The sequence below is a fragment of the Pleurodeles waltl genome, chromosome 12 (genome assembly GCF_031143425.1).
Source record: "Pleurodeles waltl isolate 20211129_DDA chromosome 12, aPleWal1.hap1.20221129, whole genome shotgun sequence".
NCBI lineage: Eukaryota > Metazoa > Chordata > Amphibia > Caudata > Salamandridae > Pleurodeles > Pleurodeles waltl.
Genome location: NC_090451.1, coordinates 136,707,947 through 137,284,662, shown reverse-complemented (window position 1 = coordinate 137,284,662; position 576,716 = coordinate 136,707,947). Strand labels below are relative to the sequence as shown.

Sequence of the window (576,716 nt, the reverse complement as noted above, 5' to 3'; positions counted from 1 at the left end):
TTTGGCATACAGTGGCTCAACCTTGACATTGTGGGTTTTCTGTATAGTGATCAGGATGTCCAAGGACACTTGCTGCCATGACAAGCATACATGCAGTTTCTTATGTGAAGACATTTCATCATCTTCTTTGGAAGAACTGTTTATCATATCACCACTAAAGTCTGGGGCTAGAGAATCTAAATATATTGTTTGCTCTCTGATCCTGTAATCTCTATTTAGCAATAACATTGCTATTTAAGTCTGTAGGATTTGTCTACAGCACCACTCTACAGTAAGTGATTTGTATAACTTTTTTTATTTTTCCACCCTGCCCTTTTCATGTAGATACTCAAACATAATATATAAATGCATGAATGAGAATCTACTTGAAAGGAGAAATGAAGAAAGTTGCTATATGCATTTGATAAATGAGAATCCATGTGAGACTGCATAATCAAATTTTCACTGTCATACACACAGGTCTTTGGCCATATATAGGCGGGAAATCCACGTTCTTGCCATTGTTTTAAGATTTGCTGGTAAGGATAAGCTAAATAACACCTGCTGACTGTGACACTTGTCTGGCACAACACAGAATTATTGTAATATTTCAATACTACACATTCAGAGACTTAATTCATTAATTTGTGAAATTGAAAAGATTAGAAAAACATAACAGGAGTACAACTTGGAAAAGGAATATAGATATATTTAGAAACATATAAAAGATAAATCTTAGAGCAGGAATACAATTTAAGCGTTCTGTCCCAGGTGTTAATTACCTACAAAGATACAAACAAACACAGTATCACACATAGGTCAGGCACATGCCTTTAAATTGTGGCATGTCTCTGAACAGAACACTTGATAAAATATAAACACATTATCCATGAGAATTATTCCTAGAGCTCCATATAGAGATGCACAAATTACTGCAAGCACACACTACACACATACAACCTGAACCTGCCACACGTACATAAAGATGCTTATTGAAAAATCCCAGGTATCAGATAAATTTACAGACTTACTGCCATAAACTCTTGTTCGTCTGAAACACAGCACAATACTCATAGTAAAGAATCCAATGGGTAAGGGATGCACAGTTATAGTTGCCACCTTTTCTTTATAACCCCACCAGAAAAACACTGGCAACGCTGGTAACAAATTGCAGATGTGACAACCCTGAGTACAGTAGATTTCCAAGCCCAGTTAGACATTATCAAACAAAGTGATTTTGTTGATGATGCAGAATTGGGTAGACAGGTCCGTTCTTATGTCTCATGTATCAGACAGATATTTAGCCCATAGGGCAAATCACCCACAAACCCAGCACTAACGGAACCCTAAGCAGCACAGCAGAACAATGCATGAACTTGCACACATAACGCATAACAGGCTGTGGGTCGGGGAGGGGGAGCGGCATGGGAGGGGTCATCAGAACATTGCTACTCTACATAACATGATTATTGAATGAGACAACAAAGCTTTAACTTAGTCCTAGCAACATGTGGGCAAACATTAGAATCTGGCCCACACAGAGGACAGGGAAATCTAAACACTAATTGATAGAAGCATCACCTAAATTACCCAGCCATGTAAGGTGGGGCGGACGAAACATAGCTAATTACTATGTGAGAATGTTTGCCATCAATAAAGTCGCCACAATTACTAATGTTTGATGAAAACTAATAATTGTTATGGAGACAACTGTGTAAATGTAGGAAATGCTATGGTTAGGAGGAGGAATGTATTGGTACTAAAATTTCAATAAAATCTGTTTAAAGAAAATGTATCAGACAGATCGTAGCTGTCTGTGAGCAAAAGCCTCTTGTGGGCCATATCAAGAACTTACACGAGGCTTACAGTCTGCCTATTACTTACCATTGGTGGCTTTATTGTCACTCTCATTTGCTTGCTTTTTATTTGATGGCTTGCCTCCTCATGTGTTGGTATCTCCCTTGGAGCGTAGACTTTTGATTGGCTCAGTTGTATTATTTGACTGCTCACTTTTAGGCAACTGCTTTTTCTTTTGTAATGAAGCCCTCCACAAGAGCACAGGAGTTGTGCATGCTTATTTATGTTTAGCACTGCAGTCTTAATCAACAACTATGGATTTTACTATTTTATTCGTTCACTCTTTGTATGTATAGTTTTTTTAATAAAGGTCATCAATGAATTCATGTTTAAGAAATGGATAGAAACAAATGACGACTGTTCATTGATTGCACACCATCTGATGGGCAATGTAAGGTCTGCATTCTGTAAATATCCTAACGTACACATTAAGATTTCAGATAGGGAGGTTGCGATAAAAGTTCAATATCTACATCCCGAAGAGTAATATCACTTTTCATATATTAACATGTTCAAGTACATAGTCCATCAAACACACAGGTTAGAACATAGAATGAGCATTCTTGGAGCAGCTGGTGATTTTTTAAGTCCATAAATAGGTATTTCAGATGTCTATTCTCTTAATTTATTTTTTGTTCCTAACCTTTAAGGAGATTTTGTTTTCCTATCAACACTTGAAAAGAGGTTTTGTTGGTTACAAGTTTGTCAAAATGCTTATTTTCTAGTTCCTGCAAACTAACCTAGAGTCCTCAATTTCTAAAAAAAACATATCAACTTATTTCCGACCTTCACATTCTGTTGACGATCACCCAAAATATGTTACAGTATAGCGGCACCCATTGCCATGTTAAATTTGTCCTTGCAATACATACATACATAGATAGAACGGACACCCTCAACATTTTAATGCTATGAAGATTGAATTTATTTCACTTGCTTCAAAAGGTACCTAGCTTTGATCTGATGTCATCCAAATGGTGAGTATTACTTCTGAGACTGCCACCTATGCTAAATCCCTGTGCTTTGTCCTAGATGAAAACCCTTACCTCAAAGACCATATTCAAGCAAATCCTAAATCAACAACATATCATCTTCAAAATATCCAAAGCCTAAATCAGCAATATATCATCTTCAAAATACCCAAAGACTAAATCAGCAAGATGTCATCTTCAAAATCTCAAAAGCCTAAATCAGCAAGATATCATCTTCAAAATCTCAAAAGTCTAAAACATACTCTCTCTGCACAATTAACAGCTGAGGTGCTTGTAAAATGCCACTTAGACTATAGCTCTATTCTCATCAATGGACTTTCCAAAAATTGTCTGGCACTCTCTTTAACACTGGAGTTAGACTCCTGTGCAATGCAAAACAATGGATATGTTATTCTTTCTATAGACTCATTCCAATTGCTACGTATCCATGCAGTTTGAAATGAAAACTACCTCACCTATAAAGTATTAAACCTCAACAACACCAATTGTCTTGTGCAAAAGTTGAAATTATCTGAAGGTTCAGATGCTCTGCAATGTAACTACAACTATCCACACCACATTTTCCAAGAAAAAGATCACTATGCACAGATTCTTCTTATGTAAAGTTTATAGAGTATGAAATGTCCTTCCCTTGCATATTACAAAATGCTCACTCCGTTACTGTGTTTAGAACAATTCTAAAAAGAGGCTTATTGAGAAACATTTTCACTTTTCCAGTTGATTTCCTTTCCTATATTCCATTTTGGTTGATTCCTTCATTTTCTCTTACTCAATATTTTTTAATTCTTCCTCCTATTTGCATCGTGTGTCCTCTAACTTCAAAAATTCTTGTTTTCTATGTCACATAGCCATGATAACCCTCTGTAATTTGCCAGAAACCTATAATCATATTTGGTAAAAAAAAAATACCTCTGCTATTAGTCTTAATCTTTACTGCATGCACGCATATTCCATTTCACCCATTATGACCCTGATTTAAGAAAAGTGTTGCTGCACTCAATGCAGCGCCACTTTTCTTGAACCCGTTAGCACCCCCTCAATGCCGCCATGTGTTCGCCGTATCTAAGATACGGCCCACCATGGTGGTTAGTTAGGAGAATTAGTGTCAACATTTCTGACGCTTGTTCGGAGCTTTGCAGGATTAGCGTAACATTTTTTTTATTCTAATCCTGCAAAGACCATTGAGGCCCATTGAATACAACTGCATGCCTCCTTTTAACGCCTGCTCTGAGCATGCGTTAAAAGAGCCAAGCTAAATGATGCAAAGAAATGTGTCTTGGATTTCTTTGCGCCATTTTTTCAACCCCCTTAATGGGGGAACGCCCCATTTGCATACATTATGCCTTGGGCAGGCATAATGTAGCACAAAGTGTTACAAAGTGGCACAATTCATGCATTGCGCCAGTTTGTAAATTTGGCGCAGCAATTTTGGCATTGTTGGGCCACATTAGCATAAACAAATTATGCTAATGTGGCGCCAGGATGCTCTAGGGCAACGGTACTCAAAGTACGGCCCGCGGGCCGCCAGCGGCCCCACGGACCTAACTTGGCGGCCCGCGAGACGCACACCAAACGCAATAAACAATGGCCGCCGTATGCAAACATAGAGGAGGGCCGCGGGAGCATGCTCCCGCGGCCCTCCTCTATGTTTACCTACGGCGGCCATTGTTTATTGCGTTGCCCTGACGATCGTGGAAGCCAAAGCCCCATAAAAGTCAGCGCTTGCAGCTAACTTTTACGGGGCTTTGGTCGTCTGCTTGCTGTCACCGGCTCCACGTCTGCTGCCCGCCTGCCTGCCTGCTGTTCCAGATTTGTGGCATCTTTACAATGCTTTGAGTCAGGTAAGGCTCTTTGGTTATTTATTTATTTGTTTTTAATGTAGTGTGTGTTACTGGGGTAGGCGTGTGAGCAGATTGCGCTGTGTGTGTGCGCTGTGTGTGTGTGTTACTGGGGTGGGGTGAGAGCAGATGGCGCTGTGTGTGTGCGCACTGTGTGTGTTACTGGGGTAGGGGTGAGAGCAGATGGCGCTGTATGTGTGCGCGCTGTGTGTGTTACTGGGGTAGGGGTGAGAGCAGATGGCGCTGTGTGTGTGTGCGCTGTGTGTGTTACTGGGGTAGGCGTGAGAGCAGATGGCGCTGTGTGTGTGCGCGCTGTGTGTGTTACTGGGGTAGGGGTGAGAGCAGATGGCGCTGTGTGCAGATGGCGCTGTGTGTGTTACTGGGGTAGGGGTGGGAGCAGATGGCGCTGTGTGCAGATGGCGCTGTGTGTGTTACTGGGGTAGGGGTGGGAGCAGATGGCGCTGTGTGTGTTACTGGGGTAGGGGTGGGAGCAGATGGCGCTGTGTGCAGATGGCGCAGTGTGTGTTACTGGGGTAGGGGTGAGAGCAGATGGCGCTGTGTGTGTGCGCGCTGTGTGTGTTACTAGGGTAGGGGTGAGAGCAGATGGCGCTGTGTGCAGATGGCGCTGTGTGTGTTACTGGGGTAGGGGTGAGAGCAGATGGCGCTGTGTGCAGATGGCGCTGTGTGTGTTACTGGGGTAGGGGTGGGAGCAGATGGCGCTGTGTGCAGATGGTGCAGTGTGTGTTACTGGGGTAGGGGTGAGAGCAGATGGCGCTGTGTGTGTTACTGGGGTAGGGGTGAGAGCAGATGGCGCTGTGTGTGTTACTGGGGTAGGGGTGAGAGCAGATGGCGCTGTGTGTGTGCGCGCTGTGTGTGTTACTGGGGTAGGGGTGAGAGCAGATGGCGCTGTATGTGTGCGCGCTGTGTGTGTTACTGGGGTAGGGGTGAGAGCAGATGGCGCTGTATGTGTGCGCGCTGTGTGTGTTACTGGGGTAGGGGCATTGTTTTGAAAAAGGGGGTGGGGTGGTTGTTCCCCCTCAAAGCCCCGCCCCCTCTAAGCCCCGCCCCCCGCTGTCACTTCAGTGCGGCCCTCGGCCGCAAACCATACTGCAATTTTGGCCCCCGAGAAAAAGTTTGTGAGTACCCATGCTCTAGGGGCTCTTAAATCAGCCCATAAATGTTTCACAATTCTGTATAAGCTACTACCAATGCTTCATTGTATCACTCAGGATGTATACATGTTAACCCTCAGTCTTCTTCGACTCCTTTCTCGGGTTCCATACTCTACCTACTGTTACACAAACGATATGCCTGGTCTATTTCACGGCCTTCATCAAAGTATTTGTTTTTAAATCTAACCTTATAATTTGCCGATAATGTTCTGTAATTAATCTCTCAGTTTTTCATTTCTACTAACTTTCTCTGTACAAATATTGATACAAAAACAATGTGTTTCCATTTGTTAGTGCTTTACTTGTCACAATTTCAGGACCCATAAAGCGCTATCTGGTGAATCAAAATTCAAAACTGAGGCCATTCAAAAACCCAATGCAAGCACACATTAGGCTCCACGGTGAAGACAGACAATGGATAAGGTTTCAAACCATTTAAAGGTTTATTAAAGGTTAAAAGTTTACATAAGTCAAAATGAGAATAGTATTGAATAATCAGAAATTAATACATAAAATAATTTGTAGTTCAAATCAAACCCATATAAGAAAAGGACGAGCCAGGATAAAGTAACCTCAAAAGGAAAAACAAAGAAAACCAGCCCTCTTGTAAAGAGAGTACCCCAAATCTCCATCTCTGCTCTACTCTGTGCTAAGTCTTTAACTGGAAGGATTCTGCTAATTCTCTACTCTGCACTAGCTTAAATCACACAATTCCAGCATTTGCTACTTCTACTTACAGTTCTCATAAAGTTCTCATGAGACCATTCAATCAGGTTAGAGCAAAATGATACAGTCTCTCGTTCATCATCTGCAACAAAATGAGGTACAGGGGCCAGCCAGTACTCTGCTGGTGTCTTTGTGAATAAAACAGTCTGTGATTATCACAAGGAAAAGAAAGCATTTCACACGTGAAAGAAAGCAAAAGAACATTGCATTCAATAATTATACCTCCAACCTCACCCAGAAATAAAATGTTAAAATATCCCAAAGCAAGATTGGAAACAATGTTAGCCATATTAAAATGCAGGTCCACATTAGCTATGTTCCATCTAAGTGTGATTAAACATGAATTCTCCTTTACAATTAATATATGCATCTCTGTATGCTAATGTTGATTTAATGCAAGAGTATTTAATATAAAAAAATGCTTTCACCTGTTTGTATTAATTTATAAAAAACAGAAGACTGAAAATATGATCTTCTTTGGAGTGTCTCTCTGAGTCGTCAAGTATTACCTGCAGCCCCATAGTCAAGGTCACTAGAATTATGCACCATGAGAGCAGCACATTATGTGTTAAGGTTGACTAAATTATGCAGCAGAAACAGCACATTTTGTGATACTATTACCTCATTAATTTGTCATTTTTACACATAGCAACACTATCTGGCCAAAAGGTTCACCTCATTAGTATCTGTTAGACACACAAATACATCAAAAAGCAAAATAAATATAATCAGTCAATCTTTACCTAGGGGTTTCCACTACACAGCAGCATGTGTTGCCCGCTTTTAGTAACTTTTGATCCATTTGAGCTAGAAACACTTTTTTGATCTGAAGATTATGAAGCCAGATAGATCATGTGTCAAGTGTGCCCAATCAAGAGATATGCAGAAAACACCTCAGCCACAAAATCACATATTTCCAGAGGCCCTACACATAGTTGTACATATTTAGAGGATTTTAATTTTCATTTTGGAAACTGGCCTTCCTCCTCTTCCACCGTTTGTATGCCTGTCCACAGATCAATGCTGATGAATGCCATGCCGCTGTAATGCTGCAAGCTGTAGCACTGCAATGTTGTAACGCTGATAATGCTGGGTCCTCTGCACCTTGGATCCTGGAAAACCTTATGCAGCCTGATAAAACTGCAGCCTCAGCACCTTGGAGACTGGCATGTGGTGCTTGGATACTGGAGTTTAAGCTCAGTGGCATAATGCAAAATGATGGGACCCTTTAGCAGAATGTAAAGAAGGGCCCCTGATGTACTTGTATATATATGTGTTTGAGTGGGCCCTGACATATGCCCCTGCATAAGCTGTGTCTTGGAAACTTCCTGACTGGTCATTTTTGGCTTCTGTTTTGCACTTGACTATCACCTATGACAAGCTGAGTTTTGCAACTCCTGCCACTGTGCTCACACCTCCCCCTTGGGCAACTGCAGTTGTAGACCGTGCAGCAGGGCGTGGACAGCTTGTGCCCAGCTTTTGGAGACAACTGTGTGTGGAGTTTTCGATCACAAGGAAAGCAACTATGGCTTGTCAAAGATAAAAGAAAAGCTGACCAAAGTGATATGTAAGAGGACACTGAAGAAACAGACTCAGCAAATTGAACCAACTGCGGATGAAGGCAGCAGCTGGGATGTGTGTTCAATTTCTGGTTTACATTTGTTTCTGCTTCATGTACTCGCTACACCCCCACTCATTATGCAGACTTGTTTTAAAAAAGAATGTTTTAGATACTGAGCAGCCAATGTGGAGGGAGAGGTCCAGTTGTTCTATTTCTGCTGGTAATCCAACATCAAATCTTGATGTCTTGTAAGTTTACCATAACACAGGTTCTCATGCTGAACTGGCCTTTGCTCAGAGAGCCCCATGGGCAAAACAAATGTAGTCCCTTCTCACATTTTGCACATTAAATGGTCTGTGTGTTGAAACAAATAGGAGGGGGTAGTGTGTAGGTGAGGTGGGCATGAACCATGAGAAGAAAAATGCAAAATGCAGACGTGTGCACCAACAGCCTCCAGAAACAGTGTTTTAATGTATTTTTCTTTGGATACAACTGCTGTAGGCAGCTCCGGTGACTCTCTAAAGGTCTGGCCCTGGGTGTGTTCCATCTTGCACATGAAAAAGCTGGCCTTGTTCTCATGTTTGGTTCTGGTTCCACAGAGACGCCAAAACAGCCTTAGTAGTCTAACTAATTTCGATGCTTCAAAGCCTGATGGGTCAAAAGAACTATGGATTCTTTTTTAAACTAGAACTGAGTTGGCCTGTAACCACCCCAGCATATTTTCCTCAATGCCTGGCACCCCTAGCTAGTGATCCTCTGCCAGAGCACCATCAGTGTCCTTACATGATAAATCAATTTCTGAACTGAATAACAGCACAGATTTGGTGTATGACTGTGAGGAACCTTGAGGCCTTATAACAGCCCTTCCCATGGTACTCTGATAACCAGTGCAAGTCCTGCAACATCTGGAAGGCATTGGGTTCAAGATGTTGCATTGATAGGTTGCACAACATCAGAAGTGTCAACGCATTTCCGGGTTGTGGCTGGCAAACCTGACACAGAAAGAAAGGAAAATAATATATCAGAAAGTGCTATTATGGGGACACATGTTCCCAATTATACTTCCCTGGTCTTTCCAGTGCTTGAGGCAATGAGCACCATAGCAAAAACTCTAGACTACATTCCCATGTGTATTATTACCCAAGCAGAGAAGAATGATATAACAATATAATGATATACACCCAGGAATCCAGAGCAAGATAGCCAATCTATTGGAATAGCATAATGCCTCAACAAAATTCATCTCAAAATCAGTAGCAATTTTTGCTCAGTGTCCATGATGGAAAATGGGTAACAAAGATGTCTGCTTCCCACCCTGCTGCCTTTTTAAAGGTGGGGCTAGCATGCCGTTGACCCCAGTGAGAAACTGTCCCTAACATCTGGAAGGACTAGGGTGGTTATTATGACCTTGGTGGTCCTGCCTCGCCTGCGGTCGCGGTCAGACCACCAACAGCATGGCGGTGCAGGACTGCCAAATTATGACAGCGCTAGTAAACTGGCTGCATTGCAGCCAGTTCACCACCTGTACAGCCAGGGAGGTGGGACCGCCTGGTCGAAGGTTGACCACCTTTGACCTAGCAGGCCACCTATCACCGCCTGCGGTATTTTGAGTATCTTTATGGCCAGGGATTCCGTGGCAGCAGCCCTGCCATGAAATCCATGGTGGTAAGGATACTGGTGACAGGAATACTAATTCCTGTTGCTACAACAGGACCCCCCAACTCCCCCTCCATGTAGGACGCCCCCACTTCCCGACCGCATCAGAAGCCACCCAACCCCCAAGCAGTGACGCCCCCTCCCCATCCTCATTCTGACCACCCTACCCCCTGATCCCCATTCTGAACCCCAATCCCTGTCCTGACCCCTGCCCCATCCACACACACACACACCAAACTTACATACATACATGCACACATCCATGCACACTCTATCACACACACGTCCACCACACCCACCCACCCCACGCATACAGGCATTCACACAAGACCACAGACACACAAACACACACAATGCCCCCTTCCCCCCTCCATTCACACACACACGCCCATAGCACTCAAAACCCCCCGCCCCTGTCAGACGATCACCTTACCTGGTGGGTGCGGTGGTCGTCCAAGAGGGAATGGGGTCCATAGAGCTTGCTCCGCCACCAATGCCCCGCCAACACAACATCGCCACGTCATTTACAATGTTGTAATATGGCGGGCAGTGTTGTTGTGACATTGCGAAGGAGCAAGCTTCACTAGACCGCTGACCGCCAGTGTGGCTGCTGATGGCTTCCACGCCAAATAGTGGCAGAGAGCAGCCAGCAGCCATATTATGGCGGTCTGAAGACTGCCAACACTGGCGGTCATATTGCGGCGGTGACTTCGGCGGCCTATGGAATAGACCGCCGAAGTCATAATGAGGGCCTATGTCCTTCCGGTGATGATGTACAGTGGCTACACCCCAAGTCGGCACCACCATCCCGGGGGTGTGACCACCACCGCCTGTCTCCCCGCACCCCACCATTGATGCCAGCTCCCCCGTGTTGAGGAAGCCTTGGTCCATATGGCCAGGGAGATGCCGAGGTCCCTGTCATTTTATTGACCCACCACCCTGCCACCTGCCTGACAACCACAATGACTTTACCTAAGACCACCTTTGGAGTTGAGATCGAAAGATCTCTGGTGAAAAGAAAACAATTCCACCTTCTCCCTCTTTTTCTTGGAACATGCAGTATCTGCGAAGTGCCATCTCATAGCCATGCCTCGTTTTGGGTGCTAAACTGGTAGCCACAAGGTCTGGTAGACAGGGGCAAAAAACCACCAGAGCTGGTCCGGAAATGGTGTGGGGAACTCTGCCACTTCTGGGTGGTGGTACCTACTAACCTGCAACTTAAAATGAGACAGAGCATCTGCTGCATTGTTCAATATGCCAGGTGTGTGTTTAGTCTTAAAAATGACATTGCATCTCAAACATAGCAATATAATTTCTTTCAATATTCTAAAAATCATCTAACACAATCTGCAGCTTGCTGATTAATGCACTACACTACTGTCATGTTGTCTGACCAGAACATAACAAACAGACTAATAGCAAAGATGGTCAGGGCAAATTGTGAAGGCCACCAGGATGGGAAAAAACTTCAAAAAAACAATGTTAGCCCCAGCCCTGATTACACCCACTCTGCTGGCCAGTGTTGGCCACATCAAAAAGTGCCTAAGATTACTCCAAAATCTATGCTGCCCGCGGAGTACATAAAAAACCTTACTCCCCATTTGTCCTAGTGGGGCTTGGCCACACCACAGAACCATTGAAGTCCTTCGAAAATGCCTCCCAAATTCTAATGTCCTGTCTCACTTCGCTTGACAGCCTAGTGTTGTGGTGTTTCTGCATCAAGCCAGGCATGGCCTGCGCAATAGACCTGGAGAAAGGGCAGCCTATGGGAATGATATCCAATGCAAAATTCAGCTAGCCCATTACAACCTGTAGTTGATGCAACGTTGCCTTCTTGACCTACAGGCACTCCTTTAAAGCCCTTGTAAATGTTATGACCTTATCCTGAGGCAGCCTAGACACACCAGCCTTGGAATCCATCTCTATCCTGAGAAATTCAATTGTTGTGAATGGGTCACGCATCTTGGCTTGGGCAAGAAGAACCCTGAATACATCCATTAGTTCTTGAGACTTTGCTGAAGCCTCACCACAACATGCTGTGCCCAGAGGAATTAGGAACAGTAAATGATGCAAGTAATGCAGGACCCACAGGTTCCCTCTCCTCTGCTGAAATCCCACTCCAAAGAAGTGCTAAACCATTTGAAGTAGGTGCATGAGACTGTATAACTCATAGGCATGCATTTGTCAAAGTAGAAGTTGCCCTCAAATTGAAAACCTCGCAAATGTAAATCCTCAGGATGGACTGGTAGCTGCCTAAATGCTGATTCTGTATCTGCCTTTTTCAGTAGTGCCCCATTCCCCAGCTCTTGGAGCATTCTAATGACCTGGTCCAGTGAGGCGTACTTGACAGTGCACAATGCCCCATCAATGTCCTCATTGACAGACTGCCCCTTAGGTGCCAACAAACTATGAATCAAACAGTACTCCCCTGGCTCTTTCTTTGGAACCACCCGCAAAGGTAACACAAAATTCTCCTGCAGGATGGAACATGACCCCTTCCTCCCCCACTGCCACATGGGAGATTGCTACCAATGCCACCTAAAAAAGCTGCACTGTAGCAGCCTCCACCTTTTGCACCCTCATGTAATTCAACCAAATATTCACCTCTATCTGGTCCCTTGCCGAAATGGGTCAGGTAGCTTTTATCCTTCTAAATTCTTTGTCAAAATCCCTCCACGCCGTACCCCTACATTCATCATGTGCGCATACACTTTTGTCTTGTAGCATGTTAGTTGTGTCCCCAATGTAGGGAATTCCCCCCCCATGATTTCCTAAAAACTCATGAAACCTTTGACCCAATTCATCAATGTTTCTTCCACCTTTCTCTTGTATGGCCAATGTGCCCAGTCCCTAGAATGAGCATACTCTTTACACTGCTTACTTTCCTCCCTTTCAGGTGTATCTCAAATTAGTTTGCATATTTCCATGTAACTTCCCTTGCAAATCAGTTCTTTCACTTCCCCAGGACGTGCTTCCTCAATTGGTCATGCTCAGAAGGAATATCCCCCAACTTGATGCTTGGCAGAGGCACAACTGCACCTGCTGGCATAGAGTCCTTGGGGGACGGGTGCAGCACCCAAACTGCTGCCTGCATTGGCTGAGCCACACAGCCTGTGCTCTGCGTACCAACAGCTGCTAGTATCTGGGCTAACTCTATAGCTACTGCAGACCCCACCCATTAGATACTGCAGGTGCGCCATCCATCCCAGTTTCCTAATCCTGTACATAGGGCCTGATTACAACTTTGGAGGAGGGGTTAATCCGTCCCAAATGTGACGGATATCCTTCCCGCTGTATTACGAGTTCTATAGGATATAATGAACTTGTAATAAGGTGGGCGGGATATCTGTCACATTTGGGACGGATTAACCCCCTTTGCCAAAGTTGTAATCAGGCCCATAGTGTCCACCTGTAATGTATAAATGGGCCCCCAACCTCCTGTCTCTCTCCACATTATCACTTTCAGCGACCCCTGCTTACGCGCTTCCCAATAAGAGGCATAGATATAATTCATACCTTTGATAATCATGTTAACACACTGGCTAGATTAACCACCAGATCAGGCTGCCCTGTGCTCGTCCCTGATGCCAATCCAGTTGCCATGCAGTTTTTGCCACTCTGCACAATGTTATTGCTTGCTGTAGGCATGACCACTGCTGTCGATCCATGCTGCGCCTACTTTGGCAACCAGGACAATGTCCTGGGCCACTGGTAGCGCAGGGATTCCTTCACCCTCCGTAAACAGCCTTCCACCCCACTTTTTAGAGACAGGAATGCAGCTCTTGGGGGGGGGGTGGGGCCTGTCCTCCTAGGCCTCGCCACCGGTCTGCTGACTAAGGTGTATGCCCTCCCACCCCCCACTTTGTGGTAGGCGGGAACAGTAGCACCAACAGTTCATCCATTGCGTCCATCCTGCACATCAATAAAGCCATGCCTACTCCTGAGTGTGGGCACTTGGTGCCCTTCTTGGACTCACTAGGCATGTTAACTCAATAACAGGACCCACTAGAACCACCTCAGGAAATAAGGCAACCCTCTCAAGATGAGCACACAGTACGCTGCCACACTCAATAACAACATTCCGCAATTCATGATAAATGCAAGGATAAACAGTACCAGTTTATGATGCACTTACTCATAGGATACCAGTTCTTCCTTAATTCCTGCTTCAAAACAAATATCCAACACCTGAAAGCACTGCCTACCCCTTCCGCGTATGGCCCCTAGGCGCAACAGGGAAACCTTTAACAACGCAGGGCCCTCACTTGTTACCTCCAGTAGTGGTAACAAAAAACTGCATGGGAAAAATGTCCATACAAATGAGATAATGAAACTGATTCCCCCTCACTCATCCCAAATGCGGTCTCCCGGCCAAAGCAGCACAATTCAAACCCAATCATCTCGACTGCCCCTTGCGCCGCTCTAGCCCCTGCTCACCACTAGAAAACTTGCTGCCACCCTCCACCCTCCACCCTCCACCCTCCAGAACCGCCACCAGAGCAAAAGCTCCTAGATCAGATAGGAAACAAGTATCCCTGCCCGTGAGGCTCCTAGAGGGCTGGTGGCGGAGAAGCTGGTAGAACTCGTCCTATGCTGGTCCAATAGTTGGTAGTGGGAGGAGGTCATGATGGGAAGTGGGCCACAAAGAGGCCCTCTTCCCGCCCCACCACCTTTTTAAACTCTGGCCGGAATTTCTCCCCAACACCCAGAATGTCTATATCCTTCCAGTGATGAAGTACAGTGTCCACACCCCCATGCCAGCACCGCCGTATGTCTTCCAGAACCATGACCACTGCTGCCTGTATTCCGGCCCCGGCACCCCTGCCATAGTATTCAGCTCCCCCAAGTTGGGGGAGCCTTCGTCCAAGACACTATTAAAACCCAAATTGATCAAATGTCTTGATAGAGTCAATGAGGGCTCAATTGATGCACAGCCACATATGGTAACTGAGGCATCCTTCATGATGGTCCAGCAACCTGGGCTAAGGAATGACCAACTACTGACATATGACCTTTGATGGCATCCTACTAAAGCAGAAAAGACACAAGCGTGAGCACACAACAAGAAAGTGAAAATTGTGCAGTCATTACAAGTTAGGGTGAATTTAGCGCTAGTAGAACTTCGAAGACCAACAGTCTATTTTTTGCACTTCCTCAGAAGACGTGTCTGCACCTTCCACCACCGTGACTGTACCGATTCTATAGAAGTGTGAAGAGTAACCATTTGGATCAACCCAGCAGCTTGAAGGGTGGCGGTAAAGACCGCTGTGAACTGATAGTGCTAGGGCAGGCATTTTAATAAAAATATTAATGAATATTCATGTATTCTGAGTAATGGATTTGCGTAGAAAATGTAATAATGTAAAGAAAAATTAATGCACGCATTTGAGAATGTATCCACGTGAGTGGCCGCCAATGTTCATGAAGTATACTTATTAATGATTTATTAATATGAATTATGGAGCTTATGTTTGATCAACATAGTAGTACATCATATTAAGGATTATGCATTATGTATTAGCTTTATTAATTGCAAGTCTTAACTTAGTGGAGGTCTTGGCCTAGTTGCACGGCCTCATGTCATGCTGTATTTCTAAACCAATGAATAAAATGTCTGTTTAGAGAATGAAATTGTGATTTTCCACTGTGCTGACCAAATGTGCTCTTTCTGATGAGAATTGCTTGCTAGAAGATGCTGTTCCTGTTGAATAAAACATTGTAAATGTAATGTGTGTAAGATTGACTTCTCAGGAGAAAACAATAACCACACTGACTGGAGTATAAGCTGCAACATTATTGTTACCTGACGAGCCTAATGATGATGACATTCCAAGAAAAACCAATCAGCGACATGTGAACAGTGTACTAGTAGAAATTGTAGATTTGTTGTTTTGGTTCTCTAGGAGAAAGTGTGAACATGTGATCCCTTGACCAATAGGGACTTGGGAAGTCGTTTTAGGAAATCTAGCTTAGCTGGATTACACAAAGAGAAGACAATCTCACTCATGTCTATCTTCTGTCCTGAGAAGACATGCTTAACTTTAATGCTTAAAGACTTTGCGTTTTCTGAACTTTGATGCTGAATCCTGATGCCTTGCTGACCAAACTGATGTCCTGATGACGAAGACTATCTTAGCTTGCCGATCCAATTGAGGAGGGGTATACTATCACTGATGTTGTTTTCTATGTCTGTTTGCTTATTCTTTCTAGGTACCAACCGCGCTATTTTGATAGATCCACAGTTAGATGTTTTCCAAATTTGTGTTGACTAAATTGTTTTGCATGAAGCCCAACATGCTGATGCTAAACTGATGTTAGTTAAGGATCCTCACTAATTAAAGTTTGCTACATGGAGTAACAGTCAATGTCTTTCCTTTGTTGAATCTAAATGTGTGTAATATTGTTTGCACAATTGTTCTAGTTATTACTTTGCACCGTAACCTTAGAATGTGTAATTATTAAAGCTTTGATTAGATTGTGTTTCTTTCGCAGATTCAACAGCCAGTGTTGTTCCTGTATGTTTATCATTTGATATTGAGATTATCTTAAGTGACATTAGCATTTTTAATATAGGGAAATAAATATTCTAACTTTTACTAGAAGGTGTGGTTATTTATGACTCAAAGGTCATGGTGGGTGATAATTACGGACACCAATTGATTACTAATGCTATTGATTATCATTGATTATTGATGTTATTGATTATTGATCTGCATGTACTGGATATATGGTGGGAGTATCTTAAATGCGAGTGAAAAGGTTCATCGACCTATTCGTGTCTCCTCGTAAGTTTACTTATTAAGGTCAGATGTGCTAACAATAGCCGATAGGCAGTCTCCATTCGAGTGGAGGAACAAGGCAGATGATCAACTGTCTGGCTGAACCGCCAAGTGGGGCCCCAAGCCAACTATGGACAACAGATGGGAGCCTGAAGCTTGCTCTGAGTTTGATCCGCTGCCCCCTTTCTCTCCTGAACAGTTTTCGACTTTCTCAATCAGATTGATAGCCAGTCATCACCTAACCAAACAACCCATTGAAGGCCCCTGGTAAAATCAGTGCTGGTAAGCCAACCAGCTCGCTTAACCCAAAGACACCATAAAAGGCCACAGTGAATGCTGCAGGAAACAAAGTAGTCTCAAAGGAAGAAGTGCACACCCTTTGCAAGATAGATAGGAGGAGGCCCAGGATATGTCCGGTAAGAGGACGCCTGCTATCTTTCTCACAGCCCTCGAACCTAGCCCAGCCAGCTAATACTTTTTTGAGGATAAAGGAGTTACTCATGTCCCCAACGCCCTTCAATCTGGCAAAAACACTCTGGCAGAGAGATGGGCCTGTGCACAAGATACTGGTTTGCATTGTTCTCGGAGGTTACCCAAAAACAGGCATATGGCTTCTACTGAAAACATGTCTGATACTTTGCATGCTTACAAGAAAAATCTATACTGAGCAAAAGAATTTTCATAAGACATCCACATGCGCTTTGCAAGTGAGGCTGCCACTAAATCTGGTAAAACAGGACTCCAATCTTTCACAGATATGATGGGAACTCTGTCCTCTCCTCTGCTACCTGTGGAGTGTATTCCCAAAATTCCAGCATCTTGGAGCGAGATAAGCCATGAGCAGCGTTATCATGTATTCCCACCACATGCTTAGCTCTAAACAAAATTTTAGACTTCAAGCACAAAAAGAACAAATGTTTCAGCAATCTCAAAACAAACTTTCAAGAAGCCTCCTGCCTGTTGATGGCCTCTACTACTGCCATGTTGTCAGATGAAAAGATGCCACTGATATTCCTGAGAACCTCTGCCTATGCGGCTACCACTACCACAATGGTCAACAGCTCCAGGATGGCAATATTCTTAGTGATACCGCTATCATGCCAGGCTACTGGCCAGTCCCCCTACATCATCCAGAGCCACACATAGCTCTAAGCCCTGTGCTGCCCACTCCATCAGTGAAGAGACCCAGAGCACAGTTAGAAATTGGGCACAAAAGCCATGTAATAGCACCATTACATTTCTGTAGAAAGGTAAACCATATCCCCAGGTCTTCCCTAACCTCACTAGACAGCAGTGTATGGTGATGTTTTTTTTTTAGGCCAGCCACTGCCCTTGATATGGAGCGTGAAAATGGGCGAACCATGGAGATGATCCCTAGGGCAAAGTTCAGCTGACGCACAAGAATCTGAAGCTGATGGAGGTTTACTTTTTTCAATGCTAAGACAGTGTCAATCAACTGCTTGAAGGCCTGCACTTTATCGAATGGGAGGCGGCATTCGCAAGCCACCATTACAATTTTATTGACAAGAAAGGTAAGACAGGTTGAGGGACCGACAGTCTTTTCTGGTACTATGGGAACCCCCCAGTCCATGAGCAGGGAAGTCAATGCATTCAAAGCCCAGAAGCACACTCCAAAGGCTGGAGGACTCAATACCAGAAAGTCATCTAGATAATGAATCACCTCCTTGTGGCCTGCGCATGCAGTAAATATCCATTGTAAAAGAGAGCTAAACTGCTCAAAATATGTGCAAGAAACATTGCATCCCATCGACATGCACACATCATAATAATAGGAACCCGCAAATTGAAATCGCAAAATGTGGTAATCTTGAGGGTGTACTTGGAGTAACTGAAACACAGATTCTATATTGGTCTTTGTAAGCAGGGTGCCCTGACCAAGTTTGCGCAACATTGCTAGTGCCTGGTTTACCAATGCATGCCATACTGAGCATAACTGCAGGTCAATAGCCTAATTCACTGATGAACCCTTGGGGGCTGAAAGTTTATGGATCAGCCTAAACTGCTCATGTTTCTTTTTGAGGACCACCCCAAGGGAGAACACAAAATGTTCCCAAAGGGCTTAGATGAAAAGTGGCTGTCTACCCTACCCAAAACCCTCTCTTTCTCGATCTTCGGAGAAACTAGATCTTGATGCTTGCAAGTTGATAATAAATTGATACAATGGGGGATGGAGCCACTCTAAATGCGGGAATCACAAAGCCTGAGAAGAAACCTAGACATAACAACTTTGCTGTGTCTTTGCTTGGGTATGAGTTCAACCAAGGAATCAGTTTGGTAATTTGAACCAGGGAGGGCAATTCGAGGCTAGCTGGAAGATTTAACCCTCTCTTTCCCATTGTTGCTTGATTTTTTGTTACATTTGAACTCCGGGTGGGATGGGTGACTGCAAAAAGAGGAGATGTGTTTATATTTGCAGGATCCTGCTGGGCGTGTGCAAACTTTCCCACTGAATGCCAAACATGAGCTCTTCTTATCCCCTGTGTGTTGCTGGCGAAAAAGTGGCTTCAATGGGGTCTTGTTATTAACGCTCACCAGCCACACGTTAAACTCTGTCTGATCCCGGCCTATATCGGGTCTTTCACTTTTTCCCACCTAAAGTCACATTCATAATCCACCCAAGCCGTACCCCCATACACCTGGTGCACTTTTAATATCTTATTTGAATAAAATATCATGGAGTTCATGAGCTCTAGCTTCTTCTCCAGTATCACAGACATGTACACATTAAACCCAAATAACCAATTCGTTATAGTTTACTCAATCTTGGGTTTCTTGTCCTTTGCTGATGCATCTTTACCTTCCTTATCTTTCTGTTCACATTCCTTTCTCTTTGCTCTTACCAAAGAAAATATATCCACAAGCTCCCTCTTCTATATTTTGTTCTTCACATCTGTAGGTACATGTGAAGCCAACATCCCTGGTCTAGATAGTAAAGTATTCTGACCCCTGCAAGCTGAACTAGAAGCAGAACTAGCTTTCCCTCCATCCGGGACAGCTTTCTTCCCTCAATCTGTCCTATGGGGCTCCTTTGCCACAGGTGGCTGTGATATGCCAGACCCTTTGTCGTGCGTGCCTGCCATCCCACTAATGTGTGTTGCACTAATGGCCTCCACCTGTTTCTTAAGGTCTGGAATGACACTAAAGTTGTGATTGGAAGGGGCCAAGAGGGTAGTTGGTGGGAGGGGGTGAGGGTGGCATGCACACAGGGGTGGCCAGTTTGGACAGCAGCTGGGCTACTGAAAACAGAACTTGGGGTGGTGTTACGTGAGTCTATTGGTTGCCCCTGGGAATTAGTCAGCGGTTGCTCCTGGGCCAGCAGTACTATGGATGGTGAGGGGTGAGCCACGGTGTTGCTATTACTAGAGAAGTCAAGGTTTTGTCTTGTGGTTTCACACTGCTATCCCCCACTGGTCCTGAGGACAAGGATATGAGTGCCTACCTAATGTCCGCTAAGACATCGTAGGCCCCTGTGACTCTGCTGCATTCTGCAATTGTGTACTGAGATTATGCGCTGCCTGGGGGGGGGGGGACACAGTAATAGGCTGTATATGTGACCAACTTGGTATCCACTCCCCCCAACTCTGCCGCTGCATTAGGGGGCAGAGTGGGCAGCAAGGGTAGTAAGTGAAGTAGCATTAGGTGTGGCTGGAGGGGGAATCATTTGGGGGCAGTGGGGGCCGTAAGGGTATTAGGTGAAGGCTCTTCAGGTGTGACTGGTGGGGGAGCAGGTACTGACTCACCCACATCAACAGAGGGTGCTCGTGCCTGTTTCTCTGCCTTACGATTGACCAGTGGGAAGGTTGTCTGGGGGGGAACATGGGACTGCTGTGGGCGCTCTGCTCTTGCTTGGCCTTCCTCCCATTCTGACTCTGATCCTGAGGCTTCTGAGCCTCTGTTGTCACCAATTTTGCCAAAATCAGCTTCAGCAGCTGTTTTAGTTCTGGGTCCTTACCCTTTCTCTTGCTCACCCAACCTCCCTTAGATGCAATTGGGAAAACTAATATCAGGAATCACTAACAACAGCGTAAGAATAACAGGGTACAGCCTAATGCCCACGAGGGGAAAGCGTCAAAGCCTAAACAGCCCAATCCTATAATGAAAAAGTGGGGCGGCAGGAGCAGAGAGTTAATAGCACACTCAATTCACTTGCATCAACAGGAAAGAAAAAAAAGCATCTAATAGAGAAAAAAAACTGGCAAAATTTCACTTATTTTTACAATTACCCTAAGATTGCCTGGTCCACGATCCTGGCCCCTGAGGCTGGATCTTCATTTCTGTCAAAAGCACTGGGCTGCAAGCACTGGTCAGCCACACCGGGCCAGGAAAGCAGGGCAGGGGCACCAAGGATGGGAGGCTGATAACCGTGCTGATGCTGCAACCTTTCAAGCTGTGAGGGGATGCTGAACACATTGGAGCCCGTGCCTTGGGCTCCCAAACAGTGTACTCTGTTTATGTCAATTAAAATAAAATGAGCCTGATAACTGGCAAGGGGGGCAGGACGGAAGGCTGACAAAATTGGATCCCACACCTCGAGCTCCCAAATGAGATGGATCACATTAAAATGAGCCCGATAATGGGCAAGGAAGAGGGGATTGCCAGACTAGCAATGACCAAATCCGTAGGCCTGGAGGCACTGGTGCCGCACCGCAGTGAAGGTTCGTATTGCAGCGAGGGTGATTCAAGGAATGCTGCAAGAAGCACTGACTCGCAGCACCAACCCCGGGTGCTCCACACAGGAGAATCCCGATGTGTTGTTCCTGGTGTTCTGACCACCATAACCGCGATACTCTGCCCTAAAAAGGCAGAGGCTGGGGTTGAGGGGGGGGGGGGGGTGTCACCTAAATACCCCTGAGCATTGTGGCAGCAGTGGGTGGAGGTGACGTGCTTCTAGCACGACTCTGGACTTCCGCTGCCACCCACCCCACATCCCATGAGGAGTGGGGCGAGAAGTCCCCATTGGGTGCTGGACTGCATCTAGGACCGGGACTGAGTGGTCCCAGGGCCTAAATGCTGCACCCATCCCCACCCTCCCCGACTGGGGTGCACTCTGTTCATTCTGCAACATGCAACCAACCCAGGCCTGTAAATCTGGTGGACATTTCATAATAATAGGAACCTGTGAATCGAAATCCCAAGAGGGAGTAATCTTTGGGTTACATTGGGAGTAACCAAAATGTGGATTCTATATCGGTCTCAGTGAGCAGGGTCCCCAGGCCAAGTTTGCGCAGCATTGCTAGTGCCTGGTCTACCGATGCATATCACACTGAGCATAACTGCGGGTTAATAGCCTCATTCACTGATGAACCTGTGGGGGCTGAAAGTTTATGGATCAGCCTAAGCTGCCCTGGTTCTTTTTTGGGGACCACCCCAAGGGAGAACACACAAAGTTCTCAAGGGGTGGATAGTAAAAGGCGAATGCAAGGAGATTTCACCAAACTGAGTTATTCAGACAAATGCACCAGGTCCAGATAAAATCCCAGAAGATGTATATAGATCTAATCCTATCCTATGTGGAAAATATAGTGTATGCTTGAGCAATGCAGTATTAATCAGAGATCTGTCCCCACCAGATAAATCTTCTGGATAACATTCAAAATAGTTTTCATGTATGATTCACCAAAGAATAGAAAACTGGAATGAGAGTAATAAGATCCTGTCCTATTTCGGGGAGGCTTTAGGAAGAAAACAGGTACCCTAGACCAGTTTCTTAGATTTAGAATGTATTTACTCCTTCAAAAATATGTGGTGATTAGTTAGGAAACCCTTTACATGGTATTTGTAGATTTGTGGTCCCTCTTTGATAATGAAACAGTGAACCTCTTATAGCCATCTTTGCTTGTACAGAGCAATCCATTAAAGATCTTGATCAGGTTGCACAAAGGAAACTCTGATAGAGTACGAGGGAGACCAGCAGGTGAAATTACAGCACCTTTTACAGTTAACATACACATTTGTCAGGGTTGCTCATTAGCTCCTCTACTGTTTTCCTTGTATATCGGTTGAATAGTAGATGCTGTTAAAGCATGCATGAATGATAATAAAAAATAAGGGCATCTAAATGTGCTATCTTGTTATGTACTGAAGATGCCATACTGGTCTCCAAGGCACATATAGGACTGCAGACGTTATGTAGGTTTATCAAGTTCTGCAGGCCTGAGCAAGTGTGAGAATTTGCCAAACTTGCAACACATTTGACATGAAAGCAAAATGGAAGAAACATATACCTAGGAGCTGTAACCTCCTAACACACTGTGCAGTGGCACACCTGTGATTTGCCAGGGAGAAGGACGGACACTTGGCCTTCCCCTCTTTGAGGTGTATAAGCTACTGGCACAGAATTGTGCTCTTCATGGAGTTGAAATTTGGGGTTATTCCAATCTTTCAGAGTTATTAGACTTCCTTTTTAAACATTAATTAGGCCTACCCTCTGGCATCACAACAGTCCTGTTGCATATAGAGCTTAGGGTGCTGCACATTTCTATGCTAGACAAACTGAGAAATGTACTATACTCAATGTAGGTGTGGTGTGCACCTGAGCTGAAGCACTGTAAGAAGGCCCAGCCAGATGCACTGGACCTCACAGGCAGTGGTTCGCTTGAATGGTGTAAGCATGTTCACATTCTATTAAAATAGATAAGTATGTTGGTCATTTGGACCACACCTGAGGCCATTACCCGAGGACTCAAATAAAAAGTGGCTTATGGAGGTGTTGAGTTCCAAACCTTCCTAAGGTGCCTTATCTGAGGCTTTTCCCACAAGAAAATGCTTACCCTCATTCGAGATTGGTTTAGATGAGGTGGAACCAGCATTGGCCAAAACACTGTATAATAACCTTAGCTTTGGGACCTTGCCTATTGATAATTTTATGTATAAGAGGGAGAAGCCTATGGACAAGTATGCCACTGTTACAAGGGCCCGGAGTCTGTCGAAGACGAACCATTTTGTATGCTTCTGCCTGGTGTACACCCATCCTAGCAGGAGCGGCTTGCGGTACTGAAAAGGGGTGCGCTGCGCACGTGTGGATGGGGGGGGGGTGATTAATTTAAAAAAAAAAAAAAACTTACCTGTGCCGCCTTCACGACTGCGTTGCTCCTCTTCTCTATCGACAGCCTGCAGGCAAAGGCTTCCAGCCTGCCCTGCAGCCAATCCTGACGCTGCTCAGAGCAGCATTAGGATTGGCTGGGAGCGCCCAGCCAGAGCGCTCCCAGGCAGACTGGGAGCCTTTGCAGGCTCTCTCTAGCCCTAACTGTGTTGCCTGGCTGGAGAGACCCTACTACGCATGTGTGTTTGGCCGGCCTGAGACGGCCAGCCAAAAATACATGCGCAGTGTGTGGAAGTGCTGTGCATATCCCCTCAGTGCACATCACAGCCTGTGGCCCCACCTGTTTTACCAAAAAACGATAATAAACATAGTTTATTATCGTTTTTTAGTAAAAGGTTTGCAGCTGCTGCTTCTGGAAAGGGGGCGACGCTACTCTGTCCTAACAGAAGAGGCTCTCCTGCATCCTAGTGCAAAATGGCGCAAGAAAGTCTTACGCATACGTGTATTCTTGATGTAGGTGCCCCTGTACTCGTGATTATGTTGGACACGTTATGGACTGTCTTGGTTTTCGCTGTCTCGTTTTAGTGCATTGTCAGGAAAATCAAACAACGCTTGGAAACTTAAAAATCATAGTACATTTTCTCTTTTTAACAACTGCTTATCGTATGCTTTTATAATCATATTTTAGGTGGATTTAGTTTTTTTATTTTTTTTTTTATCTCTCGTGATAGCTTCGCAACGATACATATTTAAATGTTATGGGCATTGTCCGGAAACAAACGCAATCATAACGACAAACGGTATAATTATGGCATATTCACAGCACAGTAAAAAAGGCAAAAATATTTCGTGATGAAGCTTAAAGTGCTGTGGGAGTGCCGAACACTAGGAATTCAGTGCTAATGTTTCAATTGGACTGTCGTCTTTCCCTGAGAATGACTGCTGGGAACACTGCTACACCTTTAAGATATCGAAGTGCGAATGTGCGTTCAACAGTTAACTGAAGATAAAAAAAAATATTAGCTAGTTTTATTTTTTTATCAAACAAAACATAAACCTGGATAAATAAATGCCTACAAAATAAATAAGGAAACATACAGATCGAAATCTAAAAAAAACATAACATTTGACATTCTAATTGTAGCCAGGGACGAGTGAGTGCGACACATAACATCACTCTCAAATATGGAGGTGCTATTTTTGGTCCAAGCCTCTGGAAATGGTTTTTTTTCTGATTCCCTTACATCTGTTTTTTCATCGACCCCGGGCCTTTAAATGAGTTCTGGGCGTCTTCCCTTGTCCCTAACATCTTAAGGGTCAGCTCAGATTTCCACCCAAATGCCCTTCCCGTACACGCCTCTGAGACGGTTACTTTGCGTAGAGCGAGAAAGTTTGAAACTTTCTAGTACTGGTGTGAGACAGCGCCCCCAGGTGTTCAGTAAATGAATTGCCTCTGAATGAACAATTCGGATTTTAAAAAATGGGTGGAATTGGATTAACTGTTTAAGGGCATTAACGGATTGGCACATGAATGGGGAATTAGCGGCGTGGAAACCCTAATAGTGACTGTTATTAAAGCTAATCCTGACAGGCTTCTGCCTCACGAGCCCTGTGACTCCTCTCGGTGAGGCGTTCACATGCCTAGTGCTACCTCGGGTGTTGGTGTACAGTCCTGCGTGTGCTTTTGAACTCGTGAATGCCAGTGTGAGCGTATGTGTGCACGTGTTTTGCTGTTTGTGTGTGCTCAAGTGTGGGAGGAGGTGAGCGCGCGAGAGTGTGCGGGCGTGCGCGGGTATGGTGGCAACCATGTTCTTGTCTCTTACGTTCAAGAATATTGTAGGCTGGCACCAGGTCGTGACCTTCTGGCCAGCCACGCACGTCAAAATGTTTTGTGGCCGAGGCTGGACAGTGGCTGGTCTGATAGACTGGGCCTTTCCTCTGGATGTCTGACTGGGAGGGATGCCCGTGTACCATCATCCGAGGACTCTATGCTTGAGGTCCCTTTACACCCCAGTGCTTGGCACTTCTATGTGTGGATAAATAGCTCTGTTCGCGCGTGGTACCACCCTGTAACCAGGGCCTGGTGCCACCTGACGTTTAAAGGCATGGGCAAAGTGGGCTCCGGCCAAGGACCCCAGCTTTCAGGGGGCCCATGATAGAGACAGTCCTGCCCTGATGAGCTTCAATATTTCTTTAACACATCAACCGCATTAAAAATAAATTGAAGGAAAACGATATAAAAAAATATGTTTGAGTTTATTACAGACATTTTGCAAAGAAATGTGTTTATCTTTCATGCCACATCCATAAAAACGTTTCTTTTAGATCAAAACAGGACCTCACATAGGAGAAATGAGAGAGTGTCACAGAGATTATTTTCAACAATATTAGCCAGCTATTGCTGTGTTACAATAATGAAAACACAAGTCACTACCTCTGACTATTAGATGTAAACACATTTAGAATTTGGACCAATGTACCTGTGCACTGTCAGTGGTCTAAGCAAAGAGGCACGAAACAGCTAAAATTGGATCATACCTTCAAAGCTGTTCTGAACAGGGACCCCAAAGCACGTTTGTCCCATGGCCCCCAAAATACTTAAAATGTTCCCTGCTTGGTGTTCCAAAGTTTGCCTTAACCTTCCGTCATTCACCATGAAGAAAGACCCGGGTAGAGGCGAGAAGACGGGAGTCTGGCACCAGTCTATCAGCATAAGCCCCGCCCTTTACAGCACCTACCTCTGGAGCCCTCGAGATACTCCCAAGCAGCACTTTTATTGAATATGATTTGAGGTGATTTTTACAAGAGTGCGTGCACGAACGCACCCCCACGCCGCAAAAATGCTCTCCTTTCTCGCTATTTAGAGCGGGGGCAAATGCCATCAATGAACTAGATTCCTGTATGATGGTTGAGAGTGCGTTCCAGAGGCGAGAACCCAGAACGTAGAATGCACGTAGAGGGTTAGAAGACCCAGGCGAGTTCTGTCGGGGAGTGCGAGACGATATGTAGTGAAGAAGAGCGTTAGAAAGATACATGGAGGCACATTCTTCTAAGATTTAAAATCCTGTTTGAGTTTATATCGTAATTACAGGTGACGCGGTGTTTATTGCACCGGGTGACTAACAGGTAGTATACAAATCATACCGTTCTTTTAACAGGTTGAACCTGCCGGAAGTTAACGAGGAGAAAATGCTCAGGTTGGTGCAGTAAGCCGCTAAATCTACATTTTGTTCCTCAAACACTCGAAACTTTCAATAATTTTTGCTTACGATTTTTTTCCATGTGATAATTATCCCATTAAATTGCTGTGTCAGTTACGAGGGGGGCCTGATAGTAACAACTTTTAAATTGCTCTGCCCTTTGAGCTGAGATACTCATCCGCAGCTGATATTCGAGGGTGCCTCTGCACCTGGGAGGCTTGAAGAGAGAGTTACCAGGAATGTAATGACAGGACTGGGGAACCAAAGTACCCCTGGCAAAAATGTTTAAACTAGTCACACTCTTCCCCTCCTCGCTAAACTCTCTTTCCTTCCATCCAGTCTCTTTTCCCTGCCTGATTGCTTTCTCACTATCTCCCCCAGGCTCTCGCCCCTGCGAGCTTCTGGTGTCAGCTACAGTTGAGTGATTGAGAAAAGTGTCATGGGCACCGGTGGTTTGAGTCATGAACGGCGGAAGTGCACGAATCTTGCAAATATGAAGCAATTGAGACATGCTGCAGACCTCAAGGTGAGCTCCCCATCTTCGTGGACCTGTTTGAAGACACCTGTGTTGTTTCTTGGTAGATGAAACCAATTGCAGTGACTTGGGAGGCAAGACAATAGCAATGGGGAAGAGGGAGGGAGTATCACGGATTGGAGAGAAAAAATAGAGGACCTTGGCTTTAAACAAGTTGAGTATCAACATTGCAGCGCCACCCAGTGTCTAATTGTGGTAAGACAGTCTGAGGCGCGCGAGTGAGGAAGGCAGGAAAGGACGAAATAGCGGAAGTTTGAGTATCATCTGCAGAGAGGTGGTAGGAGAAGAGACGGTTACTTTGCGGGTAGGGAGAAAGTTGGAAACATTCTAGTACCGGGGTGAGACAGCGCCCCCATGTGTTCAGTGAATGGTCGGATTAAATTGAATCACTAATTCGGATCTAAAAAATGGGTGGAATTGGATTAACCGTTTAAGGGCATTAACGGATTGGCACATGAATGGGGTATTAGCGGCGTGAAACCCTAATAGTGACTGTTATTAAAGCTATTCAGCAGTGCTGAGAAGTGAAGATGCCCTCTCTTTCAAATTAAATACGTGCGGGTGCTTAGTACCGGACAGTACCTGCCCATTTAAAGCATTGGGAGAGGAACCAAGCTGGTACTTGAGGGACACTTTGGGAATAAGGTGGGCGCAGAGGGCTACTGAACCCAGGAGACGTCTTGGAGTGATTTTATAGGCAGGACTCAACCCAACTGAGAGTTACCTGCCCCAGGCCTCAGTAAATTAGAAAGGAGACCAGTGTAGGGTGAACAACATCTGTCCATTTACTAACTTCTTAGCTCTCGGCCCTTCCATCATCCATCTATCTCCGTACCCCTACTTTTATCGCTGGCAGTCTCCCTCGAGCCAAGTTTGTCTCTTGTAATCTCTCACTCTACCTTTTTCACCTGGCCCCCTCCCCGAGCACAGATTTCTGTTTTCAGTCAGTTTGTTTCTCTCATCTGCCCTCCCCGGCTCGATCTCTTCTTTGCTCTCTCTTTCTCTGGTTTTCCCTTCTCCCTTGCAGTCTCTGCCTCTCTTCGGCAGTCTGTCTATCCATCAACCAGTCTTTCGACCTGCGATTGTTTCTTCGCCTTTCTAGTTTAAATGTAAGGTTGCAGCCCTATAATTAAAATGCATAGCCAGCTGTTAGTAATTCGATCTGCCATCCGTGTAATAATTATCAGTTGGTTCCCAGAGGTAAGATAAGGTGCAGGTTCCCATGCTTTCAGTGCAAGGACACTCATATAAGGTCTTCTTTGGGCGTCGAGGCGCGAGGTGTGGGGCGAGAAAGCGAGTTGTCACCTTCCTGTCAATCAGTTTATGGTGCTCCGAAGCGACGAATGGGCGCTTTCCCAGCACAGGCTCTCACGTTCTCCCCAAAGCCTGCATCTTTTGGCAGGTGTGACGGATATAATGATGTTGGGTGGGTGGGTGGCGGTCTTAATGGAAGGTCACACGCTTACATTTTAGAAAGGGCGTGACTGTGCCACACACACATGCCACGCTCTCTATACGGAATGTGCCTACTTGTGGCCAAGCGAGCATAGCACAGACCGGAAGTGTAGCGAGCACTGATAATGGACGCAGACCCCCTGTGTACCTGACACCCCCGGCACAGGCCTCTCCACGTGCTCTTCGCACAATACACCCTGCCCTGGCTCGCCCCCATTCCCACACACTCACCCCACAGGAATGCTCCTTTCACCCCACCCCTGGCTCTCTTCAAAGCCCAGCGCTGGTGAGAGAGCACCTCACAAGTAGGTGAGAAGTGCGCCTGGGACAGATGCGGCGACTGAGGGGGCGCTGCCGGAGCCCCCAAACCTACAAGGGGTGTGAATGGGAAACACCTCGAGGCATGAGGAGCTGTTGTGCGGCAGTGAGAGGGGCTGGGGGAAGTGAGGGGATCGTGGGATTGGCGGATAGCCAGGAGGAGGGGGGAGGGACTCAGCCCACCGACTCTATATAGCCCTCCGCTCCCCTCCCTGGGGTAAACTAACGCTGTTCATGTTGGATCGACCCTCGCAAGACCCTCACCGGCGCCATGAAGATCCAGGAATCTGGGAGCCCCAAGCAATCGAAAAAGGTGGGTGCTGGAAGAAGGCCCCGTCAGGGCCAGGTTCTGGGTGGGTTTCTGCTGGGCTGCACTTGAGTTTAATACCCCAGGGAAGTGTTCTAATACAGGCCTCAGACAGCAATGAGCAAGGTACCCCCGGGGTGGGGGAGTGGATGCCGGGCTTGGGGAGCGTTGTTGGGGGGTGATCATGTCATAGTCCAATTTTCAATATATTTTCTTCCAGCACTTTCGGGCCTGGCACAACACACAGGAGCCTTATTTCTCAGCTGCAACAAGCCAGATAGATGCCCTTAAAAAATGTGTGTGCCCCCCCAGGACTCTTTTCCTGGGCTGGCCGCTACGGGATGGGAATTTCACTTCTCTCGCAACCCTGAAAGGAGCTCCTGTCCCGCCCGCTGGGGCTTTGCCTGTGTCCAATATCCCCAGCCCGCCGCTCCTCTGATAATAAATATGGCCTTTACAGCCATTCTTCTCTAAGGATTCCGGAAGGAGTGTGTGTGTGTAGGGGGAGTGGATTGGGGGGGGGGGGGGGGGGGGGTCGGAGAGGGATTGTTGAATTGGAGAACCCGTGAGATCAAGAGAAGTCACCATATGAAGGAGGGTGTTTATACCTACCCTAGTGCCCTGGGCTTTTCCCAGCGGCCTGTTAGTACCCAACTCCCGGGCCTACGTCTGTAATGAATCCTGGGGATAGGAGCAGTCCGGGCTCTCTATTCCACGCACGCCGCCGTCCTGGTTCTGCTGTGACGGGAGATGTTACGAGCAGCACCCCCAGCCCAACCAGCGCGCTGATTAGGTCCAGTAACCCTGCCCACACCCATCACGAAGGTTCCCCGAGGGATGTCTCGGGTTGGGACCAGACAGAGCTCTGGAGTGGTGTAAGAGGGATACTACCACCGCGAGAATGCAGCCCACCAGGGTCTCTCCAAGAGACAGATAGGCCCCTGGCCTTCCATTTCTGAGGACTTCCTGTGGGCGCCTAGAGTCTACACAAATCACCCAGACCCCTGGCGACCCTGCGGTGCAGACGGACCCTCCGCCCTTCAGGAGCTCTTCTTTGAGCCCGTGGCCCAGGAGGACCAAAGATGGGAGTGCAGTGCTTAATTTGAGCTTGTTGTTTCCGGTGCTAAGCATTGGCACATATTTTTTAGGGCCGGGGCTTGCTCTTTTGCCTCAAGCATTTGCTGCGAGCACAAGACGTATGGAAAAGACGGAGGAAGGGAAAAACGAAAAAGAGTCCCAAAGGGAGAAAACAGCTGCAAGAGTGAGCTGAAGGGGCAGGGAGTGGCTTTATATGGATTGAAGAGGCTCGAGATGACTTCAGGATTACGCTGCCTCAATATTCCGTGTTCACACATTTAATTACAGCAGACGCGTGTTTACAAGGAGGGCTTTGGGCACCGGCACCTTTTTATTTACAAATTAAGCACTGTGGGAGTGTCAGGGTTCCCTTACCACATTCCGGAGGATGATGGGGGCATAATTAGGCGTTACACCCCTGAAGTAACCCTGAGCGTCTGCTCCGGGTGGAAAGGAGCGGGGTGATACCGGTCCTCTGAGGGCCCTGCTTCTGCCCAGTTAGGCCCCTTCAACTCTGACTGTGTCAGATGTTCATGGGATACGAGCGGTCCCAGCTCAGAGAGGCATCCTTCGGATGTGCTTCGAGAGGGGGACGGGCCAGTGAGTCTCCAGCTCATCGGTGGCTGCTCCAGTGACGCTAAGGTCCCAGCCCTCCTCCTCTGAGGGCGGGAGCGGCCCGGGCTGTGTGTGTTTGCTCTGGGTGGGTTAGTGCAGGGGTGGTTAGCATCACCCCAGCTCCTGTTTCCATCTGCCAGGTGAGGTCCCTCCTGCACAGCTCCTCTGCGGGTTTCTAGTTCTGGGGCTGTCTGAGCTGCAGAGAATCCATCCCGTGAATTTGTCTGCTCTAAGGGGGGTGTCGGTTTGGTGGTCCGGAATTACTTCTCTGGGGAGGGATTAAACCCTCGAAGTTATGCAAATCACTGTGGTTCTGCTCCGAGGGAGTGAGGGAGGACACCAGTAGGTGCCCTGAGCAGGGCCCGGTAGACATATTGTAACCTCTGCTTCTATTTCCATCCCCGGCAGACGCTGAAGGTAGTGGTGGAGAAGAAGAGGCGGGAGCGGATAAACCACAGCCTCGAGGAGCTACGAACCCTGCTGCTGGAGAGCACGCACAATGACGTGAGTGAAGGGGGGCTTCTCAACCTCAGTCATGGGGTGGGTTGTAAGGGCTTCGAGGAGATACGGGCCCTGTGTGATACAAAGGCACTTGATGACGTCAGCGAGGGGGCCCTTCTCAGTCATGAGGGTGGGTTCTAAGGGCTTCGAATAGGTACAGGCCTTGCTGATACAAAGGCTGGTGATGGAGACAGAGAAGGGGTCCTTCTCAGTCATGGGGGTGGGTTCTAAGAGCCTCATGGAAATGGGGGCCCTGCTGCTACGGAGGCTCGTGATGTAGTCAGTGAAAGGGTCCTTGATGCACCCGTCCGGTAGAGGTGGGGATTAATGTTATAGTCCGTGCGCGCTCGATGACCTGCGGCCCTAAGGACCAGTTGCGGCATGTGCCTTCCACGGTGGTTGGTGGCAGTGACAATCTAGGCGCAAACCCGAGGCTCCTGTCTTTGGCAATATTCGGAATCTCTCTCTCTCTCTCTCTCTCTCTCTCTCTCTCTCTCTCTCTCTCTCTCGCTCTCTCTCTCCGTTCTCTCTCTCTCTCTCTCTCTCTCTCTCTCTCTCTCTCTCTCTCTCTCTCTCCGTTCTCTCTCTCTCTCTCTCTCTCTCTCTCGCTCTCTCTCTCCGTTCTCTTTCTCTCTCGCTCTCTCTCTCCGTTCTCTCTCTCTCTCTCTCTCTCTCTCTCGTTCTCTCTCTCTCTCTCTCTCTCTCTCTCTCTCGCTCTCTCTCTCCGTTCTCTCTCTCTCTCTCTCTCTCTCTCTCTCTCTCTCTCTCTCTCTCTCTCGCTCTCTCTCTCCGTTCTCTTTCTCTCTCTCTCTCTCTCTCTCTCTCTCTCTCTCTCTCTCCGTTCTCTCTCTCTCTCTCTCTCTCTCTCTCTCTCGCTCTCTCTCTCCGTTCTCTTTCTCTCTCGCTCTCTCTCTTTCCCTCTCTCTCCTCCTACCCCCATCTCTTTCTCCAACTCTCTTTCTCCCTCATGCGCTCTGGACAGCTACCCTAGGCAGGGGAGCAGGGCGCTTGGGGAGCTCTCTATAGGAGTGTATCAGATGGGAGTAAAGGAGAGGTTTCCCTAAAAAAAACCTGCCGTAGACTGATGATCCAGCCGAAATATGACACTGTGTCAGAAGAATTTCCCAGCCACTGTGGGCTTGAAGGCGGTTGGTACTTTGAATGAGGCGTGACGCCTAAGTGGCAATGTTCTTTCTAGATGGGGGTCCCATCTAGGACTGGGTGGAGGCGGATTACATCTCCCTACGCATGTATCCCACGAGGGGGTGGATATATTTAGAAAGGGACAACCTATGCATGGCCACGAAAATAGAACCTTGAATACACTTCAGGATAAGTGAACTCTAATGTGGTTGATTACATTTATTTTTATCGTCTATGAATATTCTGAAGCTCACTCCTGGCTACGACCACTTGGAAATTCCTGTCAGGTATGTTGATGGGGAGGAGGGGTGATCTTAAAAGGTGGCGGGGGAGTTGGTTGGTGAGCTTCTGCTTGGGTTCTGCGTCATTCAGGAACAACGGACAACCCCCAGCCTTGGGTGTGTCTTCAGAAGGGTCATCAGGCCTGGTTCTTCCTCACACCTCCGCGCCGTACTAACCGTATGTATGTGAGCCATGCATTGTGGCCTTGTGTGTGTGGCGGTGTGTTTGCATCAGTAAGAGTTTGCGTCGGGGTGTTGCAATGGGTAGGTGTGTGGATGTATTTGCGTTTAAGGCATGCACATGGGTATGTATGTGGGTGACTTATGTGTGTGTCTGTGTCTGGATGTGTTTGTGTGTTAATGTGAGTATGTGTATTATCGTTTGAGTGTATGTGGAGGTATTGATGTGTATGCATGGGTTTGTATGCATGCATGTGGATATATGTGGTTCTGTGTGAGTGTGTGGGTTTCTGTGTGTTAGTATGTATATGTATGTGTGGTCTGTACATGATTTTGAGTGTGGATGTTTCAGCAGGATTGCACGTTAGTGACTATGTAGGTATGTGTATGTTTTACATATATGTGTTTGTAAGTTTGCCTGTTACTACATTGTTGATTTGTGAATTGTTATATGTAGGCATATATGAAGGTGTGTGCATTAGTGTGTATATAAGTGGGTAAAATAGCATCTCTTGAAGTTTATATTAGGGCCATCTACAAAGGAAATATGTATACACACACACACGTTTGAAATGTTTCAATCTGGCTTGATATGTGTGTGCCTATTTATATGTAGAAATACATATACACACAATCATGAAAACTCAAATATAAACATTTAAAGAAAAAACACTGCTCTCAATTGAGGGTAGGACAAATTAATGTGTGTGGCAAGGCACAGAGCACTCTTGAATTTGTCTGTGTGGCCTCCTGGCACAATTGGCAACTGCGGTGGTGGGGCACAGGTGGGGGGTAGGACTGATAGAGCTAGGCAACAGGCCCCTTTTGCTCCCCCCACTAGAGATGTCAGTGAGTAGGTATGTAGATGTGTGTGTGTGTGTTGGGTGGCATGTATGTTAGTCAACCTGTTAATGTGTTTATATGAAGGATGTGGGTATTAGTTATGTAAGTACGGGTATTAATGGGTTTGAATGTTGGTGTGCATGTTATGCATGTATTTAGGCGTGTGGGTGTGTAGAGAAGAGGCATTAAGGCATATTGATGAAAGCAAATTTAGTAGTGGACATTTCTTGAGAGGTACAGAACACATACTTCTTAAGGTATTTATTTAGTAGTTCCTAGCTGTTAGATTTCCTTCAGTTAGATTTTGCCATTTTGTTACCCAGACATTGTCATCCTCCCACTACCCCACTGAAAATGTGTCCTCTTTGGCAGTGAACCCGCCTGAGGATCCTGATTTCACATATTGAATGACAGTGGCAAATCTGTCTTCTTACAGTTCGCTAGACTTTTTCCCCGCTTCTTTTCTGTCTAAGTTATTGCTTCATCCAGAATATTGCTATTGTATAAGAGTTTGTTTCCATGTCATGTACACCCTTTGTGCAGGACAAATATAATGGCATATTGGCATTCGCATGTGGAGTAAAAGGAAGGGTTGCAATGAAGTGCAGTTGATATATATTGACAAAGGCTGGACACAGCCAAAACACATCATAGCTGCTGAGTTCTGCATTGATAAATTGGTGATTTGCACTTTTACCGGCTTCGTCTGGAAAAAAAAGATATATATATATACACACACACACATATATATATATATATTCACCGAAAAAATCAAAAAGTTAAAGTGGGGTTATAGTTAAGTAAGGTAGTAAGATTTTAAATTGGGTAAAGGAACAATTCCTTGGAAAAACAAAGGTTAAATTGTTGATGTTATGTAGAGGTCTTCTATTAATAATAAAACAATCCTAAAAAAAGCCTCAAATCCACCAGTTATACGTAGCTGACCAATGTTAATTTGAACCACCATAGATTAGACAATATACATGTCATCAGTGATGTAATGTGTGAGGTCATAAGTAGTGCATCACATAAGTGCACGTTATACTTCGGTCATTTATGTATAACTGGTGAATTTCAGTGATTTCTATTATTAGAAGATCTATGTATAACTCTGCTTTAGTATTTGTTTTTTCTAGTGATTCTGTTTTTAGACCTAATGTAAAATCTTACTACCCATCCTACATAAAACTCCACTTTAACTTTTTGATTTTATTCAGTTAATTATTATGTTTTTTTAACATAAATTAATATTTTATTTCAATACACTCAAGCCCAACCCTCCGTCTCCCCGCCACCATGCATGGCCTGGGAGAGGTCCTGCACACAGCCTCCGGTAGGTAACCAACACCCATGAGCATCCCACCACATATTTTTTTCTGATCCTGTGTGACTCCTGCAGGAGCAGTGGTGCCCGTGCTGGATCACGCAAGGGTTCCTTGGGACCACGCAGGGGGCAATGTTGGCTCCCGTGGTAGTCTTGCAGGATCGCAATCCCATAATTTTTTTATTTTTTTATTTTAGCTCCTTTGCTGGGTCCCCCTGGGATCTCCCCAACCCCCCACTAAGGCTATGAAGTCAAGGTATCTAACACTGCCCCCATTCTCTGTGATTTGTTTTGTGGGTTAGGAGGGGGCTCTGGGTTCATGTCTCTAAGTCCTGTAATTGCAGGAGCAACATTACAACCAACCAAAAAGAGAACTTGGTCCCAGGTGACCACTCTGGGTCCAGCGGCTACTTCCAATCAGAATGCTTATTTGGCAGTTTTTTCAATGGGAATCCCACAGCAATATATATCCCTATTTTTTAAACTTTAATTTCTCAAAAATGGCTGTAAAGATTTACTCCAAATACCAAAAAGCACACTTCCTGAGTGAAGATCTAGCTTTCTGACACATTTGGTGTAGTTCTGTTCAGCTGTTTACTAAGTACTGTTCTTCAATTTTTGCTATGAAGGCGGCATGCAGAAAAAATGTTTTGGGACCTCTCATTTTTCTGGGCCTCCATTTGATGGATCACCCCAAAAGTTTCTAGGGAGGAACTGAGGTCGATTAACTCTCTTGGGAAAGTTTTGTGAAAATTTGTCATATCTAATGATGGCAAAACAAAAACACTTTTCCTATTAAACATTTCCTAAATTACACCTACATTAGAGGTGGTAGCTCACAAATGGATCCTTTCTGACTACACCACCGATTGTGTAGATGTGCTACATGTTTTGTGGGTTGGGAGTAATTCAACAAGTTAAAAATAAGACAATCATTTAAAATTAATTATCAGATAAGGGATGTTATTTCTGCTGTTGTGCAATAGAGATTGAATATATATCAACTCCCACACTTTTGATGGTTGTTACCCTCCTTTTATGTGTATTCACTCACTTGAGATAAATACAGCCTCTTTAGATTTTAGTGGGTTCACATACCTTTTAAAGTCTAACCAACAACAAAAAAGTGGTTGTTATTAATTCACTTTTGTTGGAACACTCACCAAAATAAGTCATAATACTCACAATTTGCTGTCAAAAGTCTTAATATATATGCATTAGTCACTGATAAACCAACTTTGGCAAGGTGTACTAGACAAACCTCAGTTGGTTTGTAAATTACATAACATTTATTGCTAAGGTGAGCAGAATAACACAGAATGTTAGAGCCATGCTTAAGATAACACTGTTAGGTAAATAATGTGCAAGTAGCCACCATTACATGGTATATTCTTCAACAATGTGCAATTACTCAAAAACACCAGATGTTCTGCATCTAAACATTACCACCATATAATCCTTCAATTAACATACAATTTACCTAGAGCTCTGTATGAAAACTTTTTCGCAGGGGCTTGTGTACTGACATGTATATATGTATAACATTTTGTGAACAGAATCTTCTCATAGAGTTTTGGCAACACACCGTCATTAAGGCATAACTTGATTTTAAATGTGGCTTTGCTACCCACACCAGGTATATGCAGTCTTTACATTGTTTAAGAAGCAGTATTGCTTGCATTCAAATCTTGACTGGTAGATAAACCATGAAACATGTGACCGCTGCCTTATTCACTCACACCACTTGGGTCAAGGGCATGCTATATGTCTAATATCACCACACGTGCATGTAATCACAGTAGTATTTGTCTGCACATGACTGTTGACACCCGACTAAAAATATATTTTTAAAGTGATGTAAGCATTTATGGAGAAATGGGAATAAAAGCATCATGGCTGATATCATTAGTGATGCCATCAATATTGTAATTTGACATGTTATCAATGATGTAATTTGATATGTCACAAGTGATGTAATAGGTGAGGCAATAGTCAATGCACGAGAAAGCACAAGTTATAGTTAGTTCACTTAAATATATTGCACTCGTTTTAGAGAAATTAGCATTTAAAATTGTGATTGATGGTGGGCTTGAAGGTGTTAACAATTAGAGATATCTAGTTGTGTGGTACCTTCACAGACCCAAAATTCAAAAATACTTAATTCTGATAAGTTTTGAATCATGAAAAAAACATAAAATGGCCCATAGGGGAATGCTGAACCCCAAGCCTATTTGGGGGAGGGAGGTTGAAGGACCCATCCCCAATGTGTACAATCAGTTTTTTAAAAGCTCTATCTTTCTGACAAATTTGTAATTCTGTTTAGCAGATTTGTCTGTATATGACGGCAAAGTTTTCTATGGAAAGTAAAAAAGCAAATCACACTTCTAGGACTACCTTGATTTTTGTATGCCCCACTGAGTGGATCACTACAAAATGAAGGAGCCAACATTGGATGATATTTTCTTTTTGTAAGTTTTGTGCAGATTTGTTAAACACTGCCAAAGTTGTTAAGAAAACACAAAACAAAATGAAAAATCTATTTCCTATCTAAACTCTGACCTAACTATAAGTACAGTGGCACAATTGCTGTATAGTAAATAGATGCTTAGAGCACAATATGCTATTTATTGCCATTACTTGAGTGTGAAGTGTCGTGACTCACACGAGGCAAAGTCTTAAATGTGGCATGATGCTCCCCTCAACAGGGCCATCAAATAGCATACTATACTCCGCATATCTGCCTTATGGTTTAAGCCGTGTAATTTTTTCATGTGTAAATGTGTAATAGGGTTGCTACATCCCAAAGAATTCCCCTGCGCCGCAATTGAGGGTACTTTATGAGCAGAAACACTTTGACCTCTCAAAGTGGGTTCAGTTAACCACCCTCTTTTATCCCTACCATTTTGGACCCAATAAAGTTCAGTTTATCCACCATTAAGTCATTTTCACCTTGTACCCTACACTCACACTCTCTCCCATCTGCAACCAGGCGCTATAACTCAAAGACCAATAGGTGCCCATCAGGAGGCGCTCACCCAAACCCAATCACAACGCCTTAGAAGTTACTCTACTTTAGGGGTAGTAGTTCACAAATGGATCCTTCCTGACCAGTGCAAGGAGGAGCCCAATAATGGAGCATCTCATCTGTTGGGTGGAAGAAGGCTTTCCGTCCCGTAAACAATGATACTTGAAATCCCTTTGCTGACAAGTTATTCGACTTATCACATGGCAGCAAGAAGTACTTTTGTGTGATGGTATGTGTCAGAGGATGTTCATCCTTGCTTTTTGATTTCTCTCCACCCTCCTTCGCAAAAATATAAATATATTATGCCAGGGCAACAATAACTAAAGCTATTTGAAACATTTTTATTAATATGCACATATTCACACATTTATTGCTACAATGCAACATACACTTTGGAGTTAGTCACCACAGGGCATCAAATTTGACATGAAATAACATTTTTTAATTAAACTCTCTGTCTAGCCGCAGCGTCTCTTCGGTGTGATTTTTACCTTTCATCCTTAGTTGGTTAAATTCCTTTTGCTATAACAAATAAAACGCTATGGCATAAACCATATATACAGACGAGCAGAGTATAATATTATTTTTATTACAATTGATGAGGGGGGGAAGGGCATCATCGATCACTTGAGACGTCACCTCTCGTGATTCACGGCCTCTCCCTACTTTAAACAATGGTAAAAACAGCATATTACATTCTACAGATCTAAATGCATAATATATTGATATTGTTTTTTTGCTTGTTTTTTTTATTGCTAGTACTGTCAATCGTGCTCTTTTTTTTCAAAGTAACATAGTATTATTGATTGCAGAAATAACAGTGTATGACTGACTCCTCATAAAATCCAGGTATAACCAGAGTACCTGTAGAGCTGTATCACTGGTGCCCCATCGCTCCCACCAGTTTTGCTCCATGGCTGCTTGATGAAGCTGAAACAATCGGCTTCTCTGAATGTTACTTGATATTTGTTTTTCACTATTCTCTCCTTCAGTCTCAATCGAGGGCCCTTTTTATAAATCTTTCCCCACGTGTACAGGATTATAAATTGCATTTTTAATCTTACTTTACGTCCAGTAAGTTGATTTGCTGTGGGTCTACTGTCTTACAAGTGCTGGTCAGGATGAAGTCTCTTCACAAATCACCATTTCTGACCCTAAGGGGGTCATTATGACCACGGCGGTAAACACAGCTGTGTTCATGCTTGCGGTCCATAGATCGCCAGCCCCCTTGAAACCCCGCTCGCCACATTATGAACATTCTGCTGGGCCGGAACATTGTCGATGGCTCCAGATGGAACTGTACAGCAGCACCCGTCGTGCAGATCACTGCCCGTAGATCGGGCAGTGACCTGCGCGATGGGGCACTGCACAGGGGCCCCTGCACTGCCCATGCAAGGTGCATGGGCAGTGCAGGGGCCCTGGAGCACCCCTTCCACCAGCCTTTAACAGGGTACATTATCCAGAGCAGCGCTGCCCTGTCGGATAATGTAATCTGCCATCGTCAGGCTGCCTGTCGGCGGTAGCCTGGCAGTGGCGGAGGGCCTCCACAAGTGGCCCTCCCTGTGCTTATTATATGGCAGTTTAGACCGCCATGCCGGCGGCGGTCTTTTCCGCCAGCGCCAGCATGGCAGTCTGAACTGCCTGGTTCATAATGAGCCCCTAAGTCTCTGCTGTTCCTCAGTCTGCTAATCACCATCCAACCCTCCTAGGGTGACAAGCAAGCAAGGAGTGCCTCAGATCATACCATACAAAGTTGTGTGCTTCCATCCTGCTTACAAAGAGGCACGTGGTTTGTCAATTTCCTTTCCTTTCTGACCTTCATCCTGGCAGAGTCAGCACAGGCACTGTGTCCATATGTGAACAGTCTCTTGGTCAAGATGGGCATCCTTTGCGCTTGCGCTATCAGGTGGTGGTGGCTACTTCTTATTAAAGCCGTAGCAAACATCTCCATTGTACAGCTGCACTTTTGAAGGGACAGTGGTACTTGTCATCGTCGAGGCTGGTGGACCTTTAATTTAATGGAACAGTTCTACGGGGTTGCAAAGGTTTTCTCTTGCAAGCTCTCCATAATTCTCACAAATGCTATGGTTACTACCTATACTTTTCAACGTTTTCTGCACGTGTTTTTTTATGTCAAAATAGGGTATATTGCACCCTTTTAAGTTGTTTCAAGAAAAATTAACCTAAGAAACGTATCAAGTTTCAAAGTCATGAAGGGATTCGTTTTAAAGTTAACTTGTGACAAAGATGTGTCCGTTTTGAGTGCCAACTAACATTTGCGAGGAAATATTGCCAGTTTCAAGAAAAGCTATGTGAGGATGAAAACATAGGAAAACCTTGTGAGCCCCAATATCTGTGCGCATCCCCATAACTCGGACTTATGTGAGACTTGGCTTGCATAATTAAAACTTTGCACACCCTTAAAAAGCACCTTTTAGCACGGCCAGCCCACCTCTAGTGTGACATTATCTGCACTTCTCAGCATTATAGGCATGCATTAAATGAGATCATACAAGCACTTATCGGCGGGACTGGCCTACCATTAGTGTAATATTATCTGCACCTCTTAGCATGGCTGCCATACCTTTAATGGGACAATAGTAGCGCTTCTTGACGAGAGTGACCTACCTCTAGTTTAACATAATCTGCGCCTCTCAGTATGGCTGCAATACTTTAATACACAATAGTAGCGCTTTGTGAAGGGAATGTTACATTTTCTCCACCTCTCAGTATGGCTGTAGTGCTTCTTGACGAGAGTGACCTACCTTTAGTGTAACATTATCGGTGCCTCTCTGTATGGCTGCGGTAGTTTAATAGGTAATAGTAGTGCTTCATGGACGGAATGTTACATTATTTGCACCTCTTAGCATGGCTGCCATACTTTAATAGACAATAGTAGCACTTCTTGACAAGAGTGACCTCCTTTAGTGCAACAGTATCTGACCCTCTCAGCATGGCTGCAATAGTTTAATAGACAATAGTAGCGCTTCTCGGCGAGAGTGGCCTTTTTTAGTGTAACATTATCTGCATCTTCTAGCATGGTTGCCGTACTTTAATAGACAATAGTAGCACTTCTTGACGAGAGTGACCTCCTTTAGTGCAACAGTATATGACCCTCTCAGTATGGCTGCCATACTTTTAATAGGTGATAGTAGCGCTTTTCGGTGAGAGTGCCCTTCTTTAGTGTAACATTATCTGCATCTCTCAGCATGGCTGCCGTACTTTAATAGACAATAGTGGTGCTTCTCGGCAAGAGTGACCTTCTTTAGTGAAACATTATCTGCATCTCTCAGCATGGCTGCCATACTTTAATAGACAATAGTAGCGTATCTTATTAGGACTTGCCTAACTTCAGTGTAACTTTATCTGCAACTCTCAACATGGCTCCCCAACTTTTATAGACAATAGATTCACTTGGTGGAGGGAATGTTACATTATCTGCAGCTCTCAGCATGGCTGCCATACCTTAATGGGTCAATAGTAGCACTTCTTAGTAGAGATGACCTAATTTAGTGTAACAGTATCTGCACCTCTCAGCATGGCTGCAATACTTTAATAGACAGTAGTAGCTCTTCTTGGCGAGAGTGACATCCTTTAGTGCAACAGTATCTGCACCTCTCAGAATGGCTGACATACCTTTAATGGGACAATAGTAGCGCTTTTTGGCGAGAGTGACCTACTTTAGTTTAACAGTATCTGCGGCTCCCAGCATGGCTGCCATACTTTAATAGACAAAAGTGGCGCTACTTAGCAGGACTGACGTCCTTTAGTGTAACAATATCTGCACCTCTCAGCATGGCTGCCATACTTTTAATAGGTAATGGTAGCGCTTCTCGGGGAGAGAGACCTTCTTTAGTGTAACAGTGTCTGCACCTCTCAGCATGGATGCCGTACTTTAATAGACAATAGTAGCGCTTCTTAGCAGGACTGCCTAGCTTCAATGTAACTTCATCTGCATCTCTCAGCATAGCTGTCATGGCAAACCTTTACTAGCACTATCCTGGAACTCTTTTCAGGGATTCTATATATTATGATTATTTGGACACCACACCCAGACTGCCATAGCTTTAATGGGACTGTCCGATCAGTTCTTAGCAGGACTGCTGCACTTTAGGCTGTAACATTCTTTCAAGTGAATACTTGGCTTATGTTTAGCACTTTTGGGCACACTGGTATTGCTAACGCCCATGGCCATCTTGAAGGAAGAAATACCAGACTTTCAGGGATTAGAAAAGACTAGAATTTGTGAAGATACACTGGAGCTCAAAAAGGGAAAGGCAGAGGTGGGGAGTTCGAAGTGAGACAAAGGAGACCCTCCCCCAGGACTATACATGCAGGAATAACCATTCCTGAGCAAATAAATCACCATTGCGACCTTTCTGGGCAGATTATGTAAAATGCACACACACAGGCACGATTACACTGGTTCAAGGCCATTTTGCACTTGTCGTGACCTCACGTTTCAACAGACTAATCATTTTTATGCAATGGTCAGTCAGTGCTACGGCTATTTCTGCACATCTTATTGGTGACCAGTTCAGTGCAGAATTTCCCGTACGTGGTGCACCAGGGACCAGAAACAGTACACAACTGTCCAGCATAAAGTGATATTTACAAATTGGCGCCCCATGAGAGCTAAACACTTCTTCAGCAATCAGCTACCTTGCCACTAATAGTGCATTAACCACACTAGTTGAAGATGAGGCTGCTAGTACCAGCGACACTGAACACCTTATATGTAAAGACCAAAATAATCTAAGTTAAAGCCACCAGGATGTTTGAGGCTGCTGTGAGGATAAGATAGGGAAATTCATCTTATTGCTGGATCATTGTGACAAGAGTAGCCAGCGAGAACATACGTTAAAAACATGTGGGCAGCTACAACAGACTCAAAAAGCGAAACTCCCCAAATCTCTATAATTTTTAAGTACAGCCTCACAAAAAATGTCACGACCTAAACCCACTTCCGCTCAATTTTCCTAAATATTCAAGAACACTTGACAGAAGGATGTCATCCAATGGGTGGCATTTAAGACTGTTATGAGCCATAGAGACATTACCCCCATGACTGTTATGAAACAATGTTAGAGTAATATTGTGTAACTTTACAGCTCAGTAATATTGACTGGCATATATATCAAGCCTTCAATAGGAATTATAAATGTATCAATATATAGGGAAGTGCTGATTTATTAATTTTAATTCCGCATCCACTTACCTTGATAATATGTCGATATTCAATACTGTGGAATTTGATATAAGAACAAGTCATTATTAAAACTTCAGTATTGTTGTAGAACGCCTCAATGCCGCTGCTTTGCATAGCCTGTGCTGTGCCTATGTCACTGAGCGCTTGACCTTTTACCACTGTATACATTTCCCTTAAGTGATTATACATAAAAGTAACATCAAGCTTGCCCTTACAATATTTATTAAGGGTTTTTGTCTTATGCTCAATGTTTTATTTTCTCTCTTTGAATGTCTGTGCACAGGTATTTTTTGGCTTCTCAGTTCAAATTTGTGTCAAAGATGTTCAGTTTTTTCTTTATTTATACCATAACGCAAGCCTTATTTTGCTGTTTAAGTATGAATGCCCATTTATCTGTTACATAAATGTGGAAATATTTTAGTTTGAACTTCATTTTTTTTTTAAACTAAAAATAAATATGCCTATATACAGATAACATTAGCAAAAAATAAATATGGGTAAATACAGATGGAAATGTCAAAAAAATAAATACCATAAAACCATGAGCCTTAATTATGAAAAAGTCATGCACCATACAGCAGCAAGTAAAGTTGCTGTGTTACATGAAAGGGCGATAGCAGAACAGCACCATATATACTAAAAACTGGTACCGTTCTGTTCTCTCCCAGATCTTTCACACTTTAGGCGGACATGGGCCAATGCAGACATCTTTGTGCCATAGTGAAAGGGTTTCTGCATTGCTAAAGCATAGGTTATGTACTGGAAGGTGTTCCCCAGTACAAAACCTATGCTTTAAGCCTTTTTCCACTTTGCATGTGTGCTGCATCGTACAACACGCATACAAAGTGGGAAAAATAAGAAGAAATTAAGGCCCATATTTATACTTTTTTAGTCCTGCATTTGCGCCGCTTTTTGATGCAAAAATGGCACAAACTTACAAAATACAATTGTATTTTGTAGGTTTGCGCTGCTTTTGCGCCAAAAAATGATGCAAATGCGGCGCTAAAAAAGTATAAATATGGGCCTAAATATTTTTGATTGTTGTGCCTGCCTTGAGGATGCATAGGATTTTGGTGCACGTCCTTATCTATGGTTCTTTGTAGATAGAGATATACGTCAAAACCCATGGGTGGGTACATGAGAACATTCATGCACCACCCAAAAAAGACCTCCCTGACACAAAGTAATGCAAGGCAGTGCATTGCAGAACTTTGCATTACTTTCGGCTACTACCCATCACAAGTCACGTTAGATATTAAATTACACCTGAACACTTTGCCTCAGGTTGAGAAAAGTAATGCAAACCTTCTGCTAAGTATTTGTAAATCTGGGCCTAGGTATGCCTATATGAGAGTACAATGCACCTTCATCTTTTTTAATAGTCACAACTCCCTACATTTCTTCAGGTTCTAGGAGGAAAGAAATTACTGTTTCCTACATGGAGAGTGTGTTCTGAAAGGGTGGTGTTGTTGGTTTCATTATAAAGGTGATTGTTTTCAGTTTGGAACAGAATTAAAGTGTGTATTTTTTTGTATTCTGCCTCCTTTCACAGAGACTCCTTAATCCAAGGATGGAAAAAGCAGACATCCTTGATTTCACCGTCCAGTATCTGAAGGCCGAGACTTTCCTGCGGACTCGAGGTAGGCAGCAGATGTTTGTTCATGTCTATCTCTTCTCCCACCTGTAACAATGACTGTGAAGGACCACCAAAACATTTAATTCCAGGGTATATCACCATAAAATGACGAGATGCTCACCTCAGTACCACTTAAGGGAAGCAGAAGTGTATGAATAGTTTGAAGCTCGCATATAAACGTCTAGCTGAACTGAACCATCTCAAATTGGTCCTAAGTGGAAAATGTGTATGAAACCAGCTCAACCTGCTTTACACTTGTGGGCGAATTTGAGGGATAATGCTGCCCTCCAGAGAGTACACCAACCAAAGCATCATCTCATGGTTATAACCATAAGTCTTAACATACAAAATCTAACATCCTGTTTCATGAATGTTCATAAATGTAATCAGGTTTAATTACCACAGCCTGTTATGAAAAAAGTGATGCTGTGAACAACAAAGTCTTGATTAAAGTACGTTTGTAGTTAATTCCAAAGTGTAGCGTCCACTGTCTGCTTTCCAACTATTCTCTAGCAGGCACCACAATAAAGGCCAATCCAAGCTTGAAATACTTTGTTTCATGGGAAATGATCATAATGCCACTGAGTTTATAGCTTCTCACCCAGTCTCTCAAATGAAAAATAATTGTAAAAAGAAATATAAAAAGAATTTGGAAAGTTCAATATCTGTTTTCTTAATAATTGTTTAAACTCTCTCAACTCAGCAAGTTGTTTATAAGGGAAGATGCCTACAATTTCCCTTCAGAGGATTGAATCAAAATGTCTTCCCTCATGTGTGAAAATTAGAGTATCTCCCTAGATTTCATTGATGACATTTCTGAGGTAGATTCCTCCTTGAACATGTACATTGGGTCAGAGATCACATAGCACCAGAAATATCTGTGAACTTAATTTACCAATTAGACCCGTGACTTGAAATATCCCTTGTCTGTAACAGCCGGTCTCCCGTATGGGTATCTTCCTTAGATTTATAGATGTAGATATATACTTAGAATGCCATACATGCTGTTGACGCAGATACTATTAAATCTTCAATTGAAACATAACCATGTCTCTGTCTCTTTAATATGATGAAATATGGCGAGACATGACTTTCATTGTGCTTTGCTCAATGGGTTTTCCGTTCAGGAAGTGTATTTAACAAATGTATTTGGACAGAAATCTACAAAAGGAAGCAGCAGGAATCACTGTGACCATTTGAACCTGACAAAAATATCCACACTGGATAACTATCTTTGCAGAAAGGTGATTTCACCTTGCAAGTGTGGGTTCTCCCTCAGCTTCAAACCCCAAATTACCAACCAGAAAAAACAGGCTGTGGGTGAAGGTTTTTGACAGTCCCACAAATAATCAAAGAATGGTGGATTGCTGTGAGTTCTTAGAAGTGATAAACCATGTCAATCCACATAGAGTTTTGATAACCCCAGAAGGCTCTGTTTTTTACTTTCTAAATGATTAGGGATATAGCACCTTTGTCTATGTAATAATGTGAGAGATGGCCTGCTGTCCGATAGTAGTAGAAAGACTTGAATAGGTTTTCTGAAGGTGCCAACTTGTCTACTTATTTCTAGCAATGCTTCACTCAGTTCTCCAGTTAACTACCATAAGTTCCTGAATGAACCAATCCTCACTACCCATGGAATCCATTTGCTAAATCAAGTTCTCACACAAACTGTCTTCTCAATGAGTAATGCCTTCACCATACCCCAGTCAAAGCCAGGTGCATCCTTTCCTCCCTCCATATCAAAGCTGCAACAAGCTCTGGTAACTGTTTTCTTCACTTCCATGTGCTGTTGTTGGCTTCTGTTTCTCTGCTTTCTCCGTAGCTGTGATCCCTGCTGATTCCCGCACCACACTTTCTGCAGCCGCTGGTCGAAGAATTTGTGGATGGATTCGTCAGTGTTCAGGCTTTTGTGGCATTTTATCATTCTACCTGCTTTTACCCAGTCCCTGTGCATTACACTTCCTCTTTCCAGCTCTGCAAAATCAATGAGAGAAAGATGTGATAGCAAAAACTTGTTGATGGTTCTGCCTCTATATAAGCAGAGACTACTGAAATCTCTTCGAAGTCTTTCTTGTGATACAAGTTTTATTTCTGCTGTCTTTTTCTCTTCTACTAACCCCTCCCCACCTGATGCTACCCCCTCCATCTTCAAACCTTCCTTTTGAATCTTTCTATTTTCCAAGTCTTTCTATCCATATCTCCAGTGACCTGCCCCAGTTTTCACACTAACTTTAGCTCAAAGTTCATGCCATCTGTTACAGTCAGATTATTTTTCTCCCTTCCTGTCTTCTCTATGATGCGTGGTAGGGCATAGGCTGGCACAATAAGTGGCACATATTATTCAGATGAGCCTCAAGGCTCGCTGTCTATTCTCATACTGTACATATATGGTCAGGGGAATGGAATTACTAGATTTGGATTTGATGGTCACTGCATGCTATTTCATGCACAGGTGGGTACGCGGATGCGATGGCACTTTGCCACGCCCGGTGCTCAAGCATTTTGTTGCTTGGGGAATACAAGTTCTACCCACGAAACTTATGTTTTAATTAGTTACAGTTATTTACATTTCTTGACGACCTATCAAATAATTGAAGGTTTTCATTACAAAGTATTCTTTTGGTAATTGGGTTTTGAGGGATTACAATAAAAGGGGACTGTTAAAAGAATGTACACAATGGGCTCACTAGTCCATATACGGCAGGGCAAGCATTACACTCAAGCAGCCATTCCCAAAGTCAAATTCACCAAAGTGACTCTCCATTATTTACTTCCATCTCTTTCCTGTTATCTGATAATGATAAGTTGATATCTTTGCGGTGGGAAAGGAAAATGCTCCTTAAACTAACAGTCAATACTAGAAGAAAATACACTTATGCCCAAATGCATTTAAGCACCTAACTGAAAGAAAGTAGGCCCACATCTGAAGGTAATGTTTTTTTTTTTATATCAAATTGTGTCAAATGGATCCTGCATCACAACCGTGGTAAGGAATTTTTCTTGATGTAGAGATTTTTCCCTGCCAATTTATATAGACAGAGCTTGGTTGCAGTTCAATTTTTGTTGCTCTTTTTTGTGCCTTTTGGCCAATATTTATACTTTTTTAGCGTCGTATTTGCGTCGTGTTTTGACGCAAAATCGGCGCAAACTTAGACAATACTTTTGTAGTGTGTAAGTTTGCACTGCTTTTGCGTCAAAAAAAGACGCAAATGCGGCGCTAAAAAAGTATAAATATGGGCCTTTGTGTTTTTGTTTTTCGACGTTGAAGCAACTCGAGCCAATAGTCAGGTTTTTAAGATAGGTGTCTGTTGCGGGCTTCAGTGTGGACTAGATCATCAGATTATGCTCATTGATCTTGTCTGGGTAATGTAAAGAACTTTCTTCACAAGGTCCTTTACATTAATCTACAGAGTGACCAGGCAGGATGCCTTAGTTGGTTACACCCTCCGTTTTTGAATGCGGGGACCAGTGCTGGCCCAAACGGCTGAAAGTTTCAAAACATCAGGTCCAGATACACGAACCATTTTACAGTGGTAAACACTCAAATTCAGAGTTTTCAGTCACAAAACAATATTTTTTTTACCTTACTAATTCTATGTCAGGAATCAGTAAACTTGTACTGACTCCTGAATTGGGGTTGCAACCCATACCGATTTGGTTTTTGGAAAGATTCTGTTGTAGGCAGCCCTTCCAAATACCAAATCAGTATGCAATGTTTTTCCACCAAAAAGCAGTTGAAAAACATAAAGAAATTACTGACTCCTGAGTGGGGTGGCGCTGCATTCACGAAAGGGAAGGAGTCTTTTTCAGACTGCTTCTTCAGGGCCACAGCTTAGTCATTAAGATTCAGGGGGTGTGAATCTCAAATTTCCCAATGTAAAAAAGTAGTGGGCTGCAGGGTGGAGGGTTGAGATGACCAAGCTTCAGGATGAACTGTTTCCATGAGGAATAGGGTCTGATTTGCATTAGAAAGTGGCACAGTGGGTGAAAAGAAATGGGTTGGAATGCTACCCAAGCCGTTGCCACTGGTTAGACTATTTGCAAATATTAATTCCATCACCTTTTGTGTGTTTGATTGGCAGTAGTATGCATGTAAACTTGAGACTGGTGCAGCTTTTTAATGTTTGTGAATTCCCAAAAACATTCACACCCATTCAAGAAGTACTTCTATGGGTGTAGTGTTACTATTTTGTTGGTAAACCAGTCACTATGTGGGCCTGATTCATAAAGGTAATTTCTATTTTTGAGTAAGCTTACTACTTTTTGGCTATTCACAAAATCCAACTATAAATTTAATCCAAACGTGTAACTTATATGTCTTTGCCAAATTGAAGTACCCTGGGGCTATTGCCAAACTGCATTTTGTAGTACTTTTTGTAGTACTACAGTAGTAGCACAAACACACTACAAAATGCTGTTCATAAACTGTAGTTCTAAATTACTACTACAAAAAAAGTACTACTTTAGAAATGCGGTTTGTGAATATCATTTTCTAGTATATATGTACTGCTATTGAAGTACTGCAAAATGTACTACAATAGGCCCAGACCCTTCACATAAACTATAAAGTAGTCATGTGAACCCTAAACGTGGCTTAGATTCTTATTGTAGATGTAGTAAAATTATAGTCTACTAAATCATACGTAAGAGGTGTTTGTGTGGTGCACATCCCGCACTCTAGTATTTAAAAGTGCTCTCACATGTAATAATGAAGTAAAAGGACGATTTGATAAAATGTTTGTCGAGGATCACATAATTTGGACAAGCATGTGATCTGATATTATTTCCAGGTTATCTGGTTTCACATTTTGAAATACAACCACACTGTATATCTCTGTCTGTCTCTCTCTCTCTCTCACTCTCTATCTTCTGTTTTGCAGCAAAAGTCACTGTTTTGTCTTTTAGAACCAGCACACACATAGCACTCCTGTGGCCCCCCTGACTAAACTACCAGGCCAACAATGCATTTGTTTGGGGGTGTACCACCCCAAACACCCCCCTGAAACTACGCTCCTGCCCTTCTACTTTGTGAATGTAAAAGAAAAAGGTTGCTGGGGAGTAGGCAACGGTCCAGGCGAACACTGCCAACTCGCAAACAAACTTTTCAAAAGAAGAATACTTTTTCTTTAAATGCAATCCTGTTTCCTGTAAGAAAAAAAGGGCTGCATTTAAAAAAAAGTTGACTTTATGGAAAGGCGCTCACAGGCATGGTGGTCTGCTGACCCTAGCAGGCCACAATCCCTCTAATCTAATCCAGATTGAGTCACATTAATATTCATGAAATAGGTCCGGTTGTTACCTACTCTGTATCAGAATTTAGTGACCCGGCATACATATACATAGGTCTGTTGGTTAAATTCTTAACTTGTCACAAAATACTGATCACAAATTAAGACCAGATTGTTGTGACCAGCAATTAATATATCAGGCCTCAGGTTGGATACTTTAGATACTAACCAGATTACTCGTTTTAGGACCATGAGGCTAATATTATTGGCACAGGGAACATGTTTTAGGTCTACTGTAGATGGCAAGGCTCAGATATATGCTTTCAAAGTATCATTACAATATATTAAGTCTTGAATCTATTCTTTCACCTTCAGAAGACAGCCCCTACTCCAGCATATTGCAATTATTTACTTATAAGAGGACTGACTGTGTACATCCTACTAGACGTCATGGCATGCTTCTTTTCTATGCTATATCTTTTTCTCAATCTCAGTAAATATTTGTCTCCAGTATTTCTGTATTCCCGGGCATCACCACACCATGGCCCAGATTTACAAAATAGTCATGCTGCACAGTGCAGCAGCCAAAAACGCTGCTCTGCGTGAGGAGAGAGCAAGCGAGCACCATATCGAAAGAAATATAGCTGTCTCCTCCCCTCTCCTAGCGCGGGCACTGATTGTAGCTGCTGTGCACCACACACACACCTTTGTGCCATAATGCAAGAGTGTGTGCGTGATTCTAGCACAGGTTTTGTACTGGAAGGGTACTCTTCCAGTACAAAATACCACACTTAGACAAACTTTAGAACTTTTCCTACTTTGTATGAATATTGCACAGTGCAGCACGCATGCAAAGTCAGAAAAGAAAGGGGAAATGAAAACATTTCTCCTTTAACGCCTGCTTTCAAATAACATTACCTTTTGGCGCAAAACCCTGTCTACTATTGTTTGTAAACAGGGTTTTGCATCAAAAGGCATGGTTGGTTGCAATGGAATGCCCGCATACCACCCATGTAACGCCCCATTAGTGCGACGTAGTGCAAATCAGTGCTTCATGCTGCTTTGCATTACTTCTAGGGTACTCAGGAAAAAACATTTTGTGCTGGTTAGCATCACTTTTGTGACGCTAACCTAGCGCATGCTCAAAATGATTGTAAATCTCCCCCCACATATATTATGTCTGCTCTACCACGATTACATCTTGGGGATCTTCTTCTGTTCTCAAACAATGTCACCTTGACACCCTTCTGAATTGGAGCCTCTAGTTCCGAAAGACCTAACTTTTGCCAATCTGATTATGTTGATGTTCATTCTAGGGTCCATGTCATTAGCCAGGAAGGTTTGCACAATATCACAACATAAGGGAAAGTGACTGCATTTCTGGTACATTGAGGCATACTAACAAATAATTCATCCCAACACAGAGCTGCAAATAAAGCTGATTCGATGAGTGACATAAAAAGGAGAGCAGAACTGCTCCAAATCTTCAATGCCAATGCAGCAACCTGGTGACATAGTGCATAGTGAAGATAGTTTTGTTGAGGAAGGGGTACTATCTTGCACAAAAACTATCTCTGAAGACTTTTTTTCTGCAAAATGCACACATACAAAGGCAAAATAGCGAGGAGGAAAAACATATTTCTCCTTATTATGCCAGCCTCAGGTATGTATACCATTTTGGTACAAACCGATGTCTATCCCTCTTTGTAAATATGGGCTTGTGTCACAATCTAGGTGGATGCCTGGGAACGTCTATGCAGCACCAATGGAACGCCTCTCTGACGCAATGCAACGCAAGGCAGCGCAATGTGCTGCATTGTATTACTTTCCCTTACAAAGCCACACAAACTGGCATTTGCATGGCTTTGTAAATACCAAAAAGTACTTTCCATCGGCGTTGCGTCACTTTTTTTCAATCATTGTAAATATGGGCCTAAGCTTAGAGAAGGATTTCTTTTCTTACATGCTTGAGAGTAATATTTTGACACCTATTTGAATGAATTGCCAAAGACAACTGTGAGGCTTAGCTTATTCCACTGGAGTTTCTCACTCTTTGTCTTCAAACTTAAAAACACTCTCTTTAAAACTGTGAATGTGTTACCACAAACTATTTTCAAACCAGACTACCTTTAGTTGACCCTTCACCTGAGCCAGGAGAGACAGTGAGATTAAACAACTGTGTTCCTCTGGGTACGAAATCTTCAATTCTTACAAGGTAGTTTTTAGGACGCATTCAATAGTTTTTTTCCAAAATTAGTATTGGATACTCTGCTGAAGAGACAATTCACAATTTTGAAGTCAGATAGATCTGCACATTTATCCTAAACAAAGTACTCCAACAGATAATTTTTGTATGTTTGTCACTTACGGTGGTACAGATGTCAAATAAAAAGTCCCATGTTTTACCAAAAGCTATGGCTTTAGACACCAGTACACTCGAGCTAAACCTTGTTTCGGCATCTTTCTGACATTTCCCTTTCAGGAGGTAATGTTTTTACTACATCTTTTTCACGATCTGGGCACGTGCACATTGGTTTTTTTTCAAGACTACCATTGTTTTATTGGCACGTGTAGATCATCTGATTGCCCAGAATCAGGGATGTTTATCTGAGGATTGAATTCGAGCCTGTTTCTTTAGTACTAAGTTCGGCAGCTCTAACCAGCAGGTCATATACCCTTCCCAAAAAGTTCAACTGACTGGTTTATCAAGGGGATTGAGGTGTCGCTAAAGCTCCTTGCAGATGTAGGCGTGACTGCCTACACTCGTAGGACTATGCATTTGCACACTGCCCGAACACTTGGTGAACAGGACATTAAATAGCAATTCCTGGTCTCCCAACAATTGGTAGTTGTGTCAGTTATAGTAAATGGAATTAGCCACTGGATCGGAGCACAGGAGACACCAAAAGGTACTTTTTAGTTTAAAAAATGACACTGTTAATAATTTGTGCCCTTTTGCTTGAAATGTTTACTTACTTGAAGTTTTTGCAGACATTTCTGTTCCTATAAGAATTCCAATTTCACCCCTATGACATATATAGCAGTATATGATGGCCTCCAATGAGTGCTTGCCCAGGTTTGCTACAAAACATTTATGCAACACACTTTCCATATAATGAATGTAGAATTTTGAGAGCCAAGCAGATCTCCTGAGAATGTGACTTCCTGTTAGTGGCAGACAAGGGTTTGCACAATAAATATATGTCTCTTGTGATTGTGAGCCCATGCAGGATTTACGCAAGCCTGAGGTGAGTGATACGCATCGGATCTGTACTATGATTTGAGTCCTCTGGTGAGTGCTAACCATGGCTATGCTTTATTTAGCAAAAGAAGAATCTGCAAGGAAGAGGTATGAAGAAGGATTCGAGGAGTGCCTCCAGCAAGCCACTGGATCCATAAAGGAACTCTGCCCATCGACTTCTAACCAAGTGGTACTAGATTTTAACAAGTATCTGGCAAACAAAGGCACATCTCCAGGCCACGATTGGTGCATGCCTCTTCCGGACAGGTGTAGCAAGCCTAATTGGACCGAAGATGGGAATTGGTGGTGCAAAGAGACCATCTCCAGAACTTCATCCGAGCCACCGTGGTCTGTCAATCACTTCTGTCCAACGAACAATTTTCTGCGTGGGTCAGACAGTCCCTCGTCACTCCGCCAGAACCAAATGGCAGAGCAGACAAGATTGTCAGCAAACACTAACTCTTCTCTTCTGGCTGGTAGCTCCAGTCACCAAAGACTTCTTCCAAAGGTGGTGGAGGATGCAGAGAAACCACCTGTGCCACAGCCAATCTGGAGACCTTGGCCTTAAACAAAAACTCTAGATTTAATATTAAATTATTTGCTTGTAAATATATGTCTGTATTGTTGCTCTCTTTTCCTTTGGAAATTTCTGATGCCTTGCAAATGTTTATATGTTTATCTTTAATATATCTACAGATCTTGAAACTTTGCTTTGTACCCTATGTGTTTTAGTATTTTTGATTTTTGTCTCCCAGACTTTTCAGTTTCCTTATTGGGGTCTGTTTTTATCTAACCGGCACACTTCACTCCTAGGTTACAATCAATGGCATAACGCAAAATGATGGGTCCATCTGCCCACAGAATGTGATGAGAGGCCCCCGAGTTTCCCATAACACAAATATCCAGTGGTCTTGGACAGAATTGGGACCCTGAAGAGTTGGGGGTCATCTAGTGGGCTGGAGGCTCCCCTTGCACCACTGGGGTTTCAGTGGACTGTGTTACGACCCTGTATACAGTCACCAAATGAATTCAACAAACATGTGCTATGCACGTAGTGCAGTCTTTAACTATTGGCTGTATCAGATTCCTTTAGCAATAACTCTGGAGCTGGCAAATGAGTTAACCCAATCACCTCTCACAAAATGTACAAACTATGCAAAAGTTGTGAATTCAATATTATGCAGTTTTTAAACAAAATGTCTGGGCATAACATGGTATGGACAATTTTTGCCAAAATGCCAGAGGAAATGGAAGTGACATCCACCACATGCCCTTTGAAACCAGTGTCAACAAAGGGTTGAACTCTTACTCAATCCATAATCTTTTAAAAGCATTCTTTGAAGGTTCAGAAGAAGGGCGAAGAGTGAAAATGCTGCAGAAAATTAGGCTCTGAGAACTGTGCTAGCTTTCTGTTTCTGGGTTACCTGAGATCAAGGGTGGTAAGGGCAGCCCTAGGGGTGCCAAATGTTAAGCCAGGAGTAGCAGCTGGGATGGGAAGGTTCTCTTTGAAAAGGAAGATAAAGGGTGTTCCTCAACACCACTCAATTAAATGGCTTTAATGAAGGGTGAACGCTTAAACGTTCCTTCTTTAATAAAATTAGAAGGAAGAAACCAAAACGTTTATATACATTCTTGTCCATCTAAGCATTGTGAGGAGCAAGGTGGCTAAGAATTAGGACGCAGAGCGATGTTGGAAAATCCACTCAACTCTGGCTGAGGTGTTAAATGGAACTTACTTCACTGTAGGTTTAGAATTGTGGAGGAAATGTTATATTCAGCCACTGGATACTTATATGGTGCAGTATTGGCCATTTGCTTGGACTCATGGTGGTCAAGCATGATAATAGTGTTTTTGCCTCCATTTTCCTCATAAATCAAATGATTTTTCATTACCATCGAATTCTAAGCCAGGCACCGACTGACAAATTGTTGATGTCTTTTCAGTCATCAAAGCAGACATGACAGCAGCCATTATGGGTGGCCAAGAAAAGCAGAGAATTCTAACACAACAACCAGATCACAATAATTGTTAGGAAATTAGCCTAGTAAGGAGGTATAATATATAAATAGACTTATTTTGTAGGACATGTAACTGTCCAGCCCATGTGTTGTGAAAATATTTCAAATGACCAAAACTAAAAAGCGCTTCAAAATTATATTTTTTTATCTTGACAGAAGTTGTATATTTTCTTTTCAGATCTTGCTGTATATTTTGCAATAAACAATGAAAATGAACCACTTTCTTCATAGCTTCTATTTGTTCTCTATATAAATAACTAAACTTGTTTTTATAGGATTATGAATGCATGCATTTTCCTCAAAACACATTCATTGCTTTTTGCCAAGAGCACATAAAGGTTTTTCAAATCACCCAAAGAGCCACAGTGCAGATCACATACTTGAATCACTGTAGGTAGGCCTCATCCAAAATATTGGACTTTTATTTGATCAGTGAAGTGTACCTAACACTAGCATTTATGAATGTTCCTAAGAAGGATCAGTTGTTGTAATGGGAGCTGGATTTGCAATGCAATAATTATCACCTGAAAGGGTATTCAGGCACTGGAGCAGGTGTATAGGTGCATAGTGTTGTGTAGTTAGTTGAAGAGGCAGGTCTTCAGCCCCTTGCAGAATTCAAGAAGCAAGGAGGTGGCCCTGATCTGTAGAGGAACTTTGTTCCATGTTTTGTGTGTGGTGTGGGAGAAAGCTAGGCCTCCCATTCTGCTTTTGCAAATCCAGAGTATTTGCAAAAGAGAGAGGCTGAGTGCAGGTGTCTAGTGGGTTGGTGGAAGTGAAGGCAGTAGTTGATGTATGCCAATCTTATATTGTGCAGTGCCCTCTATGTGGGCACAAGGAGTCTGAATTGACAGCATTTGTACATCTTCAGTCGGTGAATTTCTCTAAGGTATTGTGTGATGAGGTCAGTGGATGAGGTGGTTAGAGATTGAGGCATAAACAGTGTTGCCATAGTCTAATCTGCTTATAATGATGGCTTGAGTGACCTGCACCAGCTGCTCCTGGGAATCCATTTGAATACTTTTCTGAGGATTCAGAGTATGTGAAAGCAGGAGGAGCTGACTGTGTTTACCTGTGATGACATGTTGAGTTTGTCATCTAAGATGATTCTTAGGTTGCTTGCGTGGTGAGTGGGTGTTGGTGTAGGACCGAGCTCTGATGGCCACCAGGTGGAGTCCAAGGGTGAGTTGCTGATCACGAAGATCAGCACTTCTGTCTTGTTGGTGTTAGAGGAAGATGTGCAAAGGCAGCCCCCAAAGGGGGCATAAAGGTCCGGCGCCTAACGGCCACCATGGCCCAGAAGGAAGGAGACATGACAAACGGAGGCCAGGACTCGAAGGCCCACCAGTCACTGCAAATTGTACAAAATTGTTGAAATTAGAATTTATTAAGTGTATAAGCTGAATGTTTGAATTATTATAAGTACGCATTTCATTGACAGTGATTGAATGTCATGCTCAATACACTATAGGATGCAATACATCACGAGCAGTCGCACGTTCGTCCACAGTAATAAAGCGGCCAATTGATCCACAATTAAAACATTGTCAACGTCTGGTTTCATGCATGCCGCTACGTCATAAGTAACACAAGTAAATAAATGTTGTTTCATAATGCCAAATTCTGGAGTGAGTCAAGTGCGGGTGTTAGTTTTTTCATCCATTATGCTACACAGTTCATGCAGTCAGTGAAGTTGATCCTGGTGGTGGTGGACTCGTTGGACCTTGATAGGATTAGTTGGTTGTCATTTGCATAGGAGATGATGGATAAACTGTGTGCTCTGATGGCATTGAAGAGAGGTATCATGTAAATAGTGAACAGGTTTGGGCTGAGAGATGAACCGTGGGAGACTCCACAGATCAAGACATTGGGTTCTGATGTGCACGGTGGGAGTCTAGCTCTGTGTTCTTGATGATGAAGGCGTATATTCGTTTGAGGGCTGGCCTTTGGAACCCTGGTAAGTTTTTTTGTTTGATAGGGCTGTAGTGTGACACTGTGTCAAATGCAGCAGAGAGGTCCAGCAGTGTGAGGGAGGTGGTATCTCCTGTCCAGTAGGATTTGATCTTGTCTGTGGCAGCGAAGAGCACTGTGTCCCTGTTATGGTTGCTTTGAAAACCGGAATAGGAGTGGTCGAGCTGGCTGTGTAGCTCCAGGTGTTTAGTGAGTTGTTGGTTGAATGTATTTTCTATCACTTTGGCTGGAAACGGAAGCAGCTGAAGTTGCTCATCATGCTGGGGTTGGCCGAAGGTTACTTGAGGAAGGCCATGACTGGTGTATGTTTTCAGTCTTTGGAGAAGGTGGCAGATTTGAGGGAGTAGTTGATGATGAATGTGAGGAATTTACTAATCACAGCGCTTCCTAAGTTGTAGATATGAAGAGAGCAGGGTCCTGTTGGGGCCCTGGAGTGGACAGTTTACATGACTGTAGTGGTGTTGTCTTTGGTTTGTGTTCTCCAGTTGGTTAGGTGGGTGATCAGGTAGGTGGTGGGTAAGTTGGTGATGTCCTTGAGGGTGGGATGTTTCTCAAAGTTGCTGTAGATCTTTTTGATTTTGCTATGGAAGAAGTTTGAGAAGTTGTTGCAGAGTTACTGGGAAGGAGAGATTGACTACTGTCTCTTATAGAGTGGTGAACTCCTTGATGATGAACAAACTTCTTTGTGATTGTAGGAGCTAGCTTCAATCTGATCAGTGAGAGATTTTCTCTTGGTGTCTCTCAAAAGATGGTGGAACTGCTTCAGTGCGGCCTTGTGGGTCTTGTTTCAGCTTCATGTTTGGATTTCCATTTACTTTCCTGCTGTTTGTAGTATCTTTTATAGTTCCGGAGTTCATCAGTGTATCAGGTCGATAATCTGTGGTGTTTATGTATTTTGATGGGTGTGAGTGTCTCAGAACAGTTTGAGATCCACTGGTTGAAGTTGGTGATATCTTCAACTAGGTTGTCAGTGATGTTGGGTTGGTTTGTTTTGAGTTGCTGTGCTAGTCAGTTTCTGTTATTCAGTTCGAAGTATGGCTGAGTAGGTTGATACTGGTGGGTGCTCTGGCTTGCAGAGTGGAGATGCTGAAGTAGATGGTGGATTGGTCAGTCAATGTGGGGTCTGTGACAAGCTGGGAAAGACCAATGTTGTGTAGACTCTCGAGGAGGTTGGCAGAAGAGTGGTCAGTGGGGTGTAGCAAGTGGAAGTTAAAGTCACCTAGAAGTATAAAGTCCTTGGAGGTGATGGTGAGGTGGGGGCGATGACGTCTGACATGAGGTTGCTGAAGTTGGACCAGGGTTCAGGTAGTCTGTATGCTAGGGTGCTCTTCAGGGTGGAGTTGTCGTTATTTTGTAGTCTGAAGTGCATAAGTTCCATTAAGGGAGTGTCCGGGTCTGTGGCTGTTATGCATTTGATGGTGTCTCTGTATAAAGTGCCTAGTCCACCTCCAGATTTGGGAAGACAGTCTTGTCGTGCAATCTGGTATCCCACCAGGATGACCATGGTGACAAGACTAAGCAGAGTTCACCCAGGTTTTCTTCAGGAAGAGGAGGAACAGTGTGCTGCGGTTGAGAAGGTCGCAGATTTCAATTGCATATTTGCTGAGTGAGTGGGTGTTGAGGAGCATGCCTCTGAGAGTTTGCAGAGGTTCTGGTGTGGCTTGTAGTGCAGTAGTTGTCTGGAAGGTGGCATGAAGAAGGAGTTTAGGTTGAGCGTGTGGGCATGTAGTTGCAGTTGAAGCAGAAATGGGGGCAGGATAAAGATCCTACTGTGCGGTGCAGAAGCAGCAGGTGGATTGATGTCCAAGGTCTAGTGAGTGAAGAATAGCAGTTGAATAGCAATGGGGGTTTACCTAATCGGGGGTCGATGTGCTGGTAAGGAGTGTGAAAAGTGGGGGACGTAGAGGGCTTGAGAGGTGGCAAAAAAGGTAGAAATGTAGTAAGGAAAAGAAGAGTACAGAGTGAAAAACGGCTGAAACAAAAGCAAGCGAAAAGAGCACAAAGAGGGTATACAGAGGCTGAGGAGGCTAAAGAGTATGAAAAAGATAAGGCACACAAGAGGGAAGCCTACAAGAGGCATATCAAAAGTGTACGTGTGTAAGGAAATGCCTCCTTGGCATGGTTGCCCCCTGACTTTTTGCCTTTGCTGATGCTATGTTTACAATTGAAAGTGTGCTGAGGCCTGCTAACCAGGCCCCAGCACCAGTGTTCTTTCCCTAACCTGTACTTTTGTATCCACAATTGGCAGACCCTGGCATCCAGATAAGTCCCTTGTAACTGGTACTTCTAGTACCAAGGGCCCTGATGCCAAGGAAGGTCTCTAAGGGCTGCAGCATGTCTTATGCCACCCTGGAGACCTCTCACTCAGCACAGACACACTGCTTGCCAGCTTGTGTGTGCTAGTGAGGACAAAACGAGTAAGTCGACATGGCACTCCCCTCAGGGTGCCATGCCAGCCTCTCACTGCCTATGCAGTATAGGTAAGCCACCCCTCTAGCAGGCCTTACAGCCCTAAGGCAGGGTGCACTATACCATAGGTGAGGGTACCAGTGCATGAGCATGGTACCCCTACAGTGTCTAAACAAAACCTTAGACATTGTAAGTGCAGGGTAGCCATAAGAGTATATGGTCTGGGAGTTTGTCAAACACGAACTCCACAGCACCATAATGGCTACACTGAAAACTGGGAAGTTTGGTATCAAACTTCTCAGCACAATAAATGCACACTGATGCCAGTGTACATTTTATTGTAAAATACACCCCAGAGGGCACCTTAGAGGTGCCCCCTGAAACTTAACCGACTATCTGTGTAGGCTGACTAGTTTTAGCAGCCTGCCACAAACCGAGACATGTTGCTGGCCCCATGGGGAGAGTGCCTTTGTCACTCTGAGGCCAGTAACAAAGCCTGCACTGGGTGGAGATGCTAACACCTCCCCCAGGCAGGAATTGTCACACCTGGGGGTGAGCCTCAAAGGCTCACCTCCTTTGTGCCAACCCAGCAGGACACTCCAGCTAGTGGAGTTGCCCGCCCCCTCCGGCCAGGCCCCACTTTTGGCGGCAAGGCCGGAGAAAATAATGAGAAAAACAAGGAGGAGTCACTGGCCAGTCAGGACAGCCCCTAAGGTGTCCTGAGCTGAGGTGACTCTAACTTTTAGAAATCCTCCATCTTGCAGATGGAGGATTCCCCCAATAGGGTTAGGATTGTGACCCCCTCCCCTTGGGAGGAGGCACAAAAAGGGTGTACCCACCCTCAGGGCTAGTAGCCATTAGCTACTAACCCCCCAGACCTAAACACGCCCTTAAATTTAGTATTTAAGGGCTACCCTGAACCCTAGAAAATTAGATTCCTGCAACTACAAGAAGAAGGACTGCCTAGCTGAAAACCCCTGCAGCGGAAGACCAGAAGACGACAACTGCCTTGGCTCCAGAAACTCACCGGCCTGTCTCCTGCCTTCCAAAGATCCTGCTCCAGCGACGCCTTCCAAAGGGACCAGCGACCTCGACATCCTCTGAGGACTGCCCCTGCTTCGAAAAGACAAGAAACTCCCGAGGACAGCGGACCTGCTCCAAGAAAAGCTGCAACTTTGTTTCCAGCCGCTTTAAAGATCCCTGCAAGCTCCCCGCAAGAAGCGTGAGACTTGCAACACTGCACCCGGCGACCCCGACTCGGCTGGTGGCGATCCAACACCTCAGGAGGGACCCCCGGACTACTCTAAGACTGTGAGTACAAAAACCTGTCCCCCCTGAGCCCCCACAGCGCCGCCTGCAGAGGGAATCCCGAGGCTTCCCCGGACCGCGACTCTTTGAATCCAAAGTCCCGACACCTGGGAGAGGCCCTGCACCCGCAGCCCCCAGGACCTGAAGGACCGGACTTTCACTGGAGGAGTGACCCCCAGGAGTCCCTCTCCCTTGATCAAGTGGAGGTTTCCCCGAGGAACCCCCCCCTTGCCTGCCTGCAGCGCTGAAGAGATCCCGAGATCTCTCATAGACTAACACTGCGAACCCGACGCTTGTTTCTACACTGCACCCGGCCGCCCCCGCGCCGCTGAGGGTGAAATTTCTGTGTGGACTTGTGTCCCCCCCGGTGCCCTACAAAACCCCCCGGGTCTGCCCTCCGAAGACGCGGGTACTTACCTGCAAGCAGACCGGAACCGGGGCACCCCCTTCTCTCCATTCTAGCCTATGTGTTTTGGGCACCACTTTGAACTCTGCACCTGACCGGCCCTGAGCTGCTGGTGTGGTGACTTTGGGGTTGCTCTGAACCCCCAACGGTGGGCTACCTTGGACCAAGAACTAAGCCCTGTAAGTGTCTTACTTACCTGGTTAACCTAACAAATACTTACCTTCCCTAGGAACTGTGAAAATTGCACTGTGTCCACTTTTAAAACAGCTATTTGTGAATAACTTGAAAAGTATACATGCAATTTTGATGATTTGAAGTTCCTAAAGTACTTACTTGCAATACCTTTCGAATGAGATATTACATGTAGAATTTGAACCTGTGGTTCTTAAAATAAACTAAGAAAAGATATTTTTCTATAACAAAACCTATTGGCTGGATTTGTCTCTGAGTGTGTGTACCTCATTTATTGCCTATGTGTATGTACAACAAATGCTTAACACTACTCCTTGGATAAGCCTACTGCTCGACCACACTACCACAAAATAGAGCATTAGTATTATCTATTTTTACCACTATTTTACCTCTAAGGGGAACCCTTGGACTCTGTGCATGCTATTCCTTACTTTGAAATAGCACATACAGAGCCAACTTCCTACAACGTGTGAGAGAAGCAGCAAGTGATAAAGGATCTCAAAAGCGTGTAAAGAAAAAGGCACACAAAGTGGAAGCCTGAGAGAGACATGCAGAAAGGCAAGGGAAAAGGGAAAAGGGAGAGAGAGAGAGAGAGAGAGAGAGAGAGAGAAAGAGAGAGAGAGAGAGAAAAGTGCGCATGTGAGACAGTGTGAAATGAGTACAAGGTGAGAAAGCGGAAGCTGCTAAGGGAGCACGACTAAAATAATATAGATGAACAGCTGTCAAAAATAGGGCTCTTTGCCATCTGATGGGTTCCAAGTGGCAGTGGCAATTTGGCAATTTGATTAACTGACAAACAGACACATTTTTTCTTATTGCAAATATTTGTTGCAAGTTTATTGACTACATAGGTTGGGTTAACGTTTGGATTATCCCAGTGTTAGAGGCAAGTTTTAGTACAAAATACTGACACCCATCGTGAGAAAGCAGGGGCTCTTCATTGCTAACTCATAATTGCTTTCCAATTCGTCAAAGTTCATCCAATACAAGCGGCCACCACCTTTCCAACAATTTTATTTACAGCTAATTAAATGTAAAGGGTTCCAAAGATTCCAACATTTAATTTAATCCACTGCTTTAGACAATTGTAGTGAACTAGGTCAGTCTCCACAGTTGCTCAGGATCCCAACTGTCCCTTGAAACTTTAAAGACCACTGTCACTTTCATCTCAGGCCCCACTGTAATGACTCCATGTGACCTGAGGAACCAATTTTCACCTCCCAGATCTACTCTATGGATGCCCTTATAAAATACTGATTTAGGCTCGCCCTGTAACTCCACTGAGGCTCATGGATAGCACCATGCGATACCCGCAGTCATCCACCATGCTCAATTTTTTTCTTAGCTCTAAAAGTAGTTGTAGCCTGTTCCTCCCAAGGCCTCCTAGATTTAAAAAACAAATGTCCATACATACATCAGTCAAGTGCATTAAACCCGATGCAAAGTTCCCACTCAGTTACCTGCTCAAAAGGCTATATCTTATAAAAGACCAAAATCAGATATCTTTGTGAACGTTTGCATGGTGCAGTATGGTCTTCCTCCTACACAACTCAATCGCCACTGGAGATCGTTCCCTCTCGCTATTCCTTGTGAAGGATGTTCTCTGCCGAAATGATTTTGTCTTGTCCAAGAAGGGCTGTAAACTTGGTATTTCCAACATAGAAAGCAGTAGTGAACCTCTGCCCCAGGACGTCAGTTTGTTCCCACCCAGATGGATATGAGGTGGTCCGCTTTCAGCGTTCCCTGATATAGCTGCCGGCGCACGTTTGGTTCCAACATATTCCACTTCATCCCTGGGATATCCAATCAGAACAATTCAATGGTAAGGAACCTGTGGTTCCATTTTTTCTTTGCCCGTTAAGCTGCCTTGGCCATGAACAAGTGGCCCGTGACCCGTAATCTTGATGCTTGTGAATGATGACAAGAAGTTAACATCACCATTCCACACTTTATTTAGGCTAATGAATTTGCTGTGCAATGCTCAAGTATGCCCTGGGCCTTGAATCAATCAGTACATTCTTACCTTCACCTTATGAGAACATGGAACAACAGGCCTTTGGAGATTCAATGTTTGTCATCGGCAACTCAATACAATATAGTAGGGACAACACCCACACCTTGCGAGAGGACACAATGGCAACCCTCGTGAGTCAAGCTCAAACATGCAATTTCTAAAAAGGATCACGGCATGCAGTATGTGAAAATCACTGTAACGACAATGCAAACAATAAATTGGGCAGGTACATGATAGTCATTGGGAAATAGCGTGCAAATCTCCAGTCGCCAGGGCATTGCCAACTTCCTGCTAGAGGGTGCAATGACAATCCTCAATCAAGAATCAAGTTTGGGCACGCTGTTCATAGCAGAATCAGTTTGTAGATTCCTTTACAGTTCCTTGCACTCAATAATTATTTTTCGGTGGGAGTGGGCTTCAGTGAGTACCCAGAAACACCCCAGAATTCCATCAGTAACAAAGCTACTACAGTATGTACAGTAATCAAAGCATTACCAGATACCTGCCGGACAATACATTCCTTAGATATTTAGGTTCTAACATATACTTTGTAACAATCTGATTGTCACTTTCTTATTTTAATAGTGTTCCCCTTTGGGAAGCTCTATTAAAAATAGTTGTTGCTTCTCTCATGCCAAAATAGAGGTTAGATTACCTTTTACTCTGCACCCTCGGCTACTTCGGTATTGCACTTTGCAAAACCCATCTGAACTCGAACTCAGATACTGAATTTCCATCCTGTTGAACAAGCAAATACACCAGGTACTGGGGGCGGCAGGCCATATGGGACTGGGAGAGATGCGGCAGGCAGAATCTGTGTATCCCCTAATTCCCTTAATGGCATGGTCATCCTTTTTCCCATATAGTAAGTTTTTGAATGTGTCACTCTCACTTCTGCCCCATCATGCCCAGCATGAGGTCATTCAGTTTCAGTGCCCTGAATGTGTTATCATCATTTGTTCTTGCCAACAAGTTAGAAGTCCTAAAGTCTCGAAACAGCACAGGAGAGTAGGTTTGAGCATGGTATTTCTTCGAGCTGGGATTCACAGATATATTCTGATGCCCCAATCAACAGCTTTAGGGTCTCAAAGCCAATAGGTGTCCTTTCAACAGGCGCTTCCTCCTCTGCAGCAAGTGCCTTAACCCTATAAGATATTTTTAAATGTAGCCTCTTTGAGGCAATTTAGTAAGGTAAAATAAATGTAATGCCACATTTGACCTTGTTGCCAATTTCCTTGCAGCAGATTTTTCTAAAAGTAAATGTATAAATTGACTGTCTGACTCTCCTTTTTAACCTGTGCCCCTTGTAAAGCCACCCCTTTACACTGCCACACCTTTACCCTCAATTTATGGGTTCCTAGAGTACATTTTTAGGGGTGAGCCTGGGATGGCTTGAGCTAGCCCATGCATCTCGCTTGTGAGACACTATTGTTAGCAAAAGGGGCATGGAGCCTGCGTGTTGCTTATCATTTGTTGGCTTGCGTGTCACTTTTCTTTACAGCTTCATAGTTGGTCACTGCAGGCCAAGCATCATTATGATTCCATTCTGTGGAACAGGGACCAAGCATTGATTGATTCAACTTAATCAGTGCCCGCCCGCTGCTCCTGATGTGATTGAGGTACTATTTTGTTCTTTTTAACTTCTAGCGCCCTGCAAACAGGTGTGTGACTGCCAAAAAGGTGTCCAACAGGACAAAAAAATTGCAGTTTTATTTACTATAGTTAATTTTCTGTTACTTTGCCAAGTCTTCTTTTCTCACTTTGCACTCATGATTTGTTTTGATTTTGCTCATAGGCATTGTTCTCAAAAGATGATGATTATCTAGATCTAAATACTGCAAAGCCATATTGTTTAATTCTTATGTGTAATTTCTGAAATCTTGCTTTAACACATAATTGTGCACTAAACCACAATCCACCCCACTCCTACAAATCCCACCCTAATCCAATTCATCCCACTCCAATCCAATCCACCCCACCTCACCCCACACCAAACCACCTCAATCTGATCCATCCCATTCCAATTCAAACCACCCCACTCAATCCAATCCATCCCACTCCAATCCTCCCAATCCACCCTCACAAAATCCTTCCAGACCACTCTCCAATTCAATCCAATCAGTCCACCTCACTCCAGTCCACCCCACTCCACTCAGTCGAATCCAATCCACCCCACTCCAATTCCAATCCACCCCACTTTTATCCAATCCACCTCACTCCACCAAATCCTCCCAACTCCTGTCCAATCGTATCCACCACAATCCATTCAATCCAATTCAGTCCAATTCAATCCACTCCAATCCAATCCACCCAAATCTAATCCACCCACTCCACCTCACTCTAGTTCACCTCACTCCAAACTACCCCACTCCAATCCAATCCACCTCATCCCACTCCAATCCAATCCACCTCACCCTACTCCAATCCAATCCACCCACCCAAATCTATTACACCACACTCTAATCCACCACGCTCTAGTTCAATCCACCCCACTTCAATCCATATCATCCCCCCAATCCACCGAACTCAATCAACCCTGCTGCAGTCCACTCCAAACCATCCACTCCAATCCAATTTATGCCAATCCACATGACTCCACCCCTCTCCAATCCACACTAATCTACCCAACTCTACTCAAATCTACCCATTCTGCTGCAATCCACCCTACTCTATTCCAGTCCAATCCACCCGACTACCTCAATCCACTCCAACCCACTCCACCCTATTCCACTCCACCCCACTCTACACCACTCGACTCTGACACTCCACTCTACAACACTCTCTGACTCTGAAACACTGAATTCTATTCCACTCTACTCCCCTCTGCTTCACTATATGAAACGCTACTCACCCTACTCCACTCTCTGATACTCTACTCCAACAATTCCTCTCTATGACACTACTCCCTGACTCCACTCTATGAAACTCTACTCCCCCCTCCACTCTATGAAACACTACTCTCCCTACTCCACTCTCTGATACTCTACTCCAACAATTCCTATCTATGACACTACTCCCCAACTCCACTCTATGAAACTCTACTCCCCCCTCCACTCTATGAAACTCTACTCCCCCTACTTCACTCTACGTCACACTACTCCAACAAATCCACTCTACAACACTCTACTCCTGCTCCACTCCAACAGTTTGAGCCATGCGGAACAGCAGCCACATGTGCATGGCTAAAACACATTGCCAAAGCCAATAGATTTCACATAGGCAAGGCCTATTGCCTTTGTAAATGATTGTGTTCAATTCCAGCGCTGTGACTGCCCATGTCAAGTTAAGGGGGTGCGAAAGGGAACGCAGTGTGGGAGGAGCTGCATTCCAAACAACATTATACCTGGACAAGTATAAGCGGGGGGCGTGTTTTTTGCTTTTTCAAGGGCAAATCCAACCAAGTCCAAGCAAGCACTGCTCTGTTGAGTGGAAATCATTCCGATTGCTGATAACGTTTCCCAGATCCATTCATAAGAAGCTCATCCTAGTCAGATGTTTTGCTTTGCATTGTAGACCTTGTCTGGCTAATCAGGATTCCAATTCACAGACCGCAAAATAACAACCTGGGCTGGGTGACCCACTCATGCGTGGACCTGGGGGACTAAAGAGCTCCGAAAAAACTACAATTTAAAAAACTCTTTAAAGAAAGGTAATTCTGAGATCTGCTTCTGTCTGTTCGTGCAACTTTATTTTCCGCAGAGAGGCGAAGGCGGTGCGATAAACAAATCTCACGGGATACCAATTGTCATATTCTTAAACAGGCGGGAGAGGGCGCCCTCTCTTCTGCTATTTCTCCATGGTAGGGGCACGCTCTCTTTCTTTTCTAATGATTGCTTTTCTTTACCTATTCATCTCACTCCAGCTTCATAGTCTCAAGTGAAAGAAGAGGGCAATCCAGGTCCGGCACTCGCCCGTCTGATCCAGTGTCTCATTTTCTAACCAATATCAATCTATCACACACCACGCTGTCACCTACTCAATAAAGCTAATGCAACCACGTCAGCACAGATGGGGGATGTAGCTCAGTGGTAGAGCGCATGCTTCGCATGTATGAGGCCCCGGGTTCAATCCCCGGCATCTCCAGTGTCTTTTATTTTTTCTGACCTTCTAAAATTCACTATTATTGCTTTTACGCCATCGTGCTTCTTAATAATTATTTAGTATGCACCAAGTAGAACTACAGTCATTAAGCAGAAGTAAAACGTTTGTTCACTCGCACGGATTGCGGAAACTATAGCCCGTTTACCGTTGAAGCATTTCATGCCACGTAGAAAATGTTGACATAACAGCTGAACCAGTTAAAAAAACGCACACCCTACAGCCATGAATGGCACCAGGAAGTGAAAAACAAGCACTGGCAATGCCAACTGGTCTGGGCAATGCGAGAGCTATTTGTCAATGGTAATGCGTTTTAGCTCTCTGCCTGCGTCGTGCACCAGCTGGATACCGCACATAACATGAAGTGAGCTCAAATCCTCACTCTCACATCAGCAAGCACTGGCAAAGCCAACGGGTCTCGCCTATATAAGATCTATTGGCTTTGTCAATGATTTTAGCCACTTAGCATACCAACGCTCAATAATGAGGACACTCAAGAGATGTGGACCAGCGACAAGGAAAGCAGGAGTAAATCACTGGATTTTCCACAAACCACCCAAAAGGAAGGAAAAGAAGAAAAGAAGACACCCAGACAAGACTGCAAGAAACCAGTGGTGGATTCCTGGAGAGGAAGACCTGTGGAAAGCGAAGACCAAGTTCAAGAGTCACAGTGGAGTCCAGGAGGAGTAGGAGCTACTACCCACCCAGCTCTACTTGCAGGACTTGGTCGATGGTGATGAAGAGAAGGTCAGCACTGCAGCCCTGGAGAAGGAGAAACGTTTCTGAGGGATGCAGAAGATGTCCCACACTGGAAAGAATATTGCAGATGGGTGTCGGTGCAGGAATTCCACCAACAAGCCTGGGCAAAGGCAAATATTGCAATTGGCAGAATGTAGTGCTGCCGGTGACCAGCACGGCCCAGGAGGACTCAACCCAGGAGGGGGAATAAGAGGGGGCCCTCAGCGACACAGAGAGTCCACAGGAGTGGAGGCAGCACCCACAGGAGTCCCACAGGACGAGGACATAGAAGTTGCAGAAGGAGCCCACGCAGCACATAGAAGAAGGGTCACATGCCGAAGGAGAACCACTCAGAGTTCTCTGCGTCATAGGAAGGCGTGCTGAGGGGTGGAGCTGTTCGTAGCCTGAATTTCCCTTGGAGAGATGCAAAGAAGCATTGGCAGCTGCAAGAGATGCAGTGCATGGGGGGTACTGTCCTGCGTGGGAAGGCAAGGGCTTAAGTTGGACAGCTGGCAGAGAAAACTAAGAGGACTACTGCGGACTACCACCTGTGATGCAGGGTCCATGTAGCTCAGGATGAGAGGAGATCCACACTGCCAGTCGTCATTGCAGTAGGTGCCTGTGGATGCAGGGGGGGGGGGGGGGGTGACTCCTTCACTCCAAAGAAGATTTCCTTCTTCCTTCTCATGCAGACTGAAGACCTGCCACCCTCAGAGGATGCACAGCTGGGGAAATGTTGCAGAAACCGGAAGGAGCCATGGAAACAATGTTGCAAAAAGTCTGCATCCACGAAGAATACTCTGTCGGTTCCTGGAGGGTCCAGTCGCGGTTCCAGTGGCAAGAAGTCGAAGTGGCGGTGCAGAGGAGTCCTGCTGGAATCTTGCAAGCTGAATCTGAGGACCCACACAAGAGAGAGACCCTAAATAGTCCTGAAAGAGGGATTGGTCACCTAGCCAGATGACCACCTATCAGGAGGGGGCTCTGATGTCACCTGCCTGGCCTGGCCACTCAGATGCTCCAATAGGTCCCTGCCAACCTTGGAGTCATGATGCAGAACCCAGGGACCTTCTGGAGGAGCTCTGGGCACAACCCCATGGGTGGTGATGGATAGGGAAGTGGTCACTCCCCGTTCCATTGTCCAGTTTCATACCAGAGCAGGGACTGGGGGTCCCTGAACTGGTGTGGACAGGTTTATGCATGGAGAGCACCAAATGTGCCCTTCAAAGCTTACCAGTGGTTTGGGGAGGCTACCCTTCTCAAACCAGTCACACCTATTTCAAAAGGGAGAGGGTGTTACCTCCCTCCCCCAAAAGAAAGCCTTTGTTCTACCTTCCTGGGCTTGATCAGACCAAGCAGCAGGAGGGCAGGAACCTGTCTGAGGGGTGGCAGCAGCTTGGGCTGCCCAGGACACCCTAGAAGACGGCTAGTGGCAAAGCTAGGGGTCTTCTAAGGAGCCCCCAGAGTGCATGGAATCATACTTCCAATACTGGCAACAGTATTGGGGTATGATTCTAACATGGTTGATACCAAAAGACCTAGGTTCGGAGTTACCATTATGTAGCTGGACATAGGTAGTGAGCTATGTCCTGTACATTCGTAAAATGGTGTCTCTGCACTCACAAAGTCCATAAAAACGGCAGAGGCATGGCCTAGATGGTGACTGCGCTGGATTGCTGAGTGGGAAGCTCCATGCAAGCTCTAAAATTATTCTTATACATCTGGCACCCTCTGGTCCCTATGACTGCGAGAGGGGGAGAGCTTGGCCTGCTGACCTCTCCCTGGAGACTCGAAGTAACAGTTCTACCTCAGAGAGACAGCCGGTAGATAGCTGTGCACACAGAAGACAGGCAAGCAGGAGGCCCGCGTCCAGAGACTGCGTGGCTCGGCCTGGTATGAGAAGGAGCTGCGCCTGCGAGAGGCTGGGCCCCAGCAACACCCATCGACGGTCCCCCTGATATCAGGGGACACATCTACCTGCTGCGGTCGCGAGGCCTCTGGGGTGAGCTACGGCTGACGTGGAAGAAGCCAGCACCACGCCAGGGCCTCAGCGAGGGCAGATGGTGATTCCCCTGGCGCCAGCAGGCTAAGTGTGTCCGGGCCTGGACAGACAGAGGCTCCTGCGCGGTGCGGCAGTGCGGTCCGGCTAGGCTTGGAGGTGTGCTGTGGCAGTGCGGGGCCTATGAAGAGGGAGACGGGCGCCATTTAGGCTCCAGCCACAGTCATTGAGGATCCTTCCAGGAGCCCATCTACCAGCGACTCTGACGCAGGCCTGGGAGAACCGTGCTGGGACAGCGCAGCCTGACCTGGCGATGAGTGGCAGCCATGTGGGGCCTGCAAAGAAGAGGACGGCATGGTGTCGGGAACCCTGCAACTGCCCCTGACGGTTCCCCTCCCTCCAGAGCCAGGGGATGCACTTACCTGATACCCTCATGTAGGCCCGGTCGGAGGCTAGCGATGGTGCTGCACGGCAGAGACTAGGGAGCCTGAGCTACTAGGGGTTTGCACCGAGGACGGAGGAACATCAGAGATTACCCGGGTGGCTGCCCTGAGGGTGCATTGGAAAACCTCTGCAGCCACGTTGGATGCAGCATCGCTGTCGACCCTTAAGGGCCTGGGGTCCTGCAGTGCTGTTTCCCTCACAGGAGGAGATAACTGATGGGCTGGAAACCCTACTATTTCCTTGGCTATCAGAATGCTGTCAAACATGATGGGGAAGACCTGGTCCATCAAGACACTATCGATGGAGGTGCCTGAGACCCGAACACCCTCCAAAACCCAAAAAAAGCTTCAAATGGCCTACAGCACCTTGAAGCCACACTGGCAACACATTCCATGCAATTTGATAAGGTATTGCAGGTCATATCGGACATGAAGTCCTCCTTGGAAACCTGGATCAACACAATTTCGTTGGAGGTAAACCTGTTGCGAGCAGATCATCGTAAACTAGCTGATCGGGTTGGTGACACGGAATCTACCCTTGATGTTGTGGGCCCATCAGTCCAGGAAATGAAGGATCAGCTGAAGTGAGTGGAAGCTGAGGTGGCCACGCTTCAACGCAGAGCAGAGGATGCGGAAGGACGCTCTCGCCGGAATAATATCCACTTCCTTGGCTTTACAGAACACGCAGAAAGTCCCAGTGTAGAATTATTCATAGAGAGTTGGCTTACTGACACAGTGCTGGAGGATAAGGTCCCAAAGTTTTTCGCCATTGAATGGGCACACTGTATTCCGGGGGGCCCCACAGCCTGGTTCTGCACCACAACCATTAATAACCCGTCTGCTTAACTACCGGGACCGAGACCTGCTCCTACAGAGGTTCCGGACCAAAGGGCCATGGAATTATGAAGACAGCATGATCACAACCTATCCTGATTTTACCATGACAGTGCAACATAAACAAAACTCCTACACCAAGGTCTAGTCACAGCTACTCGAAGTAAATTTGAAATATGCCCTGCTGTTCCCAGCAAAGCTATGCATGACCGATGGAGAACAGAACCACATTTTTCACTCTCCAGAAGACGTCTGGACGTGGCTGCATGCTAAGAACCTAGCAGAATCACGGGGTGACACCACAGAGAGTACGCTCTGGCTTATGCCTAAGAGTCGATCTCAGAAAAAGAAAGCACTCAAGTCAAAGCCAAGTAAGAATCAAATGGAAGCAGCTCAACCACAAGCAGTCAAAGAAGCATCACTTTGCACTGCCAGTCCCTACTCTTCACTACTAACTGAGCAGACCCTGGACTCTGACTTGAACACCAGTGAATCATCCTCTTCCGCTGTACTTTCCCACCTGGGCCCACGGATCACACCTCACTCTGCAGATGACCTATAAAGACAATGTTATTTTTGGCAGCACTTGAACAGGCACCAGGGAAGTACTTGGTCTGGTGGTCCTTATGTGGGGGTCAGTCATTGCAAACAAACTTGGGGGCCCACCATACTAGAATCTGAGAGGACACACACTGACACCATAAAATACTCTTAATTGGACACTGCTTCCCTTGTTGAACTTTCCCGCACCAACATGATTAGAATGCAAGTATCTGCTGTTCACTTATTATCTAGTTTAAAGGGTAACATGGGGTTGTTCCACACTCAGGCCTGGGGAATGGGAGTTCTTAACTTATTTGTGTTTTTGGTTTGCTCTAAGCTGTCTGGAGACATTGATGGGGGTAGTGGCAGTGGGGGGAGGGTGGTTATGATATGGGTGGGGTAAGAGACCGCCTAGACATGGACACATTTACCTACTACTTATGGCTACTATCTATAATGTGCTTACATGGAGTGTTAGGGGCGATTTATGCACATCTTAGGTGAGGACACATACATATGGCCTGTTTACAAGAAACCCACTTCACTAAGAGTGAATTAGGTGAGCAGGAGATGGGGTGGGCAAGTATATGGCACAGGATACTCTGCTTATGCACGAGGGGTCCTTGTCTGGGCTGCTCCTGAGGTCCCCTTTGTTAAGGAAAGAGTTTTGATGGATGGCAAGGGCCGCTATGTGGCAGTTGAGAGTAACCTTGATGGGCCCCCATTTTACTTAATTTCAGTATGTGCATCAAACAATGTGCAAGCTACTTTACTGGACTCTCTAACACCTACCATACTCTTAATGCCACAAGCACCAGGGATTTGGGGAGGGGACTTTAATGGTATACAGGATACCGACTGGGATAGATCTTTCCCTCCCCTACCTGGTACAGCGGGCATTCATGCCACAAAACACTTTCGGCAGTGGTCTAGGACCATGGACCTCCATGACGTTTGGCGGATGGGTCATCCGGGGGAGCATGAGTACTTCTACTGTGCACCAGGACACCAGGTACACACACGCTTAGATTACCTTTTCTGTAATTTGTAGTGTTGGCCATTGATATGTACATCTCTTTCAGATCATAACTCCCTCAAGGTCACCTTTCAGTGGGGAGGGTCGAGACCTGTTATACTTTCCTGGCTGTTGCGCACTGAGGCCTTACAGGACACTGTGTTTCGCACCACAATAGCCGCACAGATAACCACATATTTCGCTGAAAATATAGGAAATGGAAATGGAGTGCAGAATGGGAAGCTATGAAGGTCAATATGAGAGAAATCTGCATCTCTAACTCATGGGGGGTGTGCAGCGTGCTGACCAGCAGCGTGCTGGGGCTGGAGACACAGCTCCATGCCAAAGAGTGGGAAGCAGTCACAGCACCCCAGACAAGATCAAGATTGGCGCCATTGCGCCACAGATACTGGGAGGAATACCAACAGTTAAGTGACCTGGATTATAACGACTCTATGGCCCGCCAACATGATGACAGGGACAAACCTGGTAAGGTGTTTATGTGGCTGCTGTGGACAGAGGTTCCCAAAACACTGATAGGGGCTATCCAGGATCATAAAGGTGATGTCAAAACCACTCAGATAGACATTAAGGGGCATATTTATACTCTGTTTGAGCCGAATGTGCGTAAAAAATTTTGACGCACATTCGGCGCAAACCCTGCCCCATAGTTATACTTTGACGTCCGACGCAGCGGGCGTCAAAGTTCCACCATGTGCGCCATTTTTTGGAAGGGGGAACCAGCCTTGCATTAATTTTATGCAAGGTAGGCGTTCCCTTCTAAAATGACTTAAAGGCCTGTGCCCCATATTTATACTGTGACGTCATTTTGATGCACAGGAGGGGGCAGGCCTTAAAAAACGGCGCCCAGCCTGATGGGCGCCGTTTTTTAACGCCTGGGTCAGGGCAGGCGTTAAGGGACCTGTGGGCTCAGAAGGACCCCAGAGGTGCCCTCCCATGCCCCCAGGGACACCCCCTGCCACCCTTGCCCACCCCAGGAGGACAACCAAGGACGGAGGGACCCATCCCAGGGAAGTTGAGGTAAGTTCAGGGAAGTATTTTTTTCGTATTTTTTTTGTGGCATAGGGGAGCCTGATTTGTGCCCCCCTACATGCCACTATGCCCAGTGACATTGCCCAGGGGACAGAAGTCCCCTGGGCATGGCCATTGGGCAAGGGGGCATGACTCCTGTCTTTGCTAAGACAGGAGTCATTTCAATGGAGGTTGGGCGTCAAAAAAAATGGCGCAAATCGGGTTGAGGCCAAAATTTTGCCTCAGCCTGACTTGCCCCATTTTTTGACGCCCAAGCTCCATTTTCCCTACGCCGGCGCTGCCTGGTGTGAGTCATTTTTTTTGACGCACACCAGTGCGCAGCGCCGGCTAACGTCATTCAATAAATAAGGCGCCCGCATGGCGCTTTGGAATGGCGTCAGCCGGCGTTAAATTTTTTTACGCACAACTGTGTTGGTGCAGTTGTGCGTCAAAAAGTATAAATATGGGCCTAATTGTGTGTTTACTAAATACTATGAGGAGCAATATTCATCTCCTGGAGATGCACCTTTATAGCTCATACAGGAATATCTGTGAGAGGGATCACTTCCTACTTTGAATTTATTACAAAGCTAGGAACTGAAACAACCCCTGCAATTAGGGGAAATTAAGATATCATGCACCATCTGTTGGGTAGCTAAGACACCGGACAATGATGGGTCCCCGGTTAAATTTGATGCAATATATAGCGACACCCTTGCCCCACACCTCTTAGAAGTTTATAGGGAGGCCCACAAGCGTGGTACTCTTCCCACCTCCCTCAGTGAAGCCCTAATTATTGTACTACCTAAACCAGGAGGAGACCCCATGGAAGTGAGTTCTTCCAGGCCACTTTCCATGTTAAATATAGACTATAAAATATTGAGCAAAATCCTTGCTAATAGGCTACTCCCCCTGTTGCAAACCTTACAGAACGGTTTCATACTGGGTAGAGCCACACATTGTAACATCAGACGCCTGTGCCATATAGTAGATGCCTCAGAAGTGGACCCTGACGTCCTAATTGAGGTGTCCATAAATTTTGAAAAGGTATTTGATACGATTAATTGGAGCTACCTGCTTCAAGTATTACAAGCATTTGGCATGGGCCCCACTTTTCTGTGATGGATTAAAATATTATGCACTAATCCCAAAGCCCGGGTTCGGACAGGCCAATGTATAGCATGCTCCTTTAGTATAGAACAAGGCACTCTGCAGGGTTGCTCTTTGTCACCAGTGCTGTTTGCCTTAGCCATGGAACCTCTCGCTGCCATACGATGCAAGAAAGGGCCAGACTGGGGGGGGGTCTGGGTGGGAACTGACAGGCATATCGTCTCCTTGTATGCAGATGATGTTCTTATTTCTATACGAGACCAGGCCTCGACACTAGCACACTTATATGATCTACTCGCACATTCTGGCAATTTAACAGGACTCAAAATTAACTAGGATAAGTCCTGCATTTTCCTGCTGCGGAGGGTTGAGCAAGCCCAACACCATCTACTAACGGTTGTCCCCCTACCCTGGGCCTTTGACACCTTCCCATATCTAGGGGTGAATATATATCACACGGCAAAGGACCTTTTGGATGGTAACCACAGGAAAGCGTAAGCATCGATAAGCCAATCCCTGCAATTCTGGGTGCATTTGCCGTTGTTGCCCATGGGGAGGGCTTTGATTGCTAAGATGATGGTCCTCCCAAGACTATTGTATTTCTTTGCGACCATACCAATGCTTCTGCCGGCATCCTTTTTTTGCTGCCTTACATGGCTTGATGTCAATCCTTGTATGGGGTCAGGCAAGGAAATGGGTGTCACTATTGGTTCTCCAGTACCCTACCTTGGAGGTGGGCCTGGGGGTCCTGGATCTTGAACTGTACTTCGCAGAAGCGCAACTCCAGTGGCCAATGAAGTGGCCAAGATGGGGGTGGCGCCAGAAGAAGGTAGTATGATGAAAGCGCTCCTAGGGAACACAGACCTTCTGGGATGGCTTTTTTCTCCAGATAAGCCCAGGGGAGGTGGGAGTATACTCTTACAGGTTGCCAAACAAACATGAAAATGCTACATATACACCAAACAAGCCTCACACCCCTAGGTGCCCCGGATTCCACCATAGAGCTTGCCAGCCTTAAACAAGCTCCTAGAAATGTATGACTCGATGCCATGGCGAGAGGCTGGACTGTCCTAATTGGGTGCATTGTATCAGGAGGGTGCTCTGCTCTCTTTTCCCGACATATGTGCTCAGTTTGACACAGGAGCTGGCCCTTTTTTATGGTACTTGGCGCTCAGGGCAGGGATCACGGCCCTCTGGCCTCAGGGACTAGTGGAACCACCAATACACCTGGGACTCCAATGTATACTAACCCATGATTTGGCCCGTAAGGCAACTTTATACAGAGCACTAGGAGGGCGAAAAGGCCCCCCCCCCCATCTAGAAGTAGGGAGCGATGGGAAGACTCCTTGTCCACGACACTTACATCTCAGCAGTGGAGCATGGCTCTTGAGCAAGTTCAACAAGTCTCCTGCAAAGCACATCTGAAATACACACAATATAATTATGTGCACCAGACTTATCTCATACCACGTCTCAGTAAGATGTTTCTGGTGACACATTCCAAATGTCCTAGATGTAACTTACCTGGTGCGACATTCATCCACATGGTTTTGGAGTGTCCTCCACTGCGATGCACATGAGACCAGATAATGGAACTAATATCAGCTATTGTGGAGGTCCATCTCCCCATCAAGTCTGCTGGTTTTCCTGCTGGGTATCGTATTGCGCACCAAACATAATAAGCATTATCTGAACCTCACTGATCTAGTGACTGTATTATACAAGCACCTTATCGCGATGCAATGGAAGGCCTACACACCCCTACAGTAATTACTTGTATGAGAACGACTCACAAGTGGGCAGTAACCGAGTCTGAGGCAATGGTTCGATGCCGCAGATTGAAAGGGGCTACTACTTCCATTGCGGCCTGGTACGGATACATACAACGCATATCCGAGAAGATAAACTCACCTGAGATAGACTGACACTAGTAGAGGGTGCTACCTTGGGGGCACCCAATTCACATTTAGCATAGGTCTGAGCCACTGAGCATGATGCCAAGTGAGGAGTGCTGTCCTAACCGGAAAACATACACCTTCTTGTCACACTGGCCATGCACTTCCCTTTCTTGCATCCTTCCTTTCCCTTTCTTAATGGGGCTCTGTACAGATATAAGTCCTTACCCTCTCCCCCCCTTCTCTTTCCACACCGGACTCCGTCAATGATAAGATACATTCTCTCAACTGCTTGATCCAGACAGATGTTTGTTTGTTTGTTCTGCAAAGTTGCAATGTTATTTGAGGAGATTATTGTTGTGTTGCAATTTCTTTAATTGGCAGATCCTGGGATTATTCTGTTGAGTCGGGATCTTTGTTTCCACAGGTACACATATTGTCACTTTGTCATGGTGGCCTTGAACTCATGTTCAGCATCCATTGTGATGCTGACTGTACTTCATGGCACTAGTAAGGTAATGTTATGTTGCATACAAAATATGCCCTTTGTCTTACCTCTTTGTATACAAATGTAGACAAAAACACCAATAAAGAAATATAAAAACAAAAGTCCATGAAAATGGCACTGGAGTTCGTGGGGCACCTCTGCTAGTGCAGGGAAGCCCTCACACACAGGTTCTTGAACCCTACCCTCTGGGGTAGGCGGGTCTGCCACAGGGGTGACTTATAGTGACCTGGTGCAGTGACAGATGGTGAAAAAGGGTGCATGCACCCTTTTACACAGAACGCTTTGCATAGGCTCTCCATGGGTGGCATAATACATGCTGCAGCCCATGGGGATCCCCTGGTCCCCCAATGCCCTGGGTACCTGTGTACCATATACTAGGGACTTACATGGGGGCACCAGTATGCCAAATGTAGGATGAAAACTGTACAAGTTACCAAGTTAGAACAGAGAGAGCATAATCACTCGGGTTTTGGCTAGCAGGATCCCAATGAACACAGTCAAACACACTGACAAACAGGCAGAAAGTGGGGGTAACCTTGCTAGAAAGAGGCTACTTTCCATAACAGTGGAAGTGCAATTTAAAATTAAGTTACTGTTTATACAGTATCAACATCCTCTTCCCTACCTGAAGACTCCTCCCTGTTCTTTGTTGAGTCATTCATCCTTTTGTATTTAGATTATGGAGGGAAAGCATAACTCATGTTTTGACTTCTTTGCTTTCTGCATCCTCAACCCTTGGAAGTTTTTATTTTTAATTTTTTTTAAATATTTTTGGGGCGACATCAAGAAAGTTACATTGCAGTACTTTCAAAAGGTTTGTTGTTTGAGATAGGGCAGGCACAGCCATTTGTTTACTTTTTTACATTTTTCTGTTTTGTTTGTTGCTGATTGGCCTTGCTTTTGCACTAAGGGATGCATGGCAGACCTATGTGTTGATTAAGAGATAAGAGTACAAGAACAGTGGACATGGAATGGGTACTTGGGTTGTATTACTTTCATTTTCTTGTGCCTTTGATTAGATTTGTGATTATACTCCCATGCTTTATTATTTGTGGGCTAAACTGGTGTATGCCATTTATGTTATTTTAATAGATTTCTCACATTCTCATTGCTTCTATGGCTGCCCGGTAGATGGCCTTGCTTGTTGGTGGTCATGGTGGGGGTGGCTCCAGGAGTACAGGCTCATGGTTCTCACTCATCTCTTTCCCCCAAGTGCTCGACCACTATTTTGTGTGTATGTGCTTCATTGGCTGGGATAATTGTTACCTAGGAGCGTTTTTGACTTAAGGCATTCTGAAAGTTTATTTTACACAATTTATTGTCAAATTCTATGTCGCTATGCAATTACCATTTTTATCATGGTTCATTTTTTATGTTGTCATTGTTGCTTCAGTGGTAGTGGATAGGCCCAGGGTATACAATCTGCTCCCCATGCTGCAAGTGTTCTTTGGTGAAGGGGGGGGGGAAGTACTCATGCCAGGGCCGGCAGCCAAGTTCTCTTTGTCTATCATGTCTCTTACTTGCTTTCTATGTGGTGTCTACTATTCTGTGAAACAGTGTGTACCTCATTGATTGTCATATTTTCTTTGTTCTCCATGCCTTGGCTCCCATAATGGTCTCTGGGCGTTGGAGGGGCATCTGGAAGTTTTTCTAGTGTCCAGCTTTCTGTTCTTACTGATTTTTACCCATAAACACAGACAGAAGTGTATCTATTTTCCTGTCTGTATTTGTTAGACCTGTCAGCCATAGGGTGGTCTTCCCCAAAACCTTTTGCCTACTTGCCTCCAATTTATGCTGTCATTTTTGCTTCTGTTGACTGTAGGACTCAGTGCACTCTACACTGCCAGTGCTAAATTGCCTAATCCCTTAAGCAAAGTTTGCTTGGCATATACCTAATTGACATGTTTAATTTACTTGTAGTTTCCTTGTAGAGTGGTATACCATATACCTGGCACCTGTAAATTAAATGCTACCAGTAGGCCTGTGTACTTATCGTGCCAAAGACCTAAGTAGCACTCAAAAACGTATATCAGGCCTGATATTTCAGCGTGGATGCAGTGACACACTGCCATGTCGACTTGGCATTTAAACCTCTTGCCAAGCCTTAATCTACTCTTTTATTACATGTAAGTCACCCCATCAAAAATTCAATCCAATAAAATTTTTAGAATGTGGTTGTGATGGCTAGGAAAGGATCAGGAAAACAAGTGATTAATGAAAAGAGGAGATGGGAAGGGAGAGGCCAATACTTAAAAGGGAGTAAGGGAGCGGTTGGTGCCACAATAAGAAAAACAGGGGGCAAGAAAAGAAAAAAGCAATGGAAACAGGTAGGAATAGGCCGAGAAAACAGATCTAAATGTAAAAGGCAACACAATGAGGTACATGGGGCAAACAGGCACTAAAATAGGCAAGCATTGGAAATGCCAATAGAGCTTATAACTGAAAGTTTTTCTTCAGCCACTGACGTGTATAGGTACTCAATAAGTCATCATGCATTCAGTCAGTTACTTATTCTTACACTCTTAGATTCATTTATCTACCGACTGACTTAGTCCTGCATTTACCCACTTGCCTATCTGCAATAAAACAAACACATAAACTCCCACATGCATATAGAAGATAAAATTAAAAGACATGAATGATAAATAGAAACCATGTGCCACCTAAACCTGGCAGGCACATTCTTGCAATACAAAATAATATTCACAAACGGGTGACAATCTTGCAATGGTATTGTACATTGTGTATCAATATTTTAAAGTTTTAACATAACAGCCACATTTAGAAGCAACATATTGACTGCCTTGGATTGGTAAAAACAATAATATTTTATACGGTATGTTTTTCTCTAGATTTAATGGGAGGTAGTCCATCTAGGATCTGGACATAACATCTTCTACCACCCTGGCAGATGGCAGGCCTCCTACCAAACATTAAATCAGGACCTAAGTTCCAACTTTTTGCAAGTGCTGAAAAAGTTCCCTCTAGTCAGTCTTGCTGCACCTAGCTTCTCTGGGCAAGCGCCTAGGTCAGCTGGGCCCTCTTGGAATCAGGAGTCCTTCTGATTTTTGTGTCTCTGAAGCAGACAAACAGAAGGCCAACCAACTGACCCTTGTAAAGTGTCAGAAAAGGCCTATCTTTGTATGATCACCCCTAAGGTTTTGGATGATGCTGCTGGTTTTTTGACTGTATATGTACCCAGTCCTGCCAAACAGGCTTAAATGCCAGTGCTCTGACCGTTTAAAAGATATTTGTCTAATTGGCTCACCGACAATTGCCTTAAGGTATCTTACTGATTGGCCCATAGTATACGGTATCAGAGATACCCCGGGTTTATAAGTTGAAGTATCCCTCCTGGACTGCAGCGCTTATTGTGACTCTATGAATGTGACAAAACCAATCATAACTCCTGACCCACCTTTGCTGACTGATAGAGCAGTTTTGAAATGCTAATTAGGCTTTGCCATTTAAAGCAAAGACAAAGCACAAACCTTCCTTTTATGTATATGTAAGTCACTCCAAAGGCAGACCAAACTAGTCGTAAGGAAGTGTGCTGTGCATTAAAAAGTAGAACATGTATTTTACATGTCCTGACAGTAAAAATCTCACAGTCTTATTTTTACTCTGCAAAGACTAGTTACCCCATTAGCGAGTACAGAGTTACACGTTAACAACTCAATAGTGCTAACTTCTGAATGGGACTACTAAATATAATACTTCATGGTACCAAACAAATTATTGCATTAAGCCCAACAAAGTATCTTTTTCACAAATGGGAACTTTAGAAAGTTGGCACTTTGTTGCCCATTGTTTTCAGTGACTATTTAAGGCTGCATACGAACTATTGTTTTCGAAGCAGCCTACTGCCCTCCTGGATGGAGATGTGAATGACTCTCAGGAAGGAACACAAAGGGGCTTGCCATTGGAAGAGGTTTGACTTGCTCCTGGCATAATGGCCAAACAGGGTGTGAGTCCAAGAGGCAAGCTTCTTATGGGAATCTGCCTTTGCACAGCAAGTGGTAGTCACACATGAGAGGAGCTGCCCTTTTTGTTTTACCAAACAGTCTGGCATTTTGGACAGGAGACACCACTGCCAAACATTTTTTCCATGGGAATGTGGCTCCAAGTAGCCACACCTCTTGGATAGTCTAAGGAGCTCCACACACCAAGAGAAGGGTTCTGCCACATTAGGAGTGAGCAGAATCATGCATTCTTAGGTACATACATGTCACACATCACGGGAAGTCATCACAAGGCAGGAGGAGACCTGGTAGCCCAATGGCCAGTAGTTGTTGCATCCCATGAGTGCAAGAACTTGGCATGAAAGTGTGACACCCCTGGCACCAAGACCTGAGATCACATTTGTACTGAAGAGAGGACTGAAGAAAGACAGAAAAGAAAGGCTGCTGAAAGACTGAGATGCACCTGCATCTGCTAAACCGAGGAGAGTAGTCCGGTGCAGTCTGGTTACCCAGCAAGGAAGTTATTGCCAGTAAAAGAGAACTAGTGGTTTTGCCATAACCAGAGACGTTTAGACAAGTGGCATTTGAGTTTTGGCTAGACTTCACCAGGACTTTGATGGGCACCTCCCCAGAGACCAAAGTCACTCCACCATATTCATGGACTGGGGGTGACCACAGGGAGACCCCCAACACTGACTCAGCATCTTTAGCATCCTTAGTATTTTCAGCATCTGGCATCCCTTGCATCAAGCCCACTGCATTGATTCCTATAGTGGTTCGCTCATAGATCCTGGAATTGGACTGGAGACTGCTTTAACTGTGAGGTAATTGTTCAGCTGGACCTTGTTGGCCCTTGTGACTGGCGTCCTGCAAGAGCTGGCAGCTGCAAGAGTGCTCTAATAGCCTTGTTCAAGTTACAATATAGAATTTACGAGTCAGGTATATTACAATGATTATTGTTCTAGGCTCAAATCTGTGATTTATTGTTTCTTTAAATATTCATATCTCCGGACCCCCAGTGAATTCTTTACATTTAGCTTTCTATTTAAAGTCTACAATACAACCACTTTTTTAAAATAAATGAGTATCATATTTTTATTGTGTTGCATTTGTTTTTATTCAACTGCTTTGGTACTTGTAAATGCTTCATACGTATTTCTTTGATGAATCGTCTGAGCCACAGCAATGCAGGACTGAGCTAGGGTTTTACAAACAAACCTGAATGTATCTGATATGGAATTTTGATTTTACTACATGGTGAGGTCACGTGTACACCATATGAAACCACCTTCCTCACATTGGGGAGAATTTGTGTTTTGCAGAATCATTCAATTAATAAGTTACAAAATCCACCATGTCATCACCTAAAAAGAAGTACTTGCAATTTCTAATTAGTTTTGCTAAGTTCTGAAATCTCCAAGGCACAGTTTCGGAAACTTTTACAAAGTTTTGCAAAAGTTTGAAAAAGTTTTGCAACAATTCTAAAAGTCATCAAAAGAGTTCAAGAAGCATAGAGATCGACTTGACCACCCAGTCCACACTCAGGATTAATGAGCTGAGAGGACTGTGCAAGGTTTGAAAAATTAACCTGGGATCTCCAGCAAAAAAGGAGGCTCTTTAGAAGGTCTTCATGGCCTGGGAGGAAGCCAGCAGAGCTTAAGCACTTCTTGAAAGTGAGATTACCCCAGATAGTGCGGAGGAGGATGATCACCAGCCAGTCATTAATGAAGAGGGGTAGGGGTGATGACACTTTGTCCCTCTCCAGCCGCCCAAGGCTTCCCTCAGTATCTGGTATTGAGAAGCGCTTGATCATCAGAGAGGGGCCAAGAGACCTCGGGGATCAAATAAGCCTCCTGGACCTGAAGGAAAGGAGGTTGGCATGGAGGAAAAGACAATGGCCCTTGAGGAGGGTCAAATTGGGCCTGAGGCCCAAGCAAAATGGTGGCAGCAACAAGGAGACCGAGGTATCTGCAGGAGGTGCCCATGATCCATAATTGCCCAGAGGTATTGTGCCTCACTATATTAAGTGGGATGACACAGATAGGTGACTAGCAACCTATGGAAGAACTCTTAGGATGAGGAAGGTGGGTGTCCAGATCTGTGGGTCCTTATTGTGGGAACTGGTGCCATGGTGGGGAGAATAGGTTTCTGACCTTAGGGGATTATGTGGTAGAGCCTGACACCCTCATGAAGGCGGCATTTATAGAGCTGTTGGGTCTAATCTCAGAGGAGTATCTTTGTAAATTCAGGACAACATTCATGAGTGGAAACCCAGACAGAGTGAACTTTGTAGATGCTTCAATAAAGGGACTAGATGACTGGATACAGGTTAACAAGGCAGAGACATAGGAAGGGCTCTATAATTTGGTGGTTGAAGAGCACATACATACAAATTGTTGTACAGAGAAGTTACACTACTGTTAGACCTGACAGCCTTACGTTGGTCATCCCTCAACTTTTTGCTTGCCTCCCTCCTCTTTTCTGACACTGTTTTTGCTGGTTTTAGGACTCTGCACACTTTTCCACTGCTAACCAGTGCTAAAGTGCATATGCTCTCTCCCGTAAAACATGGTAACATTGGTTCAACCCAATTGGCATTTTTGATCTACTTGTAAGTCCCTAGTAAAGTTCACTTCTTGTGCCTAAGGTCTTTAGACTGAATGCTACTAGTGGGCCTGCAGCACTTGTTGTGCCACCCACATACATAGCCCCTTAACCATGTCTCAGGCCTGTCATTGCAAGGACTGTGTTGCAGTTTCACTGCCACTTCGACTTGACATTTAAACGCACTTGCCAAGCCTTAAGCTCCCTTTTTTCCCCTTTTTCTACATATAGGTCATGCCTAAGGTAGGCCCCAGGTACCCCAGAGGGCAGGGTGCTGTGTAGGTAAAGGCAGGACATATATCTGTGTGTTTTATGTCATGGTAATGGAAAACTCCTAAATTCGTTTTCCACTACTGTGATGCCTGCTCCTTTCATAGGCTAACATTAGGGCTATCCTCATATACTGTTTGAGTGGTAGATTCTGATCAGAAGGAAGTAAAACAGGTTATATTTATTATGGCCAGAATGGCAATACAAAACACTGCTTATTGATGAGGTTGGATTTTATATTACTATTTTAGAAATGCCAGTTTTAGAAAGTGAGCATTTCTCTGCACTTAAAATCCATATGTGCCTTACAGCCTGTCTCCAATCCACGGCTGGCTGGGCTGGTTAACAGCTCCCCTTGTGTATTTCACCCAGACAACTACAAACACAGGATACTCAGTCACACCACACTCATCTGCATACTGAATGGGTCTTCCTGGGCTGGGAGGTTGGAGGGTCTGACTCTTACATTTCAAAGGCAAGTGGCCTGCCGTAACACAATGGACTGCCAAACTCCCTACTGGGACCCTGGCAGACTGGGTTGTACTGAAAGGGGACTTTGTGCACTTCAAAACCACTCTTTGAAGTCTCCCCCACTTCAAAGGCACTTTTGGGTAAATAAACTGGGTACCTGACCCCACCAACTGAGATACCTACTGGGAGAGACACTCTGAACCAGATCCTATAACCTTCCAAGAGGAGCTGCCTGGCTGCCCAAAGGACTCAGCTGGACTGCCTTGTTGGCATTTGGCTCTGCTGAGAAGTGCCCTCCAAGGGATTGGATTGAGCTTGCCTGATGTTCCTGAAGTCTCAGGGCCAAAAAGGCTTTACATCTTCCAGGAAACTCCTTGTGCGGAAGAAATTGATGTACAGCCTGCCAGAATTGACGCACAGCCTGCTCCTCAGTGAAAGAATCACTGCATCGCCAAACTGGAATGATGCAGCCAGGCTCCCTGAGTGGAGATCGACGCAGTGCCTGCGTTGTGACTGGAAGTTCAACACACACCGATGCATCGCTGAGCCGGAATGACGCAGCTGACTTCCTGCATGAGGAATCGACGCAGCGCCTGCCGTGCAACAGAAACTGAGGCATCGCCACACCGATCAACGCAGTGTCTGTGACTTCGTCCTGCACACTCAGGATTTCCACGCTTCGTCCCTGGGCATCAATGAACCAGCATCGCAGTGAGGATTCAAGCCTGTGTGCCGGAAATCGACACAAACCCTTGCCATGTGGAAAGAATCGACGCATCATCAGTGCACATCCAGAAATTCAACACACACCTTCCTTTTTCCACGCATCTCCTCCTCTGTGGTCTTCATGCGTGCAATTTTGACGCATACCAGGTACTTTGTGCACACAAGAGACATTTGTTGATTTTTAAAGACTTAAGACTCTTCTTATCATTGCAAAAGTGACATTTCAACTGGTGCTTATCAAATCTTGGTCATTTTGAGCTTAATTTACTCAAATGCATATCTTATCTTTTTTAAACCTGTGTGGTGTATTTTTGTGGTGTTATCACTGTGTTGTTGCATGATTTATTTCACAAATACTTTACACGTTGCCTTCAAAGTTAAGCCTGACTGCTCAGTGCCAAGCTACCAGATGGTGGGCACAGGATAATTTGGAGTGTGTGTGACTTACCCTGACTAGGATTGTGGTCCATACTTGGACAAGGGTGTATACCTCTGCCAACTAGAAACCGCATTTCTAACAACTACTATCTGGTAGATTCCAAGTTATCTAGTCGCAGAGAGCTGAGTAAGATGCCCACTAGGATACCCAATAATTGCCATGGAAGTTATTCTAAGAAAGTAGGTCAGGTCCTCCTTGAGGAGAAAGATGTGGTTAACAAAGATAAAAAGAAAGATTTCTCAAAAGGGCCTGAAAAAAATGCCCAAGTTCAGAGTCTAATGGGAGGGGATATCTGGGAAAGAATCATGACACTTCAAAGGCTGGGGTGTGTTTTGACTGTCAGCAGCCAGGACACAACAGAGAAAATTCTTTGTGCACCAACAAGTCACTTACTAGTGACCATTTCAGGGGCATTGCTGGTTTATGGATGGGGATAGAAGGTGTCCTCAGGAATTTCAATAGGTATATTGAGGTCACCTTAGTATCAGTGGTGGGGTGGAAATGGACACATTGGCTACCTGGTCTACAAGTATGGAAATGTACAGGCAATGACCAAAGATCAATGGGACCAAGGACAAGGGTCTGAGGGATACAGGTGCCAGCATAACCGTGATCATGGCCAAGCTAGTTTCCCCAGACCAAATCATTCTTGATGAAGTGCACCAGACAGTGAACTCTGATAGTGATACAAAGTTCCATCCCATGATTATGTTAAACTTTGAGTGGGGGCGGTTACCGACCTGAAGAAGGTGGCTGTGTCGCCTGCCATCCCAGTGGAGTGTCTGATGGGAGAAGACCTGGAAACTTCTTTTGGGCAGGTGTGGAAAGGAGGGCTCACGTACCAATACTGGGCCTCCTTTCGTGGGTGTGTGCGACACCTAGCGCACACCAAGCCTTTCTCTGTAGTTAGGGGAGTCTGGAAGAATGGCCCTGGTCCCTAAGACAAGAGAAAGACAGGAAGTCTGGACCTGGACAGCCAACTTCCCAAAGTCCTCAGGCCCAGAAGGAGTCTAACTCCAAGAGGGAGGTAGGACCTTGTCTCTGGAAAAAAAAGGATGCCACCTTGAGAGACATGAAGGATTGGCAGAGCTCAGGGGACAGGTGGCAAATAGCTGAAAGACAAGAACAGGGGGGTCAAAGTGGTATTCTCGGGCATACTGCGTAGTGAGGCAATGGGCACCAAACCAAGGGCAACCAGTAGAGTGGTAGTCCCCACCAACAATACAGAATATTTCTCCTCAACCTGGCTCATGACGCTCCTGTGGAAGGTCATCTTAGGCAGACTAAAACGTGGGGAAGGTTAGTCAATCACTTTTATTGGCCCCACATGTCAGACAGGGGTAAGACAGGGGACAAGCCAAGGGCTCTCCATATAACTCTACCTGTGGTGGGGACTCTCCTGGAGATGGTAGGGATAAGCTTTGTTGAACCCCTTGACCTTCAGACTACAACTGGGAACATGTTGACCATGACATCTGGTACCAGAAACAATTCCACTAAGGACAGTTATTGCACCTGCAGTTAACATTTCCCTCCTTGGTATCTTCACCAAGGTATGTTTCCCCTAGGAAGTTATTTCATACGGAGGCACCAACTTTATGTCTGCCTGTTTGAAAGCTATTTAGCAAGAGTGTGGTGTTACTTATAAGTTCACCACTTAAAAAAAAACTAAGTCTCCTGGGTCATTAAACACATGATCCCAGGGAGCTCACCATTATTTTTAAAGGATTTCATGCTGGAGCTGTATGCTTTTCAGCAGGAGTCTGGGGCCTCTTTGGATTGGTTCTATAGCTGCATTTTGTGGTCTGAAGAGTGTTCAAAAAAGACTCGAGCACAAATTCAGAAGTGTTTGGAATAAAAATGTTTTCTTTAAAATATTTTTGTGATAAGAATTATTATGCATTGCTGTGTGCATTTAAAAGGATTACTTTAGAATATGGTTATTGATAAAACGTTGTGGTGACTTTTTGACAAAGCTAATAGGTCTGCTTTATATTGAATGAAATGCTGACCTCTAGGTAAAGCCAATGGGCCAGCCTTTTATATTTTGGTGCTCTGGCTCTTTTATATAGCAACTATGTCTGCCTTATTTAAAATATCACTTTTTATTGTTACTTTACCTTAAAAATCCTCAGAAATTCAGTGAAAAATCCAAAGGTTAAAGTGGCATTATAGTTAGGTCTAGTGATAATTTCTTACTTCACTTTAAAAAATGTACTGAAAAAACAAAGATTAATGTAGAGTTATAGTAAGGAGATCATATCAGTTAAACCATATAGTTTAAAGCTAAAAACCACTGAAATCCACCAGTTATAGTTAACTGAAGTAATGATAACTTGCACCCTTGCCATGCACTGCTTACGAACTCACAAAGTACATCGCTCATGTTTTGTGGCTTAATTGATAACTGCACAGAAATATCTGAAATGACATTATTAGTGGCATCACTCTGCATGGCAGGGGCACACATTATAATTAAGTTAGTTAACCATAACTGGTGGATTTCAGTGTATTTTTTAGTTTAAAACACTTCATTTACAAGGCCTTAGCGGTAACCTGTGCCTCCGGAGGGTCATTTTCTTTTTCACTCCGGTGGCGCATTGTGCCTGTCATATTAACAAGTCCACGCAAAGCCACCTTGCAGGGCTTTTCATGGCCTTGTAAAGATGGACCCTTTCACGTTTAGCACTGCAAGAAAGGGGCGCGCTAAGCGCGTTGCTTGCGGTGTTCCCATGTAACACCCATGGAACCTGAAGGAATCGGACACATTCCAAGATTTACAAGTCTGAGAATGCATCAGATTCCTATGCCACCTCAGGGACGCACCAGGAAGAAATCTCTTTATATCTCTCCATTTCTTCATCTTTCTATATGTGCTGCATTCTGCAGCACTCATCGAAAGAGGAAAACACCTCTTGTGATTGTTTTTGTGCAGGCAGGTGTCTCTTCCTGCACAAGCCCAGACACCCTTCCACCTTGGTGGAGGGGTGCCTTAAGTGGCGCTAGGCAGCAATTTGTGAACCAGCGCAGGGGAAGGGACAGAAATGTGCATGTATCATGTAGATACAGCACAGCTAGGCAGCAATTTGTGAACCAGCGCAGGGGAAGGGACAGAAATGTGCATGTATCATGTAGATACAGCACATTTCTGCCCTTTCGTGGTGGCTCAGGACCTTGTGCCACGGGCCTCGTAAATGAGGCCCTATGTTTCAACTGACATTATCAGCTATCTATCAGTCGATCTATCTATCTCTCTATCTCTCTATCAGTCGATCTATCTATCTCTCTATCTTTCTTAAGGAATAGTCCTGAGAAGTTTCCAAAGCAAAAACGATGCCAATCGAAGAGATACAAACAACGTATATTTATTTCACAACGTGTGTTTATTCCACAAGATGCGTTTCAGCGAATCACATAATCCCTTTGGAAACGTCTAAAGACAGTTGGTTGAAAAGTAATGCGCAGAGTCCGGTACCGCCGTGTGGCAGGCTGGGGTAACACGGTCTCTTAGAATATATAAACCATCCTCTTCGCCCCAGCTTTTTTTTTAACATTTAAAAAAAATGATTTTTGAAATAGTGGGACAGTAGCATAATGCTACATGGCTGCCTGCATCGTCCTTTGTATTATCCTGTACATACGTTTTTTTTAATGTACTCATCTTAAATGCGTGTAGGCCATCTAAGAACAGTAACTTAAACTTTATATACAGGTGACTAAATGGCTAATAGTTTGTCACGGCGCATGCACTTATACATGGGCAGCAATGTTGGACTGTTTTTCCTTCATAACAAAAAACATTCCAAGATGTCTGCTAATGCATGCGTCATGATGCACTGCTGCTGTCTAGGAATGATTTTTCTCATTACATTTCTCAAAAACTTCCGATACGGCTATCCATGCATAAAAGACGCACTGTGGTACCTTGGAATGTATTTTCTTACACAAAGAAAGATAGACACCCGCGCATGATGGCAGACGTGTTGTGTGATGCACCAGTGGCCAAATGGTAACTTTTAAAAAATGGCCAAGGCCTATAGAAATAAGCCTTGGCAAAGACAATAGCTTGGGAATCACTTTTTAAATGCGAGGCCTACTGGTAGTGCTAATTCTTATTAAGTTTGTTTCTATAATGAACAGAATGTTGAACCTCTCATCTCTGACCAGGTCACCGCGGAGCTCTCGATATTGGGGGACGGTTTGTAACAGCATTTCGAAGGAGAAGAAACAGTTTTTGCTTAAAATTCATTTTATGGATGGGCCCGCTTGACCAGGTGGTAGATTAACACAGTGGGTTTGAGCAGGCAGCATAAAGTGTAGGGGATTATCTATTCCTGTACAAATCTACTGCTCACATTCATTGCCCAAACTTCACTCCCGATTTCGAATTAAGTAAGACAATTTTTCAAAGCGACTAGGCTGAAAGATACGATGGGGGTGTCTGTGCAGAATGCACTAGGCAGTGCAAAGTCCAAGCATATGCAAATTTCAAAAGACCTACATTTACATGCATGCAGCCTGAAGCAGGAAAAGGGGAAGTGCCTGCCGACAACAAGGAAGTACAAAGTCGGTTCTAGGGAGAGATAAGAAGTAACAACACTGTGTGTTCGGCCTTCGGCTTTGCATGTCTGTCCACACGTTGTTGTCCGGTATCAGACATGGGCTTGCAGGAACTCTTGAAAGATGCCGAATCATGGATGCCCCAAAGCTGGCTTTAGTCCATCGGTAAAATTTTCCCAGGGGCCACAAAGATTGGTCTGTGATATGGCCGAGTGCCGCATTAATGCCAGCAGGGTGGAGGGGTTTAGGGTGATCTGGCAGTAAGGTGCACGTAGGAGAAGTGACACATATACATCTAGTGTTTGAATTGCAGAATGTGAAACCAAAAACCTGGGATTCACTACTGCTTCTTCACTGAATTAAATTATGTGCCCCCCGACATTTGTTATTTTATTTTCTCTCCTTTTTTTTCATTCATGTTTAAAAACTAGCACTATAACCTGATATACTAAGGTGAAATGGTTCTGCATGTTAATGATATATACACTTTTTGAATTTTGAACAGACTTTCTCATACTTGTACACTTTTGCAGTAAGATGTTTTCAAAGTGAAGGTGTTTCAAAATTTTAAGTAGTGCAAGACACCCTAATTACTTCCTTTCCTTAATGTAAATTAACTTTTAAATAAATGACTGCCTGTTTATTTAACATCGTTTTAATGTTCCTGCTGAGTAAAGTCCAGTACTGATGTTGACCAGGCGCCCAGATGTAAAGGTTAGGAGGGCCGCATGCGTCCCCCGGGCTGTACCTTGAGTATCACTGCCGCAGTTACTTCTTTTCTATAACATAAATGAACCTTTAAATAACTGTCTGCCTGTTCATTTAACATTGTTTTAATGTCCGTGCTGAGTTGAGTCCAGTGCTGATATTGACCATGGTGCAGCATGTAAAGTTCAGGAGGGCCGCATGTGGCACCTAGGCCGTACTTTGAGTATCACTGCTGTAGTCCAATGGGGGTACAACTGATGTAATTCTCCTTAGGACAAAGGTCAATAGGCTATTTGAGGCGCTAAGCTGTCAATGGTGCAGCAGGTTCAGTGGGGCCAGAGCAAAAGGTGTGCGAGTGGCCCCTATCATCTCAATCTTAGCAATCTTTAAACCACCACGAACTTTAACTTGCTTGCATGGACCATGGACCATTGCGTTCTTTAATACGTTTCCCATGAGCTATTTTTGGGCCATTTACATCCTTAAATACTCGTAGATCCCTTTGGAGAACACACTCTCTGTAGGCACCCGAGTAAATCATGTCTTTGCTGGATCACTGGTTCATTTTGCACAGTTGTCGAGACACCCTACGCAGTCCAAAGGTTAATGCTATTGATTGCTGTCCTCGACGTACAAATGCAAATTTGCCCACCTTGCAGAACCCAAAACCCTTGTGTTAGGATGACTCTGTCTGAGAAAAATGAGTAACAGCGGGCCTAACAAATCTTGAATGGATTTCAGTTAAAGCATGTATCCATTTCGGGTAATTATTGAGAATTATCTAATATTGCACTGCCCCTAAAAAATACCTGATAGCAGGATTCCTCATTATCCTTCTAGGTTCAAACCAGCCTAGGGTGACCAGATTTTCACAACCAAAAACAAGGAAAGGCACAAATTTAGGAGTAGGGAAGCACAGCAGGTGACTCTGCAAATGTTAAGTTGTGTCTCTGGTGTGGTAAGAGGACGGAATGATACATGAGCCTGCACAACTTTGTAATTGATGTGCACATTCATCCGACCCTCTTTCAAAAACTGGGACATGTCTTTTTTTTTCACAAAAAGTGTTGGGACACCAGAACAGTGCTTGGAAAACCGGGACGTCTGGTCATCCTAGACCAGGCTGAACACAGTTCTTTATCAATATAGATGTGCATGCACACTAGTAGCATGCACAATGGTGGCTGGTGACATTTCAAAGTGTTGAGGTGTAAAAGTCGGAGATGAGTTTTACTTAGAGAGGGAGTAAAGCAATCAAGCTCAATGGGTATAAGGCTACAGGCCTGGCTACGAATATGGAGGTCTTAAGACCGCTGTACCCGTTGTGGCGGTCCGACTGCCACACACTTAGCGGTCTGACTACCAGATTTGGATGCTGGTGGTCAGAATGCCACAAGACTGGCGCACCTCCAGGATCTTGGATCCCGAAGCATTTTGGCTGCGATCAAGCACTGCGGTGCCGATGTCGACACTGCTGTGCTGATCACGACTTACCTTTCTGCTGGCCTTTTCATGGCAGGGACACTGCCTTGAAAAGGCTAGTGGAAAGGTAGAGACAGGGCCACAGGTGGGCCCCTGCACCACCCATGCCTACGTCATGGACAGTGCAGAGGCCTCCCAGTCAGCACATTCGGAATGCGCACTGTCTGCAATGGCAATGTGCTCATTCCAACTGTGATGATGATGCAGACAGTGCTGCAGCACTGGTCTCGGCTTGCCCTTAGAGCCAAAGCCAATGCTGCCACACTGTCTCCACCATCCGACCTGCCTGGAACATCATAATACAGCAGTGGGGAGGCTGCTGGCTTAGCTGCGTCCTCCCCGCTGCCGTATTGGCGGTCTGGCAGTCAGACCGCTAATGTCGAAATCAGGCCCTACATTGTTTAATTATCTAAACTTCACATCATAACCTGCTGTTGATTACTGGATGGAACAACTGAGGCTCATAAAACTCCTTAAGTGAGCCTACTTAAACTGTCTTGGATACTTGCTGTCCTGCGGGACCTCTTGAAGATGCCGTTTTGTGTAGAAATTATTTATTTTAGGGTTTAAGCTGGAAACCCATAAGGGTTATTTTAAAGCGAACAAGACCTGAATTGGAGCTTTACAATATTGAGATCCCCCCCCAGTCAAGCCAACTAGGTCACGATCCCACTGATGGGAAACAGAAGCAGCACAGACAATGTTTAAGCCTTCCTTGGCCTTGTCAGAGCAGTGCAGAGTATTTCCCTACAGCATCCAAAAAGCTTGGAACCCATTCCATTACACTGGGGTCTACCTGGGACACAAGCCTTTCCCACCACACCTGGTTGGGAAACACCTAGACTACTCTCTTTAGTAACACCCCCTAATGCTACACCAGACTCTCTGACACTCAACCAGAGGTCTGCCTCCTTTGCAAGCTCCCTGGGGTCAGAGAGCTCGCACACTGACAAGTGTTGGTGTAATCCTGAAAAACAACAGAGCAGGTGCTCTTTGACAATCAGATTAAACAGCCCATCAAAACTGTTTCATGTGCTACCCTTCACCCATCCATCTACTGCAATGCAGCTATCCTTCACAAACTCCTCCCAAGACTGGTGGGACAGTTTCTCACAGCCCCTGAACTTCTTTCTGTATTCCTCAGGGGAAAAACCATACTTCACAATCAGTGCGTTCTTCATAGTGGAGAACCCCTCCCTGTCACTCCTTTCCAGAGCCAGCAGGACATCCCTTCCCTCCTCAGGAATATAGCTCCCAAGGTCAGTCCCCCAATCCATCTCAGGGATCCTGTGCTCTACCAGAGCCCTCTCATATTCCTTTAAACCACTGACGTATGTCACCCTCCTCTTGGAACCTAAGTACCAGATCTGTGGGTATGTGAGGAATATCTTTGCTACAGCACTCTACATTGCTGCCACCACTGGACTCCACCTGCAGCGCTGGTGAGTCCAGAACCTTGAGACTGCGCTCAACATAGATTCTCTCTCTGGCAAAGGCCCTCCCTGCCATCCTCTCCTGCTCTAAGGCCTTCTCCACCTCAGCCCTTCTCTCCTCCACAGCTAGGCACGCTAACTACAACTTCAGGTACCTCTCTTCCTGCCTATCTCTAAGCTCATCAGGCGTCAAGGAATGAGAGGTAGCCCTGCTTCTTTCACTGGACCCAGCAAGGGTCTTCCTATCACTGGGGCCTTCCCTGTCAACTGGCATCCCCACCCAGTCATTCTCACCCTCCTGATCAGTCTCTCCATCGCTCCCTAGGGATAAGGTCTGGGAGCCTTCCCAGTGGGAATCCTCACTACACTCAGGATTTTCTGAGTTCCCCCTAAGCGCACTCTTCCACTGGGCATATGCCACAAACCTTTCAAAGAAATTCAGAGATCTCCTGAGGTCCCTGTCCACTGGCAGTCCTCTCTCTCTACAGAACCCCTCTAATTCCTCCTGCGTGTAAAATGGCAGGTCCTCTAAATTAAAGGTGGGCCTCATTTTGAAAAGGTAAAGTAAACACAAGTATGACAACCCAAATACTCAAGAATGAGAACTCAAAACAGTTAAAATGACCAATGTGAGAAAGTTAGGAGAAGCAAAACATGTGATGGTCTAAACGCACTTTTTGTGGTGCAACAATGAGTCACAATGGTATTGTGCAAGCGCAAGTCCTATTCTCACTGCTGACAACCACATTTTAAAATGGGATTTCTGATTGGCTAGGTTATGCACCTAAGCCACACAGAACCCACGCACTCTAGTCAGGGCAAGGGAGTTACACCTCCAAGATAACCCTTGCGCACCTCCTTAGTAGCTTGGCACGAGCAGTCAGGCCTATCCCAGAGGCAATGTTAAAGTGTTTGCACAACACACGTGATGCACTATTTCCACAACAAAGGAAACACAACACCAAGTTATATAAAAATAAACTGTATTGTACACAATGTAAATACTAGACCAAACACAACATGCCAGTAATACCCTGTTACTTATGCAGTTGTCAGAACGTTACACAATAATTACTCTGCAGAAACCAGCAGTAGATACACATAACACACAGGTTGCTTAGTATCCTGCAACATAAGCAGTAGTCAGGAATCACATTACTAAAGAAATGCACTTGTCATAGAAATATCATAAATGCCCATACCAAGAACATTATGAAACATATGGCAAGTAATAAAGACATATCAGCATGTCATGCCCATAAAAGGAACATCAGATTATATATGTTACATCATTTATAAAACAGGCTGTCCACAATTCTCAGCATGCCACTACCAGGAACATCTGAAATATGCGTAGTCTCCTTTAAAGCACCTATTTTAATGATGCGGGCACTTCCAGTGCCAGGAAGTATAAAACGGGGGCCACCAGCACTCCTCTGTGACAAACGGGGGCCTTGCAGTAATTTGGGGGGAGGGGTGGAAACGTGATCTCTGGGGGCCAAACAAGTCAAGAAGGACCACGCAGTGTGGGGAGCCTCTGGTGAGGCTTCCACCCCCGCGTCCTTCAAAGGGCAATTTGGGGCTCTGATGGGGCAGTGGGAGCCTCCGATGAGGCTTCCTTCCCCGCTGCCCATCCACTACAACAGCTATGGGCTCCGGTGGGGCAGGCAGCCTCTGATTCGGGTTCCTTCCCCACCCGTCTCCTTCCTGATGAGGCACAGAGCCTCCCAGGCCGCAGCAGTGAGCGGGTCCAAGTAAGGGCCTTCTGGTGCCCTGGGGGCACTCCTCGAAGCGTACCTTGCCCCAGGGGCACTGATAGGAGCAAACTTGCCCCAACTTCCTTTCCTTTGTGCCCAGGGGGCACCGGATAGCGTGTTCTACGCATGCTTAGCAGAGAGAGCTCGCCTGGGCTGCGGCAGTGATTGCCGTGGCAGCAGAGTGCTAGAAAAGCGCAAAAGAGATACAGGAAAAGCGCTCACAAGGCGCTTGGGATAATTAACCAGAGCGCTCTCAAAGCGCTCAATATAAGCACAGAAAAGTGCCCTCCAGGCGCTATATAATGAAATGAAGCACTCCTTGTGCTTTTTGCAGTTGCAGGGGTCAGGGGCCACAGCACCCTGCTCCTGGGGGACAAAGTACAATGGAGCACAGGGTGGTAGGGCCCAGCAGCAGGCCAGCACAAAGTGAAAGCAGTTGGCAGTTCCTCCACATGACCAAGAAGGTCACAGGTCAGCACAGCAGAAGCAGTCTTAGGCAGTTCCTGGTGAGTCCCTCCAGCAGCATTCTGTGTCCAGTTCCAAAATGTCTCCAAATTGTGGGGAAAATTCCTTGTACTTGTACTCAGTTTTGCAAGTGTTTCACAAAGAAGGGGAGAGGAGGTTCCAACTAGTTACAACTGCTTCTGGGAGTGCGCCCTCTCTCCTCCACAGGCTCCATATATCAGTGGGGGGTAAACAACCCTTTTGTGTGAGGCCAGGGCACAGCCTTTACAGATGCATGTGTGCCCAGTCTCCCCCTTCTCTCAGCCCAGAAAGACCATTCAAAATGAAGATGCACCTCTGTAACACCTCCACCCTCCCTGTGTACAGGCTGCCTGAAAAGTATGCACAAAGCCCAACTGTCACTATGCCCAGATGTGGATTGTAGTCAAGCTACAAAACTTCAGAGTCATAAGCACAGTGAAATGCTCACTTTCTAGAAGTGGCATTTCTGTAGTAGTAATAAAAAATCCACTTGCACCAGTAAGCAGCATTTCTCACTACCATTGCAGCCATACCAAACATGCCTACGCTACCCCTCATAAATCAGAAAATACCCCCTAGACACAAAGCGGGGCACTTCCAATGCAATCCTATGAGAAGGCAGCACTCACAGCAGTGAGAAACCAAATAGACTGTTTGTCACTACCAGGACAGGCCACACTACTAGGCACATGTCCTGCCTTCTAGATACAAAGCAACCTGCCCACATGGCTAGCTAGGGCCCTACCTTTGGGTGACTTACATGTAGTATAAGGAGTTCTGGGCCTGGCAAGTAAATTTAGATGATCCCTGTGGCAGGAAACTCTGCATGAAGGCCCTGCACTAGCAGGCCTGAGACAGGGTTGAAAGTCTACTCCAGTGGGTGGCGCAAGCAGCGCTGCAGGCCCACTAGTGGCATTTAATTTACAGGCCCTGAGTTTAGAGATACCACTGTACAAGGGACTCATAGGTAAACTAAATATGGCAATCAGGTATAAGCCAATTATAGCAACTTTAGAAAGGAAAGCACATGTACTTTAGCACTGATCATCAGTGATAAAGTGCTCAGAGTCCTAGAGCCAACAGCAAGAGGTCAGAAAAAATAGGAGGAAGGAGGCACAAAATCAGGGGATGAAACTGCCCAAAAGGCCAGGTCCAACAAGTGCAATCACTAGTCCTCTCAAAACTTGATTACGACAATGCCATCATCAGTGGAACTTTGAAATGTCACCTTGCGGCCCTAAAAGCAATTCTCCATGCGGCTGCCAGATTCCTCACAGAAATTAAATGTTTCAACTACTTCTCACCTGCATCCAAGAGTTTCAATTGGCTTCCCATTGAAGGAAGATGCATCTTCAAGACAGCTTGCATCACCCACAAAGCCCTCCATACAAATAACGCTAAATAACTAGAAACCAAACTACTGAGAGAAGGAAGAGGTTGGGCACTGAGTAGCACCAACTTCTTCTCATACCAGCTAATCTGAAGAAGAAATCATCCCAAGGGGGCTCTTTCTCAGAAATGCTCCTAGGATTTGGAACTCAGTCGCTAAGGACCTCCGCTACAACCCTTCCTTTTCTTGTTTCAAACAGGACCTCAAATCTTTACTGCTCAACAACTACTTGAACTCACATAGAAGCTGATCCACATTTCTGAAAGATCTAACCCCTAGTGACGCGATCCACCATTTCGGGGGCTTGACTTGTGCACTGAACAAACTGTTCACTAACACATTACCTTTATGCTATATTGTTATTTTATTTTTCTCTGACTGACTACCTTAATGCTGTATTGTTCTATATTCTCTGGTAGACTGTTGGGATCTGGACGAATTCTCACATGTAGCTCAAGGGTTTATTTTTTGCATATCATGTAAGCACTTTCCGCCTACCTAGCACTGTATAAAACTCTAAATAAATAAACAAATAAATAACATTTCCTAGAGGACTTGCTTGAGTTCTGCAGAACAACTAGAGCTGTCTCTATCAGGCACCATCAGATAATGGCCCATTGGCCACTGTAAATATTTTCCGGCTTATCGCAACAGAAAATGAGCATGTAGATAAGATCCTTGTCAAATTTATATCAACTTCTTATCTCGTGGTTCTAATCAAATAAGGATGGGAGGGGTTGTAGCATTCTCTGAGCCCAGGCACCTGCACAAACAGTCTTGCTTTCTATAAAGAGGAAGTTCCAGCATCATACAGCATCAAAGTCGTATTCAACTATTGAAAGCAGCCAGCGATCTCAGAAATATTCTGTATTCAAGGATGTCTTTTTATCACATCATTGTGGAGACAGGCTTGAGTCCCATTGCAGGGACCGTCGACTGCATCTCCCTTACCCTAATAGGATGCAGTGGTGAGAGCTCCAAGGAGCCACTCCAAGATCAAGGAAGAGGATTCATACCAGGAGCTGTAAGTATCTAGGTGCTATTTTCCATGGAGGGTGACCAGGGCATATTTAAACAACACAGGATTGAATGTTACACGGTGAACCCTAAACTGTTAACCATGATCACAGGGAAAAGCAATGTCAAGAAATACTGAGCAACCACCTAGAGCAGCAGTTTTCAAGCAAAGGGTGGAATCAAGTGTTTACTGTCTTCAAATGCTTCCAATGTGCATACGATGGGAACTATCTGTGTTTGTAGTCAGTGAGGCAGCTGCATTTGTAGACAGTTGCATTTTACACTAAAGGCCCAGACTCTCATCTCTTGGACTCAACTATCAAAGGACTTTACGCAAAAAGTCCTGACTCTTAACTCTCGAAACCACTATCCAGGATTTGTACTTCTAAGGCCCTTCCTCTCATCTCCTGAATGCAACAATCCAGGGTTTGTACTCTAAAGTAACATCCTATCATCTTCTGGATTTTTTAGGCCCTCCGTCTCAGCAGTTAGACCCATCTATCCAGGATCTTTGCCCCAAGGTCTCATCCTCTCATCTCTCGAACCATATAGAGGTTGTACCATAATGGGCCCTTCTTTCAGCTCCCAGACCCATCAACCTGGGGGCTGTACTATTAGGGACATTCCTCTCATCGTCTGGACTTATTCATCCAGAATCTGTACCCAAACAATCCATACTCTGAGTTGCAAGACCCAACTTTACCCTAAAGGGCCCTCTTCTCAACTTCTCATTACTGGACCCAAGCATGCAGGGTCTGTACCCTAATGCCCCCCCTCCCCCACCTCCCTTGACTGCACTCTGCCATCCAGGATCTGTATCAAAGTGGCTTCTCTTCTCATCTCCTAGACTCAACCATCCAGGGTCTGTACACTGGTGGCACCTTCTCTCTTTTCCTAGGCTCAGGTATTCAGGGTTTGTGCCCTAGTGGCACCTCCTCTTATTTTACAGTCAACCATGTAGAGTTTGTGCCTTAAAGGTCACCTTCTATCATCACAGTGGTGCAACCTTCAAGGGCTTGTACCAAACAGGCCATTTTCTATCATCACCTTCACTCAACCATCCACCCTAGTGGCTCTTCCTCTCATCCCTTTCATCCAAACAGGCAGAGCTGAACTAATGCAACACTGGATAGCAAAGGGCTTCAAAAAAAGCTACAGATCTTCAGAATGGAACAGGAGATGGAGAAAGTAAGCTGAAAGAGAAGAATGGGAGGGGAACCTTGAGCTGCAGGTGATCAGGGACAGAGAGGAAAACAGGGTAATGGTGAAGGAGAGAACGGAAATTACAGGAGGAGGGAGGCAGAGCTGAAGGGGGGCTAGGAGGAAAAGCTGCAGGTGCAATGGTGGTGGGAGAGGAATATTTGCTTAGAGTGGTGAGTGGAGAGACAAAACTGAAGAATGGGAAGTGAGAGGTGGAAGTGAAAATTGTAGGAGTAAAGGGAAGAGTAGGAAATGGGCTGTGGGTGCAGGCATGACAGGAAGATAGTTGTACTGGAGATGTAGAGGGAGAACAGACACTGCAGATGAAGAAGTAACAGTTCCTGACACACAACATGCACTGCAAAAGTCTGCCCTTGTACCAACCTCTGGCAGTATAATAGATTTCATGTCAAACAAATAAAGGTAATTGATAGTGCCTTGCCAAGAGGAGCACCCCTCTTGCTCTTGGTCCTTATATATATATATATATATTACCAGGATTTGTCTAGTACATTTTTAAACTGTCCTTAATGTCAGAATTTATATAATTTCATAGCATTCCAAATTTTAGCAAAATGGGATTTAGTGATTTATTTTGCTAGGATCACTCTTTGTAGAAAAGGAAATGTCATGCTTCCACTTGGTATCACTCCTGCTTCCTGAAGCCAAAAAAACCTCCACTCATCTGTTCGTTTTTAGGTTTCACCTTGTGAATTCTATTGTGTTTATTAAAAGGGGCTTACATCCTCCCCCTGCTTTTCATTGGTTGCTGTGCTTGCCACTTACTTTACTTTTGTTGTTATTGACTGTGGCATACTATTTCCCGTTGTTCCTCTGTGTGTTTCTCTTATCAGTCTGCCATGGCCCAAGTACTGTTTCCATCTGCATTGTGGGCCTTTATTTTAAAGCTTTTGCCTGCACAGCTTTTGTGCTGTGCTTGTTAAACAAAGATGTTAATCAGCTACTGCAGTTTTGCGGGACTTTTGTTATGTTTATGCTCATATGCAGCGTTGTACAAGTCAGGTGAGTGAGCCGAGCATCCTCTCTTCCGGCCTGTGTGCCTTTCATACAGTTCCACATGCTAACAGCCAATGCTCGCAGTAGCTGCCTTGAGTGCCTCAACCACGGCTTCACACAGCACTTGTTTCCTGAGTATCCCTGGACAACAGAGGTGGGTGAGTTGGGGATCGTTCTACGAGCACTGCGATGCACTGGGGTGATGAAACAGAGATGTTTGTGCGGGTGCTACTTACCCTCTAGGTGGCCACATATGCTGGGATATCTGACACATGTAAATGTGGTTCCTCACCGCTTTGTCTGATGTCATGATACCGGTGCTGCAGGGGCTATTTACATTTAGCCACAGCTTTTCTCACTACTTAGTTAGTTTGATTTTTCCATGGGGGCACTACAAACACATTAGCTGGCTTTTAAGCTTAGCTCTGGCACAGGCAGCACTTACATTTGTTTATGGCCAACTTCACCACCTAGTTTGTTTAACTTCGCGTGTGGGCACCTTTAGCCCTATTACCAGGACCTTATGATCTAATTAAGGTACATTCCTAGTCTGATTTCTCTTATAAAAAGATTGCCCTGTGATACAATGTTATATGGATCAAAAGGTGATGAAGTAGCCCTCAATCTTTTCCAAGGTATAGCATGTCAATCCCCTGCTGCTGATCCTCATAGCACAGGGGCACCACCACAGTCTCGAGGTCGCCTCGAACTGCTGTTCAGTCCCAGGTATCCCCTGTAGCTGTCGTCTGCCATTACTTTGCCCATATTTGTACGTTTTTTTTCCCCCTGTTTTACCACTATATTTCAGGCCCAGGTCTCCCCTGTAATTGTAGTCTGCCGTTACTGTACCTGCATTTGTGAGCATTGTCTCTACTGTTTTTACCACTGTATTCAGCCCCACTTTGCATTTCTGTTGTGTTTCTATTTTGTTTTTATTGCCGTTTTCCCCACACCGTTTCCTGCCTCCTGCACACCCATTTCCCGTCCAGCCCCTCCCACCTCCCAGGACTACTTATGGAGGCCGCTGATTGGCTACGGTGAGTAGCGCTCAACCTTTTCCAAGGTCTAGCATGCCGCTCCCCACTGTTGCTCCTCAAAGCACAGATGCACCGCCGCAGCCTCGAGCATGCCTCAAACCTCTATTCTCTCCCAAATCTCCCCTGTAATTGTAGTCTGCCGTTATTGTGCTTGCATTTGTAAGTTTTATTTTTCCAGCTGTACCACTGTATTTCGGTCCCAGGTAATTGTTGTCTGCCATTACTGTGCCCACATTTGTAGGCAGTTTCTACTGTTTAGGTTTTGCCTCAACAGTGTTTGTGAAATCTATTGTATTTAATATTAATATTACAGGGGGCTAACATCCCACCCTTTCTCACCTCGTCCTAGCTTTAGTGCATAGACTCTTTTTTCAACATCTCCAGTTGTTTACATATTTTGCAAGCTCTGCGTTCTCTTTTTCTTGTTTAGGATTTTGTCTGTGCAGTGGTTACACTATGCTTGTTTGGTTCGTCCTCCACCCATCACCTAAACTCCCTGTGGCTGCAGATATGTCAAGCGTGCTTGTCAAATGCATTTTTTTTTCTTTGTCTTCCGCCCCTTACCTAATCTCTCAGCTTTATAGTACCACCAATATATGCACACTATATTGCCTTTCTTAGTGAACTAGTCATAACATTTTTATGGACTTCAGTAACTTATATTTCATAACTGTTCATCAAGCTAACACTTATAAATAGTTATTATTAATCACATAGGCGGAAACTATTGCGTTTACCAATGCTTGTTTTCCATCTGTGGGTTCAATCCACTGTCCATGCCTACAAATATATGAAACACCTTCATTCTTTCAACTAACGGCTTTCTTTTATCACGGAGTGAGTACACCGCCACCAAGTGGCTAAAGCAGAAACTGCATCTACAGCTAACAAATTAATGCTTGTTTGCCCGCGGCAGCCGGTGACTGTGCCTTGCTCTCTTTTCCCTATGGATGTCTACACTCTCATTAGCAATACTTTAAATTAAAATATACAAGCACTGGTACTCACTATCCACAATGCCTGTTTGCTACTGAGAAGTGTCAATACTCTCCCCTTAAATGGATTGCAATAGTGCTCAAAAGTGCAGCTGCTCTCCCTTTCAAATTAAAGAAGTGCACGTACTGAGGGGCATATTTATACTCTGCTTCCGCTGGATTAGCATAATTTTTTCAATGCAAATCTGACGCAAACTTAACTCCATATTTATATTTTGGAGTTATAGTCATTTTTTGCCTGTGGAAAACTACTGTGTGTCAATGAGATGCGAGGTAGGCGTTCCCGGGCAAAAAATGACTCTAAGGCCTTAGCGCCTTATTTATCCTCCTGTGCAAAAATCACGCACAGTAGGAGGAGGGGTCAAAAAATGGTGCAAAGCTTGCTTTGCACCATTTTTTAATGCCTGGGACATTGCAGGCGTTAGGGGACCTGTGGGCATATTTCCATGGTGGAACACCATGGAATAAGCCCATAGGTGCCAACCCCAGGCCCCAGGGACACCCCCATCCACACCAGAGGGACAGCGGAGGATAGGGGACCCCATCCCAGGTAAGTATAGCTAAGTACAGGTAAGTATTTTTTATATCAAAGTGCCACTGTGGGCCCTGAAATTGGCCCCCCTACATGCAATGGCCATGCCCAGGTGACCCTGGTCCCTGTGCTGGCCATTGGGGTGGTGGGCATGACTCCTGTCTTTTCTAAGACAGGAGTCATGTGGTATGGATGGTTTTGCTTCAGAAAATGACTCTAGGCAGGTTAGAGTCATTTTTTTTTACTTTAACCTGCCCAACATAATTTTTGGGTGCAAAACCTCCTTCTTCCATACCGGCAGCCCCGCCCGACTGACATAATTTTTTTACGCTAGCCTACCCTTTGCACCAGCTTGCACCATTCCATAAATATGGTGCCCGGCTGGTGCACAGAAATGGTGCAAGCCGGTGCTAATCTTTTTCGTGCAAAACTGCGTTAGTGCAGTTTTGCACCAAAAAGTATAAATCAGGGCCTAAGTACTGGATAGTACATGACCATTTAAAGCACAGCTCATTAGTTCAATTCATACTGCTTTTCACTCTCTTGTCCTCTCATTTTTGAACTCTGAAAACTTCTGTTGCCAGACTCGAGGTTGCTGCCAAGTAATTTCTTACACTGGTCATTTTGCAGCAGCAAATCTGCATATGATTTGTGATTTGTGTATTCTACTGGGAGACGCGTCACCTAGTGCGTGCTCTATGCTCAGTGTGCTGACATCTGTGCAAAGTGCCCTGGAATGCAGGCAGAACAAAGGCAAACATATCTCACTGAGTTTATGGGAATAGCTCAAGATGAAAATAAGTACAGGGACCCTGGAATCGTAGTTCTGTGCACCCTGCATTGTCAGTGAGCCAGAGAGGTACACTTTCCAAGGAACCTCCAGTTCTTGAATGGAGGTTACCCACACTTGCACAAGACATATAATATGTCTAACTATAGATTGGATCAAAAGTACCCGGCCCAGGACTCTTGACCTAATTCACGAAGGTACTTATATGTAGTAAAGTTACGAGTACGGAGTCTCTGGATTTGTGGCAAAATCTCTGCACTCATTAAATAATCTTTGCACTCCCTGTGCAGGGCACTGTGCAGAGAATTCACCCCAAATGCTGAGATACCACACTCGCAACATTTCTACACATAGGTACCTTTGTGAATCAGTCCCTCTATTTCTAATGGACCATGACAGTTATTGAGAACGAGAAAGTATCCACACCAATGAACAGAGGTACTGATCCCAAAGGCAAGTAGAGAAGGTGTCCCTGCTGCAGTGCTTGGATGTGAACCGCTCCCCATCCTCCTTAAACACAGAGGGTAAAAGAGAAAGCATGGGCACTGAGAGGCACTGGCTTCTACCAACTCCTGTTCTTTGGGGCGTATGTAGAACTAAAGGCACTGGCCCAGACCAAATCATAATCTTTTTGGGTATAAGTAGACGTATAGGCACTGAGAGGCACTGGCACCTACCAAGTCCTACTCTTTGAGGTATAAATAGATGCACGGGCACTGACAGGCAATGTCCCTTACCAAGACCTAGTTTTGGAGGCATAAATAGAAGCATAGGCACTGTACCCTGCCAAGCCCTACTCTTTAGATGGCTTCCAAGAGACATTTTGCTGGCAAGTACAGTACCTCCAATATCAGAATAGCAGAGGACCCAGGGGATATAGACTGCTGCATTCATCGTCCTGGCACCAGATTCTTAAGATAATTGACTTTACACTAGAATTCCCAGTTAAGTCCCAAGCTTTGGACTCTTCTTGGTCATAGCTAGTACCAGTGGTCCTTTTTCTTGGGATTTCATTGTTTTAGGACTTCCAGTTGGCTGTATCCTTTACCTTGAATGCAGATTGCATGACAAACAAATCTGACACCTCATATGTCTGTGAACGGAAACATCGATCTCTTCAGCTCAAGGCATGCCAACATATTTGTCCTGAGTTCACAGTCATTTTGGAAAGCCTTGTGTGCCTACGTAGATACCGGAGAATGTGCTATGATCCATCTGGGACTGGCTGCACCCAAATCACACTGGTACCAGTACAGCTCTAGACAATAGAAGACTTGCCTGCCAGTGTTCTTTGTGACATTGCCAATATGAATTCCTTTTATTGTTCATAGAGTGTTTTAGTCACCACTCAGCATCTTTATGGTGTTAGGGGTAAAACAATGTAACCCCTCTGTCAGCATGGCATCCTCAGCTCTGACCCTCACATTCTTGAAGAACCAGTCTACCTGCCTCTTCTTTCCCAACTATTGGATACAACAGCAGCATCATCAGGCGGTGAGGCTCTGGTGAATTAAACTCCAAGGTCCCCTCCCTGCAAGAGACTGCTTGGTAGATCAGAACACTGACCTACATTGACCTCAATGCTAGTATTAGAGATCCTTAAGACCTATCCATTCACTCCTTGTTAGTATTTGAAGATGCCTGTCAAGTATTTTACATAAAGACAGGCGCTCTGCCACTAACAAACTAAATAATTTACTCTTGGTGGTGGCCTTGATAACCCCTCAAATGCCAGAAATCGTTATCAAGCTCCAGGTCCTCAAGCAGGCTGGGGTGGTCAGAAGAAACAACACTGAACCAATTATCTTGATCTATCCAGATAACAAATATTTGGTGCCAAAAGTCATTCTCATTGTTGTCTTGGCAACCCCTTGCTTAGTTTGTCATACATCAACAAAACCCAAGCCTCTCTCAGGTTCCTCAACAGAGGCAAAGTGTCCATAATGGCCTAAACCTCATATGAAAAGGCTTACTCTGTTCCATTGGTCAAGGGAGCTTTCTCTATACTATCAGCATTAGACCCAATCCACCACTGATATTTGAGCCCTACTGATACTGTAAAGCTTCAGTGCTCTACATCTTTTGTAGATGCCTTCGTCGGTTTACCTTTAATTAGAGAGAAAGTATAATCCGTCAAAGTGACTATGGATTTCTTCAATACATATTACAATAGTCTCCTTTGCTAAGTTTCAGTTGCCTCCACTGTAGCTCCTCTGAGCTGGGCACGTGCATCAACCGAGGGATAGTCAGTTCAAGCATTTCCTCTAACAACAACTTGGAGATGATGGGCCAATGCTCCTAATATTCTTGGAGGAGGGGTGTCCTTTACAACTACTGTGGCTACAGATCTCAGTTACAATTGAATTATAAAAGTTAGGATAGTGGTCACTGGATGGATCTGCCTATCAGTATTTTATTAGACTAATCAGATTCATCTTTCCACAAAAAGGTTGCTTCAGATCCAAGTTTTTTTGGCAATGAATGTTTCCTCCAGTGGTTTTTTCAAGGGTGGCTATTGATCACATGAGTGACACCATGGCCCCTTTATACATAAGAGGTCAAGGAGACCTCAAGATTCCACAGGTCTGATGGTTGGCAGTGGGACTGTGGGCTTCGTGCTGGTTTCCTTGTTGATGAGATCCATACTGAGAGAGCACAGTGCACCTTCAAACAATGTCTTCATTTTACCATTACATATGGAGGGTTCACTATGAATCCCTTTGAGCTGTGCCTGTGGCCTGCAGAGGCACAATCAGCAAAACCTTAAAGTGTAATAGAATTCCAGATCTGAGCATCTCCTGGATTGCCTGAAGCTCTGTTCCTTTGGAGACAGCAGATGTCCCTTTGAAAAGGTGGGTACTATATTAATTTCTTTGGAAACCTCTGATACTGAGAGTCCTCCAGGAAATCAAGGGCAGAAACCCAGGATGCTTCTGAATTCATAAGGCTTTAGTTTGCTCCTGTCATGTCTAGCTCTCTGGTATCCATCTCCCCAAAAAGGGTATTCATGTGTATGAAGCAGCCCAAACTCCTGCGCCCCTTTCTACTACCACCACTCAACTTGAGCACCTGGATCCTGATGAGTCAGCTTTCACCTACCAAGATACCTCTTCAGAGGATTTAAATGTCCTGGCAGGTGCCAGGAAGTCCTCCACTAGAACACAGCACAAAAAGTAAATGGTCAGGTTTCTACTGTTCGCCCATGCTGCAGAGCGTCAATCTGAATACCAGTTTATTGGATGATAGATTTTTCATGACAATTATTCAAATCGGAGTCCAGTTTGGCAACTGATGATGGTGCATATAAGTACAAGAACAATCCAAGAAAATATTTGATTGCTATTAATGAGGTTTTTAGATGTCATGTCACTGGTCTACCTTCATTTCCCACCTTATTTACATTAGATGAGACTTAAATCTGATCTTTGGTAGAGTCGTGTAAAATCCTCTCAAATCCAGATAGTCACCTGTGAGATGGGGCTTTATGGCAAACGTTCTTTCTTTTTTCAATTACTTCAGGCAAATGCATAGGTAAATATTAGGCAACAAGGTTCTACGATACGTACACTTTCTTCCTTCACTACAGGTAGTATTGTCTCAAAGGTATTGAGAGTGCTTAATTTGTTAACAAAAAATAAGTGCCAAATCCCTCCTCAGGAGACCACAGCAGCTTGCACCACTCATTGCCCATGCCAGCCCTGCCAGTGACAATACCAACACAATTACTAATCATCACACTCTTACGTGAGTGGCAATTCAGACTGTTCCAGGCCCTCAAAGCTATGCGAATGGCATGGGCAGCAGGAATTTGTCCTTTTAAATGTTTATTTGATTAACAAACAACTGTTATGTGCTCATCTTTAATTTGTACAAACAGCACCACCATGTGGCATCCTCTAATAAATACCGGTGATGGCAATTAAATGCCATTGCTGGGCACCAGCAACAACCAGCTCAAATTAAACACTGGACTAACATGTCCCTACCAAGGACATTTTCATGAAAACCTTTTTCTTCCCCACCGATGCTTACATGGCTGTGCTAAGTAGCACAATCTCGATGTCAGGAACACTCGAAAATTTTACCTTGATAGATCTAGAATTCTGCATCCTACAGGTCAACTGTTCAGAAATAATGGTGACAAAGACGCTGCATGGGAGAGATGCTCAATCAGGGGATTTGATCATTCCACCAGAGCTCAGATGCGAACTGTAGCTTTCACCAGGGAAAGTGGCTGCCAGAGAGGTCCATGGAGCAGCTTTGTGGGTTAATCCACATGTATTCTGTAGACATGTGCTTCAAGTTTAATGCTTAAGTAATGCTGCCAGAGAAAGCCAGAAAATAAGGGTAACTTTATAATGACTCCCCTACTGCTAATCTGTATCTTGTCTTCTGTGATTAACACACTCCTACTAATCTGTAGTCCTAAACTTAAATTAGAGAACCAATTGTCTCCATTTTACAAAAGAGAACGGATGACCAAGTACTGAATTAATATATATCTAACCATTTTATAATATTGCTACAATATGACATGATAGGCATAGGTACAAAAGGGAAGGAGCTTCTGTTTTTGATTAATAGAGTCACCATAAATACACCTCTACTTTTGACAGGTGTAAATAGGGAAAATAAGATTCTAATTCAATGCATCATCACAGACTGTGCTTTTTGGAGAATTACCACCCTCTCTGTCACTAATCTTGAGCCCAACTATATTAGAAAATGCCCTCTATTCACATACTGAGATAATGACTATTAGATGCAGCGATCACCTCTAGAGGAGAGAGGGATTAGGAGATCCAGGTTTGTTTAGTAATGAGACTACTAAGGAGAGAACTACTAAGATAAGAGGTGTATGATTTGTTTTTGATTACACACCTCAGCCCAGATTTACTAAATGTTTGCATCAGTACAAAGGGATGTAAAGCCTTACAAGAGTATTTGTTATTCAGTACAAAAGGTGTTTATAACTGGAAATGTGCATTTTTCTCAGCACAAAAACACCTTTGTGCTCCTTTGTGTCACTTTGCATGAGGTGCTAGTGAGGTGGATCAATGCAAATACATAAAGGTTTTGATTGAAAGTCCAATATTCTAAGATAACCAGTCTGGGCTTTGCCTCAACAGTAATGTTTCCTTGAAGCAAACATTGATTTCTCAAAAGACCCAACAAATTGCTCAAGTGTTGAAATGCACAGCACACATCTGGCGTGTGGGGTCCTTCTGAAATGTGTCTAGGCATAGGAATTTGTACTAGAACTGTATGCTTCCTGTACAAAACTGGTGCTAGAAAGGGCACACTCAACTGTGGACCATGGTTGAAGACTATGCTTTATGCAAGGCAGCCAGTTGTGTGTCAGCAGAGGGGGCAACAATAGTAGCAAGTCAGTCTAAGCAGATAAGGCTCTGTGCTATGCTTTCCCCTTGCACAATCCAGTGCAACTAATTGGGTGCTGGGCTGCGTAGTGTGAAAAACTACTAAATTGTCTCCTACCTCCAAAAAGCACATCGCAATGCACAAACTTCATTTTGCGATTCGGTAACCTGGTTACCGAATCGCAAAATGGGTTTGTGAGTCACAATTAGGAAGGGGTGTTCCCTTCCTAATTGTGAATCACGGGGCAATGCAGGGTTGGTTTGTGACCGCGAAAGCGGTCGCAAACCAATTGCATTTTGCTCTCTTTTGAAATGGGTGGTAACCCATTCGTAAAAGGGAAGGGGTCCCCATGGGAACCCTTCCCCGTTGTGAATGGCAATGCAAAAAAAATTTCAGAGCAGGCAGTGGTCCTACGGACCACTGCCTGCTCTGAAAAAATGAAAAAAAGAAGTTTCATGTTTCATTTTTGTAATGCATTGCATCTCGTTTTCCTTTAAGGAAAACGGGCTGCATTACAAAAAAACAAAAAACAAAAAACTGCTCTATTAAAAAGCAGTCACAGATATGGTGGTCTGCTGTCTGCAGCAGACCACCATCCCTGCGAGGGCCGCCATTCGCAAGGGGGTCGCAAATTGCGACCCACCTCATGATTATTCATGAGGTGGGCATTTGCGATCCCCTTGCGAATCGCAGATGGTGTCAGGGACACCATCCAACATTCAGAATTGCGAGTTTCTCTGACTCGCAATTTGCGGGTCGCAATTCTCAATTTTGCTACATCTGGCCCTTAGTCTTTACCTCCGTGGTGGCATAAATGGGATGTTTAGGTCTCAATAAATCAGCCCTCATAATCCTTCACCTCTGAGAAACATGTAACACTGTGAACCACATTATAATGTGCGAAGGATTAAGGAATAATGTTGCATTGTTGGATCCTTCCAGGAAAGGTTACAATTTCTGGCTACAACAGCAGCCAACAAGTGAAGATTTATGTTTTAGCATCATTATCATTATTGGTGACATGTACAGTTGCTTTTCTTATGAGTGCTGTTAGACATCTACAAAAAAGTGCTCTCGAAAAACTTACCGAACCATCTTGAAGCATTGCTTCTACCAACAGACTTATTCCCATTGAACAAAGCGGATTTTGGGGAGGGGCATTCTGCTGCAGATCAGTGCTTTGCCTATGGGCTATCATTAGGAAATCCTTGGCAGTGAATCAAAGGCTGTGTTACTATTTTACTTATTTCCACACAGCCTTCAATGCAGTAGAAAGAGGATGCCTTTGTGATAAATTGAGAGCCTGCCAAAGATGGTGATGAAAACGGAATAAAGGGGCATGTTCACTCATTTTGAAATATAATCATTATGGTTTGTCTGAATATTTGACAACAGAACTAATGTTGGGTTTGTCTATCTGTGTCTGCCTCGGGTTCCCTAGCAGGACCAGTTTACTATCAAGAGCTCAGAGGACCTGGGAGACATTCTTCTCATCTGCCTTCACAAGGAGCCCCGCCCTCCTTTTCCAGAGAGCAGCTGGTACTGCAGCCGGGTCATCGTACAATGCCCTGTGGGCAAGCTCTATTACTTCCCATGCTACCAGTGGATCGAGGGCTATCAGACAATGGAGCTCAGGGAAGGCACAGGTACTATTAGAGTTGTTCTTCACATATCTAGGCGATAAGTAAACATTACAAAACGCCACATCCTAGGCACTGTACAATGAATGTAAATGTATGCAAACACTTAGAGGGATATTTACTACATTTTCATGCAACACAGTGCATTGTGTGAAAAAGAAACAACAGAAATGTACCACATCTACTGAGGCATGGTGTATTTCTGCTGTCTCCTAGTGCTGACACACTGTATACTGCCTAGTACCAACAAAGGCGCCATAGTGCAAGGGTGCCTGCATTACAGGCAGGTAAAGGCACTTTCTTCTTTCTATGCCTGGTGCACAACGCAGCATAAAAAGAAAGAAGATGTAACGAGGACAAATACAGATATTTCTCCTTGTTACACCTGGTTCACTGAGGTGTAGTATTTTGGCACAGGTCCAGGTTTACTCACTTTAGTAAATCTGGGATTGCCTCAAAATCTATGGATGGATGCAGGAGAATGCCCATGGTCCTCCCAAGGAGCACTTCCCTGACTCAAGGTAACAAAAGGCAGTGTTATGCACTGCATTGTGTTACTTTGTATTTACTAAACCATGCAAAGCAGATTCGCATTGCTTAGTAAATCCCAGTGTAGGACTTCTGTTGCCTTGCGATGACTTGTGTAATGCAAGGACAATGCACGACCTTAGTAAATGTGCCTCATAGTGTAGTCTTCTAGCTGTAATGATTCTGACCTTAGTGTTTTAGCACCTTTTTTATGTACTGACGTGGTGGTTTTGTTAATGCATATGCTGGAGCTCAGTTAATGAATGTGTAACGTGGTCACTGCTGGTAAGGGAAGCGAGGCACAAGGAGACAGAGTCACCTTCCCAGGACTATGCAATAGCATAGAATGAGGATGCTGGGATTAGAAATGAGGTCTGTGGACAACAATTACGTAACCACAATACCATGAAGTGAGGCATAGGCAAAGATATTAACTGAGTTAAACAAAATTACACAATTGTGTTTAGTCAGGATGATGTCATTGGAAATCAGGACTCTGGATAGTACTTCACCAAGAAACCACATATCTTCCCCAACACTCAGACTCACCTCTTTATCCAGACCTTACAATCACCAGGATATCTGAGCAGGCCAAGCAACAGTGGCCACAGACTTCAGTCATCCTGTCTGTCTAACCTAAAAGCAGCAGCCCTCTACTCAAGGTGGACAGAAAGAACCCCAGTACTGGTGTTGCCTGTATGACAGGCCAGGCACAGTGTATCTGATGTCAGTAAATTCACTCCTATTAAACCGGGTAGTAATAACACAAGTCATTTTCACCAAGAAGAAGCAGGATGAAGTTCTATATGAACAACTTGTTATAACACCTGCTGCTCACTGTGGTCAGTGCCTCCCAGACTGTCATGCCTACCTGCCTACCTGCCTAGATGGGTCAAGATCTGGCATGACCCAGTCCAAACACATGCTGACCTGAACCTGCCATGTGTCTATGTTACTCTGTCTCTGCAGTCTTTCAGCACCTGTCTTACTGTTGGCTTTATGGTCAATGGTCACTCGTTGTGTGGTGTAGTACTGAGGTCTGTTTGGTAAACTAGGAATCAGAGGAGTCATGTGGCGGCATCCTGAAGGGTATAAAGATCCCTCTTACTTGGCTTACAGCAGAGATCCTCCTGATTTATTAAAAGGGACAGCATAGCGTCCCAACCAACTACCAGTCAATTGACCTAATAGTTGCCTCACAGAAGATTTTATGCATGCAAGTGCACCTTCTGGACTGGATTAATTAGAAATATGTAATTTACGACGGGGCGCAGAAGCGGCATTAGTATGGTTGACCAGATTTTCCACTTTAATTGCGTCTTCCGGAAGGCAGTAACAATCAACAGGGGCAGACTTTTTGCCATCTTTGTTGATCTATGTGCTGCCTTTGCTCTAGTTCATAGAGCACTGCTGTAGGGAACCCTAGACAAGATGAGCATTCCTACTAACCTATTGGCCCCTCTTGTCTGGCTACATGAAGAAAATTATGCGAGGGTCAGGTGGAGGGAGCAGAGGCAACTCACCAATTCCATAAGAATATTGCAGGGGTGAGGCAGGGCTGTGTACTAGCCCCAATTTTATTCTAACTATACATAAATGATGTAGTGAATTGGCTGGACAGGGATGGTTGTGACTCACCCAAAGTGGCAGATAAGCGAGTACTCAGCTTGTACGTGCAGTTTTACAGCCACTTTGAATTGGTATTTAACGCCTTTTGCCAAGCCATAAACTTCCCTTTTATTACATATGCCACCCTGAAGGTAGGCTCTATGTGACCCACAGGGCAGGGTGCAGTGTATTTTAAAGGCTGGCCATGTACATTTAAGTTTTATATGTCCTGGTAGTGAAAAACTCCTAAAGTCATTTTTCACTATTGACAAGTCTGCTCCTCTCATAGGCCAGCATTGGGAATTCCTTCATATACTTTTAAGCTGTAATCCCTGATCAGAAAGGAATAGTTACATCCTGTTCAATGTTTATGGAATGGTAACAATAAATCCTCTTTACTGGTAAAGTCAGATTTAACTATTTACTATTTTAGTCAAGACACTTTTAGCAAGTTGGCATTTCTCTGCTTTTACTGCTCCATGTACCTTACAGCCTGTCTCCAATGCACATCTGGTCTGTGCTGGGTGACAGCTCCTTCGTGCATTCCATCCAGACAGCCATAAACACAGGACATTCAACTGACTCTGCATGCATCTGCTTACTGATGGGTCATCCTGGGCAGGAGGGGTGGAGAGGATCACACTTAAACTTCAAAGGTTAGAAGTCTGACTCCCCACAAAGGACTCATAACCCCCACAGATAACCTGGCACTGAGGACTGAGCCGAACGGGAACTGTTGCACTTCAAAACCGCCCTTTGAAGTCTTCCCCACTACAAAGGCACATTTGGGTATACGTACGGGGTTCTGACCCTATCAAATCAGACACTTCTGGACCTACAACTGGACTGTGTCAGAAGGACTGCTGTGCTGCTCAAAGGACTCAACTGGACTGTTTTTCTGGAAGGACTGCTTTTCTGCTTGTTGCCCTACTGCTTGCTGCTCCCAAACTCTTCTGGAAGGACTCTGTCTTCCCACCACAATGGATCTCCAAGAGCTTGTTAGCCTGCCTCCTGTTCCCAAATCTCATGGACATCAAAGATCTGAACCACCAGCCCCTGGACTCTACAAGCTGTGAGTCTGCTCTGCCTTGGAAGTGGGCCTAAGGTGCTCTACCCTCTGCGGTGCTTTGCAGCAATTCTGATAAACACCACAAAGTCCAGCAAAGTCTCATTGTACAGCTGGCAGCTTCACTAGACTCAATGCTGTGTAGAGTGAAGCCCTGCAAAGCCTCGCCAACAGCTGCCAGCCCATCGGAACTGACACACAGCGATGCCATGCCCTGAAAACCCTCACTGCACAGCTTCCAGTATGGACACAAAGTGACACCATGCCCTGCAAAGCCTCACTGCACAGTTTCTCTGAACTGTTGCTAGACTACGCGAACCCTTGCAAAGCAACGCCACACAGATCATGCACCAGGATTTAAGGTACTGTGTTTAGCGGGCTCAAGTGGGTCCCTGTAGCCGGCCTGTGCTCAAATTTATAACTTTGTCCCGGTCCAGCGCGACCAGATAACTACAGTTGGTGCTTTTTGCTTCTGTGCACCATTTTCACCTAAATCTTTAAAATTTCATATCTCACAATCAACTTATTGTTTTTTTGTCATTTTAGTCTTTTTTTATATAAAAAAACATAACCTGTTGTGGGGTCTTTTGGTTGCTGTATGAATTATTGCACAAATTCTTTACACATTGCCTTCTAAGTTAAGCCTGCCTGCTCTGTGCCAAGCTTCCGGAGGGTGAGCACAGGATTATTTATGTTGTGTTGTGACACCCTGACTAGGATTGTGGTCCCTACTTGGACATACCTCTGCCAACCTGAGACCCAATTTTTAACAAAAACCTGCTGCTTCTTCTACACCACCATCCTTTAGTGGTTCAGATACAATCCTTAGCAGACTTGCTTGTAGGAAGTCCCTATTCTTAGGGTCTCCTAATCCATACAGTGGTTGCACATCTGGCCCTTTCCCTTCCCTGCCCTCCCACAGCTACATCGGCCCTGGACAAAGTCCATTGGCTACGTTTGCAGAAAAGGATGAAAATATCCTCTTCAAATCTTGGTCTATAGTGCACAGAGAGAGATTATTCGAAGTGGACATATTAATTTACAGAACAAATTCCAGCTAGCTGCCTGCGCTCATTGGAAGCCAATCGCTTTTGCTGCCAAAGTTCAGACTATCACGATCTGGTGACAGAGTGTCCTCTATGCTGGCCTCCAGAACAACCTGCCCCTCTCTTCAATCGGTCGTTGATCCGCCCCACTTTAGGAAGACGCTCAAAACTTACTGTACACACTCTAGGCATGCATTTCAGCTTATTGAGGAGGTTTTGGTTCTCAGCGGCAGGACACATTTCAAGGTAATTGATGGGCTCTGTAAATAGTAATATCAATATTAACAACAACAACACCACCAACAACAATACCCATAACCAATGACCAACAAACAACAACAAAAAAACAACAGTGACATCAACAACAACAACACAGTGCTCTTGGCATCTTCATAACAATTCTCCTACACAACACATTAGTTGGTCTGTTTTGCACACAATCTCTCTGGAATACCTGGTAATTCTACTTCAGTCCACAAAGGCTGCTTCCTATGAAGAAGAATCATTACAATGTAACTATCCACTGTGAAGGAAATATATGTGGAACGCCTGACATTGCTATTGAAAATCATCAATACATCCCATTGGCAAGGCACCCCCCCTTTGATCAAGACCAGACAGATCCTTATTCACCTAAAAAAACACTCCAAACATCAATTCTGATGACTTTGCCTCTCACAGTCCAATCACACATATACCATTCCTAACAACGATCCTCGAAGAAACCAACGCAAACTTTCTCCATGACAAGATCAAGTCCAACACTCTCTTGCAGGACTACAAGTTTGGTTCTGCCCCTTGGGTAGCACGAGACAGTGACTACCCAAGTGGTATATGACTCCCTTCAGACCACAGGTAACAAAGGGCCCTGTCTTCTTGTCTAGCTCAACCTCTATCAAGCTTTGATGGCATTGATCACTGAATGGTTTCAGCACACATATCCTGCACTGGTTCAATTTGTACCTGAGCTGAGCAGGTCCAGATGAATTCCGCCAGGTCAGAACCCACCCCAGAGACATGATGTGACTCACAAGATCTGTTCCTTTTACCGGTACACTTCAAATCATATGATGGGTCACAGGGAGGTTTACTGCCAGGCAAAAATCATCTGCAATTACCAACATGAAGAATAAATCCAGCTTTACCCAATGTACAGGTGTGAACATCTATCTTGATTCTTGATCATCTATTTCTCAAAGCAAACGGTTAATAGGTTATTGCAGCCACTGTCTATATGCCTTAAAGCAAGGCATAACATATATACAAACTTTATCCTGACTGATCCACATTCGGTCGAAATTCTTTTACGCAAGTCTCATCCTTCAAACTATTACTGGAAAGGCGATCCTCACTGGCCCAAGCCTTTGTAACCTTTGAAAGTTTCTATCTATCCACAATGAAACACATCTCACACACCTTACCTCTTGGACGTTCATAAAAAACATCTTTTTCAAGGCTTACAGCCCTGCGTGATTGTTAACTCAGTGCAAGGCAACACAAATAAATCCTTCAGGTGCAGCAACATATCCCTAAATAAGCTGCATGAAGGAGCCATAGCCTTTTACAAACAGTAATGAGAATTTTTTTTTCAAGAATATTCAATTTAGAAATCTCCTGACAGGTGCAATGTATTTATTTTTGGTAGCAAGGATTGTTTCTTCACAGTTGCTGATACTACCACCGGTGGCAGCAGAAACCAAAATGCCAGGGGTAGAGGAAGTGACATCACAGGCCATTTGACCTTTACTTTCACTCTCCCGTGCTTAAACACATTCACACATACAAAAAACTCTCTCACATAAACACAGTCCCAACAGTAGGCACGCACATAACATGCATTTAAAAACATTATTTAGTTACCTCAGCTGTCTGAGGAAGACAGATGTCACCGCTACAGTGGCGGGCAGTAGTTTTACGGGGGAGGTTACACATGCACTCATACACCCATTCACAACACTCACTAACACATACGCGTACATGTATCCACCCACGCATGCACCAAACGTTTTTTTTTTTTTTTTTTAAACTTACATCACAACCAGCATGTCCGACAGGGAGCTTCGGAGGTCCCATGGAGAGTTGGGATTGCTGCATTCTAGGTCAGCCAATGAGGGAAGGCAGAAGTCCCAATTTCGTTACAGAGTGGGATGGGGTTAGTGAGACTTCTGACCCCACCCCACTCTGTGACTAGGTGTCACTGATTGACACTTAGCCCTGGGTGTTTCAGGGCTTAAAACTGAAGTGCTGAGGTCCGAAGCAATGGTTGACGTTCTCCTTCTTCATGAGGGGGATAGCCTTGAGGCACCTTTGCCAGGCTGAAGAGGTCACGCCCACAGGGCTGTGACTTTTTCAGCCCAGCAAAGTTCAGCTCAGGGAGCCAGGCATTTAGCACATGTCCAGCTCCTGGCTGCCTGACCTGAACCAGAAGAGTATCTGTCAGACTGACTTTTGTTCAGCCTGACAGACACTCCTCACGTCAGGAAAAAGGTAGGGGACATGACTACTCAGCCCATATGGATGAGCCGCTGCTGCACAGCAGGGACCCCTGGCGATTCCTTAAGGATGCCTATGTAGGGCAGTCCCTAAGTAAAACCTGATCTGGGTCAGAATTATTGATTATCCTTTGTATGAGGGTAGAAAAGTCATTGCAGAAGCATGGGGTCGATAGAACATGGTTAATTTGTTCTAACATGTCCTGCATATCAGGGACTGCCCTATTAGGCGCTGATGAATGTTCACGAATCTTAATCAAACAACATTTGTGAGGTCGGGCTTGAAATTGAAAATTCCTCCATACACCTTATTCATTAGATCGACAAGAGGAATTAATTAGTGGAAGGACTCGTAGAAATAAAAAACATATGTGGGGCACCTTCGCACTTATCTCAAATACTATCCTGAGCCTAGGAGAAAAAGTGTACTTCACCCTGATCTTAATAAGTATTGTTAGGGTAAACTCAAGATGCATAAAAAATGTTAGTCTGTGGTACTAGCAGTGTTTTCTTCATTGAAAAATGAACTCATTTTCTTTTATCATCTTATGTTGTAAACTTTCAGAAACTAAATTACAGTTAGCCCCAACATATCTTGAATATTGTCCCCCCCCCCATTAGTAACCTGTTTCATAATTACATTTAATTGGAAAGTAAAATTACATGGTCAACCTTTTACGGTGATTTTGGTCGTAATACCATGAAACAGCCTTAAACACAACTTTATCCACATCCTTTACTTTTAAATGTTATGCTGTGTACGCATCTTCATGAGGGTTGATTATTATGCGTTTTACGTTTAACTTTCTGGATAAAAAGAAATGTATTTACAGACCCAAGTAGATCACACAATACTTGTTCCCCAAAGTTTTTTATTTTCTATTTTAACTAAAAAATTAAGTTTCTGCTCTCATAGATTCATAAAGCCCCAATTGTTGTTGAATAGTTTCAGTTGATTTATTCCCAAAAAGAATTAGATATTAGTTTCCGATTTGCTTTAATCGGAGTATCCCAGAATCCATCCTTCCTATCACAGTCAGGGTACATTTAGAAACTATATTTGTTTTTGGTAAGTGGACAATCCAGCACCCAGGTTGACAAAGAAATGCATGTGCCACATTATTGAAGAATATGCACCCTATACAATGCTGTCGCAGTTGTGTTTGTATTTCCCATTGATGACTTCCACTGTCGCTAGAGGCCCATCTTGGGTGAAAACAGTGACATTAACTCCACCATTGTCACATCATTGTCAAAGCATCTAGGTAGTGCACTCCAGGAACACCCGAAGGGCTTCCATGCAACACTCCAACGGTTTGCACGATGCCCTTCCAAGGAGATGACCTCTTTGAAAATGGTGACCACCCAGAAAGCCTAAGATGGGCGGCCATTCCATCACCGGTTTGGACAGTTTCACCCCTGACAAATGGCAGAACATGTGGCAGCGCCGATATTGGGAATTCTGTCTTCATAAGAGGGTGTTGGAGCGAAGATGTAGGTAGACAGGACTCCCTTCCTGTTAGTGGACGTTCCGCCATTTCCTTGCCTAAATCGGACCCTTCATTTCATTTCATTTCACCACTGGTAGTAGTGCCGTGCCAGGATAATGATTATTAAAGTTTACACGGCATCATTACTTTATTGTGCTGGGACTACACATGTAATCTACTGTTTACTCTCAGAGGGAAAAAATACAACTTTTCTACGAGTTGCCGTATGGGTCTGAAGAACCTGAGTAAGTTTGCATCCTATTTTCTCTAATTGCATTCCATCGGAATAATGGGACACCTGCGCCCAAGTCCAACAATGGAAATGTATCTTTATATCTGATGTACAGCAATAGCAGCTTGGGCACCAGTATCCGAGACACTGGTGAAGTTGCTTTTGCTATATCCAGTTGTGGGAATGTGTTTACTGTGTATTGTTGGACAAATGCGATGCAACCGGTTCAAGGCCGAATGATGACGTCTAAAAGTGAAAGTATCAATTTTTCAAGCCATTGTAAAGGATATTGTACTTTATGGTAACTGATCATTTTAAGGTCCTTTTGGTAAACATTCATCATAAAGATCTGTGTGCCATTATGTCGGTAGCCATTTATTTTTTGGACAGTTATTAAATAATAGATTTTCCAAGCATGCCAATTCACATTCTTTTAAGGCCTTGTTTGGGACCACCAGGCCATGACGACTATAGGTGCTGTTTAGTGTCTCTATGCTTCTTAATAAATCCCCAGATATTGCTCTTCACCTGTGCTTTTGGCCTTACTAACTCATAGTCCAACCTGGGAAAAGTGTTAATTCGTAGTAATAACACGCAGGTATGGTTCGTGCATCGTTCTATAGTTACTTGGCACTAAAATGCCATCCTGTACCAGGTGGCAACATTTATAAACATATTTTGATTAATTGTTCTAAATTGAAGTTCACCCGGTGATAAAATCATGCTTTTGTTATGCCTTAGCAGCAAATTAATTTCCACTTCCTTTTTTCTACGTTTTGTAAAGTCTTTGGAGCATGGATCAATATTTTACTTCTACGATCTTATGAAGAACTTGCCAAAAATTATTGAAATTTAAATTTTCCTTACGTAATAGTTTACAATTTCCCTGCATCACTATCTCAGCTCGTTCCAATAGTAAACCATATGAATCTTTAATGAATCTTGACAAATGTCCCGTAGATTTCACACGTCTGAGATAAGCACCCTCTATCGGACCATGAATAACAGAAAATTATCATAATCTGGAGAAAGGCGTCTACTTTAATAGTCATTCTGTAGTATTCAAAGCCTAACACGAACACTTTGAGTCACTGCCAGAAGGCAGGTAATAGAGGTACCTTAATGCAGTTAAGAAGTAAGTACATATATTGCCTATGGTCGTGCACTACACTTGCAGTGCTCGGTCCTCAATGCCCCTATGCTTCTTACTTCTTACTGCAACAATGGGCATAGAAAGGCGACATTCTCCCCACAAGGGCATTTTTAACAGGGGTGTAACCTCGGGTGGGGTGGGGGGGGTGTTACACTGTAGGAAAGTACCATCTTGCCTGGCATGTTACCCCCATATTTCACTGTATATATGTTGTTTTAGTCTATGTGTCACTGGGACCCTGCCAGCCAGGGCCCCAGTGCTCATACGTGTGCCCTGTATGTGTTCCCTGTGTGATGACTAACTGTCTCACTGAGGCTCTGCTAACCAGAACCTCAGTGGTTATGCTCTCTCTGCTTTACAAATTGTCACTAACAGGCTAGTGACGAATTTCACCAATTCAGATTGGCATACTGGAACACCCTTATAATGCCCTAGTATATGGTACTGAGGTACCCAGGGTATTGGGGTTCCAGGAGATCCCTATGGGCTGCAGCATTTCTTTTGCCACCCATAGGGAGCTCTGAAAATTCTTACACAGGCCTGCCACTGCAGCCTGAGTGAAATAACGTCCACGTTATTTCACAGCCATTTACCACTGCACTTAAGTAACTTATAAGTCACCTATATGTCTAACCTTCACCTGGTGAAGGTTGGGTGCTAAGTTACTTAGTGTGTAGGCACCCTGGCACTAGCCAAGGTGCCCCCACATTGTTCAGGGCAAATTCCCCGGACTTTGTGAGTGCGGGGACACCATTACACGCGTGCACTATACATAGGTCACTACCTATGTATAGCGTCACAATGGTAACTCCGAACATGGCCATGTAACATGTCTAAGATCATGGAATTGTAACCCCAATGCCATTCTGGCATTGGGGAGACAATTCCAGGATCCCCCGAGTCTCTAGCACAGACCCGGGTACTGCCAAACTAACTTTCCCGGGGTTTCACTGCAGCTGCTGCCAACCCCTCAGACAGGTTTCTGCCCTCCTGGGGTCCAGCCAGGCTTGGCCCAGGAAGGCAGAACAAAGGACTTCCTCAGAGAGAGGGTGTTACACCCTCTCCCTTTGGAAAAAGGTGTCAGGGCTGGGGAGGAGTAGCCTCCCCCAGCCTCTGGAAATGCTTTGATGGGCACAGATGGTGCCCATCTCTGCATAAGCCAGTCTACACCGGTTCAGGGATCCCCCAGCCCTGCTCTGGCGCGAAACTGGCCAAAGGAAAGGGGAGTGACCACTCCCCTGACCTGCACCTCCCCTGGGAGGTGCCCAGAGCTCCTTCAGTGTGCTCCAGACCTCTGCCATCTTGGAAACAGAGGTGCTGCTGGCACACTGGACTGCTCTGAGTGGCCAGGGCCAGCAGGTGACGCCAGAGACTCCTTCTGATAGGCCCTTACCTGTGTTGCTAGCCTATCCTCCTTCCTAAGTAGCCAAACCTCCTTTTCTGGCTATTTAGGGTCTCTGCTTTGGGGAATTCTTTAGATAACGAATGCAAGAGCTCATCAGAGTTCCTCTGCATCTCTCTCTTCACCTTCTGCCAAGGAATCGACCGCTGACTGCTCAGGACGCCTGCAAAACCGCAACAAAGTAGCAAAGACGACTACTGCAACCTTGTATCGCTGATCCTGCCGCCTTCTTGGCTGTTTTCCTGGTGGTGCATGCTGTGGGGGTAGTCTGCTTCCTCTCTGCACTAGAAGCTCCAAAGAAATCTCCCGTGGATCGACGGAATCTTCCCCCTGCAACCGCAGGCAATAAAAGACTGCATCACCGGTCCTCTGGGTCCCCTCTCAGCATGATGAGCGTGGTCCCTGGAATGCAGCAACTCTGTCCAAGTGACTCCCACAGTCCAGTGACTCTTCAGTCCAAGTTTGGTGGAGGTAAGTCCCTGTCTCCCCACGCTACACTGCATTGCTGGGTACCGCGTGATTTGCAGCTGCTCCGGTTCCTGTGCACTCTTCCAGGATTTCCTTTGTGCACAGCCAAGCCTGGGTCGCCGACACTCTAACCTGCAGTGCACAACCTCCTGAGTTGTCCTCCGGCGTCGTGGGATCTTCTTTTGTGACTTCGGGTGAGCTCCGGTTCACTCTTCTTCGTAGTGCCTGTTCCGGCACTTCTGAGGGTCCTGCCTGCTTCTGAGAGGGCTCCTTCTCTTGCTGGGCGCCCCCTCTGTCTCCTCAAGCAATTGGTAACATCCTGGTCCCTCCTGGGCCACAGCAGCATCCAAAAACCCTAACCGCGACCCTTGCAGCTAGCAAGGCTTGTTTGCGGTCTTTCTGCGTGGGAACACCTCTGCAAGCTTCTTCACGACGTGGGACATCCATCCTCGAAAGGGGAAGTTCCTAGTCCTCTTCGTTCTTGCCGAATCTACAGCTTCTACCATCCGGTGGCAGCTTCTTTGCACCCTCAGCTGGCATTTCCTTGGCATCTGCCCAATCTCGACTTTGTCGCAACTCTTGGACTTGGTCCCCTTGTTCCTCAGGTACTCTTGTCCGGAAATCCATCATTGTTGCATTGCTGGTGTTGGTCTTCCTTGCAGAATTCCCCTATCACGACTTCTGTGCTCTCTGGGGAACTTAGGCGCACTTTACACCTACTTTTCAGGGTCTTGGGGTGGGCTATTTTTCTAACCCTCACTGTTTTCTTACAGTCCCAGCGACCCTCTACAAGCTCACATAGGTTTGGGGTCCATTCGTGGTTCGCATTCCACTTTTGGAGTATATGGTTTGTGTTGCCCCTATACCTATGTGCTCTCATTGCAATCTATTGTGACTGTACATTGCTTGCATTGCTTTCTATTGCTATTACTGCATATTTTTGGTATTGTGTACATATATCTTGTATATATTTGCTATCCTCATACTGAGGGTACTCACTGAGATACTTTTGGCATATTGTCATAAAAATAAAGTACCTTTATTTTTAGTATATCTGTGTATTGTGTTTTCTTATGATATTGTGCATATGACACTAGTGGTATAGTGGGAGCTTTGCATGTCTCCTAGTTCAGCCTAAGCTGCTCTGCTAAGCTACCTTCTCTATCAGCCTAAGCTGCTAGACACCTCTTCTACACTAATAAGGGATACCCTGACCTGGTGCAGAGGGTAAGTACCCCTTGGTACTCACTACAAACCAGGCCAGCCTCCTACATTGGTTGTGCAGCGGTGGGATAAGTACTTGCAACTACTTACCACTTTGTCATTTTGTACTTTTCATAAGAGAAAAATATACAAAACAAGTTCAGTGTATGTACACCTAACCAAAAAGTTTTGCTTTTCTTCTCTTACTCTATTGCTGAGTGCTGAAAAGTACCTCTAAAATTTTCAAAAAGTTCTAAAAAGTTGAAAAAGTTTTTTTCGGTTTCCTTAAAAAGTTCTGAAACTTTTTCTTTCTTTTTCTGTCCCTTAAACTCTTTTCTATCATGTCTGGTACAGGTCTGACTCTTGATCTGGCCAGCACAGCTTATGACCACCTTAACTGGAAAGGTGTAAGGAGTCTCTGCATTGATAGAGGTTTAGGGGTAGGGAAGAATCCCTCTAGAGAATTGTTAGTTAACATGCTCATTGAAAATGATAAGGCCTTAGCTGGCACATCTGGTGAGAAGTTAGCAGATGGTTCACACTCTGATTCTGGGGTAGCCCCAATAAGAATGTTAGATGGTATTCTTTCCAACCTGCCCCTTAGCAGACCCCCTAGCACAGCTGGTACTAATGTGAGCTCTCATCACAGTAGGGATGTCATTCCTATAGGCCAGGTTGTTAGGGTGCCAACTGTTAGGGACAGGTCTCCCTCTGTTCATTCACACCATTCTTCTGTGTCTAAGCATGCCCAACCCACCCACCGTAATGACAGAATGTTAGAAAGGGAACTCAATAGATTGAGAGTGGAAGAGTCCAGGCTGAAGCTTAAACAGCAACAGCTGGCTCTAGACAGGGAAACTTTAGACTTACAAAAAGAAAGGCAGAGGTTGGGGTTTGGACCCCATGGTGGCAGCAGCAGTGTTACAGATAGTAATCCTGTGAAAGAGCATGATTCTAGGAATCTGCATAAGATAGTTCCCCCTTACAAGGAGGGGGATGACATTAACAAGTGGTTTGCTGCACTTGAGAGGGCCTGTGTTGCACAGGGGTACCCTCAAAGGCAGTGGGCTGCTATCCTATGGCTATCTTTCAGTGGAAAGGGTAGGGATAGGCTCCTTACTGTGAAGGAAAGTGATGCCAATAATTTTACAGTTCTTAAGAATGCACTCCTAGATGGTTATGGCTTAACCACTGAACAGTACAGGATCAAGTTCAGAGAAACCAAAAAGGAGTCTTCACAAGACTGGGTAGACTTTGTTGACCATTCAGTGAAGGCCTTGGAGGGGTGGTTACATGGCAGTAAAGTTTCTGACTATGAAAGCCTGTATAACCTAATCCTGAGAGAGCATATTCTTAATAACTGTGTGTCTGATTTGTTACACCAATATCTAGTGGACTCAGATCTGACCTCTTCCCAAGAATTGGGAAAGAAGGCAGACAAATGGGTCAGAACAAGAGTGAACAGAAAAGTTCATACAGGGGGTGACAAGGATGGCAAGAAGAAGGATGGTAAGTCTTCAGACAAGGGTGGGGACAAATCTAAAAATGAGTCTTCATCAGGCCCACAAAAACACTCTGGTGGGGGTGGTGGGCCCAAATCCTCTTCTAATCAAGTAAAGAAACCATGGTGCTATTTATGTAAAGTAAAAGGCCATTGGACAACTGATGCCAGTTGTCCAAAGAAAAGCACCAAGCCTCCCACCACTACAAGCCCTGCTGCTACACCTAGTGCCCCTAGTAATAGCAGTGGTGGTCGGAGCAAACCTACTAATAGCCAATCCAAGGGAGTAGCTGGGCTCACTTTTGGTAATTTAGTTGGGGTTGGTCTTGTTAGGGAGACCACAGAGGCTGTGCTAGTCTCTGAAGGTGCCATTGATTTGGCCACCTTGGTTGCTTGTCCCCTTAATATGGATAAGTACAAGCAACTTCCCCTAATAAATGGTGTTGAGGTTCAGGCCTACAGGGACACAGGTGCCAGTGTTACCATAGTAATCGAGAAACTGGTCCACCCTGAACAACACCTACTTGGTCACCAGTACCAAGTGACTGATGCTCATAACAACACTCTTAGCCACCCCATGGCTGTTGTGAATCTCAACTGGGGGGGGGGGGGGTCACTGGTCCAAAGAAAGTTGTGGTTGCCTCAGATTTACCTGTAGACTGTCTACTAGGGAATGATTTAGAGACATCAGCTTGGGCAGAAGTGGAGTTGGAGGCTCATGCAGCAATGCTGGGCATTCCTGGGCATATTTTTGCTTTGACAAGGGCTCAGGCCGAAAAGCAAAAAGGACAGGGTGACTTGGATCCTGGAACAATGGGCCAAGTGCTCCCTAAAGCTAAGGTTAGTAAAGGTAAAACACTACCTACTATCCCTCCCTCTACAGTGGATTCAACTTCTGAGGAAGAAGAATTTCCACCCTGTGCAGAACCTTCACCAGAGGAGCTGGAAGCAGACACTGCTGAGCTTTTGGGTGGAGGGGGGCCTGCCAGGGAGGAGCTGAGTGTGGCACAGCAGACCTGTCCTACACTAGAGGGTCTAAGACAGAAGCTGTCAAACAGCAAAATGGGGATGTCAGTGACTCTCACAGAGTTTACTGGGAGGACAACCTCTTGTATACAGAGGCAAGGGACCCAAAACCTGGAGCTGCCAGGAGATTGGTTATTCCCTTGCAATACAGAGAGTTCCTCCTAACTCTAGCCCACGACATTCCCTTGGCTGGACATTTAGGGCAGATGAAAACATGGGATAGGCTTGTCCCCCAGTTTCATTGGCCTAGAATGTCAGAGGACACAAAGGAATTTTGTAAGTCCTGTGTCACCTGTCAAGCCAGTGGCAAAACAGGTGGCACCCCAAAGGCTCCCCTTATTCCACTACCTGTGGTTGGGGTTCCCTTTGAAAGGGTAGGGGTTGACATAGTTGCCCCCCTTGACCCTCCTACTGCTTCAGGCAATAGGTTTATCTTAGTGGTAGTGGACCATGCCACCAGATATCCTGAAGCAATTCCTCTAAGGACCACTACAGTTCCTGCAGTGGCAAAGGCCCTCCTGGGAATCTTTCCAGGGTGGGTTTCCCAAAAGAGGTAGTATCAGACAGGGGTAGCAACTTTATGTCTGCATACTTAAAGGCCATGTGGAAGGAATGTGGTGTAACATACAAATTCACCACGCCTTATCATCCACAAACAAATGGACTAGTTGAGAGGTTTAACAAAACTCTCAAAGGAATGATAATGGGACTCCCTGAAAAACTCAGGAGGAGATGGGATGTCCTGTTACCTTGCCTCCTTTTTGCTTACAGGGAGGTACCCCAGAAAGGAGTGGGCTTCAGCCCCTTTGAACTCCTATTTGGGCACCCTGTAAGAGGTCCTCTAACACTTGTAAAGGAGGGTTGGGAACAACCTTTAAAGGCTCCTAAGCAAGACATAGTGGACTATGTACTTGGCCTAGGATCCAGAATGGCTGAGTATATGAAAAAGGCCAGCAAAAACTTTCAGGCCAGCCAAGAGCTCCAAAAGCAATGGCATGACCAGAAGGCTGTTCTGATTCAGTACCAACCAGGGCAGAAAGTGTGGTTCTTGGAGCCTGTGGCCCCAAGAGCACTACAAGACAAATGGAGTCGACCCCACATTATTGTTAAAAAGAAGGGAGAAGTCACCTACTTGGTTGACTTAACACTGCCAGGAGTCCCCTTAGGGTGCTCCATGTCAATCGCCTGAAACCCTACTATGACAGGGCTGATCTCACCCTGCTCATGGCAACAGATGAAGGACAGGAAGAAGAGAGTGACCCTCTCCCTGATCTCTTCTCTTCCACAGAGCAAGATGCTCTAGTGGAAGGTGTAGTTTTGGCAGATTGTCTTACTGCTGAGCAGAAAGACCACTGCATAAATCCCCTGGGTCAGTTTTCTGAACTCTTTTCTACTGTGCCAGGCACCACTTCTTGGTGTGAGCACACTATAGATACTGGAGACAGCTTGCCTGTCAAAAGTAAGATCTATAGGCAGCCTGACCATGTAAGGGACTGCATAAAACAAGAGGTTCAGAAAATGCTTGAACTGGGAGTGGTTGAGCACTCTGAAAGTCCATGGGCCTCTCCTGTGGTACCAAAACCTAATTCCAAAGATGGAAAAAAAGAAATGAGATTTTGTTTGGATTACAGAGGTCTCAACCAGGTAACTAAAACTGATGCTCACCCTATACCCAGGGCAGGTGAGCTAATAGATACACTGGCATCTGCCAAGTATCTAAGCACCTTTGATTTGACTGCATGGTATTGGCAGCTCAAATTATCAGAGGATGCTAAAGCAAAAACTGCATTTTCGACTGTTGGAGGGCACTACCAGTTCACAGTAATGCCCTTTGGTTTGAAAAATGCACCTGCCACTTTTCAGAGGTTGGTGAATACAGTCCTGCAAGGGTTGGAGGCTTATAGTGCAGCATATCTAGATGATATAGCTGTCTTTAGCTCCACCTGGGATGATCACCTGGTCCACCTATGGAAAGTTTTGGAGGCCCTGCAAAAGGCAGGCCTCACTATCAAGGCTTCAAAGTGCCAGATAGGGCAGGGGAAAGTGGTTTATCTGGGACACCTTGTAGGTGGAGAACAGATTGCACCACTTCAGGGGAAAATCCAAACTATTATAGATTGGGTTACCCCTACAACTCAGACCCAGATGAGAGCCTTCTTAGGCCTCACTGGGTATTACAGGAGGTTCATAAAGAACTATGGCTCCATTGCAGCCCCTCTTAATGACCTCACTTCAAAGAAAATGCCTAAAAAGGTATTGTGGACAGCTAGCTGTCAGAAAGCTTTTGAGGAGCTCAAACAGGCCATGGGCTCCGCACCTGTCATAAAAAGCCCTTGTTACTCCAAGAAATTCATTGTTCAAACTGATGCATCTGAATTAGGGGTAGGGGCAGTCTTATCACAACTCAATTCTGAGGGCCAGGATCAACCTGTTGCTTTTATCAGCAGGAGGTTGACCCCTAGAGAAAAGCGTTGGTCTGCCATAGAGAGGGAGGCCTTTGCTGTGGTCTGGGCACTGAAGAAGTTGAGGCCATACCTGTTTGGCACTCACTTCATTGTTCAGACAGACCACAAACCACTACTTTGGCTAAAACAAATGAAAGGTGAAAATCCTAAATTGTTGAGGTGGTCCATATCTCTACAGGGAATGGACTATACAGTGGAACATAGACCTGGGAGTACCCACTCCAATGCAGATGGACTCTCCAGATATTTCCACTTAGACAATGAAGACTCATCAGGTCATGGCTAGTCTTATTGTCCTTCGTTTGGGGGGGGGGGGGGGGTTGTGTAGGAAAGTACCATCTTGCCTGGCATGTTACCCCCATATTTCACTGTATATATGTTGTTTTAGTCTATGTGTCACTGGGACCCTGCCAGCCAGGGCCCCAGTGCTCATACGTGTGCCCTGTATGTGTTCCCTGTGTGATGACTAACTGTCTCACTGAGGCTCTGCTAACCAGAACCTCAGTGGTTATGCTCTCTCTGCTTTACAAATTGTCACTAACAGGCTAGTGACGAATTTCACCAATTCAGATTGGCATACTGGAACACCCTTATAATGCCCTAGTATATGGTACTGAGGTACCCAGGGTATTGGGGTTCCAGGAGATCCCTATGGGCTGCAGCATTTCTTTTGCCACCCATAGGGAGCTCTGACAATTCTTACACAGGCCTGCCACTGCAGCCTGAGTGAAATAACGTCCACGTTATTTCACAGCCATTTACCACTGACAATTCTTACACAGGCCTGCTAGTCTTATTGTCCTTCGTTTGGGGGGGGGGGGGTTGTGTAGGAAAGTACCATCTTGCCTGGCATGTTACCCCCATATTTCACTGTATATATGTTGTTTTAGTTGTATGTGTCACTGGGACCCTGCCAGACAGGGCCCCAGTGCTCATAAGTGTGCCCTGTATGTGTTCCCTGTGTGATGACTAGCTGTCTCACTGAGGCTCTGCTAACCAGAACCTCAGTGGTTATGCTCTCTCTTTGCTTTCCAAATTGTCACTAACAGGCTAGTGACCAATTTCACCAATTCACATTGGCATACTGGAACACCCTTATAATTCCCTAGTATATGGTACTGAGGTACCCAGGGTATTGGGGTTCCAGGAGATCCCTATGGGCTGCAGCATTTATTTTGCCACCCATAGGGAGCTCTGACAATTCTTACACAGGCCTGCTAGTCTTATTGTCCTTCGTTTGGGGGGGGGGGGGGGGGGGGGTTGTGTAGGAAAGTACCATCTTGCCTGGCATGTTACCCCCATATTTCACTGTATATATGTTGTTTTAGTTGTATGTGTCACTGGGACCCTGCCAGACAGGGCCCCAGTGCTCATAAGTGTGCCCTGTATGTGTTCCCTGTGTGATGACTAACTGTCTCACTGAGGCTCTGCTAACCAGAACCTCAGTGGTTATGCTCTCTCTTTGCTTTCCAAATTGTCACTAACAGGCTAGTGACCAATTTCACCAATTCACATTGGCATACTGGAACACCCTTATAATTCCCTAGTATATGGTACTGAGGTACCCAGGGTATTGGGGTTCCAGGAGATCCCTATGGGCTGCAGCATTTATTTTGCCACCCATAGGGAGCTCTGACAATTCTTACACAGGCCTGCCACTGCAGCCTGAGTGAAATAACGTCCACATTATTTCACAGCCATTTACCACTGCACTTAAGTAACTTATAAGTCACCTATATGTCTAACCTTTACCTGGTAAAGGTTGGGTGCTAAGTTACTTAGTGTGTGGGCACCCTGGCACTAGCCAAGGTGCCCGACATTGTTCAGGGCAAATTCCCCGGACTTTGTGAGTGCGGGGACACCATTACACGCGTGCACTATACATAGGTCACTACCTATGTATAGCGTCACAATGGTAACTCCGAACATGGCCATGTAACATGTCTAAGATCATGGAATTATCACCCCAATGCCATTCTGGCATTGGGGAGACAATTCCATGATCCCCGAGTCTCAAGCACAGACCCGGGCACTGCCAAACTAACTGTGCCGGGGTTTCACTGCAGCTGCTGCCAACCCCTCAGACAGGTTTCTGCCCTCCTGGGGTCCAGCCAGGCTTGGCCCAGGAAGGCAGAACAAAGGACTTCCTCAGAGAGAGGGTGTTACACCCTCTCCCTTTGGAAAAAGGTGTCAGGGCTGGGGAGGAGTAGCCTCCCCCAGCCTCTGGAAATGCTTTGATGGGCACAGATGGTGCCCATCTCTGCATAAGCCAGTCTACACCGGTTCAGGGATCCCCCAGCCCTGCTCTGGCGCGAAACTGGACAAAGGAAAGGGGAGTGACCCCTCCCCTGACCTGCACCTCCCCTGGGAGGTGCCCAGAGCTCCTCCAGTGTGCTCCAGACCTCTGCCATCTTGGAAACAGAGGTGCTGCTGGCACACTGGACTGCTCTGAGTGGCCAGGGCCAGCAGGTGACGTCGGAGACTCCTTCTGATAGGCTCTTAACTGTGTTGCTAGCCTATCCTCCTTCCTAAGTAGCCAAACCTCCTTTTCTGGCTATTTAGGGTCTCTACTTTGGGGAATTCTTTAGATAACGAATGCAAGAGCTCATCAGAGTTCCTCTGCATCTCTCTCTTCACCTTCTGCCAAGGAATCGACCGCTGACTGCTCAGGACGCCTGCAAAACCACAACAAAGTAGCAAAGATGACTACTGCAACCTTGTATCGCTGATCCTGCCGCCTTCTCAACTGTTTTCCTGGTGGTTCATGCTGTGGGGGTAGTCTGCCTCCTCTCTGCACTAGCAGCTCTGAAGAAATCTCCCGTGGGTCGACTGAATCTTCCCCCTGCAACCGTAGGCAACAAAAGACTGCATCACCGGTCCTCTGGGTCCCCTCTCAGCATGACGAGCGTGGTCCCTGGAACTCAGTAACGCTGTCCAAGTGACTCCCACAGTCCAGTGACTCTTCAGTCCAAGTTTGGTGGAGGTAAGTCCTTGCCTCCCCACGCTAGACTGCATTGCTGGGTACCGCGTGATTTGCAGCTGCTCCTGTGAACTCTTCCAGGATTTCCTTTGTGCACAGCCAAGCCTGTGTCCCCGACACTCTAACCTGCAGTGCACAACCTCCAGAGTTGTCCTCCGGCATCGTGAGATCTTCTTTTGTGATTTCGGGTGAGCTCCAGTTCACTCTTCTTCGTAGTGCCTGTTCTGGCACTTCTGCCGGTGCTGCCTGCTTCTGAGAGGGCTCCCTGTCTTGCTGGGCGCCCCCTCTGTCTCCTCACGCAATTGGCGACATCCTGGTCCCTCCTGGGCCACAGCAGCATCCAAAAACCCTAACCGCGACCCTTGCAGCTAGCAAGGCTTGTTTGCGGTCTTTCTGCGTGGGAACACCTCTGCAAGCTTCTTCACGATGTGGGACATCCATCCTCCAAAGGGGAAATTCCTAGTCCTCTTCGTTCTTGCAGAATCCACAGCTTCTACCATCCGGTGGCAGCTTCTTTGCACCCTCAGCTGGCATTTCCTGGGCATCTGCCCAATCTCGACTTTGTCGCAACTCTTGGACTTGGTCCCCTTGTTCCTCAGGTACTCTCGTCCAGAAATCCATCGTTGTTGCATTGCTGGTGTTGGTCTTCCTTGCAGAATTCCCCTATCACAACTTCTGTGCTCTCTGGGGAAATTAGGTGCACTTTACACCTACTTTTCAGGGTCTTGGGGAGGGCTATTTTTCTAACCCTCACTGTTTTCTTACATTCCCAGCGACCCTCTACAAGCTCACATAGGTTTGGGGTCCATTCGTGGTTCGCATTCCACTTTTGAAGTATATGGTTTGTGTTGCCCCTATACCTATGTGCTCTCATTGCAATCTATTGTGACTGTACATTGCTTGCATTGCTTTCTATTGCTATTACTGCATATTTTTGGTATTGTGTACATATATCTTGTGTATATTTGCTATCCTCATACTGAGGGTACTCACCGAGATACTTTTGGCATATTGTCATAAAAATAAAGTACCTTTATTCTTAGTATATCTGTGTATTGTGTTTTCTTATGATATTGTGCATATGACACTAGTGGTATAGTGGGAGCTTTGCATGTCTCCTAGTTCAGCCTAAGCTGCTCTGCTAAGCTACCTTTTCTATCAGCCTAAGCTGCTAGACACCTCTTCTACACTAATAAGGGATACCTGGACCTGGTGCAGAGTGTAAGTACCCCTTGGTACTCACTACAAACCAGGCCAGCCTCCTACATACACCCCACCAGTAAATGTATTATTTAAAAAAATCGCTGGGTACAGGCGCTTTCAGTCTGTGTAAGGTGTCTGTTAGCCCTGGTTCCCAATACTGTAATGTCGCTGCACTGCCCTATGCAGCGCAGCGTAGCTAAGGTCAGTTCTTTTAGTCTGGATATCCAGGAGCCATTCTCCTAGACAAAGATCAGCAATTAACATCCTCCTTCCATAATGCATCATTTACACTGCAATGCATTTGGAATAGTAAAGAAGAGTGGATTTTAGAACAAAAGGAAAGGAAGAGCTCTGTAATTAGACTATAGATTTTTGGGTTGAGTTTTAGAAATTACCTGGGGCCTCCTCACAAAGTAGCACCTTTAGTAGTACTATAAAGAACAGCAAATGAACTACAAAATGTTATTTGCAAACCTGTCTGCAGAGAGCTCCTCCTGTTCTCTCTTTTCAGTGCGGAGGTCTCTGCGCACTTAGGTGTACATTTTAGTAGTAAATGTAGGAGGAACCTAGGGAATGACAAAAATAGGGAATACTTATTACTAAAAGAAAAGCAGAATAGTGAAGCATAAGTTGGATCTTAGGGAGGGGTGGGGAGGGGTCTAGAGATGGATATGCAAATACAAACTCCCACCCACAAAATAGCAATCCCATTGCTATTCACAAAGCTGCATTTCTAAAGATACTAAAGCAAAAAGGAACGCAAACCAGTCATAAATGTACTTTAGCCCAGCCGGGATTAAGTCTAGCACCACACATGGCCACTCACAGGTACTGCAGCACACTCAAATAGAAAATAATGGAGGCAGGGACCACCCCATAGGAAATGTAAATGTTACATCACACACACGTACAAACACACATGCATTCACACACAGAAATAAACATGTTAGTATTAAATGTTTGTTCAATTTATTTTTTCTGATTAAATAAAGTAATATTCTAATTTCTTGTTTAAAATAATAACACTTTTAAGCTGTTATTAACAAATTAAAATTATTTACAATTCATTAAACAATAAGTTTAATCAAATTTACTGAATAATAATTAAATATAAATAGGATAGTAAGAGTGCATTATTAACATTTGTAAATTAATACATTTACTCATTTATTGAACATTTAATTTGATGAGTTAATGTGCTGTAACATGTTGCTCTTTTAGTTTTCGGTTGGATACAACTATTTTACATTAGCATATTTAACATTTAAAAAAAATAATGATTACACTTTATTATTTTTCCCCTAAATTTTACCTTACAGAGATCTCTGCAGTGGTGGTGGAGACCTCCACTCTTGTGGGTCTAAATGTAGGAGCGTGTCCCATTTTATGGCTGGCCAAATAGTATTCACAGTAGGGTTTAGTACTGTGCTACAACATCGTGTACCAATTATATGCTGCCGATTACTTATGTTATTAGGACACTTGCAAATCAACATTAGGAAAGGAAAAGTGATGGCCATAACTGCATTTCAATGCTTATGGTGGCTGCAAAAGAACCGCTTTACAATGCACCATAGAATCTTGATGGTTATCCTAACTCCTGTCAGATCCTCTGGCATAATTCATGCATAACAAATAAATGCTTGTTTCACTTCTTCCCTCAGCCCGGACAGCAGCTGATGAAACCTACCCTCTTCTTCTGCAGCACAGGGAATTGGAGCTGAAAAGTAGAAGAGAATCCTACAGGTCTGTGTAAAATCTGAGAAATTTACATTTTGTATAGATCACAGCAAAAAGTAATGTGTAGACCATGATTCTAATGTTGATTCATCTCAAGTTTAGATCAATCTACCAGATATTTGTATAGTCACAACACCTTCAAATGTTTACCACCAATTTCTATGAAAGAAGTCACACCAAGATATGTCCAGTTACTAATCAGCTAACCTATTTACTTGTAGGAGGACCGTTCCAATATTACAGGTAGTGAAACTGAAAAATAAGTTGTGTTTGTCATGTTTGGGATCAGGGCTAGATAGGCCATTCTGTCACTCTGGCATCTCCTGAGTAGCTTGTAGGGCAGGGGCTGCTTTCCGAGCAGGACGCACTGTCATGATCTAACCATGCACCCTTATAGAGCAACATGTTACAGCACATTAACTCATCAAATAAGCTCGTCGGGCTGGTTTGAAATTTTTTACCCAGACTGATTTCACACATGCACGTGAGGTCTAGTCAACCTGTGATCTACATATTGGGGTAGTACAGAAAAATGACTTGCTGTGTCCACGTTCTTTTAGGGAAGATTAGTCATTCCAGTTTTTCATGGTATGGTTTTATGGTCTGTTTCTGTTTGCAGTGGACTCCTGGAGAGAGAGAAGGAACAGATTTTTTTGCTGTCTGAGTTATTTGCCAGTTGCTTGGTGTGTAATCGTGGAGCTGAACTATGTGCTGTGTGTGGTGCAGGTAGGGAGCCAATGAATACCCTGTAGTGCATCATTGAGGACCTAAAGTATCAATCAGTCTATTGTATCACATGGGAGTCTCTTTCTGTCTTCAACACATGAGAAGTTAGATGCTGAGCTCTTTGAGATACAGTTGAGGGGGTTCTTTCTAAATGGCCTATTGTATAATTTGTGATTTCATGATCTATTTCATGGCCCATAACTGAGAAACCAATTGCTCAAATGAATTTCATTTCTCATTTCATATGTGTAATAAATTAATTAATTCTGCAACAATATAATTCAGTTGCCGAATTGTGTGGCACGGAAACACACAAGTAAAAATAGAACAATCCAAGAAAAATAACAAAAAGAGCACAGGAGTGGATGGTTATCCACCTAACCCTTAAATAAAATAAGTATTGGCAAAGCTAAATGCCTAGTTTTACTAATACTTATTGACTATCGCTATTGGCTTGCGAAAACTTGTACGGAGCACGCATTAGCAAATCCAAATGGGGCACATGTTCTTCTTAGATTGTAATTTCTTGTAGCTTCTAGATGGCCACCACACCAAGTCTACTGTGAGCAAGGGATAGACTCAAAGCTTACTCATAGTATTTGCAAAAGTAAGGGTTTCCATGCTATCTGATGTCTGCGACAGACAGCTTTAGCTGCTTATAGCACGAATGTAAAAACATAAGGTTTGCTACGCTGTTTGGGAATGACCAGGACAGAAATGCATGAGGGATGGTGGAATATCCTCCCTCGCCCATTTAAAAATAGGCATCCAGTCAAAAATATGAATTTCAGAACTGCTCAGTTTGAAATCATTATATTTGCATTATCTATTTTGGCTCTTTGTAAAATAATGAGTCTTCGCATTCTCTGCAAAAGGGTGACGGTCTGTTGATTACCTATTAGTACTAGAACTAAGATGTTAATTGATTATCACTTTGTGGAGTATTTGAGGATTCAATTGATCAGTATTTGGATTGAGATTGTTTGTTGCTTGTTTGTTGGGTCCCAAGGAATCAACTGATGGCCTATTTATGTTGTAATTCACTCAACTGTTTGTTGTACAGTTGTGTTGTACAATTGTGAACCCAATACTTTGACTGGTTGATGTACATTTAGTTGGCAGAGCTGGTTAATTACATAATTGGAGTAAGTTGTAACATAATTAGTTGTTCCTTGAACCTGTGTTCATTTGCAAAGATTCAGGAGTTATCTGCTAGATAACTCTGAAATTTATGTATTTGGTCTTGGTGTTGTATGTTAACTATTTTGGTTAGTGGATGCAACCCTGGCAGACTGTCATCTGTGTACTAGTTAATAGTGGCAAATTGTTTAGGGAAGAATCTGAAAATAAGTAGCTGACTTCTATGATCAAGTTTCACATGTATGCTCCTGTAGTTTTAGGGTATGCTAGCCTACTGCTCATTATCCTCACCCTTTAAAACCCTCTACAGTAATCTCTAAAGCCAATTCCTCGGTTTCCTTCTTTGAGAAACCCAGTGTAAAATATCTACTTTACAAAAATACTGAAGAGTGAATATAATTGGGACCTCAGTATTAGAAATATCTCATCTTTAATTTCAGTGATGGTTTGGTGTACCAGCATTACAAACATTGTCTCTCACGTTTTTCTAGATGGAGAGACTTTTTTCCAGGAACACCGAGATGCATCAACATCAGTTCCCCAAAAGAGCTTAACTCCAACAATACGTTTTCCCTCATCAAATTATCATCTCAGCCTCCTTACAGATCTACGTAAGTACCACATTGTCCAATAATTGTTTAATCGTAGTCTACAAGTGGAATTTATCATGGGGTAAGAGGGGTCTGTGACCTTTGTTGCCTAAAGGTGAAGATTAAGGACAAAGCATGCTTGGCATTGTCTTTCTCTCACATAGTGTTGTTCTTGCCTTTGGTTTGTAGACATATGTCTAGCAAGTTGAAGATCTTCTCTGGCTGCTGCGATTCATGGAAGACCCTTGATGACCTTCAGAGGGTGTTCTGGTTCAATAGAACACCTGTATCAGGTTTGTGTCCAACTGGTTCTGGAAAAAGATTAAGTATCTATTGAGCCAAATGTTCTTGTACCATTCAGAAAATATTGGTCCTGGGAGGTAAGACATGAAGAGCCTGTCATTTACCGATCCTAGATAAGAGGAGTTCCACTGAATTTATAAAATAAATCATACCAGTTCTCCCACAGCCTCCCATAGTATATGACAACGTGTTTACTTGGGTGAATTTAAGAAAAAATGTGGAGCCTGTAAAGTTTTATTATGGAGGAAAGATCTTACATGTATCCATGTTATTGGCCTATTCATAGTTTGTAAAGTTTCCTATTTTTCCAAAGTTTTACATCAAGGTGTAATCTTTCCCAACAAACTAGCAATATTTCTTTGCAAGTCGTATTTGCCATTGAATATGACTGTGCCCTTTTCTCCCAAGGTAACTTCAAAACTATTTTCTTCACACCTTTGAAAAAAGGAAGGATGATGGTGATTTTTTTTATTTTCCAGACACAACTTAAAAGTGGTGCAAAAGCCCCAAATTTAGCATGAAATAAACTTTAACATTTCTACTTAACTTCACCCTCTCTAATAAGTAGGTAAGGGTTGTAATGACAATGAGATCAGAATTTGAGTGATGGCCCTGGACTAAATACATTTAGGCCCATATTTATAGGCTTTTGATGCAGGGCAACACAGCGTGTGCCGTATCTATGGCATATGACGCATTCCTGTCCTTCCCTTTCCCACTGAGCTGGCTCCATTTTAGCAGCCTAAGGCCAGCATGCACGATTGTTTTGTGCAAGAAGGGACACCGCCCTGCACAAGACCAATCCTGGGAGGCTTTTTTCCCTCTTTCTATGTATGCTGCATTCTGCAGCATTCTGTATGTATGCTTTTATGGAAAACTTCTGTTGAATACAGCTTATTTGATTTGATTTATATCTATATATATATAGATAGATATATATATATATATATATATATATATATAGATAGATAGATATATATATAGATATATATACATATATATGTATATATTCACACAAAAAACAAAGGTTACAAGGACGTTACAGTTAGGAAATAGAATTATGAAAAAATATAGAAATTCACATAAATAAACAAAGGTTACAGGAACATTATAGTTAGGCTCACATTTCAAACGTACGAAACCACAGAAATTCACCTGTTATAATTAGAGTTACCTAATGTAACTAGATCTCGTGCCCTAAGGTATCTATAACTCACGCTCAATTATCCAGTTTACATTTCTTGAATTGGTATACAACTCTCTCATAAAAAATCTAATTATTGATGAAACAGATATTATGATTTGTGAAGTCCATGATGGTATACTACCACTATTCATCATACCATAAAATTCCATCTCTTGTAAAACTTCTTTTAATTTCTCTAAAACTACTGAAAGGATTTCTGCCAAATAACAAAAAGGGCTCTTTCGGAACCAAGAGCTACGTTTCTGTCAAAGTTGGTGTAATTCTGTCCAGTGGTTTCGGAGCTATCGCTGTTCAAAATCCCTATAGAAAAATGAATGGGGAAAATGCATTTTGGGATCCCCTCTTTTTCTCAGCCCCCGCTTGACACATCACCCTGAAACTTTCCAGACAGCATCTGGAGTGAGTGTGAAAGTTTTTGGAAACATTTTGTGCAGATTTGTCAAGCGGTCCCAAAGGTATTAGCATATTAGCAAAACAAAAAACGCTTTTTCTATAGAAACTAGGTCCTTACTATCACTACATAGTGGTGACTGACACCTGGCAACAGTACAAACACAACTACTAAACCTCACACTCCTCCATATGAGACAATGTATGCTTATTCCAGGACCCCAAAGCTATTGTAATGGTTTGGGAGGCAGGCATTAGCCATTTTTAAGGTATATTGTATTAACAAACAACTGTTCTTGTGTTAGTTGCTAAACTATCACTTAATTTTAAACATGTTATACATGTTATATGTTAAACATGAGGTAATCTCAATGGCTTCTAAAGAGCCATTGACAATGGTGACATTTGAGATGACATCATGAGTGATGTGATAAGTGAGGTCATAAGCATGGCATGGCGGGACACAAGGTATAGTTAGCTCAGCAAACTAACACTCAAAGACCAAAACAAACCACTGAAATTAATCGTTTATAGTTTTTAGCTTATTTCCCCACCTACAAATAGCATCATTTTAACCTTTGTTTAATTTACGGGCCCTGGGCAGATGTAGTGCACTTTACTAGAGACCTACAAGTAAATTAAATATGTCAATTGGGTATGAGCCAATGCTACTGCAAGCGCTCCTGGTCCTTAATAAGTAAACTTACAAGGGGACGCGTATAGGCCGATGAACCTTTTGGATCGCATGGAGTATCCTAGCTACGTAGTAATCAAGCATCAATTATCAATGTAATCAATCAACAACCACTAAGAGAATCATTAAGCATGAGACAATAAATCAACATTTCATGAATAACCACAACTCAATTATGCGTTTTATGTATTTTATTTCCCTATTAGTTACAATACTAAATCATCAGGTTAGATCAAACTTTATTCAATAAACTCAGAATTAGTTTATTAATGACCACCAATAACATAATCTAATCAGAATTTAAGAAAACATATGCTCGAATGCTTCAGCATAAGCCAACAAAGATGAATATAATGGCATCAATAGCGGAGTTCAGCAATCAGTCAGTCAATCATTTGTCACTGTCAACGTCACCCAAAGGACCCTCACCTAACCCAGATTCACATTTAGCATGTGAGACTTCATGCAAAACAATTTGGAAAACGTAAATTTGAAAAACATCTAGCTTAAGAGAAAAACTATAAAACAGCGCAGTTGGTACCTAGAAAGAAAGGCATAAAAGTTAATCAGTCACATTGTCATAGCTACCTATCCACAAAATGGATCAGCAACAAAGTCAGTCTTCATCTTCAGGTCATCAATCGATCAGCAACACATCAGGCTCTCAAGAGCATGAGCCCAATGACAGAATCTCGAACCGCGTCTCTTGACGTCATCAATTCTCCCCTCGCATCTGAAGTTTTAGCCCCGTGTCATGACTTTTTATTAGAGTTTTTCAGTCCATCCCCCTAATTCCTAATTGGTCAGTCAATCGGCAGATATGACTCTAACCTATAATATTAATTTTACAAATCTATGGGTCCTAATATTTCTCCATTCCCAATTAGTTGATTGGTTCGCTGTACGATGCCCTCATCATCTGCCTCATCAGGTATCGAAAATGTTGCATCTTCTTCTCCAGTCAGTGATTCTATTGTTCAAGTCCTGGGAAAATACATCTGGTCTACTCTTCACATAATTGTTTCAATTTGATTCCATCGTCTCCTGTCCGTCGGTACATTGCAGAAAATTCTACCTAAGCAAACTTTAACACAGGGTGGTTCAAGGTCAGTCTACTCTCTCAACTTCTCACCAGCATGCTCTAATAATTCAGCTTCTGCATGAGGCCTGGTAAAACTAAGCCACGACTTCGGCTAAGTTAATTCTACAATATAATGCGAAACATAGGTTATATATTTCAATATGACATATTACTACATTATTATTATTATACATTTTCATTATTTCACATATTTTTAGTTCTTTTAGTACAAGTTTGTATAAGTGGGCACATTTTCAAAACATGCACGTTAATTTTTCTCTACTATTTATTTCTCTATGAACTTTTATAAACAATAAAAGCATTTATTAATAATTTCTAATTAGCATATCCGCGTCAACATTACCATGTTTTTAGAGAGAGAGCACAGGCACTTTAGCACTGGTTAGCAATAGTAAAACCCAGTGCTAACGTTTATAGAGTCCTAAAGCCAACAAAAATGAGGTCAGAAAAAGAGGAGGAGGAAGGCAAAAGGTTTGGGGTGACCCTTCAGAGAAGGCCATTTTCCAACAGGCATGTATTAGATGCTTTGGTAAGCATGATGACAATTTCAGTGATTTGTGCATTTCAGCCAAATTCATAACTCAGTTTTTAACTGTGTTTTTTTCAGTGATTCACATTCACACAAAAACACACACACACACACACACACACATGTACATAATATATATGTATTTTTGCAGTACCCAATTCAGTAAGAAGTTGAGGATGGTGTGTAGTTGGCAATTACGCTTCCCTTAACATGGTGATCCATTAAAATGATTTTGAAAGAGGTCAGTAGAGAGCAAGGATAATATGAGTTTTAGGTGGGACAGAGTTGCAGTGCAGGGGTCCTAGTAAGTAAAAAGATTTAAATCATGAAGCTGCACATAGAGATTTTGAGGTGACAGGTAGGTCAAGGTTGCCTGATTAGAGGTTACAAGTTGAAATGTACCTGTAGATCACTAAGAAGTGGTTCTTTGAGGGGAAATGCATTTATCTCTTTCAACACCAGGATCAGTAACTTATATGAACACTCTTTGTAGCTGGGAGCCAACCAGACTGCGATTACCTGGGGAAGAAGAGCACTAGAAATGTGCCACAACACACAGCACTTCATGTTGATTTGTAAAACCGGCCGTAACATCCCACAAGCTCAAACATTGATAAGACTTTCCATGAAACAGTGAAACTGTAAAATACATGTCATTTCACGAGATGGGACACTTTCAAGCAACCTGCGTGAATATGTTCCACATGTGATTATTGAGGGTCCTTACGGCAAATTGTCTGCTGTAGAAAAAGACTTGAAAATAATTTGGGACGAGACTCACAAAAATGCTCATGCAACATTCACATTTAGTGACAAACGTTATGTAACTTCTTATTTAGTGCTCTAAAAACCTTTACACTTTCAAGGATGTCTTTTTGTTGTGAACCAGTTAAACAAAGTAATCCAACTCCATGCTCCAATTATGCCCACAACCTATTCCTGAACGGAAATCCACGCTGCCCCTGGTTAGAGACCTCCTTGCAAAAGGGTCGGAAAAAGGAGAAAACACTGCAGTGTGTACATGCACTCAATGTCTCACTTTAACGAAAAGCAGTGGTATGCCAGTTCTAAGTGTTAGTTTCAGGACTATGACTTACTTTGGGATCAATCTCAGAAGTTTAATCACACACTTATAAAATGTGAGTCCTTCTTCTATTTCTGTTTGAAATAACATCAAATGAAATAGCTCATTTTCACCCCATATTAATTTCATTTTAGCTCTAAATGGCAGTGTTGTGCCCTCTACAAACTGTTTTCCTTCTTTAATTATCTATTCATTTAGAAATAAAACATATCTATTTCTTGCTGATCGTATTTTTAATTTATTTTACAGGGGAAATACTTGTAAACCTCCTTTTTAGTTAGATACCCCACCTGGTAAACACCCCTCGTTTTCTAAATTGATAGCTGCCTGTGTTTTATTGCAGCATTCTGCTCCTCCCCCCTCCTCCAATGTCACTGACATTTGTTTTGGCTTTATTCCAGTGCTGTCCTCCTTTACCTCTGGCTCCTAAAATAAGCTTCTTTTACAAAATAAACACCCGGTCATTTAGCTCACTGCTCACAAATCCACAATATGCCCTTTCTGGTAGAATGTAGCTAAACTTAGAGGCAATGATGTGAAACTTGCTTAGACTTGCATCACATTTCGAGTCTCTCTCCAGGGCCCCTCCCTGCCAGCACCCAGAACATTACACACAGGGCATTGCTTATCTCCTTTAGCAGGGTCATAAATCTTCTCAGGCTGCTTTGCCTGTTGAAAAGGAGGCAATAATGCTTGCAAGACTTTTCATTCTGTTGAAATAAAAATAAAATACTTTTCCAGACTTATTTTCCAATTTCTGTTCAGATGTTTACATAACGCAAGGTAGAGAAGTCATCTTCTCGTCTCTCCTCAAGGGCTTGCGATTTCTGATGTCAGCAGCTGCAAGTGACCACCAAAACAAGGCAGGAAAAGACGAAATTATGAGACAGGGTTGACCAATTTATGTGGCTAGAAATGTCCAGTTCTGAACTTACAATGCCAATAGCTCTAACTCACGAAAATACAAGACCTTTTGCATTGCAAATGCTTGTTTCAAGAGTTTGTGCGAGCTAAAAGAAATGGCAATAAACTGAAAGGTTGACCTCTGACAGCAGAAAAGTGGTTCAATGTGTAAAGAAACAAAAAGACAGAGACAATCTGAGAATGCAGAAGGAAACTTTGACAAGTGCCAAAGACCTGGACAGAGACTCGCTCCTCTTTGATAATAAACACTGCTAATCTACCAATAAAGGTGAAAACACTAATCCAAGGAGCAGCTTTCCTTTTCAATGTAATCACTGACAAATAATCGCTTTTACTCGTGTAACATGTGGATTTACAACTCCCCATCAATAACCTTCGGTAAAATATCAAAGTGAGGAAAGACGACCAAAGCTTATTATTCGCTGCTTGTGTTAAAAGTTGTAAATAGACAGCGCAGCCTACCAGCGAATAGCAGAATATAGCAGAGCAAGTAAAAGGCAGGATATCAGCTATGACACTGCACCCCATTGTTTAAGGATCACAAAGAAAGTGTAACATGATTTAAGTTACTTGCTATTGATGTCATTAAAACTTGGTTACATTGAATCGATTTAGCAGCAAAATGCACGAAACGGATTAAAAGATTCTTGCCATTAACGCCAGAAGAGTTGAAAACAGAGACCCGACTATACGTATTCTTAAACGACAAACTGAAAATACAAAAGGATGTAAATATGAGCCCGCTTGTCTGACCCGGATGTGATACTGGAAACGGGTCTTGTTTCTACCGGAACAAGTGAAAAAGTGAAACATTACCATCGAGAAAAGAGGTCTGCCTTTTTGCGATTTACCAGCAGAGGGCGATGTTTGATTACATTTGTTTTGATCCAACACAAACCAAATATGAATCTCCGTTACTAGCGCATAATTTGTTATATCAGACATTTGCAGTGTCTAAATTAAAAAAAAATAAGAGCTAGGGCTCAAAGTTTTTCATTAGAACCTGGGGGTTGTGCGTTTCTGTTTTGTCTTTCACTCTTCCCTGCCTAGTTTTACCTTTCTGTGAGTTAGCTTCATGATGAAAAAATCCTCCAACTTCCTTGCGTTTTTATTCTCTAGGCTGCTTGCTTTTAATATGTAAGTCAGTGGTTCCCAACCTTTTGACTCCTGAGGGCCCCCACTAAATAATAACTAGTAGCCATGGACCCCTAAACAATTTGTACGATTTAAATCATAATAAAAGATATAATTAGTTTATATTGAAAAAATATGCAAAAAAAATAAAAACATTTTCATGGGGAGGTTGGTGCTGCATCTTGGTGACTAACTTTTCAATGTTTGGTTTCATTTAGGCAAGTTGAATCCTCAGGTCAGATTCTACTTTTCCCAAGAGATTTCTGTTTTTATTTTTTAAGTTCACAAGATCAGAAAAAGTTTTTTTACATAAATATGTAGTGAGAAAGAAAGTAAAACCATAAGGGCCTCTCATCTCTCCCTAGCATCTCTTTCACATGTAATTAATTTGTGTCATAGCACCTCTCATAGCAGTGTAAGGTGTTGGAGCAATTTACAATGGATTGCAACGTGTAGGATTCATGTCATCTACTTTTTCTAAGAGTGCTTTGTCTGGAGAAGCACAAACGCAAGATTCAGAACACAATACAGTGGTTAGCATTTACTTTAGTAATAATGTATTTCTACGCAAGCAACCCTTTTTTAGCAACATAAGGACATTGAAAGCCTGGGCAAAAATACAACTTTCTGATTTGTGCCATGCAGTTTGCATGCAGCTCTTTGATGGAAATTCATAGCTCACTGTGCTAGATTAAGATTGTAATTTATGAACTGCACAATAACAAAAGAATCTCTGTAACAAAAGCAGTAACCCGCTGTGCTACGCACATGAAATACTGTTCTTTGCATGACACACATTCTTTGCAACAGGCATATTAACCATCTGTGCTACCGCTGAGTCAAAACTGCCACTGCACAAAACTCCCGTCTCTCACCAGCAGGTACATTAATCACCAGGGTTATCTTGATGCTTTTATTTTTGCCCGAAAGCTGCTGGATGTACTAGGAAGGTTGCAGTGCTTTTAAAACTGATGGAAAGGAAGTAATACATATAAAAACATGCACGTTTGTCAGAGGACCCAGCTAGAGAAGTGCCTTCCTGCAGTCCCAGGCCTGAGGACACCCTGGGCACAGGTGGGGACCACTGATGTAAATAATTAATGTTTCAGAGTGACAGCTTTTAAACATGATCTGGCCATCTTTAGAGACTAGATGGGCAGATTTACTAAACTGTCACCCAACGCAGGGCAGCAGCCAAAAATGCTTGACAGGGTGGGAGCAGGAGAGCGCCATATCTACAGAGATATGTCTCTCTCATCCCCCTAGCATCTGCTCAGATTTTAGCTGCTGTGCGCCACACACACACCTTGTGCTATAGTACAAAGGTGTGTGCATGAGTCTAGCATAGGTTGTGTACTGGTAGAGTAACCTTCCAGTACAAAATACTATTCCTTGACCACTTATAAGACTTTTCTTACTTTATATGTGTGCTGCACAAAATGTTAGTAAATCGCCCCCTAGACATAGTCATAGAGCAGAAGGCCAAGGTACCAATCCAGCAGTCCCATAGAGTAACGCCTCTCAAGGTTCATTTGTGTCTCACTCGCGGAAAGGTACCCTTAGCACTGAGTGGCTCTGTAGCTATTCTAGGTAAACTATAGGTACAACTACTTGCTTTTGAATGTAAGTAGATACTCTTCCTTTATCATCTTTCTTTCCTCCTTTTTCTCTTTCTTTCGCTCCTCCTTCTTTTCATTGCTTCATACTTTTCTAATTTTTTTGAGTCTTGTTTAACACTTAATATGCTGCATCCTGGACAAATTGCATTTATTTAATTTGGTATCTCATACAATTATCTTGAATCTCTGTACCTGCATCACGAAAACATGACATGGAAGCACACGCTTAGGGGCATATTTTTTAAAAAGTGGTGCATCGGTCTCGATGCGCCACTTTTCATGTGTCGCCCCCTGCCCCACCTAACGACACCATGGTTGCACTGTACTTACAATATGGTGCAAAATGGAGGCCATTAGGACAATAACGTCAACAGTTTTGGTGCTAATGTGGCACTTAGCTGCACTAGCATCAAACATTTTGACTGTAGTGCAGCAAAGCACAGGGAGGCCCCTTGATTAAAATAGGTGTGTCATTTTAACGCCTGCTCTGAGCAGGAGTTGAAAATGACGGAAAACATGATGCAGTGAAATGCTGAAAAATTCTCTGCACCATTTTCTCAGGCCTTCCTGCACCGGAACACCCTCCTTGGATACATTATGCCTGCCGCAGGCATAATGTGGCGCAAGGGTTTGCAAAGTGGCACAATACAAGCATTGCGCAACTTTGTAAATACAGCGCAGGAGAAAGGCCTCTTTAACACCTCCTGAGCATAAAAAAAATTACGCTAGGGCGGCGCAAGGTGGTGCTATGGGCTTGTAAATATGCCCCTTACTGTAGAACAGATTGCATGACCTATGCACTGTGCACACGATTCTCAAAGACTTCTACAGCCCTGCCAAGTATCACGCATCTCGCTTTAGAATAACACACATCTGGTCATTTGTCCTGCATTACTGCAATGCCTGAGATGGTCACGCAAAAGAATTGTGTCCTGATGTGAGATAAAACCTTTGTGTTCCAGTTTCTCACTTTGCTAGGTACGCTCCGAGTAGGCCATAACGTGGCGCTGGTGTACAAAGGCAGGCGTAGGATTATCGCTATATTACGATATTTCTATGGTTCCCTCGTCTTTATCGCTTATGAGAAAGTGTCACTCATAGTCGTTGAAATTTCACTCATAATTACACTGAAATTATGAAAGTAAAACACAGCAGTCGGAAAACTCAGCAGCCTTGCTTTTATTGCTCCTACTCCTATAAGGAACTCTTGTGCCTTGCTGCCTGCATAGGCTGGCCTGCTTATCTGCCCTACACATGCCCTTTCGTGATTAAAACAATGTGGTCTGTCATTTATTAATATTCCACTTTGTCCTCTCTGCTCAACAGAGTATGTGTGTCAGCACTGGAAGGAAGATGTCTTCTTCGGATACCAGTTCCTGAATGGAACCAACCCGGTGCTCATTAGAAGGTGCTCCGAAATCCCTGCCAACTTCCCGCTAGCTGAGGAGATGGTAGCGCCCATTTTGGGAGACAGCACGTGCCTCCAGAACGAATTACAGGTACAGGTATTATTTATATTTTTCTTGGGATATCTGTGTTCCAGCACCATCGGGTATACACATTTTGTACTGCTCACCATCATTACATGATCACGAGCACCAGAACTCGTGTAACTTTCTAAAGTGCTGCCCGACCACAGACTCCATCCTGCAAAATGCAAGCTTGCAATCCTGCAACCAAAATCTTCTTCCTGGATTAGGGGTTCACATACTGCATCTTGATGCAAATCCTGGTGATTGCAAACACTGAAAACAGCTGAAAGAAAAGCAAGACTGTGGCAAAGCGAACAGTAGTAGCATTGCAGAAATCCTGCTATGGAATGTAAGGGCATCTTGGATCTGGGAACCCTGGGCAAACATCCATATCTGATGGCATATGATTATTGGGAGTCATCCCTTGGAAATGTAGACATCTTGTGACCTGTGGTCCCTAAAGGCTCCAGGTGAGCATCTCCTCATTCAGGAAGGAGTGACTCAGATGAGGAAAGGTAGACCACATAATACTTAAGGACACTCTGTAGGGCCCACAGGACACAATGGCACAGACTGGTCTACTCCAGAGCTTTTTGGTCCAGTTCTTGTTCAAGTGTGAGTGAAAAATATGGAAGTGATTGTGGATAGAGTGTGCTCGCCAGGCTGAGTTACCTCTCAGATCACTAACACTTTTAACAATAGACATTTGTGGCAGCCCTCCTCTGATGTCTGCAGAGATCAGGGGTGACTTTAGCGCTGGTGGTGCCCTGTGCGACAGTCCTTTTTGGCACCCCTACCCCTATTACCACCTCCTCTGATTCCTTCACTACCACCCAGCAAATGTGCCTCTCATCTCACCATAGCTCCTCTCCCACATACATTTGATTTGTTTTAAAGCACCTGTGAAGCCTGGCTTTACTAATCCACAGTTATCTCCATAAAATATAGTTCTGTCCTTTGCCGCAGGCATTTTAACCCTCTACGCTACTTTATGGCGAGTCAAAGCTGTCACTAGACAAAACTCATCTCTCTCTCTCCTTAGCAGGAACATTAATCAAACAAGTTATCTCGATATTTGAAATGTTTTCTGAAGCCTGGGCGCACAAGGAACATTCCAGCAGGTGCTTTTAAATTGCAAGATATGTAAGTCATTGCTAAACACAGCGCCCCCCCTGAGGTCAGCGCCCCACAATGCAGGCCAGCACTCGGTGCGACCGCACCACCCGCACCGCCTTAATGCTGGCCCTGGCTGAGAGAGGTGTTGTTTGCACATCAGTAGACTCACAGGGCTGCTGGCATCACCCACAAAGTCAAAGTAAACAGCGATAGGGCCTTCAGGTATGTACACAGTAAAGAGCATGTTTACAGCACTCAGCTCCATTTTGGGGAAGCATGTGTGTCTGGTTCAAAAAAGATGCTCAGTATGTTTGGGGGCAATAATGTTTCCAATTCTTGGCGATGAGAAGCAGTTCCATGTTAATCAGTCAGTGCATTCTTAAAAACCAAGGTTCATATTTATGGCCTTTTGGCACAGGGCAGTGCAGCAAGTCACCATGTCACACTGCCCTGCATCAAAGGGAAAGGGCAGGAATGCACCGTATTTATGGCATATGGGGCATTCCTGTCCTTTCCCACTGAGCTGGCCCCGTTGTGTCAGCCTAGCGCCAATGCAGGCACACTTGTACCACCGTGCAAGGGTGCCTGGGTTTCATGCAGGATTGTTTTTTTGTAGGAAGAGATACATTCCTGCACATGAACAATCCATGGAGACTTTTTCCTCTTTCTATGTGTGCTGCAGAATGCAGAAGAGTAAAAAACGAGGAGGAATAAAGACATATTTCCCCTTGTGCCTCCCCTGGGAGGCGTAAGGTTTGGGCACATCCACAGGTTTACAAGATTTTGTACATGTGGGAACACGTCATAATCCGTGGGTGTTGTATGGAAACACCCACCACAACGTCCCTGGCATGTCTCCCTTGCTCCCTTGCACAGAGTAAGGCAATGCAGCGATTTGTTCTGCCTTGCCTTACTACCTATCTATGAGGCCATTTAAAGCCTTGCATTTGATTGGCCTCATAGATGCAAGTTCAACCTTTGGGCCACCGTTGTGTCCCAAACAAATGACACCACGGTGGTACAAGGGGCTCGTAAATATTCTCCCACAGATCTATTCAGCCAGGTTGGGGAAGAGCTTCTCGCCTCAGAGAGGCTTCTGGGAAGGACCTCCCTGCACTATTCCTGAATGCACTGTGTTGGTTATTGACTCTGTGTACCTTTGCCATATAGAGTTTCCCGGGTATGACGTCAAGGAAACCTTCTGTATTCTTTTTTTGAACGTCTCGGTGGCAAAGGAAGCAGAATAGGGGATAGTCTTTTTGCATGTCGTCTCCATGGGCAGAATCTGTTATTCATCTCGCAAGAAGTATATATATATATATATCCACCAAGCAAGTCCCGAAATACTGAGGCTCAAAAAAGTGGCGGTCCGACCATGGTTTCGGGAAAACCATTAATTAAATATATATATATATATATATATATATATATATATATATAATATAAAGAAGTTTATTATCGGGTAACAGTAGACCCAACAACAGATGCAACACTAGTCATGGCAAAGTATCACTGCAGTGCACATGTTCTGATGTTTGCAACTCTATTACAAAATTGAAGCACATATTATACGCAAAAACTCTAATTCTACAAATAAAATCAGCACAAAGAAATCCACATCTGCTGTGGCCAATGGACTTGATTTATAAGAGGGGGCCAATATTCATCTCATCTGGATGCAGCTGCTGCCTACCAAATGCCTCAGATGCTACAGTCGCGGACACCACCCAGGGCATATGCTGAGGGGCTGAGGCTAGACTACTTCTAAAGTTTAGAGGAGGGGGAGCTAATGGAGAGGCTTGTCCTTAAAGACCACGCCAGATAATATTTCCTAGGAGCACCAGATTTGCAGATTGAGCACTCCTTCAGGATCCAGGATGAACATGAACCTTTTTCAAAATACAAGGGATATATTTAGGGACAAACGAATAATGGTAGGGTGGAACTGCGCGGGTTATCGAGTACTCTCATGCTTACATAGGTACTCCCAACCTGCTCTTTCACCTTGTGAGTTATCAGCATTATAACCCCATTTCACCAAGTCAGTTTTTTGCAGAATCAGTTATCAATCTTATTGTGGGAAGTTTTGCTAAGAAACTATACAATAAGACACCATCTTTTCTGTGAAGAAATACTTATTTCTCTTGAGAAACCATCCCATCAACTCGAAGACCCAATTTCCTGTTATCCTTGCCATATATGATGCTGCAAAAAAACCTCGGGTGGCTTTGTTGTCACTTTTCTCCCTCTTGTGTGTGATATTTTGAATGATTACATCCGGTCTGAATGTATTTTCTGCTTTCACAGAAAGGTAACATCTTTATAGTTGATTACAAGATCCTCGAGGGAATCCCTGCTAACGTGATCAATGGGCGCCAGCAGTTCATCGCTGCACCTCTGTGTCTCCTCTACAGGACTCCGAAGGATGAGATTGTACCCATGGCTATCCAGGTATCCACAATGACCTCTTGTCCAGGCCAGCTGATTTCTGCGTTGGACTGGAGTAGAGCCAGATCCCCCAGTATAGCCAAAAGGATGTATGATAATCTGAAAAATAAGAATGTATGTAGGGATAGTCAGCTATTCTATAGCGACTTCCATAGACTTTAAAGCAATCTAATGCAGTTGCCCTTCGACGGCAGGAAAATGTAAACATAAGCTAAAGAAAATGATTGACAAAGTAAAACTTTTGAAATATTTGTGCTTTATCTATGCATTATGAAAACCATATCAATAGAAAGATTTGCCTGACTGCGGGAAATATAGTTCCTATGCCAAATTAAAAATCCATTAAAATGTAATATGCTGCTAATAAATGTGCTTTGAAATAATTCAGCATGCCAGGTTTGCAATTTAAGGTATGCTAGGGTATTTCTCTAAAAGCCAACTGGGTGTGGTGACCACTGATGCTCAACAAGGCTCGTGCTGGTCATTGTGATAAGAGACAGTTTAGGAAAGGAAAAAGTTGTCGCGGTTGCAGCGGTGAGCTCTCATTTTTGGAATTATTTAGCATCATCGATTTTGGCCTAGAGAAAAATTGAGAAAGGAGAAAAAAAGGGAAATACGGTACGTATAAGGGAGAAGACAGGTGAAAAGAAGTTGCAAAAAAGGAAGAGGAACAGGAAGTGTCAAGTGGTGGAAGAAAATGGCATGAAATGCAATCGAAGCTAGGCAGACCTGATATTAAGAAAAATTAAATTTGATAGCACCACTGGTGGGCTCTAAATTTACTATTTTTCTTTTTCTCTTTCTTTTTAAAAAAAAAACTAATTAAGCATGATGTTTAGGTCTAGGTTAAATTCAGCAGAGACGACGTGCAATTACTATAGAATACCATGTTCACACTGGGTTATAGCTTACAATGCCCATTGCCCTGCCATGATGAAGGTTCTATGATTCAATAATAGAGCCAGAACAATTTGAAGCCTCATCACACCCTTCAGCCATTAATTAAGGATTACTTATTTATTGATTTCAAAAAATGTAACCGTGCTCATTTCTATCAGATACCGAGGGCCACAATTGTTCTCATAGTATAAAATGACTGCCTAGTAATAACGATTGTGTGACAGATGTATTCTATTTCATAAAATGTATTGATACAGTATAGAGTTCTATATAGCAAATCCTTTCTTTTCTTCTTTTAGTGTTAACTCCATGATAAATAAAAAATTATGTGTTAGTAACTGTAATAGATATGACTATTCTCACTACTGAATTAGTCAGGTGGGAAAATATGATTATCCCTTTAGCATTAGGAAGTTTACATATACACATTTTTCTTGCCACCATCCTTGTATTACTTGTCTGGATGAAGGAAGGTGCTGAATTCCTACTTAGTGGTTTAGTCTTCTCTTGATCCTCTGTATTGTATCATAATTGGTCACGACACTCAGGTATTGCCACCTGCTGTATAACTCTCTCCTCCCATAATACTGGACGTGGTGATGCTCCCAATTCATGTCCTACACAGGCTCCAACAATAGTGCATGCACATTTGGATCTGGTCCAGGAAGTAGGGATGATGGTGTAGCATATGGGAAAATGGGGCATTCTGTGTGTGAGTGTTACAATATTTTGTTGTACATCCCACACAGCGAAAGAGGCAGGAAAATCTACTAGTAAACCCATCTGTAAATCATGACATTTTCCATCAAAATCTTGCCTGCCAAAGCGGCTTTTATGCAAAAACATAGCTGGACAGTCTCACTCACCCGTGAATAGTCAGACTCTAAAATTTCTATTTCGATCTTAGGGCCGGGTTATTAGTGCCTCTTCTTAGATGTGATAATCATTGCACTCAATAAAATTTGACACTCATTTATAATATTCATATATTCTGACGTTTTGGGAAATAGTATGCAAATGTTTGTATTTATCGCAGCAAAATCCACCCGTCCTGCTGAATACTAGACCCTTTTCCCCCATTGGTAAATTCTGGCAAATTTGACCTGTAATTACAAGCTGCGATAAACATTGCACCACACCTGTTTGCTCAGAGTTTGGAATTTAACCGGCTACTTGTAACCAGGCTGTCTGTGTCATTAACAGTAAAGCGACACACAAAACAATATGTTACAGCTCTTCAGAAGACCTGAAAACCATCATACATGTAGTTCTTCAACAATGACGTACAAGATCTGCATTTCACAATTATTTTATCAATAAAGTTGATAAAGTTAATAACTACAGTATGCAAGCCAGAGATAGTGTAACCATATTTTACAAATAATTACATTGCAAGAAGGTCGTCAACTGAGATCTCAAAGAGTGAAAATGTTGTGTGCCTCAGCTCCCTATTTGACCTTCTGTTTGTAGAGAGCCATTGGTTATCTCTTGTTAGACAGAGAAAGAGAGAGAGAGAGGGGTCACGCCATCTTCTGGTGAACAAAAGGGCCCTGCTCAAGTTCCATGATCACTCCCAAACCCCACCTCCTCATACACCCTTTACAGACAATCTCCTTTAACCTATTGTTGGCTCCTTTGATAGCAAAGCCAGCTGACCTCCTTTCTCTAACCCTCCACTCTTTCACACATTTTTCCATCAGCTAGATCTCCTCTTTCACCAAATTTCTACCATTAACTTCAGCATTTACATACTTTGCTTTTACACCGTGTAGCATTTGCTACCCAAAAGTAATTCAACAGCACAATTACTTTATCTGCATTTGCTTAGTTACACCATCATTTTGCCTAAAGTATTGGGGGAATTACTTTTAATGTATGTGTGATTTAGGTTTAGGAATACTATAATTCAATTGAAACCACATACAATGAAAGTTATTAAAGATTATGGCTAGGGTTAGTGTGAGAACAACACTACCTATTACTTTAGTTTATGTTTTATAATAACATTAAGACATTTATAGTTAAGGTGAGTATTTAAATAATTGAATATGATTCAAGGCAATTTTTTTATGAAAATATCAGAGTTACATTAGTAATATGGTTCGGCTAGGGCGTACGATTAATGTTATTTCATCATTTAAGGGTGCAGAGTTAGAATTAGTATAAAACAAATAAAATCCGATTTTAATTAATTAGATGTAATTAGTTATTCGTTTGTGGTTTGTATTAGGATTACAATAGGGCTATTTTTTAATTTAATTAGACATATCAAACATAATTTAGTTTTAACTTTTGAATGTATTTAAGTTAATTCAGAGTTATGGTGAGAACCTTAGAATAGTTCTCAACTACCACCTCCTTTAAGTCAAAGAATCTTCTTGGTTACATGATGCCGAAAGCATCTGTACTTTAGTAAATAAAGCTCAGTGGTACTGATGGAATGGTTTTGCATTGCATCATAATCACTTCTTATATAACAAATGCTGGTTACCTTATCCTGCTCAATTTGTGTGAGCTCTTTGTAAACTGAGGTGAAGAAATGTTCTGATTTAATTTCTCATAAGTATTTTTTCTCTGTTTTTTGTATTAGATCACTCCTCTCTTGTTCCTTTGTTTGGAACTGCTTTTGGTAGATTTATTGTTATTCCATGCATGCAATATTTACATATTTGTTAGGTTGAGTATATTAGCTTTCCTTAATGCATGCCCAATTTCAACAATCATTTAAACCACCTACCGTTCTGTAATATATGCATTGTCTTCAGAAGAAAAAAAGCAAATATACACAATCCATTTAAATCAATCTAGTTATCTATGTTTTGTCATTCTTTCGTGAGATTGCAAGCCCAGCAGTTCTGGTTACCTTACTGTCCTCTGCCGCCCTGTACTGGTTTCATATTGCACGTCTGACTTCTCGTTGCCTCTTATTCATTAGATCAGCCAAATTCCAGGACCAGACAGCCCAATTTTCTTGCCCACTGACTCTGAGTGGGACTGGATCCTGGCCAAGATCTGGGTGCGCAATGCTGACTTCCATGTCCATCAGATTGTCTCGCACCTTCTCCGGACCCACCTCTGCAGTGAAGTGTTCTGGATTGCCACTATTCGACACCTGCCTATGTGTCATCCAGTCTACAAGGTAACAAGACAAGAAGACAATGTGATTGGTCATTGACAATGGTATTAAAAGTGAGAATCGGTTCTTTCTTCCCACTAAAGCAACACAGGAGTGGTCAGATAAGGTACATTGATGCTACCTCTGAGGACGGTGTGGTACTTCTTCCCCTGGACACCAGCAGCAAGAGTTCAATGTCTCAAAATAGCTGTAATGCCAGAAACCATGGTATGGACCAACCTAAAGGAATTTAATTTGAAGGTTATAATACTCTGACAGACTATACTTTTAGTGTTATGGAGCCTTTAAGAACATGCTCCTGTACTGGATTTGGGTGCGTGGCCACGAGAAAAGGTCAGTTTTTGATGTTTTGCAGGATGAGAAGTGATTTTTGTTCTTACAGGAAGGAAGGAATTACAGACGCAAGCCCTTACAAAGGAGAAAGCCTTGACGTTTGCTTGGAGAAATTAGCTGTCAGGCCAGTTAGTGGATTCCAGTTGCTGGATCGGAAGGTTTGTCTAGCACAGTATCTATTGATCATGTGACAGACATCAGACAAGTCAAGTAAATAGTTAACTCTATGCCCCTTATTGAAGGGGATTTGGTATAGGGCAGCTGTGCTGATGCCATTTCGGCAGTCTAGTGCCAATGCAGGCATCCGTGCACCATGGCCTGTATTGCCCCTTCTTGCACAGAAACATCCATTGCAGCGTTTTCCCCTATGTGTGCTGCAGAATGCAGCACACATGGGAAGAGAAAAAAATTAGGAGAAATACAATTATTTATCCACATTACTTTTGCCCTGGGAAGGCATACATTTTTGGAACATCCCCAAGTTTACAGGCTCTCGATAATCTGAGGATGTGTCAAAATCCATGGGTGTTGCATTGGAAAACCCACTGCAACACCCATGGAACACCTCCCTGGCACAGAGTAAGGCAAGGCAGTGACTTCCTCTGCCTTGCCTTACTCCATATCTAGGAGGCTATTCAGAGCCATGGAGAGTGGCTTTGCGTGGGCTCATAGATATGATTTTGAAGTCCGTGCTGCCAGAATGCACAGGGCTCATAAATAGTCCCCTATGTCCTAAAAAGATGATTCATACATGGTGTTTAACTGGGAGCTGCAAGTATGTCCTAGATATTCTGCTGTAGACTTACAGTTGTCTGCACAGGCCGAACTCTAGGCACACTTATTGGACTTTCTGTCTGATATGGACATTCTGCAGTTTTAGGGGTGTAAATGCTAGAAGTCCTGAACATGTAGTATTTAGGCAGTTAAGTTTAAAACCTGCTGTGCAAGAGAATGGATCATGGGATGAGGGAAATGAATACGCAGGTGAAGTCTGTGGTGGGTTATGGGCTACTGTTGATATTGTGTTGCTGTGGTTCATGGGAGATGCTTTTAATAATCCAGTCACAGAGAGCTTTTGCCTTATTTGAGTTTGGGTTGATTACTGACAGTGGTTGGCTTTAATATCAGAGTGGTCCCACATTAGACAAGATAGAATGAAGAAAATAATAACAGGCTGGCTTGAATAACCAGTTCAAAGCCATACAGAACACTACATGGCTTAGTCAGAAGTATAGCTGCATATCTTGTGGCTAGCAGTAAGGGGAAACTGGGAGCTTTGCTTTTATGGAGTTGTGATTGCAAATATATCTTTAAAAAAGGATAGAGGATTTTGGGGACACAGATAAACTCCACATAACTGTAGCATCCAGTGGTGAAGTAAACTCCACTATTGGCCTGTGTTTCTTTCTTGTAAGAATGGCCTGAAGCAATTTTAGCATTTTACTGTGCTATGTTATGTTATGTAGATTTGATGGTGCAGCTTATCACCCATGAAGTTATCCAGGCGCAGGAGCAGAAGTGAAGATCCAGTGAGGCTCCTAGTTGACCAGCCAGGTCGTCAGCTTCTTGCTGAAGTTGAGGAGTGAAGTGGTGGTTCTTATGAGTGGAGGGCATTCGGTTCAGCTTTTGGTGGCAATGAAAGAGAATGCGTGTCCTCCTGTCTTGCATTTGCGTATATGGGGGACTCGTGCAAGGGAGAGAGTGTTGGAGTGCATCTGTTTGGAGGGTTGGTAGGGGTGGAGTCAGTCATTGAGATAGGCAGGTCCTGCATTGTGGAGGGCTTTGTAGGAATGGGTAAGAAGCCTGAACGTGCAGCATTTCTGGATGGGTAACCAGTGCAGTTCTGCAAGATATAGAATGCTATGCACACTTCTGGGGACAACTAGGATAAGTCTGGCGGTGGTGTTCTGAATGGTTTATAGTCTTTGCATGAGTTTGTTGGAAATGCCTATGCAGAGTGCATTGCTGTAGTTGAGCTTGTTGGTGGTAAAGGCCTGGGTGACTGTGCGTATTGTGTGCATGGGGAGCCATTTGAAGACGTTGTGAAGCATTCTAAAGATGTGGCAGCAGGATGCGATAATGGCATTGACCTTTTTGTTCATCAAGAGCTTGTCATCAAGGATGATGCTGATGTTTCTGGCATGGGCTGTGGGGATGAGCGCGGGTCCTAGGTCGGTGGCCTCCAGGAGGAGTCACAGGGGAAGTTCTTATTCCCAAAGATAAGGATCTCCGTTTTGTCAGTGTTGAGTTTGAGAGAGTTCTCTTGCATCCAGCCACATTGGACATGGAGGAGGAGAAGCTTTTCCTGTTGGTGTTGTTGATGTCAGTGAGGGAAAGGATGAGCTGAGTGTCATTGGTGTAGGAGATGATGTTGATGTTGTGGGTTCTTATAAATCAGTTGAGAGGTGCCATGTAAATGTTGAAAAGGTTGGACTGAGGAAGGAGCCCTATGGGACTCCACAGATGAACTTCTTGTGTTTGGAGGTGAAAGTGGAGAGCCTGACTTGTTTTGTTCTGTTGGAGAGGAAGGAGGCGATCTAGCTTAGGACCCTTGGATTCCTTATTCCGGAAGACTGGCAATGAGGGAGCAGTGAGAGACAGTCTTGAACGCCGCCAAGATGTCGGGCAGGATAAGTGCATCGGCTTCTCCTCTGTCCATGATTGATCGGATGTTGTCAGTTGCTGTTGGTTTCCATGCTGTGGTTGCTTCTTAAGCCTGACTGGGTGGCGTCTAGGAGGTTGTGCTGTTCAAGATGGGAATAGAGCTGATTGTTGATCTCTTTCTCCAAGACTGTGGCCAGGAAGGGTAGAAGCAAAATTATCCTTTAGTTGCTGAGAACTTTTAAGTTTGCAAGGGTTCTTTTCAGCAGAGCAGTGACCTCCACATGTTTCCAGCTGTCTGGGAAGTTTCCACTGAGGATGGATGAGCTGATGATGGTGGTGAGGTTAGCGCTGGTCAGTGTGCATCCCCGGTTATACATGTGGTGAGGGCAGGGATATGAGAGGGACCTGAGTGGACAGTGTGCATAATTTTGGTGTTGTCATCTGCGGTGAGGGGGCTCACGTTTATTGAGAGGCAAATGATCTTGATGGTGGTGGGAGGGGGGTTGGGTGATGATGTCTCTATGGTGGGTTGGTGGTGCAAAGATGGATTAGATCCTGAGAATTTTGTTCTGGAAAATGTATGAAAGGTCATCGAAAAGGATCTGTTAGGGGATGTTTGTGTTAATAGAGGCTGTCAGGTTAGTGAATTGTTTGAAAATGTTCAAGAGTTCTTTGCCAGAGCTGGTGCTGAATTCGAGTTTAATCGCAAGGGCCCCCTTCCTGGCTTCTTTGACCTGTGTGGTACCTTCTGAGTACAGATTTGTATGTGTCTTTGGAGGTCTTGTATCGGCTGCCTTACATATTCTCTCCAGCCTCTTTTTGATTCTAATGTGGCTATATTATGGCAAAAATGCAGCAGCATATTTACAAAGTGGAGCAATGCATGCATTGTGCCACTTTGTAACCCCTTGCGCCACATTATGCCTGTGCCAGGCATAATGTATGCAAGGGGCCGTTCCCTGGTTAGGGCCGCTGAAAAAATGGTGCAATGAAATCTAAAAGATTTCTTTGCATCATTTTTAGCTGCATTTTTAATGCCTGCACAGAGCAGGCGTTAAAAGGAGGCACACCATTGTCTTCAATGGGCCTCAATGTACTTTGCAGGACAAGCGTCAACATTTCTAGTGCTAAACCGGCAAAGCTCCAAACTAGCGTAAATAATGTTGGCGCTAGTTCCCTAACTACCGCCAAGGTGTGCCACATATTAAATACACCGCACACATGGTGGTGGTAGAGGGGTGCTAAGGGGCGCAAGAAAAATGGCGCTGCATTGGATACGGTGTCACTTTTCTTAAATCAGGCCCTAGGTGTCCTTGCTAATAGGTTTATAAATGTCATGCCAGCAGATCTTTGGACATCTGGCATAAAGGGTGCAGAAGGGCCATAACAAATGTGTTTCTTTGTAGGCAGAGGAACATACAACACCATAGTTGTGTAATATTGGGAAGCAGTTCATGGATTTCAGGGTGAATGAGCTATGCAACTCAGGTAAAGGTTCCCCAGCACCATTGGCTTTAAGGGTCGACTGTCTCAAAGTTTATTTTAACTGGTAAGAAAAGAAACAGCAAGGGGAGTCTTGAAGGACCTCAGAGGCAAATTAAGCAATATTTCCCTTGTAGAAGTGCTTCATTGATAAGAACAAGATATAAGCTATTGTCCTCTAAAAACCCCAGCCCCTTTTTATATCATATTGTAGAGACCGTATTGTAAGTTTAACACATGTTCATTACCGAGTACACATAGATTTTCTGTTATATACTTCCGGAGCTGACCACACACTAGTCTTTTTCTGTTAAGACCGTATTCTGTGAGTCACAGTCATTCATTCCCACACTCATTCGTTCCCTAAGGAGCTCTCAAAGGCGATGGCTTAAAGTAGTGCAGGAGTTGGTGAATTCTGTAAGGTGAACCAAGCAGTTTAGCTTCAGATGCGTGGTTGGACTGAGCCCAGGTTATCTCAACTAAATTATCTTATTGACCCTGTGTCTGAACACGGGTTGACCCAATATGTTTTGCCTTTCTCCTTTTGCAGCTTCTCATTCCTCACCTGAACAATACGGTACAAGTCAATATTCTTGCGCGCACGGGGTTACTTGGCACAGGCATGGCTTTTGACCGGGTAAGAACACTTTCATTTTATGAGCTATTGCTCATGAAGTTACACTAAATTTGTTCAATGTATGGAGCATTTGTCTCTTTCCAGGCCGTTGCTACGGGACAAGGTGGGGTACCTGTACTCCTACAGCGAGGGCTCGAGAATATGACCTACAGTGACCTCTGCCTGCCAGATGACCTCAGATCCCGCAATGTGCTCTCGCTACCCCAGTATTATTATAGAGATGATGGACTTGAAGTATGGACCGCAATTGAGAGGTATGGTGGGGAGCATGACAGAAGGGGGTGGAGTAGAGGTCATTCAAGGCACCTGATGGGAGTTCTAGTGTGTGTCAGATGATGGTGGGATGTATGATGGAAACAATGAAGATGAATGGTATGATAAGGTGCATGGCTAGATATCTGTCAAACTTCATATAAAGTGCATGATTAGGAAATTGAAGGCAAAGGACATTCTATTTTGCATGTGAGGAAGATGGGAGAGGAGTCTGGGCAATGCGTATGAGGTATGGAGATAAAGGGATGATTATGGCAAAGCTGAAAAGAAACAATCAGTTTTACAGTACTTATAGGGTCCACCGGAGTGTAATGCTAGGCTGGTTGCTGGGTAGCGTCAGGTATGACAAACATTAGGTTTCTTCATATTGTATTTATGCTTTATTTTAACATCACCATTCTATAACTCCAAGTGTCTTTGGATAAAAAATATGAAGATTATTTGTATATGCGTAGAATAAATGTCCACAAATAGAACTACCATGAGCCCCTCCATGAGTGTTTTTATTAATTGTTAATTGTGAACATGGGCGCGCACACACAAACACACAAGCACTCTCCAACACTCACACACACACACACATACACACAAACCCCCTCAGAGCACAAAGAACAAGCACAACACTGCCGTATCTTCTCAACAATGTTCTTTAATAATTGGAATGCTGCATCTCTCCTCCACTAAGGATAGGGCAAGAGGCACCAAATAATTTCGGAGTACACGTGTGGGACAGTGAGTTAATTACTGGAGAATAGTAAGGACAAGCCTAATTGAATGACTACCTCCTTAGACTTGTACAGACCTTTATATACAGAAAGATAAAGGGCCCAGTAAACATCTCAAAGAGGTTTGTGAATGAATGCTCTTCTGCCTTTTATAACAGCAACAGCATCAATCACCCTTAGTAGCAGATTTTGAATGAGTGAATAAAGCTTGCTTGGTGGGTCAGGTTTTGTCGACTGTGAGGCTTAGAAATAAAGGATTCTATGGCAAATTTGAAATTCAGTTTATAAAATTAATTATTCATAGAATCCGGGCTCCATGTCTCTCTTTGTGATTCGCTTCTCAGGATGGAGTCCCGTCTTTTGGGGGATAGAAGGTTGGGGAAGAATATCATCACCGATGCCACCTTCCATAGTTTACAAAATCCTCCATGTAGTTGTTCTGGGTCTTCTCTTAATCCAGCAACTAATTAGAACTATAGGTGTAGTCCCAAGAACCTCCTTACTTTAAACCAATCACTTTAAAGACACCCTAATGATGTAATTTGTATTAACTATGTGTTAAAAATGGCTTAAAGGGGTATACACCCAGTCCAAGTAGGGGGCTACCACCCTAGTCAGGGTACGTCAGATACACACTAAAGATAACCTGTGCTCACCCTCTGGTAGCTTGGCACAAAGCAGTCTGACCTATCTCAAGAGACAATATTTAAAGTATTTATGCAAGACACCCACACAATTACACAATGAAAACATCACAAAAAAACTACACACAGGTTTAGAAAAATAGATCATAATGTTATAAATAAATCAAGACCAAAAGAATAAAAAGCGTATTAACGTTTAGAAGCAAATAGCACTTTAGGTGTTACATGGGGTCGCAGTGGACCGGGGCGAAGTCAGCAGAGCAAGCTGCCCGAGAAATAGAATGGGCATTATGTGCCTCTTCCAGCAGGCAGGGGATGCATCAGTTGATGCAGTGGTTCTGGAGGTTCTGCTCAGGCACCAAGTGTGATGCGCCTATTTTAACCTGCAACAGAGCGGATGCATCAGTAGCCACCTACAGCAGGCAGGAGGTGCGTAAATTTCACTGATGCAACCATTTGGGTCCACTTTCATTGAACCAGGCACAGAATCAGGAGTGAAGAGTTTGATAGCCCTGAGTTTTTAGCAAAAGGAGGCAAGCCAACAAGTCCTTGGGACACTGAAGACACCACGACCAACATGGAATTCCTCCACTTCCAGAATGGAACTAACCCAAACACCACACTGCGAGGCAACCTCATCCTGTTTTCTTTTAAGGAAAACAGGCTGCATTAAAACAAACCTGCTTTATTTAAAAAGCAATCACAGACATGCTGGTCTGCTGACTCCAGCAGGCCACCATCCCTGTGATTTTTGGCCATTCCCAATGCATCCCAAATTGTGACTTTCCTCATGAATATTGATGAGGTAGGTCCATTTATGACCCACTGGGAATCGTTAAATGTGGCTGAGACACATTAGTACATTGCTGTTTGCAAGTTCCTAATTGCGAATCACAAAAATTCACAATTAGGAAGTTGCAAACAAGTTTCTTTGTACAACTGGCCCAAAAATATTGGCCTCAAATTACGATCAGTATTTTGCAACCTGTGGTTAGTACGTCTGGCCCTAGATTTTATTTACAGAAAAAGTATACTGTGATGTCTCATAGAAGCAGAGATAATTTAGTGCTGATTAATAATAATTGAGCCCCCGTGAAAGAGAACTCTTTCAAATGGATTTTTTTTTAATGACATCCTAATTAGTCATGTGCAAAGATGCACATCTTCATAAAATGTGTATTTAAGCCACGTCAGCTTCGCAAATGGCAAAGTTGACAAAGTTTTATACCAACTGGGATCGAAAAGGGGCCATACATTTCAGCAGGGACATGTCTACTGCCATGCATGAGCAGGTGCCCCACCTTGCAGAAGCGCTTTTACCTTTTACCCAATGATAGGACGGGCAGTAGTAGGAAAGAGAACAGAGGTCATTTGGTGGATGGCTATTGTGTTTCCCCTCTGACACTCAAATGTCAGAAGGGTAACACAATCTCCCTGCATCATGTTAGTACATCCATGTTTTGGGGAACATCCAACCTCAGAGAATAATGGAAGTGGGTGAGGTGGGACTGCATCACCCTCAGTAAATTCAAGAGAACTTCTCCCTTCTTCAACAAGTTTGAAATTCCACGACTTCTCCCGAGTACTTAAGTATAATTAAAACTTTTTCCATCCTTGTTACTAATAAAGTTACTTGAATGAAAAAGGACATATCTGTTCTTACCTTTTCCTCCTGGTATGTTTTCTTTGAATTAATCATCTTATTTTATTTCACATTATCCTTTACCACACCATGATCCACGTAATATCTCTAATGAATGTTGGGCCACAGTGTTTGTTATGGGGAAAGAGGTAAGGGTGTTGAAATGCTTTGACTGGTGCTATAAGAGGCAGAATGTCCCCACTAATGAACAATAACTGTTGTATTCACCTTCTAGGTTTGTACTGGGCATAGTGGAGTGTTACTTTAAGAGTAATACCTCAGTGCAGAATGACCATGAGCTGCAGGCCTGGGTGAATGAGATCTACAAAGAAGGCTTCTTGGAGAGAAAATCCTCCGGTAGGACCCAACATACATTAAAATGAGTATACATTAGTTAAGAAAATATAGAAGAAATTGCAACTCTAAAGGGACGCCTCATTAGATTGTATTGTCAAATGCAGCCTATCGTCATGTTACCCCACAAAGTCTATCAGTTCGGACCCAGGCGGAGCTGTATTTCTCTAAGCACAGCTTCTAACACTGTAGGTTGTTTTGAAAATCATGCTCTGTTGCTGTCCATATTAGTTCAGACACTGCCTTTTCAAACGTAGGGCCTGATTACGACCATGGCGGAGGGATTTACTCTGTCACAAACGACTTCCTAGTCCTGTCCTCTGTATTACAAGTTCCAAGGGATATATGTTTTTATGTTTGTGGCAGAGTAATCCCCTCTGCCAACATTGTAATCAGGCCCTAAATCTTTGAACTATTCCAGGCTCTTGGGAACAAGAAGATAAGTAACTGGATGTTCTTACTCTGATCCCTCCATACACTTCCAAAGGGGCGACCAGATTGCTATCACTTTCATCTGCTTATGTCACCATACAGATGTTAGGACCTACAATGACTGTGTTAGGTGCCATGGACGATCCAAAAGCACACAGAGCTCAATGTGGTACCCAGTAGAGCCTACTTTCTCTACTGGAACCCATCTGCAGGAGCTGAAGGGTGCACAGTGTGCTGGAAACAGAGGAAACTGACTTCAAGACAAATAGAAAAACTGCAACCGGACGTTTCTTCATCCTTCCCATTTAAAATATTCCCTGCGCCTGGGAAGTGAAGAAGGCCGCAGATTCCGGTTAAAGAAGCTCCAACGGAGGATACCCTGGAACCAGTTATAAAGTGACAGATTTCACAAACAAGTCTCGTCATATCAAACGTCACCATGGTATCGAAGACAGGAAGAAAGGTGGCCTGCCTGTCACTTCATTGGCACAAAGCCACAACCTAGTATCGGGCAACGCGAGTAACGTTTAGGTGCAGAGCAATAAAAGTGCTTCCAGGTCACTGGTCCGCCAAGGTCACAGCTGCAGAGCACTGAGCGTTCCTTCTTCATGGAACACTTTTTTGGATATGTTAAAACCGTAAAATACCCACTCTACAGTCCTGCTCAAATATTTTGACCACGAAGTTGTTACAACAGGGAAGAGGGTACTCGCATGTTTGACTATCGCTTGCACCCGTGCTCTGCTGGTGACTTTCAACCTCTAGAAATGTTCCAAGTACTAAGGCCCATATTTATACTTTTTTTGCGCCGCATTTGCTTCATTTTTTGACTCAAAAGCGTCGCACACTTACACAATACAATTGTAAATGCAGCGCTAAAAAAGTTAAGAATATGGGCCTAAGTGTCCTGGGGCGAACCCCTAGCTCTGCCCCACCCATGCTCCATCAGCGGTCAAAAGGAGCTCAATCCCCCATAAATTCAGAATGGGAGGAAGCACCACCCTCTTTGTAGAATTGCTCCTTCGAGGGCGAAAAGCAGAGGATGCCTAGTTCCAGGTGTACCGCAAACCAATGGGGTAGTTTTCATTATTGACTTTCCATTGGTTCCTATCCAAGGGCTGTTGTTCTCTTTTAATAGCTTCTGATTCCAACATTCACTTTTAACTGTTTGTTGTTTTTTTAACCGTAAAATGTTCCCCTTTTAAGTGCATAACCTTCTTTAAGTCATTTATTTGTTAAATGTGCTATCTTTATGTTGCTGCACTTGTAGCACGCGCCTTTGTCTCAGAGGAAGGGCTTGCTGCTTATTTCAGGCTACCAAGGGTGAGCAGGGTATGCTGTACAGTAATCAGTTTACCTGGTAGGAAGAAGATTGTTTTGACTTTGTGGGCGCTCAGCCACATCTCATTGGACTGCAGCATCCTTGCCATGGCTTAGCAATCCTCTTGCAATAAAAACAGAGCAAAATTAGTTTTAGTGGTCTCAAGATATCAGTCAACGGAGCAGAAGATCACAAGTTCTGCCAGTATGCACAACACACACCGAAAAAGCCAATATGTCTAACATTTGTAATAAGCAAAGTGCTTCTTCTTCGATTGGAGAGTTTGTGTGTTTGGGTTTACAGTGGGTAAGTGAATAAATGCAAATTGAGTCAACAGCAGGACAAGAGGGAGGATGAGTCAGCATTGAGGTGGATGGCAGATGTCGAATATATAAATTGAGGGGCAAATGCATGAATGGGGCTATTGGATTGGTAACTGTATGAGTAAATGTGCACATGGCTTTAGAAATTGTTGATAACTTGGATTGATGAACGAATACGTTCATTTATAAGTCCATATTTAAGGAATGCAACTTGTTAAAAATGTTTAGAAGTCCTTGGGGTCTGACTTTCCATCAGAAATATGAGCTGCAACTGGCCACTGTTTGTTAAACCATGTACAATGTTTCAGCCCACTCTTTGTGGCTTAATTTGCAAATAATTGTTAGTTCATGTGATGGATGCCTGCAATATACCAAGAATTACCATCGTAATGCCACAGATGGCATTATTCTAGGGATTTGTACATATGGACATTGATGCCAGAGCCACCTTTGAGCACCATTATGATAAGGGTGCTTTAGCAAGAAATGGGATTCATTATGAAATCATGCTCAATTTATGCTCAGAAATAATGTTATTATGCTACAGGCAGCAGATGGGCACCACCATGCCACTAATGTTTACAGTATGATACCAATTCCAAATACTATACCATTCCTAGCAGTATGTCAGATGCTGCTGCCATCATCCCGTGGTTGCCCAATTTATGCCAACAATTATCACCATTATGACACTCGTGTGATTTTACTACAGGTGGATACATTATGTAATGGATCTCCATACCAAGAATTAGATTTATTGTGTCAAGAATTAGCACTTTAATTCCAGGGCCTTAAGTATTTGTCACATTAAAGGTGGTGTAGCCTGGAAGCTCAACAAGATGTCAGCACTCTGTGAGAACTCCGGTGGCTGATGGAATAATCTTTTTCTATACAGACCCATCTCATCGACCCAGCAGGCAGCAATCAAGGAGCGGATGTAGATGGCATTTGAGAAGCAACTGGGGGCTCCAGAATGGTAGCGGCACAAGGGGGAAGGTCACAAGCCCCAGAGGAAGGACACCCATACGTGTGACCTGGTCCCATGCGGAGGGTGGGGTGGTGCTGGCTGGCCTGGGAGGATTTTGACAGCCATGGCATGGCCCTGTGTGATGTCGGGCATTGATCTTGCACTGGCAGGAATGGCCAGGTGCCGCAAGTAGCTGCACCACCTGAGCCTGTGCCACGCAGGCCTGCCACAGTGGTTGACTCTGAATCATATTGCCAGGCCCGGCCATCTATGTGAGTACAGCTAATGCTACATACTGTGGAACACTTTAAATTCAGAAAATGGCCCAGGGCACTACCACAGTGCCCACTTAGACTATGATTGTCACCTGCACTCCACAATACAGCAGCTAGGGAAATGGCACCCACTGGGTAATAGGAAAGTGCCCTGTGCCTGCAGGTCACTTGTGCCCCAGATTAACGCAAGCGACATAAACACTGCAATGGGCAAAGGAGATACCCGCCAGGGCAGGATAGCATTTGAACCTACAAAACGTCCCTGCACATTGGATGCGGACACAGAGGTGGGTCACAATAGTACACCTGGAGGTTGAGGTCCTGAGGAGGTGGAAGGGGGCAGTGAAGGCACTCCTAGAGACTTTGAATAAAAACTTGGCTAAAATAGATGGCAAGATTAGTACACTAGCCATGAGACTAGTTACAGTGCAGAAGAAGGTAGAAACTCATGAACAGTACTTAACCATGGCTGGACAGCAGATCTCTGATGCAAATGATACCCTGGTAGGTGCAAATGATACTCTGGTAGGTGTGACCAAAATGCAAAAGAACACGCTGGTGGACTTTTAGGCAGTGAAGAAGAGGAATGAGTACCTCAAAGTCAGATCCCACGGAAGCAATATACACATCTTGGGAATGCCAGAATCCACAGCAATAGGTAAAATTAAGGCATATGTGGAGAAACTGATCATGGAAGTCTTTGATGCAGCACAGCTGTCTTCTGTGTTTGTGATGGAAAGAGCAGTTGTGCGCCAAAAAGTATAAATACGACCCTAAATGGGTTTGCATTTAATACACGGGTTTGAGTGGTTGCCTATTGTGGCTTCCTCTTGTATCCTACCAATCATCCTGTGTGCTTTTACTTTTTGTATCAGTTTATCCAGTGTTATTCCATTTATATCTATTTTTCTTACCTTTCCTTTTTCTTGCTTTTTCTTTATGAATGCTTCCTCGCCTAGCTTTTGCTGGCTTGTAGATATTAACCTCTTGTCAATCTCAACTCTTCGTCCTGATGATGATCCTCTCATCCTTTCAATGATCGAAACGTTGTCGACTATAATACCATCACTCAATGAAATATTTTAATGTTTACATTAGTGTTGGCACTTCGTAGGAAGTGACTGTAAGCACTAGGTTTTATCCTGTCGTGTGTATAAGCTTGAGTGATTCTTGTACACACACACATTTGTTTCTTTGTTGAAAATAAATATGATTACATTTTGTTAACCTGAGTATTTTTAGTTTGTTAATTGGTTGTCTTGCTTTTTTTCTGCTTTGAGGCTCCCACATGTTAATTATGTGATTTAAACGTATACGTATGATTATTAGACACAATTCATAGGTCCGAGTGAATTTCTATGCATAACATTACGCACTGCACGAAGGACCATTGTTTTTTGAGAAACACAAAGGTCCCTCTTTACCCATGGGGTTTTTACCTTGTTTGATAGAAAAAACACACGTTTTGCCTAGGTCATCCGCATACTGCTACTCACACTACAGATATGCTCTCAGGCAGTGGGTGGGGGACACTGTTGAATAGCGAGCTAGGCATCCCGTGTGTTGACTCAGGCTGCCTCCATGGTGGTTACTGCGTTATTGCAGATGGGTATTGGCAGGGAGAGTTCTCTTGTGTAAATCTGGGTACAGAGAAGGGACAGTTAGCTGGGTATTTGGGACTCGGTGTGTATAGGGAATGGGAAAAGACAAACAAATTATGTTTACAATGGCAGGAGCATGGCTTGGCAGCACAGAACAGAAATATTTCAAACACATTTCAACACCAGGATCCTTTGCCATGTATGAAACAGACTAAGAAACCATTAGACCCATGATGTGGAACGTGCAGGGGCTAAATGACAGATGCAAAATGTGCCATGTGCTAGCCTATGCCAGCATACGTCTAGTGGACATATTAATATTACTGGAAACCCACATTCGCTAGGGGAAGTCAAACTGGTTGGCATGCACTTGGGGTGTCCTTTGGTACTTTACACACTACTCTGCTTACTTAAAAGGGATAGCCATAGTAATTCGCAAGGGGTTCCCCTATGAACACATCACTGACATAGCGGACTCAGACGGTCAATAAGTGATTGTACATTGAGTGCTAAATCATGCTCACCATAGTGAGTGTGCACGACCTGAACCATGATCATCCTAGTTCTTCCATACAGTGGGGGCATAGTGCAGCAAACGGAACCCCCAAGTGATCATATGGGGTGGGGACGATAATGGCACAATGGACAGAATACCAGACAGCACAAATGTGAGAGACAAGCAACAATTGGGGATGGGAAAGGCACAAGTCCACACTTTGTAGCAACATGATCTTCAAGCTGTCAGAAGAGCTATACATCTTGATGAATGGCTGTACACTTTCCACTCAGCTGTACACAGGACATCATCCAGACTGGACTATTGGGTGGGTTCCTGACATGTGGTGAGATACACGCAGCAGATAGAACGTGTCCCTCGTACTTACACAGTACACTCCCTGGTAGTGTTGACATTATGCATCCCTGACTGCCTGCAGGTGACTATGGGCCTGATTCTAACTTTGGAGGACGGTGTTAAACCGTCCCAAAAGTGGCGGATATACCACCTACCGTATTACGAGTTCCATAGGATATAATGGACTCGTAATACGGTAGGTGGTATATCCGCCACTTTTGGGACGGTTTAACACCGTCCTCCAAAGTTAGAATCAGGCCCTATGTCTTCAGAGAAGAGATCAGACAATGGATGATTGAATACTTCTGCTAAATAAAGACTCAGTGGAAAGTAAGGGGGTTCTCTAAGAGGCATTCAAGTTGGTAATTGGGGGAAGTGCATTGCAAAAGGACATGGCATGCTCAAATTCATTAGGGGTAGATTGCCCACACTGGAGCAAGGCCTCCAGAGCCTAGAATTGAGGCAAATTGCAGATCCCACCCCCTCATTACAAATGAACATACAACACACCCTCATGGCATAGAGGGAAGAGGCAGAGGTGGAAGTTCATTACCTAGGGAAATAGGTGATTGTGAGAATATATGGAGAGTGAGAGCATCTTGAGCACACCTTAGCCAGTCCCTTAAAGCAAAAATGGGTGGCTGATCACATTGCTACTATTGACATAGGAGAGGGGCACACAGCCCATCACCTGACTGATATATTGGCAGCATTCACAGATTAGAAAGCTAGACTATATAGCTCCACATGCAATGAGTAGATTCGCAACATGAGCCGGTATCTAGATGCAGTGACATTAGCATGGGTGGAGATGGCTGAAGGAGAGATACGGTGTTCCCTACTTATGGAGGAAGACATTAAAAAACCAGTTATGGACTTGAAAGCAGGCAAAGAACCTGGCAGAGATAGTGTGACAAGCGTGTTTTATAAGAGTACGAAGACCTTCTTTCTGCACACTCATTAGAAATATACGGAGAGACCGTACTGAAGGGTGAGCTTCCCCCAACAGTACAGGAGGCAAAATTGATAATACTGCTGAAACCATGGAAGCCTGAACACAAGTGTGGATCCTACAGACCGCTGTAACTCATAAATTTGAATAAGAAGATACTGGCTAAAATACTGGTGACTTGCCTGTTGCCACTGATGTATGGTCTGGTTCTATCGAACCGGTCCCCCTTTATACCTGGATGCTCGACAGTGGACAATTTGAGAATCCTGTTCACCACGTCGCATCAGCTTGATCCAGAGCTGAACATTGTGGTGGTGTTTCTTGACACAGCCAAAGCATTTTATTCCATTGAATGCCCATTTATGGTTGTGGCCCTCACCAGCATGGGATTTGGAAACACAATGATGTGCTGGATTTTTCTTTTGTATGCATGCCTGATGGCGTGTATATGGATTAATAGGCAAGTATCACATCCCATAGCTATCCAGCATGGAACACAGCAGGGTTGTCCCCTGTCGCCCGTGGTTTTTGCTTTGACGAATCAACCACTGGAGTGTACAGTATGCAGAGCTCATGGCCATAGGGTTATACGGTTTGGCACGCAGCACCTACTGATCTCCTTGTATGAGGGGATGATTGTTTTTGTGCAGGAAGGGACGTCTTCACAAGAATTGTTTTCCTCTTTCTATGTGTGCTGAAAAATGGAGCACACATAGAAAGAGGAAAAAATGGGGAGAAATATTTTTAGGTGGCATAGGAATCTGACGCATTACCAGACTTGTAAATCTGGGAATGCGTCAAATTCCTTCGGGTTCCATGGGTGTTACGTGGGAGCACCTCAATCAACACCCACGAGATATCCCTTTCATGCAGTGTTATGTGTGAAAGGGGTCCATGTTTAGAAGGCCATGAAAAGCCATTTAAACTTTAAAACAAAATGACAGTCCGGTGGTGCAGTGTGCCACTTAGAACTCGTAAATGAGGCCCTAAGATTGATAAAATTGCAACTAATGTTGAAAACTGGATAAAACTACCCCTGTTCACGGTGGGTAGAGTTGCAATGATGAAAATGGTGGTATTACAACAACTATTATATCTGTTTCAGAGCATCGATATATAGTGCTCAATAAGGACTTTTTTCAGTAGCATAGGCCTTTAATGAGGCTGGAATGTACTCCAGAGGACATTAAGCCAAGGGGGTTTGCGGTGCCGAATTTCGACTTAAACTACCTGATTGAAGAGGCCCAGTATGCCTCTCACTGGTTTCAATATTACTGCAAGGTTCCACACAAGGGGTTAGAGAAAGCCCTGGCAAGCCCCAATAATCTCAGTACAGTAATACTGAAGGACCCTAAAAGTTCCACAAATGAAATTCGTGCAGTTAACTGTACAATGTGGGCATGGCACAGGCTGGCTACAATGTGTGTGATCCACAATATATACTCACCACACGTGCCTCTGGTTAAGAACCCCCAGTTTGAGATTGCATTTGAACCACTGTCCACTAAATGAGTGGTGGCAAAGGGGATCTGTAAAATAGTAGACCTTTATAAGAAAAATACTTGCCTCACATAGATGGATTACATCCAGGGGAAATATCTCTGTGAAACTTCTTAAACCCCATAGCCACAGGCTTCTCAGTGTGCCAATATTAATAGTTGTGCTGGCTTATCCCATCGTTTTGTGGGTTGGACTTATTAGGGCTTTTTTAAAGACATGCAGATTGTTGTGCGATTGTCTTTTGGAGGCACGGTGCAGTGCTTCCTTCATACATCTGATATCAGTCCTGGCTACGCTCCTCTCTTCTTCACTCAGGAGTCTATGCTGCTCCCTCTACCCCTCTGTGTGTTATCGCAGCCTCCCGTGCTGAGCAAGCATCCTCCCACCACCACTGCCCAGGAGCGTATGGCCACAGTTGCTGCCTCCATGATTTCAATGACAATTTTCATGAGTAATGACGATGCAGAAGTCTTAGTGTCATGGGGAGGAAGTGCAAATCTTGCTGCACACAAAGAATGAAGGTGCAGGTCGCTGCGGGCTTGATGGCTGAGATCTGCTTGTTACTTACTGCTGGAGCTCAGATGTAGCTGGTGCTATACCAGATGTCTAAACTGCAGTGCATGATCCTGGCCTTGATGTGTGAGGCTATGACACTGGAGAGGCTTGTTGTCATACAAGATGGAAGGTTGTGCACAAGCTTGTATGGCAGAACTCCACAGAATTCTGTTAAGGTTTTAGCTAACTCCACAGAATTCCACGGAGTTGAACTCTGCAAGCTCTGCCCAAACCCAATTGGCACACTGTGCCAAAGAACACCTTAGAAGCAGTTGCAGTGCCAGTATACTCCTTCCAGAATAAGGCTGCCTCAGTGAAGAGAACAATCACCATATCCTTGCCAGGGATGTCAAGCTGCCTGCCAACCTCTGAGGTGACTTTCTAAGTGGTACAGGTAAAGTCAATCATTAAGGAGGGAGGGCGTCTCCAACTGTGCTGGGATCTGAAGCATTATTCAGAACACCTTATCCAATAAACAATTGGTAAGCATTTCACGTCACAAGCCAAAGCCACAGTACAGTCCCTGAGAATTAACAGCAAACAAACAAGAGTTTCCCTAGTTAAACCTATGATGATGACAAAAGTATCCCTACCCAATCCAGCAACATCACCCTTTCACACCATTACATGAATTTGTTTAATCTGTTTCACACCATTACATGAATTTGTTTCATTTGTTTCACGCCGTTATATGAATTTGTTTCATTTGTTTCATCCTATGTTGTTAGTAGCAAGGATCTGAATACCTGAGTTCTGATCCTGCTTGGCCTATAGGACACATACTATTTAATAAACTAATAATAAGCTACTGATTTAGCTATCAAAAATGGCTTCCTGTGAAATTCTGGGCAATGATCCTCCTATATGCATAGTATGAGCAAATGCCCCCTTTTACGTGGTCCCTCATTTTTTGCTGAATTTTAATGCTGCTTTTAGACTCTGCACACTGATGCCTAGTGCCCAGTGTATATGCTCTGACCCTTAAAATGGGTAAAAGATGTCTAACAACTGATTAGCATATTTAACTTTCCTGTAAGGCCGCAGTATATGGTGTAGAAACTGCACTAATGGCATGTAAAGTTAAATGTCACCTACAGAATACAACACGTAGTGTGCCATCCACCTGTGTGACACAGGAAAACACGGCTTCACGTCTACCATTGTTGTCTGTCTGCTGCAGTTTAAACCTGCAGCCCGATCTGTAAAAAATAACCCTTTAAACAGGGTAAACCCTTCTTTTAAAAAATTACTGCAATGCCACCCTGTAGGCCATGTCGCCTCCAAGGTAGGGCACATGGTATTTAAAAGTGGGATGCATAGAAATGTAATGTTACTGTTGGACCTGGCCCTCTCTGTAGGATCACCCCCAAACATTTTACCTTCACCCCTCGTGTTTTCTTAATTTGTTTAGTTGGTATAATGTCTATGTGAACTTTACCACTGTTAAACAGTGCTAAAGTGCTTGTGCTCTTGTTTTAAAACCGGCCTACACCTAATTTTCACATTTAATCTACTTGTACGTCTCTGTTAAATGGTACTACATGTACCGAGGGCCTGTAAATGAAATGTTACTAATGGGCCTGCAACATGTCCCAGGCCTGTCACTGCAGCCTGTAGTGCAGTTTTAAACCACCATTTCAACCTGGCAAAATAAATGTTTTGCCTGGCCTAAACCTTCCTCTTTAATTCTTAGTCACCCCTAAGGTAGGCCATACAAGCCCATATGGCAGGGTGCATTGTCCTTAAAGAATAGGACATCTGGGGTTAGGTTTTACATGTTCTAGTAGTGAAAAACACCTAAAGTTTTTTTTTTGCTACTGTAAGGCCTATCTCTGCCATTGACTAACATTGGGTCAACATTATTACATTTTACAAGTGCTAACTAGATTAGGAGCGTATAAAAATGTCCCGTTTAGACTCAAATCACTTGTAATTTGAAATCCTCTTTAATGGTAAAAGCAGATTTTAGGTCACATTACTGAAAATGCCCCTTTTAGAAAGTTGGCATTTTCTTATCCTAACCATTTGGGCCTTCTGCTAGTATTCTGGTTCACATGACAGTGAATGGCTCTTCTGTTGGGCTTTGAGTATTCCTTCCAGACTGTGACACAAAATGGGACTAGGTGTGAACAGGATAGGCCAACCTGCCAGGATAGCTAGAAACAGAACTATTCCCTGCCCCGCTTCCACTTGCGTCCCACATACACACAAAGGACTGTGACACCAATCTTTTTTTCACTCCAGTCTTCTTGGAGCCTTGACAGGGGAACAGAAGACTTTTTCACAACCAGATATGGGGGTAGTCCCTCCACAAACAAAGGCTGGTACAAGGTGTACCTAATTATCCCTCAGAACAACGCTCTAGTATACTTTTGGTTCTGTAGGCATTACAGAAGAAGGACTGCCTTGTACCCCCAGAGGACTGCCTTGCAGCTAGCAAAGAACTGTGCTTTTGCTTGAATACTGTCTTTGCTTTCTGAGAAGGAAGGCTGGGTTTGCGCTCTTCAGCCTTGGCCAACTTCAAGGTTAAATTGGCTGACATGCTGTTTGAGCTACAAGAACACAACAAGCTCCAGAGGCCTGCCTGCACCTGCCCAGCTGACCTGCTTCACTGGACCTACCTGGACCTGCAACTGAACTTGTCTGAGCTCTTCTGGCTTCTGCTAGAGTGAGTTGCTGATCCGCAAGAGGTGCCTTCCTAGGTCCTGGACCTTTGACTGGCATATGTTGAGATCCTCTAATGAAGAAAGAAGAAATCTTGAAGTTTTGGGGTCTTCATTATGTGAGTGGGCCATTTTACACCAAGACTCTGGTGCCTGTGATGACTTCTAATACGAAGCTCTGGTGAGCCTATCTCTTCACGCCACAGTGACTGTTAGAAATGACTAGCAATTGCAATGCGAGATCTACACTTTGTGTTACAGCCAGTACGAAACTACATCAATGATCGTCTGTGACATCTGACCAGATCTTCGCAATACAGCGATAATCATCCACAATGCCAGCCCTGCTCTTTACGCTACAGTGATTACCATCTGCAATGCTGTCCCTGATCTTCTCAGCCTCCTTCACCATGAAGGGATCTCTTTGCACTGGACACTGAGAATGTAACATTTTCAGTGAGACTAACCTGGTCCCTGTATCTGGCCTGCATTCAATCATGGTCTGCCTGACCATGTGACTTTCCACCGGTTTGGCATGACCAGGTGACCGCAAGTGGCACTTTGTGCTTTTAAGTGCTCTAGCTAACTATACATTTGAAATTGCAACTCTCTAGTTTTACTGACTGGATTTTTGTTCTTGTGGTATCATTTTATTTATTAAAATGTACTCTAATATTCTGGGTTTCATGTTTTCTTCTTATGTAGTGTTTTTACTTTATTACTGTTTGTGTATTGCATTAATACTTTATTCATTGCTTTTCTAAATTGTAAAGAGCAGCAAGTCCAGTCATACAGCACCTCCCCCCAAAAAAGTGTGTCACTTATCCACTTTATAATCCTGATGTGTGCACAACACCAAATGCACCTGCTGCTCCAAGATGTGTCCCCGATGGAGACCAACTATCCAATTCTCCTAGCTGATGGTTCAATGTAATATAAATGCTTTGAATTCACTTACAAGTCCACAAATATTCATATTTAAGTCCTTTATTTTTTCATGTTCTTCTGCATCAATAGTAAATGAAACACAGCCAACGAGTTTTGTTCACTTAATGTGAACTTCGTCAGAGCTGCAATACAAACATATAAAATATAATACATCTGCATCACAATCCACATCTGTGCATGCATTAATATTTTCTATCCCCCACGTAACAGGACAGAAAGAGAAAAAAAAACAAAAAGGACCTTTACTTTTTACTTAATACAACACCCTTATTAGTGACTTCACTTGAGAAATGTAGATCGTAAGCCTGTATCAAAATCAACATATGAAAAAACATTATGGGTGCACTGTATGTGTCACCCAAACATGTATGGGGATAAGGGACTTGTTTTAAGGTTATGACTTTAGTCTCACGTAATACATCATCAATCTATCAGCATTATTTATTTTTCCCATAAGTAATGCGTGTTGACGTAAATACTAAAAAGCAATAACTGGGAATAGGTGAAGATTCATCAATGAGATAGGTTACTTGTTATATGCAATTATTATAATGGATGTAACTGCCATAAAGCCACAAGGTCACTTCAGTAGACACATGTAATAGAACATATATTTTTTACATATGGACTATTACTCAACTAACACACCTAAAAGATGCAAATACAGGAGAGGCAAAACCATTAGGGATTGGTTGTGCCCTAGCTATATAACGATGTCGCGTGGTACTAGGAAATGGCTACCAGACACCAACATGTAATGATTGTAATATTTGCAAATTTGGTAGGAGTAGGACCAAACAATTTTGCTACGATACGGGGCACATTCATGAGATACAATATCACATTATACATAGAACCACATTTTTAACATACATCATAAGTTGTACTTGTGAAATTATATATGTGGGTAGCACTGTGAGGGCATTGGAGCTCTGAATTCTGGAACATATTAGGGCCATTAGGAATAAAGATAGAAGATATCCTATCATGGTGGAGCACCATGCGGGGAAGTTGGAAATAAGGTTTCATGGCATCGATCATGCTCACTTGTATCCTAGGGGTGGGGACAAGGTGCTATCATTGAGATGCAATGAAGCAGGGTGGGTTTGCCATCTTCATCGTATAGCAATGGGCCACAACACGGATGATGAGTTCCATTATTGTTATTGTTATGATTTTGCTATTGGTGGTGGTCACAGACCCATGTATTTTATTTTATTTGAAATGGTTGGTGGTTTTGAATTTTGGAATTGGGGGATTGGAATTTTGTTTACCACATGGTACGCTTAGGTAGGGGCATGTTTTGGAATGAGAAATATGCCTATATGTGGAGTTGTTGAGTGACTATCAATGAAGGAAAATTGGAAATATGAAATCTTTGCTACAGTGCACCCCAGGAGGTGGATTAGAGAATGTGAATGGACCTGGTTTGAATAGGGTCTAGCTCATTAAACTATAAGATGTGCCGGTATGTAAGATGAACAATGGTGAGTTATATAATATTGCATCACGTTGAGTGGCTAACAGATTGTGGGTTTGCGATAATGATTATATTACTCTATTCAGTGGGAATGAAGAAACATGGTAACAGATTTCGTGAGCACTGACTCCGTGTGTTGGAAGGTGTGATTATGTTTGGGCAAATGATTTAGGGATGTTGTATTGAACACGGATTTTGTGGTGCCTCGCAATACAGGGGCGTTTTGGTGTTTAGTTTGAATATGAAAAATGGGGATAACGCTCGGATTGCGGAGACCATTGGCGAGATACTTTAAAGCATTATGATAAAACCGCCACATTGATTGCACTTAGAAAGGATGTGGTTAATGCCTCTGTGCATCCCAAAAATAAATACAACATAGAGTTTGGTGAAAATAAATGATAGAGAATGAGGAATGGTAAATCATTTATGGCTGTTGCATGCTTGCAATACGAGTTAAGGATAGAGAGGCTTGCCCTCATAAAACAGCGGATGTAATCGCAGGAGTCTATTGCTATTGCTTAGTAGTTATGACAACTAAGTGCTCATGATAATAATTTGATGACACATGTACATTTTTATCTAAGATTATAATAAGTCAGACAATGGGAGTAATAAGGTGGTTTTAATTAAGTGCATCTTTTAGGTGTGTTAGTTGAGGAAAGGTCCGTTTGTAAGAATATGTGTTCTATTGCAGGTGTCTACTGACGCGGGCTAGTAGCTATATAGCAGTTATATTCATAGATTCAATCACTTATCATATGAACTGTAACAGTACACTCCTTATTGAAGATTCTACCCAAGATTGAATATAGGTGCGAGTATTGAGTAAAAAGTGTTTTGAAATACATAATGCTAGGTAAGATTTATAATATGTTGATATCATCTACTAATGTAGGGAATTCTAGATGTGATTTAAATTGTATATAAAAAGTAACCTATCCCATTGATGAATCTTCACCTATTCCCAGTTATTGCTTTTTAGTATTTCTGTCAACACTCATTCCTTATGGGAAAAAAGATATAATGCTGATCGAATGATGATATATTTTGTGCGACGAGAGTCATAATCTTAAAACCAGTGCCTTATCTCTATACATGTATGGCTGACAGATACAGCCCATAATGTTTTTCCATATGTTGATTTTCACACAGGCTTACGCTCTGCATTTCTCATGTGAAGTCACTAATAAAGGGTGTTCTTTTAAGTAAAAAGTAAAGGTTCTTTAGTTTTTTTCTCTTTCTGTCCTGCTACGTGTGGATAGAAAATGTTAATGTATGGACAAGTGTGGGTTGTGATGTTGATGTATTATATTTTATATGTTTGTATTGCAGCCCTGCCGAAGTTCACATGAAGGTTAACGAAACACATTGGCTGTGTTTCATTTACTATTGATGCAGAAGAACATGAAAAAATAAATGACTTATATACGAACATTTGTGGACTTAGAAGTGAAATCAATATGCTTATATTACGTTGGTGAACCATCAGTTACAAGAATTGGATACTTTACACATTGCTTTTAAGTTACGCCTGACTGCTTTGTGCCAAGCTATTAAGGGGCTAAGCACAGGTTAACTTGGTGACTTTTGAGGTTTGTCCTGACAAAAATTTGCATTTGTTGCCTGAGTGAGGCTTTGACTCTTCTTAACCAATAACCCAATTTCTTATAATTACCATGTCCCTATAGGCACAAGCCCTCATAGGCTATTTTCACTGTGCAACGCTCTGCCTGTCCTACGAGAAAGCTAGAACACAGATTAAATTATTTATTCTACTGTCTATGGTTTTGGTATGACTAGAAATATAGATCAACCACCGTTTTAATATTTAATAAAAGTCCAACTCTATAGTAAAGTTGGGTTATTAATAAATATTTAGGAAAATGAAATTGTAGAAAGTAAACTTTTCTCTACCTGAAGCTTCTGCAGGTTAATTTACATTAACTCTCTAGCAGCTATCCTGCCAGACAGATTGACCTTAATGAGATGTGAAAACTGTTCCCAGAGAGGAGACAATAGTCTGGGCATAGAGACGTATTTTATTTCCCCTTGCATGAAGACGAGTTAGGGTAGCCCAGGAACTTAATTAGCTGATAAAGAGGGCTGCACTTTGACCAGTAAATGTAAGGTGAGACCAGGAGAAGGCACACCTTTGTTTATTGGCTTGCTCCAAACCCAGTGGAAGGGAAGCTACCCCAAGAACTGGTTTTGAGTAACCACAGAGTAGGGGACCCACTCACTTCCCTGATTACACCTCTGGGTGGGCACACACGCTCTGCACAAGTTAGAAAGTGTTCCCCTATCTTGAATTTTATGAATAAGGCGCACTTTGCAATTGTATACAGTAGGGCAACTAAGAAATGGCTGAAAAAATTATAGGTTTGTCCCTGGGAACTTTTACTGGATTGGAATAGCCAGGAGGTACGCCCATTCACTAGCAAGGTCCAACCATGCACACAAAGCTGCTCCTGCCAACAGTTTCTAGACCTGTGGAAGAACAGAAGAGAGACTCCATTTGCTGTTTGAGACCTATGAGGAGACCTGAAGGGCTGGACTTGGTCCCCCTTGCAGCTAGGACAAAGATGTGTAACCCAAGGTTCAATTGGCTGAGTTCTTGTGTAGTTTCAAAGACAAAACAAGCTGCAGGAGGCCTTTTTTCCCTGAAGCGCTCACCTGACCAGTTGCAACTGGACCTGGACCCTGCTTGTGGCCTCTGCTGGAGTGCGTTTTAACACCTAATAGCTATCCCTCTAGGTTCTGGGACCCTTGGTTTTGTGTAACTGGACTTCTACAATCTCTGAAAAGCTGTAGGACTTGGAGAAATTCTCACTTTCAGCCACTGGAGTCTTGGAGCCAAACAGCCAAGTTGATCCGGGCAATGCGTGACTTTGCTGGGCTGAAGAAACAGGTTTTTCCCACTTGGAGCATTCCGCAGCAGCAAATCTATTTCAAAAGGCACTCAGTGAGATGGAATCCAGTCGCATGGAGCTCATCATCAGACTCAGCCTGCAAGCATTGTTTTGCTGGCAGTTTCTAATGCTCTGAAACAGCAACTAAGTCAGAACATGGAAATCTTGAATGAGTGAAAGATCTAAAAGGATCCTGTTGATAAGAGGACATGTGAAATTTGAACTTTCCCCACTCTGAGATTTTACTGCCAAATCAAAAGGCGTCAGTGGGACCTTGTCCAAAGGCTATCTGGCTTCATGAGGAGTACTTCGGAAACTCTCTTCAGCCTTGCCCCGCAACAGAATTTTGACTTCCATTTCAGAGACCAAGGGCTCAATTTCGACCCTGGCAGTCTATTGACCACCAGGGTTGTGGTGGCAGTCGGACCGCCAGCACTGCCAGTTTTCCTACACAGAAGGGTCTGGCAGTGCTGGAGGTCCTAATCTGCCAGGGCAGCGCTGTAAGCAGTGCCACCCGGGGGATTATGACCCCCCTCTCTGCCTGCAGTTACATGGCAGTAGGACCACCATATAAAGGCTGATGGAGAAGAGGTGGAGGGTGACCCAGGGGGACCACTGCACCTGCCCATGCACTTGGCATGGGCAGTTTAGGGGGCCCCCCTGGCCAGCCCCATCGCAAAGTTTGCTGTCTGCTTTGTGGACAGTGAACTTTACAACGGGTGCTGATGCACCCTACGCACTACAGCAGTGCTGCTGGCTCGATTATGAGCCAGAGGCAATGCTGTAGGTCATTTCCCGCTGGGCCTGGGGCCAGGAACTCTGTTTCCACCCACTGACCCGTCAGGAAACTTGTAATGGCGCCCGCGGGGAGGCGGCTGCTCTGATGACAACCTGCCCGTCAGGACTTTGGCGGATGGTTTAAACCATCTGCTGAAGTCATAATGACCCCTAAGTTCTAGGGTAAAATCTTTATGAAGGATGAACCTGCTTGGCATACCCAACCTGTGCTCCATCGAGGCTCGCCTGGAATCACTTCTAGATCTCAGTCACCTGTGAACAGTGACTACTAATTGGCACTTACTTTTTCAATCTGCTTTTTCCTCTTACATTTCTAAAAAAAAAATCATATCTCCGGTTCTCTTTATTAAGTTTTTGTCATTTTGGTACATTCAGTTTATAAATTTTTTTGTTATAAACTAGAGTGGGATTGTTATTATGTTTTGTTACTCTTTAACTGATATTTCTAAATGTTTTACACATTTCCTTTAAGATAAGATTGTCTGCTCTGTGCTACCACTACCAAGAGATGAGCTCAGGTTTAAGTTATTGAAACCTTAGTCTGGGCCTAACAGGGTGGCAATTTGATTACTTGTGAAGGACAACCATTCACCATAATTAATAATTTATTTTCTTACAAATAGCTCATGGACAAATTATTTGCAGTTCTCCATTCAAATGACTGTACCAATAAAGTTGTAGAGGCATTTACAGCACTAAAAAGAACTACTGCTTGTATCGTGGACTAATAAATATGCGAAAGACACATCAACTTTTGCCACTCTAACTGTATCGATAGTGAACACTCTTTGACACAGCTAAAGTTGCATCTGCTCAGACCAAAAAGGAGGCTGAATGTCAGAGCAGATTATCCATGGACGACATTTGCTTCAGCAGTTAGGGACCACTAGTCCCTTGATAGGAAGCAAGAAACAGAGACTCCACAGGGAAAACATCCCTGGGCATTGCTTTTTGAGCATCTAGACCACAAAAAGAAACAAAGAATGGTGACTATACACCTATGTAGTCGGCTTAAAATCCCTTACAAAACCCAGGGTAAGACATGGAAGATACACAGACGTTCTGAAAAAACAGCATCACCATTTAACACAGGGATGACACCTCCCCTCATTTCTCTGTGTCTCTTGCATTCCCTTTGTTCTTTCTTTTATTGGATGCGCTAACAGTTATTTTTTAAGGTTTTCTACTGTCCATTTAATTGTAAAACAAATTATTCTGTATTATAAACATGATTCAGTTGATGCATATTACATTGTTTCCAAATGCATGCATGGATACATTTCATTTAAGCATATTTGAGTAGTGTACTATTCTGATCATTGGTGATTGAACTTTCTTAGGTATACCAGACTCACTGAAGACCCGCTTGGAGCTGGTTGAATATTTAACCATGGTAATTTTCACCTGCACTGCTCAGCATGCTGCGATCAATAGTGGACAGGTAAATAAGAAATTTGTTACTGCCCTGGAAAGTTTTGCTGCATCATGTTATGTCACTCACCACAGTAAGACATTAATCTGATTTATGTGTCAGCAATAAAACTGGTTACCCACTGTTGTGATGTCATAAAGGCCTTCCAGGCATGGCTGACGGGGCTCTCTGGGAGTCTGTCTGAGTAGCTCTGCTTGCCTGTTATGACTGAAAGCAGAAAGCACAGCTGCGGGAGGGGGAGAGAAGGCAGGGAAGGTGGGAGGGGTTGGTCAAGGATGACATGTAAGGTATTTTCTAACCTTTGGGACAGGGATACATAACAGAGGCCATGTTATGTGTGGTGCAGGGTGCACACATTCTAAACAAGCATCATCTCAGTTTTAAATGAACAACTACTTTTCCCTGCTACTACCTACTCTTCTTTTCCTGGACCCTCAGTATGGCTCTTTCTTTGAGGTGGCTGTTAGGTATTAATAGGCGGCATCAAAATACTTATAAGCAACATTTTTAATTAAAGTCTGAATTTTGGAGTCAATAAAGAGAGTTTAAAATATTTATTAAAATAATCAATTAGTAATAATTTTTAATAATCAATAATGTTTTATTAAAACATACATAAAGTGTGTCCTGAATCTGTCCCTACTCTGTTCATCTTTGTCTTACAGAATTAAAGAATACAAGTAAAAACCAAGTATTATCATCAGTTTGGTCTGGGAATATTACGCAAAAAAGGTTAAACAGTACTTACTTTCCTACTTTAACACAGCTTCCCACGTTTATCAGTTCCAAGTACTTCCTGCTACCATTCTACTCTACAACACTTTTTCAAACCCATTCTGTCTCAATACAATTCTCAAATTATTCTACGGTGGAATGAACAACTATCTCATACCCTGATAACCCAAGAGCAAGGCAGCTTACACAAAGAGGTGGTAGCTGATAATGGCATCTTCTTCCGTTTGAACTTAATCATCTGCCCTCATCAGCTCTCTGCAGTCGGCTCTGCACAATCCCTCTACGGCTCAGCTACAGTCAGGGCCGGCTCTAGGGTGGCGTGACCGGTGCCACCTCACAGGGTGCTGACTTTGCGAGGAAGGCGTCGTGTTTGCTAGAATATTTTAGTTTTAAAAGCTCCTATTGCACCTTTCCTTGCCTCCAGCAATATTCAGGCACCAACAAAAAAACAGCAAGATAATTCTGATGATTGATGTTCTGTCTAGGGAGAGATTGGAGTTTTCTCTAGTGGAAGTTTTAAGGTAGAGCAGGGGGTTAATATGCCTCCTGCAAAAAAAAGTTACCATGCAGATCGCAAAGTGCATATAATGCAGATAGGTCAGCGGGTTACTGCTTTTGTCAAAGAGATCCCTTTGTTGCTTGCAGTTTATAAGTTAAAATCCTAAAATAAAACAGTGAACTATTAACTATCATCAAATAACTGCATGCATTCAACAAAGTATAGATGAGAGCTTTCTTATTTTTCCCCAGACTTTCATTATCCTAATGTTTCAAAAAGGGTTTAATTGGGTATAGCCATGGTGTTACATTTAAAATTCTGAGTTTGTGCTCTCCAGATCAAGCACTCAAACTACACTGCTTACCAGTATGGATGGCATGTGACTCCTACACCTTGTAGTTCTCTGGTCTTATGTAACATTTATGATACACTTATATACACTTGTATGATTGGTTGTCTCTGTGTAATGTGTGTGAACTGTAAAGTGCTCTGACACCCTACACTGGAACAAGAAAACTAATGACATGCATCTGCGAGAGATTGGTTATGGAGACTTGAGGGGCACTTTTAAAGGGTGGTAGTGAGATCATCCGTGGCGGGGTGGTCATTGGGGGCACCAATAAACATTTTCACACAGGGCGCCGCCAGCGCTAAGGCCGACTCTGGCTACAGTCATGGTCTCTGGGGGCTCAGCTACCATTCAGCTCAACAGCGCCTACTCCCCTTTCCCTCTGGCACCTTTTTATACATTATTGATTGTTGCAATTATTACCATTTGGAAACATTTTCTTGAGATGTTGCAGATTCACACAATGATTGTCTTGACAAACGGAATGGGTTTGATACATGCCCTTCTTTTCATACATATTCTGCTTCTGCAAGAATAATATTGCATACATAAGTATAATTTTTAAATTGTCATTCCTATCATTCTGATAATGTTAAATCATTCATATCAAGTAAATTGGTTATTTTTTCTATGCATGTCAGCGCATTCCAAAGCAGGTTAGTAGGTAGGAAAGGATATAATTATTACTGGTTCTATTGTTTTAGGACAATGTTTTGTAACATCTTATAAGTTAAATAAGGGTTATGATGGAAACATTTAATTACAGGAATCGGACACCCTATTGAGTTTGCAATTCAAGCTGCAAAAGTGTAAACTTGGTAATATGCTTTCAAAGCAATGAAAGCAATGGCAGTTTTTCGCCTAACATCTTTCCTACTTGTTAGTAATTAATATTAGATTTTAATTTTCTATTGGGAGCTTTATCAGTGGCGTCCCAATTACTTATCTGCTATTGCTTATCAGTTAAAAACAGGGCCAAAAAAATTGGGGGTGGGGACATTCATAGCATAACATTATAGATGGATAAAAAGTGAATCACAGGGATATTTTTCACCTCGAGGTTCTGAGTGATTGCATAGACAACTTCGAGCTTCTCTCTCGTTGCCTATTTGGTGCCACACAGAACCCCTTGGGGAAAAACATCCCTGTAATCCACTGTTACCTGTCTACAATTCTATATGTTTACATAGCACCAAATAACACCTAGAGACTAGTTTTCAATGTTCTGTGCACAGCAATAAATCCAAGGGGAGCTGAGGAGGCTTTATGAGGTGGATGCAGGGAGAAAGGGATTCAGAAGCCATTTATGTAGCCTTGTAGCCTGTGCTGAGGATGGCCCAGGTTCTAGTTGCAGACGAAGCCACGCACGTAGCAGATGCTGAACCACGCAAAAAGAATAAAATCAAACATTGCTTTAAAAAATGCGTAAACACAAGGTAGTGTGCTAATGTCTTTCTCTGTCAGCTCTGAAAAAGAATTGAGGTGGTGTCTTAGTTCTATGCTGTTGAAGCTGCATATGCAGAGAGGCCCCCTTTTTCTGAGGGTCCTGTATAGTAAAGCAAAAGTAGATATTTTTGAGTTTGCCTTCCTTTTGAAGTGAATTAACCTAAGGTTATAGATCTGGGGGGAGGTCATTTGCTGGAAAATTTAAAAGAATCTGCCCCAGAGTTCCTTGTGTGTCCAGCTTTCAAGCAACAATAAAACTGTCAAGATAACTCTGTGATTAATGGTCCAGCTAGAGAGAGAGAGATGGGAGTTTTATCTGGTGGGAGTTTTGACTTACCATAAAGAAGAGCAGATGTTTAAAATGCCTGCTGCAAATAACATATCTGTATTTTATGTGGAAAGCTGAGTGGGTTAGTAAAACCAGCCTATACATGCACTTTAAAACAAATGACATGAATGTGAGAGAGGGGTTCTGGTGAGATAAGGGGCACATTTGCTGGGTTGCATAAGGGAATCCGAGGAAGAGGTCATGGGGATGCCAAAAAAGATTGTCACCCAGGCGCCACAAGCACTAAAGCCGATCCTGGGTGGGTGATAACAAGTCTTCCACCAAAAAAGCTGTAAGCTTGCTTTATGACTACATTCTCACTTCCAAAGAGAGAGCAGAGAAAGCGTGTTTTTCCAATGGCACAGATGGTGGCACCACCGTCCCTGTAATAGAGGGATCACTGAACATAGCAGTGGACTGATCACAGTAATTGAGACAGCAGGGCTACCCTTCAGGCTGCAGGGCTTAAACATTACGTCGATCTCTCCTGCTGCACATGTCCTATGTGTTTTGTCTTTGGAGTGGAGAGCTTTCAATTCAATCCACTACGATTCCGCTTGTAAATGGATTTTTAAATAGATTAATTCTCTTTTCCTCATTCATCCCATATGCCTTTGCTTTTGCCATTGCAGCTCGATTTCTGTTCCTGGATGCCCAATGCTCCGGCCTCCATGAGAAGTCCTCCACCAAGAGCAAAGGGTTTGGCCACCGTGGAGAGTGTGCTGGAGACCCTGCCAGATGTGAACAGCACTTGCACCATTATCTCGGTCCTCTGGATGCTTAATCGGTGGTCCATAGACATAGTAAGTAATCTTCAACCCTTTAGCAGTGTTGTACTACTGCATCTGTTTTATGTGTAAGGGATTTGTGCACTGTATTGCCTGTGCTGTGCCTGTTGTGTTTGGGACGTCTTTTACTGATAGCGCCATGAGTCATCTCTGAGAGAGAAGAGGAAACCAGGTGTCAAAAAAGATACAATTCAAGGCCCAGGAAAAAATCCACCCACTAAGTGGATGTTATGTGGCAGTATCTGAGCTAAGTAGTAATTAATCGTTGGAAACTAATAAATAATACCTTTAAAAACATTAACCAGCTTGCTTACAGAAAACTGCAAGTAGCATCAATGTGTGGAAGTTGTGACTTTAACATCTGACTTGCGTTTTTCTCCCACTTTTGCTTTGGTGAGAATTTCCCAGGACCTTGACACATAATCTGAATCTTGAAAATAGAATCCACACTAAAACAGGCCATAATAACTGCACATGCTACATAACCTTGCAATAAATGGCTAATGGTACCTTCAGATCACCCCCCCCCCCCCAAACGATTCGAAGTGGCAAGCAGTCATGGTGCAATGGAACCAAAGACATATGAGTCATGCACCAGAGATGGATTGCCTTAACAATAGTAGCTGCATGCCTTCAATGCCATGCATGAAATTACTCGCTTATGCACACACTTTCATTAGAGATGTTGGTCCCTCCCTAAGGGGGACACATTACTTTAAGTTCACTAGATGTAAGATCCCTGCTTAATTAGATGTAAATTGACAAAACCTTAAAAAAATGAGGACGGTGTTTAGTGTCCAAAGATGTGAAGGACACATACAGGAATGAGACAAAGACATTCCCCTCTGTCTTCTTCAGATCTTTGGAGGAGCCATTCATCATACCTTGTAGCCTCTCAAATGAAGAGGTGGTTTCAGTTCAGGTGAGAGGTGGTACAGAGGCACCTGCAATTGAGCAACTCACAATGGCACAAAAGTGAAGTGATTTTATAGTTAGGTGAAAATGTCAGTTAAAATGTAAAATTTAAAACTAAAGTAACTATAGCTTGAACCCCTGCCATTCAAAGTTTTATTTACCAATGATGTAATTTTAGATGTAGCAAAAACAACAAGTGATGGACGGAATGCTGAACATTGTCAAACATTCACCCCCAGTATAGTGATCTGGGCCTAAATCCATCGTTTTTTTGCTGCCCCTGCCATTCCAGTTTGGACCCAGCCATATTCAAATCAGTCTTGACCCTGTTCCCATTGGGAACAGTCCAGCCCGAACTGCTAGGCCAGGTCTTCCCTGGACTGGAAACAAGCATCCTGGGACCGGTTTCAGGGTTTCACCCCTCATCAGCCAGGCTAGCTTGAATCCAGTGGCATGGGAAGCACGTGACCCACGTCTGGGCATACCCTTCCCACTTAGGGCAACAAAGCAAAAACAACATGTGATGGACGGAATGCTGAACATTGTCAAACATTCACCCCGAGTACAGTGGCCTGGCGGTTCGGGCTGGACTGTTCCCATGAGGAACAGGGTCAAGACTGATTTGCATATGGCTGGGTCCAAACTGGGGTGGCATGGTGAGCAAAAGAACGATGGATTAAACCCAGATCTGTGACTGGGGGTGAGTGTTTGCATTGTCAGCACTCCGTCCATCATCCTTTTGTGTTGCTAAAGTTGCCCTAAGTGGGAAGGGTATGCCCAGACGTGGGTCCCTTGCTCACTGTGCCACTGGAATCAAGCTAGCCTGGCTGAAGAAGGGTGATACCCTGAAACCGGTCTCAGGATGCTTGTTTCTGGTCCAGGGAGGACCTGGCCTGTTCCCATGAGGAACAGGGTCAAGACTGATTTGCATATGGCTGGGTCCGAACTGAGGTGGCATGGTGAGCAAAAGAACCATGGAGTAAACCGAGATCTGTGACTGGGGGTGAGTGTTTGCATTGTCAGCACTCCGTCCATCATCCTTTTGTATTGCTAAAGTTGCCCAGACGTGGGTCCCTTGCTCACTGTGCCAATGGAATCAAGCTAGCCTGGCTGAAGAAGGGTGATACCCTGAAACCGGTCCCAGGATGCTTGTTTCTGGTCCAGGGAGGACCTGGCCTGGCAGTTCGTGCTGGGCTGTTCCCATGAGGAACAGGGTCAAGACTGATTTGCATATGGCTGGGTCCAAACTGGGGTGGCATGGTGAGCAAAAGAACCATGGATTAAACCCAGATCTGTGACTGAGGATGAGTGTTTGCATTGTCAGCACTCCGTCCATCCTCCTTTTGTGTTGTCATTTTAGATGTAATCAGTAATATTATCAATGATGTAATATTACATGCCATGAGTGTTGTAATATGTGAGTCACAAGCAGTGCATGAGGAGGGTGCAAATTATTGCTACTTCAGTTACCTGTAAATGGTGAATTTCAGTTTTTTTTAGTTCAATTACATTTTAAATAACAGTATCACATAACTATAACATCACATTAATCTTTTCTTCAGTGAATTTCTCATTTTATTTCAATGTAAAGTAAGATATTATAAACGTACATATCTATAATGGCACTTTAGTCCTTGATTCTTTTCCAGTGAATTTCTAGTTTTTTTTTAATGGAAAGTAACAATATAAAGAGATGTCATTTTAATTAAGGTAGAGATACTGGCTTTCTCAAAGGTCCAGAATACTAAACTATAAAAGGCTGGTTTATTGATTTTAGCAAAGGGTTAGCACATAAACCAATATAAAGCAGACCTTTAGGCTTTGTCTACAAATCACCTAATAATTTATCAATAGATATAACCCAATGTCTTTTCATGTTAATTTTAATTACTCTCTCAAAAATAGTTGAAACAATTTGCATTCAAAATCTTCTAAACAGGTACTGAGTATTTTTACACTCTCCAGGCCACAAAATGTAGCCTCAGGACCAACCGCAAGGGGTCCCTGCGCTCCAGATGAAGATAAAACAGCTCTAGCTTGGGTGGTTTTGAAAAATATATGGGAGGCTTTTTTGGGGTCATGCTTTCACTTTTATTGTTCATCTATGAACGTTCCCAAGTGATTTGAGAGCACAGTTTGAATTCCCACACCCTTTAAATAGGAGGCAGTTGTCAGTCTTGATCTCCTTGGGCAGTCAATGTTTTGGCAGCATATTCGGCAACCAGGGAATTACTGCCTCATTTTGGGTGGTGACCATAAGTTCTACCTTTTTATAATGGGTACCATTATCTACCATAACAGTTACAACTGCTTTGACCAGTGTGTTGCAGACCGTCAGAGTCACCATCCCTCGAGGTGTCTCACTGGGTTCCTCTGTTACGACCAAATTCTGTCTTTCTGCTTGACACTGAGGAACAGGGTGAATAGGGACATTATTGGAATACATTTTTCAACCCTAATTTATTCAGGCTTATACTGCCAAGATCAAATTAGTTCTTTCTTGATTCAGGCAATTCTTAATTGTAAAAGTATATCTCTAATTCTGCCAAGCAACTCATTTAGGATAAACCCTATGTACCAGAATATTATTTAGATTTGATGCAGATGTAAAATAATGTTTGAAATAGTAGTTTCATTGCAGTCTTAGAAACTAACCGTTTGGAAGTCATCTTCAAGGGTATTCTAAACAGTTTTTATAATAATATTGGAGGAAATCATACAAACTATGGATCCACTGATACCTAAAAATATTGCCTCCCCTCTGGGCTTTAGGTTACTGATCATCTCTGAGTTTTTTAAATAGTTAACCTTATATTTCTTTACATTTAAGCGAAGGAGGTGGAGAATGCCAACAGGTGCTCGCACATCAGCAGCAAGTAAACCAAATGTATGATCAGAACATAGTCATGTAGGTGAACAAAATAGTGGTGGGTGCCAGGCTAGCTGTAACACCTGCCACCACAGGTGTCAGAGGGCCACACACTAAGGAGTGGGTGGTTGCCTATATAACAAGAGAAGAGTGGCCAGGGCACACCCGTATCGTAGATCCAGATAATATTCAGGAATTAAGTAGATGTCTGGTCAGGAAAGATGATGTGTAGGAATTTATTATAGATGCAAGTGGGTAGTCAGAGTCTCAATCACAAAGACTATGTTGTACAGTAAGTCCATGTATCCAGAACAGCCAGATGATAATAAATGGTCAGAGTTACAATCAGATGAACACTTGCAACAAAAAGTCCGTACAGCAAAACAGCCAACACGTGTTTCGTCTTCAAGACTTTGTCAAGGCTTTGGATGTGCGTAATGTATACATAAATACGGTTGAAGCATTAAACAAACTTATGGTAATCATAGATACATACACACTGCCTAATCCCGACTCAACCAGCACGGGTTATTTCTCCAATACATGAGGCTTATCATGGCCACCACTGATCTCTCCAATGCTTATTGACTGCACCTAGAGATCCATGACTACCCTCGAAAAATGCTGTTTGCGAGGCGCTAATGCCCTCACGCGATGCTGAAACACATATTCTGAGTCGGTACCGACTAGCAAAATGTGTTTCAGACTCGCAAATAGGAAGGGGCGTTCCCTACCTATTTGCGAGTCGCACCGCGATGTAGGGTTGATTTGTGACCGCAAAAGCGGTCGCAAATCAACCCGCAGTTACCATCCACTTGAAGTGGATGGTAACTCATTCGCAAATGGGAAGGGGTCCCCATGGGACCCCTTCCCCTTTGTGAATGCTCACAATAATGTTTTTTCAGAGCAGGCAGTGGTCCTATGTAAACTGCCTACTGTGAAAAAACACAGAAACAAAAAGGTTTCAGTATTTTTTTCTATTTGCAGCTCGTTTTCTTTAAGGAAAACGGGCTGCAAAGAGAAAAAAAAACTGCTTTATTTAAAAGCAGTCACGGAGATGGTGGTCTGCTGTCTCCAGCAGGCCACCATCCCCGTGAGTGCCTAGACTCGCTATGGGGTCGCAAACCTCGACCCACCTCATAAATATTTATGAGGTGGGTCTTTGGACCCCATAGCGAGTCGCAGAAGGTGTCTGAGACACCTTTCTGCATACCAATTTGCGAGTTGCAAATTGCGAGTCGGAAGGACTCGCAATTTGCAACTAACAAATTGGTTTCTACCTACATCTGGCCCTAAGTTCTTATAAATAAATTAAGGGCCCGAATTGTCAAGGTTTTGAATCACCTCTGTGCCACTCAAGGGGGCACAAGGGCAATGCATAACTTAAGTGTGATTTATCAAGCCACACAAGGGCACCTTCCATGGCCCTGCATGGCTTGATAAATATGGAGTAATGCAAGGCAGTGCAAATCACTGCTTTTTGTTACTCTGCCCCAGCTTGGCTTTCCATGGGTGGAGCATAGGTATTCCCATGCATCCACACCCATGGATTTTGGTGCATTCCCAGATTTACTATTACTGGTAGACCTGGAATTGTGTCAAAATGCTACACCTTGCCATATCTTTATTTCTCCTAGTTTGTTTCCTCTTCCTAGGTGTGGTGCATTTTGCACAAATAGAAAGAGGAAAAAGGCCTCTGAGGATTGTTTTGTGCTGGAATGTGCCCCTTTCTGTAAAAAAACAATCCTGCATACAATGCATGCACCCTTGCACCATGATGCAAGGTTGCCTGCTTTGGCGCTAGGCTACTAGTTGTGCAACAGCGCAGGCAGCGGACGGGAATGCCTTCATAGATATGGTGCATTACTGCTCTCCCTCTTTCACGCAGTACAGGAAGATGTCTTGCTGCGTTGTGCTGCATGAACATTTGATAAATATGGTCCTAAATGTGCAACTCAAGTGTAGGTCAATTTTACCATGTTTCGGTGGAGAGCACAAGCACTTTAACACTGGTTAGCAGTGGTAAAGTGCACAGAGTCCTCTTGCCAACAAAAACGAATTCAGAAAACAGGAGTACTAAAAGTGAACCCGTTTGGGGGAGAACTACACCACACATGTAGTTCATTCTTTTTTTTTTTACTTTCAAGAAGGAGGGCAGTGTTTGGAAAAAGAAGAGGAACTGGGTAACAATAATTTTACTTAGTTGACCAATCCTGTTAACAGAAATTGAGGCATGGCATAGAATGTCCTGACTGATTCTGGAAAATAATTAGGTATAATTCATAATTCTACTGGAATATCTTTTGATTATGCTTAAGTTTCTTGTAGGGAATGACTGGTTATAATTGTGCTTTTACAATAGAAACAGTAGGATGACATACATTTATGTTTTATTGTTGTTAATTTGATAATCAGTGACAGTTGAAAATTTCTCTGAGATTAAAAATCCTTTCAATATTTTCTACTACCGTGGCTAAAATTAAGGCTGTACCTGAATTAAGTGTGCGTTTTGAGGGGCACACAGATTTGGCAGACACCAGTCACCCCTGAATGTGGCAGGGTGATTGGTATTGCAGGTTATCAGTAATGTGGCAAACAATAGTATAAGGGAGGACAAACCTTTTGAGTGCCACTGAGCTTGTGAATTTACTAAAAATAATTGATTTGAAATAGCCAAGTGGTAGCTTTATGATAATAGCATCTGATCAGCATAGTAAACGGTTTGGGAAGTCACGTTCTTCTAATACAGCCTCCAGATATGCCCGACTTCCATGTCAAAAGCCTGTTACCACAGAATCTACAAAATTATCTCAATGTATTGGCAATAGCTAAAGCTTAAATAAGACAGTGCATATAGGATGATGCCACGAGAAATCCAAGAATAAAGCCAGATTGGTCAAGATGATCGAGAGGATGAATCACTCCAGCCTTTGTGAAGATTTCATGATCGGTGTTCAGGCGTACAATTAGCTGGTATGATTTCCAGGTCTCAGGGTTTATCTGCATTTTTAAATAAACAGGTATTGGCAAAGCCACTAGATCACGGCTTTAAATAGCATTAGCTGGCTTTTTGGCTTTACTAATGCTTTTTCTTGTTGTCAATGCACAGCAGCATCAGCACAAAGAAGAAAAAAGGATGTTGTTGATACTCATCCGCATGATCAAAAATACAAACAAAAGAATAAAATGGCGACCAAAGCCTGATGATAAACATGCACAAATCTTATTATGCATGCGAAGGTATCTGTCATGACGCTGTAATAGTCATTAGTTTGTTCTTCATCTTGGAACAGCAAAATAAAAGAAAACACATCTTTAAAGGGTAAATAAAAAAAAAAAGTGAGCAAAAGCACATTATCTAGAACAGAGCACCATGGTAGCGAATTGTAGTTGAATAACAAAAGGAACCAGCAGGGCGGGGGCGCAACAGAACTCCGTGGAGTGGCAGGGAGGAATAGTGATCAGGGAGTGGCAGAGACGCAACATAGGAGCTGGGGCTGAATAAAAAAAAGAAAAAGTGGAACTTGGAGGAATGGGAGAAGCAACACAGAGTACAGAGGCAGGGATTTCAGGGAGATGTAGCTCACTGTGAGAGAGCAAGTAAACGCGTCCACTTCCATGGAGTGCTGAAAGCAAAAGTAAAAAAGTAGTTCACTGAATATAAGCAGTGGAAGGATAAATGTCATCCAGTCAAAAAGCTGATGAATAAGTTATACAGTGTGTGAGGGACTAACACAAGAGGAAGGTAAACCTTTAATTAAGAAGCAAGCAAATGAAACTCCCTAGAATGCCAATTAAGGATAAGCAGTGGGTTCCCCAAAGCCCAATCTAAGCACTTGTTTTATACACAATAGATCTTTTGACAAGTCAGTAGTTGAGACCTAATGACACTAGGTTACCCCTTCCAAATGTTTTGGGCTCCTCCTCCCTAGTAAGCTACCAGAAAAAAATACGTTTCCAAGTTTATTTTCTTGAAAATCATGGTACGAATGCTGCAATTTGCCCTTAAGCATGAAAGAAGGCAAATACTACTGGAAATTATTGTGGCCAACAAAGATTTGCACTTTTGTAAATAAAAATAATCGTAGTGTTTGGCATGAACAACCTGCATGAAGGTGGCCAGATCAGCTATTTCATGCTTGACAAAATATGATTGGCTTTAGAAGAGCGTGTCGTTAGCACCTGTTTTGAGGAGGTATTATTTTGGTGCCAAGTCCTGTCTCCATTTGTTATTAAGTAGGTCCTTTTTGTCAAAAATCGTGGGTAGTAGCATGGGGTGTCCCCTTGACGCATAGTACAAAGTGACACAAAGTCTGATCTGAGTTATTTTGAGTGCAGTTTTGCGTTGGAAAGTAAATACTTTATCAACCATTTGTGCCACTTTGCAATACTTTTTATGAGTTTACATTGATGCATGATGTTGATAACTCTGCCCCAAAGAATTCACGGTCTGAATAAAGGAGATTGCCAAAACCTACCCACATCGGTTGAGCTCCCTTTGTGACAGAGTTGTGGACTCTTTAACGATTGATGTTTCTATATGCAGTATATTAAACTGGATCTTCAAACAATCTTACAGATCACCTCAGAAACTCATACACACTCTGCATAGGTGGTAGATGTACAGCTCTAGGCCTTGGTAAAAAGAACAATGTTTCCCTAAATGTAGAAAGTTCGACTCTTGGACTGACCGGAACCTGAATCCCTATGGAGCATATGTGCATTCCACATCCTACTTTCCATGACAGACTTTGAGGTCCCAGTGGAGTGAGATGACTAATGCTGCTGATTTTTTACTATCTTTTTTGAAGGTTGCTTAAACCAAATTGGACAATCCTACATACTGCAAATATACAATACCAAAGCATGTGGCTCAAAGTTTGCCAGTGGTCACTCATATCTCATGTTTCGTGGATGATGTTTTGTTTCATTTTGTCATATTTGATACCCTGAGAAATCAATTTTGATATGTTATAGACCGGTGTTTCCCAATCTTTTGACTTCTGTGGGCCCCCACTTCATCATTACTGAAACCAGGGGACCCCAACTGAATTAATGTTGGAATCTGGGAACCCCCACCTGAGTCAATACTGAAAGCTGGGTCCCTAATCTGTTAATATTATTTATTTTTCTAAGCAGCTGCAGACCCCCTGAGGGAGCTTCTTGGACCCACAGAGGTCCCCAGAACACAGGTTGGGAACCACTGTTATAGACAAATACAGAAACACTCACACAAATACCTTTTTGGGTAAAATCCTATTGACAAGAGCCACTTTGAAGATTACGCCATCTGTTGACATCTGTTGAGAAGGCACTGTGCAGCACATAGTGCCAATGTAGTTCTGTCTGTTATTTAGTAATGTATAAGTAATTTCAGCTAATTGCCACCAGAACTCTAATACAATTGGCTTATTGGATATATGTTCCTTTGACAGACACCCCTTCATGGAAATCTGGGGGAACTTCAGACTATCTCTTTGTGTTAACCTTACCAAATGTCCTTCTCAAGACACTTTTTCTTTTTACAAATGTTTCATTACGTTTCCATATGAATCCAGAGATCTTTATTGTTGAGCCCTGAAACAAGCCTGTGCGTGACAAACCTTTACACCACTGAACCCAACCCAATCGAAACACTCCCTTCTATTGCTGAAATGTTACTGTCCACATACTCTGCATTGATGTTCATGGGACCTTAGACATGTACAATTCTGTAACAAAATAATTTTGCTGTAATAATAAAGACTCCAAAAGGTGAACTTTGAATATCACGGAATGTAATATTTTTAGTATGCTGTTTCTGGACAACAGCAATGGGACTGAATAAAGCGATATGTTTTAATTGCTTTTGAGAAATGTTGATCTTTTCACTGTAACCTCCTTGGATTTCACTACATGGTGTAACTGGGATGTTGTGATGGATTTTTCAACTGGTTTGAAGCATCATATGCTACAGAACAACTTCTGAAAACTCTGTAGCATCACATTTAAGAAACATGTAAACTCAAGTCAAACTGGAATTATTTTCTCATTGAACCTATCATGAAGGTTTAAGTACCACCAGTGTTCTGCCAGCGGTAGGTGTTCTGCACCCAGTCTTCTACCACACAAGAGGAGGTGAACACCATCATGTATTCGTAGTGAGTCTGTATTAATAAAAACAGGAAGCATTGTACACAAAAGGTACTTTACCGTACACCTGGTGTCTTATACCAAATATATGCTCTCCACTGAGAATCTAGAGTTAGAGCAACTTGTGTGGCAAACATGCCCTTGGTTGAACTTAAATATTTCCACTTCAGTGATTTTATAGTGTAGCAAATTTTTCTGGTCACATGATGCAGCATTGAGTTTATTTACCAAGCCTGCTCAGTTCTAAACTATCACATCTAACAAAGTTTACAAATTGCCACAACCAAAGAAGAGACCTGCGTCGTCTTATAATGGATCACTCACAGAATATCAGACACAAAAATATCATGTCAAAAATATTGAGGACCAAAATATTAAGGTAAGTGCAACTTTATATATATATACCACTAGGTAGTTATAGTTAGGACTACATCTCTATACAAAAAATCGTTTTTTCTTGCCTATATCTTTGGCAATGCTTGACAAACCTTCACAAAACTTTCCAAAACAATTTGCCAGTACCATCAGCTGCTGCCTGGAAAGTTTTGGGGTGATCCATTCAGGGGATGCTGAGAAAAAAGGGGTTCCCACACCCCCCACGTTTACCCCATTCATTTTTCCATAGGGATTTTGAACAGCAATAGCGCAAAAACTACTGGACGGAATTACACCAAATTTGGCAAGAAGGTAAGTCCTTGTTTAGAAAGAGAGCTGTTTTTAATTTGCTGTAATTCCATTCAGTAGTTTTTGAGAAATTAAGGGGAAAACAATTTTTTGTATCTAGGGGCACAAAGGATTTGTGACCCCTAACAATCTCTCTCTGAGATCTGGTGGCTGATAACACTTCAACAACAGAAGCTGTTGATGTTTTGTCAGCCATCTTGGGACTCGGCTTCAACCAAGTCCACAATAAAAAGTAAAAAAGAAGACAGAAAAAAAAAAAGGGGCCAGGGTACGAACACCCTGACTGTTTAGCTCTGGTGGTGGTGTCCCAAAGGAACCCCTCCAGGGTAAAAAGCATTTTTTTAAATTTATTTTATGAGCGGAAACACAGTGGATTTGCGAATTAGCTCGTAATATTAAAATATTTTAATGCCCTCGCCATGCACTACCAATTACCCCACAAATTACGGCATTCATTACATTTTTGATAACGTTATTGATGATATCAGTGTCATATTTGCAGTTAAAAGTTTTGATGAAAAAACTGTGCATGGGGGGAGCTAGAGTTATAGTTACCGTAGGGCACGAGTTATAGTTACTTGAGGTAACTCTAACTATAACTGGTAAATTTATATGGTTTTGTACATTTAAAATGTGAGCCTAACTATAACCTCCCTGTAGCGTTTGTTTTTTAAGTTAATTCTTATGTTTTTTTACTTGTATTTCTTAACTATAATGCCCTGTAACCTTTGTTTTTTTAATATGCATATATATATATATATATATATATATATATATATATAGTCAAAGTACATAATATATGTGGCGTAATATATAGTAGAACTTTGATTACCTATAGAAACTTACCTTCACAATATTTTTGTCCTTGATTTTCTTGACGCAATGTTTTTGCCACGCAATACATTTACCAATATTTTGTCTAAACACCCTTACAATGAGTGGACACAATTATTTGTGCACTCTTCTGATTAGTCAAGTAAAAGGTAATATTCTATCAAATGCTAGGCATTATTGGGAACATTTCTATGCATCTGAGTCTTTGCATCTGTTCATTTTACACACCCTGGTCTCTTTTGACAGACTCCATTGGGCTGGTATTCTGAAGAATACTTCACAGAAGAGGAGCCCAAGCAATGCCTGAAGGACTTTCAGCTGCGTGTTGCCCAGATAGCACTGCGCATCGAAGAAAGGAACAGATCCCTGGCCCTGAAGTACAATTATCTCAATCCGAAAGAGATAGAGAACAGCATTTCCATATAAGAAAAATGGAAATGCCTTGGAAGATTTGGGTAAATGTTTGTAAACATGCATCTTGGTTCTCTTTCCAACTTTGCAGAAGTTTAGTGATGGCGTTCCAGCAGACCATACTCTTACCTCCAGCCCTTCCAAGGCCTGACTCATGCCCTGCCTGCCCCACCTGGATTGTCCTTCTGACTTGTCAATGCTTATTGTTTGTACTACTAGCCACAGTGGCATCTCTTTGCTAGACTCACCTTGTATTCCTCGCCAAGGTACTCCTGGTTCATCCTCTTCAGCAAAATAGGGTTCCTTGAAGATGGGGCCCATCCGGACTGCATCAGACATTTGATCGAAGGGGCTGCAGGAGGCAGCGTTATGCCCCAGGTGGTGGTGTATTTCAGCCAGAACCCCAAAAGATATTCTGGGGCCCATATCATGATTGACTATTCCACAATATTTCTCTGAGTTAGTGTTTTATTTTCAAACAGAACAGCTCGGAAAAGAGAAAGAGGCACATCTTACTCACTGTTTCCGAGCTGGAATAACTGAAAATAAAGCCCTAACATGAATTCACTCTACGCCCTGCAGGTGCATAAAAAAGGCACCAGCTCTGTGCTAAGTCAGCACAGCCCAGCATGATAGGCCCCTGCAGACATGCAAGTTACTATGTGGGCTGATCATTACAGCAGTCCCAAATAGCAAGGGAGTATTGTTTGTTGATCCATTCCTAGACTCATAGCAATAGAGATGAGACCGCCTGCTGGTCCATGGAGGACTATCAGGAAGGCAAACCTTGAACAATGATCTGGTTTTAAAAATAGCAGCTGTGGGTTATGTGGGTAAGACACGGGAAAACAATATTATACAGAGTGGACACAAGATAATCTCAAAATGTGCAATGTCTTTGATGACAGAAGTTGGACATTTGTGGAAAGTTACCCTTCATAATAACAAAGGAAAGTCAACATAGATACCCCTTTCGTACATAATTGTCACGTGCATTTTAATCAAGTGGGCTTTCATGAAACTATTTATGTGGGATCCCTATATTCACAATATAATCCAGAAAAAAGCCTGGATTCAGAATCTCTATATGAAAGGGAACCATGAAGATGCTTCAGGGGGCCATAAAGATGCTAGGGGATAAGGGGCATAAATCAAAGTGATTTTCCAGTAAGTCTACTCTTTCAGACACTAAGAGCTGACTAATAGCAGGCATGTCTACGTCAGAGAGTTATGAGTCCTTGGCACCCTTGCTTCTAATGGAGATTCTCTCTATTTGGTTTCTATCTTTGGCAGAGCTCTTGGGCCAGGTGGGTCTCTCTAACCTATCAGCCTATCAAAGTGCGCTGAAGTAGCACTAGTCAAAGGACATAGCCTTGGTCCATGGTAAATGACCAGCACCAGTGTCCACTTGGCATGGCTGCAGACTGTCCCAGGGATAATGTAAGCAGGGTGACTCAGCTCAGGGTACCACCACAGTGGATGCACATAGCCCATCACTTCTCTGCACCACTTTCTCCAGCAATCACTGCAGGCATGTCAGCAGTGCAGGGCAGTGAATTAGGAGGAGCTATGGGATCGACACTAAACTGGCTTTAATTAGTATGTTTAGGCTTTAGACCACACCCATAACAGCCCTTCAGCCCTGGTTTAACACCCTTCTTCAGAGAGCAAATGAGTTTATCAACATTGTTTGAATTAAATTTCACCCAAATTTAGGCCCTCATTATGTACATGGCGCTCTGGACTGCCATGCCGGCGGTGACAGTAATTGCAGCCAACGACATGGCGGTCCAGACCGCCATACAATGAACATGGCTGAACTGCCACGTTTGAAACGCTGCCACCGACAGGCTTACGCCACCAGGCAGCCTGGCGGTGGCAGCGGTGATGTTTCTGAGTCAGATTCCACCCGCCATTCCCTGGCAGTTTACACCGCCAGTGAAAGGCTAGCAGAATGAGTGACTCGGGGCCCACTTAGGGACCTCTGCACTTGGCAAGGGCAGTGCAGGGGCCCCCATGCACAGCCCTGTCATGCATTTCACTGCCCAATTTACGGGCAGTGAAATGCACGATGGGTACTGCTGCACCCGCCGCACTGCTACATTGCCGCTGGCTCCATTTGGAACCAGTGTCAATGTTCAGACCCTGCATCCAGCTGGGCCGGCGGGCGGAAACACTGTTTCCGCCCGCCGGCCCAGCTGGATGTTCGTAATGTGGCCAGCGCGGAGTTCTGCACGCTGGCGGTCTTCTGTTGACCGCCAGGGCCGATCTCGGCGGGGAAAGACCCCCTTAGTCTACTTGGACTCCAAATAAAATGATGAAATTTGCCTCCACCACTTGAGAAAAGAACATCTTGAAGTAAGCTTGTGAAGTCGTAGAAAGAAAGTACAAAGCTATATTTACTGAGTATCTGAAAAATCTGAAGTGAAAGGTACTTCACAAAGCGAGTGCAAATAGCAAACCTGGCGATGTTCTGGCAAAAATGAAATGACCATTTCATAATGAAGTCCATTCCATTGCCTATCTGCAACATATTGAAGGAATCTACACTAAAGAACATGTGCTCTCATCAATATAAGTTCAGTAAAATAAAGGTGGCTTGTTTACATTCGTACCTTTGAACCAATAAACTTCATTTGATTTTCTACTTACTTATTTGTACTAAAATAGTTATATTCAAACGGATGAACCCTCCCTAACAATACATTCATTCCACTGAAACATATGTTTTTTGTTTTTTTTAAATGTAACCCATGTATTATGTTAAGGGAGTAGCCAGGATATTGAAATGTGCCCACTTTTTATGACATAGTTCTGATTGTACTTAGCTAGCGACACAAGAAGGTTTCCTTTGTCTCTTCCATCCAAGCATCTATCTATTCATTCATTCACTCTTCCATCCCCCTGCTGCAATCCACTATTTCATCTTTACATTCTGCCAACCATTCCTACCATCTTTTGATCACCACCTATTCCATCCCTCAGCCATTCTATCATTCCAGTCATTTACCTTTACTCTACCATCTTTTCACCTCTCCATACACCAATCCAATCACTCATCATTACAGGTATTTCTTTACAGGGTTAAATTTGAGCTCTTATCTGCTGATTTACAGACAGAAGAAGCCCATAAATAACCCCCACCCCTGCAGTAGCTGCTAAAGCAGGGGTTCACAACTCCCTTGTAAAATATATTTTATTTTATGTACTGCCAGAAAAGGAGCATTTTGTAGCCTAGTAAAGTAAGTTCAGTGGTATTAATTTTGTTAATCTCGAAAGGATGAAAGGTACAGACGCTGTGTTGTGTAGCCATTTTAGCTATAGTTTTATACACATTATTTTTAGCAAACTAAGACTGCCTCTGTGCACTTTAACCTAGATGTGTTTTATCCTAGCTCCGTTATATTATTTTAACAATAGCCACATTTGCGGTCTTGTTTTATTTTCTCTATATGGCTGTTCTCCACCTAGGTTAGCACTACTTTCCAAAATAAGACATTTCTTTCACTGCGTGCTTTTCTCAAGGCTGTAGTAAGACAGGTACGCTTTGTCTCCAATGTTCACAGAAACATACACAAACTTACGTGGGGATCCTTTCTTGGAACTTCAGCTGTTTTATTATAAAAACACTACGTTGACCCATGTACGTTAGAGGGAGATTCCAGCCAGATGACCACAACAGTATGCTGATTGTGGAGTGCTTCACTGCAGATTCTTATGTAGACTACAGGCCTCTTGCTCGGATATGAGTGATGATGTCTTTCCCGGGGAAGCCTGAAGGGCACAATTAGAGCTTTACATGATGTGTTTTAACATAGTCTAGGTAGGAACTATTCTTAAAAACCGTAGTGACAACATGGTAGCGTTATTTTTGTGTTTTACTCTCCTTTTCACAATTTTAATCCTGTCATGCTTCATCATCCTAGTTATTGCAATACATGCTTTATCTAGGATGCAGTTGCTTCAATAAAACCTTATTGAACTATACTCTGCCTCTGATTGTCCTTGCATATGTAAGACTAATGTAACTGAGAGAAATGGATGAGATCTGAGTGACCACGATTTCCGTGAGGAGTCATTTGTGTCATGCGCTCGTTTGCCTAATCATCCCTGCTCTTGGGTGGAGATGAGGCACTGCTAGTTAGCCGGAACAAAACCCGGATTAGGCCGACAAGTGTCACCTGGTATGGGATCAGGCTTAGTTCCCCGCAATACAAGTGATTTTGCTGCTTGAATCCAATAGTCTCGTTAAGAGGGGGAAGAGGGTACGAGAAGGAGATGGGGAGAGGAGGAAAGTGGAAGGGAAGAGGAGATATAGGAGAGGGGCGAGGAGGGGCAGGTATAGGAATGGAGAAGGAGTGGAAGGGAGAGAAGCAGATGGGGGTAAGGGAGAGAAGTGAAAGGCATGTGGAAGGAAGTGGAAGTTAAGAATGGTCGAGATAGGAAGGGATTGGAGGGAAGTTGAAGGGGAGAGGAAGGGATGGGAGTGAAAGAGGAGGGAAGTGGTAGGGAAGAGCAAACTGGGAGGAGAGCAATAGAAAGGAAGGGAGAGGACTTGATGGGAGGATCAAGAAGGGGATAGGAAGATGGAGGAGGGAGGAGAGGGTGGGAGAGGAATAGAGGGGGAAGAGGTACAAGGGGGAGGGCAATGGAAGGGAAGAGGTGAGGAGGGTAGACAACAGAGAGAAAATAGGAGAGAAGGTAGGAGTGAAGGGAAGTGGAAGGGAAAGGGAGAGGGTGAAGGGGAAGTGAGAGAAGAGGGGTAGGTGAGAAGTGGAAGGGAAGAGTAGGGAGATGGGAGAAGAGAAAGAGAAGTGGGAAGGAGGGAAGTGGTTGAAAATTTCAGCAGAGAAGGCAAAGCTGACTAAACCAACCCCCAGTGTGGCTCATTTCCATCACTCTCCTCCTCCCAACATTTGCAAATGTCTTCCTTAAGCCTGGTATCTGGCTGAGGGGCCCAGAAAGTGGGGGAAAGGGTTAGGTGATCTGGCATTCCCTCCTGTCCTGCTGTCCTTTGAGGCCTTATGTTTTATTACCCCTCCTCCTGCTCTAGCATTCCTGTGAACCCTAGAGCTACCCTTCGCCTCTACCCTGGGCACCACTTATCATCTAATGAAAGCAGCTCTGCTAATCCTGTTAGCACTGGCCAATTAGAGGGGACCCATAGAAAGCTGGATTTTGGCTTACAGAAAGAAAAACCTTATAACTTCTCTTCTGTACAAGTTGTGATAAATTCACCAATGTCAAATGGCTGGATTTATCTAAACAAATCTTTTAAGTCCTTGAATTAGTTTTCTATGCTTTTCCTTACTATATTTACAATACAATACAATATTACAATGATAGCCTATGGAGCCTAGTACCTACAATGAGGGGAAAATGAAATGATCCGTTTTTCCCTCACCAGTGTTTATAAACCAACTTTTATAAGGCCCCTGCTTATAGTTACATGATGCCCCACCCCTGGGACACATAGGGGAGACCCTGGGGAATACCTAATATATGAACGTAAGGCAGATCCTCACATTTAAAGTGCCGACAGCACCAAACTCAAATTGGTACACCATGTCCATTTAAATGGAGTCTGCAGAGTCAGGCTTCATTTAAAAATGACAGAAAACCTCCAGCAGTGTCCACATGAAAACGGCAGCAATTCTGCTGGGCCTCTACTTCCATGCCCTAATATGTATTAGATTCTTATAGGTAGTTGGCCCCCCCTTGCCATATTATTCACTAGGAACGTATAGTGGCTGTCATGCAAATGGTATGAAATTAACTTTTAAAGAGAGGCTGCACGGCAGGCCTGAATTTTAAAGGACAGAAAGGACACAGCAGTGCACACATTCAAGTGCAGAAGTTGTGCTGGACATCTAATTTCCATGCCCTATGATATATTGGGGCTTATAGGCAAATTGTACCTCCTTGCTCTACTATGTACTAGGGACTTACAGGGTCTGTCTGGCCAATTGGAAGGGTACCCTTATACCAAGCGTACTCTACTACATGTGTGTGTTTTAACATAGCACTGGCCTGTGCCTGGCTAACACAGCCCAGGTCAGAGTCAGTTAATTGAGGTGAACATGGCACAAAGATGACTTTCCAACAACAGCACTGCCCATGACTGTGTGATCCTTTCATAAAACATCCCCCTGATGGATTTGGATTTGTGTGATACTGATTACCCCAGAGTACTTCTCTCGGCAACCTCTGCTTATAAACTCACATATTTTGGTTAATCTTTCTGCGCAGGGTAAACTGCATGTAGTCCAAGTGAAATAACAGGTAGGTAAGATGAAAACAAACATGAATCCAGCACTGCAGAGAGCTGTGTGACTGGGGGTAGGCCGATAGATAAACTCCAATGCAAACATAATTCAGTAGAATTATGTTTATATTGAACCCCTGAAGGGTGCCCTAGAATAACTGAAAGCAAGTTTAGTCAGATGTCTGCAAAAGGGTGAGTGTGGACATCCCTGGGAAGCATAAACACCTGATGGGCATAGCTCTAGTAGTTTTTATTCAGAGCATAAAACCATTGAGTGCAGCACCCCCATATATTTTTTGTCCAACAATTTAAAATTGAAAATCATTAGGGGCAATGACTTACATATATTTGGATTAGCATAAAGTAGTGTAGAAAATTTTTCTACTCAATCATTTCTGTCACTAAACGGGAATAATTTAAATGAAAGTGTATAAACCAATGCATCATAGACTCATGCCTACCACTTGCAACTTACTTTTTCAGAGTCACAGGATCCCACAGTAAACTATGAAAATGTTATATTTTTAGGCATACTCACATAGTTTTCTTTCTGGAGGCAGATGTTCTGCTCATTCAGTGTTAAAAGAAGCATATGTTTCTTTCTACCATTTGTTCTCCAAATGGAACTTTTTTTATGTACAGAAATCAGTTACCCTGCACCTGCTGAGAAGGGATGAATGAAGTAAATTACATAAGATGTACTGTAGGGTATCTCAAGTGAAAAATAAACAACATGAAAATTAGTTACCTGTAACTGCAGTTATCCAGTATTGGTATCTTTCATAGATTCACATGTTTGAATCCTTCCCCGTCGTCGAAGTGGGAGTCCACAGTATCATAGAAAGCAGTATGCAACAACCACATAGGCTAAAATTAAAGTAGGCTTTGAATTTGCCAATCTATCTATGTCCTTTTTTTTTAAAAAGGACCAAACCTGAATCATGACCAACCATGTGACAGCACCCTCTAGAACACTCCTAAGAGGGGCTCTCTCCCTCAGATTTACAGCACTAGCGTGAATTACACGTCCTGAGTCCATAGAGGGAACCTCTAAGGGGAGGAGGGTGGGTCACATGTGAATCTATGAACAATACCAATACCGGGAAACTGCAGTTCCAGGTAAGAAATTAATTTTCTTATGCAGTATTGGATCTTTCATAGCTTCACATGCTTGAATCAGAATAACTAGCAGTATTAACCATGTAGATGTTCAAAATCTTAGTGGATGGTGGGTATAAGAGAATTTATACATACACACACACACACACACACACACACACACACACACACACACACACACACACACACACACATACATGACCACACACACACACAAATATATATATATATATATATATATATATATAAAAATACATATAAATACAGTCATACAATATAGTATAATTGTATCATGTACTCACATAAACGCAGGAATGTACTCATAGATATTAGACTTGCATAATGATATACATAGCCTGTATGAAAAATAAATTCTCTATTACAATAGAGGGTCACCTTACTGGAACAGATGACGTAGGACTGCTTGACCCACAGATGCATCACTTATGTGTGTAGACTGGAGGCAGTAGTGCTTCGTGAATGAGTGGTTGCTCTTCCAGGTAGTAAAATGGCATATTTCTTCTAGAGGAATGCCAGCAAACAGAGTAGCAGAAATAGATACTGCCCTTGTTGAATGTGCTCTAGGTCATCTTGCTAAAGGTTTTCCTGCTGTGGAATGAAAAAATTGGATGGTTGCTGATAGCCATCTTGCTACTGTTGCCTTTGTTACTGCAGTGCCTTGTTCCCCAGTTCTATAGGACAGTAATAATTGATCAGACTTGCGAATAGCTTTAGTGCATTGGCGGTAGAACTTAAGGCATCTCTTAACATCCAACGTGTGGAGAGATCTTTCCACTGGTGTTGTTGGATTGGGAATATATATACGGAGAATAACTGGTTGATTGAGATGAAAGAGAGAGGAAACTTTAGGAATGAATTTTGGATTTTTTTGGAGAATAATGAAATCATCTGTGAATCATAGAAGGGGGCGTGGCCAGCAGCCGATGAAGCTGCACGTGTAGAGCGGCTCCCCGGGGCCGAGAACGGGACCCGGACCGAAACCTAGCCATCAACAATCCCTGAAAACCCCATCAAACTCGTAACCAACATTGGCGGTCCCCTGAACAGAACTAGGAGCAGTGGCGGCACTCACGAACAACTAAGAAAGAAGAAAATACGATTGAGCCCCGGAGCTCCAGAAAACCATGATGGCGGCCGCATGGGGAACTGGGCCCCACATTGCAGAAATAACAAAGTTCTCCGCCCCTAAGACGCGATCTCGACAACCCGACACCCCAAACTGATGCAGTGGGGAAGCGGCGACCCTTAAAGCCACATTAGGAGAGAGGTGAGGAGCAGCAGCGTGAACGTATCGGCACGGGGCCCTGAGGCGTGAAAATCCAAGGCGGAATTTGCACCAGGGCGTGGGAGCACACTGAGACACCAGGCTCCCAAGGGCGGCGGCACCCACTGGGAGCCCCCATCCCGACACAGCTGGGAGCTTACAGCATCGACTGGGAACCTGAGCGGCAGGCGGGGCCCATCCGCGGCCTAGAACAGGATTGCAACCCAGATCCCGTGAACCCGAGCGACCAACCACCCGGAGACCGGAGAGAAGACAATGGAAACGGGGGAACAAACTGAGCACTCAACCAACTCAAACGCAGTGAGTAACCAATGATCCAAGCACCTCCTAGAGGCATAACCCCCCCGAAGGGCCCCTGAGGGACTACTCCAGAATCTCCACAGTAGCGACCAGGCCCCAACATCAGAACTAATAACATTAGCATAAACCAGCCCACTGGGGGCCCCCATCCTGACACGGCTGGGAACTTGCGGCACTGACTGGGACCCTGAGCGAACAGGAGGAGTCCATCCGTGGCCCAGAACAGGATTGCAACCCAGATCCCGTGAACCCGAGCGTCCAACCTCCCAGAGATCGGAGAGACGGCAATGGAAATGGGGGAGCAAACTGAATACTCAACCAACCGCAGTAAGTAACCAATGATCCAACCACCTTCCAGAAACATAAACCCCCCCCCCCCCCGAAGAGCCCCTGAGAGACCATTCCAGAGTCGCATTGGTAGCGACTGGGCCCCAGCATCAGAACTAATAACATTTCTGTTAACCTACCCAGCCGCGCACCGGCCTAAGCACCCCTGTCGAACTAAGAGAATTGCACGCTGACTGCAACTTATTTTGCCCACCAGCACCCCAGTGGGTGGCCCGCCGCGTTGAGGGCTGCACAAAACGCTAATCCCCTCACTTAAAATCCTAATCATCTATCTGACAAAAGTAACGACCTAACGAAGGTGTGCCCTCTGAAGACCATAATTGGATGCCCTTATCCTAACCTGCCGCAAATAGACGCCCTCACCTCCACCAATACATGATAAAGCTAACAAAATGGGCAAGCCCAAAAAACGTGATGGACAAGATCAAGAAGAACCAACGGCAGACAAGATGTCCGGACAGCCTCTCCACTCGGCCTCCCAGAGCACAACAACTCAACAAGAAACAACCCTGGATACAATCCTACAAGCCATAAGGAAATCTTGCGAAGCACTCAAACAAAAAATAGATAATCTAACGGTGGACTTATCACTGCTGAGAGACGATCATTGAAAACTCATAGAAAGAGTGGGGGCCACGGAAAAATCATTAAACGCGGTGACGTCCACTCAAAAGACATTGACTTTAGAGACGTCCGAATTAATATCCAGGATCAAAACCCTAGAATCCAGAGCTGAGGACGCCGAGAATCGCTCCTGGAGGAGCAACCTGAGAATAATCAGAATACCGGAAGGTATGGAACTCTCAGCAGCGAACACAGAGGCATTCCTAGAAAATTGGCTCAAAGACACAGTCCCGCCGGAGGGCTTTTCGGAGTTCTTTGCGATCGAAGGAGCACACTGAGTCCCCGGCAGACCCCCTCCACAGGGATCCAGAACCCACCCGATAGTAGCAAAACTACTGCACTTTAAGGACAGGGACTATATCCTTTCGCAAACTCGTATTAAAGGGGAAATCATACTAGACAACCAGCGTATTATGGTATTCCCCGACTTCACCAAAGAAACTCAAACACAGAGAGCTTCATACAATATCCATAAACGAACCCTGCGCGAGAAAGGCATCAAATATGCAATGCTCTTTCCGGCTAAACTGAGAGTTGAACACGAGGGCAAGACGCACTTTTTCTCAACCCCACAGCTGGTAGGAGATTGGCTAGAAACCCTAAACATTACGTCTTTAAGCGAGCCGAATAGATCATCCCGCGCCCCTGGCAGGAAACGGGGTAGATCCTCTAAAAGAGCACTAGAAACTGCACCCTCCAGACACCAATCATTACAAGGAATGAGCGAAGCAGTAGATGCAGCAGCGGCCTTGAACAGAGGAGCCCCACTCCGCTCACAAACCTTAGGTGATGCCTTGGACCATGACTCAAGCTGCGGGACTCTTTCAATCTCATCCCAAGATACTTGCACTAATCTACCAAAAGTGACCCCCAGAACGGCAGAAGAACTCACCTAACTCCGCAAGAACCTGTCAGTGATCACCCAATTCACCAAGCGATCACCCCCTATATACAGCCCTTGTAGAGGTGAACTATCTAGGCAACCACTAGGGTGTAGTAAACCTCGAACACTCACTCACAGGCAGCAAATATACTTCAGCCTGGTCCCCGGAATGTCACGGGGTGTAAGCTCTCGGCCCTGACACGCCTCCCACCTCCAATAGGAAATAGGATAGTTTGTATGGTTTGGACAGGGAAAGTTTTGTTATCCGGTCCTGGGAGAGGGAGTTGGGGAATGTTCGAATTAGAGTTGGGATTGGGACAATTCATGCAAACACAATCACTTTAGAAGGCAGATCTCAAACTAAATATAGGTCGACTAACTTAACCCCACTCGCCGCAGAGCCTGTGAGTAACTCTGCCAACACAACCAAGATTAACCAAGATAATGACTACTCACTATAAAATATTAACCTGGAATGTAAGAGGCCTAAACAATATGTCCAAACGATGCAAAATCCACAACCACCTCAAGCGAAGGGGAATACACATAGCCCTACTACAAGAAACTCACCTGATAGAGCAGGAAGTTAAAGCCCTTAGCAAAAGATGGAGAGGTCAAATAATTGCCACTAACTACTCAGCCTATGCTAGGGGAGTTCTTATGTGGATCCGCCCCGGGGTCCCTTTCCAAATACTCCACAAGGCTATTGATAAAGAGGGAAGATACGTGATAGCAAGTGGAAGATTAGGTGGCAGAGAAGTGACAATAGGAGGAGTATACGCCCCCAACCACGACCAAGGTAAATTCCTCGACAGATTATCGCTAGAGTTAGGTCCTCTTCTGGCTGGCACAAATATAATCGGAGGGGACTTTAACTGCATTACTAGTAACACCCTGGACAGATCGCACCCCCCAGTATCACAATCCCAATCGCTGTTAACAGCGAAGCAATTCATAGAATGGCAACAACACTGGCAATTAATAGATTGTTGGAGAACACTTAACCCACACTCTAGCGACTACTCATACTACTCACCAGTACATGATCTACATGTTAGACGCAATTCCATCCTGGTATCCCCTGAAATACAGAGCGACGTGGTATCCGCGGAATATCTTAGCCGAAGGATATCTGATCATAACCCCTTGATAGCTTCACTATCCTGGGGCAGAGAGAGACCGACAATCCCAATTTGGCGCCTCAGAGCGGAAATGCTCGAAGACGAAGAGTTTAAACATACATTACACACAGCTATTGGAGAATTTTTCAAACACAACGAGGGTACGGCATCTACTAGATCCATTGAATGGGAAACTTTTAAAATAGTTATCCGGGGAAAATGCATTGCTGAAAATATAGGTGCCCGAAAGTCAATCGAAGCAGAACTTCAACTGGAAGACTCTCTTAAAGACCTGGAAAGAAAGTGCCCCACACAACCTAACTTACACCCTGCAATAGTGGTTACTAGGACGAAAATTCACGTAGCTGCTAATACACTTGCCCGCTTCGATTATAAACAACACATAACCTGACTACACTCAGAAGGGGACAAAGCTAGCGCTTTACTTGCCTGGCTCGCGCAACCCCCAAAAAACAAACTGCAATAGTCGAAGTTGAAAACTCACAAGGCACACACGTCTACACCCAAAGACATTAACTCTGTCTTCCAAGAGTACTATGTACTCTTATATGCCCCCCCACCGTAACACTGACCCCTACCCAATTACGTGAATTAGAGACCCTCACCACCCCCAACCTGTCAACAGAAGACATTTCGGCTCTAGCGACGCCTATATTGATCACGGAAATAAAAACTGCAATCCAAAGTATGGCCAGGGGTAAAGTCCCAGGAGCGAACGGACTTCCACTAGAATTTTACCACCAGTATCAAGACCTACTAGCCCCCCACATCTGCGCATTATATGCAGAAGCATGGAATAGTAACTCCCTCCTCCAATCCACCAACACTGCTATTATGATCCCCCTGCTGAAACCAGATAGACCCACCACAGACGTCCGCTCTTATCACCCCCTATCAATGCTCAACATAGATTACAAAGATTTAAAACGGATTTTAGCTGACAGATTACTCCCCCTTATGCCCTCATTGATTCATCAAGACCAATCGGGTTTCATACCCAATCGTAGCACATCCCAAAACATTAGACGCCTCATATCTATACTCCACTATTTGCCTCCAAACTTACCACAAGCGGCGATCATCTCGGTAGATAAAGAGAAGGCATTTGATAGCTTAAGATGGGACTATCTGGAACAAGCTATGCTAAAGCTGGGGATGGGCAAAGGATTTGTAAAGTGGACCAAACTATTATATAGTAACCCTACTGCAAGAGTAAAAACAGGCAACTACATATCCCCTTCGTTTCAGGTTGGCAGGGGCACAAGACAAGGATGTCCATTATCCCCCCTTTTTGCAATCGCAATAGAGCCCCTAGCGCATATGGCAAGAACAGGCCTCTACTATAGGGGCATCCCAATAAATAATTGGACCCACTACATCGCATTATACGCAGATGACATGTTGCTCTTCCTACAAAACTTAGAATCAGATTTACCTGGGGCCATGAGAATGATGGACAGTTACGCAACTGCCTCCGGACTTCGGATTAATTGGAGAAAGTCCACCATCTTCCCCCTGCACAAAGAAACCCCGGAACCAAATGACACAAGTGGCCTCCCCTGGTCACCTAACACATTCAAATACTTAGGAGTAAAAATTTACCACTCAGTAAATGACCTACTAGAAGGAAACATACAAGGAGCACTCAGAGGGATCAGAGCCAGTATGCGCTTTTGGGAAACATTACCACTAACAGTCACAGGCAGAGTAGCTCTTCTTAAAATGATAGTGCTGCCCAGACTGCTGTACTATTTCTCAACTATCCCACTCATAATCCCGAAAGCAGTATTCAAAGAGATAGAGTCCATGTCTACAAACTTCATTTGGGGTCTGAGTAGACATAGAATGGCACTAAGAACACTCCAGAGACCTACAGCTGAGGGTGGCCTAGCCGCCCCGGATATGGAGTTATACTACTGGGCAGGGCAACTTCAATGGGTCGCAAAATTATTATGCAGCCCTTCAATTGACACTGAACTACGCCTTCCCTTAAACTACCCCATAGACAGGATACTGGGCATACTGCTGAACCCCCGGAAAACCAAACAGCTGCTCCCGATAGAATGGGAGTCTGCTAGACACTGTTGGTCCCAACATCTGAAACGCTCCCGCATTAATACCCCTTACACCCGGAGGCCCCACTGTCCTGCCTGATCCATATCTCAGGGAAGCAAAATATTTCAGGCCTCAATAAACTGATTTCGCATAATATTACTAAACTAGGAGACCTATACGGCGGAGGGAAACTCCTCACATACACTGAGCTACAAACACAATATAACCTCCCCCCCGGTTTATTCATTACCCACAATGCCATCATTAAAATCGCTCAAAAAAACTGGAGAACTGGAAACCTTGAACCCCCCACTCATAACAGTTGCAATACCATTTGCTCCATTGGGGATCTAAAAGGTGTAGTATCCGGAATCTACAAAGCGCTACAAGCCAGCACATGCCTACCCCTAGAAAAACTTAAAAACAAATGGCAATCGGACTTGGATGTCGCTTGGGATGAAAAGCAATGGGATCAGATCGTATCTATCCAGTATCCAGAAATGCCAGGTTCAAATTAATAAGCCTATACATCTTTCACAGAGCTTACATGACCCCACACACGATCTCCAAAATCTACAGAACAAACTCCTCAAGCTGTCCCAGATGCACAGAGCCTGCAGCCAACCTCATACATATGCTCTGGAGCTGCCCCCAACTTAACACATTCTGGGAAGAGGCTTTTGCTAAAACTTCAGCCTGCACTGATAGATTATTAATTAAATCCCCGGCAGTGGCGCTACTGGGGGACTTTCCACGCCCGATAGCCCTTAAAATCCCAAACAAATTCATAGACCTTGCTCTAATCCTATACCACAAACTGGAAATCATCAACAGGCCCACAAATATCCAGATGGCAAAACTCTTTAGTGAATTGGGCAGAAGCAGAAGGAACGACACTGCTTCGCGAGGCATTACGCGAACTTCGACCAAGGTATGACGCATCCCAATGGAAATTAATCCTGGAAAAACTAAAATCACCAAATGCATTCTCCGAAGAAGCAAACAGAACCACTACGGACTCAGATACAGACTCAAATGCAACACAGGAATCCTAAGGCTCTGCGAGCGAGGACAGTAACAACTAACTATTGAGACCTGCCAACTGTGAATAATTTGTATATAATTTGTAGCATGAGGGGAGGGAGGGGGAACAGTTAATCTAAACACCTTTGCGAGAATGTTATTGTTATATTCAAAAACTGGAATAAAATATTTTCAAAAAAATAAATAAATCTGTGAATCATAGAAAAGGTCTTTGTGTAGTGAAAGCTTGGATTTCACTGACTCTTCTGGTGGAAGTGATTGCTAGTAAGAAAGCTACATTCCAAAGAAGAAACTTCAGGTCAGCTCTGTGAATAGGGTCAAATGGGGGTTCATTTAATTGTGAGAGAACAATATTAAGGTGCCATTCTGGAGAGGGCACCATAATTGGAGGAAAAATCCTGAATAGACCTCTCATGAATTGTTTAATTATTCGTGATGAATAAAGAGAAACTGCATCTGAAGAGTGTCTATATGTAGAAATTGCTGCCAAAAGTACTTTTACTGAGGAATGTACGAGCCCAGGCTTTGCTAGCATTGGCAGATATAGTAATATTTGTTCCAGAGAAATCTCATAGGGGTGCAAGTTATTTTGGTGACACCAATAACAGAACCACTTCCATTTCAATCTGTATGTTTTGTTTGTGCTGACCACTCTCACTTTAGAGAGTATGGCCCTCAATACAACCCGGGCGGTCGGTGATAAAGTGGCGGTGATACCACCAACAGGACAGCGGTAACCAAAATGGAATTATGACCACATCGGAAACCGCTCAGACAGACAGCCACTTTAACACACCGACTGCCACGATGGTATCAACAAGCACCATGGCAGTAACCGCCACCTGCCAGGCGGAAGACAATGTACCGCCCACACTATTACGACCGGCCTATCCGCCACTTTTTCCGGGGTGGTACCAACAACATCAAAAGCATGGTGGAAACAATGCACAGAGGTCAAAGGACTCACCTGTGGAGACTCAGGGAACAACCACAACGCCATGGAGCCCGAGCTGCACATATTTCCGATGCTCATCTACCTTTTGCTGCATTATGAACATCAACGCCGGTGAAGACGACCACGGTGAGTACTGCTGCCTAGCACACAAGGAAGGGGGAAGGAAAAAGAGAGTGACACACACACGCAACACCCCCACCCCCAAAACCACACACATAACCAGATGCACAAACATTACATATTCACCCCGTACACCTCAGGAATAATGCAAGGACAAAATGATTTGAAGAAAGTGAGTTTAATATGATAAAATAACATGAATAAGTGCATCAAAATACAAACGTAGATACATATGTACAAATGTAGGGACACTGCCCAGTCCTCAATGTCCGTGGGCCACAACACATAGGCCAAGGCTCCACCTCAATCCTGCAACGTAGAGAACACTGCAGGGGCATCAGGTCGAAAATACACAGGCACCTCAGGGGGATGTAGAATGGGGGGGGCCCTCAGCTGGAAGATGGTACAACGCCACTGGTCCTGGAGGGGTCTACATGCCCTCTGTGATGTCCTGGGGAGTGCAAGGCCACAGTCTCTCAAGTGGGTAGTTTGCCCACTGCTTTGGCCTGAGGCGTGCAAGCCCACAGTCTCTCAAGTGGGTGGTTTACCCACTGCTTGGTCCTGGGGAGTGCAAGGCCACAGTCTCTCTAGTGGATTGCTTCTTCACTGGTTCTGGAGGGTCACATTGTGCCCAGTGTGCTTCATCCTGGGAAGGATGGGGTGAGTGTATGGCTTCTTCCACTGGTTCTGGAGGGGAATTGTGGCCTGTGATGCAGATCTTGGTGAGAGCAAGATCACAGTCTCTCACCTGGGTGTCAGACCCACGGGATGTCCATGGTCGCAGGACTACACACTGTCCGTCGGTGGTGACAGCTGCTCAGTGGTGGCAGTGGTGGGGCTGGTGTCGGTGCTGGCATTTGTGGAGGGAGGCTTCAGCCTGGCTGCCCACTGGGGCTGCTGCTGCTGGGAGTGGTGCTGGTGGCGGTGCTGCCTGTGGTGGGGGGAGGCTCCAGCCCATCCCCTGCAGCCTCGGACGGCTGTCCACTGGGGATGCTGGCAGTGGTGCTGGTGGCGGTGCTGCCAGTGGTGGGGGAGGCTCCAGCCCATCCCCCGCAGCCTCAGATGGCTGACCACTGGGGCTGCTGCTGCTGCTAGTGGTGCTGGGGGCAGTGCTGGATGCGGTGCTGGTGGCAATGCTGGCAGTGTGGGGGGAGGCTTCAGCCCTTCCCTTGCAGCCTCGGATGGCTGAACCACCATGGTTGGTGGTGGGGGCTCCGAATGAGTCGAGCACCAGGACTCATGTCCTTCCTGCCTGCTGGTGCAGGCCCCTTGCCCTTCCTGTCAGCAGCTGGGGATTGCCCCTTGCCCTTCTCTCCTGCAGCTGGTGGTGCCTCCTTGCCCTTCCCTGTCGCAGCTGGTGGTGCCTCCTTGCCCTTCCCTGTCGCAGCTGGTGGTGCCTCCTTGCCCTTCATTGATGCACCTGGTGCAGGCACCCTTTCAGTGTTGCTGCCTGGTGCCCGGGATCCTCTCCCACCTGCAGTAGCTGTCGACACTACTTTGGCCGTGGACTGGGTGGCTGAGGTACTCGCCTGGGTTCTGACCACCCTAGCCTGACGTGAAGGACGGGCGGGGGAGTGGTAGGGAAGAGGTCAATGGTGGAGAGGAAAAGCTTCCTAGGGACATTGGGGTGGGAAGAGGGTGAAGGTTTGGGAGTGGAGGAAGAGGAAGTGATTGTAGGAGGTGTCTTTCTGCTGTGTTTGGGTGAAGATGCATGAGCTGGATGCTGTTGTGAGGTGGACGGCTGATGCGTGTCTGAGTGCTTGTGTTTGGGTACTTTGGGAGGAGGGGGTACAGACACAGTGGGAGAGGACACAGGGGACGTGTGCATGGATGTGAAGGTGGTGACTGCCAGTGAGGGGCGTGTAGTGATAGGCGTGATGGTGGTAGTGGATGAGGATGTAGTTACTAATAACTTATTATTTTCAACAAATAATATAGCAACAATATCAAGTTTACAAAAATAAATAGCAGCATTGATATATTAAAGTGCAAAAGTAAAGTGACAGCGTAAAAAAAGTGCCTTGTGCAAATACATATAGTATCAGACCAGTGAAAGTCAATTCTGTATTCCATAGCAGCAGATAAGAGTGTAAAAATGTAATATCATATATGACAAATCAGTGCAATACAATAGAGTAAAAGAATCATCAAAACCAATTCCTAATTGAAAACACACATAGCAACCAATATTAAATGGCAAAAAAACGTGAACTTCGAATCAGTGGAATACAGTCCAATTAATTTCCTGAAATACACTCAAATACAGCCGGTTAAAGTGGAAGTCATCGCATCCTTTGTAAACTATTATTAGCAGCCATGGTCGAGGAAATAGTAAGCGATGAGTCTTCAGGGGATAAACACATCAACTCGTGGGGACTCTTAGCAAATACTAAAATCCAAACACTAAGGGGCATATTTATACTCTGTTTGCACCGAATTAGCGTCACTTTTTTTTACTCTAATTCGGTGCAAAACTAACTCCATATTTATATTTTGGTGCTAAACCCATCTAGCACCAAATTTATGGAGTTAAAGTCATTTTCTGGATGTAGAAACCTACCTTGCCTTAATGAGATGCAAGGTAGGTGTTCCTGTGCCAAAAATGACTCTTTGGCCTTAACACCATATTTATACTCCAGTGCAAAAATGGTGCACGGGAGGGAGGAGGGGGCAAAAAATGGGGCAAAGCTTGCTTTGCCCCATTTTTTAACGCCTGAGTCAGGGCAGGCGTTAGGGTACCTGTGGGCCTATTTCCATGGTGGAACACCATGGAATAAGCCCACAGGTGCCCTCCCCAGGGACACTCCCACCCACACCAGAGGGACAGTGGAGTATGGGGGACCCCATCCCAGGTAAGTACAGTTAAGTATTTTATTTTATTTTTTAAAGTGCCATACATGGCACAGGGTGCAATGGCCATGCCCAGGGGACCCTGGTCCCCTGTTCTGGCCACTGGGGTGGTGGGCATGACTCCTGTCTTTTCTAAGACAGGAGTCATGTGGTATGGATTGTTTTGCGTTAGAAAATGACTCTAGGCAGGTTAGTCATTTTCTTTTTACTCTAACCTGCCTAATGTCATTTTTTGGTGCAAAACCCCCTTATTCTATACTGCCAGTCCCACCCGACTAACATCATTTTTTTTTACTGTAGCCTACCCTTTGCACCAGCTTGCACCATTCAATAAATATGATGCCCGCCTGGTGCACAAAAATGGTGCAAACCGGTGCTAAACGTTTTGGTGCAAAACTGCGTTAGTGCACCAAAATGTACAAATCAGGGCCTAAGCCTCAATGGGCAACACCATTCTTAGGCTGTATTATATGGTGTGTAAAGGGAACCCAAGTTGCATTAAATCTCTGTAAAGGCCCCACCCGTTTGGCATAGGCTTCTTTAAAAGAACAAGTCCTAACCATTTTGTGATATTATTGGGAATATAATAGGACCACATCAGTTCTCCAGTTTCGTAGAATCATTGATGATATTTGTGCAAATGATCTACCTAACAAAATGAATCAAACAACACCAATCTAGGTGATGGGGATACTATAGTGTGCAAAGACTGACTAATTGCATGAAAAATTCCACCCACAATCTGTTGAAGCATTGAGCAGTCAGAAAATATATGATCCCACACCCCCTATAATTTGCTTGACATCTAAAACACTGGCCTGGATAAGATGTAAACATCTTATGTGGCCTATCAGGTGTATAATAGGCTGTCCATATTGATACAAACACCATGTGCTTAATATTTGCACCTCTAAGTGATCTATAGCTTATCGCAGAAAGGTGCTGCCATTCCTTAATATTGTACCTACAATTGGTTGTCTGAAAAACTTAATGGAGCAGCTTTGATAATACATTTTAAGTAGCTTGTTGTCATAATATCTGATACCGGTTTCCAGCTCTGTTCTGCTTTCCTACTTATCTCATATCAGAGCTTATAGAACCTCTCTGGAATGCACTTCTGAGTTCCAAGAAGACCTTTATTGTTGTTAATTCTTCCCCACCCACAAGTTCTTGAGAGACAAATTAATAGATTTCAAGCACAAAGTAGTTGCAGAAAGAAAACAAACAAGCAAAATATATCACAGTACTTCTCAGTTGCAATGTACACAGCATATATATAATATATGATTATATTAGCAAAGCATAAAAGTCAAAATTCATCACCGTATGAGCAAGTAGGACCTATCTTCAGCTTCATCTTTCTGGGGTCTGCAAGTTGATGACTCCGGTCAACTGCGAGAAAGAGATTATCTACCCACACGGGAGACTGGCAACTGACGCCTAGTTCCAGCCTGAAGTCAAGCAGATTCGAATCTAAATCACTGTAGCCCAGAGTCATCGTTACAAAAGCGTGCCCCCTCCTCTCAGACTCTGGAAAACTACGCAAGCCTTTGGAGACTGACCAGATCTCCTAGACTTCTCCTCTTCCCAAGCCTGAGCAGAAAGGAAAACACCAAATGTACTCTCTCTTATCAGGTCTAGTCTGGTGTGAAGAAAACAGCTTGGTTCATCTTGTGGAAAAACACAGCTTGGAAGAATACAGACATCTGCGATGTTTCAACTGCAATGTCTAACTCCACGTTAAAGCCAATAGGCAGCTAACCTAAATATCAAATGTAATGTCTAATGTCATGTAAAAGCCAATAGGCAGCTGAGCTGAATATCAAATGTAATGTCTAATATCATGTCAAAGCCAATAGGCAGCTGAACTGAATACAAAATGTAATGTCTAATATCATGTCAAAGCCAATAGGCAGCTAAGCTGAATACAAAATGTAATGTCTAATAACATGTCAAAGCCAATAGGCAGCTAAACTGAATACAGCATGTCAAAGCCAATAGGCAGAATACAGAATGTAATGGCTAATGCCATGTCAAAGCCAATAGGCAGCTAAACTGAATACAGCATGTCAAAGCCAATAGGCAGAATACAGAATGTAATGGCTAATGCCATGTCAAAGCGAATAGGCAGCTAATCTGAATACAGCATGTCAAAGCCAATAGGTGGCTAAACTCAACAAAACATATAATGTGCTACTGGTGAACATTGAGCAACTAATATGCGCAGTGGTGAAACACAAAGTCATTGGTCAAACACAATTAATAGCATCACAAGCTCCCACCTGACAAGTTAAAAATATACAAAAAATAATTTCTCGAACCCCCTCTTCCATCACAACATAATTTAATTTGTTTAAAAAAAACGAATTATCTGAGTAAGACTAAACCAAAGCGAGACACCCTGTTTGTAAAATTGTAGAGTAAATGCGTCCCATGAAATAAGATTTGGGACATTATAAAAATCCCCTAACTTCTCAATAACTACAACTTGCCATGAGTGTACCATCACCTTTGACAATCCCATTCCCCAAACCTCAGAATCCTGCAGTGAAGTATAGGCATGACATGCTGGAAATGTCCAACATTTTTAGAGAGTGCGAATACGTGAGGCATTTTTTCCAGAAATTTAGCAGTACGAAGCAAAACAGGTAAATATATTTGGCTTACCTGCATGATGTGCTCCTACAAGAAATTATCATAAACTGTATTGCCTGATGTTGATTGGACCAAAAAAACAATTAGGACAGCCTGATAATATGTCCTAAAATGTGGCAGTGCTAGACCTCCTTATATTGTATTGAGCTGTAAAACTGATATTTTAACCTGGGTTTGCTTTTTTGCCAAAACAAAACCTCTAAAAACAGTACCTACTTCTTTAAAATGTTCACCAGGTATCTTTAAAGGGAGATTAAGGAAAAGAAATAAAAACAAATGAAGAACAGACATGCTGACCAGAGCAATTCTACATACCAAATAAAAAGCCAAAAAAGACCATCTATCCAATAGCCTTTTAGTTTTAGTAAGAGTTTCTCCGTAGTTTAAACAAAATGGTTGTGAAAAATTGTTTGTAAATCCCTAAGTACCTAACTGGATGTTGTGGGACCATCTTCAAAACATCAGGGAGCTTGGAACGAGATGAATTAAACAATAGTAATTCGGTCTTAGCCGGATTAACTTTATAACCCAAAATTCATGTGAAGTTGTCAATTTCCATCATGGCGTTCTGGACATTAGATTTATTGTTCTTTAAATTTAAAATCATCAACAAAAATTTAATTTTCACCATTCCATTAATAGGTGGTAAAATAGTTTGATTTGAATGAAAAAAGTAATGAGAAGCAGGGAAAGGGGACAACTCTTACGAGTACCATGCTTAATTTTTACTAACCCGTCTTCAAAAGAAATAATGATGATCTTCGCCTCAGCCCCCTGATATAACTTTTTTTTAACATATCTTCAATTGCTATCGGGATACCAAATCTGGCCAAAATAAAGAAAAGGGCATGCCAATTGACGAAGTCAAACACCTTTTCTGCATCCATCATTAAAATTGCTGCCTTTTCTTTAGTGACTGTAAAATAATCAATAACTTGTATCAATAGATTAATATTAGCTGTCATTGATCTTTAGGGCAGATAGCCATTTTGATCGAAATGGATCAGTGATTGCACATAAGGCACAAGCCTGACAACCCACATTTTCATATATAATTTGTAATCCACTTTAATAGACTGATAGAGAGATATGAATTTGGATTTGCAGAGTCTTTTTTCTTTCTTGACAAAGCTAGCCATGACCTACTATTCAAAGTCATGGGTTTGACAGGAGCAGCAGGCACAACCCACCTGATCTGATGCTAGCACCCATTGTGTGTGTGACACCTCCCTCTTACACTCACACCTGTGCATGGTTCTACTGGTAGTGGCTGATGCTCTGACCAAACGCGATGGATGTTGGTTTGACAGCGGTTCAGAGTTGGCTTGGCATTGTGTGCCACAGAGTCCTTGGAGAGTCCCTGTGGAGCCTCAGCAGCTTCATTGGTGGCAAGGCTGGTAACAGTGTGGCAGAGGAGGTGACTCAAGAGGAAAATGCAGCTGCTCTGATGAGGGGCTCAACTCGAACAGATGTTTTTGCTCTCAGGCAGTCCAGCAGCCTGGGAGTGGAAATAATGAAGCAGCCGTCAATGGTAAGCTAACATCGCTTCACAGCCCCTGAGGCCCTGAGGCAAGGGGGTGGCTGGCTCCAGGAGGCGGGGCAGAGCACCTTGCTTAAGAGATTTCAGAGGCTGGCTGTAGATCTGTGCAGGGGTGTAGGAAAGTACCCTCTTTTTGGCATGTTACCACCAATTTCTGCCTGTCAGCGTGTTTGACTGTGTCACTGGAGTCCTGCTAACCAGGACCCCAGTGCTTATGCTCTCTCTCCTCTCAAAACTGTCACTACATACTGGTAACCTAGTATTTCATCCTAAATTGGCACACTGGTGCCCCCTTATAAGTCCCTATTATATGGTAGTTAGGTACCCAGGGCATTTGCGTTAAAAGGGATTCTCTATGGACTGCAGCATTACTTTTGCCACCCATACAGAACCCATGCAAAGGCTTCTACAGGACTGCCAGTGCAGCCTCTGTGAAATGGCACATGCACCATTTCACAGCCATTTACACTGCACCAGTCACTTATAAGTCACCTATATGCCAGGTCTTCCAATCCTGAAGGCTGGGTGTAAAGTAACTGTGTGTGAGGGCACCCTTGTACTAGCAGAGGTGCCCCCACATCATCCAGGACCATTTTCCCAGACTTCGTGGGTGTGGGGTCGCCATTTTACACATGCACTGGACATAGGTCAATACTTATGTCCAGCTTCACAATAGTAACTCTGAATATGGCCATGTAAGGTGTCTAACAACTGGGAATTGTAACCCAATACTGATTCTAGTATTGGTTGTACAATCCCATGCACTCTGGGGGCTCCACAGTGGGCCCCCAGTATTGCCACAACAGCCTTCTGAGGTTTTCCAGGCAGCTCCAGCTGCTGCTACCTCAGAGACAGGTTGCTGCCCTCTTGTTCCTTAAGCAGGGTGTTACGCCCTCTTCCTTTGGAAATAGGTGTTACAGGCATGTAAGGAGTAGCCTCCCATAGCCTCTGGAATTGCTTTGAAGGGCACAGATGGCGCACTCCTTGCATAGTCCAGTCTACACCGGCTCAGGGACCCCCAGTCCCTGCTCTGGCACGAAACTGGACAAAGGAAATGGGAGTGACCACTCCCTTGTCCATCACCACCCCAGGGGTGGTGCCCAGAGCTCCTCTAGAGTGTCCCTGAATTTTGCCATCTTGGATTCCAAGGTGGTGGAGCGCTCTAGGAGCATCTGAGTAGCTAGTGCCAGCAGGTGATGTCAGAGCCCTCCTCTGATAGGTGCTTACATGTGTAGCTAGCCAATCCCCCTTTAAGGGCTATTTGGGGTCTCTCTCCTGGGTGTTTCATCAGATTCGGATTGCAAGACTCCAGCAGGAATCCTCTGCATCCTTTACTTCATCTTCTACCAACGGAACCGCAGCTGAACCCTCCAAGAGCTCGACATCCTGCAACAAAGAAGCAAAGACAACTTCTGCAACATTGTATCTTCAGCTCCTGCCAGCAACTGCATGTGTCTCCAGGTCGTCCATCCTCCAAGGACTGCCTGTGTTCAGCCTGCACCAGATGAACAGAAGGAATCTCCCGTGGAGTGACAGAGTCACTTCCCTGCTTCAGCAGGCACCTCTCTGCAGCGCTGACTGGTGGCATGGGTCCACTCTCCTGATGAAAAGCGTGGATCCAGCAACATGAGTGGTGGACTAAAGTGACCCCGACAGTCCCAAGGTCCAGCTGTCCAACTTTGGTGGAAGTAAGGGCTTGCCTCCCACACAAGACAGTACCCCCATGCACCACGTGACTTGCAGTTGCCAAGGATTGTGTGTGACCTTCCAAGAATTTCTTTCTGCACAGCACAGCTTAGGTCCTCAGCACTCCAACCTGTGATGTACAGCTTCCTGAGTCATTCTCCGGCAGTCTGGGATCCCTTTATGTCATGCTGCATGGGCCTTCATTTGCACCTTCTTTGTCCCCATGCTGTGGGACTCCTGTGCACACTGCCTGGTCTTCTGAGGGCTTTCTGAGTTGCTGAGAGCCCCCTCTGTCACCCCTCCTGGGTAGAGGCTACCAGGTCCCTCCTGGTCCCAATCAGCGCCATTTTCTGCTAACTGTAAGCTTTGCGTGTGCCAAGGCTTGTTGGCGGAATCCAGTGAAGCAAACCAGAGTGCAATCATTGATTCGGCGTGGGACATCTTCTGCACTAGCCAGGAACCTGCATCTGTCTTCTTGGATGCATAATTGACTTTGTTTTCTCACCAGTGGTTCTTCTTTTGCACCTTCATCCGGGTTAGCAGGGCCTCCTGTACTCCCTGGACTCTTCAGTGCTTCTTGGACTTGCTCCCCTTCTTCCACAGGTCTTCAGGTCCAGGAATCCATCTTGGTGTCTTGCAGTCTCTTCTGGTTCTTGCATAATCTTCTATCATGACTCCTTGTGTGTTTCAGGAAACTTACTGTGATTTACTCATGTTTTCCTGGGCTCAGGGGTGGGTTCTGTCACTTACTTTGATGTTTTCTTACACTCCCAGCACCCCTCTACACACTACACTTGCCTAGGTGGGAAACCGACTTTCGCATTCCACTATTTTAGTATATGGTTTGTGTTCCCTGTAGGCCCATTGCAATCTATTGTGATTTTGATATTTTGCACTGTTTTCTAACTGTTTTTAGAGCTATTTCTGCATTCTAGTGTATATACTGTGTACATTACTAACCTCCTAAGGGAGTATAGTCTCTAAGGTATTTTTGGCATCATGTCACTAAAAATAAAGTACCTTTATTTTTGTAACACTGAGTATTTTCTTTCATGTGTGTGAGTACTGTGTGACTACAGTGGTATTGCAAGAGATTTTCATGTCTCCTAGATAAGCCTTAGCTGCTCAGCTACAGCTACCCCTAGACAGCCTGGCTTCTAGATACTGACTACATTTCACTAATAAGGGATAACTGGACCTGGTATAAGGTGTAAGTACCTTTGGTATCCACTACAAACCAGGCCAGCCTCCTACCAGGGGTATTCCTGTGTGGCTGTGTCTATTATGGGTCACGTTCATACTAAACTGTCAATTGAGACTTACTCTGCTCAAAGCACTCCTACAGCCCAGAAATTAAAGTGACAGGCACTACAAGACCGTTTGGCTGCCTGGCTTGCAGAATTGCAAGGCGCCGAGATGGTCTGAAAATGTCAGAGAAATGCTCTCTTCCCAATACAGAGATTAGTCAACACCAATCTGACAAGTCAGTGCAGTTGGGCCTTAAAATTACAACAATCTCTTCTTTGATAAGCTCATTCAGTGCAGTTCAGCCTAGTGGTACACAGGATGATGTTCAGAGGGGTGACCAGAATGAAGCTGGTTTGGTGCCAGGCCAGATAAATGAAGATGGTGTAGGATGCTAGTCTGGCTTGTAGTGGGTACCAATGGTACTTACACCTTATGCCAGGTCCAGTTATCCCTTATTAGTAGAGTGTAGTAGTGTTTCAGCAGCTTAGGCTGATAGAGGTAGCTATAGCAGAGCAGCCAAGGCTGAACTAGGAGACATGCAAAGCTCATGCAATACCACTTGTATCATATAGGTACTATGTCATAAGAAAGACAATACTCATAGTTACTAAAACTGAAGGTACTTTATTTAAGTAACAATGTGCCAAAAATATCTCAAAGGATATACTCACTTAGGAGGTAAGTAACATACACAAAATATACACAACTAACCAAATCAGGTAAGTAAAACAGTCAGAAAGTAGTGCAAACACTGTAAAACACAATAGGATGCAATAGGCCTAGGGGCAATACAAACCATATACTAAGAAAGTGGAATGCAAAGCACGAATGCACCCCTAGGCAAGTGCAGTGTGTAGAGGGTCACTGGGACTATGAGAACACAAGGACCACAACAGACTGCAAAGTACTGAAGATGGATTCCTGGACCTGAAGACCTGCAAAGGAAGGGGACCAAGTCCAAGAGTCGCTAAAGTGTCCAGGGGGGACAGGAGCCCACTAAACCCTGGATGAATGTGCTAAATGGCTGCCTCCAGTTGGAAGAAGCTGCAGGTTTTGCAACAACCAAAAGAGGTAGGAGGTTCTGCTTTGTGCAGAAGATGTCCCACAGCATGCTGGAGGATGCAGAGTTGTTTCCTTGGCAAAATACCGCAGACAAGCCTTGCTACCTGCAAGAGTCGAGGTCGAGTCGAGAAAAAGGGTGCTGCCCGGGCCCAAGAAGGACTAGGTTGTCGCCACTTGGGAGAGGAGATAGAGGGGGCCCTCAGCAACGTAAAGAGCCCTCAGACAGGACGGAAGCACCCACAGAAGTCCTTGAACAGGAGTTCAAGAAGCCTGAACATGGAGGTCATTTCAACACTGCAAAGAGAGGTCCCACGACACCGGAGGTCAACTCAGGGAGCTGAGCATAACAGAACGGAGTGCTGGGGACCTGCATGCAGGATTTCTTGGAAATGTGCACAGAAGCCCTTGTAGCTGCAGATGACGTGGTGCACAGGATTACTGTCTGGGGAGGGGAGGCAAGGACTTACCTCTCCAAATTTGGACAGCTGGACCTCTGGACAGTATGGGTCACTTGGGTCCATGACCTGTGTTCCAGGGGCCACGCTCATCAGGATGAGAGGGGACCCAGAGTGCTGGTGAGGCTGAGGTTTGGTGCCTGCTGAAGCAAAGGGAGATTCCGTTGACCCACAGGAGATTTCTTCGTGGCTTCCACTGCAGGGTGAAGGCAGGCAGCCCCCAGAACATGCACCACCAGGAAACAGTCAAGAAAGCTGGCAGGATTAGGCGCTACAATGTCGCTGGTAGTCTTCTGTCTACTTTGTTGCAGTTTTTCAGGCATCCTGGAGCAGTCAGCGGTCAATCCTTGGTAGAAGTCAAAGAGGGAAGTGCAGAGGAACCCTAATGAATTCTTGCAAGTTGTAATCTGAGGAAAAGCCCACTGGAGAGACCCTAAATAGCCCTCAGAGGAGGATTGGACACCTAGTCAGGTATTCACCTATCAGGAGGGGTCTCTGAAGTCACCTGCTGGCACTGGCCACTCAGAGGCCTCCAGAGGGCCCCCACACCTCTGGAAACAAGATGGCAGAGGTATGAGACACACTGGAGGAGCTCTGGGCACCACCCCTGGGGTGGTGATGGACAAGGGAGTGGTCACTCATCTTTCCTTTGTCCAGTTTTGCACCAGAGCAGGGACTGGGGGTTCCCCAAACCGGTGTAGGCTGGCTTATGCAAGGATGGCACCATCGGTGCCCTTCTAAGCATTTCCCCAGCCTTTAACACCTATTTCCAAAGAGAAAGGGTGTAACACCCAGATCTCAGAGGAAATTCTTTGTTCTGCCTTCCTGGGACCCCAGGAGGGCAGAACCCTGTCTGTGAGGTGGCAGCAACTGTAGCTGCAGAGAAAACCCCAGAGAGATGGTTTGGCAGTACTGAGGTTCCATAGTGGAGCCCCCAGGATGCATGGAATTGGCTCCCCAATACCAGATTTGGCATGGGGGGACAATTCCATGATCTTAGACATGTTACATGGCCATATTTGGAGTTACCATTGTGAAGCTACATATAGGTATTGACCTATATGTAGTGCACGCGTGTAATGGTGTCCCTGCACTCACAAAGTCCAGAGGAATGGCCCTGCACTATGTGGGGGCACCTTTGCTAGTGCAATGGGGCCCTCACACTTAGTAACTTTGCACCTAACCTTCAGCAAGTGAAGGTTAGACATATAGGTGACTTATAAGTACTTAAGTGCAGTAAAAATGGCTGTGAAATAACATGTGCGTTATTTCACTCAGGCTGCAATGGCAGCCCTGTGTAAAGGTTTGTCTGAGCTCCCTATGGGAGGCAAAAGAAATGTTGCAGCCCATATGGATCTCCTGGAACCCCAATGCCCTGGGTACCTATGTAGCATAACTAGGGACTTATAAGGGGGGTTCGGTATGCCAACTGAAATTGGTAAATGTAGTCACTAGAGTATAGTGACAAATTTAAACGCATACAGAGCATGAGCACAGAGGTTCTGATTAGCAGAGCCTCAGTGACACAGTTAGGTACTACACAGGCATACACATTTAGGCCACAAACTATGATCACTGGAGTCCTGGCTATCAGGATCCCAGTGAGACAGGCAAAAACATACTGACATTAATGTAAAATTGTGGGTAACATGCCAAGAAATATGGTACTTTCCTACAGATGGCAATCACAGTCCAGACACTGTCCCTAGCTTAAATCAGACTAGTAAGGTTAAAGACTTTCCACTATTCAACAAATCAGTAACCAGCCAGGCTGATAAAAGGAGAAAAAATCAATGGTCAGCATAAGAAAGGGGAGGCACTCAGTAAATCCAAGGGAAAGAAGGGAGATAGCTGCCAAGCGTAGGACCCAGCCTCTTGTATGTTAGGTTTCTGAACTCAGAAGCCATTCAGGCTGATCGAACAGCTGTAGATGTGCGAAACCCTGTGGAAAGTGTAGGCCAATGCCATTGTTATCCTCTGGATATGATCGCTCTTCCTGAGTGTGCCAGTAACCCTAAAATAGACTGTAATTCATCTGAATTGCAGCCATAGATGCTAAAAGGTCTGTTTGAAACAATACTGATAGAAATAAGGGTGCTTAAGTAGCAACAAACCCATAAGATATAGTTGAGAAATCAACAATTTACTAAGATTGAGCAAAGCCTTGAACAGGTCCTGCAGAGACTGAGGGAAACTGAGCAAAGAATTTTAGATCTGGGAGACAGGGTGGTATCATTCAACAAACTAGTTTTGATTGAGCAGAAAAAGATCAGTTGACTTGAAAATAAACGGGAATATATTGAGAATCATGCAAGGTGATCAATTCTCCTCTTTACGGGTCTACCGAAGGGCACTGAGTCCCCAGGTTCAGCCCAGAATGTGTCTCACTTAATAGACTCATTGATCAGAAGTCATACCTTTCCTGAAGCCCCACTGATCTCACGATTATGGATGCACACAGGCTGCCTGTGCAGTGCTCTCTAGATATGAGATATTCAGGAACAATTCTGGTCAATTTTACAGACTACAGAATTAAAGTACAGATATTGGGGCTGATTCTAATTCTGGCGGGCGGCGGAGGCCGCCTGCCAGAATTCCGCCCCCATAATACCGCTCCGCGGTCAGAAGACCGCGGAGGGTATTATGAGTTTTTCCCTGGGCTGGCGGGCGGTCTCCAAAAGACCGCCCGCCAGCCCAGGGAAAAACTCCCTTCCCACGAGGATGCCGGCTCGTAATCGAGCCGGCGGAGTGGGAAGGTGCGACGGGTGCAGTAGCACCCGTCGTGTATTTCAGTGTCTGCAAGGCAGACACTGAAATACCTTGCGGGGCCCCAATGGCATGGGCACGGCAGGGGCCCCCAGGGGCCCCGCGACCCCCCCTACCGCCATCCTGTTCATGGCGGCTTTCCCGCCATGAACAGGATGGCGGTAGGGGGGGTCAGAATCCTCATGGCTGCGGAGCGCGCTCCGCAGCCATGGAGGATTTAAACGAGCAGCGGAAAGTCGTCGGGAGACCACTGACTTTCCGCTTCTGACCGCGGCTGAACCGCCGCGGTCAGAATGCTCGTTGGAGCACCGCCAGCCTGTTGGCGGTGCTCCCGTGGTCGGTGGCCCTGGCGGCCACCGGCCGCCAGGGTCAGAATGACCCCCATTGTCTTTAGCAATTCAAAGAAAATCATTTTCGCTGGTGAAGAATACTCATATGAGGCTGTTCTTGGCTCTTTTGATCACTGCTGCACGAAGGTGAAAAATGTTTCAAGGACTGGTTTGAGAATTTAAATTTTTAAGGGGTGCAAGCCTTAATAATCCAGCTATCTAAGTTAAAGGTTCTAGCCAATGGTCAATTTCATGTTTTCACAGTGGTCGAGGAGGCTCAGTCTTTCCTCTCAAAAATGTTGAAAGCACAGAATGTCAATGCCAAGTTGTGAATTGTATTTGTTGGGGCAAGAGAAGATAATGCCCTGTTGCTAGGGAGGTTAATCTCTATTACTAGGAAGGTGAATTGCTGTCAATTTCTTTCTTCTTGAATAGCTTTTAGTTTTTTTGCACAGTGGTTAGTGAGGGGAGGAGTCCACATGGAGCACTGGGTGCCATAACAGGGTACCCCGTGAGAGTAGGGAACCTCGGTTTGGTAGATGTTATAATCCCAGGTCCAAGGAAGGGGAGGAGATGGGGGATTAAGGCGAGTTGGTGTGCAGAGAAAATAAGCAAAGTGCAGCTGTTTTTGTATTTTTCAAACTTAATTTGGTTCAATGAGAAACAAGTGTGCAATCGCAGTAGTGTAAGATATAAAAAGGTTTGATAGTGATTATGCCACAAATAGTTTAAAATAATTGAGCAACAGATCAAAATAATTACCTGTAATGTTAATGGGTTGTTGAATAGACGGAAGAGTGGGCCTTTGTTGAAATGGCTAACCTCTTTTAATCCAGACATTAGTTTTCTTCAAGAAACCCACTTAAAAAGTATTATGCCCAAAATTCATGTCCCAGGAAAATACTCATTGGCGTTCTATGCCTCTGCAGAAATGCGAGGTGTGACTCTATTGTGTTCTAGCTCTGTAACTTGGCAAATTAAGACAGTTTTGAGGGACAATAAGGATCAGTGGATTTGACTGAAAGTTAAGGTGGCTAATCAGGTTTTTTTTTTTTTTTTTTTAATTTCTGTGGCCCTCTAGCAGATGATACGGAGGCTCTTGAACCAAATCTTTAATTTGGCAATACAGAAAGAAGGATCTTTAGCAGTTGGGGGATTTCAATTTTATTCAAGATTTAAGGTACGGTACATCTAATAGATATAGGAGGCAGTTAAAGCCAAGAACCGCCAAACTACTCTATATGTGTAAACAGGATTTAGTTTGGGTGGATCTCTGGAGATTGATCCAGCCTAATTTTCCCAAATTACTTATTATTACCCGAGATTCCAGTAAAACTCTCACTTAGACTTCTTTCTTCTGACACAGTCTTCAATAAGTGACACTGCTGAGATCAGAGCTAATCCCTTTTGGATCGCTCAATAGCATCCATGGTGATAATTTTTTTAAAAGAAGTGTAGGTGGCAATTCGATAAGGCCCTGCTGTCGGACCAAGGTTGGGTCAGTGACACTAAACAGTTTATTCATGAGTTCTTTGAAATAAACAATAATTTGGCCCCTATCTTTATGGTTTGGGAAGCTTTCATGGCCACTTTTAGAGGAAAGGGGATTTCATATAAAGCAAAACTAAGCAGGGCTGGGCAGAGAATATTCAAGCCCATATTTATACTTTTGTAGCACTGCATTTGTGTAATTTTTTTACCCAAAAGCGGCACAAACTTACAAAATCTAATTGTATTTTGTAAGTTTGCACCACTTTTGCGTTAAAAAATGACACAAATGCGGTGCTATAAAAGTATAAATATAGGCCTCAGTGCCTACAGGCAGTGCTAGTTAAAGCCCTTAGCCAGTTTAGGATTTGTTTAGAGGCTCTGTTCCTGCAGTTTGATGGCACGCATGGCAAAGTGGGAGTGTCAGAGTTCCTGCCCCATCCAACTTTCCCAACATCCCAGCACAACGCATTTCGTTTCCAGTGCTGGCTTTGGCAAGGTGTCAGGGTATTTTGGGTGTTACACCCACTCACCAGTCCTGCTGAAATGGTGATGTGCTCAATTCAGAGCCTACAAGGTTTCACAGTTCTCAATACTAGTACAGCACATAAAGGAAATAAAAACTTTTCAGACATCAGATCAATTTTGAGTCATGCGTCTAATAAAACATGCCTTAAATTACGGTTTCAAAACCCAATGAAACTCGATTTAAAGTGTATCAAATTGTTGTGAAATCACTGATGTTTATTTTAGCTTGGAGAAAAATATGTGAAAAGTCAATCCTCGATTTTGAGTTCAAAGAAATGTGCCTACAAGTATTGAAATTGTTCCACCCTGGAGGGTCTAATCAGTGACAGCCTCTTAATTGCTTCAGCCAAACACTGACTGCCACCAGGGGCATGGCTTTGTCACACTTCCTACTGCTTTCCTGTACAGAGGCATCGCCCAGTCTGGGAGAACAATCTACTTCAGGGAGGGAGAGTTAATTGGGCAAGGCCTGTTGGACCATAGCATCACGCTATGCACCCCCCACTTCAATTGAGGCTACACTCCAAGCCCTGGCCGTAGCGCTACTGCATTACCCAGCAGGGCACACTATTGTGGGAGGTGCCTTCCAATCTGTTAAGTTGCCAGGCTTAGATACAGTGCACAACCTCACAAATCCATGGTGATGGGCAAATGGGCACAAACGTTAGCCCTTGCAGATACATGTTGCTTGCTCCACTTGACATCAAAGGAATATACGTTCTATTCACACTCTCATAGATCCTTCTCTAGACTTTTCTATTCTATTATGCCCTCCAGTGACACACAAGCTGGTGGATGCACACATCTTCCCCCAAACCCTTAATGACCATGACCCGATATGGATAAAGTTAATTCTGGTGGGTGCTTGACAGCTAGGACAGTGGTGCTTAACTGCCAGGTGGCTTAGAGATACCAGTTTTGGGGAATGTATGAGACACATGTTCTCTTACTCTCATTAAGAACATCGTGGAGTCAACAATCACACTCTGGGATGCCCATAAAAAGGTCCTGAAGGGTATGTCGATCTCCTACTAATGTGCGGCCAAACAGCAGCATCACCAAGAAATGGCAGCTCTGGAAGTACAGATAAACATGGCTGAAAATGTCTTGTCCTGCCCCGTAGAGTGGAGCAGTTGCGGCTATCAGTGGCATAGCGTGGGGGGTGCAGGGGGGGGGCCCGCCGCACCGGGCGCAACATCTGGGGGGGCGCGCTCGCGAGTGCTAAAATCCACGGGTTAGGGGGCGCAAATTACTTGCCTTGCTCCGGGTGCTGACAACCCACGCTACGCCACTGGCGGCTATTACTCCAACAATAGCCTCTAGACTCAGCGTCCTTGTTCTGTACAGTGACTCTGCAGTTATACATGTTGCACTCGCTACTTGTATAATAGCTTTTCATTGTGTTAAGGAGGCTTGCATTAGTCCTACCCATGACATTGCTGTCCCATGCTTTAGTGAAACCTGTTAACGCTTTTCATTACAATAGGCCAAAACAATCAATATTTTTCCTTTTGTCCACATATCTTTTTATTTTTAGCACTGCATTTCAGTCTAACTGGGTGGGTTAAACACTCAGCTCTGCAAGTTTCAAGTTCATTTCAAGCCAACTAGAATAATACAAATCACATACCCAAATGTTCCATTTAAAGTGCTTATGATTAAAGCACGGGGTCTATGTTTTTTAATAAGAAAAATGGCTGTTTCTTCCAACCATGAATGTGTGGTGCATTGGTTTCCTGGTCTCACATATTTAATGGATTTAAGCATTATGTTATTTACATCAACAATTAGAAGGCCAATCACCTCTTTGAATACCTGAATATGGTAATCAAACAGTAAAGCACAAAGGACCTTGTCCAGGCAGTTAATTACTTCAAAAATCATCTGTCCTAGAAGATCCTTCTCCTGAATAGAGGGGCTTTGGCCCTGGTGATAGAACCATGCTTTAAGGCCACATTAAAAGTGAATATCAAAGAATGAAATGACAACACTTTAAAATGCTGTTACCAAGCACAGGAGAAACGTAGCTATAAAGGAAGGCAGTATCCTCCGTTCTCCACTTAATGTTTACTTTTAATAAGATGACAAAAAAACAGCATCAGGATAAATGAATTGACCATTTATGACACAGTAATATCAGGAATATTTATTTTAGTTTAAAAAGAAATGTAATAACAGCACATGAGAATGCCAAGCTGCTGACCTTGTACCTTGCAGGTCTGTGCCATTGCGTAATCCTAACCCTCTGTGACCTCATTGACTGGTAAATGTATTGTATTGCACCTTCTCCAAGTCTTAAGAATCGAAACCCCTTGCCTGTGCTGCATACCGAGAGCATTTCACTTCCAAAGAGAGAGATCCCCACTCCATCTTCTGAGATAGTCCCTCCCCCCTCCTGTTGTTGTGCGAGGCCTTTGTCATTGCAGTGGCCGAGGAAGAGATACGAATGCTCACTCTCCCCGGCAGCTCTGAGTGGCACAGGGCCTACACCTGGACACACGCAGCTCCAGACGAGTCCCTTTGACCCCCTGGCACCAGCTAACAAACTTTAGAAACTCTTACAGTCGCATGGCACGCAAGCTTAAAAGCACGGTATATCTTGCAAGGAAAAATAAACATTATAAAGCTGCAGCCATTTAACATTCTTTTTTGTCTCTATAGTTTTATAAATTATACACATAAAAAAATCAACAGTGGTATTCAGACAGTTCCAGATGACTATTTCACAGACTGCATAGTGACCAGAGGTCCCGGATTTCCTCAGACAGTCCCGCTTTTCAGAGGACTGTCCCGGTATCCTAACGCTTTCCATAATTTGAAATACATGTCCACGTTTTTTGGACATAGGTCACGTTATTGTGAAAAGAAGAATTAAAGGTATACTCCTGTTAAATAATGTATCTGTTTCAGGCAGGACAGGTTGAATCAGATGGGAGGCAAAGGGCAGAGGGGCTCAGTTTAGAGGATATAGAGATATATACACATGCATGTATATGTATATAAATATGTGTGTATATATATATATTTTTTTAAAGGGCTACACAAAAATCAAAACTAGCCAGACATAAGATTAAATGTTTTACTCCTGCTTTTATGTCTGGCTTGTCCTGGTTTTTGCTTCTTAAATTCTGGTCACCTGGAGACTGCAGGACAGATTACAATGGCTACAGTCCCATTTTTAGTAGTTACAATACCAACCATCAAGTGTGTGCTAAACAAAGCAGCCCCACTAAAAGAGCTAAAATGGGCTATTGATGTCTTTAGTTGGTTGACAAACTATTTAACGTTCTTTAACTTATATGAAAAAGGCCGGGCCACAGAAGCAAATGCATTTACAGTGCAATTCGATGTAATAACTTTTTTCCAGAACCATAAAGAAAATCTATAGCTCTAACCTAAATATACATTTAAGTCCAAAAGTTGACGGCATGTTAATGTGTGTGTGTTTTTTAAAAAGCAAGTCCTTTACAGTCTAATGGTCTCGATTCTTATAACATACCCTGCCCTTTGTAAGATCGCCGCATGAACAGCATTTCTTTTAGTTAAAAGCAGGTCTACTGGAACAATGCAATGGTGCGGCCGTGGCAGTTTCCACATGTTTATATATATGCTTCATTTGCCACATAATCCATCGTCTGCGCACAATCTGCTGGTTTTATTAAAACAAATGTTTCTAGCACAATCAGTTCAAAAGTTACTAAAACACAGCACCATGTGCAGCCCCGTACTGAAAGGCCCTTTCCAAAGATTGATTGGCCACCTTTCTGTTGCTAATTGCTATATTTGAGTGTTAAACTAATGCCCAGGCAGTGTTAACAAAGTTAAAATGCCAAAATAAAGAAGTAATACTATCACAGAATGTGTTGCATTACGCAGCATAATTTCCCAATTCATGGTGCATAACTTAATCAAATCTGCGTCAAAATTTGGTCCTCTCTTGCCGCATAATTCCAGTGGGCCTGGATAAAACTCTTTCAGTGGACTGATCTCTCCACATCCCATTTTTTTCTCCACAGTCAATAACATATAATTGTTCATTAGTAGGCAGTATCCTGCCCTTTAATAAACAAATTGCATGGCTACTTCTGGTAGTATCAACTCTCATCATTAGCTTTTGACATAATTTTTAGGCCTGGTTGAAATTTAAATTAAGTTACATAATTTATGTAATTTCTAAAATTTTACGCTACACTTGTTATGCAGAATTCTGAAACTGTGCCACTTCACATAACCACGTGCCACTTGTGGTAAAAGTTATTTGTACTGCAAAACTCTTTTCTTGCTCACATTCAGCAGTAAATAATGGATTTGCAATTGCAAAGTTACATGTGATTTTGCATAATTTTCCTGAATGTTTGCATAATTTCACAAAAGCAAATGATGCAAATTTCACAGGCTCTTTCATTTTACACATTTGACAGGATCTCTGCCTTGTAGATGTTGCCAGAAGGATTACTGGTCCTTCTCAGATTATCTCTCTTTTTTAGTATAGCGACATATATCACCCTGCTGTCGCTCTGACTAGGATCGTGCTGTGTTGCTGCCTTTATGTTTTATTCTAAATATAATATAATTTTTGTTCCTATCTCTCACAGCTCTTCCTTCACTCTTAGGAACTGTGCCCCCCAAGAATGTTTCACTTGTGTATGAAATCTAAACACTTCCCACAGAGAAAAGAAATAAATACAACACCCTGACAGCCACACACTCCCTCATGGTGTAGCATGCGACCTGTCCAAAAATGTGCTTCGGCACCCCACATGAATCACTGTATAATACGAAACCAGCACCGCAAACCTTAACGCCAGGAGCAGGCTGTTGTTAGCTATTCACTCTGCGTCTGCCCTGTGCCACTGAACCTGCTGCAGTACCAGTAGCTGCATCCTTATGCTCCATGCTTGGACTGTGACTACAGTGCAGTGGGCTATTCACCTGTTTCAGTTTCGGTGGCACTGTGCCTGCTGCCCTTACGATAGGTGTAACCCTGTGCTCTGCCCTGGGATCAGTTTGCATGTTGATACTCAGGGGCAGATTTAAAAGCCCCTACTGTCATAGTTGTTTTTATTCTAATGTGGCCCAACAAGGCCACCATTGCCACGCCAAATTTACAAACTGGCGCAATGCATGCATTTCACCACCTTGTAACCCTTTGCTCTACATTATGCCTGCGCCAAATATAATGCATGCCAAGGGTGGGCAACAAAATGGCACAAAGATATCTAAGAGATTTCTTTGCATCATTTTTTTGGGCACTTTTGACACCTGCTCAGAGCAGGCGTTAAAAGGAGGCACACCATTGTTTACATTGGGCCTCAATGAGCTTTGCAGGATTAGCGTCAAAATGTTTGATGCTAATCCTGCAAAGCTCTGAACTAGCATCATAAATTCTGATGCTAGTCCCCTAACTACCCAACTACCGACATGGTGTGTTGGTCTTAGGTACGCCGTACACATAGTGGTGTTAGAAGGGTGCTAGGGGGTGCTAGAAAAGTGGGGCTGCACTATGTGGAGTTCAATTTTTCATAAATCTGCCCCTCAGTCTTCTGGGCCCTGGAGGTAGGTTGTACTGGGTTCTTCACATCCATACGCCCTTATGTGATCCATGCTAGCTGCATACTCATGTTGGGAGCAATCTGCAGAGGGCTACTCAAACATCTGACCCCCAGTGCCATTGAACCAGCTCAATCCCTATCCCTAGGGTTAGAGCTCTTCTCCCAGTGGAACAGAGTTTAAGAAAGGTGGCGACTGGGCATTGCATATACATCAGTCACCATTAGATAACCATTGAATGATTGCATAGCAAATCCTGGGGTAGCTTCACTAATTTTACATTATTTTCCTTGTAACTGCTTATACTGTCATAGATGTCCCAATTAAATGTGGGGTGTGCAAATGTTGAGTAATTGGCATTTGGGTAACTGCAAAATTTCACAAAAATCAAGAGAAATTACACATAATTACACAAAATGCAAATCCAACATTTAGCATTATATTTTAGTGTGAAATGCTTGGTCGCACAAAAAAATAAAAGTTCTGAGAACAACAGCTGGTTGTTTGCCATGTTCTCATGTTCCCGTAATATAATTTTGGTACAAACAGGACATCATTTCATGATATGGTTTTATAGAGTTATTTCAGAAACAAATTTCACGGAATAAGTATAACTAGAAATTGCCCCAAAATACATGAAATTAAGCTAGCGTGTTGAAAATTTCACTCAGGCCTAAGAGTAAACTAAAAGAGGACATGTAATAGAAAGACATCAGTAAGATTTTGTTATGCCAAGATTCATGGGCAGGTGAAAGATGATGAGCAGGAAGATGAGGTTAGTTTGCAGCCCTGCATCACAGAATGTGACTTCCTAGGTAGTACTACAAGGAATGGAGATTAATCTCTCAATTTTTTGACCAAGATGTAAATTCAGAGTCACATAGGTTAATAAATATTTTACAATGAAGCAATAAATGTGTACTATATTCATATTTTTATCATTCATTTACATTTTTATATATTTGTAACTATTTTAAATGAAATAATTTATTTAACATTATTTTGTAGGGATTTTATTTTGAGTCCTTACCTCTATTTTTAACAGTAGGGTGCTGGGTGTATTACTGGAACGCCTGCAAAATTGAAGTTAAAACAAAAGTGCAGTTTGCAAATACATAAAAGTAGTAACCTTACCCAAAGATGTAAACTTACTCAAAAGTGCAGTTTGTGTATTAGGCCTTCAGAGGTGATAAAAGCATTTCAGTGATTACTGGTATTTATTCTCTTTTTTCCTTGAGAAATCACAAGCAGTTTTGGACTATATTTCTTTATTATTAAAAATCATATTGCAAGTCTTAGGTCGTAATTATGAGTTTGGCGGTCTGAGGACCGTAGCATTCCTGGCGGTCCAACCACCAGATTACATCCCTGGCGGACCGCTGCTACTGCCAGGATCATGGATTCCGACAGGTTGGCAGCAGTTGGAGTTGTGGTCACCCACGGTAGAGATCAGTGCAGCCGTGCTGATCACAAGTCCTCTTTCCATCAGCCTTTTCATTGAAAGCATAAAACTGCAAGAGTGAGCTGAAGGGACAGGGAGTGGCTGTAAATGGATTGAAGAGGCTCGAGATGGCTTCAGGATTATGCTGACTCATTATTCCATGTTAGCACATTTAATTGCAGCAGCCGCGTTTTTAAGAGAAGGGCTTTGGACACCAGCACATTTTTATTTACAAATTAAGCACTGCTTCACACAGTATATCAGTCCAAATGGATGCAATAGCACAACTTTAAAGGCTAATGCAGCATCTGCAGCACTACCTTCCCCTTCAATGTGCAAAGTGAACTAAATCCTAATCGTCCACTCGAGTGCACCAAGACATTGGTAATTAAGAGCCTCTGCAGGGCCTTCAGAGTATCTGCCATTCAGATTAAAGCACCCATTGATTCTATCTACAAAAGCAATCCAGATGGTCCCTTAAGTATTTCAAAGAGGTGCACAGTAACCAAGACATATACGAAAAAACAGAACAAAGAGACCAATGATATGGATATTTTTAAAAAGCTATTAACATAGTCAGTCTGCAAGATCAGCAACTAAACCACCTTCCCTCAAGCCAGAGAGGGCCATGACCTTTCACACCTTCCTACCTGGTATGAAATTTGAAAGTCTTGGGCATCCAGCAACAATCAAAAATGTTTAATCTCTCCTTCTCAAACCCCTCACATTCAGGCTCTATGAAACAATCTTTCTCTCGTAGTGCAACAAGACTCTGGAATTCCATGTTACCAGCACTTCACACAACTCCTGGTCAGATCAAGTTTAAAAGACTCTCATAATACTCTTATTTGAGATACACTTTGAATAAAGCGAGAATTATCACATCACTTTTTGACTCAATGTTTTTTTATCTTAGCTCTATGGTTCTTTGATCTTAATTGATCTCTGAAGAGCTTCTTATCTGGCACTGTTCATTTGCAGATATGACACTCCTATTCCTTTTTTACCAGTTGCTGTTTCCAGATGTTTGTTATGTGGGATACGTCTTGCTTTCTTTTAAAGCACTCCAATGCCCTTGGACCAAGTTTGTGTTATAGAAAATCATAAATGAATAAATAGAGGGCTCCAGCTTCATTTCTTAAAATTCACAATCGCTATCAGGGAATCATTATTAGGGAATAGGACTCCATTCATCCCTGTGGGCCAGGTCCATGTGTGTGAATGGTTTTGCATTTCCTTTTACGAAGTCACAACTTAGGTAATGCAAATCCAAAGGTGCTGGGGGCCTAAGGCCCCCTTTGATGCAACCCCCCCTAAAAATAAATTTGCACATCTAAAGCACACACATGCCCTAAGGGGATGTGTGTGCTACATGGCAGTTTCAAAAATGCATTCTCATTCCATTATTTAAAATTGCACATGATTACCAGAAACTTGGAGTTGGTGGTAATTGCATTTCCTAAATGGTCAGTTCCCATTAGGAAATGCATGATACATGTGCATAGGTACTCGCAAATATGTAGTCCCAATTTGCGATTTCCTATTTAGGGAATCGCAATTTGTTATTCTTAAAATTGAGTCGCAAATCTAGGGAATCTCTATTTTAGCGATTTCTTAAAATTGCACTGAGGATGCCTTTCATAACTTGTGAAAGGCTATTTTGCATTCACAAACAGTGGAATTTTGCGATTCGCATAGTTTGCGAATGCAAAATAGTTTGATACATCTGACCCCTAGAGTGTTGTACGGTACAAAAGTATGTCATAGAGCGGAGTATAACGGAGAGGCGTGAAGTGGTGTACAGCATACAGCAGTATAGCGTAGAGTGAAGTGGCATTGAGTGGAGCGGCACTGAGTGGAGTGACATTGAGTGGAACAGTGTACAGTGGAGTGAGTGGAGTGAGTAGAGTAGGCTGGCATAGAGTGGAGTAGAGTGACATAGAGTTGTATAGCAAAGATGGGAGTGCTGTAGAGTGGAGTGGTGTGACATTCAGTAGAATGGCCTGGAGTGTCATGTTGTAGAGTAGACTGGGGTAGCACAGAGTAGAGAGCCTACTCCCCATACAATGTTTCATTTATGCCTATACACACCTCAAGGGAATGATGCATTGAAAAGCACCAACAGTTTTGACTTCTGTAAATTTGAAAAGGTCTTCTCCAACACACAGAACCAAAACATTAAAGGCATAATCAATGACAGCTCCCTCATACATGCAGAATGAGTACTTATAGCATAGGTAACAGCAGAGTTATTATCTTGTGTCACACACAGATATTGCGTGGTCACTAGAGATGTCACACACAGAACAGGTTCAGCATAAGAAAAATATTCACAGAGAGTCAGCAGCAGGTAGCAGAAGTGCATGCTTCAAAGATGACTGGCTGCTAGGAGCAGTGACATCCTAATATCTCATACTTTATACATGTACTTCTTCACACAATTATAGGGTGGGCTGTGTTCCTACACCTGCTAAGTTCAGATTGAAAAATCCTTGTGTCAAAGACCACCAACCACAATAGTAAAAGCTAGGGTGACATAGCAGGAAGGGAGTGACCCAGTCTCTCAAAGATTCACACAAACTAGCTTGACTAGGCTTTGTGAGAAAGCCTAGCAGCAAATAAAACCAGGTGCAAACAATTTAAGGGGAATATTGCATGATATTCCAAGCCATATGATATAGCCATCACATAACTGCATATTATACACAGCTTCCTTTTGGCCAAATGCATTGAAATTTCCACTCAAGGATGTATGTTGAATAAAAACTCCATACAAGTTCATACAAAACACCGCTGATTCACCCTTATATCTCGTAAATGCTCAGCATAACTCTAAAATCAAATTTTTTGTATGGACATAGCTGACAGCATCATCTATACGACTGCTGCACAGTGGCGGCTCCTCCACTATGGCAGAGGAGAGTCGCCCCCCCCAAAGCTTTAACAGTAAAAACATAATAAACTACTATGTTATTACACTTTTACTGCAAGAGGGGTGGGGCCACTGGCGTGACAGGGATTGAGGGGGAGTGCACAGCATTCCCCCTAGGTGCGCATGTATAAATACAAAAGAGACCACAGCACTCATGAAGATCAGTATTAGTACATTGTGACAGTAAAAGTTGGTACAGTGGGTGCAAAATGTAAATTACAGTAGTCTTCTTGATGTTCCAAAAGATGATGTATTAAATTCGGTAAGGCACAGCCAACATGTGTTTAGTCACATAGTGACTTTTTGAAGGCTAGAACTTGGTCAATCACATAAGACTAGGAAACCGTTGTGCTGGTAGTAAATGATGGTGTTAGGAGTGATGAAGAATGTGTCTTCCGTATGTTGAGAAAGTGGTTGTCAAATAAGTGGGAAATCAGAGGGCCATGGTAAGTCCTATGTTCTGTATTCCCCCAGTGCAAGGCAAAAGTTTCAATTTCCCGGTCAGTAGTGCATCCCCCCCTTGGTGCGCCTGCATGTTTGGCTGGCCGTCTCTGGCACGCCAAACATACCTGCTCAATAGGCTCTGTCCAACCCGCCACAGTATTGCCGGATTGGAGAGCAGGCAGAGGCTCCCACTCTGCCTCGGAGCACCCAGCCAGGGCGCTCCATCCGATCCTACCACTGCTTTCATACTGCTAGCAGCAAGAAAGCAGCTGTAGGAGTGGACGCAGGGCAGGCTGGGAGTCTGAGCCTGTCCCTGCAGATGAGGAGCGGGCAGTGGTTCAATGGTGGCTTGGTGAATCAGGTAAGTTTTTTTAAAAAATGTCATTCATTTTTTTTTTTGCGCTCCCCTCCCCTGTGCTGCCACACCCCTTCTCCCTCCCAAGAGCCGCAACTGCTGCTGTATATTTATTTTACCATTTGCATAAAAAGGTGCAGCAAAGTTTAAAATGTAGAGTTTGTCAGATGGGGTTTTACTTCATCAGAGAGCTGGAGTAAAGTACTCCATCACATGATGGAGTACCCAACTGCCAAATATTGAAGTGGTCGCCAGCACATTAGACACAATGCATTGACAGGACCTGCTGTGATGTTGATTCCTGACGGTGCTGGAGGTAAGTTTGATGGAGGGCTATGTCAACATGGTGGAGTCACACAGCAAACTTACATTTTTTTTCTTTTCCCCAGACAAAAACTCAAATTGGGATTTTGTTTTAGAAAATAAAGAATGCAATGCCCCCCTTTTCTCCCATGACAAGGGGGCATTTTGTAGTTTCACCACCCTAGAAAAAATATAACAGTGGATTGACAAGTCATGACAAGAAATAATGGCTGGTTCAAAACATGCCATTCATATAATTAAGCAGAGGTTCTTATATGATTGAGTAAACATTTTTGCACTATGCTTCAATACTGGCTTTTGGTTTGTCAAGAGCTGAATGCCAAAATAGATTTAATAATGGTCAATGCAAGAAAATCATTATTATTTAGAGACAATTACAAACTTTCTTTTCCCATATAAGAAAGGCTGCAAAAAAGACATCTACGGAATATCACTCATGTCTCTATGAGCCAGATATATTAAGCCTTTTCTCAGTTGCAAAAATGGACCTATTTACGGAATCGGGCCATTTGCAACCACAAGTGCCTCTGGTATGTACAAACTACAAATTGTGATTCGGTAACATGTTTCACAATTGCAATTTGAGTTTGTGACCAAAATGTGGAACATCCCTTCCAAATACCCATTCACAGATGTGCGTATTAATGTTTTGCAACCGAACATTAATCTTTACTGACTACAAACATGTTGAGGTAAGGCATTTAAATTTAAAAAAGTTAAAATTATTCTTTTTAAGGTGTAGGTCATGGTTTCATAGCGAAATGTGACCAGTATTTTGCGACCACTGCGTCATACATCTGGCCCTCATGGCCAAATGTATAAAGAATGAGTCATTGCAAATTGCACACCAAATTTTCCATTCCATTCCATTCTGTTTTTGCAAAGTTTGCAAAAAACAGATTCTCCATAGGTCACAAGTCGACCTACCTCATGAGTATTAATAAGGTATGTTGCAAATTGCGACCCACTATGGATTATTGCCATTACGGAGATGGTGACCTGCTGTAATTGCTTTTAAATAATGCAATCATTTTTTTAACGTGAAACCCATTTTCTTTGAAAGAAAATGAGATACGTTAAATAAAAAATGAAATGTCTAGTCTTCTCAACATTCACAAAGGGGACCCCTTGTGGTTTGCAAATGGCTTACCACTGTATGTTTGTAGTGGGTAAAGTACTAATGTTTTGTAACTGGATTTCTGGGGCTAAATTTACAAGTGTAAGAAACAAGTGATCACAGCTAAAGAGAGGCGTAGTAAGTCCAGCACCACACCTGGCCAACAACTGATGCTGCAACATGCTTGTAGGAAGCTGGCTCTGTATATACTATATCAAAATTAGATATAGGACCTCATTACGAGGTTGGCAAGAGGCCTCAGCCACCCGCCCGTCAGTGCGGGCAGAACACTGCTGGCCCTATTACAGGTTCACCACAGGGCCAGCTGGCAGAAACAGGGTTTCCGCCGACCGGTCATGTGGTGAACAGGGACTTCACATTGCAGCCAGCTTGTAATCAAGCCAGAGGCAATGTGTTGGTGCGGCAGGTGCAGCAGCAACAGTCCCGCTTTTCACTGCCCGTCTTTCGGGCAGTGGAATGCACAACAGGGCTGTCCATGGGGCCCCCTGCACTGCCCATGCCACGTGCAGGGGCCCCATGGGCCCCGACACCTCCTTTCCACCAGCCTTTCCATGGTGTAACCGCCATGGAAAGGCTGGCAGTATGGAGGCTCGTAGTCCTCAGGGCAGAGCTGCTTACATCGCTGCCCTGGCGGATTACAACCGCCGGGACCACCAGGCTGCTGGCTGACGGCTGCCTGGTGGATTCGGTGGTCCATCCGTGGTGGCTCCGACACGGTCGTAATATGGCAGTCCTCACCGCCAGCCCGTTGGCAGTGGGACCGCCACCGCAAGTCTGGTGGTCACTAGACCGCTTGACTCGTAATGGGGCCCATAATGCATAGAGTCCAGGGGTTCCCCAGAGGCTTAAAAGAGGTTAAAGTAGATAATACGAATGCTCTTTTTTGTGGTAATGTGGTTGAGCAGTTAAGCTTATCGGAGGACAGTGCAAATCATTTGTTGTACACACACAGACAACAGAAGAAGCACACACTCAATGACTTAATTCCAGACCAATGGTTTTATATTGCATAAATAACTTTTTTTTGTTTATATCTAGAACCACAAGATTCAAGTTGCAGGTATGTACATTAATAAGTATTTCACAAAGGAATCAATATGACTTTGTTTAGAATTGGTAAATTGTACAGTTTAATAATAAATGGCAATAATCTGTTTTAAAAGTTGACACTGCAATTTTCAGAAACAGTTCCTGGGAGGGGGGAGAAATGTTAGGACGATTTACAGGTAAGTACTTGACTTCCTGTTCCAGTCTCCAGGGGTAGGACGTCCACAGGTAGGCGTTGAAGTTAACCCCAAACACCCACCACCAGCAACATGGGGCTAGCAGGGTGCAGAGGTCAAAGTAGAGGCAAATTTAACTTGGTCTCCTGTGGATACTGGAGGCACTTGGTTTCAGATCTGTTGGTAGGTAAGTACCCGTGTCTTTGGAGGACAGACCTGGGGGTTTTAGAGGAGCACCGGGGGTCACAAGTATGCACCAAACACACACATTCAGCTTCACAGGAGCGACCGAGTGCAGGGAGCAAACTGAGCATTGGGCTCCCAATGCCTTCTTATGAGGTGACCCCGGGGGTCACTTAGATGCTGCAAGCTGGGTTAAGGGGGGGAGGCGGTTTGGGAAAACCACAGGCTGGACAAGTAGGAAGGCCGCATGCTGAATGTTGCTGCACTGGTGGTCGGGTTCTCAAAGGCCTGGGGGCTGTGGATGCAGTATACCTTTTGGCGTCGGATATCATCGTCTGGAGCTTTCACAGTCAGGGGGGTCCTCTGGATTCACACTGCAGGCATCGTCATGAGGGGCAGGAGAGGTCAACCCAGAGTGGGCACTTGCTCAGAATTGCATGGGGATCCTCTCTAGCTGGTTGGGTCACCTGGACATGTACCGCGGGTGTCAGGTAAAGAGTGGTCAGGCCTCACAGATCCAGGGGGGCTCTGGAGTTTTTTGGTGTAGTTTCTTCTTGGACAGGGCAGCTGTTCTCAGGAGTTCTTGGTCCTTTGGGGTGCAGGGCAGTCCTCTGGAGCTTGGCAGAGGTCACTTATCCCGCAGGATGCATCACTGGTCTTGTGCAGGTTATTTGAAGCAGGAGACAGGTGGGTAGGTCTGGGGCCAAGTCAGTTTGCATCTTCCTTCTTCTCTGCTGGGGGTTCAGCTTAGCAGTCTCTTCTTTCTTGTCAGGTTGCCAGGTACTGGGTTCGGGGAAGTCTTTAAATACTACATTTAGGGACATTATAGGGGTCACAGGGCAGTAGCCAATGACCGCTGTCCCTGAGGGTGGCTACACCCTTCCTTTACCCAATCCCTTTGGGGATGGGGGGCACACTCTTAACCCTATTGGTCCCTGACCTCCAAACCAAGATAGAGGATTCTGCAGGGAGGGGGTCACTTCAGCTCTGGACACCTTAGGGGTCACTCCTCCTTGTTTTTCCTACATTACCAAACTTGCCACCAAAAGTGGGACTTTGTCTTAGTGGCAGGCATCTCCACTAGCTGGAGTGCCCTGGGGCATTGTAACAGGATGCCTGACCCTTTGAGGCTCACCATCAGGTGTTAGAGTTCCTGCAGTGGGGAGGTGTGAAGCACCTCCACCCAGAGCAGACTTTGTTCCTGGCCTCAGAGAGCACAAAGGCCCTCACCCCATGGGGTCCGAAACCTGTCTGCTAGTGACAGGCTGGCACAGACCAGTCAGCCCTACACTAGAGGATTGGGTAAAATACAGGAGGCATCTCTAAGATGCCCCTGTGTGCTTTTTATCATAATTCCAACACTGGCATCAGTGTGGGTTTATTGTGCGGAGATGTTTGATACCAAACTTCCCAGTATTCAGTGAGGCCATTATGGAGCGGTGTAGTTCGTAATGACAAACTCCCAGACCATATACTTAATATGGCCACACTACACTTACAATGACTAAGAATGGACTTGGACACTGTAGGGGCATATTGCTCATGCAGCTATGCCCTCATCTGTGGTATAGTGCACCCTGCCTTAGGAATGTAAGGCCTGTTAGAGGGGTGACTTACCTATGCCACAGGCAGCGTTTTGTGAGCATGGGACCGTGAGTGGTATGCCATGTCAACTTTGCCTTTTTCTCCACACCAGCACACACAATCTGCCATGTCAGTGTGCATGTGTTTGGTGAGGGGTCTCTTAGGGTTGCACAACACCTGCTGCAAGCCCTTTATGGCCCCTCCCTGGCCACAGGGCCCTTGGTACCACTGGTACCTTTAACAAGGGACTTATCTATGTGCTAGAGGTGTGCTAATTGTGGAAACAATGGTACAGTTTTAGGGAAAGAACACTGGTGCTGGGGCCTGGTTAGCAGGATCCCAGCACACTCTCAATCAAGGCAGCATCAATATCAGGCAAAATGTGGAGGGAGGGGTATCTGCAACAAGGGCTAGTTTCCTACACAGCTCCCATAGAAAACAAAGAAGGCAGGATATTAAAACACATCCATTACAAAATAGTGTTAAATTATATTAATTCAGATAAACTAAATGTTGAAAATATAAATACAATTACCAAAAGAATATGTTCTTTGCAGTAGATGCAGCACTATATTCACAGTATCATTTGATATACATTATAGTAAACCAAGTACATAGTTGAGCTTTGTCATAGGACTAAACCTTAGTAGTGTCATTGAACCTTAGGAAAAACAAATAAAAAAAAGAAACCAAACTGTGAGCTTGACCCCATGCATTATTCACAAGCAAGTAGATTGTGATGCAGCAACGCCAGTTTGGCCAAGTGTCCCAGGGCTCCGCACGTGTGGTTGTGCAGTCACAATATGGGTGACTATTAGCATGTTCTAACAGGAATGCAAAGAGTAGATCATTCCAAGTTCACGCGTGCCTTCTCAGCCCATGAGCTTCCTATCCACAGAGTGCAGTAGATTCCGTCAAGGCCTAGGGAAGTAGCATGCTTTGCCACCTCTCCATGCTAGGTAGTGCTGAGGCTTTCCAACGCATTACAAATCGCCCTCCTGGCTATCTGCAAGGCTAGGTTAATAAAATGGTTGGTGGCTCTCCCTGTCTTACAGCACCTGTACTGTATAGACACAGGAGTCAGTAGGCTGACCAGAATGTATGTGCAAGCTGCACATTCCAAAACATATGTATATTGGCTGCCATACTAGCGTGGCATTAGGGGTGATTAGGTGATATTGTGGGGTATATTGTATGCAGTTTGGCGGGTGAGAGGTATGCTCTATGTAGCATATTATGTTGTATGTATTCAAATTGAGCTGTGAGAGAGTTTACATGGGTTGGCAGCCACTCTATTCTATTCTTTGTGGGTTAGAGGATGGCTGAAACGACTTTCTGCCATCTGCCTTAGTGGTGTTAATGAATCCTGCTTTTTGTATGAGATGGCTTTGACAAGCAAGGAGATGAACCCCTGCCCGGTATCCATTGTGTAAAGTGTTTGGATCGGGATGAGTCACCAGTTCCAAGGTTGTCACTCCCCACAGCTGTTCTATTCATGCTAGAGGGCTTCTGTGTACTACGAAATAATTGCTGGCTGGCCCAACTGTTTAATGAGAAGGTCAAATGAGATGAGTACCCCCTCTTGAAATAAATCTCCAAGAATCCAAAAGTTTGACTCCTTCGTGGCCAGTCTGAAGGTGCTTTTGGAACACAGAGGGATCTCCAGCATGTATAGTTAAGCATCAGGAGAGGCTTGTAGGCCCCTTTAGTGACGTATATATGCAGCCAGGAGCAGCCTATGCATGGTCGAGGGAAGTGTCATTCCTGGTAGAAAACGTTCTCTTACAGTGCTCTGGGCCCCATCTCCTGAAAGGGGGCTAGCCAGCGGCAGGCCTTTGGAGCCGAGCCACAAGGTAATAGTGTTTGGACACCAGGGCCCCCAGCCCCCCTAGCTCCTTTGGAAGTTGTAGTTTGGATTTATATTTTTAAAAAGTCAAAATAGATTAATTTATTTTGACATATCCTATGCGATTCTATTTTATGTATCTAACATCATTATTTTCTATGAAAGAGTGTTGCAGTACCAGCGGTTGGCCACGTGTGGTGCTGGACCTACTATAGGTCTGAGCTGGACTACACATATTACTCTTTTTGGCTTTAGTAACTTTAGAAGTGCAGCCCGTGAAGAACAGTAGGCTTACTCTTTTGTGTGTGGGTATCTGTCGCTTCCTAAACTGCTCCTTAGTACTACCTAAACCCCTTCCTTATTCTTCTCTAAACCATTCCCATTTAGTAGTGAGTATTCCTTTTTTTATAGCCACTCCCAAGGTCCCTCCCACATTCACTACTAAGTAGTAAACTTACAAGTATGACAATCTCCCAATAGAAAAGATAGGAGAGGCGGCAGTGCATATTTGCAATCATAGGTTTATGAGTTGCTTTTTGAACAATATGGAGTTTGTGAATCTGGCCCATTATCTTTGGACACTTTCTCAGGAGAACTTGAACACGATTATTTTAACACAGTATCTGTGTCCCTACAAGCATACATTATCCCACTATCTCTGTTGGGACGTGACAGTTGCTATAAATACACACTATCTTTGTAGGGGCTTGAACAAGACTACCTACACACATTCTCATAATCACATACTATATGTGTGGGGGCCTTGAGCATCCCTATCACCATAGACTATCTCTGTGGAAGCTCAACATCACAATAATCACACACTATCTCTGCTGGGACCTGAACATCAATACAGTCACACAATAGCTCTATTGGGACTTGAACATCTTTAAAACAACACACTAGCTCTGTGGGGACATGAACATCACTATAGGCTCCCACTGTCCCTGTGAGAACTTTGATGTCACTATAGCACACTCACTATCTTTGTGGGGACTTGCACATGATTACCTTAATACACCACCTCTGTTGGAACTGGAATGCTCCTATAATCATACACTATCTCTGTTTGCACTTGAACGACCTTATCTTCCTACTCTTTCTGTTTGGAGTTTTGAACACTATCTTTACACACTATTTTTGTGGGAACTTGAATATTTCTATAATCATACACTATCTCAGTGGGTAATTGAACATCATTATCTTCACACGCTGTCTTCGCGAGACTTGAACATCCCTACAATGACAAACTATACTCCTGGGATTTGACCACCACAATAATCACTCATTATCTGTTTGGAGGGTTGAACATGCTAACATAGACACACTGTTTCTGATTGCACTTGAACATGATTATCTTTAACACTATCCCAGTGGGTCTTGAACATGATTATCTTCACAGATAGTCTCAGTGGGACTTGAACATCAAAATAACCACAGACTATCTCTGTGGGGATTTTAACATCACTCTAATAACACACTATCTATGTGGTCACTTGAGCATCCCTGTAAGCACACACTATCTTTGTGGGGGCTTGAACATCCTTATAACCACACACTATCTCTGTGGGGACTTGAGCATTACTATAATCACACACTATCTCTGTCGGGACTTGAACATACCTATAACCACACAATACCTCTGTGGGAACTTGGTCATCACTATAGTCACATACTATCTTTGTGGGGACTTGAACAAGCTTACCTTCACCCTTCACCTCTGTAATTTGAACATTCCTATAATTATATACTATCACTGTTTTAACTTGAGCATCCTTATCTTCACACTCTATCTGTGTGGGAATTTGAAAATTGTCTTTAAACATTATTTCAGTGCAGACTCAAACAGGATTGTCTTCACACACTAGCTCCATAGGGACTATAATCACAATAACCACACACTAGCCTTGTGGTGGCTTGAAAATCATTATTTGCACACTTTTTTCGTAAGATGACTCAGACCTTGTCTGTACACCTAACACATTGGCCCTCATTACGAGACTGGCGGTCCCACTGCCAACAGGCTGGAGGTGTGAACGCCACAATATGACCGTGGCGGAGCCGCCATGGTTGGACCATCAACTCGGCCAGGCTGCTGCCAGCCTGTCAGTCCTGGTGGTTTTAATCCACCAGGGCGGCGCTGCTTGCAGCACCACCCTGGGGATTATGAGTCCCCATACCACCACCCTTTCCAAGGCGGTTTACACCGCCATGGAAAGGCTGATGGAATGTGGGTGTTGGGGTCCCCTTGGGGGCCCCTGCACTTGGCATGTGCAGTGCAGGGGCCCCCATGCACAGCCCATCGCGCATTCCACTGCCCAAATTATGGGCAGTGGAATGCACAACGGATGCTGCTGCACCTGCCTCATTGCCACATCGGCACCAGCATCATTAGGAGCCGGTGTCAATGTTAAGGCCCTGTTGACTACAGGGCCGGCGGGCGGAAATATTGTTTCTGCCCGCCGGACCTGCTGTGAACTCCTAATAGGGCCGGGGGAGTCAAGCCTCACAGGCGGCCTGAAGGTGGAAAGAGTTTGGCGTGCAATTCGTAATGAGTGCCATTGTCTCTGGGGGACGTGGACATTACTATGACAACACGCTATCTATGCAGGCACTTGAGCATCCCTATAACCACACAGTATTTTTGTTGGGACTTGAACATCACTATATTAACATATTACCTTTGTGGAGACTTGAACATCACAATAACTGCACACTATCTCGCTGGGTACTAGAACATCAATATAATAAAACACTATGGGGGTCATTACGATCTTGGCGGTCGGCAGTAATATGGAGGAAAGTACTGCCAACAGGCTGGCGGTACTTTCCTCCATATTATGACATTGGCGGTTTGGTTGAAGCCAAACCACCAATGTACCACACCGACCGCCACGGCGGTAACAGCTGCTGGGCTGGAGACATCAATCTCCAGCCTGCCGGTCGTCACTGTACCACCTGCGGGATTATGACCCCACCTACCTCCATGGTTATCATGACTTCCTTACTGCCACGAAAACGGTGGGCACTGTCAGTGACAGGGAATCCCTTCCCTGTCACTGATAGGGGTCTTAGCCAACCCATTCCCCCTGCACAGGTTCTCCCCCACCCCCATTCCTCTCCAGACCCCCTTCATACACACCCCTCCTTTCACACACGCATACACACACCCATTCCCACGTTCATCCATGCATGCATACGTCCATCCGCACACACTTACATACATACACACAGACATGCAGTCACACAACTCAACATAAATGCACTCACCCCCCCCTCCCCTGTCGGAGCACCCACTTACCTGTGTCCGGGGTCCTCCAGCAGGAGATGGGACGGGGCGCTGCTGCCAGCAGCAGCGTCCACCAGCAAAACACTGTCAGGCCGTATTCATTCTTATAATACGGCTGGTGGTAGACTACTGGCGTGGTGCTGCTGCTGGCAGCAGTGCCACCTTACTGCCATCCACGGGCATGACCACAGCCAGATTTCCGCCATCCTGGGTTGGCCACCACCACTATGCCATCCACGAATTACCACAGCGGACATTCAATGGTGCTAAACCATTGGCGGTACACATCAGCGTGCTCAGAATGGACACCCAAATACTAAACCACACAACATTGGCCAATACAAAAAACACACACCTGACACTGATACACACACCACACCCACACACCCACAGCACTATAAAACATACACCCACGTTACCCACAACCCCTTATGAATTAAAACAGTTGCCACCAGACTGACACCAAGACACTGAGCCAACTAGACACACACACCACATACACCCATACATCCCTCATGAACCCCACATAACACACCCCACCACATTACTCAACACCCTCACCCCAACACACACCACACAACACTCATGTCTCCCCTAAGGCACCCCGTTTCACTGATGAAGAGTTGTGGGTCATGGTAGAGGAAATAGTCAGGGTAGAGCCACAGTTGTTTGGAGCACAGGTACAGAAGATCTCTATTGCCAGGAAGATGGAGCTATGGCAGAGGATTGTGGACAGGGTGAATGCCGTGGGACAGCATCCAAGAACAAGGGATGACATCAGCCTGCTTACTATTCGATTGGACAATATGGTGGCTGTTGACATCAAATTACAGTTTTGATTGATTCTCATTGTCGTCCTTGTTTCATTTTAACATGTGTCCTGTGATACTGGTTTAATTCTGCACCTGCTTGGGTGTGTGGTGTGTGTGTGAATGGTGTGTGTTGTGCGTATGTTTGTCACTCTCCCTTTTTCTCCCTCCCTCCCTTGTGTGCTATGTGGCTGTACTCCCCATTGTCGTCTTCATTGACGTTGGTGTTCCAGGAGGGCCATGGCATAGAAGAGCATTTAGAAGACTTGAAGTTCTGGTTCCATGGTGGCGGTGAGTCCTCTGGGTACTTGTTGGTGAGTCTTTAGTTTTCTGTGTTCTGTTTCCACCAGGCTTTTGATGGTGTTGGTACCGCCCTAGAAATCCTGTTTTTCTTTGTTATGTCATAATATGGTGGGCGGTACCTTGGCTTCTTCCTGGCTGTTGATGGCTACCGGTGTGTTCAGTGCAGTTAACACCCTGGCAGTTAGTGTGGTACATTGGCTGTCTATGTGAGGTATCATGGCCATAGCCATAATTTGGTGGTAATTACCGCCAGCCTGTTGGCAGTATTACCACCACTTTATGACTCACCGTCAATGTTATAATGACCACCATGGTGCACTATGATGTATTTTGTACTTTTAACATATTTACATAAACACAGAAAAGTATATGCACTGCTGTGGTAATAACTACAAATGACAGTGCTACTTAGAAAAATGTTTTCGAAATGTACAGTTCTCCCTAAACTGCTGCAAAAATATATAGGCATTTATAATACATTTCTCTACCTATTACACTTTAGTGAAGTGGTTATTGTTAGTGAACAACAATAAATCCTTCTTCTTACCTATATCTAAGACCATAGTCCAGAACACAATGAAGCAGAGAAGGCAGCCAAACTGTGTTGAAAACTACATGACTGCTTTGCAGCTTTGGTAAACCAGCCATTAGCCAATCACATATTGACTTCTCATCCACATGCATTGCGGTGTACCACAAACTTTCCATGGTATACTGTGACACAATATATAACTAATTTTTTTAACATACAACTTTAACACTACTTACACAATTCATACATACTACAAAAACCTGCCATTTCATTTACTCCTCACAATTTATATTCTTCACACATTACATCTACATCCATTCACACACATCCTACAAAAAGCTGCCATTTCATATACCCCTCACAATGTATATTCTGCACACATTACATCTACATCCATTGACACACTTTCACACTATGGGTTTCATTATGAGTTTGGGGGGCAGCGGAGTTTTCACCTACCGGCCTTGTGGTGAATAGGGCCTTAACATTGCAGTGGGCTCCTAATGGAGCCAGCTGCAATGTGGCGGTGCTGTGAGTGCAGCAGCAGCTGTCGCGCATTCCACTGCCTGTAATTTGGGCAGTGGAATGTACAACGGGGCTGTGCATTGGGCCCCTGCACTGCCCATGCCAAAGGCATGGGCAGTGAAGGGGCCCCCAGAGCACCACGAGTCCCCCATTCTGCCAGCATTTCCATGGTGGTGTAAACCGCCATTGACCGGCTGGAGGATGGGGACTTGTAAACTACAACCACTGGGACCCCCAGGCTGCAGGTTGGCAGCAGCCTGGTGGTGTCGTTGGTTGGACCAAGCCACCACAGTTATAATATCACCTTCGGACCGCCACTTTGCTGGAGGTCTGACCGCGACCATGGCCCTGGTGGTCTAGTGACTGCCAGGGTCATAATGAGGCCCTAAATCTTTTTCAATTACTTCACTCCCGCCACACCACTCTACTTTATGCCACTATAATAAATGCTATCACACTCTTTGCCATTCCAATCTACGATAACCCACTCTTTGCTATTCTACTGGTTGTCACTATAATCTACCTCACTCCACTGTACGTTGGTCAACTCTATGCCACTACACTCTATACTACACCCTCTATGCTATTACATTGTATCTCACTCCATTCTACACCACTCCACTATTCGCCACTCCACTATTCGCCACTCCACTATACACTATTCTACTGTACACCACTCCAATGTATGCCTCTACACTCCACAAAACTACACCGTATACTGTTCCACTCTACAGCACTTCACTGTACAGCACTTCACTCCACGCAGCTCCACTGTACTCCACTTTACTCCATGCAACTTCAGTATGCACTGTTCCACCGTATGCAACTATACTCTATGCACTCAACTTTATGCTATTTGATTCCATGTCCCTCCACTTTACCACACTACACTCTACACTACTCCACTGTATGCTGGTCCACTGTACAGTACTTCACAGTACCACACTCTACAGTCCGACACTCCATACCACCAGACTCATTGCTGTTCTACTCTATGCTACTACACTGTACCTCATTGCACTGTATGCCACTCCATTCTACACCACTGTACTCCACGGTATGCCACTGTACACTAAACACTCTGCCACATGCCATTCCATGCAACTTCACTCTTTGCCTCTCCAGTGTACACTATTCTACTATACGCCACTCTAATCTACCCCACTACAGTGTATAACACTCCACTATACTCAATTTGACTCTACTTCACTCCCCTGTGTACCAATACACTCTACATCACTTTTCTGTACTCCCTGCAGTCTATAGCACTCCATTATACAACATTCCCCTATATGCAACTTCAGTCTACACCACTCAACTCTACGCTAGCCAACTGTATGCCACTCCACTCTACACCATTCCACTGTATGGCTCTCCACAGTATGTTATTCCAAAGTATGCTACTCCACTGGGCCCTACTCCACTCTATCCCATGCTAATGTACACTACTGGAGTGTATGCCACTCCACTGTACTCTACACCGCTGTGCATTATTTCAGTGTATGGTAGCTTACTTAATGCTATTCCATTATATGCTACTCCACTCTACACCACTCCCCTTTACACCACTCACATGTAGGTTATTCTACTGTACACCACTAGACTCTACCACAAGCCACTTTATGCCACTCCACTATACAAGACTCCCTTGTGCGCAACTCCACCTTTTCTATTCAACAGTACAGCACTCCACTCTTAGTCACTCCACTGTATGCAAATCCACTATACATTACTCCAGTCTACAACACTTCACTGTATACTACTTCACTCTACACCAAGCTAATCTAAGCTATTACACTGTATGCAACTCCACTCTATGCTGCTTCACTCAATGCTGTTTTACTCTACCCTACTCTTTTGTATGCCACCCCAGTGTATATCACTGCAGAATAAGCCACTCAACTGTACTCTAGTCCGCTGTACTCTATTCCACTCTAGGGCAGTGCACTGTATGCCACTCCAATCTGTGCTAATCCAATATATGCCACTCCAGTCTACGCCACCCCATCATTCGTTATGCCACTTTATGGCACTCCAGTGTACTCTTCTCCACTTTACCCCACTTTACTGTATACTCTTCTCCTCTACCCCACTATGCAGTCAAGTCAATGACACTCCACTATATGCAACTCAACTGTATAATATTTGGATGGGTGTCTCACAAGAGTCACCGAGATGGGGGGCATGGCCAAGCAACATAGCAGACAGGACATGAGCCTTTGAGCTCCTAGCCGGCCTGTGAAAAAATCTAACTAATCCTGTGTAATCCCAAACCCTCGTAGCACTGAAAATACCTCAGTCCTGATAGTGGTGATGCTGGGAGAGATCAACTCCAAGACTGGCTGTCTATTGCTGCTTGGAGAGTGCGGCAACTTGAAAGGCTTGGCTGGCATGAGGCATGGGCCTGTGAGAGAATAGACGGAAGCCAACCACCCTTTCCTAGTGGATGTGGAGTATGGTTGTGTGCGGAGACCCGACATTGCTGGCACCTTTCGGGTTGAGCTGACCTCTAGGGATGGTGAAGCAGGGGCCAGATACCCTAGGGCCACTTAGTGCTGGATGAGGCGGAACTACCCGTGGCTGTGGGACTGACATAGCCTGGGGCTGGAGTTGCACTGTGCTGCTGGCTGTGGCCCAACGGTGTGCGGGGATTCTTGTTCAACTGGAGGAGGTGAGTTCTGTTGGTGGTATGATGGTTGGGGGCCTTGATTGTAACAGCTGTCCTCCTGCCTGAAAGGTGTGGATGAGGAGACCTGGGGAATGCTGTGAATGCCACGTACGGCATGCTGACAGGAGGAACTTGAGGTCGAACGCCGTACCAGGACGGTCCCCTGATTGAGATGCTTGGGTCCGGTGCTGCACCCTTGCTCTCCAGGGACCTGAAAACAGTTGCAGCTTCCCCCCTCCACAGTCGGCACTCCATTCTGGGCCCTGACCCTTGAAGCACAACGTGGTGGAGGCACCCAGGGTTCGACTCACGTTTGGGCCCCTTTTATATCTAGCATATGGCTGAGAGGGCAGAAGATAAATACAACTCCCTTGGGGCCGGGAAAAGTGGCCCTATGGTTGGCATCCCCTTTATAAGGAGCTGTGGAACTCTCTGTGCAGTGCACTGTAAGTATTGGGGAAACTGAGATGGCAGCTAACTAGTATATATCAAAGAGACTGGGGAGGTGAAACCTGACTTCCTGCCTGCATGGGCCATGTGCGGCTGTGGGTGCAGCAGTGTGGCTCAGAGACCCAAGTGACCAGCGCTGGAATCCTATGCAGAGACAACTCTGTGCTCATGCCTAGACTCATGCAGCCTACACACAAAGTAAATGTGCACAGTGTCCCTTCCATTGTGGCAGGGCCCTGGGGGAGACTTCCACCAGTAGCATCTCTTTAATTCAAGAAGACTCATCTGGAAGACCCTGAGAACAAATCTGTCTTCAGCGACAGACCACTGAAGAGGGGCATCAGCCCCTGAAAGAGCTTAGCAGTGTCTGCCTCATAGGAGAGCAGCAGATATGCTATGCAGGCATGCCTAGTGCCTGAGTACCTGAAAGGCTGTAACTCTTGGATGAGTTTAGGGACAGTACTGCAGGACTCAGGCACCCAAGGTATGTTTGGTGAATGAGACAGTGAGGGAGGGGTGAGGGGACCAGGTACAACACTTGCCACCTCATACACGGTCACCTATGGGCCTGGAGAGACAGTAGTCTTCTACTACTAAAGGAATGGAGAATGGTGTTCTGAAGGCCTTAGACCCCTGAATTATTTCTGCAATAAGTGGTTGGACCTACTTGGGGGCTGCTCTCAGTAACTCCTCTTTAGGGAACCCTCACTTACAGGCTGAACAGTTGAGATCTCCTTAAGGACAGCAAGCCACCATCATTGCAGGGACCAAGAATCTGGGGTCAAAACAACTATGAAGGACCACTGTGGAGAGAACACCTGGAAGCCAGGTCTGACCACCAAGGTGAAAGATAAGGGTCCAATACATTTGTGAACTACACACAGACTGGTCCCCCAAATGGAAAAAACTGGTGAGAGATAATTGACTGACCAGGGAGCATAGATCAATGAGCAGTCTAGTCCTGCCCTTCCACTGGCAGACATGATGGAGGCCATCAAGGGTACCCCCACGGAGCTGGCCACCAAGATAGACTCAGTGGCCAATGATGTCAACCTCTTCAGAGTGGACCACCGAGGTGTCGCTGAACGCGTGACATTCACGGAAACAAATGTAGGAGAGCTGCAACAGGAAATGGCCACCCTACAAGACATTATATTCTCACTATAAAAACTGACAGCGAGGATTGAGTAATGGATGGAAGACTTAGAACAAAGGTCCAGAAGAAATAACCTGTGATTTATGGGCTTCTGTGAGAGGGCAGAAGTCACATCCGTGGAGCTCTTCTTGGAAGATTGGATCACTAAAAGTATGCGCCTTCCACAATTATTGAAAATCTTCACAATCGAGAGGTCGCATCGAGCGCCGGTCCCTATACCGAATCCTGGTGCCCCGCCGTGTACCACTAACACCCGTCTCTAGGAACCACAACACAATTCTTCAGCACATCCATATTAAAAGTCCACTGGCTTTAGAGTGGCGACAGATATCAGTCTTTCCGAACTTTTCCCTGAAGGATCAAAACCAATGCAAAACATATCTGGATGTTAAGGAAAGGCTATGCAACCTTAATCTGTGTTACAGTCTTATGTTTCCAGCAAAGCCTTGTGTTGTGCATAACGGAAAGATACATTTCTTTTTTATAGCTGCTAAGGCTAATGACTGAATGGATACTTTGTCCTGTTGCTCTCATCCAAAAACAATCTGGTGATGTAACACCTTCCTCAATAGTGCAGAATCACTCTGCATAATTAAGGAAATGAAAAAATGGATGGAAGTAGTCCAGGGATAAAGGCCCTTTGGGCCAAATAGTGGTGTGTTCAGATGCCACCCTCAGAGACATGGAGATGGTGCCGGACTCCAAATATCCTTCCAGGTTCAACAGGGAAGCCGAGTATTAGGCACGGACAGCACAGACAGCGGTCCACCGTGATAACTATAGAACAGTGGCGTAAGACTACAATTCTGTGTAAGTCCAAAAGACTATCTGGTGCTGTGGTGCTGTGGTGCCTGTTGTGCTGTGACCACCATTTACTGATTAGTGATAGTGAACTTTGTGTTACTCCTGGTGGAACTAATTGAACTGTCCTTGAATGATTCCTTGTTGGCTCTTATTTTTGCCACTGGGTCATATCCTTGTTAATAGAAAGGGACGGGCTGTGGGGGGAGAAGTATATGGTTGTATCGGTTTCATATAATATCAGGTTGGCAGAACAATAGGTTTTAAGGGGCACAGGTGCTGGCAGGGCTGAATGAGAACCACTGCTTTGCAGTCCAAATGGCATAATGACTCCTTGTCATTGTCAGCATATACTTCTGTGATTTTTTGAATATCTGTCTTTTTGAGCTGATTATAGTACCAGGGGAATGTGGTGGGAAATGCTAGTTTCTGTACTGTCTAGGTTTAGGCAGTGTGTGTTTGCTTTACTGCCCAAGGGGTGGGGGAAGTTCGGAGGGGAAGTTGAATTCAATGTTATACTGGACATATGCTGCTTATATGGATGGGAACACTGCAACCTCATGTTGTGGGCCAGGGAGAAACATTTGGGGACATCAAATCTGGGCAGGCTAGTCAAGATATGGCGCTAAAATGTGATGATGATGGCGGATAAGTGTTTACATTTCTAGCATGGAATGTCAGGGGACACACCCAGCTGGTGAAATGTGGAGGGTCTATGCGTACCTAAAGTGCTATGGGGTCTCCAGGACATTCCTACAGGAGATGCATGTGTGGGACACAATCATATAGATTGTAGAAAAAACATAAATCCACAGTATTTCACTACAAATAAGTGATACTCCGAATTGCACTCACTACAGATTCTAAATTATTTAATTAAGCTACAGTTACTACACTAAGCAAAAGAACATATGCTTAAAGTATTTTATTCATTATACCTGATACAATACTACTAACAGATATAATCACAGTTGAATTTTGCACATTTGTTTGTAGACATCACCCCTGAAAACAAAATGAAAAGTAGCATAAGGGGTCAGGGTGGAGGTACCCTGACCCCAGGAGTGTAATATAGGGGTGTTTGAGGGTCAAATTATGCGTTCAAAATTCTTCTTCTTCAGCATGCGCAATATTCACAATTAATTGAGATTAATAGTAATGAAAATTTCTATACGTTAAAAAACCCCAAAAAAATTATTGAAGAAAAACAAAGGTTACAGGGATGTTATAGTTAGGAAAAAGAATTACAAATAAACATAGAAACACCTATAACCATCCAACCCTGCACTGTGCATGACCTTCAGCCCCCCTCCTGAGGCTGACACTTAGCCCCAGGAACCCCATCCCCAAAGACCTGCCTAAATATTAAATTTTCTTTTGGGGAGGGGTGCCATAGGCCCCCCTCCTCAGGCTGATCCCGGCCTCAAGGAACCCATCGCCTGGGGCCCGGCCTAGTTATATAATTTATTTTTATGTAGGGGCGCTGCCTAGACCCCATCCTCAGGGCTGATCCCTGCCTCGGGGACCCCATCTCTCTGGCCCTAACCATTTGAACTTTGTGTCCCCCCTAGGGCACCCAAGGAAAATGTTGCAGACCGCAGGGGAGCTTGAAGGTCCCCAAGGTCCCAGCGGGCTACCCACCTCCTGTGGGAGCCGGCATTGCTGTCACAGAGAGGGAGCTGTTAAAGCAGCTCCCTCTCTGTGAGAGCAATGTTTCGTCTCCCTCGCTGTGAGCAGAGTGTTTGCTGTGACTTGGTGGCCACTGTCAAAGTTGCTACCATGTCACAGTAAACAGCTATGCCCCAGGGGTGGGCACCATAAGATATAGCATGAGCCGGCCAAAGGGGTGGTTATCCCTAGGGCCATCTGTGGCTCCTTGAGGGGGGTCCCTTCCAACAAATAGCCCCAGGTAGGTGGTGGTCCCCAGGATCTGGTGTCCGAAAGGGACCCCCCTATCTGTTTTTAAATTAGCCATGAGGAGGTGATGGTCCCCGGGGCACAGGGCAGCTACCTGCCTTGATTTTACATATGTTCTCCAGGGAGGTGGTGGTCCCCAGGGCTGTGGGGGGTCAGGAATCCCCCTGAATTGATTTTACATATGTCCCCTTGGAAGTGGCGGTTCTGAGGACTACGGGAAGTCTGAGTGGTCCTCCGCATTGACTTTACATACGTGCCTTGGGGAGGTGGCGGTCCTGAGGGCTGAAGGATATATATATATATATATATATTGCAACACAAATGGTCTGAAAAGTGGAGCACACTGACTGCCGGTGCCAGCATAGGGTTGAGACCACGACCCTCATAAAAGTTTCCACAAAAGATTGCTGCACTCCCAGAGGTACGAATTAGCAGAATCCATTTATTCACAGAGTAACTTATCAAACACCACAACATCATGTCTTCCTCAGGTGGTTTCCGTACTATACACTTGTAGCCGGAGAAATATGTAACTTCAAATGCACTTTGCACCATCCTGCAACTAGTAGGGTTTCCTTATCAAGGGGTTTGGTGAGTTTACGTCCTGCAATTGTCCACAACACTAATGCAGCCCTGACTGGATAGTGATTCAGGGTAAAGAGCCCGGGCAATGCAGTACATCTTTACTTTAATTGCCACAGAGACAGAGTTAAAGGGGCTTGTGAAGTTTTTATCTTGAGCAATGTGCCTGAACGTTTAACTGAAATGTTTGAACATACATTCTGCTAAGAAATCAACTCTATGTGAATGTCGTCTCTATTAATAACAGTATGAACATAAAAGCATTGAGCATAAATAATATAGAGACTTTTATGACCTCTCATAGTGTGTGTTTTTGATATTAGCAGGACGCAAAAGCCACAATGAAATAAGGACCCACCCTGAGAGCGGCACCTTGAACTACAACTCCTTAGGATGCCTCTGTGACTATATAAGGCAGGCAAATGAGAATCATGTGTGCCTTCAAACGGAAACCACCTGAAGAAGACATGATGTTGAAACACTTTGTGGTATTTGATAAGTTACTCTGTGAATAAATGGATTCTGCTAATTCGTACCTCAGAGTGCAGCAATTTTTATAGGATTTTTTTATATATATATATATATATATATATATATATACTATCTTTGCAGCAATAATTGTGCCCTCTGGTGCAAAGCCAAAACCAGCATTTTATTTAGGAGTGTGGTGTAATGTTCAAGCAAGAGGTTTTTAAATGTTAGTGTATGCCACTCACTTATAATAAAAAAGTGCTTAATAAATGCATTTTTAGCATCAGAGAGTGCTAACAGTTCCATCCGCCATCTTTGTCCAAAAGGAGGGTGGTCATGGAGTAATAATAATATGCCAGGGTTTATTCAATACCGTGCTGAGTGTACCAGTGGCCACCAGGATTCAGCATTATCAAAATATCATGCAGGGCGAGCAAGAAAACGTGCTGCACTACTTGAAAGGGAGAGTGCAGGAATGTTATATTTATTTATTGAAACGTTCTTTCCTGCTCTCTCCCTGCACTGCCATACCCAGTGCTGCCTAGCACACCAATGTAGGCCCCCGCACAAAAACAATCCTTAAAGGCAACACAAACCCTTGACATAGTACAGTAGTGGTGCATGGTGCCAACCTGATGGGGGATGTAAGAAGTTAGGAACATAGGAGGGGAGTGGAAGTCAAGTGAATGTTACTACCAGGATTATGTTCTAGTGTGAGTTAGGCAGGTGTTCGCTTGGGCTGATTTAAGGCATGATTGTCAATTTATGTCACTCACTCCTGCAATGGTAATATATCAGAGGTATTGCGTAAATTGTATTCTTCACTTTTTCCTTATGTAACTCATGGTCCCAATCTCCTGGATGTGCAGTATGCAATGGGGGACCAACTTGACTCATCAAAAGGGGGCAGACAAGCAAAGATCATTCTTTGGAATTCATTATTCGTTCATTATGCATTAATAGTTCAAAATGTTTTGAGGTGTAGACTATGAAACAAGGAATAGGCTATCTGATTTGAAAAGTGCAACGTTGTGCCTGTGAACAGAGTACCACCAATCAGTGTTTTTATTCTTCTTTCTTAATCATCCCAGGGCAAGAGAGCATCTGGACAAGCTGCCACAAGTTCTGCAGTGGGTGTCACTGGTACCACCAGAGCCTCAACTAATGGTTCTGCTGCCCCTCACAAGCCATTTTTATTCCCCACTACTAAAATTATGCCCTTGTGTATGCTAACTATTTTTTTTTTCATGTTGGATGTTGTCTGTTATCCCTGTTTTTCCCCTGTGTTTATTTAATAGATTTCCGGTTTCTGTGGCTGACTTTCTCCTGCTCTTTTTTTCCTTAAGATTCACCTTGCTCCTTGAAAATCTTCCAGAGCAGGTGAAGAGTGTGGAAGCATGAAGAAGGGATGGCACTGACTTGGCGGGCCTTGTACAGTGATGAGTCCAGAAAGTTGCTGAGGTTGCGGTCATGGTCGATCGTAGGAGGGGCAGTTCCAAGGCTACTGGGCACCAGGAGTCGTCCCAGGCAGAAGTGGTGGGCCCCAGAATGAGAATCTCTGTCTTGTCCAAGCTGAGTTTTAGGCAGCTGTCCCTCATCCAGTCAGCAACTGCATTCATTCCGTTGTGAAAGTTCATTTTGACTGTAGATGGTTCGTTGGTGAGGGAGAGAATGAGCTGTGCGTATGAGATGATGTTGATCCTGTGATGTCCGACGATCTTGTCAAGCGGGGTCATGTAGCTGTTGAAGAGGGTGGGGCTCAGAGAGAAGCCCTGTGGAACTCTGCATCTGGTTTCTGTCGGCTTCGAGGTGAAAGGTGGGAGCCAGACTCTCTGGGTTCAGCCGGTGAGAAAGGAGCAGATCCATTCCAAGGCTTTGCCTCAGATTCCTTTGTTGTGTAGTCTGGTGCACAGGGTGGTGTGAGAGATGGTGTTGAAGGTAGTGAAGAGGTCGAGGAGGATGAGGGCAGCTGTCTAGCCGCAGTCCAGTTGGGTGAGGATGTCATCTCTGGCTGCTAGGAGTCTGTTTTCAGGGCTGTGGTTGCTCCTGAATCTGGATTAGGAGGGGGTCAAAGATGTGGTTGGTTTCAGTGAGCTGTGCGTTGATTGCTTTTTCACTTACCTTGTCTGGAAAATGGAGCAGTGAGATAGGTCTGTAGTTTTTCAGCACTGTAGGGTCTGCAGAAGGTTTATTCTGGAGGAGCTTTATCTCTGCATGTTTCCAGGCATCCAGGAAGGTGGTGGTTTTGATGGAGCAGTTGATGGTTTAGCATAGCTCTGGAGCAATGATAGCGCTGGCTTGATTAAAGATGTGGTGGGGGCATGGATCTGAGGGTGCCCCAGAGTGGGTTGTATTTATGAGCTTGAGGGTGTCTTCTGGGTGAGGAGGGTCCAGTGTTCTACGATTGGTTGGTGATAAGCATCCGTGGTAGTCTGGGGGGCAGTCCTTTGTTTGCAAATCCTTCATAGATGTCCTGAATTTTTTGGTGGAAGAAGGTGGCAAGACTGCTGCAGCAGTCTTGGGAGGGTAGGATGTCTGTGGTGTTCATGTCCGGTTTTGTGAGTTTCTTGCTGTTGTATGCATTGGTGTTGTGTCTCTCCTGCATGGCTGATTTCCTAGTCGATCTGATGAGCTGGTGGTGTGATGTGATGGCGTCTTTAAAGACTTTGTGGTCTGTTGCACTCTTGCTGTTTCTCCACTTTCTCTTGAGTCTTCTACATGCACTCTTGGATTCTTAGAGGTTGTGAGTGAACCAACTAGGTCGCCTGTGATGATGATTGCCGGCATGTTTCTTTAGGGGAGCTACAGTGTTGTCATGATCCATTTGTGAAGATTGAGGGCTGAAGGCTCCTGCAGAAACGCTGCACTGGAGAATGAGATGAAATAAGATACAATTGGTATGGAGTCTGGTTGTGCTGACTGTTCTCCTTAAACCAGACCAGGATTCTTGAAGTTGAAACTTTGTGGCTTTGAGAAGTTATTGTATATATATATTTTTTTTCTCCACAACTTTTGTCCAAAAGATGGATACGCACTCTTGTTCAGGCACATTTGTTAATTTGAAAGAACAACTCCAATGTATATATACTACTTCATTTACTCCTGCTGCCTTCATCACCTCTTCATTTACTCCTGCTGCTTTTACACCTAACGAGTTTCGGACTTCCAGAGTCCTTGATCACAGGTGACTGGAAGGCAAATCAACAACCCTGTGGCACAATACTGATTATATTTACTCCTCCATCTAGTGGGCTTCCGAAGGGGGCTTCCAATAGTGGTGCATGCTGGATTTTATAGTGTCTCAAAATTATGATTCCTACACTTCAGTGGGTTGATTTACAGCAGTCCTCATCCTGCAGTGGGTGTTAAATTATTATTCAGAAATTATTCAGCAGTCCTCACCCTTCAGTGGGCTTTAAATTATTGTACAGGAATTGTTCTGATAAACTTTCTTAACACAGCCTGAGCGTTCAAATGTGGCTGTATTGTGTTCCATTGCCACAGACCCATATCCTTACTGGTTAATTTGTTTGCCATGTTCATCTTGCATCAGACCTTATTAGATGCTCAGTCTGCTGTGTGATAAGTGCATTACAGTCAAAGCACTGCACGTAAAGGTGGATGGAACATATTCTATGTTCTCACTAACTACCCTGTGTGTCAAAAACTATTGTTCTTCATTGTTTATGACGTTCTCTTTAGGTAACTTTGGCAATATTCCCCATCATGTCTGTGTTAGTTTCAAAGGTAGATATGCTTGCTCAGTTCAAGGAATGAAGACCTCAGAAGGCACATTCTGACATCCTGCATCCACAAAACAGTGAGTGTGCTAAAGGTGCATGAAATACACGTCTTCCGGAGCCTCATCTGGTTGTCATGGGGGCCATTAGAAAAGATTCACAAGGCATGCGTTTGGTAATGTTCAGAAAGAAGAATGTGGTAACTTGATAAGTGGAAAATGTTTTCAAATTTATTCTGTCCTGTGGCATGAATGTGATGTGGTGCATGACTGGTGTGTGAAAGGACCATAAAGCGGTTGGTGCCTTGAAGCTGCTTTATGGGTCACCTTCAGAAGTCTTGGTTTCAATATTCAGATGCTTTGATAAGTATTTGTGCTTTGAAGCCATCATTTCTGGAGGTGCTAAAACCATCCGGTGTAAGTGGAGGATTAACTTAAAAAAAATTAGTACCAGATTTATATCTGTGGCAGAAAGACATGGAATCTGTATGGAGTCACAAGTGTCCCACCACCCTGAGTTCCACACATCTCCCAATAAGAACCTTATTCCATTTCAGCTATAGCCGAAGAGAAAAGGACACAAAAAGCCCTTGCTCATTATGTTGGGAGATAAGCAATAGGGTAGGTGCGGTATTCAGATCTGTGCTGTGGCGCCACCTATGCAAACCTATGAAACACAGCCATTTTTGTAAACTAGACAACCAAGGGAGTCTGGGGATGGTGTGGCTTTCATGCTCACAAAGTTTTCTTACCCACCATGCTTTACAAACCTCAAATAATGACTGAAATCACACATTTACCTGCCATTTCTGTAATAGAAAGTTCTGAAATCCGCAGGAATCAACAAAATTCCTATGACTCTGCATTACCTCACTTGTGCTGATGAAAATGCTGCTCCGCTTGTGTGACTGGGCCTAGTGCCCGCTACAGGAACAGCTCAAACCAACTAGGGTCAACTGGAACCCTTGCCAGGGAACGACTCCCATTGACCCACGTTTAATCAGTTTGCGTCACAGACACTAGACGTAGCCACACAAATGAAGTACCATTTTTGTCGGGAGACTTGAGGCAATGCTAGGTGGAAGGAAGTTTGTGGCTACCCGCAGATTCCAGAAGTTTCTATCTCGATCGTACTTGATATTGTTGCAAGTACCATTTGCACTTGCTGCCTGCTAGGCCTCATTGTATGTGATACATAATTTTCCCCAGGTTCATTAGAAGATTCCAATCTTACACGTGGGACATGTGCCTATCTGGAACACTCTTGGGGCCAGATTTTGGGAAAAGTGGTGCTGCGCCAAAATTGACAGCGCCGTGCTGTGTCATTTTAGAAACACACAGGGATTTGCCATATTTAAGTGAATGTGGCGCACCCCTGTGTTGTCCCCTGCACTGGTGCTAAATTCATCTGCCAGCACCAACGCAGGTATCCTTGCACCATTGTGCAAGGATGTCTGGGTTGAGGGGTGTGATTGTTTATGTGCGGGAATGTCACCCTTCCTGCATGTCGAGACGGGGCCACTCAACTGAAAAGCAGAATGTTTGCAGGGGCGATGGTATGCCCCCGACCTCCTGTAACACCACTCTGCACTTCGTGGTGGACACAGAAACCTCAGCAGGTGTTCCAAAAGGAAAGGGGAGTGGAAGAGAAAGAGACAAAACACTGCCACGTCTTGCCGGTCCAGCCAGACACCCTGTATTTTCGGGGGGCAAGTCGTTGTTGACAGAGTGATAGTAGAGTTAGTGCACTCAACTTCCTTGAAACTGAATCTCTCTTTCTGATATGGGCACGGGAGCGGTAGAAGAACACCGGGATGCTCCAGTGCTTTTCTTGGATAATAATAACTGTTGGCACAATAAATTACACTGCATTACCAAAAACCCAAACTGAGTACCATAACAATAAGTACTGTGACACTAGGGCTGGCTTCACAGAGATTCACTGTTGCACACTACAGTTAGAACTGTAGTTGCACTTATCATGCACAAGAAAGACAAATAAGGGCATTAATTATATCACATATAACTTTCTGCATGCACAGGGTTAAACTAAAAGGAACAAAAACAATCCAAGAAATACAAATGTCCACTCTGGGATTAAACAATTAGGGTGGCACAGTTTGGTTTGGTTTCACTGTGTGTGTGAAAAACCCTTCAAAAGCAACTTCCGCTGCCAAAATATGAGGTCTGAAATACACCAGCTGTTCTAGGAAAGCGCGGCGCTCAAAGAAAAAACTCCCTGGAAAATACTAGTCACTTAGCTGCAGTCTTTTCCGGAGTGCTGGAGGAATGCCTGGTGTCAGCTGGTACAGGAACAAAGAAAATAATTGCCTCAAAAGTCCTGAATACGAGGATGACAGCAGGGGCTGGACTGCCAATCAGATGCTGAGATCAGGATGCAAAACAAAGCCAAGCAGGGAGGCATGCTTCACTCTGCTATTTATAGCCAATCAGGAAAGCAGTTGAGTTTCCACATGTGGAAGAGTCACCACACCCAATTAGAAGCACATGTCTACACCACACCCAATTAGAAGCACATGTCTACACCTGCTCACATTAGCAAACAAGCATTGGTAAAACAAGCATTGATAAAACCAATTGTGTAACAGCACATTATGGCCCTCATTACAACCCTGGCGGTCGGTGTTAAAGTGGCGGTAAAACCGCCAACTGGCCGGGGGTAACAAAAAATGGAATCACGACCGTGGCAGAAACCGCTAACACAGACAGTCACTTTAACACTCGGACCACCACGGTGGTACAAACAAACTGCATGGCGGTCACTGCCAACAGACAGGCAGAAGACAATGTACTGCCCACAGTATCATGAGAGGCCAATCCGCCACCTTTTCCGGGGCGGATTCAACGTGAACAAAAACATGGCAGAAACAGGACTTGGAAGGGAAAACACTCACCTCTACACACCCCACGAGGAACCAGGATGCCATGGAGCCGGAACTCCAAATTCTACCTGCCATTGTCTTCCTGTTCCTCTACCAGGAGCACGAACGCCGGCGGCGAAGACCACGGTGAGTACTGCACCTAAGACACATGAGAGGGGGAAGGGAAAAGAGAGTGACACACACACGCAACACGCAAAACCCCCACCCTCACCCACTACAGCACACACACAAATACATGTTGATACATTACATTTAAACCACCCATCCCCCCTGAAAAAATGCAAGGACAAAAGGAAATGAGTTGAACGATTGTAATCAATAAAAATCCATTACTCAAAAATATATATACACTATTAAATATATACACCAAGAATTCAAGTCCATGTACTGCAACCTACATAGTCCGTGGACCACTTGGCCCAAAATGCATGGGCGAGGCCCACACAAGATACCCAATCAAAACGGAGAGAACACTGCAGGGGCATCAGATTGAAATAAAACAGGCACCTCAGGGGGAAGGGAAGGGGTGGGGCACCTCAGCAGGATGAGTGCACGATGCCAGCTCCACGAGGGGGCTCCATGCCCATAGATGTATCCTGGGGAGTGAAAAGCCACAGTCTCTCAAGTCTTTCCAGTGGGTGGTTTGCCCACTGCTTTATCCTGGGGAGTGCAAAGCCACAGTCTCACAAGTCTCTCCAGTGGGTGGTGTGCCCACTGCTTTATCCTGGGGAGTGCTAAGCCACAGTCTCTCAAGTCTTTACAGTGGGTGGTTTTCCCACTGCTTTATCCTGGGAGTGCAAAGCCACAGTCTCTCAAGTCTTTACAGTGGGTGGTTTGCCCACTGCTTTATCCTGGGGAGTGCAAAGCCTCAGTCTCAAGTCTTTCCAGTGGGTGGTTTTCCCACTGCTTTATCCTGGGGAGTGCAAAGCCACAGTCTCACAAGTCTCTCCAGTGGGTGGTTTGCCCACTGCTTTATCCTGGGGAGTGCAAAGCACAGTCTCTCAAGTCTTTACAGTGGATAGTTTGCCCACTGATGCATCCTGGGGAGTGCCAAGCCACAGTCTCACAAGTCTCTCCAGTGGGTGGTTTGCCCACTGCTGCATCCTGGGGAGTGCAAAGCCACAGTCTCTCAAGTGGATGCCTTTCTCCACTGGTTCTGGAGGGGGCTTTGTGCCCAGATTGCTTCATCCTGCCAAGGACTGAGGTAGTGGATGCCTTTCTCCACTGGTTCTGGAGGGGGCTTTGTGCCCAGAGTGCTTCATCCTGCCAAGGACTGAGGTAGTGGATGTGATACTCCACTGGTTCTGGAGGGGGCTTTGTGCCCAGAGTGCTTCATCCTGCCAAGACTCGGGTAGTGGATGTGATACTCCACTGATGGTGGGCCTACATGGAAGCTGTGCAGGCCCCTGGAACTGACCACCAGCTTCGTACGACAGACCACTGGGGATGGGAGCCATGTCTATGGTGGTGCCATTGGCACATGATGTGGCGTGACTGCTGGTGGTGCTTGCGGCGGCCTCAGCAGCGGCAGTGCTTGCAGCTCTCATTGGCCTGCGGTGCTGGTGGGTGGCTCAGTGAGCGTGCTGCTGGTGGTGGTGTCCTGGGCAGCGGGGCTGGTGGTGGCGGTGTCCTGGGCAGTGGTGCTGGTGGTGTCCTGGGCAGCGGTGCTGGTGGCAGCGGTGTCCTTTGCAGCGGTGCTGGTGGTGGCGGTGTCCTGGGCAGCGGTCCTGGTGGTGGCAGTGTCCTGGGAAGAGGTGCTGGTGGCGGTCTTGGCGAAGACTTCCCTTTCTTTCTCTGCCCCTTCCCCACCTTGCATGGTGGAACAGCTGTCTTGCCACTCTAAACTGTAATCCTAGGAGAGCGCTTGGTGGCAGGTGTTTTGCCCATCTCCCTCCGGGCTGTGGCCAACTTCTTGTGTTTGTGAGGTGGGGGACAGTCCATGGCCTGGCTCCTTGGCACACTGGCTGCCCTGCTGCTTGGCGCACTCTAGAAACCAGTTACTGCTGGCACCACTGTTCCCGGTGATGTGGTGGCTGAGGTGCTGGGTTGGGACCTGGAAAGGCGGGCCCTAGGGGACGGAAGGGGTGGAGGAGGTGAGGGGAAGAGGTCAAGGTTTGACAGGAAAAGTTTTTTAGACACACTGGGACCGGTAGATGGAGGGGTTTGGGAGTGGAGGAAGAGGTAATGGTTGAAGGAGGTGTTCCTTTGCTGATTTTGGGTGAAGGTGCATGGGCTGTAGGCTGTCGTGAGATGGATGGCTGTTGGGTGGGTGTGTGACTGCGTTTGTGTAGTTTGGGAGGTGGGCTCACAGACACACTGGTAGAGGACACAGGGGATGTGTGAATGGTAGTGGGGGTAGTGAGTGCACTTGAGCGGTGTGTGGTGATGGGCACACTGGTGATGGACGTAGTGGCTGAAGATGTAGTGCATGCAGGTGTGGGTGGAGACATGACAGGGAGGGAGGAGGGAGACGAGGAGGAGGGGACACAGTGGAGGCAGTGGATGTTGGTATGTGTGCATAGGTATGATGCTTGTGTGAGTGCCTGTGGGATGTGTGGTGCTTATGTTTGTCAGAGCTACCCTTGTGTGTTGAGGTGTGTGCATGCTAGCCTGATGTTGTGCTTGGGATAGGCTGAGGTACTGGGGATTGGGGCTGGGGCTGGGTGGAGGAAGTTGGAGGGGAGAGGCTGGACACAGGGACAATGGCTACCATCAGTGCTGAGGCCAGAGTCTGAAAAGCTTGCTGTTGGGCTGCCTGACCAGAATGAATGCCTCCAGGTATGCATTCGTCTGTTGCAACTGCCTCTCTACACCCTGGATGGCATTCAGAATGGTAGACTGCCCAACACTGAGGGATCTCAGGAGGTCAATGGCCTCCTCACTGAGGGCAGCAGGGCTGGCAGGGGCTGAGGTGCCTGGGGCGAAGAAGATGCCCACCCTCCTGGGTGAGCGGCCACGGGGCACACACTGAGGGGCTGCTGGGAGGGCGGTGCTGGTAGGGGTGGGTGGCAGCTGTACCTGTAGATGCGGGGGGCACAGAGGGGCCCGCCACTTCAAGGGAGCTCCCATCAGAGGAGGAGTCCGTGTCACTGGTCTCATCTCCTGTCCCCGCCGTGGAGCTCCCCTCGCCCTCCGTCCCACTGGTGAATTCGGAGTCTGTAGTCTCACCCTCCAGGGCCATGTGGGATGCAGCTCCCTCCTGCTCCGGTGGCACTGCTCCTCCGCGTGATGATGCTAATGCACAAAAGAACAGGGAGACCACAAAAAGCGGGAGAAAGAAAGTAGAAAGACATGTTCAGTGCATGCAATACTGCTACCGTTGGCGGACACTACAGACACAGGAGCGCTCTGCACTACACCATGCACTTAGAGTTCCCTAATTAATCACAGGGACATGGGGTCAAAGGCCTATGCCCGATTGCTGCTCACATGGAAGTCACAGGAGCCTGACTAGGGGTAGATGGCTCTTAACATTGGTGGGGTGGGGTGCCACATGGCCTGCCTTATGAAGGGACCTTGCCTACAAAACTCTCCCTGGCCTAGGGGTACCCACAGCCCACCTCCCCCACCCAGACACCTCCAATGTGTGCTGATTCAGCTGAATGAGAGTGTTCTCACCCCCTTGTGGCTGCTGTGATGCTCTCAAGCGCCCATCCAACTCCGGATACGCCACCGCCAGGATCCGGAACATCAGGGGGGTCATGGTGCGACGGCTGGGCCTCCGCGTCTGCTTGCTCCAGCGGCGAATGTCCTCCCATCTTTTCCGGCAGTGGGTGCTCCGTCTGTGGTGGACCCCCAGAGTCGGACTTCCTTGGCGATGGCATGCCAAATATCCTTCTTCTGGTGGGCGCGGACCTACAGGAATAGTACAGGGGAAAAAGAGAAGATATAACCGTCCGGACCGTCACAGTCATTGGCCCACGTTCCTACCCTTGTCATGACGCACATACAATCACTGTTGTTTCATGCATGCCTCATTCCCCCCCCCCCCCAATCTCCCATCCACACCACTCCAAACAGGCATTGCCCATACAGCATGCTCACAGTGTACTCACCTGTTTGTCTGGAGGACCGTAGAGTAGCATGTACTGGGGGAGGACCTCATCCACTAGTTTGTCCAACTCCTCCGATGTGAAGGCAGGGACCCTTTCCCCAGACACATGAGCCATTGTCGCTTCCAGACTGAGGTCACAGCAGCACTTGCAGTGTAGGTCCTCTCCTGTCGAAGATCAAGTATCAAGTGAGTGAACAGAGAGAAAATGTTCCGCGGCGGTGCGTACCATCACCGCCGGCGTACATAGTCATTGGCTCCTGGGACCCATAGGGTCCAATGTTAACCAATGCAGGATTGCGCTGCGGTCTTCGACCACCTACCGCGACGGTGTACAACGCCAGCGCAGTTACCTCATATCCCATTGTCCCACCTTACAGGTTAGGCAGCCACCATTTCAGGGGGCTACATGGCATTAATTTTAAATTTGTCACACATTTCTAGGCCTTGCATACACACTAAGGCAGTCACATAGAGGATTGACAAATAAGCGCAATAAAGTTGTGTTTTCGTACCTCAGTGTTGGCTGACCCTCTGCTTGCTGTTCTCATCCACAGAGCACATCTGCTGGGGCAGGTGAGGAGATTGTGGCATCCTACGGTGTACAGACCGCTGGTGGACCTGTCGACAATGGAAGAGCGACATGTAATTGTCACCTACAGACTTGACCGTGCCACAATCCATGAACTGTGTGGCCAGGTGGAGCCAGACCTGATGTCAGCTATCCGCCATCCCACAGGTATCCCCCCTCTATTGCATGTCCTGTCACTTCTCCATTTCCTGGCAAGTGGGTCTTTTCAGACGACAGTGGCCATAGCATCAGGGATGTCCCAGCCCATGGTCTCCAACGTGTTGTCCAGAGTGTTGTCTGCCCTGCTGAAACACATGCACAGCTACTTCGTGTTCCCTCAGGTGGAGGATTTGCCTACAGTGAAAGGTGACTTCTATGCTTTGGGACATATCCCCAACATCATAGGTGCCATTGATGGGACACATGTGGCCTTGCCCCCCCCCCCTCTTGAGTGAACAGGTGTAGAGAAACCGGAAGAGTTACCATTCGATGAATGTGCAGATGGTGTGTTTGGCCGACCAGTACATCTCCCATGTGAATGCCAAGTTTCCTGGTTTAGTGCATGACACTTACATTCTGAGGAATAGCAGCATCCCTTATGTGATGGGGCAACTCCAGAGGCACCGTGTGTGGCTATTAGGTGAGGACATGGACCCTATACAGTGTGAATAGTTGTCTGGGTCTGGGGTTGTCCCTAAGGGTTAGTGTGTGTCTAACAGTTGTCCCTTGACATTTGCGGGTGACTCTGGCTACCCCAACCTGTCGTGGTTACTGACCCCAGTGATGAATCCCAGGACAAGGGCAGAGGAACGCTACGATGAGGCACATGGGCGAACTAGGAGGGTTATAGAGAGGACCTTCGGCCTCCTGAAGGCCAGGTTCAGGTGCCTCCATATGACAGGTGGTTCCCTATTCTACTCACCAAAGAAGGTGTGCCAGATCATCGTGGCCTGCTGTATGCTGCACAACTTGGATTTGCGACAACAGGTACCTTTTCTGCAGGAGGATGGTGTTGTGGCAGCTGTGGAGCCTGTGGACAGTGAAGAAGAGGAGGCAGAAGAAGAGGATATCGACAACAGAAACACCGTGATTCATCAATACTTCCAGTGAGACACAGGTAAGGAGACATCACTGCCTGCTACATCTGATACACTTGTTCAACCTCTCATCTGTCTGTCACTTTCACCCAGTGTATAGACCCTGATTTGTCACTTTCCTTTTCGATTTTACAGATGTGGATCCCACTGTGAGACCTCTGCTATGTTTCCTCATGGACTAGAGCTGTGTGACATAGGTATGTTGACAATACAATGGACATTGCTATTTCCCACAGTGATTGCAAATACACATTTGTGAAAGCACAGACTGACTCCAGATAGTTTTGTGATTTAAGGGTGCTTATATAAGTGCTAAATAGTGGAGGGGGTTGTAAAATGGCCAGGGGTGATGATGGAGGAATGTCCATAGCAGAGTCCAGTCTGTTAGTCTCACAGGTGCATTGTCCAAAGGGGCATAGTAAGTGGAGCTGGGGCAGTTTAAGGATGGACAGGGTGACAAAGTGGGACAGAAGGATGACATTCCGGGTGGTCTCATTTCTTGGCGGGGGTATTGGCATTGATCTCGGTCTTTGTCCTGGATCTCAGGGACCGCTTGCTGGGTGGTAGTCCATCTGCAGGGGGTGGGGTGCTGGTGTCGTAGTCCTGTGGCGGTGCCTCCTGTCCACTAGCGTCGGCGGAGGTGGTGGGCACTTCATCGTCCAGGCTAGTGTCAGGGGCCCCTTGTTGTGCCACAGTGTCTCTCCTGGTGTTCACGAGTTCCTTCAGCACCCCTACAATGGTGCTCAGGGTGGTATTGATGGATTGGAGTTCCTCCCTGACCCCCAAATACTGTTCCTCCTGCAGCCGCTGGGTCACCTGAAACTTGGCCAGTACCGTTGCCATCATTAACATTTATAAAGCGCGCTACTCACCCGTGCGGGTCTCAAGGCGCTAGGGGAAAGGGGGGGTTACTGCTGCTCGAAAAGCCAGGTTTTTAGGAGTCTCCGGAATGCGGAGTGGTCCTGGGTGGTCCTGAGGCTGGTGGGGCCGCCAGGAAGGAGAAAGATCTCCCACCCGCCGTGGAGCGGCGGATGCGAGGGACGGCAGCGAGCGCAAGGCCAGAGGAACGGAGGAGGCGGGTGGGGACGTAGAAGCTGAGGCGTTGGTTGAGGTATTACGGTCCCTTGTTGTGGAGGGCTTTGGGTGCGTGGGTGAGAAGTCGAAAGGTGATCCTTTTGCTGACTGGGAGCCAATGCAGGTGTCTCAGGTGTGCGGAGATGTGGCTGTTGCGGGGTACGTCGAGGATGAGGCGGGCCGAGGAGTTTTGGATGCGTTGCAGGCGATTTTGGAGTTTGGCTGTGGTCCCAGCGTAGAGGGTGTTGCCGTAGTCCAGGCGGCTCGTGACGAGGGCGTGGGTCACGGTTTTTCTAGTGTCGGCGGGGATCCAGCGGAAGATCTTGCGGAGCATGCGGAGGGTGAGGAAGCAGGCGGAGGACATGGCGTTGACTTGCTTGGTCATGGTGAGAAGAGGGTCCAAGATGAAGCCAAGGTTGCAGGCGTGGTCTGTGGGGGTCGGTGCGGTGCCGTGGGTCACCAGGAGTCGTTCCAGGCGGACGGGGTGTTGCCGAGGATGAGGATTTCCGTTTTTTTAGAGTTTAGCTTTAGGCGGCTGAGCCTCATCCAATCTGCGACGTCCTTCATACCCTCTTGTAGGTTGGTCTTGGCGCTGGCGGGGTCCTTGGTGAGGGAGAGTATAAGTTGGGTGTCGTCGGTGTAGGAGGTGATGATGATGTCGTGCTTGCATACGATGTTGGCGAGGGGGCTCATGTAGACATTGAAGAGTGTTGGGCTGAGCGATGAGCCTTGGGGTACGCCGCAGATGATCTCAGTGGGGTCTGAGCGAAACGGAGGGAGGTAAACTCTTTGGGAACGGTTTGAGAGGAAGGAGGTGATCCAGTCCAGGGCCTGGCCTTGGATCCCGGTGGAGCGGAGGCGGGTGATTAGGGTGCGGTGACAGACGGTGTCGAAGGCAGCCGAGAGGTCGAGGAGGATGAGGGCGACTGTTTCACCGTTGTCCATCAGGGTTCTGATGTCGTCTGTGACTGAGATGAGGGCGGTTTCCGTGCTGTGGTTGGTTCGGAATCCGGTTTGTGAAGGGTCGAGCAGGTTGTTGTTTTCCAGGAAGGTCAGCTGTTTGTTGACGGTCTTCTCTATTACCTTGGCTGGGAAAGGCAGGAGAGAGATGGGGCAGACGTTTTCCAGGTCGCTCGGGTCAGCCGTAGGTTTCTTTAGTAGGGCGTTGACTTCGGCGTGTTTCCAGCATTCGGGGAAGGTAGCAGATGAAAAAGAAGAGTTAATGACTGCCTGGAGGTGCGGGGCGATGATGTCGTCGGCTTTATTAAAGATGAAGTGAGGGCAGGGGTCCGAAGGGGCGCCAGAGTGGATAGAGTTCATGATGGATTTGGTTTCTTCAGTGTTGATGTGGGTCCAGTTGTTGAGGGTGATGGCTGGGGGTGCGGGTTCGGTGGTGTTTGGTTGGGTCTGGTGTCCGAAGCTGTCGTGGAGGTCCCTGATCTTGCGATGGAAGAGGGTGGCGAGGGATTCACACAAATCCTGTGAGGGCGTGACGGCGTTGGCGTTGGGGTTGGAGAACTCCTTGATGATGCTGAAGAGTTCTCTGCTGTTGTGGCTGTTTTTGTCCAGTCTGTCGGTGAAAAAGTTCCTTTTGGCAGAGCAGATCAGGTGGTGGTGTTCGCGGGTAGCGTTCTTGAGGGCGGTCATGTTGTCAGCGGTGTGGTCCTTGCGCCAGGCCTCCTCGAGGGTGTGACAAGTTTTCTTTGATTCTTTGAGGGTGTCAGAGAACCAGAGAGGTTTTTTGGTGTTGGTCTGTCGATGCGTGCGTTTGAGGGGAGCAAGGTTGTCTGCGCAGTTGGAGATCCAGTTTGTGAGGCTGAGGGCTGCGTCGTTGGGGTCGGTGGTGAGGGTGGGTTGGTTGGCGGCGAGTGCGGAGAAGAGTTGCTCTTCGGGGATCTTGTTCCACTGTCGACGAGGGATGGGTTGAGTGCGGAGGTGGCGGGTCTCGCGTCGGAATGTGAAGTCAACACAGCTGTGGTCGGTCCAGTGTAGAGAGGAGGTGTGGCTGAAGAAGACGTGTTTGCTGGCGGAGAAGATAGGGACAAGCGTGTGTCCGGCGATGTGGGTGGCGGTGTTCACCAGTTGCTTGAGGCCGAGGTTGGCGAGGTTGTCGAGCAGGGCGGTGGTGTTGGGGTCGTTGTTCTGTTCCAGATGGAAGTTGAGGTCGCCTAGGAGGATGTAGTCCGGCGAGGCGAGGGCGTGCCTGGAGGTGAAGTCGGCGATGGCGTCGCTGAAAGGGGCGCACGGTCCGGGGGGTCGGTAGACGAGGGATCCTCTGATGGTGGTCCTGGGGTCGGTGCGAATTTGAAAATGCAGATGTTCAGCGGCGAGAGGGGTGTCTTCGGTGGAGGTGGTGACGCTGATGGAGTCTTTGAAGACGATGGCGATACCTCCTCCTACTATGCCATCATCTCATGGGAATGGTGGTAGGCTCCCATGATGTTGAAGAGTGCCTCGTGGAGAGTGGGTTCCCTGGGCCTGCCCTCCCCCTGCCACACAGTGTGCCCACTACCATTGCCCCCAGAACCCTGCTGTTCTTGGGTGGTGGGTTAGCCTGGGTTCCCTGTAGTGGTGGACACACTGCTGCTTGATGTGTCCTGGGGACAGAGGTATGGGCCCGCTGGGTGGGTGCTGTGCTGGTGTTTCCAGAGGGGGGAGGCTCTGTTGTGGCTTGTGCCAGTGTGAGGGGAACCGACTGTCCTGAGGTCCCAGATGGGCCGGACTGGTCATCTAGATCCAGTTGGACAGAGCTGCTGTCATCACTGTGGGCCTCTTCTGTGGGTGGAGTGGACATGTCTGGGACCTCCTGTCCGGTGATGTTGAGTAGGGGTCCTGCAGGGTTGTAAAGGCATAGTTTTGGTATCTGTGTGTGCCATTGTGTGCAATGGGTGGGTGACCCTGTACCACAGTGCATGCATTCCTGTGTAGGGCCTTGTGTTCTAATTGTTTAGGGGTCTGTATGGGTATGTGCAAGGGACATGCATTGGTGATGGGTGTCCATGCTTTGTTGTTGCATGCAGGGCTTGGTGTTGGGATGTGTGGTTTGTGCTAGTGGGACATATGTGAGGAGTTGGAGTGATGGGGGTGAGGGTGAGGGTGGGGGTATGTGATTGCATGCAGGTAAGGTGGGGGATGTAACAGTTAAGATTTGACTTACCAGAGTCCATTCCTCCAGCTACTCCTGTGAGGCCCTCAGGATGCAGTATAGCCAAGACCTGCTCTTCCCATGTTGTTAGTTGTGGGGAAGTAGGTGGGGGTCCACCAGCAATCTTCTGAACCGCGATGTGGTGTCTTGAGACCACGGAACGCACCTTCCCCTGTAGGTCGTTCCACCTATTCCTGATGTCATCCCGTATTCTTGGGTGCTGTCCCACTGCGTTGACCCTGTCCACGATTCTGCGCCATAGCTCTATCTTCCTAACTATGGTGGTGTGCTGCACCTCTGATCCGAATAGCTATAACTCTACCCGGATGATTTCCTCCACCATAACCCTGAGCTCCTCCTCAGAAAACCTGGGGTGTCTTTGCCGTGCCATGGGGTGGATGATGTGTGAGGTGGTGTGTGTTGTGATGTGTGGGGTGATGTTTAGGGGTGTGTGCTGTTTTGTGCGTGGATGTGTATGTGTGATGGTGTTGTGTGCCTCTGTATGATGTGTTCTCTTTGCTGTGCTGTCTCTCTGGCCTTCGTCAAAATTTTATGTAGTAAGGGTTTGTGGGTGATGTGGGTGGGTGTTTTATATTGTATTGGGTGTGTGGGAGTGGTGTGTGTATGTGTATCAGGTGTGTGTATTTGGAATTGTCCAATGTGGTAGTGTTTTGTAAATGTGTGTGTATTTTGAGCGCAGCGGTGTGTACCGACAATGGTTTACCGCGGTTGAAAGACCGCTGCGTGGATTCACGGGTCGTGATAGTGTGGGCGTATTCCTGTTGGCTGTTTTGTTAACGCCAGTTTATCACTGAACTTTGGTGTGGCGGACTTGTATGGGTGTCTAGATTTTGGTGGATTCCGAGTTGTTGGTCGTAATAGCTGTGGCGGAATTCCGCTGCTGCGGCGGTGTGTTGGCGGTCTTCTGCACGGCGGTAAGTGGCATATACCAACAATGTTGTAAGGAGGGTCTATGTTTACTTAGAAACATGAAGGTTTAACCAAAAACAGAGATATGAGTTAACCCTAATCCCTTGGGATGCTGACAGATAACGCAGGCGGCACCTCGGGGATTCCTGACACTGCACATAAACAATCACTAATGGCGCTTTGGCACTTCTGTGTATGCTGCACATTGCAGCACACACAGAAGTGTCAAAGCGTAATTTTCAATTGATTGTTTATGTGCAGGAATACTTTCTGGCATTTTGCTCTTTATAATGCAGCACGCTATAAAAAAGCAAAAAATGAGAAGGAATAAAGTATTCCTCCTCGTTGTACCCTGCCTCAGGTTTATGGAATTTCATATATCTGAGGCAGTGTCAAAATGCAATGGGTCTTGCTGTGGCACACCCACAGCAACACCCATTGCACACCTCTTCCACGCACAGTGCTGCGTGGGAAGGGGCCGTATTTACAAGATGACGTTAAGCCACAAAAAGTGGCTAAACGCCACCTTGTAAATATGGCACAGTACTTAGCGCCACAGGAGCGTCACGAAAAGTGATGCTTCTGTGGCGCTAGGTGCTTATAAATACGCCCCTTTGTTTCCTGTATAAATACGCACTATGAACCTGCATCCGTGTTTGGCCTTGTCCCCGTCCTGCGCAAGCAAAGTCTCTGTACTCACCTCCTGAGTCACCTGGATCTTCCTGCATTGCAGTCCAGTGCAAGCTTTGTCCCTGCACTCAACTCCCAACTCACCCAGACCTTCAGTGCTCCAGCCCTGCACAAGCCTCATCACAGCACTCATCTCCTAAGTCATCCAGAGCTCCCAGTGCTCTTGTCTTCCAAGGCTTCCTGATGATTCCATGATCTTACTTCTGCAACGCTTCCAGTGTCTCCCTTTATAACCTATGATTCTCCTCTTCAGCTTCTTGCAAACAGCCTCCTGCTGTCTTTGGGTTCTAGTTAAAGTACTAGACAAGGCTAGGTACTTTCCCTTCAGGTTTGTGCACTAACCCTTTAAAGTAGTAGCAGACCTGTCTATCATCCTCTTCAAGACTCAATACTATAGACTTTGCTCCAGCTCCTTATCCAACATTTTCCTTCAGTGCTCCTTGCTTGTCCTTGCTCTGGATCTTCTCTCCAAACCATGGCACTTTAACTGTGTTGCTCATGGGCTAGAGACTGAATTCTGAATGGACCTTGTAACCTTGGGAGTGCCAGTAACTCCAACCCAAGTTTCAAGTACAACCTGAGAGTGTCAAGTAACTCCAACCTTGTGACAAGTACAAAAGTATAACCTTGTTCCGAGTATGACCTTGTTCTGAGCATAACCTTGTTCAGACTGTAACCTTGCTTCAAGTATAACCTTGTTCCCAGTGTAACCTAGGTAACAAGTGTAACTTAGGGAGTGTCAGTAACTCCAACTTATGTACTGAGTATATATGTAGTTCCAAGTCTAACCTTGTGTTTAACATACCTTAAGAGTTTGTTTAAATTGCAACCTATGTACAGAGAGCAACCTTGTTTCTAGTATACCTTAGGAGTGTCCGACTCCAATCATGTATGGAGTACTACCTTGGTAGTGCCAGTAACTCCAATCTATGTTCTGACCTTGCCCTAGGAGTGTAGTAGGCTGCAATCAGTATTTCAAGTTCCTCCTTGAGAGTCTAAGAAGAATCTGGTTATTGTGCTCTTGTGCTGTGATTTTGAAGAAACCTAATATTGTGTCTTCACGAAACTTGAGGTGCTGTCTGTAAACTCCTGCCTTCACAGTCCAAGAAGGTCTCAAGAACAGCACATTCAGTATGCAGTGTAGTATTACTGTTGAATAGATTCTGTACCTTAAATTTTCTTTACAATTTTGCCCCTTCCCCGCTTCCCCCTCTGGAAGCCAGCGGATCTAGGTGTAAAATCCCTGGGTCCTGCTTCTTCCTGAGAGTGAGTGGAGTTTCAACATCAGCACCAGTTTTGTCTCCATGGTTGGAATTAGGTGACTGATTGATAAATGAAATGAGGGAAATCCCAGGTGGTAGGAGGTTTGTGGTTTCCTGCAGATTCCAGAACTTTCCATCACAGAAATGTGAGGAAAATGTATTTAGTTAAAGTCTGAGGACTGCAAAGGGATTCTGGGTAATATATGTAGTGGGACCCACACAAGTCAGTCAACCCTGGATACCCCTAGACATCTAGTTTAAAAAATAAATAGGTTGGCTAGGTTTCTCTAGGTGCCAGCTGAACTAGGGTCCAAAATCTAGAGCTCCGCACACTAGAAAAAAAGGTGAGCTTTTGGTAGAAAAATGTGATGCATCCATGTTGTGTTTTGTCCATTTTCCTGTTGCGGGCACTAAATCTACCCACACAAGTGAGATACAGTTTTTAATTGGAAGACTTGGGGAAATACCAGATTGAAGGAAGTTTATGGCTCCCTGTAGATTCCAGAACTTTTCATCTCAGAAATGTTAGGAAATCTTGTTTTTCAGTCAGAGTTTGAGGTTTGTAAGGGATTCTGGGTAAACAATACATGGTGAGACCCACGCAAGTCAGCACACCCTGGATACCACTAGATGTCTAGTATTAAAAAATTTACAAGTTCGCTAGGTTTTCCTTGTGCTGGCTGAGCTATGGTCCAAAACCTAGAGCTATCCACATTGGAAAATGAGGGTCAGTTTTCAGTGAAAAAATGTGATGCATCCATGTTGTGTTTTGGGCAGTTTTCTGTTGCAGACACTAGGTCTATTCACACAAGTAAGGTACCATTTTTGTTGGGAAACTTGGGGAAATGCTGGGTCGAAGGAAGTTTTGGGATCTCCACAGATTCCAGAACTTTCCATCCCAGAAATGTGAGGAAAATGAGTTCTTTTAGTCAAGGTTGTAGGTTTGAAAGGGATTCTGGGTGAAAATATGGGGTGAGACCCACAGAAGTCCCCACTCTGGATACCTCTAAGTATCCTGTTGCTAAACGCCTGTGCTGTTTTCAGGAATACATAGGTTTTTTTTATATCTATTTTTCACTCTGCCTGTTTGGCTGCATGAATTGATCTATACTCTGTACTCAATAAAAAACTATTGTACACTGCAACTCAGTTGTTGGCTATGGGTACCTTGGGTTCTAGGAAATCCTACAAACCCTATATATTCATACAACCAGAAAATTCCAGCGGGCATAATGGCATATCACTTTTGTATTTTGTCCATTGTGACAAAAAATTACAGATGAATATGTTGTCACAAATGCCTGTTTTATTCCTACTCATTTTCAAAATTTATTTCAAAAGTTATTTTCCTTAGGAAATCCTCAATGGATCTACACATATGACCCTTTATAGATTTCTGAACAGTAGACAACATTCAAAAATTCAGCAGCTTTTCTGGATCACCCAAGGGTTTCACACTGATTTCCACCACAGTGTGGAAGTGGGTTGAGAGCACAAAAAATAGGTAAAATAGAATACCTCTTAGAAAAGTGCCAAAACTGTAGTAGAAAATTAGGTTTTTCTGATTCAGCTCTGCATGTTCCTGAAAGCTGGGAACATGCTGACCTTAGTACAGCAACCATTCGTGGATGCCAATTTTAGGAACAAATCCAAACACTGGAGCCTTTTTTCCCTATTTTTCTAAAAAAACAAGAAAAAAAAAGAAAACAAAAAAACCAAAACACTAAACATTGCAATATTTTGCCTATTTCCTTGGTCCCATCCAGGGCAATCCACAACACCTTGGGTACCTTTATAATCCCCAGCAGTTTCGGAAAAAAGGGCACAAATGTGGTGTGGATACCTTATCTTGAAAAAGGTTAAATCCCTAATCACAAACTAACCCAAATAGCCAATAAAGGGCTCAGCACTGGGGCAGGGGGGCGTAGGTAGAAGGGAAGAGGACCAGCAGCTAAGAGGTTAATTCAGCAATGCCAAAAACATAAATTAAGCCAGCTTTAAAAAAAAATCAACAGCACACATCCTCCCAAGGCATCAACATATATTACCCCACCAAAATAAAATAGACATTTTGCAGGAACAAAGTGAAATACAACATAAAACACATTTTGTATGATTTAATTCAATGTATCCCTGGCCTCAATCATAGATGGTTTGAAAACAACATATACCACAGAAACACTTGTTCCATAAACCCAATAAATAGTACTGGTTGGATGGCCTGTGGGCAGACTAGGCCACTTGGTAAAATAAATGACAATGAGGATTTAACAAACATGGAGAAAATGTACTGAACTGTACAAACGTTGTCCCTTCTAACAGTTAAAAAATGTAATTTAAAAACATACTAGGCCCCTACTGCAACTCAAGGCCACCCATCACAACCACACTCACATTTAAAAACATAAATAAAAATATATATACTGGCCCTTTATCTAACAAAACCCTTATCTTAACTTACTTGAGATATCATAAAAACAATGTCCAAATGAAAAGCGACCAGGAGATAGACAAAGCAGTGGGAGGAGCCTTTTGGACAGTAAAAGGAAGTTGGAGTCTCTGTGTGTAGGAGGCTGGCCTCGTTTGTAGTGGGTACCTTGGGTACTTACACCTTATACCAGGTCCAGTTATCCCTTATTAGTGACATGTAGTAGTATTCTAGCAGCTTAGGCTAATAGAGGTAGCTATAGCAGAGTAGCTTAGGCTGAATAGGAGACATGCAAAGCTCATGCAATACCACTTATAGTTACACAGTACTTATACACAAGTAAAGACAATACTCAGTGTTACCAAAAATAAAGGTATTTATTTGGGTGACACAGTACCAAAAAAATCTTTGAGACAATACTCCTTCTGGAGGTAAGTATTATACACAATATATACACTAGACACCAAAATTAGACAAGTAAATAGTCATAGAACAGTGCAAACAGTAGGAAATCCTATAGCATGCAATGGGAGAAAATAGGTCTGGGGTCAATACAAACCATATACTAAAAAAGTGGAATGTGAATCACAAATTCCTCCATAGAAAAGTTTAGTGTGTGCAGAATCACTGGGAGTGTAAGAATACAGTAAAGGTAAGTAAATTACTCCACCCCAGAGCCCAGAAAAGCAGGAGTAAAGTACTGCAAGTTTCCTTAGGGCACACTACACCTCGTTTTGGAATTTTGCAGCAGCCAACCAAGTCTGCAAAGAACAACTGCTGGATTATTGGACCTGAAGACCAGCAAAGGAAGAGGACCAAGTCCAGAAGCGGAAAGAAGTTCCAGGAAGGACAGGAGCCCCTGCCAACCCAGAAGAGGGTGCAAAAGAAGAGTCTCCCGTTAGTCAAAGACCGCAGAAATGCACCCTATGAAGATGCCAGCCGGTTCCTACATAATGTAAAAGATGTTTGATGCCGTGAAGATAGTTCCAGATGAGATTTCATGTTGGAAGGTGCCAACAAGCCTTGGCTACTGCAAAAGTGAGTTTTCATCAAAATGCCACTGGATGGACCCAGGAGGGACCTGGGGCCTCAACTCTAGGTGAGGAGGAAGAGGGGGCTCTCAGCAATTTAGAGAGCCCTCAGGATCTCAGCCAGAACCCCCAGAAGCTGCAGGATCCGGGTTCAAAGGAGGTGCAAAATGAGGTTGATGCAGCACAACAAAAGAAGAACCTATGCTGCATGAGAACAACTCAGTGAGTTGAGCATCACAGGGTGGAGTGCTGCGGATCTGGGCCATGCTGTGCAGAAAGGAATTTTGCAAAGAGTGCACAGAGGCCTCAGGAGGCGAAGAAGACACAATACACAGGGCTATTGTCGTTCTTGGAAAGGCAAGGTCTTACCTCCTCCAAATTTCGTCAGAAGGACCTCAGGTCGGTTTAAGTCAATGATGTGCACCCTTTGTCTCCTTAGGAGCACGCTTATCAGCGTGAGAGGAGTTCTAGGGTATCAGTTGTCGCCTTGGAAAGTGCCTGCTTGGAGCAGGGGAGTGACTCCGTCACTCCACAGGAGATTTCTTCGGACTTTCTGGTGCAGGATGATGACAGGGAGTCCCCAGAGCATACACACCATGGAAACTGTTGCTTTTGCTGATTTGGAGCTGCGGTTGCTGAAGAAAAGTGTCTTTTGTGGACACTTTGTTGCAGTTACAGCATTTCTTGGGGCAGGCTGCAGTTGATCCGAGGTCAGAAGAGTCTGAAGTTGTTGCAGAGGATTCCCGAAGGAAACTTGCAAGCAGAATCTGAAGAGAACCCACAGGAGAAACCTTAAATAGTCCTGAGAGGGGGATTGGCTACCTTATCAGGTATGTACCTATCAGGAGGGGTCTTTGACGTCACCTGCTGGCACTGGCCACTCAGAGCCCTCCAGAGTGCCCCCACACCTTTCAAAGCAAGATGGCTAAAGTCTGGGACACACTGGAGGAACTCTGGGCACCACCCCTGGGGTGGTGATTGACAGGGGAGAGGTCACTCACCTTTTTTTTGTCCAGTTTGCCACCAGGGAAGGGGTCCCCGAACCGATGTAGACTGGTTTATGCAAGGAGGGCACCATCTGTGCCCTTCAAAGCATTTCCAGAGGCTGGGGGGACTACCCCTCCCCAGCCTGTAACACCTATTTTCAAAAGGAGAGGTTATAACACCCTGCTCTCAGAGGAAATGCTTTGTTCTGCCTTCCTGGGACTGGGCTGCCCAGACCCCAGGAGGGCAGAACCCTGTCTGTGAGGTGGCAGCAGCTTTAGCTGCAGTGCAAGCTTCAGAGAGCTGGTTTGGCAGTACTGGGGGTCCATGGTGGAGCCCCCAGGATGCATGGTATTGGCTCCCCGATACCAAATTTGGAATGGGGGACAATTCTGTGACTTAGACAGGTTACATGGCCATATTAGGAGTTACAATTGTGAAGCTACGTATAGGTATTGACCTATGTGTAGTGCACGCTTGTAATGGCGTCCCCGTACTCACAAAGTCCAGTGAAATGGCCCTGAACTATGTGGGGGCACCTTTGCTAGTGCAAGGGTGCCCTCACACTTTGTAACTTTGCACCTAACCTTCAGCAAGTGAAGGTTAGATATATAGGTGACTTATAAGTTACTTAAGTGCAGTGAAAATGGCTGGGAAATAGTGTGTGCACTATTTCACGCAGGCTGCAATGGCAGTCCTGTGTAAGGGTTTGTCTGAGCTCCCTATGGGTGGCAAAAGAAATGCTGCAGTCCATATGGATCTCCTGGAACCCCAATCCCCTGGGTACCCAGGTACCACATACTAGGGGCTGATAAGGGGGGTCCAGTGTGCCAATTGAAATTGGTAAATGAAGTCAATGGCCTACAGTGACAAATTTAAAAGCAGAGAAAGAATAGGCACTGAGGTTCTGGTTAGCAGAGCCTCAGTGACACAGTTAGGCACTACACAGGCATACACATTAGGCCATAAACTATGAGCACTGGGGTCCTGGCTAGCAGGATCCCAGTGAAACAGGCAAAACATACTGACATATAGGTTTTTATCTATGAGCACTGAGGTCCTGGCTAGCAGGATCCCAGTGACACAGTAAAAACACACTGACACACACTCACAAACAAGCCAAAAGTGGGGGTAACCATGCAAGAAAGAGGCTACTTTCCTACACTGTGCACTTCGTTCCTGTTGATAAATAATAGTAATAAAACATGGATTTTACACTAAAAAAACCTTAACAATTTAGTTGAGTAAAATATCAACTCAAAAAGGTATTTTTGCGATGTTTTAGCTGCTTCTCAGTAGAAACTCTTTGAGAAGCAGCTGCTCACGATCACCAGTGTCACAAAATGGCACCAGAATTCTCTGCGGTGACCGGAAATTGCGCTAGTTGCTGGCAAATCTAACTTGAGCTCGCAAGGGTACGTTACAGGGCCATTATGATCACGTCAACACCACGAGGCACCAACATATGATAAGTTCTGCCAAACGCTGATTGGTGGAATTTGGCAGGAACTCCTCATTACACGTGTAATGCAGAGTTACCAAATTTCGTCAACTCCACCAGCAGAATTAGATTTTCGACTGAGACCTATTTTTTTTTCCACCCATTTTTTATATTTTTTTTATTTCAAGAGTTAGTTTTTTTGGGAAACCCAGAGGAATCTACACAAATAACTGCTTGCTGAATTCAGAATTTTGTATACTTTTCAGAAATGTATAGCTGTCCAGCATCATCCTTGACTTTCATACCTACTTCCGCCACAAACTGGAAATAGGTTTAAAATATAAATAATAGAGAAAATGAACTAGTGCTTAGAAGAATACCAAAACAGTGGGAAAAAAGTGTTTTCCCACACAGCTCTGCATGCTCCTAAAAGCTAAGAAGATGGTGATTTTAGCTCCACAAACCTTTTGTTGATGCCACTTTTTGGAAACAAAGCACTTTTTTTTTTTTTAAACATGGATTCCATATGTTGAAAAAATATTATGCCAGCCTGAGAGAAAAGTATTCCAAATAACGGAAACAGGTTTCAGGACTGGAGTGAAAATATCTCAGCAGTTAAGGGGTTGAACCTCTTGCCTTGCCATATTTTCTATGTCAAGCCACGTGTAAGAGTTGATACCAGTCTACATAAGCTTGAGTGAAGCAGAAACCAGACCAATTGTTATGGAGTAAGAGGCTCTAGTTTGGGCAAGTGCCTTAGAAGAAAACATGAAACAATAATAGATTAGTGTTGATTATACTTAAAAATGGAGGTGCACAATATATGAGTAGAGGTTTGAAATTGTTTATATTCTGGGGGCAGATTTTCATAGTTTCACACAAGGCAAGCCAGCAAGAAAATTTGCTGTGCTGCATGAAACAGAGAGAGCAGAAATGTGCCATATCCACTAAGATATGGTGTACGTCTGATTCCTTCTTCTACTGACACACTGTGTGCAGCCTAGCACCAATGCAGGTACCCCTGTGCCTTGCCGCAAGAGTGCCTGCATTACCAACATTATCTTTTTTGTTCAGGAAGAGGTATCTTCATACATAAGAACAATCTTTAAAAGCATTTTCCTTTTTCTGTGTCTGATGCGGAATGGATCACACATAGCATAAGAAAGTAATAAAGAGATAAACATATTTCTCCTCATTACAACTGGGTCTCTGAGCTGCACCATTTTGCTTCAATTCTAGGTTTACTGATTTTAAGTAGATCTGGGATTGGGGAAAAATCCATTGGTGGATGCATTGGAAAGCCCATGCACCACCAATGAAACACCTCTCAGACGCAAGGTAATGCAAGGCAGCCTTATGCACTGCCTTGCTTTCATTTATTTTTTAACAATGCCAAGCAAGATGCCACAGGTCCGCCCTTGTGTGGCTTTGTAATTTTCTAATAACATTTTGTGTCTTGGCTATACCAAAAAATGTAGTGCACCCACAACACAAAATGATAGTCAATTTGCTCCACGGTGTTAAAATTTTTAGAGCACATTACTCTTCAAGGTTACCATGAAATGTCAGAAGCAATCAGGATGCAGTTGAAGCATCTACAGATTTGTGTGTTGTGATGTCTGGATGATGTAGTTACATTTGCCAATTATGAGATTAAGGAATGAAACTTGTTACAAGGAATGAAGATGAAATTTAAAAATGCGTTTTCACCTAGGGAGAAGTTACTGGGGTCTAAGTTACTAGTATTTGGAAAGCTAAGGCATGAGTTCAGTTTTAATGATTGTCTGAATTTGATGGGTACCTCCAGCTATTTTAAGAAAGGTATTTGTGAAGATTGTTTAGAAGTGGCATTTACGTGCGGCCACTACTGTGAAAAACGTGAGGGAATGTTGTTGGTGTCCATTTATGGATTGCCACAGTTTTTAAAATTGTTATTGTTCAAGAAAAGTGTATAAACGTTTTAAAGTGAATTCCTTGTCTGCATAGTAAAATCCCAGAAGGGCCAGCGGATGATCTTCTTATAGATTTTCCTGAAAGTAGTCATAAAAGGTATATTATTGTTATTCCAAATGTTACGGTGGACTGCAAATGGCATCCTACCACGGAAAATGTCACTGGATTTATTTGTGATATATTTTTTAAGGAAGACATTCCAAAGTCCTTGATATGGATAATGGAGTTCACTTTGTTTTAAATTGATGGGATTTGCCATGAAATTGAAGCTTTATATTCACTTCAAATGCACTTTTTAACAGGGTGATTGTGGATAGTATGCTGTTGGCAAGCGCCTCTAGGGTGGATGTTCAAGCTCATTTTAAAGGTTGTTGTGGTCGTATCATTGTACTCCTTATGGATCATCATTTGAGGGTTGGAGAAGAACCAATAATGGATGCATGATACAAACTAGTAAAACAAAATAAGTTGTCTGTAGATTTGTTTTTTTCATGGGAATTGAAGTGAAGACATGCAATACAGAGAAGATGAGAAACAGCATATTAAAAAGGAAACACTATGGCCCTCATTACAACCCTGGCGGTCAAAGACCGCCAGTGCTGTTTTGGAGGTTGCACCGCCAACAGGCTGGCGGTGCAAACTTGCAGATTACGACTGTGGCGAAAGCGCCGCGGTTGAACCGCCGGGACCGGTGGTTTTCCGCAACGTTGGTCCCGTCGGTTGTAACCCACAAGGGCAGTGCTGCTTGCAGTGCTGCCCCAGGGATTACGAGTCCCCTTCCCGCCATCCTTTCCATGGCGGTAGGAACTGCCATGCAAAGGATGGCGGAAAGGGGAGTTGCGGGCCCCTTGGGGCCCCTCCACTGCCCATGCCTTTGGCATGGGCTTTGCAGGGGCACCCAGGCACAGCCCCACACAGCTTTTCACTGTATGCACAGCAGACAGTGAAAAGAGCGATGGGTGCATCTGCACCCGTTGCACGACCGCAACACCGCCGGCTCCATTTGGAGCCAGCTCCCATGTTGCGGCCCACGTCCCTGCTGGCGGAAACTCTGTTTTCGCCCGGCGGCCCAGCGGGATGTCATAATGGGCACCGCGGGAGTGCGGCCGCACCGCCTCCCGCCAATGTTGTAATGAGGGCCTCTGTTAGTGAAAAAGTTGATTTGAAGTGTGGTGACAAAGTTAAGGTTTGGTAAGAATGTGTTATCATCAGTGATATGGATAGGCCAACTGGCAATGTCCCAAACTTTCCTGTCTCTACTGACATCACACAGGGGTCTAGTATGGAATAATCACACATTGCTTTATTTTCATCAGGTAAGAGTGGCAAGCCCACATCTGTCTCTCATATGGGACAACTGTACCCACTTAGACTATCTAGGGTACACCATTGCATCAGTGGTGGTGGGAAGGTTGACCACTCAACAAACAAAAACAGCCAAAAGCATCTATGGATCCCTTCTATGAGACAAATTTTCCACAGGACACTGTATTGTCCCCTAGCAACGTGTGCTCCCACCCAATGACTGCTAGACCTTCTAGATCAATGGAAACACCTTCTTACATCATATTCATCTGAATTTAACAAAGGAATATTTTTTAAATGTTTTTCAAGTACTACACCAGATCCTGTGCCATTACAACCCAGCTTTAAGTACAATTACTGATTTCATGTTGCACCTTCATATCTAAGTGAGGTAGTCAGAGGCTAGTAGGAATAATAGGGCGTCCTGTCTCAAAGAATTGCTACAGACAGAAGATTGGCACATTAGAGCAAGAAAAGCATAGACACATTTGACATAAAGGGTCAATTTCCAATGCAGTCTCAAAAGCATATGAGATTTAACAGGATTCAAAACTACATATACTCACTAGCCATTCATAAAAAGAAAAACAGAACTATGTGCAAGACTGAGCACAGCCCAGGTAATATCAGCTGTCTGTGGTGAAAAGCAAGGAACCGGCTGATGAGGCATGACACTCAACTGGATCACGGCTTTGTGCCCTTTACACTTTGAAACTTTAAAAGACCTAACAAGGTTTGAACATTAAAATTTTAGTGAAGCTCATACAACACTCTACTTTCATATACCCCAACTAGAGACTTCTTAGGCTTTGTTTTGAAAGAGTTTCTTCATGTGTGATAGCTCATACCACATTCAGTCCGCCACAATAGACCAATCTTCTTGATAGAGAATACCACTGAATTGTCAAGTAAGTATTAATGTTATTATTAATTGTTATTGTTTGGGTAATTGTTGGGGGTGGATATGTGTCCACTTCAAAGGATAAGATCACCACCTGCATAATGCTACAGTAACTATATTAAACTTGTACTCAGTCCCTGGTAATGTGATGCAAAGCAATCAGGCTTAAATGAAAGGTACTGTGTGAAGTAATTATGAAGTCTATACCCAGTAGAAAAAGTCCTCAAACAGCTTGTTGTGTACCTGTAGCAAAAAAGGGAATCAGTCAACTGAACCTTGGGTACACTTCTTTGTCCTGAGTATAAGAGGGATTAAATCCAGTCCTTCAGGGCTCCTCTCACATCACAAATCGTCCAGTCCTCTTCTGAGTTTCTCCAGGTCCAGAAAGTATTCTATGGCTGGTGCCTTGAAGTGCTACATTTATGGTTGGCACTAGCTAGTGGGTGAGGGTGACTCCTGGGTACTCCCTAACCAATGGCATGGTTCCAGTGGTGATGCAATCCATTTTTTCAATGGCTCCTATTTGACTTACTGCACATAGGACCACAATGCCATGCACCTGGGCAATGCCAAGATGGATGAAATATTTAGCTACACTACACCTGGGCTCTGAGATCTGGAGTCTGTATCGGAGTGTCAGAGAAACCACTACTGCCCTCCCAATTTAACACTTAAATCCACCTTGAGGCTGGCCCTTGACCCACAACAAAACAGTAGACACAAGTATAATAAAAAACAATCAGGATTCCTCAGTGACCATATAGGCAATACACAACAATTTGCAATCCTGCACGTCACTTCGGGAGCGGAGTGATGTTAGTCCGTAGCTCCATGGTGAAACCTACTAAAGCAGGGGCACTGCTAAGGTTTTTCCAGATGCAGTCTCACACCTGGGGAATATGAAAAAGGTAAGGATTCCGCAGTTAATAGCTTTTATCAGAATTTACTCTGTCCCAGACCATGAATAATTATTGCATAGATGGCCATTTCTATAACAAGTATCTTACCCTATGTTGTTTATTTTCTTGCAAAGGCTGTTAATCTTAAAAAGCAAGATACAATTTGAAAGCCGCTTGAGGCTCTTTGTCAACCAAAGTTCAAAGATCAAAGTGACTTATCCCGGGATGCCGTCATCTATAAATGAGGTGTTGGCATTATTTATTTTGTGTCAGTGTTTGCTGATGCTCAGCACCAACATTGAATTCTTATCACAAACAGTTTTTTTAATGTCATTTCACCACGTGGTAGCTCTGTCTGCCTATTATCAGAGCAGGCAGAATCACATCAGTTTAGCAATTCAATATACACTAAATATAATAATAATGCGCCCAGGCCAGTGGCACTGGCATTTTTCAGCACTAGAAGGGGAAGTGGGTGGACTAAGCTATAGGTGCATCCCATGCAATAGCGTGGGCTCTGGCACATATATTTTAAAAACCAAGCACTGGAGTGGTGGACAACAAAAGATATGCTTTGCAATTGCATTTCTCTTCGAGATTGGAAACTATTTAATGGCCATACTCATAACTACATTGATCCAACACTTTTAGAGTAACACACTGTTTTCCTATAGATCGTATTAATGACAGTCTACTTCTCAAAGCATCTGAAGATCCTTTTGATGAAGAGTCTGTATTTGTAAGGGTTATTAAATAATTGCCAACCATAGTATTCCCATCTGCTACCTCTAAAGACTTATCTAGTTCCAGTTGGATCAGGGCTGGGCACTACTGCCAGTTAGGAGTCATCAGAGGTTTTTATGTCCCACTGGAAGTTGGTAATGTATACCTAATGGATCTTCAAGGATATTGCATAAACGTGCACACAATCTGTGTAGTAGGTTTGTGTTTTCACACCCCCATGCCCTTGTGCCCTGTTAAGAAAATGACCCTGTTGAGTAGTGTTTGGCCTGCGATGGAATAGGGAGCAGTGATATTGTGCCCATCCCAGGACTGAGTCTTAGGATAATTGTGCCCAAAGAAAGGCCCTACAGCAGAAAACAATAGTTTCATTCATTGTTCATTGAAAGGTGATAATGGAGAACTTTTTTTAATACACCAGGAGATTGCTTGTCGTATATAGCCTTCAAAGACAGGTATCTCCTTATTCTAATTCATCAGCATTTTATCAACCCAACTCACATTTACAGTGAGAATGTAACAATGAACTAGAATATTTCATGAGCCGGGAGGACTTGGGTCTAAGTAGCTCAATGACTGGTTGATTTCAGATCCTTTTTTCGAGGCAGAGGCATACACAATGCTTACCTGCATGCTGCTCTAGTGCCAGGTTTTTTCCTGAATCTGAACTCTTGCTATCTGCTACCTACCAAGGAGTTTATTTTCAATGGTGCTCTTTAATGGACAAATCTTGGGAGCATGCTTCCTCCTAAATGTTCTTTCAAAGCTCCTAGAACAATTCTTCGGTCTGGCATTATCTGCATGAGCACTTGCTCACACTGTCATTATTATGTTAGCACCGTGGGACCATTTACATTGAAATGCAGTAGTAGGTCCCCTTCCTGGGTACAAGACCAGATCTACAGCAGTGTCATGACATCACATATATCCCTGGCATCCCCTGAGATAAATAAAGACTTTATGCAATGTTGGAGCGATGCGTCTGGATCAGTTGACGCAAAGAAAATGGACCTCCAAAGAGGTGTAATATTCATAGAATGCGATAGAATTTATTACAACATTGGTCCCCTCATGTCATTTGCTGCAGTCTTTATAAATCAAGGTCTACTACCTTAGATTGACTGGATGGGGTGATGTAAATACAACTGGAGCTGGGCACACACTCCAGGATACTAGAAAACATTGGCTAGGACATTTGCTGTTTGGAGGTGAAAGATCTGAAGTCTACACTGGAAACGAGTTTCAGAGAAGTAACATTTGGCAAGCAGAATATTTCAACTAAGTAGCTCCCTCCTCTGTTACATTTTCTCTCCACCCATAAGTTTCTCACTGATATTGATGTAGTAGGACACGTCGAAGGTGGAAATTGTAATGTCATAAGGCAATTTATTGTACATAGAGAACCCATAGCCACCGGCTTGGAGGCGAGTGCCCTCTAAGTGACATATTTGCTTAGCCTCTTGTATGCCTTCTCACTCATTTCATTTCGGCCAGTTTTCTGACAAAGATGCACAGGGACAAAAGAGAGGTGATAGTGATTAGTGTATAAAACAATAGGGACTTCACTATTGAGAATTTGATAATGTTTGTAAACATTTATCAACTTCAGAAAGTTTAACATTATTCCGAGATTCAGGCAGATTTCCAACAAGTCAAATCTTGAACAAATCTACATTTAGCATCAACGTTATCCAGCAATATAATGTCTATAGTTTTGCAAAACCATTCTAATTTAGGATATGTCATTGGTAGGTGTACGAAGTGCTAGTCAATCCCTCCGAATGAAGGGCAATTCTTTCTGTTCGTTCTCTTGAATGAAATTAAACTTGATAGATATTATAGGGTAACTAAAAGTAGCTCCTGCTGCCAGCTAGGTAACAACAAACTAAGACATTAGGCCCAACTGTCCTGTTTTGTTTTTGAGAACCTCTTGGACAGAGATGAGTCACCATTCCCTTACTTCGAACATTCTCCTCAAAGGGATTAGCTGAACCAACTTACTCATTCACAGAACCTGGTTATACATCCAGGTATCTCCCACTTACATAGGAAAAGGGCAGAATCAATTGTGGATCACATCCTGATATCTCTATCACTCTACAGTTATTTGGTGAACATTAATTCAGCCTTTTTTTGTTTACAAAACTACTCCTAGTCTGGCCACTGTGATACCTGAAGGTAAATGGTATGATCATTTATCCCTAATGTATCCTTTTCAGGATAGGATGGAGTGGGCTATCTGAAACACTGGTACAAAGGTCACGAGGTCCCCTTGCCTCTCCCTCTCTACCTCAAAGGCTACTTGTGCTATTTGGTTTTCCAGCCAACCTCATTAGGAGTGATGTAGTCATCTGGATGCCCTTGTTGATGAACATCTTAAATGCTGCTGTGTAAATTGGCTCTTTAAGTTCTTGGTCTCAATCCATCATTGGGCTAGCATTTAAAAAGGGTGACCGGTCAGATCCATAATGATGTAGGCCCATATCGCTCATTGATACCACTGTTAAGTTTCTGGGTCAGGAGGTCATAAAAAGGCTGTCTGGGTGGGTCGAAGAGAAGAACATGGTCTTTGACTCTCAGTATGGGTTTAGGCCTGGTTTGGGCACAATTGAATAATGTTTGAATTTGTACCTTTTGATTCATAAATAGACAGAGGCTAAATGGCACATCCTTTTCTTGTGTTTCATGGGCCTCTCATTGGCCTTTGATCAGGTGAATCGCTCAAAGCTGTGGTCATTATTGCTGTCCTTAGGTGTTTAGCGAGCTCTGGTTCCTTTTTTTGGCAGGCACCCATACTGATATGTCTGCCTCAGTCAGATTCAGGAAGTTCTTGCACCAAACGATTCCCCATTACCAGAGGAGTTAGACAGGGATGCATTTTGGCCCCCTTCCTTTTCACTGTTGACATTGATGGTCTAGCGGCAACATCATTGAGAGTACAAGGTGACCCCTCTCGGATGGGATCCCGGGCACTACTAGTTCTTTTTAATGCAGATGAGGCCTTCCTTATGTCAAGAATAGCACTAGGCCTCCAATGGCTTCTTGATTCTCATGTGGAGTTTTTGGGTTGCCTGTATCTCTCTGTGAACACTTCAAAATCCTTTGTGATGGCTGTGGGTGTTAAACCTGTAAAAACCAAAAGCCATTTCTGTCTTAATGTTATGGTCACCCAAGTCTGTTCCTTTACTTATCTGGGTATTTTGTTTGATTATAAGACTTTCTGGGGCCCCTCTTTGCTTTCAAAAAGACTTACAACAGCCAGATTATGTGACTCAGTCTTGAATTTTAATTTAAGGGTAGGTAGGAAACCCAGAAAAGCTCTGATCCATATTTACAAAGCTAGGTGTGACCCCGCTACCTCTTACAGGAGTGACATCTGGGGGTACCGGGACTATGGCCCCATTCAGCTAGAAGAAAACAAGTTTCCTAGGCATTTGCTGGGGGTACTGCAAAGATCCTCAACATTTGCTGTGCATGAGGAACTTGTTCTTAGATATATCTCAGATGCCATCAAACTCTGGCCTCTAATATGCTGGCTCTCAATATGGTATCAGAGAGAGCCGACTCTTAACAGGCTGATAACCTGGGACTGTCTTTCCCTGGATAACTCAAAAGCAATATAAAGCCTGAACTGACAGCTCTGGGTTGCCCCAGCCTACCTAAGCACCATGAAGAAATTGTTAAGACTGAATATTTGTGGGTCAACAGCATTTTTTATTTTGCCTCTCTGTTATCAGGGAAGGGCATGAAATACAAAAACTAGTTGTTCAGACACACTGTTTCACAAAATCTTTTAATTCCATCAAACCATACCTGACCTGAGTTAATAATGTCTACCATCGTCAGCTTTTATCCAGGTTCAGGCTGAATTATTTTCTCCCATTAATCAACTTTCCCAAAGTTGGGCCATCGAAGGCACCACAGGCCCCCATGGGTGTAGCAAAACCTCAGCTCAGACCATTACACATGTTTTATTGTTTTGCACCTTATGTACCTTTCCCAGAAAAAAAAGATTTCGGCATCCATTTTAAGAGTGGCTCATTTTAAGCAGGTGAGACCAGTAATCTTGTTTCTCCTTGTGCTGGGGGAAACTGCCACTTGTGTAAATATGAGTCACTTTTTGAGCAGTACTGCTATCATCCGAGGGGACTGGCCATAACGTTTTGCATATTGTGGTTTGTTGGATACCATTTGCCTTTTGGATTTACTGAACAACTGAATATGCAGTGACTGAATATTACTGTTTTATGTATCATGTAAATAAATTGTAATGTGAATGGACTTGTATGTTTTAGTGTGATTTTAGAATGTTGTATGCATCTTTTATGGTTCTATCTGTTTTAACTTTTTAACGGAATAAATAATTTACCTATCTATTTAACAGAGAGTTTATTTCAATGCTCACTTGGAATCATAATCTCTCACCACTGTTCAACATATGATAGTGCATGTAATAGACCTCCAAGTACCAAGGTACAGCGTTGTGTACCTAGTATAAAATGAAGTGCTGCCTTATTAATGCTAGGTTTGCACATAAGCACACCATTGACCTCAATAATGATACACCAAGACGTACACTACCTCATTGTTACCAAAACCTAATTTAGTGATTGCTCCCTGACCACATGTGGATACCTTTACCTCGAGAAGAACTGTACTCCCTCACTCACCAACAGATCCACTGGGAAAGGAGGTGTCCTAGCCATTGTTCATAAGACTGATCTGCATATAACTTCCTTGCAATCAACTCCTTTGAATCATCTGGATGTTCCTTTGAATGCTTTCTAAACACATCATTCGAAATCCTTGCTTGTAATTGCCCAGATGTTCCTGGACAAAGTTTATTTCCTCACACGTATCCACCTCCTAGCTTTAGGAGATTTCAACTTTTATCTAGAAGAACAATCCACTCCATCCTTAAAAGATTGCCTTGTCATACACTGTAGCCACAGTCTGGAAATTGCTATCAAAACACCCCTCTCACATCAAGTCACTGTCAAGACACCATAGTCCCCTGTGTCCTTCTGATCTCTAATCTTCATTCCAACCCTGTCATTTGGTCTGACCTCCATCCCATTTCCTTTAACACAGACCTCCATCTCCCCTCAGGGACCCAAAAGCTCACCCACTCTCCTACTTCTGCTTAAAAAAACTGAAGCCCAACTCATTCAAATACACTTCAGATTAAAATGTCTCCTTGGTTAGCGCCAGCAACTCTGCATCACCCTTCTTGAATTTCACTTGGTCTGCAATCTTTTTCACAGTTGACTGTCGTGCCACCTTTCAGAAAGGATAAAAAAAGGTCTACGCACAACTTGCATGGGTTTCTGAAAAATTCTGAAACTACTTGAACTTGTCCTGCATAGATTGACATCTAAGTCCTACACTCCCTCAAAAATGCTGGAACCACAAACCACATTGCCATCCATAAAGAGAAATAACAATTCTATTCAGGGTGAACTAGAATGCCATCAACTGCCCGAGAACCTTTCAAGGAGATGAAGTAAAATTGTTCAAACCCCTTTGCATCACAGCCACCTACTCACTCACATAACATATTTGCAACTCCCTAGTCTCTTTTATCCAGAAGGTACAAACAAATAGATAACAATGTAGTCAATTTCTTCTCCATCTCCTCGGACAGGCTCTGCCCCACAGGAGGTAGGACCAGAATGACTGCACCTGTCTGGTTCTCAGAGGTGGTAAGAGCAGCCCGTTGAAAGGAGGGGAGAATTGCAGCATATAAGTACACCATGTTAAAACCACAAATGCAAAAAATATAAGAGATTACTCCTCCCCATCAATGATTCAATGTGCAACCGCTGGACAAAATGTGACCATTCAAGGATTGAAGAAAGTCCCTTTCTGCATAGTAAGTTGCAGAGAATGTTGTACAGTGTGTGTTGTGTGCTGCCACGTTTACTGGTGACATCAGTGTCTTCCCAGGCAGTTGAGCTGTCAGCAGCCAAAAACCTAAAAAGGCTCTGTGTTAAATCTTGCAGTCGCTACATTGACTTCTTGCATGAACCGATTGTCAGCTAGAAAAATAATCATGAACTGATAAAAAGAAATGAAAAAGACCAGTGCAATGATTGATATGTATTTCACCGTGTTGGAAAGTGTCTAAATCTCAATGTGCCTGAAAGTAGAAAAATAAAAATAAAACACCAATTTAGTGAGACAGGCAGAGATGCATTTCAATTACTGGGAAACATGCATAATAGAAGCAGATGTTTTTCTGTCGTTATCCACACACCCAGGCGTCAGGGTTTCGGTCTTTAACTTTCCGTTACTGCACTCTGTGAGTTGTACTCCACATTTACAGTGGACCAATGCATCTGGTAACAGTGATTTGTAAAGGTGAAATCGAGGCCTGGACACAGTATTTGGTACAGATGGAGCGATCTGATAAACCTAAGTATATCATCTGTTAATACGAACGAAATTAGGGTGCTGAACTTCACACATATTTTGAAAGGATTTGCAGAGTGCACTGCATTTTCACCAACAAATGTTTCTTGCACATATGGGTATTAATACATTATTATAGCCCCGGTAGACGTAATTGCAACAAGATCAGGCTAAGGATTGAATAGATAATGACACCCATCTTTCCTCTACATTAAATGTAATGTCTGAAAATAAATAACTGAACATGAAACCTGCATCTTTCATCCCTCATCCCCGCCTCCATTCCTTTGCCTCCCGCATTTAATACCTCCTACTTCCCCTTAATCCCTCCTTTCCCATTTTCTTATCATCCTAGCTTTCCCAGAAGATGCTGAAATAGATCAAACACTAGTTTTCCATTCTGTGAAATTAATTTCATTCACTAGGCCAGATACCTCCTCTTCTGTTCTCCTGTCATAAATAGCATTTTGAGGGAGCCATAGAACGGCACGAAATCCTTAACTAGCAAACATCATAACATATCAGATTTATTTGGTGGGTGACTCCATGTGTGCTTGCCTGTGTGCATGGGTGTCTGTTGGCATGTAACTCTGCATATGTGCATGTATGCATCATCTTTGTCAAGGTTTCTGTATGCATTCTCTCTCTCTAACAATTTACTTATCGATATGCTGAAATATGTATAGTCTCATTCTTGCTGGTGATATAGATACAATGGAAATAATCTAGTCGTTGTTCTTATGTCTCTCATCTCTTCAGTCATTACAGACCCGGAATAATATTTACTCCATCAATGGTCTACAGCAGTGAAGGCAAGTGGACACATGTATACATTTCTGCATAACTTTAAGAGAAGAGGGCATGTTTTATGATAATGTTTCTAATTTGCAAAGCTTGTTTATTAAGACTGTTGCAATCAAAAACGGGTGAACACCCGTGTGCATACATGTGCATAAACAATATTGTTTGCTTGGTTATTTAGCGAAATGGTGAGTGGTCTGCATCAAAAAAACACATCGCTTTCCCTCAGCAAATCATTGTTTTCTAAACTTTATTGGAGGACAACAGGGAAATCTCTAGTTTCTTCATCTCTTAGGTTCTTCCAAGACAGATGTTTGGAAGATGCCAGATGTTAATTCTCGTTTCTAATGACGATGCCTTCCTTTCAGTGGTTGCAGCATCCCTTTGCATATCTTTTGATTAGGCATGATTCACCTACTGCAAACAGATGTAACACTGGATCCCTCTGACTTTCTATTGAAGTGACCCCTGGCCAATGTCCAGAGATACTGATACTTCAGTGATCAGATTATAGAACAGTGTGGGATGTGAGGCAAGAAAGATACACTTTTCTGACTAGTTATTGGCTCTGGGTGGGAGCGTGGAATATTCATGCTGATTGGTTAGTTGGAATGTGGGCCAAGAGAGAAGCAATTTACCGAGTAGCTCTTTGGCTTTGGGTGTAAGCGCAGGATGGTCTTGCTGGCTGGCTAGTTGCAGTTATACGGAGACGCTGTTCTCAATCACTTTGGGGTTCAGGTAGTTGTACTTAAGAGGCAAGGATTCGTTTCTGCTTTCAATCTCGGCAGATATCTGAGACAGGCGTTCCTGGAAAGCCTTGATGCACCGTTTGGGTTCCTCTTCTGTAAAACGTTCGTCAGGGAATGTGCCCAAAGGCCTCTTTACAAATAAATAATTGAAAAGGTTAATATTTCATAAATCAAGAGAGTACATTAGGGTGACAACAAACAAAAGCACTCAATGCTGCTGAAAGCTTTCTAAGGGTTAAAGGCATTTAGAGTGGACTAAAAACTGCATCAGCACTTTTTTTCTCTAGAACTTAACTTACAGAAGGTTTTGCTTTCCCACTGCAAGTCCACATTAACAGTCTTATTATGAAGAGCAAATTAGCACGGAGAGCATTTCATTATCATTTCTAATAGGTGCAGTCACTGAAAGCACAACGTGAAGGACAAACTAGAATCTGAACTATCCTGCTTCCTCAGTTACTAAGAGAAGTGAACCCTCCTGATAGGTTGAGAATTGAATACACAGAGAAAGAGGGAAAAGTTGCTTACTTTCTGCTCATCGATAATTCATGCACTTCAAATTGAACAAGTCTCCACTTTGAGTGCAACCATTAAGCCTTTGAAGATTTATAAAAGAAGGTGTCAAGGAGAGGGTGTTGAGATGGGACAAATTTCATCCTCCCATTGACAATCTTAACCCTCTATATTTTCTGCAGGCTTTACCCCAGAACACTGAATATGGACAACGAGGAGGATACAATACTAAAGACCTTGGCTGGGCAGAGGGTGTGTATTTAAATTCAAAGGTGGCCCATGAACTCAATACAAGCCTTACTCCAGGTTGGCTAATTTTTCCTAATATTTACATCCAGCTCCTTTTGGTTCATAATTTTCGAGAGTATATTGTCAAGCAAATAATTCTGTCAAGCAGCAGGACAATTATCAAGGCACTATGTAAAAAGATTACGAGATACTACGGGGTGCAACTTCATTTAACCTTATCTTTGACATTTACAGATCGTGAATATGTCTAAAAAGATTGGTTCAAACTCCATAAACCTGTGAGTTCAGTGTGTGTATACCCTCCAACTTCAGCAGAAATGCTTCAAGTGGAATGACCTCAAACAGCTGCTCTGAGCCGAATTGATCACTTGGAAAATCTGCCTTACTGGTGGGAATTTCTTTGTTGCAAATCCCCTTCACAAATGCAGATTTCAAGCATTCCCTATTCTGAGAATCAGGTATGGAAATGTAAATTACAGTGGGTTGACAGGAACCGCCATGACAGCTGTTCCTGTCAACGCTACAAATGTCCAATGGGCCTATAGACCTATCTATATTCAACACCGCCGTCAGGGTGACAGAGTAATTTACTCTGTCGCCCTGGTAGAGGACGAGGCCCTCAGTTGTGTGCATACATTGAGAACCGCCTAAAGAGTTTAAGAATACAGTTAAGACTTCATCCTCCTTCAAGTACTAATGCAAAGGTGCTTGCCTACTCCTTCCAGACCCTTCACTCATCTGAAACTGGTCTCTGCCTCGGTTCACCGCAATCACCTACCTTATATCCTCATTCTTCTTGATCAGTCAGTGACATTTGACAATGTATATCATCATCCAGTTTTACTCCCCTCCCTTTATCTCCTTGTGCTTTTTACTGGTTGTCTTTCTATTTAACAACTCACTCCTTTTCAGCGTCATGGAATAGAGGAGATCAGCACCGATCCCACAATATCTTCTGGTCTGTCAAGGGTCTGTTCTAGGCCCACTACTACCATCCCTATCCACCAGCTCCCTATGTGACATCTCATTTTGGATTGCATATCACCTATACACTGATAACATAAATCTTATAATTTCCCAACTTAAATCCTAACTCCAGTCATGAATCTCCAACTGTATACGTGCAATCAGATGCTGGATGTCCGTCATGTCTTTTTCTCAACTCCTCCAAAACGGGGGTTCTTTACTTTCCCTCATCCTCTGCAATGACATCCCTCTGTCTAATTCTACCCACTTTACATCAGACATCTTGACTTTCTGTTCCTCAGCCTGAAACCTTGGGGTTCAATCTAACTCCTCATGCATGTGGAATCATTGTCATTGCCACTTCAACATGCTACCAAGTATTAGAATAAAAAATACATCTATGCCTCCTGTTTCACACCACCAAGGCACTGAATAATTCACTAGTAGTTAGCAATGTTGATTACTGTGACAGCTTGCTCAGGGCCTCCCTTAAAACTCCTATTCCCCACTGGGCAAGATTTTGAACTCTGCTTCCAACACCTTACACAACCTGCCAAGGCATGCACTCATCACTTGCTTTTAAGAAAATCTAGGTGGCTCTCTGTGAAAACTACAACCCTCTACAAATTATTGACAATCAAATATAGTACCTCACCAAACTACCTTCCTTATGGATCAATTCTATTAATTAAAGCCTCAGCAATCTGCAATTAAACACAGCTGATGGCCTACAACCCAGAGGGCCATCATTGTCAAAGAAGCATGTGCAAGATAGTGTAACACATCTTTATGCCTACAGCCCATGGGCTGGCAGCATTGCAGAGGAAGTTTTAAGAACTTAAGACAATAATGGAAAAAACCCACAGCAAGATCCCCCCCTAGGTTCTTCATGTATGACATCTAGTTGGTCTGTATGAAGAGCACATGAAGGCAACTGGGAGCCAATGATAGAGCTGTTGATTGTGTTGTTTAAGATGGTGTGGCAGTGGCCTCAGGGTTGGCCGGTGTGATTAGGTGAAGCAGTTTGAAGTATTTGGGGCAGGTGAGGTTATTAAATTCCCATGACAGTATGCATATGAGTAGTGCCCACAGCTCAGCATAGGAATTGGATTGATGGTCAACCGCTAGGCAATTTTTTTTCCATCTCCAGTTTGAACCATAATTTGTGGGCCAGGTAATTTGACTGGGGATTGTCTAAGGGACAGGATCACTTGGTGGGCTGCTCCTAATGCTAAAATCAATTATTTCCCCCTGAGGTGGTGAAGTGGAAAGGGTAATGGATTAGGGAGTCAGGATAGTGTGGGCCAGGAACCAGGGGATAGTGGTGTTAAAGGCACGGTCAATGGTATTGAGGATGCGGTCTCAATAGTGTTCTAGCTTAAGACAGTGCCATAAAAGTTGGATCAAAGTGCCTGTATTCCCACTACCTCTCCAGCATTCTTTGGAATGGTCAGAGCTCCAAACCTGAAGCCGTGCCGGGGTCAGGTACCAGTATGAGTCAATTTTATAAGGCTGTTTCAACACTCGCCATATTGCGGCCGGTGAGAAAGTTCTGTAATAGATGTCTACCCACCTTGTATCTGAAAATGTCCTACCAAGCTCTGCCTCCCATCTAGCTTGATTTGCCACATGGGATGGTGACGTTGCAGCATCCAGTAAGATATACAACTCAGTCATAAGGCATTTGCCATCTTTTTAAAGGAGCACCCAAAAACTCACACCATTTTTTGAATGGTGTGAGTGTTCTCTCAGCGTGCGGTTTCAGGGAGGGCTGCACCATCCAATGTTGTACTTGCAGGTACTTCAATTGGTCGGATTCAGTCAGTTCATAGTCTTTCTTTAGTTGGTTGAACAGTCTGATCCCTTGAAGTTTAAATAAGCATCTAACTGGTTTGCACCTTTCTTCCAGCCTGCCGCGCAATTGGTCTGGGTGCATCTCCAGGGTAAATTATGGATTTAGAGAGAATTGGGGCCTGATTCTAACTTTGGAGGACGGTGTTAAACCGTCCCAAAAGTGGCGGATATACCACCTACCGTATTACGAGTTCCATAGGATATAATGGACTCGTAATACGGTAGGTGGTATATCCGCCACTTTTGGGACGGTTTAACACCGTCCTCCAAAGTTAGAATCAGGCCCTTGGTGTCATAGGGGATAGGTAAGAGGTTAGGTTTGCTTGAGTCATGATGTTGTCCCATACTCATAGGACAGGGGTAGTGATTGGGGAGGAGTAAAGCCCCCAGGCTTGGTGGTTGCGGAAGAGCCAGGGTTCCTTCCAATTGTGGGATCCTGCCACAGCCTGGTCCGTAAGGCACCAGCATTTGTCGGAGAGCAGGCAGCCCCATTCCATGAAGAAGCAGAGCTCGAAGGCTTCAAAAAATCACAGGAGACAGGGTTTCACCAATCCACCCTCTTGCTTCGGGTAGTAGAGCAGCTATTCTAAAATATGAGGTTTCTTCCCATCCCATATGAATTTATAAATTTTGCGCTGTAATTACTGCAGCGTGTACAGGGGGGTGAGGGGATGAAAGAAAGGGTCTGGGAGAGATACAGAATGTGGGAAATGATCAGCATTTTAATGGCCACTATTCTGCCCAACCAAAGTACCTTCCTTATATACCTGCCAACTATACTGCCTCCAGTAATTGATGATCTGCAAAGTAGAACTTCCAGGTTACACTCAACACAAAAGTGTACACCATGTAGATTCCACATTCTCCCCCTTTTAGTCCTATTATGTGAAATCACTGCTCCCAGAGAATGCCTCACTCTCAGTGTTTAAAAGTCACTCTGAAATGCCTCCGCATGAGTCTGTAACAAAAGAGCAATTAAGGAAGCACAGTCTGTGAAATGTAGGTCTACCATGTTACTGTACTTGTGATAATTGTATTATTGTTTTCTGCCTGTTGGTGTGTTGCGATCTCTTCATCACAAAACATTATTTGTCCAAACCCTCAATCACCCCTCTTGTTTATGCATACCATCATTTCTAATTAGCTATATGCTACAATCCACCTTATGTAGGAAGGCTCTGTTCAAAACGTCATGCTGCTTCCTAAGAAAATCATGCACAAAGATAATTTTACCATCCCTAAGGAAATAATACACATAGAGAAATCTCAATTTCTTGAGGAAAAAATGCAAAGACAATTCTCAAAAATATAGGGGGACCAGACGTCCCAGATTAATTAGCACTGTCTTGGTTTGTCAGGGTCTGTCCTGGCGACACAACAGTTTTCATTAAAATAAACACATTAACCCTTTGTAAAGACAGGGACGTCTGTGAGTGAGCACATTTGTAAATAATGCCATGCTTGGCCGTGTTTGCACAGGTTCTCCTTCTTCGCACAGAAAGTAATTGCTTTCAAGACCCTCCTACTGTGCCCTTCGGGATGCACAGCAGGATTTAGGGAAGAGCCAATTGGCCTCAAGCAGAGTCTAGGACTGCTGGCCTTCCTGAGCTTTATCAGAGTCTGGGGAGGGGCAAGAGGTCGAGTTATATAAAGAAAGTAATAATATGAAGCATTTTCTTCTGATAGCTTTTACATTAATTTTGTTCGATATGGAGTCCATAAATATATACCCTGAGTACTTTCATACTTCTCCTTTATGAACCCGACCGTATTACCTGTCAAATGTTTGTCCTATGTCTATGTCTGTAGCTTGTTCCAATTCGTCACTTTATATGTGTGGTCACCCGAACCATATGTAATGTGCGAATAAAATGCTTACCCGGTCACCAGGCTCTTCACTCAGGACCCTGACAGTTGTCATTATGTTGGCAGTAACGCCCACTGATGGCAGGGTCTCAAGGATACTTTCCAGGGTTGCTGTGCCTTTGGTCTTAGGAGGAGGTTGGCGCATGGTGCAGGGGCTGTTCGGAATCCAGGAGGTGAAATCAAACTAAAACGACCCAAGAACACAAGGAAATAGAATGAAACAGTTCACAACGGTATTTCCTTTAAGTATGTAGTTTTGTATAGCGCCAGCAGACTCACAGCGCTTTAGGAAATCCAAATGGCTTGAAAAGCCAATTGAGGCTATTTAAAAAATGTCATTGTTGAAAACACGCTACACATGTACCAGTATACATGATCAGAGATAATTTGGCAGCCTCAAATCAGACAGAAAAGCCTATTTTGTTAGTTATCAAGTCACCATTCGAGATAAGGTGGAGTAATGTGTGCTTCAGTTAGGAGGCTAAATGTCAGCCGGAGCTTATACCAGAAATAAACAAGGACCAAGGAGAATTACCAAACTAGTAGGAAAGATGAATGGCTCGCTGCAGACATCTTTTCTCAACAGGTACTATGTTGTCGAATGGCTCGCTGCAGGCATCTTTTCTCAACAGGTACTATGCTATCTGTCAGAGTAGGAGTTATATGCTGTGACGAGCAAGTCTTCTTTGCGCCAGATGCTGGGTCTTTTTTATACATAGGAATGGCCTATCATCTCCAGAAACAAATCCTTTCTCCCGAATGAAGCCGGAAGTGTAGAATTGCTCGAGAAATAATTTCCAGCAGTAAAGAAAAAAATGGGGGCCAGAAAAACTCCCAACTGTCCAGGCCAAGCAGCAAAGCTAAGGGTGAGTAAATAAAGGGGATCTGGAGAGGGCGAACACTCAAAAAATCCAGTCAGTGGGCAATCAAACAAGGATGATTGCCACCCAACTGTACTGAAAATTGGCTCCCCTTTTACAGTCAGGAAATGGCAATTCCAGGGATGTTTTCTGCATCTTGGATTAGAATAAATGAATACAGATAAATATTCAAATAACAAAGGGATAGAGAAATAAAAACCTTTTTTAGATTTAGGGGAGAGTAGTATACTAAAAATTACTAAACATATAATTTAATGTGCAAATGGGGGCTATGGTTTTGTGAACCCTCCTGCATGCATCATTTCCAATATGTTCAGATGCAGCAGAGGAAGTGTTTCCGAATCCCTCACGCGGCTCAATAGAACTGACGCACAAGCAAGAATAGATGGTGGCCAAGGATGCTCTGGCGTCTCAAGAATCAGGTGCAGTGGGACAAGGACGAACTTTGCTAGAGGAGTGGAGCCATTTCAGTGCCTAATTTGGTAAGTGAAAACACTTACAGTCTGCATCCTCTCAGGAGTTTGAGGCTTAATACTTTAACCAGAATTCTTTTTACCCAGGGGCATGCAACGGTTCCCAAAGGGGGTAATGCAGGCCCTGCAGCCCCTACAGGGGGTGGTGGACCACCAACCCTTCACTGGGCCCCCATTCAGTTCAAGGCAATACATATCTGTGGGATATGAGAGACTCAGGGACCGTTCGGCGCATTGTGCCCCATCATTTTGTGTTACCTCACTGCCTGTTCTGCTGGCTCCAGTGAACGATCACAAGGATTATACCCTTTCCAGTCAAACAAATAATGAAGCCTCCCTTTAAAATGGCAAGTCACAATTTTTCTGAACCCTACTCAAGTTGTCCTGCAACAAGCATAGAAGTTAGTGCTTTCTTAATCTGAGGACCTCTACGATAAAGTAAGGATTGACATGGGAAACAGGAAAGAAACAATGAATTCTTCAGGAATGGTGAGAGGATTGATGGACCACAAAAATCTAGGAAAAAGCTCGGACCTATAGATAAGCAAAGCAAATTGGAGGATAATAGCCAAACCCTGTGTCCTATCTTAGCAGAAGGAGCTGATTGGCTATGCTGGTTGGCCTGTAATCTTTGCTTTCACGTAGATGTCAGTAGATTCTGAATTAGCGTTACTCTGACCTTTTTTAACTGTTCTAATGAATCTTGTACCACAGGTACAGAGTCGTCAGTTTCAAAGGAATCTGGAAAGGTTTGCTGATGGAATGCAGAGCATGCAATGGAGCACAGCCAGTGGAGGAATGAATTGCACAAACTCTGCTGAAGGTAACAAACATTTCCAGATATCCTGAGCAGCAGACGTTTAGCATTACATTGTGAGGAAAGTAGTTTATCACATGGTGTGGTTGTGCAACTTTACCTTGTATTGAAGTCACAATTCTATATCAGGTCCAGTCAAATTTGTTTGTGAAACTTATCACAGTCCTGGGTAGCTGTTTCTCAGAGCAGTCCGCTTTACTAAAGGAACCAGTGGAAAGCATTACGTACCAAAACAGCTGAATAATAAAAAAACAACACAATAAAAATCCAACACCAATTTATAAAAATAGGTTGTGTGTTTTTCTTTAAATAGACCCCTCAATGACAGAAATCCACTGGAGGGTTTAGAGATATGAATTTCAAATAAACAATAAGTCACAGCTTTTTACCTAGAGCAATTAATCATTGTAATCTACAGTGACTCGCAGTTTAGGGTTAGCCACAACAAGTTTCTTTAAAGCAGCTATAAGGGCACTTTTGTGGCAACCAGCTCAGGTTGGGAGACAGTCACAGGGACCAGCAAGGTCTAGTTGAACACTTACCTGACAAAAGAAGTCGTCTCCAGTCCAGTTCCATGGTCTATGGGTGAACTGTCATAGGAATCAATGGGGTGGTCCTGATGCAAGGCATACAGGATGCTGAAGATGCTCAAGGATGCTTCTTATGCTGAGCAAGTGTTGGGGGGTCTTCCTGTTACCACCCCTTGGTCCACGAACACAGAGGGCTAACTTTGGCCTCAGAGGTCTATGCCCCACAAAGTCTGGAGAAAGTCCAGACAAAACTAGTTGACACTGGTGTACTAGTCTTTGTTTATAGCCAAACCAGTAGTTCCCTTTAACTTCCAGTAACTATCATACTTGGTTATCAAACTGCACTCCGATGACTCTCCCTGGTGCACCAGACATGGGTGCATCTTTTGATGGTTGGGACTCGGTCTTCCAGGTTGCTTCTTGGCATCTGGCAGTGGTCAGGCTTCTAGGCACTGGACCTTCAAAGGAGCAGACTTCTCAGCTTTTATAGCCCTGTGACTGTAACTGGGAGTCAGCCAACTGACTCTTGGAGTTGTTTTCTTTGTCTGAGGCTCCGGGATGACTTTTCGTTAAATGCGAGAACACACGCACAGTCCTTTGTTAAGTGGCCCAAGAAACAGCAGGTGCACTCCAGTGTTTGGTGCAGCCTCTCTTTGCTGGATGGGGGAACAGCAGGACAATCCTTCAGTCCTCTCTCCAACCCAGATATGAACTGCAGTTTGGGTGCCACGTTTATGCCTGTTTCTTGCCCAGGGGATGTGGCTACTAACTGACCCTTGGGTTAGCAGATCAGGTCCCACCTGATGACAACTTCCTGCAAAGTGCTGCATCTAGCAGTAGGAAAGTAGCCTCTTTCTAGCTTTGTTACCCCCATGTTTGGCCTGTTTGTCAGTGTGTTTGACTGTGCCTACTGGGATCCTGCTAATCAGCACCCCAGTAGTTATGCTTTCTCCCTTAAGTTATGGTTATTGCATACTGTTATCTTAGTATTTCACCCAAAATTGGCATACTGGTGCCCCCTTATAAGTCCCTAATGTATGGTACCTAGGTTCTAGGGGATTCCTTTGGGCTGCAGCATATCTTTTGCCACCCATAAGGAGCCCATGCAAAGGCTTCTACAGGACTGCCATTGCAGCGTGTGAAAAGGTGCATGCACCCTTTCACCTCCATTTATACTGCATCAGGGCACTGATAAGTCACCCCTATAGCAGGCCCTTCAGCTCTAAGGGCAGGGTGCAGAGTACCTGTATGTGAGGGTACCCCTGCACTAGCAGAGGTACTCCCACAACCTCCAGGAAAAGTTTCCAAGACTTCGTGAGTGCAGGGACGCCATTTTACGGGTGTACTGGACATAGGTCACTACATATGACCAGCTACATAATGGTAAGTCTGAACATAGGCATATTTGGTATCAAACATGTTGGAATCATACTCCAATTCTTTTGCAGGCATTGGTTGTATGATTCCATGCACTCGGAGGGCTCCTTAGAGGACTTCCAGTATTGCCATTCCAGCCTTCTGAGGTTTTCTAGTCAGCCCCAGCTGCTGCCACCTCTCAGACAGGTTTCTGCCCTCCTGTTGCTTGAGCTGCTCAGCCCAGGAAGGCAGAACAAAAGATTTCCTTTGGTAGAGGGGTGTTGCACCCTCTCCCTTTGGAAATGGGTGTTATAGGCTTGGGAGGGGTAGCCTCCCCAAGCACTGGAAATGCTTTTCCAGTCTACACCAGTTTAGGGATCCCCAGTTCCTGCTCTGGCACGAAACTGGACAAAGGAAAGGGGAGTGACCACTCCCCTGTCCATCACCACCCCAGGGGTGGTGCTCAGAGCTCCTCCAGAGGGTCCTGAGTTTTGCCATCTTAGATTCCAAGTTGGCAGGTAACTCTGGGAGCATCTGAGTGGCCAGTGCCAGTAGGTGACATCAGACCTCTCCCCTGATAGGTGCTTACCTCTTTAGCTGACCAAACCCAGTTTCAGGGCTATTTAGGGTCTCTCTCTTGGGTGGCTCTTCAGATTCAGATTGCAAGACTCCGACAGGAATCCCCTGCAATCTTTACTTCACCTACTCACCAAAGAAACTGCATCTGGACCCTCCAGGAACTCTACAAACTGCAACAATGAAGCAAAGACGACTTCTGCAACATTGTATCTTCAGCTCCTGCCAGCAACTGTAACTGTTTCCCGGTCATGCATCATCAGAGGACAGCTTGTCTTCAGCCTGCACCAGAAGAATGAAGGACTCTCCCTTGCAGTTAAGGAGTCACTTCTCTCCTTTGGCAGGCACCTCTTTGCATCGACAATTGGCTGTGTGGGCCCCTCTCCTGATGAGTTGCGTGGATCCTGCATCACAGGTGGTGGACTGAAGTGCCCCCAACGGTCCTGACATCCTACTGTCCAACTTTGGTGGATGCAAGAGCTTGCCTCCCCCGCAAGACAGTAACCCTGTGCACCATGTGTTTTGCAGTTGCCAAGGCTTGTTGGCATCCTTCCATAAAGTTCTTTGTGCACCATGCAGCTCCAGCCCCCAGCACTTCAGCAGTCCTGCAATGCACAGCTTCCTGTGTGGTTCTTCGGCGGCGTGGGATCCTTTGTTGTAGTGCTGCATGGGTCTCCTTTTGCACCTTCTTTGCCCTGTGTTGTGGGACTCCTGTGTGCGCTGCCTGGTCTTTTGTGGGCTCTCTGAGTTGCTGCGAGACCCCTCTAGCTCCCTCTCCTGGGTAGAGTCCACCAGGTCCCTCCTGGTCACAGGCAGCGCTATTTTGAACTAACAGCGAGCTTTGCATGTGCCACGGCTTGTTGGCGGAATCAAGTGCCGCAAACCAGACTGCAGTCATCCATCTGGCATGGGACATCATCTGCACCAAGCAGGAACCCTCATCCGTCTTCTTTGGTGCAGTACAGACTGTTGTTCTCCACCGGGGATTCTTCTTTTGCACCTTCATCTGGGTTAGCAGGGGCCCCTGTTCTCCCTGGACTCTTATGTACTTCTTGACTTGGTCCCCTTCTTCCACAGGTCTTCAGGTCCAAGAATCCTCTGTTGGTGTTTTGCAGTCTCTTCTGGTTCTTGCATTATCTTCTTTCTCATGTTCTTGTGTGTTCTAGGAGAGTTACTGTAATTTACTCCTGATTTCCTGGGCTCTAGGGTGGGCTCTATTATCTACCTTTTGTGTTTTCTAACACTGCCAGCACTCCTCTACACACTACACTGGCCTAGGTGGGAAACCGACATTCGCATTCCACTTCCTTAGTGTATGGTTTGTGTTCCCCCAGGCCCATTTCTAACTATTGTGATTTTCACTCTTTGCAATGTTTTTTAACTGTTTTCACAGCTATTTCTTCATACAAGTGTATATAATGTGTGTATTACTTATCTTTTAAGGGAGTATAGTCTCTATGGTACTTTTGGCATTTATGTTACCAAAATAAAGTACCTTTATTTTTGTATCACTGATTATTTTCTTTCATGTGTGTGAGTATTGTGTGACTACAGTGGTATTGCATGGGCTTTGCATGTCTCATAGATAAGCCTTGGCTGCTCAGCTACAGCTACCCCTAGAAAGCCTGGCTTTTAGACACTGCCTACATTTGATTAATAAGGTATAACTGGACCTGGCATGAGGTGTAAGTACCATAGGTACCCACTACAAACCAGGCCAGCCTCCTACACTAGCTATCCCAGAATGTACTACTCTTACCACTCCCAATATAGCCGAACCCTCCTGTTGGTGTGTGGAACTACCTTGTCACATTTCAGAGGTGGGGCTACATGCCCATGGAAAAACGGTTCAGCAATGGCTTCTCCCTCTGTCTGAAATGTCAGCCTGTCTGCTAAAATGAAGGAACAGTTCTTCTTGTGTGTGACTACCATTTGCCTTTCAAATGTGGTTTCCCTTTTGAACTTCACCTTTTGGGCACACACCATGCTTGGCTATCATGCCAGGAGGAGGGCACACCTCTTTTCTCTTCAGTCCTGCTGTGTTCCTTCCTGAGAGTTGTTCACACCTCTTCCCAGGAGAGAGGAAGGATGTCTCAAAGACTGCAACTTGTGTGCAGCCATAAAGGGTCACTCAAAACTTTGGGCACATACCTAGGCATGTGACAGTCCTCACAAAGGCCATGAGCTTTTTGGACATCCCATCCACCTCAGTGTCCCCAAACAGACAAGACCCAGGAGCGCCAAGAGACTCAAATTACAATTCCCAGAGTGACTGTGTCTGTCTGTTACAACGTCGACCTCGCCCACAAAAGAAATGCTGATGGGTGATGCAACATGCTCACAAATCTGATCTATCACAACCTCCACAGGCTGCTATTGGTTCTGTGACACAACACAAGGGAATCAGAGGAACCCCAGAGAACTTCTCCAAATGACTAGACTTGCACAGACGGGGGCTGTCTGATGCCATTGACTCAGAATTGAAGGGCTCTCTTGTGGAGCACTGAGAGAGTTCCTGCAAATCACATGTCCTTGACAACTTTATAACCCCACTGAAATTGCTTTTTTTCTTAAAACCAGTTATGGTCCTACTCACCTGACAACATGTGCATACACCTGAGCTATCGTGGATTGTTGAGACCTGTTGTGTCTCTGTTTTTTTTTTTGTAGAGAATTTTTTAGTGGATGATGGAAACCCCAGGGGGCAAATCAATTTAGTCACATGAACACTCTTCAACACTATGGACTGGAAAAGGAGACAGAGGCTATGTAACCTAATACACCTCACAGGGGGAGCTATAAATGTGGGGGCTTAAGCAAAAATAGTGGGCGTACTTTAACTATACTTATAGTATGGTGATAACCACACTCACATGGAATATGAAGGGCCTAAGCTCACCTGGTGAGCCCATCACGCTCTGGAAATATCTTTCTGACCGTCATTACGATATGGTAGCTCTCCAGGAAACACACCTTAAACGTGGCGAGGACCACAGGCTATGACATAAAACACACCCAATTCTATACAAATCATCTGCCACTACAAAACATAACGGAGTGGTCATTATGCTTCACTCCTCACTGAAGTTTCAACCCCAAGATTATAAAACAGATAGAGAAGGGAGGATAGTAATGGTAAAGGGCCTGCTCCACGGTACACTAACAACCTTTGTGTCCATATATGCCCCAAATACAAATCAGGACACATTTTTACAATCACTTTTGACCATACTAAGTGGATTTACGGAAAGGGAGATTTTGCTAATGGGTGACTTTAATGTTACTTGGCATTCTGGCACAAACAGTACACACCCTCATAGTTCCCCAACAGGAAGTTTTCCCAAAAATCTATAGCAGGCATTTCACATGATGGGCTTGGTGGATGCCGGGAGATCCCTACACCCCACGGACAGTGACTACATCTTCTTTTCAAACTTGCACTGATCCTACTCACGGCTAGACTATTTGTTTGTTAACAATCTTTGCTTCAACATTTAAGATCTGTCTCCTTTCATCCTATCACTATTTCTGACCATGCTCCACTTGAAGCAAATTTAGAATGGGATGGTCTTCCCTCACGGTATCGGAGATGTTTTTTTTTCCAACTTCCCTTACTAGAGATAGTTTCTTCAAACGTGAACTTCGGAAAGCAATCATGGAGTACTTTCTGTACAACGCTCCAGTGGATACAGACCCCACTATTAGATGGGATGCTTTTAAGGCAGTTATTAGAGGAACATGTATCTCATTTAATGCCACACTTAATAAACAGAGTGAAAGACCGCCTTGTACTGGATCAGAAACTACATGCCTTACAACAGACTCATAAGGCGAACTCAACTATGTCTACACAGAGGAAAGTTACTGCTTTAAGAGGGAAACTCAATGCTATATACTCTAATGGGGCCAAGCTCATGTTAGTGAGTATCAAACATTCCTCCTATAAATATGGTAACAAAATAGGCCCACACCTGGCCTGTCAACTGAAAGTTCAATGAGAAAAGGAATATATTGGGGCAATTAGGGGGCCTCCTGTTGAACCTACCAACTCCAGTGAGGCCAAAGCCCAGCTCTTTGGTATATTCTTTAAAGAACTCTTCACTGCTGATGACCCTGATTCTCAGGCACAATGAGATTACCTAAGGGGTGTAATTTTACTGCAGGTGACTCCTGTGCAACAGGCAGAACTAGGAGAACCGATCAATTATGAGGAGGTCAGAGCAGCAATAGCAGCTCTGTAAATCTAAATATCCCCTGGATCAGTTGGTCTTATGGCCCATTTTTATAAATTGTTCAGTGTACAGTTAGTTTCCCATCTGACAGAGGTTTTTAATCATATAGCCAACTGTTAGTCGGTCTCTCCATCCTTGAGCGAAGCCCTAATCACTCTGATTCCAAAACCGGGGAAAAATCATCAAATGTGTAGCTCATATAAACCCATAGCCCACTTAAACACAGGGGCTAAACTGTATTCCAAAATCTTAGCCACCAGATTGGAAGACCTACTGCCTAACTTGTTACATTCCAACCAATCTGGCTTTATAAAAGGGAGGCAGACTCATAATCTTCGGATCATACATTTGATTGAGAAAGCGGCCACTAAGAAGGTACCTGTAGTGCTGGTGAGCTTAGATGACAAGAAGGCATTTAATCAAGTGGACTGGTCATTCTTATTCCAATCCTTCTAACATTTTGGCATTTGTGACAGTTTTTTAGCAATGCCGAAGGCCAACTATTCTGACCCCTGAGCCTCAGTTTTGGTTAATGGGTTGAGTTCTCACCTCTTCCACTTAGAAAAAGAGGAACTAGGCAGGGCTGCACCTTATCGCCCCTCCTTTTTGCCCTAAGTACAGAAACCCTAGCAGAGAAGATAAGAGCCATGCCTAGTATTAAAGGTATCCCTTTTGGCTTCACTGAGCACAAGCTCTCCATGTTTGCAGATGATGTGATCCTCCCACTCTCAGAGTCTCAACAATCGATTTCATCACCACTACACAAACTGGAGGTCTTTGAGAATGTGGCAGGCCTTAAAATTAACATCACAAAGTCATTCATACTGACCATATTCATCCAGGTAACCGACATGGAAAGTTTGGCATCCACTATATCTTTCATCTGGGCCAAGAAGGAAATTACGTATCTGGGAATTCAATTTACTCCCAAAATTAGGGATTAATATAGGGCCAACTTCCCCCCACTTCTCCAACAAATAAAGAATAATCTTAAGAGGTGGGCCTCCTTCTACCTTTCATCGCTGGGACAAGTCAATGCTATTAAGATGACTATGTTACCCAGGGTACTCTACTTCTTTCAGAGCCTTCCTATAACAATGGAATAAGCCTATTTTTTCCACATTGAGTACTTACCTCACTCGATTTATATAGCAGAACAAAAGAGCCCGCCTACCAATCACAATGCTGCATCTCAAGAAGGCAAAGGGGGGCTAAGCGCTGCCGGACTTCCCTCTTTACTATAAGGCGGCACAACTAAGGATGATTGCGAGGTGGTCGCTCAGAGAGTCCAATAAGCACTGGTAGCATATGGATAGAGCAAAAGCGGGTAATCTGGGATTTAATACCTCAGCACACCTACCCGGATGTTTCTTACAGCGTGGGATGGTGTGATTAAAAGGATAGGGTGGGCAACCTTTCCTTCCCCACATACCCCATTGCATTTCAATCCAGCTTTTCCCCAGTGCAGAACCTGTGTCCCTTTAATGTCTGGTGAAAGGCGGGGTTGCCTTACTTTGTCAGACCTATTCCATGACTGGGAACCACTGACATTTCCTAACTGCCAGATAAACCTCCACTTAACCAACACAGGACATTTTGATTATTCACAGCTAAGGCACTGGGCACTTCAACCTGAGATTTAGTTGGCTGCAACCAGAGATCTGACACCCATAGAACTCTTTGTTAAAAAAAAACTAACTCATCCAAGGATACCTCTCCTTTCTCTACTCATTGCTCCTTTCTTCACTCCATGGTCCAAAACTGTGGCACACAGGGGGCTGGGAACAGATATTGGGGGAAGATGTCCCTGAAGAGAAATTGTAGAGCCTTTTGAGAGATGTGACACAGTGTAATCATTTGATGGGACTTAGGAAAACACACTACAAAGTTCTCTACAACTGGTATATGTATCCAACTGAATTAAAATTCATTTTTCATGATTCCTCAGATCTGTGTTGGAGGGGCTGTGGTCTTCTGGGGACTTTTGTCATTTATGGTGGGACTTCCCTGTACTTCTGCCCTTCTGGAACGGGATACTGGCCCAACTTAAAGAAATACTGGGATACCCTATCCCACAGTTTATTGGGCCCATATGTTGGGCCTGCATCACTTAAACATCAAACCCATAGTGATAGTGCTGTTATGTGGCTGTGTTTAGGAGCAGCCAAGATGGCAATCGTTGCAGCCTGGAAGAAGAAGGAGGCCCACCTATGACCCAGTGGCATACACGACTATGGCACAATGTCACCATGGAAAGACTGGTGGACAAATCACTAGGCAGTTTTAATAATTGTGAGCATGTCTGGGGTCCTTTCATAATGTATCCTTCTAAGGGCCTTACACTTACTGCATGTCACCCCCGTACTAGAGCACTACCCCTTTTACAGGTTTAACATCCACATCAGCCTCTTGGACTCCCTCTACTGCCCAGCTTCGATTCATAGCCCACCCTTAGAGATAAAACTGCCTCCACTCTCACCAGGAGTCACCCTAAATATATTGTAGAGCACCTGCCCATCACTGTTCTGGCTTCCAGGTTTATGTTCCTTATTTAATTAATAAGTTTTTGATAGTTCTTGCCAGCAGTCTGTCTAACTGTTGAAATGGACAAATATTCAGGGACCCAGCACACTAATTAAACTCTATATTGTGGATGTACTAATTGACATGGGGAGACCTGATTTTTCTTTGATTAATAATATACTGTATGTAAAATTCAATAAAAACTGTTTTGACCAAAAAAAAAAAAACTTTGGGCAACAAAGTGCCAACTTTCTAAAGTTGCCATTTATGCAAAAGTGACATTAAATTCAGCTTGGGCATCAAGTCGTTTTAATGCAGCGATTCGTTTGATACCTTGAAGTAGCAACACTGCTGGGTTATCCATCTGCAACTCTGTACTCACAAATGGGGATAATAGCCTTTCCACAATAAAAATAACAATGCATGATTTTTACTGTCAAGACTTAAAAGGTGATAAAAACACATGTCCATCATTTTAGTAAAATGCACCCTGCATTTAAGTCTTAGCAGGCTTGCCTTAGGTCTCACTTATAAATATTAAAAAGGAATGTTTGGGTTTAGGCATTAATTTAAATATCAAAGTCGAGTTAGTAGCTCTCAGCAGATGAGATCTCAACTGCTAAGACCAGGAGGGTACCATTCGACTCACTGAAAGACCACAGTGAGGAACATCGGCTGCGTAGGAGCTCCTGCCATGCTCCGCGGCTGAGATGTCAGTCGGCCAGAGGGTGACGCGATTCATGGCGACGTACGCACCGTGTATGCTGCGGTCGCTCCATTTGCTGCGTTAGCCATGGAACAACCTTGGAGATGGAACGGAGGCAGGTGGTGGCTCTGCAATCACTGTAAATCACTGCGTTTTATATTGGATATGCTGCGTTAATACCGTCTCAAAGGCTCAAGGCAGGAAGCGGCCTGGGGGCATTACAAGTGCCGGAAGGTACACAGGGTGATGAGGGCGAGAGGTGAAAAGCGCCTGCACGGTCCATAAGATATGTCAGATGTGTAGGGCGGAGGATAGAGACACTGTCCCCTCGCCCGAAAATCTTAAACATTTTTTTTTTTTTAAAGCTACAGCGAAAGGAGGAAAAAGAAGAGGAGGAAAACGAAGAAAAGAGGAGAAAATGGGAAAAAAAGAAGAAAAACAACAACAATATAATAAGAATCAAGCAAATATGGCAGCAGAGGCAGGACACTAATGAAAAGCCAAAAAGGGTAAAAGTGCAGCAAAAGTATGGCAAGATAAGACAGGAGGGGGTGTGAAGGAAGTATGCAGAGTACCTTTAATAGAAATACAGAAATTCTTCCTCCCCTCCATCTCAGGAATCAAGAGAAAGCAGAAGAGAGAAAGAAGCAAAGAGAAGAAGAAGAAGAAAAAAGAGACAGAAAAGGACTGCACAATAAATTATATCTCCCCTAGTAGGAATAGACATCAGATCTACCTGCCAGAATATAGCAGCACAGGGGAAGACCACAGAAGTGACTGGTGTAGGTGGAGGGGTGATGGTGCCCCCCCAGCTATACTCAACTCCTGAGTAGCGGATTCTTAAGAGCGGGAGACTCATCTCCTCCCAGCGATTCGGCGTTCCCCCCAAGACCTCCAGAGTAAGGGCCGGTCCTCACTAAAGACTCTCAGATCTGCACGAAGTATAATAAAATAACAATCCAGTAACCTCAGATAAGATGGCGAATGCAGAGTTAACCACAAATATAGGTGGTTCTCAACAGATTACGATCAATGGCTCGACTAGCTACACCTCCTAGATCGAAAGATTCAGGTCCGCCTTCCAATAGAAAGAGGCCCCATTAGATACAGGACAAAGAGCAAGAGTTGCAAGACAATCTTAATAGCTCTTGCAACCAGTGGAAGACAACATCTAGCCTGGTATTTCACAGTGAAGAGATTCGGGAGAGCGATGGAGCCCCTAAGCAACTCTATCCGTTGTTTGGCAGAGGAGCAGGTAGCAGGTCAAAGGAGATCCTTTTAGGATCTCAGCCCTCCAGCCATACTGTTGTTTCGACAGAAGATGCTTATTTTCCTTCTGTTCAGCGCGGTTCAGATGTGGTAGGCCCCACCAGCCTCTCTATGAGATCATCTCTGAGCTCCAAACGATGCGTGGAAACCAGTGCTAACGTGTCCCTTTATGACTAATTTATACACTTGGGGACTCGTTTTAGGCCAATGAATCTTTCGACCCTGGATGAAGACACCTTAGGACGAGATAGCTAATCAACATGTCAATCAATATGTCAATAACGTCATCAATATTTATTATAACAAGGCAATTCACTTTAGTCAAAGACATTTAATATGACTCAGGACACCACCATGACCTCTCAGTCATGAATAACCACACCAGTTTAGTACGATTTTGTGATATTTATTCCCTATTGATTACAATTCTACTAGCAAGTTTATTAATCTCAAAACCAACAAGCACATTAGCATAGTCACGATATGGCAACTCTGATAAGATTTCATCAAAGCAAGAATGGCGAATATTAATACATAACACGACGTCAGCATAGATCAATCTCAGCAGAGTAACGTGAGCACATTGTTCAACAAAGTATAGATTCAGTCATTTGTCTATTTGCGTCCATTTTAGTGAACCTCTCACCTAACCACAAATTAGCACTGGTATGTTGGGCTTCATGCAAAACAATTTAGTAACACCAATTTGGAAAACATCTAACTAAGGTCTCTGTCAAAAGAAGCAGTTGGTACCTAGAAAGGAAAAGCAAACAGACAATCACAATTTCATTGTCATATAGTTACTTTCCGTATTGGGTCAGCATACAGATTCTGTCTTCGTCCTCAGGACATCAGTTGATTTGCCATCAGCCAGGAACTCATCAAGTCGGGTAAAAGGGGCACTTCCCTCATAAGGAGGTAAAGTATAAACGGGCAATATAAAGACAAGGCTGGTTTTAAGAACCAAACAGCAAAGTCTCTATGCAAAATGACAAAGGGGGTCATTACAACTCTGGCGGTCCAAGACCGCCAGGGCTGTTCTGACGGAAGCACCGCCAGCCCATGGTATCACAGTTTACCGCCACGTTGGTCCCAGCGGATTTAATCCGCCCGGGCTAGCAGCGCTGCCCAGGGGATTACTAGTCCCCCTACCGCCAGCCTTTTCCTGCGGGTTTGAACCGCCAGGAAAAGGCTGGCGGTACGGGGAGTCATGGGCCCCTGGGGGCATCTGCACTGCCCATGCCACTAGCATGGGCAGTGCAGGGGCCCCCTGACAGGGCCCGTGCAGCTTTTCATTGTCTGCTATGCAGACAGTGAAAAGCGCGACGGGTGCAACTGCACCCGTCGCATGACCGCAACACCGCTGGCTCCATTTGTAGCCGGCTCCTGTGTTGCGGCCCAGCAGGGATCTCCTAATGGCCGCGGCGGGAGTGCGGCTGCATTGGCGGCCGCCCGGCACTGCCAAGATCGTAATGAGGGCCAAAGTGTCTGGGTCATAGCAAATCGCATCAGCATCTCCCCTCTCCTAGTCTCCTCGTTCTCCAGTCTATCTAAACTACTTCCTTGTGTCAAGGGTTTTTATCCCTTTTTTGTTGTACATTCCCCTAAAATTGAATTGGTTGGGGTCGGTACCCCACTATCTCCCTCCAATAGAGTTTCAATTAACTCATCAAATTCGTCACCCCATAACAGTTCTCACGTAGTTTATTGGTCCTTATGATTGACGTCTTCAGCGGGTAGAATGTCCGGTATGATTTCATCCTCTCGTGGTCCTTTACACATCTTCAGTCAGTGGCTCCATTGTCTGTACCGGTTCAGGTGACCTTGTACCTGGGATTAGTCTACACTGTTGCACTCAGCTAAAATGTTTCTTCAAGCAAGTCGAATTTCATGAGAACGGACCTACTACAGTTACATTCATCTTCTAGCTTTGGAAAAACAAGAGTTCATGTCCTTCAGCAAGTCAGCACACTGCACATTAGAAAAACACATTTAATATGAAACCAGGCAGTTAGGCTTCGACTCATGCTAACTAAGGCCTAATGATTTTTTAGCAAAACTTTAGCATATAACCTTTAATTATTGGTGTAAAACCATACTCTAGTATAACATTTCATCATTATTAGTCAGTTTCATTAGTCCCCGTATATTTTGGTGGCCACTCCCGTGGGCACATTTCAAGTACGCGTTTTAGCAAAATACATGAATACATTTTCTATGCGGCATTATTATGCATTAGTTCATAAACATTTCATGTTAATATATAGTATATAAGTTACGCTCTCTCACCAGGACTAGCCACAAGAGACAGCAGGCAGACGCACAACCCTACGCGGAACAGCCCAGGGGACTTGAAGATGAAGACTCTACTCATTCACAATCCCTGCTTCTTCAAATACTAAATGAACTAAAGTCTCTAAACATTTCACAGAGAGAAGCAAATCAAAAAACAGAAACAGTTAAATTTGTTAAATGCTAACATTCAGCAGCTTAACACCTGAATCAGAGAGGTCGAACAGCGAATCTTGGACTTGGAAGATGGACGAGTTCACCTTGTCCCTGCAATCTCCAGATGTCAAGACGATCTGCTGCAGCTGCAGATTAAGATGGACGATGCAGAGAACTGCTCATGCAATCAAATCTAAGAGTCTTAGGGGTTCCTGAAGGCCGGAAGAATGGGCAGAATATTACCAGCAGTGCAAAGTCCTAATGCTAAATACCCTCGTACAATGCTGGTGAACTTTGGGGATTTTCATATTAAAGAATGTATTTTTCAGCAGGCAATTAAGAGCAGAGTACATCAGATTCCTGGCGACTTTACTTTCAAAATCTTTGCAGACATGTCTGTTGTCTCTGCACTTAGGAGGAGGGTTACTAAAAGAAATTATTCTAGCATTTCAAAAGGGCTCCGGCCTGCCTCATACAGCAATCAAAGTTAAAAGTCTTTTTTTAAGGGTCGAACGAGGTAGTACAGAAGATTACGCAGTTGGAGATCAAGGGAGCTATTCAGAGAATACCAAGTGCAAAAGCTTGTGGTGGTGATGGTTTTCTAATGGAATTTTATAAAACCTTCTGTGAGACCTCACACTGTTCTTGACAGAATTAGGTAATGCAATACTTGAGCTAGCAGAAATACCTTTAACGTTTAAAGAAGCAATCATAGTCAGCTTTTTGAAAAAAGATAAAAATCCATTGAAACCCGATGCATATCGTCCCATTAGTCTGTGTCAGACTTTTCATCCTTGACGTGGTGTCCCCTAACTTTTTGCCTCTGTTTTCCAGGGTATTGATGTGTGCTGGACTAAAGTGAAAGTGCTCCTATACAAAATGTGTATGTAATTGGTTCATCCATGACTGGCATATTTGATTTACTGGTAAGTCCCTAGTACGGTGCACTAGAGGTGCCCAGGGCCTGTAAATCAAATGCTACTAGTGGGCCTGCAGCACTGATTGTGCCACCCACAATAATAGCTCTGTAAACATGGCTCTGGCCTGCCACTGTAGTGTCTGTGTGTGCAGTTTGAAACTGCCAATTCGACTTGGCAAGTGTACCCACTTGCCAGGCCTAAACCTTCCCTTTTCTTATATGTAAGACATCCCTAAGTTAGGCCCTAGGTAGCCCCATGGGCAGGGTGCAGTGTATGTTTAAGGTAGGATATTTACTCATGTGTTTTATATGTTCTAACAGTGAAATACTGCCAAATTCGTTTTTCACTGTTGCAAGGCCTATCCCTCTCATAGGTTAACATGGGGGCTGCCTTTAAATATGATTAAAGTGTAGATTTCCTTTGGGAGCAGATAGACATGTGGAGTTTGGGGTCTCTGAGCTCACAATTTAAAAATACATCTTTTAGTAAAGTTGACTTTAAGATTGTGTGTTTGAAAATGCCACTTTTAGAAAGTGAGCATTTTCTTGCTTAAACCATTCTGTGACTCTGCCTGTTTGTGGATTCCCTGTCTGGGTCAGTTTTACAGTTGGGCTGCTTGCACCTCTCTCTAGACAGTGACACAAAGGGAGCTGGAGTGTAGCCTGCATATCCTGATGAGCCATCTGTGCTAGGAGGGAGGGTAGGAGTGGTCACTCACACCGGAAAGGGCTGTCCCAGCCCTCACACAATGCAGTCTCCAACCCCCTGGTGTGTGTCTGGGGCCTGCCCTAGGCACGGCAGGATTTCACAAACAAAATAAACTTTTCTTTGAAGTAAGCCTACTTCAAAGGGCAAAATGGGTATAAGAAGGGCACTCAAAACTACAGACTTTAGATCACTTCTGGAAATCAAGAGGAACCTCTGCCTTGAGAAGAGCTGAGGAAGAAGAGCTGCCCTGCCTGTGACTGTGCTTTGTGGAGCTATCCTGCAGTTTCTGCTTCTGCCTGGTGAAAGGGGACAAAGACTGGTCTTTGTTGTGCATTCCTGCTTGTGAAGAAATCTCCAAGGACTTGTCCTGAGTTTACCTCCTGTTGTTGAAGTCTCAGGGCCAACAAAGACTTCCCCGGCCCGCACCTGGACTCTCTGCTGAGACTCCTGCCCTGCCAAGTGGTGCCCTATCCAGTTCCTAGAGCCTTGACAGGTCAAGCTGGCAGACCAAACCTGAAAATCCCCAAACAGACCGCCGTGCGGGTAAATTTCTGACGCAACCTCCGAGAGCGGCTGAAGAAACGATGCGCAGCCGGCTCTGCAGCTGAAATCGATGCATCGCTTGAAGCGCAGCTGGGGGATCGATGCACGTGGCTGGAGAAATGACGTGTCACATCGCTGACGGAGGCTGGTATCGTTGCAACCCACACAGCGCAGTTTTGCTATCACCTTGCAGCAGGATTTTCAACGGAAACCTTGATGGGCGTGGAAAAACGATGCAACGACTGCCTGGACCGGATCGACGCATCTCTCCCCTGCAGGGAGGAAAAATTACGCACGCTGGTCTGACCGGAGTAGGAGAAACAACGCATGAGCATGCTTGCGAGTGAGAAATCGACGCACCGCTTATCTTTTTTGACACACACTCGTCCGTGTGTATTTTAACACAACCCAGGTACTTTTAAATGCTAACAGTGTTTTATCTGTTTACCAAAGGATTTAAGACCCTTTTTGCTTTTTAATTATTAACTTGACTTGTTTATGGTGGATTTTTGTCATTTTTGTCTTGTTTTGTTTCGATAAATATTTCCTTATTTTCTAAACCTGTGTGTCATTTTGTAGTGTTTTCATTGAGTTACTGTGTGTTTGTGCAAATACTTTACGCCTCGCACTCTGAAGTTAAGCCTGCCTGATCGTGCCAAGCTACCAAGGGCGTGAGCGGGGATTAGCTGAGGGTGATTCTTTTTTACCCTGACTAGAGTGAGGGTCCTTGCTTGGACAGGGGGTAATCTGACTGCCAACCAAAGACCCCATTTCTAATAGTTTTCTAAATGCCGATTATAAAATCCTAACAAAGGTCTGGGCTACTAGGATTGCACCAGTTGCACAGAAATTAATACATAAAGATCAGAATGGTTTTGTAGCCAGCAGGTTGATGAGATCCAATACAAATTTTTTGTTACAGGCAATTGATTACTTTATGGGAAACATAACTCCCACAGTAGTAACAATGTTAGATGCAGAGAAAGCATTTGATTTAGTTAATTGGGAAGCCTTGGTATACAGCCTAACTAAATTTGGCTTCACTTCACAATTTACTTCAATAAGGCGGTTGTTTCAGGGTGCTCAGGCTAGAATTGTTATCAATTCAAAAATTTGAGGAATAATTCAGATTAAAAGAGGTACTATACAGGGTGCCCCCTTTCTCCTATACGTTTTGCCTTTTTTATTGAGCCTCTTGCACAGATAATACGCAGTTCGCAGAAAATTACGACACCAGTACCAGAGATGCCTAAAATTAAACTCTTTGCTGATTACATCATTTTATATTTAAAACCAGAGATTGATAATGTACAAAGAATTCTTGATAAGATTAATGCGTTCATGCAAATAGGGGGATAGAAGATTAATGAAAACAAAACAGAGGTTATCCTATTTAACGCAGGGACAGAGAATCTTCCCTATGTCTTGCAACAGAAAGCTAAAACCTGTTAGGTTCTTAGGGATTTATGTCATGAATTATAAATCCTTGTTTAATCTTAATTATGTGAAGATGCTTGCAAAAGTCCAGGCGCTTCTCGATAGATGGATAATTCTACTGTTGACTCTGATAGGGAGAATCTCCATAATTAAAATGTCAATTCTCCCACTCCTTCTTTTCCTACTTAATAATGTACCGATAAGAATAAACAGCTCCTATTTCATGAACTAGATACCATGATATGACATTTAATATGGAGGAAAAAAAAAAAAACAAGGATGAGACTTCCAGTTATTCAGCTAGATAGAAGCCAAGGGGGTTTGGCACTTCCTAATTTTCGAGTTTATTATCAGGCTGCATTGCAGTATTTATTAGCACGGCATTTAGCTATTGGAGCAACTATGGATCATTTCTTATCAATAGAATGATTGCAGAATCAGCAATAAATTTCCCAGCATTTATAAAAACAACAAAACTCCTCAAAAAAACTCACTATAAATATATTCACGACTTTAGCAAAAGACTTGAAATTCTACGTAAAACATATCGAATACCGCCAGGTTATATTTACCTTCAATACCAGGAGTGCAAATACATTGGCTTACACCTTCCAGCAATAGCCCTATGGAAAAGCAAATGCTTTAAAGAGATAGGGGATTTTATATTAAGAAATAGATATATCATTTGGGAAGAGGTTGAAACCAGGATTGGTGATTTGGTAACTAGACTCTTTCTGAGCTTTATTCAGATCTCCCACTTTCTCCCATTTTCCCCCAGGAAAAGCACCCAAGAACACCCAATACGGAGGGTTTTAATTAGAAGTAGAACACTTGGTACAGAAAATTGGTACAGATTGCTATCTGTAGGATCCAATAACGGCAATAGTTACAGAATTCAGGGATAATATTCTCCGAACAACACAATGTCTAATATTGGATAAAGAGTGGAGAATTATTTCTGAATTAGGTTATAAATCTTTGAGGGCAGCTAATTATAAAACAATGTCCTTTCTCTCTAGATGGATGGCCTACTACTCTCCTGAAAAAATACATAAAATGCCTCATTCAATTCCTGACCAATGCTTCTTTTGCCATCAGTATGAAAGGGGGAATTGGCTTTATGTATTTTTTGACTGCCCCAAATTAACTACTTTCTGGTTGGAAATAGAGGAGGTAATGAATCACACCTCCACCTCTAGGATTGAGCTGGATTCAAATCTAGTACTGTTTGGAGTCACTGAGAAAACACGTCACCTAGCACAGTACCAACAATATTGTATAGCAATTATTTTTGCAGTAGCTCGATCATTAATACTTCAGTTATGGCGTACACAGATGATTCCCACTATGCAAAACTGGTGGAATAAAATGGTAACAACCAAAAACTACGAGGAGGCATATTCAAAATGTGTTGAGAGTATGAAAAGGTTCTCAGCTATTTGGCAGTATTTAGACAAGTAATGAGTCATTTATAGGGGAGGTGGGCAGTTACATGAAACTAATGCACGTGAAGATAATATATGCAATACATATAATTACAGAAATCTCAATGTGACTACAATCAAAAAAGTTATTTGAATTACTATTTCATTGAATGAAGACTGATAGCAAGGCTGTCTTGATCTCACTAGCCAAAGAAAATTGATTGTTAAGGATGGATGCTACTGAAGATTAATGCATGTTTTATGTTTCTGTATATGTATACCTAAAAAGAAAATGAAATTAAAAAAAAGTAAAAAAAGTCCAGTTAGCAGTTTAAAATCTGCTCTTCCAGTCTGCAATGGCAGGGTGGGAGTCATGCTTTGCTTTGCTGTCTCTCACTTGCAGTGGCACAACAAATGCTGCAGTTCAAGAGAGATACTCAGCCTATATGCCCAGGGTACTCCTGGTACCATATTCTAGGGACTCATGAGTAAGATAACATATGCATAATTGTAGGTGAGCAAATTAGACATATATCTTTTAGCGGGTCAGAGCACTGGCACTGAGATCTATTTGACAGGACATAGCGTGCTTCCAGAGTCAGAAAACAAAATAGCAATAGTCCACAAACGGTAATGATCATAAACAAAGAGGCATTTCCTTACATTTATGAATTTTTCAAGACTCTCCATCTTTCCATTTGCTTGAGGGTGATAAGCAGAACAGAGTTCTCTGAATACTAGTGGCCCAGCTCACAAAAGTAAACTTAGACTTTACTCTTGTGAATCAGGCTCTCAGTTTATGGCATTGAGATTTCTATAATTTTGTGTACTGTTGGGGCCCTCCATAAGAGATCATTTTCATGGGAATTGAGTCTGCAAAATTCTCTAAAACCAAAGTTTAGCTATTCAGAGGTAGTGGGCAATTTTGGAATGGCAAAAAAGTGATCCTTTAAAATATTTAAAATCTCCTTATCCATTATAGTAGTGAAGTTTGAGATGGGGTAAATCCACTATAAAGTCAGTCAAGATGATTTCCCAAGGATTGGAGGGGTATTTCAGGAGTCATCATTACTGTGCCTTTCCTTTACATTTGAGGTTTATTTCAGCACAGATCTCACAAGACTTGACAACTTTACGAAGGTTAAGGAAAGAGATAGCCACCTGAATTTCCTTCAAAGTAATTCCTCAGTGAACCTTTCAACTTTATGCCCAGGGATCAATGTTATGTTATGCTATGTTAGCTGGATTTGTAAAGCACGGTTTATCATTCAGTAGGGTATCCAGGTGCATTATGAGTCACGGAATAACTAATTATAGTTCTTTGTAGTTGTTTTGATGAAAAGAAAAGTTTGTTTTGAACAAAAATTAGGCAATTTATGTTACTTAACTGAGATTGAAGGAAATGGCTTTCCAGGGCATAGCGATTTATTCTTTTGTTTTCCGGGCTAATGGATTTGAGAAAAGTAGAGGTTGTAGAGGAAATCAAAGCCAAGCGTGTAATGATCTTTCCTACCGACTTTACCATTTACTGTTCTGAATCCCATCAGGATAAAGAATCTGCAATAACATTGTTTGACCCAGAAACATATATGAGAAAATAGTCAAATTGTTGAGACAAGAATGCCTAGCTGGCTTGTCTACTATTCCGGCATTCCGCATAATGGAGAACTTGAAGATTTCTGTGATCAGTGATGTAAGGAAATGATGCTAGAATTTGTAACGTGCAAACTATTATCCTAAAAGGGGTATCCTGGCACTAGAGGACAGGTGAGACAGTAGCCTTACCATTCAAAATTGTAGAAATAGCCATGCTTTTAATCCTTTGTGAAATTTCACAAGGTGATTTTCGCTTCTAAGGTGGTGTGAAAGGACATTCTACAGTCTGGAAGTGAAAAATGAGAAGCATAAGCCCCCTTTCCACATCCACGTATTTCAAATCAAATCAAATCATTTTTTTTTGTATCAGTGCACCTAGTTAATGAAAACAATTGCACTTATAGACAATAAAACAAAACAAATCAAACCATTGCTCTTAAAAGAAATAAATCCATAAAAATAAAACCATTGCACTTGGAGCCTGTTCAATAAACAGGTGTCATTAATACTGAGAGATTATTGTTTTTGCTCCCTGGCAGAAGGTTTGTACACAGTCTTGTTGACCCCATGAGTACCTTGGCCAGGGAGCACTCCACGCTCTCCAGATATCTCACCATATTGGCGATTAGTTTTTGGTTGGCGGAATTAAAATAGATTACTTTTGAGTGTCTACACGTAAGGACCTCCAAATGAACCCACAGCAGTCTCAGAAGCCTGTGCTGCTCCGCCAGGGTCCTGGGGCACAAGCAGAGCATGTGGGGTACTGTTTCAGGTGTTAATCCACAGAGCCAGCAAAGTCTGTCTTTTGGTGGCCACCATATGGACTCTTGTGTATTCCTACTGGGACAACCCCCAAGTGACACAGCATAAACTTCCTCTTGATGCTGTAGGTTAAAGTTTCACCCAGATAAGTCTGGGGAGATAGGATCTTATAGCTGTTTAAAACTAGCCGGGCGTGGTTCCTTTTCTCAAGGGCTGTCTTGTCTTCAGTGAGGGACAGAAACCTTTTTTTATTTTTTATTAAAGCTTTGAAAAGCTTCTGGTTAAGCTCCGATGTCCATAGGCTCTCGATGTGAAACTGCTTTAGTGAGATATCAAGGTATATTCTTGCTGGTGAGCGGGACTTTATCGCTATTTCTTCCCAGATGTCCTGATTTATGGTGTTTGTGGCCGCGGCCTTGTTTTGTGAAAAAACTTAGTAAAAGCTGCTCTCCTAGCTTGGCCTGTTAGAGTAGGCTGAACTCCAACCTTATCTGTGCTGGTGACGTATGCCTTGGGAGCTTGAACATTTGCCTGTAGATGCTCACTACTGTAGCATCCAGGACCTTGGCATCCCTACTGCAGAGTGCAATACTGCCATAGGCTAACATTGGAACAACCTTGGCTCTTGCTACTTCAAGCAGTGGGCTGAACGTGTACTTGTTCAGGTTTATTGACAATGTCCGTAGCCCTATGGAGAGCACCCTCCACCCACTTCTGTCTTGTTTCTTCTTTATGTTTCATACTTAATTTGGGGAACCATACAAATGGAGGCATTTGCAGATCAAAGTGAATGGTTGGGCAATAAGGCCCTGCATTTTTCCACTATCTCTTCTGTTCTCAACTTTTGTTCTATGCTTTATAGGCCACAAAGGTAGTATTAAAGTGAAATCTTTGGTCGACTGGTAACCAGTGTACAGCTTTCAAAATGGCACAGACCATCTCATTCCATTTTATTCCTACGAGCCGTCTCGCAGACCAATCCTGAATTCCCTGTAGCTGAGTTATAGCAGTTGTCAGCAACCCTACATTTTAAGCATTGTAATAATCAGGCTTAGATAGAATAGTTGCTTGAATTTTAAGCAGCCTTTTTTTAGAAACAGACACATGATCTTGATACTTTATTAATCTGTGCATCTATTTAAAGTTGTTGTCTAATATGACTCCCCGTTTTATGGCGTGCACTGCTGGTCTGGGGGTGTTATTCAAGTCATCCAGTCACCAGGGAGGCTTTTAGAAATGTATTTTTGGCCAAATCACACTAGTTCAGTCTTCTTCTCATTCAGTTTTGTTGTATTTGTGCTGATCAAATTATTCCCAGCTGACTGACAATTCTACATATCTGATGCAGTTTGCACTTTATCTACCACTACAACTGAAACTACAATTTGGGTATCATCTACATAGGGAATAATGTAAAGCCCAAAATGTTTGATTAGAGCTGATAGGGGAGGGGTCTATGTTAATCAATCTGGGAATTATGATTGATCCTTTCAACACAGCAAGATCAGAGAGCAGCACTTTTTCTTTAGAAGCACACAATGCTATTCTAACTGCCTGTGACCTTTGAGATAGAAATGATAATGACCAACCCAGAACTTTCCCTTGCACTCCTGTAGTATTTAATCTCTGAGAAAAAACATTATGGGATTTTGTTTCAGATGTTTTGCTAAGACCCAAAAAGATCAGCTCTGTGGTAACTCATGCATCCAAAAACACCCTTATGTTATCTACAAGTGATACCAATGCAGTTTCTGTGGAACACATACGTCTAGAAACTACTTGTGTTTTATCAAGTATGTTATTGGGCTCTACATGTTCTTTCAGTTGTCTGTCAACATAATTTTTCAAACATTTAGCACTGAAAGGTAATCTTGAAATTGGTCTGTAGTTAGATAGTACATGAGGATCAAGAGTAGATGTCTTTAAGATTGGCTGGATTTGCACATTGTTTCATTGTTTAAGGCATTCTGCTGAGTCAATGGATAAATGACACAGCTTGGTGGTCACTGGAGCTAAAGTATCTTACTAGTTTGTAATATGGGGCAGGGGTCTAATGGGGAGCCATGTTTTCAGAGTTACTCACTGCCTCTTCTTTCATGCGCTCAAAATCCCCTAGTACTCCAAATGGGAGTTGGTGGGGATACACAGGTACCTCCTTCACTGTTCCTTCCTCTGAGAAATGTTTACTGATTACTAACTTTGTTTTGGAAAAAAAGATGAGAGGGACGCACAGAGTTCTACTGAGGCTTCCAATTTAGTATTGCAAAGGGCAGGAAGCGAATGACTGACTATTTTTAATACTTCTCGGTCTGAATTATGAGCTTCTAAGATCATTTTAGCATAGTGCACTTTTTTAGCTGCTCTGCACAGTTCTTTTATGTTTTTAATTCTGCTTTTTTTAAACTTTTGCATCTTCTTCTCCATAATTAGGACATCATATGTTTTCAAGCTTTTTACAACACTAGTTCGCGTTTTGTAATCCCACAAAATACAGAGGAAAGGAAGGATATTTTCTCTGTATTATCTCTGGTTTCACTGGGTCAATACAATCTAAGGCTCTTGATATCCAGTAGTCAGGCTCAGCCAGAAATTGATTTGCCTCTCTGTTTAGTGACTGGTCTGGACCTGGAAGCTCTCTCAGAGCTTTTGTAAGCACTGATTGTGTAAACTTAGACCATGATCGCCCACAAGAAATGGCAATTCTTAGGCTCTCCTTAACTGGAGACAGTTAATTAGTTAAAAAGGTGATTGTTGGAACAGAAAAGTCATCTGCATGTTAAGAGACATGAACCCCTGCTCTGAGTGCCCAACTCCATTATTGTCTGGATCCTCAATGTTGATTCTTTTATCATAAGCATACACGGATCATGTGTGTGGGCCATGGCATAGGCCTATCTCACGGATTGCAGTCTTGTCGGACTGGGAGGGCGTCCCAAAGCACTGCCCTCATAGTGGTAAAAGGCTACCGCCAAGTTAAGCAGAACAAGCACGGTGGTGGAACCATATCATGCAGTAATCAGTAGTAGTGAACAGGTCATTTTTATCTCGTGCCACTGGAGTGAGGCCAATAGACTCATCCACCTTCTTAAAAGTTTCACTGTTATGTGCTTAGCTCACCCATGGCCTACATCAGGTTGTTGTGGATGTGCATGCAAGGTGGAAATGTGCCGCATTCATCTGCTCTTGCAAGACATACACCACACAAAGGGTGAAGTGTGATACAATGCACACATGGCAATGTGTATATGCTACCAATATGTGTTTTGAAAATAACACTCTGGTATACTACAGAGAGACTGCAGTCCTGCATAGTCTGTGCAGACAATGTGTGGCTGCATGTATTCTTGCGGTAGCATAATACATGAGACTAACAGCGTCTGTGAAGTAAATTTGCTGTGGATGTACACTGAGTGCAAAAGTGCCTGCACTGGTACATTACATGGAGGACCTTGGGTTCCATCTAGGGGAGCCTAGGCCTGCCTGGTGAAAACATGAGGATAAGAAGAATCCCCCCAGACAGACTTCTGTATTGCTGCATTCCTGCAAGCTGGGTGGGGCATGCACTAGAGGATGGGCGAGCCAGGCTCTCTCTGTGCATTTCAAAGGGCTCTTCGCATCAATGATAGATCACAAGGATGGGGCCTAAAGACATCTTAGGAAGAAAGATAGGACTGATAAGGGAATCATAAGGAATAGGACTGAGGATCCAATATTTAACTTTTTGATGCACATATCAACTATTTCTGACATCCAGGTGTGGACTCTGGTCCCTCCCATGAATCTTGTTTTGGGTTAATCAGCTTCAGAGTCCTGCCTGCATTGACAGAAATTCTTTAGAAGAAAGATGTTCATTTCAAAGAAGCAGAATCCCCAACATAAAACTGCAAAGACCCAGAAACTAAATTACATTTTGTATCTGAAAAATGACTATAAGTAGGGGAGTCGGACACCCTAAAGTTTTGTCATCTGCTGAGTAGCCAGATGGGCTGTGTGAGGAGGGGAAGCTCTGCAAGAATTCTGCCTGCAACCAGAGCTAGGGGCCCAAGCCTTCTAGTCTTCCTGCTGGGTGAGGGGACATCACAGAGGGAAACCAGGATCACCTGCTCTCGAGCCTGGAGCACCAGCACATGTCTGCTTGCCAAGTCCAGTGTGCTCTGTGAGGGAGAGGGGACACTGGAGGGAGCAACATCCAGAGGGGAGACTGAACATAAGAACTCTCTGTGTGAGGAATCCACTCCCGCACTGATCAGGATAGCAGGAGAGGCTGCAGCAGACTGAGCAAAGAAGCAAAGTGTGAGGAATCTGCTCCTGCATTGATCAAGCTGCAGCATGTGCTCTTGACTGATTCAGCAACCCTGTACGCCAGAAGGGGCCACCGTGAACTGAGCCAAGGAGCAAGGTGTGAGGAATCTGCTTCTGCTCTGACCTGGCTGTATCCTGTGTGCCAGACTGATTTGGAAACCCTGTATGCCAGGAGGGGCTGCCGTGGACTGAGCCAAGGAGGGAGGTGTGAGTAAACCACTCCCCCACCTCTCAGGCTGTGGCCCTTCTGCCAGATTATTTCATACCAGAGACACTGAGGCCTAGGGTTTAGGTCATCGGCCAAGATCGAGAAACTGCTGTGACTAAGGCTGACCAGTCTCCATTCTGTGGAGTGCACCAAAGAAGGCCTGGGGATCAACACGGCACTCCAAGAGCTGCATCTGAGCTAGGGGCCCCCCCCTCCCCCACAGAGGGAAAGCATACTTAACACATGATCAGAGGAGCAACCTTGATTGACAAAATCAGCTGGTTGTGAGGCTCTAGGGAGAAAGCCTGTGCTTGCGGGATGCTGCCACGTGTGACATTGTGCAGCCAGATTTTGCTGCTCCAGTGCAGGACTGTGCTGAACTGCTACAGGGTTCCATACCCCAGAACAGGTAAGCCAAGAACTGGTCCTTTGGGGTCGCAGGGGGCATACCACCAGTGGTGCTGCAACCCCATAGACTCTAGTGACTGAACTCATGAATAGAGTCTAAGGGGAGAACTCTTGAATGCATCCTAATAGTTTACCTTACCTGGATTTGATCATCAGTGAATGGGAAATAACATTGAGCCCATTGCACTAGAAGTGGGAGGACAGGGAATGACCTAACAACTACTAGCGCCCCAATCCCAAGGGGGATTGTGTTATGGCTTTTGAATGTCATTTACCTTTGCATGTGTAGAGTTACAATTAAAATACTTCTTTTCATGCAAAAAAGTATTTGACTCAATATTGATTTATTATTCATACTGCTTGCACATTGAGTTATGTATGACTCATGTTGACTGATCTGTTTCTGCACTTCCCCTTGAAGGACCCTTGACTACTTGTCCTATGCTACCCAACTAAGAGTCTGGTGCAGAAGGGGGTGCTAGGCCCAGTTGAGCAGGATCCATAGGAGGGTAGGCCTCGGGACATCAGGAGTAAAAAACCTCAACCACGACGGTTGTGTCCAGTAACTCCTGCTTACCCCATTGCCCTCTGAATGGAGTTTTGACAGTAGGGCATGATCATCTGACCATATTAACTTAATATTTTGCAGCTTTTACTACATTACATGTGGAGAAAAAAGATCAATCATATGACCTTTATCATGTGTGGGTGAGTCTACTTGCTTTTCTAGATTTACAGAAGTCATGCATGATATAAATCCTTAGTATCACTGTTTCCCATATTGTCCTACCAAATGTTAAAAACCTCCAATAAACAAAAGTTATTAGGCTGCAGTAAATGTGGCATAACGGCCTCCACCATGATTGTTCCAAAATGAGTGCAGTAGGCTAAAGCCCATATAACAGCAGGCATGCATTGGAGGATAGGTTACGGCCTTTCATTTTTAACAAACATTGCATGGTCACTCCATACTTTATTCTAGATTTTATTTCTTGGTGTGAATTCAGAACACGGTGCCCAATGTATATGCTCTGACCCCGAAAATGTACTATTGGCTAGTGCCTGATTGGCATATTTTACTTCCCTACACATTCCCAGTATGTGGTACTCTGTGTACCCAGGGCCTGCAAGTTAAATGTCACTAGTGGACTGAAGAACCTATTGTGCCACCACTAAGCCACAAGTGAAAACATGACTTTTGGCCCATGACAGCAGTCTAGTGGGGCTGTTTCAAACTACCCTTTCGATCTGGTAAAATAAACCATTTACCAGCCATAACCCTTCCTTTTTAATACTTATAAGTTACTTTTAAAGTAGGTCCTAAATGCTCTTATGCAGGGTGCATGATATTTAAAAAGTAGAAAGTGTGTACTTCTGTTTTATATGTCCTGGCAATGAAAAACCTCCAAAGGTGTTTTTCACTGTAACAAGGCACGCGATACCATAGAAAACATTAGGTTATTTTATTACCTTTAAGAAAGCTAACTTCAGATAGGCATTAGCTAAACAAATCCTTTAAATGCTCACTTATGTAGCTAAATAAAATCAAATTTAATGCCAAAATCGAATTTTGTCTATTTCATAAATAGTGAATATAGAAAGTTATTAGTTTTCTGACTAAAGCCTCTGGTAGCCTTTTCAAACTTAATCCCCAGCTGTCACTTGGCAGCCTTATTGTCCGTGCCAGCAGGTATGAATGGCTCTCAGAAAAAGGAAAAAGTCCTCAAATGGAAGGTGTGACCTCCTCCTGACAGGATGCGCATCAATTGCACAAGCTTCAAAGGGGCATCCACTGTCAGATGCGGTTGTAACTCACACCTTGGCCTACCTCTTCCATTGTCCAGGTAGTCAGGATGGCATCAAACCTGGAAGAGAGGTGGAATCTGTTTCAGCACTTGTTTGCAAGGGGAGGTTTTATTTTACCTAAGCAAACCTCACTGGTGTGCCCAGGGGTGTGCCAACAGGAAGACAGTTCTGCCATGTTGAATATTGGCTGAGCAGTAGCACTATGAGATTGTTTAGGGCCAAACCCTCAGGAAGTGATGTTAACTTTTTCCCCTATTGGTGAGGGAGCCTCCTCAACCTGCAACCTAGTGCAAATCATAAATGTAGCACTCCTGGTTACCTTCCTCAGAACAAATCCGGACCAGTGAAAGAAAGAAGGACTGCCGTTGCTGTTAAACCTGTGGAGAGGACAACCCAGGGCTTGACCTGCTCCCACTTATACCCCGAACAAAGTAGTGAACACCAAGGCTCAGTTGGCTGCCCTCCTGTTACAGGCTACAAGGAGATAAAAGCTGCATGAAGTCCACCTTCCTTAAGAGCCCCACTGGCCAGTTCTAACTGGCCCAGCCCAGAACCATCCTGTTGGCGTCCCTTGGAAAGAGACCCTGAACCCTAAGAGGTATCCCTAAGGATCTAGGGCCCTTGGATCAGTATTAAGAGTTTACTCCTCCTGCCTAATACTATACGTTGGGACTTTCCATATCAGTGTATATTGATTTACATAATGCAATAATCACCTGTAGGGAAATGTCTCTTTTTGCATGTTCACCCCACATTTTTGGACTGATCCTGCTGGTTTTTCAACTCTGAGAGTGCACTGAGGCCTGCTATCCATGCATCAGTGCCAGTGTTCTAAGTTCTTACAAAATGAGTTGAATTGGCTATTCCCAATTGGCAAGTGGTGACTTACTTATAAATCCTTAGTATGATATCCAAGGTACCATGAGCATGTAAGGCAGAGTGTCTACACAGGGCTGCAGCATTAATTGTGCCACCCTGTGTGTGACAGGGTACAAAATGCCTCCCAACCTGCCACTGCAGACTGGAAGAGCAGTGCTACACTGCTACTCTGACTTTACCAATTACACTTTTGAGAAAGCCACCACTTCCTTTCATAATATATGTAAGTCTTCCCTAAGAAAGGCCTATTGAGCCCTATGGTATGGAGCAGCGTATTATTAAGTAATACACATTTTTCATATGTCTCAACATCAACACTTCAAAATTCTAATTTTTCTGCGGATAAATTAGTAGCCCTATTGGCTAACACAGGGTTACCGGCTGGCATCCCAGCCTCGCTAACTCCTGAATGGGACTACCTAACAGGGTAATGCAAGTGTTAGCCCTGCCATTCCCTGGTGTAGTTCTTGCTGACTTTTTGCCTTCCAACTTCCTGTTTTTGCTGCCTCCGGTTTTGCTGATCTGAGGATCCTGCACACTTGTGCTCTTTCCCTAAAACTTGACAATATTGGATCACACCCGAATGAGCTATTTGATTTATCTATAAGTCCCTAGCAAAGTTTACTAACTGTGCCCAGGGCCTGTAAAATAAGTGCTACTAGAGGGCCTGCTGCACTGATTGTATCAACCAATCTAGAAGTTCACTAACCATGTCTTGGGCCTGCCACTGCAGAGTCTTTGTGCACTGCCATGTCAAGCTGGTGAAATAAACCTTTTGCTGGGACTAAAACCTCCCTATTCATAAATGTAAGTCACCCCTAGGGTAGGCCCTGAACAGTCCAGATGGCAGGGTGCATTATATGTAAAAGGTAGAACATTTACTTTAAAGTTTCACTTGTTCTGGTAGTAGAAAACTCCCTAAGTTGTTTTTCACTACAGCATTGTCTATCTCTATCGTGGAATAACATTATGATTAACTTATTACAATTTATAAGTATAATAGAATAGATAGACTGAGTTTTGTGTCTCTGGAATCACAATTTGAAATCCTAAGCTATGATGAAGATGGACATTAAATTGCAATTCTGAAAATGCTACTTTTAGAAGGTTGCCATTTTCTTACTTTTACCATTTGGTATCTGCTGCCTGTCTCTGATAACATGTCTGGGGTGGGTGACAGCTGGGCTTTGTGTACTTCCCCTGAACAGCCCCAAAGAATGGGAGCTTATATGTCACTTGATGGGCCATCCTGGCAGCATGGGAGACAATAGCGTGGCACAGCCTCACTTACAACTGAACAGGCTGCGTCCTGTCCACACACAAAGGGCTGCATAACCCCGTGTAGTGAGTCTGGAGCAAGGGCAGGAAGGGCAGGGACTCTGTACACTTCAAAGGCATGTGTTTGAAGTCTCCCTCATTTCAAAGGCACAACTAGGTATAAGTACTGGACCTCTGATACCCCAATTTCAATACACTTCTGAACCTGTGAAGATTCCACCTGGAAAAAAACTGTTGTGCTCTTGAAGGACTGCCACACTGCTGGACTACTGCTTTTCTGAACTCCTGCCTTGCTGTGCTGCCCTGCTGCCCTTGCCTCCTGGGTGAGAAGGACTGGACCTACAACACCTGAACCCAGAGTGACTTCAAGGGCTAGCTGGATCACCTCCTGATCTGAAGTCTCCGGGACATAAAAGACTTCCAGCCACCCTGCTTCTGCACCTGGGCTCTGCCCTCTGCGAGTGTGCCCTGCTAAGTGGTGCCATGCCAGTACTGGGCCCTAGGAAGTGGACTTAAGGGGCTTGGTCCAGTGGAACCAACACATACTCTGCAGGACCGACGCATCCTCTGCAGAACCGACGCAAGTCAATGCTCAGGACCTCGCACCACAGCCTAGGTGCATCTCGGAACCGACTGCATGACTCATCTTTGCCTCAAATCTATGCAACACTCCGGAAACTCGGATTAAGGTACTTTGGTTCAGTGGGCCTAACTGCCATGCTACATCATGTTCGGCCTGCAATTTTGACTTCGTCCCATTCTGGCATGAGCAGGTAACTAATTTTGGCACTTTACACTTCTTAGCCCTATTATATCTCTGTTCTTGTTTTAGTTATTAATGATTACAACTTTTAGAGAGTTGGCACTCTGTGAACCAGGTGGTCCAGTGGCCTCACATGGGCACTGGCCAACAGACAGGTTTCTGCCCACCTGCAGAGTTATGTTAAGAACTCCCAGGATTAGGTAAGAAAGGTTGAAGTGTCACCTCCTCTTAGCAGGAAGTCAATTGAGGAGTTAGCCCAAAAGGCAAGCTTCAAAGGGGAAGGCACCTTTGGTAGGCAAATGGCAATAACACTCCAGAGCGGCTCCCCTATGTTCAGGTAGACAGACTGGAGACAGGACCAGAGAGGAAAGACCAATGCCCAAACAGTTTATTCTGTGGCATTTTGCTCCCAGGTAGCCACACCTCTAGGGTGGCCTACCAAGCTCATAACTGTCAAGGGAAGGTTTAGACATATTGAGGATGGTTAGTATAGTGCACCCTGGCATTGGCACACGCCACACATCCTCTGAAAACATAAAGGAAGGGGGCCTGGTAGTGCATTGGCTAGTGAACACATGTTCCCCTCAGGAAACTTTCCTGTGATGAATCGATCACCCCAGGCACCCTGAAGCTCAGATCTTGCGGTAACTGGAACGTGGACGGAAGAGGTACTGCTCTGCTGCCTTTGGACCCACAAAAGAGGAGAGAATGCACTGTCTGCAGGACTGCACTTTGGCCTAGTGAACATGGGACTTTGTCTTTGGCTCCTGGCATGGGAAAACCTATGCCCCAACCACAGACCAAAGAAGTGACTCCAAGGATCAGTTGGGTGATCCCCTGGAATACTTCCAGAGACACAAGAGCTGAAGAAGCCCAAGGAGGCAAGTTGGTAGCCACCGCAGATGACCTGCAGCTACCAGCCACTGGGCACCACAAGGGACCGGTCCTCAATGGAAAATGGTTGCATCCGAGTCAGCCGGACCGGGAAGTGCCATTAGAGTCCAGATTTGTCACCCAAGAGAGACACCAGCCTTGCCCAAAGTTTTTTTTTACCCTGTGTAAGGAGAACAGTAGCCCATCATTGGCTGGCCTGCTAGCACATCAAAGAGGACATCATGGGATTTTGATCTCTGTGGCCAAAGTTGCCCCACGTCACCCATGGAGCAAGGACCACAAAAAAGGCACCTCCATTGACCGCACAGCAACTAGATCATCCTTGAGCATCATTTCATCCTGCATCCCCAGCATCAGGATCACACCATTAAAGTCTATAGCTGTCTACACCAGAGCAGTACGCGCTCTATTGGCGACATAAATGCAAAAACCCAGCACTCTCAAAACAAAGTAATTTATGCATTGTGCTGATATGTTGTGGTTTAACCTTTTGCATTGCAGAGTTCAATCCTGAAAACTTATTTTTAATATGCTTACAAATACTGTTCCTTTGCAATGTATTGCTGCAGGTTTTCAGAGTGTGTTAGGGTGTGGCCCCATTCCAGGGCCTTCCAGAGACTTTCTCTGCAACATGCCTGGGCGTGGTTCTGGGCTGGGCCAAGACTCTATAAAAGAGAGCCAGCCCAACTCCCAGTGCTCACTATTCAGAGGTCCCGGTGCAGAGCAGCAGCTTCTTCCTGAGCTGCTGTCCCGGCGACCTATTTGGATCTTCCAGTCTTCTGCCCTTCATCCTTCATTGATAATCATTGTTCCAGGCGGTAAGACGGTGGTTGGACTGTCCCGGCACCGTTATGGGAGATTTTTTTTATATATTCTTGATTTAATTCTTAAATGAGTACCAGATTACTTGTGCGCTACCATTTCTTGACATTTATATGGTAGTTTACAAATAGGCAAGACGCGCAATTTGTTTAATAAATGTTTGACTTTGTTATTCATTGCATGCTACCATTTCTTGACATTGGCATGGTGGCTTAAGAATCGGCAAGACGCGCGATTCTTTTTATGGTGTTTAAACATTGTTGTCCATTGCGCGCTACTCTTTCTTGACATTAACATGATGTTGTACAAATTGGTAAGACGCGCAACTTGTTTCATGAGGATTTAACTTTGTTGTTCATTGCACGCTACCATTTCTTGACATTTACATGGTGGCTTAAGAATCGGCAAAAGAAGCGCGATTCGTTTCATTGTACTGTGATCTTGTTATTTATCGTGAGCTGTTATTTCTTGACATTTACATCGTGTTTTACGAATCGGCAAGGCGCGCAATTCGTTTAATGATGATTTGACTTTGATATTCATGGCGTGCTACCATTTCTTGGTATTTTACATGGTAACACTCAAATCGGCAAGACGCATGATTCTCTCCTCAAATTTATTTCATGTTGTTTATTGTATGCCTCTATTCTAAGATGTTTATTATGTAATATTCGAGTTGACAAGTTATGTGATTTGTTTCCTGAATCCATATTGTGTTATTCATGGTGCACAATCCTTTTATGGTGTTTACTATATATATGTATCTGCAATATGTGCAATTTGTGTTGAAACATTTTAGGAGTACACAGAAGGCCAGAGTTTCTAGATGCAATATTGTATGGTCCTAGTATACATTCTCAAAACAGGATTTATATGACTGGTTTAAAATTTAGTGAGAATGTTTTTCTGATTCTCATGTAAAGGAAAGTACTTGAATAAGAAAGTTTTCATTTAATTCATCTTGATTCCCCTACAGGTATCCGGCCATCTTAAAACTTAGTAATTTTAAACTTAACTCTTAGATTGTTCATGTTTTCAGAGTGACTAGGCTTAGAATCATAGTTTAGTATTGATTTCAGGAGATATAATTTTCATATTGTGTGTTCTAACCTTTTTCTCACCACAGGTCTCCTTCCCAGCTGTTCCCTTCCTAATCCCCTCTTGAACTCTCTCAGTCTCTGTGATTTATCTATCAGAGTGTTGGAGCTGTTCAGTGGTGGATGTGTTGGGAACGTGCACAGACCCCGAGGATCTGGTGACTCTGACAATAGCGTTGTGATGTAAAGTTGGGAAACAAAGGTTAAAATGCTCTCTAGGCCAGGTAACTGTCCAAATCCACTCCATTGCCCCCCCAGTCCTATTGGATTTGGTCACCCAAGCCAGGTGGAAGTAGCCAAACTAACTTTCAGAAACATTTGAAAAGTTTCCAAACATTTTGCTGACCAGAGCTTGTTTGTTGTTGGATTAAAAAGTGACAATACCTTTAAACATTTGTATCTCAAGAACCCCAAATGGCGTTTGCTCATCAAGGTCTCTAAAAACTCAAAAAATTTAAGCATTTTTTAAAATGGTGTCCTGGTTCTTTTCTGTTGTGTGACTTTCTTATGTTATTGTTTGGTACTATTAACTGATTTACACTAAGTTCCTTTGTGCAAGCCTTGCTGCTCAAAAGCAATAGCTACCCAAAGTTGAGCTTAAGGTTGTTCAAACAAGTTTGCCAGAACCCAATACTGTTTTTGCAAGTGTATTCCATGACATGAACCCACCACCATATCATATAATACACCCACACCTGAGAGGGTATCCAGGTGCCCTGGCATGTGTGTTGATTTTTGGTCCCCAAGGTGCTTATACAAAGCTTCTTGCGGAACTCAAGCAGTGAGGAGGAGGCTCTGATGTGTTGATGAAAGTCATTCCATGTCTTGGGTGCAATGTAGGAGAATGAGCAACCTCCAGTTTTGCTTTTGTGAATGCAGGAAATGTGTGCAAGTGGGAGTGAGGAAGAGCATAGTTGTCTGGTGGGTTGGTGAAAGTGCACACAGCAGTTCAGGCTTTCTGGTCCAGTGTTGTGTGGGCTTTGTATATGTGTGTGAGAAGTTTGAATTGGCTGTGCTTGTGAATGGGACATCATGGAGGGAATATCGGGCCTCACTAAAGCCTTTTTTGGCAAGAGCCTGCATTCTTGCCCTGTTGGAGGAATCTGAGCTTTACTAAAAAAGTGACTATGTCCGAAGGTAGAAGTCAAGGCCAAGGCAGCAAAACTATCCTGCTGGCAAGGAACCTTCATGAAGCACAAATTTTTAAATACTACCGTTCTGAGCTTTTCTGCCAAAAACCAACGGCTTCACTAGGACTTCGTCTGATGGTTCACTGGAACTGATCTCAACCACAACCAGCTGTCTTGCCCTACTGGGGATTTTCAACTTCCATTTCAGAGACTAAGTCTGAAGATAAAACTTCTGACAGGGGCATAATTTTCTGTACTTCATAGTGGTCAGCTATTACTTGGTTCTAGGTACCGGTCAAGCAAAATCAAATGACAGTGGTTGATGCTTAATGGTTTTTGGTGCTATTTTCATTTACAACTTTTTAAAATCATAATTCCAGCTTCCGACATCCAAATGTTTGTCATTTGGTGTCTACTGCTTCACTAAATTATTTTTGATCTTTATAAATTCGAGTGAGATTGGTTGGGTACCAATAAATACTTGTTAAATGTCTCCTATGTTAAGCCTGTATGCTCTGCTACAGCTACCAAAGGTTGAGCTCACGCTTAAGTTATTGACACCAAACTACACCTAATACAGAAGTGTGACATTATTACTTGTTGTGGATTTACATCCCCTCCAACTAATAATAAATTTTTGCACACATGCAGACAATTACTGAAAGATATGTTTAAAGTAAAAAATGTCTCCTCTCAATTAAAGCTGATTTTACAGCTAGTATTTTTTTTAATGAAACAAAACAATGTATTTCTACAGCAGGAAATTTACAAGAGAAAAATTCAATTGGATGCTCTGTACTAACCTGAAATATAACAGTTCCCACATCTTGCTTTGAAAATCAGTCTTAAGGATGAATGATGAATGATTTGGAAACATCAGGTTGTCTCAAAAAGGGAATTGAGCGAACTCTGTCTTCAGCCTTTCAAAGACTATTATGACATTGTGATTCTATTGAAATTATGTGTTCTTTTTAAGGAGGTCTGTGATCAGAGGCTAATTTTGAGAAATATTTAATGAATTTCTGATAATAATTTTCCAGGACTAAAAAAACATTGCATTCCCTTTAATGAAGAAGGTATAGGCCTGTCCTAATGGCTTGAACCGCTCCTTAATCCATAGCTATTTCTTATGATGTAAAAAAGTACCCTTAAGAAATGATACAATTCTTTTCAAATAGACATTTTTCTGATTTGGTCAGCAATGTATTCTCCTTCAGGTGCAGTAGAATTTGTCAAACATGAAGTGTATGATCTGTGGGATCTTTAGAAAATATAAAAATGTCATCCAGATAAACAGCAATGGTCTGGAGAATAAAGTCCCAAAGCAGGACAATCATAAAGTGCTGGAAGACAGCAGGGGTATTACAAAGTCCAAATGGCACCAAGATATATTTGTATTGCCCAAAGAGAGCTCTAAAGGCTAGATGTATCATAGATGTTTGCATTCTCAAAAGGTGCGAATTGCAAAATTGCATTTCAGAATGTATGAAAGGCATTCACAGTGCAATTTTCTGAAATTGCGACTTCATTTAGGGAATCGCAAATTGCGATTCCCTAAATAGGTAATCGCAAATAGGGAATACCTATTTGCGATTACCAGTGCACATGAATCATGCATTTCCTAAAAGTGAATTTGGCATTTATGAAATTCAATTACCACGAATTGAAGTTTGGTGGTAAGCATGTGCAATCTTTAAAAATGCATTACAAATGTATTTTTGAAAATTACATGGAAGCTTTACATGTCCACAACAATTTTTTGGGGATGCATCAAAGGGGGCCTTAGACCCCCAGCACCCTGGGAAAATTTGCAAATTTCTAACAGGAATTTGCAAATTCAGAAATGCAAAACCATTCTAACAGGAATTTGCAAATTCGGAAATGCAAAACCATTCGCAGCTATGGGCCTACAGGCTCATGGGGATGAATGGAGTCCCATTCCCTAACTGCAATTCACTAGTAGCGATTGTGATTTTTAAGAAATCGCTATTACCAAATCGCAATTTCCATGCATTCCATTTTGCATTTCTTAAATAGCAATTTCTTAAACTTAAAATTTGCTATTTAGGAAATGCAAACTGGGAGCTTGATACATCTAGCCCTAAATGCTGCCTTCCACTCATCACTTGATCTGATCCAATTTTGTAAAGATATTAGATCCTGCATAGCCTGCAGAGTATCAGACATTAAGGGCAAGGGATATCAGTCCTTGATGGTCTATAGGTTCAAACCCTTATAATCGAAGTAGACCAGAAGAACTTTTTGCCACAAAAAGTAAAGATGCTCAAACAGGAAACTTAAATGGATTATAGGACCATTCTGTAAATTCGCAGTGGAATTCCTAAGAAGAACTTCAGAGCTGTCAGTAAGAGAAGGGTGATCAGGTTTACAGTGGGAGACAGAAAACTCTGAGTCCATGACCACAAACTGATTTATATTTCGATTGTGTCGAGATAGTCAGTTGATGCCAAAAATAATAGGGTAACAAGGAGAGGAGATTAAATCAAAGGTGGACAGTGATTCAAATAGACAAAACCTACATTTCCTCAGTGACTCAGCCAGAAGTCACTAAAGTCCTGTCAACAGCTTTTACCACAACTGGAACCTCTTTCTTTTGGACTGGAGTCTGTTGCTGAAAGTCCAGTGAATAGCCAGAATAACATTGAGGTTCTGCAGTTCAGAGGAGCTACGAGATGCCCCCTTTCAGTGGGACAAAACCATGGGATAGCATAGGAGGGAGCAGGGGAGTCTAGCACATGCCTTTACTCCTTGCACTAGGGGCAAGTTCCTATTTTTTCAATTCATGACATGCAGGGCTTAGAGGACAGAACCTCAGAAGATGACCTTGAAGCACCTTTCGTAGCACTCACTAAAATGGGTTCATCTTCTGGATCAGACACCTTAGAAGGTGGTTTAATAGCAGGCCTTAGAGGTTTGTATTGAGACTGACTTCAATATTCCATATATATTTATTATATAGAATTGTCAATTTGGATCATTAGCTGGAATAAGTTTTTGAGGGATGCTGGTATAGCAACTGTTATCCCTGTCAACCTTAGGGTGGTCTTCCCCCAAACCTTTTGCCTTCCTCCTGCATTTTTGCTGATCTCATTTTTGCTGACCTTAGGACTTTGTGCACTTTACTACTGCTAACCAGTGCTAAAGGGCATGTGCTCACTCCTTAAAACATGGCTTTGTTGGTGTATTCCCAATTGGCGTATGTAATTTACTTCTAAGTAAATTGGTGCTACATATACCTAGGGCCTGTAAACTAATGCTACTAGAAGGTCTGCAGCATGTATTGTGCCATCCACTTAAGCAGCCCATTAACCCTGTATCAGGCCTGCCATTGCAGCCTGTGTATACGGTTTTAAACTGTCATTTTGACCTGGCAAAATAAACCTTTTGCCAGGCCCAAACCTTCTTTTTGAAACATATGTCATCACTAGGGTAGGCCCGGAATAGCCCACATGACAGGGTGCAATGCATTTGAAAAGTAGGACATGTAATTTTAGGTTTTGCATGTCCTGTTAGTGAAACACTCTTAAATGTATTTTTCACTACTGCCAGGCCCATTCTCCCATTGGATAACCTTGGAGTTATCTTAAGCTGTAACTTCCAAACTGGAATAGGTAAACTTGCTTATTGTGTTTGAATTGTAATGAAAAACCCTCTTCTATGGTGAAGTCGTGATTTTGATTACAATTTGGAAAATGCCTCTTTTAGAAAGTAAACATTTTCCTGCCTTAGCCATTTAAAGCCTGCTGCCTGTCTCTGGGTGATATGACTGTTTGTAGCTGGCAGTTAAACTTTGTGTATTCTTCCTAGGCAGCCACACACAATAATAAGTTTAGTTGTACCTGGGTGGGCAATCAGTGGTAGAATGGGAGAGTGGAGGTAAGCATAGCCTCAATTACAGGTGAATAGTCTGTGTCCTTCCTCAACACAAATTATTTCATACCCTCTGCAGTTTTTCTGGAGCCAGGGAAGGCAGGAAAAGTGCACTTCAAATGTAAACCACCTCTAGAAGCTTCTAACAGGTTCAAAAGAGGTACCAGGTATAAATAGTGGACCTCAGAAACCAACACGTCAGTACACTCCTGGATCTGTGGATGCTACAGAAGGACTGCTTTGCTGCCTAAAGGACTGCAACTCTGCTGCCCTGCTTACTGAGAAGGAAGATTGGACCTGCACCCTTCATTCCTGGCTGAAGCAACTCCAATGGTCAGCCAGCTGGCCTTCTGTTTTGAGCTACAGAGATATGCTACAGAGGCTCCCAGCAACTGCTCAGCTGACCTGCTGCTTGGACCTGCAACCGGACCTGCCCGAGCTTTACTGGCCTGTGCTGCAGTAAGTTCCTGACCCTGAGTGGTGCCCCTCAGGTCCTGAACCCTTTGTGTGGCTCGTTTGAGCTTGCTTGACATTTTTTGGATCAACATAAATAGGCTTGTTTGGCCAAGACTTTGCCAACCGAGCGAACCACCAACAAAAAGTTCAGATGAACCAACTCTTCGCACTAGAGCATCAACAGTCACGGTGACCACCAAAATGAAGCTCCAGCCAGGAACATCTGTGACACCAACAGAATCATTGAGCTACAGAATCGACAGTCCAGGACACCCATCAGCCCTTCGTGCTGGCAGCCCTTCGTGCTGCCTCGATAGACCCTTGTAATGCTCTCCCTGCTGTTCGTGGCTCCCTCCTGACATGTTCCATACTTCTCTCACAGCCCTTGTCGGATGGAACTGAGGTGCGACTTCAGGTTCTGCAATTTCTGGTCTTGCCGAGATAGGGGTGACCGTTTATGGTTGCCACAATGCTGCTGACTAGCTAGGCGTCAATACAGTCCTTGCCCTCCAGAAGGAGTCCCAGAGGAAAAACCCAAAGGGGAAAAAACCTCTTGTACAGGAACTCCATTAAGCGGGATAGAGAGAACGTCAGGATACCAGGATTTTAAGGGCTGGAACAACAGAGAACTGCAGTAGAAATATGAAGGAATACTCCACAGTAATGACAGGCAGGAGCGAGGACCACCAACAACAGGAAGTGTTGCAATACAAGGAAGAAAGGAACTCAGGCTTCTTATATACCGATGAACAGGAAGTGACAAACAGAAAAAAAGTCAAACGCCATCTTGGATTGGGAACGTACCGTAGAGAAAACTAGAAAGGACACCATCTTGAAATACGAAAGAGAACAAGATACCAGTGCATGCTGGGAGGTTAAGGGCATTCTGGGAAGAAGAAATATGGCCCCAATTTTCAGGAGAAAAAAGAAAGCAAGAACAAGGCCCCAAGGACGCCCAAGAAGGTAAGTAATATTATAGGGGAGCCGCGTGGGCACCCACGAAGCAGCACCAAGCTATGCAATGACCATGTCGAGGTTCACGGCCTGATCCCGGTCCGCCTGACCTCACTACAGGCAAAAAGAAGAACGTTTTTTTTTTTTTTGTTTTGTTTTTGGGTTGTTATACTAGATATCTATGAATTTCTGCTCTCTTTTTATCACACTTATCTACTCATCACTCTTATGTCATGTCTCTATCAAACTATCCTCCATTCTCACTCGGACTCATCCCAAATCCCTTCGACCACTTTAATCTCCTAAATATCTCTGCCTAAGCTCTTCCCTCCACCTCCACATCTAACTCACCAAACCTCACTCTACCTCTGTGACCTCCCACACAACCCTACTAAATTCTCCTGCATTCATCTCACCCTGCTACTATGCTCTCCCTAACCCTTCCACATCCTCTTTCTCCTCCGCTCCCCTTTTATTCATCTCAAGCCTTTGGATTGAGTAAATGAAGGATAAACTCCCAATTAACACTTCTGGATTTCTTTCCTCCTCCACCCCTCCATTACTCCAGTCAATCGAACTAACAAACTCTCATATCCGCAACTCAAATTAACTCATAATAATACTAAAACTGTACTCCTTATTAAATTATACTAATCCATCACTAATTCTTGTTGGGTACCGGAGTAGCGTGCTACTCATCGAAAAGCGCTTTGACGCCTCGTCAGGGGTAGTAAGCGCTATATAAATACGATTACAATTACAATTACAATTACAGTGGACCCGACGACCCAAGAAGTGGACCGCGAACCTCACCGTGGGTCGGGAACATCATGCCAAGGACTCAGAGACAGCCCGCAGCATAGCACCTTCCATGTGAACAGACAGGACTAACCTGGTCCCTCTATCCAATCCACGCTCCATCACAGTCAGCCTCAACTTGTGATTTTCTCTTGGTCTCACACAAACAAATAGCCAAAAGTGGTGATTTGTGTTTCTAGATGCTACTTTCACCTAAATCTTTGAAATTATGTATCTCTGGTTCTACTAATTGGATTTTTGTCATTTTAGTCTTGTTTTATTACATTTTAACATTATTTTCTAAATATGTGTAGGATTTGTCTTGGGTTGTGTCTTCAATTTATTACTATAAGAAGTGTTATATAAATACTTTACACATTTCCTTCAAAGTGATACAATAGGTGTGGTTCCTTTGTTGGGTTCTTTTACGCAGCTTAACCAATGGTGTTTTATATCCTGAAATATAAGATTGGTGATTGCAAGCGAGAGTAGGTCAAAGAATGGTTGTAGTTAGATTGTTTTTGTTTAATTCATTTAGATGTTAGGTTTAGTGATAAAATTGGGTTTAATTCACTATCTGGTGTTATATTTGGAAATGGTAGGACTATGTATCCCATAATGCCCCATTAAAGTATGAAATGGAAGAGACTATAAATTATGTGTAAATGGATCACTCACTTACTGTGATCAAGACCTTGTTGGTTGAAACAGGTTGGTGTTGGGTAAACTCGATCCTTGTTTAATGAATAAAGAAGAAACTAAAGGATTCCTGTGAGTGCCGTGTTTGGCTTTTCGTTATTTGGTGGAGAATTGTTTACAGGGTTTGGCCTGTCCCTGACACGAGCACCGACTTAATGGAGAGCGACTAGAAGGGGCCATTTGGAGAATACATATATATATATATATATATATATGTATATTTGTATGTATATTTGTATGTATATGTGTGTGTGTGTGTGTGTGTGTATATATATATATATATATATATATATATATATATATATATATATATATGATTTACAAAAAAGGCGGTGCAACTTGATCAGACACCAAAAGGCTGCACAATATCCAAACAAGCTTGTGGAATGTAGAGAGTGAAATAAAAAAATTAAAAATCACTCATATGTACAAAATCGTCGGTTCCATTTTATTGAACGAGTTCATATAAAGGCAAAAGTGATAATAAACAAAAATAAATGGATAAATAAATGTCACTTTCAAAAATAGTTCCTCAATGCAAAAATCTGTGAAGTGCCTAACACGAACAAACAAACACACGCTGTCCCAGCCAAATGTCGACACGTTTCGGCAACAGCCTTCAACTGGACATTGGCAGGCATTTTTACACCTGACTATTTAAATCCTATAGTCCTTCTTTGCTTTTAACAACATAGCTGAGAAGAAATGTGCAAAAGGGGCGGCCATTTTGTAACGTAACAGTCTTAGATGAAAATGTCAATTGTGTGCCCACGTTCTTGGATAGAAATCAAAGTTCTAAACATTGCATTACATATATCTTATATGGTTCCCTGCAGCATCATATTGTAACATTCTCACCTATAAATAGATAAATATTTTCAATTATTAATTAGAAATTCTATAGAAGAAAATAACCCACATATAAATATTTGTTCATACATAAATATACTATTGAATTTTGACTCTGCTGTTCCAAAAACATGATATATGAATAACTGTTATGCATTATAATATAAACATCTTCAATTAGTAACTACAATTAATATATTCAAGCTATAAATAAATGAATTAGTAAATACATTAACTAATTCCAACCTGTAGATACAGGAGGAGATAAGAGCGATGTTTAAAAGAGACAATTGCTGAGTTAATACATATAGAGCTAACCAAAAATCTTATCATAATTGATACCAACATTTAAATATCTCAATTCATCTTAATAATAATACTGAATTCATATATAAATAGATAATTAAATAGTTCTATGAAGGGGTTAAAATCATCTAGATATAGGTATTATGTCAATTCAAAATATTATATTTATGATACAAACAAGGGATCTTTGTCAATGTAAGGAGGAAAATGAAAAAAACAATTTGATCCAAGGACAGGGACATACATATAAAAACTACTAAATGTTCCCCTAAAAGTGTTAAGTAGGTGCAAAACTTGTGAATAAGGTGTAAAAACACTAAAAGAAAATACTATATATAGTATATATATTCACAGAAAAACAATGTCCTTGTCCGAAAATACTATTATAATTACAGAATCCCATAGAAAACTCATTATGATCCAAATTATTACTTGATATATAAGGAATTTCATTGCTTCTAATTAGAGACTACAGTAGCATGAATTTTCACAAATGTACATGAAGTTTTGCATCAAAATTGTGACCCCAAGGGTTTTCAGTGCCTAATAATAGAATAATTTTCAATTCAATTTGTCTTAAATGGGCAGTTCTGTTGCCCTCCCGGGGATGGGCAGTGATGGTTTTTATACCATGCAATGTTAAGGAGCTGCAATTGCCTTCATGTACATCCCAAAAGTGTTTAGCTAAAGGATAGGATGGATCATGGTTTTTGATAGCTTTGAGATGTTTTAAAAACCTCACTTTTAGTTTATGAATGGTACTACCTACATATTTTTTATGGCAGCCACATTCAATAACATATACAACATATTCAGTTTCACAGGTAATACGGTCAGTTATTTTACAAATTTTCTGCTCAAATGTAGTATAAGAATGGGTGTTTTATGCGTATAAACAAGATTTACAATGACCACATTTCCAAAAACCAAGACTTTTCTTCGATAGCCAGGATGAATTGGCTTTGGAGCTAAATAGACTTCTGGTGAGATGATCACCCAGTGACTGAGTTTTGCGATATGTTATTTGAGGATGAGGACCTATGTTATCTTTAATAGATAAATCATGTCTAAGAACATGCCATTTTTTTTTGTATGATGTTATTCAATTGGGAATGTTGGGAATTAAATTCAAGAAAAAGTCTGGGCGGAGATCTATCATCTTGACCATGATTATTAATGCCTCCAGATTTGAAAATACGTTTTTCTCTAGACATGTTTAACACCCTCAACTGTGCATCTTTTAAAATCTTTAAGGGATAACCTCTTTCAAGAAATCCTTGTGTCATGATAGCAATTTTAATGTTGAAGCATTCATCATTAGAACAAATTCTTCAAGCCCGTAAGAATTGACTATATGGAATGCTCCACTTCAAAGCTGTTGGGTGACCGCTGTTACCATGCAGAATAGAATTACAGGCCGTAGGTTTACGAAATATTGTTGTCTGTAAACTGTCTTTTTGGACAGTGATCTGAAAATCAAGAAATTCTATAGTCTGTGCACTGTATTTTAAATCTAGATGGATATTGAGCTCATTGTTATTCAATATTTTGACATATTGAGCCAAGGAATGTTCATCACCATCCCAAATGAGGAAAAGATCATCAATGTATCTGACCCATAGTATCACTTGTTCCATATACTTGCTGTTAGAATCAGACCAGGCTATTTCCTTCTCCCACCAGCCCATATATAGGTTTGCATAAGTGGGAGCAAATGAAGCTCCCATTGCTGTCCCTTGTTTTTGTAAATGATACTGGTTATCAAATAAAAAGGCATTGTGGGTAAGACAGAATCTGAGCATGCTCAAAAGCATATTGGTATGTTGAAAAAATTCAATTTTGCGAGTGCCTAAAAAGTCACTACAGGCCTGAATACCGTATTCATGCATGATAGAGGTATAAAGAGCGGTCACATCCATGGTCACCAATAAAACATTTGATTGCCATAGAATATTGTGAATCTTGGCTAAAAAGTAATTGGTGTCTCGTAAAAACGAAGGCAGTTCGGTTACATAGAGACACAGAAAGAGGTCCAAGTAACAGGAAGTACTTTCCAGGAGGGAGGAATTCATACTAACAATTGGTCGGCAGGGGGGATTTTTTTTTTATGAACTTTTGGTAGAAAGTAAATGCAGGAAATTCTTGGAGATGTAACTTTCAAATAGAGATACTCATTTTGATCTATAAGACCATTCATGTGCCAAGTATCAAGCATCTCCCAATAGATGGTTTGATATTCAATGGTGGGATTGGTGCTCAAATTTTGATAATGATGCTTGTTGGATAGTTGATGATTGGCCTCCTTCACATAACTATCTATGTCCATAATAACAATATTACCTCCTTTATCTGAGGGTTTGATGACATTAGTGCTATTGGATTTAAGCTCATTTAGATCTTTCAAATCTAAGGCTGAAAAGTTGGTTCTCTTAGATTTTTTCACTTTAGTACTGTTCCAATTCGTGTGAAAATGATCAATATCATCAACCACCAATTCATAAAACATATCAATCAAGTTACCCGTAGGTAACTGTGGATTAAATCTACTAGAAGCTTTTAATGCACTTGAAATGGTCTGATCAGTTACAAATATGTATATGAATATGTATATGTGTGTATATATATATACACACACATATATATATATATATATATATATATATACACACATATATATATACACACACATATATATATATATATATATATACATATATATATATATATACACACACACACACACACACACCTTTTCTAGATTTATGGGACAGTAGTATGCTCAAAATTACTAAATAACTATTATAATGTGCAAATGCGGGCTATGGTTTTATAAACTCTCCTGTGTGCGGCATAATTCACCCTCACACAGGTAAGGAATTGCCCCAGAATCCTTGACACAAGTCAATTTAGCTGGCACATGAGGAGGAAAATATGGCTCTTGTTTCCTGAGAAACAGGCGAACTGGAGCCCGGGTGGCCAATGCTACAGGAGTGGAGCTGTTGTGGAGCCCACACCATGTGGTGCCTAATACAGTAAGGGAAACCATTACAGATACAGGGGTTCAATGGGAAAAAGAACACCTGTGTGTCCCACCATGTGTGAAGGCTGGCCCATTTGTCTACATTCAGATTTGGGCTCTGAATGCACAAGGCCCATTAAGGAAGATGTCTGGTTACAGGATAACTGAACCTCCGACCAGAGCAATGTCCTCCTGAAAACCCTTGGACCTTTTTATGTCATTCCTAAGGTCACAAACTCACAATGTGACCACCTGATCCAATTTTAATTGTATGTGTATGTGGTATTTATATAGTACCAATCCTAGCTTAAGTTAGCAGAGAAAGTATACCTGTCCTTGCTTGTTCTTGCTCACACTTTCTTAAGACTTTGATGGTACAGAAGAGTTTTCTAGAGTCTAACATTCTATTGATTAATTTTCAATCACCGCCTACAGTACTAGAAGCAAAATTCACAATTACCTGCCCACTGTTGACAGCAGCATGCTGAGCGGAACATGTGAAAATCACCATATTCAGATACTTGACCAGTTCAGCGCGGTTCTGTAGTGATGACGGCACTCCTGAGAGAACAATACCAAAAAAATACTTATTATATGTTTGAATGTGTCAGAACCTGTGCCACATAAGCTACAACAGTTTTTCCTTCAGGGATAGCCTAGGAGACTAATGGTAAGCTTCCAGGCATGTGATTGCAATGTTATGCCTATGGGGTATTTGTTCCTGGTAAAGTTTATATAGAGTCACAATAGGGTGCTACATGCCAGTTGTATTCCTGAAACTGTTGGAAGTGTCTTCCTGAGTTCTAGTGCTCTTAAAAATGTTCAGCCGTACAGAAAAGCTTGCATTATAAAACAAGCATTTGCGTTTTATTTTTTTTGTTAAAAAACATGCAGTATGAATAGAAATTGTCCAGTTTGATTCTAAATTCCAAACAGTGTTAGAAACTTCTCATTCTTAAACTAAAGATGACACTTCAAGCACAAAAGTTCTTAAAACGTGTGCGTTTCACAGTCAAGCTCAATGCCGTGTGGTTCGGTTATCAAGCCACAGTCCTTCAGATAAATGTCCATGGGGATGGTGAACAACAAATGCTCAGCAACAAGTTCAACAAATCATACCTGAAGATTTCCTCCCCAAGAAACCTTCCGTGTAGATCTCTGACACCCATGCTTGAAGCTCTGGGTCCATTCGAATTGTCTCGTTGCTCTTATAGTAGCAGTCAACAATACCAGACACGTAGCTAAGGTCAACAGAAAATGAACCAGAGTTATAATGAGTGGAAAACGTTTTCTACCTCTTACTACAGGTAACTCAACCATTGCTTCTCTACCTATATTAGAGCATGCAGGTGTAAGTAACTGTATAGCAATAGGTCGACTTAGGACTTTTACAAGGGGTTGTCTTGTTTTTACTGACAAGACCTACTTCAAAGTTCTGAAAAAGCTGATGAGCGCCTGCCTCTTGCCCCTACTGTGCATCACTTGGAAAGTGAGGGCACTGCTGCCTCAGTTCTTTACCGGTTCAGATGCCTTATTTCCTTCTGGGATATGTCTAAAGAGTCCACCCAGCCTGCTGCCTTTCCTAAATGCTCCCACTGCATCCAGTAAAAGCCAACAAAATGAGGTACTCTCAGGAGATCCAACATTTCATGTTGAAGCTAATGTGCACTGTGGATTTTTTTCCCATTTGAGGCAACATGATTGAAAATCTGATACTCGGGCCCGATTGCAACCTTGGCGGAGGCAATTACTCCACCCCAAATGTGATGGATAACCCACCCGCCGTATTACAAGTTCCATTACATCCTATGGAACTTGTCACACGGCCGACGGGTTATCCGTCACATTTGGGATGGAGTAATCCCCTCCACCAAGGTCATAATAATCTGGCCCTCAGTTCCTGCTTTTGCTATGTGCTCTATGATGCATATAACAGTTCAACCTGAGCTACACTGCACAAACAAAGTACACCAACATTTACTCAGGAGAAATGGCCTCTAAGTTTAAAGTGCATGAGGGAACTTTCTGTTCGAGCAGCAAGAATGTAAACACCTACTTAATGTTCTCTTCAGTTCTTTGCAACTCAATGCATGTCCATCAGCATGTGTCAGTGCACCAAGGGCCAAATATATGAAACACTGATGACAAAAAAATACTGGTCACTCATTGTGACTTGTATTATTGAAACCAGTAAAGAATATTTTAAACTGACCTATGCACTACTAGGTCTGTTTATAAAATTCCCATTGTAACCTCATGAATAAAAATGAGGTAGTTAGCAAATTGGCATGCATTCTGATTCGTGGACATCACAGGAATGATGGTGTACTAGGGTGAGCAGACTTTATGACTGTGATTGCCGTTACGTAAAGTATTTTTTTTAATTGAAGACATTTTCCTTAGATCCAATGACTGTGTTTAAATATAGAAGGTTCCTTTTCAGGTTTCGCCTACAAGTGCCCATGCGCACATGCTTGCAAAATCGTTTGTTAATAAAAAAACTAAAAAAAAACCAGCCCCTTACTAACCTGAACTTACCATTGGCTTACTCCAACATCGCTCTGATTTACTCTGTCCAGATTGGCCAACACGTTGCCTACACGTCACTTCCTGTCGTTGGCTTCGCCAATCTAGCCATCGAGTTGCGTGTGGACCTAGTACTCCTTCCAGTCACTTCCTATTGGACACTGCTAGTGTCCATCCTGTGACGCTGAAGGTACTTCTTTTTTCTTCTCTGTCTTCTTTCTTCACTGCCATCTTTCTCAGTCTTCTTTCTTCATTGCTGTCTTTTTTTTTTTGCATGCTGTCTTCTTACTTCGCTGATGTCTTCTTTCTTCGATGTCTTCTTCTCTATCTTCTTTCTTCTCTGCAGTCCATCTTCTTTTTTTTCTGCATGCCGTCTTCTGTTTCTTCTTTCTGCTTAACCGCATGCCATCTTCTTTCTTCACTGTCTCCTTTCTTGTTTCTTCTTTACCGCATGCCTTCTTCTGTCTTCACTGCTGTTGCTGTCCGTCTTCTTTTTAGGTTGAGTGTAGCGTTCGAAGTGTTGTATACTTTTAAGTATGCTTATACTGTGGGTTCAATAATTTTATTTATTGGTTCCAGTGTCCTTTTAAAATCCTTGCTTGCTAGTGGTCAGTTCTGCCTCTTTGTCCTGCCTTTTTCTCTTTGGGAGCAACACCAACTACTGTATAATTACACTATGTTCTATTTATCTCTTCTTAAGGGGACTTTCTTTCTTAGTATTTGCCTGTTTGTCTTATGCTGTGGGTGCTTGTTCAGTCCCTCCTTCCCACCAGCTCCCTCTGCAAATATAAAACCAAAATCAGAGGGGGCCTTTTCCAGGGTCAGCTTGCCCTCCCCTTGCTCTTTTTCTTTTGTTGAAACATGATTTTGTTTGTCGTGCATACTTTATAAAGGTCACTGTAAAACACAATCTTCTGCTTGTATAAATAAAAATACCAAATGCCCTTGCATCGCTTCCCTGAGAGTCTCTCAGTCTCTCCCACTCTCTCTCCAGGGCCCCTCTCTGCCAGCACTCACAAATTGGACATGGCACGCAGGGCATTGCTTATCTGTATTGGGGCCTATAGATCTTCAGTCTGCTCTGCTGGGGTTTAGCGGCATCTTGTTAATGAAACAAAAGGTTATTCCATGTTGCTATCAATTGTATAGCACGCCCCTGCCTGCCATTGGTATTTTCTGATCGCGCTGTGCTCTGCCTAATTTAGTTTTGTTAGAGCACTCTGCAGAGTGCAACTTTTGTTGCTAGTTTGTTTGATGTTGTGGTTGTATTTTAAACGCACACACACTACATTGTCAGTTAGAAAGGAATGTTTTTTCAAACGTTTCCTGATGCATGTGTATGTGCTTTTGAAACATATTTGGTTATTTTTCTAAAGCGCACACAGGCTTCCCAAAGCATTTTTAAAAGGATTTGCTTCTATTGGGAATGTAGAGTGTGTGCATATTTATATTTTGCAAGCATGTGTGCTATTTAGAAAAGTAACCAAATATGTTTCCAATGTGAATACACACGCTTTCCGAAGCGTTTCAAAAAATTTGTTTTCTACTGATAATATAGAGTAAGTGCATGTTTAAAATTTTGTTTTTTGTTTCTGAAAAAAGCATTGTGCTTGACTTTTCTTTGTATGTATTTATCTTAAGCCTGATAATAATAGGAAACAAACCTTACAGCTCGTAGTGATTTGGACAAAGACGTAAGAGGGGGATTTCAGCCTGTTTTGTTTATATCAGATTTAGGTGACATTTGTCTGCAATCAAATCTTGAGGTATGTTTTGGTGCAGAGATGTTGTTTTTATCAATATGAGCTTATGGATCCCGAGTTCCACTTGCGTTTTTGACTGTGATGCAGTTCATTTTTTTCTATAGTTGAGACCCTCATCAATTCCCCTTTGACAAAGACCTCGCCGGTTTCCTGGAGCACTAGTCTTGAGGATACTGTCCCTTCATTATCACTTAAGAATTGATGTACATGGGCACACAGCCAATGGTGATCCTTGGGTTCTTTATACCAGAATGCATTCAGGCACCAGGGCCCGTAGTGGTACCAGCAGTTGTAGATCGAGGTTCACTTCTATAGCGTCATGGTCAGATACCCCTCCCGGCATAATAGAGGCTTCAGTAAATTGCCTTGTGAAATTGGATGAAAAATACATGAATCAAATTATCAAGCACAATGTTCTTTTCAAAACATGTAAAAAGACATTTAAATGTGCACACACTACATTATTAGTAGAAAACAAATGTTTTTTCAAATGTTTCCTGATGCGTGTGTACGCAATTTGGAAACTTATTTAGTATGTTTTCTAAAGCACACAAGCTTCCCAAAGCATTTGCAAAAAAATATTTATTTCTACTGCTAATAAAGAGTGTGTGCGTGTTTATCTTTGACAAGCCTGTTTTCTCTTTAGAAAAATAACCAGATAAGTTTCCAAACTGCTACACACGCTTCCCGAAGCATTTAAAAAAAGATTTGTGTTTTAGTGATACTGTCGATTGTAAAGTAAGTGTGTGTTTTAAATGTTGTGTTTAAAATGTCATTTTATTTGCACATGCTAACAAAGGGCAGTTTTTGGCGCCCAGATGGTTGCCCAGCAGGTCTCCTAGGGCTGTATTTGAGTGTGATCTGTTAACTGAAGAGCTGGGGTCATCTGCCCCTGCAGTTTTATACGTGGGTCACCCAATAAGACCTGAAAGTGCCAGATCTTCCCTGACATGCCATAAGAACTTGTTTTGGCTTTTCAACAAAAATGTGCTAATTTGGTGGCATCTTTACTTTATAAACACACACAGAATTTTTGTTGGTCTGCTTTGTCTCTTTTTAGGTTGAGCATAGCAGCGCACAAACGCTGATTTTCCCAAGTGTTAGTATGTATCTGAGTTTTTAACAACACCCTCCTCATGCCCATCACTACCATTCATTTGTGGGCTTGCCCTTCAAAAATCCTTTGATGACATTGGCAAATGGTTTACGTTTGTCACTCCTTGGGGAGGTTTTGTTACCGCCTCCGCTATCACCCCTGTTTTGCCGATAAGTTTGACTACAAGCGAACTTCTTCTTCCTTTTGTGTGTCTCTTCATGCTGATGCTCATGGCGTCTGTGGCGCTGTGAATCGGCTTGCTTATGTGAAACTGTTTTACTTTTCATTTTCAATTTAATTGGCAAGAAAAGTCTGATTAGGAGTTTACAAGCTAATAGCTCTAACTTGGGCAAATGCGAGACCCATTGCATTGCAAATGATTATTTTCTTTCTGCATGCTGTCTTCTGTCTTCGGTGTCTTCTTTACCGCATGCCGTCTTCTTTCTTCGCTCTCTTCTTTCTTCTTTACCACATGCCTTCTTCTGTCTTCACTGCCATTGCTGCCTGTCTTCTGTCTTTGGTGTCTTCTTTCTTCTTTACTGCATGCTGTGTCCTGTCTTCTTTCTTCGCTGCCTTCATTCTTCTTTACTAAATGCCTTCTTCTGTCTTCACTCTTCTGTTTCCGCTCCTATCTTCTGTTTTCTGTCCCAAATGCCATTTCTGTCTTCTTCCTTTTCAGCCAGAGCCAGTAGGTATCGCCGTTGTCTCTTTTTCTATCTAACTGGCTCAAAAATATTTAAAACAATTATACTAATGTTTGTGTTACAAAATATAAAACAAATGTTATTTTAAGGCAGTTAGATAGAAAAAAAGACAAAGGCGAAACCTTTTGCCTTTGACACTGGTTGTTTTGGTGGCAATGGGTGATGTGCAATCTGTTGTGCACAGGTTACTATTTAACAACTCATCACCAGTTTTGGAAGGAAGGCAGCTCTATGGGAGATGAATATAATATAAGATTATTCTCAAAGCTAATTCATGTTACCTCCTAAACCACCCACTCATCCCAACTGTCTGTATTCAAAGGCCGACCTTGCATTCCCCACACAGCATTACATTACACTTCCAACATTCTGTAATCTATACACCACAATCTGACCTAAAGATACTCACTCTGTTATAATTATTATGTATTTCTTTTTAGGAGTCCTCCTTTTTAATGAATATATATATATATATAGTTTATTAAAATATATAATGCACATTTATTCTTGTCATTCATTGCAGTCTGATAATCAAGTCTGCTTGAATATATTCATTATTTCAAGTAAATCAAATTCTTTGTTCTTGAAATAGTTTTTAATAAAGATCAAGGTTTCATGGAAATGGATCATTTTTCTTCTTCCTTATTGTTTTTAAATGTGAGCATGTAAGTATTTTAGAGAGTGCCGAGGCATTTTGGCTAATTGCTTATTCTAAAATGTTGAAAAATGATCCGATAAATTGCATAAAGAAAAGAGTATCAACAAAGAGACAGGATAGGCAGACTGGATGGAGAGGTCATATAGAACTGTATCATCTTCCTTTGCTGAAGGCTACCAGAAGGCATCTTTACTCTTTGCTCGGTGTGCTTAGCCTGCCTGCTAGCGGAGGTAAGAATAGCACATGTTGTTATTTTACTGAACATTGGTTCAGATGATATATATGGTGTGAACTTTCTCCAAAACTTAAATTAGGCCCTTTCGGGTGAAATTGTAAATACTATACAAAATAAAGGTTTATGGTTTGTCCAATATGTTACAATAGCTGTTATTCACACACCTGATAAATCTGGTTGCTACTATATAGTTGAATTCCATAACAGCTATTATTCACATTGTATGCTCTAGCAAAGGATTTTATTTTAATAATAATTCATTAAAATGAATCCATTATGTCCTGGTGTTCTCGAATGTTCTTTCCCATAACACATGATTTTTGAGTTCCACTAATTATAACTGTGATGTTTCATATGGTTGCTTATGTTTTACACATCACCTGGTGGTAAAGGCTAAGGCTGTGCCTCTGTGGGCTAAGCAAATCCACTAGTTGTGACCCCAATAGAGTGGAGGTTCATGGGGGGTGTGTGGCTTGGTGCTGTACGAAGATGGACGCCTTCATTGGAGCTCCGGGATCACAACGGGAAATGGTCACTTGTGGAGAAAAGAGTCTCTCATGTGGAACGAAGAGTGGAAGTGCTTGAGGATTCAGTTACATCTATCCAATCTCTACAAGCTGAAGTTACTATGTTGAAAAAGTACGCAGAGGATATAGAAAATCAGAACCAAAAAAGTAATCTACATATTTATGGTCTACCTGAAGGAATTGAAGGTTCAGACTCTTTATCTGTCTTTTAGTCGTTTCTGCCCAAAATTCTAGACCTGCCTACTTCTCCTGCTTTAAATATACAAAGATCGCATAGACTTGGACATCCTTCACATTTGGCTTCGACGTCAAAGAAACCAAGAGGAATGATACTTTATTTTTTGGAATATGTAGACCTACTAAAGATTCTCAGAGCAGCAAGAGCTAAAGGTCCAATCACGTGGTCAGGTTCCAATCTACTTTTTGCTCAGGATTGTGCTAAGTCGACGGCGGACAAACAAAAGAAATTCATAGATATGCATCCGGCATTGAAGTCACTTAATGCTCGATATGGTCTCTTCCATCCATGCTTGTCCAATGTGACTTACAATAATAAGACCACAACATATGAAGATTCAGTATTACTTCAGCGATTTATTGATTCTTATAGAGGTAAAACAATGGATACTTCCAAAATATCAGAGACTTGACTAATGTATAGATTTTTGTTTTTCTTTTTTGCTCTTATTTAATGGTTTTGCCCATTACTGGTTCGTGTAATCTTAAGGTGGTCATTCTGACCCTGGCGGTCTTTGACCGCCAGGGCGGAGGACCGCGGGAGCACCGCCGACAGGCCGGCGGTGCTCCAATGGGGATTCCGACCGCGGCGGTAAAGCCGCGGTCGGACCGGCACCACTGGCGGGGTCCCGCCAGTGTACCGCGGCCCCATTGAATCCTCCGCGGCGGCGCAGCTTGCTGCACCGCCGCGGGGATTCCGACCCCCCCTACCGCCATCCAGATCCCGGCGGTCGGACCGCCGAGATCCGGATGGCGGTAGGGGGGGTCGCGGGGCCCCTGGGGGCCCCTGCAGTGCCCATGCCACTGGCATGGGCATTGCAGGGGCCCCCGTAAGAGGGCCCCTACATGTATTTCACTGTCTGCTGCGCAGACAGTGAAATACGCGACGGGTGCAACTGCACCCGTCGCACAGCTTCCACTCCGCCGGCTCGATTCCGAGCCGGCTTCATCGTGGAAGCCTCTTTCCCGCTGGGCTGGCTGGCGGTCTGAAGGCGACCGCCCGCCAGCCCAGCGGGAAAGTCAGAATTACCGCCGCGGTCTTTCGACCGCGGAACGGTAACCTGACGGCGGGACTTTGGCCGCCCGCCAAGGTCAGAATGAGGGCCTAAGTGTGTTAGAGTATCTAAGGGATTTGATTATTTCCTATGTTCCTCTCTTTTTAGGTCTTCATTCATTAACGGGTAGTCTTTTGTGGTGGCAACCCTAGGGGCCGGGTCTCTCTTCCCTTCCGTATCTGCAGTTGTGAAGTGAAGTGAAGGTTGCATCATCTTCCCTTGGTGGTTTCACCCTCACATTATTTTTGTCCTATAGGTATGTTTTTATATCTTGTTTTGTGTTTTTTTCTGTAGTTTTAATGTTTCCTTCTATAATATATTCTGTTTGTTTTCTTTAACTTCATCTCCTCTGCTTTTCCTCTTTTTTCCTCCTTTTCTTATTCCTGTTTTCTCATGTTCTTAGTTCTACTTTTCTCATTCTGTCCATCAAATTATTTCTTTTGGTTCAATTTCTTCATACTAATAACTGGTTTATATGCATTATTACATAGTTATATTACTTATTCCTTATATTATATGATAATTAGATTTCTTTCATGGAATGTTAAAGGTTTGGGATCCCCAATAAAACGTCAGAGAGTTTTAACACATATTTTAAAATTGAGAGCTGATATTGCCTTGTTGCAAGAGACTCATATAACAGGTGATGAGGTGGCCAAACTTAAAAGACAATGGGTAGGTCATGTTTTTGCATCTCCGGGTACCGGAAAAAGAAATGGAGTTACTATACTGTGCCATAAAGCGATGAATATTTCAGATTTTGCTCAAGATTTTGATGAGCAAGGTAGATGGTTTATAGTTTCAATGAATATTAATAAAGTACAATTAACTATATTTAATGTTTATGCTCCAACCCAACCTGACAAATCTTTTCAGAATGTAATATTAACTAAAATAATGACTCTTTCAGATAAATATTTGATTTTTGGAGGAGATTGTAATATGGTTATGGATCCTTTTCCTGATCGGAATCCAATTCTAGATTTGTTCCATCCACCATATTTTCACAGTTTAATTCCATGATTAAACAAAGAGCATTAACGGATGTTTGCAGATTTTGTAACCCCACATTACAGGATTTTTGCTTTTTTTCCCCAGTACATTCTTCCCAATTGAAGATTGATTATTTATTTGTCTCACAGCAGCTCGTACAACACGTTTTGAGTTCGAAAATTGGTTCCATATTAATCTTGGATCATGCTCCAGTGAGTATGGATCTTGGTCTTACAATGGACATAATCATCCAAGTAATAAATTGAGATTTAATAATTCATTCCTTCTCAATACTAATTTGAGAAGTTTGTCATACAATTTTTTGTAGAAAATGATACCCCTCAGATATCTGTTCAAATTATTTGGGATGCATTCACAGCGGCCTCCAGGGATTTTATTATGTCTTTTGTTGCCAACAAAAGGAAAACGGCTAATACAAAATTACTTCAGTTAATGGATCGTATCAAACAATTAGAAAACCTATACTACTCTTCCAAATCTACAAGTTGTCTTAATGAATTACTTCAAGCTAAATTTACTTTCAATAAAAACTCAACTGATATTGCTAATTCTTATCTTCTTAAGTCCAGTGCTAAGTATTACGGGGGGCAAAATAAATCAGGAAAACTTCTAGCAAATAATCTTAAAACCAAAAAAGGTAGAACAAAGGTAGAATCTATTTATAACTCCTCCAACTTTTATTACATAAGAACAAAGAAATTTTGGATGAATTCGTTCATTTCTTCACACAATTGTATACTCCTGATTCTGCTCCCACACAGGATCTTATTGATCAATACTTGTCTACCATTAATCCACCTGTACTTTCCTCTTTTGATTTTTCTGATCTTGATAATGATATTTCTATTATTGACATTCTCAATGCACTAAATCTTATTAAAAAAGATAAAGTCCCAGGCCCTGATGGCTTTACTATTGAATTCTATTTTCATTTTTCTAAATTATTAGTTCCAAGATTATTTAAACTTTTTACCTAGTTTGCTAACACAAAATCCTCTGGAGGGTCCTTTCAAGAGGCCTTAATAGTTCTTATACCAAAAGATAACAGAGATCCAAAGTTTTGTAAGAAATATAGACCTATATCTCTAGTAAATTTTGATTATAAAATGTTTTCTAAAATTATTGCTCTGTGTTTGGAATTGATTCTCCCTAAATTAATTGGTAAAGAGCAGTCTGGATTTATTAAAGGACGCTTACTATCGGACAACATATGCTCATTTTTAAATATTTTAAGTAAGTCTGTGACATATGAGGACTCTTTATCTGCAATTGCTCTAGATGCTGAAAAAGTTTTTGATAGTGTTAATTTTATTTTTTATTTTTTCAACGCTTTCATGGTTTGGCTTGGGAGCTAAATTCATACATTTTATCTTATTATTGTATTCTTCTCCTAAAGCCACTATTTTTCTAAATGGTCTCATCTCTCCCTCGTTCTCACTCCATAGAGGAGTTTGCCAGGGATGTCCGTTGTCACCACTTTTGTTTATTCTTGCCTTGGAACCCTTTTTATTGAAACTTAGAGCTAATTCAAATTTACATGATTTCCAATATGGGGAAAGACAGATACAATTTTCGGCTTAGGCTGATGACATCTTACTTTTTACATCAAATCCGAAATCTTCACTTCCTTCCTTTCTATGCGAAGTACGGAATTTTGCTTCTATTTCAGGGTATAAGTTAAATAAAGATAAGTGTGAAATACTTCCTTTGAATAAATTCTGCTTTCCTGGAGATTTTAAATCCTCAAATGTTCACTGGAACAATGATAAAATTAAATATCTAGGTCTGTGGTTTAAACCTTCTTTTAAAGACACAATTTCTTGTAATTTTTTGCAATTATTTTTCTGTTCTTGATTCTCTTACATCTAAATGCAACCCTTTATTTTTATCCTGGTGGGGTAAATTAGATTCTCTTAAAATGATGTTACTTCCTGTAATCCTCTTTTATTTGTCAAACATTCCAATTAATATCCCCTGATTTTATTTTAAGAAGCTGAACTGAGACCTAAATGCAGCGGAGGGTTTAACTTTCTGAATCTCTGCTCTTATCATATGGCTTTTTCTCTTAAGCAAGCTTCTTGTTTATTGAAGGACAATGATTCTGCTCTTTTACCTTTATGGGTTGAAGTTGAAAAGTAATTCAGTGTTCCCTTTACATTTCCGGAGGTATTATCACTGTCAAATAAACCAACATCTAGCTCCCTCCCGATTTTGAACAACTCACGTAGAATTCTATAGCCTATTTTTGCTTCAAAAAATGAAGATAGAGTGCAGCTTCTAAATTCATCAATTTGGGACAATAAGCTCATTAAGTTGGATAATAGAACCATCTACTGGAAATCATGGCATTTGAATGGGTTAAGATGGGAGCATCAATTATTTGAAAATGATGCGCCTCTTTCTTTTGTACAGGCACAATTTCTTTTTTAATTTCCAACCTCATTTAATAAAACATATGATGCTCTAACATGTTATAAATAGTTCATATCAATCTTTTCCAGTTCTGCAAGCACCTTCGGCCCATCCTCTTCCAATTAAGAATCTATTATTACAGTCTGCATTAGCTTCTTGTCTTTATCAAACTATTACAGCTCTTCCTGAAGACAGACCTAAATCAGCAATAGAAATGCAATGGGAGAAAGATTTGGATATTTCGCTTTCACCTCCTTTATGGAATAAGGTGTGGATTAAAATACGAAAGTCCTCTAGAGCAGCTAATGCAATTCAAACTTTATATTTTATATATAATAGGTTCTTAATTACACCTTCTTCTTTACATAAAATGAATTCTAACCTTTTGTCCTCTTGTTGGTCCTATTATAAGCCAGTCTCCGATCTCAAACACATGCTTTTTTAATGTCCATATACATTTCAATTTTGGGTTAAAGTATGAAGTCAAATTAATACTGTTTTTAAAACTCAAATTGCCTTAGCTTTGCAAATATATTTTTTGGTAGCCTTGCAGCTGACTGGTTTCATTTTCTAAAAGATTCTATTGTGATCTTGGATTTACTGTTGGCTTTCAACAAATTACGAAAAATTGGAAGGACCCGCCTCAATCATCATTTCAGGCTTGGTGGCATGGTGTATTTTATAATCATAGGCTGCATAGAGCTTATGTTTCCCCCATATCCCTTGCTATTAAAAGAGACATGTTATGGTTACCTATTACAAATTACCTAAACTCTTCAGTGTATTCTTCGTGCAATCATTTTTCTAGAAATGAGGAGGTTTCTAAACCGTGATGAATTGTGTTTCTTTTCCTATTTTATTATACTTACTTGTATATTTTTGTATAACTCTCTCTCTGAATATATTTATATATTTAATATATGCATATATACTATGTTTTAAAGTATTAATATATTTAGTGTGCTCTTCAAATAAGCATTTCTCATGAAATTGAACTGCTTTTGTATCATTTCATTCCTGTTATCAAATGTATTTATGTCTTTTGAATATTGTCTTAATTTTCAATAAACTTTCTCTTTAAACTTAAAAAAGAGTGGAGGTTCATAACAAAGAAGCTTTAATTAATGCTACCAACTTTCGAATTTTGGTAACTCAACAAATACGTTACCCAGATTAAAGAACCATCGGTATTTCAATATGCATTAAACATAAATTCTCTTAATAAATTGCGAGCAATAAATTTGAGATGAATATATGCCATGAAAATATGGATCTAAATCCTTTACAACAGTGGTTTCCAAGCTGTGATCTGGGGACTCCTGGGAGTCCTTGAAGCCTACTCAGTGGTCCATGAATGCTTAGAAAATGAAATAACATTTAGAGATCAATAAAGGGTATATACATTAAAAAAAAGTCAAAAGGTAAATCTGCACATTTTAAAATGTTCTATAAATGTGAAGGAATTTAAAATTTGAGGCTAAATATTAAATTGTCTTTCTCATTTTAATTTGTGGAAGCAGTGCAAGTGCATCAAACAGAATTTAGTATGGATGACTAGTGGCCTCAATTGAATTTAGAAGAGGTCCAACATTTTCATTAAAATTTTGTTTTTTATTTTAGTTATTGAATTAAATAAACGATTACATATTTTGTGTATTTGTTTTAAAAATGCTTGTTTCCGTATGTGTGTATTGTTTTACAGTTCAAATAATTGAAAATGCTTTGGCTGGTGTCTCCTGTTTCATGTAATGACTCAGTAGGGGTCCCCAGACTCCTATAGTGATTCAATGGGGATTCCTGGGTTCCAACAATGATTAAGTAGGGGTCCACAGGAGTCAAAAGGTTGAGGACCACTGCTTTACATTTGCACTGATATAAGACTGCGCTAACAGGGTGAACCACTGGGAATCATTTTGAATTGTGCCAAAGTTTACAGTTTGAGCTTGAAGAAAGTATGTATGTATATGTAAACATTCTTGCAGTAACTTCAGTCTTTTTTCCTGCTGGTTGATTCTACACAGGAGTCTCTTTTTAGGAACCCAAATGATTTAAAACAAGCACTAGCAAGCCACTATGTATGGCTTTAATTTTTTGTTACTAGATTAATCTATTAGCTTTGTTAATAGGGATCAGAGGTCATGAAGGGTGAAGAAAATGACAGAATGATGGAACACACACAGCAAGTGGTGAAAAGGAGGATGCTGGCACCATAAGTGATGGTGAGAGCATGATGGGTGTGGAAGGCATGTGGGGTTAGAGTGAGGTGTTGTGAGTGTTAATCAAGGGATGTGAGATGATATGGAAATATAGTATTTGAGATTGAATCCATGTGCAGAAGATACATATAGAATGAGTTTGATAGTTCAGTTGATGGGTGGTTGACACTGCATGTAGAAGAGAAAATGGAATCATCAGAGCTTGGTCAGTGCCAATGGGATTAGCATACTCTTCTCAGCAATGCTGCAAGACAATGTCCCATGGAAGATGGGGAGAGGCCTCTGAAGCAGATGTGGGGTGCCTCAAGCTGGCCTGCCTTTATGCATAGCTGCAGTACAGACTTAAGGGTTCATTATGAGTTTGACGGTTCCACTGCGGGCCCAACAAACTCATGGGGAGGATGTGGGGTGCCTCAAGCTGGCCTGCCTTGATGCATAGCTGCAGTACAGACTTAAGGGTTCATTATGAGTTTGACGGTTCCACTGCGGGCCCAACAAACTCATGGGGAGGATGTGGGGGGCCTCAAGCTGGCCTGCCTTGATGCATAGCTGCAGTACAGACTTAAGGGGTCATTATGAGTTTGACGGTTCCACCGCGGGCCCACCAAACTCATGGGGAGGTTGTCACCACCATGACGGTGATGTCCCCCGCAACAGTATTACAAAGCTCCTACCGGGCTGACTGTCAACAACATTGTAATAGGCGTCCCCATCAGTCAGTCCAGTGGGAACAGTGCTATGATATAGGACTTGACTCCCTTGGGTATGGGAATGGGCAGTGCAGGGACCCCACTGTGGCCCCCGGCACTGGCTTTCCACTAGCCTTTTAATGGCATGGTCCCCACCATGAAAAAGCTGGGGGAAAGTGGAGTTGTAATCAGCCAGGCGGGGCTGAGGTCTGCGCCACCCTGGCTGAGTACAACCCCGACCGCCAACACCATGTTGGGGATGATGTTCCTGGTAGGGACAGCGGTCTTTAGGCGGGTCCTCTCACCAAGGTCATAATTTGTCAGTCGGACCGACTGGAGTGCGGTGGTCTGACCTCCACCGCAAATCTGGTGGTCCTCAGACTTCCATCCTCATAATGAGGCTGTTAGTGGCTACTTTTCCTCCAAGGACATCCTGAGGCTCTTTGAGGCTCCAGAGGAATTGGAAGGTGGAGCACGCTGCCGCATACAGCAGTGGTACAAAGATCCCGAAGGGTCCACTAGGTGAAGCATGCACCAGAGGACATGGGGCTACTGCATGGTGCTGCTGCTATGCACTTCATCTGCTGGACAATTCATGGTCAGAGGCATAAGAGGCTTTTGGCAGGCCACATGTAGCCAGTGGGATATCTATAATGATCGCGATCCTCAGTCTTCCCATGATCATCTTGGTGTTAGGGGGAAATCTGTAGACAGGTCAGATTATGAAGCCTTAAATAAGTTGCAGTGGTTGGGGAAAGGCAGAAAACAGCATGGAGTGCCAACATCTGAGCTGCTTGCATGGTCTACCAGCAATAGGGCAACATCTTCCGGGGAACTCATACGTTGAATGCCGGCTCATGAACTGCTTGCAGTCTTGTGGCATGTGGTTCATATCTTCCTGGCAGTTGGCAGAAGACATTTGTGCAACATGAAGTGCCAGTTGCGAGGTAAGATATGGGGGCTTCGAGCAGAGGGTTGGCTTCTTCTGAGGCACATGGCAGGAGAAATAAAACAAGCGCTCATCTTGTCAACCACAAAAGCAAGTAGTGTTGTGAGTGGTCTGTCTAAGCACAATGTTTCCCGGAGGATCCTTGTTGCTAAACGAAGGAGAAATGCCTATTTTCTCAGTCTATTGTAAGTCAAGACCTCTTGTTTTCACGAACAAATATCACCTACGTATAGTAGGCTTTCATTTCACCACCTACAGATTTTGGCTTCTTTCAATTGGTACCTTTTGGGCATTTCAGTCACATCTTAGATCAGGACGCCAAAGTGTTTTTGCCTAACTGACTTTCTATTAGTGGTTTGCGCGTATCCATCTGGCTATATTGCTCTGCATGACATAGTATTTTATATCTGGAAAGTCCTAGCTATCATCAAGTGCTGTCACATTAAATTAGTTATGCAAGGCACACACTTTATGCAGAGTGTAACTCACCAGACCAAGTGCTGACTGACTCTAAACACGACAACCATCTTGGAACAGTATTCTGCATTGTACAGCATTGCTGAAGGCAGCAAAAGGACTTTCAAGTTTATAATCAACATGACAGTCTTGGAAAGTGAGATGACATACTCTATTGATGTTTTACCATTACAAGATGACCCCCACTGTTAATCTCATTGTGGTAGCCATTCCCTATTTTCTACATAAAACAAATAATGGCAAATCCAACAGTCCTGGCTTTAATATGATAAAACATGTAAACACAGGCATGCACAAATGCACCCTTGTGGATGCCCATGTTTGCATATGTTAGCATATTCAAACCAGATTGTTTTGGACAATGGTTGTTGCGGTTACCAATATCAGTGCAAAATTGTATTGGAAAAAATGTAAATGCCTGTGATATGCTGAAAACACAACAGACAACTGAGAAAGGGTTGGGTTGGAAAAGCCCCTGAATGGCTCTGGAGAGCATACATTTTGCCCCATCATCCACTCTAAGCATGATTGTGTGCTCTAATTTTTGCTCAGCTAACAAGACAATTATTATATTTTTACCAAGGAACTTTTTTATGAGAACAAGAGACTCTAAAGAGCACTCAGGTGAGAGACACCTAAAGTGTATCCCTCCATTTTAGAGAGGCTTCTGACCTTTCACTGGGCTGGGATATACTCGGAGTAGGGGCAATAATGTGGTATAGTAAAGGGGAAAACTCTTTTTTGCCTGTTACCTAAAAGTGAATGTTTAATGTTCTCTTCTGATATAGTGGCAGAACAAGCCCCTTTTTTTCCTTTTGCTTGTATTATTGAATGCTTACTAGAAACTCTGGTTAAAAGACTTGCCTAGACTATTACAACAAGGCCTGCAACTCCTTCAGTATATGGTATGGATGGCAAATGCATGTTTGCTCTGGATGAATATAACAGTGTGAGTGTGAAACTCATACTTTATGCTTGATTTTGTGGGGACAGTTGATTTCTCGGTGTCTGTATGTAGATAATTCATAAAATGGAGCCTGGAAGTGAGCCTGCTCAGTATATTTGCTGAGTGTAGGTCTGAATATGCCATAGCTGATATTTGGATGCAGCTAAACTCCTGTAGCTGGAGGATGGAGTGAAAGTCCTTTTTAGTGTAAAGGCAGCCCCATGGTCACCTCCTGCATCCACTTCTGCAGAAGAGGCACTTCAGCCAGAATTGTCTAATGGCTGGCTAGATTCGCCTCTCCACTAATGTACTTCTTCCAGGAAATATCCAGTTCCACATCCTCTTTTTGCTGATTATGCTGTTAAAATGTGATAGTTGATTTGGCCTTCATGGACCCCATACACAGGGACATCATGAACTCCCCTTCCCCACTTTAGCAGCTAAGCACAGGGTTGGATACCAGTGTGTGTAACATAAAAACTTTATAATTCTGTTTATGGCTGCTTTGGGCTAATCTGGGCTACTTGTCACCAAACGATTGCATAATGGATCTGTGGGGTGGGGGAAAAAAGCAGCAAGACAGCACAAAAGCAATAAGGTAGGTAAAAAGACAGGGAGGGGTGGAGATAAAGGGGCTCATTACGAGTAGGAGTGGGTGAAGAATTCCACTCTGCCGGGGGAGTTTGCAGAGTTTTCCCCATTCTGCACTCATGCAATGTTCCAAAATATTTAGCGAAGTGACCGGAGCTGAGTTTTTCCTTGCACTTGCCAACGTTAAGTTGGTGAGCACGAGTGAGAGAAATCACTAAGTCGGGGAGTGTGTGCTAGATTTCTGAACGCAAGCTGTTGTGGTAGGCCATCACCGCTCACGATGAGAAAGCTGCGGCTCCCGTTGAGGAAGCTGCCTCTTGAGTAGAAAATCCACTTGAGTGGCAAAAAGAAGTTAGCGTCCTCTGACACTCCACGTGCTGCCGTTCACACTGATTTTGCAGTGCGGAAGACACTCCTGTACTGAAAATCAGTGGGAACAGCACATCTTACCCAAACTCGAGCGCTCGTGGAACTCTGCGTAGCGCTGCTGAGTTTTTTCAGCACTTCACTGAGTTTCGCGTAGCAGAACTCTGCAAGCTCCACTCAGGCCTAATTACAAGTTTAGCAGTACCAGGACCGCCATGTTGGCGGCGGCGGTTGCACCACCAACAGGCTGGCGGAGAAGACTGCCATATTATGACCCTGTCAGTATTCCTAACAGAATACAAACAAATCACCGCTGGCACTGCCAGTGCAGACTAACCCCCATGGATGACTGTAGTCACCTGCAGGCTGGCGGTGACCATGTTTCCGCCAGACAGATTACGAGGTTGTACATCGCCAAGGTTTCCAACGCGATCGCACCACCATGGATACCAACCGTATAAAAGGAGACACTCACATTCAGGAAGCCATACTCAACCAGAACCACCATGGAACCAGAACTACACATCTTCCAGCTACTCCTGCTCGCCCAACAACTATGGAATCTGCCACGCTGACAGCAACTGTAAGTACACAGTCATGCCTGTTATTGTTGTATATCAACGATTTTCATACACACACACACACAACATACATTCAGGAAGGGGGTGCGAGGGCAAAACGCACACACACATACATGCACACAACTAGGGTCAGCCACAAACAACTCCTTACTTGGAAAGATATACATAACAAAGATGTAACCAGAAAATCAACTCCTGTTAGGTTCCAGTAATTATTTAAAAAATATATATATTCATAACAAAGGCCATATGCCAATCCACAATGCAGACATGCTGCATGCACACAGTGCATATATGTGTGTCCCAAACTTGACTCCTGACTGCCATGTAACCTTCACAGGAAGGAGCATCAATGGGGCTGGCAGGCACATCAGGGGTTATCTGGGGAGGCAAAGGGGGTTTTGGATTTTGGAGGAGGGCCTTTGGGGTCAGATTTGGGAGGGGGGTTTGGGTCTGGACTTAGGTTTGGGGGGGCTGGCTTTTAGGTGGAGGTATAGACTTCTTGACAAGGAGAGGGGCATGGGAACTTGCAGGGGGGCAGAGGATGGCTTAGAGGTGAAAGGGCCAGACTTGGGTGATGGCCACTGAACATTTAGGGGTATCATGGGGTGGGAGAGGAGTAGGAAAAAGGGCCAACTCTGAAAGGAAAGCTTTCTTTGACACATCAGGATGGTCATAGCTAAAGGGTTTGGGCGTGGAGGGAGAGGTAGTAGTTGTAAGAGGTGTTTGTGGAGATGTCTTGGGTGCATGTTTGTGTGAGGCATGCTTGTGGGTGATGGGTGTCTGTTGGGTGGGTGAGGGTGGGAGTTTGTGTGTCTTGGGAGGGGGGGTGGAGGTGCTGGGAGATGCCATGGTGGGTGGGTGAGTGTCTGTTGGGGTGGTGACTGCAGGTATGATGGATGTGCTGTATGTAGGCATGTCTGTGGTCATGGTGTAGGAGGATGTGGTGACTGGGATATATGCCTGAGGGTCTGCTGTTGTGCTGTCTGTGGGTAAGATAGTTATAATGGCTGGATCTGTAAATGTTGGTGTGGTGTCTGCAGGTGTCAGGCGTTGTGCCTGTGATTTTGGGGGTGGTGGAGGCGTCAGGGTAGGTTGTGACTGTTGATGTGTGTCCAGGTATATGTTGCTTGTGTGCATGATGGTGGTGTGTCTTGTGGTGCATGTGTTTTTCTGAGCTACCTTTGGATGTTGAGGTGGATGCATGCTTTTATGTGTGTGCTTTGGCTGCGTCAGGGAAGAGGGGTTTGGGATTTGGAAGAGGAAGTTGGAGGGTGGACAGAAGACAAAGGGTGACTGGTTGCCATCAGTGTGGAGGCCAAAGCCTGAAAGGATTTCTATAGGCCAGCCATTGCACAGTGAGCACCCTTTAGGAATGCATTGCTCTGTTGTATCTGAGTTGCCAGTCCATGGATGGCTTCCACAATGATCAACTGACCTATAGAGATCGACCTCAGAAGGTCAATAGCCTCCTCGCTTAGGGCAGCAGGACTGGCAGGGGCAGAGGTACCTGTTGCAAAGGAGACACCCACCTTCTTAGATGAGCGAGCACTGCCAACTGCGTGGGGAGCTACGAGGAGGGTGGTAGTAGTAAGTGGGGTGGGAGACAGAGGATTTTGATGATGAAGACTTGGATCCTGCCTCCCTCGTGACACCCCCCCAGCCCTCCCAGCCCCCGGGTCCCTCGGTGGTGTTGGTCTCAGCACTCCGGGTCCTGTGCCCAGCAGCTTCCCCGCTTGGCTGTACCCTGTCTCCTTCACCTGCCGATGCTGATACACAGAAAAAGAGAGAGAGAGGGACATCACAATCTTCATACACATGCATTACAACATGCACAACAGTAGCAACACGTATATATGTCAAATAAAGACCCATTTAGAAACTGTTCACAGCCTACATCATGTACAACAAGATACTTCCAACATTCCCACATGGCCACAGTATCACCCACAACATAAGCCAACCATCTGATCACTACATCACCATCCGATCAATACAGCTGTAACTCAAAACATCATGCACAAGATGGATTGGCTACATATAAAATCTATCCCCGTACAGATCATCACTGTCCATCATCAAATCAGTGTAAGGAAATGCAGTTGACTGACAACACAGAATCATGCCTCCCCCTACTTCACACATGCCCAGTCCATCACCATTGTTCATGTTCCATGAAAGTAAAATCATCTCACTTCAAATACGACACAGCATGTTGCTTTCTAATTACATTCCTAACTTATCATTCTGTACACAACTTACATAATGGCAAACACCTCAGATGAAGACAATACATATGGCACTCCCAGACAGTGTGCATCACAAAATGACCTAGCATGTCATTGAAACATCTATCTACATACTAGGAAAATATTAATTAGGAGTTTCTGGACCCACATATCTAATTTACTGTCACATAGACAACAATTATATGTACTGCAATAGGGGCATAGTTAGCACACAGGATACATCTACAGACAACCACAGGGAGCATAGTACCACCAACATTACTAAGGATACCAATCAATGTTCATGAAAAGTTCATAGCATTCTACCATAAATGCTGAATAGGAACCTCCATATGACAACATCTGAACACCTACATCACTAACAACTGTCCAGACATGTGATTCCTACTTTCTTGGTCCTGAACTAACACTTGCACAACTGATTACTAATGTACCTATGAATGACACATACACCTAGAGTCAAGTATATTGAATGACAGCATATCCCACAACACCAACATGTGTTTGTGAAATGGATCACCTGCTACACCATTAAGTCAGGCCGAAAGAAGCAGAGCCATTACCAAAACTGTCCAAACAGCCTCCTATTTTCTAAGGTAAGTCTGGCAAAAAAGAGGTTTCGACATCAAATCAGGCATTTAGTATCAATTGACACATGATATAGGAAGCAAATGGCAGATGTTGCACTCATATAGGTATGGTATTGCCCTATATAGCATGGAAAATATACATGGGCTTAGGGATCAGCAGTCTAGCCACTTGCCTTCTCAGCACCAAATATATTAGGATAAAAGGTATTTGTGCATGTCAATGCAATGCCATCAAATATCATGTATTATTGTCACCATGAATTTCACATTAAAGGATGTCCACCCTGATCAAACTTTACATTTCCCAATATATGAATCTGAAATGACAATGGGGACACTGCCTTAAACCTCAGAGGGAGTAGCAGGTTGGCCATACCAAAAGCCTGATTGCGATGACAGCCTCACATGAACTATCCAACTATTTCAGGACACAGGATTACTTGGCCCTGTTACTCATCTGTCAGACCCAATGATACACATAGAGCAGATCCAGTGGAATAGGAGGGGTCAGAGACCAAATAGCTATACAACTTACCATTTAGGTAAATGGACTTGGTATCACTAGGTGGGATGACACAACGGGTTACAAATATGTATGGCTGAGAAGAGTCTCTTATATGACACAGACACATGTGCATCCCCACATGCGGTCATACTATTTGGTAGAAGAAGGTGAAGAACATGTTCCCATGTACAATATAAGGAACACATCTATGTTTGTATGTCAGCAACTGTAGTACCATGTCTTCCTAGTAGCGACCATACCTTTAGCACTTACCACTTCATCACAGGAGCAATACATAGACATCATACACCAAACTTCCAGAGGCAAGTACATGGGTTCTGTCAGATCTTACCCCCTTGCGGCTGCTGTGCTGCCCTCAAAGGACCATCCACCTCAGGGTAGGCCACCGCAAAATGTGAGCGATCAGGGGGGCTTACGGGGCCTCTGCAGTCTTCAGGGCCAAGCGTCTCTGGTCCTCCCACCGCTTCCTACAGTGGGTGCTTCACCAGCTGTGGACCTCCAGGGTCCGCACTTGCTTGGCAATGGAATGCCAAATTCCCTTTTTCTGATGGGCGTTGACAAAAGGAAAAAGTCATGTCTACATGCACCATACCAATAGTAGTGGACAGTACACTTCAGTGTCAGAAAGTAGGCTAACATTCCCATCCTCTCAACTCATGCTCATCTACAAGTTATCATCTGCATGCATCAACACCTTCACTACCTTAAATTTCAGGTACACCTTCATAAACCACACCTATCACACATTGGTATTGCATTGGACTCACCTGCTCCTCTTGTGCACCATATAGCTGTCCATAGAGTGGTTTTACCTCCTCCACAAGCTTATCCAACTCTCCAGGTGTGAAGGCTGGGGCCCTATCACACGCACAATGTGGCATGATAGCTCCCAGAGGTAGTACACAGCAACTCAGGTCTTGCTGGCAGCAGTGTTGTGAGTCAAGTGAGCGTAACTGTAGAATATGGTGGTCATATCCGCCACGTACATGACCTTCTTCACCAGCGGACATCACCATTGGCCCAAGTCTGCCAAAGGCAGCAATGTCTTCCAATGGCAATTCCCACCACGGTTGTGACCAGCTACCGCCATAGCTACTTCCACTGGTGGACTTAGGTTACTTCCATATGTCCAGTACAGTAGGTCAGGCAGCTGCCATTTTCACCACATTTCATGTATGAAAGAGTATTATTATTTGCACCACCAATAGTTTTCGACCATGGAAGAACTGCTGTTGTGATTTGTGGATTGTACTTTGATGGGAGGATTTTTGTCGGGCTGGCGGTGGGACTGCCTCCTTTCTGTCCTTTAGTGTCACGGTGGTTCAGAAATTTGGCTGTTTTTTGGCAGACTTCACAGATTGACTCTTAATTTGGAAGTTGGATTGCTGCCAACATGGTAGTTTTTTGGCGATCACCACTGTGGTGGACTTGCTAAAAGACTACCAAACTCGTAATGAGGCCCAAAGCGTGGAAAGATAAATGTATAAACCGAGTAGAGAAAAAGGATATATGGAGAGAAGGAAGTGTGAATGAAAATCATGATGGATTGATGAAGATCAGGAAGGAAGAAGAGAGAAAGAGATTATGGGTTTCCAAATTTATTGAGTGTAAAAGGCACCATTTTGCCACTCTGTTTTCAGGAGTACCTTGTGGAAACAAACCAACATGTGTTTGGCCCGCTCATCTCAATCACTCTCTCTGTTCCATCCTGGATATGGTATAAAGGGGGAATAATTTATTTGTCTAACTCCTCCCTTGCTCATCTACACCACAAAATGCAAATGTAACCCAAAAGAGAAAAGTAGGTTGGAATCAATAATTGTGTCTGACAGTCAAGTATAAAAAATGGTTAGAAACCATGGGTCTTTGTGCCAAAATACATTTTACCACAATTAAGGTATACACCAATGTTTGGATTATCAAAAATTGATTGCAGCACACTAGTGTCCTTGAGCTGTCTTTTGAGCTCCAGGGCTAAGTTCTCGTGATAGCCAGCTCTATTTATTTACTAAACCAGGGAGAGTTTGGGGAAAAAAGAAGCATTACTGTGAGTGCAGTTAAACTCCGATACAACTGCTTTATGTGTACTACTGAAAGAGCTCTGCAGGAAGAGAATGCGGTTCAGAAGAGGGGAATTACAGCCCTGGGAACTGTGAACAGAGGGAGCTGTACAGAGGCACTGTAGAAAGTGATCCAAAACAACACTGCTAAGCCACTGGGAAGTAGTAGGCCTAGGATGACCTTCGTGAGGTCCCTTCTGTCCTAGAGTTCAGGACAATGCAGCAAGTGGCACATCTCTGCAGGTTTTATAGCATTCATTATTTTTTCTGTTTAATACATATAAAATACCATAAAGTATGGCAGTACAAACAAAAATGGGTATACGTGTTTCCGCCAGAGCCTTCCACTGGGCCAGTATATGACCAAAACGACAAAAATCCAACATACACAAGTCAAGTTATCAATTAAAAACTTCATGTAATTTTCAACACAACGCGAACACCGTTAGCGTGAAAATATACTTGGGGCACATCAAAATAACACACATGGGTGAGTGTGCATCGAAAAAGGGTAGCGGTGTGTCGATTCTTCACCCGCAAGCGAGCTCGTGTGTCGTTTCTCCTTCTCTGGTCAGACCGGCGTGCGTAATTTTTCCTCCCAGCTCTTTACATCGATTTTCCAGCCGCGATGCCGGTGGAGCGTCAATTTCTGCCGGGAAGCCGACGGCGCGTCGTTTTTCAGCAAAGTCTTGGAAGGTGTGTCTAATTTTTCCCCGCACATCGGTCTGTGCGTGGATTTTCAGTCTTGGTCTGCCAGGTTCACCTTCCAAGGACCCTGGAACTGGATAGGGTACCACTTGGCAGGGCAGGAGTCTCAGAAGAGAGTCCAGGTGCTGGAAAGAGAAGTCTTTGATGGCCCTGAGACTTCCACAACAGGAGGCAAGCTCAGGACAAGCCCTTGGAGATTTCTTCACAAGCAGGAAGACACACAAAGTCCAGTCCTTGTCTTCTTGCACAGGCAGCAACTGCAGGATAGCTCCACCAAGCAGTCTCAAGCAGTGCTGCACTTTTCCTCAGCTCTTCTCCAGGCAGAGGATCCTCTTGATGTCCAGAAGAGATCTAAAGTCTGTAGTTTTGGGTGCCCTTCTTATACCCATTTTGCCCTTTGAAGTAGGCCTACCTCAAAGAAAAGTCTCTCTTGTTTATGACATCCTGCCTTGCCCAAGACAGAGCCCAGACACACACCAGGGGGTTGGAGACTGCATTGTGTGAGGGCAGGCACAGCCCTTTCAGGTGTAAGTGACCACTCCTCCCCACCCTCCTAGCACAGATGGCTCATCAGGAAATGCAGACTAAACCCCAGCTCAATTTGTGTCAATGTCTGGAGAAGGGTGCAAAGAGCACAACTGTCAAACTGACCCAGACAGGGAATCCACAACCAGGCAGAGTCACAGAAATGGTTTAAGCAAGAAAATACCCACTTTCTAACAGGGGCATTTTCAAACACACAATCTTAAAACCAACTTTACTAAAAGATGTTTTTTTAAATTGTGAGCTCTGAGACCCAAGCTCCACATGTCTCTCTGCTCTAAAGGGAATCTACCCTTTAATAATTTTTAAAGGTAGCCCCCATGTTAACCAATGAGAGAGCTAGGCCTTGCAACAGTGGAAACCGAATTTGGCAGTATTTCACTGTCAGGACATATAAAACACATGAGTATATGTCCTACCTTAAACAATCACTTCACCCTGCTCAAGGGGCTACCTAGAGCCTACCTTAGGGGTGCCTTACATGTAAGGAAAGGGAATGTTAAGGCCTGGCAAGTGGGTACACTTGCCAAGTTAGATTGGCAGTTTAAAACTGCACACATTGACACTGCAGTGGCAGGTCTGGCCCATGTTTACAGAGCTACTAATGTGGGTGGCACAACCAGTGCTGCAGGCCCACTAGTAGCATTTGATTTACACGCCCTGGGAACTCTAGTGCACTGTACTAGGGACTTACCAGTAAATCAAATATGCCAATAATGGAAAGCCAATGACATACACATTTTATACAGGAGCACTTGTACTTTAGCACTGGATAGCAATGATAAAGTGCCCAGAGTAACATAAACAGCAAAAACAGAGTCCAGCACACAACAACAACCTGGGAAACAGAGGCAAAAACTTAGGGGAAACCACACCAAGTATGAAAAGTCTAACAACTATTTACTATTCTCACTCCATTTTCAGGAAACGCAGGGGAAATGTTGGGCTTTAGTTGGGTTAATTTTACTATCACAAGTCCCCATGAACAAAAGCCTAGAAATTTTGGACGAGTTAGATTTACTCTTCCCATATCAACGTAAGCAACAGTAGGGAAAGTGTTGGACATTGGAGGGTTAGATTTACTATTCCCATGCCAGTGTTGCAAAATATGTGAAAGTTTGAAATTTGGAGGACTTAGATATACTATTTCAACTAGAAAATTAGCAAAAGCTGGGAAAGTGTTGGACTTTGGGGGAGTTAGATTTAATATTCCAATTTCAATGTAAGCATAGTGACATTTTTGGAATTTGAATTGGTTAGAGTTACTTTTTCTTCACTCATATGAGCGAAAGCAAGGAAAATGTTTGACTTTGGATTTGCTATTCCCCACAACAAGCTAAGCAACAGTAGGAAAACCGTTGGACTTTGAAGGGTTTACATTAAATATTTCTACTCCAAATGAACCAAAAATATGAAGCGGTGGACTTAAAGTGGTTGCATATGCCATTTTACCTCCTAATAATTTTAAACACACATTTCAATACCCAACACCACAAAATAATTAAAACATATTCAAATATGTGTGTTTTTTGGTATGTCTGTGTGTGTCACTTCATTCAGGGGATTCTGGCGTGCTATCAAAGCACCAGTGGGCCAAGGGTGCTCAAGGAGGTGACACCCCTGCTGTATGAAAGAGCACAGCATTCCAGTTGCTGAACATTTAAGTAGAATTTATTTGGCTGAAAAACTCATCATCAACACGTTTTGGTTGCCTGCTGCATCCTTGTTCCCTATAAGAATGCCATGTTTGCAGTTTGTATAAATACCGTTCATCATGACATCAATATAAACAAGGAACTAAACATTATCTCTCAATGCAGTCGGTATCTTTAAACATGCTTATATTCTTATTTATCTTCAACAATATCCTAATATGATACATAAGTGTCCAACAATACAACACAATAACATTAAAATAAGAAATCATGAATGGAGAATGTCACTTAACGTTGAATTAGCAGATTATAACTGCCATCATATTACAAATAGTGTGTAAATGATCCTATAATGCATCAAGTATACAATATGTATTATGAGATAGATAGGTGGACAAAGGGTACGTCAAATCAAATCAGATAGCAACTAAAGAGGAAAAAGGATTATACAAAACTAATCTTAATTTAACTGCCATGATCAAAAGAACAAAAAAAATTAGAACAAATATAATCTGATTATATATCAAATCAACATCTATAGCATCAGATTGTTAGCTAGGTGCTAACTAAATATATATCTCAGGTATGTGTACAATTCCTCTTCCACATTCAAGATTTATGATTCTATACTATCCAATTCCAGATTATGGCGGTCATTGGTCCGCCATGCGGTTACCGCCGAATGACCGCACTGCGGTCAAAAGACCGCGGCGGTCATTCCAACTTTCCCGCTGGGCCGGCGGGCGACCGCCAAAAGGCCGTCCGCCGGCCCAGCGGGAAAGCCCCTGCAACGAGGAAGCCGGCTCCGAATGGAGCCGGCGGAGTTGCAGGGGTGCGACGGGTGCAGTGGCACCCGTCGCGATTTTCACTGTCTGCAAAGCAGACAGTGAAAATCTTTGTGGGGCCCTGTTAGGGGGCCCCTGCACTGCCCATGCCAGTGGCCACGGGCCCCACGACACCAGTTCCCGCCATCCTGGTTCTGGCGGTGGACACCGCCAGAAACAGGCTGGCGGGAAGGGGGTCGGAATCCCCATGGCGGTGCTGCATGCAGCGCCGCCACGGAGGATTCCCTGGGCCAGGGGAAAACCGGCGGGAAACCGCCGGTTCCCCTTTTCTGACCGTGGCTTTACCGCCGCGGTCAGAATAGCCCAGGAAGCACCGCCAGCCTGTTGGCGGTGCTTCCGCCGCCCTCCGCCATGGCGGTTATGGACCGCCAGGGTCGGAATGACCCCCTATATCTCATCTCTAACTGCCTTAGTTCTTGTTTTCTATTTCCTCTCTAATTTTTTGGGGGACTTGTGCTATGCAACAGCATCTCATTTCCTTCATGATACTTTCCAAAATGTCTGGCTACAGAGTAACTGCAATCCTTGTTTATAAGCACCCTTATATGCTGTAATATGGGTTTTTGTATAGGTATAATAGTACTGCCCACATAGGGCAAGGGCAATAAAGTATATAAACAATGAACTCACTTTTGCATGTTAGTCTACCTCACACGTTGATATACTTATTAAAATGTGTCCTTATATTCTCAACATTCTCTTCACACTTGTTACATTTTTTAAGAACTTCAGTTGCTGCTAGCCATGTACTTTTTTGATATATGTCCATACTTCGCCTCTCACCATTTGATTCCTCATAGATGATACTCGTCGGAAGCATATCAAGGGGCATTTGGGTAACTCTTCTCCTATAACTGGATCAGTTTTTACCAGATTCCAATGCTAATTTAAAGCAGACCTCACACACATATGCACCCTGCTTTATGTGGTGATGAATCTATGTGTATTGGCAGTCTCCTCTTTCACCCTGATCGAAAATAAGTCTCGCTCTCTTGTGTATTGCTTAGCTCATCTAGACGCTGCCTCTTAGTTCTTTCCTGAACAGCCTCTAGATAGAAACCAAGATGTACCTTGCTGATGAGCCCATAATTAGGGTTAAACCAGTCCTAGGTTGCTTGTGTTATGGTTCAGGAAGGATAATGCTTGGCAGTTCGGGATGAACTGTTCCTATCGGAGCAGGGCCAAGACTAATTTGCATATAGTGGAGTCCAACCTGAGCTGGTATGGTGTACAAAATAATGATGCATTAGGATGCCTGCCCCAGTGATTACCAGTGGCTGAGATTAATTCAAGCATTCCATGTATCACTATTTTGTTTGTGTGTGTGTGTGTATGCAAAGGCACTGCAGCACACCTGTTTATTGTGCAGACTGGAAAACAATGCATTTCAGCTTCACAGAAGCCTATGTTAAGCTGAAGAATCGTGCCCAACAAAGCAAAAAAATATAAAATACTATTCATGGAAACAGAAATACTATAGGTATTGGGATCCTGATGTCTGATAGCTCAGTAAAAGTAATTATATATTAATTATTATTCATGTAATAAATTGAAGCAAACCAGAATATTCCAAAATAGTCTGTTGTATCAATCGATTACCACCATCTCATATTTTCCAAAATCAAACACAGGGTGAATGATATAAAGGAAAGAGTACATTCTTCTATGATAGTGAGACATAAAACTGAACTTAACATTAAGTGCAAAGTGAACTTGCACCAACATTTGGGAATACATTAGTCTACATAATCTCATATATATAGAAGAATGTCCAAAACCCAGGTGGAATCCCATTTCCTATGGGAGCTCCTAATGACTAGTCACTGCAATCCATTTCAGAAGATATGCTGGTGCTTGGGAATGAGGTTGTAAGGCAGATGTTATGTATAAATCAAATCAATCAGACGAAACAGGATACATACTAATTGAAATTGTCATTAAGGCCATACTATCTGGGCCAGTACCCATACCATGTTCTTATCAGATGCATATGATTTGATGTCAAGGATAATGTCAAATTTGGTCAATGCCTCTATGTATGTTAGAGTACACATTAATAATTCAACAGTGGAGCCTTAGAGTTTTTTCTACAGCAGGCAAAATATTATATGCAATCCAACTAAATTCAAGCAAGGTCAAATAGGATGTAGAGTTGATTAAAATTAAACAACCAAGGGAGGAAGATCTGCACAAAACAAAGGGGGAAGAAAGAGAGGGAGAGGCACACATGAAATAAAGAAGGAAGAAGAGAATGACTTAGATAAAAGAAGAGAAACCGGGGTGGAAGTTTATTTCAACTGACATTCTAAACATGATCCACTATAAAATAGCATATTCACACATTGTCAAGAAAAGTATATTGGTATAGGTATAGATATCAAGCTGTGCATTGAGGGGAGAAAAAGAGAGAAATGAGAAGAAAGGGAAAGAATTCCTTTCAATACATATTCTTGAATGGAATCACTGATCTATCCCAACATTGACTAAGCTTATGAGCCAAATGTATTATGCTACTATTATATTTATGGATTTGTACAAGATGTATCATGTCCCTTTGATTCATCATAATAGTTTATTTATGAGAACTCTCAAATTGTTCAGTGAATGTCCCACATTTGCAGATGAATATATTCTTGGAGGCTCAAAACACCCTAGTTTCAATCATTAAACGCCAATATGCACTGATGATTTCTCATCATTGTTTCTAAAATTTGGGTTATTTCTATTTATGTCAATATAAGATGTGACCCAAAATCCATAACTGTCTCTCTCGGTCCGTACCTCTGTCCTCCTTCAATGTCCTATCCATACCAAAGAAGTGGAACACTTCGCTATCGCTTTCTTGCTTCTCAAAGAAATATCTTGTCACATGATAATTTTCATCCATATTCCTAATGGCCCGCGTGTATTCTAAAATTATTTTGTGTAAGGTACTCTAAACGTGCAACAGTTTGCATGGACATTCCAGTGAAGAAACCACAAATCTGCTAAACATATGTGAGAAATAGAATTATTGGATGAGGGAAGTGTGAGGTCTTTTTATGCAGCAGCCACAATCTCCGCCAGGATGAACTCTAAATAGTCACTAATATAGCCTGTTCTTAACCCTGTGGTAGCTTAGCACAAAAGCAGTCAGGCTGAACTTAGAGGCAAAATTATCTATGCAGCACTCAAACAGTAATAAAGTGAACACCAAACACAAGAAAAATCCCACATCAATTTAGAATAATAGAGTCAATTTAAATAATTGTATTTGACACCATAATGATAAAATCAGCAGAACTTAAAATATGCAATTTTAAAGGTTTAAGGTCAGTATAGCAGCCAAAATCACAAAATGGCACTAGCTTATCCGGTTGTGCACTACTGGGTGAAAGTCACACATTCAGGCTGCCCAGATGAAGCGTGGGCCGGATACAGGGGCCAGGTTAATCCAGCTGAAAAAGTTACCTTCTAAATTGCAATGGGAAGAGTTTCATTTGCAGTGAAAGAGGCTAAAATAAGTAGGGAGGTTACAGATAATCCACATCATTTCAGAAAATTCCTATAGAGAGGGAGAGCCATCAAAAGTGGGACATCTAGCTTGCAAATCATAGTTTAACAGTAGAGTATACATGGGTTATGAGATATTAGTTATTTGACTGATGTGTAATTTATTATAGGAAAGACCAGCTTTTCAAGAACCATCACTAGGTATCCAGATCAAGCCCTGCGACTCCAGTGTCTCTCTTCTTCTCTCATCCATCCCTTTGCCCCTGGGACGTTGCGTTGCTGATCATGTGTATTTAAGGGAAAGGCACTCAACGTTTAGGTTTGATTTGGAAAAAGCAGCTTGGTCAACATTGTGTCTCCATGGGACTAACAGGTAAGTGCTTGACACTCATTGAGACTCCCCATCTCTCCCTTAATGGCCAGCAAGTGGAAATAATAATGCACTGAGTATCTGTAATGGAAAGTGAGGTGAGCAGTCAACTTCTCTCCCTCTCTTTCAATGATCCCCTCTTTCATTCACTGCCATTACACACTCTCCTGCTTTATTACACTCTCCATCCAAATGTGTGTCAACACCATTAAATGAGGTCTAGTGGGGGCACCTCAACACCCCTTGTAAGTTGTCTACAACCAAGTCCTGGCCACCGGTCTGAGTGAAGATTTCAGGTAGTATCAAAAGGCTAGACTTTAAGAGATCAACTATTACCTACTGAAAACATTGTTTACGTTAAAGCCACTCATGTTGTTTCTTTCCAAGTATGTTTGTAGTTTATATGTGCAGTAATAAAGTATTTTTCCGTAATTAGAAAAATAATTGTTTTGATATTACCATTATGGTATACTATTGAACTAAGTCTCCCCAGACCATAAGTAGTGTTAGATCACTCAGCCAAGATACCCCAAGTGTCAGTTGCTAGAGAGATGTAGTTGGGGTTTATTTTGTGGGTAAAATAGTAAGATGGCCCAGGAATACAATTATGAAAGGCTCCAATTATTACCACTGGAGAAAAGTTAACCCTGCTTGGTGTGGAACCTCCCTTCTCTGAACCAGTTACCAGAAGGAACCAATACCTGAGGTGGCTGATGTCAAAAACACTAATGCTGAGTGGGGATGACCCACGGCCCACTCTTTCTATACTTCTAATTTTTTATTTTTTATTTTTTGAGACTTATTTACATGACTCTTTCCACGGAGGGAGAATGCTTTATGTAACCAGACCTAGTGAACAAAAAAGTAAGAAAACACTATTAGAATTCCAAAAGCCTCCATTCTCTCCCAAAAAACCTGAAACTAAACTTTTGAAATTCAAGACTAAACTCTGAATTTTTCATTTATGTTTTCTTTTCCTGGAGTGTAGCCAGCCTAACCACTTTTCAGTTATGTGTAGGTTGGGAGATATATTTTAGAATCTGATTCCACATGCTATACCAGTTGTTTATGGCTTAAGCCCTGTTTATAGGTCTGAGCCATGGAGGAGTGCCCACAATAACAGAGAAGGCTATTAAAAAGAGGCAAAATGGCTTTACGCCTATTATAACTTTCCACCCATTGAGGGCAGAATGCTTCAAAAAATAAACAGGGCAAAACAGAAAGACAAACATTGGTATGTTGGAGCTGAAAGCCTACAGCAGCCATTGGTGTCCTTCTGCTCCTCCATTGTCTTCAATGTAGCTTTAAAAATTCTGATATTCCAATAACAAAACCATTATCATACTTATTTTCCATATTAGTATACTGGAAACAGGTGTAGAATCGACAGCATTACAACTTTTGTGCTAAAAGCTATACAGCTGAAGTTCCAAAAGAAATGAATGGACATTTAATACCTGGGCATAAGCGAAGGATGCCTATACCTTTCTGCAAAGTCATACGCTAAGTTCAGCACTCAGGGCCTGATTTAGAGCTTGCCGATTTTACTACCAATGCACTGTGGCAGCAGTCCCAAGTATTCCATCAAGCTGATGGTAGTCCACCACTGTATTTAGATATATGGTGGGTGAGCCACCATCACCATTGATAAAGTGCACTCTGTCACGCCAGATGTATTCCACAGCCATGATCCTTTTCCATTCCTTTGTAGCAGAGCATTATGATCAGAGATTGCCACACAGGAGAAAGGGTTTTTTCTGTGTTCTGTGTGAGGAAGGTTGTAGAAACCCCCCCTCCCATTGGGTAAGTTGTTGTTCAAATCCTGTCCATACCAGGTCAGAGTTGAAAGAGCACATTAGAGACTGGCCAAATCCCGAGGTGTACTTCAAAGACCGAGCTGTACCCTAATTAACCATAAGCATTCTCAGCCTGGTACATCCCCACCTCCTATACTACCCCATGTTATGTTCCTGTCCTTAGTGAGAAACCAAAAACAGGTTCACAAGCTGTGCGTGGAAAAATACCTGTGTCACTAATGTGACAGAGTCAGTAGTCAAAATGGAGCTGGTGAGTAAATACAAATGGCATTACAGGGAGAGTGCAACCATGAACTAAAGGGCCAGAGGACTGGTGGTGATTCTCCCGGTCCCTCCCCTTTACAACTTGTTCCCTGGAAGAAGAAAGTCTTGCAGATCCTACATCCTGAAGGCTTGACTGGAATCCCTGGTGGAGTGGAGACTGGTATGTTGCACTTATCAATGTCTCAACAATCACAGATGAAGTTCTTGCCCTTAAGTTAGCTGTTTAGAATGTTTCAACACCCTTATCAAAACATATATAGCTAAACTTGAGTCCACAAAATATCTTGTCTTATCTTAATTAGGAACACCATGGTTGTATCTCTCTTTTTAACAATGAGCAATATGTTTTGTTGGAGTATGTGTTGTTCCCTGTGTATCTTCCCTTGCATTTGCCTAGTCCCTTGCTTTTTCTCAATATATCTTCTTGTTCTCTAGAAAACAGGTCTAACACTCCATCAATTTGCACATGAAGGTATAGTGCCTGTAACTGGTATTTTCACATATTCACAATCTACACGTGTGTACATGTTGTAAACGTGGGTTCATATCCACTATAGTCATTGACATCAGTATGGGTAACTCACTTTTTAACAAGTATAATAAGTATTGTCAATGGTGTTAACAGAGGTCTACAACTAGAATGATGCCCTGATTTTGTATCTACAAAATAGTCTGTGCCATTTAGAGGTTGACACTCTATTAACTTCGCACCATAGAAGAAATGGCATTTTTCAAAAATCCAAATTAAATAAGCAAAATATAATTGAGTCATGGCGTCAGCTGGAACCTGACATCCTGCCCTCACAATAGAAATACTACATCAAAAACACCAATAGTCTACATCATGACAGTTACAAAAGTTGAAGCCACAGGGCCATTTCAGTACACTGTGGCAGTTTCTGAATGCATGTCACAATCACCTGTAAATGGTGTGCCACAAATAGTTCTTTCAACTATGATGAGACACATCAACAGCTCCATACACTAAACACAAATTGAAAATTCATCCAATGTGAATGAAGATCACTATGCTATGCCTTGACGTATATATACATGTGGTTAGAGCAAGTTAAGAAGCACATATTGCCTTGATGGCAAAATCAGAGAGAAAATAGGTCTGTTTCAATCTCAAGAACTTCCATTCAATAGCTGTGCAAGTTGTCTCTGTATAAGATCTGAACATCCGAAGTGGGTGTCTGTCCCTTGATCAACCCATTTATCCTTTATACTTTCTAAAGCAACATATCACTGCAAATGTCACATCTTTGAAATGTCTAAATGAAAGTGACATGGTGAAGGATCCCAACACAGAATAACAAAGGAAAATGAATGTCTTCACAGAAGAAATGTGACTCAAGGGATACGTTAGGAGGGCACATATTCTTTGCACAAGCAAGTGTATGTAAACTCTAAACAATAATCATCTTTGTCTTGGATGTTCCTGTACTGATCATTACTAATACATTATCATCACAGACTGATATGTTCCGTATGTCACAAGTTGTTCTGACGTATGTTACAATATGTAAAGGTACACTTACACACAGGTGAAGATGTGGTCAATTACATCTTGATTGAAATCAATTCCTTCCCCTTCACCACTGTCATCTTCATTGGCCATTTCAAGATCCTTGCCTGGTAACTCTTCACATTCTTCATTCTCAGTGATGATCCGGATGTTCTGTCGCAGGGCAAGGTTGTGAGGCATGCTGGAGGCAACCATGATTTGGCACACCTTATTGAGTGAGTAGTGGAAGTCTCTACCAGTCTTTTCCAGACATCTAAATCTGGCCTTTAGGATCCCAAATGCCTGCTCCACTGACATCTGTGTTCTTCCATGGGCCTAACGGAAGCAGACTTTCCCTGGTGTTGTTGGATTCCTTAGTGGTGCTTAGTGGTCCCTCGACTGGTGAATTGGTGTATCCTTATGCAGGGATAGCAGGCCATGGGGGAGAGCACCTCCATTCCTGCATATTGTGGGGGAGGTGCAAGCACCTCACTTGCTGATTATGGGTCAATGTTATGGGCCTGGGCCTCCTCAAAGACGGCCCATAATTCTTGTAATGCTGCCTGTTTGTCCTTCTTTTGCCCTGCGTATTTTGTTTGTATGTGTTTTCATGTGGGTTCATTTATGTCGGGGTCAAAGGTTCCCTGTTTTGGTCAAGGGAACGCAAGTGCCTTGGTGTGTGCATGCTACTCATGGCAGAGCTTGTCAAGGTTTTTAGGTTTTGTGGGGAATTTATTCTGCATGTGCTTTAGCAACTTATCGATGATAAAATTGGGGAGTTTTAGGGGATAGTTACTTCTGGCTTCTCTGTTTTTAGGGGATATTAAGTTACACATGTCTAGTTTTTCAGTTTTTTAGAGAACTTTAAGTCTTTTTTCTCTGGAGCAAGGAAATGTGTACACAGGATTTACTAGATCCACTCTGATAGTGGAAAATATATACACAAGGTTACAAGAGCTTATGAGCTCAATATTATTAATAGATTCATCAAAATAAACTTTTAACAAACGCAAACATCAATGATTATGAATAACCACTACCTAGGAAAAAGTGCAATTGTTAACTCAAAACAACTTGAAATTTGGCATCAAAATAACAAGCCTTACTTTAGCATCAAATAACAATTTGTGAGAATCAGCAATATCTTCATATCATATTAAGTTATCGACAAAACACTATACTTAAAGCAAAACACAATTACATAAATTTGCAATACAGCACACTAGGTCACCAGCAAATACAACACTCAAGACAAGAGCCAACAAGCAGCACAATATCAAAATGACACCCTTTCACCTGCCAGGAAGGGAAGCTGACAAGGCACAAAAATATAAAGGCAACGGCCTTTCAGAAATACCTTAGCCCGCTCCTAGCACATGTTATCCTGTGACCAGGGGATGCTCTGCGTAGTGCTCAGGACTAAGTGAGTCTGATCATCTTGTCAGTATGAGCTCTGTGGTAAGGATAACAACAACTTATGTTGAGAAAGGAAGATATACCTTCAACAACCATAGGCCCTTCTTGGCTAGACACAAGTTATGCCTAATCTCCAAGATCCCAAACAATCTAGTTCCCTAACTTCTGAATTACACCCTATGTCACACCCAGGGGTCCTGTCTACCATCTGTGTCACACCCAGCAGTACAAACAAACACACCTCAATTCTTTCAGATACTACCAGTGTTAAGAAACTGGTAGCACTGAGAAAACCTCTTTAGCCTAGTAAGAACGAAGTGTGGGCCCTATGTCACACCCAGAGCCTATGCATACCATCTGTGTCACACCCCGTGGTCCAAGCGATCAGCAACCCTAAAACAAGTATTGGCTATGCCAATAGGTCTCACATTTGTGAGAGTTAGAGCTACTGGTGTTGTAAATTACAATGTCTTTTATTTATGTTTTTGGTTTGGAGTGCAGTGGATGTTTGTTTTGTGTGGTGGAATTATGAATTTTTGTTTTGGAATTGTTAGTTGTGGAGTTGTGCATGGTTCATTTGTGTAATGATATTATGTGGAAAGATGGGGTGAGATCTGCAGAGAATAGATAGTAAGACATATAGTGATAGTTTGTGTATGAATTGGTGAATGTACGATGGAGCAGTAGAACGTGTGTGTGAAACAGTGAAAAAAGGGTAGGGTATGCAACAGACGTATAAAGTAATAGTGTTTGTGTGTGTGCAGCTGTAAGAAGAGGAATATACTGTGTGTTTTAATGATGTTAAGTTGGAAAATTCATAGGAATGAAAGTGTGTTTGAAGTTTTGATTTAAATTTTTTGAGAGGTGGAAACAGTGTGTGAGAGTGTGAGAGAGTGAGAGAGAGATAGACTGTTTGGTTTTGTTAATTAAATTGTATTAACTTATAAAGTTAGTGTGGTTGTGGGCAACTTTTTCCTACTCGTTTTCAATAATGATTGAGAGAAAAAGTAAGAAATGGTGTGTGTATGTTGTTGAGAGTGAGACAGTAAGCGATCCTTTTTTGTGTGAGAGAGTTTTAAATGAGAAAGGAGATACATATTTGCATAAAAATAACTATTGAAGAGAGTACAGACGGGCAGGGCTGCTTCCGGGAGTGGAGAGAAAGGAGAGGAGGCTCTTGCATGTGGAGGAGGGGAGAGGGGGTTATTCTGCAAGGAGCAGTGCAGGGGTCCTGCAGGATGGAGTGTGTCGCTGGGGGGGTGGGTGAAGAGAGGGGCACCCTCAAAGAGCAGGGGTGGGGAGGCAGCTGCCACTGTGGGAGACATGGCTGCGTTGGAAAGCAGAGACCATTACTTGCGAGTTTCTCTGTGCGAAATCCGTCAATATTCCAACCACAGCTCTAACAATGGAAGCCCCACTTGTACTTAACTGAGTAATGTTTGCCTGCCAACTATTAAAAGGGAAAGGAAGCCAATTATAATATGCAGCTTCCCCTGGAAGGTATTTATTATACTAAGATTTCTCTTAAAACAACAAAACTACAGGCCTGCCGGTAATGTTAATTCTTACGCATGTGTCCTTTACTCAGGAAAGGAGTTCCCATTTATCAAGCTGATACATTGGTCCTTGGTGAGCAGTACAGTTAACCGCATTGCCCTTTTAATCAGCTGTCAGCAAAACATACTAAAACAAACACAAAGGGAGCTTGTCTGTTCACATCTGCAGCTAAAGTACTGACGGATTCGGCACCAAGCTTCTCTGTTTCCCAGAAGGAATTATTCCAATGTTCCTAAACAGTGGGCAGAAGTAACTAACTATATCCCAAACTATCAGCCCTGCACAATATAATTATTTTTACATCAGAAACTGAACATTAATATTATTTAGTTTTAGTAAATTTTATATTTGATTTGGCATTAAAACTTGCTTACCTAATTAATAAGTAAAGTGACTGATTTAGTCTCAAGAGTACCAGCCCTTTGTTTTTACCACACGTTCACAGTGAGGGTTATTGGTTGCTGTACAGTACGTCTAGCGGCCTTGCACTTTTAGTTGTCTGCAGCTAAAATGTATTCAAATAAATACAAATGTTAGTTAGATGCTTGTGAAGGTCAAAGAACATTTACAATGGCAACCATATGGAGTTAACAAAAGTCAAGATGATCTGCAATTTTGCTTTTCACCGTATCCCAGTGAAATTACAGTAATTAGTGGACCATATGCCAAAGCAGACCACCACCCATACACACCCTCTGATTGTTCCTCTTGTGTCAGGAGGGGGTCTTCTCCATCCTGAAGCACCCGCTCTGAATGCCAAAGAGGTGCCAACAATTCACTTTAAAGTAAGGTGAGAGTAAATCCCAACACAGCTTCCTGCCACGTAAACCTAAGACTGAGCGTTAAAAATACAAAGAGTTAGAACGACTGGGTCAAAGCTAAATAATTTCCAAATAGGGAACCGTATTGAAAAAAAAAAAAAACGGAAAAATGTAATTATCAAATTCCAAAGTATAATGGGCTAGAGTCTATCTTATGGGCAACAATGTTTCCTGGAGGACTACTCGGGTTGGCATGTAGTAAGTTCTGCTGTACATGCAAAAAATTAAACAGGAATAATGGGCCCTAAACTAACAGAGTTCCAGCCTTTTAGACACAAAATGTAGTATCTGCTCCTTTTGATAACCCAACGTGCAACAAAATGTAAATGCTAAAATGTGAACCATTTATTAAAAGGAAGAGATACCACGTTCCTACCCCTGGAAGGCAGGAAGGGCTGAGACACTGTCAGTAAACCACAAGTCACTGCTGAAAAAAACTTTCAAAACCTGCTTCCTTCCTTTTAAAGCACCAGGGAGAATTCATATCTCGTTGTTGACAAACGGGTGTCTCCCTGGAAAGTGACTCCATGTGCTGCAAACTTGCTAACGGTGCCTTTCAGTGCGGACTACACCCCCCAGCACCACTCTGTTAAATTCTGTGTTTGCTCCCATTTAGTAGGGGCAGGATGACATTTTATTGGCTGAAAACAAAACAGAAAGGTGTTCGTCAAATTACCGATTTATCCTTTAAACACCGCTGCTTTTAATGACATGCATTTTTTTACATGTGTTGCAGGCAAATTGTTCTGTTATTAAAACAAATCAACGTGAGATACCATACAATTAAGGAGGGACAAACAAAATGTTTTTAACAAACATGAAGACTATAATTACTCATATATCAGCATCTGGTGCAAACATTCCCGGATTGGAAATCTAGCAATTTATCAAAGCTTTGGCCTCTGTAAAATGAAAAATACTCACAACTGACGATACTTGCTATGGAATGATTCCCTGTTCACGGTTTGCCTCTGGCATCCATGGTGGAATACAGACTGAACAAAGGAGTCACACATCCCGTTGCGTTTATATTTTCCAAGTGCTCAGGAAGAAAAGACTGCAAGTCCCAGAGTTTCCCACAGTAGCAGCTGATGGATGTGGTAGTGAGACAGCACATGGTTTTCATATAAAGGGTAGTGTTCTGAGTGTGGGAATGCACAGCTTCTCCTTGTCGAGATCTGCTGGCTGTGATTGCACTGTTTGCTTCCATAGAACAGCAGCTGTGCTCGGTGTCAGAAAAAGAGCGGGTAGAAACTGCAGCAAAGGACTGTGGTGCTGTGAGGTGGGCTCCGAGAATCTAGTCTCTCTCTGTCTCATAGTGCCTGTAAGTGCCAAATAGGTTCATTTGTTCTGCAGACTTGACACACGTAAAAAAGAACTCAACACAAGCTATGAATAAAGCCATCTATCTAAATGTAGGCAGAATCATGCTAAAGTTCTGAAGGCAAGAGCACAGACCAAAGCACTGGTAAAAATGGAGTGTTTTTTTTCTCAACTATGCCCTTGCATCCGAAACCAGCTGCACGGTCGAGGCTGCCCTGCCCTTGTAACTCTCTTGGTACTGAGTCAAAAGCTGATAATCGTTTGGGCGGCACAGGTCAATTGCTGTTCTGGAAGAACAACAGCTCCATGATCGCATTTGATTGAGAGCGCCTCGCAAAAAGGGTGAAGAAAGAGAGCATAGAAAAAATACAAATAAGATAAGGACCTGATTTATGGCTGTTGGCTGAGCGTGTTTGGAAAGCCAAAAAAGAAGCATTTGATCTGCAATGGGTCTCGCGTTTACTCGAGTTCGAGCCATTAGCGTTTTCTTCCCACACAAACTGAAAATAAAAAGTAAAACAGTTGACATAAGCGGACGGTTCAAAGCGTCGCCATGAGCTCGCAGAGACAGACAAAAGGAACAAGCATTTGCAACACAAGAGCAGAAAATGCGCGAGCGAGAGTAAGGAATGGAATAAACAAAGTCACACATGACTGCAAATGAAAATAAGTAATAGACTACAGCCCTGTAAACAGAAACCGCCTGAAGCCACTGAAACATCCAGCGCTCTGGTCAAATACTATTAGCCTAAGAAAAAAGTAATCCCTGAGCACATGCAACAGAGGCACAAGTGGAAGGGTACAAGTACTAGGGACATGCTCCAGGGGAGTGTACAACTGTGGAAAAGGTGGGACAAAGAGCAAGGATTGACCACTAGCAAGCAAGTATTTTTTAAGGACACTGAAACAAGCTAGTGAAAAAGCAGAGACCCCACAAAGAAGTATAGAAGTATATACTAAAGTATATACAAGAGGTCTCGAATGCTCAACCTAATAACAAACCAAAAACAAACAAGGCGCTGATGATCAACAAAGGTGGCTTCCACAAACTGTGCGAGTATGCTTTTTCCTAGTTTGCCACAAGCCAGGACTAAGGCTCTGGTGTAGTCTCTTGCCCTTCCAACTGTTTTCAGGCTGGACCTCTGCCCCACAGATTCAGCAGAACTTCCAGTCAACTGAGGCGTCTGCTCACCTTTCTTGTTGCGCAAATGTGAATCTGTCACGGCGGGGTCCCCTTCCTTCAGTCACAGTCAGGTCTGAGCAACCAATCAGCTCCTGGGTGCCTAACCAAAATGTTGCTCGAATGAGAATTTACCTTAAAAAAGAAAAGACAAGAGGCATCTAGCAAAACAGGAACGGTTCATTTAATTAAACATTATGGCCAGGACATCAGTTAGAGAACCGGGGTCTGAAGACTGTCTCTCAACATACATCAGATTGAATGAGGTTTTTATACATTTCTCTGAGAACAATAAAACAAAAAATGACATTCCTTGCTCAGTAAAAATGCAAACAGTTGTTATGGAGTCATAAATATAGTTTCCAGATAGTAAATGCAGATGGACCTCGACCTGACATGGACACCATGTGGTCCAGATGTCCAGCCTGAGGGAACGTTGACCAGTATGTGCTGTGTTCTGATTGGCTAAGTGATCCTAACTACATGTGGCATCTAACTTTATGGTGTTTTTAGGAATGCACAGATGCCTCTAGCTATGTGTGTTTTATTGGGGCCAATCACCGGTGACCATTGTGGTGTTCCTGTGCCTATCTGTTTGATCTGATCTAAGTTTTCCTATTTGTGAATTTGCCTGTCAGCTAAGTGTTATGACCTATGACCTGTCAGTTACAAACTTCAGGCTTAGGTCTCAGAGCCTGCCTGACCATGTACCTACCTGTCTGGGTTGACGGAGAGTTCATGGTGGGGAATCCAAAAATGGTGATGCAACTTCATTCATGTACGTAAATGTATTGATGTGTGCATTGACATTGATTGATCCAATATTAGCAAAATGTCTGCATGTATGAAAAACAAATTATCGCTTTAAATGGTCACACCATACTTTGATAATCAACACACATCTTATGTCTGGGGAACATTAGGAATCTCATTGTGTCATATATGTACACATAGGGGTCATTATGACTTTGGCGGACGGAAAAGGCAATCCGCCGAAGTCCCGACGGTCTGGTTGCCACCAGTGCGGCCGCCTTTCTGCAGGCCCCATTAAGAGTTTAAACGCCCTACAACATTGACGCCGGCTCATAATAGAGCCTGAGGCAATGCTGTGGTGCATAGGGTGCACCAGCACCTGTCGCGATGTTCACTGCAAAGCAGACAGTGATCATTGCGATGGGGCTGGCAATGGGGGCAGTGCATGGGCAGTGCAGAGGCCTCCATGAGGCACCCTGTACCCCGTTTCCGCCAGCAGTTACATAGTGGTGCTACTGCCACGTAACCGCTGGCAGAGAAGGGAATCGTAATCCCCAGGGCGAGGAAAACCAGCAGTGCTGGCGGTCCAACCATGGCACTACCGCCACAGTTATAATGTGGTGGTTGGACCACCACCGCGACCCTGGTGGTCTTAAGACCACCAGGGTTGTAATGAGGCCCATATTGTTATCAAATTGTTTCTACTTTGAAACTCACATTTTTACATGCCTGATTTCTTTTGCTATGTGCAAATAATACATTTGAGATGTATTATTTGCACATTATTTTTTCCTCAACTGAGGTATTACATGGATCACAGCACTATCGATCCTAAACACAGTCATGGTTCACTATTTATTGTATTATATTTTGCCAGTTCATACCCGACTATTATATACAAACTAGCCTCCATTTTGAGTGCTGGTGACACACAAACATTTAAAAAACACACAGCTTCACATCCTAAAATGATGGGTTTCTGACCTTGTGCCAGGACATTGGCTAGCTGATAGACGTCAGTAGAAGTTGACAGCGTAGTAGGTGGAACACTCCACGGCAGACACTACCATAAGCTAATGTGCATGACGGCTACATATGAAAGCCAATGGATGTCTCAGTCACAGATCTTGTACGCTGTGTACTTGTATGCAGCATATTGAAAAATAGTTCACTTGTCTCCTAACACTACAGCCATTAGGAACTCCTCAATCCTGCTATCGACCTCTGGGAGCCAGGATGCCAAGCAAAGAAGGTGACAGGGCCTCTGTCTTCGCCCTTGAGTGGTTGGAACTCCTCACCAGGGACGTTCTGTCCCAGCACAGTCAGCTATACGGGAAACCAGAGGAACAGGGGGAAATGTTTGCCAAAGTAATTTGTTCTTTCTGTGTCCATAGCTATTTCGTCCCTTTATGTTCATGAGTGAAATGTTGTGATTGGAGAGTATTGAACTGAATGATTTAGCTGGGTACAGGATGTTGCCTGAGGATGTAAGAAATGTCTGTGCATTGAAATGAAGTCACCTGAAAGACATAGGCTCTCAAGCACCCATACAAGTATGTCCCATTACTATTGTATACACACTTGTTCATACATCACCCAGAAACCATGTTCTCACTGACACATGGTAGCTCTGCCATACTACCCTTAGTCAGTATATGTGCTGCAAATCATAGTATCTGACTCTTAGAAGATTAGGCATGAAGACAGCGTGTGTTTATATACAAATAATGTACTGGTTGTTTAGCCTTTAGTGCCTCACGATGAGTTGGACTAATATGGAGTGTATCTCACAACATGAAATATTTCATAGCAATGGCCTAGATGATGTTCATGTCTTGTATTGGTAACATGAGAAGAAAGAAAGTGTTGATGGTACTCTACAATCACTGCAAATGAGTGTTTCCTAAGAACCTTGAAATGTTTGTAAATAATCTTTATTGAGTGTTCTGGGAATGCATGTGAGATGCAAAACATTGTGTTACTGAACTACAAACTAAATAATTCAAAACATCTTTTGTTGTTACTTATTGTTGCCTATACCCCCTTCGCTGCCAGGCCTTTTCCCCCTCCTGTGCCGAGCCTTTTTTTGGCTATTTGGGTCAGTTTGCGCTTATGCCCTCATAACGTTTTGTTCACATAAGCTACCCACGCCAAATTTGCGTCCTTTTTTCCAACATCCTAGGGATTCTAGAGGTACCCAGACTTTGTGGGTTCCCCTGAAGGAGACAAAGAAATTAGCCAAAATACAGTGAAAATTGTGTTTTTTTCAAACAAATGGGAAAAAAGGGCTGCAGAAGGCAGCTCGTGGTTTTTCCCCTGAAAATGGCACCAACAAAGGGTTTGCAGTGGCAAGATCACCATTTTCCCAGCTTTCAGGAACAGTCAGACTTGAATTGGAAAACCCAATTTTTCAATACAACTTTGACATTTTACTGGGACATACCCCATCTTTACTATTTTTTGTGCTTTCAGCCTCCTTCCAGTTAGTGACCAAAATGGGTAAGAAAGCAATGCTGGATCCCAGAAGGCTAAACTTTTCTGAAAAGTAGACAAAATTCTGAATTCATCAAGGGGTCATTTGTGTGGATCCTACAAGTGTTTCCTACAGAAAATAACAGCTCAAATAAACAACTATTGAAATTGAGGTAAAAAAACAGCAATTTTTCTCCACGTTTTACTCTGTAACATTTTCCTGCGATGTCCGATTTTTTAAAGCAATATACCGTTACGTCAGCTGGACTCCTCTGGTTGCGGGAATATAAAGGGCTTGTAGGTTCATCAAGAACTCTAGGTACCCAGAGCCAATAAATGAGCTGCACCTAGCAATGGGTTTTTATTCTATACCGGGTATACAGCAATTAATTTGCTGAAATATAAAAAGTGAAAAATAGGTATCAAGAAAACCTTTGTATTTCCAAAATGGGCACAAGATAAGGTGTTGAGAAGCAGTGGTTATTTGCACATCATTGAATTCCGGGGTGCCAATACTAGCATGTGAATTACAGGGCATTTCTCAAATAGACGTCTTTTTTACACACTGCCTTACATTTGGAAGGAAAAAATGTAGAGAAAGACAAGGGGCAATAACACTTGTTTTGCTATTCTGTGTTCCCCCAAGTCTCCCGATAAAAATGGTACCTCACTTGTGTGGGTAGGCCTAGCGCCCACAAAAGGAAATGGCCCAAAACACAACGTGGACACATCACATTTTTTCACAGAAAACTGAGGTGTTTTTTGCAAAGTGTCTACCTGTAGATTTTGGCCTCTAGCTCAGCCGGCCCCAGGGGGGGCAGAAATGGCCTAAAATAAATTTGCCCCCCAACCCCCCCGAGGAGCGACCCTTGCCTACAGGGTCGCTCCCCATGCGTGACATTGGTGCAAAAAACAAGATCCCCGGTGCCTAGTGGTTTCTGCCCCCCTTGGGGGCAGATTGACCTAAAATCAGCCGAAATGGTCTAAATACAATTTGCCCCCCAGGGGGGCGACCCTTGCCTAATGGGTCGCTCCCCATCTCTAAAAAAACAAACAAAAAAAACCACAAAAACAAATTAGCCCTGGCGCCTAGAGGTTTCTGCCCCCCCTAGGGGCAGATCGGCCTAATAACAATAGGCCGATCTGCCCATAGGGGGGGCAGAAATGGCCTAAAATAAATTTGCGCCCCTGCCTGCCCCACCCCCCGGGGAGCGACCCTTGCCTACGGGGTCGCTCCCCTTGCGTGACAGCACAAAAAAAAAAGATCCCCGGTGCCTAGTGGTTTTTGCCCCCCTTGGGGGCAGATTGACCTCAAATCTGCCCCCAAAGCGGGCAGAAATGGCCTAAATACAATTTGCCCCTCCAGGGGAGTGACCCTTGCATAAGGGGTCGCTCCCCACCTCTAAAATCAAAAACAAAACAAAAAAAACAAAAATTATCCCTGGTGCCTAGAGGTTTCTGCCCCCCCTGGGGGCAGATCAGCCTAATAATAGGCCGATCTGCCACCAGGGGGGCAGAAAAGGCCTAAAAAAAAAATGCCCCCCCTGGGAGCGACCCTTGCCCAAGGGGTCGCTCCCCTCATGCCAGTTTAATTTAAAAAATAAATCCCTGGTGTCTAGTGGGCGTTTCAAAAGCCGGATTGCTTTACAATTCGGCTTTTGAAACGCAGAGAGAGACTTTAAAAGGGAAGGAAATTCCTTTCCTTCCCTTTGAAGCCTCTATGGCCTCCCCCACGTGATCGGAAGAGAAATGCTTTGCATTTCTCTTCCGATCGCGCTGGAAGCTCAGGGAGGAGGCCTCTGTGACAATCAGCGCGCAATCGCGTGCTGACATCACAGGGGGGGTGGAGGGTGGAGGGGGTCGGGGTTGAAGGGGGTGGTCTTCTCCTTCCCTCCCTGCCTTGAGGGGGTGGGGGGAACCCCACAAAGGGAGAGCTAGAGCAACCTCTGGGCTCTGTGCACAGGACGTAATGGTTACGTCCTGGGCACACGAGCACTGTGCTTCAGGACGTAACCATTACGTCCTGGGCACAGAAGGGGATACAGGTCAACGCCCATCAGAAGCAGGACATACGGAAGGCCTTTGCAAAGAAAGTGTGGACCCTGGTGGTCTTTAAGCGGCCAGCCTGGAAGGACCTCCAAAGCTGGACCAGAAAGTAAGCCCAAGTCCAGCTTGGCCGGGCCTCCCACCAAGGCAAGCATGTAAGCGGCACACTGACCCCCCTAATGGCCCACCTCATTGCAGCAGCCTATCCAGAGCTTCATGGGCAGTTGGGGGCCCAACAGCAACATCAAGGGACTGAGGTATGTATGTAGCTATTCCTGTTCTTTAACCTTTTTTTAATTTACAACAAGGTTGTTTGGCATTAACATGATGGCTGACAAACATCCAATGCAGACAAAGATTTCTGGAGGTGTAAGTTTTTCAAATGGTGTTTGATGCTGTGTTTGGTGTATCATTTTTTGCTAAAGGTTGTCGCTAGATTCTTTGTCACAAGTCAAGAACTGTTTTGAGCGAACACATGGCTGCATGTAAAAAAGGGGTACCTGCATTTTCTCCATGTTGTGAGGGACATTTGTACCAAACATGCCCAATTTGAGGATTGGGTCAGGTGAAATGCTCCATCACAAACGTGAGTAGATGATGTAGGCCCTGTTACTGGTGACCTGGCATACTCACCACTTATGAAACAGTTAATGTTTTAGACTGTACATTGTTAAGTTGGTACAATGACAATATGATCATTAACATCTGCACCAAGTTGACTGGAAACATGTGTACAATGGAATCATTACTAATCTGAAATATTTTAGAAATGTATTTCAACAGCAAAATTCAATTATTTTCATATAAACAGTAGTGAATTGTCATGAAGCCTTAGTCCTTCCCACATGTACATGTAAGCCATTTTGTGTCACCCAGCATGAAATGTTTATGCCAAACTGTATTGATTGAAACAGACAGGAATGTGCCAAATTGGTGACAAAGTTACACATACCCCAATTGACATTTAATTTTCCTGAGTTATGTCCAGATGAGAAAGCAATAATGGTGAGAAAAGTGATACTTAAAATGGCATTTGCAGATAGAAGATTACATCACATTGGAGTATCCTGTCTTGATAAGTCAATATTAGACCCAAAACATGATTCTTTTAGAAATGTGTAAATGTTTTTTCTCTGTATTCAAGTGGGTTAGGAGTGTGTCCAGGCCTATGTATTTACTCATGCTGCCAAAGCCTATTGGCATGCAGGGAATGAAAAGTGGATAAGAGATAAAAGGCATACCTGATATGGGAGCTAGTATGGGAAATTTCTAGAGTGTGAGCAAATGGTTTGTGGAATTTATCCCTACATGCATGAAATACTGATGATAAAGAAGACAGGTTTGAGAGCCTTGAAGCTGGTTTAGAATGGAGATTTGGCAAATGTTTTGTGAGCAAAGTTTATGCTTAATTGTATTTACACAGATACGCTCAAACTGTTGTATCTGTCTTTTCAACATCATCTGGGCGAGGTGAAGGAGACAGTGGCCACATCGGTGGGGAAGAAGCTTGACACTGGTTCAATCTCCACCCTCCCTCTTTCTCCCCCAGTTAACCGTAGCTCCCCCCCCCCCTAAAAGGGGTGACCACCTTTGCTGCAGGCACCTATTCCCGCCCCTGCCTCCCAGGATGTATTCAATGTGGAGGCTGTTGACCTATTGCAGACTATCTCTGTAGGCCAGGTTGCATTACTGAATTGCATTACATGGGGAACCTGACACTTTAAAGTTCAATGACATCTAATGTTTTCATAAATTGCATAAACCAAGGGGACATGTGACCTTCATACATCTCTGACATGTTTGCAGGTTAGAGGTAAGAATGGTTGTACAATCTGTGTACACCCACTTGCAGCATTTTGTAGTCCAATTGCTACAGTATCATGGATTTCAATAGTTCCTATTGGGTATGCTCTTTATGTATATGATATGGTAGTTTAGGAAAAAATATTGCACACACCTGTATGGACACGTTTCGATTTGGGATTGCTGTGACTTTTTTGTCGGTGTCCATTGCCATGAAGGCAGTTAGTACCAGATTGGTATGTGTTACTTATATCTTTAGGCATGTTATATAAACATTTTTTAACTACAACATTACACATATATGCATTGCACATCATTGTTATATTGCTTGCAAGTATTTGTTAAACATGCTCGAGTCCAGTGCTAATGTACAGCGAAATTTCTGAGGATGACAGGTAAAACAGTGAATTACTTTCTGTTCTGGAAACGACGAGGTTGATTTTCATTTTGGTCCAGTAGCAGCATCAAAGGTTGTACTTGTACGATCTGATTCATGGCATTAGGCAATGGGAAAAGTGGAAAAAGGTACGTTTTGTGCTTATATCCCTCTCAATCCACCAATTCAGGTGTGGCGGCTTGGCTGCCACAGTTGAGTTGGCTGCAAGGCGCATCAAGATTGGCTTGGCAGTAAAAGGGGCTAGATTCCTGCCACCGGCTACTTTTGCCTATGCCGCCCTTGCCGTGGGTGGTGATTCCTAGTGGCGACAGAGGTTCCTTGTGGTTTTTTGCTATGGAATCGCCAACATCTGAATAGGGCGGTCAGAGCACCAAGTCGACTGATGGGAAATCTGATGTTAAAATGACAGCGGGACCGTTACCACTAGGGTCTAAATCAGGCCCTCAGTCTTTCCTTTGAAGCTGTGCCACGAAGAACCTTGCCTTCTAGGAGAAGCATGATTTTTCCTAACATCGCTGATGAAGTTAGTGACTTACTCAATTAAGATTATTTCGGGACAGGGCCCATAAAATTTAAAACAAATGCAATGGGCAAGCTTGATAAATACAATATTTAAAAATATAATTTGGAAAACACCCATTCTCGTTCGAATTAATGTGAAAAACGTAGTAAAACCCCACCACAACCCTGCCATCAATAAACATTTCCCATCATGTTATTATAAAAAGACACTCCCAAACCTCCCAAAATGGGGGAAAAAGTAAAATATGTTTCACTCTTAAAAACATCTCTTAAGATTTCAAGCTGACAAGAGAAAATGTGAGAGGGAGAAAGATCAAACTTTAGAGGTAGTTTTAAATGAACAATTTTTCAGTCATTTTCTTTTCTGGGGTTGGTAGAAGCTAGGCAAAAAAACAAAAAGTGCACCTTATCCTCTCTCTTATTCAAACAAGAAATTATAGTATTTTGATTGTGAACAGACACTCTCCCTTTTAAAGATGAGCTTTTTCAGTGGTAGAATTCCGGATCTAAATGTGAGATATAAACTTTGACTACATCTGGTTCTATACCATTTAAATGATGGTCTGGATTTGGTATAGATATTCTACTCGGAAACTCCAGGTTAGTCTCCTGTTCATTTGGGTTTTCATTCATTGCCTCCAATCCACCGTAGCCAAATTTTGTTTCCATCTTCACTTTTTTCAGCAGACCCTGTGGTAATCGAGTCAGAAGACTACAACTGAAACATACCCAGGTCATAAAGCAACTCATGAGTGTGCATCAGCTAATGCAATAAGCGGATACTCTCTGGCTCAGGACTTCCAAAAACGTCTCTCGAAAATAACCAGCCACAGCCCATCCTTTGGGGCTGACGGGCCACCCCCCACCTGTTGCCCCTCAAGAAGGTTGTCTGTCAGGCTGATCAAATGTCAAGGGGGGAACATCACTGATTGCTTCAGACCAGGGCGCTTCAGTTTTATGCCCTGAAGTTCTCAGGGCCGAATGTCATTCAGTGACACCTCATCACAGCGTGGTTTGGGGTCAGCAGTCTCACGGACCCTATTCCACTCTGTGACGAGTTGGAACTGCTGCCTTCCCTCATTGGCTGACCTGAAGTCAGCCAGTGAGGGAAGGCAGCAGTCCCAACCCTCCTGGGTACTCCGAGGCAGAGATGAAGGTATCTGTGTGAGTTTTTTTTTTTTAATTAATTTATTTATTTTTTAAGTGCGTTTATGTATGTTTGAATATTTGATAACGAGTGTTGTGATTGTGTGTGTGAGTGCATGTGTGAATGAATGAGTGTGCATGTGTGCCTGTGTGTCCTGCCCAATCCCTCCCTCCTAAAATTACTGGCCGCCACTGAAAATAACTTAGCTCTGATGTCCCCCACAGTAGCACCAATGAATATCACATCTTAGTTTGCCGACTGATGTGATGTCCAAAATTCTAAGATCCATCAATATTGGGATAGTCGGACCTCTAATGGACATTCGAAGAAGGCATTCCAGAAACATTACTTCACATTTATGCAAGTCAAACACATGGTGTAACCCCAATAGTTCAGCGCCATACAGTATGAGGTTTTGGCCCTGCTCCCACTCTTCCTCTCCTGCCGATGTAAATAACAGCCTTTATCACGGACAAAGTGCAGATCCCACAGAAAAGTTTAATCACAACACTTCTGGATCTATACAATTGGTTTTTCCATTTTAAGACACTGGCAAAATCAATTTTTAAATAAGCAAATTCCTGTACTTGGTTCATAGCAGTGGAGTATATCTCATAGGTATTTTTGATCTTATATGTATTTTTTACACTTTAATGTGGCTAAACCATCATCAGTTTTGTCTTGCCTGTGGTAATTGCCACATACACCGCTTTGAATCAAAGGATTATGAAAAATCAACAAAGAAAAATCTGGGGCCAGTGGTAGCACTATTCCAATGCTGCGCATTAGAGGCTTGCAGATACATGAAATCCTAGTGACCTCGACAACCCCAACAGTGTCTTAAGCTGTTAAGCTGTGTTATTCCCTGAGCGTGTGAATAATTGTGCGTTGCCTGCACTGGTACTTGATTTTTTACATGTTAAAAATCAACAAACAGGTTTATGAAAAAAAGAAAGAAAGAAAATATAACTCATCACTGGAAGCAACAACAACCCACCAGGGACAAACAAACCATGCCTCACCTCTCAATGGCTGACCAGATCTTCAACCCGTCATCTCTGTAGTAAAAGTTGGGCAAGGACTCGACTCCACGGGTTTTGAGATCGTCAGGGATGCACATGGATGTGTAGGTCACAGACTCCATTTGTCTTGCTATAAGGTCATTAAAACCTGGTCCCCCAATCGCTGTGTTCTGTGAATAAAAATTCGATTTTCTGGAGAGTTGTTCTTGATCGGCTTACTCATCGACCAAACTCATCAATTTATGCATTTTGGATATTGCATTCTGCTCTGTTTAGAGAGTGTCCCAATGTTTGACTCATGTAGCTCTGGGTGTATGATACTGTACACTGAGGCACTGCTGGAGGATAGAACCAAATTCTAATACATTCCACAGGAAAGTAAAAGTCCAGCTGCCATTGCTTAAAGATGGACTGGGTTTTAAGCACAATTGATGTACTTATTTGAATGTTTCAGGAATGGCACGGTCCTGTCTAATGTCTTCTTTGTGATGCAGTGACACCGAGGGTGTGTTCAAGGTCTATAGTATAGTGGAGTGGCGTCTAATGTGTTTGTGTGTTGTCTGCTAATGGTTGGTGCAGTAAGTCATTATGCTGACGCTTTTTTATATTGTACTGGGTGTATGACAAATGTATGTCTCCGGTTTAGAGTTAGTAACAGGTTAATGTTATAGGTTGTGCTTCAGTGTAGTATACCTTTAAGCAACCAACATGTTATTGCAAGTGAAGTGTTCTGCTCAGGGTTTGACTATAAGAACTCGTGGTGGTGATCCCAGCACCACATACCCAAACATATGGCAGTTCTGCAATGTATTTGTTGACGCAATTACATCACTTCTCCCATATGTTGAGAGACTTCAAGCCGGTACCTATTTAGAGAAAGATAGGTTAGAAGAAGGTCCTTGTCAAGTGATAAAAATGCCCACAAATCTGCACATGAATTAAGTCCCACAGGAGCAATGTTGTGAGGACGTACTCAAGCAACCCTGGCAAATGAGGGAGATAAATCCACTGCCCCAAGCTAGATTATAAAGGGTATGATGATGCCAATCTATAAGCAAGGACAAGAGTGCCTCTAACTTACACACTGGGGTGCTCATACGCAGGGTCTACAAACCAGGGCTAGACTGCTTCCTGTCTGGGTTATTTAAAGGACAGGACACAAAGAGTCTCTTTTCCAGGGCAAGTAAAGTTGTGCTACAAGAGGCAATAGTTTATTTTCCAGGCTTATGTGTAAGGCTTGTACAGGCAAAAGCGAAAATATGCAAACTTCCATTTCACGTTTGGTGTCTCTCATTTGAGAATTAGCAACACCTGGACAATGCAGGTGTCAGTGATATGTTGTGTAAATGTTCTTCAGTTCTAGGAGACGTGTCCATTACCACGATCACATACCAATGCACTGCATGCAGAGAGATGGAAATAGAGCGATAGAAGTATTGGCAGCGATTAGCTGCTAAACGCAGTTTCTTCTAGTACAAACACCTGTCTATGCTCAGGGGCTTTGAGCCTTTTAAAAGACCAAACAATAATCCCTCATCCTGTATCATTTAATGGATATTTTTATGTCTGATGGGGACTGTGAACATTCCTTTGTAGGCTGACATTCACATACAAATAAGCTAACAAAATAACTTTTTGGCAAAGACAATAAAATAACTAGCCTGTGGAGAATGGCTGCATTATATTTGTAATATAGTCAGGTATGTGTGTTTAAAAGCTCATCCTACTCCTAGAAAATCCCATTGTTATTTTCCACAATCTGTGCTCCTCACCTCGAGAACGTAGTCCTCGTTCCATCCACCTGATAAAAATGGATCTGGTGGCTCAAAGGACTAATGCATTCACTCCATGGATGTGGGTTTGACTTCATGGTCACAGGTTTGAAGCCCAGCAGTTCCATTCAACCTTTCATGATTATTCAATAAATACAACTAAGTTGAGTAACAATAAACATCTGTTATTTCAACACGAAGAGGTTGAAGGGTGAACACACACACTTTATAAATACATTATGTTATCTATCTTCATCATGGCTTCTTTCGGATGCCAGCAACAGAGGTGATCTCAACGAGGAGCCCTCTTCTTACCTTATCAAAGGTTCCTCCCTGTCCAATAAGAAGTTCTCTGGCAAGCACATTGATTTGCAAAGTATAGCGATGGTGCGGGATCAGGAGCTGAAGAGAGACAGGTGGATTCTAGTTATTGGAGATGCAAGCTGGTGCTTCAGACAGATTTTCTACCATCAGTACCTCAGGCCCTCTGTAACATAGTTGTAATACTCTTCTGTTAATGTTCAGTCAACCAAGAATCTCAGTCGTTCATGCTGTTTTGTGCCTAACAGTGTTTGGGCAGCATGAACAGCTCAATAATAGTGTGTCCCATCTGTACTGTCAATTTACTGAGCTTGGAATTCATAGTTTCGTTACACCATCTAATTCAACTTTCTTACCTTATACAGAGGGTGAGACATTGGTAACTGCCTCAATGTAGCAACACAAAACACCTCCGCGAAAGCATGTGTGTTCAGGAAGTGGCACAGAGCCTGATGGGTGGCAAAACTGGCACTCTTCACCCACATCTTGGCGAGTATCCAGTCCCATTCATTATCGCTCGGCAGGAAGATGGGATTCTCTGGACCTGGAGTCTGATTTATCTGCAGAGGAAGACGCACAAAGATCAAGCTACTGGGCCTTAGTGGTTACAACCAAGCAGATGCTGTCAGTGCTTTGCTCAACAGCACAGCACATTAGAATTACAGTATATTTGCATGATATTTGGTGCAACAGAATGGCAAGAACATTGCAAGATTTCTAACATTACACATTCTTAAATTCTCAGAAATCCCACAGGAAGAAGATGACAGAGTTCACCAGTAATCCAAGTTTAATATGAGAAATGAATGATACACCACAGCAATGTGGGAGTAAACACTTGAAATGTTATCTTTCATCAAAAAAGCTGCTAAAATTAAGTAAATGTCCGTTCACGTACGGACTCTGTCCACAGAGAATCTTGTACTCAGAAGGTGATATGCAAGTAATTTTGGAATGAGAAGGGCATGTAAAATTTGTTTTTTTTGTTTTGCAATTGCATAAGTTTTTTTTTATTTTTTTTTACAATGAGTAGATTGGCATACTCTTGTGAACTGAGGAGTAAGTCCGCTTACTGACTAAATAATCTTTATGAATCAAACACAGTGCAAGCAAGATGGCTCTCTTGGAAAATATATTCATCTACTTGAAGGGAGAAGTCATTGGTTCTTAGATTTATAAGAAACTGGTTCTTACATCTGTTATAAATATTTTTTGCTATATGTCGGTAAAGGTTTTCTTGTAAAAGTGTATATAAAGCTCATGACTCTGGCTAGTGGAAAGAAGAGAGGGACACGGAGTCTGACAGGCGAGCAGGAGAGCGCAACCTACAAAATTGGAAAAAATGACAAGACATTGGCCTTTAGTGGGGAAAGCAACAGGCAGTTTACAAGACAGAAATATTCTATAGGAGCTACAAAATACTAGACATGGAACACAGTTCAGATTGAGGAGAATGTGTGTGATGTGGGATCTTAGCAAAATAAATTAGTGCATTAAAAAGAGATACTGCGTTTGGGAAAATTATAGCTGAAAAACATTTTGGTATAAGTTTATTTAATATATGCATTTCCTAAAAGTATTCTGTAACAGACATCTATATGTCACTCATTAAAGACGTAAATGCCTAGTGGAGTATTTCATTGCGAGGCTGTTGAGTTTAGTTGGTTTTTATATCTTGATCATTGTCCAATCACAATCAAAATCTGTCAAAAATCCAAGAGTTTGTTCTCTCTGGGGATCGTGTTCAATGTTGCAGTGATGTGGGCACATTTTTCAGGGTCCATGACACACGCTTGTTATGAGCTGTAGTTGAGGGCTGTGAAGAATGGACAGTCATGTTTGGTAGACTATGGAGTGTAGAGTCGGGGGCGCCAGAGCGCCTGTGCGCATGATGGCTGCACTTTAAGGCGGCGCCTGCCGTCTGCGGACATCCTCCGGGAAAACCAATTACACTCCGCGTATCCCCCAATAAAATCAGCGACGTTCTGAACAATGAACTCAATATCTTTTGCACTGAGAAGCCACTGAACACGGAAGATTGCCTCCACTGTAGGAAACCCGATGCGGTTCCCGAGCAACCGAGAGCCACAGGATGACATCCGCTCTTTGGTAAATGGCTCTGTGGGACCCGTACTCGCACTTTATGCTGCTTTACTGCCCCGAGTCGGTTGGCATTCAATACCGGATGAGCCCAAGGCGCTGATCTGGAACTATGGTGACATAGCTGCGGACGAGACGAGCTCGCTGAGCTGCCTGCGGGCCGTAGATTACGTGTTTGTCCTCCATTTGGCGCAGCACAGTGCACCGGATATGAGGACTGTGAGGATTGGGTAGTAGGAACAGAGACAACGCTCTACTTGCTGATGGCGCCGTAAGCGTGACCTGACTAACCACCAAGGCAGCCTGGTTCACTACTACCCAGCGGAACATTGTGCATCGTAAGTACTGGTGACCTACATTCCCCTCTAATTCAGTGGCTGTTGGGACCTACGGCCGTTGCTGTTGAGCGCTCAAAGAATGGGAGCTCCCTGAACACTATATGGGCGAGGCCTGCAGACCCTCCACCAAATATTGTTCTACAGGCCTGATCCGGTGTGGGGCAGGGGAGATAGGGGCACTCTGATCTATGGGGGAGGTGAGCACTAAATCGGGCAGGACACATTGACGCATGAGACCTACGTTACTCCAGATCATCTTGGCGCCACCAACTTAACTGCACTTTGCCAGGTGTGATAGGGCGCTGCTGTGGGGGAAGCATGCACTCAGTGCTGAGGTGAAGAGGGACTAAAAGGATCCCATAGACACGGGGACCAGAGAGTGATGTATGATACCACTGTCACTACTTCTATACTGAAAGGGACATTGTAACGCTGCTCCCACCTACTCCCAGCGGGAGGTCATTTATTAAGTTGGCATCACTGCGTGCGATCTGATCTTGGACCATTGTTTTCGGTTGAAGACCCGCTGAAAAATATTGTTTGTACATCCTTCTACACTTTGCCACCTTTGTAACCACCCTATTCTGCACAACTAATTGCTTCACACTCCGCCCCACAGCAGCGCCACTCCCTACACCCACATACCTGCCAGACCTGCCATATCAGGCTCTGCTAAGGACAGGTAAAACAGACAGACAACAAGCGTAGCTTTAATTTTATTCACTGTAAAAGACCCTAATGACAGCTTGGGTACCGCTGGTATGGTGGCAAGTATGGTGGAGATACACACAGATGATGCTGACATGAAGACGCTCCTTCTTGTAATTAAACACAGTCTGATCTCTATAGAGACCAAAATGGACACTATGTGCTCCAGACTTGATTCCATTTCCCACAAACTGGAGAAACATGAAGTTCGACTAAATGAAGCAGTACAACGCCTCTCCACTGTGGAAGATACAGCTGCCTCCAAAGGTGAACAACTTCTCAATACGGAAAAAATACTTAGGGTGATTGCGAAAACTTGGAGGCGTGATTGTGCCATAACAACTTACTCATCATAGGAGACCTGGAGTCCACGAACACAGGAAGAATGGAGGACTACATTGAGAAGCAACTTAAAACACTCTTTGGCGCGGACTCTTTCTCCTAGGTGCTTAATGTTGAAAGAGCCCACCGCTCGCTGATGTCTAGATCTCCCTGGATGCTCAAGCTAGATCAATAATCACTTGACTACTTAATTATAAGGATCAAGTTGTAGCTCTATGACTTGCGAGGGAACATGAGACATTAAGGCCCTCTTAAGACCCTGGCGATCGGTGATAAAGTGGTGGTAATACTGCCAACAGGCTGGCGGTAACTACTGCCAAATTATGACCATGGCGGAAAGATCCCTGAAAGGCAGCCAATGTACCACACCAACCGCCAGGGCGGAAACAACAGTCACCACGGCGGTAGCCACCTACAGCCAGGGGGAAGTCAATGTTCCACCCACCATATTAAGACCTTGCAAACCGCCACCTCTTCCGGGGTGGTACCAACAACATCAAAAGCCTGGCAGAAACTGAGATCAGAAGTGAAAGGACTCGCCATTGGAGACACAGGGAAGAATCACGCCGCCATGGAACCAGAACTGCATGTTTTTCCGATGATATTCTATGTTCTGCTCCACCAGCGGCAGTGAAGACGATGACGGTGAGTACAGCCGCCTAGCACACAAGGGAGGGGGAGGAAAAAGAGAGGGACACACACACGCACAACACACACCCCACACACACACCATATACACAATCATATGCATCTGGGGCGGTACCAACGACATCAAAAGCCTGGCGGAAACTGAGATCAGAAGTGAAAGGACTCTCCATTGGAGACACAGGAAAGAATCACGCCGCCATGGAACCAGAACTGCATGTTTTTCTGATGATATTCTATGTTCTGCTCCACCACGAACACCAGCAGCAGTGAAGACGATGATGGTGAGTACAGCCGCCTAGCACACAAGGTGGGGGGGGAGGAAAAAGAGTGACACACACGCACAACACATACCGCACACACACATATTATACACAGTCATATGCATTAAAAAACAATTTGACCTCGTAACCCGGCTGAATAATGCAAAGACAAAACGATTTCTCCAAAATGTTTGTAATAAGATCAACACAGTAGAAATAATAAGTTAGGCAAGATATATACATATTTACACAACAAGGGACACAGCCTAGTCCTCAATTTACGTGGGCCACATGGCCAAAGGCCAAAGTCCAAGGCCACATGTCACCTGCTTCAACACAGAGAGGACACTGCAGGGGCATCAGTTGGTAAATAGACAGGCACCTCAGCCAGGAGATGTAACAAGACCACTGGTTCTGGAGGGAGCAACATGCCCTGTGTTTTATCCTGGGAAGTGATGGGCCACAGTATCTCAGGTGGGTGTCTTACCCACTGGTTCTGGAGGGGGCAACGTGCCCTGTGTTTGGTCCTGGGGCGTGATGGGCCACAGACTCTCAGGTGGGTGTCTTACCCACTGGTTCTGTGGGAGGTAACGTGCCCTGTGATTGATCCTGGGGAGTGATGGGCCACATTCTCTCAGGTGGGTTTCTTACCCACTGGTTCTGGAGGGGGCAACGTGCCCTGTGCTTGATCCTGGGGAGAGAAAGGTCACAGTCTCTCAAGTGCGTGTCTTCCCCACTGGTTCTGGAGTTGACAGGCCGCACAGCAGCCCATGGAGGCAGGATTAGATACCGTCCGCCGGAGGTGGCGGCTGCACAGTGGTGGTGCTGCTGGTGGGGGGAGGCTCCTGCCCATCCCCTGCAACCTAGGATGGCTGCACAGTGGTGGTGCTGCTGGTGAGGGGATGCTCATGCCCATCCCCTGCAACCTCGGACGGCTGCACAGTGGTGGTGCTGCTGGTGGGGGGAGGCTCCTGCTTATCCCCTGCACCCTCGGATGGATGCACAACCATGGTTGGTGGTGGGGGATCCGTCACAGTTCCTGGTCCAGGCTCCTTGCCCTTCCTGCCTGCTGGTGCAAACTCCTTGCTCTTCCTGCCTGCTGGTGCAGGCTCCTTGCTCTTCCTGCCTGCTGGGGAAGACTCCTTAGCCTTTTGGGTGGCAGTTGAGGGCTCCTTGCCCATCTTGCCGGCTGGGGCAGTCTCCCTCCCCTTTAGGCCGGCTGGTGCAGGCTCCTTCCCCTTCAGTACATGTGGCCTGGATCCCTTTCCACCACGAGTGGATGCGGGTAGGACTGGACCCGTGGACTGTGTGGCTGAGGTGCTAGGCTGGGTTCATGATACCCTGCCCATAAGTGCAGGATGGGGGGTAGGGAAGAGGTCAATGGTGGATAGGAACAGTTTTTAGGAACATTGGGTGGGAAGAGGGAGAAGGAATGGGAGTGGAGAATGAGGGAGTGGTTGTTTGAGGTGTCTGTCTGTTACTTTTGGGTGCAGGTGCACGGCCTGTATGCTGTTGTGAGGTGGATGGCTGTTGGGTGTCTGAGTGCTTGTGTTTGTGCAGTTTAGGAGGGGAGGACAGACACAGTGGGAGAGGACACAGGGGACGTGTGCATGGCTGTTGTGGAGGTGTCTGCCAGTGAGGTGTGTGTTCTGCTTGGTTTGGCGATGATGCTGGTAGTGGATGATGATGTAGTGCATGCAGGTGTGAGTGTAGAGGTGGCTGGGAGAGAGGTGGTGGAGTGGGAGGAGGGGGAGACAGTGCAAGAAGTGGATGTTTTTATGTCTGCAACTGGATGGTGTTTTTGTGAGTGCCTGTGGGATGAAGTGTGGTGATTGTGTTTGCCTGTGACACTCTTGGGTGTTGTCTTGTGTGCATGCTCATCTGTATGTGTGCTTGGGATAGGTTGGGGTTGAGGGGAATGGGACTGGGCAGTGGAAGTTGGAGCAGGGACGGTAGAAACAGGGCCAATGGCTGCTATTAGAGAGGAGGCCAGAGCCTGAATCGATCTCTGTTGGGCCACCAATCCAGTGTGAATGCCGTCCAAGAATGCATCAGATTGTTGCATCTGGGCTGCCAGCCCCTGGATGGCATTCACAATGGTTGACTGCCCTACAGAGATGGATCTCAGGAGGTCAATAGCCTCCTCACTCAGGGCAGCAGGGCTAACTGGGGCAGGGCCTGAGGTTCCTGGGACGAAGGTGATGCCCACCCTCCTGGGTGAGCGGGCCCGAGCTACTTGCTAAGGGGCTGCTGGGAGGGCAGTGCTGGTACGCGGTGGCAGCGGTACCTGTAGCTGTGATGGTCACAGAAGGGTCCATCTAGGGAGCTTCCATCAGAGGAGGTATCTGTGTCAGAACTGTCCCCTCCAGTCTCCGCCGTGGTGCTCCCCTCACTCTCTGTACCACTGGTGCCCTCACCGTCGGTGGACTCTGCCTCCTGGGTCCAGTGGAATGTAGCTCCCTCAGTCGCCAGTGCCCCTGCTCCTCTACCAGATGATTCTAATGCACATAAGGACAGGATGACAAAACAAGAAAGGGGGGAAAAGAGACAAAGGACACACTGGGTCAATGGCTGCACCAACACCACAGTTGGCATACACAGCACACTCACACACAGGGAACAGCCCTACGCAATATGCATTGCACTACCAGAGAAATAGTTAGCCACCAAGGCATGGGGAGGGGCACACCGCCAAGTGTAGCACACCTGGGACCCATGCAGCCCTGGCCAGTAGTGGATGCCTACGAGCTAGGTAGCACGATTTTCCCTTCTGAATCCTAGCCACCAGGGGACCTACGCTGCAATGTCAGGCCTTGCCTAGGGCACCCACTGACCAACATCCCTCACCCAGATACCACCCTACCATGCGTAAGATGTAATGATGGGCACTGTACTCACCCCCTTGTGGCTGCTGTGATGCTCTCAAGCGCCATCCAGCTCAGGATAGGCAACTGCCAGTAGGCGGGTAATCAAGGGTGTCAGGGTTTGATGGGCACCCCTTCCTCGTTGGGAGGCCATCCCCAGCTGGGCCTCTGCCGTCTTCCATGCCCAGCATCTCAGGTCCTCCTACCGTTTGCGACAGTGGGTGCTCTGCCTGCCATAGACCCCCAGGGTCTGCACCTCCTTGGCGATGGCACGCCATATACCATTCTTTTGATGGGAACTGACCTGCAAAGGTAATACATACAGGAAAATATAATTAGACAAACAGTCCTGCCTGTAACACGTATGGCCCACCATACCCCTTCACATCAATCAATCAAGGATTTATAGAGCGCACTAATCACCCGTTAGGGTCTCAAGGCGCTGGGGGAGAGCTACTGGTCGTAGAACCATATCTTGAGGCATTTCCTAAATGTCAATAGGTCTTGGGTCTGGCGAAAGTGGAGCGGTAGGGAGTTCCAGGTCTTGGCGGCTAGGTGAGAGATGGATCTTCCTCCGGCAGTGGTGCGGTGGATGCAGGGCATGGAGGTGAGGGCGAGGCCGGCGGAGCGAAGATTGCAGGTGGGGGTGTGGAAGGTGAGTCTGTCGTTGAGGTAGGCTGGGCCTGTGTTGTGGAGTGCCTTGTGTGAGTGGGTGAGGAGTTTGAAGGTGATCCTCTTTGATACTGGTAGCCAGTGAAGGTCTCTGAGGTGGGGGAAAATGTGGTCACGGCGTGGGATGTCCAGAGGCGGGCGGATGCGTTCTGGATTCTTTGCAGTTTTGTTAGGAGTTTGTTTGTTATTCCTGCATATAGGGCGTTTCCGTAGTCCAATCGGCTGCTGACCAGGGCGTGGGTGACAGTTTTCCTGGTTTCGACGGAATCCACTTGAAGATTTTGCGGAGCATGCCGAGAGTGTTGTAGTAGGAAGAGGAGATGGCATTGACTTGCTGAGTCATGCTGAGTGTGGAGTCCAAGATGAAGCCTAGGTTGCATGCGTGGGTGGTGGGTGAGGGTGCAGTTCCTAGGGAGGTGGGCCACCAGGAATCATTCCAAGTTGAGGGGTTGGTGCCAAAGATGAGGATTTCTGTCTTGTCTGTGTTTAACTTGAGGTGGATTGATTCCATCCAGCTGGTGATGGCGTGAAGTCCGTTGTGGAGGTTGTTCTTTGCAGTTGTAGGGTCTTTCGTGAGGGAGAGGATGAGCTGAGTGTCGTCTGCGTAGGAAACTATGTTGATGTGGTGGGTTTGTGCGATGTTGGCGAGGGGGGCCATGTAAACGTTGAAGAGCGTGGGGCTGAGCGAAGATCTTTGCGGAACGCCACAGATGATTCTGGAGGCTTCTGACAGGAACAGTGGGAGGTGGACTCTCTGGGTTCTGCCTGAGAGAAATGACGAGATCCAGTCGAGTGCCTTGTCGCGGATTCCAGCGTTGTGGAGGCGTGTGCGGAGAGTGTGATGACATACCATGTCGAAAGCGGCGGAGAGGTCCAGGAGGATGAGTGCTGCTGTTTCTCCTTCGTCGAGCATGGTCCTAATGTCGTCTGTGGCAGCAATGAGTGCAGTCTCAGTGCTGTGGTTTATGCGGAATCCGGACTGGGAGGTGTTGAGTATCTTGCTGTCTACCAGGAACCGGGATAGTTGGCTGTTTACAATTTTTTCGATGACCTTGGCTGGGAGGGAGATCGGCCAGTAGTTCTTGGGGTCGTCTGGGTCTGACTTTGGTTTCTTTAGCAGGCCGTTGATTTCTGCGTGCGTCCATCTTTCTGGGAAGGTGGCTGACTCAAAGGAGCTGTTGATGGTTTTGCAGAGGTGGGGGGCGATGATGATGTTTGCCTTATTGAAGATATGGTGTGGGCAGGGGTCCGATGGTGATCCGGAGTGGATGGAGGCCATGGTGGTGGCGGTGTCCTCTATGTTGACGGGGGTCCAGGTGTTGAGGAGGTGGGTGTTGCTTGGAGCGTTGGGTTCTTGGGTGTTTGTAGTCAGCTGGTGGTCAGGGGTTTGAAGCTATTGTGGATTTCTTTTATCTTTCGACGGAAGTGGGTTGCCAGTGAGTTGCAGAACTCCTGTGATGGTGGGGGTTCGTTGAAGCAGGTCCTGGGGGTGGAGAGCTCATTGACGATGCTGAAGAGCTCTTTACTGTTGTGAGCATTGGCGCCGATGCGGTTATTGAAGTGGGTCCTTTTGGTGGTGCGGATCAGTTGGTGATGTTTGCATAGGGCATCCTTGAAAGCGATGTGGTTGGAGTTGGTAGGGTCACGGTGCCAGGTTTTTTCCATTCTGCGACATAGCCATTTGGATTCCTGTAGTTCTGGGGTGAACCAGCTGGCCTTGATTCTGTGGGAGGTGTTTTTTTTTTTTTTTAGCTGTGCAAGGGTGTTGGCGCAATCTTCTATCCAGCGATGCAGGTTGGTGGTGGCTATGTTGGGGTCCGGGGTCCCAGGGGGTGGGGCAAAGGCGAGAGTGGAGATCAGTTGATCCGTTGATATTTTGCTCCAGTTGCTTTCGGGGGTTGTGTGCGGTGGTGGTGAGTGACTGGTTTTTGGTAGGAGAAGTGGATGCAGCGGTGGTCTGTCCAACTGAGTTCGGTAGTGTGGCTGAAAGAGACGTGGTTGCTGGCTGAGAAGATGTGTTCGAGTGTGTGGCCTGCAGAGTGGGTGGGTGTAGTGACGAGTTGTTTGAGGCTGAAGTTGGTGAGGTTGTTGAATAGGTTGGTGGTGTTGATATTGTTGTTATTTTCTAGGTGGAAGTTTATTTCACCAAGGAGGATGTAGTCTGTTGAGGCGAGGGCTTGGGAGCTGATGGTGCCGGCGATGTTGTCACAGAGCTGCGGTCTGGGTCCAGGGGGTCTATAGACCAGTGTTCCTCTGAGTGTGTTGTTGGCGTTGATGTGGATTTTGAAGTGGAGGTGCTCGGCGGAGTTGATGGTGTCGTGGGAGTTGGTGGAGACTCTTATGGTGTTTTTGTGGACTATGGCGATTTCTCCTCCTGGTCTGTTGATTCGGTCTCTTCTGGTGATCTTGTAGTTTTCTGATATGGCTATCACCATTTACACACACATGGCCCAGCACACAAACTGTTCGCCGCCAAGAGGACATCCACCCACCCCCTTATACAATGCCCTCACTTACACAACTCCATGCATTCATGCCACATGCATCGTGCTCACGGTGTACTCATCTGTTGGTCTGGAGGCCCATACAGCAGTACGTACTGGGGTAGGACCCCATCCACCAGTCTCTCCAACTCCTCCGAAGTGAATGCTGGGGCCCTTTCCCTGGTCACATGGGCCATAGTAAGTTCCAGGCACAGGTCGAAGTAGCACATGCAGTGTAGGTCTTCTCCTATGGAAGGTCAGGTAACAAGTAAGGAATCAGATAAAAAATGGCGGGCACGTCTGCAGCGGTGCATACCGTCACCGCCAGCATAGATCACCATTGGCCACTGTAACCCATAGGGCCCAATGTTAGCCAATGAGGAGTTGCACTGCGGTTCCCGACTGCCTCCCGCAACGGCGCACAACGTCAGCGAATTACCTCACTTCCATCTGTCCCTCCACACAGGACAGGCGGATGCCATTTCAAGGTGGGGGGCAGGCCCTGGAATAATGCTGTGTCACAGGAGATATTAGCACATACTGGACAAATCACAAGGACCCATTACATGTTTACACGATGCAAAGTTCTGTTGTATTTCCATTGTTCAGTTTGTGACCGGATCCTCACTCTTTTGTTTTTGTCCCTTTGATTCCTACCACTGTGGATGAATAGGAGTTAGAGATATACCCTCATGTACAGACCCCTGGTGGACTTGGCAACACTGGAGGACAAGCACATTATCCTCACCTATAGACTTGACAGGGCCACAATCACAGAGCTGATATCTGCTATCCGTCACCCCAATGGGATCCCCCCTCTTGTGCAAGTGCTATCTGTACTCCAATTCCTGGCAACTGGTTCTTTCCAAGTGACAGTGGGCTTGGCAGCAGGAATGTCACAGCCAATGTTCTCAATAGTGCTGACAAGAGTGTTATGTGCCATGATAAAACACATGTGCAGCTACATTGTTTTCCCCCAGGTTGAAAATTTGGCCACAGTGAATGCCGAGTTTTATGCAATGGGACATATCCCCAACATAATTTGGGTGATTGATGGAACACATATTGCACTCTCCCCCCCCCCATCAGAATGAACAGGTGTTCAGGAATCGTAAGAGTTTCCACTCTATGAATGTTCAGATGGTATGCTTGGTGGGCCAGTACATCTCCCACGTCAATGCTAAGTATCCTGGGTCGGTGCATGATGCCTTTGCCTAAGGAATAGCAGCATCACTAATGTGATGGCCCAACTACAGAGGCACATGGTGTGGCTAATAGGGGAGCCCTGGTTCCCACCCAGTATATGTTGGTGTATGGGTATGGTGTGGCCCATATAGGATAGTGTGTGGCTAAATATTGTCCCTCAATATTTGCAGGTGACTCTGGTTACCCAAACCTGTCATGGCTGCTGAACCCTGTGACGAATGCCAGGACAAGGGCAGAAGAATGTAATAATGAGGCACGTGGGCGAACCAGAAGGATAATTGAAGGCCAGGTTCCGGTGCCTCCATCTGACAGGTGGATTCCTGTGCTACTCACCAAAGAAGGTCTGCCAGATAGGGGTGGCATGCTGCATGTTACATAACCTGGCCCTCAGACGCCAAGTCCCATTCCTGCAGGACGAAGAAGCTGGAGTGGCAGCAGTAGATCCTGTGGACAGTGAGGATGAGGAGGCAGAGGATGAGGACATCAGAACATATGTGATCCGACAATGCTTCCAATGACACACAGGTACTTCACATTTCAATGACATTTGTTTTAATTTGTGTGGCAATGGCATGCTGATATTTTCAACTTCTATGCCCGCTTACTGTTCCCTCTGGCAGTTCATTTTGCAGATGTTGATGAACTGACATATATTCCTGGTGTAATCACTACAGCCAGCTACAGGTCATTAATATATGCTCATTCTCTCTACAGTTGATTTGCAATGTTTGTACCTGTTACAATGAATACATATTTTAAATACATGACATTCTCCAAAATAGTTTTTTTTCAAAAGGTGTTTATTGAAGTGCTAATATATGGAGGGGCAAATGCAATGTGATGGGATGATGATGGAGGAAAGTCCAGGGTATTGTTCCAGTCTGTTTGTAGCACAGGTTCATTGTCCATGGGGACAAAGGAGGGGAGCAATGGCAGTTGAAGGTGGACAGGGTGCCAGAGTGGGACACAAGGGTGACAATCAGGAGAGTCTCATTTCCTGGCGGGGGTCTTGGCACGTGTCTCTGACTTTTGTCTGGATCGCAGGGAACGACAGTTTGAGGGCTGGTTCACCTTCTGCAGGGAGAGGGGTGCTGGTGGCCTGTGAGTCCTGTGGCGGGGCCTCCTGGCCACTAGCGGCAGCAGAAGTGGAAGGCTGTTCAGATGTCTGGCTAGTGGCAGGGGGCCGCTGGTGTGAGACTGCCTCCCTCATAATGTTGGCCATGTCTGCCAGCACCCCTGCAATGGAGATCAGGGTGTTGTTTATGGCCTGCCAGTCCTCCCTGATCCCCTGGTACTGTCCCTCCTGCAGCCGCCTGTTCGCCTGCACATTGTCCAGGATCTGGCCAATCGTGTCCTGGGAATGTTGATGAGCTCCCAAGATCTCTGTGAGAGCCTCCTGGAGAGTCGGTTCTCTGGGCTTTTCCTCCCTCAGGCTCACAGCACACCTCCCAGTTTCCCTGTTGGCCTGCGCCTCTGTCCCCTGAACCGTGTGCCCACTGCCACTGACCCCAGGTCCCTGATTGTATTGTGTGCGAGGTGTGCCCTGGGGTCCCTGTAGAGGTGGACACACTGCTGATTGACATATCCTGGTGACAGAGGTATGGGTACTCTGGGTGGGTGCTGTGGTGGTGTTTCCTGATGGGGGAGGCTCTGTGGTGGTGTGTGACTGGGTTTGGGTAACCGGCTGTCCAATGGTCCCTGATGGGCCAGTTAGGTCAGCCAGATCCTGAACACTACAGTTGCTGTCATTACTGGGGGCCTATTCATTTGGGGGACTGGATACTGCTGGCACCTCCTCTCCGCTGACATTAGCTGGGGTACCTGTGGGGATGTAAATGATGTGTTATGGTTTCTGTGTCTGACATATTGTGCATCCGTGGCTTGCCCTCTTTGGTTGGATTTGCCCTGGTTGCTTTCACTTGTGTATGTTAGTGTATGGTGGGATAGTTAATTCTCTATAGTGTGCTTGCTTTAGTGATGAGTGCCCATGCAGGGCTGTGAGGGGTGTCCATGCATTGGTACAGCATGCAGGGCATGGCATTGGGATGAGTGAGATTTGATGGTGGGGTGCATGGGAAGTGGTGGAGTGATGGGAGTGAGGGTATGTGATGGCTTGCAGGTAGGGGGGTAGTAGTACTAGAGAGTTGACTTACCAGAGTCCAGTCCTCCTCCGACTCTGGCCAGGCCCTCAGGATGCAGTATTGCCAAGACTTGCTCCTCCCATGCTGTGAGTTGTGGGGGAGTAGGTGGAGGTCCACCGCCAGTCCTTTAGATTGTGAGCTGGTGTCTTGCTGCAATGGAATGTACCTTCCCCTGTAGGTCATTCCACCTCGCCTTGATGTCATCCTTAGTTCTTGGGTGCTGTCCGACGGCGTTGACCCTCCCCATGATTCTCCACCAGAGCTCCATTTTCCTAGCTGTAAATATCTGCTGCAACTGTGCGCCAAACAGCTGTGGCTCTACCCTGATAATTTCCTCCACAATGACCTTTATCTTCCCCTCTGTAAAACAGGGGTGTCTTTGTGGTGCCATGGGTGTTGTGTGAGGTCTGTTGGTGAGGGTGTGTTGGGTAATGTTGGGGTGTGTGATGTGTAGTGCGTGAGTGGTGTATAGGTGTGAATAGTGTGTGGCTCTAGTTGTGTCAATCTCCTGGCAGTAATTGTTGTTGGTAAAGGGTTGTGGGTAAAGTGGGTTGTGTGTTTTATAGTGGTGTGGGTGTGTAGTACGTATATGGGTGTCAGGTGTGTGTTGTTTGAATTGTCCAATGTGGTGGTGTTTTGTATATGGGTGTCTATTGTGAGTGCGGCAGTATGTAACACCAATGGTTTACCGCAGTTGAATGTCCACCGTGGTGATTTGTGGGTCATAATGTGGTGGGCGTAGTTCTGTTGGCGTAACAGTCTAGGTTTTGATACCACCAGTTTATCACTGACCTTTGGAATGGCGGATTTGTGTATGTGGCTGAATACTGACGGATTGGTGTGTGTGTCATAATATGGTGAACGGATAGAGGCTGTGGTAAGTTGGCAGCCATCAGCGTGGCAGTAAGTGAGATTTATCGCCAATGTCATTATGAGGGCCTAAAGTTTGAGGGGGATACCGTGGCTATCTTCCCAGACTTTACTCCTGCAGTTCAGGACACCTGCAGAAAATTCACCCTGATAAAGCTGAGACTTCGACAGGCAGTGGTGCCATATGCAATGTTGTACCTGGCCAAGTTAAGCATCACTTTTCAAGGGAACTACCATGTATTTGGTAACCCGCAGCAGGCTCAGGGCTTCCAGTGCAAGCACGCTATTGGGACATCAAGAAAAGAGAGGAGCGATGCCTCGTCTAGATCTGCTTCATCAGCATCTGACATCGGATAATCCGGACTGCATATGAGGCAGAACGCCGTACTGGTTTGTGAGATCTACAATGAAGTCCCCCAAGATTCAATTATTCCTCAACTCATGAGTAGCTATACTTACATTTCTTTATTTCTGGTCATATAGACTTCATAGGAGTCTCAATGTTCATATTTTGCCAGACACGCTTGTTAAATCGAGATAGACCCCGCCAGGCTCCTGGTTTGAACCCAGTAGATTATCTCTAATTTCCTTCCAAAGGATTTTGCTCTTATTCTATTGCAATGGATTGTCTCATGAATAGCGTGCAGTGCTTTATCGGTGATTTGACCTCACCCTTCACAATGTTGTCACTAGTTCACCCCCGACTGGTGAGTGATATGACACTGCTTCATGATGTTCTTGTCAAACTGTTGATTATTGTTTCAATGTTTGGGGTGACTCTAATTTTGTGGTGCAATTGGGGCCAATTGTGGGAGGGGGGAGGGGATTGGGGCTTTTCATTTATCACAAAGTACATACACTTACAAGTTACGGACATTCCGGTGCACCCGATGTTTGACACTATGGTACCCCTGCATATGCTCCATGAAAGATAGATTTCATGGCTGCACCTGAGCAGGCCAATAGTGCTCTTAGCCCTAGGAATGCCTCATTTGTGACGTGCAGATGCATAATGTAGAATGTCAGAGGACTGGAAAATCCACACAGGCATTGGCATTTATTGACATATTTAGAAGGCACGAGATCCACATTACGCTACTACAAGAAACTCATTTCACACCGAACACTGACAATACATTAGCCTCCAGCTGGACTGCATATAAGCCACAGTCCGTCTAATCTTCCTATGTGAGAAGTACTATCACGCTAGTTCATAAAGGGGTGCTGTATGTCCCACATGGGGCTATAAACGATCAACAAGGGTGATACACCATTATCTGGGGCAAATTACACTCCCCTTCTATTATTATTGCAAATTGTAATGGTCCCAATGTAGACAATCATGCTTATTTTTTGATAGGCTCTGTGGTCTGATTGCAGATATTATTGGACCAAGGTTGGTACTGTGGGGGGAGGGGAGACTTTAATGTGATTCTAAACAAGGCAATAGATCGCTCTACTAAATATGGTGCAGCACACGGCACAGCAGCCAGACACAATGCCATACTGAGGGAGCATGAACTAGTTGTCTCATTGAGGCAATAACACCCCACCACAAAGGAAAGCATGTACTACTCTAGTGTACATAACAGCGGGTCTAGAATGGACGATTGGCTCATATTTAGAGGAATACATGGCTGACTCCACAAGGTGATACATCCAGTTAGAACCTACTCAGACCATTCTCCAGTGCTATTGGTGCTACACATAACCACAATAGCTCTGGATGGCTCTGCTTGCTGTCTCTCATCATCAATGCTTTTGTATGTAGCTTTTCACAAAGAGTTTAGAAACAAAATCATTTTTTAGCTCATAATATTAACTTGGTCCCCTCAATTTTTACAGTATGGGAAGCATTAAAGGTCACTATATGTGGCTACTGCATTGCAAAATGTAATGGTGTACTGAATGCATTGTGAGCTGACCTGACCAAACTAGAACAAGTCCTTCAACATCTTGAGCAAGTACAGAACACCACTGCGGACCCAGCCACAGCACATAGCAAAAGCGTAACTCTATTGGAGTATCAGGTCCTAGAAGAAAGAGCAAGCCTCTTTTGAGGCAGATACATCAAAGCCCAAGTCTATGGGGAAGGGGAACGACCGGGTCACACACTGGCTAGCATGACTTGTAACCCTCCCTACACTAATGTAATTCTAGAGATCAGAGACTCTGAGGGTTGCTTATGCAGAGACACACCGGATATCCTTCATACTTTTGCTCAGTACTACAAACACCTTTATGAATCCCGTAGAATTGCGTGGTTAGACATCACTGCATTCGTAGACAATGTGGGGCCAGATGGATAAGCACTGCTCAGCATCAATTCCTTGCGGAGAACATATAGGACAATTAAATAAGGGATGCGATCATGCATCTACAGTCAGACAGGGCCCCTCGCTTCGATGGCCTGCCCGCCGATTTCTATAAAACTTATGCTGACGTATTAATACCAATTCTGAAGGTGGTATATCTTGAGGCCTGAGAGATGGGCATGTTACTCCCCCCTACAATGACAGAAACCATGCTCCTCGTCCTGTTTAAGCCTGGTAAGCTACCCACTGACTGTGATTCCTGTAGGCCCCATTCACTGATCAATTGTGATGCCAAGATCCTGGCTAAAATCCATGCTAATCGCCTTTCAGTACTCATGCCTTTCTTTGTGTGGCCTTACCATTCCGGTTTTATCCCGGGTGGCTCAACGTCACACAATCTGTGGACCTTGCTTGTCCTCATACAATATATTGATCCAGTCCAAGGCGAGGTGGCAGTCTTCTTAGAAGCCACTAAGGCCTTCGACTCCCTAGAATGGGATTGTTTGATGGCTGTTGTATGTCGTATGGGAATTCCGCACTCATACCTAGCATGGGTTCCTTTACTGTATTCCAGCCCAACAGCGAAAGTACAAACCAATGGTCTGACTTCTGCTTCATTGAACATATCAAGAGGCACAAGACAGGGCTGTCCATTGTCACTGCTATTATTTGTGCTGGCAGTGGAGCCCTTAGCAGCTAGCTACGTGATTGGCATAGAGAGTATGCCATTGCCTATCTATTCCGACATATTATCACATCACTGTACTGTGATGATATCACCCAAAAACCCACAAGATAGTCTAAACGGAACATTGTGAGAATTTTTTCACTTTGCAGAGATATTAGGAATACGAATTAATTTCATACCAGACTACTCCTTGCAGTGGTGCCCCACAGACATATATCTTGGGGTGGTCATTGCTAGAGATAAAGAGGAAACAACGAAAGCAAACTATGGCAAGGCACTATTGCAAATTACAGATAGCATCACAAGGTGAGTTTCCTTGCCGTTCTCCTTAGCAGGGCATATAGGACTTGTGAACATGGTTATCCTGCCCATTTTTTTTTAACCTATTCTTGAATATACCATATCCTCTGAGGCAAGCATTTTTTTCAGGCTCTCCGCACACGACTGATAAGATTAGCTTGGGCAGGCAAGCAGCCTAGGATCCCTTGGAATGTCTTTTCACCCCCTTTCTCTAAAGGGGGATTTGAAGCACCAAATAGGGAGTTGTATTGTCCCTGTGCTTAAGCACACTATCCTGTTCACTGGTGCAAGCCCACTCCATACATGCCACCTCTGGCTTCGAATGAGGGCTACATGGCTCAGATCCATCCAGAATCTTAGGTGCTGCATTGCACTTTCAGTCCTTATTAATTCCACGGTAGCCTGCACCTCCAGAGCGTGGCTTAAACTAGCACCCAAAGCAGGGAAAAATATTTTACTCCCCAGAGATCCCTCTATTCCATGTAACACATGAGGCCACATGTCGTTAGCTTCTTCGTCGGCAGAGCTACCTCAGTTGTGGTGATATTTACAGAGATGGCATATTTATGACCAGAGAGCATTTTTATTGCAGGGGAGACGTCATCACCACTGGACATCTTCACCCATGTCAGAATTCAACACAATGTGAAGGCAACTACCCCAAGTTTCCCTGAAGAACACTGAGATTGAAAGCACTGCTTATATTACTGGAGGTTGAGACACTGCAGCACTTAGGCCCTCATTACAAGTCTGGCAGGCAGAAAAGGCCACCCACCAAACTCCTGCAGTCAGGTCACCACCAGTGCGGTGACCTTCCTTGGGATGCAGTGGAAACTGACTGTCTGAAATGACTTAATACTTACCCCCTCCTAGCACTACTAGGATATATGGACCACCTCGATCCATCATATAGAAGATGATGTTTAGTGCTAGCACTACTGCTGGCAAAGAGACAAATTGCTTGGTGATGGGGGTTGGTTGAGGGCACCCAAGTTTAAAGAATGACCAACTGATCTTATATTCTGTAATGGCCAACTCAACCTATAAATAGAGACACTACCGATATGAACCAGGCCAAGCGATATCTGGAGACCTTTGCGAAATTACCTGTTCATGCATTCACAATACATAGCATACATGATGCCCCTGGAGGTGCGCTTACCATACCACGCTACAGCCACAAATCCCTGCCCAAATACTGAGGTGATCACTCACTGTAGATCAGCTAATGAGTTGCAAATTTATGTATGATCCAAGACACACACACACACACCCATAGACCCTCATGGACCAACTAAGGTTTTCACCACACATACCTACTCTGACCTACATGACATTCCAGGCTTCTGTGTTACTTCATTCTGTTAGTTTCTATTATGTGCAGGGTAGACCTAAGTTATCTTGAAGCACGCAGACTATATTTGCTAATATCATTGGCTGTTCTGTTTAATTTTAATGGGATTGGTTTACTGTACTTCTGATGAAAAGACCTAGAAATTTCAGAAGGAACCAGAAGGATGATCTGGACACTTCAGGATCAGTAAGAACAAGGAAGATCTAAGCATCAACCAAATTCCATTTTGTCTGGCAACAGGGTTTGATGGATTCTGTACTCCAGTCACAAAGTTTCCTCCATTTATGTTCCCTGCCCCTTTATTGTTTTACTCCCCTTTGGAGATTAGCACAGCTCATGTTAACCATTTCTTCCACAGATACTCAGTTTTGCTTGCTGTCTTTTCAGACTTCCTGCTCCAACTTCAAATATTCCAAGTATCCCTTGCTCCTGTCATCTCTACTATTTGATGTGAACCTTTATTTTTGGTTTCAACACTGTCGCTTGGTCAAATGGGGGCTAGTCATGACCTCTCTGCTTCCATATTCTAGTTAGCCACTTAACTGATACTCTTTAAACATTGTGTCCTGTCATACAGAAATATATTTAGATTAATGACACCTGGTTTTGTAGGATTATTGCCACTTCAGACTAAAGGTCCTTGCTGCATGCCTTCCACCAGCCCATGCTCCCTAAGTCACTGGGTCAAGACACTTATGGAGGGTTTTTCTTACTCTCTTCCTTCCCCTTTGTCCCCACTTCATAGACACTTCACATTCTGGAGTTCATTACGTATTTTATTTCACTGAAATAGGTATGAGTGGGGTCATTATCAGAGTCCCTGGCCTGAATTCCAGTGAAATTCTAACAATCCTTGTGTGGTTTCTAGGAAAAGTGGTTATAAAACAGTGCATAGTAATAATCCTAAACAGATATGGTCTTGCTCAATAGAACCAAGCCCCTTCCATTGTCAAACACACAAACCTTTATGACTGTAGAGGGGTGTAGTGGTTCTACCCAAGTGATGATTAATAGTCCATATTTTTCAAGTGACTTGAAAACATATTATATTATCATAACAATGAAGGGTGCAGATCACTTATAGTTATTCTCATTCTGAACAATCTGTTTTCCTAAAATTTATATCAGACGTCTGGACAGGCCAGATGGCTATCAAAGTCAACAACTCACCTGGATGGCTAGGGGTATCATCTCATCCTGGGGCGTAAGGTGGAAAAGACACAAGGGAGCAGCCAGGTACTGCTGATGGTCATCCAATACATTTGCTGGAATACCTTCCAATATCTCATAATCTGTAATAAAGATTTTTCCGCTCTGCAAACAGAGGAGCTTGTAATCAGGATAGGTTATATCATCAACAAACCCACTCATTATTGCAATATTGCTTGATTGTGCTTGTGCAGAAGATATCACATCTCTTAGCACTCACCTCATCCATGAAAACATTCTAGACAGACTAAATATGAAAATCTAAGATCAAATTAACAAGAAAACACTCAGTAATATACTGTACTTTAAAGCATACAGTTTCATTCACCTGTGAGCTATTTATAATTGGAAACTGTATAAAAACACGTTTAGTAAATATCAATCTAAGCAAAATATTCACATGATTAAGAAAAGGGCTGGAAAATAATGTGCACCTAAAATTCCCCACATGCATCTCTGGCATTATATGTTATGTTATGCTATGTTATGTTACATAAATGTATATAGAGCCTGATTGCCCGAAGGCCTCGGAGCGCTCAAAACTGAAACAATAACATCACAGAGTAGTACATTGGGAATCAAGCTTTGAATAGCCATGTCTTCAATGCCTTCTGAAAGGAAAGTTCTTGATTTATTGCTCGTATGTTAAAAGGGAGGGAGTTCCAAAGCTTCGCCCCCTGGTATGCCAGAGATCTTCCACCCCATCTAGCTTTCTTCACTTTCGGAATCACTGCCAGAAGTGTTGAGGAGGATCTAAGTGATCTGTTAGGTGAGTAAAAAGAAGCTAAAGATCTCAGCAATTCTGGACCTTGGATATGTAATGCTCTGTGCATACGGCACAGTGCCTTAAATTGTATCCTCTTGGCCACAGGAAGCCAATGTAGCGAGGAATTTCCAGCCTTTATGGAATCTTGCTTAGGGACATCCATCAGTAGACGTGCTGAAGCATTCTGTACTCTCTTCAATCTTTTAATGACATAACTCGGAGAGCCAATGAACAAGGCATTTCCGTAATCAATTCGAGACCCAATTAATGCCTGAACAATTAGGGCCTGATTCTAACTTTGGAGGACGGTGTTAAACCGTCCCAAAAGTGGCGGATATACCACCTACCGTATTACGAGTCCATTATATCCTATGGAACTCGTAATACGGTAGGTGGTATATCCGCCACTTTTGGGACGGTTTAACACCGTCCTCCAAAGTTAGAATCAGGCCCTTAGTCTTTTGGCTCTAAAGGGTAAAATAGTAAAAATCTTCCTTAACATCCTAAGAAGGCTAAAAGAAGTGGCCGCTATTCTATTAGCATGATGGGCCACAGACAGTTGTGGGTCAAGCCAAACCCCCAAACTTTTAATGAGTTCTTTAGGAGGGGGTAAAGAGCCCATACCATCTGTTGTTGCAGGAATCATGGAGGGCTTTGTTTGTCTATATCTCACATATTTAGTGGTGCATACACCTCTGTCATTGACACCTCAATCTCAGAATGCTGGAATTCAATTAAGTTCAGTCTGGTCCTGCGATGTCAGTTCCTGTTTGCATCAGATGTAAAGGAAGGATTAAAACATTTTTGAATGCTTTGAAATGTTCTCTTTTTGTGTTCATCACCCACTTGCTACTATTTTGCCTGTTTTTATGTTCCTTTGCAGTCACATTTCTTTTTGGATTTTTTTTCTGTGAGTCTTTGCTTGACTTGCTTCTCTGCTTTGATGGCAGGGAGAGATTTATACCTTATTTATTACAGCAGCATACATATTTATCTTCATTTCAGTGATACTATTGAGAGAGATCAAGTTTTATTTATAAATTAGTGTCATAGAAGTAGCACATGGCCTATAATACATCTGCAATTTAAAAGCCTTAACAGAGAAATCATGTAGAAACTAAAACATGCACAGTTCAAATGGTGGTGGACATTTTTGCCTACTAGTCGTATTTCTGACACCAGGTGTAACACAAAAACATTTCACATTTTTAAATGTTAGAATTAACATTGAATATTAACATGAGAGTATCATTTTTAGGTAGAAACCGAGGAAATAATATGACAAAACATGAATGGTGTTCAGTAAAATAATTTGTTTGCATATTTGATTTGAGTTAAAGGTGCACTATAGTTTCATTAGTGTATTAAGTGTATTAAGGAGCATTAGTCTTCCTTAACACGACTAGGCCTGAAAGTTCATTTTGCAAGCAGCAATGGAAAAATTGTTGGTTTGTTTTCCCATTTGACCTGAATTATACTTGTGCAGCAAATGTAATGTTGAATGTTCTATTGTATTCCAAGAGAAGAGCATGTTTCAAGTTTAGTTAATGTAACAATATTTGTTTTAGCTGCTGAATTGCACAGGAAGATTCATGAAGCTTTTGTGAAAGAATACTAGTTTAGTTTATTGTGTGCCATAGGAAAGGAACTGCAAGTTTCAAATAATTAGAAAATGTAATATTTTGTCGGAACTGTATTACGTTATAGGGCCTCATTACGAGTTTGGCAGATGGACTGGCAGACTTCCATGGTGGCGGCCGCCAAAAGACCACCAAGTTGGTGGTCATATGTACCTCTGTATTATGCGTTGGACCGACAAAACTCAGCCAAAAAATGACACCACCAGGATTCTGGAGGGCCTGAAATGGGAGATCCAACCACCGGCACCGCCAGTCTGTCAACCTACCACCGACCGTATCACAAGTCGAAAATCACAATGGCGGTTTACCCGTGGTAGACTTCCAATGGCGGTCCAAACCAGGGTGGTCCTCGGTCACCACAGTAAAACACACCACCACTTTGGATGGATTCAAAATCCACATAGCTGACACATTCACTCACTTGACACACCCACAAACAACACCATAAAACATACACCTTCACAAAGCACACTCCTTTGCTACTCCCATGAGAAAAATACCAAGGCCAGAGTAAGATTTTGCATTGGAAAACACCATAGATTAAGCATTTCACCAACTCACGCATTCACATATCTCACCCCCTCAACATGCACATCACCACCATTTGCACATCACTACTGTAATCACTCCTACCACCTGTTTGGCACACAGCACCCTTCATCATATCACAAAAGAAAAATCCCCATTCCACTGATGACGAGTTGAGAGTAATGGTGGATTAAATCATTAGAGTAGAACCACAATTATTTGGGCCCAAGTCCAGCAGACTACTATCACTAGGAAAATGGAAATGTGGCAGAGGATAGTTGACAGGGTGACTGCTGTTGGTACCACCCCATGCACAAGGGACGTCATCAGGAAGTGGTGGAATGATCTCAGGGGCAAGGTACGTTCAATGGCATCCAGGCACCAGCTGGCCACCATTAAGACTGGCGGTGGTCCCGCACCTCCTCCGCTACAGCTCACATCATAGGAAGAGAAGGTCTTCGCCATTCTCCATCCTGAGGGCTTGACAGGAATACCTGGAGGAGTGGAGTTGGGTAAGTCACAACAATTAAAATGCCACCAAAATGTATGGTCATGCATGCTCATTGATCACCTTTTTTCACCTACAATGTCACCCAACTCATCACCCCTGTGTCCAATTGTACAAACACCCCACTCTGGCATCTCACATGTGAAGATAACTCACCCAGTGGCACAGCATCTGGGTATGGTGTTGGTAGTACAGGGACTGACAGTACCACAACTCCCAGCAATGCACTGTTCTACCATAACAGAAACAAGAACAGTGTACCACACCCAAATTAACCTTGTCGCGTAGGCTCTCATTATTCTAATGAGACTACTGGATTTTAAACGGCAGAATCGCCTGCGGTGTGGGAGACTGAGTCTGACTGACTACAGGTGACACCTGTTGCCCTAATCTGGGTTTTGCTTCGGCTAACTAGCAGTGCCTCATCTCTATCCAAGGGCAGGGATGACTGGGCAGCCAAGCGCATGACATAATTGATTTCTCAGGGAAACCATGGTCACTCAGGTCTCATTCTTTTCTCTCGGTTACATTGGTCCCACATACACAATGACAAACAGAGGCAGTATATGTTTCAATAAGATTTTAATGAAGCCACTGCATCTTAGATAGCAAAGCATGTGCTGCAATAACCAGGACGATAGAACATGAGAAGATTAAAATTGTGACAAGGAGAGTAAAGCATAGAAATAACACTACCATATTGTCACTAGAGTCAATAGACTAATTCCTACCTAGGCTATAATAGAGCGCAGCCTGCTATGCTTCAATTCTGCCCTTCAAGTTCTCCTGGGAAGGCATCATCCCCCATACCTGAGCAAAGGCCTGAAGTCTGCATGAGCAGCTGTAGCAAAGCATTCAGCATTCAGCATACAGTTGTGGTTCTCCTGCTGGAATCTCCCTCTAACGTGTAAGGGACAGGGAAGTGTTTTTATCATAAAACAGCTGATGTTCTCAGAAAATGTCCTTACGTAAGGATGTGTGTTTTTCTATGAATGTCAGAGACTAAACTTGTACCACGTTCACCGGCAACCTGTCTTACTGCAACCTTGAAAGAAGCACACAGTGAGCAAGAATGTCTTGTTTGAGAACATAGTGCTGGCCTAGGCAAAAACAGTTAGATAGAAATAAAACAAGACCGTAAAAATGGGTATTGTAACAATAATAAACTAAGCCAAATAAAATATATGTAGGTTAAAGTGCACAGCGGCAGGCCTAGTATGCTAAAATAACATGCATGGCGCTATGACTAAAATGGCAACACAACAACCTTGTTGTGCAAATCCCTTGTGAACTGAACTCACTTTAGAGGGGGAGAACTAGGCCACGTGAGTGCAGGACAGGCACTGGCAGGCATGCTAAAGGCCAAGAGGCAATAGTAGTGGTACCCACCCCAACCAACACATTGGACACCTCAAACAATACACCCTTCTCCCTCCACTCACCCTTTGAAATGTACTCACCTGAGGGGAGGACACCTATATAGTCTGTTTTAGACCTGGCATCCTTGGCATGGTCTCCCCTGTCTTTTATGTCTCTGCTTCCTGTGTTTTGGGCACTAAACTTTGTTTTTTCTACTATGGGCACTTTCCCAGTGCTAAAGTTCAAGTGCTTTCTGTGCAGACTGTATGTGTAATTGGCTTTTCCCAGGTGCCCAGGATATGTAAATCAAATGCTACTAGTGGGCCTGCAGGACTGGTTGTGCCACCCACATGAGTAGCCTCGTAAACATGGCTCAGACCTGCCACTGCAGTGTCAGTATGTGCAGTTTTAAAGTGCCAATTTGACCTGGCAAGTGTACCCAATTGCCAGGCCCAATCCTTCCCTTTTTTCACATGTATGGCACCCCTAAGGTAGCCCCAGGGGCAGGGTGCAGTGTATGTTAAAGGTAGGATATGTGCCCGTATGTTTTTAAATGTCCCAGCAGTGAAATATTGCCAGATTATGTTTTCATTGTTTCAAAGGCTATCTCTCTCATAGGGTAACATTGGTACATAGTTTTAAGTGCTGTTTTCCTTTGGAAGAAGATAGAGGGCTGGAGTTTGGTGTCTAAGAATTCACAATTTAAAAATTCAACTTTTAGAAAGTGGGCATTTTCGTGCTTAAACCATTCTGTGACTCTGCCTAGTTGTGGACTCCCTGTCTGGGTCAGACTGACAGTTGGGCTGTTTGTGAATCTCCACTAGATAGTGACACAAAGGGAGCTGGGGTGTAGCCTGCATATCCTGACAAGTCTCCTCGGCTAGAATGGGGAGGGAGGAGTTGAACTTACCCCTGAAAGGGCTGTGCCTGCCTTCACACAATGCAGTCTCCGACCCCCTGGTGTGTGTCTGGGGCAAGGCCTGGCAAGGCAGGATCTTGTGAACAACAGAGACCTTCCTTTGAAGTTTGCCCACTTCAAAGGCAGAAAGGGGTATAAGTAGTAGACCCAAAACCTCAGATATTTACATTACCTTTGAACTTGAGAGGAACCTCTGCCAAGGAGAAGAGCTGAAGAGCTAGACCAGTACTGCCCCTTTTCCTGTGACTGTGCTTTGCTGGGTTTGACTGCAGTGGAGGCTTCTGCGTGAGAGAGGACAAAGACTCGACTTTATGGTATATTCGTAATTGTGAAGTATCTCTGAGGGCTTGGACTGAGCTTGCCTCCTGTTTTGAAGACTCAGGGCCATCAAAGACGACTTCTGCCAGCACCGGGAATCCCTGCTGAGACTCCTGTCCTGCCAAGTGGTAACCCTATCCTGTCCCTGAGGCCTTGAAAGGTGAAGCTGGTAGAACCAAGGCAGACATCCATGCACAGGAGCCATGTGGAGGAAAATTCAACGCACCATCTGCAATTCGGCTGTAGAAACGACGCACCACCTGCATCGCGGCTGAGAAATCGACACACTACCTCCATCCCGGCTGGGAAATCAATGCATCACCTGTGTTGTAGCTGGAGAAATTATGCAATACCCGCTTGCAGCAGCTAAAGTCGATGCAACCCCCATGCAGCGTGGATCCTCACCACTGTGCAGCCCGATTTCGTGTGCATCGTCGCCGGGTGTCAAAATTAACATTAACCTGCCTGGATCAGAGGTGTCTATCCAGAAATCGATGCACCGCTCTCTTGCGGGAGAGAAAAATGCCGTATTGCCTACCTGACCAGAGAAGAAATGATGCACGGCCTCACTTGTGAGTAAGGAATTAACGCATTACTGACTTTTCCAATGCACACTCGCCTGTGCGGCTTTATTTTTTATTCAAACCAGGCTCTTTGTTTAACATCAACACATCCATTGTTTTCTATGGAGTAAGATTCTTTTAATTTAAAAATTCATAACTTTACTTGTGTATGTGGGATTTTTGTCATTTTGGTCTTGTTTGATTTAGATAAATATTTTCTAATTTTCTAAACTGATCTGTTATCCATTTTTTGTGTTTTCACTGTATTACTGTATGTTTTGGTACAAATACTTTACACATTGCCTTTGAGATAAGCCTGGCTGCTTGTGCTTGTAGTAGCCTCTTTTTAGCGTGGTTACCCCCACTTTTTGCCTGTTGTCAGTGTGTTTGACGGTATTTACTGGGATCCTGCTAACAAGATCCAGTGACTATGCTCTCTCCCTTTAAATTTGGTTGCTTGGACCACACACCCAACATTTGTCATACTGGTGCCACCTGGTACGTCCCTAGTATATGGTACCCTGGTACTCAGGGCATTGGGGCACCAGGGGTCCCCATGGGATGAAGCATGTTTTATGCCTCCCACGGGGAGCTCATGCAAAGTGCATCTGCAGGTCTGCCATTGCAGCCTGCATGAAAGGGTGCATGCACACTTTTTCACTACAGGTCACTGCACCAGGTCACTGTAAGTCACCCCTATTGTAGTCCCTCCTAGCCCAGAGGGCAGGGTGCAATAACCTGTGTGTGAGGGCACCCTTGCATGAGTAGAGGTGCCCCCATGAACTTCAGCTCCATTTTCATGGACTTCATGAGTGCAGGGACACTATTTTAAGCGTGTACTGGACATAGGTCACTACCTATGTCCAACTACATGATGGTAACTCTGAACCTAAGCATGTTTGGTATCAAACATGTTAGAATCATACCTCAATACTATTGCCTATATTGGAAGTATGATTCCATGCACTTTGGGGGGCTCCTTGGAGGACCACTAGCATTGCCCCTACCAGCCTTCTGGGGTTTTCCGGTTAGCCCAAGCCACTGCCGCCCCTCAGACAGATTTCTGCAGAACAAAGGATTTCCTTTGGGGGGTAACTCCCTCTCTCTTTGGAAATAGGAGTTGCAGGGCTTGGGAGGAGTATCCTTCCCAAGCCATTGGTATGCTTTGGAAGGGCACATTTGGTGCCCTCCTTGCATAAACCAGCCTACACTGGTTCAGGGACCTCCAGCCCCTGCTCTGGCACAAAACTGGACAATAGAAAGGGGAGAACCACTCCCCTGTTCATCCCCAACCCAGGGGTGGTGCTCAGAGCTCCTCCAGAGGGTCCCTTGATCCTGCCATCTTAAATCCAAGGTGGCCTCTGGTAGTATCTGAGTGGCCAGGTCAGGCCACGTCAGAGCCCCTTCTTGATAGGTGGTCATCTGGCTAGGTGACCAATCCCCCTTTCAGGATGATTTAGGGTCTCCCTCTTTGGTGGGTCCTCAGATTCAGCTTGCAGTATTCTAGCAGGACTCCTCTGCAACCTCTACTTTGACCTCTGTCCATAGGAACTGCGACTGGACCCTCCGGGAACTAACAATCTGCATCCACAATGAAGACTTTGCTTGCAACATTGTTTCCACTGCTCCTTCCAGCTTCTGCAACATTTCCCGGCTGTGCATCCTCTGAAGGTAGCAAGTCTTCAGTCTGCATCAGAAGGAAGAAGGAATCTCCTTGGAGTAAAGAAGTAACTCCCCTGCATCCGCAGTCACCAACATGTAATGATGACCGGCTGTGTGGATCTCCTTTCATCTTGAGTTTCTTGGATCCTACATCTTTACCAGCTGACCATCTTAGGTGGAGGGAAGCCCTTGCCTTCCTATGCAGGACAGTACACCCTGTGCACTGCATCTCTTGCAGCTACCAAGGCTTGTTGGCATCTCCTCCAAGAGTTCATCAGGCTCCGTGTAGCCCCAGTCTGCAGCACTCTTCCCTGTGATGCACAGCTCTCAGGTTTCTTCTCCCGCGGCGTGGGACCCTTCTCCAGTTGTGCTCCATAGGCTCCTCTGCAACTGCTGGTTCCTTGGCCAGTGGGTCTCCTGTTGGGGCTTAATTTTCTACTGTGGACTCTGCCTTGCTGAGGGTCCCCTCAGGACTCCCCCCATTGGTTGAGTTCTCCTGGACCTTGCGGGTCCCCGGCAGCTCCACTTTTGTTTCACAGCAACCTCTGCCTTTGCCAATGCTTGATGGTGGCCCTTCAATGCCATTGACCGACTGCTATCGACTGTATCCTCCATGAACTCTTCACTGACTCCGATGCTGCATTGCTGACTGTCTTCGTCCTACCGTCAAACAACTCCTTCAACTACAGACATGTGGGTAGGGTCTCCTGCCCCCACCGAAAAAATCTGTGACTTCTGGACTTAATCCCCTTCTTCCACAGGTCTTTCTCTTTAGGAATCAACTGGTGGTTTCTCGCAGTCTTGTCTGGGTGTTGCATTATCGACTTTTTAGTCTTTTTGGGTGATTTGGACAAAATCCATAAACTTACTTCTTTCTTCCTGGTCGCAGGGGGGGGGGGGGGGGCACTGTGGCACTTTCCTTTGGAATCTCCTCATTCTTCCAGCTCCTCTCTACACATTCCACTTACCTAGGTGCGAGTCCTGCATGCGCATTCTACTTTTTTAGTATGTGGTTTGGGTTCCCCCTAGGGTCACTATTGTCTGTTGCCATTTGCACTGTTCTCTATTGCTATTTATGCCTATTTCTGATTACTAATGTATATATCTAGTGTGTTGCTTACCTCCCATTGGAAGATTGCCTCTCTAGTACTTTTGGGTAATTGTTTCACTAAAATAAAGTACCTTTATTTTTGTAACACTGAGTGTTTTCTTTTTATGTGTGTAAGTGCTGCGTGACTACAGAGGTATTGCATGAGCTTTACCTGTCTCCTAGATAAGCCCTGGCTGCTCATCCACAGCTAACTCTAGAGAGCCCGGCTTCTAGACACTGCCTACACATCACTAAAAGGGGAACCCTGGACCTGGTATAAGGTGTAAGTACCATAGGTACTCACCACACACCAGGCTAGCTTCCTATAGTGCCAAGCTACCAAGGGGGCGAGCAGAGGTTATCCTAAGTGTGTATCTCCATTGCCCTGACTAGATTAAGGGTCCCTGCTTGGTCAGAGTGCAAACTGACTGTCAACCAGAGACCCTATTTCTAACAATGTGTGAGTGCAGTACTGGTAGGAAAAAGGCTGGATGTCATTAGGATCTCTTACTCTCACAACAAGCAACAGTACAGAAAATACCTGCAAAATGACTGTGATATCTGAAATTAACACATGAACTGAAAACACCTAGAGAAGATAATAAAGGAACTGCTTGTACTACCAGGGAACAACAGTGCTAATACCAGGAGGATCTGTCTTCTTCACCCAATGACCCAGCCCACTCTGCACAAGGTCAAATATCCCTGCAGGTGTACTTTCATTGGAAAAAAGCCCTCCTTATAGGACTGACAATGTAAACTGAGAGTTGTGTATTGAGAAACTTCACTCTAAAGCCCAGGAGCCCAAGCCCATGCAACCTCAAGTACAAGGGCACTCTACATATGATAATGCCCCACTGTGTACAGACTCACTAATGAACTTGACACATCTGGATATCCCCTCTGGTGTGCTAAAACATACCTGGGCCCTCATTACAACCCTGACGGTCGGTGTTAAAGCGGCGGTAAAACTGCCAACAGGCCGGTGGAAAACAAAATGGAATTAAGACCGTGGTGTAAGCCGCCAGCATAGACAGCCACTTTAACACTCCGACCCCCATGGCGGTACAAACAAAAAGCATGGCGGTTACCGCCAACAGACAGGCGGAAGACAATGTACCGCCCACACCATTATGAGAGGCCAATCCGCCACCTGTTCCGGGGGCGGATTCAATGCGAACAAAAATACGGAGGAAACAGGACTTGGAAGGGAAAACGCTCACCTCTACACACCCCACGAGGAACCAGAACGCCATGGAGCCGGTACTCCAGATACTCCCTGCCATTGTCTTCCTGCTCCTCTACCAGGAGCACGACCGACGGCGGAGACAACCACGGTGAGTACTGCACCTACGAGACAGGGGAGGGGAGAGGGAAAAGAGAGTGACACACACACGCAACACCCCCACCGTCACACACACCAACACACACTAATACATGCAGAAATATTACATTTACACTCCCCCTGGAAGAACGGAAGGACAAAAGGAAATGATTTTAACGAATGTAATCATGTAAAATCCATTACTCAAAAATATATACACTATTAACAAATATGTACACCAAGAATTCAAGTCCATGTACTGCACCTACATAGTCCGTGGACCACTGGGCCCAAAATGCATGGGCGAGGCCCACACTCAATACCCGATCCAAATGGAGGGAACACTGCAGGGGCATCAGATCGAAATAAAACAGGCACCTCAAAGGGAAGGGAGAGGGGGGCACCTCAGCCGGATGAGTGCACGACACCAGCTCCACGAGGGGGCTCCATGCCCATTGAGGTATCCTGGGGAGTGCAAAGCCACAGTTTCTCGTCTTCACAGTGGGTGGTTTGCCCACTGCTGCATCCTGGGGAGTGCAAAGCCACAGTTTTTCAAGTCTTTACAGTGGGTGGTTTGCCCACTGCTGCATCCTGGGGAGTGCAAAGCCACAGTCTCTCAAGTGGATGTGATTCTCCACTGGTTCTGGAGAGGGCTTTGTGCCCGGAGTGCTTCATCCTGCCAAGGACAGAGGTAGTGGATGTGATTCTCCACTGGTTCTGGAGGGGGCTTTGTACCCAGAGTGCTTTATCCTGCCAAGGACAGAGGTAATGGATGTGATTCTCCACTGATTCTGGAGGGGGCTTTGTGCCCAGAGTGCTCATCCTGCCAAGAACAGAGGTAGTGGATGCCTTTCTCCATTGGTTCTGGAGGGGGCTTTGTGCCCAGAGTGCTTCATCTTGCCAAGGACAGAGGTAGTGTATGTGATTCTCCACTGGTTCTGGAGGGGGCTTTGTGCCCAGAGTGCTTCATCCTGCCAAGGACAGAGGTAGTGGATGCCTTTCTCCACTGGTTCTGGAGGGGGCTTTGTGCCCAGAGTGCTTCATCCTGCCAAGGACTGAGGTAGTTGATCTGACCCTCCACTGATGGTGGGGCAACACTGAAGCTGTCCAGGCCCCTGGAACTGACCACCAGCCTTGTACAAATTACCACTGGGGATGGCAGCCATGTCTGCGGTGGTGCCACTGGCACAGGATGTGGCGTGGCCGCTGGCGGCGGGCTCAGTAGCAGCGGTGCTTGCGGCGCTCATTGGGCAGCAGTGCTGGTGGGGGGCTCTGGGCAACTTTTGTTTTGGAGGTGTGGGAATGTCCTTGGCCTCACTCCTTGGGACACTGGCTTCCCTGCTGCTTGGCGCACTCCAGAAGCCAGTTACTGCTGGCACCACTGTTCCGGGTGATGTGGTGGCTGAGGTGCTGGGTTGGGACCTGGAAAGGCAGGCCCTAGGGGACGGAAGGGGTGGGGTCAAGGTTTGACAGGAAAAGTTTTTTAGACACACTGGGACGGGTAGATGGAGAGGGTTTGGGAGTGGAGGAGGAGGTAGTGGTTGTAGGAGGTGTTTGTTTGCTGACTTTGGGTGAAGGTGCATGGGCTGGAGGCTGTCGTGAGGTGGATGGCTGTTGGGTGGATGTGTGACTGTGTTTGTGTACTTTGGGAGGAGGGATCACAGACACACTGGTAGAGGACGGACACAGGGGATGTGTGAATGGTAGTGGAGTGGTGATTGCACATGAGCGGTGTGTGGTGATGGGCGTGCTGGTGATAGAGGTATTCGCTGAAGATGAAGTGCATGCAGGTGTGAGTGGAGATAAGACACGGAGGGAGGAGGGAGACGTGGAGGAGGGGAACAGAGTGGAGGCAGTGGATGTTGATATGTGTGCATGGGTATGATGCTTGTGTGAGTGCCTGTGGGATGTGTGGTGCTTAGGTTTGCCAGAGCTACCCTTGTGTGTTGAGGTGTGTGCATGCTGGTCTGATGGTGTGCTTGGGATAGGCTTAGGTACTGGGGATTGGGTCTGGGAAGAGGAAGTTGGAGGGGGGAGGTTGGACACAGGGTCAATGGCTGCCATCAGTGCTGAGGCCAGAGTCTGAAATGCTCTCTGTTGGGCTGCCTGGCCAGAATGAATGCTCTCCATGTATGCATTTGTCTGTTGCAACTGCCTCTCTACACCATGGGTGGCATTCAGAGTGGTAGACTGCCCAACAATGAGGGATCTGAAGAGTTCAATGGCCTCCTCACTGAGGGCAGTAGGGCTGAGGTGCCTGGGGTGAAGGAGATGCCCACCCTCCTGGGTGAGCGGCCACTGGGTACACGCTGAGGGGCTGCTGGGAGGGCGGTGCTGGTAGGGGGGTAGGCGGCTGTAAATGTAGATGCATTGGGCACACAGGGGCCCCCCACCGCAAGGGAGCTCCCATCAGAGGGGGAGTCGGTGTCGCTGGTCTCAGCTCCTGTCCCCGCCGTGGAGCTCCTCTCGCCCTCCGTCCCACTGGTGAATTCAGAGTCAGTAGTCTCGCCCTCCAGGGCCATGTGGGATGCAGCTCCCTCCTGTTCCGGTGGCCCAGCTCCTCTGCCTGATGATGCTAATGTACACAAGAACAGGGAGACCACAAAGGGGGGGGAGAAAGTAGAAAGACATGTTCAGCGCATGCAATAACGCTACCGTTGGCGGACACTACAGACACAGCAGCCCTCTGCACTATGCCCCGCACTTAGAGTTCCCTAATTCATCACATGCCCATGGGGTACAAGGCCTATACTCGATTGCTGCACACATGCAAGTCACAGGAGCCTGACTATGTGTAGATGGCTCTTACCACTGGTGGGGATGGGGTGCCACTGAGCCTGCCTCACAAAGGGTCCTTGCCTACAAGTCTCACCCTAGCCTAGTGGAACCCACAGCCCACCTCCCCCACCCAGACACCTCCAATGCACACTGAATCAGATGGATGTGAGTGTACTCACCCCTTGTGGCTGCTGTGATGCCCTCAAGTGCCCATCCAACTTGGGATACGCCACCGCCAGGATCCGGAACATCAGGGGGGTCATGGTGAAACGGGCACCCCTCCCACATTGGGAGGCCATCCCCAGCTGGGCCTCCGCCATCTTCTTGCTCCAGCGGCGAATGTCCTCCCATCTTTTCTGGCAGTGGGTGCTCCGTCTGTGGTGGACCCCCCGGGCCCGGACGTCCTTGGCAATGGCACACCAAATATCCTTCTTCTGGTGGGCGCTGACCTACAGGAATAGTACAGGGGAAAAGGAAAAACTATAGCCGCCAGACTGTCACAGTCATTGGCCCACGTTCCCACTGTGCCCTGACCAACATCCACTCACCGTAGTTTCATGCACGACTCATTCCCCCCCTCCATCTCCCATCCACACCACTCCAAACAGGCATTGCCCTTCCAGCATGCTCACAGTGTACTCACCTGTTTGGAGGACCGTAGAGTAGCATGTACTGGGGAGGACCCCATCCACTAGTTCCTGTAACTCCTCCGATGTGAAGGCAGGGACCCTTTTCCCAGACACTTGAGCCATTGTCGCTTCCAGACTGAGGTCACAGCAGCACTTGCAGTGTAGGTCCTCTCCTGCCGAAGATCAGGTATCAAGTGAGTGAACAGAGAGAAAATGGGGGTCACGTCCACGGCGGTGCGTACTGTCTCCGCCAGCGTACATCGTCATTGGCTCCTGGGACCCATAGGGTCCAATGTTAACCAATGCAGGATTGCGCTGCGGTCTTCGACCGCCTAGCGCAACGGTGTACAACGCCAGCGCAGTTACCTCATATCCCCTTGTCCCACATTACAGGTCAGGCAGCCGCCATTTCAGGGGGCCACGTGGCATTAATTTTAAATGCATCACACATATAGGCCTTGCATACACACTGAGACAGGCACATAGCGGATTTTCAAATGTATGCAATAAGGTTGTTTATTTCATACCTCAGTGTTGGCTGACCCTCTGATCGCTGTTCTCATCCATAGAGCATTTCCGCTGAGGCAGGTGAGGAGATGGCGGCATCCTCCGGTTTACAGACCGCTGGTGGACCTGTCGACAATGGAAGAGCGACATGTAATAGTCACCTACAGACTTGATTGTGCCACAATCCAGGAACTGTGTGCCCAGTTAGAGTCAGACCTGATTTCAGCTATCCGCCATCCCACAGGGATACCCCCTCTAGTGCAGTTCCTTTCAGTATTCCATTTCCTGGCAAGTGGCTCTTTTCAAACAACAGTGGCCATTGCATCTGGGATGTACGAGCCAATGTTCTCTAACGTGTTGTCCAGAGTGTTGTCTGCCCTGCTGAAACACATGCACAGCTACATTGTTTTCCCTCAGGTGGAGGATTTGCCTACAGTGAAAGGTGACTTCTATGCCCTGGGACATTTCCCCAACATCATAGGTGCCATTGATGGGACACATGTGGCCTTGGTCACCCCCGTAGGAGTGAACAGGTGTACAGACCCCGGAATAGTTACCATTCCATGAATGTGCAGATGGTGTGTTTAGCAGACCAGTACATCTCCCATGTGAATGCCAATTTTCCTGGCTCAGTGCATGATGCTTACATTCTGAGGAATAGCAGCATCCCTTATGTGATGGGGCAACTCCAGCGGCACCGTGTGTGGCTAATAGGTGAGGACAAGAACCCTATACCCTGTGAATAGTTGTCTGGGTCTAGGGTTGTCCCTAAGGGTTAGTGTGTGTCTAACAGTTGTCCCTCAACATTTACAGGTGACTCTGGCTACCCCAACCTGTCATGGCTACTGACCCCAGTGAGGAATCCCAGGACAAGGGCAGAGGAACGCTACAATGAGGCACATGGGCGGACTAGGAGGGTTATAGAGAGGATCTTCGGCCTCCTGAAGGCCAGGTTCTGGTGCCTCCATATGACAGGTGGTTCCCTATACTACTCACCAAAGAAGGTGTGCCAGATCATCGTGGCCTGCTGTATGCTGCACAACTTGGCTTTGCGACAACAAGTGCCTTTTCTGTAGGCGGATGGTCCTGAAGGAGGTGTTGTGGCAGCTGTGGAGCCTGTGGACAGTGAAGAAGAGCAGGCAGAAGAAGAGGACATTGACAACAGAAACACTGTCATCCATCAATACTTCCAGTGAGACACAGATAAGAAGACATCACTGCCTCCTACATCTGATAAAATAGTTTGACCTCTCATCTGTCTGTCACTTTCACCCAGTGTACGGACCCTGATCTGTCACTTTCCCTTTCGATTTCACAGATGTGGGTCCCACTGTGTGACCTCTGCTATGTTACCTCATGGACTCAAGCTGTGTGACATAGGTATTTTGACCCCAGAATGGACATTGCTATTTCCCTTAGTTATTGCAAATACACAATGGTGAAAGCACAGACTGACTCCAGATTGTTTTGTGATTTAAGGGTGTTTATTGAAGTGCTAAATAGTGGAGGGGGTTGTAAAATGGTCAGGGGTGATGGTGGAGGAATGTCCATGGCAGAGTCCAGTCTATTTGTCTCACAGGTGCATTGTCCAAAGGGGTATAGGAAGTGTTGCTAGGGCAGTTTAAGGATGGACAGGGTGACAAAGTGGGACAGAAGGATGACAATCAGGGTGGTCTCATTTCTTGGCAGGGGTCTTGGCATTTTTCTCTGTCTTTGTCCTGGATCTCAGGGACCGCTTGTGGAGTGGTTCTCCATCTGCAGGGTGTGGGGTGCTAGTGTCGTGGTCCTGTGGCGGTGCCTCCCGTCCACTAGCGCCGGCGGAGGTAGTGGGCAGTTCTTCATCCAGGCTAGTTTCAGGGGCCCCTTGTTGTGCCACAGGGTCCCTCCTGGTGTTCACAAGGTCCTTCAGCACCCCTACAATGGTGCCCAGGGTGGTATTGATGGATCTGAGTTGCTGCCTGAACCCCAAATACTGTTCCTCCTGCAGCCGCTGGGTCTCCTGAAACTTGGCCAGTACCGTTGCCATTGTCTCCTGGGAGTGATGGTAGGCTCCCATGATGTTGGAGAGGGCCTCGTGGAGAGTGGGTTCCCTGGGTCTGTCCTCTCCTTGTCGCACAGCAGACCTCCCAGTTCCCCGGATTTCCTGGGCCTCTGTCCCCTGAACTGTGTGCCCACTACCACTGCCCCCAGGTCCCTGCTGTTCTTTGGGTGGTGGGTTAGGCTGGGTTCCCTGTAGTGGTGGACACACTGCTGCTTGATGTGACCTGGGGACAGAGGTATGGGCCAGCTGGGTGGGTGTTGTGCTGGTGTTTCCTGAGGTGGCCTGTGACTGTGTGAGGGGAACCGACTGTCCCGAGGTCCCAGATGGGCCGGGCTGGTCATCTTGATCCGGTTGGACAGAGCTGCTGTCATCACTGTGGGCCTCTTCTGTGGGTGGAGTGGACATATTTTGTCCGGCGACGTTGGGTAGGGGTCCTGCAGGGGTGTAAAGGCATGATTATTGCATCTGTGTGTGCCATGGTGTGCAATGGGTGGGTGGCCCTGTACCCCAGTGCTTCCATTCTTGTGTAGGACCTTGTGTGATAATAGTTTTAGGGTCTGTGTGGGTATGTGTAGTGGACATCCATTGGTGATGGGTGTCCATGCTTTCTTGTTGCATGCAGGGCTTGGTGTTGGGATGTCTGGTTTGTGATCATGGGACACATGTGAGGAGTTGGAGTGATGGGGGTGAGGGCGAGGGTGGGGGTATGTGATAGCATGCAGGTAGGGTGGGGGATGAAGTAGTTAAAACTTTGACTTACAAGAGTTCATTCCTCCAGCTACTCCTCCGAGGCCCTCAGGATGCAGTATAGCCAATAGCTCCTACTCCCATGTTGTTAGTTGTGGGGGAGGAGGTGGGGGTCTGCCGCCAGTCCTCTGTAGCGCAATGTGGTGTCTTGAGACCACGGAACACACCTTCCTCCGTAGGTCGTTCCATCTCTTCCTGATGTCATCCCCTGTTCTTGGGTGCTGTCCCACTGCGTTGACCCTGTGCACGATTCTGCGCCATAGCTCCATCTTCCTAGCTATGGTGGTGTGCTGTACCTGTGATCCGAATATCTGTGGCTCTACCTGGATGATTTCCTCCACCATGACCCTGAGCTCCTCCTCAGAAAACCTGGGGTGTCTTTGTGGTGCCATGGGGTGGTGTGGGTCATGTGTGAGGTGCTGTGTGTTGTGATGTGTGGGGTGATGTTTAGGGGTGTGTGGTGTTTTGTGCATGGATGTGTATGTGTGATGGTGTTGTGTGCCTCTGTATGCTGGTGTTAGCTTTGGTTTGCTGCCTCTCTGGCCTTCTTCAGAATTTTTGTTGTAGGGGTTTGTGGGTGATGTGGGTGTGTGTTTTATATTGTATTGGGTGTGTGGGAGTGGTGTGTGTATGTTTATCAGGTGTGTGTATTTCGATTTGTCCAATGTGGTAGTGTTTTGTAAGAGTGTGTGTATTTTGAGCGCGACGTGTGTACCGCCAATGGAATACCGCGGTTGAAAGACCGCATCGTGGATTCGTGGGTCGTGATAGTGTGGGCGTATTCCTGTTGGCGTGACGGTGTCGGTTTTGTTATCACCAGTTTATCACTGACCTTTGGAGTGGCGGACTTGTGTGGTTGTCTAGATTTTGGCGGATTCGAACTGTGGGTCATAATAGCTGTGGCGGAATTCCGCAGCCACGGCGGTGTGTTGGCGGTCTTCTGCACAGCGGTAAGCGGGATTTACAGCCAATGTTATAATGAGGGCCCTAATCTGTTAGAGTTGGCTTCCTTGGCGAGGTCTCCCCAAACTGTTTGCCTCTGTTTCCCAGGTTGTTGATGTGTGCTGGACTCTGGTTTTGCTGTTTTTGTTACTCTGGGCACTTTACCACTGCTATCCAGTGCTAGAGTGCAAGTGCTTCTATACAAAGCGTATATATGTAATTGGTTTATCTATGATTGGCATATTTGATTTACTGGTAAGTCCCTAGTACAGTGCACTAGAGGTTCCCAGGGCCTGTAAATCAATTGCTACTAGTGGGCCTGCATCACTGGTTGTGACACCTACATTAGTAGCTCAGTAAACATGGCTCAGACCTGCCACTGCAGTGCCTGTGTGTGCAGTTTTAAGCTGCCAATTCAACTTGGCAAGTGTACCCACTTGCCTGGCCTAAACCTTTGCTTGTCTTACATGTAAGACACCGCTAAGGTAGGCCCTAGGTAGCTCCAATGGCATGGTGCAGTGTATGTTTAAGGTAGGACATACACTAATGCGTTTTTAATGTCCTAACAGTGAAATACTGCTAAATTCGTTTTTCACTGTTACAAGGCCTATCTCTCTCTTAGGTTAACATGGGGGCTGCCTTTAAATATGATTAAGGTGTAACTTCCCTCTGGGAGCGGTAGACATGTGGAGTTTGGGTTCTCTGAGCTCACAATTTAAAAATATATCTTGAAGTAAAGTTAATTTTAAGATTGTGTTTTTGAAAGTGCCACTTTTAGAAAGTGAGCATTTTCTTGCTTAAACCATTTTGTGACTCTGCCTGGTTGTGGATTCCCAACAATTTTAGTTTGACAGTTGGGCTGTTTGCTCCTCTCTCTAGACAGTACCACAAAGGGAGCTGGGTTGTAGCCTGCATATCGTGATGAGCCATCTGTGCAAGGAGGGAGGGCAGGAGTGGTCACTCACACCTGAAAGGGCGGTGCCTGCCCTCACACGATGCAGTCTCCAACCCCCTGGTGTGTGTCTGGGGCCTGGCCTGGGCAAGGTAGGACTTCACAAACAAGAGAGACTTTTAGTTGAAGTAAGCCTACTTTAATTGCCAAAATTGGTGTAAGAAGGGTACTCAAAACCACAGACTTTAGATCACTTTTGGACATCAAGAGGAACCTCTGCCTGGAGAAGAGCTGAGGAGAAGTGCTGCCCTGCCTGTGACTGTGCTTTGTGGAACTATCCTGCAGTTGCTGCTTCTGCCTGGTGAAAGGGGACAAAGAGTGGACTTTGTTGTGCATTCCTGCTTGTGAAGAAATCTCCAAGGGCTTGTCATGAGCTTGCCACCTATTGTTGAAGTCTCAGGGCCATCAAAGACTTCCACTGCCAGCACCTGGACTCTCTGCTGAGACTCCTACCCTGCCAAGTGGTGCCCTATCCAGATCCTGGGGCCTGGAAGGTCGACACACAACTTACCTTTTTTGACGCACACTCGCCCATGCGTGTTATTTTGATGCTACCCAGGTACTTTTCAACTCTAACAGTGTTTTACCTGTTTACAAGAAGATTTAAGACTCTTTTTGCTTCTTAATAATAACCTGACTTGTGTATGTTGGATTTTTGCCATTTTGGTCTTGTTTTGTTTAGATAAATACTTTCTATTTTTCTAAACCTGTGTTGTGAAATTTTGTAGTGTTTTCATTCAGTTGCTTTGTGTGTTTGTACAAATACTTTATATATAGCACTCTTAAGTTAAGCCTTCCTGCTTGTGCCAAACTACCAAGGAGGTGAGCTGGGGTTAGACGAGGGTGATTCTCCTTTACCCTGACTAGAGTGAGGGTCCTTGCTTGGACTGGGGGTAACCTGACTGCCAACCAAAGACCCCTTTTCTAACATCATCCATCTCCAGCAACTATGCCAAGATGGAAATTGTGTGCTCAGGATGTTGTGAAAGAATGTCTAAGACAGATCCAAGGCCACAAAATATGTAATCTGATTGGCTTTGGCTCCAGTCGCATCCACAATGCCACGACCGTAGGTTGACAACTAACAAATCACAGGCTGAGTCCCATCACTGGCTTCATGTCTCAAAACTGATATCAAGATAACAGAAAGTACAGTCTGCTCACCCACAGGTCTGCCTGCACTGCTTGCAAGTTGTAGTCCGCAGCTTCCCATCCAGCCTCTAAAAACTTACAGTCTAACCTTACTGCACTCAAATGGGACTGACATATAACTACATTGTTAGGACACTGCAAATATTAAGATGTCTACTTGTTACAATAGGTAAATCAGCAAATCCATTGTGACCATGGACCTAGAGCAATGTCACTGTCAAATGTAGGAGGTAGATGTCAAAATACAACGTTTACCTTGTATCTCTCACATCAACAGGTCAAGCTGCCACTGTGACCACAGAGACCATTGAGGATATTGCCACCACTCCATGGAGAAAGCCCTCAGTAAGGATAACCCTCCTGGACCAGTGGACGTTGAGGACCGTGTTGGCCCACCAGGGCAAACTAGTCAGACAACACCTGTGAGCCTCAGCCTGACCCCATCAAATCCTCCCAGCCCGTTGCATCAACATCACAGAAAGCCCCAAGTCTGTGTACCAAGGCCAGTTACAAACATTTCCTCCCCCCAGCCCAGGTTCCAGAGTCACAGCAACCCATCTCAGACTATGATGGTCTTGCAACCAGGGGGAGGGGGCAAGCTGTACCAAGGGTGCAGGCACATGGGGGAAGGGTGCGTGGGAGGGATGCTGTGGTCCAGTAGCATTAGGCCACTGGGGAAGAGCCTGGCCAAGACACCATTGCCCAAGTCTTGGGAGCATACTAGCAAACCCAAGACGTGATGAGTCAGGTACTCACTGATCTCAGGGAAATGAGGTAGAGGGACAACCATCAAAGGGGCTACGGAAAAGTGGGAGGCCACCGACAACTTCTTGGCCTCCATCTTCCTTATGACAGTCCTTTGTGTGCCATGTTTCCACCTTGTTGCCCTACTCCAACCCCTTTTCCATGGTAGTAGGACACTGGACATTGGACTCCAAACGTACTGGAGTCTACTAAAATGACTTCATTCTCCATGACTGATTCATTAAGATATCATTACTTTATTGACCTGTGTTCACTTAGTTTGTGTAAATAAATGCACCAAGAAGGTAAATATTGTTCGATTGCTTCTGTTATACATGTTGAAATGTACACATTGAAACAAGTTAGTGGTTGCATCTAAAATCTATTTGCACACCACAATACATAGGCAGGCCTAACCTCTGTTCTGTCATAGTCCATTATGCCTGAAAACATGCATGATCAGACAAGATATGCCAAGGTACCATCTCCCACAGCACAGATGAAAGGGTTACTCGGACCTCTTCCTTGAAATTATGTCACCATGTTAGTAGATGTATACACCAGCTGGACACTTATCACATGCCAAAACCATGTCTGCCAATTTAATATACGCAATGGCACAGACAGAGCCAGTACGACAGTCCTTGATCATCGCTCCATCCCATTACCATGACCAAGCAGCTGCTGCTAACACACTAACCCATGTCAGTGTTGTGACCCAGGCACTGTGTCATGAAATATGGAAACACATCAACAGGTACAAACAGGACATATAAGTTCATTGTTCAAATATTCTGAAGGGAGTGAACTGCACTTGATGACATGCGTCTAGGCCGAATGCTCACACACACGAGACAATGGAACCAGCACACCACTAAAACAAGTGTGTTGTGAACCTTACTTTCTTACACACCCAATGTGCAGGCTGCTTGGGCACAGGACTTCTACACTCTCAAACTCTGAACAACATTACCCGGATCAATCCATTTTCACTTCACAGGTCAAACGAGCAACTGCAACCGGTCAACGACAGAACTCGGAAATGCTCCCATCAGGATGGCAAGATGAAGACACCTGGAAGAAAACTACACACTACAATGAGTCAAGGCTAGTCAAACTACGCATATCCACACCAGCATCAGTTCTGGTTTGAATTGATACAATGGCAATGCAGTGGGAAGGAGGCAAAGAAAGGATATAAGCAAGGTAGTGAAATTATCTAGTTTGAAATAACTTGCAATCCGTGCCTGTATGATGCATTGCATGAGATGTCCTGTCTCTTTGCAAAAGAAATGCCCTACTCAACACATCCTGATCCATACAGTTCCTCACACTAACACAATTTTCAGAGCACATCACATACTTACATTTAAGTGAAGCAATGATTGATGAGATTTGCATGAATATCTCCACCTTCATCCTCATTACTGTCATCCTCACTTGGCATTTCCAAGACCTCACCCAGTGGCACTGCTAGCTCCCCCTCATCAGGAATATAAGGGATATTTCTCTGCAGGGCAATGTTATGGAGCCTGCAGCAGGCCACAATGATCTTATACACTTTTGCAGGTGACTAGAGGAGGGCTCCACTCAACTGGTCCAAACACCTGAATATGGCTTTCAAGAGCCCAGAGGCCCGCTCCACTACACAATGTGTCCTTCTATGGGCCTCATTGAAGCAGACCTTCCCTGGCATAGTTGGGTTCCTCCCGAGTGTTAACAACCATGGATGGTTTGGGTATGCAGAGTCCTTGTGAGACAATACGATGTATGTGCAAACATGAGTCTCTCTCATTGTCTCCATTGCAGCAGGTATAGCATACAAACAGGCAGGACAGAAGTGACTTATCAACCAGCCAGGCCCGCTCTGCATACAGTTGTGTCATCCACTGTGGAATAGTGCTGTTCCGCATGATGAAGGCATCATGCAATGGACCCGGATAATGTTAGCAACATAAAAAAAGATGATGGACAGAGTGTTGAAACTTTTCAAACACTCACCCCAAGTCACAGATCTGGGTTTAATCCATTGTTCTTTTGCTCACCATGCCACCCCAGTTTGGACCCAGCCATATGCAAATCAGTCTTGACCCTGTTCCCCATGGGAACAGTCCAGCCCGAACTGCCAAGCCAGGTCCTCCCTGGACTGGAAACAAGCAACCTAGGACCGGTTTCAGGGTATCACTCTTCTTCAGCTAGGCTAGCTTGAATCCAGTGGCACAGTGAGCAAGGGACCCACGTCTGGGCATACCCTTCCCACTTGGGGTGACAAATGCAAAAACAACAGTTGATGGACGGAATGCAGAACAAATCAAACATTCGCCCCCAGTCACAGATCTGGGTTTAATCCATCAGTTTTTTTGTCTATACTCCACCCGCCTGGATATCGCCTTTCTCACTGAAACACGGACAAACCAAGAGTCTGCACTGGACTTCGCCATCACCATCCCCAGCAAATACAAGCAACTCCACAAAGACCATCATTCTCCTCCAGGCAGTGGCCTGGCCATCATACACAATTCTAACCTCTTCCTGGCAACCGACATGGAAGAACCCTCCCCCTCATGGAGCACCTCCATTTCCAGATACACACCACCCCCAAGTCTACCTTCTGTGGCACCCTCAGCTACCGGCCACCCAGCCTCTGTCAGGCCTTCAGCGACTCCATTGTTGACATCATTTCTCCCCATGCCCTCACTTCCAGGAATGACTTTCTCCTCAGTGACCTCAACTACCAGATTGACAGCAGTAAGGACACCAACACCGCTTCCCTGCTCAAGAAACTCGCCACAATAAGACTAAAGCAACTGGCCACCTCACCAACACACATCAGTGAACACACACAATATGACATCTTTTCCACCAGTAACAACATCACCATTGACAACACCTCCAAGCTTCACTGGATTGACCACCACTGCATTCACTTCACCATCACCACACCGGGCATCCAGCTCCCCACACTCCGAACCCGAAGCAGAAAATGGAACCAGATCATTGAGGAACAGCTTGCCAACACCCTCAGCAAATCTCCCCCACCCCTCACCACAGACACTAACATCTCAGCATGGAACTTCCACCAATGGATCGCCGAATACGCCAACATCCTAACACCTCTCCATACGATCTCAGCTAAACATCACCTCAAGAAGGCCAGATGGTTCTCCCCCGCACTCCAGAACTCCAGGCACATCTGCAGATGGCTATAGAAAAGATGGAGAAACAGCAAGTCCCCAAAAGACTTTGAGGCCTTCAAAGCTGCTATCAAATCCCACTACGACCTCATCAGAACCACCAGGAAAGCCATCTTGCAGGACAGTTATCAGCACTACTGCTCACAACACTAAAGAGCTCTTCGTTGTGGTCAAAGATTTCGCCAAACCTCAATCAGAAACAGCAAACATCCCTCCATCTCAAGACCTAGTGACAGACTAGCCAGCATCTTCTACTGAAAAATCAAAGACATATGACAGCTTCAGACCTTAAAACCCTCCGAACCCTCCAACAAACCCCCAGCTATGACACTCCAAACCGTCACAGATACTTCACTGCTGGACCACAATCACCACGGACGAGACCCGTTCATCATGAGCAGCATCGACTCTGGTGCCCCTAAAGACCCCTGTCCTCATCACATTTTCAACATAGCCAACACCTCCATCACACCCAAGCTCTGCCACACCATCAACTGTTCCATAGATTTAACTACCTTCCCCGAGGACTGGAAGCATGCTGAGATCCACCCCCTCCTGAAGAAACTCACGTCCGAGCCCCTGGACCTTAAGAACTACCGCCCTAGTTTGCTGCTACCTTTCCCAGCCAAGGTCATTAAAAAGGCCATCAACACACAGCTCCATAGGGACATTAAGAACAACAACATCCTGGAGATCTCCCAATCAGGTTTCAGGAGCAACCACAGCATGGAGACCACCCTCCCACCACAACAGATGACATCTACTCGCTCCTCAACCACGGCCATACAGCAGCCCTCATCCTACTGGACCTATCAGCCGCTTTTGACACGGTTCGCACCTCCACTTCTGCTCCACACAGCTGGCATCCACAGAAAGGCCCTACAATGGATATGCTCCTTCCTGTCTGGCAGAACACAGAAAGTCAGACTCCCACCTCACCTATCAGAACCTAAGGAGATCACCTAAGGAGTTCAATAGGGCTCCTCCCTGAGCCCCACACTCTCCAGCATCTACATTGCACCACTCGCATCCATCACCAGGAACCACAGGCTGAACATTGCTTCCTACACCAACGAGATCCAGCTGATTATCTCTCTGACCAAAAACCCCACAACTAACAAGAAGAATTTACACAAACGGATGGAAGCCGTCACCGCCTTGATGAAGGACAGATGCCCCAAGCTCAACTCTGACAAGACTGAGATCCTGGGACCCTCCACATGAGCCTGGGATGACTCCTGGTGGCCAGCCACCCTTGGCACTCCCCCACCCCAATAAACTACACATGCAATCTCAGTTTCATCCTGGATTCCTCACTCACCACGACCCGCCAAGTCAAATCACCTGCATCTTCCTGTTTTCACACACTCCGACTTCTCGATGAAGATCTACAAATGGATCACAAAGGACTGTCGCAGAACCATAACCCATGCCCTTTTACCATTAGACTTGACTATGGTCAATGCCCTCAATGCTGGCACCAACCAGAAGAACCTAAAGAAACTACAGCATATCCAAAACGCCTTGGCCAGACTCATCCTGGACGTTCCCCACTGCAAACACATCACCAATCACCTAAGAGACCTCCACTGGCTTCCTATCAAGAAAATAATTAACTTCAAACTCCTTATCCATGCATACAAGGCCCTCGACAACGTAGGACCCACCTACCTCAACCAATGCATGACCTTCTACTCCCCCACCAGACCGCTCCGCTCAACAGGAACTGGCCACCGTACCCTGCATACGAAAGACCTTGCCTGGAGTAAGATCCTCCGCCTACCTCACAGCAAAGAGCTGGAACACCCTGCCCCTGCACTTCAGGCAGTCACTATCATTACCTCAATTCAAGAAGGACCTTTATGCATGGCTCTTCAACTGAAGCACAGAGGACAAACTCTTTCAGCACCTTGAGACCCTTATGAGTGAGTAGTTGCGCTCTTTATATCCTGATTTGATTTGGACATCCCAGTAGATAGGACCACTGTATTTTGGAAAGATCCTGTGGCCAGGAAGTGCAACACTGCCATGACTTGAACAGTGGGTGGGATGCTTTTGGATGACTAATGGCGGATATGAGAACTGGCTAAAAACTGACGACAAAGATCCACAATTGTCTGCCCATGGACGGTACACAGGATGTTGTTGGATCCTTCCCCTCGTAGGATAACTACGTGGGACAAAAGGAGAGTACAGCTGTCATACAAAGTGCCCCTTGCAAGACAACAAAACCTTGTCATTTTCAGACAGTGACATGGCATCTGATTAGCAGAGTACATTCTACACAGTACACATCACCACTTTCAAGTACATATAAGTGACGCCTTTCTCTCTTTCTTTTCACCATATATGTTTCCATCAGCTACCTGGTCCACAGCAAAATCTGCATGTGATGTCCCACCTGGACTGTGATTTTATGATTTTGGTGGCGGTCTTTGGCCAATGGCTGTGACTGCTGGCTGTGCCGGTTACGTACCTGGTGGACGTGACCTACATCTCCTGCAAATCCCCTCACTTGACTCCTGACACTTCTGCCAGCAAGACCTCCACTATCTGAGCTGCTGCTGTGTACAGCCTCTGGGACCAATCATGCCACGTTCAACAGGTGATAGGGCTACTGCTTTCACCACTGAGGAGCTGGACATGCTTGTAGATGAGGTCCTACCCCTGTATGGACAGCTCCAATGTGCACCAGAGGAGCAGGTAAGTACCTGATGTTCACAGTTTCCCCTATACTGTAACATGAATGAACTTTAGACAGTGTAGACGTTATCACAGCATGTAATGTGATGGATTGTGATGGCTGTGGGTTCTATCAGTGTGCAGGGATTGTGAGCCAAAAATCATGCTTCAGTGTGAGCCAAGAGCGATAGTGGAGTTAGTAGGCTGGCTGTGGCTTGTATGGACTGTATGTTGTGATTGTTAATCAGACATATTGCTTGTTTATGTGCAATAATGGTTGTGGGTTTTACAAATCAATGGCCACTTGGTGCATTGTGTATCATTGTATTCCTGCTCTCTGTCAGGTGGCCAGTCCTTGTCTCACAGATATTATAGTTGACCTGCCCAGTTAGTGCTGGGCCTGAGCTGGGTGGTGTGTGTATCAGTCAATTGGACAGCGTCTGTAGTCTTGTCCCTGTGTCCACTGAGTGCAAGGTAGTTAGGATGGTCAATACAGGATGTTTTAGCTAGGCACACTGACATGTATGTGATTCCCTTTAATTGTTTTAATTTTTTTTGTTGAGTTGTTGACATGATTTCCTGTCCTGTCTTTTCCATCCTGGCAGGTCAACACCCATCAGAAGAAGGTGATCTGGCTAGCCAGTGGCAAGAAGGTGCAGACCCTGTGGGTCCACAGCCAGCGGAGCGCCCACTGTTGAAAGAGGTGAGAGGACCTGAGACGCTGGGCCTGGAAGACCGCGTAGGCCAAGCTGGGGCTGTCCTCCCAAAGTGACCAGGGTGCCCATCGGACATTGAGCCCCCTAATGGCCTGTAATCCAGTGGTGGCCTACTCAAAGCTGGATGGGCATTTGAGGGTAGCACAGCAGCCACAAGGGGGTTAGTACAAGCAACATTTCTAACTAGAGACTTTGATAAGATGTTTTGTTGAGGGAGTGACTACTAACCTTGACCTTGAGGGATGTGTAAAGTGTTACAGTTCATATGTTATGTACAATTAGTGTACAGGCCATGTGTTTGGAACTGGTGGGCTCTGCGTTTTTGAACTGGCACCATAGATACTACTGTGGGAAACTCTCAGACTATCAACTCAGCAGGGTGGACATATGTGTGTTTAGTGGGCCGATATAATTCATTTGTTCTTCTGTTGGCTCTCAGTTTTCAGCAACAGGTTACTTATCCCAATTGTTGCAGTCCAAAGGGGAGTATGATGTGTGTCACTGTCCCCTGCCATGTGTCTAGGATGATGTGCATATTGACATATGACACCTTGGGGCAGGTGTTGTTAATCATATAGTGGCAGCAGGCACATCAATGCAATATGTGATGTACAGATGTTCACTATACATGTGTGTTGACTTACATGGCTACATCTTGCCTACTGTAGCAGACTACTTTCCCTTTGAAAGTGGGGAATGTGCAGGACAACGTTTTCTGTCTCTACTGTATCCAAAATGTCTTATGGCAGTATGTGTACCATTCCTCTTAAATTGAAATAGCTACGCTAGTTTAAAAGGCATGTGCCATCCATGTGGATGGGATAATGTTTGGAGTCTTTCACATACATGTGCTTTGTGAATTCTGGTTGTAAAGGCAGGCTAAAATAATTTGCCCTGTTCTTGAGGATCCACAGACAGGAGTGTTTCACCATCATATCTCATCAGACTGATGCATTAATGAATCATAGTAAGTCATTAGTCACGTACAACTGCAGTAGCATAGAGGGTCATGAGTGGTAGGGCCAGAGAGAGATGTTTTCCAGTTCATGTTGATATGTATGCTTGATGTGTGGACATGTGCAATGGTTGCAGGGATGTTTGCATCACATATGATTGGGCTCAGTGATTCATCCGCTGACATGCAATACTTGCAATGTGAGAGATGTGTCTAGTGATATTGCTTGTAATTGGAAGTCAAGTTTGTTTCCTACTGATATTGATTGGGAGTTGTGTCTCTCTCTATTCTGTACGATATAGCTCTCTATTACAAACACAGTGAGGTGTAGACATAGAACTGGATGTCAGACATTGGTGGAGGCTATCCTTGCCCTTACAGAACCATTCTTGTGTGTATTCAGAACACATCACTTCACAAGCTTTGTGAGCTGACTACATAGTTGTTTCTTTGATGCTACTTGTGGGGCATAGCTTTGTTATATTGCTCCTACGTCCTGGACTCTATTTGGGCTGGTGATGTTTGGTAAATGTTCATTGTTGTGAGGTGTAGATTATGACATGATTTTCTGCATGAATGCAAGTACAAGATACTGCACATCTGTGCTGTGTGGTCTGCATTGCCTTTACTGCAAGTATTATAGTTGGTACCTAACATCAGTGCAGATTAGGTGTGTGCATGGGCATATGTCTGTGTAATTGGTAGGGTACCTCACGATGGGGCCCAATTGTTGGCTACTAGTCAGCTGTGGTCTGCTACATGTGGTACTGGTTTGATATGGAGTGTTAACCTAGTTGTGTTATGGTTAGTGTGTTTGGTAGACTTCATCTTTGCTATTGCAGCTGTTTGAGATCCACATTTATTTATGTGAAAGATTCGGTTTTCCTGATGCCTTGCATGGTTTTGTATTGGCACATGAGTGTTCCAAATTGCTGGCTCTCTCAGGGTGGGTTTACTAGACATGATTGTATTTTTTGTCTTTCAGAGTTGTGAATAAAGTTTTTAATGTCCAAGTACTGACCCTATCCCTCTTTCTTTTGGCAGCATCAGAACAGGCAGGTTAAGAAGACTGGGCACAGCTTAGTGGGAAAACATCTGGCCATGGGACTTTGGATCAAGACACCACTGACACAGAGTGACCCAATGGAACATAGCACGAGGGGAGTAACATGGGGTAGAGCGGATCTGCATCAACATTATTGTATTCCTCCTCCAGTGACCAATCCCTAGTGGTGGCGAGCCCTTCACGGAACCCCCCCAGCACCATGTTTGTCCACCACCCCCAGTTTTATCACCCCCCTCTCTGTTGCTCCCCACCCAGTTGTCCATACCCGCTCACTAAAGATGGTGGGCATCTTCTTTGCCCCAGGAATCTCTGCCTCAGCCCCTGTTGTCCTCTGCTGCTCTCAGTGAGGAGGCTATTGACCTTCTGAGGTCAATGTCTATGGGTCAGTCCGCTGTTGTGAATGCCATCCAGGGAATGGCAATACAACTCCAGCAGACAAACACATTCCTGGAAGGCATTCATGGTGCAATGGCTAGTCTACAGGGATCTTTTAAGGCTCTGGCCTCCACACTGATGGCAGCCAGTCACCCCTTGTCTTCTGTCCTCCCTCCACCTTCCTCTTCTCAGTCCAGTTCCTCCCTTCCCCGACCTACCCAAAGCAAACAGACTGACTCTCCTGCATCCACCTTAACAGACAAAGGTAGCACTCACAAACACAAGCACCACAGGACACACCAGCATTCACACAAACAACATCCAACCGCTGACACAGCACCAGTCACAACCTGCCCTGACAGTACCCCCTCAACCTCCAAATCTCCACACACTTCTGATGACCATCCCTGTGTGTCTAAGAAACTTTTCCTGTGTGGTCTTGAAATTACCTCTGTCGTCTCCCCTGCCATGTCACACCTCAAACGGACACAGTCCTGGCCAAGGCCATCCTTTCCTCCTCCAAGACCTCCCCTACCTCCCTTGCAAATACCCATGCCCCTCCCCTGCCAAGAAGAAGCCCACTGGTCCCAAGAAGGATTCCCCCTCTCAAGCCGAAAGCCAAAGCCCCTCCCAAACCTCCTCCCAGATAATTCCTGAGATGCCCGCATGACCCCATGATGCCCCTTCCAGTGGAGGTTACTTGGCAGTTAGGAGTCAAGTTTGGGCAGATCACAGTACCATGAACAGGACCATTTATAGACTGGTCTATGGCCTTGAAGTTTTATGAGGTGCATTATTATTAAACTCAACCAGTTGTTGTTTTGTTGTGTATACCTTTGTCCTGCAATTCCTTTCCTAGGTTTCTGTTGTTCCTGAGTGACATTGGTAGTGTGCCTATAGTTGTGTGTTTTTGGGCCTGCTTGTTGCTCCATGTGATGCTGATGTAGTATGTGAGTTAGTGTGCAGTGCTGTTGTATCCCAAGCGGGCATGTGCTGTGTGATGGATATATGTGTGTATATGCTGTATTGTTGTGATGACATTGTGTAGTGATTGTTATTGTAAGTATTCATGTTTGTGTTGTGCAGTGTAAGCATGTATGGTGTTAAACTAGTGCCCCTGATATGGCTGTTGTATGCATGTGATGTGTGTCTACTTGAGCTTTGTCAGTGCAGATATGAAGTGTGATGAATGGTGCTATGCAGCATTGCAATTGAGTATGCATGTGACCATTTATGTGCGTGTCCCTTACAGGAGGCTCGTGTAGGTGAATGTTCTATGGAGTGTGAATTTTGTGTGCTTTGTAGATTTGCCCTTCCCCATTGTGTTGGTGTGCATGACAATTGGTTTATGTATGGTTTGTCCCTGAGATCTATGTAGGGCTATTTTCTGTGTGCATGCAGTTTGAGGACCCTGCTGTACATGGTATGTGTTCCAGTGCAGTCTCCTTCCATGTATTGTCCTGATGCTCCCATTCAATTGTACTGGTATGTTACTGATGGTGTTCCTTGCCTTATTTTATTTTATTTTGTGTCTGTGTCTTGTGCATGGCATTGTGCTTCTATTGTGTTGTGATGTGTGTATCCATTGCATGGTGGTTTCATGTTGGTGTTGTATATTTTCTATGCCACATCGATGTGGCAAGTACATGGCCTGTGTTGTATGTGAGTATGTACATTGTATTTGCATATGTACATTAGATGTGTTGTTGTAGCTGTGTATGTGACTGTTGTGTGGCTTTCAGTGTCCCTGTGCTTGAGCCATGTGGTTGTGTGTAGAAGTGTTGTGTTGAGGTGCAGTGTGTGTGTTTTGTCCGGTTTGTGAGTCTCGTGAGTGTGAAGGAGTCCATGCAGATGTGTGTCATGTGGAGTGTAGGTGCTGCATGAGGGCCCCACCCATAAAGTGTTTGCAGGGGCTGCATGGTATATGTAAAGGTAGTTGTTACAGGTAGGTGTGTGTACTTATGGTTGTTGTACTTGTCGACAATTAATTTGTCTTTTGATGAGCAGGAACAGTGGGATGACATCTATTTGTGGTTCCATGGTGGTTCAGGACGTGTACTGCTTCCTAGAGGTGAGTGTCTCCTCTTATACTGCCTGTTTCTGCCAACTAGGACCTGGTGGTTGGACTGCCAGGGTCACATTGGTGGTGTGCGACCTCTTCATTGGCCTGGTGGAAACTTGGTCTCCCCCGGCCTGTTTGTGCTTCTTGGGGACCGTGGCGGACGGTTAAGGCCGGTGGTGCAGGCGGAAGATTGGCAGTCTTGTATTTGCCTGACAGTCAAACTCATAATATGGCAGTCTGCACTGCCAGACCATTGGCGGCCAAACTCGTAATCAGCCCCACAATAAGGACCATGGAAGTTTGCTGTGAACATTTCTGAATGTAACAGAACTTTGTGGTACCATCTACAAGGATTGGAAATCAAAGCCCAGATTGTGCCCACCTAAAGGACCAATTGAATGGAATTTGGTTATTTTAAGGAGTGTTGAACTTTGGAAACAGAAGGTCAGTCTTTTCTGAACCTTCTTGAAGTCAGTTCTCCTCCTGTCTCGAAGCTGTCCAGAACTCTGCTTAAGTCTGCTGTCACATTCTCTTCTCTAAGTTTCGTGATGAGTTTTCTCATCATAGTCTTTATTGCCCTACTCTGTTATGTGGTTCAGTACTAATAAGGGCAACTAATTCTGAACCGCTGATCAGTCCTATGTTCTACTAGTGTTCTGCACCATTCTGATACTGCTGTCAACTAACGCTGGAGGAAGGTGACCGATCTGTTCAACGAATCATCGCTGTATGCTATCCCATGAGAGGAGGTATAACTAAATGTGGTTTCTTGTTTCCATTTTAGCTTTGTTGCATCTGCATGTTTTTATAATTAGGGTCCTAGTTAGATGATTTTTCCAAATTATTTTTGTCCTTTTATTTTTACTTTCGCCCTCATGTGTTAGCCTGTTTCAACATATGCCTGTCCCAATCTTGGTTAGTGTTAGGAAGGGCCCAGCTCTGAATGTAATCGCTAAAAATGTATTTTGTTGATTTTCTGATGTTACCATCATCTGCTTTGAAATCTGGTATTAGTAATGTTTATATTGTATGGTTCCTAATCTACATAATTATTTTAGAGTGTCTAACAGTATTGATGTTTAGAAGGTTGAATCTTTTTAGACGTTTTGGTCAACCTAATATTTTCATGTATGTTTATAACTTAGGCCCTCATTATAACATTGGCGGTAAAAACTGCCTCCTGCCGTGGTGATGGCTGCCAAAAGACCGTTGGTGTAGGTACCAGCCGTCTGCCGGATTATGACCACAGCTGGATTTCCACCAGAAGGATGGCAGAAGTCCGGCTGTGGCCATGCCGGCCGATGACGGTAAGGTGGAACTGCTGCCAGCAGCAGCGCCATGCCAGTAGACTGCCGCCAGCCATATTATGACAATAATACAGCCTGGTGGTGGTCTGCTGGTGGATGCTGCTGCTGGCACCAGCGCCCTGTCCCTCTCCTGCCAGGGGACCCCGCGACGACAGGAAAGTCAGGTGCTCAGACAGGGGAGGGGGTGGGGGGTGTTGTGTGTGTGTGTTTGGGGGGGTGTCTGTGTATCTCGGTGCCTGCGTGTATGCGGGTGTGTGTTGCATGTTGTGTGTCTGTGCATGTATGGATGTGTGAGTGCGTGTATGTTGAGTTGTGTGAATGCGTGTATGTATGTAAGTGTGTGCGGTGTGAGTGTGAATGGATGTATGCATGCGTGGATGTATGTTGGAATGGGTGTGTGTGTGTGTGAGACGGGAGGGGCGTGTAGGGGTGGGGGGCTCCGGAATAGAAGGGAGTATGGGGGGATACCAGGGGAGGGAGAGGGGGCGGGGAAGACCCCTTTCAGTGACAGGGAAGGAATTCCCTGTCACTGATAGTGCCTACCGCCACTGTTTTTGTGGTGGAAAGGATACCACGAAACCATGGCGGTAGGTGGGGTCATAATCCCGCGGGCAGGCAAGTGACGGCGGCTGGGATGGAGAGTGAAGTATCCAGCCCAGCGGTCTTTACCTCTGTGGCGGTCGGTGTGGTATATTTGTGGTTTGGCTTTAGCCAAAACGCCAATGTCTTAATATGGAGAAAAGTACTGCCAGCCTGTTGGCATTGCTTTCCTCCATATTTACGCCGACTGTCGGGATCATAATGACCCCCTTAGTCTTGCACACCATTTATGTGACATTAATTTTGGGATTGTAATAAAGCTTTGAAACTGTAATCAGTTTGGAGCTTTTGTTTTAGTGTTGAATTATTCATGATGTTAAATATTGTTTATGATCTAATATAATTAGTTTGTGAGATTGTATGATTCTGAATACTAACTCGGTCATCAAGTCCAAAAGTTTGGTCGACCTCCGAGGGTGAGAATTTGTGATGGTTTCTCACCAAGTGCTTGCGTTTTCTGAACCCAAGGTGAGAAGACCTCTGTGGGCGCTCCAGCACCATATTGCCAAGGAACTTTGTTGCCCTTTGGGGGTTTCCCGCCTAACTGAAACCCTCCTAAGAAGATGCTTGACACCTTTCAGGATCACTAATAATTGGAGGCTGGTTTGGCAACTGGGAAGGGCCACATGTTTCTCAGGCAATCAAGATGAAAACCTGACAGACCTTAACAGTGTTCAACTCTTGACACGGTTTACAACAGGGTGGTGGTTAAGGCACCCAGTCTATGGTGGCTACTTCATCACTCTGGTGGCTATTTCATCACTCTGCAGTGAATTTAACTCAATGAAAGGCTAACATGGGCATGGCCTTTTGACATTCACTGTAATATGTAGGGCATGTCCATCACCATTCAGGGTTCCTACTCCCCACACTATTATGCAGCTTACCTAAATAAACACTAAGGGGCATATTTAAGAGCCCCTAGCGCCATTCTAACACCACATTAGTGTCCTTTTTTTACACTAACGTGGCATTAGAAGACCAAAAACGCTGAGCGATATTTACACAGTGGCAAAATGCCACAATTGCCATACTTTGCAAACCTTTGTGCTACATTATGCCTGCACCAGGCATAATGTATGCACAGAGGGTGTTCCCCCTTTACAGGGGACTAGGAAAAGGTGGAAGGAAATCTAACAGATTTCCTTGTGTAATGTTTTCTAGCACTTTTAACGCCTGCTCAGAGCAGGCGTTAAAAGGGGGCATGCCATTGAATACAATGAGACCCTATATACTCTGCAGTTAAATGTTGGCCCTACTTTTGCAGAGAATATCAATAGCGTAAAAAAAAAACAATGACGCTATTGCCCCCTACCCTACGCCATGGTGCGCCATATTTAAATACGGAGCACACATGGTGGCGGTTGGGGGGCGCTAAAGGGCGTAAGAAAAGTGGCGCTGCACTGTGAAATTGAGAAGTTAAATGAACGCTCAATCACAAAAATGACAGTTATTTATATTTTCATATGATACATTTATAGAGTAATGCTTTCTGATTTACGCTCTCCACTTTAAATTAATAATAAGTGCAATATGAAACAGGATATTCCAGTCACCGTCAGTGTCCTTATTTCTAGCAATGCTGTCCCCTTCAGCGCCAGTATTACCGTGCAGGGGTAACCATCAGCGCTTAGTATTCCCCTGTGGGAAACTGGATTGTTAAATGTTGAGAGAGAGCGAGAGAGAGTCCTAAAATCTGCAAACCAACTTGGTTAGAGGGAGTACTATCTCAGATTCAAATAACAAAAGTATAGTGTAGGGATCGCAAAACAGGAAGAGGTTTTCAAAGAACATCGTAGAAATATAATAAGAAAATGTTAGCCTACGGAGCAGCTGACTGATATCTAGGCAAAGTCTGCAACTGACTAGCGATGGAGTGACATAACATTAGCTTAAATACTCATGGCATTATTTTCAGGCAAACTATAATGCATTTTTTAGCTCTTGCGGGTTATCTACGTTGGGTCCAGACTGCAGGGAAACGCTTGAGCCAGTGGTTGGATTGGGTTTCCCAAGGTAGGATGTCTGTTAGGAGATCCCTTTGAAGCTTTGATTCTTGCAGCAAAAGCAGAGGGACAACGTAGGAAATTTTGTCAACTGATAATGTGTCTTTGTCGGGAAATATCAGCATCTTGTTCTGGTCATTAGAGATGAAGATATCTCGAAGTACTAACTTTTAGATCTTACAGAAAAATCGCGCACATCTTCAGTTCTGCTTAACTTCAGTTCTGGTCCACTATTGTTTTCCATACATTCAATCAGAACCAAAGCTAAAATGTCATTTCCAACTTGTCTACCTTGCACGCAGATGTAAAGTCTTTGCTGGTGATAATCAACATCTGGTTCTGGTCATGAGAGATTACAATATTTTCAAGTACTGACTTTTAGAACTCACAGAAAAAATGACTTATCTTCAGTTGTGGCATGTCATGTGTTCTTAACATTTCAGTAGTTTTTATTGGACACCAGGTCACAGGGTTCATGTGAGAAAATCTTTTCCCAGGATCACAGCCGCTTTATTAACATGTGCATTACCTGGTTCTTCTTTCAAAGATGTCCTTGAGCCACTAGTTAGTTTACTGATCACCAGAGTTGCTTTCTGGAGTCAGAAATGCAAGGGGATGAAAGAATACCTCTCCCTCCCTGTTCAGGTAGGCAGGGATTCAAGAACAGACATTCTTGACTCTTCTCTATTTTTGAAGCTCTCCAATTTGACAGTGGCTGGAGCAGTGTTGGATAATGCCTACCTACTATTGATTGTCCGAGTGGTTTAAAGAAAGGAATGCAAAATGTCCTTCTTTGTTCATAAGTACAGCACTCTTCCTGTGACTAACTGTAAATTCTATCATACAAGGCCTTGCATTACAGCTAGGCAAGATGGCAGGGGAGAGCCTTGGCTAAGAGTAACCCTACCTGCCTAATAGCTCCTCTCAACTTACATTCCTTTCAGCCCCTTTAGCATCAAAAATGTAAATACGCCCCACTTCTGGTGAGCTACACTCCTGTCTCTTCTGTTAAGCAAGGCTCCAACCAAGGGCATCATGTACAAAGATTCCAAATAAGAAATTGTGAATTAAAACTAATAACAATTCACAATTTGCAAATTTCAGTGTGGAATGTACTGAAATGTGTTTGGTAAAAGTAGTCGAAATTTGTACACCAACTTCTACCAAATGCATTGAAATGTTCTGAACCAACACATGTAATAACATATTGGATCACAAAATACAGAATTCTAGTAGATCGCAATTAGACCTACTTCTTCAATATTCATGAGGTAGGTTGCAAATTGCAACCCTTTTGGGATTGGCAATAATCACAGTGATGGTGACCTGCTGGGGTCAGCAGGCCACCTGGCTGTGATTGTTTTTCAACAAAACATTTTTTTTTAATGTAGCCTATTTTTATTAATGGAAAATGTAATGTGTTTTAAGTAAAATAAAAATGTACACAAACCTCTTTTAAAGGTATGCTCCTAAAAATGTTTTTTGTCAACATTCACAAAGGGGAAGGACCCTCTCGGGGACAGTCACAGAATGGGGCGTAGTTCCTTTTGAATACAAATAGCCAAAAGAGAAGGCAGGATGCTCTCTGTGAAGAGTGCCCTACTTCCCCTTTCAGGAAGTTCCCGAGACAGAAGGCAGTGGCAAGAGGTCTCTCCTTTCTCTTTGATAAGGAACAGTCCTCGAGGGACATGCTTTTCAAACTAGAGGGAGGGAGATAAAGCTCAAGAAGAATATTGTATTGAGGAAAGAGTCAAATCTGTTACCCATCCACAGCTTTTCCAGGCTGGAGGAAGCTGTGAGAGAAACGTTTCACTTCTGGTTTGCAGACAGCTGAGTCAGGAGAGAAGATTATGGAAATAAGGTTTGCCCTGGTTTACTGGAAGGCAGGAATATTTTAAAATGTGAATGCTCATCTTTAAGACTGCCATTGATGAAATGGGGCAATTTTGGAGAAAGTATGTTTGTGTCCTGGAGACAACTAGGTTTTGGTGTTCTATTAAGGCTGAATGAACCACTGACTGATTCATTCTTTGAGAATGACACTCCCATACCAAGTCAGAATTAGAAAGCAAGATTTGAAACCACAGGTTTGGAAATGTGCAATTTGCTGTAGTCTTACTAACTACACATTTATATGAGACTGAGTGCACAAGATTGGCACAGAGACAAGTAGATAACGTAATGGAATGGATTGCTTGGGTGATTGATGCAGCCGGTCACAGCTTGGGATGAATGCTTTCATGATGCAAAGCCTATCTTTTCTACAGCTGTATAGCTGGAACTGACACTTAGACCAAGGCCCTCATTCTGACCTTGGCGGTCTTTTCGCAAGACCGCTGAGTTACCGCCGCGGTGAAGACCGCCGACCGCGGCGGTGTGCCGCTGTGCGCATTCTGACCGCTGGGAGCGTTCCGCCGGAAAACCGCCAGCAGCCACACTGGCGGTCGGCGGGAAAGTGGAGACTGGTCAACCTCCACCGCCACGCCAGCAGAACACCGCCCACAGAATTACGACCCACATTTCCGTGTGGCGGTCTTCTGTTGGCGGTCTTCTGTTGGCGGTCACGTCCCTATGGCTCCCGTCGCCTCCCGGAGGACCAACGCACAAGGTAAGTTGATCGTCCGTGAGGGGAGGGGGTGGGGGGGTGTTGTGTGATGTGGGCGTGCATGGGGGTGTGCGTGTGAGTGTGTAGAGGGGGTGTGTGAGTGCGTGTATGCGGGCGGGGGGTGCTGCTGTGTCTATGGGTAATGTGTGCTGTTCGGCAGGTGCGCATGTCGGCATGTATGTGTGCGGGTATGTGTCCCCGTTGTGTATGTGTGTGTAGGGGGTGTGTATATGTGCATGTTGGGGGTGTGTGCCTGTCGGGGTACATGTATGTGCATGTCGGGGTGGGGGTGGGGAGGGGGTTCGTACCACCTCTGGGGGGTGGCAGGGGGGTGGAGGGTGTGGGGGGAGGACTCGGGTGGGTAGTGGGGGGTGGGGGAGACCCCTATCAGTGCCAGGGAAGGAATTCCCTGGCCCCGATAGTGCTTACCGCCATGGTTCGCACGGCGGTTCCCGCCCGCAAGAAACCGCGGCGGTAGGCAGGGTCATAATACCCTTGGCGGTCTTGGGACGACCGCCGGGCCGGAGTGCGCAATCTCCAGCCCCGCGGTCATGACCGCCGTGGCGGTCGGAGTGGAGAAGTAGCGGTCGGTCGCGGCAGGGACCGCCGCGGTCAGAATGCCATTTTTAATACCGCCGGTCTGTTCGCGGTCCGACCGCCGTCTCTCCGCCGACCGCCAGGGTCAGAATGAGGGCCCAACAAATGTGCTATTTCTGTGGCGGTATGGTTCGTTAGATTAAGATAATGAGCTGGTAGCCCAAGTGCTGATTCATTCAGAGGATTGTCAGAGACAAACACCTCTAGGAGTTATTTATTCAGAATATCGGTACAACGAGACAGTCACCTCAAGATATGGACCATTTCACGATTCAATAGGCAGGCACCGGGCTCCAGAGTGTAATCTCCAGTACCATGATGGCGCAAGGCTTGGCACTGTGGCACACAGTATGCTAGCACTTGGATTGGGGTGGGTTAATAGACTCGCAAATGGAAGCAGCACCCATTTTAAGGGTAAGGATGGTAAGAGGTGCCTGCATGTCTCTAGTGCCTATCATCCTTATTGCTCCATTGCTCGGTGGCTTGGCAGTGGATTCACCTCTGTGTCTCAATGCGAAAATGAATGCACAGAATTGGTAGTGACACAAAACTTGGGTACTTTGTCTTTATACCTCAGGGATAGTCACAGAATACAGAGCCTTGCACAACTGTAGCTGGATGAGCTTATGAGACACGCACAGGGCTACTGTATGCCTAAACATGGAGTATCTCTGCTACCTCTTGAATTTCTCGCTCCAGAAAGAAACTCTGATGGGCAGTGAAGCTGGATAGAAGCTCAAGGAAATGTGCAAAAGAAGAACCAGATTGAGCAGATGGAAATATATTTTTACCCACATAAATAAACTCTGTAGCCTGTTGTCCGTGGAAAAACACTCCTTTTAAGAACATGTGAAGTACGAGAACTGAAGATCAAGACATTTTTCTTTATGTTCTAAAAGTTAGTACCTAGAAATATTTTCCCACCTATGACAAACCAATAGGTCCCATTGTTTGACTTGCTGGGTGTCCCGAGACTGGATTTTCAGTGTCCCAAGCAAAAGCATATTTTGCTGTTTGTGTCTCCACTCCTGTTGTGTGAGTGTGTATATAACTTCTCACTGCTATTACCTGTGCTGTAATTGTGCTGTGTGTGTGCAGATGTACGAAGAAAACCTGCACTCCTGCCGTATGTGCTGTGCTGGTGCTGCCTGCTGCAGTGAAAACAAATGAAAAAACAATTGCTTCCCACATACACTGCATTTATGAGAGAAATAATTGAATGTGCTATGATTCAATGTACTTTGGAGATGCAACAGTACCTCATGTGCCACAATGCAAGAACTCAATAGAAGCTGGAATGATGCACCAAATTGCCAGTAGCGTGTGAGAGGGCAATACTGGTCCACTTTCTGTATATATTTAGGAACCGGTAACAATAACTCTTCCAGGCAGCTGTGCAGTCAAGTCACACCTAGAAATACTAAATTGTAGAAATACTAAAGACCCCATGGAGCTTCCAACAGCACCTGTTTTAGACTTACACCACCTTGCAGGCTTTTGGAACCAAGATCAAATATACATACCTGCAGCTCTGTTGTAAGATTGGTCTTCGCCCCCAGGAAATCTGCCACCATGCCATCTGTCACTGGGAACTTGTCGGGGGTTTTGTTGCACCTCTTTATCAGCATGGGATCCACACCATTCAGGAACTGGTACCCAAAGAATGCATCTTCTTTCCAGTGTTATGACACATACTCTAGGCAATTGAAAGCACAGGAATGTAGATATGATTACGATGTTTAGAATTGTGAGTGCTCTTCACATTAAAAAAGAAAGAGGTTCTTCTCACTTATTTATTCAGAACATGCAGCACTACTTTTGTGATTTGCCCTCTTTGTACCTATTACTTTCCAGTGAGTGTTTTCAGTAGTTGATGCACATGGAACTTTTGCCTCTAAGAGTCGACAAAGACAACCCTATATTACCATGGAAAATAATGTTAAAATATGTGGCTCAAAATCAATTAATGTCAAGCCCTTTCATATGCAACATATAGGTTTAATGTGTGTTTGAATGTATTAATCTGTGTACATTGTATTAATCAATTATAGTAATTGTCTGCATATTCAATTTAATGCGAGCCACTCATATAGTTAGCTGAATTATAATAAATGGACTCACATGAAAGACAACATATGCCTTTCATAATTTGCATTTGATATAATTGCTTATGCTAATTGTTTAAATTGAATGTTATCTTAATCTGTAACTAGGTCCCAGAGCACCCTTTATGCTTTATAAAGTGTTTTGCAAGTGTCTTGCTTTTCTCTTCTTTGCAGGTACCTTATAAATGCCCTTGCTAGCTTTGAATTGCATAATTATTTATTGCATTAGATAAGCAGACTACTGATCTTTTCAAATAAATAGATATGGCGACTGAGACAGTGGGGACACAATCCTGTAAAAGGCAGACCAGACTAACGTTACATCCGCGATTGGCTAGATTTTTGCTTCTTCTTTGGAAGGTGTGAAAATGGGGAGACTACCTGCTACTCTAGAACACTGTCTTTTGATTGGTTTGTTTTGTGGAAGATAAGGAGAAGATGTCTAGAATATTCATTCATGCTTCAATTGTGTGCCCTTTAGAAGAGCAGATCAGACCCCATCCTGACTTTGCTGAGAGAAGACCTCTTCTCACTCTTCTGATTTTCCTGCCCAGAGTGATAAGTTTCATGCCGGAATACTCAGACTGTTTCTATTGAAACTTTCATCTGGTTCATTTGATGCTGACACCTTCCTCCCAGAATTCCCTCTTGCCATGTTTGATACTTTATTGAGAATAGGGGCATTCTTTTTATGGAACCTGCTTGAGTCATATTTTGCTTGCTGTATGTTATTCTGTTTTGCATATGTTTCCTGATCATATACAAATTCAGACTGCCTGAATATTTAAATATGTTTATTCTTACCATATGTTTCTATTAATTTTACTGTTAGATCCACAACTAAGCCTAATATGAATGCACTTCCTGTTAAAGATGAGTAGAGGTTTGATATTAGAGTTTTACACAAAAGTGCTTTAGAGGGAGACTTTTCTACAAACATCTGTTCTAGACCGCTATATGAGTACCCATGCACAATGCATGCAAAGGACTGATAAGTTGTGTGCTCACTTGCCTGCAAAAGTATCTGAGGTACTCAGAAACCATCATATTCCTCTTTCTTATGGTATTACATGTAGTATTTTGCTTAGTAGTTTATATAGACAGGTACACTTTGAGTAATGCTAATTAATTTATGATTCTATACTTTCTCAAGTTCCTCTTGATTTGCACCTGACCCTAGATCCTGAGGCAGATAAGACAGATACTGCTTGGTATTTCCTTCGACCCCCTCAAAATATTAAACAGATGGTGCCCATAGACTGAACTTGACATGTGCCACGACTCATGGCGAGAAACAGTTTATCCATGATTTAAAAGTCATAAGGGTTAAAATGTACCTTTGATCTAAGGGAAGGGAAGCTGCTTTGAAGCATGTGAGCAAAAAGGAGGAAGGTGGTTTTAAGGCAAATGACATTTATCCTAAACTGAGTTTGGACTGGCAACATAAAGGGAAGTTGTGGATTTATAAATTAGCTACTGAGCTCTGGGGGTGAGCACATGTGAACATAAATTTGAACCTATAGGTGGCCCTGCTCAAACTGTTATAGGGGGAGATCAAGTGATTCCTGGTGATTATTTTGTGTGTGGAGAGTTTGCTTATTTTAAGTTGCCTATAAATTTGTCTGGTACTTATTACCTTGGCCTAATGATTCCAAAGATTCTTCATGCAAAGAATTTGGATATGCCTGGAAAGGATTCATCTAGTAGACGTACATCTAATTGTAGTAGTCTCACAGAGAGTAGATGACATGTTGGATTTATATTGACTTCAGTAGGTGTTGTTCTCAAAGATCTGAAGATTAGAAAGCGTTCCACAATAGTGGACCAGCTTGTTGTCAGTACAAGATAAAGATAAAGAGCTAGCAGCAATTAGAATCATTTTGCGCTAGACATTTTGCTGGAAAATGAGGGCAGATCCTGTAAGATGCTGAGGGTTCAACCATGCTGTACCTTTATAGCTTGTAGGAGCAAAGAGATAAAAGGATGTGTGAAGAATATCAGCATTGAAACCCAAGGATTTAGAAACAACTGGATCTTGGGAAGTAGTTGGAAAGGGATTTGCTGCTGTAGGTAGTTGGCTTAGTAATCTTGGTAGCGGACTTTTAGGTGCTATATTGAGGTCTATTTTGATCATTGACATTTGCTTGATTCAGTAATTTTCTATGTTTAAGGGATTTAATGATATGAGATCAAAGAAGATGGTGATTTTATGAAAGGTAGTTACAAAGAAAAGAGGTAAAGTGCACTTAGAAGAGTAACAGTGTAAGGCCTATGAAGAAGTGAAGGAGCTGGAAAAGTCAAGGGGTTAAGATGTTGAAGACAACAAGATTGCATATTAGTCTCAGAAGGTTATTTTGACTTGTGTGATGGCTATTGTAGACATCAGAGGGGGATTGGAGCAGCATAATATGATGTCCAACTCCTTTATATTTAACATATATACTTTATTTGTTCAACTGTATTAATCCCTTTTCATTTAATTAACCAACTATACTAAGTGTCTGTATATTCAATTTAACTCATATATTTAGCTGAATAATAATTAATGTACTCACCATGAAGGAAGATACATGTTTTTCTTAGTTTACATTTGATATAATCACATATGCTAACTGTATTCATTCAGTATCTGTGCAAATCTAGTATTGGCTTAACCAGGCCTGAAAGCACGCATTATGTTTTACACAGTGGTTTGCAAGTGTCTTATTTTTCTCTTCTTTGCGAGTGCCTTATCAATATTCTTGTTAGCTCATAATAGGTTCACTGGTCATTGTATTAGTTTAGCAAACTACTGATCTTTTAAAATAATTGTGGCCTTCGATATAAAGACTGATGGTGGGAGACACCAACCTGTATGAGACAGACCAGGCTGATGTTACATCCAAGGTCGTCCAGATGATTGCTTCTTTGAAAGAAGCCTGGAAAATAGAGACTCTATCATCTTCTCAAGAACACTGTCTTTTGACTGGTTTTGTTTGGTGGAAGATAAGAAGAAGCATTCTGCAATCACCTTTGATTGTGCACTCTTTAGAATAGAAGAACAGTCCCTATTATGACTTTGCAGAGAGAAGACCACTTTTTAAGCATCATGCTTGAATACTCTTTCCATGGATACCGAAATTCAGTTCTTCTGACGCTGACACCTTCCTCATAGAATTTCCCCTTACCACATTCAATACTCTATTCAGAATAGGGGAGTTTCCTTATGGAACCTGGTTGGTCATATTTTGCTTGCTGTGTGTTACTGTGTTTTGCATAATCTTTCTGATAATATACAATTTCAGACTGCATTAACATTAAAATATATGTGTTCTCACCATACTTTTCTATCAGTTTTGCTGACTGTTTTAACTTGAACCCTGAACTGAATCTGATAATAGAACACCATCCTTGCTGTCATTTTGATGGGCCATATTGGTTTCACTGTGCTTGCAATGTACTTCTGATGCTAGCTCTTTTCCTACACTTCAAGTTGACAATCAATGGTCAAAATGACCATTCAGGGATTTTGTTTGATGACTTTCCAAAGAGGTTAAGCTTGAAGAAACCCATCTCTATCATTTGTATAATATTTTAGGAGTAATGACATTGTACAATTAGCAGAAAATAATTAATGTATTCTTAACCGAAAGAGCGACAAGCATTAATTGACAATAACATGCTTAGAACCTTACTACCACAGCATTCTGGGGGAGTATGTGAGGGGGAAAACGTGCTGGGCAAGCACAGATTGGGGAAGCACGCGCATGTCAACACAAGGAAGTAAGGGAAAGGAATGGTGCAAAAGATAACATAATAAAACACACAGCACTATTGCTAGCATAAATGGCATATACATTTCCTAAGCATGTTCTCTTAACATCCCAAATTGTTAACAAATGTACTAAGTTATCAAACTGTGCATCTAAAGAAAGTTGTTAACATACCTGAAACTTTTTTCTGAGCATATAATTTTTCAATTCTAGGAACACACCGAATGTTGTTAAGAACAATGACATAATTCCTCATATTTAAAACAGAGGAAGATGACTTGTACCCAAGGCTATTTATGTTTGAGTTAAAAATAAACAAAAAAAATTCAGTGGTGTAGATTACAGTCTTTTGATCTTCTTAATAGAAATGAGTCTCCAACAATCATAGCCTGTATGTACGAGTACCAGAAATTTCAGGATGGTAACATATGTGCATATTAATACTGGATTGAGCTATGTTGGTTTGCTAAATAGCAACTCAGCTCACAAAATGGCCACTAGTGCACTCCACCTCACGTCTATGGTGTTTTAGGTATCTTCTATGGTTTCTCCTATATGGTTTAGTTGCTTAGTTACCAGATCTGTAGTTTTTAATGTTGTGTGAATTGGGTGGCTAAGTGCCTGTATGCATAGCTTGTTTTAGACTATTTTGCTTAAAGACTATGGCCCTCACTATGATACTGGCATTAAAAACTACCTACCGCGGCGGTAATGGACGCCAAAAGACTGTCACCGCGGCTACCAGCCATCTGCCGTATTATGACCACAGCTGGATTTACACCAGAAGGATGGCAGATATCCGGCTGTGGCCATGCCGGTGGATGGCGGTAAGGTGGTACTGCTGCAACCAGCAGTGCCACACCAGTAGACCGCCGCCAGCCTTATTATTACCCATAATATGGCCTGGCGGTGTTCTGCTGGCGGAGGCTGATGGTGGCAGCAGCGCCCCGCCCCGTCTTCTGCCAGAGGACCCCCTAAACACAGGTAAGTTGGTGTTCCGACTGGAGAGGAGGGTGGGGGGTGTTGTGTGTGTGTGTGTGTGGGGGTGTGTGTGAATGTTTGTGTGTGCGTGTGTGCGTGTGTGCGTGTATGCGGGTGTGTATTGCATGTTGAATGTGAATGTGCATGTATGAAGGTGTGAGTGCGTGTATGTTGTGTTTTGTGAATGCATGTATGTTTGAAAGTGTGTGCAGGTGTGTGTGAGTGGATTTATGCATGCATGGATGTTTGTAGGAAAAGGGTTTGAGTATGTGTGTGTGTGTGTGTGTGTCAAGGGGGGCGTGAATGTAGCGGGGGCTTTGGAGTGGTGGCGGTAAGAAGCCATGAAAACCATGGCGGTAGGCGGGGACATATTCCTGCAGGTGGAACAGTGACGACCGCCAGGCTGGAGATGGATATCTCCAGCCTGGCGGCTGTTACCGCCGTGGCGGTCGATGTGGTACATTGGCAGGTTGGCTAATGTCATAATATGGGAGTAAGTACTGCCAGCCTGTTGGCAGTACTTACTGCCATGTTACCACTGACCGCCGGGGTCGTAATAACACCCTATGTTTATTTTCCTATGATTTAAACATTGCAAATTATGTTACTTGTACAAAGTGACACATATTCTAATTGTCCTGTACTAACTATATTAATTTTTATCTTGTACATATGTTGAAAAGATATCTCAATTGAATTATTTGAATATCTTTATAGAGCTATATATTAAGAGACTCTGGTCCATCATAGTTGACACAATACAGCCTAGTGTCATACATTTCTAATTGAATAGTTTGGAACATGTTAGCGCAAAACTACTCTAATAGCCCATTTTGTAATGACTACTGTTCAATAGTGCATATTATATAAATTATTATTATATTTAAATTGAATGATTACATTTTAAATCAATGTTGTGCTATTCACTGAGTAAGATGCAATGAATAAGACCATGATCTAGACTCATTTCCATTTAGGCCAAATTGGATTTAATAAGTATAAATAATGCACATTACAATATTGCCTTCATACATTAAAGTGTATGTTTCATTTACGGTAGGCAGAAGCCTAACACTAGTCATCACTTTGAGGTAACTGAATTCTGTTATTAGTAGTATACACATTTTATGCATTTGGATGAAGTCATTTATCTTGCCAGCTGAATAAAGCGTAACCAGTAAAAAGCAGTTCTTCTATAGACATATTTTTGATGAGCCCAATTTCTTCCTAAAGCTGGACTTTATCATAACAGCATATTAATGTTATAATCAATTGGTTTAGTACACATGTTTTAGTAAATTGATAAACATGTTTATATGATCTTTTTATAGCTAAATTCACAATATTGGATGTGTCTATACTTTTCCAAATCAAATTCAAAATAGAATAGTAAGTTAGTAAGTTCTGGTTCATATATAGAACAGCTGTGCTACTGGTCCCTGGTTAAATGAAATATAATCAAATTAATTCAGAATCAGGGAGCTTGATTAACTCCAGATTAATAGTCCTATGCTTTTAAGTTCTTCATAAGTAAGATTGGTCAAACTCCAAAACAGAGTCAAAATTTGACACTTTGGGCCTGATTACAACTTTGGAGGATGGTGTTAATCCGTCCCAAATGTGACGGATATACCACCTACCGTATTACGAGTCCATTATATCCTATGGAACTCGTAATACGGTAGGTGGTATATCCGTCACATTTGGGACGGATTAACACCGTCCTCTAAAGTTGTAATCAGGCCCTTAATCTTTACCATGTCTATATCTCCGATTGTCATTATGAGTTTGAAGCTATATTAATGTTATTCCTTAGCTCTCGTAGTAAGACCTGAAATTCAGAGTTAACATTCAAACCACACTTCACAGTTTGCAATATTCCTGAGGGTTTTATTCTTTTCAAAAGTCAATTCCATTTTGCTCCAAATGTATTGTTAGATATGTGGATCTAGTCTCAAAAAGGTGCTAATATTTGTTAAAAATATGATATATTTGGCTTGTTTCGGCTCAATATGTAGTTATAAATTAGACTGATTGTGTTGCAGCAGTTTCTGATCTTGTCTATTAATGTTCAATAACTCATTATGCTTAGTTAGTTGTACTTTAGTTAGTACTGTGTTGATGAATTTATGTGACTACCCTTTCATTTGACCCTCTAAATGATTATTTATGCTTTTTCATAGACTGATTCTCTACTACAAAATCTTGACTTAATATTGAAAGATGGAGATATTACTTTCAATTCATAAAATGAAATACAATGTTTGAATATATATTTTGTTGGTATGCTGAAACCTCTGAATTGGAAATTTGTAACATGATAATATTTTATATCACTACATTTTTTTCAAATCTAATTTTGTTTTTAAGACTACATTGTTAACTCTCACATTCTTTTTTGCAGTTATAGAATGTAGGGTATGTTTAAACAGGATATTAGCATGGATTAGTGATTCATTGATACACGATCAAAGAGTGCCCTGATGTAGATTCTTGTGAACCATGTCGCAAGCATAACAGCAAATGTAGCATTTTAACCTTTCATAGAGAAGAAGACAGGATGAAAGAGCACAAGTGATATGATATGAATTGTCATACCAGCCAGGTATCCCCAGATCAGGCATATACTTTACAGCTATTGGGGACAAAATCTCATCTCTGGTGAAATGTCTGAACATTCAGGGAAAGATGACTGGATATGATATCACTGGGGTATGGAATCACTGAAGGCAGGGAATGGAATGGCCTATGTGGCAAGCACCAATACTTGAACAGTGAGCCAAGATAATACAAGAGGTATTGTTTAGGATGACGTATTTCCAACCATTGAGAAAGCTCAGGGTCAGTGCATAATGATAGCTAGCAAAAGTGCCAACGCTGCCAAAACTGAAAAGGTATTCAGAATAACATGATGGCAGGGGCACTCAGGAAGCAGAGCTCTAGGTGATCACCAGACATGCATGTGTAGTGAGAAAAGTGGGAAAGGTCAGGGGTTCTTTGGGAGCCCGCATATGGAATGTTACAGGCTAGAAGATGAGGTGACTGCTAGGAAAAGACAAGGCTAACCAGTGTATCAGTGTCAGGAATTTGCAAAGAGAAAAGAAAAAAAAAATTATCAAGCTCTGTAGGTAGAGTGGAGCTCCTAAACTCTGAACTAACAAATGCCATACAGTATTGATTTACTAGCATTTATTCTACTGCAGCCCAACTACTTAGGCCTCTCATCGATCTCTTAGTGGTTGAGTTCTCTAAAGTTAGAAATTTTAACACAGCAAAATATTGATGGGCATATTCTTAATTTTTTTTATTGACCATCACACAAAATTTGATGGAGAGGAAACATTCTCTCAGGGCTTATTTGTTTGTTTTGAGTTGTAATGTACTACAAAGTTTCACTTATTTAGCAGAATCAGACTATGGGCCTGATTGTTACCCCGTCACAAATTTGATGGAAATCCTATCCGCCAAAATATAAATACCGTAGGCTATAATGGGATTTCTATTTCGTCATCATTTGGGTTTTTCTCAGGCATAGAGGTACTAGGATTGAAACATAATTACTATATGATGCTTCACATTCCTCTTGGATGTTGAGATTCAGGGTGTTTTGTACTCTGTTGTGTGGGATAGGGAATTTACATTTCCCCTTAATATTGTTTTATTTAAAAATATTCAGCTATCACTGATTACAAAATAAATTGAAGTAAGAAATATTTGTAGCCCTGGGTGCAGTCTGTTTTAGTTCTTTCTCCGGAATTGTTGCTTTACTAAGTCTGCACTGAGGAGTAGTGAACATCAGGATATCAAGTGGCCCTCCTCCGATCACCAAAGGTTACAGCACACCAACCATCCACGGTGTGGTTGTGACATAAGTGGTGAGGCTACAAAAAAGCCAGCATAGCCCACAAAGGATGGGGGACTCATTGTTCAGTGGGTTTACTGCCAAACTCATATAGAACTATAATTTATTTCAAACTTTCACAGGAGTAATGCACACGCCAGGCATAGTAATTATCTAGTTATGCATATTGAATGATTTTATATCAGATCAGCAGAGATGGCAGCTTGCAAAGGAGCACAGAGTGAGTCACATCTGTGAAAGAAACATATTTTGTGAGTAATAATTTGGATAAGGAGAGAGAGTCCCAATATGCAAAAGTATGTCAGTGGGACAATGACACTGCCAGCCATGGTCACCTCCAACTTGAACTTTGCACAAGTACAGGTACAGACTGCTGCCCTATACATACATCAGATTTAGTTGCGGTTGTTCTTGAGGCCGAGAGATGCTGTAGGCATTTTGTTTAGCCTGACCAAGGTACCTCAATACTCCTGTATGGTGTTTACATCCACAGGGCCGCAACTCTCTGGCTTAGAATTATAATATGCTTAACTGGATCAAACAGTGATGTGGCTACATTTTCTAAGGGACTAACCTGCTCCATCCCTGTTCCATCTGCAGGCATAAATTGAACTATCCTGCGGGCATTATAAGGAGGGAACAGGCAAAGGTCAATTGTGAACTGATAACACCCAGCCAGCCAGCCCGAGAATACATATAAATCATCTTCTTTACAAAGAGAAAGGATAACATCTGAGTGTTAGGAAATGGTTAGTCCTTAAATAATCAGTAGGTTATAATGAGGGCAGGAACACCAGCCAACCCTTAGCAACCATGGTGAATTTAAAGAGAACTTGATTCTTACTTTCTCTCTCTACCTTTCTGCCCTCCCCTTCTGCCTCCACCCGCCCACACACACACAGACAGCCTGGTCAGTGTAAGGTTCCTACCTGAAGCAGGAGTTTTATGGGTCCAAAAAACCCTTCTAAAGTCTTCCAGTGAGTTCCAGGACTGCTTAGATCCATAAAAGCCTTTTAGTTTGATTTCCAGTAATCTAGGTGCATGATAAAAGGGAACAAGTGCTGAGAATCACTACAAATACAATTCACAATACAAAGTGTGCTTGAATATTATGCTCTGAGGTTTTTAAGAAAATAGATTTTCCAAATACATTTAGATTAGGCCTGGACAGAGTTTGCAAGTTCCTCTACACGGAACTTAGGGAAGTGGGGAAAACTCCGCCATGCTACGTGGAGTTCCACGAGTGGAGGAGTTTGGGTAAGGCACGCTGCTCACACTGACTTTCAGTGCAGGAGTTGCTCCCATGCTGTAAACTCAGTGTGAACAACATCAAGCTGAGTTCCAGAGGACGCTAACTTCTTTTTGCCACTCAAGTAGATTTTCTACTTGAGCGGTAGCTTCCTCAACATGAGTGACAGGTTTCTCATCGCGAATGGTCGCGGCCCACCAGTCACGTTCAGAAATCTTGCTTGCCAACTTAGCGATTTCTCTCACTCGAGCTCAGCAACTTAATGTTGGTGAGCTCGAGCGAAAGAAAAAACTCCGCTCCGCGTCACTTCAGTTTTTCTGAACACCAAACTCCACGTGGAGTGGGGAAATCTCCGTGAACTCCGCCTGTGTAGCGGAATTCTTCGCCGACCCCCAATTTAAATGCTATTGTTATTTTGGGTGTTTAAAGATTGTGACAGAGTACAAAAATAAAGAGAAGCTCTGAAAGGTATTTTTGCTGGATTAAAGAGGGAATAACAATATTTGAAATACATCTTTGTTATAGGGCGAATGAGTAAAATGGAAACATCTTGCAGTAAAAATATTCTATAGGATAAGGTGTCATGACAAAAAAATACAATTTTGGGAGAATTGGGTTGGGAGAGGACTCAGACTTAACGTAAGAAAACCTTTTTAATTGAAAGAATTTGTGATTGACTTGAACCAGGGATATAACAAATTCTGTTAAATTAAATTCTAAGCCATAAATAATTGTGTTAGTGCTAACAAAGAAAGGTAAAGTGTAGAGACTAAAGGCATGATTAAGATGTTGGCAATAATGGTCTTGGCGTTGACTTTTTGACTGAAAACCCGTCTGCCGCCGTGAAGATTCACCCACCATATTTAGATGTTGGTGGTCCCATAGCTGAAATCCCATAATGGGACCGCCAACTCCACTAAGAAACGCCACCTGCATCAACAGCAGGAGAAGGAAAGTGGATACAGTTGGGACACCAGCCACACTTGCCACCATGCATATTTGGATGTGCCTTATCATCAAGCAAAAAGTGGTGGTCCAACCTCTACTTCTGAGTTAGCGGATTGGGGGAAAGGAGCAAAAACTCACCTTTTTACCCCATTACACCTCTGTCAATGAGTGGACATGACTAGACAACACCTGCCGTCACTGGTGCCACCGTCCCAGAGAGAAAACACAACCTCCCCATTGCCGGACTCACACGTAGGGACACCGCATTGCCAGGGTATATTGGAAGGGCACTGCACAGGAGGTCGGGACCATAGTGTGTGTGTGCCACTTACCTCAGTTCCATGGCCCTGCCATTGTATGAAGTCCATTGGTTGCCACCACCGTCATGCTCTTTCAGCAATCTGTTACCAGTCCTCTACTGGCAGAGCTTTAATATCTAAATATGTAGGGCGGAATTCCATGACTTGACTGTCTTCTTGGATATACCACCGACAAGGCTTGGCAGTAACACCTCAGTAACACAGTCAAGATTTGAATCAGGCCTAAATGACTGATTTAGATCTTGGCAGAGGGGTTGCTCCTTCACAAGGGTGATGGATATCCTGTCCGTTGAATTGAAAATACTATTGTATCTGTAAGAATCGTTAAGAGACAAAACAGATATGGTCATAAGGGAGGGCCGTGGTGGGGTTTCTACGTTGTTTTTATGTCTAACTGTTGCCAAGCAGAATCAGTTAATTTGCAATATTTGTGAAGTACTCTTGGCTCAAAATGACCATTGTTGATAAAGGATGCTTGGCAGAAGTTGAGCTTGCCCTACCTCATGCCTGTGAGCATTACTGTGCACTCCCATGTTCCACAAGATGGTCTGTTATGTAAGGTCTGACCTATTGCATAATAGAGGAACTTTTAAAGATTAAACTGGAGTGTGAACAGCCCATAAAATTACCTACTTGGTTATTGTGGCCTTTTTGGGTAGTTCTGCTGCTCCAAGGAGAGAGGAAGCATGCAGATAAGGTGTAAACAAACTTTGGACACAATATGCACATTATAACTATGAAAGCTTAGATGACAAACACTGAAGGCCTTCTTAGGGTAACAGTGATAGAATGGGATTAGAGATAACACCAAATTTCTGTTCATATGGTGTGGATACAGGGTATGGTTTATTTTAAAGTATTAAGGGCCTGCTCTAGAGATTGGCAGCCAGTAGAAATGCCATCATGGTGGAGTCCACCTGAATTAATGGCTTTCAACCAAACTTTTAAGATTTTTTGTATTTTTGAAAAGCAAACTCCAAAAGCTGGAGTCTGTTTTATTTTAAAACAAAAAACTAATGACCTCCACTCCCAGGTTTTTCCTGGCGGTGATGGACAGGGGAAAAAAATATATTACGCCATTTATCCTAAAGAGGGCAGATGGTGTAATGTCCTTGCCATGGCCTCTGGTCATTTGCAGCAAAGTACCATGTCCGTCAAATTCTGAATCAGGGTCTAAATGTGTTTGACAATATTTCTATCCATTTATACGCCGATTGTGATAACAGAAATCATGCTTTATGAACACTAGACATTCTGTGGTAATAGCTAGATTGAACATACTGATTTTCTGTGTAAAGAAACCCCTTAAGTCATACATTAGTTCAATTTGAAGGGGACCTCATACTATCCTATAAGGAGTTCAATTACAAAAGAGGGTAAGGGCTCCTTTTGAAACACTCATGTATTTGCTCTAAATTCCACGACTCTCAGTACTTACGAACTGGTCCCGTGCAGGCCAAACGTGAGGAATTTAGTAATTGAATACTTAAGATTCGAGTCTAATTCCTTGGAGGATTCCACATCAATGCATTTGGGAAAGCCTTTGTAGTACACTTTCCACCTGCAAAGGTTAAAGAAGAGAGAAGAGACAGGCGAAAAGTGTAATTGAATAGGTCACGTTTCAAAAGATTTTTAGAAGCATGCATCCCTATAGGAATAGCAAAATGACTGCTACTTGTGTCACATTGTTTATTAAATGAATTATCACAGGTAAATAAGATACTAAAAAAGAAAGGAGAGTGAGTGTGTGTGCGCACAAGTGTGTGCTCTTTCTTTTTCATATTAGTCCCTTTGACATGAAATTTGGTGCCTAAAATTCTTGCAAGCATTTCTCCGTCTTCCTTTTAAAGGTTGTTTTATACCAAACATGGTATGTCACCACCACTCCATAGGAACCCTGCTGTCATATCTATTTACAGATAAACCCCTTTTTTATTAGCTTCTGGACTTTAATCCCCTCTTTACGAAGTAGAGCCATAAGAGATTTCCTCATGAATCCCCCTCCTAGGTTTTGGTTTGCCTTTTTGCATGCACCCTAATGGTTGAAAAGCAATCATCCTGCTTCTGTTGCTGATCCATTACATCTCCTCAGGCGGTTAATGTAGGTGGTGTTTTTTATATGGTAAGGTACCAGATCATTATTAATGTAGGTGGTGTTTTTATATGGTAAGATATCAGAAAATTAGATTTATAGGTGGTTCCTTCTGTAGATCAAATTTTGCTTTCAAGACCTTCCTAAGTAAGAAACTTGTGAAACAGGCTGAGGTTAGCCTCCAGAACAAAAATATCGATCCTCTCATGAAATAGATGGTTCCCAAGGCTGAGGCACTTCCTGGTTTACATGTGAAACAAAATTGAAATTGTTTTAGTGCATCATATGAAGCATGTGTGCTTATTGGCCCTGCTTTTCTAAGTATTCAGCTTGTTTGATATGTGTTGTGGCAACAATGGTATAGTGTGCTATGACTAATGTGGCATAGTGAGACAAGGTGTGGTCAGGAGTAATGGGATATGGTCCAATCTATGACCTGTAGCATGGTGTGACATGCAATATTGGATGATACAGAGCATGACTTTCAGAGATATGCTATGGTATTGTGTAATTTTGTATATAGTGATATGATGTGGGGACGTGTGGTACTGAGTTGTCATTTATGGTGTGGTATGTTGCATTGTAAGATGCTGTAAGAAATTGAGTTATTGATTGAGGGGGTGAAAACCTTTCTCAAGCAACAACCACAGTCCTTGTTCGGGTGAACCACAAAAGTCAATAAATTAATAACCCTCTAGTAGCTTAACACAAAAGCAGTCAGTCTTAACTTAAAGGCACTGTGTTAAGTATTAACGCAGCACACAAACAATATTAAAGTGAAAACACAAGAAAAACCCCGTACAAAGTTAGAAAAATAGAGAACATTTTAATAAGTAAAATGCTACACAATTAATTAAATCCAATTGGTAGAACTGGAGTTTTGAATTTCCAAAAAGTTTTTAGTGAAAAATAGAGCCTAAAAATGCAAAGCACCAACCCCGTGTTTATGGTCGCGCAAGACTGGGGCAAAGTTAAAAGTTAAGGCTGACCGTGATGGAGCGTGGGTCAGATATAGGAGGCGATTGGGCCCAGTTTCTGCTTATCTTCGAACTTAGAAGACATTTTTAAGAATAGTCTAGGAGGAATGTAGTTCAGTGCAGCAAAGCAGCAGGTTGTGCTTGTGTCATTGTCAAGTAGCCACTGAACAAAGTCTTGATGAAGCCATCAACGATGGTAAGAAAAGCTCTGAGTGGAAAAAGCTAGATTTCCAGACCAAGGAGGCTGTCATTATTGGTTGAGAGTTTGTTGCACTGGAGCCCAGTGAAGATTTTTTGCCCTTCTAAATAGACAACATTTTGGACGTCTAAAACACCTAGTGGGACAAAGCTGTAGCTTAAAAAGGGCTGCATGAGACCAGATACTGTTCCCAAGTAGTCCAGCTAGACAGTATCTGCTGCTGCAGAGAAGAACATAATGGGAGTGACCACAATGTCAAGCCAACTGGCAATGCTCTTTGGGCGGCTCAGGTCAGAGGTATGTCCCAGTGTTCTGTTGGCTCGCTTGCACTTTTTGGTGAACTTTTTCCTTTCTAAGTCTCAAGTATTAAAATTAGGGAGCAGCAGAGCATCTAACACCACTCACAAAAACACATTTTCAAGGGGGCACTACTTACAGGGGTTAGGGTTCACTCCAGCAGAGGCCAGCTGCAGTTGTCCCAGTAGATCACATAGCAGGTCAGCCAACTAACCCTTATAGTTGTTTTGGTAGACCTGTTCCAAGAGGTGAACCAGTTCTCCTTCAAGCAGCAAGGCAGGCCTTCAAGCAGCAAAACTGAGCAGCAAGGCCGGCCTTCAAGCAGCACAGGAGTCCTCTAGGGTGCAAGCAGGCCTCAAGCAGAAGGGCACACCTCTGGTAGCAATAGTGCAGCCCCCTGGGAAATAAGGCAATACTTCTAAAGTCTACCAACGGTCCAGAAGTGTAGTGCAGGAGGTTTTCAAGGGTCCAATATTCATAGCTGGTGCCAGCCACTGACGTGGGGGAATTTCCAATGCTAACCTGACATCTGGTTCTGGTAAGTTCTTTCCTTCTCCTGCCAAGGCACCAAGAAGTCTTCGGTGACAAAAGACTTGTTTCAGAATCCTTTGTGCGTGCTGTAGGCAAGCCATTTGTAGTGTAAATGGGCAGAGAACAACTCAACTCCAGGCATTGTGGCAGGATGGCCCATCATGCCAATAGCTAGTCCTCTTTGTCATCATGTTTGGGTGAAATACACAGAGCCCAACTACAGAAACATTCACAGTCATGTGACCCAGGACACTGCCATAAGATACACATAGTTATGACAAGAAAATGCCAATATTCTAAAAAGTGGCATTTTCAGAATTGTGAGTTAAATCTGACTTTACCTTTAAAGAGGATTTTAAATTACAATATATTCTAATGCAGACTGGATATCCCTATGTGCTCCCATTTAATGTTACCCAATGGAAGAGATGAGCCTTTCAGCAGTGAAAAAAGAATTTAGGAGTTTTACATTACCAGTACATATAAAATGTGAGTACACATGTCCCACTTTTTAAATACAATGCATCTCCTGGGGCCAAAATGCAAATAAAAGGGTAGGACAGACACACAACCCCCCCCTCCCAGATCCTTTATAGACCCCAGTGACCCCCATCCCCTGAGGCCATACCTTTTTTAAAAGGTGAAGGGGGCTGAGCCTATTTTGTCCCATGGGGCCTGCATTAATAATAGTGGGTGTCCTAGCGCCCACCTGGGGCCCGACTACTCATGTTGGGGCAGCGGGATAGCCTCAGGGGCCTGTGGCCCTAGCCAGCTCCTTGCATGGTACAGGAGCCTGCATTCCTCCTGCCCAGAGGGATAAGCTACTTATTGTGCTCCCTGCAGGCTGGAGCAATACATTGTTCTGCCTCCCTACCCGCATCAGTGTAGGCAAGAAAACAGAAGAGAAGTTTGCTCCCAACAGACAGGAGCATTTTTAAAGCTCCCACCAGCTGGGAGCAGACATAGGGCCTGATTTAGATCGTAGCAGATGGAATACTCAATCACAAACATGACAGATATAGCTCAAATCAAAGGCCACAATATACCCTGTGCACTTTTGCTGCCAGTGCCAATGCAGGAATTGTGACCAAGGCTCCAATACTGTTGAACCAAAAACAAAAAGAGTTGTACTCCAGGAACCTATTCTGCTGCTATAATGTTATTTAGCCAAAGCCAAGTGCTCCATCACTGATACGTTTCAACAACTAAGGTCTTGATCACGGATAAGGTAGTCCCTCCTCAGTTTCCACTATATAGTATATCCAGCCCTAAGGCATGTATGTAGTCCATGTATGTTGTCTAATTATTTTCAACATGAAAATTGTGGTATTATCATATATATCCATGCAGAAATCATTACTTAGTGCCATATTTTGGAAAACAATCATCTTTTACATTAACCCTATTATAATGATACATTTCATCAGGGCTTATATGTATGGAAGAAAACTGCAATAAAAACACATTCATGCAAACTAACCTAATTGTCTCTAATAAGGTAGGTTTTTAACTTAGTGCTACATTGGCTGGTTTCAAAATACTTGGTCAAAGCAAGGAATTGTTCCTTTGTCACCCATGTAACTGCTAAAGACATAACTCAATACCAAGTTGTAAAACAGGAGCCCCTCTTGCATAAACACAAAGTAGTCCATATAAAAACGTTTCATTCTATCGCACTGGTCATGCGCTTAACAAGAGAACAAGATGGTATTGTTAATGATTTAAAAAGCCAAGCCTCCCCCATTTTAAATGTTATTCTAGCTCAGTGATAAATATGAACGACTATTAGTCTTATTCACATGCTCACAATACATTTGTACTCATAAATAGGAACATCTCCATGCCCAAAGTGGAGGGACGTGCCAATATTCAAAACCACCCAAGGTGAGATAAAATAGACTCATTTTCAACATAGGATGGCAAAGAAGTTGTCAATTAACTTTCTATATGTTCTTCAATTTTCTTGACTGTGCACATTTTCCCTTTATTATAAAAATAAAAGGTGTATTTGTAGCTCCTCGTCGGCGTTGAGGCCATATAGAAACTTAGGCCCTCATTTTGAGGCAGACTGTCATCATCAGACAGCCAGCCTCGCTGTGGCGGTCTTACTGCCACGGACCCAGTGGTAAAGACCACCACATTACAAGTTGTGGTGTTTGGCAGAACATGTATATTATGGCGATAACAGTTATGATTGGCGGTTACAATGTTTTACAGCCTACTGCTCTATTCGAAACATACAAAGACCGTTTAAATATGGCCACGGTCTTCATGTCTCTTTATTCACTCGTTTCTCGGGGTACCAATGATAAGAGAAGGACTACATCTAGGAATACATCAAATATGGTGCCGGCTTGAAACGCCGGTATAACGAGGTGGGATTAATCCCGAGACGTAGACCTATGGCATTTTCACCTACGGACGGGTAAGTGGCCTGATAACCAAGGGACCAAAACATTTAACATCACAGTAATAGAGACACTGTTTTCGATAAACTCTAGACCATCTATTAAATTCAAAGACAGTCTAAGCTTCACCTCTCGGATAACATTGGCTGTGTACTAACTATTATTTGAATATACTCCCTTCCGGGCTGCCTTATATTGTATCATCTATAATATGTGTGGAACGGTTGTCATAAATATGCACAGGTATCCTCTCTTGGCAAATTGATTTGACTCAAGTTTCATATACACAGATTAACATGTCATAGCTGTGTGTCCTTAAAAGATGATTTCACATTTTCGCTTTGTTCTGTTCAATACTAGCAACCTAATTGCTCACGATTATAGATACAAATTGATCATACTGTTACCACTCTGACATATTTAACTGTAATATGACCAGATGTATAGAACCTTCAATGTGACTATTTTCTCTAACAGATTGAATATAATGACCAACAATAAGTGTTCCCAATAATGGAGTTATTGTGATTACGTTCACTTGGTATGAGCTGTCTCCATATGTCACTTACTGGCACCATAATATAGATAGATTAATCCGGTGACATTTCACTTATAAGAGGACAGCTTACTAATCATTCCTTGCCAGCATCTGTCTTACTAACCAATAGCATATTCAGATGTGCATGAATCAGCAATAATTAATAAAGAGAATCGCCAAGTTGATTTTATGCTTTCACATTTAACTCACGGATAACATCGGTTGGAATCTTTTTTGTCTCTTCTGTTGGATATTACCCATACTCCCCTCACAAGGGGATGCCCTTAATTACATCTTCCTTTCTTATACCTGCACCGAATTCACTGGATACCTCCTGGAACTCCTACCTTCCTATGTCACATCAATTAATATGCTCTTTCAATAGCCTTCTCACATATTGAACCCTTACCATCTATATCTTACAGCCTTGAAAAAGCCCCAAGTGGACCCACCACAGGGGGCTAAACACATGTCGGCTCTTTGTCTTATTGTCTCAAACATCCACGACCCTTATTTGAAATGGACATCAATAAATAACCGTGGACTTCAAGGCTCTCAGATCAAATGTCTACGAACTTTGCTTGAATTTGCAATCAATATAAACTTGAATTCTTCCAGTGGGTTTTCAAACTTTCATAAACACAAACATTCACATTCAATTGCATACACTCATGCATTCACCACCCCCTCCACATACTTGCACTCATACTACAATACTCGCACTCATATTACACTCCTTCCCCCCTCCGCAGACTCGCACTCACACACACAGACACCTCCCCCCCCCCCATTGGACGATCACTTACCTTCTCTGTCGAGGAGGTTGTCCGGGAGGGAATGGGTCCTAGCGGTTTTGCACCACCGTGCCCACAAGACTCCTCCAAGCCGTATTGCTGCTCGTAATATGGCAGGCAGAGTCTTGCTGGCGTGGCGGTGCTGGGCTGGCCAGGCTGACGGAGTTGGAAGTCCCAACACAACTCCAAATCTGGCGGTCAGGATACCACCAGCACTGGCAGTATGCTGATTGCAGCTGCTTTGGCGGTCTCTTAAAAAGACCTAAAAAAGTCATAATGAGGGCCTTAGTCCTTAGTTTCACTATGTACTTGGACTCTAACTGGTAAAGTTTAAAAGTTCTGTCTCTGCCCCTCTCGTTGATTGGTACATGGGCTATCCCAAAGTACTGGAAGGATTTCCAATCATTGCTGTGATGTAGAGGGTAATTTTTTGCCGTTGCATAGCTCTGATCCTTATTACACACTGCCCTTATATATTCCAATATTTGTTTTTTCAGTTTGCACTATGTGCTGCCCACATATTTCAGCCCACATTCACATTTTAATACATATAGAACATAGGTAGTCTCAAACGTGATTTTTTTATGAATTTCATATATGAGTCCTAGAGTATCTTTCCCTTACTTCCTATTTTCTCCTATGCAGCATGCTTCATATTTCAGATATTTCACAAAGCCCGTCCCCTTGCTGTCCAAACCAAGTTCTATTGCTGATACCAAGAAAAAGTCTCTTAACCAAGTTATCCTTATTTGAGGTGGCTTTTCTATAGGTTCCTATCATAGGCCCCAATCTGAATCTCCTTTAATAATACTCTGTTTGTCAAGAATGTTCTGAATTTCCTCATGTTCTTTATTATATCACAATCATTTTTATTGTTCATTCATTGGTTTCATGAAGCCCATCTTTTTACTTGCTGGTATCAATGTTTCAATCAGTAATAGTTTTGCGCTTTCACTGCACCTTGTTTTATGTTCCATTTGGGGTGGGCCCGCTTCTTCAATCTTTGTTGTACATCCTCAAAGTGCTTCCTCATGTCATTGTCATTCGAGCAGTTTCTTCTAACTCTTATAAATTCACCATATAGTATGCTTTGAATCAAATTTTGTGCGTGAAAACTATCCCCATGTAAGACACTATTTATTGAGTGGGTTTGAGATACATTGTAGTTTCCAAGACGTCCTCTTGTACATAGACTTTGATGTCTAGAAATTCTATTTCAGTTGTTTTGTATGTAAACTGAAAACCTATCTCAATATTGTTCAAAATCACAAAAAATCTTGAAATTCCAGTTCTGTTTGTTTGCAAATAATAAACAAATCATCTATGTATCTAAGCCACAGTACTACTTTGCCCATATATTGGTCGTTTTCTCTCTCCAAGCCACTTCCTTCTTCCTCCAACCCATGGGGAGATTGGCGTAGCTTAGCAAGAAGGAAACTTCGATCGCTGTACCCTGTGTATGTAGGAACATCTCAAGATTGAAAAATAAGATGTTATTTGTTAGGTATATCTTGACCATAGATAACAGCATCTAATTCTTGTATGTTGCATTGTTTCAAGAAATATTCAATGTCATGTTGGTACATGTTATGTCTAATTGATGTGTATAAAAAAAACACATCTATTGTGTTCAACAGGTACTCACTCTGTAACGTGATGTTTGTCAGGAGTCTCAAAAAATCACCAGTGTCTTTCACATAGGAACTTCGCGTTGGAACCAAGGGTGCCAAGAAGTCATCAATGTACAAGGACAGACTCTCATATAAGGAACCACAACTTGATATGATGGGTCTACCCGGTGGATCTTCCAATTAATTTATGTATTTCTGGGAATGAAGTAAATGGTTGGTATAACTGGAAATTGATTCATGAGAAACTGATATTCTTCCTCCTAATTGATCAGTGTTTCACTGTACCATAGTTTTAACATTGTTTTCAAATCTTCAATATAATTACAAATGGGATTACTTTTTGATCTCTGACAGTTTTTATATATATTTGGAGGTCACCAGTAGGTAGTTATAGTTATTCCATAGGAAAGCATTTTTTTTGTTTTGCCAATAACTTTATCACCATTTGATGAACCTTCATGACATTTTCAAAACTAGTATGCACCTGAGCTTAGCTGCTGTGCCCTAAGGTAATGGCATACTGGGGTGGCATAGTGAACAAAAGAACAATGGATTTAACCCATACCTGCGACTGGGGGGTCAGTGTTTGAAAAATGTCAACACTCCATCCATCATCCTTTTGTGTTAGTAAGTTCTATCTTGTTGGGTAGATGTATAGTCCATCCCCTACACTACAGCTGTGTAAAGGACGTCAAGGAAATGTCTCCAGTGACCTGATGTGTCTGTAACTATGAATATGATTGTTCCTTGACCGCCTTCATCATATACATTTAAAGGTGGAACTGCAAATCTGCAATTTCACCTTGAAAATTATGTTTTTTCTTTACTTTTTGGGGGGACACAGGAGGGAGCCTCCAGGCCCCAGTGGTCCCAGAGGCTCTCAACTCCTGCGGAAGCCAAAATTGCTCACATAAGCAGGGAGCTTCTTTAAATAGCAGCTCCCTGCTTGCGGGAGCAATGTTTTCATTTTTTTGACAGCTCCTACTTGAAGAAAGCAGAGCTATGTTTGCTTTTGCTTGGTAGGAGCTGTCAGCTCTCAGCAAGAAAAAGCAGACAGCTACCTGCCGAGGGTGGGCACTTTGGGAGGTAGCAGGAGCCAGCCCTGACAGGGTGGTGGTCCCCAGGGCCATAAATGGCTCCATGTGGGCAGCTGTGATGCTCCCCTCAAGTGTTTATTTTAGCCCCAGGAAGGTGGTGGTCCCTGATGCCAGGGGTCCATGATGGACCAGCTTCATTATTTTATTTGACCCCCAGGAAGGAGGTGGTGGTACCTGGGGTGCAGGGGGGCTGCATTCCCCCATATATTATACTGATTGCTCTTGGGAGGTATGAAGATTTGCCCAAGAGTTGGCGGTCCCTGGGATGCAGACGGACATGCTGGCATACATAATTTGCAGTGAAACAGGAAGGTGGTGGTTCCTGGGGCTGCAGGTGGGGCCACATGTTCAGCCCCTTATTAATTTAACATCTTTTGCCCTGGGAGGTGGAGGTCCCCACGGCATGTGGGGGTGCCATGCGGGCACCCCCACATGCATAAGATACAGTGCCCCGGGGAGGTGGTTTTGATGAGCCCTAGGAGTACGACTCTGTGTGATTCCCCTCCTATTTTTCCACAATGCCCCTAGGACCTGGCCCACCTGGGTAGAGGTTAAAAGCATAAATAATGGACCGACAATGCCTTAAATGCTTTTTTTCTAAACTTTTGCAAGATCTGCGGATCCATTGCTGGGCTCAGCGTGCACCCTCCCAGGGTAAATTTGTGACAGATCCCCAGATCTCACTGCAAGAAAAAAAGTGTATATATATATATATATATATATATATACACACACACACACACACACACACTCGTACATACACTCATACAGCCGCTGACACCCATACAGACACTCTCACAACCATTGTGACACCCAGATGGATATTCTTACACCCACTAACACACCCAGACACTATTACCCCCACTATAAAACCCAGAGATACACTCTCACAGCCAGACACTCTTGCACCCAATAACACATTGAGGCAGACACTCTCACACCGGTTCACACACCCAGGCAGACACTCTCACACCCACTCTCAGACCCAGACACTCACACCCACTCACATTTCCAGACATATACTCTCCCTCACTCCAGATCTCAGACAGACACTCTCACATCCACTCTGACACCCAGAGACACTAACCCGCACTCACAGACACTCTCACACCCAATGTCACACCCACATAGACACTCACACCCACTCTGACACTCGGGGACAAACTCTCACACCCACTCACGCTCCCAAACACACAATATAACACTCACTCACATACTGAGACAGAAACTCGCATACCTACTGACATACCCAGATAGACACTGACAACCCTAGACACACTCTCACAGACTCAATCACATAAAACTATTACACAACCACTGACACATACTTTAGTGTTGTTGGTGTGTACTGGATTATTGCTTTTGTTTTGTGAATCCACAATGTGTCCACAGAACTGAATGAGATTTAAAAAAATTAGGAATTGAAAAATTAATAAATCTGTCTATGATGAAAGAACTGCCTCTGAAAAGAGCCATTATGTTTTTGATGTGTAGGTGATGACTACACATTAAACAGGATGCAGCCTTTCAAGTGCTGGAGGAACACCTTGTTGTCATTCTCTGTCAAGTGAACTTCATCATTTCTATATATGCCATCCATATCAAAGCATAAATTATTGTGGTACATAGAGCTCATGTTGTGGCCTCTAAGGAATGCAGAAACAGTTTTAACATGTTTCCTGGATCTGTGGACAAAATTCACTTGACCACTTCCACTTCTGCCTTTGGCAAATGTTACAAAATACTGTGCCCAGATCATTGCCATCACAGTGCACTATCATGAAATCTTGATTTTGGCATCCATAATGCTTTCAACCAAGGGGAGAAATTGATGCCACTTTAACCCTCTCTGGCCAACCAAAATTATATTCACATTAGGTAAACCCAGGTCCCTGTCAAATGCATCTGTTTCTAGCACTCTCTCTGGCCCAAAATACAAATACCTCACAATCCATAATATGAGCATTTCTGATGGAAGCTGGAGTAGTACAGAGGAGAGGGCTGCAGCCGAATGAGAGATTTCAAATGAAAGGGGGTTAGAAAGGAGATTAGCACCTACATTGTAGAAGATAAAACTTGATTTGATAGTGTAAATATGCTAGTCATAAAAGTAGATAGTGATGATAAGATAGAAGAAAGTACATGTATGATTGGCTTTGGAGAAATACCAAACAAAGTAATTGTATTTGGGATATGGTTATAATTCCAAACATTCAACCATGTCTGCTACAGCTGGTTTAGGAGTTAGGATGCTGCTTTCAGAAAGTGTTGTGAACTTGTGACATACTGCTAACAGACAATGTTTCAAAATTGGTTACCATGGTAACAGAGGTACAGGAGCATAGGGGGACGGGAAAAAAAAGACTAGACTGAAGACACAGTGGTAGTATCAAAAATGGTGAAGGAGTTTGGGAGCAAATGTAGTGATTTATAGGCTGTATATTTTAAATAATTGTTTAGGAACAGATTGTAAAGATTATTATCGGGCTCCTATATGGATTTGCATGTCCGCCGTGATTTTACACGGTCTGTGCTGAGCACCGTAGCAGATTCGCTACTCTGCCCCAAACTATACTGATGATTCAGAAGTGGTATAACAATTTCAAAATAAACAGATTATGATTGGTTTTCTGATTGAGTAACCTTGTAAACAATGTTGAAAAGGTGCAGATAATGGTTGCCTTGTATGAGAGTGCTATACCATCCTTCTGCTGTTTTTTTTCGCATTTTCAGTGAAAATAAATTCTAACTGATGCTGAGAGACAAACATACAGAACAACAAACACATTTAACAGGTATATGAATTAACCCCTTCGCTGCCAGGCATTTCCCCCCTCCTGTGCCAGGCCTTTTTTTGGCTATTTGGGGCAGTTCGCGCTTAGGCCCTCATAATTTTTTGTCCCCATAAGCTAGCCAAGCCAAATTTGGTTCCTTTTTTTACAACATCTTAGGGATTCTAGAGGTACCCAGACTTTGTGGGTTCCCCTGAAGGAGACCAAGAAATTAGCCAAAATACAGTGAAAATTATATTTTTTTAAACAAAAGGGAAAAAGTGGCCGCAGAAGAAGGCTTGTGGTATTTTCCCTGAAAATGGCATCAACAAAGGGTTTGTGGTGCTAAAATCACCAGCTTCCCAGCTTTCAGGAACAGGCAGACTTGAATCAGACAACACAAATTTGGCATTTTACTGGGACATACCCCATTTTTACGATTTTTTGTGCTTTCAGCCTCCTTTCAGTCAGTGACAGAAATGGGTGTGAAACCAATGCTAGATCCCAGAAACCTAAACATTTCTATAAAGTAGACAAAATTCTGAATTCAGCAAGGGGTAATTTGTGTAGATCCTACAAGGGTTTCCTACAGAAAATAACAACTGAAAAAGAAAAATATTGAAATTGAGGTGAAAAAACAGCACTTTTTCTCTACGTTTTACTCTGTAACTTTTTCCTGCAATGTCAGATGTTTGAAAGCAATATACCGTTACGTCTGCTGGACTCTTCTGGTTGTGGGGATATATAGGGCTTGTAGGTTCATCAAGAACCCTAGGTACCCAGAGCCAATAAATGAGCTGCATCCTGCAGTGTGTTTTCATTCTATACCGGGTATACAGCAATTCATTTGCTGAAATATAAAGAGTGAAAAATAGGTATCAAGAAAACCTTTGTATTTCCAAAATGGGCACAAGATAAGGTGTTGAGGAGCAGTGGTTATTTGCACATCTCTGAATTCCGGGGTGACCATACTAGCATGTGAATTACAGGGCATTTCTCAAATAGACATCTTTTTTACACACTCTCTTATATTTGGAAGGAAAAAAGGTAGAGAAAGACAAGGGCCAATAACACTTATTTTGCTATTCTATGTTTCTATGTTCCCCCAAGTCTCCCGATAAAAATGATACCTCAGTTGTATGGGTAGGCCTAGCGCCCGCGATAGGAAATGCCCCAAAACATAACGTGGACACATCACAATTTTTGTCAGAAAACAGAGGTGTTTTTTGCAAAGTGCCTACCTGTAGATTTTGGCCTCTAGCTCAACCGGCACCTAGGGAAACCTACCAAACCTGTGCATTTTTTAAAACTAGAGACATAGGGGAATCCAAGATGGGGTGACTTGTGGGGCTTTGACCAGGTTCTGTTACCCAGAATCCTTTGCAAACCTCAAAATCTGACCAAACAAACACTTTTTCCTCTCATTTCGGTGACAGAAAGTTCTGGAATCTGAGAGGAGCCACAAATTTCCTTCCACCCAGCGTTCCCCCAAGTCTCCCGATAAAAATGGTACCTCATTTGTGTGGGTAGGCCTAGCGCCCACGAAAGGAAATGGCCTAAAACACAACGTGGACACATCAAATTTTTTCACAGAAAAGTGCCTATCTGTGGATTTTGGCCTCTAGCTCAGCCAGCCTCAGGGGAGCAGAAATGGCCTAAAATAAATTTGCCCCCCACCCCCTCAACCCTCCCCCGGGAGCGACCCTTGCCTACGGAGACGCTCCCCCCTGCATGACATTGGCGCAAAAAAAAAATCCCAGGTGCCTAGTGGTTTCTGCTCCCCCTCGGGGCAGATTGGCGTAGCAAAAATCGGCCGATCTGCCCCCAGAAATGGCCTAAATACAATTTCCCCTCCAGGGGAGCGACCCTTGTCCAAGGGATCGCTCCCCATCTGTAAAACAAAACAAAAATAATAATCCCCGGAGCCTAGTGGTTTGGGGGGCAGATCGGCCTAATCATAATAGGCCAATCTGCCCCCAAGGGGGGGAGAAATGGCCTAAATATAATTTGCCCCCTAGGGGAGCGACCTTTGCCTAAGGGGTTGCTCCCCACCTCCAAAAATACAGAACAACACAAAAAGAAAAAAAAAGAAAAATGATCCCTGGTGCCTAGAGGTTTCTGCCCCCCCTGGGGGTAGATCGGCCTAATAATAGGCCGATCTGCCCCCAGGGGGGGCAGAAAAGGCCTTCCAAAAAAATGCCCCCCCGGGAGCGACCCTTGCCCAAGGGGTCGCTCCCTTATGCCAGTTTCAAAAAGAAAATCCCTGGTGTCTAGTGGGCGTTTTGACAGCCGGATTGCTTTCAATCCGGCTGCCAAAACGCAGAGAGAGACTTCAAAGGGAAGGAAATAACTTTCCTTCCCTTTGAAGCCTCTCTCGGCCTCCCCCACGTGATCGGAAGAGAAATGCAAAGCATTTCTCTTCCGATCGCGCTGAAAGCTGAGCTTCCAGCACGATGGGAGGAGGCTCTGTGACAATCGCGCGCTGACGTCACAAGGGGGGTGGGGTGTTGGGGGTGGAAGGGGAAGGGCTTCTCCTTCCATCCCTGCCTTTTTAGCACAGGGGGGAGCGCTAGCGCTCCCCCCAGTTCCCGGGTGCAGGACGAGATCACCTCATCCAGGGCACAGTAGGGGTTAAAGTACAGTTTCAGTAAAATGGATTAGAGAAGACAGCAGTGTATGTTCGGTGGATGAAAGTGAGTAGCATGTTCACGAACAGTAAAAGAGAACTATAAACAGTTGGTATACAATGAAAGTAAGGAAAAGTGCAGTGATCAGTGTATGAGAAACAATTTCTAAAGAGTAACAACACCCAGGTATGCATCAATATATAGACTGACACAGCTACACAAATACTAGGGCATACAATTATACACCCTGACAAACCATCATGTACAAACTGAGGCATATAGGCCCTCATTATGACCCTGGCGGTCGGCGGTAATATGGTGGAAAGTACTGGTAACAGGCTGGTGGTACTTTCCACCATATTATGACATTGATTTGTTTGGCTGAAGCCAAACTACCAATGTACCACACTGACCACCGTGGCGGCAATGGCCACTGGGCTGGAGATATCAATCTCCAGCCTGGCGGCCGTCACTGTACTACAGCGGGACTATGACCCTGCCTACCATCATGGTTTTCATGGCTTCCTTACCGCCACGAAAACCAGGCACTATCAGTGACAGGAAATCCCTTCCCTGTCACTGATAGGGGTCTTCCCTGCCCCCACCCCCTCCCCAGAGTCCCCCAATCCCACCTTTCTCTCCAGACCCCCCCTTCATACACGCCCCTCCCTTCACACATGAAAACAAGCATACACACACCCATTCCCACATTCATCCACGCATGCATATATCCATACACCACACATCCGCAGACACACTTACATACATACACGCAGACATGCATTCACACAACACAACATACACGCACTCACACCCCCAGACATGCACATACATACAACACGCAACACACACCCGCATGCACGCACAGACATACACATACACCCCCCCCACACACACACAACACCCCCGCCCCCTCCCCTGTCAGAGCACCCACTTACCTTTGTGTAGAGGGTCCTCTGGCAGGAGTCGGGAAGGGGCGCTGCTGCCAGCAGCAGCGTCCGCCAGCAGAATACCACCAGGCTGTGTTATTTCTCATAATACGGCTGGTGGTGGTCTACTGGCATCCGCCGGCATGGCCACAGCCAGATTGCCGCCATCCTTCTGGCGGAAATCCAGCTGTGGACATAATACGGCGGGTGGCTGATAGCCACGGCGGCGGTCTTTTGGTGGCCATCGCAGTGGCGGTAGGTGGTTTTAACACCAGTATCATAATGAGGGCAATAGTCTTGTAAACAAGGAGATAGTCAATGAACGCAATCATACATACACTGAGGCATCCAGTCAGACAATGATACATATGCTGACACACTGAAGCAGCCATTCATGCAAACACTAAAAGATCCAGGCACACAGTGATGCATGCACTAAAGCACCCAGGCACACTGTTGCATACTCTCACACACCCAGACACAAACTGATATAGATATTGACACACTCAGGCACACAGTGATGGATACACTGACACACCCAGGCCAAAAGTTATATATACTGACACATCCAGGGACATATTGGTACATACACCAACAAACTCAGGCAGACACTAATACATGCACTAATTCATGCAGGTACACACTGATGAATACACTGACACATTCTAACATACAAGAATGCATATGCTGGCACTCCCAGGAAGGCACTGATGCATACAGTGGCACACCTAGGAACACACTTGTATACACTTACACTGATAATCAAACACAGATGTATATACTAACACACTCCAGTACAATGTGATATAGACACTGAGACACCCAGGTACACAGTGATGCATACACTAACATGCCCAGGCAGACATTTATGCATACACTAACACATGTAGGTTTACACTAATTCATACACTGACATTCCCAGGTATACATTAATGGATACACTGACAAACCTAGGGAGTCACTGACCCATACAATGACACACCCAGGCACACACTCTTGCATAAATGAACACTGCCAAGCCGACACACCCAGCGCACAGTGAGGCATACAGTAACACACCCACAGACACCGATGCATACCCTAACACATGAAGGTACACATTGATGCATACACTTATACACTCAGTCATGCATTAATGCATATACTGGCACACCCAGGAAGGCCCTGATACATATTGACAAATCCAGGCACACACTCTTGTATGCATTCACATTGCTAAGCAGACACCGATGAATGCAATGAGATACCCAGGCAAACACTAAAGGATTTCCTAATACACCCAGATACATACTGATACATAGAATGAGACATCCAGGATCCATTAATGTATACACTGACACACCCAGGTACAAACTGATGCGTACACTAACACATCGAGCCAAACACTGATTTATACTGAGATTCCCAGGTATGCACTGATGTATATGCTGAGACACAGAGAAAGACTCTGATGTTTACATAAACTCACCCAGGCACATACTGATGCTTACGTGGACACACCCAGGTACACATTGATGCATATGCTGACACATCCATGCACACCGGTATATACACTGAAACACACAGGTACATATTCATGCATATACTGTCATACCCAGGAAACACTTGTGTATGCACTGACATACTCAGATAGACACTAACATACACACTGACATGCCCAGACACACACTGATGTATACATTGACACGCCTAAGTGTGCAGTGATGCATACACTGATCCATCTAGGCCCACACTCATGCATACCCTGACATACCCATGTACACACTCATGAATACACTGAGATACCCAGGTACACACACATGCATACACTCACACACCCATGCACACACTCATGCATATACTAACCTACACACACTTATGCATACTCTGACACAGCAAAGCTAACTCTGACACAGACACTGACATAGTTAGACATAAACTGACACGTACACTTATACACTCAAGCACACACTGATGTATACACAAACACTTCGAGGTACACACTGGTGAGTATACTCATCCACAGATACACAATCATGCATGCACTAACACATCACACAGGAACATGTTAGGAACCCCAGGTGGCCCTATCTATACAGTAACTAGTATACACTTTTATAGATGTATAGTGAGAGACTTCTACAACCATTTAGACACTTACATGACCATGTGTGTAGCTAGTTGCTTAATATACCTAGTTTTATACTACGTTCTGTAGAGTTAAATGTATTCTTTATTTGCTTTCCAGATATGTACTTTCATTTATAGAAAATATTTTCATTGCCTGACAAAACACAAAGAAGAAACAAAAACAACAGTGTTCCCTAATTAAAGCAGAATACTAAGGTGGAGAGTCTGTAGAGAAAAAAACAGTAGCTAGTAATAGTACTAAGAATTTTCTAAAAAAGATATGCCATAAAATTCAAAATGATGGAAATTTGTAAATTAAAAAGGAAAGTTAGAAATCTATTCACAAACAGCAAGGAGTTCATTATTTTTAAAAATAGGAAATCGTATAAGAAAACAGACATTTTGACACGGAGACAAAATGTTTTAGGAGATGCTAGCAAAAATGTTCTGAAGTAGAGGAATGCAAAATTTGCTACAAAACATGAAAAAGTATAAGAGGAAAAGTGCTGCACTTAAGCAAAAGCAACATGTTGAGACTGTAGCTAAGAAAGCAATTCCTGTGAAGAGGAAACTATTTATCTTGTATTAATCAGAATGAGGACACTAGATAACACAATTTTGCCTGTGAAGAAAAAAAGCCCTACAATTGGCTTATAAAGGTAAACTGAAGTACAAATCTAGTACGGAGCCTTTCTCTAATGAAAAAGAGAACACATTGATGCATGCAATTGATACAACTGGTCGATGCTATGAGGTAAAACATGGTAGTCCCATGCAGTGATCATCAGAAATCAATAGATATATTAAGACATTTTCTATATCAATTTCCAAATAGAAATATCAAGCTGAAAATTGCAATTTTGGGAGGATTAGATCCACACAGTTTAAGTATACTAATTTACAGGGACATTCGCTGGCTTGTCTATCAAATAAAGTGTGCATAAGCACCTTTTATCACTTTAGAATGTTAGCTGTTCACTATTCTAAAATGAAAAATGTAGTTAGGAGACTTTACTTTGTGAAATGTTTAGGTGAGATGAATAGAACTTGTTTGCATGATACACTAGAAGGGGTTAAAAAAGTTTGTGAAGATGTTCATTTTCATTTCTTTGGTCCAGAAGAAGGTTGGGAAAAGGAGTAGTTGATGACTGGAGGTATGGATCAGCAGGACACAGATATTTCTATAGAAATAATTACAGAAGAGATAGCAAAGTTTAACACAGTTTATTCAGAGAAACCAAACTGTGTTTGTATTTGTTGTCATCGCACTCACTACAAAAACTTGCAAGTAGTTGTATTCTCAAAAAGTGAGCAAGAGAACAGAGATAAGTGGCAGGAATTTGGTGTATATTTATTTATGAAGAAATGTGTTGATTCTTTCAACGCAATTAAAGACAGCATTCAGTGTTCAGTCTTTCCCAACTATATGAAAATGTTAGGATCAGATCAGATTCAACAGGAGGAAATAATTGCTGCAGAGATAGCAAAGGACAGTTCACAAAGCAGCCTAAGTTCAGGACCTCTAAGTCAAGATCCTCTTGGACAACCAATAATTGAAAATGAAGATGCTATAGTCATGAATGAGGTGGAGGCTGCAATGGAACAAGCAAGACAAGAAAGTGTTTCTTTGAAACAGTTAGCTGGAATGACAAGCACACAAATATATATGGGGAGGTAAAAGGAAAATAGAACATAGATTCCTCCACAAAAAGAATGAATGAAAGTGCTCAACATTCAAGCTAACATTATTATATGTCTGATAAAGCTGGCACTGGGAAAAGATTTTGAATTTAAATTCTCACCGCTTACGTACAGAGGACTACAGATTCAAATTTGTCATGTGCAGTAACAGCACCAGCTGAACAACATTAAAGGAATTACTTTGCATCGGCTACTTATGCTTCCTGCAGAACATAACAAACTGGAGTACCAAATGCTATCTGGGGAAGCTTGTCGTAGAGTTTCCAGAGTACTAAAGAAACTGAAACTTTTAATCATCGATGAGGTAAACATGGTCTCAACCTTAATGTTTGCGCCTTTTTCCACATGAAAATGGAATAGATTCTGAAGACAGACTATGAAGTACTATTTGGAGGAAAGCACCTAATTGTATTTGGTGATCTACTACAACTTATCCCTTTGAAAGGACAGCTTGTGTCAAGCCACTACTGCATAATGAAATTCAGAATTCCTTGGGAAGTATTGGAAATGTAAACATTTGGCTAAACTTACAATACAAAGAACTACTTAGTAATATGCGTCAAGCACTGGGCGTGGAATACGGATATATTCTGAAGGATATTAGAGTAGAAGTTCTCACAATAGTGGGGAAATGTTGATTAGAAAGTTGACTTATAAAGAAACTATTTCCTACAAACAAGACAGCAGCACAGTTAATGTTCAGTTTTATTGAATAAGAAAAAGTGATTGCCTGCCTAATTAAAAGGAGTGTTCTTCTTTTAATGAACAATTACTAAAACTGGAGAAAGAAGAAATTTTGAAACTTACAGTAATCAGACAAATGGAGCACCAGGCTGTTACAGTACTGCTAAGTGAAAAACTACAAGCAAAATTTAACTCATTGGAGAAATCCTTTTCCAGAACTGCAGGATTAGAATTGTGTTTAGGTGTTTGTAAACACTGTGGGGTAATTTTGCAGTGAAATTGAAATGTTGAAGAAGGATCAGTTATTGGTGGCATGGGTAAACTAATTGACTTCATTTCATTTCATTTCCTAACAGTGATAGGTTGAATGTCAGGCAATTAAATTTGTTCAAGTTGAAGGTATAAAACAAATCTCAAGGTCTGTTGTATATTTCTTGCTTATAAAAGACTTGCATGTTAGGAGGAAGCTGTGTCCAGTGTCTCTAACATGTTATAACAATTCATTAATCTCAGCATTTAAGTGTAGACGCAGCACTCATTAATATTGGTCCTACAGTTTTTAAGGAAAGTGTGTCATATGTAGCCTTATCGCAGGTTAGATCATTGTCCGGTTTGTATCACATATACTTTGATGATATTAAAGTAATTGCTGATTCAAGTTGTGTCAGAGTACACCGATTGAGAAGTGTTTATGCTCCTCATTTAAGACAGTGTCCAGTTTATGAAAAAACTACCATCTGCCCAAAGTGAAAACGTTTGAAGGATCATAGTGATGTTGCTGAAAAAAAGTGTAAGAAAGAACAAGGAACCTTTCAAGAATAGAAACACAAAGAATGTTGGTGATATTGTTGGTTATCAGTTATCAAACCCCTCTGATGTCAACTGCTATACCATTGTAGTTCTCAATGCACTGTTGTTTTTACCTTATCTTGTTCACACAATTGAACAGAAAAAAAGGCAAAACATTGTGCTCTGCACTCTTTGCTTTGTCAGGCACTTGTGCAGTGATAGAACTAAAACATATTCTGCATCTCATATTAGAGAAATGGATCTGTACACTGTACTTAAAACACTCAAGAAGATAGAAGATGCACAAGAGTTATTGATGGTAGTATTTACTGTCTTAGAAGAAGAGATGGTACCTATTGATGACATATTTGGACATAGTTACTCATGGGAGCATGAGTGTGAAAAATTGTTTTATCAAAAACACAAATAGATTTAGAAATGTTCATCTACTTAATTCTACCAGACTGTAAAACTATGAATTTTGCCATGTTGTTTAAAGAAGCATTGTAGGAGGCTGTATGGTGGCATGGTTTCCAGAACCTGTGGGAGGGTTAAAGGAGGCCAATAATATCAACCTCTACCCTTTCAAAGGGTACCCCAACCACTGGCAGTGGGATTAAGGGATGCTTTTGGGTGACACCTGTCTTGCCACTGGCTTGACAGGTGACACAGGAGAGACAAAACTCCTTTGTGTCTTCTGACATGTGAGGCCAGTGAAGTGAAGGACCAGTCTATCTAAGTTTGTCCTGGTCCCAGGAGCCCAGCAAGGGGAATGCCATGGGCCAAAGTCAACAAAATCTCTCTGTATTGTAGAGGAATGATCAATCTTCAAGATGCACAAGGTTTGGGTTCTCTAGGTTCAGAATACAGGGGGCTGTTCTCCCAGTACACCCTGTGGATGCCACTGACATCCCCTGATTGTTATTTGACAGCTTGCTGTCTCAAACCTTCAAGTGTGGGGGAAGTTTGCTGAAACACACTTAACACCTCCCTGGCAGCCCCCCTGCATCTAAGAGTTCAGCTGTATCAGCCTGAAGTTCTTCAGGTGTAGGTTCTGTCCAAGTAGTGGATTCCTCCTCCTCAAAGGGGGAATCGTCAGTGGAGGGAGGGGTAGGGGATAATTTCTTACCTTTCTTACTCCTGCTTTTGGGAAGCTCTTGGTCCATATTTTCAGTATCAAAGTTTCCCTGTTCCCTTTGCTTTTTGGGCTGAGCCATTGTCAAAGCAAAGGTATGCCCAGCATGGATGCGTGGGCCTCCAACTCTATTTCAGCCCAAGCTAAAGTCTCCAAGTTATTCCCTAGTAGACATTCTACAGGTAGGTCTGTGGACACTACAGTTTTTTTTTAGGACCAGTAACCCTTCTCACAGTATTGTTGTTGGAGTCAGTCACATGGTACTGATAACCAAGTAGGTGTTGCTCAGGGGATACAATTTTTTCAGACACCATGGTGACACTGGCACCTGTGTCCCTGCAGGCCTCAACCTGAACACCCCTTATTAGGGTTTGTTATGTGTACTTATCCATATTAAGAGGACAACCAACAAGGGTGGCAAGGTCAATGCCACCATCAGAGACTAAAACAGCCTCAGTGGTTTCCCTAACGAAACCAGCCCCCACTACACTTCCAGAGTTAGCCCTTTGGATTGACTATTGCTAGTATTAGTATTCCGACCACCACTGCTATTGCTAGGGGCATGAGTTGTAGCAGTGTGGGTAGTGGTGGTAGGAGGTTTGGTGCTTTTCTTAGGGCAAGAGCTGTCTCCTGCCCAATGGCCTCTGTTCTTGCAAATATAGCATCAAGGCTTTTTGGTATGATTGTGGTGTGAATAGGATTTAGACCCACCCTCAGAAGAGTTTTGTGGGCCTGATGAAGAGTCTTTACTTTTATCTTTGTCCCCACATTTGTCACTAGATTTACCATCGTTCTTCTTGCCCTTGTTACCCCCTGTATGAGCTTTTCTGTTCACCCTTGTTCGGACACATTTGTCTGCCTTCTTTTCCATTTCATGGGGAGAGGTCAGATCTGAGTCTACCAAGTACTGGTGCAACAAGTCAGAAACACAATTATTCAAAATATGCTCTTTCAGCAATAAATTGTACAGGCCCTCATAGTCAGACACTTTGCTGCCATGTAGCCAGCCTTCTACAGCTTTAACAGAACAATCCACAAAGTCAACCCAATACTGTGAGGCCTCTTTTCTGGTCTCCCGAACTTAATTCCATATTGCTCAGTTATGAGACCAAAACCATCTAAGAGTGCTGCTTTGTGTATGTTGTAGTTGCCTGCATCCTCCTCTCTGACAGTGAGAAGTCTATCCCTCCCATTGTCAGAGAAGTACAACCAGAGAATAGCAGCCCACTGCCTCAGAGGGACCCTCTGAACTTTACAAGCCCTCTCGAGGACAGCAAACCATTTGTAAATGTCATCCCCCACCTTGTATGGGGTAACAATTTTGTGCACGTTTCTTGAATCAAAAGAGTCCTCCCTGACTCTGTAATCCCTGAAACTTGATCTCTTGCTGCTGCCACCATCGGATTCTAACCCCAACCTCTGTCTCTCTCTCTCTACACTGCCAAGGCCTCCCTATCTAGGGCTAGCTGTTGCTGCTGCAGCCTCAGCCTAGCCTCCTCCAGTCTCAGTTTCCTGAGCTCTATATCTATAGATTCATCCACTTGAGTGTGCAGGGTGACCACTCAGACACTGACGTGACATGAGTGAGCAGAGGCAGATCTTTCCCTAGTCTTAGGGAACCTTTGTACCTGTACTCTGGGTGTAAAGGGAGCCCTACCTGTGTGACTTCCCCTCCCACTACCAGCTACACTAGTTGGTCTACTAGGGACTGCAAGATCCTTTGAAAAACCCTCCCCTGGGCCTAGAATGTCATTCTCTACCTCAGTGTGATTAGTCTGTTTCTTCTTTCTCCTCCTAATCACCAGCATGATCTTGATCATCCTGGAGGAGGAGGCCCAAGAACAGACTCCGAATAGGATTCCTCCCCATGTCCTATTTCTTCTCTGGACACAGCCCCTTCAATTCCTTGAAGGTCAGGTTCTTATAGGGCGAATCCATGACCTGGGAGCTATGTTCAGCTGCAGACATGGTGTGTGTTAGGATAGTATAGGGTGTACCTAACCTACCTACCCCTAGTCTCTTAGAAAGAAGTTTAGAGCAAGGGCTATGCCTATACCCTAGCTTGCCTAAACCTTGCAGACTAGTTCTCTGCACTAGGTATTATGTATATACTTCTAGGTATGGAGTGGTCTTTCCTGTGGAAAGAAATAGGTGACCGAGTGATAAGGCAATTGCAAGTACTTATTCCACCGCAGCACCACCAATGTAGAAGGCTGGCCTGGTGTGTAGTAGGCACCTATGGTACTTACACCTTATACTAGGTCCAGTTATCCCTTATTAATATAGTGTAGTTAGTGTCTAGAAGTCAGGCTCTCTAGAGGTAACTATGGATGAGCAGCCAAGGCTTATCTCGGAGACATGCAAAGCTCATGCAATACCACTGTAGTCACACAGTACTCACACACATGAAAGAAAACACTCAGGCCATCATTATGACATTGGCGATGACTGTTAAATTGCCAGTAATACCGTCAACAGCCTGGCGGTAATTATCCCCAAATTATGACCATGGCGGTGATACCTCCCATAGACAGCCAATGTACCACACCAACCGCCAGGAAGTCAAGGTATCGCCATCCATATTATGACATAGCAAACTGTCAAGATTTCCTGGGCGGTACCAACGCCATCAATAGCCTGGCAGAAACACTTCACAAAAAACAAAAGACTCACCATCAGGGACACAGAGGACTCCGCCGTTGCCATGGAACTAGAAGTCCAAGTCTTCCCAATGCTCTACCATGCCATGGCCGTCCTGGAACACTAACGCCAACGAAGACGACGACGATGAGTGAGGAAAAGGAGAGTGACACACACATACACAACACACACCATTCACACACACACACCATACACAGAAGCAGCTACAGAGTAAAACGAATGTCACAGGACCCACGTGAAAATAATGCAAGGACAACAATTCTGATGTACAAACACTGTAATTTGCTGCCAACAGCCACAATAATGAAACATGAAATGTAAATGCAGGTGTCAATATCCAGATGGGCCAATGTCCAGTCCAAAGTACCAAAGGTCCACATGGCCACAGGGCACAGTCCAAGGCCCAACTTGACTCCGGACATAATCCGGACTCCGCTGTTCAGGGGCATCATGTTAGAAATGGGCAGGTACCTCAGGGGGAAGGAAGTGGGAGGCACCTCAGCTGAAGTGGGGAACATGGCCACTGGTTCTGGAGGGGGCTCCTTGCCCAATTGTCACTGAAGGGGAGTGAAAGGCCACAGTCTCTGGAGTGGGTGGAGTGGTGGAGGGGGCTCCTTGGGTGCCTCTGCTGGTGGAGAGATCTCCTTGCCCTCTGCTGGTGGAGGGGGCTCCCTGCGCTCTGCTGGTGGAGGGGGCTCCCTGGCTTTCTTTGGTGGTGGAGGGGGCTCCATATGTTCCCTCTTGTGACAGGCCCCCTTGGCCTTTGACATGTGACTGGTGTCCTTGCCTCCAGGTCTAGAACCCCATCCTCTGTCCCTTGGTGTTTTGCTTCACTAATGACCAAGCTGAAACACTCATGCACTGACAAAAATCTCTGGAATGCGCTTCTTAGTCCAAAGAAGACATTTACTATTTCACTACGCAAGGTTCCTAAAAGGAGATTAGCATGCTGAAAGCACACATTCAAATATGGTCACAGTAGTGAAATGAAAGAATGTACAATGATTCGCCACTGCAACATACACAGCAGATATATGTATCTATATGATAATGAAAAGCAAATAATGAATTAAAAAATATGCATCACAATGAGAAAAGGGCATCACTGCTTCATCTCCCTCCTATTCGGCATCAGATCGCCAGATCCAAGAATCGATTGAGGAGAGAGAGAGAGAGAGATCAATTATCCTCATGTGGAGGATGACACACTCAAGCATCCTGGATGTGTCTGAGATCTGCAAACACTCTCTGTCTCCGGTCCACCTGGTCTCTGCCTCTTATACTTTGAACAAACAAGAGAGAAAATGTCTAGAACATCCCTTTCACTGCAGAAGTTTATTTATTCAAAATGCTGATTGCTTTAGGTCTGCTTTGAAACTAACACGTCAGGACTTGGCCACAATCCCAAGGTGCCAGTTCAAAACAAGACCGTCCCTGCCATCTGAGTAAACAAATAATAAAAACATGAGCACAGTACAACGTGGAAAACTACTTGCAGCTATTAACGTAGCAGTGGCTAATACTAAAATAATGTCAATAGGCAAAATGAATGTGGTGGTCACTAATGTGACAGTGTAGTGCTAGGCTAAGTGCAACGTGGAGTCAGTGGTCAAAACTTACATGTCATTATACTTGGGTTTCGCCACCATAGTCGTTCCTTTATGAGGCGGAGATGTGCACTTACTTGGAGTGGCTGCCGTCACACTCAGGGGCCCCTTTGTGCCAGGAGCTGATTTTTTGGTGGGAGCAGTGGCACAGTGTTTGGCTGAGGTGCTGGGCTAGATCGTTGGGACCCTGCTCTTACGGGCATGACAGGGAGTAGAGGGGGAGGGAAGAGGTTAAGGTGGGCAATTAAAAGCTTCTTAGGGACATTGAGGTGGGATGTGGGAGGAGGGATGAGAGTGGAGGGATGAGAGTGGAGGTAGAGGGAGTGGCTGTAGGAGGAGTACTTCTGCTGGACTTGGGTACAGGTGCATGGGCAGTGCACCTGTGTGAGGCTGATGGCTGTTGGGTGTCTGAGTGGGAGCCCTTGTGTCTCTTAGGAGGGGGTAGACAGGGTGGGAGAAGAAAAACAGGATGTTGTGGAGGTGTCTGCAAGTGAGGTGTATGTGCTGCATGATGTGGTGATGATGGTGGTGGCTGTTGATGCAGTGCATGCAGGTGTGAGTGCGGATGTGACTGTGAGGGAGGAGGCGGAGGGTGAGACAGTGGAGGCAGTGGATGTTGTTGTGTGTGCAACTGTCTGTTGTTTGTGTGAGTGTTTGTGGCTTGACGTGTGCTGCCTGTGTTTGTCTGTGCCACTCTTGTGTGATGTGTTGTGTGCATGCTTGACTGTATGTGTGCATGGGATGGGTTGGGGTTGAGGAGACTGGGACTGGGTAATGGTAGTTGGGGGGGATGGTAGGACCAGGGACATTGGCTGCCTTCAGAGAGGAGGCCAGAGCCTGAAATGATCTATGTAGGGCCAACAACCCACTGTGAATGCCCTCCAGGTAGGCATTGCATTGCTGCATCTGGGATGCCAGCCCCTGGATGGCATTCACTATGTTTGACTGCCCAACAAAGATGGATCTCAGGAGGTCAATAGCCTCCTCACTGAGGGCAGCAGGGCTCACTGGGGTAGGGCCTGAGGTTCCTGGGGCAAAGGAGATGCCCACCTTCATGGGTGAGCGGGTACGTGGGCATCTCCTTCGCCCCAGGAGGCTACCGGGGCGGAGGTGCTGGCACGGGGTGGCAGCTATACCTGTAGCTGGGGTGGTTCCAGAGGTGTACATCATCACCAGGAAGCTTCCATCGGAGGAGGAATCACAGTCAATGTTGTCACCTTCTGTCCCTGTTGTGGTTTTCCCCTCGCCCTAAGTCGATCTGGTCCCCTCAGCGTTGGTGGACTCTGCCTCCTGGGTCCTGTGGGCTGCAGCTCCCTCAGTAGCTGGTGTCCCTGCTCCTCTGCCAGATGATGCTAATGCACACATGGACAGGATGACTGAAGAAAATTGGGGGGAGAGAAAGGGAGCACTGGGTCATTTACAGCACCAATACCACAGATGGAATACACATTACCATCACACAGAGGGATCAAGATTAAGCACTATGCACCGCACTGACTAGGCTAGGTACCACAGCAAGATGAGAGCCAACCACCGCCTATAGCACCCTTCCTGGGACCTACTAAGCCCTGTCTGATATGGAATGCCACCTAGCTAGTTGACACAATTTTGCTATTCAGCCATTTACCCTGAGCTGGACCACGCAGCAATGTCTGAGCTGCCATTAAGTGGCACCCACTAACTGAAACCCACCACCAGGATCCCATGCCAGGCAACAGAGATGGTTGTTACACACACTGTACTCACCCCCTTGTGTCTGCTGTGCTGCCCTCAAGTGCCCATCCAGCTCTGGGTAGGCCACCACCAGTATGTGGGCCATCAGGGGCATCAGGTTCCGATGGGCACCCCTCCCTCGTTTGGAGGCCATCCCCAGCTGGGCCTCCACGGTCTTCCGGGCCCAGAGTCTCAGGTCTTCCCACTGTTTCCTGCAGTGGGTGCTCCGCCTGCTATAGACCCCCAGGGTCTGCACGTCCTTGGCAATGATATGTCACAATCCCTTCTTCTGATAGGCGCTGACCTGCAGAGGAAATACAGACAGGAGGACACCATTAACCATACAATCCAGCCTGTCACACATATGCCCACAAATGGCACACGCATCACCCGGAGCCCTGCATGTACACTATCACCAGCCATACCCCCACCCAAATGACACACTGCCAGCACACACACATCTCTATGCAAGCTTGTTGCATGCATCATCCCCATGCTGTACTCACCCGTTGGTCTGGAGGCCCATACAGCTGTCCATACAGGGGTAGGACCCCATCGACCAGGCACTCCAACTTCTCTGAAGTGAAGGCAGGGGCCCTTTCCCCTGTCACACGGGCCATGGCAGGTTCCAGACTCCGGTCACAGCAGCACATGCAGTGGATGTGTTATGCTGTGGAATGTCAGGAATCAATTGAGGTCATAGACAGAAAATGGCGGTCACGTCTGCGGCAGTGTACACCATCACCGCCGCCACTGAACCTCATTGGACACTACTCCATAGAGCCCCATTTTAGCCACTGAGGAATAGCACGGCCTTCCGCCATGACGCCCAACGCCGGCGGAGTTACTCACTTCCACTTGTCCCTACATACAGGACAGGCAGTTGCCATTTTATGGTGCTGGTCAACATTCTGAAATTGAAAACTGAGTCATTTCTGTCAATTGTACATACATTACCATTTACATAGTACAATTACATACAAGCTCAATGTAAACTGCCGTAGTGGTTCCATTGTTGTTTGTCACTCCCTTCTCACTCTTGTGTCCCTTAGGTACCTAACACTGCTGAGGAATAGGAGGAAGAGGCAAGCCCCCGTGAACAGACCCCTTGTGGATGGCTACACTGGAGGACAGGCATATAATACTCACCTACAGACCGGACACAGCCACAATCACAGAGCTGTGTGCTCAATTGGAGCCTGATCTGATATCTGCTATCCGCCATTCCACTGGGATCCCCCCTCTTATGCAGGGTCTATCTGTACTCCATTTCCTGGCAACTGGCTCTTTCCAAGTGACAGTGGGCTTGGCATCAGGTGTGTCACAGCCAATGTTCTCAATAGTGCTGGCAAGGGTTTTGTCTGCCTTGCTTAAACACATGTGCAGCTACATTGCTTTGCCCCAAGTGGAATATTTGGCCACTGTTAAGGCTGGATTCTATGCAATGGGACATATTCCAAATATTATTGGGGCCATTGATAGAACACATATAGCATTTGCCCCCCCCCCCCAGCACAACGAACAGGTGTTCAGGAATCGGAAGTTTCCACTCACTCAATGTGCAAATGGTGGGCCTGGCTGAGCAGTACCTCTCCCATGTCACTGGCAAGTATCCTGGGTCAGTGCATGACGCCTTCGGTTTGAGGAATAGCAGCATCCCAAATGTGATGGCACAACTACAGAGGCACAGGGTGTGGTTAATAGGTGAGCCTGAGTCCCCACCCAATGCATGTCAGTGTATGCCTTCAGGAGTCATTCCCCATATCATTGTGCAAGGCTAATATTTGTTCCTCAATTCTTGCAGGTGACTCTGGCTACCCAAACCTGTGGTGACTCTTGACCCCTGTAAGGAATGCCAGGACAGGGGCTGGGAATAGGTAAATGATGCTCATGGGCGAACCAGGAGAATAATTGAACTGACCTTTGGCCTCCTGAAGGCTAGGTTTAGATGCCTTAATCTGACAGGTGGCTCCCTCTGCTACATCCCTGAGAAGGTCTGCCAGATAGTTCTTGTATGCTGCATGTTGCACAACCTGGCCATCAGATGACGTGCTCTATCTGCAGGAGGAGGAGGGTGAAAATGCTCCTGTGGCAGCAATGGACCCTCAGGACAGTGAGGATGAGGATGTGGGCAACAGGACATCAGTCATACGGCAGTACTTCCAATAACGAACAGGTAAGACAGTGGAACTGACCATTTCTCTGATTATTTATCTTTTCAGTGTGGCTGTAGCATGATGGTGGTCACAGCCTTACCATCTCATCCGACTGTCATCTATGCCTTCTCAATTTGCAGATGTTGGTGAAGGTACAACTGTGTACTGATGTGATGACTACAGACTACAGGCCATTATTTGTATAAAATCACAAAGTTCAGGACAATTGCACAAGATGAAACTGTTAATATTATTGCACATTTGTGTCACATAAAGCACTATCACTCAAGTTGTGTTCAGGGGTGTTTATTGAAGTGAAAGATATAGAAGGAATAGTGCAATGGAATAGGGTGATGGTAGAGGTATGTCCAGGGTATTGGTCCAGTCTGTTTGTAGCACAGCTAAGGAGTCCAAGGGGACATAGGAAAAGGAGAATGGCAGTTTAAAGTGGACCAGGTGACAGAGTGGAACTCAAGGGGGACATTCAGAAGGGTCTCATTTCGTGGCGGTGGTCTTGGCCTTGGCAAGTGTCTCTAGCATCTGTCTGGATCGCAGGGAGTATTTGCGGGGTAGTTCACCTTCTACAGGGGGAGGGGTGCTAGTGGTCAGTGGGTCCTGGGGCAGGGCCACCTGTCCACTAGCTGCAGCAGATGTAGAGAGCTGTTCAGTTGACTGGCTAGTGGAAGGGGCCCGCTGGTATGCTGTGTAGTCCCTCATCATGTTGGGCATATCACCCAGCACCCCTGCTATGGAGACCATGGTAGTGTTGAGGGCCTGCAAATCTTTTCTGATCTCCTGGTGGTGTTCCTCCTGCAGCCACTGGTTCTCTTGCATGATGTTTAACATCTGATCCATCTTCTCCTGGGATTGTTGGTAAGCCCCCAGGACATTTGAGAGTGCATCCTGGGCAGTTGGTTCCCTGGGCCTGTCCTCCCCCTGGTGCACAGCTGTCCTCCGTGCATCCCTGTACGCCTGTGCCTGTGTCCCTGAACGGTGTGCCCACTGCCACTGACCCCAGGACCCCGATTGTCTCTGCTGTGAGGTGTTGACTGGGGTCCCTGTACAGGTGGGAACACTGCTGATTGATGTGTCCTGGGGACAGAGGTGTGGGGACTTTGGGTGGCTGCTGTGGTGTTGGATACTGAGGGGGGAAGGCTCTGTGGCAGAGTGGGTGTGGGCTGAGGTATCTGAATAAACAGTGGTCCCTGATGGGCCAGGAAGTATATCCAGATGTCAAGAGTTACTGTGATTGACTGGGGGCATCTTCTGTGGGGGGACTGGGTAGCCTAGGCGCCTTCTCACTGCTGAGATTGGCTGGGGCACCCGTGGGGATTTAAGTTGTGTATTATGCTACATGTCTGTGACATTTTCTACATTTCTAGCTTCCCCTATATCATTGCTGTTGCCTTGCCACCTTTGTTTGTGTATAGTGATGTCTTGGGGGATTGTTAGTTTTCCATGCTGTCCATGCATTGGTGGTGGGTGTACATGCAGGGCTGGGAGGGATGTTCATGCAGTGGGTATGGCATGCAGGGCTTGGCATTCAGGTTAGTCAATTGTGGTGCTGCACTGTGTGGGATGGAGTGGAGTGATGGGTGTCCGGGTGAGGGGTGGTGGTGGCATACAGGTATGTGGGGGGATAGGTAGTACATATTGACTCACTAGTGTCCAGTACTCCGGCATCTCCAGTGAGTCCCTCAGGATGCAGTATTGCCAAGACTTGCTCTTTCCATGCTGTCAGCTGTTGGGGGGAAGTTGGGGTCCACCACCAGTTCGCTGAATGGCGAGCTGGTGCCTTGCTGCCAGGGAAGGTACCTTCCCCCGTAGGTTGTTCCACCTCTTCCTGATGTCGTGCCTTGTTCTTGGATGCTGTCCCAGGGAGTTCACCCGGTGAATGATTCTCCGCCATAGCTCAATCTTCCCTGCAATGAAGATTTGCTGTACCTGTGCTCCAAACAGCTGTGGCTCTACCCTGACTATTTCCCCCACCATGACCCGCAACTCCTCATCTGTGAAACGGGGGTGCCTTTGTGGGGACATGGGTGTTGTGTGGTGTGTGTTGTGCAGTGGGTGTTGAATAATGTGGTTTGCTGCGTGACAGATGGATGGGTGTTTGTGGTGTGTGTATAGTTGTGTCTCTGATTTGTGTGGCTATCTTAGCTATTTTTCGTATTGGTAAAGGGTTGTTGGTAATGTGGGTGTGTGTATCCGTGTCAAGTGTGTGATTTTAGTTTTGGCAAAAGTTGTGTTGTTATAAATTTGGGTGGCCATTCTCACCACGCTGGTGTGTACCACCATTTATTGTCCACCGTGGTGATTCGTGGGTCATAATGTGGAGGAAGTAGTTTTGTTGGCGTAACGGTATGGGTGTTTGTATTGACAGTTTACCACTAACCTTTGGTCTGGCGGATATGTGTTTGTGGCAGTATTCTGTCAGTTTAGTGTGTATCATAATATGGCGAACGGATATTCACCTCCACAACAGTATGTTGGAGGCCGTCACTGCGGCGGTAAGCGGGATTTACCACCAATGTCATAATGAGGGCCTCAGTGTTACAAAAATAAAGGTACTTTATTTTGGTGACACAAACACCAAAAATACCATAGAGGCTATACTCCCTTAGTAGATAAGTAATACACAAATTATATACACTAGTATGCAGATATAGGCATTAACACAGTTAGAAAACTGTGCAATTAGTGAAAATCACAATAGTTAGAAATGGGCCTGGGGGAGTACAAACCATATACTATGAAAGTGGAATGTGAAAGTCGGTCTCCCACCTAGGCAAGTCTAGTGTGTAGAGGGGAGTACTTAGAAAGCCCAAAGGTAAGTACCACATCCCACCCCAGTGACCAGTAAAGCAGGAATACATCACAGTAAGTTTCCTGGAACACACACAAAGAAAAACAGAATAATATTTCAAAACCTAGATGAGACTGCAAGACACCAACAGTGGATTCCTGGACCTGAGGACCTGTGGAAAGAGTGGACCAAGTCCAAGAAGCACAGAAAAGTCCAGGAAGGGCAGGAGCCCCAACCCACCAGGAGGAAGGTGCAAAAAGTAAACCACCAGTGAGGAAGAAGAATCAGCATTGCACCCAAGAAGACAGAGTCAGGTTCCTGGAGGATGCAGGTCATGTCCCATGCCGGATAGAGGACTGCAGTTGGGTTTGCGTCGTTGGAGTTCACCAACAAGCCTTGGCCCATGCAAAGCTTGCGATTAGCAGAAAATGGTGCTGCCAGGCACCAGGAAGGACCAGGTGGACTCTACCCAGGAAGGAGAGTCAGAGGGGGCCCTCAGCAACACAGAGAGCCCACAGAAGACCAGGCAGTGCCCACAGGATGGGGATAGGAGAGTCACAGGAGAGGCCATTTCAGCACTACAAGAAAGGCTTCCACGCCACCGGAGAACCACTCATGGAGCTGTGCATCACAGGAAGGAGTGCTGGGGTCTGGAGCTGCAAGATGCATGAAGATCTTGGAGGAAGGATGCCGACAAGTCTTGGCAGCTGCAAATGATGCAGTGCGTGGGGTACTGTCATGCGTAGGCAGGTAAGGCTTACCTCCACCCAAGATGGACAGTTGGAAGAGAGGACTGGCTGAACCACTTCAGTCCACCACCCGTGATGCAGGATCCACGCAGCCGGTCGCCATCCCAGTTGATGCCTGCAGAAGCAGGGGAGTGACCATTTCACCCCAAGGGAGATTATTTCTTCCTTCTGATTCAGGCTGAAGATGGTCTGTCCTCAGAGCATGCATGACCGGGGAAATGTTGCAGTAGCTGGAAGGAGCCAGTGATACAATGTTGCAGAAGGTGTCTTGCTTTGTTGTTGCAGGTTGTGGGGTCCTGAAGAGTCCAGATGCAGTTTCTTCAGTCAGAAGTTGAAGTGAAGGGTACAGATGATTCCTGCTAGATTCTTGCAATCCGAATCTGAACAACCACCCAAAGGAGAGACCCCAAATAGCCCTGAAAGGGGGATAGGTCACCTAGCAGGGTGACCACCTATCAGGAGGGGGTTCTGACATCACCTGCTGGCACTGGCCACTCAGATGCTCCCAGAGTTCCCTGCCAACCTAGAAATTCCTTCTTTCACCTAGCCGCCAAGACCTGGAACTCCCTACCGCTCCACCTTCACCAGACCCAAGAACTCTTGACATTCAGGAAACGCTCTACGACCAGTAGCTTAAGCCCCCCCCCCCCCCAGCGCCTTGGGACCCTAACGGGTGATTAGTGCGCTCTATACATCCTTGATTGATTGATTGATTAAATCCAAGATGGAAAAACCCAGGGACCCTCTAGAGGAGCTCTGAGCACCACCCCTGGGGTGAGGATGGGCAGGGGAGTGGTCACTCCCCTTTCCGTTGTCCAGTTTCATGCCAAAGCAGGAACTGGGATTCCCTGAACCCGTGAAGACTGGTGTATGCAAGGAGAGCAATGTGCCCTTCAAAGCATTGCCAGTTGCTTGAGGAGGCTACCCCTCCCAAGACTAACACCCATTTCTAAATGGAGAGGGTGTAAAACCCCTCTCCCAAACAAAATCGTTTGTTCTGCCTTCCTGGGATTGAGCTTCTCAAGCAACAGGAGGGCAGAAACCTGCCTGGGAGGTGGCAGCAGCTTGGGCTGCCTGGAAACCCTCAGAAGGCTGAAATGGCAATACTGAGGGTCCTCTAAGGAGCCCACAGAGTGCATGCAATCATACAACCAATGCTTGAAAAATCATTGGGGTATGAATCCAACATGTTTGATATCAAATATGCCTATGTTCGGAGTTACCATTATGTAGCTGAACATAGGTAGTGACCTATGTCTAGTACACGCATAAAATGGTGCCCCCACACTCACTAAGTCATTGGGGCACAAGTACTTTGCACCCTGCCCTCTGTGTTAGAAGGCCTCATATAGGGATGACTTATAAGTGACCTGGTGTAGTCAAAATTATCAGTGAAAGGGTGCTTGCACCTTTTCACGCAGTCTGCAATGTCAGTCCTGCAGAAGCCTTTGCATGGACTCTCTATGGGTGGCAAAATATATGCTGCAGTCCATAGGGATCCCGTGTAACCCCAATGTCCTGGGTACCTACGTACCATATACTAGGGACTTATAAGGGGGCACCAGTGTGACAATTGTGGGTGAAATACAAACTTTTGGGAGAGAGAGCATAATCACTGGGGTCCTGTTTAGCAGGATCCCAGTGAACACAGTCAAACACACTGACATCAGGCAGAAAAAGGGGGTAACCATGCCAAGAAAGAGGGTACTTTCCTACAAACATCACAGAATAATACCTGCTCAAATTGTTAATCGGATCTTATATCAACTTTGAAAATACAAAGAAGTGGCAAATATACTAATGCTACAGTGATACACTGCAGATGAAGTAAATTGAAAACACAAATTACATATTTTAAAGCTGGACAAATCCCTATTCCAGGAAAAATACGTACTTGAATAGCTATTATTTTTCATGATGGGCTAACCATTTCATTTGGACACTACACCATCTACTTAAAACATACAACTGGATGGATAGAGTCTAACAGCAGCAATCTTACATTCAAGCAAATATTACCTTATAAACTACTGAATTCTTACTAACTCTTTCTAGAACCCAAGTTCAAAGAAGGATTACTACTGAAAAAGTGAAACAGTATACTTATGGCATTTCTAATACAATTATTTATGACATCATACAGCCTACTAGGGGTGATGTCCACATAAGGGAATCCAAGTACTAACATTCACTTAATCGTACAACACAGTACAGATGCCACTAAATTGGAAACGCACATCACAAACTAAAAACCAGTACAAAGAACCATTTTTGGAGAAGTTAGATTTCTGGATATTGCATTTTATTTTATTTAAAAAAAAAAAAGTTAAACTCAGCAGGTTCCCATTCTCCAGTTTGTCCAGCAACCCATTGATATTCCAGGAGCATATTGTGAGGTTGGTTTTATCTTCTGAGCTGTTGGTGGTTGGCCTATTCCTTCATAATTGTCCTGGTATTGTGCTCAGGGTTCCAGGTAGCCAGCTCTAATCATCAAGGGGGTAGGGAGCTCAGAGCAAGACAAAGGGACTTGGATTGCTTGAGGGGTTACCAGCTTGCTTTGCGAGTCCCTTGAAATGTTACAGGAGGCAAGGTAAGGACGCTGAATCCCCTTGCTGTCCTGTCACGACAATAGAAGATATGGCTAAACCGGAATGATTACTGGGGCGACTTGGATCTCCCAGTTCCTAAAAGACTCTCCAAATCCCAGTACTTGGTTTGCAACTTCAGCAGATATACAAGTCTCTTTGAGTGCATCATTTGTCTGAGATGCAGAAGGAGGAGTGAATTCCACCAATACCATATCTGCTGAGGTGTGTTGCGTTAGAGCTTCTGCCACTAATACAGGAAGTTGATGATGGAAACACACGGGCAACCTGAATTGAGGGCATCTTGCTGCAAGTCTTTGTTTGAAGATTCATAGCCTTCTAAGTTGCTGGCGCTGCCAACTCCACCTGGGGGTTTCTTAATGTAATGGATTCAGGGACATTTTAACCAGGCAAGACTTTTTGTTGAAATTTGTTGTAACAATGAGCCATGCATTGGATGAAGTACAGCTATCAGCATTAAGAGGAGCAGTCCGGCAAGCACCAAGCTGCCCAGAGGGTTGATTTAGTGTAGAAGCGAGGCTTGACTGATTCACCAGTCTGGGGTCTCTGAGTAGTGTTCTCTGACAAGGCTTTCTCGCCGGCTCATAAGGACAGGTTGTGGTGTTGTCCATGGATTCTCCCTCAAATATGTGTACTTGGGGTTGTTTGATGGAGAAATGGATCTAGACTGATTTGCCGGTTTGGCAGTGCTGGGTAATGTTTACTGAGAGGGCTTTGTCTTTGACACTTGAGAACTGGCTAAGGTGCTGTCCCTGATTTCTGCATAAGGGTGCATGCATGAGTGAGAGGTGCACTTAAGGAAGTAGTCATACTTTGGGCTTCCCAGTAACCTTTCTATGTCCCTGGGGGGAACTAGGAGGCATTTCCGTACCCCCTGCTTAGTTCCTGAAAAAAGAAATGATTGTCTTCTTCCCAAGTGCTTTCAACCTGTGCTTTCTCCCTTTCCGTCTGCTTTTCTTCCGGGGCATAGATGGCGAGTAGTTTGCAGCTGGGGTGTCTCTTGTAATTGGGGGAGACCCTGGAGCTTGTAATTGGACCTGAATTCTGATACCCCAGAGGGCTACTTAGTGGGTGAGAGGCTTGTGAGATTGCTTTGTTGGACTCTGCCATTGAATACAAAGGAAGCAACCACGCCACCCCTGAACCAGAACTGTATGTTTTTCCGATGATATTCTACGTTCTGCTCCACCACGAACACTAATGCCGGTGAAGACAACGACGGTGAGTACAGCCGCCTAGCACATAAGGGAGGGGGTAAGAAAAAGAGAGTGACACACACATGCACCACACACACCGCATACAGACACACACAGACGCACAAGAAAGCAAGTAAATCCCCCTAAATCGGCTGAAGAATGCAATGACAAAAATAATTTACTAAAGTGAGAGTAATAATATCAACACAGGTTAAAAATAACTTAGCCAATGTTACAGATATCTACAAATGTACAGAAAAAGGGACACTGCCCAGTCCTCAGTTTGTGTGGGCCACATGGCCAAGTCCAAGGCCCCACTTGTCACCTGTATCAATATGGAGAGAACACTGCAGGGGCATCAGTTGGAGAATAGGCAGGCACCTCGGGGGGCACTTCAGCCGGATGCGTAAACAAGACCACTGGTTCTGGAGGGGGGCAACATGCCCTGTGCTTGGTCCTGGGGAGTGCAAGGCCACAGTCTCTCAAGTGGGTGTCTTGCTCACAGGTTCTGGAGGGGGCAGCCTGCACAGCAGCCCATGGAGCCAGAATCACATAGCGTTCACCTGCGGTGACGGCTGCACTGTGGTGGTGCTGGTGATGGGAGGCTCCTGAACATCCCCTGCACCCTTGGATGGTTGCAATGTGGTGGTGCTGGGAGGCTCCTGCACATCCCCTGCATCCTTGGATGGATGCACTGTGGTGGTGCTGGTGGTGGTGGTGGTGGTGGGAAGCTCCTGCACATCCCCTGCACCCTTGGATGGATGCACAACCATGCTTGTTGGTAGGGGCTCCGTGACAGCTGCTGGTGCATGCTCCTGGTCCTTCTTGCCTGCTGGTGCATGCTCCTGGTCCTTCTTGCCTGCTGGTGCAGGCTCCTTGTCTTTCTTGGCTGCTGGTGCAGGCTCCTTGCCCTTCAGCATATGTGGCCTGGAATCCTTTCCACCAAGAGTAGGTGCAGATGGATCTGTGGCCGTGGACGGTGTGGCTGACGTGCTTGGCTGGGTTCATGATAGCTTGGCCATACAAGCACAATGGGGGTAGGGGTAGGGAAGAGGTAAATGGTAGATAGGAAAAGTTTCTAAGGGACATTAGGGCGGGAAGAGGGAGAAGGAATGGGAGTGGAGGATGAGACAGTGGTTGTTGGAGGTGTCTGTCTGCTGGATTTGGGTGTAGGTGCATGTGTTGCATGCTGTTGTGAGGTGGATGACTGTTGGGTTTGTGTACTTTGGGAGGGGGGACAGACACAGTGGGAGAAGACACAGGGGACGTGTGCATGTAAGTTTTGGTGGTGTCTGCCAGTAAGGTGTGTGTTCTGCTTGGTGTGGCGATGATGCTGGTAGTGGATGCTGATGTAGTGCAAGTAGGTGTGAGTGTGAATGTGACTGGGAGGGAGGTGGTGGAGGGGGGAGGGGGAAGACAGTGGAGACAGTGGATGTTGTAGTGTCTGCAACTGTATGTTGTTTGTGTGAGCACTTGTGGGATGAAGTGTGGTGCTTGTGTTTGCCTGTGACACTCTTGGGTGTTGTCCTATGTGCAAGCTCGTCTGGCTGTGTGCTTGGGATGGGTTGCGGTAGAGGAGAATGGGACTGGGAAGAGGAATTTGGAGGGGGGACAGTAGAAACAGGGACAATGGCTGCCATCAGAGTAGAGGCCAGAGCCCGGATCGATCTTTGTCGGGCTACCAATCCAGTGTTAATGCCCTCCAGGAATACATTAGATTGTTTCATCTGGGCTGCCAACCCTTTGGATGGCATTCACAATGGTCTACTGCCCTACAGAGGTGGATCACAGGAGGTCAGTAGCCTCCTCACTCGGGGCAGCAGGGCTAACTGGGGCAGGGCCTGGGGTGCCTGGGAGAAAGAGATGCCCACCCTCCTGGGCGAGCGGGCATGGGCAACTTGATGAGGGGCTGCTGGGGGGGAGGTGCTGGTACGGGGTGGCGGCTGTACCTGCACAGCAGCCACATGGGGGTGAGTACAGTGGCTATCACCATTGGCCACTTTAACCCATAGGGGCCAATGTTAACCAATGACGAGTTGCACGCCGGTTCATGACCGCCTCCCGCGACGGCGCACAACGTCAGCCAAATTACCTCACTTCTACATGTCCCTCCACACAGGACAGGCGGCCACCATTTCAGGGGGGCAGCCCTATGTATTCATGCTGCGTCACATGAGAAATAGGTACAAACTGGACAATCAATTCACACTGACCCATTACAAGTTTACTGATTGAAAACTACTGTTGTGGCTCCATTGTTCAGTTTGTGACATCCTCCTCACTCTTGTGTCCCTTAGATAACTACTGCTGCAGATGAATAGGAGATGGAGACATAACCCCGTGTACAGACCCCTGGTGGACTTGCAACACTGGAGGACAGGCACATTATCCTCACCTATAGACTTGACAGGACCACAATCACAGAGCGGTGTGCCTAATTGGAGCCTGACCTGATATCTGCTATCCGTCACCCCACTGGGATCCCCCTCTTGTGCAAGTGACATCTGTACTCCATTTCCTGGCAACTGGCTCTTTCCAAGTGACAGTGGGATGGGAGGAGGAATGTCACAGCCAATGTTCTCAATAGTGCTGACAAGAGTGTTATGTGCCATGATAAAACACATGTGCAGCTACATTGTTTTCCCCCAGGTTGAGGATTTGGCCACAGTGAAGGCTGAGTTTTATGTAATGGGACACATCACAAACATAATTGGGGCGATTGATGGAACACATATTGCATTGTCCCCCCCGCCAGAATGTACAGGTGTTGAGGAATCGTAAGAGTTTCCACTCCATGAATGTTCAGATGGTGTGCATGACGGACCAGTACATCTCCCACGTCAATGCTAAGTATCCTGGTTCGGTGCATGATGCCTTTGTCTGAAGGAATAGCAGCATTCCAAATGTGATGGGCCAACTACAGAGGCAGAGGGTGTGGCTAATAGGTGAGTCCTGGTTCCCACCCAGTAGATGTTGGTGTATGGGTATGTTGTGGGCCATATAGGATAGTGTGTGGTTAAATGTTGTCCCTCAATATTGGCAAGTGACTCTGGTTACCCAAACCTAATATGGCTGCTGACCCCTGTGAGAAATGCCAGGACAAGTGGAGAAGAACGTTATAATGAGGCACATAGGCGAACCAGAAGGATCATTGAAAGGACATTTGCCCTCCTGTAGGCCTGGTTCCAGTGCCTCCATCTAACAGGTGGATCACTGTGCTACTCACCAAAGAAGGTCAGCCAGATAGTAGTGGCATGCTGCATGTTGCACAACCTGGCCCTTAGACGCCATGTCCCTTTTCTGCAGGAGGAGGAGACTGGGATGCACGTGTGGCAGCAGTAGACCCTGTGGACAGTGAGGATAAGGAGGAAGAGGATGAGGACAACAGAACATCAGTTATATGACAATATGTCCAATGACACACATGTAGGACAGTGTAACTTTACATTTTAAGGACTTTGGTTGTAATTTGTGTAGCGATGGCATGCTGATATTTCACACTTCTATGCCCACTTACTGTCCCCTCTGGCAATTCATTTTGCAGATGTTGGTGACTTGACATATACTCCTGCTGTGATCACAACAGCCAGCTTCTGGTCATTAATCTATGCTCATTCTATGTACAGTCAAGTTGCAATGTTTGTACCACTTTCAAATAATACATATTTGATATACATGACATATTGCAAATGGATTGCTTTCAAAGTGTGTTGACGTATAGGGGGCAAGTGCAATGGGATGGGGTGATGATGGAGGAAAGTCCAGGATATTGTTCCAGTCTGTTTGTAACACAGGTGCATTGTCCAAGGGGACATAGGAAGGGCAGCAATGGCAGTTCAAGGTGGACAAGGGGACTGAGTGGGACACAAGGGGGATGATCAGGAGAGTTTAATTTCCTGGCGGGGGTCTTGGCAAGTCTCTCTGGCTTCTGTGTGGATCGCAGGGAATGTTTGTGGGGTGGTTCACCTTCTGCAGTGGGAGGGGTGCTGGTGGCCTGTGAGTTCTGTGGCTGGGTCTCCTGGCCACTAGCAGCAGTAGAAGTGGAAGGCTGTTCAGATGTCTGGCTAGTGGCAGGGGCCCGCTGGTGTGAGACTGCCTCCCTCATAATTTTGGCCATGTCAGTCAGCATCCCTGTTATGGAGATCAGGGTGTTGTTAGTGGCGTTCAAGTCCTCCCTGAAACCCTGGTACTGTCCCTCCTGCAGCCGCCTGTTCTCCTGCACGTTGTCCAGGATCTGGCAAATCATGTCCTGGTAATGTTGATAGGCTCCCAGGATCTCGGAGAGTGCCCCCTGGAGACTTGGTTCCCTTGGCCTGTCCACCCCCTGGAGTATAGCACTCCTCCCAGTTTCCCTGTTGGCCTGTGCCTCTGTCCTCTGAACCGTGTGCCCACTGACCCCAGGTCCCCGATTGTCTTGTGTGTGAGGTGTGGCCTGAGGTCCCAGTAGAGGTGGGCACACTGCTGATTGCCGTGTCCTGGGGACAGAGGTGTTGGTACGCTGGCCGGGATCTGTGGTGCTGGATCAAGATGAGGGAGGCTCTGTGGTGCTGTGTGACAGAGCTTGGGTAAACGGCTGTCCAGTAGTCCCTGATGGGCCAGGTAGGTCTTCCAGATCCTGAAGATCAGAGTTACTGTCATCACTGCGGGCCTCTTCTGTTGGGGGACTGGATACTAATGGCACCTCCTCTCTGGTGACATTGGCTGGGGTACCTGTGGGGATGTAAATCATGTGTTATGGTCAATGTGTTGGACATATTGTACATCTGTGGCTTCCCCTCTATGGTTGGATTCGCCCTGCCAGCTTTTACTTGTGTATGTTAGTGTATGGTGGGATGGTTAGTTCTCTATGGTGTGCATGCAGATGCAAGATTGCCAAGACTTGCTCCTCCCATGCTGTCAGCTGTGGGGGAGGAGTTGGGGGTCCACCACCAGTCCTCTGGATGGCCAGCTGGTGCCTTGACGCAGTGGAATGCACCTTCCCCCACAGGTCGTTCCACCTCTTCCTTATGTCATCCCTTGTGCATGGATGTAGTCCCACGGTGTTCACCCTGACCACGATCCTCCACCATAGCGCCATCTTCCTGGCAATGGATATCTGCTGGACCTGTGCTCCAAATAGATGTGGCTCTACCCTGACTATTTCCTCGACCATGACCCGCAACTCCTCATCAGTGAAACAGGGGTGCCTTTGTGGGAACATGGGTGTTTTGTGGTGTGTGTAGGTTGTGCAGAGAGTGTTGTGTGATGTGGTGGGGTGTGTGGTGTGTGTGGGATGAATAGGTAGTTGTGATTTGGTGTGCAGTTCTCTTTTGGATTAGCGTTGCAAAGTGTAGCTGTCTTGTGTTAACAAAGGATTAGGGGTGATGTAGGTGTGTATTTTATAGTGCTGTCGGTGGGTGGGTGGAATGTGTGTATTTGTGTCAGGTGTGGTTTTTTTTTGTTCTGGCCAATGTTGTTCTGTTTTGTATATGGGTGGGCTTATCCACTGCGGCGGTGTTCACTGCCAAATGTTTACCGCTGTTGAATGTCCGCTGTGGTGATTTGTGGGTCATTATTTGGAGGGTGTAGTATTGGTGGCGTAACAGAATGGGTGGTAGTTCCAACAATTTATCATGTTCAGTGGGTCTGGCGGATTTGTGATTTGGGCTTTTTTCTGTTGGTTTTGTGTATATGTGTCATAATCTGGCAGACTGAGGTTCGCCTCTGCAGCTGTATTGTATTGTATTGTATTGTATTGTATTGTATTGTAATAGTATTTATATAGCACTTATTATCCCTGACGAGGCGTCAAAGTGCTTTTCGGCGAGTAGCACGCTACTCCGGAACCCAACAAGAATTAGTGATGGATTAGCATAGGGAAATACGAGTACAGTTTTAGTATTATTATGAGTTAATTTGAGCTGCGGATATGAGAGTTTGTTAGATTAACTGGAGTAATGGAGGGGTGGAAGAGGAAGTGTTAATTGGGAGTATATGGTAATAGGATTTAGGCTTGGGATGGGTGAAGGGGGATGGAGGAGGGAAGAGTCTGTGGAAGGGGTTAGGGAGATCATAGTAGCAGAGTGAGATAAATGAGGGTGAATTTAGAAGGGTTGTGATGTCACTCACCAGATGGCCCCTTTAGGTACTGCCTTTTTTTACTGCCCTAGTCATAATGGATTATGGCCCATTGCAAGTTGAATGGGCACTCCGTATAATTGTCGGTTAGAGGTAGTTTGGTCATCAAAATAAGTTCTGATACAAATCCTCATGGATAAAATCATCTCTAATGATCCTCAACTTTTTTGGTCCAATATTCCTACAAATCACAGTTTTCCACCAAACATGATCTCTGTGCATTGATTCTGTTGAAGGTTAATAGTTAATGGTTTGGTATGTTGGTGGCAGTCACTGCGGCGGTATTCGGAATTTACCGTCAATGTCATAATGAGGGCCAGTGTCTCTTTACACACTAGTTATCTTCATACAAGGTCTCAATGGAGAGGCCACTTTCTCCCCATAGTCTAGTAGATGCAGGTTGTAAGAGATAAGTATTGTAATGAAGGAAAATGTAAATTCTTCCTCCTAAACTAATTTTATGATCTTAGAAGAGTCTCCTGAGATTGTATAAAAAAACAAAGGGCAGTAACAAAATTCTGGTCCCTATTTATTATACACATTACAACAGGATATGTTTAATGAAAATACAAATTCTGTATTGAAAGTACGGTCTCACAAAACTCTTGCAAGTGTAAAGGAATAAACACTGCCCTTTTGCAGTGGACGCAAAGGTATGTATGCCTGGATCTTGTGAGGCTCTTGCTGGAGTCACTCATGCTATCTATGAGAGAATCGTTGCTCTCGTGAGAGTCTTGCAAGAGTCATCAAGAAGAAAAAAGGTAACATACTACAAACATACTTAACGCATTAACATTTTTAACATAATAAATGTTTGAACAACTGTAGGTTTTCTGTTTAACATTTCTAACTTTTTTTGTATTTTGTTTTTGAAAAGGGTACAACAAAAACCTAGGAGTAAAAAAAATATTCTCCATCAAAACAAAGCGAATAAGAAGCAAATAGGACTTTGTTCAAATAAGGTGGGTTGTTATATGCTTGAGTGTTGAGTATCTGGGTAAGCACAGAGCCCCAAGTTGAAAAGATGTGGATTCCCCAAAGGAGTTATCAAGCTCTGTAGCATGGGCTAATTCAGCCTGAGAAAGGCATTGAGTGTGAATAGTCTTCAAATGTCGCCACATCATAGTGGTGTTAAAGCTGTATTGCTTGTTCCTGCTGAACTCCTTTTTGCATGTTTTATGTATGACATTTAGCAGAAACTTTTTCCCCACCTGGCTTCATTTAAAAAAATTAAACACCAAGATCTCCTTGGGGTGGGTGAGGTCAGGCTCCCACCATTCACATCCAAACTTACAGAGATCAGCAGCAGCGTTCTCCAAAGCTCCTCCCCGAACCCCACCCTCTTCAACATCTACATGGCGCCGCTAGCAGACATTGTCTGAAACCACAGATTCAACATCGTTTCCAACACTCAGCTGATCCTCTCCCTCATCAACGAACCTACAATTGTGGAGACTAACTTCCACAATGGGATGGAAGCAGATGCTGCCTGGATGAAATACAGGTGCCTCAAGCTCAACTACAACAAGACAGAAGTCCTCATTTTGGGCACCAGCCCCTCCTCCCGGGACGACTCCTGATGGCTCGAAGCGCTTGGAGCCCCCCAACACTGACCGACCACACACGCAACCTCAGCATCATCAATTCCTCGCTCTCTATGAACCACCAATTCAACACCGTCTCGTCTTCCTGCTTCCACATGCTCTGCCTGCTCCAAAAGATCTTCAAGTGGATCCCCATTTAATCCTGAAGAACAACCACCCAAGCACTCGTCAGCAGCATGCTCGACTACGGCAACACACTCTATGCAGGCACCACCTAGAAACTCCAAAAGAAGATGCAAAGAATGCAGAACTCACGGCTAAGACCTGGAACTCTCTTCCTCTTCATCTCAGGAAATCACCCTCTCTGCCTCAATTGAGGAAGGACCTCAAGACCTAGCTCTTCAACTGAACCGCCCATCCAGCACTTTGACTGAGCTGTAGAAACCTCCCCTGCGTACCTTGAGACCAGAATGGGTGATTACCCATGCTCTTTAGGAACCCTGATTGATTGATTGATTGCAGTGGATGAGTTGTAGGAACAACACTAGGCTGTTCATCTAAACTGTGGATGACATTCTGGTGATGCAAAATTAGCAATGTCAGAGAGCTAGCTAAAAGGTCTACCCACAGCATACCCAATAGGTAAATGAAGCAACAAGGAAGGAATCTTTCTTTACTAAATAAAGACATTCATATGAGCCAATCATAATCCTTCCTTGGGATGTATTCTATCTCCAGGGCATTTTGCCGGTGTCTTGTTCGCAATATTGTAAAAACAGAGACTTTTCTTTATATCTGAAGTGGAACAATATATCAACTGTTTTTCTACTTTAAGTATCACTTTTCATGTTTTACTTTCTTCAAAATTACAAAAATACAGTGTAATGAATTGAATCCCAAATGTGCGATCTCACGAGCAGATAACGAAATCTGGAAAGTAAGTACAAGCCTGTTCGTAGTCCATGCAGCGGATTGTGTGCTTGGCTCTTGTGATCATCTCACGAGAGCTGTTCATTCTGAAACAGAATAATTAATACAATATACATACAGTAATGACCCACTTATTAAAGATTAGTATTAGTATAACTCTACGATCTCACAAGTCACCTTGAGTCTCCGACTAGAGCGATTACACACCTTGAAAATGGATGTACATAATGAAAAAAATTGCTTACAAGATAGCAAAAATTGGTCAGAGTCTTTTTGAAATATGGATTTGAAGTTTCTCTAAATAATAGATACTAAGACTTTGAAAACCATACTAGGAACATTATTTTGATATGTGAGCTACAAAAAGGTGAACATACTCAGCACAAATATAGTTGTAATCAGTTTCTATTTATATATATTTACTGAAAAAAAAACAAAGGTTAAAGTAACATTATTTTTAGGTGAATTTCTCAGTGATAACAATAATGTTTTAAACAAAAAAAAACACAGAAACTCAATTACAGTTCACTTGCATCCCTGCAATGTACAGCTTATTGCCTCACATATGACATCATTCATGACATGTTTGCGGTCCAGGATTTATACAAAGTAGCTCACAGTCTGGTTAATAGGGGCCTGATTATAAAAGTCACTGTCTTGAGAGGGACACACCAGTGCTGACCACTATCCTTGCTTTTTTTTTTTTTACATTGATATATATATATATATATATATATATATATATGTACATATATGTGTATATATATATATATGTACATACATATACATATATATATATATATATATATATATATATATATATGGTTCTCTCCCAGGAAGCTTGCCCCAATCCATACACTGTTCTTCGGGCAATTCCGAGAGACAGCACAAATCCAGTTCGACTCAGTTACTTTTAAAAGGGTTTATTATTCACATGTGGGACCACAGTGAGAGCAACTGAGACAAAAGGTTCAGCCATAACATTCCAGTCAGGTTGCAGCCATCCATTCATGGCATTGCTGTTGGCGAGTGGATCCGCAGATCCACCACAGTGGATGTGCATCTCTAGATAAATCTTTTTTCTTTAATAACTCGAAAACTACTGAACAGATTTACACCAAATTACAAAAAGAAATCTCTCTGGACAAAGATCTGGCTTTCTGGCAAATTTGGTGGAATTCGGTTCAGGCTGTAGTGGTGTCTAAAATCCCTATGGGAAAATTCATGAGTAAATTTATTTTGGGAACCCTCCTTTTGTCTTGGCCCCAATGTGATGAGTCACCCTTTTCCAGACAGCAGATGAATTGACCAGTACACTAGTTTTGAAAAATTTGTGAAGATTCGTCAAACAGCACCAAAGTTAATAGCAAAAAAAAAATGTTTTTCCTATGGAAACTAGACTTTTGGCACCCACCAGTAATATATATATCAGCTCTGCACTCAGTAAACCTTCTCAGCTGCTGAATTTCTATGGTTTTGTGTATAAATTCTGAGCCTAACTATAACGTCCTTGCAACCTTTGCTTTTTTTCAGTGATTTTTTTTTATATATATAATTTTGTACAATGGTAATGGACTTACACACCTTTATCCTGTCATCAAGGTCCAGGGGGACCAAAACGCATTGGGCATTGTGTTCTTTATGCTTTTTCTAATGAATGAAGCATCTTTTTGATTCCCCCGGAGCATGTTTCATCACGCTTCCACCATGCACAGTTTTTAGATCAATAATTTCACTGCAAATGTTGCAATTATATAATGAATGGTGTCATAGAAGATGCAATTACTGATGTAATATGTGGGGTAATTAGCAGTGCATGGCCAGGGCACAAGTTATAGTTACCTTAGGGCACGAGTTATAATTACTTGAAATAACAAACTATAAAAGTTGTATGTCTATGGTTTAGTGCGTGTACATTCTGATCCTAACTATAACGTCCCTCTAATCTGTTTTTTTATTGAATTTCGGAGGTTTTTAAATGGTAATTCCTAACTATAATGTCCAGTAACCTTTATTTTTTTCAGTTAATTTCTATGTTTTGTTCAATGCAATGGGGGTTAGTCACAGGGCCTGGCCTGTGGCCAGCCCCCCCGTGCATCCAACCTCTCAACACAATGGAAAATTAAGGAGAAGGCCCTTAAAAAACATGGGAAAAAACTTGGGGAAAGCAGTGAAAATTAGGGAAAAGCAAGAAGGCACACAAAAAAACAGAAAAGAAGCAAGGAGAAAGCAGTGAAAACTAGGGAAAGGCAAGCTGAACGCACAACAAGAAATGGGGAAAAAGCAAGGAGAAAGCAGTGAAAATTAGGGAAAAGCAAGGAAAATTTTACAAAAAAATGGGGGAAGCAAGGAGAAAGCATTGAGAACAAGAGGAAAGAAAGAGAAAGGCACAAAAAACAAGGGGAAAGTGAAGAGAAAGAAGTCAAAATGAGGGAAAAGCAATGGGAAGGCACACAAAATATGGGTGAAAAATGAAAGAAGTCAGCAGTGAAAGCGAGGGAGAAGTAAGGAGAGCGCACCCAAAAAATGGGAGAATAAGCAAGGAGAAAGCAGTGAAATCAAGGTAAAAAGCAAGGAGATGGCACACAAAAAATGGGTAATGAAGCAAGGTGAAAGTAGTGAGAACAAGTGAAAAGCAAGAAGGCACTCAAAACGGGACAAAAAGCAAGGAGAAAACAATAAGAAAGAGTGAAAAGCAAGGAGAAAGCAGGGAAAATGAGGGAATAGCAAGAAGAAGGTACTCAAAAAAACAAGGGAAAAAGCAAGGAGAAAGCAGTGAACATGGGGAAAAAACAAGGAGCAGACAAAACAACAGGGTGAAAAAGAAAGGAGAGAGCAGTGAAAATGAGAGAGAGCAAGGAGCAGGCACAGAAACCATGGGTGGAAAAGCAAGGTGAAAACAGTGAGTACAGGGGAAAAGCAAGGAGAAGGCACTCAAAAAACAGGGGGAAAAGCAATGAAAAGAAAGGAGCAAGAGTAATGCAGTAACACACAGGGAGAGCTGGGCCTTATTTTTTTTAAATGCTGCAGATTAGAGGATCCAATGTGATTTTACAGCAAAAATTAAAGAAAACATATTTTTTTGCCTCCGTAGCAGTCCCTGTAGGTCCTCGCCACCAGTCCTGGGGGTAGGGGGCTTTAAGGGTTTTTCTACCCTGCCCCCTTCTGTTTTTTTCTAAATTATTTTCATGGGACTTGGGTGAATCCGAGTCCAGAGACGGCTGCCAGCACTTCCTGGTTGAAGTGCTGGCAGCCAGTCAGATCTCAGCATGACATCTGTCAGATCTGTATCCCTATAGATATATACATTGATTTGCTTTTAATAACTCCAAAACTCCTGAATGGATTTACACCATTTAAAACTGATCTTTCTGGACAAAGAGCAGGTGCTCTGTCAAATTTGGTGTAATTTCGTCTAGCGGGTTGTAGTAGTGTCTAAAATCCCTACGGTTAATCGCATAGGGAAAATGTGTATTGGGACCTCCCTTTTTCTTGGCTCACACTTGACGACTCACCCTGAAACTTTCAAGACAGCAGTGGAAGTTAGTGGCAAACTAGTTTTGACAATTTCATGAAGATTTGTCAAATGGCACCTAAGTTATTGGTAAAACAAAAAACTATTTTCCAATAGAAACTAGGTCCTAAATATAACTACCTACTGGTGACTGCCAGTAGGTAATAACATCTGCATATCTATGTCTTTTTCAGAGTGGGAATTCCTCAGATTTATCCCTGCTAATAAAGTTGTCACCTTTTGATGAATCTCCAAATAACTTTGCAGGCCTATTATTTTTACTACATCGCCTGATGATGCAAAGTCTGCAATGGTTTGTGGTAGTTAAGGGGGTGCAAAGTAAATAGGGGGAGAGTCGCAAAACACGATTTTCCACCAATGGATTTTTTAATACATTTCTCGAGAGACATAGTAGCAAAATGGCTGAACAGGTTTACATGAAATTTACTCAACTCTACTCTATGACACTCTACTGTATAACACTCCAAGACCACTCTGTTCTGCAAAATACCATTCTGGTCTAAACACGATACTCCAATGTACAACCACGCATTCCACTATATGATATGTCATTCTAACCTACGGTACTCCTCTCTAGGCGCCTCTATTCTAAGACAGTCTATGACACACCACTCCACTCTACAACAATCTACTCTATTCCTCTCCACTCTATGGACCAGATGTTCAAAATAGGAACTCGCAAAAAGGTCACAAAGGAGCTTGCGAATGAAAGCATTGCCTTTCGCCATGTACAAAAGCCATTTGCAAACAAAAATACAGATGCAACCAGTTTGGGAGTCCGTATTTTTGTGAATGGAGATATCAATTTGGAAATAGGAAATCCCAAATAGTGACTCGCCAACAGAATGATTGAGGCCGTCGCAAATAGCTTGTGGTCGCTATTTGAGAAGTTTGCACATGTAATTTACCACAAATTAAAGCAGTTGATAACTGGGTGCAAACTATAAAAGCAGGCTCAGAATGAATCATGGCAGTCCACAATGGCTGCCTCCTATGTGATAGCAAAAAAGATGCGCATACTGGCTGGTCAGCAGAGGAGGAGGCGGAGACATGAGAGGATATTCAGAGTCAGGCTGACCATTTTTGACCAAGCTGAGGAAGAGATATATGACAAATACAGGCTAAGTACCAATGTCATTTTGGAATTAATTGCTTTTTTAGACACGCCTAGAAAGCAGTACATTGCGCAGCTATTCTATCCCCACCCATGTCCAGGTGGTTACACCTATTAGTAATTGGCAAATACCAGGATGCAGTAGCTGTAGCAGGTGGGGTGTCACAAAGTGTGCTTTCATGTTTCTTTTGCTCATTTCTCGATGCCATGCATCTCAACATCCACCGCCACACATGTATGTCCAGGAATATTAAGGAAATGCATATTACCAAATTGCAATTTTACAGGTTTGAAAATTTTCTCCAGGTTATAGGGTGTAAAGATGGAGCACTTGCAACCATCTTGAGTACCTGTTTAGGAACAGGGAAAATAAGCCTTCCTGTAATATACAAGTGGTTTGCAATGTCCACAACATATTAACTGACATTGTGTCACAATATTCAAGGCACACCCATGATTCCTTCATGTTTAGGTACAGCGCAATATACAGATGACTGGTAAGTAGGGAGTTTGATGATGGATACTTATTAGGTACTGACAAATGTAAATGCTGATATGTAACCCTAACAATACATATGTTGTCTCACACTGATTTGTGTGCTTCAGGTGACAGTGCGTATGCCCTTGGTCCCTGGATCCACACACCATTTATTTCTCCTATTGTTGCACCAGGACTGTGAAATAGTGGACATTTGGAATGCTGAAATCACGTTTTCTCTGTCTTCCTAAGAGTGGGGTATCTTACAATATCTATCAGAAACTGCTTTTAAGATTGTAACAATAAGTACCATCCTACACAATATTGCCTGCAGGAAAGGCCTACACATTGCAGTGTCTGAATCTGATTTGGAGGAGGTAGATTCTGGTCCACCAGTTCATCAGCCAACAGAGACAATCAGAGCAGTGGCGGGGAGAAGCTACAGGGACCAAATTGCAAGACATTACTTCCCAAGACATTTTCATATCCACAACACTGTAACACAATGGCACCACACTATTGCACATAGTAATGATACCTTTAAAATTAGGTGTTACTAAACAGTTGAAAGATAAGCAGTAACTGTCAAGAATTTTCACACCATGAAGTCAACATGTACGTTGGTTACATCACTAAAAACAAATAGAAAAATAAATATAGCCACTCCCTGATCGGTGCCACTACATTCTTTTTGTGACTGTGTCCAGTATGTGATGTGCCACAATGTTGAGGTGCAGGAGTGTGGCTGCTACTGCACTGAAGCACACTTGCATCTGTGGCAGAGATGCTGCACCACTGGATAGCCTCCGACTATCAGGAGCCTCTGCACCAACACCACTAGCAATTTGTGCAGTTTAGATTGACTCCACTGCAGTGGTTATCTAGCTAAGGCCCTTTGACACATCCCCACTGAAGTGCCCCATTTCCACCTGTAGCGTCACATTACGCTTTGATAAAGTAGCAGTGAACTGTGCAAGCCTTCCAGTTGACCTGGTCAAGGCATCCATGAGCACAGCACTGCTCCTCTCTCTGCACCTTTGAGTGCTATTGTCTTCTGACTTCTGAGTTTCTCAAGGGTACTTGTTAGATTGTTCATTTTTGTGTTCATCCTGGTCTGAATGTCTGCCAACTGGTTGACTACTGTGTTGAAGCCCACAGTAATGGGCCGTTGCATGGTCTGCATTTCCATTTGTTTGTGTTGCAGGCACTGAACAAGTAGCATTGATGCCTCAAGCCCACCACACAACACCTGTTGTTTTGCAGTCGACTGGAACCCAAGAGCCTGCAAAGTGTTACAGTGCCTATGGGCATGCGCCGTGGTGCGCTGCTGTCAGGACCTGATGACTGGCTGCAGGGCTGGAGTGGGTGGCTGCATGGCATCCTCATCCTCCACTGATGGTGGTTATGGGGAGCAGGACACACTGCTAGAATGGCCATCAGGTGTTGTGGGCTGACTCTCAAACATGACTGCTTCTTCCACCACTTGTGCCCGTGCTTCATCCTCTTCAATTCGGCCTTGAATGTCTTCCCCAAGTGCATCTAATTGGATAATGGAAATAACATTAAATACATTTTGTGTGGAACACAATACTTTTTAGCTGTGCAAACTAATTTAACAAATGTCTGACACTGACTACACTGTATTTGTCTGTGACTATGAGTCCCATAATGCAATGTGAGTTTTTTTTTTACATGGAATAGTCCCATACTGACATACTTATTTAAGTTTCTTTTACATGCACGTGGACACCAGTTTCAAGGTCAGAAATGTTACAATTAATAAAGTTTGACACTTACTTTGTGATGGTACAGGTGCAGGTGTGTCCAGTTTGGCAACCCCAAGGACTGCCTGTGGCTCAAGGGTGGTCTCTACAACTGCCTCCAATGTAGTGGATGGGGGTGCAGTTGAGGGTCTGACTCCTGTGGCATGGGACTCACTCAGGCGTGTTGCAACCTTTTGCTTCATGAGAGAATGGAGGTTGAACCACCACTTGTGAATCACTCCTACAGAGTGCTGTGCGACACCTACAGCATTTACCTTCTGCAGCTTCTCCTTCCATATCTTGTGCTTCTGTGTCTCCAGCACAGTCATAGATGACCAGCCAAACATGAAGTCATGGTTGTTGCAGCACTCCTCGGGTCAGTATCTCAAGTTCCATCTCTGAGAACTTTAATTTTCACGTTTTTCACCCTTTTCTGCTCCTGGCTGACCTTTCCTGGTGTTGGGAAAACTGTTGTTTGGGGTCATCAGTTCTTTGCCTGTCTCTGCAGCCATCCAGTCTCTCTCTACCTCCCTTCCTGGCTTTTGGGATCCTGCAGTTCCCCTTTCAGGGGTCATCTCCCTGAACCAGAAAACAGAATCACTATTTTTACAATGCAGAGGCTATTTGGAACCACATTTGCAATTTGCAACCTATTTGGAAATCGCTAAAAGCAATTTCAAAATTAGGAAGCAACTTGTTTGCCAGCATCCATGCATGCCGATTAGTGATTACCAAATTGAGATTCACTAAAAATCATAGGCCGTCGTTACGACCCTGGCGGATGGCGGAGAAGTGGCGATCTTACCGCCAACAGGCTGGCGGTAAAAAAATTGGAATCATGACCATGGTGGTTAATGCCATGGTCATCCGCCACTTCTCCGAACCGACCACCAGGGCGGAGACGCCCGCTGGGCTGGAGACTTGGGTCTCCAGCCCGGCAGCCGTCACAAGACCGCCGGCGGTATCATGACCCGGCTGACTACCATGGATTTCATGGGGTTGGGAACCACCATGAAATCCTTGGCGGTAAGCACTATCAGTGCCAGGGAATACTCCCCCACCCCCTCCCCTAACGGACGATCAACTTACCTGGTCCGTTGATCCCCCAGGAGGGGACGGGATCCATGGGGGCTGCTCCGTCGCCAGCACCCAGTCAACAGAACACCGCCACGCGGCGGTGTTCTGTTGACGGGGCGGTGGAGGTGGAGAAACCTCCACTTCCCCGCCGACCACCAGTATGGCTGCTGGCGGCTCTCTGTCTGGAAAAGGACAGAGGGCTGCCAGCAGTCATAATTCGCCGAGCGGAAAACCGCCAGCACTGGCAGTCTTCAGCACGGCGGTCCCTCGACGGTCTTGTGAAAAGACCGCAGAGGTTGAAATGACCCCCATAATTTAGCAATCGCAAATCTTATGTTTTTTTTATATCTAGTCCTATGTTGCGCTACTCAACACTATAACACTCTACGATATGCCACTCCACTATATGGACACAGGACTCCACTCTACGACACACCACTCCACCCCTCTCTATGACACTCCATTCAACTGTGCTCATCTGCACTGTATGACACTCCGCACCACCCCACTCCACTCCTGAACACGCCACTCCACTCCACTCCACTCTACAGCACGGCACTCAATAACACTCCAATCTATGCCATGAGTCTATACTCTATGCCACTCCATTGTAAGATACTCTACTACATGCCACCCTAGTACATGCCACTCCATATTACTGTATGACATTACTCCACTGTACAGAACTCTACTATATGACAGACCACTCCACTCTGACATGCCACTCCATGACACACCACTCCATTCTAAGACACTCCAGAACACGCCACTGCACTCTACGACGCATCACTCCACTCTATGACACATCACTCCACTCTATGACATGCCACTCCACTCTATGACATGCCACTCCACTCTACTGCATGACATTGCATGCCCCTCTACACTCTACTCTACTTTATGTGCCGCCACACCACTCTATCCACATCGCTTCACTCTACAACACATTACTCCACTCCACTGTATGCCATGCCATGCCACTCCACTCTATGGCCCTCAACTCTAGCACACAATATAAGGTACTACTCCATCACACATCACTGTAGGACATGCCACTCAACTCTACTGTATGACACAACACTCCACGTCATTCCAATCTACAACACTTTACTTCACTTTATGCTCCTTCACTCTACTCCACTCTGACTCTCCACTATAGAACACACCACTCCCCAGCATAGCACCCCACTCTATGACATGACACAACACTCCTCTGACATGCCATACCAGTCTCAGCCACTCCACTTTGACTCTCAACCCTAAGACACTATGGCCCACATTATGACATTGGCGGTAAATCCCACTTAAAGCCACGCTGACTGCCACCAACATAACGCAGCTGCTGTGGATATCCGTTCACCATATTATGGCACACACACACCAATCCGCCACTATTCAGCCACATACACAATTCCACCACACCAAAGGGCAGTGATAAACTGGCTGTATCAAAACCCACACCGTTACACCAACAGAACAACGCCCATCACATTATGACCCATGAATCTACCATGACGGACTTTCAATGGCGGTAAACCATTGGTGGTACATACCGCTGCACTCAAAATACACACACACAAAACAACACTACATTGGTCAATGTAAATACCACACACCTGACATCCCTACACACACCACACCCAGATGACTATAAAACATACACCCACATTACCCACAACGACTACAAACCATTGCCACCAGACAGACATCAAGACCACAGACCAGACCAAAGCCACACACCACCATCACCTATACACCATCCACGCACCCCACATCACACACCCCAACACATCACCCTACACACCCTCACACAACACCCCTGGCACCACAAAGACACCCCCGATTCTTAGAGGAGGAGCTAAGGGTCATGGAGGAGGAAATCATCAGGGTAGAGCCACAGCTATTTGGAGCACAGGTGGAGCAGATATCCATTGCTAGGAAGATGGAGCTATGGCAGAGGATAGTGGACAGGGTCAACACCGTGGGACAGCACCCAAGAACAAGGGATGACATCAGGAAGAGGTGGAATGACCTAGGGGGGCAAGGTACGTTCCACTGCAGCAAGACACCAACTCGCTTTACAGAGGATTGGCGGTCGACCCCCACCACCCCCCCTACAACTAACAACATGGGAGGAGCAAGTCTTGGCAATCATGCATCCTGAGAGCCTTGCAGGAGTAGCAGGAGGACTGGACTCTGGTAAGTCAACTCTCTATAACTATCACCACCTACCTGCATGCCATCACATACTCCCACCCTCACTCCCATTACTCCACCACCTCCCACACACCCCACCATCACATCCCATTACTCAACCACCTCCCACACACCCCACCATCACATCCCACCCATCCCAATGCCAAGCCCTGCCTGCACCACCAATGCATGGACATCACTCACAGCCCTCCATGGACACCTATCACCAAAGCATGCACACTAGAGAGAATCAGCTAGCCCACTACGTACCAACTTACACATGTGAAAGCTGCCAGGGCAAATACAACCAAACAGGGCAACCCACCGATGCACAATATGTCACACACTGAAACAATAACACTGCATTTACATCCTCACAGGTACCCCAGCCAATGTCAGTGGCGAAGAGGTGCCAGCAATATCCAGTCCCCCCCCACAGAAGAGGCCTACAGTGATGACAGCAACTCTGGTCGCCTGGATCTGGATGATCACCCTGGCCCATCAGGGACTTTTGGACAGTCGGATACCCAGACACAGTCACACACCACCACATAGCCTCCCTCTCAGGAAACACCACCACAGCACCCACCCAGCATACCCATACCTCTGTCCCCAGGACATGTCAATCAGCATTGTGTCCACCACGAAAGGGACCCCAGGGAACACCTCATACCCAAGACCATCAGGGACCTGGGGTCAGTGGCAGTGGGCACACGGTTCAGTTGACAGTGGCAAAGGGCAACAGGGACACTGGGAGGACTGCTGTGCGCCAGGGGGAGGACAGGCCAAGGGAACCGACTCTTCAGGTGGCACTCACTGAGATCCCGGGAGCATACTGACATTCCCAGGATACGCTGGGCCAGATCCTGGCCAACGTGCAGGAGAACAGGTGGCTGCAGGAGGGACAGTACCAGGGGATCAGGGAGGATTTGCAGGCCATTAACACCACCCTAGTCTCCATAGCAGGGGTGCTGGCAGACATGGCCAACATACAACATCAGGCCCCTGCCACTTGCCAGACATCTGAAAGGCCTTCAATCTCAGCTACCGCTAGTGGACAGGGGGCCCGCCACAGGACTCACAGGCCAACAGTACCCCTTCCCCTGCAGAAGGAGAACCACCCCACAAACGTTCCCTGCAATCCAAGCAGAAACCAGAGACAATTGCCAAGATCTCTGCCAGGAAATGAGACTCTCCCGATTGTCCCCCTTGTGTCCCACTCAGTCACCCTGTCCACCTTGAACTGCCATTGCTCCCCTTCCTATGTCCCCTGGGACAATGCACCTCTGCTACAAATAGACTGGATCAATACCCTTGACGTTCCTCCATCATCACCCCATCCCAATGCACTTGCCCCTCTCCTTCTTAGCACTTCAAAAAATACCCTTTGAATAAATACAAATATGGTGTATGTCAAATGATTTAAGCATGTATTTGTTTAACCAGGTTCAAACATTGCGATTCAACTGTGCAGTAATTTTCACATAGGAAAGACCTGTAGTTGGCTGCAGTGATCACACCAGGAGCGATAGTGGGGCACCAACATCTCCAAATGAGATGCCAAAGGGTACAGTGTATGGGCATGGACATGGGGAATAACAGCATGCCAGTAACTACGATAAACCAAAAAATGACAATGAAATATGAAGTAACACTGTCTTACATGTGTTTCATTGGAAGTATCACTGCAGTTCTGTTGTCCTCATCCTCTGCCTCATCATCCTCACTGTCCACAGGGCCCAATGCCTCCACACGGTCATCTCCAGCCTCCTGCTCCTGCAGAAAAGGCACATGGTGTCTCAAGGCAAGGTTGTGCAACATGCAGCATGCCACGAATATCTGGCAGACCTTCTTGGGTGAGTAGCACAGGGATCCACCTGTTAGATGGAGGCAGCAAAACCTGGCCTTCAGGAGGCCAAAGGTATGTTCGATAATCCTTCTTGTTCGCCCACATGCCTCATTGTGATGTTCTTCTGCCCTTGTCCTGGGATTCCTCACAGGGGTCAGTAGCCATATAAGTTTGGGTAACCAGTGTCACCTGCAAATATTGAGGGACAACATTTAGGCACACACTATCCCATATGGCCCACACCATACCCATACACCAACATCTACTGGGTGGGAGCCAGGGCTAACCTATTAGCCACACCCTGTGCCTCTGTAGTTGGCCCATCACATTTGGGATGCTGCTATTCCTCAGGATAAAGACATCATGCACCTACCCAGGATACTTAGCACTGGCGAGGGAGATGCACTGGTCCGCCAAGGACACCATCTGAACATTCATGGAGTGAAAACTCTTTCGATTTCTGAACACCTCTTCATTTTGTCGGGGGGGGACAAATACAATATGTGTTCCATCAATTGCCCTAATGATGTTGGGGATATGTCCCATTGCATAGAAGTCAGCTTTCACTGTGTTCAAATCCTCCACCCGGGGGGAAAAAATGTAGCTTCACATGTGTTTAATCAGGGTAGACAACACTCTGGTCAGCACTATTTGTCACGACTTACGTGCTGCTTTACCCTGGAGGCTTCAATGCGAGTGGCGTGGATCCTGTTCTGGAATGTTCAGCCTTGGCCCAAGTAGGGGCGACTCTTTTCTGGTAGCCACAGTGCTGCAGGCAATGGGTACGCCAAGAGCAGGTCGTGTCCCTCAGAAGTAGTGCCAGAGGGAAAAAAACCCTGAAAGGGGGAAAAAACCTCCAAAAAGATAGAATCCTGCAACAGGAACAAAAAGAATAGGTAACAGCAGGAACAAAATACAGGAAAATACACTGGAACTGACGAGAACCAGCACAGGAATACAAGGAAGCAGGAGCGAAGACACCATCCAAACAAAGTGTTGCAGCGCAAGGAGAGAAAGAAACACAGCCCTTAAATACCAACAAACAGGAAATGACCAACAGGAAGTAAAAGGACACCATCTTAGATAGGGAAAACCACATAGAACAGAATGGACTAGGAACCATAGAGAGTAGGGAACAAGGAATCCTGGGAAGAGAAGGGTACTATGGGAAAGGGGGAAAAACATAAAAGAAGGCACAACCAGATGTCCAGAAAAAAGAAGAAAAGAAAGGAACAGGTGAGTGGGGGGTGAGACTTGACTAGACACGTGGTGCGCTAAAAAAGAACGAGGCCCCATGCCCAATTTGGGGCCTCGTAAGGTACAGAGCAGGCTGGGGGCGCGGCGCATCTTATGACCGCGTGCTGCGGCCCGTGCCACTAGCAGCGGCGCGACAGTAGGTCCCCCCCCCGAAGGCTCAGGTTTGTGTGGAAAGAAGCGGTGAAAATGGCGAATCAGAAGAGGTGCGTGAACAGAAGATGCATCTTCCCAAGAGCATTCACTGAGAGGGTAACCCTTCCAATGAATCAAATACTGAAGACGTTTGTGAAAGATACGAGAGTCACGAATCTCTTGTACCTCATATTCAGGTGCATCATCCACTAACACAGGAGGCGGACAGGGAAACTGAGTAAGGATCAGGGTCATAGGGTTTGAGCTGAGAAACATGATAGACCGGGTGAATCCTCCAGGTACGAGGCAGGTGAAGACGGACAGTGACAGGATTAATCAGCTGAAGGATACGGAAAGGACCATAGTAACGAGGTGTGAACTTATTTTTAGAAAGGCGTAAAGGTAAACATTTTGAAGAAAGCCAGACTTTGTCCTGAAGGTGATATTCTGGAACATCCCTACGCTTCTTGTCTGCTATTCTCTTCATGTATCTCTTGGTGTTCAACAAGTTAGCTCGAATCATTTTATGGATCTGTAAAAGTCATTTGGAGAATTAAGTGACAGCAGGAAGAGAAGCGGCAGACTGAGGAGAAGTAGGAAAAGAGGTAGGATGATAGCCATAAGAACAGAAAAAAGGAGTGACCTTGGAGGCACTATGGACAGTGTTACTTTAAGAGAATTCAGCGATAGAAAGGTAAGTGTTCCAGTTGCTCTGGGTAGAATTACAAAAGCAGCGAAGGTACTGCTCCAATCCTTGGTTGAGACGCTCTGTCTGTCCATTGGTTTGAGGATGGAAACCCGATGATAGTGCTATGTTGATATTCAGTGTCCTACAAAAATGTTTCCAAAACCGGGAGATGTACTGAGGTCCCCTGTCAGATACAATGCTGTGTGGAAGTCCATGGAGACGGAAAATATGATGGATAAATATCTGACTTAGTTCTTGGGACGTAGGTAGTTTTTTCAGAGTAAGCCATCTTAGTAAAGGAATCTATGGTGAACATGATAACCCGGATTCCTGCTGATGGAGGTAATGAACACATAAAATCAGTAGAAATCGTGTGCCAGGGAGCCGGTGGAACAGGTAATGGTTGTAGTAATCTTGCAGGTCTGGTACGGGGGATCTTTACTTGAGCACATATGGGACAAGCCTGCACGTATTTTTCGACATCCGATTTCCAGGTAGGCCACCAGAAAGATCGCGAGAGTAGTTCTTGTGTGGCCTTAATGCCTCTATGACCAGCGACCAGTGAATCATGGCACATTTGCAGTGCCTTTTCTCTTACTCCATTAGTAGGGAGAAACAACAAGTTATTATAATAATAATACCCTTGCATTTTACATCTGTTCAGTTTCTTTAATTCTTGATCAGTCAGGTTCAAATATTCCGGTTGTACCTCATCCAGGAAAGACTGAGCTATTCCGATGATTTTACTGGGCTCAAGTAGATACTGAGATGGGGTAGAAGTACAATCTGGATAACGGTGAGACAGAGCATCAGCCAGAATGTTTTGGGATCCAGGAATATAGGTGACATAAAAGTCATACTGACTGAAGAAAAAGGCCCAACGAGCCTGACGACTGTTCTGGCATAAAAAAATTACGTAAACATTGTAGATTACGATGGTCTGTTCTCACCTCGAATGGCTGTTTGGAACCCATAAGAAACTGTCTCCACTCTAGGCAGGCTGTTTTCAGAGCTAACAACTCCCTTTCAAGTACTGAGTAATGTTGTTCCGATGCAGAGAGTACACAGGACAAATAGAACACAGGATGTTCAAGACCGTCATCTTCTTGTTGTTGGAGTAAGGCAGCTCCTATGGCTCTTTCAGAAGCATCAGTAACAACAATAAATTGTTTGTTAGTATCTGGGTGTCTCAATATCGCTGCTTGAGTGAAGGCCTTTTTTAGACTCTGAAAAGCCTTTTCAGCTGCCATTGTCCAGACAAAGCCTTTCTTTAAATTATCCTTTTTTAATGTTTGAGTTATGTGGCTGGTTTGTTCTGTAAAGTCTAAGATGAACTGCCGATAAAAGTTAGCCAATTCTAGAAAACATTGTGTTTCCTTAATAGAGGAAGGAGATGGCCAGTCTAGGATGGCTTGTACCTTTTCCTGGTCCATTGCTATTCCATTGGGATTAAGGTGATATCCCAAATATTTGACTTCGGTCTTGTCAAACTCACACTTTTCCGGTTTACAGGACCGTTGATGTTCCCGGAGTCTTTGGAGGACTTGTTTCACGTGAGAGGAATGAAGTTCAGGACGTCTAGAATAAATAAGGATATTGTCTGAATAGATGACGACCGTATGGTTCAAGAGATCAGAGAACACAGAGTCCATAAATCTTTGGAAAATGGAGGGGGCATTAGTGAGACCAAAAGGCATAACACTGTACTCATAATGACCAAAAAGGGTCCGGAAGGCAGTCTTCCACTCGTCTCCTTCTTTAATACGCAAAAGGTGGTAGGCTTCACGAAGATCCAATTGGTAAATCGTTGAGCCCCTCTGACTGCCTCTAGTATACCCTTGATGAGGGGCAACAGATAACAGTCTTTTATAGTTATTTTATTTAGACTTCGAAAATCCAGGCAGGGATGAAGATCCTTCGTCTTCTTGGGTACAAAAAAGAGGGGAGCCCCTGCCTGAGAGGTCGATGGTACAATAAGACCACTATGCAAGTTTTCTTGCAGATATTCCTTTAGAACTTCCCTTTCAGGTTCGTGAGTGAATACATCCTCCCAAAGGGAACAATAGCTCCGGGTTCCAAGGGAATAGCACAATCGTAATCTCGATGTGGAGGTAGCACAGGTCTGGTTGGTTTTTGGAACACATCTTGAAATTCTAGATAGTGATCGGGGACACCATGAACTGTATTGATGGAACATCTGGTAATAATTTCAGTAGGCATCAACCTCTTGGGTGACCAATAAGTGTCTGAAGCAAAGCAGTTCTCATGACAAAACTGTGAGGACAAGAAAATAGTCCGGGTTTCCCAATTTACATAAGGGTTATGTCTTATGAACCACGGAATTCCCAAAATTATAGTATGATTGGGGGATGATATTAAATCAAATGAGATGTGTTCTTGGTGGTTTCCGAATTGTAAACTCAGTGTCGTGGTGGTGTTATCAACTGGACCAGAGGATATTAAGGACCCATTCACTGTGTGAACTTGTTCTGAGGTTTCTTTGGGTCGTGTTGGTATTTGTTGAGTCGTGGCCCACATTTTCCCCATATATATGCCACTGGCACCACAGTCAAGTAAAGCCATTGTTCTCTCTTGACGGCCGTCCGGTAAATGTAGAGTCACAGGTAACCTAAACAAAGTTGTGGCATTGTCCTTGAATGAACTGATGGAAGGTATAGTTGATGATCCCGTCCCCTCCCTTCTTACAGAGGACGGGAAGTGGTGTTTCCCGATGGCCTTTGAGGACGAACGGGGCAGGTACGAAGCATGTGGCCGGCAGCACCACAATACAGGCACAATCCTTTCCTACGTCTGTCTTCCCGCTCGCTAACGGAAAGTGGGGGTCGAGTGGTATCCACTTGCATAGGTTCGCCTTCGGTGTCTCTGGCGGGAGGACGAGGTTCCTCGGGACGATGCATAAAGACAAGTGAAGTGCTTGGTTGAGAAGATCCTCTACTCTTTCTCTTCTCCATACGTCGTTCTTGGAGACGGTATTCAATGGAAAGAGCCTGATCCATAAGACCACGAAGATCTTCAACTCGAGTGGAGTGTACTAACTCATCTTTAATCTCCTCTTAGTCCTCTACGGAATAAAGTCACCAGAGTTCGTTCCACCCAAGTGGTCTCAGCCGCTAGCTGTCGAAAGCGGGTAATATATTGGAGGACATCTTGTGAGCCTTGTTGGATGTCACATAATGCTTCTTCCGTAGAGGCCTCCAATCCTGGACGACTTAACATCTGTTTAAACCGATTTACGAAAGTGGAATAGTCCGATAATACTGGGTCATTGGAGGATACCATCAGGTTTGCCCAGGCGAAGGCAGGACAGGATAACACACTGATAAGATATCCCACCTTTGTCTTGTCGTGGGAGAATTGGGTAGGTCGGAAGGCGAAATACACCGTCAATGCATCAAGGAACTCTCGCAGATTAGTTGGTTCACCGGAGAAACAAGGAGTAGAGGTGGAGACGGCCGGAACATTTGCACTGCGAAAGGCCAAAGCTTGTCGTAAAGCAGCATTCTCATTGCGTAATTGTTGCAGTTCCTGAGCTTGTTGCTGAATGGTTGCCAGAAGAGATTGGTCAGGATCTGCAGCAGCCGCCACTGTATCATCCATGATGTTGAACGATGTCAGGAGTATTGGGCGCTGCAATCTGTCATGACTTACGTGCTGCTTTACCCTGGAGGCCATAGAGCGAGTGGCATGGATCCTGTTCTGGAATGTTCGGCCTTGGCCCAAGTAGGGGCGACTCTTTCTGGTAGCCACGGTTCTGCAGGCAATGGGTACGCCAAGAGCAGGCGTGTCCCTCAGAAGTAGTGCCAGAGGGAAAAAAACCCTGAAAAGGGGAAAAAACCTCCAAAAAGATAGAATCCTGCAACAGGAACAAAAAGAATAGGTAACAGCAGGAACAAAATACAGGAAAATACACTGGAACCCACGAGAACCAGCACAGGAATACAAGGAAGCAGGAGCGAAGACACCATCCAAACAGAAAGTGTTGCAGCGCAAGGAGAGAAAGAAACACAGCCCTTATATACCAACAAACAGGAAACTACCAACAGGAAGAAAAAGGACACCATCTTAGATAGGGAAAAGCACATAGAACAGAATGGACTAGGAACCATAGAGAGTAGGGAACAAGGAATCCTAGGAAGAGAAGGGTACTATGGGAAAGGGGGAAAAACATAAAAGAAGGCACAACCAGATGTCCAGAAAAAAGAAGAAAAGAAAAGAACAGGTGAGTGGGGGTCAGACCTGCCTAGACACGCGGTGCGCTAAAAAAGAACGAGGCCCCATGCCCATTTGGGGCTTCGTAAGGTACAGAGCAGGCTGGGGGCGCGGCGCGTCTTATGACCGCGTGCTGCGGCCCGAGCCGAATGTTCGGCTCGTGCCACATGCAGCGGCGCGACACTATTGAGAACATTGGCTGTGACATTCCTGCTGCCAAGCCCACTGTCACTTGGAAAGAACCTGTTGACAAGAAATGGAGCACAGATAGGACTTGCACAAGAGAGGGGATCCCAGTGGGGTGATGGATAGCAGATATTAGGTCAGGCTCCAATTGTGCACACAGCTCCGTGATCGTGGCCCTGTCAAGTCTATAGGTGAGGATAATGTGCCTGTCCTCTATTGTTGCCAAGTCCACCAGGGGTCTGTATACGGGGATATGTCTCCATCTCCTATTCATCCGCAGTGGTAGCAATCTATGGGGAGCCGGTCACAAAATGTACATCACAGCTACAACAGTACAATGCATAATGTTAATTTTTAATGTATAAGTGGCATTTGTCCTTTATGTCCAATTTTGAACTGTGACACAGTTATTATCCAGGGCCTGTGCCCCCCCCCCGAAATGGCGTCCGCCTGTCCTGTGTGGAGGGACAGGTGGAAGTGAGGTAATTCCACTGATGATGTGCGCCGTTGCGGGAGGCGGTCGGGAACTGCTGTGCAACTCCTCATTGGTTATTATTGGGCCAATGGGGTACTGTGGCCAATGGTGATGTATGCCGGTGGTGACGGTATGCACTGTCCCCGACGTGACTGCCATATTCTGATCACTCACTTACTACCTGACCTTCAACAGGAGACGACCTACACTGCATGTGCTGCTGTGACCTGTGTCTGGAACCTACCATGGGTCATGTGACTGGGGAGAGGGCCCCTGCCTTCACCTCGGCAGAGTTGGAGCGACTGGTGGATGGGCCTCCAGACCAACAGGTAAGTACACTGTGAGCACGATACATGTGGTATGAAAGCATGTAGTGGTGTGTGTGAAGGCCTCATGAATGGGGGGTTGGGGGATGTCCCCTGGGCGGCATGCAACTTGTGTGCTGGGCCCTGTGTGTGAAAATGGCGATGTGAAGGGGTATGGTGGGCCATACATATAACAGGCAGGACGGTCTGACTGATATCTTTTCCTGTAATTATTTCTCTGCAGGTCAGCGCCCATCAAAAGAAGGGTATATGGTGTGCCATTGCCAAGGATGTGCAGACTCTGGGGGTCTACAGCAGGCAGAGCACCCCCTTTGGAAACGGTGGGAGGACCTGAGACGCTGGGCACGGAAGACGGCGGAGGCCCATCTGGGGATGGCCTCCCAACGAGGAAGGGGTGCCTGTCCAACCCTGACCCCCCGGGGGCCAGCATTCTGGCGGTGGCCTATCCGGTGCTTGATGGGCATTTGGGGGCATCACTGCACCCACAAGGGGCTGTGTACAATTCCCATCATTTCAACTTACGCATGGTAGTGGGGTACCTGGACGGGGGATGTGTATCAGTAGGTGCCCCTAGGTCAGGCCTGACATCCCATGTTGGCCAGGGTTCTGAAGTAATAATCCTGCTACCTAGCTAGTAGGCATCCACTACCGGTCAGGGCTGTGTGGGTCTCAGGTGTGCTGCAGTTGGCGGTATGTTCCTTTCCCTATGCCCTGGTGGCTAGCATTATTGCTGGTAGTGCATTGCATGGTGCGTAGGGCTGTTCCCTGTGTGTGACTGTGGTGTGTACACCAACGGTGGTGTTGGTGCAGCCATTAACCCAGTGTATCCTTTGTCTCTTCCCCCCTTTTTGTTTTGTCACCCTGTCCTTATGTGCATTAGCATCATCTGGCGGAGGAGCAGAGGCACCGGCGATGGAGGGAGCTGCATCCCACAGGACCCAGGAGGCAGAGTCCACCGACGGTGAGGGCACCAGTGGGACGGAGGATGAGGGGAGCACCACGGCAGAGACTGGAGGGGATAGTTTGGACACAGATAACTCCTCAGATGGAAACTCCCTGGTGGTGGCGGACACTTCTGTGACCACCCCAGCTACAAGTACAGCCGCCACCCCCGTACCAGCACCGCCCTCCCAGCAGTCCCTCAGTGAGTTGCCAATGCCAGCTCATCCAGGAGGGTGGGCATCTCCTTCACCCCAGGCACCTCAGGCCTTGCCCCAGTCAGCCCTGCTACCCTGAGTGAGGAGGCTATTGAACTCCTGCGATCCATCTCTGTAGGGAAGTCAACCATTGTGAATGCCATTAAGGTGCTGGCATCCCAAATGCAACAGACATATGCATTCCAGGAGGGCATTCACACTGGCTTGGTGGCCCAACAGAGATCAATCCAGGCTCTGGCCTCCTCTCTGATGGCAGTCATTGTCCCTGTTTCCACCCTCCCCCTCCAACTTCCTCTTCCCAATCCCGTTCCCCTCAACCCCAACCTATTCGAAGCACACAGGCAGACGAGCATGCACACAAGACAACACACAAGAGTGACACAGGCAAACACTAGCCCCACACATCATCCCACAGGCACTCACACAAACACCATCCAGATGCAGCCATACCAACATCCACTGCCTCCACTGTGTCCACCTCCTCCTCCACTTTCCTCCTAGTTGCATCTACACTCACACCTGTATGCACTACATCCTCATCCACTACCGCCATCACCATTACACCTAGCAGAACACACATCTCACTGGCAGACACCACCACAACAGCCATGCACATGTCCCCTGTGTCCTCTCCCACTGTGCCTGTCCCCCCGCAGGGTCCACAAACGCAAGCACTCATACAACCAACATCCATCTACCTCACAACAGCATCCAGCCCATGCACCTGCACCCAAACACAGCAGACAGACACCTCCCACAACCACTCCCTCTTCCTCCACTCCCAAACCTTCTCCTTCCCGCCCCAATGTCCTTAAGACATATTTTCTCTCGACCATTGACCTCTTCCCTATCCCTCCCCCCATACTTCACGTCTGGCTAAGGTATCAAAAACCCAAGCAAGCAATTCAGCCACACATTCCACGGGCCCAGTTGTCTCCATACCCTCTTGTGGTGGGAAAGGATCCAGTACACCAGGCAGCATCAAGGAAAGTGTGCCTGCCCCAAGTGGGCAAGGAGTCATCCCCAGCTGCTGCCAGGAAGGGCAAGGAGCCATCCCAGCTGCTCCCAGGAAGGTCAAGGAGCCTGCCCCAAGTGCTGTCCAGAAGGGCAAGGAGCCTGCCCCAAGTGCTGCCTGAAAGGACAAGGAGCCATCCCCAAGGGCTGCCCGGAAGGACAAGGGGCCTGCACCAATAGGCAGGCAGGACAAGGGGCCTGGTGCAGGGACTTAGTCGGAGCCCCCACCACCAACCATGGTTGTGCAGCCGTCCGAGGCTGCAGGGGATGGGCTGGAGCCTCCCCACACCACCAGCAGCAGCAGCCCCACCACCACCAGTGGGCAGCTGTCCGAGGCTGCAGGGGATGGGCTGGAACCTCCCCCAACCAGCAGCACCACCACCACCAGTGGGCAGCTGTCTGGGGCTGCAGGGGATGGGCTGGAGCTTCCCACCACTGAGTAGCCGTCACCGCCAGCGGTCGGTCTGTAGTCCTGCCTCCATGGGCTGCCGTGTGGCCTGCCCCCTGCATTTCCTGTGGGAATGACACCCAGCTGAGAGAATGTGACCTTGCACTCCCCAGGATCAGGAGCACAGGGCACAATGCCCCCTCAAGAACCAGTGGGTATGACACCTACTCACCCCATCCTCCCCAGGATCAGAAGCACAGGGCACGGTGCCCCCTCCAGAGCCAGTGGGCAAGTCACCTACTTGAGAGGCTGTGGCCTTGCACTCCCCAGGACCAAGCACAGGGCACAATGCCCCCTCCAGAACCAGTGGGTATGATACCCACTCACCTCATCCTCCCCAGGTTCAGACGCACAGGGCACAATGCCCCCTCCGGAACCAGTGGGTATGACAGCCACTCACCCCATCATCCCCAGGATCAGAAGCACAGGGCACAATGCCCCCTCCCGAACCAGTGGGTATGACACCCCCTCACCCCATTCTCCCCAGGATCAAAAGCACAGGGCATAATGCCCCCTCCAGAGCCAGTGGACAAGTCACCCACTTGAGAGAATGTGGCCTTGCAGTCCCCAGGACCAAGCACAGGGCATGTTGCCCCCTCCAGAGCAAGTGGGCAAGTCATCCACTTGAGAGACTTTGGCCTTGCACTCCCCAGGACCAAGCACAGGACTTGTTGCCCCCCCCAGAGCCAGTGGGCAAGTCACCCACTTGAGAGACTGTGGCCTATCACTCCCCAGGACAGAGCAATGGGGATGTTGCCCCCTTCAGAGCCAGTGGGCAAGTCACCCACTTTAGAGACTGTGGTCTTGCACTCCCCAGGACAGAGCAATGGGCATGTTGTCCCCTCCAGAGCCAGTGGGTAAGTCACCCTCTTGAGAGACTGTGGCCTATCACTCCCCAGGACAGAGCAATGGGCATGTTGCCCCCTCCAGAGCCAGTGGGCAAGTCACCCACTCGAGAGACTGTGGCCTATCACTCACCAGGACAGAGCAATGGGCATGTTGCCCCCTTTAGAGCCAGTGGGCAAGTCACCAACTTGAGAGACTGTGGCATATCACTCCCCAGGACCAAGCACAGGGAATGTTGGCCCCTCTAGGACCAGTGGTGTTGTTCGTTCTGCAGGCTGAGGTGCCCCTCTGTCCCCCGCCCCTCTGAGGTGCCTGCCTATTTTCCAACTGATGGCCTGCAGTGTTCTCTCCGTGTTGCTGCAGGTGACAAGTGTGGCCTTGGACTTTGCCCTGTGACCCACGAACATTGAGGACTGGGCAGTGTACCTTGTATTGTACATATCTATATACCATAAACTGATTTTTCTTATTTCTACTGTATTTATATTATTTCACTCACTTTCTCACATTCCTGTTGTCCTTGCATTATTCCGGAGGGGTACAGGGTCAATATGTTTTATTGTTGGCTGGGGTGTTGTGCATGTGTGTGTCACTCTCTTTTTCCTCCCTCCCTCCCCTGTGTGCTAGGCTGATGTACTCACTGTGGTTGTCTTCACCGTCATTGGTGTTCGTGGTGGAGCAGGACGTAGAGAATCATTGGGAAGATCTGAAGTTTGGGCTCCAAGGTGGCGTGGTTGTTCCTTGAGTCTCCAAAGGTGAGTCCTTTCCCTTCTGAGTTCTCTTTCCGCCAGGCTTTTCATGTCATTGGTACCACCCCCGAAAAGGTGGCGGTTTCCTGGGTCTTTATGGTGGGCGGAACATTGACTTCCGTCTGGCTGTAGGCGTCTATTGCCGTGGTGCCTGTTCTTTCCGCCCTGGCCGTCAGTGTGGTAAAGTGGCTGTCTATCTGAGTTCGCACAGCCATTGTCATAATTTGGCGGTAGTTACCACGTTGGCAGTATTACCACCACTTTACTCCCGACCACCAGGGTTGTAATGAGGACCTATCTGACGCATCACTCCACTCTAGTCTATGACACTCTACTCAACTCTATGCCACTGCACTCCACTTTATGCCACTCTGTAACACTACTCCACTCTACACTTCATTCCAATCACTTCACACAACTCCCTCTTCATCACCCCATACTATGATACTCCACTCTACTTGGACACATTCCCCTATTCTCCACTGTACTCTAGGACACTCCACTTTATGACATTCTATGACCCTCCACTCTACCAAACTCTATGAAACTCTACTCCACTCCACTCCGACACACCACTACACTCTACGACACACTACTCTATGCTGCTCCACTCTACAACACTATACTCTACCCTATGCCAATCTAATATATGAAACTCCACTCTGACATTCTCCTCCACTCTGCTCTGACACTCCACTTGACGACACTCCACTCTAGGACTCACCACTACACTCTACAACATGCTACTGTGCTCTGTGCCACTCAACTCTAAGACACTGAACGGCATACCATACTATGACATGCCACACCACTTCAATCTATGCTACTTCACTTTATTACTCTATGCCACAACACTCTACTCCACTCTACAACACTCTACAGCCCCTCCACTCTAAGCCACTCCACTTTACACTACTCTGTTCCGCTGTACAACATTCTACTGTACACTATCCCACTCTACAACACTCTACACACAACTTCCTCTATACCACTCCTCTGGTAATGCATCACAGGGCCTACGTAGAGCCTCCTTTTTAGTTTGCACATTATAACTTTGTCTTTCTTTCTGAGCAGTATGTGCATCTGCTTCAGTTAATGCATCATTTATAAAGTTGTCAATGCATTGTAAACTTAAGGCATTTCGCTTCCTCCCCAGTGCCTACTCGCACCTCTGTCCCAGCCACCCCCAAAAAAATAACTTTTTACTCGTTTTTTCGCTCATGTGATAATGTACTGAGAAATACAGTACATGCTTCCTATTTTTTGTAAGCATTGCTGCATTGCAGTCTGTATACTCTGTCCAAGGCTAGGCACACAAAACTAAATGCCCTTGTATTATGATTGTCTGTTGGAGACAGCTCCTTGTTTGTAGATATATCGTTGCATCAGCTCTGCACCTCTGACAGTGTGGTATGAGCAGTGCTTTTGTTATAAAAACTTCCTCTGTAGTACATTCAGCAGAGAAGTAATTGTGCTTAGATTATCCTGGAACGTAGTAAACTGTGACTGAGATATGGCATTACTGACTCTGAACCTCCATCTTGCAAAGGACGATAGCCTGCACTCCATCAGACCAGTTTTCTGGCTTCCTGGTACATCTTACCCAGGTATGGGTGGTTAGGCTATCCCAATTGATCTGGAAGAGGGATACTCACACTATGTTTTCAATAGTGTGGGTAATAACAGGTAGGGGTATGCTGGCACAGTAACGTTATCATGGTTGAACTGTTTATCTTTTTCACCATTTTCTTAATGCTTATTACCATACTTTGTTTCATCAGCCTAATAATCACAGATTATGCTTTTTATACAAGAATATGATTGTTGCAATAAATGTTCGGAAAGACACTTGTGCATCTTTCTTGTGTCTCATCTTGGGTACGCAGAGTGAAAATGTAAGGGTAGATCGGTTTCCACAATTTCCTTGGGAATGTGAGTAGTCATGTTCATGGTTGCAGATACCATCTGATACCCTGGTAAGTTTAGGGGTTCAGATGGGGCAATGCAACCTAGCTAGGAATCCAGTCAATATTTTCTGATAGTACAGATGACTAAATAACTGTATTGATGTTTATATTGACCTTATACACAGTCCTATTTAATTCATTGGAACTGTATACAATGGTGACACCAACATTCTAGGTCAGGTAATTATTTAATTGGTCTCCTGAGTATTTGTTAAGTGTGTCCAAGACCCCCCTTTTCATCTTTAATGGAGATGTCACTGGACTTAGTGATAAATCCTCCTCAGCTGACTAAGAAGCATCTATTTTAATTTGCAGTTTGTTCAAGCTTGAACCTTTAAAATGATCACCCCACTATATTATTCCCTCTCTGAATCCCATTCTTTAAAATGGTCAACGCAATGCACATTCAGTTAGCTGTAGATATGCTGTTACAGCACATTTAGTTGCACAGGGACTCCCTCTCATGGGTGGGGATGTTACCTTCATGGTAGAGGCCCACGGAGCATACAAATGTGAAGTTGTTTATTGGGTGGATTTTTCTACAGTAGATGAAAATACACAAACATTTCACACATACAATGAGGCGGTAGCACCTAACCAGTACATGCGTTGTCCACAATTAGAAATACCATAAACATACCAGGAACAACAAAATTGGTTATGAGGCACCCTTCCACATGCACTGCAAAATGCAAGACTGGATCCCCTCAGCAATTACAAAGCAACCTGGTCAGTCTTAGCCGGCTATACACCATATCCAAATTTGGCATCATTAAATGCTGATGAATTCCGTAACATGTACACACGTGTGGTTAGACTATATAGAATTCAGCGCAGTTTGTTATGCATACAATAATAACTGCCCCAGTAAGAGCTACTGAAGCTGTGCAACCACAGTGATCTGTGTCGGCAACTAGTCCCATCACTATCAACACAATTATGGAAAAGGTTCCCACCAGATGGGAGGAGATCCCATTCTGGATGCACGAAAAACATTTTTTTTTTTTTTTTTAATTTAATACTTAGATTTTATTTTTTTCTATAGTTTGTTTTATTTCTGTTCTATTTTTTGTATTTTCTTTTTTTTAAATTTCGGTTTTATTTTAATTATTATATTTTTGTTTTTTACATTTCTTTTTTGGTACAATTTTTGTTTTCATTTTTATTTAATTCTGCATTTTACCTTGATCCATCCATCCACATGACATGTGCTGTCTGATTTGAAATTTATTTTTTGAATATGGTGTGGTTGTTTACAGTGTTTTACTAATGACATGTTTTTCTTGCTTGATTGTTTTTAGGTGTGCAAGAGTGGAGATCCCACAGGAACCCACAGTACAGTCAAAGAGAAGCCCTTACTTCGGTCCACCAAACTCTTTTGCTTGTGCATCTTAGTTCCACTGCCAACCTAGAGCTAAAGATGTCTCCAAAGAAAGTTGCTCCCAAGAAAGTGGTCAGTGAGAAGAAACCGCTTTCTTCCAGTGGTGTGCCAACTGCAATCTTTTCTGGGCTTGCATGTGCCTGCCACATCGACCTCTGGGGAGGAACCTGGGAGCAGCACTCCCACATCAACAGCACCATCCCAACCTACCAATAAAACCATGTCTGTCTGTGAGGCAGCCACTGCACTCAGGATGTCATCGACGAGCAGTGATGCTATATTGGATTTGTCCCTTTTGCAAAGTAGAACCCAATTGTTTCAGGAAACAGAGCTAAGTGGACAGCAGCCATAGCCAGATCTTCCCTAAGTTAATCCAGAACAGGAGGTCGGGCTTCTTGCCGAGCAAGAACCTCTTCTTTTAGACCCAATGGCTCCCAGATCTCTAGCAAGAAAAAGAAAGGGTACTACTCCACCATCTTCTCCAAGCAACACTTCTGATGATGATGATAGGGACATGGAGTGGATCCTGACGGAGTCCGGGAGACACCAGGAGAGGCAAGGGAATAGAGAAGTTCCAGAAAGCCTTAGAATTATGGAAGAGGATGATAATGAGAAGGAGGATAATGACAAGCCAGTCATTGTAGAAGCTGGCACAAAAGATTCTGACATTGCTATCCAACCTGCTCAAAGGGATGTGGCACAGGCAGCACTGCCAGCTCCCATATATGTAATGCCCCAACAGAGACCTGCACCAACTAGTACCTCAGAAGAAGTATGCACTGCAGAGAGGCAATCAATACAACCACCTACCTCCAGTTTGTTTTCAGGCTTTGGGAGTGGCCCAATAAGAAAGATCTCCTCCCCAGTTTAGGACTTTTTTATGATTAGCAAACATGAGGAGAAAATTGTTATATGCTACATTTGCCTCGTGAGTGTTCGCCGAGGTAAGCTCCATTCACATTATAGTACTGGAGTCCAGATGACCTATGTGAAAAAACATAAGGCAATCCGGTGGGAGGAGCACCTTAAAAAAATTGCTGAACATGGTTGCAGTGGTAAAGGTGAGGCGAGCCAGGAAACATCAGCTACAACTGGTCAAATCATAGTGGAAGGTGAGGAAGAAGAGGGTGGCATCCTCACACAAAGCACACCTGTCCCCTGTAGTGTGCCAGAATCACCCACCTCAGCAACCTCACAATGGCATAGGAAGAGTCAGAGTCAGAGTCAGATGGAGATACCACTACATACAGTGACTAGACCATGATGAGCATTGAGTCTACCACCACCTACATCTCAAAAGTCGCCTGCATCAGTGGCCCCACAAAATAAGTAAATCCAGGCTAAAATTACAGGTATGTTTAGGTAGAAGGGGCTCTACAACCACAACCTCCCAATGGCACATTTGTACAATGGGAAGCTGGCAAAAATGTAAGCGCTGGACCTCCTCCCTTTTTCTTTTGTGGAAGGAGTGGGATTCTTAAGGTTTGTGGCAGCCCTTAAATGGAACGTTCCACGTCAGACCAATTTTGACAGAGTTACTGTTCCAGAGCTACATCAAAATGTGCTGCAATTGGTTGGACAAGCTTTGCAGCGAAGTGTTGTCCACACTATCCACCCGACAACAGACATGTGGAACAGTTGTCAGGTGACTGACTACATGTGCGTCACTACACACTGGATCTCTTTTGTGGGGGAAAAGCAAAAGCTATCTGCAGGTCTTGACCCTGAAGAAATTTTTAAGAGCATTTGGTGGCATGCAACAGTAGCCATGTTCACCATGGAGAAATCACATACAGCTGCAAATATCCTGGAAGAATTTAATAGCAAGTGTTAGAAATGGGGTCTTTGGTTGGCAGTCAGGTTACCCCCTGTCCAAGCAAGGACCCTCACTCTAGTCAGGGTAAGTCACACACAATCCAAATTATCCTGTGCCCACCCTCTGGTAGCTTGGCACAGAGCAGTCAGGCTTCACTTAGAAGGCAATGTGTAAAGTATTTGTGCAATAAATCATACAATACCACCATATAGCACCACAAAAATACACCACACAGTGTTTAGAAAAATATACAATATTTTTCTGGATAAATGCATGTCAAAACAATCAAAGATGCAATAAGTAAATGAAGTGTCTTAAGTCTTTTAAAAGCAAACAAAGTCTCTTTCAAGCACAAAGTACCTGGTTTGCGTTCAAAATCTCCGCAAAGGGCTGTAGAGGAGGAGATGCATGGAAACAAAGGGGTGTGCGTCGATTTCATGGGCCGCACACGGCAATGCGCCATTTAGTTTCCACACAGGGATGGCTGTGCATCGATTTCTGGTGCTCAGTCATGGATCCTCGTCAGGTTGCGGGGTTTTCAGACGCTCCAGGGATGGTGCGTGGATCTGGTGGGCGTTGCATCGAATTTTCTGCCACACGGCAGGCACTGCGCGATTCCTCTCTGGAAGTCAGGCTGCGTTGTTCCGGCTCGGCTATGTGTCAATCCAGTGGGAAGTGCGTCAAATTTCCAGTCACTATTCTCATACTGCGTCGATCTTCTCGTTGCGAAGTCGCGCTGTGTTGTTCCGGTTCAGCGTGCGGTGAAAATTTTACTGTGGTGCTGGCTGTGTGTCGTTTCTGGCAGGCTGTGCATCTAATTTTGCTGCACAAGGAGTCCTTCTTGAACAGATGAAGTCTTTTTGGTCCTGAGACTTCAGGGAACAGGAGGCAAGCTCTATCAAAGCCCTTGGAGAGCACCTCTTCACCTCAGCCAGAGAGCAGCAAGGCAGCAGGGCAACAGCAAGACAGCAGTCCTTCACAGAAATCAGTCAGATGAGTCCTTTGGGCAGCCAGGCTGTTCTTGGCAGGATGCAGGCTCTTGTTACAAGTTTCTTCTCCAGGAAGTGTCTGAGTTGGGAGGGGCAGGGCCCTGTTCATATAGCCAAATGTGCCTTTGAAGTTGGGGAGACTTCAAAGACTGGCTTAGAAGTGCACCAGGTCCCCTTTCAGTTCAATCCAGTCTGCCAGGGTCCCAGTAGGGGGTGTGGCAGTCCTTTGTGTGAGAGCAGGGCCTCCACCCTCCCAGCCCAGGAGGACCCATTCAAAATGCAAATGTATGCAAGTGAGGCTGAGTATTCTGTGTTTGGGGTGTGTCTGAGTGAATGCACAAGGAGCTGCCAACTAAACCTAGCCAAACATGGATTGTAAGGCACAGAAAGATTTAAGTGCAGAGAAATTCTCACTTTCTAAAGTGGCATTTCTAAAATAGTAATATTAAATACAACTTCACCAGTCAGCAGGGTTTAATCTCATCATTCTGGCCATACTAAATATGACCTTCCTACTCCTTTCAGATAGCTAGCTACCACTCAAACAATGCATGAGGGTAGCCCCAATGTTAGCCTATGAAGGGAGCAGGCCTCACAGCAGTGTAAAAACGAATTGAGGTGTTTTACACTACCAGGACATGTAAACTACATAGATACATGTCCTGCCTTTTGCTCACACAGCACCCTGCCCTATGGGTTACCTAGGGCATACCTTAGAGGTGTCTTATATGTAGAAAAAGGTGAGTTTTAGGCTTGGCAAGTATTTTCAAATCCCAAGTCGAATTGGCAGTGAAACTGCATACACAGGCCTTGCAATGGCAGGCCTGAGACAAGGCTAAGGGGCTACTTAAGTGGGTGGCACAATCAGTGCTGCGGGCCCGCTGGTAGCATTTTATCTACATGCCCTGGGCACACATTGTTCACTCTGCTAGGGACTTATAAGTAAATTAAATAGTCCAATTGGGTGTGATCCAATGGAGAGGGAGAGAGCATATGTACTTTAGCCCTGGTTAGCGGTGGTAAATTGCGCAGAGTCTTAAAACCAGCAAAAACAGTGTCCAAAAAGTGGAGGGAGGCAGGCAAAAAGTTAGGGGTGACCACCCTAAGGCTGGCGGTACATACGGCCACATTATGACATTGGCGGGTACCACTCCGACTACCCACGGTAGCAGCCGCTGGGCCAGAGATAATCTCCAGCCCGCAGGCCGCTATTGTACTGCCAGCGGCATTTTGACCCTGCCTACCACCATGGTTTTTGTGGTGTTCGTAATGTCACGAAAACCATGGCGGTAGGCCCTACCAGTGATAGGGAATTCCTTCCCTGTTTCTGGTAGGAGGCTGTCTCACCCCCCAAAAACTCCCCAGATGAACCCCACCCTCCACATCCACGCTCCCCCTTCCAGTCCCCCACCCCCCCCATTCACACACACTGGCAGGCACACACATGCATACACACAATCACTCACACAGGTATACACGCATTCATTCACGCAAGCACCCATTCATTCTCACACACATCCGTACACACATTCACACTGACACGCAGACATGTATTCACATTTCTATTTATACACGCATTCTCACACGTGCATACACGCAGGCAAACAACACTACACACACATTTGCATTCACGCGCACACACACACACATTGGTGCACACAACCTCTCACTCACACAACACCCCTCACCCCCTCCCCTGTCAGAAACCCAACTTACCCGCATCCAGGGGGTCTTACGGCAGGGGACGGGACAGGGTGCTGCTACCACCAGCAGCACCTGCCAGCAGAACACCGCTAGGCTGTATGATTTGTCATAATACGGCTGGCAGCGGTCTATTGGCATGGTGCTGCTGGTGGTAGTAGCGCCACCTTAACACCATCCGCCAGTATGGCCACAGACAGATTTCTGCCCTTCTTGTGGCAGAAATCTGGCTGTGGTCATAATTTGGCGGACGGATGTTAGCCGCGGCAACCGTCTTTTGGCAGCTATCGCCATAGAGGTAGGCGACATTTACTGCCATTAAAATCTTAATTAGGGCTTGAATGTCTGCAACCCAGAGGTCTTCGAATTTAATTTGTTGCCACGGACAATGGCAGTAACATAGTCAAGGCCATGGCAGACAGTGGCTATTTCAGGGTTATATGTTTGGTGCACTGCAAGACTTTCTTAAAAAAGAAGACATAGGGGGTCATTCTGACCCCGGCGGTAATTACCGCCATGACGGAGGTTGGCGGTAGCACCGCCAACAGGCCGGCGGTGCTCCGCCGGGCATTCTGACCGCGGCGGTACAGCCGCGGCCAGAAGCGGAAAGCCGGCGGTGTACCGCTGACTTTCCGCTGCCCGTCAGAATCCTCCATGGCGGCGGAGCGCGCTCCGCCGCCATGTGGATTCTGACACCCCCTACCGCCATCCTGTTCATGGCGGTTCTCCCGCCAGGAACAGGATGGCGGTAGGGGGTGCCGCGGGGCCCCTGGGGGCCCCTGCCGTGCCCATGCCAATGACATGGGCACGGCAGGGGCCCCCGTAAGAGGGCCCCACAAAGTATTTCAGTGTCTGCCTAGCAGACACTGAAATACGCAACGGGTGCAACTGCACCTGTCGCACCTTCCCACTCCGCCTGCTCAATTCTGAGCCGGCATCCTAGTGGGAAGGTTGATTTGCCCTGGGCTGGCGGGCGGTCTTTTGGCGGCCGCCCGCCAGCCCAGGGCAAATCTCAGAATCACCGCCGCGGTCTTTTGACCGCGGTGCGGTGTTCTGACGGCGGTACCTTGGCGGACGGCCTCCGCCGTCCGCCAAGGTCAGAATGACCGCCATAGTCATCAACATGCTGACCACCTGCTGACACATCTGCACTCGTTTCAGTCATTTATTTAAGACCCGGAAACAGTTGTCGATTATTCAGCATGGTAACAGAGTACCAGTAAAAAGCCCTGATACCAGAGGTGCTAACACTGGAACTCAACCTATTATATGTTGCAACATCTGTTTGAGCAGTACAAACAGATCAATGACCATGTCATTTAAAGAGGCACTGATGCAATTGGGAAAACTACGATCATGGATGCAGACAAATGGGGCCTAGTCAAATGCCTCACACAGATGCTGCTCCCTTTTGAGGTTTTCACAGGGGAAGTTACCACGGAGGACAGTACAATGGGCCAAGCTATCCCGTTAGTGCAGCTGTTACAGGAGCAGCTAAAGAAGGTGTCTGAAAGGTTTGCCCTCGGAAGTGTGAATGAAAACCCAGAAGTGCATGCCTTAGTTGAAAGCTTAATCGTTCGCCTGGCTGGGAATGCAAAGCTGCAAAATCACATTATCTCCTCCAAAGAGTATATCTTTGCCATCCTACTTAATCCACGCTACAAAAAATTCTTTCCACTTTCATTCCAGTTTGTGATGGGGATGGTTCACAATACAAGAGGTGGATTGTTCAGCAAGCGGGAGAACTAGAAGAAGAACGGCTGGAAAATGAGTCTCAGTCTGCAGTTCTGGCATGCCACCTTCAGCTTACACAGAAGGCACTCTTGTCTCACATCCGCCAACCCCACCAACAAGAGAACCGGCGAGAACAGCAACAGAAGAATTGGATCCAGCCTCTGTAATGGCTTGGTTTCAAGTACCAGGTCTTAAGTCCAGAGCAGAGGTGAAGGAAAATGTGGTCAACCAAGTCGCAGCACCAATGACCATTCAGGCGATGCTCCATGAGTATCTGAATGACCCGAAAGAGGTGATTGTAGATCAAAACCCATTGGTGTATTGGTATGGGAAGATGCACAATGGCCAGAGTTCAGCAGGCTGGCATTAAAGTTTCCAGCTTCTGCTGTAGCCAGTGTGTCTGCTGAACTTGTGTTCAGTGCAACTGGTGCAGTTGTTACAGTGAGAAGAACCAGTCTCTCACCTCAAAATGTGGAGAGATTGACCATGATCAAAATGAAACAGCATTTTACACCACCTGATTGCACCATTCCCGAAACACCACAGGAGGAGGAAGAGGATTATTTGTTAGAATCAAGTGCATTAGCTGACCAACGTCTGGGGGAACCACCACAGTTTGAGGACAAACTCTATTTCCTGTACTGAGTATGCCAGTGCCACCATAGAACTTCTTAATTATTTCTTGCTGAGCTTCTTTTTTTCTTTCTTTCTTTGCAAAACAATAAATGCTAGTGCAAGATTATGTTGATGTCGAATGTATGCTGCCCCACTATTTTATAGACATATAAACCCAGATAGGAGGTGGAACTGTGTGTAGTGAAGAAGCCCCCACAACCTTTCAGGACATGGGAGATGATGCCTGCCTCCCTCATATGCCATTACCCATCCTATTTTTTTCAATCACCTAGCAGGGCTGTCCTAGAAGATTAATGATTAAAAGACTGCCAATGCCAAATACCAATGTGTGGGCACAATAAAAGAGGAGATATTTTGTTCAAGCACCTTACTTGGATTGCAAGAGGTAACTACTAGGTAACTATTGCACCAATGAGTGCTGATATATTGAGTGATTCTGAAAGATGACTGATATATGTTGTGGGTGACAATGAGGGAGTGAGTGTAACACATTTTCAAACTTGCAATGATTTGCAATGTTTGGGGCTGATGGGTGATCAGTTTTTCCTGAAAGCGATTGGCCATTCAAACTTAGTGAAATGTACCTGCAGGGTTGACTCCTTTTTTTGGTACCTCAGAACAGACCAGCCACTTTAGTTACCAAACGCATATCCACACAACAAAATACTTCAGTTCTGTATCTCTACCTATTCTTCAACAGCAGTGCACTTCACAGGTCTACCTTGCTCAGTTTGGGACTGGGGTGGAGTTACTCAGAACCTGGAGGAAGAAGATGGAAGGACTCAGAGCGGGTACTACCTCAACAGCTAGACAGCAGAAAGTTATAAACTTCAAAAGAGAACCTATGATGATGGCGAAGACTCTGAGGCTTAGTACTCACTCAGCTCTGTGAACTGGAGAGAGGTGTGTTGATTTGGAAATGCTGCAAGTATGTGTTTGCTGTATTGTTAGCTCAAACATGGAACTCCTCTCATGTTCTTGCTCTGCCTCAGAGTCTTCATGTTACTCTCCTGATTCCTTATCAAGCTTACCTTGCTTTCTTTTGTCCTTCACCTTTACTCTATGATACAGTTAATGTTTTTTCAGTACACAGGCCTTCTCCTTGTCCTCTCCTACAAAAACAAAACTTGGGGAAAGCTCAAGACTCCAGCTTACCTACCGGACAGGTTCAGACAGGCACCATAGTGATGGATATTCCAAGAAGAATGGAGAAGCATCACCCAATTTGGCAATACAGTACCATTTTCCTTTTAACAATCATAATTCTTAGAACTGGGTGGGTTAAATTCAATCTTCCGTATTTCAAAACTGGAATACATAACACTTAGGAAATATTATCTGAGGTCTCTCTGGGCCAGAATGAGTCTTTGCAATGCATTTAACTGAACTGTGTCATACTTACTTATTACTTTGTTTCCTTCCACAACAGATTGATCACGCTGTGCTGCTCAGCACCCCAATAAAAATTGCTGCGGTTTCCTTTGTGTAGTCTTTGATACATCTTTCACCAAACCCCCTTTTGCATCCATTCACCAGGCCCCTAACTCTTTCCCAGGGCTGTGTGTTTCATTGAGGTGTGAGTTAATCTTACACCATAAATTATTCATACATTTGCTGGGGCGGATATGGTGAAAGCAACACCAGCTCACTGCATGTACTTAACTTTCTATTACCTGAGCAATATTTCACACCAGCCCTATCAACATCATCATTCATGCCATGTGTGTGTGATCAATAAACGCTTAACCTGGTCCAATCACTCGAGTCTGAGCCCACATCTCCTGACTCCATGATTGAATTTCCTAAATTAGTTTTGTAGCTCCCCACCATTGCTCAGAAAAATGTATATTACTTGACTTTATTATCATATCAGGTCCTCTTTGCTCTGTGTCAAATACTGTCATTGAGGTAGCCTGGTCTCAGTCTTCCTAAAGTTATGATAATATGATGATGACCCACTAACTCTCTGTTTTCTTTCAATTGAATTGACAGTGATGGATAATCTTTTGATTAATCCTGTAGTTGGAGTTTGCATAGGTGAGAGTGGCACCTTCTGTGAAGTTCTGTCTTCTCTGTTAGCGAGCTAGCCTGCTATTACCACTACCTATCTACCAATCCCTTAAGATGCCATCTCATCCCCAAAAGTCCAACAAAATGTCCAATATGTAATGTTCAAAAACCCGTCCCAACTCCCTTCCCACCCTCTCCACCTACAACAAGTATCTCTCCCACCAAAACCAAAAAATTTAAAAAGGCAGAAAAGGGCGTTTGTGACACAGGTATAGAGATCTTCGAGGCTTGCCTCCATATGTGCCATCTAGCGGACTAGGCACGCAAGGTGTTGGAGGACACGGCACTGGAAAATATGATCCAAGCGTGAGGGGGGCAGCAGTAGTGGAACGCGAATAGGCTGATGCTGGCTGACGGCTGTGATGGTGGTGCTGCTGGGATGCTTAGGGCATTAGCGTCTGATTGGAGGTGGTAGGGCCAATGCCAGCAGCCACTGCTGCCTCAGCCTCATCCTCATCCTCCTCCTCCTAAACGGCCACCAGCCACCGATATTTAATCTGGATCCCCTCCAACCTTTGCTGGTGCAGCCAGGCTGCAATCTCCTGGTGAGTTGGATGATATCCACCAGGATTAGCTGTAGCAGTAAAGAAAAAGGAAAATGACACATTTTAAAGTGTGCTCTGTACACAGAATGTTTTAAAAAGTAGAGTGGCTCCTTAGCAGTACATTGGTAGTCCCTTAGGGTCATTGGAATTTGATGTAGCTGATTACAAAGATTCACAGAGCCTTTACCCACACATGCCTCACTGTAGTAAAAAGGTAAAATTTGAACTGGCATGAATCCATTATGGAAGCCGTGAAATAATAAATTATACATAAATGTGGCACATGCAAAAATGTTTTTTTTTTGGGGGGGGCTGGTACAGAGGTGAGAGTAGGCACTGGGGAGGAAGCAAAATGCTTTACGTTTGCAATGCATTGACAACTTTAAAAATGCTGCATTAACTGAAGCAGATGCACATACTGCACAGAAATATGTGCACTGCCATAGTAGCATTAATGACTAATAGGTAAGGAGGTATAATGGGTGGGAGAATACATATCTGCCTTGCTTCAGCCACAGTGAGTTAAGGGAGAAGAGACAATTAAAATAACCCCACTTTGAACCATAGCATTGATAACCATGCCGACCAAGTGAATTAAGTGAACAGCAGACACGTCCCTCTCCACAAGAGCTCCCTTATTTCTTGATCCAAGCAATTATACATTCATCATTTCATTAATCTGTTCTATTCAGTCTGCTTTGATACCCACCATTTAATTGAAGCTTAAACTCTCTCATCAAGTATTTTTGTATTCCAATGCAACCATTCATATTTATCCACTAATGCATCCATAGACTCACCTATCCAGTATATATCCTTTCAAATGGCTTGCTTTCACCTAACCTTCCATTTACCCATGTACCATTTGTTACCATCCATCTGCCCATTCCTTATCTGAGCATCAGCTTTTACCCATCCACCCTTCACCCACTGAGGCATCCTTTCATCTATATTAATCCACCCATACATCTCCTATCACTCACCTATGCATCTTTTCCTTTCATCCACACATCCTTTTACTCATTCTTTCTTTTAACCGTCCAAGCAATAATTTTTAACGTCTATTTATTATTAGCTTTTCTCTGCTGATTTGCAGAGAGAAGAGGCCATTAAGAACTCAATCCCTGTTGCAGCTGCTAAACCAGGGGCTTCACAAGCAATGCCCTTGCAGTGAGTACATTATTAATTGTCAATAAGCAATATGACTTACCAGCACCCGTCACTGCTGCCACCGGTTCTCCCCTTCGACTGCTTCTACATCTGGTGCACTGGTGCTGCCACTGGCACCAGCAGTGGTGGTTGGTGTGGCTGGAAAAAAATGTTACTCAATTTAGTTTCAACAAACAAAACACAACCACAATGGATCATTATCGTTCTATTTTCTATCATTCACTTTAGGAATTTTGTTGGTTGTTAGAAAAGCAAGGTAGACAAATCAACATCAAAACGTTTCATAATGGAGGGGCAGAGCTAAGTCACTTAAGTGCAATAAAGGGGTGGAATACTTTGGTTAATCCAAGAGAACCTATGGTGAAGTCTTGGTGGCAAATGCAACGGGCATGAACAAGTCAAAGAAAACCCTCACAAACATGCGTAGAAAAGCTGACTTGGGCATGCAATTTTGTTGATAGAGTACCTGCCCTACAAATCTGTCCTCTTAGTATTAAGTACCAGTCCGCAAAATATATAAGGGAAGAAGGGAAAGCTAAGTTTATTAACAAAGCAGAAGAAAGCCAGTACAGACAGGAGGAAGTCAGGTACAGAAGAAACATGTATAATAGATAAATGTGGGGATAACAAGAATTTAGCAAAGCTTACATAGAACAAAAATAAATACAAAGTAAGATAGACAGGCTCAGTAAAACTAAGAAACATTACTTGAAATGAGGTGAGTTGAAAAATAAAGTAAGGAAAATAATGATAATATAACAGGAAGACTTACTTGTACCAGCAGATCCGCCAGCATCTGCACTAGTGGGGGCACTGACACCCTAATATCCTCCTGGTTAACCAGAAAATGCTGCCCTCTTCTTCCCCTTGGGTGATGAGGTGAGAAATAAAGATTCAACAAAAGATTAGTGGTACACTAAATCTTCCAAAAATATTTTTGGACAAGCGGCAAACACAGTAATGATCTACTTTGGTAATTCAGTTTACTTAGTGTGATGGACTCAACTCCAGTTGACCTGTTACTTTTATTTTCCTAATTACTACACCAAAGCCCTACTCCAAAATTTCCTTACATATGGGCCATATTTACAAACATTTAACGCATGACAGTGCCGGAAGCCTTCTTGCAGCTCTGGCCTGCGTTAAAAGGAGAGGGTAGGAATGTGCCAAACCTACAACAGATATAGCGCGTTCCTGTCCTTCTCCCCTGCATTGGTGCACAAATGGCTGCCATGAACCAATGCAGGTCCACCCTTTCTCATGCTGCAAGGGTGCCTTCATTGAAGAGATGACTGTTTTTGTGCAGGAAGGGACACCTTCCTTCAAGAAAATAAAACAATCACAATAGGAGTTTTCCTTTTTCTAGGTATGCTGCAGATCCCAGCATAGATAGAGAAATTAAAAAATAGGATATATAAAGATATTTCTCCACATTGCATCCCCCTTATGCCTCCCCTAGGATGGCAGAGGCTTTTGATACAATTCCAGGTTTACAAAATCTGAGAATCTGAGAATGTGTCAAATGCCATAGGTGTTACAAGGGAACACCCACTGTAACACCAATGGCAAGCCTCCCTGTAGCAGGTACGTTTACAAGGCCATGAAGAGACACACGGGTAGCTTTATGTGGCCTTGTAAATGGCCTTGTAAATATGACCATGCAGTATGCGCCACCAGATCATCACTAAACGTGACTTTTGACGGCACAAAGGGACTTGTTAATAAATATGGCCCTACATTTACAAATATGTGACACTAACAATGCATTCATATTGCAATGAATGATCTTTGCTTTTTAGCCATCTTTGATGGGGTGACTCAGCCTCCATTTTTTCCAATGCAGAGATACATACATAATATGTTGATATCAAACTACACATCCACTGGGAGATTGGGAGGGTCTGCATAAGCTACTTAAAGGGAGGCAGAGAAGGGAATGCTAACTCTATGATATTACCTATTACTACTACCGCTATCTTATTCTTCTTCATAGTGACAGGAAGAGTCTCTGGGTTGATTATTTAAGAAGCCATGTAGACCAACACGCACCCATGAGTACAATTAGGAAGCGCCGCTGCTGACTCACTTTTGCTATCTCACACTGCATCACATAATAAATAAATGTAATATTAACTTACCTCTGAGAGTCAGCACTGCTATTAGAAAACAAATTAGCATTGTAGAACAACACACACAACAATAAATAATTATTACTCACCAAGCCCAACACCTCGATGTCCAGCAGGTCGCACAGGTCCTGTACCGGGTCGATTATGTTCACCCAGTGATGCATCAACTGCTACTGGTTGCACTGTGGCGATGAGCCAAATGGTGCATCCTCAGCCACAGCAGTCAATGCTGGCAGACATGAGCAACATTATGAGGGAGGAAGTTTCACACCAGCGGGCCCCTCCACTAGCCAGTCATCTGAACAGCCCTCCACTTCCGCTGCTGCTAGTGGCCAGGAGGCTGTGCCACAGGACCAACAAGGTGCTTAACCTTCTGCACCACCCCTCCCCTGCAGAAGGTGAACCACCCGGTAAACGTTCCCTGCAAACCAGACAGAAGCCAGAGACACTTGCCAAGACCACCGCCAGGAAATGAGACTCTCCTGATCGTCCCTCTTGTGTCCCACTCAGTCACCTTGTCCACCTTGAACTGCCATTGCTCCCCTTCCTATGTCCCGGTGGACAATGCATCGGTGCTCCGAACAGACTGGAACAATACTCTGGACTTTCCTCCATCATTACCCCATCCCATTGCACTTTCCCCTCTATATATTAGCACTACAATAAACACCCTTTGATAAAATTTGACTTTTAGTATGTGATGTATTTCAAATGTGTATTGATTGAAACAGCCACAGCCATTGCAAATGAAGTGTACATAGAATGAACATGGAATTAATGATCTGTAGCTGGCTGTTGTGATCACACAAGTAGTATTTGTCAGACCACCAACATCTGCAAAATGAATATCCAGAGGTAACAGTAAGTGGGTAAAGAAGTGGGAAATACCAGCATGCCAATGCCACACAGAATACAACCAAAGTCATTGAAATATAAAGTTGCACTGTCTCACCTGTGTGCCACTGAAAGTACTGATGGATCACAGATGTTCTGTTGTCCACATCCTCATCCTCTGCCTCTTCATCCTCACTGTCCACAGGGTCCACTGCTGCCACAGGGGCATCTCTAGTTTCATCCTCCTGCAGAAAAGGTACATGTTGTCTGAGTGCCAGGTTGTGCAACATGCAGCATGACACTACTATCTGGCAGACCATCTTGGGTGAGTAGTACCGGGATCCACCTGTCAGATGGAAGCACCAGAACCTGGACTTCAGGAGGCCAAAGGTCCTTTCAATTATCCTTCTGGTTCACCCATGTGTCTCCTAATAACGTTCCTCTGCCCTTGTCCTGTCATTCCTCACAGGGGTTAGCAGCCATGATAGGTTTGGGTAACCAATGTCACCTGCAAATATTGAGGGACAACATTTAGCCACACACTATCCTATATGGTCAACACCATAGGCATACACCAACATATACTGGGTGGGAACCAGGGCTCACCTATTAGCCACTCCCTGTGCCTCTGTAGTTGGGCCATCACATTTGGGATGCTGCTATTCCTCAGGACAAAGGCATCATGCACCGACTTAGGATACTTAGCATTAACATGGGAGATATACTGGTCCGCCAAGTACACCATCTGCACATTCATGGAGTGGAAACTCTTACGATTCCTGAACACCTGTTCATTCTGGTGGGGGGTATAAATGCAATATGTGTTTCGCCAATTGCACCAATTATATTGGGAATATGTCCCATTGCATAGAATACAGCCTTCACTGTGTCCAAATCCTCAACCTGGGGAAATGCAATGTAGCTGCACATGTGTTTTATCAGGGTAACACTCTTGTCAGCACATTTGAGAACATTGGTTGTGACATTCCTGCTGCCAAGCCCACTGTCACTTGGAAAGAACCAGTTGCAAGGAAATGGAGACCTGATAGCGCTTTCACAAGAGCGGGGATCCCAGTGGGGTGACGGATATCAGATATCACGTCAGGCTCCGATTGGGCACACAGCTCTGTGACTGTGGCGCTGTCCAGTCTATAGGTGAGGATAATGTGCCTGTCCTCCAGTGTAGCCAAGTCCACCAGGGGTCTGTACACTGGGGTATGTCTCCATCTCCTATTGATCCACTTCTGTTGGTATCTAAGGGACACAAGAGTGAGGATGCTGTCACAAACTGACCAATGGAGCCACAACAGCAGTACGCAATTGGCAAACATGTTATGGGACAGTGTCATTTGTGAAGTATGTGCCTATTTATCCTGTGATGCAGCATTAATCCATAGACCTGCCCCCCCCCCCGAAATAGCATCCGCCTGTCCTGTGTGAAGGGACATGTGAAAGTGAGGTAGTGCAGCTGATGTTGTGCGCTGTGGAGGTAGGCGGTCGGGAACCGCCGTGCAGTTCCTCATTGGTTATAATTGGGCCCTATGGGGTACAGTGGCCACTGTTGATCTGCTCCGGCAGTGACGGTATGCACTGCAGCGGACTTGACCGCCATTTTCTATCATATTCATCACTTGTTTCCTGACCTTCCATAGGAGAGGACCTACACTGCATGTGCTGCTGTGACCTGTGCTTGAAACCTACCATGGCCCGTGTGACTTGGGAAAAGGCCCCAGCCTTCACTTCTGAGGAGTTGGAGTGACTGGTGGATAGGGTCCTACCCCAGTACGGACTGCTGTATGGGCCTCCAGACCAACAGGTGAGTACAGTATGGATATAATGCATGTGGCATAAATGCGTGGACTTGTGTGTGAAGGTCTTGTGTAAGGGGGTGGGTGGATGTCCTCTTTGCGGTGTACATGTTGTGTGCTGGGCTATGTGTGTGCCAATGGTGATGGAAAAAGGTATGGTGGGCCATTTCTGTTACTGGCTGGACTGTTTGTCTAATGGTGTTCTCCTGTCTGTATTGCCTCTGCAGGTCAGCGCCCATCAAAAAAAGGTATATGATGTGCCATTGTAAAGGACGTGGGGACCCTGGGGGTCTATGGCAAGTGGAGCACATGGTGGGAGGACCTGAGATGATGGGCACGGAAGGCCCAGCTATGGATGGCCTCCCAACGAGGAAGGGTTGCCCATCGGACCCAGATCCCTCTGATGGCCCGCATACTGGCGGTGGCCTATCTTGAGCTGGATGGGTGCTTGAGGGCATCACAGCAGCCACTAAGGGGTGAGTACAGTGGCCATCATTGAAGCTACGGCTGGAGGGGTCATATCCGGGTGGTGGTTATGTGACATAGTGGCGTAGGTCCTCTCGTGGCTAAGGGTCTGAAGGGGAAATACTGCTTACCTAGCTTATTAGTATTCATGACTGGTCAGGGCTGCGTGGGTCCCAGGTGTGCTGCAGTTGGCGGTGTGAACCCTTCCTCATTCCTTGTTGAGTAGCCATTTCACTGGTAGTGCAATCATGCCAGTGGTAGTGTAGGTGCAGTCACTGACCCTGTGTATCCTTTGTTTCTCTCCCTCCTTTCATGTTTTGTCATCCTGTCCTTATGCACATTAGCATCATCTGGCAGAGGAGCAGAGGCACCGGCGACAGAGGGAGCTGCATCCCACAGGACCCTGGAGCCAGAGTCCACGGACGCTGAGGGCAGCAGTGGGACGGAGGGCGAGGGGGGCACCACGGCGGAGAATGGAAGGGACAACACAGACTCTGGTATCTCCTCCAATAGGAGCTCCCTGGTGGTGGCGGACACCTCTTTGACCACCCCAGCTGCAGGTACAACCGCCACCCCAATACCAGCACTGCCCTCCCAGTAGCCCCTCAGCGAGTTGACCGTGCCCGCTCACCAGGAGAGAGGTCATCTCCTTCGCCCCAGTCACCTCAGGCCCTGCCCCAGTGAGCCGTGCTACCCTGAGTCAGGAGGCTATTTACCTCCTGAAATCCATTTCTGTAGGGCAGTCAACCATTGTGAATGCCATCCAGGGGCTGGCAGCCCAGATGCAGCAATCTAATGCATTCCTGGAGGGCATTCCCAGTGGATTGGCGGTCCAACAGAGATCAATTCAGGCTCTGGCCTCCTCTCTGATGGCAGCCATTGTCCCTGTTTCTACCATCCCTTCTCCAACTTCCACTTCCCAGTCCCATTCTCCTCAACCCCAACTCATCCCAAGCACACAGCCAGAGGAGCATGCACACAAGACAACACCCAAGAGTGTCACAGGCAAACACAAGCACCACACTTCATCCCACAGGCACTCACACAAACAACATTAATTTGCAGACACAACAACATCCTCTATGTCCACTGCCTCCCCCTCCTCCACCTCCAACCCAAATACGTCCACACTCGCACCTGCATGCACTACATCAATATCCACTACCAGCATCATCACCACACCAAGAAGAACACACACCTCACTGGCAGACACCTCCATAACATCCATGCACACGTCCCGTGTGTCCTCTCCCACCGTGTCTGTTCCCCCTCCTAAAGCACACAAATGCAAGTACTCAGACACCCAACAGCCATCCACCACCCAACAGCCATTCACCTCACAACAGCATACAGCCCATGCACCTGCACCCAAATTCAGCAAACACCTCGAACAACCACTCCCTCATCCTCCACTCCCATTAATCCTTACTCTTCCCTCCCCAACATCCCTAAAAAGCTTTTCCTTTCCCAAATTGACCTCTTCCCTATCCCTCCTCCCCCGTTCTGCACGTATGGGCAGGGCAGCAAGGACACAACTAAGTACCTCAGCCAAACAGTCCACGGGCCCAGTGGTAGCAGCACCTACTTGTGGTGGAAAGGATTCCAGGCCAACAATACTGAAGGGGAAGGAGCCTGCACCAGCCACAAAGAAGGGGAAGGAGCCTGCACCAGCTGCAAAGAAGGAGTAGGAGCCTGCATCAGCATCTGTCACAGAGCCCCCACAACCAGCCATGGTTGTGCAGCCATCAGAGAGTGCAGGGGCTGAGCAGAAGCCTCCCACAACCACCACCACCATAGTGCAGCCATCGGAGGGTGCAGCGGGTGAGCAGGAGCCTCCCACAACCACCACCACAGTAAAGCCATCAGAGGGTACAGGGCTGAGCAGGAGCCTCCCACAACCACCACAACAGTGCAGCCGTCACCACCGGCGGATGCCATATAGTCCAGACTACAAGGGCTGCTGTGCAGCCTACCCCCTTCAGAACCAGTGGGCAAGTCACCCACTCGAGAGACTGTGGCCTTGCACTCCCCAGGACCTTCCCCCTCCAGAACCAGTGGGCTTGTTTCCGCATCCGGCTGATGTACCCTCTCCTCTCTGTGAGGTGCCTGTCTATTTGCCAACAGTGTTCTCTCCGTATTGGGGCAGGATTCAAGTGGGGTTTTGGACTTTGCCCTGTGGCCATGTGGGCCCAGTGAACTATGGTTTGGGCAGTGTCCCTTTTTATACACATGTACAGATCTGTTTAATGTGTAAATCTGATTGTTGAATTTATTGTTGGACTGATTACATTCATTTTCATAAATTCCTTTTGCCTTCTCATTATTCTGCAGATTTCCATGATCAAATTGTTTTTGTAATGCATATGGTTGTGTGTGTGGGGTGGGTGTGTCGGGTGTGTGTTGTGCGTGTGTGTGTGTCACCTTCTTTTTCCTCCCCCCCTTGTGTGCTAGGCAGCTGTACTAACCGTCGTTGTCTTCGCCGGCATTGGTGTTCCAGGTGGAGCATAACATAGAAGATCATTGGGAAAACTTGCAGTTAGGGTTCTATGGCGGCGTGGTTCTTCCCTGAGTCTCCAATGGTGTTTCCTTTGACTTTTGTGCTCTGTTTCTGCCAGGCTTTTGATGGCATTGGTACTGCCCTAGAAAAGGTGGTAGATTACAAGGTCAAAATATGGTGGGCGGTGCTTTGTCTTCTGCCTGGCTGTAGACGGCTACTGCTGTGGTGCCTGTTGTTTCCGCCCTGGCGATCGGTGTGGTACATTGGCTATCTGCGATATCACAGCCTTGATCATAATTTGGCTGTAGTTACCGCCAGCCTGTTGGCGGTGTTACCACCACTTTATCACCGACCGCCAGGGTGTAATGAGGGCCAAAGTATTGGGATTTGCTGAATACGGCTACAAATTCAATTTTCAAAAATCAAAATTTGCTTTTCCCAGTGCCCTGTTTTTGAGACACGAGCTGTCCAATGAAGGCAATAGCCTTGTGCCACATTTTGTTTTTTTAGAGGAATGTGCTATCTTATACAACCACCAAATACCATAAAAATAGCTACAATCACTTTTCTTTGGTAGAAAATACATATATACCAGACATACATACCAGATTATGCACAACAGGTTAAACCGTTCTATGATTTAATTCACCCAGATTTTTCCAGTATGTTTTGGACATCAGAACATACACAAATACTTAGATCTCTGCAAATTAACATGCTCTCATCTAGACACTTATGTACTTGTGTCCCACAATAAATTTAGTGATACACATCATTGTGGGATCCATTGGTTATACACATGTGACCGTCAGGGAGGATGACAGTGTAATTGCATATAAATTGCATTTATATTTCAATGCTGATTTGCATCCACTGAAAATATATTGACTGCAGTTTAGATGGCTGTCACAAAGGAAATACCACTGGCTCAGGAGAAAGCCTTAGAGGCTGTCACTGAAGCAAGCATTCCTAACATTAAAGCCTTACATCCAAGGTGGATACAGTGGACCACATCGCTGACAATTCCTGAAGTAGACTATGGGGGTTATTCAAACTTTGGAGGAGTGTTAATCCGTCCCAAAAGTGACGGTAAAGTGACGGATATACCACCAGCCGTATTACGAGTTCCATAGGATATAATGGACTCGTAATACGGCTGGTGGTATATCCGTCACTTTACCGTCACTTTTGGGACGGATTAACACC

General features: G+C 44.4%; 2 protein-coding genes, 1 non-coding gene and 1 pseudogene across 4 annotated transcripts; 3 read left to right on the top strand and 1 right to left on the bottom strand.

Annotated features, from left to right (window-relative positions):
* Positions 1 to 29,293: 29,293 nt before the first annotated feature.
* Positions 29,294 to 55,965, top strand: LOC138268298 (transcription factor HES-7-like). 2 transcript variants are annotated; one of them, XM_069217810.1, is made up of 4 exons: positions 29,294 to 29,444; positions 31,539 to 31,634; positions 45,189 to 45,276; positions 53,828 to 55,965. In XM_069217810.1, exons 1-4 carry the CDS (start codon positions 29,403 to 29,405, stop codon positions 54,310 to 54,312), a joined length of 711 nt encoding a protein of 236 aa, XP_069073911.1. In that variant the 5' UTR covers positions 29,294 to 29,402; the 3' UTR covers positions 54,313 to 55,965. The 2 variants fall into 2 exon arrangements, with proteins under 2 accessions (XP_069073911.1, XP_069073912.1); XM_069217811.1 differs by lacking the exon at positions 53,828 to 55,965 and adding an exon at positions 45,362 to 45,815.
* A 12,106-nt stretch (positions 55,966 to 68,071) lies between these two features.
* Positions 68,072 to 68,143, top strand: TRNAA-CGC (transfer RNA alanine (anticodon CGC)). The gene has a single exon. It is a non-coding gene; the product is annotated as a tRNA-Ala (tRNA).
* Positions 68,144 to 73,649: 5,506 nt separating this feature from the next.
* On the top strand, positions 73,650 to 199,995 carry LOC138267088 (hydroperoxide isomerase ALOXE3-like). Its single transcript, XM_069215934.1, has 14 exons — positions 73,650 to 73,724; positions 111,969 to 112,173; positions 135,695 to 135,776; positions 138,128 to 138,247; positions 138,416 to 138,519; positions 148,539 to 148,711; positions 152,108 to 152,251; positions 156,084 to 156,287; positions 161,254 to 161,340; positions 161,425 to 161,594; positions 164,860 to 164,981; positions 183,899 to 183,999; positions 187,980 to 188,150; positions 199,816 to 199,995. Exons 1-14 carry the CDS (start codon positions 73,650 to 73,652, stop codon positions 199,993 to 199,995), a joined length of 1,938 nt encoding a protein of 645 aa, XP_069072035.1.
* A 102,073-nt stretch (positions 199,996 to 302,068) lies between these two features.
* LOC138267086 (polyunsaturated fatty acid lipoxygenase ALOX15B-like) lies at positions 302,069 to 537,467 on the bottom strand (annotated as a pseudogene).
* Between the last annotated feature and the right edge of the window lie 39,249 nt (positions 537,468 to 576,716).

Bases quoted from the DNA above. Each gene is read 5' to 3' on its own strand.
- LOC138268298 (XM_069217810.1), top strand. From the start codon at position 29,403: ATGAAGATCCAGGAATCTGGGAGCCCCAAGCAATCGAAAAAG. The intron at 29,445-31,538 runs GTGGGTGCTGGA...CATCCCCGGCAG, and splicing joins GCCCCAAGCAATCGAAAAAG to ACGCTGAAGGTAGTGGTGGA. The intron at 45,277-53,827 runs GTAGGCAGCAGA...TGCTTTATTTAG, and splicing joins GACTTTCCTGCGGACTCGAG to CAAAAGAAGAATCTGCAAGG.
- LOC138267088 (XM_069215934.1), top strand. From the start codon at position 73,650: ATGGACCTCCATGACGTTTGGCGGATGGGTCATCCGGGGGAGCATGAG. The intron at 164,982-183,898 runs GTAGGACCCAAC...GAACTTTCTTAG, and splicing joins CTTGGAGAGAAAATCCTCCG to GTATACCAGACTCACTGAAG. The intron at 188,151-199,815 runs GTAAGTAATCTT...CTCTTTTGACAG, and splicing joins ATCGGTGGTCCATAGACATA to ACTCCATTGGGCTGGTATTC.